Below are 576,716 nucleotides of genomic sequence, written 5' to 3'. Positions count from 1 at the left end.
TGATTAATTGCATTTGAAATCACGGTAGCATTAGTGGTCAATTTTTGACAGCTCCTCCCCTCTTAAATTATATTCTCCCATACCTAATAGAAGGCTAGCAATATCATAAACTTCCCCTAAAACCCTACGTCTTTAATGGACGGTCCCTAACAACAAATACTTCATGTCATCATTTTGCGTGTTTCTCTTTGGTAGAAAACGAAAGTTTTTATCCATGGCGTTTTTCTACAGATACTTTGCTGAAGACGCCTTTCCGATCGAACAAGCCGTTTCCGTGATATAATTTTTTTTATTTGCTTGTGTTCCATTTTTTCATAGGCCCTATTTGAAAGTTGGTCGAGACAAAATATGAACTTTCTCACTTTAAAATGAATAGTATACAAAAATATCAAGTAGATTAAAAAACATCGATTAAAATGGCTTCGTGCTGGTCCGTGGAAAGCTTCTCCTGCCAACAAATTCTTCAGAAGATGAGCATTTCAGGACGAAGTCGTCATTTCCTTGAATAAATTGATAAATGCCTGCTGAAGTTCCGCGACCTGTTTTCTGGAAAGCCAAATGCAGGGAAACCATTTAATGAATATATGTCACATTGTTTCACGCTTATCTTGCGATAAAATCCCGTAGAACCATTTTCTTAATATATGCTTGCACAAGTAATCCCTTCAGAGAATACCATCAATAATTTTGAGGGTTATTTCTGTTGGACTTTCTGATTAAGGTGCTAATATATTTCCATGCATAATTTTTGAACTGTCATAGTTCGGAAACCAGTGAACCGAATTGAGTGAAATTTTTACGTTTATCAACATTATATTCATACTTGACACGACGTTATAAAATGAAATATTTTCTCATGACGATAATGTTATACTGGTTTGACGTTTTCGCCCATATAGAAGAAATTTGGTCTAATTTACAAGATCACACAAAAAAAAACTAAATGTGTTCTTCCTTTAATCCAAACAGGCTCTAATACACTGAAGTTTTTTTTTACCGGTAATGGTACAGCGTAAAAAAACGCGTAAAAAAACCACGTTATTTCAAAAAACGTCGTAAAAAACCGCGTTATTTCAAAAAAACGTCGTAAAAAAAGTTAAGTCACGTTAGATGTGATCCTGACTATTTTGTGCGTGTTTTTGAAAAAAACTTGTTTTTTTACGAGGGGTTTTGAAATAACGCGGTTTATTTACGCGGTACCGCGTAAAAAAAACCGCTTAAAAAAACTTCAGTGTATATCATAAGAACAAGAGTAGAAAATCTAGTGTCAAGTAGAAAAAACGTGTCAATTAATCATAACTTATTTCAACGCTCAAAAAGTACCTATGTTTTAAAGATTGGTGAAGCATTAATGTATTGTTGATAAACGTTAAAAACCTCATTCAATTCGATTCACTGGTTTCGGAGATACGACAGTCCAAAAAGTAGTAGTCTTAAAAATAGTGACCGGGGCCTGTGGCGCAGTGGCTACACGTTCACTTCTTAAATGGATGGTCATGGGTTCGATCCCAGCCCCGGGGCCGGTACTTCGTCAGTTGCTCTTCCCCCCGAGAGCGGCTGGCAGTTAACCCTCTTCTGAGTTTATAGCTCAAATGGACCCCGATAATAGAATATCGGCGAAACGGCAACTCGTAATGGACCCCTAATCGGACTGGAAAAGGAACAAGAGCCATACATCAACATCCTCGTGCTTATCATTCTACCATGGACAGGGTAGAAAAGTGACAGTTCGATATAGTAGAATAAGAATAGATAAAGCAGCAAAGCAAAGCAAAGCAAAGATAACCGTACACATCGTAGTTGCTACTCCGTGATTGACCAGAACAATCGAAGTTGCACAGAGAGCCAATGAATGTGAAAGCTTGGGACTAGCTAACCATTCTCAATGTGCACAATTCGAGAGTTCAGCTATTTAAAGTCAATAACGGCGCTGGCCACGTCCTTACGGTCATCAGGAAAGGGAAGGAATGTTAGTTCGACAACCGTTGCTACTAGAAACCGTGGAATCCACAGCGTCCCCACAGTTGTCACGGGAAGGAATGGTGGTTAGTAGGGTAGGGTAAGGTGTGGATCTAGGAGCCACCTCTGTTAGGTGATATGATCAACTAGTTATATGAAAATACACGTCGCGGTCTTCATCACGATTATGATTTATTTGATCACGATGACCACTGATCCCGGATTTCGTGCTCGCGTTTCCATCGCCCTACCGTGGAAACCGACTGATCTACGATTATTGTAGCGCGATTCTGATCCCGGATTTTTCACTCGCACTTCCATTGCCCTATCGAGAAAACCGACTGACCAACGAATATTGTAGCGCGATTCTGATCCCGGATTTTTCACTCGCACTTCCATCGCCCTACCGTGGAAACCGACTCGATATAGTAGAATAAGAATAGAACATATTTAGTCGCTGTACAAAGTGTAAGTGCAGCTGCCAATTGGAATCGCTCACGCAGTGCCCTAGTGCGCAGAAGAGCTGTAAATTAGGTTAAGTGGATGAAGAATAAAAAATAGTGTTTTACGAGCACGGTCTTAGCTTTCATAAAAAATCTATTGATTTCTTCTAAGAATCAGTTGATTTTTTTATAAATCCAAACGAATGTCTTATGGATTTCTAGCATTTTTTTAATCTTCTTCGTACATAAGCTAAAGTTCACCCCGATGATGCAGTGCACGCTCAGCGTATCTATCAGGGTCATAATGACCCCAATGCACAACTAGGGTTAATATTGAAAAGCTATTCATGGATCATTTGACAAGTTTCCATTGATTATTCGTTCCTTTTTGTATAAATTATTGTGGAGCTAGCTAATACTTTAATCTTGATTTCCTTCACATCATCCAATATCATATCTGTGAACACCCCAAGAGCGCAGATTAGATACGTGCAACAGCAGAGCATTCAAATAGTCAGATTCAACCTCCTTCCACGTTATGAATCCTCAGCACAAACAAGTCGGCCCAGCTTTCCATCGCAGAAAGCATGTCCCGACTCCAGGCAGTAAGCAGCAGCTACTGAGTCCGATTTTGCGGAAAATCGATTTCCTTTTTCCCTTTTATGTGAGAGAGAACGCACACAAGCAAATAAAACCCGTACTTTGGAGAAGAACGAGAAACCAAGGAATAACGAACCGAGAACCGACTCATAAAATCGGCGCATTTATGTATGCGGCAGCCAACCGACGACGACGTCGTCGTCGTCGTCGTCGTCTGCCAGATTCCATTTTCCAATTTTCTTCAGACGTCGCTTCCGATGTTGACGTCGATGTTGACGTCATGTTTCAACACATGGCTCGCGGTGGTAGCGGCAGAGCGCAAACATCCTCGCTATCATTTCTAAGAGAATTGGAGTTTGCTGGTATTAGGTGCCCAAATTTTCCTTGTTTTCCGCCAAAGTATCTAAATACCAAGGTAAGAGATTCCCGCTAATATTCACGGATTAGTGAGAAAAGGAAAAAAGCAAAAAATAGTTATGAAGTTTGCGCTGCTTTGTATGGGCACATCACTATTTAGCAAACTTTCTTAAGAAATTAAGCACTCCCATCTTAGAAGCTATTATTTAATTGCATCTGACTGGATTAAATGTGACCTCCATGCAATAAAACAGAAAATATCGCCATTTGAAAATCGGTAACAATTTTTTTTTAATTGATTCTAAACATATTTTTTCAGCATTTAGAAACATCCAAACTAACAAAACTTCACAAACTTTGCGGAAATAATGACATTTTAGTGTAAAAACACCAACTTTTCATAACTAACGCAGATGTGTTGGTGAGTCTCATTTTTGACATTTACGGGAATCTCTTACCTTGGTACATATTTATATACTTTGGTTTTCCGCTACAATTTGTCTGTATGCTGATACGAGGTTTGAGATGGTATGGATTCACTGGTGAATGACTGCATCAGAGATGCCAGATAGCCACATTCTAGATCTCCGAAGGACATGAATTGAGATAATTAACCTAATTATTAAATAACTATATAATGTTTAGTCATGTACTAACACTAATTCATTATATATATTGACAGACATGGTTGCAATATAATTTTCTAGGTTCGACTCATAGCTCATCCTTTTCCTGCTACTTTGTATCTTTCTTTCTACTTTCTCCCTCATTTCTCCATATAATACATGAGTATTTAAATTTTCAGAGCCATCACTAGAACTATAAGTTTAAAAACTATTTATCTTCCTTCAAAGATTTTAGCAAAATACAAAGTGTTAGGTTCGAGTTCGTGAGTGCAAACTTTTTAAAGGGTGATAGAGGACCATAGTGCTGAAAAAAAAAAATGGTTCTATTGACCTTTCTATGATTTTAAATTTAAATTCTTTCTTAGGCAAACTTGTGGCCTTTGTTCCGATCTACAATTCGTTCCTTGACTCCAAACTTCTAGCTCTTATAGTTTTCTTGCAATTTTAATTTTAATGTGCGGCACAGTGCGCAAAAACGTGCTTACCACGACAATTGCAAACTTATGAGCTGAAATGTGATGTTTAAATCAAAATTGCTAGAAAACGATAAGAGATAGAAGTTTGATGTCAAACAACGAATTGTACGAACTTTGCCTAAGAAAGAATTTTAAATTATTACGCATTTTTCAAATATAATTGACAAAAACCAATTAAAACACACTATTTTTAAACTATTAGCTCTAGAAAACTTAGTTATTTAACTAAACCAATTGATTCAAAGATGCCATTTGATATAAAATTCAATAATCTTTCGAATAAGAGTTAAAAAAAAAACTACGATAACTATGACCATTTTCAAATTCAATAACTACGCAACGGTTGAGATTTGACCATATGCGTAGAACAAATTGTTCACCATTTATGGTCCTCTATCACCCTTTAAAAAGTTTGCACTCAGGAACCTTACACCCTGTATAAACAATTTACCATGTCTGTTAGAGCCAAGCATTCATCTCATGGGCTCCTTGTTTGAGAGTAGCTGATCTGGGGAGACTGAAACAGTATCTACGGGCGGTGAATCAAGCTCAAGCCTTCACAGTTTACCTGAACTCAAACTATCAGACATCATCTTTGACATTCTCACAAATTACATTACAAATGTTCCAAAATACTGCCCACGTCATCCACGAAGCAGACAAACTGATCGGTTTTCGTGAAAATCAAACCCTGGTTGTATAGTCCTGTTCGTTGCATTACATATTCCAAAGTTATGTTGAATAGCAGACATGAGGGTCTATATCCTTGTCTTATTCTCCAGTGGGTTTTAAATTAATTGGAAAGTTCGATTGCGATCTTTAAACATTTTTTCATACCGTCCATTAATCGACTATATCTGATTATATTTCTTTTAATTTACTTTAATTTTCATTGATTGGGAAAAAAGTTTTTTATATTCCTTTAAATTGCATCCATCAATGGTTGTTTTCGTGAATAGAGATAATCGTTTTATATCTAATATAATATTTTTTTCAACACTTGAGCTTACAATTTTTAGGAGGATCTGATAGTCTACAGAAATCATCAGAATTAAACAATCAGTAAACCTCCGACCGAGAAAGCGACACTTTAAGCTTCAGGGAATTCAAAGCAGAGGAGCAGGAAAACAGCCACCAGGCAAACGTGACCGAGCAAAAGACGTGCGTTCGATGATATCGATCTTTCGAACCATCCTCGCCGTGTGTCCCCCGGCAATAATCTGGTTCATTACCACTGTCACTGGAGGAATGATAGACTCGTACAAACATAGAAGCGAGAAGGCGGTGGTCGGAAGTGGCGCTGCAGAAGGATGCTGGCGGTTGTGAGCTACCGTTTCCTACGAATAATAGAAGCATTGATTGGAGCCAAGTGGTCCCAGGTGAATTTCGTCACGGTTGCCTGTCGGCAAGAAGGGCCTTTTGCTGTTTACCACCGTGCGTCGTTGTCGGCACAGGGGGTTGATAAGGATACGGAAGGCACTCGACTCTCACGGTTTACATGTAGGCAGAATGTAACGCACTGCTGCGCTGATGGATTCGCAGAACCGTGCTCCATGTTGGCCGTCATGATGAATGATTAATGCCCCTCTGCAGTGAATGGGATGTGTAATTTTTGGGTGAAAAATTGAATCCAGTTTCAGAGAATAAAACGTGATGATTGCGGCAGTGACTGATTTTTACAAAAAAAAATTAGGCAAACTAAAAAGGCGTAATGATTTTTATTCTTTTAAACATAACTTTGAAAAAAAAAATTAAAAAAAAACAATTTTTGGGAAATTTTAAACGATTAGTATTTTGACTGCCGCCTACAAAATGCTATCCCAAATCAGCATTCGAAAAAGATTCGAATTAGACCATTTGGGCACCTATTTTGGACACTTACCTCTATAGAGCAGTCATTTTCACATCGGTTGACTTGAATTTTTGTACATCTCATAATGTCCAAAATGGATGGTCATTAGAAAATTATGTCTTTCACAAGAATTGCTCTCACTTCATGTAGAATAACACAATCTTGTCCAAATTTAGACCAATAACACTGCTCGACAAAATTTTACAAAATCTAACTATTACGTTCAGATTGTCTGATGGTGCTCAACATTTAACATGTAAAGGAATAATATCAACAATACAATCTGTATTTTTGATCTGAATTAACAAGAGTAGTGCTTCTTCCACAAGTGTCGAATCACTTTGCGGTCTTCGGAAAAGTTTTTCGTCATATCTTATAGGGTTTGTGTGCCATTAGTAATCTCACGCTCCCAATTTCATCCTATTCGAAAACAAGCGATTACAGCACCGATTGATTCCGTTCTTTTTGTTTTCATGGGTGCTCACATCTAACAAAAAATACAAAAATAAGAAACAAAACCAACAGCGCTTCAATCCTTTGTTTATCGTAGGATGAAAATGGGAGCCACATGCTTAATAAGGGAACCAATACCCTACTATACTTCAACGGAGTGTGTGTTTGGAGGCAACGTCGAAATGCCGCTTTTTCATTTGGTTCGGCCGCGAGCGCGTCGTCGTCGTCGTCTATTTCACAGTGCTCGTCTTCGTACAGGGCAGTTCAGTGTGTTTTTGGAGGCAACGTTGAAATGCCGCTTTTTCATTTGGTTTGGCCGCGAGCGCGTCGTCGTCGTCTATTTCACAGTGCTCGTCTTCGTACAGGGCAGTTTAGTGTGTTTTTGGAGGTAACGTCGAAATGCCGCTTTGAGTTTTTGGTGGCAAAGTGTGCAGGCCGCGTTTTCATTCGGATCGTCCGTCGTCGTCGTCTATTTGACTGTCCACATCGTCGTACCCGTGTGTAGTCGTAGCGGTTCAGTGTGATTTCGGAGAAGAGGCCAATTAGTGGAAGATGCTGTAGCACATACGCACTGGACACTTCAAAGGATGTTAATTGGTGAGCTCTTTCCATTTTATCATAACAATAATAATAATTAATGCTAAAGGATTTATACAATTCTGCTCTGGTTTTTGTGTATTTATCTAACAAATATTGAAAAGTTCGTCACGTCATGTGTCGGCGCTAGTTCCAAATGCACATTTAGTTGATAATAAATAATTTCCTTTCATTTTTTGCATGAACACAACAATTTGAATGGTTCGTCATCTTCGGTGTCGACATTTGTTATATTTTAGTCCAAATGAAATGTTTTGACTCAAATAAAGGTTGCATGAATTTCTGGAAAAAGAGAGGGTCGGTAAAAGATAGACGGCGAACCATGCGGTAAGATCTTTCTGATTTATTTATCACGTGTTATTTTGTTAATACTTGTGGATTGATCGCGTTCAGCATTGTCTCGCACGGAAACGCAAACTACAGATGCGTCGGTGTTTAGCATTGTGTTCTCCTTAGTTGCGAATTAATAACTTATGTAGGGTGAGTTTTGAGGCACAAAAGATCACGTTCGTCGTCCAAGGTTTAGAAGGGTATTTCTTCGCGAGCGCATTATTAATCGCGAATCAAAACATTACACTCGTTTACCACGACAAAATCCTCAACACATCTCCATTTCCCCTGTCCAAACTCCTAGTGATTTCTCGTAGTAACGCAGAGAATTCCTCGGTTATTGGCCTAAGCGAGAATCACGTCATCACTTCCTTCCCTATCCTCAATTGACCTGCATTCGGACGCGGCCGGCGCTGGTATTGCTTATTGAAAAGTATTGGGATTCCAGCATTTACACAATGAAGAGAAAGCTAATCCCAAGCATCATCTGTTGGTTCTTTGTGTAAATGCAGTTGTCCTTGCAATAACAGAGGAGCAACCGCGGGCGGTCAATCATGCTCATGCTCATGCTCATATCTTTACTATACTTCAACGTCATTAGTTACATGGTTATAGACAAAACATGTCAACTTAGGCGCTGTCCATAAACAACGTAGACTCAATTTTGGCTAACTCAAAACCCCCCCCTTCCTTCTCGTAGACTTTTGTTCATATAAAATTTTCGAAATTTGTATGGACCGTAGACTTTGGACAGACTTCAATTGCAATGCGGAATACGGGGACGCAACCAATCGCTTCCATATTTTTGAACGTTTTGAACGCTAATATAGATTGGAAAAGCTTTGTTCCGGGTTGATGCGGTCAAATTTTAATTTTTCCCATGCAACGTTGACCCACTCTTCCCAAGTAACAATTTCAATGCTTGCTGCTCTTAGACATAATTTATGAAGGTTTTGGCATTGAATTGGTAAGCCCTTTTATGTTTAATGAAGTATTATACATTGCAAAACCGTTTTAATGACACAAACATCTTTAATACACTTTATAGATACCTAGAAGTCCTAGTAGAAGTCCATTCCATAAAACTTATTTATTTGTCTTTTAGCTTAACATACATTTCGTGCTAAGCGAACTGTTAAGTACATAATAAAACTTGATCCTAAAACTTCTTTCAAAGCCTCACGCAAGGCATATCGCATCGGTCTTAAAGCAAGTTATCATGAGGCATTCATAAACCTTTTCCGGAATTATTACTGGAAGCATTAAACCAAGCTCAGGAGTGTCAGGTTCCACAGATGCGATCTTCCTTCAGGAAATAGATTTAACTTTCGTCAAGATTACTATTCTTGCGTATAAATTGTGCACGCCATATTGACGTTTGAATTGAGATTTCAATGCATAATTTTGCAACGGGATAGAAATTGTAATTTCTGGCACAACAAAAATCGACAACTGGCATGGCGTTTCATATTATTCAGTAGTATTTTTTTTTGAATTATACCGGAAACTTTTTATGGCATGCTTTTCTCTGTCATAGAAACAAATTTTTTAACGTACTGATTTGCAAATCAGTGACGCGTGACTGACCGACATAGTTTTGTTTTCTCGCCATTTTTGCAATTTGCTCCAATTAGTTTGATGACTTTATTGTCAGATTAATTTTAATCATTGGTTTTAATCCCTCGATCTAGTAGTTTTTCGAACTTGTTGATTTTCTTGCAGCCTATACAAAAACAAATAGCATATAAAACGTTTAAAGGACTGGTTTTAACAACCTTCTGTAGAGTGGGCCCTTTCGGGTTTTATAGGGTTTTATCACGGCTTTATTAGAGCTGTTAGGATAACTAACTAGGCTTTAAAATGAGTTTTATCGACTTGATTGTAACAACAGCTTGTAGGCACAGAGAACAGACATCCAAGTCCAATCTAAATTTGTGTCCAATATGAATTTTGCGTGAGGAATATTTCATCGGCAACACAAGTGGCAATAGCGTGGCGCTGCAATCGGTTAATTTCCCATTATAATTTAATTCACCACTTGAAATGTTTCAATTCACCACTGACTGTGGCAATATGGTGTTTGGCGGCATTAGTTCCATCGTCGATGTCTTAAAAAGCCGATAGCGGTCGAAATTCGGAAGCGAAAGTGGAGGTGGGTCGGTCACACTCTACGCAGGGGCGAAAACGAAATCTGCAAGCAAGCGTTTAGATTAGAACCCAGCAGGACATCGCAGCAGAGACAGACCCAGAGGCTCATGGTGGCGCAGCCTCAAGACCGAAATCAAGCAAGTCGACAGAAACATGACCTGCCCACAGGTCAAGGCGATAGCAGCCTATCGCTCAATCTTTGAATTCGGCCCTCTGTACCACCGTGAGTGCTCAGGACTTTGCTCAGGACTGAAACCAAGATCTTAGACTAACCCCTTTCCTGGGCTCTAGCAAGCGTTTTAGTATACGGTAGAGCTCTGAACAGAGAAGCGATCCGCAACCGATCGCTGCAAGTAGGGCTCGAAAATGAAAAGTTTACGTATGGTACATAAGGGGTCTTGAAATTTAAAGATACGCTAACAGCGGCTCTATACGTCTACCCAGCAGAGAGCAAGACGAATGAGCGTTGGTACAGAGAAAATGGAAGAAAGTAAATGTGAGATGTATTGTGGACTGTTTGTTGTTTGGCCAGTTCCATTGTTATGATTTTATGATGATGATGAGAATGTTTGTTTTATTTTTAATAATATGTGTTATTGCACTAATCACAATGATCGAATTATTAACAAATACGGCATGAAGTTTTCTAGATAAATTTTGAACTTATTTACATAGAGCTAATTTGGCTGTCTAAAATCCTTGCGGGCTGTCATAACATAAAAAATATAGTGTATCACAGATAAATAGACATAATTATGTTTTCAATAGTAAACATATCAACATTTCACTAAAAAGATTCACTAATCTGTTTAAAGTGCTGCGTAAGCCATACTTTTCTGCTATTTGAAATGTTTCAAGAAATTGCAAATCAAATAATCAAATATTGACTTTGTGATCACGACGTTTAATTAGAATAATTTTTATTCAGCGGTTTACGCTGTTTAGTGAATCCCCCTACTATGATTTTTATAAATAAAGTGAAGTTCGGATTGTGCTCACATCTATTATGGTGACATTTATTTCGCTCAACAATAAATCAAGCCTAACTTTACCAAACGCCGTATGTAACATATGTAAACAAAAAATAGATTTTTACATGAGGCGCTGAATTTGGTTGAGGACTACTTGTATCACTCACCTTTGGTAATGATTTGTGAAAAAATACCTGGATTTTTCACGTTTCCGAAATGCTCAATATATGAATTGCTATGGAAACAGCGAACTTCCCCTTCGATTTTCTCCGCCCGTTGATTTTGTTGGTTGGTAAAGTTAGGCTTGAAATGTAATTGAAATCTATTTCATTTTCGTTTTTAGTTTAGTTTCCATTTCATAAAAGTATCACACGTGAAGTTATTCGTAACAAAAAAAATCGTTTCATTCATTTATTTCTTCATTTGGAGGAGGAATGCTTTTATCTATAAATTCTAGCATTACAATGCCTCATATGCGTTTGGCTTGAAAAACTTCAGAATCTTCTTCTACATTAAAATCAGAAAGTAATGCCAGTGATCTGAATTAGCAAAACTCGTTTGAGTTTCAAAACCTTCTGTGTTTTATTTAATTTTCAAATAATTACCCAAGTAACTATGCGGTTGAAGCTGTACGTATTACATAATTAAAGAGCATATATTGGCATGCATTGCCTTACATTAACCATTAAGGTTGAGTTAAAGTGGCAAGTGGCACCACTATTGCTGACTTTCGGTTAGACTGGTATCATCGTAATTCAACAATAGTGGCGCCACTTCCCGCTTTAATTCAACTTGAATGATTTGTATAGAATAATGCATGTCAATATATGTGCGTTATTTGTGTAATACGTACAGCTTCAACAGCGTGGTTACTTGGGTAGCCACACAGCAGCCATTATTATAGGCGTAAAACGCTTAATTCCTGTGAAGTTTTCAAATTAACTTCTAGAAATAGAAGTTTAGAATTCCTCCGGGAAGCTTATATTATAAATATTTATATGACAAACATATGAAAAGTTTTCGTTTCTCAAAAGTGTGGATATGAAACTGGAAGCATTTCCTAACTTTTTGGTTTTTTATTTTTTATTAAATAACGTTGCAATATTTTCAAAATCGGTTTTCGTACACATGTAGAGTATGCATCAAGGTATCTTCTGATTTTTTTTGTGGTAGAAAGTATTTTTCGTTTTTGCAGAGACCATTTTTAAACAAAATTTCACAAAAAAAATGGTTTCTGCAAAAATGAAAAAAAAAAAACATTCCACCACAAAAAAAAAAATCAGAAGATTCCTTGACCCATACTCTACGTGTGCGAAAACCGATTTTGAAAATATTGCTTCGTTATTTAACAAAAAATCAAAAACCTTGAACACGAGATAATGCTTCCAGTTTCTTAAAACCCCTCTTCACGCAAAAACGCCTTCGCTCAAAAATGTGTTCGGCCTGCACATTTTTAGTAAACATCCATGCCGCACATGACTGTGTTGGAGACACACATTTTTTTAAAATTGCTCGTACGCTTACATGCGCATGTATTTTGCAATAATTTCGACATGGCAACCTCACTGGGTTTATAAACCACCTTCAAATACCGAAAAATATTGATATTTTGCAAAAATGTGAGCGTATGAGCAATTTTAAAAAATGTGTGTTTCCAACACAGTCCCTGTGCGGCATGGGCGCTACTCAAAAATGAGAGCTTTTGTTTTAGAGAGTTCAACAGTGCATCAGAACTTCAGATGCACAAATATCAAGAAGCAAGCTTCAAATTAACAGTGCATTTTATTATTCTGTTCTTCCTTACTTGTAATATAAGGCATTGGTAGCATTACGGATACAATGCTACCAATGCCTTATACCAAATATTTGCTTAAGTTGATTTAAGTTACCTTACATTTTCATTGCATCCATAATGTATCAATCATGTAGCGATTTGAAATAATTTTACTAGGCGAGAGTTGGTTACTGTTCCATATTATAAAATTAGCTGAAAAACACAGACTGAGCACTTATAAATAAATAACTAAGGGGACGTCCATAAATTACGTCACGCAAAAATCGACCATTTTCAACCCCCCCTCCCCCCTATGTCACGCTTTTTGTATGGGACCGCTAAAATTTTTGTATGGGTTGTCACACTTTTCTTAACCCCCCTCCCCCCTCAAAGCGTGACGTAATTTATGGACGCTCCCTAACTTGCATTTGAACGTTGCCATGAAATCTTCAAACTTAAAACTTCATGTGTGTCGCTTGTGGTGCAGGATTCACAATAAAACACAAAATTCAGAAACAATACATCAACACAATTTTTTACACTGTTGTGTGGAGCATCAACAATGAAAGGATGGCAGTAGCGGTTGTTCTATTCTTGATTGTAATTCAGACATAGGCTCAAAATAGCATCAATTTTCATAAAGGAATACACAAATCTCCTCTCGGAATCGCAATCCCTTGATCTGGAATGTCCGGAATTTCCGTTGCGCTGTTGCTGCGCCGATGCCGATGCCACAGTCGTCGATGTCTGAGTGCCATATTTTTCCTCTGCTTTTGCTAGCGTTTTTTTTTGTCTAGCAGCAAGCAACAACAGGGAGGTCCGGCCGCATTCAACGAACCAACGACACACTCGAAAGCGAAACAACAAAACGTCAAAATAAAACAACCACCAGCAGCGCGAACGCGAATAATCTGGCGGAGGCACATATGATTTTTTTTTGTGTGTGCACTTGATTTTTTGCTTTCGTTTTCTGCTCTTCTTTTCTTTGGCAGTGCATCATTTTCTGATGTTTCTAAAACATGAGAGCGTCGCGGAATAATAAACCTCATGATTTTACGACCCGACCGTGTTTGCCAATTATTATTCGCGCAATGCTCTACCCAGGGTTGGATCGGTACTTTTGCCGAGAGATAAGCCGAGTTTGTTGTCATTGTTCAATTCGACCGTCTTCTCGGCAATGGCCCGCTAAGTAAAGATGGCGTTAACATAACCTCCAATCGATAAAGAGCGATACATAACAGTCGTTTCGCAGTCAAAAGTGTCACAATCAGCCGATCGCAAAAGTTGAATATTGTGACAAAATCTATTTTAAGCCCACCGGGCGCTATCGATTAACCGTAGCCGTAGACTGTGTGCAATGTCGCAACCAGGAAAGTAGGAAATGATAAGCGGCAGAGCAAAGTTTAAGGCAGCGAAACAGGGGAATCCTATTGGAGTGACATTTGTTTATCACCTTCGGTTCGGCAGAGACGGGATCTGACTGCAGCGCCGTCCTGCTGTGAACGAGGGTCTGCGACTACTTTTTGACAGAAAATCAATACAGGGTGGGCTTATGCAAAGGAATATGGCTCCAGCGAACAAGAGCAATCTTGTCGGCCCGTGTTGGGAACCCGGTGTTATCAGCCCAAGTGAGCACCGTTTCTTCTGGATGATCTACTCTGTCGCTGTTATCACAACAGAGCACAATCCTCAAAAGACAACGACGCCATTGCTTCCTGCTGGTATCCTTCAATAAAAGAATCCATTCTTTTGATCCTATTCTTACGTCAAGACACAGGAAAAACCAATTGTACTCACCCAATTCTTCGCTACAGCGCTTGAATTCAGCAAGTCCACATAGAAAATCTCACTTAAATCACACCGAAATCCTACACTTCCACAGTAAATCCCCTTTGTAAAAACACCCTTAACAACACTGTCACCTTCCAGATATACACCAAAAAATTTACACCATCCAAATATCCCCAACAGTCACCAAAAGAACACCGAAAAAAGCGGAGACCCCACCAATCACACTTTGGAAAGTGAAAACTTTTCTGCGGTTCTCCACCGTCACACGGAATCGTCACATAGAAAACATAAATTTTCCTCCTTTTTCCCCCATTCACGCACGGACGACAGCCAGACAGACGGACAACACGGTCGGAAAAACGATATACCACCGCCGATTCGCACAGAACAGCGAAGTGAAATACATCTAGTCCTGCAAATATTGTTTAATGGTTTATGCAGCGTGACAGATCTAATTGGAAGACGCGAAAAGTGTCACGCAAGTTGGTTGACGTTCATGTACGCGCCCCTGCGGTGACGGTCACGATTGACCGTCGCGAACGAGGGGCATGCAAGATGATGGCGATGATGATTGCTGTTTACCGAAGGGTGTGCCGTGTGGAAACGTGTTGTAACGCTTTGGCGGACGATGTTTGAATTGACGGTTTCGAAGTCTAGCTCTATAGAGTCTAAGGTGTGAGCACCCAGAGCAGAGGAGAATAGCAAATAAGTAATACAGGTACTCTTCGATATAACGTACAAACAAGTTTTCTCTTTGTACGTTATATCGAAGTGTACGTTATATCGAAGCAGAGAAAAATTTAATATTTTTTATGCTAGTATTGATGTATCTGACGTGAAATGAAAAAAATGATTTCTGTGAAAAACACAAAACCAATTATGAAAAACTTGAGTTTTCACGAAAAAGTCATTACGTTTTTTGTGCTTCGATATAACGTACATTTTGCTTCGATATAACGTACACTTAATTTGTCCCCAAATTGCGCTTATTCTGGGTAACAAGGCTAATGCTGCAACAAAACATTGATTTGAGTGATTTCGTAGTTTATCTATAGGTTATCCATGGCAAAAAAAAAATAAATGCTGTACGTTATATCGAGGGTACGCTATAGGTGAATTCAGATGACCCCCAATTGTAGAGGCGCTAAGTGAGATAAGGTGAAAATCGTTTGTTTACATCAAAATTTCATTTTTTTGTTTTCAAAATTAACTCATATTTTGCCTTGGTGGTTGCTATTTTCCATTGGTAATGGCTTCTATTATCATGATTCTCGATGCCCACGGCGACAGACACCGGATTGACCAGCTAACAAAAAATCTGGAAGATTGCCCGCCGGAGGCATAGCAAGAGCTCCTCAAATTAATCACATAAGTTGTTCGTAAGTACCTACCGGATCTAAGCGCATCTGAAAGAGAATTAGATTTTCTTTTCAAAAAGTTTCTCTACGATGCGGAATTCGATATGAAAAAGTGAAAAAAGTGCAGTTTCGGTTAGATAAACTTAGAGTAGATCAGATATGAGTGTCCGCAACAGTAAAGATAGATGAAGATTAAATGCTTGGTTGGTGGCAGTTCTTTGGCCGTTGGTTAATGGCGTTAGATCATACCCTTTGCTAGGATTCGCTGGCGTTATTAGTTTTAAGTTAGCCTGGTGGCAATTTGTTTCAAGTTAGCCTGGTGGCAATTTAACTCGTGGAGTTATCTGGTAAGCGTTTGGCTTACGTAATTAAGTTAGTCTGGTGACACCAAATAGAATGATCATCGCTGCCATCAACCGACCACTTGAAAGGATGGTAAATAGGAGTTTTTTAGAATTTTTCAAGAATCGCGATTTCGATTCTTGAAAAATTCTTCCGCTGTTGCTGGTGTTGTGTTACGTTTGTAATATAGTTAATACGTTGTAAAGTAGTTTTAAGAATTTTCCATGGATTGCATTCTCCAATTCATGGAAAATTCTTCGATTGTTGCATGGAGTGTGTTACGTTTGTAAATTGTTGTGAACATTTTGTCTGTTTATTTTGTATGTTTTACTAAGGTGGTTTGTACATTTGTCCCTGAAATTTAATGTGCATTTGTAGCGCTCCAAAAATTTCAGGAGCGATCCAGTACAAAACGCACAAGCCGTCCCCTAACACGGACATCAAATTGTAGACGGTCTTGTGTTGTTGTCCGAATCTGGATGCCTCCTTAGGATTAGAAATTCCTAGACCAAAACAAGCTATGAATGCCGCAACAGATGCTGCGAACTAAAGGCGAACTGCCAAACAAAATACAATTCTAGGATGACTGATGGACGAAGAACAAAAATGAAACCTCGTCATCCTGGGATTGGACTACGTTATCTATTTGGATAATTGGGCACAATTTATGTTATGTGTTGCATGCTTGTGTGTGTGCATTTGTAACGTTCCATTTTATTTTTCGTGTCTAGTTCCCAAACGTGGGGCCCGATACGGAAAACGAAATGTACATTTATAAGGTTCCAATATTTTCCGTTACACATGTCATTTAATTTATCAAAGTATGTATTGTATTACTTTTCTATAACATATTTTATTGAACAATCTTATTTTGTTATGATTGAAATAATTAAATATCATTTCAATAATATAATTCAATGTAGAACAAGTTGAGTTATTATTCTACTATTGAGTGTTCAAAATATGTGGAGAACAATAACAAAACAGCAGCAAATTTTCAAATTCACTGTTAGTAAGTTGTTACTGAATCTAACAAAATATGTTAATCAATTGGCCTTCCTGGATTTTTGTTTTGTTCCGATTTTCGTTACTTAACTGCTAATGACAGACAAGTTAAAAGCATAATATGTTATGTTAATAACACAAAAATTAACGATGCCATCATTGAGTTAGGGACCACCTATACTTATTATTAGCTTTATTAAGGAGCTTTTCAGCCCGAGGCACAGTCTATTCACATATGACGTAACATTTTTGTTACGAACCATGTATTAGGTATTTGATAACAGGTTACGAGGATGGAGAGGGTGTCAAAAATCGGATGAAGAATGCTACGTCATTTATTTTGCTTTTAATATTTTCTCTTGCTTGGGACACCCAAGAGTATTTCGGGTTCTATTTGTTGGGTAAGTTAGACAAAGTCATTAAAATTTATTGTGCAGAAACCCACATACAGGAATACGGGTGACGATGTGATACAGGTATTATTTTTAATAAAGTTTTGAATTTGTTAGTTTCAGGGACCATTAAGCAGAGTGCTTATTTCTGCGGAGGGACCTATTTTTGACACTTGCTGCTATAACTCAGTCAGTGAACTGATTGACTTCTAGTGAGTGTAATCAGTTTTGTACCTTTTAATTTCGCTCTGTTATGCTTTATTCTTATGATAGATACGCGTATTTCGACTACCACTTGTAGTCTTCCTTAGTGTCAGTTATCCACTTTGACTTTGACTTCGATTAACGTGATTTTTGAGACACGATCAGGTACGTACAGTAGGTATCTAATCATGTTAAAAAATTCGAGCCAATCGATTTGAATTTGACTGAGTTAAAGCAGCAAGTGCAAAATAGGTTCCTTTGCTCAAATGGGCTCAGACCAAACACACTGAGAAACTTTGTTTCTTACAATCATCGGATCATTATACTATCTTAGATAAAATTATTGTGCATGGTATCTATATAAAAATGCAGTGGCATACGTGGGACCGCGCATAACTTGTGAACGGAAGGACCGATTTTGGTCGTCTTAGTTTTGTTATGTTAGTTTTCACCCAAGGAAGGTTTATGAGGCAAAAAACATGGAACAATTGAGAGTTTTTGAAAATCGATCTTCCATACATTTTGACCGGGGACTTGGTCTTGACTAGAAACTTGAAACGTCAAAAAACGCAGTAGGCAAGACAAAGTTTGCCGGGTACAGCTAGTTCTCTATAAAAATAATGAAAATAGTTGCATTGAACACTTTCAGTGCCATCAAGCGGAGGAAAACAGAAACTGTTACATTTCTGCAATTTTTTTTCTTGTTTAACCTACTTCGAAATCATCGGCGTCCCTTTACACCTTATCAATCCCATTCAACTTTTCGTAGCTTATCAGAATTTAAAATAGCAGATCAATGTAGTTGAAATTAGAATATTTTGGGTAAGAACATTTTTTAAAGTTTGCGCCATCGTGTTGCTTAAGTTAGAATTTCTGTCTCTGTTCAATCTAGCTGTACCACGTAAGGGTATGCGGTATACCGAATGATTTCGCCAGTATATCTCGCAACGAAATTTTGCGAAATTCTACGAAATTCAACCACAAGTTTTGCGAAATAAAAGAGAATTCTGCAACATTGCTATTTGATTTCGAAACAAATAAATGGTACAAATCTTAATGTTACTCATTAAAAAAATATATTCAACTTAATCCCAAATTCACTTCATTTCTACGACAAACCATCCCAAAACAAGATCTTGCTATAAACCTATACTTAAATGTAACGTTAAACGAGGTTTACTGAACCCTAACGAATATTTTGGTTAATATCCTGATTGAAATAATTTATATTCTTGTGAAAATGGGAGATCCTGTAATGTCAAATTCAAATAGTTTAATGGGAACATTCAACATTAAAACTCTTCAAGTGGATATCTTTGGATTTTTTTACCAATCCCAGAAGAAATCAGCGAAGACCTATTTTATGCATGGGAATGTTTCAGACGGAATCCTTATCTAAAATTATTGAAATTCTTGGAAGAACTAGAACTTTTGAAACAGAAGTTTGGATGAAATGTGTTAAAAGAGAAATTGCAAGATGATACATGGATAAATTTCTTAATTTTTCACTGGTAGAAAAATTACGGGAATAATATGTGGAAATTTGTTTTATTTTTTATTGAAATTTCTAAATATATGCACGCGAGAAGATTTTTTGATTCTAAAAGAAGTACTATTGAATAAGGCCGATGCAAATATTATTTTTCTTTTATGTCCGAGACCACTCATCAGGTACGAGTGGGGGGGGGGGGGGACAAAAATAAATAAGGAACAAACGAAAAAAAACTATTGAAAAATTGGAATTTTTACCAACTATTGAAAAAAATATTTTTCAACTATTGAAAAATAGTTGCTTGTAAAAAAATTGTCTATTGAAAATGAAGTCATGAGACGTCATGTTTTTTTTCGCCCCTTCAATATTTTGAGATTTTTGAAGGGGGGGGGGGGGGTGACATAGAACAAATTAAATATTTGCATCGGCCTAATTTTAGAAAAAAAAATCAGGATACACATATTAAGGCACTTCTGAACCTCGATTGCAATCATTGTTGTATTCAGATTTTAAATATTTAATAAATATTTTGGATTTCCCCAGATATCGACAGGCGGGTGAATTTTGATGATTTCAGGCGGATAACATTAGAACAAAAATCAAGAAAAAATCATATGGAAACAATCAAATAATTTCCGACTAATCCCTAAACATACCCGGTGAGTTTTCAAAAATATTCCACGTTTATTTAAAAAATCGAAATGTCGAAGGTGAGCTGAACTAGAAAAATGCCAACTACGCTGTGTGCTTCCTTAACTTTAATTCTGAATTACTGTAACAATAACTTGCAAGGATCGACTGAAATTCTTAACTTTGAACTTTTAGTGGCTACGCAGTCTTTATTCTTGAAACGGGTTTATTATCTACCCAACGTTTCGGCACCATCCCTAAGTGCCGAAACGTTGGGTAGATAATAATCCCGTTTCAAGAATAAAGACTGCGTAGCCACTAAAAGTTCAAATGTAACAATAACATTTGTTGGCTGGATTATATCAAAGTATTTTACCATTAAATCCCTGGCCAGGGTTAGTCATATCCGGTATTTTTTTTTTGTCTCAAGAATATATCATTATGAAGAATCTCAAGTTCAGACTGTTTTGGAAGTTCTTGAGATAGTAGTGGCTATATTATGAGCAGAATATTTTGCATTTTTCAGCTTTGCAGACTTTTTGTGAGATTAGTGAAGAATATATTGTACGAAAATGTGTTACAATTTTGACGAGTTCTCCTATAAATTCTATGAAAAAAGTCAGTTATTTTTTCGAAACCTTTGGTGTCAATTTCTTTAAAAATACATAATAAAATATATCAACTCAGTTAGACGAATTGAAATGATGTCTGTACGTGTGTATGTATGTATGTCTGTGCGCAAAAAAAAAAACACTAACTACCCCGATTTTACGTATTTTAACACGAATCAAACAGGAATTTTACCGCATTTTTTGCTATTGGAGATGGTGTTCCAATAGTTCAAGGCGTTCCGAAGTTATGGCCATTTTAGTGATCCGGGCGAGTACAGGTGGAACTGGCCATATAACCACAATGTCGACCCAAAATTCAAGATGGCGGCCTACAATTAAAAGGCGTCTGCATCAAGGCCATGGTCTGTTAGGCCATGGTCCAAAAATGGTGACCAGAATATCCAAAATGTTAGCCCAAAATCCAAGCTGCCGGTCAACAACTTAATATGACAGCTGTTTTAATGAGTTTCCGGATCTAATAACATGGGTATATTTGGTATAAGGAAGGAGTATAGAGTTCAAGCATATCAACCAAAATATACAAGATGGTGGTTCAAAATCCAACAAGGATGTTTTATGGAGTTTTGGCTCTAGAACCGAGTCTAGCACTATGCAATATACAGCAATGTTCCAATTTGTTCACTGTCTTCGTGGGACAGTCCTTAATTTGAGAATAAATCTCCGAACTCTTGTTCAAGTTTGCAGCGCTAAAAGTATAGAAAACACGCGGAGATTTTGCACAATATTTGAACACCTTTAATAAAAGGGGGATGATAAAATCTAGAAATAACTACCGCACGTCGTTTCATGCGTACAAATTTTATATTCATGTGGTGATGTTGTAGAATATAAAAAATAGAAGCCAGTTTAGTAACATGATTGCTTGTTTCATGAAAAGATTTTTGTAAAACTGAAAATTGCGATGATCATTTTCATTTCACTTGAGGTTGGTTGAAATGGTTTTTCGAAGGCACTATCACCGCCAGGTTGATTACTTAGGGTTTTTATGTATGAAATGGTCAAGATTGGAGCGGAATTCTGAGGGGTGCCGTCTAGTGATTTTACGCTATCATAATATTTTCATGCCGCCAATCGACACAGCCTGATTGCTGGTGGATTCAAATTAAAATAGTTATAATTAGAACATTGCCAGAGCTACTCGCTTTGAAGAGCTGCTGCATGTTCGTTTATAATGTTTTTTTTTTCTGGCGTGGAAAATTATAGAAATTATAAAATGATGAGAAAAGGTGATATGGGCCTTAAGGATAGACAATTCACTCCTTCTTCAGCCAAGGCCATCCATTGGCCTAGAGGAGAATTTTCCGTGTCCTCGACTCGAGTGGGATTCCAACCGAGCTTATGGAGTAACTAAGCGATTGATGGCGCCATCTGATACGGCCATGAAACCAACAAGGCCCGTAGTCACAATACCATAGTTGCATAGTTGAAGTAAAGGACTTAATTATTCAGATATTCTAATAACATTTTTGGATATTATTTTCAGTATTTTGATCTCTTAAATCAATCTAATTAATATCGCGTTCTGATGATTAATACTTTTCCTAAGGATAAGAATTTCTCAACTCTTCACAACTCGGTATCCAAGGGACCATCGAGTTATAGAACACATGGGGAATCGTTGTTTTGCGTTGGAAATGTGGTATTCAACGATTTAACTTCTTGAATTAAAACTGTGTAGGATAGTGATCCCAAAGCCGTATCTGGCTGCACAAAATTTTTCACGGCTAAACTATTTGTTTTATCTATATGCTTTCAGGGTCCTGACATTTTTAGTTTAAACGGGAAACTTTACGTCCAATTAGAAATGGCTCTGACATCATTGCGTATGGCTTAAAAAGTGATATTTTTTTATTGACAATCAAAGTTCTGGTTTTTGTCTTTTCAAGCATTACAGTGCGAGAAATAAGTATAAAGACAGAGCCGTTTTCCACACAAAACAATCATGTTTAGGGATCAAAATCACTTTTTCTAGCGATTTGATTGTTATGGAATTTTGTCTGCAACCTTAAAATAACTAGAATTTTGGCTAGAAATATAAATCATCATCCATGAAAACGTTTATATCGACTTTTCAGATTCAAATAAATATAAAGACACATTTTATATGGAAATAAGTGTCTTTATATTTATTTGATTCTGAAAAGTCGATATAAACGTTTTCATGGATGATGATTTATATTTCTGGCCAGTTATTTTAAGGTTGCAGACAAAATTCTACAAAAATCGAATCGCTAGAAAAAGAGATTTTGATCCCTAAACATGATTATTTTGTATGGAAAACGGCTCTGTCTTTATACTTATTTCTCGCACTGTATTCAATTGCAAACTACTTCAAGACACAAGTTATGACTGAAGATCATAGGCACCATATGTGTTAAAAAATTGGACAAATTAAGTGGGAAATAAGCCACGTAGTTCTGATGGGGTTTGAACCCGCGTCTCCCCAAGTTCACTAGACAACTTTAGTCATTACGAATGTCTAACATACTTTTTCGATTGGTTATCCGATGAAAAACAACAATCGTTATTCACCTCATCTATAAGAAAAGTGACAAGTACAAGTGTGAGAGCTTCCGAGAGATCACAATTTTAAATGCCGTGTATAGGCGTTTGTAGATGCTATCCCAGATCATCTTGTCATCTTTCACCTAAAGTGAAGAAGTTTGTGCTCGACAACGGACCAGATCTGCACCGTGCGGTTTTTTTTTTCAATACAGTGAATGCCAGGTCCTAGCGCACCACCTGTGCATCGACTTCAAGGCAGTGTACGACAGTATCGTATGCGCAGAGCTATGGAATGTCATGGACGAGAACGGCTTCTCCGGGAAGCTCGCTAAACTGATCGAAGCGACGATGGACAAAGTAAAAATTACAGAAAGATAACGGGAGATCTGCCTTATATGTTCGAATTGCGGAAGGACTACGACAAGTTGATCGCTATTCATGCAAGCTGCTCAACATCGTCCTGGAAGGTGTAATGCAACGAGCCAGACATAACAACTGGGGCACGATTTTCACAACATTCGGCTAATTTGTCGGTTTTGCGGATGACATGAATATTATTGGTAGAATATTTGAAGCGGTGGCTGAACTGTACAGTGTAATCCCGCCTGAATCGTGAAGCAGCAAAGGTTGAGCTGATGGTGAACGCGTCAAATACGATGTACATGCTGGCAGGCAGAACCGCGAACGACAGGGCGAATATTGGTAGCATTGTTACGATAGACGGGGACATTCTCGATGTGGTGGAAGACGTTGTCTATCTCAGATTATAATTAGTGGCAGGCAACAACGTTAGTCGTGAAATTCTAAGACGCACCATCAGTGGAAGTCGGGTCTACCATGGTCTCCACAAAAATCTGCGATCAAAAAAGATTCACCCTCACGCCAAATGTACCATATACAAAACACTGATAATACCGGCCGTAGAGGCACGAATACCTGGAGAGTCAAGACCTGGACAGATGGAACCGATAACTTTTTGGCAGCACTCCTTAGAAATGGCACATTTCTAGAAAGCTTTTTGGATTCGTCTGCGATAGATTTTAGCTTGAAAATAGCTCTTCCCGTCTTGACAAAATTCAAAAACAGCTATTTAATCTTGTCCGACGTTTCGGTCTCATTTAGGACCTTCCTCAGGGATCTAAAATTAGTTATTTATTTCATAAACGGTTTTTACATTTTTGGGAAGAATGAAAATGTGAAGGATAGTTTTATAAAGTAATGTTTAATCTCAAACGCAGAAACTCCATCCGTCCGACAATCATTGTTCGATAAAACAACACTGGACGAAAAATCGGCAATAGTTGGTAAAAATTGTTATAATAATTATAATATAAAAAACCGTTTATGAAATAAATAACTAATTTTAGATCCCTGAGGAAGGTCCTAAATGAGACCGAAACGTCGGACAAGATTAAGAACATATATGAGCGAATCCAAAGATGGCCGTCACAATGGCTGCCTTGCAAATACCAAAAGCACGGATCCATTGGCGTATCTAGGATTTTTTCCTAGGGGGTGCCTAGAGGGTGCCAGTTTCAGTGGCTCTCAGGTGCTTTTTTTTTAAGGAAATACCGATCCGACCTCAATTTCTTAGTATAATAGGGGGATTCACTTAACAGCGTAAACTGATTAAACTGATTAAACGTCGCGATCACCAAGGTAATCTTCGATTATTTCATTCGCAAAACCATGAAACATTTCGAATAAGCAGAAAATCATGGCTTACGCAGCAATTTAATCTGTTTAGTGAGTACCCCTAATGATATACTGCGTCGCGGGAAAATAGAATTTGTATTTTCAGTTTGAATTTAAGTATTTAGCGCGACAACCCCTGTTTTGTGGATTGAAATCAATCAGGTCCATTAGAATACATTTTCGAAGCAATTATTAGACGTGTAAATCTCGGAAACTATAAAATATCCACAAATTTGCGTGTAACTTGTATTCATCGTGACATCCACTTTGTTTTATTGCATGATAACAACCCTTATAAAAATAGCTTTCAAGAACAATTTTAAGAAATATAAATACTTAAAATTTCAAAATCATTTTTGGTTTGGCCACAAAATTAATGGCTAAAAAGTGTTTTGTTTTAATTAGTTGAATATTACCACGTGGACAAGAAAATACTTTTACAGAAAAATTGTGAGTATGATTCTCAAAACTACAAAATTCGCACTCGATTATCCTGAGTTCCGTTCTGAAGCTTCACTAACATATTATCAATCCAGTTGAAACCCGGAATTTGGTGCGAGACTTCGTTTTTTCTCATCGTTCGCACCAAATTCCGATTTCGACTGGATTGGTAATTATCATATATTAATATATCTGGTGAATGGAATGCTGTATAAAGCTGAATTTTTAAATAGCATTTCATGCATTGTTTTGTTAATGTCAGCAATTCTATTGATATTTGCTTTTAAAAATTCTCCAATTATTCTTCAGGCAATTCCTTAGGGAATTCTTTAAGTGAAGCCATTCGACTATGCCTCTGGGAACTTCCACGCATTTTTTTTTCAATATCTTCGGCAAGTCATTCTGCTTTTTTTGGATTTTCGTCCATTTTTTGGATTTTTATTTTTTATGCTATTAGGTATTCCTTCGCCAATTCCTTCGAAAACTCTTTTGGAAAGTATTTCATAAATCGGTTCTATAATTTTATTGAAAAATCTTCAGACACTTTTTTCTAGATTTCTTCAGTTTTTATGTAAGGAATTCCTGCAGCAGATGATTCCGGAATACCTTCGGCAATTCCGATGTTACTTACATTGAACATTTATTCGGGAGTTTCATCAGCAATAACACTCGACAATTTTGGCAACTTCGATTATTACTTTTAGGAACTTCTTTGGTAATTCCTTTGGAAATTGATTCGGCAAATTTCTTAGTGATTTCGGGAATTTATTTGAATTTATTTGAAAAAAAACTTTGGCGGTTCTTTAAAAATTCTGTCACGGTGATTCTACGGAAATTACTTTTGGGGTTCTTTTTAAATTTTCTTCAGAAATTCCTTTATTGCTTTCGGAAAATTCTTTGAGAATTTCTTGGAATTAATTTCTTTGTCATTTTTTTAGATTGGATTTGGCCAATTTCCTTAAAAAGTCTTAAAATTTTTTATTCAGGAATTCCTCTGGTAATTTTTATATGAATTCTTTTGGCAACTACTTTGAAAGCTCTAATGTAAATTTGATGGATTTTATTCCGACAATTTCTTTGGGATTTTTTTAGTAAGTTTTTCGTGAATTTTATGGGATATTCTTTGACCAAGACCAGTTGAGAATTTTAGATTTTCCAATTCAGCAACTTTCGGAAGCAATAAATACAAATACAGTTAAATCATAAAGAATTTCAAAAATAATCACAATAAAATTGCCTAATAAATCCGTAAAATACTGAAAAATAAATTGCTGATATAATTTCAGAGGAATAGCCATTGAAATTAAGCAAAAAAAAAATCCAAACAAATTGCTGATGAAGTTCTAATGAAACTACCGCAGAAAATTAAAAAAAATAATAATAACCATGTCGAAGGAATCCTCAAATAAATGGTCATACTACGGTATAGCGAATACGGAGTCGTAGGTTCGAATACCACCAGAACGCATTTTTTTTCGCAAATTCATCCCTCAATTTGTCAATTAGCAACATTCTGTGCCTTCTAATTAATTATGATAGGATTATAATATTTCACTAGAGATTTCTCTAGTAATACCTTCTAGGATTTCTCTGGAAATGCCAACTATTCCCGAAATTCAATTAGGGATTCCTCAAGAGATTTCTACTGGAATTCCTTGGAGAAACCCAAGATTAGTTCCAGGAGTAATACCGTGATTAATTTCTATAGTAATCCACAAATAAAAACTCAAGAATAATTCCTGGATGAGTCTCTAGAAAAATCCCTTGAAGGATCAAAGGAATTTCTGGAAGTATCCTAGGAACACTGCCTAGAAGAATCCTAGATAGAAGGGCAGGAGAAACCCCTAGAGGGATTCCTGCGGGTATCACCGTGAGAATTTCTTGACGAGACCTACAAGAGGCATTCCTGAAATATTAGAAGCAGCAGGAATTTTTTTTTAATTTTTATTATTGTGTATTTTAACTTATGCTAATTCTACACATAAGCAGGAATCGCATATGGAATCCCAAGAGGAGATCCTGGATGAAAGTCAAGAAGATTTCCTGGAATAATTCAATAAGAAATATTTGGAGAAATTCCAGGAAAACCTTTAGGATTTCCAGAAGGAAACAATGAAGGTACTTCTGCAATGCTCCTAGAAAGATTGCCTTGAAGAATCCCAGCAAGTTTTGAAGGAATCCCTGGAGAAATTCTTAGAATAATTCCTAGAAAAATTACGGAAGATATTACAGTAAGAAATTCTGGAGGAGTCCTAGGGGGAATTGCTGGAAGAACCACAGTAGGAACTGCTTGAGAAATCCAGCTGAAATTCCTGGAGGAAGACCAAGTGGAGTTCCTGGAGAAATCCCATGAGAAATTTATGAGAGAATCCTTGGACAAATATCTTCCACAAAAATGCCTGGAGGATCACTGGAGAGCTTCTGAAGAAATCACAGGAAAAATCTCAGGAGGTATTGTTAAAAGGATTCTGGGGTGTATCATTGTAGAAATCTCAGCAGAAATCCTAGGAGGTATTGCTGGAGGAAACTATACAAGAATTTATAGAGAAACCCAATCAGGAATGCCTGGCGGAATCGAAAGAAAAAAAAATCCTTGGAATGCCAAGAGAAGTCCCTGCAAGAACCGGTAGAGGTAGAGTCTAGAAGAATCTTTAGAGAAGGTCCTGAAGGAATCGCGAGGAATTTCTGAAGAAATATCAGGAAGATTTCTCGGAAGAATTCCAGCTTTAATGCTAGGATAAATTCGTAAAGGAATGACAAGAAGAATATCTGGACGTATCATAGTAAGAATTTCTGAAGGAATTGCTGGAAGAACCTTAGGAGGAGTTGTTTGAGGTATTCTTGGAGGAAGGCCAAAGGGAGTTTCTGCAGGAATTCCATGAGGAATTTTTATAGGAATTCCTGAATGAGTCCTTGAAGAAATTCCTGGTAGAACAACCAAAGAAATTTCTGCAAGAATTCCAGGAAGATTACCTGGAAAGATTCCAACAAAAAAGCCAAGAGAAAGCTCTAGAAGAATCCGTAGCATTATTTCGGAACTACCATAGTTAGAATGTATTAAGGAAGAATAGCTGGAAGAACCGCAGGAATTGCTAGAAGAATCCTAGCTGGAATAACTGGAGAAGTGCTTCCCAAAATTGGGAAGCGGATCTTGGGAGTTTGGGAAGCGCGGATCTGGAGGAATTCCTGGAATTCAGGGAGGCACCATAGAAGTAATTTCTACAGGAATCCTTGAATCAGGAATGCCGGGGGTATCCTAAAAGAAGTTCCTCTACCAAGTGCCCGGAGGAATACCTACAGTTCTCCTTGAAAGAATCGGTAGAAGTATACTGGAGGAATCCCTGATAGAATCGCAGGAGGATTTATTTGAGGAATCTCAGGAAGATTTCCCGAAAGTATTTCAGCATGTAAATATGCCAGGTGAAATCCCTAGAAGTATTTCAGAAGGAGTTATAATGGTAATTGTGGTAACGACCTAATAAGATCAAGATTAATATCACACGCGCTGCGGAGGACTATGAACTGCACGCGTGCATGGTAACAAAGAGACTAAAGGAATGCGCAACAAAGTGGACAAGACGAGAACAATCGGGTGCGCGCGAAGTGTGTACGAATATTAATCGAGACTCTACCACAGTAATTATTTGAAGAATTCCAGTCGGAATTCTTGGAGGAAGGCCAAAAGAAGTTCTTGGAGAAATCCCCTGCGGAATTTCTGGAATAACCTCTGGAGGAAGTCCTGGTTAAATCCTTGAAGAAATCTCTGGAAGAATCACCGAAGGAATTTATAGAAAAATCCCAGGATGATTTTCTGGAAGAACTTCCCTAGTAGAATTCCTGAAGGTATCACAGTGAGAATTATTGGAGGAGTTCTAAGAAAACTTGCTGGAATCCTAGCCACATTTCCCGGAGGAAGGCCAATATAAGCTCGTGGAGGAATTTCATGAGAAATTTCTGGAAGAATCTCTGAATAAAATATCTGAAGGAATTCCTGGAAGAATCACCGGAAGAAACTTCTGAAAGAATCCCAGGAAGGTTGTCCTGAAAACCCCACCAGGAAAACCTGAAGAAATCCCAAGATAATTTTTTAGAAGAATCCCTAGAAGAATTCCAAGAAGTACCATAGTAAGAATTTCGAAAAAAATACTATGAGAAATTGCTGGATCAGTCTCCGCTGAAATTTCTAGTATGTACAACCCCATCTGAACTGCCTGGCGAAACCTGAGAGAAGTTTATGAAAGATATATCGGAAGGAATCCATAAAGGAAGCCTAGAAAAATCACTGTTTGAATAGATAAAGGTATAACTGGAGGAATCCATGGAGAAGTTGATTGTTCTTACCAATATCCAAAATGCCAAAACGTGCGGCAGGTGTATAAGTAATTCCGGGTGTGTTTAAGTTTTATTGAAATGTGCCTTCAATAAATATTGAAATTTATTGTGTGAAACTCTAAATTTTAGGTGACTCAAGGAAAAATTCTAAGGGGTGCCAAATTTGTTCTAGGGGGTGCCAGGCACCCCTGGAACCCCCCCTAGCTACGCCAATGCACGGATCTTGTCATCTAAACAACAAACAAAGTTGAAAAAGCAATGAGTTGCCATGCTCACTCGTGGTAAACATTGAGTAGCATTTTCGTTTTCAGGCAATTTGTGAATGACGAGATCGGTGCTCTCGAAAATGCGAGGCAAAAATGCAGCTGGACGCGCTCCCATTTCACTTTAAATAGCTGTAGGGGAACAGAGCCCAAAATGCCAAGATGGGGTAAAATGGTCCAACGCATAAAATCATTCCTGAATGGGACTTGATCATTGCTATAGGTGAATGGTGTCAAAATATGTTTGCATTAAACATTCTTCTAGAAGCTAGGCCGCCAAACCCACGGAAAATCTTTTGATTTTCCAATGGAAATTGGCAACTTCCGGTTTTTCGTGCTTACAATTAAGGTGTTCGGGTGATTTTATTACCAGCCAAGTGTTTCCAACTAGATTGAGGCACCCATGGAGGCGTATGGTTGTTGAAGTCTACGCTATCCACGTTAGGGGTCATTCAAATATGACGACCGTCGTTTAGCGGGGAAGGGGGTGACACTCCTTGTATTGAGTATACGAAAAAAACGTGACAGAGGGGTGAAAGTAAGTCGAAAATGCCAGAAAACTGATGGACGTAATTTTTGAATGTTTTCATGAAGTGGCATCTTACCCCATGGCAGATGGGCTTTTTGCACCACTTCCGTTTTACGAACAAGTTTTTGAAAACGCAAAAAATCGATGAAAATGCAATAATTTAGTGAATATTTTGTTGAAGCATCGAGGAAATATTGTCTAGTTGCTGTTACCACTTTAAAAGCCTAACAAATGAGGCTATATATCATTGAAAACGATGAAATTTTGAAAAAATGGCATATTGCCCCACTTTCCCCTATTTAAATTTTGTCAAGACTGGAAGAGGCATTTTCAAGCTATTTCTAGAAAGATACATTTAATCAGTGGTTTCGTCAGACATTCGTAGTGCTTAAAAAGAGAGAATGATTCTTTGTCAATATGGGGATGTTACGTCATACACATGTACATCTGTGACAGACGATCATTCCCCTGCATACGCCAGAACACAGACGGTCATTTATCGGTCTACGGTTTGTTTACTCTAGCCAGCCGCGCCGCTTTATTTCTTGCTCTGTGCAGACGCAATCGTATTACAACAGCGTGCAGTGCAGAATGTAAAGCTGTTTTCTTTCGATTTCCCTTTCGAACGGAAACATCGCATCGCACGCCAAGCAGCTGCTATGGGAGCAGATTCATTCACAGAACAACAGTCAGTGCAGTGCAATTTGTATGTACGCGCAAATTCATTGGCCGAGGTCAAGATCAAGTCAATTGACGTAGCGTTGTTCTGTAGAAAATACCCATTCGTTGTAATGAAACAACACGGTAGCATAAAGGGAGGGTAAATTTTCCGTTCCGCGTTGCACGATGCACTTAGAAATGGTTAGAATTCCAACGCAAGGCATATGACGATCGTTGTGATCGTAAGATCCGCGATCGTTCGATTGGTCAACCACCAATCCGATGATTTATTCATTAGAATCGTGGCACCTTTAAGTGGATGGTCAGATCAGCAATAAATACGGGCATTTGCACAAAACAAATGCAATCAATCTATTAATGTTAGGCTGCTATTAAACCATCACGAACAGAATCGTGAAATGAGATGATCTACGTCATTTAGCTGAGACACCATCGATCATCCGTTTCAAATGCCTGTATATCAGCAAGTCCCGTCCTATCCTTTGAAACCGTTCCTCCGTCTATCAACGTAGTGGACAAGATTATAACCCCAATAGTGTGTAATAATGGTTTCGCACTTGTCCTTTGATTGACATGTTTTTGCAACACTACTGATGAATCTCTACATGCATTACCAATACAGTACACTACAAACGGAGGGCATTTTTTTCGCCCACTCGGTCGACCGTCCGGAGATGAGAGCTACCCTGTCATTCCATGGGTCAACTGTTGCAGTGTTGTTAGCCCTGCGCGCCGCGGCACGAGACTTGTTTTGTAAGCTTCAACTGGTGCATCACACGGGTCGGCTGCACACGGCGGTGCTACACAGCAAATAATTTTGTAATATCCAGGCGCGTAATTTCTGGTGATGTATTCATTTTCGAGCGTAATTTCACTCGGTTACATCGTTTTCCAACAATTATCACACTCACCATGCACACCCTGGTAGGCTCCGGAAAGTATCAACAAACCCATTCCATCAGAAACTTAGAAGCAGTATCATATTAATCGGCATCCTTCTAACTCGGTGAAATAGTCGAGAGGTAAGGGATATGTCTCACAATCTACGGATCAGTGTACGAATCCATGCCAATATTTTACTTATATATGATTCATCTATAGATCCGGTTCTAGCGATTGCTAGACCCACTCTCAAGCTGCGGCGGCTAATTTGTTGCATGAAAATGATGTAATTGTTTACATCACTTTTACGACGCGACTGATGTGCAGCGAAAATGATGTGATATCACAAGATTTTTTTTGCTGTGTACAGCAGTGTTCTGCCTGTGTGTGGTTGCGGTTGCGGTTGGTGCTGATGCTGGTTTAGATTCACTTGGACGAAAAATTAGCACATTGCTCCTCTTTGCTGGAGAGGTGCTCGCTCACCGCAATGTACGGCTGCTACTATCGCCAGCTCGTGCAACAATGCTAGCTAGACAGAAAGCGATAAGAATACCGCTGAAGTTGGCAAAGTCCTCATTTCGGTATCGGTCTTCCTCGGGAAACTTGACAACTCTTATCAACATGAAATTAGATTAATTGTGATGAGCAATACCTTAGGGTGCAAGATTTCCTTGTGCAAACGGATTCTTCGCAGTTTGGATTATCAATCTGCTGTTAGTAATACAAACCGAGGATCTATGCAATCTCCGGCGTAAGGATCCAAAACTTTAAGTTTTACCGGAGGAATGGATGGAAGATATCGTGTGTCATATCTACAAAAAGGACGAAAAGTTGGATTGCGAGAACTATCGTGCGATCACACTACTGAGCGCTGCCTACAAGATACGCTCACAAATTCTATGTCGCCGTCTATCACCGATTGCAAGAGAGTTCGTGGGGCAATATAAGGCTGGATTCATGGGTGAACGCGCTACAATGGACCAGATGTTCGTCAACCGCCAGGTGTTGCAGAAATGCCGCGAATACAACGTGCCGACACATCACTTGTTCATCGATTTCAAATCGGCGTATGATACAATAGATCGAGAACAGCTATGGCAGATTATGCACGAATACGGATTCCCGGATAAACCAATTTCGATTGATCAAGGCGACGATGGATCGAGTAATCTGCGTAGTTCGAGTATTAGGAACACGCTCGAGTCCCTTCAAATCTCGTAGAGGGCTACGACTAGGTGATGGACTTTCGTGCCTGCTGTTTAACATTGTTCTAGGAGGTGTAATAAGGAAAGCGGGGATTTACACGAAAGGAACAATTTTCACGAAGTCCGTTCAGCTGCTTGGTTTCGCTGATGAAATTGATATTATAGCTCGCAAATTTGAGACGATGGCGGAAACGTACATCCGACTGAAGAATGAAGCCAAACGAGTCGGATTAGTCATTAATATGTCGAAGACAAAGTACATGATGGCTAAGGGCTCCAGGGAGGAATCACCGCACCCACCACCACGAATTTCTATCGACGGTGATAAAATCGAGGCGGTTGAAGAATTCCGAGGCTACGGTCGAGGCTACGGTGGCTGGGTCACGTCATCAGGATGTCGGATAGCAACCCGACAAATGGTTCTCGAGAGTCATCCGACCGGTACAAGAAGACGGGGTGCGCAGCGAGCTAGGCCATGGACCGAGTAGAATAGAGACGACTCCTACGTACAGCAGAGGACACTCAGGCCTTAGTCTGACCGGTAAGGAAAGCAAGACTGTATCAGTAGGTCGGCTCCAGAGGCACGTTCTCCTCTATTTGGGAAATTTGTGTCAGCAAAACTGTAGGGATCCATTTTGAATAATCATAGGTATTCCTTCAGCAAAATTTTTGAGAATTTCTTCAACGATTCCTGCTGCGGGAGGTACTGGATTCTTTAAGCAGAATTTAGACATGTATTAGTCACGATCAGCTACAAAACTACAAAGTTATATTTATTAAATTATAAGTTCGGATATACAATAATTATTTTACAAATTCGGTGACAAAATTAGGGAGAACGATTCGCTCATTTACTAAAGGCACCTTCTCGCAAGCTACTAAATGTCGTTACTGAACTTCTGCATAATAGTGCCACTGTTATGGCTTATAGAGGTGTTCATATTTTCAATGATGTTTCAATAATGATTGGTTCAAATTTAAGGCTACGCATCTTTGCGTAGCAATTCCTTTGGTAACATATCATTCAATTAATTTGGAAGCTAGATCGTTTTAAGGTCCTTCCAGCGATTCCTCTGAAAAGTCTCTTAGCAAGCTTTTGAAAATTCCTGAGATAATTTCTTTATGATTTTTTTTAATTTCTGTTGAATGTCTTTGGCAAATCCTTTGTAAACTTAGGTAATTTCTCTGAGAATTAATTTGGTAATTATCGAATTTCATCGGAAATTCATGTTTATGGATACTTTCTCAGGCAAATTTCTCGGAACCTTCCTGCTGGTGGAACTTCTTCAATTTTTTCTTTGACAATTCCTTCACAATTTTTTTTAAAATTCCTCAGGTTTTTTCCCTTGGAAGTCCTTCGGCCTTTGGAAATTTATTCTGAATCTCAAGCGTGCGCAGTTTTTTTTTTATTTTTTCCCACTCACTCTCGTTAACAAACACGAGAAAGAGAAAGATGAACGAGAGGGCACTGGCCCCCTCTTTTATCTCGCTCTTTCTTTATCAAAGAGACTGAGTGAGAAAAAAGAAAAAGCTGCGCACGCAAGTGTTCAGAATTGACCTTAGGAAACATTCAGATTTTTTTTTTTTTAAATTTCTTCGGTAGTACTTTTGAGAACATCTCAATCTTCTTCTTCTTCTTTATGACTCGACGTTCGCATTGGAACTTGGCCTGCCTCTCTTCAACTTAGTATTCTTTGAGCACTTCCACAGTTATTAATTGAAGGGCTTTATTTGCCTGCCATTGCATGAATTTGTACATTGTGTGGCGAGTGCAATGATACACTATGCCCAGGGAGTCGAGAAAATTTTCCCGACCGGATAGGGAATCGAACCCGTCGTCTCCGGATTGGCGATCCAAAGCCTTAACCACTAGGCTAACAGACAGTTTCTCGTAAATTTTACATCATTAATTTTGAAGGCTCTTTTAATAATTTCTGTTGAACCCTGATTGGAATTTACTTGGGAATTGACCACTTCTCAAAATTCCAAAAACTCTCTTTGCAAGTACTTTCGGAATGTCTTCGGCAAACCCTTTGTGAACTTCTTCGGCGATTTCTCTGAGAATAGATTTGATAAAAGTACTGTAGCAATTCTTTAGAAAATTCCCCTCTGTAATTCCTATGAGAATTGCTTAGACATTTGTTTCCTGAATTTTTCAACATGACTTTTGGGAGCTGTTTTAGGCAATTTGTTTGGATCACTTTTCAAAAATTTCTTTAGTATCGCGTATCGCCCATTCCTCAAAGTTTAATAATTTGATTTAATTTGGTTATTTTATTGCAAAATTTCATCGGAAATTCCTTTGAAGCTATCTCAGGAAAATCTTTTTTATAATTCTTCCTTAACCCTCTAATACCCATTTTTTTTATTTTGATCCAAATATCATTTCTCGTCATCTAAACACGATTTAAACATGTTTTGGAAGATGATTCTTTTTAATCCTCGATTTTGTGAATTTCGGTTTCTGATTTTTATAATTTTTATGTTCGAACATCCCCATACTTTTATATTTTTCCTGGAAACTTATTTGGGCGACGAATATTTGAGACGAAAGCATTTTGAGATTTTACGGTTATTGTTGAAATATTTTAATTTTTATTTTTTTTTCACTGAAAATTTTATTTTCCGTGTAATTTTAAGGAAAATAATTTTAGAGTGTATTCGACTCCCTTGAATTATTTTACTGTGATAGAACGATTTGCGAAAAATTAAAAATATGTTTATTGTAGCTATTCACTACAAAAAAATCAATTACATACATCTAAAAGGTGACTAAAACATCAATTTTTTAATGATTTTTTAAAAATGTAAATACGGTTTGAAAGACACCAAAAACAATTTTGAGATATACAGAACAGTCCTAAATATCAGCCAAAAATATTAAAAATATGATTGCCCACTAAACAAAAATTTCAAAAACGATCAAACTATACCTCGTCTAACGGCGGGGTTGGGTATTAGAGGGTTAACTGCTCTAGGAATTTCTTTGATTATTCCTTTGAAAATTCCTTCATCAATTTCTTTAGAAATTCCCTCCGGCAATTTCTTCGGAAATTTCATTGGGAATTCCTTTCGCATTCATTGAACTATATTGCAGAAATATATTTTTAAAAATCATATGGCCATATGTTTTCTTACTTTGCAATTGCTTTGTGCATTTTTTTCAGCCATTTATTTGAAGACAAAAATGTACTCAAGCAAGTACTTCATATTCCGCAATATATTATCAGCACAACAAAATATACGCACTAAATTGGAAAGTAAGGTATCTTTACGAAAATTTCATGAAACTTTGAAATAATGCTATAGGGTCAATCGCCAATTGTTGCAAACCCTAAAAACTCGAGTTAAGTACAAGACACTGAAGATGAGCTTACATTTGAGGTCAAAACACGTATCTGCCAAAGGATGCAAGTTCTTAGTGGAATTAAAAGGGACAGTACCTAACACGATTTTCTTTAAACTTACAGGTATTCTACTAACAAGCGCAGGTTCACCATCATCCTAAAAACTCGCCAAATGTTATTGCGAAGTGTACAATAATTGGCTAGTTTTTAAGGTGTGCAATAATCGGTGATTTACTCTATGTATGACTGAAAGAATAGGGGCTATTACATGTTTATACATTGAATATTGTCAAAATTGCTGCCATTTCTATGTTTTATTTTTCGTTTTGTATTTTAAGGGTTCAGTTATGCAGAACTAATGGGATAGCAAGCAGAAGGTCTCAAAGGCGTTTAAGGGGGTTTCAGGGGGCTCTGGGATGTTCCAGGGGCACTTCAATGGATCTCGGAGTACTCCAGGGAAGTTCGAGAGGATCTCAGGGGCGTTTAAGGGGGCTTCAGGGGGTACCACGGGATGTTAGAGGCATTCCAAAGAGTTCCAAGGGTGTTTAACCCTTTGAAGCCGGAATTTTTCCAAGCGTTATTATGGAATTTTTTTTTACGGTTTTCTGTTGTTTTGGTGCTCAATAACATAAAAAGGGTAGAATACAGACTGTATCAGATATGTTGGGATATCCTAGGTCATCCAAACAATTCTTGCGTTTTGATCCTAATGTCTACGGATGCAACGGTTACTTCTCTCAGTATATAAAGCTATAATTTGTTATCTATCATGTCCAGTAAGTCTTCTGAAAGTTCAGTAGACAATATCAGATCAGTCGGAATACCCTAGGTCATCCAAACTGTTATTGAGTTTAGATCCTGAAGTCTACGGGTGTAACGGTAACTTCTTTCAGTATACAAAGCTACGATTTGTAATCTATCATGTTCAGTGAGTCTTCTGAAAGTTCAATAGACAGTATCAGATCTGTTGGGATATCCTAGGTCATCTAAACTATTCTTGAGTATAGATCATAAAGTTTACGGGTGTAACGGTAACATCTTTCTGTATACAAAGCTACGATTTGTAATCTATCATGTCCAGTAAGTCTTCTGAAAGTTCAATGGACATCATAAGATCAGCCGGGGCCATCCAAACTATTATGATGTTTAATATTAAACATCAACAGCAATTGAAGTTACGGTTTTGTTAAGTTATGTTGCATAATCTATTCTGGAGCTCACAGAATACAATTAGAGGCTAAGATATAGCTAAATTACCAAAAAAATATTGTGTTACATTACTATCTGAAACGAAATCGCCTCATGACACAGTGGTTTTTTATCAACTAAGCTTCATAACAGTAAGGAAGCGCATAATATCCCAAAAATATATAACAACGCTTATTGTTCCTCCAACTACTTCGATAAGTACAGTTGATTATGTAACACTACTTAACGTAGTGGCAAAAGCTTCTATCACAAAGGTAGACTGAAACTATTGTCTCTGGAGTAGTGTTGATGATTGGAATATCTCAAAACTATCTTGAAATGGCTCATGATATGCCAGGGCGATTACAAATTACAGTTTAAAGTTTATTGTGAGAATAACTACTATTACTATCAAGAGCTGAACTTCAGGATAGTTTGGACGACTCTCAATGTCCCAAAGGTTCATAATACTATATAGTAGACTTCAGGTTGGTCCAGTTATCGCGATTGATTATGAAACGTTACTCAGTATGTCAGATATAGCTGATGTTACGAGTGTAGACTTGAAGTTTTGAGCTCCAAGGTAGTTTGACCTGGATCATAGTGTCTCTAAATGACATTTGAGATTTCAAGAGCTTCACGGATCTCGACAGATTATGCTATGCTTTTATTTATGGTAAAAACACAAAGTTTTTCTTGTAGATTTGTAGGACTTCATTATAGAACAGTTTGGACGAATCTGAATATCCCAAAGTTTTGTAATAAACAAGTAGACTCAGTAGCTCAGTATAGCAGATACAGCTGTTGTTACGAGTGTAGACCTCATGTCCTGAACTAAGGTAGTTTGGGTGACCTGGAATATTCCTGTAGTGTCTCTAAATGATATTTGAGATTTCAAGAGCTTAGCGGATCCCAGCAGATTATGCAATATTATTATTTATGGCGAAAACACATAAAGTTATTCTTGTAGATTTGAAGGACTTCATCATAAAACAGTTTGGACGATCGCGAATGTCCCAAAGGTTTGAAATTAGCTGGAAGACTTCAGATTACTCTAGTAATTGCGGTTGATTATGCAACGTTACTCAGTAACGTTGTTGTTACGAGTGTAGACCTGAAGTTCTGAGCTCCAAGGTAGTTTGGCTGACCTGGAACATCCCTATAGTGTCTATAAATGACATTGTAGATGTCATGAGCTTCACGGATTCCAGTAGGTTATGCAATGCTGCAATGCTATTATTTGTGGTGAAAATACATAAACTTATCCTTGTAGATTTGAAGCACTTCACTTTAGGACAGTTTGGAACACCTAGAACAGCCCAGAATATAAAACACCTTTTGATATTCTTGGCAAAGGTTAAATTAATACATATAAACGTAACTCACATCCAAATTCAGCTTTTAGATCAACTGGTATGTCAATTATTTCGTTTTTCCAAATTTCATGGTGTTCAGGATGTTCTAGGTTGTCAATGAAGCCCCAAATAAAAATATGCCAATTTTTCCCTAATAGAGGACTCAATTTGCAGCAACTTTGCTGAAGACAGTAGTCTGTTTTATCGAATGGGTGAATTTATACAGCCGTTTCTATGTTGGGGTCATATATGACCCCTTCAGCTCCAAAGGGTTAAGAGAGTCAGAAGTGCTTCAAAGGGACTCAGGGGTACCTCAGCGATCCAAAGGGAAGCTTCAAGGGATCAGAGGATTTCGCTGGAGTTCCAGGAGGTCACAGAAAGCCACTCCAGGGGGTTTCGGGGGGCCTCAGGGGTGATTCAATGGATTTCAGGAGCGTTTCAGGCGATTCCATGGGATCTCAGAGGTGCTTCAGAGGATCTCAAGAACCTTTCAGGAGAGAACAGAAGAGTTTCAAAGCGTTTCATCAGGTTTCATGGGGTTTAAGGGGGTTCAAGAGGGATCTCAGGGGCGCTTTAGGAGGTCTCAACGGTGTTTCATGGACCCCAGAAAGGGAGTTTTTCAAGGGATCCCAGAGGCGCTTCAGGGGGTCACAGGAGGTTTCATGGGGGTTCCAGCCGGTCTCAGAGGTGATGCTTTTGGCGATTTCAAGGGTATTTCAGGGGATATCAGAGGCGTTCCAGGCTCCAGGGGGTTTCCAGGGTATCAGAGGTGCTTCAGGGAGATCCAGTGGGCTCCAGTGAGTCTCGAGACGCTTCAGGGGCGTTTCAAGTGTAGAACTAGAATTAATAACACATAAATAGTAGCAAAATAAAAAGTTTCAAGGGGTCTCAGGCGAGTTCCGTTGAAACGCCCCTTAAATGCCTGGTACTAAAACTTCCACAATTCTACGGTCGATATAACCTTAAAGGGATTGTGCAGTCTCAGTTTTCCACCAAATGAGCTCAAATTTTGAGAAAAGGTGTAGAATCTGGTTACGAATCGAATAAGCGGTCGATTTTTGATTTTTACCAGTCGGAAGACTCTGCCGATGATGTACATGACATCGGCGAAGTAAACGAATTGGCCGTATTATCAATTTTTGTCCACCTTCAAGTGAGAACATTTTGGGGGATATCGAACTCGCTCGCGCCTGGGAGTGTTGCCATACCCAAAAACTACATCCGAACAAATGAATCACTCTCTACACTGAAAAAAAACTACCGATTCCACAGTAAAATTACTAACCGTACCTATGATTCTCAACCGACAACATTTTCCAGTTAATTCCACTAAAACACTGTCAACTTAACTAGCAGTGCAGTTAACATTACCAAAAATAATCTTGATTTAACAAATGAGCATTGTATTTTTAACCATACTGTGTTGTAAAATTCATGTCCTGGAAAAATTGACAAAGTTTTGTTGTTGAGACGTCTATGTTTTTAGTTGAATTTACTACAATGCATTGTAATTTCAAGCATATTTCAGCTACCTTAACAGATTTTGTTGTCGGTTGAGAATCATAGGTACGGTTAGTAATTTTACTATGGAATCGGTAGTTTCCACAACAAAATTTATTTCAGTGTAGGTTGAATGGAGATGTTTTCTTATTCTAGCATTCAAGTCAGCTGTTTTCAATTGTATTATTACAACCCGGTTCGAAGATATGGCGACCTTTGCTCCGTCGTCGTACATTATACTTAGCGTTTTCCACGTCGAAATGCCAGGAGTGATAAACGCTGCGTCACTAGCGCTAGACGATGCGCTCGCTCGAACGGAAGTGTAAATTGAGCACCCGCCTTGCGAAGCGTTCGCATCGTAGAGGGAAATTTCCAGCATTCACCGTTTATCGCTGTCTACCATTAAATGAGTAAGCAATAATTAATTGCAACTACTCGTTCTGAAAGAGCGTTGGTATGGAGGAGTGATTGAGTATTCCCGGCCTTAGGCTTAGAACTGCTAACCTCCTCCCGAGAAACACGGTTACCCAGACATTGTCCCAGATGATCAGGTGTCAACTCGTTAGACTGACTGCTAATTAAATTTGCGGACACTTATTGTCAATGGTCATTGTTTCTGTATGTCAAGGGGTCTTGATCGCCATAGAGCTGCGCGACCACATTACCAACTCGTTTTCGCGTAATTGTCAGCTGTTACAAAGCGATAAGCGCTCATTTTTATTCTACCCTATCAGATCCAGGGGTGGGTGCACGAATCAACAATTAAAGAACGACGATGTGATGTAACAGCAACGACTTACAGTGGAGGCGAACTCTTGAAAATCATTTCGAAACAAACGGAAGTATTGTTTGTCACGTCCACCGGGCAAAGTTCATATTACTCAACCGAAAAGACCAATGTCCCTTTTCGAGCGGTTCGTCGTCTTTGTCTGTTTGAATTTCCCCATGTTTTTGTTTTCACTGATCGGGAGGAGCCATCACGCGAATTGAGTCAACACAGATGAACTCTATTAGATTGCTGGTAGCCGATATGGTTGCCGAGTGAGTGCACGAACGTTGAGCATTGTGTGAAGCTCTCATGATGACTTTATTGGGTAGTAATGATCGGAAAAGGCATGATTACCACGTGATTGGGACGAAAGTTAAGTAGGTATGTTTCCTAGGTTGCGTGAGATGTGCACAGTCGGATTAGCTCTCACGGGTATGAAAGGACTGAATCCGGGTAAGCTCGGTAAATTTTCTACAAACAACAAGCGGTAGTGACAACAGACTGAACGGAGGAAATAAATACTATTTTAAATTACGGGTAATTTCAAAGGTGCAGTGATGATGTTTGAATGCAATACAATATTTGCACAGATGCAGGTTTAAAGTTCCGAGAATTGTTCAATTTTGTAAAAAATAAACGTTTACAAGTTTATTGAACTCAATGATGGAGTCAAGTATTGAGTTCGATGACATTTTCAAGAGCTCTCTGTGTAAGAACTCTTTTGAGTACACCAAAACTTCCATTTAGGTAGAATCCATTCCGGTAAAATCTATGTAGGTCCCTCCATAAAGGAAACGTTATCTGAATGGAATTTGATTATGTTCAGAGCAGTTAGAGTACTAAAGATTAGGCATTAGGGATAAAGTTGGTTTACGAAAAATAAAAACGAAGTTTTTCCGGAAAACCAATACCCGGAATGCCATTTACCGGAAAGTACCATTTACCGGAATGTACCATTTACCAGAATGTACTATTTACCGGAAAACCGTATGCCGAAATTTACTATTTACCGGATATACATGTATATTTACCCTCAAGTCACACACTTATCACAGAAGAGTCACGGTGTCGCAGCGTTTTGTTGCACAGAAGTCATTGCAACTCACTTCTAGCAAGTAAGTATTTATATGTTAGAAGTAAGTCACAATATCTTCTGCGCAACAAAACCTTGCGCTGCCGTGACTCTTCTGTGATGAGTGGGTTACTTGGGCCGTCTACCCCCGTTCGATTCAATGACACCTCATGCAAACTATCGGGATTCATTTTTAATTTGAACTTGTAGCAACTCTGTGCATTTGATCAATTTTTAGTTTGAACGATGTGCAGATAAGCGGGTTTCAAATTAAAAATTGCTCAGATTAGAATGTGGTCAAACCAACGGGGGTGGACGGTACTGAAATGTGCATGTCCAGAAAAAAAGTTTATGAAAACTTTGCATGGTAGGGGCTGTATACCACATGGTCTATTAGCGTGGTTCAAAAAATCGTTTTTGCTCCACACCGCTGCAACATTGCTGCACATGGCGCCAAAGATAGCACACAGAAATCATGGCTGCTATGTTTCAAGGGTAAAAGCAGTGCTGCCCTTCGGATAGTGTAATCATCATGATCAAAGATTTTCATTCTGGATAAAAATCGATAGCTAATTAATGAAGCATCCGATTTGAATGTGGTCTTCGGCAAAGTTGTAGCTGATAGAGTAGCCTGGAAGTACCAAGGGTCAACTAACACTCTAGGGCACTTGGCGAAATGTTACGGTCAATTGAATGAAAAACGACGTTTTCCCATAGTAATTCCCATACAAACTTTGAAGGGCTTGAGCACTCTCAATTTTCAACCGAATCAGCTCAATTTTTGGGAGAAGGCTGAGAATCTGGTTACAAATCGAATAAGCGGTGTGGAGCAAAAACGATTTTTTGAACCACCTTGGTCTATATTAAGTCATGTACATAGTTCCTACTTCTGAAAGCCAATCCAGACAGAAGGTTTAATTCTTAGACCAACCGAGGATCATTACATGAGGCATTTTTTATTTCCTGGGTTACTATGATTGGTAATGGTTGATTCAGATTATGCAATAATCTGAATAAAATAGAAGAACCCAATTATTATTAAGCTAAATTAATAGTCATCAGGCTAGATCAAAGACTGAAAACAGGCATCGAAAGATCAGCCTGTTGCTAGAAAAATGGCAAATATCTAAGAGTGAAATTTTATTAAACATTTCTGTAATAGGCTTAGTTCAAAGAACAATACATTAAAAAAAGAAACATATCAGACAAAGTTAATAGTTTCGCTAATCAAGTTTGCAACGATGCAACTTGATGCAATTGAAGAAGGGCAAAACTTCTACATAAAAAGCAGCAATTGCCAATAAACAACATGGTAACCAAACAGCTCTATAACAGTGTAAGTCAAAGGAACAGCCCATGTTTTAAAGAAGGAAAAACACTAGATGGAATTAATAGATTGATCGCCAACTAATTCTGTAACGTTACATCGTTAGAAAGAATAGCCTAAAAATTGAAGAAGGGAATATCTCCTATACAGTAACCAAACCGAATGCCTATAAACTTCATAAATGAACCAAGAAACACAATCTTTGACTAAATGGAAGAAAATGTCATATGGAAAAGCTACAGTTTGGTTTCCAGTCTAAAAAGTTCATTTAGCCCAACGATGCTTGCTCTACTTTGCTAAGTGAACTGAACCGAGAATCTAGTTCTAGTTCTATAATCTTGAAACAATATTTAGAATATAGTTTTAAGGCTTGACTATCTTGAACTTGATCATCAACTGATAAGATTAATCGAAATAAGAAACAGAATATCACCCAAAAATCTTCTGAGATCTTAGGTTTTCCTAGGCCTTTCCGGGAAATAAATCATTTCGGGAAATGGGACAGTTCGGAAAATGGTTTTCTGAGAAATGCATTATTCCGAAAATGTCGTTCTGGGAAAAAGTTTGAACCTTATGACCATAACAGTATACCTAGAAAGAACAACCCATGTTAAAAAAGGGCAAATATCTGCTGGAAATATTAGCAATCAGCACATTGTTTATAAACTCGTTGATGAACCACATGTATGTACACTACATGAGAGCTCCGTCGGTTAACCAATTTACTGCTAATCATAATTTGGCGAAACTAGTGTTCAGCTAAATTACCGGGTCATGGTTTGGATCAAAAGATAACCGGTGCAAAAGGCATGGGATCAAATGTCTGGATATCGCTGTGCAATCTGGAAACAAATTTCGGGAAAAAAAAAATCTTTTCCGATAAATGGTTTTCCGGTAAATGGTTCATTCCGGGTAATGTCGTAGAACCGGTGTGTTTATTTTCTGTGTGAGGACCTACAAGAACTCCATTGCATTGCGTATAGTTTATCGGATTTATCAACGTATTTGCTTGTCTCTAAGAGCTTTATGGCTAAGGTACATTCTCACACAGCGTCAGGTAGCTATGATCTATCAAGTGGTGAGTTCAAGGTTTTTTTTAAAAGTCTCCCTTGAGTAAAGATCATCGAATCCTCGAGAGCTACTAGTTTTTGTATCTATTAGGATTATGTCCCACTGTTATTGGCTATTCCCGGTCAAAATTGATTTTAGGGGAATCACTTTTATATCTTCCAACGTTTCGATTCTTGGTTTGGGCCTTCTTCAAGGAGGTTATAGGCGTTTCATCGCTGGGCTGTGAGCTTTCGGAATAAGTTTTGTGGTTTATCCGATTTTAGATGGTGGTGTGTAGATTTTGAGGATGAATTTTCTAATTTTTGATTTTGCTACTTTATCAACCACTAACATGGCGTCTAGACACTGTGTACATAGTACACACAAACCACACAACTTATTCCGACAACCTACAGTCCAGTAAAGGGCGATGAAACGCTAGCGGTACGCCTATAACCTCCCTGAAGAAGGCCCAAACCTAGGGTCGAAACTTTGGAAGATGTAAAGTAATTTCCTAAAATCAATTTTGGCAAGGAAAGGCTAATGACAGAGAGTCAATTCATCAAAACCCTGGTCGTATTCCAAATAGCTATTAGGATTATGAATAATTTTCATACTCACACAACATCTGGCATCCATGTTCTATCAAGTCTTAAGTTCTATGATTATAAAGGAGTATTCAAGAACTCCGTGGAGTTTAGGCCATCTGATCTACACGTGCAATCAGTGATCTACGGGAGCATCATGAATGAAATTCATGCTTACGCAGCCTCATGGTTCTATGTGCTGTCTAGTGGTGAGTTCATTGTCTGTTTGAGGATCTCCAGGAACTCCCTTGAGCAAAAGTCATCGAATCAACGAGAAAAACTAGTTGTATCTAAGAGCTTTATTAATGAGATTCATATTCACACTGCTTCAGGCATCTATGTTCAATCAAATCGCCCCTTTAATGCTAGAACTAGGTAACTGGTTTTGCGAAATTTCAAGAGTATTGTTTATATCTGAACAAACATCATAATAAACAAAAGTTTATCCATTGGAACTACGAAAGCACATAATGACAAAGTGTTTGTCTTATACCAGGATTAGTTTTTTCAGCCATTTTTATCCGCACTTCCAAAAACGAGTTACCTAGTTCTAGCATTAAGGGGGCGAAATGTTTAGTTCTATTATTGTTAAGGAGTATCTGATATCTTCCTGGAGTTTAAGCCATCTCCTCTACTAACGCTTTAAAATGCCTCTGGAACCCTGTGAAATTCTCCTGAGATCCTCTGCACCCCCCTAAAATCCCTCTGAAACCTTATGAAACGCCCTGAAGCGCATTGGAACCTTCGTGAAATTCACCTGCGAGCCTCTGAAGCCCCCTTGAAATCCCCCGGAATCCTTCTGAAACACCATGAAATGCTTCTGAAACCTCCATGAAACCTCGATGAAATTCACTTGAGAGCCTCTAAACTCCTAAATCTCCTTCCTCCCTAGAAGGTACGGAAAAGGTAGGTTATAGGATAGGCTAGACGCTAGAGGTTAGGGTGGATGGTAGGGGAGATTGTAAGGTAGAAGGTAGAGATGGAGGGTAGGGCAGAGGGTTAGGATGGGTGAGATGAGATTCAACGCGAGATTATTCCCAGGATTCCTGCCGGGATTCCTCCAGTTGTTCCTTTCGGAATTCTTGTAGGGATCTATTGTAGGATCCCTTTAGGGATTTCTGCAGGAATTGCTTTGGAAAATCCCGAACGAATTCTTTTATGTATTCTAGTTAGCATTCGTTCGGGGATTCCTGCTGAAATTCTTTCAAAGATTCCTTTTGGGATTTTGGGAAGAATCTGTACAGTTCGAATACCGAGGAATCGACCATAACGCGCGGATCCCCACGATGCGGGTCACTTGTGCTACTGTGGGCTGCTGACTCGTTCGCGCGGAACTGACTGTCAACTTACCTGACCACTGTGTAGAGTGGGGTGTAGAGCCGTGCGCGTGTGTAAAATGCGATGGACTCACGCAGCCTGACAGATGCAATAGACTTTTTAAAACCTTCCAGAAACCTGCTCGAAAAACCCATTTAAGAAAGTTTCCATTGCATGCACTCCTTATTTTATTTTTATCGAAATATTTACTCTCGCAACTACACTTGAACCCCAATTTACGTACAAAAAGGGGGGGGGGGGGGGGGTGTTGGGGGCGTAAACTGAGCGTAAATTTGGGGAGTATTATTTGGGATTTAGCGCGTAAATTCAGTTGGTCAAGATCGAAATTACAAAATTTTGAACCTGTACTAAGTTACTTTAGTTAGAGTCATTAGTTATCATCAATATTTTAGCATGGGGCCCGTGGCGTAGTTGGTCACACGTTCGTTTCATATGCGGATGGTCATGGGTTTGATTCCCAGCCCCGGCACTTGCAATTTTTCGTCAGTTGCTTTTCCTCCGAGAGCAACTGACACTGACCCTCTTCTGAGCCCCATGGCTCAAACGGACTCGGATACCTGGACATCGGCGAACTGCTACTCATAATGGACCCCCAATCAGACTGGAAAGGAACAACGGCCATCCATCATCATCCTTGTGCTCATCATTCTACTAGGTATAAAAGTAGAAAAAGTGAAAGCAGCAGAAAGGCAACCAGTTCGATAAAGTAGAATAGAATCTAGGCGCTGTACAAAATGTAAGTGCAGCTGTCAATTGAAATTGCTCACGTAGTGCCCCAGTGGACAAGAGAGCTGTAAATTAGGTTAAGTGATTAAGAATAAAAAAAATCTCATGTGTTAAAAATTTGTTAAAAAAAAAAAATATTTTAGCAGTTTTGAAAAGTTCAGTGATTCCCAAGGTACGGTCATGTGGCAAGCGAATTTCTCAAGAACCAAAAGTATGAGGGTGAAGCGAAAATATTCTCGCATTCTGTGTCTCAATGAGCACTTATTACATTTTCCTACAAAAAAAATAAAATTTCCATGAATAAATCTTAATTTTTTCAAAAAAAAAATTGGAATTGCGCAATGTGGGCCCTCAAAAACTATTCTTTCGTTTTATTTTTTTAAACTAGTGATACGTCATGGGGTATCCAGTTAGCCTAGTGGTTAAGGCTATGGATCGCCAGTCCGGAGACGGCGGGTTCGATTCCCGTTCCGGTCGGGAACATTTTCTCGACTCCCTGGGCATAGACTAGAGTATCATTGTACTTGCCTCACAATATACAATTTCATGCAATGGCAGGCAAAGAAAGCCCTTCAATTAATAACTGTGGAAGAGCTCAAAGAACACTAAGTTGAAGCGAGACAGGCCAAGTCCCAGTGGGGACGTAGAGCCATAAAGAAGAAGATGAAGTGATACGTCATGAAATATTACTGCCTTCAACTCCTCTTTCATCTGTGGCAAACTTTTTTAGAATCTCCAACATTTTTATATGGATCGTCATATTTCGCCAAACATACACGTTTCTAAAAAAATGATTTCGATTGTTAAATCGTAAAAAAAAGAGTGATTATTATACTGATTTGCGTCATTGATCTCAAGATATCCAAATTTCAACGTGTTTATCTAATTTGGGATTCAATCTCACTACCTATACGTGATTAAAAACGCAAATATTTGATATCAAACATAAATATTTTTCATCAGATGCGTCTGTTGAAGACCCTACTGAATACTCGTAGACTTTGAACCGCAGATGCCATCGATCATTTATTACAATATCTGAATCTCGTCTCCGTTTACGTACAAGTACATACATGAACAGTCATCTTTGTGCGAACTTGATTTCTTTTTCTTAGTTCTCCGCATATCTTATCGAAAAATTCCTCATTACGAAGCGATAGCATCGGCTGGAAATTTACAAACCGAAAAATAATTACGATTAAACAACAAAATAGAACAACGCAAACGACGATACGACCAACAGGGAGATTGTCACATCCCCTTGAACCAGGGATCATCTATTAACGCCGAAATCGGACAAGATTAGTTCCGCCCCATTAATCCCGCAAGGGTCAGTCCCTTGCTCGTGCCCGCAATCGCATTTAATCAGTGCAAACAAGTAGTAGGTACTCTGCTACTGGTTAAGAGTAAAAATTTACCAATTGACGTCAGCGCGGGTGGACTTTGACCCTTTTGAACTTTTGTTTGTTGTTTTGAGTCGACCGCTCGACTTCTTTCTGTACACACACTTTACACTTGTAAGTGGGTATGAGCCACATATAGGGGCACAAGTAGTTCTTCTTATCATCAACTTGACCAACCGCGACTAGCAGCAGCGAGGTGACGACGCGAAGAAGCAGTACGCGCTGCTGCGCTGCGCGGTTGTCACTTGAGTCGAGTTGCGTTTTTTGATGAGCCTGCAGCAGCGCTGATTGCAATTCTACCCGTTGGATCGATTCTGTCTGAAACGCTTCTTTGTCGTTCAGCAGTTATTATTTTTTTCTGCAACTTATGACTCAAATTGCACATAGAAAGCACTTCTGCGGTCATCGTTCCTTTTTGTTTTCGGTTAGACCCATATTCGGTATCACGTGTTGGACCGATGTTAGCAAACAAATATTAAAGGCTATTCAAAGTTCAACTCGTGGTGAACTTTGACGCGATGACTATATGTAAAATGGAGGAACGAAGAAAGTCTGGACGCGAACTGATAATTTGGCTATGCTTTTGCGTGGTTCGACAATTTACGCGCCATTGTTTGCAAACAAATTCTTTCTTGATTTCCCTGGATGCTGGATGCAGGGTGATGTTATTTTTTTTTATTTTTAACATTGATTGCAAACCATGAATGGTTGAATAATATGGGCAGGTCTGAGTGAATTCTGATAAGTCTGGGAGTGGTATGATTTTGAAAAAGGGAGAATGGGGTATGCACGACTAATCAAGAGAACTAACATTAAAAACCCTAACTAATCCACATAGCGGTGATGATGACTTCCTAATTCATTAATTTATTTAAAGTACAGAATCTTTACAAGATAAGACTGAGTCCACAACTCTACGCCACGTTATCGGTTCGCTGCTGCTTCTCGGTAATTTGAGAATTCCTTTCAACGGGGTGCGATAGGTTAACGTAATATTAGTTAGTTTACCTATTGTTATGTAATCCCATCTGTATTTGTTTGACAAATTGTAGTGATGTATTAGAAATTAACTAGATCAGATGAACTAAGAAACATACTCTATATATTTTTCCTAGCTTCTCAGTGAAACTAAGGAATAGTTTCCGCCCTACTGAACTAAAAAAAAAATGCAAATACGAATTTTTCGATATTTTTGCGCCCTCATGAATACAAGAAACAAAAATTCTTAATAATTATTTTTGTTTTCCCATACTTATTTAAAGAATCTGATTTGTGATATTGTAAACTTTTCCTGTGTTCGATTAACAATAGGAAACTATTGGATTTTTAGATTTTGTATGCCATATTGCCAGAAAACTTGCTATTGCGAATGTCCTGACTTTTTGTGCCTATAGACGAGTAGGTAAAGTAAATTGGAAGTTATTCTTTCGCTTTACCTTCTAATACCCAGATTTTTATTTTGATCTGAATATCTTTTTTCGTCATCTATAATCGATGTTAACCCTCGAGCGATCGCGCTGTTGTATTTTGTACAACACGTTGAAAAAATCTCGCTTTTTGTACTCAACATTAGCGTGGTGCTGACGCAGGTAGCCAACCGCGCGAGTTACGGAAGGTTAACATGTTTTGGAAGACGATTATTTTTAATTCTCGATTTTGTGAATTTTGGTTTTTGATTTTTCTAATTTTTATTTTTGAACATCCCCACACTTTTATATTTTTCGTGGAAGCCTATTTGGAATACGGATTTTTTGAGACGAAAACATTTTGAGACTTTATGATAATTGTTGAAATATATTAATGTATTTTAAATTTCTTTCATTGAAAATTTTATTTTCCGTGTAATTTTAAGGAAAATCATTTAAGAGTGTATTCGATTCCCTTAAACTATTTTACTATGATAGAATGATTTGGGAAAAAAATAAAATATGTTATTTGTAGCGATTCAATACAAATCAATCAATGACTTCTAAAAGGTGACTAAAGCATCAATTTTTCAATGATTAAAAAAAATGTAAATAGGGTATATGGATCATTCCTTGGCCTAATTTGCAAACTGCCTTGACAATTTTGACCATAACTCATAAATTAATAGCACTAGAAATAATATGTTGACCCTATTACGCACTCTAGGCAATGCATGTTTTACCAATTGGAAGTAAACTAACGTAAATATTCAAGAATTTACTTAACTAAGTTGAAATGATTCAATGTGATGGTATGCAACGTTGGTCTATGGTACAAAAATTGGCCTATTAGTGGATACAACGTTGGCCTATTGCTTTCCATGCACTAGAACCACTTATTATCTCATTTTTTCAATATTTCTGCTGAGGTATTAGCTCTGTTTGTTCACCAATCATACTTTCAAATTACATTTTCGGAGCCAAATTTTCATAAACCTACAAATAAATCACTTATACTAAAGTTCTTTCTTTTTTAGTAACGAAAACAATGCAACCCGATTATTGTGTTATATTTTTACAGTCACCGCTCACAAAATCTATTTTTCTGTTCGTTCTTTCTGGTCCTTACGCAAGCAATATTGTTGGCGTCACTTTATCGGTGTTTTTGACGTCACTTTACTGATGGGCCAAGATTTGGGTACATAGTGAAAAAAATGTCCTCAATATTCGGCCCACATGTAATTCGTAAAATAGTTATTATTCGTTAAAAACAAACATACAAATTCAAACTAGCATCTTTGACCGTTGCATCAAATGTTCAGTTATTGAAAAGGCAATTCGAAATATTCCAGAAACATGCCATTTATGATCATGTGTATAGACTACCCACTAAGACGAAGAATCATGGCGTCTACAAAAGCTAAACAAAGTGACATTTTAATACAATTTTAATACTCCAAAGTGCTAAAATTGAAACGAAATGTTGCAGATGTTTGGCGCAAAGCTTTTCCGATATCCAGTTCGGCATGTTTGTTTGAGTTTTTGGTTAACGTTAAGATAGGCCGAACGAGGGGACTATGCCAACGAAGCATCCCGATACCCTACGCTTCGAAAAACACCAAAAACTATTTTAAGATATACAGAACAGTCCTACGTACCAGCTAAAAATATAAAAAAAGATTATCCACGAAACAAAAATTACAAAAATTATCAAACTATACCCCGGCTAAAGGCGGGGTTGGGTATTAAATATGGTTAAATATGTATATGAAAATCGCCTATATGACTGCTTCCAAGCGCTCTACTGTGATATTGGCTATTTTTCATCCATTCTACCGAATACATATAAGGAAATTTCCTGTATTTTTGATATGCTTGCATATCCAGGAATTGGAGAAAAACTTCCTTTGTGAATATTCTAAGCTTTTGCTGCCACATTGTCCATATATTAAAATCACCTCTTCGATTTTTTCGATATTTTAGGAAATTTTGTTTGGGCTCCCACTCGTAATCGTGTTATATAAAAAAGCAGTTTTGTGGTTTTGAAAAGATGGAAGACCCTTTTATATTACTTGCGCCCTTATTAATATAAGAAAAGTTATCAGAGCAGAGCATTTTTCATTTTAATGTTGTGCTTTCTCAAATAATATATTCTTTATTCTTGGAAATGTCAATTCCACCCTGCTCAATCGAAAAAAATCATGATGATGATGCATGATTTTTTTAAATCTCTCTGTGCTTCGATAAACATAGAGGACTAATTCATGTGAATTTTTCAATATTCTTGGGCCTCCATACGAATTGGAAATATATCGTTCTAATTATAAGAAAATTTTGCACACTATTTCAAATGCCATTTTTTGCTCCCGTGAATAAACTGTAATGTTGGGACTTCCTTCATGGATCCCTCCAAATAAAATAAATAGTCCAGGGATTCTTTCAGAAACTCCTCCCGGGAATTCTCCAGAAATTTGTTTACGGATTACTCACAAATTTCCTTAGAAATCCCTGTATGTACTTCCTTCATGGATTTTTTTCGGAATGCTCCAGAAGTTCATTGAGAAACTCCTCCAGACATTTTCCGAAGGATTTATTTAGAAAATCATCTATAAGGTATGCACACAGCAAAATCTAGCCACCGCATTTTGGATAGAAATTTTACAATTTTCAACGAATCGTGGCAACCTATGGCGTAAATTAAAGTTTATTGTGTAAGGATTCTAAAAATATTTACTTCGGGAAATATTTTGACATTGTGTTTGAAATAGAGTCAAGGGAACAAGAAATCCTCGAAAAGTTTTTGCACAAACGTGCTGAAAATCTGAAAATGTACATTAAAACGACCGTCCCCACAGACTTTAGTTAGCTTTCAAGTATTCGGCTGTATACATCATTATAACGTGGAAAGGTTGCAGATTAACTTGAGACCAAGAAATAATCGAAGTTTGGCAAGAAATACATAGTTTGGTCAACAATATGAAATTCTGGTTGGAAAAACCGCACTTTCAAAAATACATGTATAACAAATCATCTTTGTCACTATGAGAAGTGTCGGAAAAATTGCTGGCACCCCTTATTCAAGAGCTTAAATATTGTGTATTGATTTGGATAAATTTTTGGGCATTGCTTATGGCGGAGAATCCTTGCGTTTATATGCAGAAAACTATGTAGAAATTGTACCGCATTTTTCCAAAAAACGTAAAATCTCATACATCTCAAAACTCACAAAAAAAAAGTCAAGAAAGGAGCTTTCATCAAAAACTAAGTTTGATTTTGACACAAAGGTGGTAAAATATTTCATGGCGAGCGATCGAAGGTACTGTGCAAAACTTTACGGAAGGACTCATGGATAAAGCTCGAGATGACGGATATAATAAGTCAAATCAACAATGTGTTGATGTTGATTTAAAGTAAATTAATGCTTTTTTACGATGAATTGCTTTTGGTTTGGGAATAAGTTAGAATGCATTATTACTGCTTGATTTTCTTTGGCTAGATTTTGCTGTGCGCATACCTTAGATATCTTCAGAAATTCCTCTATGGATTCCTGAAAACATCCTGAAGGTAATATCAGAGATTCATTCAGCTATTCTTTCGGGAAAAAATCAGGAATAAAAAAAAAATCGGTCCGAATTTACTTTGGAGATTTCTCTCCAGAGTTCATTCCAAAGGTGCTCCATAGATTCCGGAAAACAATCTTCCTGGGATTCAACCCTATAATCTAGCAATGCTTTTTTTCCAGAATTTCCTCCAACTTAGTCATCAGAATTTTTTCCATAGATTCCATGAGAAAAATTTCCAGGGCTTCGTTTTGATATTTTCTATTTTTCCATGGGTTCCTTTTGGAGTTCCAACATGGATAACTTTAGAAAATGTTCTTGGGATTCGTATACAAAATCCATCAGAAATTTCAGAATTTTATACAGACTTCATTCCAACAGAAGTTCTTTCAAAGATTCTTCCATAAATTAATAAATAAATTATTTTTTAGTGTTTTGTTTTTCAATCTTAAAAAGTTTTGAAGAAATCTGGAATCCTCCTGAACTCTGAAACTCTGAAGGGATATAATATAGGTATTTCTTCAAAAAGTTCACCAGATATTTGTTCAGGAATAATTATAATTTTTATAATTTTTGATCTATTGAAAATTCCCACAGGCAAGGATGGGATCATTTATTTGCAATCATTTACATTCACTTGCGAATACCTTTCAGAAACATCGTAGCAAAAACTAATGTATGGAGCACTTTTTCTTTTTTGTTTTACCTGAAACTTTGTAGAACAATGTACTAGCGTAGCATCAATAATAAAGTCAACAGAAGGCAGCAAACGCAACTCTCCACGGCGTGAATGTAATTTACATTCACCACGTGGAGAGTTGCCTTCACAGCTCGTTCACGAATTTGATATGCCTGTGCGACCCTAATGCTATTCGGCGAACTGTCAGATAAAACCACAAGGTTCAATTGATCCATACATTGCTTTTTGATAGAAAGCTTCGGAACTGAGATAGTATCAAGTGAATGTAACTCTTTGCAAATGAATGATCCCATCCCTGCCCACAGGAATGAGTTTAGGAAAATCTTCAGCGATTCATCTTTATGACTTTCATTGATTCAGGCAGGAATTCGTCCAGAGATTAATTCTAACATTCTTCGTTATATAAGCATGCTCAATAATTTCTGCAACGTTTCCACGACACTAAAATATACCTGCACGGATTCGTTAAGCAATTTATTCGGATTTTTAAGAATACCTACAGAAATTGGTTTAGATATTTCTTAAGTGTTTTTCGTAGGCATCTTTACAGAAGCTTGGCTAGGCGTTTTTTCGGGCATTCCCACAGAGATTGCTCCAGCAAAACTTTCAAAAAACCCCTAAGAATTTATTCAAAAGATATCCTCAAAAACCTCTTAATTAACTTATCCAAATTTTCCTCCAATGGATTTCAAAGAAGTTTCTCCAGGAAATTTATCAGAAATTCCTTCTGAGATTCCTTCAAGATTTTTTCCATAAATTTCTTTGAGATTCATTTAAGAATATTTACTGATATTTTCACAAGAACTCTTCTGGAGATTTCTCTTTTGTTTTTCTTTTAGGGATTCTTTCAAAAATTCTTGTTTGAATTCATTCTGAAATTTTTTAAGGGATTTTTTGAAAATCTCTTCAAATACTTCTTCCGAAATTTTCGAATTTCAGACAGGGGATTCTTAAAAAGTTCTTCCATGAAATTTTTCGGAATTCTCTAAAAATTCTCTAAAAAGTTCTTTAAACTTTTTAAACCTATGGAGATATTTCTCAAGACCTTTTTGAGAAATTCTACCAGGGTTCTGCAGAAATTCATAATAGGATGTGTTTTTAAAAATTCAACCATTTTTTAGAAATATTTCCTGGGATTTTTTTTTCAGCTATTAGTGTGGATTGTTTCAAATATTTGTCCTTGTTTTTTGAAGTTCTTCAACATATTGCACAATCAATTACTGAAAGACTGCCTAAAAGCATTTTCAAAGCAGTTTCTGAAGAAATCTGATTGAATCCAACTAAAAACTTAACATGATATCTTTGAAGATTCCTAAAATGTCAGAAGATCCAACGGACCTGGATCCCCTGAATGCAGGTCACTTTGGGTTGGCAAGAACATTATACCGGAAACAGACGTTAGTAACGTTTCAGAGAAACGGCTGTTGCGCTGGCAGCGAGTTCAAAACTAATCGCAGCACTACTGGAGACGATGGAGTAGAGATTACCTCAGCAATCTTCGGAATCGTTACCGCTGCTGGACGGATGTATCACTTGGTGAAGAACACGATCGTCTTGCGTCAGGATGAAAACTGTCTCCGCAAAAGTGGGTCATTGGGAGGCCTGCCAAAGTTCAGCAGGCAAGGATGGGCTTGTTAGAGAGGTATGAGTAAGTATAGCCGTTGGAGTAACACAGAGGACAGTTAGCAATCATCGCCTTCAACATGTTGAAATCGACGCATAACTCGCAACCGCTTCGTTGAGCGTAGTGAACCGTCCTGTGCCAGACGAGGAGGAATAAACTCAGTTTGGACCATTGGAGAAATAAGCCCAGAGAAAATTCCAGAAGGAACATCTGGAGATTTCCAAGATTAACTTCTCTTGAAAGAATACAGGAAGGAATTTCTGGGGATTTTTGAAAATAAACTTGGAAGCATTCCCGTAGAAAATTCTGAGAAACTTCTGGAGTCATTTCAAGAGGGTCTAAAACTCTACCTTCGAAAACAATATCCAATTTAAAGAGATTACCGTATGGAATGATACAAAAAAGAGAAATCCCAGAAATATTGTTGGACAAATCCCAGAAGAGATTTCTTGGGAGAACCCAAAAGTAGTTCTGGAGGAGTCCCATGAGATTGCATAGAAACAATCCATGCATTTTCCTAAATGAAAATGGTATCCTGGTGAAATCTCAGAAGATACTCACAGAGGAATATCACGTTCCGGGAAGAAGATCATTCCTGGAAGTTTGTCATTCTGGCCACAAACTCCTCCATTAATATCCTGAAAGTAGCTAAAGCTAGACGGATACCGTGAGCAGGGCATGCTACGAGAATTCCAGATAACAACCCGGCAAAGTTAATGTTAGCCACTTATAAGGTTGACGCCAGCGTAATCTGTGGAGTGTTGAATGCGACCGAGTTTGGCGAATTGCAGCCGTGAACTTGTGGACGAAGTAGGGTAGAGTGGGGGTATAATGCCATTTTTCAAACTTTCTTCGTTTTCAATAGCCTTGTTTGTTAGGCATTCAAAGTTGCAACAGCAATTTAACAATATTTGCTAAGTAAAAAGAAAATCGTGTTAAGTACTGACCTTTTGAATTCCACCAAGAATTTGCATCCTTTGACAGATACGTATTTCAACCTCAACTGTAAGGTACTCTTCAGTGTCTTGTACTTGACTCGACTTGAGTCGAGTCAAGTACAAGACACTGAAGACGACCTTACAGTCGAAATACGTATCTGTCAAAGGATGCAGAGCTGAAAATATTAGTCCTCTCAGTTGACTGCTTGACCACCTTTACTGAAGGTCAATCCATACCAAGATGACATTTACAAGCTAGGATTTACCTTTTTCCACAGATCACTTTGAGGTTTTTCTGCACACTTTAGGCTATATTTTATTATCATTGGTTACAAGATTCATGTAAAATTTGTAATGTAGTAATTTGAATTGCTAATACTAAATCCCATTCAAATTTCAACCACATTACAGAGCTCGTTCTTCAGTCGCATCTAAATTTTGCCTGAGACGCAAAAGGGGATTTAAAAAAAAATCTTCAGGGCTGATGCGCTTTAATTTGATTTTTTCCATACAGCGTTGGCTCATCCTACTGTATATTTACATCTCAGGAATCTTAATTGGTGTGATTTGATGAGATCGCTTTAGTTTTTTTTTTAGGTTTTACACATATCTATCGCTTGCATTGATTTTGTTCACCTTCGTAATTCCGCTGAAGCACCCAACGCTGCTTCTGCAATGCCACCGTGAGCCTATTTTCTTGCTAATAGTTCATTAGATTATAGAAATGTCACGATTTGATGTGTCCCATGCATGAGTTTGGTATACTTTATATTTGGCCTCTTTCGACGGGACACCTGGAAATGATTCTAGAACACTACCGGTAAATTTAAATGTGGTCTGAGCTTATGTAAAACTGGTCATCAGGTTACCCGGGACTAGTAACACTACCGGTAGTAACTTATAGGGTGTCCCAGAAAGTATGGGCACAACTTTGTATAGCGAGAACACAATCAGTTTCTTAACAAACAACATTTCTCATGTTTTTGTATTTTTATTCAAAGTATTTTCATTGATACCTGTGAAGAGTTAATGCATTAAAAAGGGTTTTTGTTATGCGGAATGTTTAAAATGAAAAAACGACTCTTTAAACTCCTGCACAAACTGATTTTTTACGTTTTTGCCAAATACTCAAATTCGAAATATTTATTCTTTATTTTTTTTGGCTTGATATATTTGAAACCATGTTTCCTCAGGTGCTTGATTCGATTTTTTTTTATAAAAATATGTTTTGCCTGTGCGTACGAGTACTTCAAAATTTTGAGAAAACTGAACAATTCGCCTTTTCTATTTCTGTATAAGACATGCCCACAGACATTCTAGTTTTAAAACATGTTTTAACGAGAATAAGAATAATTCATTCTACACTTAATCAAGCTGGAGCGTTTATTTCACTTATAGTGAAATTTAATTGTAGTTTTCTGCATGCTGTGATATATATTTAGAAGCTTGTATTCAACTATAAGAAAATCGGGTTTTCAAAAATATCGATTTTGGTGTTTGAGTTCAATTTTCGGGGTCAAAAGTGTAAGGTTTCTATTCAAACCAATGGTTGTACAATAGATACGCATGTAGAAAAGGCGATGTTATTGAAAAATATTCCAATTTGCGCAGAAGCTTTAACCTTCCGTAACTCGCGCGGTTGACTACCTGCGTCAGCACCACGCTAATGCTGAGTACAAAAGGCGGGATTTTTTCAACGTGTTGTACAAAATACAACAGCGCGATCGCTCGAGGGTTAAAAGGTCTTTTAGGAAATGTTCTACCGCATTCAAACGAAATGTAAAACGCTTTTTTTTATAGTTGCTACTTGATATTAATATATTAAGGCAGGATATGTGTGAAAATAAAGTTTGTTTATGCATCCATTTCGAAAAGGCACAGCTGCAAAGTTGTGCCCATACTTTCTGGGACACCATACATGTGGACTGTGCCTATTTTCTTATTAAAAGGTGTACACGGTGAAATTGGCACACAGAAAATATTGTATAACTTTTGATTGCCAAAATTCGCCAAAATAGCTAATTTTTTGACCATGAATAGTATATTATGTGTAGCTAATACCATAAATTTTTCATTAAAATTGGCGCAGATATTGTCGATATCATAAAATGAGATTTTAGAAAATTTGGGCACCCATTTCAAAAAATTGCTTAGGCTATAACTTTTTTGTTACCTCATCAAAACGTTTGAAAATTTCACTTGATATTCCTAACATAGTATCAATTAAGTGGTAAAAATTTGATCGAAATTGGTTCAGTACTTTTTCTAGCTCAAATCGCTTCAAGGTAAATTTTCGGCCCTTTTTGACCATTTTTAGTTCCGCGTGCACTATTTTGACTGTAGAACTGGTAACACTGTCCCGATATTTATAAAACTTTGACAGTGTATAATTGTTGTGTTAAACTGTTTACAGTGAAAATTTCAGCCATTTTTGTTGAGTACTTTCAAAGTAAGAGCAGTTTGAATTTCACTATATGTAACAAAAACCACATCTGCTTATTGTGACATAGTGCGACATATATGGTTATAACTTTTTAACGGTATGATCAAATTGAATGAAAATCTGACAAATTACTTCTACATACATACTTTACGTACATAAAAATTTTCATTGAAATCGGTTCAGTAGTTTTGGCACCAGAGTTGAAACGGCAAAAAAGTGATATTTTCCGAAATGTTTGTTTGCACAAGATTCTCAAGTGGCAATTCCCTTGTTTCTACGATATCTCCGCCAATACTCAACCGATTTTAATGAAAATTTGATGGTATTAGCTACACATAATATACTATTCATGGTCAAAAAATTAGATATTTTGGCGAACGCAATCAAAAGTTATACAATATTTTTTGTGTGCCAATTTCATCGTGGAGTTCAGGGGCTTCAGGGGTGTTTTCGGGGGTTTTGGAGGGTCTCAGGTGATAATTGTCATGCAAATGACTAGCTGGGCACGGAACACAAAAAAAAACCTGCACAATTCCGGCAGACTGAAAAATTGTTGAATGTCGGGTCAATGTCGGGTAATCTTTTATCGTATGTTGGGTCACTGTTGGACCAACATCAAACAACTGTTGGGTCTAGGTTGGGTTTGGTGGTCAAAATAAAAACAGGTGAATGATAGGTTAATGTCGGGTATGACTTCATCAATCTTAAGTACTCCAACTGTTCTGGACACAACCAAATTCTATTTAGGTAACGTTACCTAAATGGAGGGACCTAAATAGATTTTACCTAAATGGACCCAACCTAAATGGAGGTTTGAGTGTACCAAAAACCACATCTGCTTATTGTGGCATAGTGCGACATATATGGCTATAACTTTTTAACGGTATGATCAAATTGAATGAAGTTCTGACAAATTACTTCTACATACATACTTTAAGTACATAAAAATTTTCATTGAAATCGGTTCAGTATTTTTGGCACCAGAGTTGAAACGGCAAAAAAGTGATATTTTCCAAAATGTTTGTTTGCACAAGATTCTCAAGTGGCAATTCCCTTGTTTCTACGATATCTCCGCCAATACTCAACCGATTTTAATGAAAATTTGATGGTATTAGCTACACATAATATACTATTCATGGTCAAAAAATTAGCTATTAGCTATCATGCGATTGGATGTTTTGCAAGCATGGGTTTTGTTCACTCTTCTATTTGTTCACTTTCGGTGGGATATCCTTAATCGGTTCCGGAACATTTACTTGGTTCATTTCTACATTTGACCAATGACGGCGGGGCTCCCGGAACCAGTTGTGGAACACTACCAGTGGTCTCTAACGTAATTTGAGGCAATTTTTTTTTTGAAAACCGTTCATCAGGTTATCGAAAAAGCCGTGATTTGATGTGTATCATGCATGGGGTTCGGTTCCCTTTTACATTGCACTACATCCAGATGGATACCCGGGACCGGTTCCAGGACACTACTAGTTCTGGAGTTTTCCCAATTATGATCTGAGATATTTTTTCTCGTTCATCAGGATACCTGAAAAGTCATTTGATGCGTCGCGAATATTGGTTTGGTTCTTTCTTTACATTCGGCCAATTTCGGCGAGACACCTGGAACCGATTTCGGAACACTATCAGTAGTTTCTAATGTGGGCTTAGCCTATGTTCTTGCTAACCGTACAATTAGGTTATCGAAAAGGCCACGATTTGATTTGTCGCATATATGAGTTTGGTTCACTTTTATATTTGGCCACTTCCGGCGGGACACCTGGAACCGGTTCCAGAGTACTACCGGTTCAGATATGGTCTGAGAATATTTTACTGCTTATCATTCATCAGGTTATAGGAAAAGCGGCGATTTCATGTGTCGCATGGATGGGTTTGGTTCACTTTTATATTTGACCACTTCCGGCGGGACACCTGGAACCGGTTCAGATATAGTCTGCGACCTTTTTCCTGCTAACAGTTAATCAGATAATCGAAAATGTCATGGTTTGATGGTTCGCATGCATGGATTTGTTGCATTTTCATATCTGACTGCACCTAAATGACCATAACTCCAGAACGACTGGGCTGATCTGAACCATTTTCAATAGGAAGCAATAAGACAATATACCCCATCGAATGAACCATCGGTCATTGAAATCGGTTCATATTAACTATCTAAAAATGAGGTGACCTTTTTGTACACATACGCACACACATACATACACACAGAGATCATCTCAACTCGTCGAGCTGAGTCGATTGGTATATAAGACTTGACCCCTCCGGGGGCTCTATCCAATTATCGTTTTTGGAGTGATCATATGGCCTTTCGGTACACCTTGGTGTACCTGAAAGGTAAAAAATGAATATTCTCGGATCAAACTTTTATTTTTCCTTGCATTCATGCAATCGAATAATCAATATGATGCGGATTGAAACATCAAGACTAAAATAACTTGCTGTTCACAGTTATAATTCATTTTTTTTTCTTATCACCAAAAGAGTGCATTACACCCTTAGCAAACACCCACAACTTATGTTCAACAAACATACACTCCCGATCAAAAGTTTGGGGTCATCCCCTCAAAAACATGTCATTTTTTTAAGCCCATATCTCCGCCAATTTGCGTCCGATTTCAAAAGCCTAGGTTTCATTCAAAAGATAATAAGTCAAAGAAACTTAGAACATGATTTAAAAGAAACTTTTTCAAAAAAAAAATGGAATGTAAACTTAACTCAAAGTTGCCAAATTTTCTAGAAAATTAATATGAACTTACGGCAGTGTCGCTGGAATTGGGTCGACCAAATTTTAAGATGAGAGCGCTAATATAACCTATTTTCTATTAGCTTTCAACTGCTTTTTACCGAACTTGGCTAAAAAATCTAGGAAAAAAGTTATTAAGTAAATTAACTCTTCATGTCATCGACCAAAAATTTGGGGTCACTCCTCACACTCAGTTCAACTCGGCTATTTTTCATTCTTTTGCCGAGATCCGCACAGCCGAGCGCTCGGCAATCGTAATTTAACTGAGATATCAGCAAAATATTAAGTTTATTCACCCATGGGTACCGCTAGCATCAAACATTAAACGTCAAGCGTCTAGCCGAGATTCCAGCAAATGAACTTCAACCGAGATTTGCACAGCCGATCTCGGCATTCTGTTCTAAGTGTGCTCAATATGATGTATCAGCCAAAAGTTTGGGGTCACTAATAGAAATTAGGTTATACTTATTACCGCTCTCATCTTAAAATTTGGTCGACCCAACTTCCAGCGACACTGTTATAAGTTTATATTCATTTTTTAGAAAATTTGGCAATTTTGAGTTAAGTTTACATACAAAATTTTTTGAAAAAGTTTCTTTTAAATCATGTTCAAAGTTTCTTTGACTTATTATCTTTTGAATGAAACCTAGGCTTTTGAAATCGGACGCAAATTGGCGGAGATATGGGCTTAAAAAAAATGACATGTTTTTGAGGGGGTGACCCCAAACTTTTGATCGGGAGTGTATACAATCTATCCATCAGAAAATCCATTCTTGCCGGCACATGCACCCACATCATCATCCAGCTTGCCCGAATTTCCACTTTGTTTGCTATACGGAGGCTGGCTGCTATCAGTACAGTTTACACGTTTATTAATTATTGAATCGCCACCATCTCATGATTACTCAGTAAATAACACATTCAATCACATCGCAGCCCAGCCGCATCGCCTTCGGAGGAGAGGCATCGAGCATGCACCGGAGCCATCGCCGTCGTTCAATGAATTGCCTAGGCCCGTGAATGAACCCGCCTGCCTCCCGCAGCAATGAATCTAAATTCTGTGCTGTTACTTGTGTGTAAGGCACCAGAAGTCCGTTGAATCGAGCTGACTGGACCGAACCTGAAAGAGGTCTCCGCCGAGTCGACTCCGTCGTCCCACAAACTACAGGCTGCGACGGCGGTCAACACAGCCAGCCAGTCAGTTGTTCTTTGTCCCCGGTACGAGTTAGATCGCTTTATTATTTGCTCGCGCCAATATAATCGACTTACACCCCGAGCAAGTGCGCCCCTTTACCATTATTGCTGAGAGCGCGAGTAACTGTCTGAGTCGCGCTGCGTCGACGTCTTTATCGCCAAAGAAATCAATCGCGCCCGGTTCGTTCGTTGTCTTCTGATAGCGCGCAAATACTGGCTGTGCAAGGGAATTTCTGTACATGGAACAGACGGAGTGAATCGATCGAGATTGGGGGTTGTGAAGGGGGAGCAGAGATTGGTAGTATACTAATCTTCGTTCAGGACAGGCGACGACGTTCGTCTTCATTTGTTCACTGGACGGCGGTCAGAGTGGACGTTGTCGGAGTTTTTTCCGGGTTCGGGTTCTGGTTGTGCGGTGTTCGATGAAAACTGTCCTGTTGAGTTGAGTTCTTGTGGTGCTTGCCCTAGAATGAAGTAACGTGAATACGTGGTGATAAGTGATTCATAAACTGCTTTGAGGTATCCAGGCGAGGAACCTCGATAATACTCGAGTGAGAAAAAGTGCTGTGCGAGAAGAAAAAAAGTCATCAAAGGTACAAAGTTCAAGTGCGAGTGCGGCGAGTGTGTCATTAAAAGAGCGAGAGACAACCATGGATATTCTACAGCAGGAGGTGCGGGGAGGGATAGCGTTGTCAACGCTTAGCTCCAGCGACCAGCATGCTCCGGTGTACAACTCAACCACGGTTCCGTTGAATCGGAAAGATTCTCGCCACTTGGATAATGTGCTGTTGAACAATACCGGACACGGTAATAATCATAATAACAACAACAACGGCGGAGCCCACTACCAGTCGCACAACGATATCGAGGCGCACCATATTAGGCCGTTCCAGAATTTGCCCCCGTGCGAACCGGTGGACATTCAGTTCAAGGATGTTTCCTACTGTGTCAGTATGGGATTTAGAAAAGGTAGGTGATAGAAAGTTTTAACTGACTGCTGTAAATGCGGGTCTCTATTTTTCAAATTTTGTCCGTATTTCGATTACCTAAAATCGGTGTATGTAGTTTCTTTGTATAATCTGACAACATAAAATAGACATACAGAATATAATATTCTATTACTTGTAGAGCGTGTGGGATGAAGCTCTTGGCATTCATGCCCAAGACCTGGGATCGAATAACACTCCTTAAAAACTCATAATTACACACCAAAGGCTTAAGCAAAATTTTCCTAAATTTTGCCGAGCTGAACGGTCCAGCAAAATTGTTTGCTAAACTTCCAGCAAAGTTTGCTGAATTTCAGCAAAACGTTACTGGTGATCAGCAGTGTTTATTGAACAAATCTGCAAATTTTGCTGAATTTCAGCAATTTTTTTTGCTGAAACTTTTAGTTCGGCAAAATTCAGAAAAATTTTACTGAAACCCTCAATCGATTTTTGGTGTGTAGTTCCCCTTTAAGAAGCGAAGTAAAGCCGTTGTTTACAGTCATATGAACCAGCCTAAAAGGCTTAAAATCTCATTAATAGAAGAGGAAAATGCATCTTATGCCCGGTGATTCACAGCAAATTAAAACGAGCGTGAGAGTCATTTTACATAAGAATCGAATATGTATATACTGAACTGTGTAGGAAAGTTATGAGTTGTTTAAGTCAAAATACAACTAGGGAAAAACTAAATAAATGTAATGTTTTATTACAAGCGAATAAGGTTCAGGCTTCCCACTTAATTCCACCCGAGATTGCTTCAAAAATTTGCTAAGGAAGTTTTCCAGCAACTTTGCAAAATAATCCGCCACGAAATACTCTAAGAGTTCGTGCAAAGATTCCACCAGGAATTCCTTCAGAAAATCACACAAGAATTCTTCCAAAGCTTCTATCACAGATCATCTAGGAATTCCTCTAGAGATTTTTCTAAGAAATCTTCCTGGTATTGCTCCATATGTCCTTTCAGATTAGGGATGTAGTACCGGTAGTACCGGTACCGAAAATCCCGGTATTACCGACTAGTTTTTGGTACCGAAATACCGGTACTGACTGAGCCTTGGTACCGGTACTTTCAGTACTGGGATTCTCTCCCGAAGTATTGAAATCCGGTCATAAGTATAGCCAAGTAGGAATGAAAATAAACGAAAAAAAATAGAACGAAGTACTATGATAAACAAACGTTTCATATTTGAAACTATAATGCAAATCCAAGTTATTATATCAATAATTGGTTTATTTTATTGAACGTTGAATGTTGGAAATGGTTTTACTAGCTCTGAAAAAAAAAAAAACTTGTTAGATAAGGGTTTCTTGTTTTTCATCGTTTTTTTTTAAGAAATTATGGAAAAAATCAGTCCAATCTTCTTCTGGCTATACATAGCAGCTATCTATATGATTTTGCTATGTGTAAAGTTGCTCCTGTTCATTTTATACTGACTTAGGTACTGCCTGTGAAACTGCTCAGAAGCTAAATAATAGCTCTATAAAAAGTTTCATATAACTCATTCCTTTCTATATTTTTATTCTATCTTTTCTTTTTTTTTGTTAAATTTTGAATTTTATGGTTTGATTTTATGATATCTGAAAACCGGAATTCACAAATGTCTGGTAAATGGTAGATTTTATTGCACAAAATAGATTACTCTTCATTTTAGTGAAATTTTTCCAGTACCGGTACTACCGGTACTGTGAGCCTTCGTACCGAAATACCGGTACTCATTAAAAGTGGTCGGTACTGCGACCCCTATTTCAGATTTTTTAAAGGTATCTTTTGAAGCTTGGTTTTACGCCTGGTGTATTCTGCATGTGATATGAATTTCTCGGCTCTGGAAGTCTCAGCTGGTAACACAATGCTGTTCTGCTCCTACATTCGATGTTTCGGTAAAACATTATTTAACCTTCTTAAGGGCATAGGAGTTTGATTTTCTGTCAAGGGATGTGAAACTCTATAATTATTTGTGCTGTAATCCCCATGGCGTCTATCTTCGCTATGGTTGTGGTTCATGTGTGTCGAATAATTTGATCGACACTGTGATTTCATGGCAATATTTTTTGTAAGCTCGTTTTGGTTACTGTTGAAGCTAATTGCAGTAGGATGACTTTGTATTACCTGCAGGTTTGTTTCTTTGTAGCCAAAAACTTGGTCGTATAGTTGGTCGGCGTTAAGACAGACCGGACCATCTGTTTTTCAATGACTTTGGAAAAATGTCCTGCAAGCACATGGAATATCAAATCAAGCGCATTATTTTGTGAAATACTATAACTCTTCTATGTAATGATACATCTGCATATAAATAACATCGAAAAGTTCAGAGTTATCAAATTCCTTCGCTTATCTTTACCTGCTCTAAAAAATCACGTAATCCACTCTGACTGAACGCCGACCAGTTCAGGTTTGTTGGGGAATATTTGAGACCAACTTTGACTTCAAACAGTTTAGAAAATCCCCTTGACAAAAAAAAACAAAATTGCCAAAAATACGTACATTCCCCTATTTGTGTTTAATCGACACCCTCGATTTTAAACCGGTATTTAGGGCTGAGAAATCCTCCTAGAGTGCATTTAACAATTCCACCAGGAATCTCTCCAGGTTTTTCTCCCAAGTTTCATGCAGGATTTTTTTTCCCAAAACCTCTAGAAACTCATTCAAATTTGTTTTCAAAATTTCCACCACATTTCCTCCTTGGTTTTCTCCATGAGCTGCTCTTTCATAAGTAAACACGAGTTTCCCTTAACACATGTATCAGAAAACCTTTCAGCAACTCCAAAGCTTCTTCCAATAAATCGTTCAGGTTGTCCCTGCAGAATCCAGACATCTCGCCAAGAACTCCTGTAATGATTCCACCAAGTTTTCATCCAGAAGTATCTCAAAAGATTTCTCCTGAAACTTCTCAAAATTTTCTTAAAAAATTTCTCAAAAAAAAAACTCTAAAGATTCCTGTAGGAATTCCCAAAGTAATCATATAACAGAATACCACGATTCCTGAAATATCTGGATGAATTCCTGGAAAGCCTCTGAACGAAGTCTAAGAGCAATGCATGAAGGAATGTGGGAAATAAGGAATTCCTTGATGAATCTGTGGAATGCTTGCCGAAAAAAATGCAGAAGTATCTGCAAGAACTTCTTGAGAAAATTATGGGAAAAATTTTGAGAAAATCTTTGAATGAGCTCTTCGTGCAATCTCTAAAGGTTTTCTGGAGGAATGTCTGAAGAATTTATATATGATTTTTTAGTTGAATTTCTGGAGCAATCTCTGAAGGGATTCTTGCAAAAAGCAGCCATAAAATTCTTGGAATTCTAAGATAAAACCATAGAGGAATAACTGTAAGTACGAAGGAATTTCTGAAAGTAGTTTACTAGGAACTTCAAAAGATTGCTTTCGAAAAAAAAATCCTGAAAAATCAATAGAGCAAACTCTGAAGCAATCTTCCTGTCGATCTCTGCAGTGAATCCTGGAGCGAACCTCTGATTTTTTTTTTCTCCAACAATGTAGGACATAACTCAAAGAGGTAACTCAGGAAGAATTCAAGGTGGGGTATTTTCAGATGAGTTTATGGAGGAATACCTAAAAGAACTCTCCTGAAGCAATTGTTAGAGTAAACTCTGGAGGAACTCGTGGAACAATTCCTAGGGGTAATGCCATACAGTTCTTTGAAGAATTCCTAAATGAACTGAAGATGAGTGATGGATTGATAAGACGCTTTGCAGCGTTAAAAGTGTTGACAACGCTCATATAACACTAGTTTACAGCATGAACTCGATAAGATGATGATCATTTTAGTAGGCTCAGTGTACCAGTTATGGCTATAGTACCTCAAATTCGCCATAGTTGATTTTCAACCTTTGAAGATGCAAATCAAAAAGAAAAAAATCGTGAACAACAGATCACATTCACAAATGATGTTTTCAATCATTCAAACTTCACGAATTGCTCAAATTATGATAGAAATAAATCATTTATCTTAACTTTTTGGCTTCCTTGCACCCTATTTCGCCATAGTGTACCAGTTATGGCTAATCCCATAAGGAATGCATGTAAATAGTGCGATGTGGAACCCAAATTAACAAATGTGTCCATAACTGGTACAGGGTTCCTATCATTGGCACACGCCGTAATAAATAGAAAAAGTAATTTTGGCTCCGTTTCTTTATTTTTCCTGTAAAGTATGGAAACTAATCTATCATTTGACATATCGATGACATTCTTCGGTCTTCTTCTTCTTTTTGTAGAAATAAATTTCCTTAGGTAGTGCGATAACTGGTACAGGCACCCTATAAAATCAATGAACTTCAAAAAAAAAAAAAACGGAGGAAAAAAAGTTGGGCGATTTTTTTTCGACTTTCGATACAAAATTAACGTTTTGAAATCGTTCAATTTTCAAGCAAATTTGCTTCCTTCATATATTGCATTCTCTTTAGCTAATGCTAATATAAGCTGAAATTTTTACTGTAAACATCTTAATTTTAATTTGTTTTTTTTTTAATCTTATAAACGATAATCTTCATTATTATTTTTTTTTAATTTGGCTAAAGTTTAAGAAACTATACTCTCATATACCCACAAATACCTCGACTTCCATCAATCTGACACAAAAAATGGTCGGAAGGCTTCCTCGAGAAGTTTCCCAAGAACTTCTTTAAAAATTGTTCTCCCTCCAAAGATTCCTAGTGGAATTTCTGGAGTAAATTTCGAGGGCACATTATAGCAGAGTTCTCTCCCAAGTCGAATTCTTGTCACATAAGAGTTATGGCAGCGCAAGTTTTGGTATTGTATAGAAACCAATTTGACGCATTTCTAACGTTGTGTTAGCAAGGTTGCGACCATTCATTTGCAAAGATTTACATTCATTTGCTATTATCTCAGTTCAGAAGCATGCTATCGAAAAACAATGTATGGATGAATTTAACCTTGTAGTTTTATCTGAAAATTTGCCGAATAACATTGGGGTCGCAAACGTATACCAAAGTCGTGAGCGAGCTGTGAAGGCAACTCTCCACGCGGTGAATGTAAATTACATTCACGCTGTGGAGAGTTACCTTCACAGCTCGCTCACGACTTTGGTATGCGTGTGCGATCCCAATGTTATTCGGCAAACTTTCAGATAAAACTACAAGGTTAAATTCATCCATACATTGTTTTTCGATAGCATGCTTCTGAACTGAGATAATAGCAAATGAATGTAAATCTTTGCAAATGAATGGTTGCAACCTTGTGTGTTAGAATAACGTCACAATAATTCCTATACAACCATCGCTGACGCAGCTCTTATATGACATGCGTGTTGCTTAAGCTAATGATTTCCTGGAAGAATGCCTTAAATTGCGGGAGTATGTACACATATTCCTGAATTCTGGGGGAACCTCTGGATCAATCTCTGAATGCTCTTTTGGAAATCCCGCTGGATAATTGCTGGATGAATCTCTGGAGAAAAATTCCTGGAGGAATGTGATAAATCTCTGGGGGATTTTTTTTTATCTTTATTTAAGAGGTTTTCAGCTTGAGAGCTGGTTCGCCTCCTAATCTGGGGGAATTTTTGGAGCAATCATTGGGGGCATTCTTGCAACAAGCACAACGGAATTTCCTGAGAGTATCTCTGCCTAAATTCTAAAAGGAAACTCTGGAGCAATTACTGCCGATTCGCTTGGAGTAACTCATGGAGAAAAAAATACGAGACATCAATATTGCAATTTCTGCAGGAATCTATGGAGTAAATCCTAAAAGATTCTCCGGAAGAATTTTCAAACTAACGTCTGAAACAATTACTGGATGTGTATCTGAAAAAGACGTAGAGAAATCTATTTAAGAATTGCTTAAGGAGTCTTTGGAAAAAAATCTGAAAAGAATTTTTGAAAGAATCACAGCAGCAATATCTCAACATATTCTTGGAATAACTACTTGTTAGAATCTCAGAAGTAACATATAGAGGAAACACCGAAAAAATTTTAGATGAGATTTTCGGATGAATCTCTGGAAGAGTTCTTGGAGAGATATCTAGAGAGCTCCTGGAAAAGCCTTTCTGAAAGTATTCTTGAAGCAATTTTCAGAGAAAACTCTGGAGGAATTAATTGAGGAATTGCGAAAGGAAATGCGGAAAAATTCTCGTAAGAATCCCTGAAAGAGTTCTTTGGTGATTTTCTGAAAGCATCTCTAAAGAAACATCAGAAGAATGACTAGATGAATCTCTGGAGAACAATTCCCAGAGGAATTTCTGACCAATTCCTGTAGAAATCACTGGAAGAACTCCCTATGAAATGTCAAGAAATCCAATTTTAAATTTAGCGTACTTACTTTAGAGGCGTAAATCTGATGAACCCTGACTTTATGGCATTTTTTTATTATCGTACACATTGGGCTGAAGGGTCTCAGATTTTCATGAAACTTTTTTCACAGGCAGGGCTCATGGATATATGAACAAGAAAAAATTGAGGAAAATTCAGGGTCGCCTATTTTCTCGGAAAACTCAGGTTGAAATTTTTTGTTTTCCCCTGACACTACTTACTTTGAAAAATCATAACTCAAGAACGAAGCATCGTAGAGACAAAGTTTTTTTAGGAAATGAAAGCAAATTTTCTCAGAAATCAAAAAAAAAATATGAACTGAAAAAAGTCTCCCACAAAATTTTCCACAGTTGAGAAAATTCGTAAAGAAAAGCCGAAAAAACGAACTCGTGGAAAATTTTCGAAAAAATCTTTTTGAGAAGGTTATTTTATAAGTTTAATCGCTGAAAGTTTTGAAATGCACTTTTTTCGTTTTTGAGTTATGGCCAATTTTGTTGAACAATGTCCAAATGTGCCATAAAAGCTTTTCCTTGAACGAAGCATCGTAGAAACAAAGTTGTTTGATGAAAATGAAAGCAAATTTTCTCAGGAATCAAAAAAAAAAATATGAAATGGAAAAAGTTTTCCACAAAATTTTTCACCGTTGAGAAAATTCATAAAGAAAAGCCGGAAAAACTATGCCCGAACTCGTGGAAAATTTAAAAAAATATATTTTTGAGAAGGTAATTTCATAAGTTTTGATCGCCGAAATTTTTGGAATGCATTTTATTTTCGATCCTGAGTTATGGCAAATTTTGTGAAAAATGACCATGTAATATAGGCTTACATGGTTTTCTTTACAAGTTTTCTCGACTGTGGAAAATTTTGTGGGAAACTTTTTCCAGTTTTTTGGATTTCTGAGAAAATTTTCTTTCATTTTCTAAAATAAACTTTGTTTCTACGATGCTTCGTTTTTGAGTTATGATTTATCAAAGTAAGTAGTGTCAGGGGAAACAAAAAATTTCCACCTGAGTTTTTCGGAAAAATAGGCGACCCTGAATTTTCCTCAATTTTTTTTGTTCATTTATCCATGAGCCCTGCCTGTGGAAAAAGTTTCATGAAAATCTGAGACCCTTCGGCCCAAACCCGTACGGTAATAAAAAAAATCCCCTTTACTTAGTCGCAGATAATCCAAATAAGGTGCATTTCTTAGCGAATTTTCAAGATAAGCGCTGTTCGTGAGTGCGGATACATGTCGGCCATTGGGGTGGATGTATTTTTGTCTTGTCTGATGTTTACCTTTGAAAGATATCTATAAAAAAAATCTGGAGTGCTTACAAAAAAAAAAATCTAAAAAAAATCATGGAGGAGTTGCTAGAGAAATTATTGTGGAATTTTTGGAAATGTCTGGAGCTTGTATGTAGGATGACTTTTTGGAATTTCTGGTGGAGTCTTTGGAGAAAGTCCTGAAGTCTTGCTGGTGGAATCTTTAGAAGAATTGCTGGAAGAATCTTTGAGATAACTGGTAGAAAAAACTGTGACGGAATATCTGAATGAAAAATATATGGTGAAGTTTGTGGAGCAACTTTTTGATCATTTTTTTATGAATTTCAGGATAAGCTCTCGGAGAAACCCTTCAAATAATTCATGAAAGGATCAATGAAGGAGTTATTTCTAAAACAACTTTTAGGAAATTTGTAAAGGGAATCCAAGAAAAAAAAAACATGTACGAGTTACTATGGAAATAACGGCGCAATTTTTGGAATTCCGAATGAGTTTCTTAATGAATTTCTGAAGAAATTCCTGACAAAGTCTTTTTTTCAGGAATTTCTGGTGGAATCTTTAGAAAAAGTCCTGAATGACTTTGGCGATGAAATCTTTGGAGAATCTTTGAGAGAACTCGTAGAAGAAACTTATGAGGGAATGCTTGAATGAACCCCTAGACAATGTATGGTGGAGTTTGTGGAGCAATGTTTTGAGCATTGTTTTATGAATCCCTGAGAAATCTCTTAAAGAATTCGTAAGAGAACCTGGGTTCAATCCCAGGTCCGTCCCTTTCATTCTACTTTGTATCTTACTAAGGTACACCGGGGCAAGTTGAAATGGGTGGGGCAAGATGAAACGCGAAGTCTTGATATAGATTTCAAAAAAAAAAAAAATTAAATTTATCCTTCGCTATCAGTTTGTTTGAATCAAAAACTATATTTTATGGCGATCAATCTGTTTATCATCATTAGAAAACATCATATTAACCCGCTGTTTCATCTTGCCCCGGTGTACCTTATCTATTTTCTCTCTTTCTCTCTTCTCTACATGTACAACTCATGTAAATTCATATGTTCATAGCCATCGCTAGAACCATCTTCCATAGCACAGTGTATATAGCGCCTGCAAGTTATGCAACCAAAGCGAACTATGCCGCTTGACCTTCATATTCACCACACAATCTATCACCTTACGAACACTACAAATAATCCCCTATCCATGGATCGCATCACCGACCCAACGGTGACTCCCAGATCTCCCATCCTTTCCGCCTAACAAATACCCCAGTCCATGCGGGTTGTGGGGACGCAGAGGTGCCCTCGGTCTTTAGTAGCAACATCCAGTATACTCTAACATTCCTTTTCCTTCCCAGCTGACTATAAGGACTCAGTGCAATTGGTACCCGTTCAGATCAATCACGGAGGAGCAACCATTGACATGTATAGGCAGAATTGATCGATTGGTCGATTGATACCAAGATTTTTAAACACTTGTCTTGTCGATTAGGCTAAGGCCGGGGTGGCCTCTGCTGTACATAGTAGCCGTCTTCATTCCACTCGCAATCTAGCATCCTGATGACGTGACCCACCAACCGTAGCCTCCCGATTTTCGCGGTATGGACGATGGTTGGTTCTCTCAGCAGCTGATGCAGCTCGTGGTTCATTCGCCTTCTCCAAGTCCCGTCTTCCATCTGCACTCCGCCGTAGATGGTATGCAACAGCTTCCGTTCGAAAACTCCAAGGGCGCGTTGGTTCTCTGCACATAGGGTCAATGTTTCGTGCCCATAGAGGACGACCGGTCTAATCGGCGTTTTGTAGATGGTTAACTTCGTGTTACGGCGAACTTTATTCGATCGTAGAGTTCTGTGGAGTCCAAAGTAAGCACGATTTTCTGCCACAATGCGCCTCTGAATTTCTCTGCTGGTGTCGTTGTCGGCGGTCACCAGTGAGCCCAAGTACACGAATTCTTCAACCGCCTCGATTTCAGCACCGTCGATATAAATTCGGTGTGGCGGGCGCGCTGATTCCTCCCTGGAGCCCTTTGCCATCATGGAGTTTGTTTTCGACACATTAATAAGTAATCCGATTCGTCTGGCTTCACTCTTTAGTCGGATGTACGTTTCCGCCATCGTCTCAAATTTACGAACAATAATATCAATATCATCAGCGAAACCAAGCAGTTGAACGGACTTCGTGAAAATCGTTCCACTCGTGTCTATCTCCGCTCTCTTATTTAAACCCTCTAAAGCAATTTTTGAACACTATATCCTTCTATATCTCAACATGTGTAGCACTTACCATCTTCTTTCCTTGGGATCAAGAATAGGAAATGTTATGGAATTTCATGAAAAAAATATCATTAAATTTTCCAAATTCCACCTTTTTTAGTAGAAATTTTCGTTCGTTTACATCACCAATCAATAAAGGTGATTAGTTATAAAAATGAATGATGTCCTTGATAAAAATGTCATTCTCGAGACAGAGAAACTAGCAAATAACAAAATGACATTTTCATTACATTTACATTTGGGCAAGGGGACCCAATTTGGGCACTTATTGCTCTAACCCAGTCAAATTTCAACCGATTGACTTGATTTTTGGAACACGATCAGATACGTACAGTGCTTAGCCATGTTCAAAAGTTCAAGTCAATCGGTTTGAAATTGACTGAGTTATAGCAGCAAGTGCCCAAAATAGGTCCCCCTGCCCAAATGGTCCCAGAAAATCACTAAAAAATACCATCAGAACACCGCCAGAGTGGCCAAGCCATAGTGAAAAACTTGGCCCGATTTTTTTTTCTGCTCCTTCTTATGCACTGTACAATTACAAAGTTCAATGTTTTCGAATCGTTTCTTACATCATCTACCTGTGCTTTAATGTAAACGCGCTTCCACCGATATAGATGATGGACAGAGCGCGTGATCAGGTGATGACTGATAAAAGAAAGAATGTGCGGGCAATTATTCTAGAATAATCAACAGGCTCATCCCACGCTCCGGAAGCACCGCTGGATGCACTGATCCATTTTATGGTAGCAATAAAAATGAACGTTTCGAAATCACTGCATGCAGTGCATTCGTGATTTGACCGCCGAGAGAAGGTCAGATCCACTGTTGAAATACTGTCAAATCACTGGCTCAAAATTATAAACCAATCTGTTGATTTCACAGACATTGAGATGCATCGATTCCCTTTTCTATCAGTTGTTTTAGTGATGATTGATCTAGCCGTTGCGAAAAATATTCCTTAGGTCTGCCGGAATATGAAAGACAATTGAAGTGTTCTTCGTTAGTCTACGGGTATAGCAGTTTGAAATACCAGCCATGTACAAAAGACCAAACCGTCTCGGAGAGTCCATACCTTCTCAACCTAGTTTTAGGACCTCCTGACTACTTGCCATCTCGCTTCGATTTTGCTACGAATTGCGGCCTGCAATGTTCTGATGTATGTTCAATCAACAACACCCATTTCTGGTTCATAACAAGATTATTAGCATCACAGAACAAGTATAGGTACTCCACTCCACCCGACATGATCCGCTATTCCAACTGCACTCGCAGCATATCATGGTCAACGAGTTTCCTTTTGCGCTCGACACCGACTTCCTTCCGTGAGCTAGCTCGCTTGAATCGGCCATGTTCTACCGACAGACAGACATGGATCACACTGTTATGCAGCTGGCATATCGCCATAACTCACGCCTTCGCCTTTCGCCCGGCTGCTGGCCGATCAGAGTCAATCAACGCGAGTCAGTCCTGGTTCTCGTGATTGTGCCATTAAAGGCTAAAATCATTAAAGTTGAAACCTGTTTCAGCAGCGCCTTACTTTGAAGACGATCAATTGTCGATTGGGGTCGTAAATTCTGTGGAAAATGTTCAACTGAACGCATCATCACCGCTGCTGGCTGTGGCCGCCCCATTGGCAGGAGGATGTCGCAGTGCTCAATTGACGTAAAACGAGCATTATTGTATGAATCAATTATATAACGTGGGTGCGCAGGCTCCACGTGGGTCATTCAAGTGTTATTGCTTCGAGATTTATGCAGATTGCTGTGGAAATTTTCCCCACCAAACTCGTTTTGTAGCAAGAAATTGATGCGGCTGCAACAACTGTTCTTCGGTGATCGTTACTTTTCCGCGTTGTTGGTCCTGATTTCGACCTACTTCGGACTACTATTTTTAGCCTCTCCATCGATCACTCGTCGTTCAAACTTTCTTTGTGTACTTAACGTTTGCATTCCATGAGGAGTCGACGACCAGTAGAAGATGCTGGCTCAGGCACAAAGATTCCCATTATCAATGGTTAGGATCGATGATTATTATTTGTAAGCGTGAAGCTGTCCATCTCGGAGATCAGCCGGTCCTCTGCTCCATCCCAGTTGTGGGATGGTGATTTATGAAGGGTGGCATCACGTTCGGAAGCATGAGTACTGCGAGGTGAATGACTTTGGACGCGGTTGAAATCAGCAAAGTAAAGCACAAACAAGGCATAGTTTTTGTGCCATATCGACTGTACGGATTTGCCGTCTTTATTGTCGTCGTCGTCGCGACAACAAGAAGGGAACCCGATCGAGAGGGTTCTGTTTGCGTTTCGTCAAGTGCTGAGTCAGACAAAATTCGTTTTTTTTCTGCGTTGCCAGCACGGGCATTGTAGCAAATGGTGCTTTTGTTCGCTGAATCGATGCACTTGGTTCTGTGTTTCCTTGTCATAACGAGAAATCAGTTGAAATGTCATTTTCAAACCCTTCGAGAAATATCAACAACGAGTATGCAAATCAATGAGTTTTGCATAGTGCAGTGGTTTCCAACTTATTCCCCCTTCTCACGTTTATTACTTGCCAAATGCCACTTCCCATTTTATCTCGTTCTTACAGTCCAGCAGGATACTCCAATTTTCATTTTACTTAAAACTAACGGTTGAACTCTCCCAAGTAACATTTTTTAGTCAAACAGACTAGAAGACTTTATTAGAACAATCGTAAAACCAAAATGAATGAGATTTTAAGACGGTTGTCAAAACCACTACAAGACTAATTGGTCATCTCCCGTGTAGTTGCTGGCATAGAATAGCACTATGGACCACCTGTTCCGGGGGTAAAAGTCCACCAAACAGGTACACCAAAACCTCCATTTAGGTAACGAGTCGGGACTGCCTAAATAGAGTTTTTACTTAAATGGATTCATTGCCTAAATCGATTGAGTTTATTAGCAAAATGGATTTGAAGATTGCATATACGTTTAAGAATAGCGAGTGACATGGAGATTTAAAGGAGGGGCATGTAGGGTTTCAACGGGATTTCATGGGAGTTTGAGGAGGAGGGGGGGGGGGTTTCAGAGGCGTTGCATGGGGTGGGGGGGGGCTTCAGGGGTATTTTCGGGGAGTTTCTAAAGGTCTCAGTTGCGTTACATGGGATCCGATAGTGTTTTAAGGTGATTTCGAATGCATTTCAGACAGCTTCAGATAATTTTTGACGAGTTTTGGAGGCATTACTCAGGCGTTACGTTGGCATTTTGGGGGTTTCTGAGGGTCTCAGGTGCGTTACATGGGGTCCGATGGGGTTTTAAGAGGACTTCGAAGGCATTTCAGACAGCTTCAGGTGATTTTTAGCGATTTTCAGAGGCGTTACTCAGACGTTACGTAGGCGTTTTGGGGGGTTTTAGAGGGTATCAGGTGCTATCACCTGAATCTTAGAGATTCTTCAACAAACTTTGGACTACCACTTGTCAGCACAAAGTTGCATGAGGCTGTGTAAGCATGGCTTTTATTCAATCATTCAAGCACAGAAGTTGTGCATGTAGTTTCGATGACTTTGTGCTCAAGAAAGTTTTTAGGAAACCGCAAACAGTCCAAAACCAACCCCATCCCCCCTCATTGCTCCCCCCAGAGCACACCCTGAATTCCTCTTAACTCCACTTGCAACTTATTTCCTTTAAACCAACCTTATCGCTAATCTAAAACACTCCCACTGCTCTGAACACAATCAGATTCCATTTAGGTAATGTTACCCAAATGGAGAGACCTAAATAGATTTTACCTAAATGGATTCGACCTAAATGGGGGTCACCTTTTCGGGTTGCGCTACGGTAAAAGTCCTACCATACCGAACCCTAGTCACATCCAGTTTGTCAAACTGGGGTAATGTATTTTGGTAGTAAGGATTCATGGTACAAAGTCCTTGTTTTTTTGTTCGGAACATAATCACTGCGACCAATATTTGATCTATTGTGGTATACCCCGTGTCCTTTGTACATATAGTGCATGTCGTATTACTTTATAACCATTGTTCTGACAATGGTCCGTAAACCAGATTAACGAGGAAAGATGCATGCAGCGCCTTCAAATGATTTTAGGCAAATATGGACTTCTACAAAGTTGTTCATAATAATAAGGCCCTCTTTTCAATGTTCATAAAAATAAGGGTGGGATAAATTTTCACAGAAATTGGAAACCAAACTTTCTTATATGCAAGAACAGCTTTATACATTCTTTAGAAAAGTTGTAGATCTATCAATTTTGAGCAAGTTTGCTGAAGACAGTTTTTTTGTAGCTTTTAAATTGACCGATCTAGAGATATTTTTCTGAATTAGCTTAGGGTGATTCAAGAAAACCCGGTTTTCTGGCTTTAAGGTGAATATATAACGAAGCCACACCTCGAATTTTCAAGAGCACTAATCTGAGGAACCAAAAGACGGATTGCGCTGAAAAGTTGATCGAGTGGTGACCAATCGATCAACTTTTCAGCGCAAACCAACTCTTGGTTCTTCAGATTTGTGCTTTTAAAAATTCGAAGTGTGGCTTCGTTAAATATTCACCTTAACTTTTTCAGTTTTAATTTCTCATCAAAATAGCCAAAGAAACACGTGTAGATAATTTCAAGTTTATCGCTTTAACTTTTTTGTTTCAATTTTCTCATTAAAGTCGTCAAAGAACCACTTTTAGAGCTTCTAAAAACGCACAATTTCGAGCACTGAGAATGTTGCTACGTCATTCCGTTTAAAAAATATTGACTATTTTTTCTTGAGTTACAAAAATAAAACCTCTCCAATTTTTTTTATATGTTTCATAGCAATATTTCTTCTTTTCAATGCTGGAAGTTTTTTTGTATCTTTGCCCCAACCCGTAATATCGCCTTTCGAATAAACTATGTTTTTTAAGAGAAACGCTCATAACTTTTGGACCAAAAAGATAACAATCGTCTCAGCGACGAAACGACGCGTTTTTAAATGCTCTACAAGTGTTTCTTAGGCGACTTTGATAAGAAATTGAAACGGAAAAAGTTAGAAACCAGGAAACCGGTTTTTCTTAAATCACCCTAAGCAATTCAGATTAATATCTCTAGATCGGTTAATTTTAAAGCTACAAAAAACTGTTTTCAGTAAACTTGCTCAAAATTGATAGATCTACAACTTTTCCAAAAAAAATGTATAGCTATTCTTCCAAATAAGAAAGTTTGGTTTCCAATTTCTTAGAAAATATGAACCATCCTAATTCTCTTTGATTACTAAAACAAACTGCTCCACTTGGGACGAACAGGCATCTTCAGTGTATGAGTATTGATGTTCTTCTTTTTTTAAACTCCTGCTATATCAGGTTGAAGGTCAATGTGGAGATAGGAAGAGATGTGTTGATTGAAATCTCTTGTTGCCAACAGACTGCGGACTTCAATGCAACTGTATAAGTTCATGCGGATGTCAGATTGTAGTTGGTAAATGTTTATTTTTGGTATAGGGGTTCACGCATTGGTGCGACATAGCGGCACAGTTTGCTTGGTTACATAACTTGTTTATGTAACAGTTTTATATTTGTGCCCTGAACAAATTGACTACTTGTTTGAATTTATCTCAAATATTGTTGGTTCTACCATGTTTTTTCTGCATGTGTAATTTACGAAATTTCTCCAGAAACTTCACAAAAGTCGCGGAAATCTATTTAGTGACAATCCGCTTTAAGGTCATGCCAGAAATTTGCAAACGTTCTTTGGAGCCGGAGGGGTCAATATGACCCCGGTGATAAAACCGAGCATAAGACACGTGTTTGAGGCCAGCGAGGTTGCGGCAGCGAAGGCAAAACAATCCGGCTTCAAGGAGGTTAACAAATGTTGTAAAGTAGTCGTAAAATTTAACCGTGGCTATTTGAGTGAGTAATTGGTGAGCTCGTTTTATTCCGTTAGATACTTACTTGATACTTGATGGACTACAACTCGAGCGATGAGTAGTCTACGCCGATTGAAGTATCCGCCTTCACTGGTCTCCAGTCTGGCTTCCAATCGCCATGACCGTTTAGAGCCCTTAGGTCCTGATCAACTGCAAAAAAAAAAACAACTTGTGCGCGGCCTTCAGCGAAGCCGACGACTCCTTCCTGGTTCTATATGATTTTAACTTGTCGTTCCTCCAGCATACGAGCTACGTGCCCGGCCCACAGCAGTCTGCCGTGTTTTACCTCCAGTTTACCGTCGAGTATTGTTTGCAGCAGTTTACGTTTCGTTAGATACACAGATGAATTCCTTGTCCTAGAAATTTAAAAACCTAATATTTTAAAAGCCTAGAGAGGAAAATCCAAGTCCCAGCAGGACGAAGCTTGGTAACGTATGCTGAACCTTTGAGTATTCTCACTCTAGGACTCACCTGATCTTTGATGAAATGATTTTGTCCCAGCCAGACGATGAACCTCAGAATTTTACGCTGTTGTCGGACTGTTGATTATTATCCTTAAGAGCTTTTGTACCTTTTGAAGTTCAAAGAGACGGACGTATGCAAAGCTCTGTATTCGATGACAGGTAAATCGACTTGATCATAGAGAGTAATCTTGTTTTTTCAACGGCATGGTTGCATTAGTTGAATAAAGGGTAAATCAACCTTAGCAACTCACTGCATTTAGTAATGATTGCATCATTCTGCTATTTCAAGAACATCTTAAATACTGTCCAATCCTAGATTCTCGGCTTCATCAGGCCAATCCATCGCTGTTCCACCAAAGATGTTTTAACAGCCCCCAACCAAAACAAGTCCGGTAGATTTTGAGTAGGGAAAGAGGATGACCTGGGTGTGCGCAGCGTTGATGCTGACCTAGCAGTTGGTCATGTAGTCTGACAGGCTACTTTGGAGTCGTAAAGTTAACGCCCTAGTAAACCTATCGCTTTGGACTGACTACTGATGTGATGTCAGCGAATAACGATAAATGACCATTATTAGGGAGCGCAGGAATATCTGAGGTGAAAAGGTTGTTCGTGATTGGATCTAGTATACTATCCCATGAAACGCCGGGGCGGGGATGTTCTGTGGATCGGAGTTTGTTCCGTTGCGCGAAACTGTGAATGTCCTGCCCAAACACTTCGCAGATTGTATGCATCAGTAAGCTTCTACACCAGGTCATCGTGCCAGCCGTTGTCAAACGCTTTGTCAACATCGACCAATGCTATAGCCGAGCATTTGGAGAGTTAACTAGTTAACAGCAGCCTCATGCGGACAGACTGTGGGCATATTTGTTTCAAAAAGTCGTCATTTCTGAGGTTCATCAAATCTGACCATTATAACTTTGGCTATATGATTGCAATCCCCTTTTAAGCAGGCAGACAAGTGCGCTGGAACAGCCTGCGGGTTGTATTTCATAATCGAATCAAATCTTTAGTGAGGTGAATACACTCAGGCAAATAAACCTAAGATTATCATAAGGTCTAACTTATGAAATGGCCTTTAAACAATTCATAACGGCTAGAACGATTTTCATAAGGTCGGTCTATGACGCAGAATCGACTCACAGTTTGGCTTTTATACACATTTAGCAACACGGTATTCTCAAGCGTCGATAGCCGCGTAGGTTGGGCACGAGCTCAGTGATCTCGACGTTCATGGATCGATTCCAGTCTGCATCATTTTGTGATTTTTCTGCTCTTTTCATAAGCTTATCTTATGTAATTAGGTCATAATAAGCATGTTCAATTTTCATAAGGTATTCCTATGGCATCTATACTTTACAGTTTTGGCTAAATTTCATAAGGTATTTTGATGCATTTCGGTAGTTTGATCTCTTGGGTCAAACTACCTAATCTGTAGTTGAAAACCTCTGTTCTAGCATTGTGAAATTAGCACACTTGACGCAAACCTTGGCACACACTTATGTGGAATTACACATGACAAAAAGAACCAGTTTCTGGACCACCAGTAGAAGAACATCTCTCACTGTATAGCTTAAACAAAGAACCCGTCATCAATTCCCCCAAAAATCTTCTCTCACCAACCTTTGCACATACTTATCGATTCATCATCCGCACCGGTGTAAACTACTTGAGCAAACGACAAACTCGGAATTACTAATGAGTACGGAACACCCCCGACCTGGATGACCTTCACGCAAACGTCTCCCCTTCTGGCTTCGGTGGCCACAACTCAGTCTCGATCCCAAGCACGCCGCAACGCAACGACTCGACGACGTAAGCGTTCAAAACACAAATCCAGAACAAAGAAAGTGAACCTCGTCCGTCGCGTCCATCGTCGTCGTCGCCGGTCGCCGGTCGCCGTCGATCATGTCCATCATCAGTGTTGTTGGTTGGTTAGTTAGTGGAAGGTTGATAATCTGGCGTGTGAAACAGCTGATAAAGAGGCAAGTGCATGACGGCCGCGACGAGAACGACGACGACGACGATGCGGTGGCGCTGTTCAACCCATTTCAATCAATTGAACGCACATTACACTTTCGCGTCGTCGCGTACTTTATCGCGATATGATGTGCTGCTACTGTTGATCGTTTACGTCGGGGGAATAATGATGATGGAGTGCATTCAGCGACTGGGCGATGAAAGGAAACGATGAGGCGGTAATATGCACGAGATGTTATTACAAATTTGCAGTCGATTGCATTCTAATGATATGTGCTTGATGGCAATCGGTATATATACTTACAAGATATGTTACGGTTACTGGGGAAAGGTTACATTAGTGCATTTACAGGTACAGGTATATTGATTAAGACATAAATTAGATAAATATGCGCTGTTAATTCACGAAACTACAGAAACAATAGAATTCCACGGGAATCCTAGAAGGATTTCCAAGAGGAATCCTCACATAGACGTAGCTAGGATTTTTTCTGGAGGGGGCCCAGGTTGGGGCCTGACTTGATGACTTTTAAGCGGCATGGGTGCCCAATATGTGAATATGCAAATCGGATTTGTTCCTAGTTTCGTACTACAGGATTTTTTCCATAGCTCCATCTAAGGTTCCACCAGACATTTATTCGGGGATTTGTCATGGGATATCTTTAGCGGATCTTCCAGCGATTGTTACAGTGTTGATATCGAGATTTCCTTCAGAAATTCCTCCAGAGATCGTTTAAGGCATTTCTGCAGGTATTCCTACAAAGATTTCTTCGAAGATTTCTTCAAATATTGCCTCCAAAATTTCGTAAGAGATGGCTCCATTAATTCCATCGAAGAATTTCTGCAGAAATGTCTTCCAGATTTTTTTTTATCAGAAAATTGTCCAGGAATTGCTTAACCTTCCGTAACTTGCGCGGTTGACTACCTGCGTCAGCACCACGCTAATGCTGAGTACAGAAAGCGAGATTTTTTCAATGTGCTGTACAAAATACAACAGCGCGATCGCTCGAGGGTTAAATATTTTGTACAAAACGTCCTATAGGAGTCCTTCCAAGTATTCCTTCAATAATTCATCCAGAAATTATAGCAGATACGAATTCCTTTTTTTCTTTTATGCAGGGATCCCTACAGAAATTCTTCGAAGAATTTGCTAAGAACGCTCTCTTGAGATTCATGGGGTTTCTTCAGGAACGCTTCCAAGAATTTTCTCCAGTGATTCACCCGGGAATTCCTTCTGTGATTCGTTCAGGGACGATTTCGAGGATTATTTTATGAATACCTTAAAGAACTCTTCATGGGATTCCTTTAAGAGTTCCTCTTGGAATATTTTCAGAAACTGCTCCAAGAATTAATCCAAAATTTCCTCCAGGAATTGTTTAGAGATTCCCTAAGGAATTTATCTTGGGATTGCTTTCGTAATTGCTCTTGGGGTTTCTTCAGGAACTCCTTCAGGGATTCCTTCAGGAGCTCCTACAGGGATTCAAGAGTACTCGTACGTATTTTTATTTAGGGTTCCGTCAGAATTTTCCCTGGGATTTCTTCAGGAATTCCTCCTCAGGAATTGATCCATGGATTTCTTCAGAAATTCTTCCTGGGATTCCTCCAAGAATTCCTCAAGGGATTCCTCCTGAAATTCCCCAGAAATTCTTCCTGGATTCCTCTGGGAATTCTTGCAGGGATTCCTCTAAAAAAATCCAACAGGGATTCGTCCAGGAATTCCTCTAGAGATTCCTCCAGGTATTTTTCTAGAGATTTCTCAAGGAATTTATCTAGAGAATCCTCCATGCATTTCTGCAGGAATCCCTCTATGAAATCCTCTATGGATTTCTCTAGGAATTCCTTCAGGAATTCCTTTAGGAATACCTCCAAGCATTCCTCCAGGGGTTCATCCAGGGATTTCAATAGGGATCCCTTGAGGCATTCCTCTAAGATTTCATTGTGGGGCTCCTCCAGGAATACCTTTAAGAATTCAACCAGGAATTACCCCAGGAGTTCTTTCAAAAATTATTTCCGAAATAGATCCAGGGATTCCTTTAAAAAATCCCCCAGGAATTCTTCCCGGAGTTTCTCCAAGAATTATTCCAAGAATTCCTCCAGGGATTCCTGCATGAACTCCTTCCGAGGTTCCTCTAGGAATTCCTTCAAGGATTTCTTCAGGAGTTCTCCAGGAAATCCTTCGACGATTCTTTCAGAAATTCCCCCAGAAATTCCTCCCGGAATTCTTCCCAGTATTCCTCCAGGTATTCCTATAGAATTTCATCCAGGAACTCCTCCAGAGATTCCTCCAAGTATCATTTCACGGATTCCTCCAGAAATTCCACCAGAAGTTCTTCCAGAAATTAAGCAAGAATTCATTTGAGAATTCTTTCAGAGATTCCTCCAGGAATTTCTCTAGAATTCCTCCAGGAGTTCTTTTTTCCTCCTGGTATTCTTGTAGGAATTCCTCTAGGAATTTCTTCACAAATTTCTGCACGGATTCCTCCCAGAATTGCTCTGGAGATTTATCTAGAAATTAAATCAGGTATTTGTTCAGAAATCCCCCAGGAAATTCTTCCGGAATTGATCCGGGAATTCCTTCGGAAATTCTTCAGCAATTCCTCCAGGAATTTCTGCAGGAAATCCTTCAGAGATTCCTACAGAAATTCGTTCAGGAATTTCTATAGGAATTTTCCAAGGGGTTCCCACGGGAATATTTCCAGGATTTCCTCCATGAATTTTTTGTTCAGAGATTCCTCCAGGGATCCCTCCAGAGATTCCTCCAAGTATTATTTAACGGATTTCTCCAGAAGTTTTATCAGGAATTCCTCCTCAAATTTATCAAGAATTCCTTCAGGGATTCCCCTAAAGATTCTTCCAGAGATTCCTCCAGTAATTTCTCCTAAAATTCCTTCAAGAATTCCTACTGAAAATCCTCTAGGAATTGCAGAACTTCTTCCAAGAACTTCTCCAGAAATTTATCTGAGGATTCCTCCAGGAATTCCTCAAGAAGTTTCGTCAGAAATTTCTCCATGGATTCCTCCTAGCAATTTTCTAGGGATCCCGAAATCTTCCAAGCTTTCATCCAGGGTTTCAGAATTTCTCTAGGGTTCCTCCAGGTATACTTCCAGACATTCCTACAGGATTCCCTCCAGGCACACATGGAGGAATTCCTCTGCGAATTTCTCCAGGAATTCCTTCAGGAATTTCTCCAGCAGTTCTTTCACGGATTGCTCCAGCAATTCCTGTAGTGATTCCTTTAGAAATTGAGAAATCCGTCTATCATCTTTTGCAGATATTTCAAGGATTTCCTGAAGATTTTTTGAATTACTTGAAGGATTTCTAGAGGAATCCTTCCAGCGATTTATATTGGAATTCTTAAGATAAAACTTTAGAGGGATGCAGGAGTCAGGAAATTCTCCAAGAAGTCGTACAGAAATTCTTTTACAATTATATCCATGAAATTAAAGGAATTCATCCACAGATGTATTCAGGAATTTATCTATGAATTCTTTAAAGAATACCCCCTGCGGCTTCTGTGGTTCTTTCTGAGTTATTGTGACTAATTTTAAACATATAAGCGCTTACATGCTCCAGGAAATCGCCCAGAGAAACCTCGGGGCCCCATGCCCCCCCTCTAGCTACGCCAATGAATCCCCATAGAAATTGCAGAAGAAATCCCCGAAGGATTTCCAGGGAGAATCCCCGAAATCATTCCATCAGGAGTCCCCAAAAGAATGCCAGCAGGAATCTCTAAAAGAGTTACAGCAGGAATCCCAAATGGATACAAAGTGGAATCCCCGAAAGATTTCCAGGAGAAATCTTGGAGGATTCTCTGAAAAAAATCACGGAGGATTCTCTGAAATCCTGTAGGAATTCTTAAAGAAACTCTATGAGAGATACTTCAAGAACATTCTGGAGATATGCCTGGTTATAGTCCCAAAGAAATCCTTGAAGGAACTCCTAGAGGAATCCGTGAAGGAGTTCCTGAAAGATTTAGGAATCTGAAGAAATTCCAGATGTAACTTTTTGAGGCATACCTGAATCCTCCTGCAACAATCTCCGAAATCAAATAACTTCTGGAGTAATCCCTGAAGGAACTTCTAAATAAATCTTACAATTGGAAGGAACTCCTGGACTAATTCCTGAAGAGACTTCTTCAGGAATCCCTGAAGAAACTTCTGGGGAATCCCTGAGTTTTCCTGGTGGTATCCTTGATTCTTTCTGTAAGAATTTCTAAAGGAAATGATGGAGAGACCCCAGGAGAAATTCGTGGAGAGATCTCTAAAGGAAAATCTGGAGAAATCCCTGAAGGAATTCCAAGTGGAATCTCTGAAGAAACATCTGCACGAATCCCTGAAACTCCCGGAGGAATCTCTGATGGAACTCCTGCAGACATTTCTAATGGAACTTAAAAAGGAATCCCTAGAGGAACTCTTAGACTAATCTCCAAAGAACCTCCTGGAGACATTCCTGAATTCTCCTAAGAGAATCTCTGATGAAACCTCTGGAGTAAGTTAGTTCTCATGGAACATAGGAATTTCAAAAGGAATTTCTGAAGCAATCACTGTCGAAACTCCTGGAGGCATCCCTCTAAATCCTTCTAGAGCTTCTGGAACTTCTAGAGAAATCCCTAAAAGAACTGCTGGAAAAAAAAATAGGAAAACCTCCATGAGATATTTTGAAGGCATTCGAAGAGGAATCCCCGAAGGAATTTCAGGAGAAATTTCTGGAAGAATTCCTGGAGCAATCGTTGAAGAGATTCCTACAAAAATTTGGAAACTCTTGTGGTAATCTCAAAAGGAATTCCAGGAGAGATCCTTGAAAAAAAAAACCAAGAGGGATTCCAGAAGGAACTCCTACATATTAGAGCCCATGATGGAGCTCCTGGAGACATCTCTGAATTCTTCTGTAAAAATCTCTGAAGAAACTGCTGGAACGATACCTGGAGGAACTGCTAGAGATATCTCTGGAAGAACGGCAGAAGAAATCCCTGATTTGAATTTTAGAGGAACTCCTGAAAGAATCTCTGAGGCCATTCCTGGACAAATCCTTCAAGGAATTCCTGTAGAAATTTTTGAAGGAACTTCAGAAGAAATCCCTGAAAGAACTTCTAGAGTAATCTCTGAAGGACCTCCTATAGGAGCCCCTGAAAGAACTTCTGGAAGAATCCTTGAATCTCCCGGAGGAATCGCTGTTGACAGTTACTCCTAAAGGAATCCCTGGAGGAACTCTTAGACTAATCTCCAAAGAACCTCCTGTAGGAATTCCTAACGGAACTTCTAGTTCCATCGCTGATGGATCTCCAGGAGGAATTCCTGAATATCTGATCGGACCTCTGAAATAAGTTCTGAGGCAACATTGGAATATCTGAAGGATCTTCTAAAGGAATCCCTGATGAAACTCTTCAAGGTATCCTTGAATCCTTCTAGAGCTTCTGGAACTTCTAGAAAAATTCCTAAAAGAACTCCTGGGAAAAAAATAGAAAAATCTCCATGAGGCATTTTGAAGGCATTCGTAGAGGAATCCCCAAAGGGATTTCAGGAGAAATTCCTGAAAGAATTCCTGGAGCAATCGTTGAAGAGATTCCTGCAAAAATTACTCAAGAAATAAAAAGAAAATCGGGTTAAGTACTGTTACTTTGAATTCCACTAAAAATTTGCATCCTTTGACAGATACGTATTTCGACCTAAACTGTAAGGTAGTCTTCAGTGTCTTGTACTTGACGAGTCGAGTATCTGTCAAAGGATGCAAAATTTAGTGGAATTCAAAGGAACAGTACTTAACCCGATTTTCTTTTTATTTACAGATATTCCCCTAACAAGCCCAGGTTAATCATCATACTCAAGAAACTACTGTGGTAATCCCTAAAGGAATTCCAGAAGGAATCCTTGAAAAATAAAAACCTGAAGGGTGATTCAATGAGGAACTCCTACAAATAGGAGCCCATGATGGAACTCCTGGAGGCATCTCTGAATTCTTCTGGAAGAATCTCTGAAGGAACTCCTGGCGCGATACCTGAAGAAACTTCTAAAGATATCTCGGAAAGAATGCCAGAAGAAATCCCTGATTTGAATTTTAGAGGAATTCCTGAAAGAATCTCTGAGTCAAGTCCTGGGCTAATCTTTCAGGGAACTCCTGTAAAAATTATTGAAGGATCGTCAGAAGGAATCCCTGAAGGAACTTCTAGAGTAATTTCTGAAGGACCTCCTAAAGGAACCCCTGGAAGAACTTCTGGAAGAATCATTGAATCTCCCGGAGGAATCGCTGTTGACAGTTACTCCTAAAGGAACTTCAGAAGAACTCCCAGTAGAAACTCTTAGACTGATCTCCAAAGAACCTCCTGTAGGAATTCCTAACGGAACTACTAGTTCCATCGTTGATGGATCTCCAGGAGGAATTCCTGAATCTCTGATGGGACCTCTGAAGTAAGTTCTGAGGCAACATTGGAATATCTAAAGGAACTTCTAAAGGAATCCCTGTTGAAACTCCTTGAGGTATCCTTGAATCCATCTAGACCTTCTGAAACTTCTAGAAAAATCCCTAAAAGAACTCCTGGAAAAAAATAGAAAAATCTCCATGAAGCATTTTGAAGGCCGGAGATGAACCAGCCATCGGCTGAAAGTCTCGATAATAAAGATAAAAATAATAATAATAATTTTGAAGGCATTTCAAAAGGAATCCCTGAAGGAATTTCAGGAGCAATTTCTGGAAGAATTCCGGGAGCAATCCTTGAAGGGATACCTGGAAAAACTACTGAAGGAACTTCTGTGGTAATCCCTAAAGAAATTCCAGAAGGGATTCTTGAAAAAAAAATCAAGAGGGATTCCATGAGGAGCTCCTACATGTAAGAACACATGATGGAGCTCCTGGAAGTATCTGTTAATGTATCTGGAATAATCTCTGAAGGAACTTCTGCAGCGACACCTGAAGGAACTCCTAGATATATCTCTGAAAGAACGCCAAAAGAAATCCCTGATTTGAATTTAAGAGGAATTCCTGAATGAATCTCTGAGGCAACTCCTAGACTTCAAGGAACTCCTGTAGAAATTTTTGAAGGAGCGTCAGAAGGAATCCCTGAGCGAACTTCTAGAGTAATCTCTGAAGGACCTCCTATAGGAACCTCTGGAAGAACTTCTGGAAGAATCTTTGAATCTCCTGGAATCTCTGATGACAGTTACTCCTGAAGGATCTTCAGAAAGAATCCCTGGAGGAACTCTTAGACTAATCTTCAAACAATCTCCTGTAGGAATTCCTAAGGGAACTTCTAGTTCCATCGTTGATGGACCTCCAGGATAAATTCCTGAATCTCTGATGGGACCTCTGAAGTAAGTTCTGAGGCAACATTGGAATATCTAAAGGAACTTCTAAAGGAATTCCTGATGAAACTCCTTGAGGTATTCTTGAATCCTTCTAGAGCTTCTGGAACTTCTTGAAAAACCCCTAAAAGAACTCCTGGAAAAAAATTAGAAAAATCCCCATGAAGCATTTTGAAGGCATTTCAAGAGGAATCTCCGAAGGCATTTGAGGAGAAATTTCTGAAAAACTTCCGGAAGCAATCCTTGAAGGGATTCCTGGGAAAACTACTGAAGGAACTTCTTCGGTAATCCCTAAAGGAATTGCAGTAGGGATCCTTGAAAAAAAAACTAAAGGGTGATTCAATGAGGAACTCCTACATATAAGAGCCCATGATGGAACTCCTGGAGGCATTCTGAACTCTTCTGGAAGAATTTCTAAAGGAACTGTTGGAACGATACCTGAAGGAACTCCTAGATATATCTCTGAAAGAACGCCAAACGAAATCCCTGATTTGAATTTTAGAGGAACTCCTGAAAGAATCTCTGAGGCGACTCCTGGACTAATCCTTCAAGGAACTCCTGTAGAAATTTCTGAAGAAACAGCTATCCCAGAAAGAACCTCTAGAGTAATCTCTGAAGATCCTCTTATAGGAACCCCTGGAAGAACTCCTGGATAAACCCCTAATGAATCTCATGTAGCAGGGATGCGTCCATATATGTTCCTCAAAGAATCTCTGAAGAAACTCCTGGAGTAATCCCTGAAGGTATATTTGTCAAAACATCTGAGAGATTTTCTGAAGGGAATCCTTCTGAAACTCCTGGAGGAATTCCTGATCTTTTCTGGATCAATCCCGGGAGAAACTGCTGGAGACATCTTTAACCCTTATGTGGCCGGCAGGGTACCCGGGTACCCAGCATCCATTTAAAATACACGGTGTAGAAAAAAGCAAAAAGTTTGCCGGCCACATAACGGTTAAAGAAACTCGTGAAAAAAATTCCAAAAGAACTTTTGGAGATATCTCTGGTTGAAATTTTAGAAAAATCTTTGAAGATATTTTAGGAAAATCTTTTAACGAGCTCCTGCTGGAATCTTAAAAAAAAACTCTTGGATAATTCCCTGAAGAAACTCCTGTAAAAATCTCTGAAGAGTTTTCTGGTGGAACACCTGAAGGATATCCTGGAGGTATCACTGTATCATTCTGGAAGAATCTCTGAAGAAACTTTTGTGAATGGTGAATAATGAATAAAATCTAATAAAAATTATTAAAATGTTGAAAGAGTTGTGTCCTAAATCGAATACATTAAATTCTAAAGTAAAACCATTTTGATTCAAATGTGGCGCTCCCCAACGCTCCAGATGGCAAATCAATCATCGAACGAACCCCACTTGGGAAATTCCAATCAAAGTCCAACGCAATAGAGGCGGTTCCAATAAATCTCAATTTCTTCATCCCCGTAGCACATTCTTGTCCACCTACGACTACCAGTCAGCACGCGATAAAGAGCCACAAATCAACCTTTGGTTCCGCAACGCGTCATCCCTTGGTTCCCTAGTGAAGGCAACAATTGAGTGGATTGCCTTATCGCGCTCCTTTTTTTACCAAATACACCAAAATTACGATAAAAAGCCACTAATCAACGCTGATAAGCCCAAAGCTCCACATCAATTGTTTAAAAGTTTTTACGTATCAATCACGTCACCGAGAGTGGATTTCAATTTGGGTTTTGTTGATAAGGGCTGATTTTTTTTTTCGGGTGTACCAAACCAGATTCGTTGACTGTTTAATGATTCTTCAAGGTCTATTGGCCGCGCGCGGGGCGATGAATGGCAACTTTTCGTTATTTTCAGTGCGAAATTTGTTTACTATAAACATCTGCGGTGAAGCAACCAAAACATGTTTTTTACTATTTGTGACAAAACAAACCGGCGCGATGGCTTATCAATCGAATAATAAACCCCACTCATAGGGCAAGTGTTAATGCGCTGTACGTGGATCGTGGCCCTTATAGCCACATCGGCAAGGGGGACTTCAGCCTAACCAACGTAGGGGGGGGGGGGGGGTCCCGGGTTCGATTCCCGATCGGTCCAGGAACTTTTCGTAAAGGAAATGTCCTTTAACTGTGGAAGTACTCATAGAACACTAAGCAGAGAAGCAAACTTTGTCCCTGTGGGGACGTTACGCCCAGAAGAATAAAAAGAAATGGATCGTGACACTCTCGAATCGAGATAGTTTTGTTTTGTAATCATTCGTCACCTCGAGTAGCCTTAGCGCACAAAGTCCACTGTGAAAAAGGGCTCGTTCTAGAGAGCTAATCCCGGATGCACTTGGGGATCGATATTTACAGCTGCGGCTTATCACATTCTTGAACTTGTAAACTAATCCTACTCATTGCTCGCTTTTCCTTGTAGAAACGAACTTTGAATTGCATGCGTTAATAAAGTGAAAATAATAAATAAAATGCAATTTCAGTGCATTGCATGCGGATTTAAGATAAGATACCATGGGTGGTCAATAAGCAACACCTGCAACAACCAGCAAATATTAATTCATACATTTCTTGTTTCCATTCCCCTCACAGGTCAAAAGGAAATCCTGCACAAAGTGAACGGGAAATTCCCCGGATCACAGCTCATTGCCATCATGGGCCCATCGGGTGCCGGCAAGTCCACACTATTGGATGTCCTATCCGGTTACCGAAGGACCGGAGTCGAGGGAGCGGTGTACGTGAACGGGCGAATTAGGAATTTGAATAGCTTCCGGCGGATGACCTGCTACATTACGCAACAGGATCAGCTGCAGACGCTGCTGACGGTGCTGGAGAATATGCGCATTGCGGCGGACTTGAAACTCGGTCCAGAGTCGTCCAAGCACGAGAAGGAGTCTATTGTAAGTATTTCTTAGATGGGTATACATGGATGGGCCCATCGTACTCTCTGCGATCTACGCCATCATCTGCCTACCAAATTAGTAGCAAACAACAACTTTGTAAAGTTGTTTTTCGGTATTCTTGCTACATGCCCTGCCCACCGTGTCCTTCTGGATTTGGCCACGTTCTGATTGCAGGTTTTGTCGTATAGCGTAGCGTTCTGGTAGTTCATCCTTCGCAGCCACATCGTTCTCCTGAATACCGCTGAATATCATCGCTCAACAATTTCTGACTGCTCGCAGGCCCTTCTCGAGCATCTTATATTCGCGTCCTGTATATGATACATCCTACTCCTCGAAAGTATCTCCGTCTATCGTAACATTATTGCTACCAAGATTTGTTCTTTCCAGAGCTGTGCAGTATCAGTTTTGTCAGCTCTGACTACTGATATTGCACGATTGTCCCTATCACTATAGGCAGATTAATATCAAAATGATTATAACAGGCAACGACAGGACGGGCACTGATCTGCAACAGAAATGAGTTGTTTTATTCAAGAATACTCACTTTGATGTTAGTATCTTTACATCAGTGGAGCGCAATAAAATGTTTCCGGCCATTGGAATATCGGGTCATAAAACAACAGATTGTTTATGTGGTTGTAAACCGATGCGCTACTAAATATTGACAATGGGAGACGTATAAGTACTGGCTGTCTCCAAGCATGGGTTTCTGGATGTGCATTTTTATTGTGAGAAGATGAAAATAACGTGTATTGCTCCAATCACAGTGCTCTAACTTGTAGTGCTAATAAAAATACCGAAGCATTGATAATCGGCAATAATTCTAAGTCATTAATTTGTGTTGCAACATTGTTATAAACATTCAGAATTTGATGATGATGAACCTGGAAGTGTTAGTAGAATACCTGTATGTAAGTAAAAAGAAAATCGGGTTAAGTACTGGTGCTTTTAATTACACTAAGAATTTACATCCTTTGACAGATACGTATTTCGATCTCAACTGTAAGGTCGTTTTCAGAATTTGTTAATTTTGGGTTTGCTTCCTTTTCAGCATCAGCTATACTCCCGATAAGGAACTTATTACAAGTTTTATTTTTGTGTTAAATGTGCTATTTTAACTTGTAAATATTCCCCTAGTATTAATGCACATTTATAGGGCTCTGGCCGAATAGAGGCCCGTAATCCTATTTCGATTGCCAACATTCAGGCCATTTTGGGCCGTGATTGAGTACTAGAGATGTAAACCTTTCCCTGGCACAGACTTCAAGTTATAGAACTCTAGTGATGAAACCCGAATCGGGATGCCTCCTCAGGATTACAAATTCCTAGACAAAATTCAAGCTATGAAAGCAACTAATGCTGCGAACAAAAGGCAAACAGCCAGGAAAAATATGAATCGAATACAGGAATTTGACTGATTGACCAACAATAATTCTGAAACCCCGTCATCCTGGGTTCGGAAATTGTTATTCACTAGGGTAACAGGGGAAATATATGTTCTGTGTTATATTTGTCCATTTGGGATGTCCTTTTTTATTACGCATTTGTAGTGTAGTGTACTACAAGATGTTATATTTTAATATGCATTTGTAGTGCTTTATTATTTTATCGTCAATACGAAGTTTGAAGGAAGGTTTAACCCTTTGGAGCCCAACATATAAACGGTTGTATAAATTCACACATTTAATAAAAGAGAACACTGTTTTCCGAAAAGTTGATGCAAATAAAGGAAATGTTTGTGTTTAAGAGTCCATTGACAACCTAAAACATCCTGAACAGCATGACATTTGGAGAACCGAAGTTATCTATATACTAGTTGTTCTAAATTCTAAATTTCGGATATGGGTTACGTTAATATTTATTCGTTCAACCTTTGTAAGCAATAACAAGAGGTGTTTTATATTCTGAGGTGTTCTCGGTGTTCCAAACTATCATTCAATGAAGTTCTTCAAATCTGCAATATTTGTTTTATGTGTTTTCGTCATAAATACTAGCATATTATATATGTATATATAGGGATCCGTAAAGTTCTTTAAATTTTAAATGTGCTTTAGAGATACTTTAAGAATATTCCAGGTCAGCCAAACTGCTTCGGTGTTCATAACTTCAGGTCAACACTCGTAAACTGTTCCGCATAGGTACGCCGTTGAAATACTCAAACATGTTCAATTCACATAATTTTCCTGATTGGTTTACTGAATGGCTGATGTCGTATCTTTCTAATCGAAAAGCATTTGTAAAAGTGAATTCTGCGTGCTCGAATTCCTTTGAATAATAGCCACATCTGCAGTACTCATTGGCGTAACTAGGATTTTTTCCTGGAGGGGGCCCAGGGGGGGCCTGACTTGAGATGAATTTTAAGCGGGATGGGTGCCCGATATGTGAATATGCAAATCAGTATTGTAGTTTTAGGTAATCAAAATGACTGTTTCAGATTTGTTCATAGTTTTGTAAACTATATGAGTACGAACAATTCCTCCAAGATTTTTTTCCATAGCTTAATTCATTGATTACATCATGGCTTCTTCCAGAAATTCAATCAAGAATTCATCTAGGGATTCCACTAGACATTTTTTCGGGGATTTGTCCTGGGATATCTTTAGAGGTTCCTCCAGTAACACTAGTTTACAAAATAAAACGAAAGTCGTGAACTTATGTCAACGACCAAAGTTTTTGAAGTACAATTCGGCACTGATTTCGAAACCGTGCTTCAAAAAATTTTAAGTAGGGCGGTTTTTGAGTTTTAGCCTAATATCAAGTTTTACAACTTTTAAAAATATGAAATTTACTAAAATTCAAATATCTTGCGTTTTGTTCAACCAATAACAAACCTTTTTCCATAAATTAAAAGCAGAATACAATACCATTCGATCACCTGAGTGCAGGTTTTGCGTCAGATTGATGAAATTCAAGATATTGGCGAGTTTTAAGGACGATCACCTTAAATTTTAGCCAAATTTCCAAAAATATATGAAGAAATGTATTTTTTTCAATAAGAAAAAAACAATACATATAAAAATTCTTTCTCAACGTTCATATGACATATCATGTGTAGGCGAGTTACAGTAAAAAATTCAGCTCAATCGGAGCATTGATTACGGAGAATGAGATGTGTGAAGTGAGTGACGTTGCTTAAAAATAGAACAAAAATCGATTTCAAATCATCAACCTTCTATGGAAAGTCGAAAAAAAATCCGCTCTACTGTTATTTTTTTCCTTCGCGTTTTCGAACTCAGGGCATGATTCTACACCAAAAATGATCATCAGCTTACCGAGTTCAAAAATGCTGTAAACTAGTGTAATTGTTCCAGTGCTTTTTTCGAAGTTTCCTTCAGGAATTTCTCCAGAGATCCTTTAAGGTATTTCTGCAGGTATTCAGAGATTTCTACAGGGATATCTCCATATATGCCTTCCAAAATTCCACTATAGATTGCTCCAATAATTACATCTGGACTGATTCGAAGTATTTCTGCAGGAATGTATTCCAGAAATTCTTTTAGAAAATTTTACTTAAAGATTCTTAAAAAACACTCCAAAAATTGCTTGAAAAATTTGTACAAAAAACCTTTAGGGATCCTAGTTTTCTGTTTTTTTTTTATGTGTATTAACGAGATTTTTAGCCCTAGGCTAGTTCATCTCGGGACCCACGCTTTACTTCCCTTCCGAAGTAACAACTCACATTTTGCGAGTTTGTCGGGAGTGGGATTCGATCCCAGGTCCTCGGCGTGACAGTCAAGTGTTCTAACCATCCCACCAGGTCCGCTCCACTAGGGATCCTAGTATTCCTTCAACAATTACTGCAGACATTGATTTCTTAATTTTTTTATCCAGGAATATTCCTACAAAAATTCTTCCAGGTATTTGCTAAGAAAGCTCTCCTGAGATTCCATAAAGAGTTCCTAATGGGGCTTGCTTCCGGGATTCCTCATCGAGTTTCTTCAGAAATTACTTCAAGAGTTCCTCCAGGGATTCACCGGAAATTTCTTCCGTTATTCTTACAAAAACGAATTCCTAAATTATTTTAAACATTTCTAGAAGAACTCTTATTGGGATTCCTTCAGAAACTCCCGCAGGAATTAATCCAGGATTTCCTCAGGAATTTCAGCGGTTTCTTCAGTATTTCCCCTGAGAATTCTTCAGAAAATCCTCCTGGAATTCCCTCAGAAATTGAACTTTGTATTTCATCAGGAATGAATCTTGAGATTCCTCCAGGAACTCCTTCTGAAATTCCTCCCGGATTTTTTTTCCAGAATTATACCAGGTATTCCTCCTGGCATGCCTCTAAGATTTCATTCAGGCATTTCTCCAGAGACTTCTGCAAGAGTTCTACCAAGAATTTCTCCAGGTATTACCCCAGGTATTTCCTCAGGAATTAGTCCAGGAATTTATTCAAGTTTGGATCCAGGAATTCTTCCATGAATTCCTCCGAAAATTCTTCCAGGAATTTCTTCTCTAGGGTTTCCTCTGCACATTTCTCCAGGATTTATTTCATGGATCCCTCCAGGAATTCCACCGATGATTCCTGCAGTAATTCCTTCAGAAAATCCTCCTGGAACTCCACCAGAAATTCCATTCTGAATTCCTCTAAAAATTTCTCCAGGAATTCCTTCAGAAATTTCTCCATGGATTCCTTCCAGAATTCCTCTAGAGATTCTTCCAGGAATTCATTCAGGGATTCTCAAGATATTCATTTAGGGATTCCTCCTGCAGTTCTTCCATGAATAGTTCCACGGATTTTCCCCAAGATTTCCTATAGAGATTTGTCCAGGAATTCCTCCTGAGGTTCTCCCAGAAATTGTTTCAGGGATTCCCCCAGGTTTTTTTTGCAAGAATTCCCCCAGGGATTCTTCCAAGTAATTCTCTAGAAATTCCTCTAAGTATGCCTCCAGGAATTTCTCAAGAGGTTACTTAAGTACTACCCCAAGAATCCCTTCGGAAAGTCCTCCAGGAATTGATCCAGGAACTCCCATAGGAATTCCTTCAGAAATTACTACCGCAATTCCTTTAGGAATTCCTTCTGGAATTCCTCCAAAAATTCCTCTGGGACTTCCTCTAGAAATTTCTCTTGGAGTTTCTTCAGAAATTTCTCTTGGAATTTCTTCAGAAATTTCTTTTGGAATTTCTTCAGAAATTCCTCCATTAACTGCTTCCAGAATTTCTCTCGAGATTCCTCCAGGAATTCATTCAAGAATTCTTCCAGGGATAGTTCCAAGGAATTTCCACAAAAATTCCTTTACAGATTAATCCAGGAATTCTTCCTGGGATTCTGCAAGGAGTTTATCCAGAACTTCTTGCAGGAATTTGTCCAGAACTTTCCAGGCATTCCTCCTGAGGTTTCTCCAGAAAATGCTTCAGGGATTCTTCCAGGGATTTTTCAAAGAATTTTCCCAGGGATTCTTCCAAGAATTTCTCTAGAAATTTCTCTAAGGATTCCTCTAGGAATTTTTCAAGAGGTTTCTTTAGAAATTTCTCCTGGGAGTTTCTCCATGGACTCATCCCGGGATTTCTCCAGCAATTCATCTAGAGATTGCTTCGGGAGTTCTACTAAAAACTCTTAACTCCACTAGATTGCTCCCAGAATTCTTCTGAAAACTCCACCAGGAACTCATCTAGAAATATATCCAGAGATTATTCCAGGCATTAGTCCAGGAATTTCTCCAGGGATTTTTTAAGGATATTCCCCAGGGTGTCCTCCAGGGATTTCTTAAGGAATTTCTCGAGATTCCTCCAGGAATTGATACAGGCATGTCTCCAGGAATTTATCCAGGGGTTACTCCAGGCATTCCTCTAGAAGTTCCTCCAGAGGTTTCTATAGGGATTCCTCCAGGCATTAATCCAGGATTCCTTCAGAAATTACTACCACAATTTCTCCAAGAATTTATCTAGAAAATCCTCCAGGGATTCATTTAGAAATTACCCCAAGAATTCCTCCTGGAGTTTATCCAAGAAATATTTCAATAATTCTTCCTGGGATTCCTGAATGATTTCCTCCTGAGATATCTCTAGGAATTCCTTCAAATATTTTTTCAGGAATCCTCCAGGAAATCCTCAAGGGATTCTTTTAAAAATTTCCCCACAAATTCTTTCTGGAATTTATTCAAGAATTATTCCAGGTATTCCTCCTGGCATTCTTCCAGGATTTCATCCAGGCATTTCTCCAGGAGTTCTACCACGAATTTCACCAAAAATTACCCCAGGTATTTCTTCAGTAATACTTTCGGTCATTTATTCAGGAATGGATCCAGGAATTCTTCCAGGAATTTCTTCGGAAATTCGTACAGCATTCCTTCAGGAATTGTTCCAGGAATTCCTCCAGAAATCCTTCCAGGGTTTCCCCCAAGAATTAATCCAGGAATTTCTTCTCCGAGGTTTCCTCTACACATTCCTCCAGGAATTATTTCATGTATTCCTCCAGAAATTCCTCCGATGATTTATCCAGTAATTCTTCCAGAAATTTCTCGTGAAGTTACTCCTGTAAGTCCTCCAGAAATTCCTCTGGAAATATCTCCTGGAACTCCATTAGAAATTCCTCTCAGGATTCCTCTACGAATTTCTCTAGGAATTTCTTCAGGAATTTCTCTATGAATATATTCAGAAATTTCTCCATGGATTCCTTCCAGAATTCCTCTAGAGATTCTTCCAGGAATTCATTGAAGAATTCCTCAAATAATTGATTAAGGGATTCCTCCTGGAATTCATCCATGAATAGTTCCATGGAATTTCCCCAAGATTTCCTATAAAGATTTGTCCAGAAATTCCTCCTGAAATTCCACCTGGAACTTGTCCGGAAGTTCCTCCAGGAATCCCTCCTAAGGTTCCTCCAGAAATTTGTTTCAGGGATTTCTCCAGGGTTCTTTCCAAGAATATCTCCAGGGATTCTTTCAAGAATTTTTGTAGAAATTTCTCTAAGAAATTTTGCGGGAATTCCTTATGAGGTTTCTTCAGAAATACTCCAGGAATTCCTTCAGAAAGTCCTTCAGGAATTAAATAGGAATTCCTTCAACTCCAGGGATTCCTCTAGAAATCCGTCCTGGAGTTATTTCACGGGTTCTTCTAGAAATTCCACCAGGAATTCCTCCAAGAATATACCAGAAATTCCTTCAGGGATTCCTCTAAGGATTCTTCCGTGAGATTCCTCCAAGAATTCCTCCTGGAATTCCTCCAGAAATTCCTCTGGGAATTCTTCTAGAAATTTATCTTGGAATTTCATCAGAAATTTCTCCAATGCTCCAGGCATTACTCCAGGAACTTCTTAAGGGATGCCTCCTTCAGAAATTTATCCATTAACTTTGGAGCCAAGGGCTGAAAGTCTCTTAAAAAAAACAAATCAATCAATCAATCCATTAACTTTTCCAGGGAATCCGCCAGGAATTTGTCCAAAAAATTTTCTAGGATTTCCTCCAGAAATCCATCTTGGAATTGCTGAGAAAATTTGCTTATGATTTCACAAAAAAAATGTGCCTATGATGCTTCGTTCTATGATTTTCAAAGTAGGTGATGTCTGTAGAAAATGTTTGATTTTCACTGGAGTTTTCAGGAAAATTAGGCGACCCTGATTTTTTTCAATTTAGTTTTTCAAATATATATGATCCCTACCTAATTTCATTACCCTGCAGAAACTTCATACCAATTTGTACGATAATAAAAAAAATCCCCTAATGCTCCAGGCATTAGTCCAGGATCTTTGCCAGAGATTCCGCATGGAATTTTTCCAGAAGGTTCTCCCGGATATCCTCCAGAAATACATCTAGGAACTCCTCCTGGAACTCTAAGGATTTCTCCAGGAATGCATCCAGAAATTCCTCCAAGGGTTCATCTAAACAATTTTCTAGTAATTTCTACAGGGATTTCTGATGCAGATTCTTCAGATTTTTTTTCCTGAAATTCCTAGCATAATTGCTTTTCAGATTCCTCCAGGTATACTTTCACAAATTACTCCAGGGATTCCTGCAGGTATTTCTCCGAGAATTGTTGTAATGATTTCTTCCGAAATTTCTCCTGGGATTTTTTTTTAATTTATTCAGCGGTTAGTTGAAAAAATTACAGTATTCCGTTCATAATGTTTTTCAGGGATTCACCCCAGGGTTTTTTTAGGATTACTTGTAGATTTTTTGAATAATTTGAAGGATTTCTAGAGGAATTCCTCCAGCGATTTGTATTGAAATTCTTTTAGATAATTTTAGAGGGACATAGAAGCCAAGAAATTCTCCAAGAAGTCATCCAGGAATTCTTTCACAATTATCTCATCAATACCAAGTCCTCTACCAGTCCAATCATGAATACCTTCAAACTTACGATTACATCTTGCAGCACCAGTTTTTAAATATATTAAAACTTCCTCAATGACCATTTGAATTTGTGCGTTGTTTGATAGACGCAAAAATACCCCTGGCCCACGAAATAAACGAAATTAATAGTGACCGACTAGAAATCACCTCCAGCATGGTTTTAATGAATACACTCGCGTTTACGCTTCAGCTACGTACATCTATTCTCACTAGGAATTCACAAACTTTTGCTGGAATTCCATTGCAAATTCAACCAGAGTTTTTTCCCACATGATGCTTGATTTCCATTAAGAATCACTTAACCATATTTTGCAGTAATGCTGCTAGAAAATTCAAAGATTCTTAAAGATGCCCATCCAGGAATTCCTGGAAATTATCATTTAGATTTAATTTCTCAGCGATTTAAAAAAAAAAAGATGTACATTGCTTTTGCTGATGTGTATTGCTTTTTATATAATTCTGATTATATAATATTTCCAAACAAAATTTACTAATTACATAGACCATTTTGGACAATGATCTTGTAAAGAGTGACAAGCTGAGAATTGTCTCCAATAACTGCCAATTTAAACACATATTATGCCAAATAAATTTCTATTACTGTACGTGCAGTTCAAACCCGGAATTTTCGACTAGCGAAGTTGGATTTTTCTCCAAATCCGTGCGTCGAACCTAACTTCGGAAGTGGTGCGCTGTATAGCTGTTTGCTATACAGCGCACCACTTCCGAAGTTAGGTCCGACGCACGGATTTGGAGAAAAATCCAACTTCGCTAGTCGAAAACTCCGATTTTCAACTAAATTGAGAATATAGATCTATGTTTGTCACCATGACAGTTTTTTTCAGATTTTTTTCTAATTTCCATATATAAAGTCATGTAAAATTTCTGGGGGGGGGGGCTGGCGGATTCTGGGGGGGGGGGGGGCTGCCCCCCGTGGCCCCCCCTCTAGTTACGCCAATGGCAGTACTGAGTAACTGTATCAATCACGGTTACTTTACTGAATCGGCTATTATGACACCGAGGGTCTCCAGTTAGCCTAGTGGTTAAGGCTATGGATCGTCAATTCGGAGACGGCGGGATCGATTCCCGTTCCGGTCGGGAAAATTTTCTCGACTCCCTGGGCATAGTGTATCATTGTACTTGTCTCACAATATACAATTTCATGCACTGGCAGGCAAAGAAAGCCCTTCAATTAATAACTGTGGAAGTGCTCAAAGAACACTAAGTTGAAGCGAGGCAGGCCAAGTCCCAGTGGGGACGTAGAGCCATAAAGAAGAAGAAGAAGAAGACACCGAGAAAGGCGAGAAGAGCTATAACATCACTGCGGCGGTAACTCAGGGCTTCATATCCTGGGCCCACTACTATGGAACGCGGCGTATGATGGCGTATTGAGGCTCAAACATTCACCTATCGTAAAGCTGGACGGTTTTGCTGATTATTGCGGTGCCGGTGAAAGCCGATTCTTTAAGCAGAAAGGAAAACTAATAAATTTTCCTACGATCAGCTACAAAACTATAAAATAGTATTTATTATTTATTTGTTATTATTTTAATAATAACTCACAAATTCGCTGTCATAGTTCGATGTGATTTTGATGTTTTATTCAAAAGTTCAATGAATATCGCACGAATAGCTCAAAGTTATATGATATCAGCTTTTGTTCTTGTTGAACTATCTGAAAATTTCTACATAAGAACAAATTTAGCTCTTCTACACGAAATGGAACTCATACATCCATAGAAATGGCTCAATGTTACTGAAATGCCATGTGGTGCCTCTTTCTGAGCTGTGGAAACGAAGAACTCGTATTCCCAAGGTATTCACAACAGTGAGCCACAGTTGAGTGGTAAGCATCGGCGCCTGTGAATCCTAAGGTCGTAGGTTCGATGCTGGATGTTGGCAATTTTTTTTTTTTTTCAAGAAAAAGGACAACACATCTTATCTGCTATTGGTTTGATCTTGTAATATCTTTACGAGCTATTATTGAGCAATTCATTATACTAGATTTTGCTATTATTTCTGATCTTTTACTTCTTATATCAATCAAACCAATATCAGTTTTTGTTCTTCAGTATTTCAATCAAAATTTAGTGGACCAGGAGTGGCCATGCAGGTTTCCCCTCATATCCAGAATGCGCAGACTGCGACGAGACCGCGGAGCATATGGTCGGCGTTCAGTCAGAGTGGACTACGCAATTTTTCGGGCAGGTAAAGATAAGCTGAGGAATTCGTTAAACCTGAACTTTTCGACGCAGATGTGTCATTACATAAAAGAATAATAGTATTTCTGAAAATTATGCCAGACATTTGAAATCCCAAGTGCTTGCAGGACATTTTCTCGAAATCGTTGAAAAACAGATGGTCCGGTCTGACTTAACGCCCACCATATGGTCCACCATACCTAATTTCTAGAAAAACGACTTTAAAGTTTGCAACTCTATAAGTTTTGAGTTTTTCAACAAATGTTCTTGAATTTTTGCCATAAATCATAATAACTATTCATCAAATCATCGCTCTGGTTTGATCGCAAAAAACGTAAAATAAAGCTTGACACCGAAGAATTGCTAAGTAATTGATTGTATTCAGTCCACTCTGACTGAACGATTTTTGGAAAATCTACAACCAACTACAGTTTGCACTAATTTTTTTACATATTTGATGAAAAAATAATGCACAAGTAGGACAACAGTCAATAGGAGTGGTGTATAATGTGAGCAGGAAGTTTGAAATTTGATATTTCAGTCATTGCACTGATGATTGCCATTTTCAATTTTTATATTCAGTCAAAGTGGACCAAGTACAACAGTTCAATATCGCGGAGGGTAGTCAATTATTGAGCTATTTAAGAATTCTTAACTTGAACATCTTTTGAAAGTATTTTCATAGTTCGGTACGTTTTTGAAATATTGTAGTTACACAGTTCATAAAAATTTATTCAGAGGACTGGCGTTTTTCAAAAATTCGTTCAGGCAGAGTGAACCAAGTACGCGATTCCTGAATAACCGGTAAAATCTATTTCTTCATGAAACGGATAATGGAAAGGATTACGAAAAATAAGGTGATTTCAATTATTTTTCTCAGAGACACATGGTCCACTCAGTTTGTACGCGAAATGCCACAATCTGCTTCAACACGATGATTTGTAGAATACGATTTTGATCATAATAAAATGGGGTTTCACGTGTTTTCTTGATCAATAATCATCAGAAAATGCTTTACGGAGTCATACAAATTGGAACCGTATTATATTTTGATGATAAACTATTTTGATTATTGGATTTTAACCAATACATATTTTTTTAAATTCTCTGAACATCAAGCATTTGGTCCACTCTGACTGCACACTATTATCGATTTTCGCAGTTCAATCAAAAGAAAATTGTGCTATAACTCTCGTTAATTATAACATTAAGAAAATCAGGTGAATGTTCCAAGTAGCCATAGCAATTCTTAATCAAATGCCTTGAAAATCTAATGTTCGTCAATTTTGTTACTTGATCCCCTCTGACTTGACGCCGACCATATGCTCTTCGACTGCTTACGCTTCGTGGAGCAAAGGTCGAGTATGCAAGAGGTATGCGGTAGAGATATCACTCCGGACAACATTGTTGAAAGGATCGGTACGGGGGTGGACAAGTGGGATTCCATTACTTCCACGGTATCCCGAATCGTACTTGAACTACAGAGAAAATGGCGGGCCGACCAACAGCAAGTTGATCTCCCCCCCCCCCTCCAACTGGTAGTCTAAAGTACTAGCCAGGACCCAATGTTCCAGGGGAGAGAGGACAACTTAATGCAGTAGCTGGTGGAACGCTAACCAATAGAGAGTACTCATGTACGAATCCTCCTTCTCGAATTTAAATATCGGGCCTACCGTGAAGGTAAGGAAGAGAGAGAATTATTTGTCAGTTTTTAACTGCCAGCTTTCTCTATTATTGACCATTTTGCATGTGTATATCATGTGACAGACACGAAAATACTCTATATGCCCAAGGAAGTCAAGAAAATGTCTTTAACGAAAAGTTGCTGCACTGACCGGGAATCGAACCTGTTCCTTCCAGCAGGATATTCACGCCTTTATATTTGTGGCTGTATGCGCCCCGAACAATTTACAGTTTCTTTGCAGAGTAAACAACGTTGTGAATTTGAGTTTATTACAGTTCAGCTTTTCACATTGAACACTGTTGAAATGGACATTGTGCACTGTATGTTGTGAAGAATACAGGGTGACTAATTGATGAATGTCGAAACAGAATAATGGAACATTATCAATTTGACAAATGTTAAGCAGTGAAGAACTGATGATTAAGAATGGTACCTCCGGTCACTTCTAGATGTCCCGGGAACCTGATTCTCCGTGAAATGGTAACTTGGCCACGCCACGTTACGCATGTCCCGGGATGCTCTGGGTTACAGACGAGTTATCACAGAAGCTAAAGTGCCTCGTTAGCACCCACTGACAGAATATAGTTTCGCGGGAGACTCGCTGTGCTACCTCATTCACGTGCTACCTCATACGCGTGAAAAAATTCTGCTCCGTAAAGATTCCTCGCATCTTCCGGAAAAGGTTCCTTCCACGATTGTCCAGACAAATTTTCGGTGGAGGTTCTACGAGTTCCTTGTAGGGGGTGTCCTATTTCACGTAAAGACGTTTAGCATAAATGGACATTCCGCATACACTGCACCTTGATTTAGTTCGAATCCATTCAGGTTTAGGTAACAAAAATAATTTAATTGTATTAGGAGTCGATGCAGGGCTTTAGGAAAAGGGTTGAAGGGGTAGTTTAAGCTTTGTTAGATTGAGAGAGAGAGAGGGGATGCATGGAGACCTTATTGGATTTCTTAAATGTATCCATAAACTTCCATGAATATAGGACATTGCATCTGTTTAGGTTAAAATAGATTGAATTTTCCTTTAGAAGGACTTCACAGTAACCATTTGAACCGAGTAGACATTTTGTGACGGTCAACTAATCTAATTAGAAGTTTATGAAGCTATTCGGGTCATTTTTGTATCGCATCGGCTTTCCTGCCTAAATTATGTTATTCTAGAGCTATAAAAGGCCGCCAAGAAACCAATATTAGGCAGTGTCTGTTATGTTTCATGTAGTTTCGTCCAATAAATTAAGCGAAATTACGTACCTGTCTCAACAGTGGAATAAGTTTTTAAGTATCAGAATAAATAGTAATACTTCCTACTGACAATGTTGGTGTTTGTCGGTGCATCCGTGAAGTTCCAGAAGGTGCAGAGGGCGTCATCTACAATCGACCATTTAGTTCACGACATCTGTGCAACAGACGCTAGAATGAGCGTAATCAGCATCTTTAAACACAACACTAGTAATACTTCAAGTTCTAACCCTATGAAACCCTTCTTCTCCTTCCCCCTTCATAAGAACTCCTAAACTCTCCTGAATCTCCCTGAAGCCCACTGAAACGAGTTGAAACCCCTTTGAATCCTTTCTGAAGCAACTCTGGAAGTGCCCTGATGCATTCCTCTAAAGGCTTCTGATATCCACGAGAAATACATTTCAAATACATTTCATTAATCTTCAAAAACCACTTTAAATTTTCCGGGAACCAGACTGAATCCCCCGGGATTACCCGAAATACACTGAAACGTATTGACACCTTTCTGAAATCATCTCTCCTGAATCCCCCGAGAAACCCCTTCCAGTCTTCTGGAGCTCCCTGTGTAACCTCTTGAAACTCTACCCTAAAAACCCTTCTGTGACATCCCTTAAGCTCTCTCGACATTCATTGAAGACCCTAAAACCCCCGGGATCCCGTGTCTTGTATCTCACGGCATGGCAGAGATTCTGGAAATATCCCGGTTGATGTTCTTAGCGTCTTCCAGCGGAGGTTCTAGGGATCTTTTGGCACAGATTCTGGGAAAACTTCGGTAGAGATTCTGTGAAAATCTAGGCCAAGGTTTTGGGAAAATCTCGGCGAAGGTTGAACGAATAATGGAGGAGATTTCGAGAATCTTTCGGTAAAGATGCCAAGGAATATTTCGGTAGAGGCTCTGTGAAAATATTGGTAGAGATATTGAGAATCTCGGCTGCGCAACTTTCGGCGGTGGTTTCGATAATTTCTAGGTAAAGGTTTTGAGAAAGTTCCGGTAGAGATTGTGAGAATCTTTTTTTAACCCTAGTAGGATGTTGGTGTCATATATGACATATATATATACACCAACATGCACTACGCCATCGTGTTGCGTAAATCCCAATCCCAAGCAGCACACAAGTTACAAAGAAGTGTGAACAGCGCAGGTTTTTGTTGGACACGAGTCATTTTCAAGTTATTCTACCTTTGAGTTAAAATACATGAATGTAGTTCATGTACAATCAAAAACCTGCGCTGTCGATACTTCTTTGTGACTTGTGTGCTGCTTTGGAATATCTTAGGAAGATTGATAGGAATTTTGGGAATCTCTCGGTAAAGATTTTATGAATCTTCCGGCCGAGAATTTGGGCAGAGATTTTGAGAAAATCTCGGTGAAAATTGAACGAACCATGGGGGAGATTTCAAGAATTTAAAGATTCTGAGGATTCCCCGGAAGAGATTCTGTGAGTCTTCCGGTAGATGTACTGAATATATGGCGGCAGAGATTCTGCCAAAACAAGTTCATAAGGATCACCAAGCAAAAATTCTGCGAGTTTGCCGGCATGGGTACACAGCAAATAATTTTGTAATAACCAGGCGCTTATTTTGAGAAATGTATCCAATTTTGAACGTAATTTAACTCCGTTACATCGTTTCCAACATTTATCGCTCTCCTCACCATGTACACCCATGTTTTCACCGGAAAGTCTCAACAAACCCGTTCCAACAGATACCTAGAGAAGCAGTATCATATTATCATCTACTTCCTAACTCAGTGAAATAGCCGAGTGGTAAGGGACCTCACAATCAATGGATCAGTGTACGAATCCAAGCCAATATTTTACTTATATATGATTCAACTATCGATCCGGTTCTAGCGATTGCTAGACCCAATTTCAAGCAGCGGCGGCTGATTTTCTGTGTGGAAATGATGTAATTTGTACATAACTTTTACGATGGGACTGATGTGCAGCAAAAACGATGTGATATCACAAGATATTTTTGCTGTGTACAATGACACACATTGCCAACATACTGAAAAAACTTGAAATAAGAAGGCACGAAATGTTGCTAATTGACAAATTGAGAGATGAAAATTGTGAAAAAAAAAATCGCGTTCTGGTGGAATTCGAACCCATGACCCGTATTCGCTAGACCGGCGCTTTAACCAACTAAGCCATAGAACAGATAACAATTCTGCGGAATAGAAAGCCAAAACTGACTCCGAAACCACACTGTGAACACATATCTGGGAATATTCCGGTAAAGATTCGTCAGATTTTTGGGGTACATTTTAGCAAAGATTGAACGAGTCTTTTGGGGGAGATTTCGGGAACTATCTGGGGAAATTTGAGAAAATGTTATCAGCATCTAGGCACAGAGATGCGCAGAATCATCCCTGAGAGGTTCCCACCAGTGATACCCATAATCTTTTCCAAGAGATATCTAAAATGTTTTCTGAGAGATGCACAGAATTTTAGCTCTAAACACCCAGATCTCTGTCAAGAACTTTCTATAATCTCTGCTGAGAATTTTTAAATTTTCCCATAAAATCAGAAAAGCCCCGCGCTGCCCCTCCCCCCCCCCCCCATCATTAATTTGGCCAAGTTGGCGCGTCTGTGCGAAACTAATTGGGTGTTGTACAATAACATGTGATCCGTTTTCACAAATAGCGTACAGTAAAAAAGCAGCATAAGCTGAAATTCATATTAATAAAAACGAAGAAAAAAAAAAGAGTGAAACACAATAAATATTGGATTTTCTAATACGACACGTACATCTTTTGTCATTTCAGATCGAAGATATTCTAACAGTGCTAGGCTTATATGAACACCAGCACACCATCACTAGTAGATTATCGGGTGGTCAGAAGAAGCGCCTCTCGATAGCCCTCGAACTGATCAACAATCCGACGATCATGTTCTTGGACGAACCCACCACGTAAGTGTGCCATTCTCTCCATTGACTCATTGTCTGATCTCATCACAAGTTGACCATCTTTCTTTGCGCGTACAGTGGTCTTGATAGCTACTCCTGCAACCAAGTGGTGGATTTGTTGAAGCAGTTGGCCAAGCAAGGTCGCACCATCATTTGCACCATCCACCAACCTTCGGCCAAGTTGTTTTCGGAGTTCGACCAGGTGTACGTGCTGTCGAGTGGTGAATGTATGTACCAGGGGTGCACCACCAATCTGGTGCCGTTCCTTCAGTCCGTGGACATGCCCTGTCCGGTGTATCACAATCCCGCTGATTATGGTAAGTTATTTTTCTAATTGGGAAGGATCAACCGATCATACTTAAATTCATATTCGACAGTGATCGAATTGGCTTGCGGGGAACACGGTGCGGATAAGATTCAAACCATGGTGACCGAGATGGGCAACGGCGAGAGTACGGATTGGTTCGGTGACACACGGAAGGTGCTAAGGCTGGAACAGCTACGGAAAAAGTACCCCCTGAAAAAGGTGATCGAACAGCACGAGGATCTAACGGCAACCTCCCAGTGGCACCAGTTGGAAGTGCTGATCAAGAGGGGGATCATCAAAGCGAAACGGGATGCCACGTTGACACATCTGCGAATTGGGGTTAACATCATTATCGCTCTGATGCTTGGGTTCTTGTTTGTGGATGCCGGAAATGAAGGTTCACGAGTGCTGGACAACTACAATCTGCTGTTCTCGATCCTGATGCACCACATGATGGCAACGATGATGTTGACGGTATTAACGTGTAAGTAAATCACATTGATGTTCGAATCAGTACCGGCATAAATTTGACCAATCATTCTACTCAACAGTCCCCACCGAGATGGGAGTCATTCTGAAGGAGCATTTCAACCGGTGGTACTCGCTCAAAAGCTATTATCTGTCTGTGAATTTGATTGACCTACCTCTTTCGGTGAGTTGCATATTCTTTGAGATTATGAATCACATCTCAATAAAACTTGTTTTGATTTTTTTCTTCTTTGGTTTCGACAGTTTGGTTGCTGCCTGATGTTTACTTGTATCATCTACTTTATGAGTGGGCAACCGATGGAGTATTTCCGATTCGGAATGTTCTTTACGATCAGTTTCCTCATCGTGCTCATAGCGCAGAGCATCGGACTTGCAATTGGTGCCTGGTTTAATGTGGTGGTAAGTTTGGTTTGCTATTATCTTTGATAACTTATATGCAGTTCTAAATCTCATTTGTTCATCACATAATTAAAAGAACTTGTTACATAGAATTTCACTATTTTAGACTTTGGAGGCGGTGATATGGATCAAGGAAAAAATTGAAAAAAAATGTGTGAAGTATATAGGGTAAACAGGTATAATTTGCCCCCCTTAAGCAGAACTGGCGCCTTATTCCATCTATTGTTAACTGCAAATCGTTGTTCCTAAAGTCAGTGAAGTGTTGCATGCAAACTTTGCATTTGGAGGGGCGGCTACGGAAGCTTTGAAACGTTTTTCGAAATCCTAGTAGGGCCTTTTAACAAGTGTTTATCTGCATAAATGCTGCAATATAACACAAGCGTACAGAACTAGATTCGTTAACAATGAAGTCGGCTTACAAGAGGTAAAATATTACACCAAAAGCCTCGATTTCAGACTTTTTGATATTTTAATTGCTTTTCTGTACCAATCAACTATCGGACCAGCTTGATGACAATTTTTCTTCAATGTTCAAGATTTCTAATCGATCACGCATGCGAAAAACGCTTGAATCGCCAAATCCTAAATCAAAAATTGCTTGTATTCAAGCCTGTTTTAAAAGTATTAAGGTAACTTTTGTGCCTACTGAACGATATATTAGTGTCTCTGATGTAAAAGTTCCATACGAAACACTCATTTTGATACGTTATGACATAGTTCTAGAATCATAAACACAGTTGAGTTTTTCTCTGAAATTTCGCTTGGAATCCTACTTATTATATCTCATGGAATTCCTCCATTTTTTGAGATTCCTATTGGTAAATTCGTACCATTCTGTTTAATTATCTCTTGAAATTCGATCAGATGTTTTTGTTTGAATACTTAAAATAATTGCTGACCCCTAGGATTGCCCCAGTAATTCCTTCTGGGAGAGTTTCTCCTAGGAACCAACCTGGTGACCCTTTTTTAAATTCTTCCTGGAACTTCTACTTAGATTTCTTTAAAAAGCTCTCCAGAAGTTCAATTTTATTAATAAATTCTTTCGGGGTTTTGCTCAAGAGATCCTCTTGAAATTACTTTGGGAGCTCCTTCTAAGATTTACCTTTCTGAAATTTTTCCATTTCAGGATGCCCGCCGTTGTAAAAAGTACAACACCACCACAAAACCCCGCTCATCGTGTACAGCACAAGCGTGGTGCAGTTTGGGATCGAATGGGTGCACGCCCTGAATGGTTAAAAGTTCCTTCCGGAATCATGCCAAGATTTTTTTGTCTCAGAAATACTTCCAGAAATTCCCTCTGATATTCCTTCAACTCTAAGAACCTTCGGGATTTGTCCTGGTTCTTTTGTTCTGGGAATCCAGCAGGAAGTTCACTCTTGGATTCCTCCGCGAGCCTTTGTTGGATTTTCCTTCAGAATCGTCTTTAGACATTTTCCTGGAGTTCCTAATGAGTATCATCAGTACCAGAGCAGAAGGGCATACCTTACAAATACCGTGCAAAGAGCAACCTGTGCTCTAATACCTCAAATTAGTATTGCTATATTATTCTACGCAATGTTATGAGAACACCACAATAACAATTGGAGGTATTTGAGCAAAGTAAGGTATTGATGTGGTATTGTTTTTTTTTTTTTTTTTTATTTTTGTGTATTTTAACTAGTTGCTAATTCTACACTTATGTGGTATTGTTGATTTGGCTGGGAAAATAACTGAAGAACAAAATTTGTTATTATATCATGAAGCTATCAAAAAATGTTCAATTTAATAGCAAGAAATGTTATTACTTTGTTATTTCATACCTTTTGGATAACAAATACAGGGTGCGGCAGGAAAAAATGCGAAAAGTTCAAGGCACTATTACACGCTGAATATGGGATATATATGACTATTTTTTCATGACAGTGTATCAGTCAATGTCTATATTCTAGCACTGAAAAATAAAAATGAACACATTTGATGTTTAACATGTGATAATGTAGGCCTAATAAGCGGATATCAATAAACTGCGCGCCCAATGGTCATTAAACAAAATGACTATAACAGTAACAAAATTAGCTCAAATTCGATGAACAACCAGACCACACTGATCCAGAGCCATGTAGTTTCACATACCAGATGAAATAAGTACATATATTTAATGATATTGTAGAGAAAATCAAAAATTTTGTTTTATCAGATGCGAAATTTAGCGACCTGTGCGATTTTCTGCGGTTTGAAAATTCTGGTTGTCTTCATCTTCAGGCGCCGCCCTGTAAAGGTTAGTGACCAAAATGGGAAATTTTTTAATTAACTTTTCAGAAAACTAGCCTATTATAGATCATGGAACGTTGAAACATAGATAGGTTAATGTCAAATGGACGAAAATGAGGTTTGAAGTTGAAAAACACTTTCGCATTTTTTCCTGCCGCATACTGTAGAGCACTTGAAATTTATGGTATGCATTCATTATTGAAATAACAAGACTTGTTATTTTTCAGTTGTTATTTATACAAAATTATGGTATTCATTTTTGTTATTTTGCCTCTTATGTCCACCTAATGAAGGGCATATCGAGGTATAATGTTATTTAAGATTAATACCTATATATGTTATTTTGTTGCTATTCTTTTCTGCTCGGGTAGGTCGGATCCAGAGGCACGTTCTCCTACGTTTGGGTACTTTCCTACTGATTATCCTCCAAGAGCTCCTTCTGGGAATCCTGCTGGACCTTCTTTTGAAAATCCTTTAGGATTTCCTGCTGAAAATCTTCCAAGACTTTCTGATGGTAACCCTACAAGACTTCCCCTTGAAAATTCTGCAAGGGATTATTATGGGAATCCTAAAAAAAATCTTTCTAAAAATACTCTACATAGAAGATTTCCTGGAATTCATTCTGGAAATTTTACAGGAGGTCTTTCTGTCCTCCTCCAAATGTTCCATCTTAAAAAACTAATAAAATTACTTTAATAAGTGCTTTTTTTTTAATTTTCCAAAAGTTCTTTCTAAAAATCATCCAGTTCATTCTTTTGTAAATCTTCCTGGTGTTTGTTTTGAAAATCTTCCAGGAGTTCTAGTAGGAATCCCTGGATAGAGCCAAGAATCATCTCCAGAAATTCCAGAGTAAGCTCTCTTGGGAAATCATGAAGGAACTTATGGAGGAAATCCTATAAAAATTCCCTGAGTCAATACGTAAAGAAATGCAAAGGGGTTCATAAAAAACATTCCTGATGGAATTCTTGCAAGAAATTGCTGGAGGAATACTGAAGAGTAGTTGTTCTAACACAGAAATGCTACTAGGAAACGAAAAATAAAAACAAACGGCTCGATTATCAAAAGTGTTTTTTTTGTGCATGTCCCCTGATAATCCAGTCCGACCTATATTTTATTTTTTTCATGGTCGTTAAAAAAATATTTAAATTATTCAAACATTATTGGTGCAGTTCTATGAAAATTTTATTAAAAGGATTCCTCGGTAAAAGATTGTTCGAGTTTCTGGCAACATTCTTAAAATAATGTATATAAAATGGCTGATTGCCGGTGTGATTTTTGAGTACAGGAAGTTATGTGAGAGAGTTCCTGAAGAGTGTTGTGCTAATGTAATGCACGAGTTCTAAACAAGATGTAATCATATAATTGTAAACCCTCTAATACCCATTTTTTTATTATGATCGAAATACCATTATCTAAAATCGATTTTAACATGTTTTGGAATGTTTTGGAATGAGATTCATTTTGACTCGCAATTTTGTGAATTGTGGTTTTTTGATCTTTTTTATTTTTTTTTTGAGCATTTCCATACTTTTATTTTTTTCCTGGAAGCCTTTTTGGGATTCCATTTTTTTTAGAAGAAAACATTTAGAAATTTTATGTTTGTTGTTGATTTTTTTCCATGAACAATTTTATATGTCGTGTAACTTTAAGGAAACATATTTCAGAGTGTATTAAATTCCACAAAACTCTTTTACTAGGATAGAATGATTGAGGAAAAGTTTTAAAAATGTTAATTGTTGCGATTAAGGTCACTGCAAATAATACTTTTCTTTTATGTCCGAGACCTCCCATCGGGTACGAAAGTAAATAAGGAACAAAAAAATAAAATTAAAAAAAAACTATTGAAAAATTAAAATTTTATCCACTATTGAAAAAAATATTTCAATTATTGGAAAATTGTTGCTTGGAAACAATTTTTCCTTAAATATTTTGGGATTTTTGAAGGAGAGGGAGGGGTCGACAAACTATTAAATATTTGCATTTGCCAGAATCAATGACATCTAATAGGCAACCAAACCATCAATTTTTCAATGATTTAACAAATGTAAATACGCTTCAAAAGATACCCAACAACATTTTGAGATATGCGAAACAGTCCTAAATATCAGCAAAATATATAAAAGTTTTGATTGTTCAGGAAAGAAAATAAAATATAAATGCTAAAATTATACCCTGCGTTTATGCGGGGTTGAGTATTAGAGAGTTTATAAAGTGTTAGTGACAAAAAAAAGAAGTTCCTATTAAATAAATCACAATTTTAAGATATTTCTAAAGTGGTTTTTCCAATGGGGTGCCAAATTAGTTGAAAAACATATGATGAAAGAACTTAAAAAAAAAAGATAAAAATAAAAGTTACAGGAGAGTAACTCTTGCTGAGACCGGCCCACTATTTCAACAAGAGCAAGCTTAAAAGTGTTTCAGAACGCGATTTTCTGGAAATCCTCACCAAAAAAAGAAAGTGCATTTGGTTGCTCAAGTTGGAGGACTCCTGGTAATTAGAGCTACGACCATTTATGCGGACCCTCGGTTTATTTATACCGTTATATCTCGAAAGTTCCCCTATAACCACGTGTAAACGAAATGTTGGTGAAAAGAGGATAGCTTCTTTTTGTAGTTCTAACAAGTTGGGTCGGCCATATTTATTTTGGCCGCCATTTTTAATTGATATACTAAAACTCTTTTTTCAACATGTTGGCAACTACCGATTTTCAAAATTTTTGCGGAAATTGAAAACTAAGACATTTATACAAAATATATCATAAAATTACAACGCAAACCAGTTTTCGCTTTTGATTCTTTGCTCAGGCTGATTGCATTATTGGGGACCAAGCTAAGTTTAATCGTTATGTGTCCGACAAACTTTTTTGCTTTTTTCTACACCGTGCTTTTTAAATGGGCGCTGGGTACCGGAGTACGCTTTGACACAGCTTTGAAAAATAAGTTGTTCGAATCAACTTTAAAGAAGTTTAAATCATTTAAAAAATGTTTCCGAAAAGCGTTGACTGAGTTTTAATAAGGTATATCAAGAAGATTGTTTAACAAAACAGTTTTTGTTATCTAGAGATCTATAAAAAGAATGAAGCTGAGAAATATCTATAGAAAAAAAAAATAAAAAAAAAAAAAAAATTTGACTTTTATTGCCCACACCCTGTCCTTGAACGGGAGGTAGTTTCGTGTTTTGTATTTTTCTTTCCTGACAATCAAATCTTTATATATTTGGCTCAGGCCTGTGCACAGAAAAGGCGGCAAGGGAGGGGTTTTCCTAATTTTGGCATAGGGTAGAGGAGCGCCTAGTGCATGGAAAATCAGCAATGGTAGGGATTTAACTCCCAACACCCCTCCCTTGTGCACGGTCTTGATTTGGCTTATTATTGGGACTGTTTGTCAAAAGTTTCTGATATCTTTAAAAGTGTCTATAAACACTTTTTTAAAAACTTTCAAAAAGCTATATTTGGTCACCTGTTTTTCAGATATTAATGTTTCTTTTGTATCGCAATAAAGCAGCATCCATTTATTACGTAACGCAAAAATCGGCATTTTACGATCCCCCTCCCCACTCCGTAACGCTTTTTTGTATGAAACCCTGAAATTTTTTGTATGGACCGTAACGGTCAACGTTACTCCCCCCTCTCCCTAGAGCGGCACGTAATTTGTGGATGGAATTAGGCGCCAGAGCGTAGATATTTGAATTTTCCGTCCTCATTCTACTATTGTAAAAAAGTTAAGAGTTGAGAGCTAAGAAATTATTTTCCTTGATATGAAACGGAAAGCGAAATTTACCACGAGAGAGTTCTGAAACCAAAATATTTGAAAGATCTGAAAATAACTTTATGAAAAATGCTAGAGTGTGGAAATGTGCAAACATTAGAATAGAACAATCAAAAACCAAAATTTAAAAAATCATGCATAAAAAGGAATTATTTTATATTGTTTAGATAAAAATCATAAATTGTGAGTTTGAAGGTTTTACATGAACGCCTGATTGAATCTTTGGTGCAACTTATTAATCGGGTTACTGGGTAATCAAAATTTCGGTGAATTAAAAGTTTTTGTATTTTTAAATGTAATATTCCAAAGATTATTGTTTCGTTGTAGGAAATACCTAATGGAATATTCGGCAGAGATTTTGTTGGAATTTTAAGAAAAATTTTTGGATCAAAATTCTGTGATAGAAAAGTTTTTGTATTTTTAAATGTTATATTACACAGTTTATTGTTTTTTTTTTTTCATAATAAATAACTAATGTAATGTGGAGCGGACCTGGTGTAATGGTTAAAATACTTGGCTGTCACGCCAAGGACCTGGAATCGAATCACACTCCCGACAAACTCGCAAAATGTGAGTTCTTCCTTAGGAAGGGAAGTAAAGCGTGGGTCACGAAATTAACTAGCCTAGGGCTAAAAATCTCGTTAATACAGTTAAAAAACTAATGGAATATTCCGCACAGATTTTGTTGAAATTTTTATATCTGTAATAATCAAACATAATTATAAAATGGTCGTTTGCAGACTCCAGGAGACGGGTTTAGCGATATTTCTGATGGAGTAAATTTATTTTTCTAGTTAAATTCTAGAATTGGTTTTTAGAAGTTTTTTTTTAACCAGAAAGATTGTAACAAATATAAATAAAAAGACACTTCTTGAATGGAAAACAGTCCTAAATAAAGTCCTTTGAAAGATTTACGACAAAGTTCTCGTGAAAACTTTAGAAAAAAATAATCTTTTTGTAAATTGTTTATAAAACCGTTTTCCAAATTTGAATAATTTTAAATCCAGTGAGATTTTGAAAAAAAAAATGGATTGAGCGTTTTTAATAATTTTCTAGTGAAGCCCTGAGCAAAATAGGTGAGTGAGTTTCTGAAATTTGTGGTAGAATTTCCTAATGAAATGCTGGTAAATCAGGAAATTTGTAGTGTTCTAGTGAAATTGTCAAATGAAACTTTTCAATAAGTTTAACAGCACTGAAAAAGGATCTCGTTTTTTTTTTCAAAGATTTCAAGATTTTACTTAATACTTCGTCGTAAAATTATATTCCAAGCTCTAGGATTTCTTATACTAAAACCTTTAGATGTTAAAACAAATGAATCATATTTTAATTTTGAGAACTATTTCTGCAATCGTAGTCATCGCATTGACGTTTTTGGAAAAACTTGATTGCGAGATAATCACATATAAAGGTTCAAGTATACGCTCCCGCAAGAGAGTGAAGCGCCTAACGCGGATCTCTACGCAAATTTGAAACAGCATTTTTAAGAACCTATAGTGTAACATAAAATAATGAGAAAAAAAAATTATATTTTGCCTTTCTTCAACATTTATAACCCTTTAAGGACAAGGTATTTGATATTCAATTTTGTCGAGCACAAATTTAGAGAACCATCAAACGTATCTAGGTGAAAATGTAACTTAGGTAGCTTATGTTTTTAAAACAATTTTGAAAAAAAAAATATTGATGGAGTATTTGGGAGAATGAATGCAAAATTGTGGCTCTAGATGAACACAAAAAAGTGTTTCGTGTAAAAAAACTTTCGAAAAGTTTGAAGTATACATATGTTCACTTGGTAGAACCACTACACCCTGACATGCAAGACATACATATTATAATAAAACACTATGATTCGAGTTCGTTCAGTAAACTTAAAAATAAGAAGTCAAGTGGGAAGAAAATCCTTGTGGCAACAAATTGTTTTCATAAATTTTCTTTAACTGTGAACTGTTTGACAGGAATATGCTGTAATAAATCAATTATTTCAATCATTTAGTAAACAGAAACCGATAATCCCGTTATCAACCAAAGAAACTACATAGTAAAGCCCATGATCAGTCATCTCCACAATCAGCACCCACTAACATTTTTCCCATATCACCGAGCGGGGGATGCCACATGACAGCACCTTCAGACTACTAATTGACGTGTTATGATTTGTGCTTTCCCTTTCGCTTTCAGAACGGTACGTTCCTTGGCCCCGTTTTGTCTATCCCGATGATGATGTTCGCCGGCTTCGGTGTGACGCTGCGCGATCTGCCCAGCTACCTCAAGTGGGGCTCGCACATTTCCTATCTGCGGTACGGCTTGGAGGGCTACGTCAACGCCATCTACGGTGAGAACCGGGCGACGCTGGACTGCGAGCTGAAACCGTACTGCCACTATAGGTAATATCTGGATCACTGTAAAACACAACTTTATCCTAATTTACGATCATCCTATTCTTCCGCAGGTACCCGGCCAAGTTCCTCTCGGAGATCTCGATGGAGGGGGATCAGTTCTGGAAAGACGTCTACGCCCTGACCGGAACACTGGTTCTGGTTCGACTGCTGTGCTACTTTGCCCTCCGGTGGAAGGTGATTGCCGTGCGGTAGAGATGACACCAGGGAAGACTTTTACCCATAGATAATTGACGAATTTTAAAGAAGCATGATTAGAACGGAGTGAAAACAAAAATGCGGGAAGGGGGATTTGTGCCAAAAAACTATTACCAAAATTGCCAAAATTAGACAGGAGAAATGCACAAAGCGGTTCACTTGTATTGTGTAGTGTACATAGGTAACGATATCGATTCCAGATAGTGCTAGTGATATTTATTTGAATAAGGAGCTTTTTTTTACCAATGATTGTATATTTTCCCATGTTCATAATGCGATATTTTGATGTTGCGATATACATATTGAATTAAATTCCGTATACAATTTAGCTCGATCCGTTCATCATAATATGATGACTTCCCTGAAAGACATGATTTTTATATCCTACTAGTTGTTCCAGTGAACGTCGTGACATACAGCTCCATAGAGAAGTGCCTCGCAAATTCGTCCGCATAGGAGCCCCCCTTTCCAAAGGGGGTAGTGGTCTCGGACCATGCTAAAAATTTTCCCCGTCCTGAGACACCCACAATACAAATTTTCACGCCAATCGGTCCAGTAGTTTCCGAATCCATAAGGATCAGACTACACAGACAACCAGCAATCGTATAATATGTTGCATAAGATGATAAAGTAGAGGCCACATGCGTTCATACCTCCATTTAAGAGCATGTAAAATGTACGCATATCATCTCTACTTTAAAATCTTATTCAACATCTTATACCATCACTGGTTGACTGGGTAAGTCTCTAATCTAATATCTCCTGAAATTCATTCTTGAATTCTAGAAAGAAACCCATCGGGAAGTTGCTCTAATGTATTACCCAAATAATCTACAGAAAGCTTCACAAAAAAAAAATCTTTCAGAAATTACTGGAAATTCTTACGAAAATGCCGTCAGATTCAAAGAATTCCTCTAAATTTCCTTCAAAGATTTTCCCCCAACAATTCCCTACAGAATTCTTCCAAAAACTCATCAGAAATCTTTCAAGAAGTTTTTGCAGAAATAGTTTAAAGGATTCCTCTTTAAAATTTTCTGGAAATCTAGAGCTTCTTCGAAAATTTGTCAGGTAACTTCTTAGGAAACTTATCTAGAAATTCCTCAAGCCAATGTCTTCAAATATTCGCCAGGAATATCTCCTGCAAACTAATCAAATTATTTTTGGGAATATTTCCAGCAATTTCTTAAATAAGTTTTCCAGAAAATCCTGGAGGAATTCTTCCACAAAATGCTCAGGGATTTTATCTAGCAATTCCATGAAAAAACAAATCAATAATTTCTCCAGAAATAGGTAACTCCTATTTCAGGAATTTCTTGAATATTTTTTTTATGAATTTCTCAGGGAATTTATCCAAACATTGTTACTTGGAAATTTTCGAGGAATTTCTACAAAAAGTACATAAAGACATCCTTCAGAGATTCCTCAGGTTATTTATCCTGGAATGCTTAAGATAATTTCTTTCGATAATTGTCAGGCAACTTAAGAATATCTAAGGGAATGTTTTCAGAAGAACCCGTAAGCGTTTGATTGACATGTTAGAATCGATACTACTCTAATCTGTGCTGCAGTTTTCGAAAAATATAATTTGAGTATTCTTTCGACCATGCATGAAGCTCTAAGTAGAGTAGAAACGTCGGGCTGAATTCTATGTATTTTCGTCTGGAAACTCTTGTTGTTTTTTTCAAAGTAATTCATCAAAGAATTTTGTAGGAATTTCCTTCAGAAATTCCTAAGAAAAATCTAAAAAGAATACTGAAAGCAATTTTTTCAAAAAAAAAACCCGGATTGATCCACCTAGTGGTGATAGTGCCTTTCTCGTCGAATATGTACTCATGACGTTTCCGTTGACGTGAGCTGAAATGTTCCTGAATCATGAGAATACTTTACTTAGAATTTTATCAGAGCCATCATTGAATTGACTTTAAACTTATTGATGACACATATTCCGACGTTATATTCAACGTATAGGCAGAACTGAAAAATATCAGACCTCTCAGTTGACAGCTTGACCTTCTTCACTATCACTGGAGGCCGATCAACACCAAGGCGATACAACTTTTTCACAAACACAGATACCTTAACGATTTTCGATAACGTATTTTCTACGCACTTCTACACACGCTATATTTTATTATCATTGGCTACAAGATGCATGTAAAATTTGACAAAAACATGCAAGTAACTGAAATTTTTCATACTGAATCCCATTCAACTTTCAACCACATTATAGTGCGTGAGGGAGCAAACAGTCGCACAAAAATTTTACGCAGTCATTTTAGACGCGAACGAGAATTGAAAAAGTTTGTTCGGAGTTATTACGATTAAATTTTAATTTTCTCATACAACGTTGACCCATCCTTCTGCATTATTACACCTCAGGAATCTGAAATGGTGTGATTGGATGAGATCGTCTTAGTTTTGTCAAGATATCTATCGCTTGCTTTAATTTTTCTCACTTTTGAATTTCGACGAAGCACCCAACGCTAGTTTTGGAATACTACCGGTAGTTTCTTATGTGGTCTGAGACTATTTTCTTGCTTACCGTTCAACAGGTTATCGGAAAATCCGCGATTTGACGTGTCGCATGCATGGGTTTGGTTCGCTTTTATATTTGGCCACTTCCAGTGGAACACTCGGAACTGGTTTCGGAACACCATTGGTTGTCCCAAATATGGTCTGAAACTATTTTCTTGCTAACCGTTCATCAGGTTACATAAGGAGCCGCGATTTGATGTGTCGCATGCATGTGTTTGGTTCACTTAAATATTTGGCGGTGGAGCGGGCCTGGTTTGATGGTTAGAACACAAGACTATCATGCCAAGGGCCTGGAATCGAATCCCACTCCCGACATAATCACAAAACGTAACTACCTTCGGAAGGGAAGGGTCCTGAGATGAACTAGCTTCGAGTTAAAAATCTCGTTGATAAAGACACAAAATGTAATATTTGGCCACTTCCGGAGGGAACCCGGAACCGGTTCCGGAACACCACCGGTTGTCTCTAATATGGTCTAAAACTATTTTTTACTAACCATTCATCAGGTCGCCTAAGGAGCTGCGATTTGAAGTGTCGCATGCATGGGTTCGGTTCACTTTTATATTTGGCCACATCTGGCGGGACATACGGAACCGGTTCCGGAACACTACCGGTAGAATCTTTGGTTGTCTGAGACTATTTTCTTGCTTATCAATCATCAAGTTATTGAAAAATCCGTGACTTGATGTATCGCATGCCTGGGTTTGCTTCACTGTTATATTTGGCCACTTCCGGCGGGACCTCCGGAACCGGTTTTGGAACACCGGTAGTTTCTAATGTGATCTGAGACCATTTTCTTGCTAACCGTTCATCAGGTTATCGCAAAGGGCGCGATTTGACGTGTCGCTTGCATGGGTTTGTTTCATTTTTATATCTAGCCCCTTCCTGGGGTACCGATCCGGAACGCCTAAATGGCCATAATTCCGGAACGGCTGGACCGATCCGAACCATTTTCAATAGCAAACAATGGGACCGGATTCCGCGTCGAACGAACCGTCGGTCATTAAAATCGGTTGAGATTTACTGCCGAAAAGTGACGTGAGTTCGTTTGTACACATACACACACACATACACACACACATACACACACACAGACATCACCTCAATTCGTCGAGCTGAGTTGATTGGTATATGTGTGGAGTGAACATATAGCCTTTCCAGTACACTTAGTGTACGAGAAAGGCAAAAATCACGCAAAGTTTATCTACAAACTCTTCAGGAAACGGCAACATGGAAACATGTAAGAAACATGTAAACGTCTCTAAAATTGATAATGAAATTCCTCCAGAAATACCTCAAGAAATTTCTTGGAGAATTTCTCAAGCAGTTTCTCATAGCATCAGCTCCATATTAAATTTAATATACAATTCCTCACACTAATTCTTCAAGAATTTATTGGACACTTTTTTCAAAATTTTGTCGGAGATTTTTTTGTAGGAGCTCCACAGACAACTCTCTTTGAAAATCCCCCATTCATCAAATATCTCAAACAATTCTTTTACAGGAAGTTTTCCAGAACGTTTTCCTGGAATTTATCAAGAATTATATTTCAAGAATTCAAAGAGTTTCAGTAAATTCCCAAAGGAATTCCTTGAAAAAATATTTCTAGAATACCTCGGAGAAATGTCCCTGTAATTCCTCAGAGAATTTAACTTGTGTTTAGCATAAAACTTTTCAAGAACTTCGTCATACAATTCTTTAGGTATTTTTCAGAAAATTATCCCGGAAACTTGTAAGACAATTTCTAAACAATTTCTTCAAGTCATTTGCACTACATATTGTTTGCATTTTGCAGAGAAATTCATCAGTAAATTATTCAGAGATTATCTCTCCCTGAACAGTTTACTGAGATATGGATTCCTTGAGAAATGCTCAGGACAAATCTGTAAGAAATGCAAGAAATATTAATCTGAGAAATTCGCTGATAATCTTCCTGAGAAGTTTTTTGAGGAATCACCTAAGCTTTTCTCTGTAGCATTTCTGAAAGTAAAAACGCAGAAGGAATGTCCTGAGAAAGTTCATGCGCAACGTCCTGAAGATGTCCTTGGTGAATTACACAGCGTAACAAAAATTAACTTTTTGTCTGTCTCAAGAGCAAACTTATGTGTCTCCGAAGGATTTTGGGCCGCTGAATCCGAATCCGGGCTCAGATTTGCTCTAACACGTCACAATTTTGAGCTATACCTCAATTTATAGGACAAAATATGCGATTTCGGGCTTTTTTGACTGTAAGCCATTAAGCAAGGAAATATTTTTTTTAAGCAATCAAAAGGTAAATTGGTCAATTAACATCTAAATTAACGACTCATGCAAAATAATTCGTTTTACCAAATCGAATTTGATAGTTTTAAGCGATTTATGTGAGGTACGATATTTCCCATACAAGTCACCCTCCAAAAGTTGCATGCAAGTCTTCATACCAACATAAAATGCTTAAATCTATCAAATTTGATTAGGTTAAACGAAATATTTTGCATGAGTCGTTAATTTAGATGCTAATTGACCAATTAACCTTTTGATTGCTTAAAACAAATATTTTCTTGCTTAATGGCTTGCAGTCAAAAAAGCCCAAAATTGCATATTTTGCCCTATAAATTGAGGTATAGCTCAAAATTGTGACGTGTTAGAGCAAATCTGAGCCCGGATTCGGATTCAGCGGCCCAAAATCCTTCGGAGACACATAAGTTTGCTCTTGAGACAAAAAAATGTTGCGCTGTGTTATCGGTGGGTTTGCCTGTGAAATTACCAAGGATCTCTCTGTCGGATTCTTTAGAGAATTCTCTAATAAAATTTCGTGCAGGAATTTCCTGACAAATTCTCTGTGAAATTCCCGTACAAATTTCCAAAGGAATCGCCTAAGGAACTTTCTCATGAAAGTTTCTACGAAATTGCTCAGAGTATTTCTCACGAAATTGTTTAGGATAGGGTATTCTTTGAGGAATTTCTTGGGGATAATCTCGAAAAAAGGATAAAAAAACCTCAAAAAAAAATCAGCGAGTATCACTAAGCCATCTTAAGGTGAATATATAACGAAGCCACAACTCGAATTTTCAAGAGCACAAATCTGAAGAACCAAGTGTCGGTTTGCACTGAAAAGTTGATTGATTGGTCACCACCAACGATTAACCAATCGATCAACTTTTCAGCTCAAACCGACATTTGGTTCTTCAGATTTGTGCTCTCGAAAATTCGAGGTGTGGCTTCGTTATATGTTCACCTTAATGACATTTGGGGATTTTTTATTACCGTACGGGTTTGGGCGAAGGGTCTCAGATTTTCATGAAGTTTATTCCACAGACAGGGCTCATGGATATATGAACTAAAAAAAAAAATGAGAAAAATTCAGGGTCGCCTATTTTCCAGGAAAACTCAGGTGGATTTTTTTTTGTTTTCCCCTGACACTACACTGAAGTTTTTTTTACGACGGTAATGATACCGCATAAAAAAACCGCGTAAAAAAACTCACGTTATTTCAAAAAACGTGTACTTACTTTGAAAAATCATAACTCAAGAACGAAGCATCGTAGAACAAAGTTTTTTAATGAAAATGAATTCAAAAAAAATATGAAGTGGAAAAAATGGAAAAAAAAATTCCACCGTTGTGAAAATTCACAATAAAAAGCCGGAAAACCATGTCCGAACTCGTTAGAAATATTTTAAAAATAGGTAATTTCATATGCTTTGATCACTGAATTTTTTGGAGTGCACTTAATTTTCGTTCTTGAGTTGTGACAAATTTTGTGAAAAATGACCATATAATATAGGCTTTCAATGTCATTTTCACAAAATTGGTTATAACTTAGTTACAAAAAAAAAACTACATTCCAAAAATTTCAAAGATCAAAGCTTATAAAATTACCTTCTCAAAAATATTATTTTGAAAATTTTCCGCGAGTTCGGGAAACTATGCCCGAACTCGCGGAAAATTCCGGCTTTTCTTTATGAATTTTCTCAACAGTGGAAAATTTTGTGGGAAACTTTATCCACTTAATTTTTTTTGAATTTCTTTCTCGAATTGGCTTTCATTTTCATTAAAAAAAAAACTTTGTTTCTACGATGCTTCGTTCTTGAGTTATGATTTTTCAAAGAAAATGCTTTTATGGGACATTTGGTCATTTTTCAACAAAATTAGGCACGAAAAAAAGTGCATTCCAAAAATTTTAGCGATTAAAGCTTATAAAATAACCTTCTCAAAAATATTTTTTCGAAAATTTGCCACGAGTTCGGGCATGGGTTTTCTGACTTTTCTTCACGAATTTTCTCAACTGTGGAAAATTTTGAGGAAAACTTTTTCCAGTTCATATTTTTTTATTCCTGAGAAAGTTTGCTTTCATTTTCTAAAAAAAACTTTCTTAAATAATTGACACGGACACGTTTAATGCTTCCAGTGAGCTATTTGCTCTTTGAAGGAAGTATGACACCTGACAACGGACTAGCATGCAACGCACAGTGGCACAGCCGAAAACTTTTCCTGACGGCTGCAGCGGGAATCGAACCCGCGCTCCTTAGCACGATGCGACTAGAGGCTTGATGACCTTAGCCGCACGACCACGAAGCCACAAACTTTGTTTCTACGATGCATCGTTCTTGAGTTATGATTTTTCAAAGTAGGTAGTGTCAGAGGAAAACAAAAAAAATCCACCTGAGTTTTCCGGGAAAATAGGCGACCCTGATTTTTTCTCAATTTTTTTTTGTTCATATATCCATGAGCCCTGCCTGTGGAAAAAAAGTTTCATGAAAATCTCAGACCCTTGGGCCCAATTTGTACGATAATAAAAAATGCCCATTTTTCGGTCGTTTCGACATTCCTTGAACAGTTTGTCAGAAAATAAAAATAATATTTCCAGATATTCCTCAGGATAATGAGAAGAGAATTTTTTATGGAATTCCTCGGAGAATTCTCAGGAGAAATCCTAGGAGAATTCTTAAGCAAAATTTCTCAGGAAATTCATCAGGGGATCCCTTAAAGCATCTCTCAAGGAATATCATAAGAAATTGAGGGAATGAATTTCACAGTAGGTTCCCCGAGGCATTTCTTCTGGGTGTTTTTTTTAGTAAGCTCTCTTCAAAGTCCTTAAAATCCTTAAAATCCCAAAAATCTTAAAAATCCTAAAAATCCTAAAAATAAAAATTACCATAAAAATCCAAAAAAAATCTCAAAATTCTTAAAATCATAAAAATTCTTATAAAAATGCTAGTTTAATAAGCAAACATTTATATGACATTTCCATGATGTATGCCATCACTACTGGCTAAATATTAGAGATAAAATAAAGTAAAATCTAGATTGCCTCAGCCTATTCAATAAAACAATTTTTATCCAGGTTATGTTATGGACGAATTCAAAACCTAAAGGTGGGTCATTTATTTTCCTAATTTCTATTCTGAATCCAAATTAAGGCATTCTATTTAAACAAATAGTCAAAATAATCATCTATCGTAACTTTCGACAGAGATAAAGATAATCTGAAGATAATCAATTTCATGGTCAATTTCCAAAACTCTTGAATGGTAGTGTTTGAGCCCGTTGCGTCATCTACATGTGATTCAAACAACCCAGCCGCTACGAGCGTTACCTCCTTTGTTCAAACGCTTTGGAAGCTTCGACCCATACTAAACATTTTACCGAGAGCTTTCATATAGCTGTACGTGTTAGCAAATACAGACAAAGGTACGTATGAAATTATAGAAAATGTATTGCCAAACGGTTATCACGTAGTACTGGATACGCGAATGCATTCTTGCAGTGAGTCTTAATTGATAAGAAAATATTTGATGCGATGCCCAGTGAGAGAATTTTATCATAGGGTATTGGTTCCCTTCTTAAGCACGTGGCTCCCATTTTCATCCTACGAAAAACAAAAGATATAAGCGCTGTTTGTTTTGTTTCTTATTTTTGTATTTTTTGTTAGAAGTGAGCACCTATGAAAACAAAAAGAACGGAATCAATCGGTGCCGTAATCGCTTGTTTTCGAATAGGATGAATATGGGAGCGTGAGATTAATGATGGAACACATACCCTATAATTCGAATGTCTTCGTGGGAAGTTATCAAGCCGACTTTGTTGACGGCCGGTTGACAATGGGCAAGATTTTCTTCGTATTGCAAACCCCTCTCAGATGTGTGATCGATTTATCAAAACGGTTCATGAAAGTGGTCTTCTCCTCAATAATGCCTGAAAACTCAAGCTGTGAAATATCTCCGTTCGTAAAGGATTTAAATTTTCCACTGTTTTGATGATAGTGAACCTCATTAGGATTTGGTGCGGTTGTTATAATTTACATACCATAATCCGGGGTAACATTGATCAAAATTTTCGATCTTTCATTTATTTCTTTGTAAGATGTTAGGTTTTTCGCACTACGATGGCGTAGTGCACATTCAGCGTGCCTGTCTGGGCCATATTTACCCCAACTTCCTACTACGGTTAAGCCAACGGTACATATTTCATATTTCCATAACAAGTACTGGCCATCTGACTTATGTGTTAAGCCACTTGAAAAAGAATTGTTAAACTTTAAAACATGTTTAAGTAGGCTTTTTATAAAAATGTTTGTTTTGTTGATTTGGGGTAATATTGATCATCTCAGTGATAAATGTTCGTTTGTGGTGAAAATACCTTTACCACAGAGAACAGACGTCCAAGCTCATCAAGTGCAGTTGTGTAAAACATCGCAACGGTTGTTTTGAAATAACTGGGAATGTGGCCTTTACGCGGCGCTGCCTCATTTCGATTCGCGGTACAAAATTTGCCGTTGTTTTATCTTTTGGCGCTAGTGTCACCAGGTGTGCACTCTAGTAAAGTCTGTGGAACTTGGGTTGGGTTTCCTTGGAAAACAATTATTGTATTGTTGTCCAACTCATCTGTAATTCAAAACGATGAAACTATTGGTCAATGGGTTGCTCCAATTTGGATCTTAAGTTAGTGAAATTACAATACTCTTATTGTTATTTGAGCAAATACAACTCATTCCCTGAGAAGGAAAATTTAAAGGTGCGCTTGTGAAATAATTCATGAATTAGCGCCATCAAGGCGTCGAAACGTGTTTTTAGGTGGGAAAGTCACTGTCGATGTCGCTACTGTGCTCGTTTTTTTCTTTACACAACATTTCTAGGAAATTTTGTTCGAGCATGTTCGTCTGTTCTCTGTGCCTTTACTTACTGAATTTTGGGTCCTTGATTTCAAACACGTTTGTCCAAATTCTTACAAGTCATTTACTTTTTGAGTTCAGGGTTTAAATCCTCTAAACTACCCACGAATAAAGCCTAAAGGTAGGCAATGGCTTAAGGAGTTGAAAGCCCACAAACCAGCTGTTTATTTAGGAAGAACGAAGTTGGCAATATTGTATAATCAATTATGAAGGTTCAGCAGCATAGATCAATCGACGCTGTTGATTAGAATTATTTCTACCTATTACATTTGAAATTTTGTCACATACTGCTTCAGTAACAAATTAAAAATAACTCGTATCTGTCCTGCAAATACATACTAATCAATCAATATAAATGACAGAAGTGTCAATTAATCAACTTACAGCCTTCCACGGAAATGCAGTTGTCAATTACGGAAGCTGACAATTCTATCCACTTGGAAACTACAAATCATTCAATTTGATAAGTGATACTAAAAACCTTAACAAACAGCTCCAAATGATAGAGCAATCTCACACTAAATCACCCATCACGACGGCTGCTTCCTCACATATTGACTGTGAGATACCCTCCCATACTAATTGATAAAGCATGGTCATTATCTAGTGCCTTCATCATCAGCATCGTCACCGTCGTCATCTGCTGCTATCGCTTGGAAAACAAAAACAACCTGGCTGGCGGGCTAGCCAGCCAACCAGCCAGACAGTGATGCATTTCATGCACTCCGGTTGACGAGATTAGGGACAGCAGTTAACACCCCTTAACCGCGATGAGATCGGTGTTTCATAATTTAACCTGCGGTTCAACGCAGTGCTGCGGTTGCCTCCGTCGTCGTTGTTGTCATTACCGAGAACTAGAACTCCGTCGCAGGTGAACGGTAATCTTATAGCTGGTAAATTGTTGCAACAATTATCTTAGCTGAGTTGATATTACCGGCAAACCAAACCGGTGCAAGCTGGTACACCTACCTATAGAGATTAGCGGGCAATATTTGACCGACTTAGAGATCATTTGCTCTCGAATGTCATGGTCAGTCGTAAACGTTGTTTACCTTATCCAAACAAGTACAAAATTGCTGTTAATTTTATCGATAAAGTTGGTCACTGCTGGTAACATATTTGGTCGACGCAACCTATTCTAATATCGTTGGAGCTCTAGTATTTCAGTAAAGCTCTAGTAGAAATACTGTGATTCAAGCCGGATTCAGCTATCTCACATAAATTTAATTGCTCAACAGCACATTTAACAGTTAACAAGTTAGCCATCAATGTTAACTTCTTTTCCCGATCAGCCTAGATAGCTGTGTAGTGTCGGTAGCGGTTGTCTCAATTGGCTAAGAATAACACTACGGACCGCCTGATCCAGTGGTAAGAGTCCACTAAACAGGTGACCCCTAATTCATGGTGTTATGCGGCTTTATGCTTACCGTGCCAAGGAATGAATGGTTAGGGGGGGTCTAATAAAAACCTAACCACAAACGGAGCCTGTGGAGAATTAGGGCGTCCTCTACAGTATTACGCCCTTTTTGCACTAACCGGAGCAATAGTGCAGTGGACCTTGCGTTTCTCCGAGATAATCAGTTGCCCTTCTTAAGTCTCAAATTTGAGGCTAAATAAGGGCGGGATTATTCAAATGTTGTAAATTAGCTTACATTACTACCTATATGGGTTCGCTTAATGCGTTTTCGCCATTGGCGTTTTATCAATTGACACCGATTTGATTTGTCGTTGATGTTCCCTTTTGGTGCTGTGATTGTGAAGAGTGTAATCCAGTCTAGTTTGGGTAGTGGCTACGGCTAGGAAACCTCAGATCAATTTTCAGCGTAAAAAGCGTGCGTGGCCCAAGTGGCTCTACTTCAAAAAGTTCATTTTCGTAGGGTAACTTCTGTATAGGTTACCTTGCAGTGTCGTGCCTCGAGCATGCTATATCTTAGAATAACGTTAACAGTATGTTTCAACCTTTCCTCCTTCAAGCAAGCTCTTGTATTCAGCAATTTTTCGTTGATATTTGGCAGTATTGCTACGATGATTACATCATCTGAATTAGCTCAAACATTAATTTGAGATGCTTCAGTTTGATGAATTACTTAGGTAGTACAGTTCATGGATAACTTAACATAGAATTGCACCTAACCAATCTCTGCATGAGCAGAATTTGTCATGAGTTGACTGATTGAATGTGTCAGATGAGGAGTCTCCATTTGACCTTCTTTGCACTTTTGAGTGTTCCTTCGCAAAATTTGCGTATTCAGGCGTCCCTGCTTAACGAACTAGGAAACCTGTACTAATTGGTTGCGACCACATTTTGTGGATAACTCGCTTCCATTGCTACTCCAAGAGAGTTTCATTGTGGTTTTGTACCTACAACGCCCTCCATTGTGGTATACCACAACTATTGCTTTGAAAGAAGCTTGTCCTCTGCAGTCTGTGCGGACTGCAAGAGGTATTCCTGAATGGAACTCTGATCTGTTGAAGTTCAAAATATCTTCGGATAAACCATTCTTTTGTATAGTTACGAATCTCTAGCTTCCGCTTGAGAATTATAGCTGTATAATCGACTTAGTGGGCCCTAAAAAGCTCTGCTTAATTCAAATCTTCAGGAGGAAATGGGGGTTTGTCCTATTTTTCTGCAGAGGGATTTGAGTATTTGAACTCTTGTAGTTTTCTATGGGGTATTTTCATGGCGTGAATTTACTTTGTAGTTTTACCCCGAAAGGGTGCGTGCGGTGTATAAAAATGGAATGAGTTTCAGATTTATCTGGTTACCTCGTTCTTTCTGAAATGCTTGAAACGCATTGTCGATTATCACATCTGTGATGTTCGTCTGGCTGACATGCCTACTCATGTGAACTCACATGCCTCCCAATTTGGGATGTCCACAGTGACTCTTTTACACAAAGTTGTATATGTTTTCAAGAAAGTACTCGCTCAAACGTAGGTTTGGTGGTAATTTCTTGAATATTGAAGATACTTTCGATAACGTGCCTTTCAATGTCATATTGAAAGTCGCATGATGTCACAAGCTACCTCCAATGAGCTATAGGCTCTTTTTACGCTTATGCGTTTTACAGTGTCCTTTTCAGGGCACTTAATAAACCCATTGTGGTATGGGCTATGAGCTCTCATTGCGCTTATGCGTTCATTCCCTCTTCTAGGGTACCCCTTCCTATTTCATCACCTTTCCCTTTCCTAATCCCATTCCATCCCTTGGCCCCTTCCCCCTCAGGTAAATGATGAAATAGGCTTATATGTATGGCGATGGCACAAATGTCCCAAATGGAGGATAACGTGCCTCTGGAGCCGGCCTTCTGATACCTCTAGTAGAAATACTGTGATTCAAGCCGGATTCAGCTATCTCACATAAATTTAATTGCTCAACAGCACATTTAAGATAAGACATAATCAACAATAGTACGCCATAATACTCAGTTTGTGGCTTCCGCTCTCCATCCTCGGTCACGCCCAAGTCACGCTCCACCTGGTCCGTCCATCTATGCGATCCATGCCTACTTGTGCCAACCAGATCAGTCGCGAACACCAACTTTGCGGGGTTGTTGTCCGGCATTCTTGCAACATGCCCTGCCCACATTATCCTTCCGGTTTTGGCCACCTTTTTTTTTTTTTTCAAGTTTGTTTATTTGTAAGGCTCAGACGTGTGTTACACTTTACGGAGCCGATATCGAAGTTTTTTTTAAGTTATAAAAACATTTAAAAGACTAATATTAATTATGATATACGTCAACTAAATCTATTGGAATGTTGTAGGCGGCTGCTATTCTTCTCTTGTCTTCATCAACTACTTGCCGGCGTTCATTCACATCTTCAATCCACTCGTATGACGGAACTTTAACCCTTCTCCTAGCGGAAGGCAAGTCCGGAACCGCGGTGATGCTGCTGTCACTCTCGCTCGATTGTGGATTAACCTCGTTTTTCTTCTTCACTTGTTTTTCGGTATCCGAATCAGATGATCGTTGTCGCTTCGTTTCACATTTTTTCGCTTTCTTTTTTAATTTTCCTTTTGACAGTTTGCACTCGCCGGAGACAGGTTCATCCATCCCGGCATCCTTTTCATTTCCTTCCTCGACATCTGTTGCTGGATTTTGCTGTGTATCCTCTCCTCGACCATCCTGGAGCAACGGACATGATCTTTTCAGATGCATATCCGATTGGCATCTGTAGCACCTCAATTTCTTGCCATCGTAATATATCCTCCCTTTTCGATGACGAAAATAGAGCACATCGGGAATTTCCTTCTCGACCTCCATGTATAGCCCACGTATTCCAGTGAACATATCCAGCTGAAATTCAGCGGGGAAACGTTCACGAACCACACGTCGAATTTTCCCGTACTTGCACAGCACCGATGACAGATCCCGGTCCGAAATCTCCGGTGGAAGATCGAAAACCCGTACATATCGAGTGGTCTCTCCAGCCATCGACATACGCACAGTGACACTTTTACCATCAGAATAACAGAAAACAAGCAGCTCGGAATTCTGTTCCAAGGAGTACTTCATGGCTCCTTCGGTCTTGAAACGTATAAAAATCGACTTCTCGTCAGAAATTTTATATACGGTTTCCATCATCGCCTGGTCACCATTGATTTGCTTAACAAAGCGGGCCACGTCCGCCAGAGATGGTTGAGCGGCATCTCCGGGGAAGACAAAAGCCAACGTGTTTTTAACTTCCATCTCTCTCTCCACTTCGGCCGATGGGGAGAACAATTATCACTTCGACTGCAAACGCGCACCGAAAGCAAGCACGAGCGAATAAACACGTCTGTTCACATCGGGATGTGATCGTTCACTGTTTTGGCCACCTTCTGGATGCTGGGTTCGCCGTAGAGTGTAGCGAGCTTGTGGTCCATCATTCTGCGCCACACACCATTAATCTGCACGTCGCCGAAGATCATCCTTAGCACACGGCGCTCGAAAACTGCGAGTGCTTGCTGCAGGTGCTCCTCGAGCATGGTCGGGTCGGTTCCACCTGCCAGCATGTACTTTGTTATAGACGCATTCATCAACAATCCGACCTTTGCTGTTTCGCGTTTCAGGCGGGTGTACAGCTCTGCCACCGTTCCAAATGTTCTGGCGATAATGTCTATGTCGTCCGCAAAGCACACAAATTGACCAGATGTTGTAAAAGTGTTCCCCGGCTCGTCGCATCATACCTTCCACAGCGATGTTGAAGAGTAGGTAGAAGAGTCCATCACCTTGTCACAGTCCCCGGCGAGATTCAAATGAACTGGATGGTTCACCCGAAACCCTTACGCAGTTTTGCACACTGTCCATCGTTGCTTTAATCAGTCTAGTCAGTTCCCAGGAAAGCCGTTTTCGTCCATGATTCTCCATAGCTCTGCACGATCGATACTGTCGTATGCCACTTTGAAGTCGATGAACAGGTGATGCGTTGGGACCTGGTATTCACGGCATTTCTGGAGGATTTGCCGTACGGTGGAGATCTGACCCGTTGTCGACCGGCCGTCGATGAAGCCGGCTTGATAACTTCCCACTAACTCATTCGTTTGAGGTGACAGACGACGGAAGATGATCTGGGATAGCACTTTGCAGGCAGCATTCAAAATAGTGATCGCCCTGAAGTTCTCACATTCCAAATGGTCGCCTTTCTTGTGAATGGGACAGATTATCCCCTCCTCCGGTAGCTGTTCGGTGTCCCAGATCCCAGATGATAGTCAGCCGATGCAAACAGGTGGCCAACTTTTCTGGGCCCATCTTGATGAGTTCAGCTGCGATACCATCCTTACCAGCTGCTTTGTTGGTTTTGAGCTGGTGAATGGCATCCTTAACTTCCCTCAGCGTGGCAGTTGGTTCATTTCCGTCCTTCGCTGCACTGGCGTCGTCGTTTCTTCCGTTGCCGTGGGATCCCGTGCCTACGTTCTCCACGCCGTTCAGGTGCTGATCGAAGTGCTGCTTCCACCTTTCGATCACCTCACGTCCGTCCGTCAAGAGGCCTCCGTTCTTTTCCCTGCGGCACGAAGCCGTTGCGGGATGCGTTGAGCTTCTGATAGAATTTCCATGTTTCTTGGGAACGGCACAGCAGTTCCATTTCTTCACACTCCGCTTCTTCCAGGCGGCGCTTTTTCTCCCGAAAGAGACGGGTCTGCTGTTTCCGCTTCTGTTTATAACGTTCCACGTTCTGTCGAGTCCCTTGCTGCAGCATTACCGCCCTCGCTGCATTCTTCTCCTCCAAAACCGTTCTGCACTCTTCGTCGAACCATTCGTTCCGTCGATTCCGTTCCACGTACCCGATGGTGCTCTCTGCTGCGTCGTTGATGGCTGCTTTCACTGTACTCCAGCAGTCCTCTAGAGGGCCCTCATCGAGCTCTCCCTCGTCTGGCAACGCGGCTTCGAGATTCTGCGCGTATGCTGAGGCGACATCCGGTTGTTCCAGTCGCTCTAGGTTGTACCGTGGTGGTCGCCGGTACCGTAAAGTGTTGATGACGGAGAGTTTTGGGCTCAGTTTGACCATCACCAGATAGTGGTCGGAGTCGATGTTGGCGCCACGATAGGTCCTGACGTCGATAATGTCGGAGAAGTGCCGTCCGTCAATCAGAACGTGGTCGATTTGAGATTCCGTCTGCTGTGGTGATCCCCAGCTGTAACGATAAAGGAGGCTGTGTTGGAAAAAGGTGCTACGTATGGCCATATTTTTGGAGGCGGCGAAATCAATGAGTCGAAGGCCGTTTTCGTTCGTCTGCTGGTGGGCGCTGAACTTACCAATCGTCGGTCTGAATTCCTCCTCCTGGCTTACCTGAGCGTTCAAATCACCTATGATGATCTTAACGTCGTGGCTTGGGCAGCGATCGTACTCGCGTTCGAGCTGCGCGTAAAATGCGTCCTTGTCATCATCAGTACTTCCGGAGTGTGGGCTGTGCACGTTTATTATGCTGAAGTTGAAGAATCGGCCCTTGATCCTCAACCTGCACATTCTTTCGTCGATCGGCCACCAACCGATCACGCGCCTCTGCATATCACCCATCACTATGACCAGTACCAGTATAGGGGGCGCAATTTGGCAATCTTGAGTAACCGGCTCTGTTTTACCATGACAGCACTGCCCAATACACACTATCGGGAGAAAACCGGGTCTGACTTTATTGCACAGCAGTTTACGTCTATAATGCACATGAGAGAACATTCTATCATCGCTATTATCTATCTTCTATTTTCTATATTAATAAAATGTATTGGTGTTTGTATGTCACGAATAGGCTCGGGAATGGGCCAATGGATGAGTATAACTCTATCAGTATAACATTTGAAAAGGGCTCCGACGTATTCGTACGAAAAAAATACTGTGAAAATCAACCAGGAAACCAAAAAAAAAATGGGAAAATTTACAAATCTATTTTGTGGGTCATTTCGCTCCAAAACTGCATGTAAAAACATAGTTTGCAGGCAGTTCGACGTTTACCGGGACAGCTTGTGATCAATAATTTCACAACCTGGACTGGAGCAAAGTTGTTTGGTAGATCAAGAATGTTCGAATTTTCAATGGTGGCTCTAGTGAGGAAGTAAATTTGTATCATCTTATTAACCCGGCAAAGTTTGATTTTTGATCTTTGTTGTTGTGATACATAGTTTGACAACGCAACACTGCACCGAAAAAGGTTTTATTGCGATCGTGATGAATTTCTTCCCAACTCATGAAATTTCAATATTTTTGCAATTATTTAACTTTTTTGATTATTTTTGTAACTTTTTCTAAATATTAACACAGGCTGATCGAATCATCTGTTTATGGGTTCCGTTGCCTAAAAGGAAATCCAAACATTTTTTTTAGAAGAATATATCTCTGCATTCTTGTAACATAGAAGGATGGTATGTCCTATGCAAAGATGCTTGGTAGGGTTTATCCTAGTTGGGTGTTAAATCCCTTCTTGGAATTCCTCCAGGATATCCATGCATCTATCGCTTACTGCAGGAGGGGATTATTTCAGAAATTCCATCATTTCTTTATTTATTCGTCCTGGAAGTTGATCTTGGATTTCTTTAGACATTCCTGGAGGATTCAAGGATATCCTCGAGGATTCCTAGTAAGAACCGATGACAGATTTCCACAATAAATTCCAGGACAGCTTCCAGAAGGAACTTCTGAATAATTTTCAAAAATAACACTTATAGACTTTCCAGAATGACATTCAGATGAAAACCTCGAAAGTATCACTGAAAGCAGTCCTTGAAGATTTCCAGAAGGAAATTAATCGGCCATGCTCACTAGCATCGCCTAGCGGTGGAGCTTCCCGTCATTTGAATGTTCATGTCAAATCAAACAACATTGCTGAACGCACAATTTTCAGTTTAGATAAAAGATAAAAATATACATACTCATTAGTGTAGTTCATAATATTCAGAATGATTCGTGAAAGGCAACTTTAACAATATCAGTATGCAGAATTATGGTTGAATGTGTTATGTGCTAGTATTGTGCAAATGATGATTTTTTCTAATATTACACCTATAATTAGTGTCGTTATTAGTGGACCACTTTCGGTTCACATTCAAATAATTATGGTGAACGAATTTCAAAACCGGTTCACCATCGCATAATTGCTCGAACTCACAACTCACCCTGTTTGGCTTTGAACATGCCTCCAGCTCACAACTCATCCGCACTCACGTCCGTTTGCTCCGAATACATACCAACATCCACCGCTTAGCGTTGCAACTAAGTAGGGAATCGCGCCACTTGGGCGGTGGCTTCTATGTATATTCGTCTGTTTTTCACTATAACTCAGTCAAATTTGAACCAATTGACACAACTTTTGGAATGTGGTGAGATAGGTAAAGTATCTACCCGTGTACAACATTTCAAGTCAATTGGTTCAAAATTGACTGAGTTATAGCGGAAAACAGACGAATATAGAAGCCATCGCCCAAGTGGCGCGATACCCTTTTTCAATCGTTTGAGAGAACGTCAGATCCAAGAATGAACTAGAACGATTAACTAAAGAAAATATGCATGCAAATATCAACTGGTCGTGGTCGAGCGACCGCATGGCTGACTTCTCTTCGCTACCAAGACCGCACGAGCTGGCGCTGATTGGTGGATTCCCCGTTATGACCGCACTATCTCGCCGCGTGCGTTCTGTTCTAGGTCTAGCAGACGTTTCGCGCGGTTGCTCGCTCGCAAATGCAGAGCGGTTCCCTTTCGATCCGAGTTGGATCCGCTCGGATTCGTTTTCAGCAGCAACAAGCAACACTTGTTGCTGCTGGTAGGGTGGTAGATAGATACTGGTACTGAACTGATCATCATCATCATCGTAGTCGTTGTTGTCGCTGCTCGTTCGCTTGCTGGGCCGCTCAGTCAGTAGCATTCTTGTCGTGGTCGCTGGTGGACGCGATTACTTCTAATCGGTTTGTTCGGTGTTTGTGTTCTGTGCGATTCTGCCTCTATTTATTTTCGCGATTTCTATGAACTTATTTTTGCACTGTGATTTGTTTTTGCGATCGTTGATACGGAACGGTTCGTGTTTTAGGAGTGTGTACTCTTATTTACAAATCGTGTGGCTGGGTACATATTGCTGTCGATCGTGTTAGAAGTTTGTTAATTAGCTAATTTATGTCGATTTTAGTATTGGTTGGATGTGTGCTCGGAGTTCGATGGATGCTTTCAAAAATTGCTAGTGATTGACCGATATCCATTCAGCAGTTCAGTGGAAATCGCAGTAAATAAACAATTTCTAAGCATAGAACGGCTCGATACTCGACGTTTGTGCAAATAGCGGAACTGAAAATATACCACCGAGAACGATTCAGCGATAACAGCTGCAGACCAATATTTACTTTCGAAGCAATTTGCAATAAACCAAATGCCAACAATCGGAAACTGAACTGTGCCAACGCGATAACAATAGCGAATAATTCACAGCCAAACTCGAAATCGAAGTTAAGTGAATCAATTGAAATTGTTGACCCTAGCGAAGTGAACCCGTGCGAAAAAAAAGAAGCAAACTTCTGGAATAGAGTCGTCCATCGTCTGCAATTTTATTGTTCGCAAGTGTGACATCAACTACAGCATAATAGCATACAGTTGTGAAAAGTTATTCCTCCCGGAAGAAACGGTTGTTGGTTGGTGTGGTCGGGTATCGATTTTGTTTGTGTCTAAACTAGTACAAACAGTGAGTGTCACTACTGACTGGCGGCGGTTGTTGGCACATACTTGAAAGGTGCAAGCTATAGTGAAGTGCAATTGATGACGACAACAACGGTGAAGACACGTGTACCAACAACGTTCGACCACCAATAAGTAACTGTAGCTGTAGGGCAACTACCAGGAGAAAAGTGTAAGTAAATGCAAAACCATGCATGACGATTGTACTGTCCGTCCATTTCGTCATGTAGCGATTAGTTGGTGTTTTTCTGCCTTTCGTTGTACGATAGTACGATGGTTTTATGACTGGCGGAGTAGTAATCAAGCAGTACAAATTTCTAGGAATGAACGGTTAAATGCATCTATGCTGGGGTTTTTCAAGATTAGTATTACAACACCGATGCGGAAGAATTTTAATGCTCCACCCATTTCCAGAAACGAAAACACTGCACAATGCATTCTTGACTCCCTCTTTATTCCACAACAAGCTATTTTTAGCTGGTACATTCATCCTCCAACTGAACCCGTTATTTTAATCGTTCGGCCTCTTTCCACGCATACGCATGTGTTCAGCGTTTCCGAGAAACGAAAACCTGTAGTGCTCGAAGCAAAGGGCTCGCAAGGCCAAAATTGTTGTCATCGTGAGTTGCGTTTTTGTTTTGGGTCTTCGTTTTGGATTTTGAGTCTGAAGCATAAACGGCTGCTGTTTCTTGAAAAATCTTTGACGGAATTGAATTTTATTGATGACTTGAATTCACATCCTCTGCAGTCAGGATTTTTACGTTTTCATGGTACAAATACTATACTTCAGCTTGAAATAAGAAAGGTATAGCCATTTTAATGCTTATAGATTTTACTAAAACTTTATACTGCGTTCAGTGGTTAAATCAGAGTTCAAGATTTCCAAACTTCAGCGCCCTTTGGAAATTATTTCAATATACTTTTAGAATGTATTCCGTTCCAGAATAGAAAAAAAACGAAAAAGTAGTGGGTTTGGCATATTCTCGGTAACAGGCGGAATGGCACCTGGTGTATGCAATTGGAGAAGTTTGGGTTCATCCCCCAAAACCCCTCCCTTGTGTACGAACTTGCTTCCAATATACTTAGAATTTGATTCAGGAACACCGCCACGAATTCCTTTGTTCTTGCGGGATTTTTCAATTTTTTTTTCCGAAACTCAAATATAAAGATAATTTTCGCAGAATTTTGTAGAATGATTTCAGTAAGAATTCCTCTAAAGATTCCTCCAGGTTAAATGCATTCCTGTTCATATTTTTTTTGTGAATGTTTTTCCTGGGATTCTTGGAGAATTTTTTCAGGAGTTTTCCTTGAGCTCTCGAGAAATTTTTCAAAAGCTTAATTTTAAAACTAGTCCGTGGTTCCTTCAAAAACTCCTTTAGAATTTCCTCCTGTGCTTCTTCCACGAATTGCTAAGAAAATTCCTTCAAGGATTGTTACAGAAGTTTGTGCATGTACACCCTCATGTATTTCTTCAAACATTTCTGAAGGAGTTCTTCCAGGAATAAAATCAGAATTTCCTCTTGTAGTTTTTCTATGAGATTTCTTCTTGGATTTTTCCAGGATTCACAGAGATGCTAAGATAATTTCAGTACTTCTTTTTGTTGGTATTTATTAAAAAGTTTTTTCAGATATGACCATCTAGAAATTTATGTATTTACTATTTAGACATTTCTCTGGTAAACGCCACAGCGATTTTTCTGGAAGTTCATCCAGGGGCTTCTCCAGAATTTTCTCCAGGTATTTTTTTAAGGATTGCCTAGGATTTAGTCAGATTTTTCTTCAGAGAATCTGTCATAAGTTTCACTAAAGGTTCTCTCATCAGTTCCTGCAGATATTACTCCAAAATCTATTCCTTGGCATTTTTTGCGAAATTCTTCTACAATAAACTGAATTGGTTGAAAAACAACAGAGTAACTGCGGTGGGCATAAAGTAGATGGCACCGTGTAGAACGAATCCTGACTGTATAAATAGAGTAAATCTATTTTCAGAGTGATGCTCACGATTCCTCTGGATTTCTCAGGTTTTCTCAAACCAGATATTTTCCGCATTTTGAGGAACGTTTCTTAATAGAATCGAGCAGATTAGAATTCCATTACAATGTGTCTTACCTCTAGAATAATTCCTCCAAAGATATCTTCAGGGTTTGGAAGAAATTTGTAAAGAATTTCCAAAGAGGCTCCTTAGGCTCCCTCAGGCAGCTCCTAGAAACTTTATGAGATATTACTTTAATAATTGCACCAGCACTTTTGTAAGCAATTTCTGCAGCCATTTATTAAGATGTTCCTTCCAAAGTTGTTCTACGAATTACTTCAGGAATACTTCTGGAATACAAATTTCTAATCAATTTTTCTTTGCAGCATCTTCCAGAAGCTTCCCATGATTTCTTTTTTTTTTTTTTTGGAATTAGGGAGATTTCTTGAGGAGCTTCTTCGGGTATTCTTCCGGGAATTTCTTAAGAAAATTTTCAAAAACTCCTTCTAGGAATTTCCAAAGGTATCAGAAGGGGTTTTGTCGAGGGATGACTTTAAAAAATCCTGAGGAATTTCGTTGCAAATTTCTTCAGAGATTCTTTCAAGAATTCTTTTAGTATTTTTTGTGAAATGAATAGAAGTACTTCTGAAAAAATCCTTAGAGGAATATCTAAACGATTTCTGCAGGAATTTCTAAAGGAACCCCAGGAGATATTTTTGACGGAACTGCAAAAGAAATTTCTAAAAAAAAAAACTTGAAGGAATTTCTGCGAGAATCCCCCAATGTATTCTGTTTTCCCAAGAGTACATTGGGGGATTCTCGCAGAAAGCTCTGAAGGATTTCCGAAGGAATCTGTAGTTTTTTTTTAAGAAATGTTCAGAGAACTTCTAGCAAACTCTACGAAAGAACTTTTTAAAGAAATTCCTTCGGAGACATATTGTCTCTGAAATGATTTCTGAAGAAACATCCAGTATTCGGGAGAATCCCTGCAGAAGACTCAGGAAGTTTAAACCAAAAAGGTTTGTTGAAATAATAATTCAACTAATAAACAAATAAATAAATAAATAAATAAATAAATAAATAAATAGATAAAGAACAGTTGAACACTCTCCGGGAAACTCTTGGTGGAATTTCAAAAAAGTGTTTATTGAGGATTTCTAGGAAAGTTTTCTAGAGAACCCTAAGATTTTTATGCAGGAATTTCTTCATGAGTTCCTCCAGTACCTTTGTCTGCAATTCTTTCAGTTTTTTTAAAGATATTCCTTCATAAAGTTCCTTTACGGATTACTTCAGGAATCGTTTCAGAAGTTTCTCTTCAATTTTTCCTTTCAGTTACTTCCAGAGCTACTCCAGAAGTATCTCATGTTTTTTTATTTAAATATTCCATCGAAAATTCTTTCAAGAATTCTTCAGGTATTTTGCGTAAAATTTTTGAAATAACTTCAGAAAAACAAAGCCCTAGAGATATTTGTGACGAAATTGCAGGAGCAATAAAAAAAATATTTGTAGGAATTTCTGCGAGAATCTCTGCAACAATCTCTAAAATAATCTGCCAAGGAATTCTTGAATGAACCTCAGGAAGAATTTCTAAAGTAATCTTTGAAATAAAGTTTTAGAAGAATTTTGAAAACTCCATGGAAGAACTTTCAAAGAAACTCCTTACTGAAATTCCTGAAGAAAATTTTGATACTCTTTAATCTCTGAACAAATTTCTGAATCTCCAGTATATGGGAGAATCTTTAGATTCCCTACATAAGTCTCAGGAAGTACTGTTTAAAGAATCTATAGAAAAATATCTGAAGAAATCCCAGGACTTTTTTTAAATATCTCAGGAGGATTTTTCTCGAGCTTCCTGGAGAAATACTTGGAGAAACTCCTCGAAAAACTTTTTGTGGAATGGTGCATTATGGATTTTTTCGGAAAATTCCTGTAAATATCCTTTAATGAAATTCTTGGAGGATTTTATGAGTTGACGTATTTCTGAAGTAATTCCTGTGGATACACCTGGAAAATCGTCGAGTTGAGCTCTTGTAAAGATCCCTAGAAAAAAAAACTTGAGATATTCGGAGACAAATTGCATTCATTTGGAACAAAAATATCCATGTTAATACGATAAACTTATAAAATTAAGTCCATAATTGAATTTTTTGAAAGAAGCTCAATTACATATTAATTTCTTTTGGTTCCCTCTGAGGAGTCCGCCGTTTTTCCTACAAGAACATAAATAAAATTCACAAGTTCCAGCTGCAGGATCGGAGGAGGTTTCCTCCTGCAAAAAATGTTAGGTTTTCTTTAATAATTTCATGGTATCCCGTTATTTTCTGCAGCGTATGAGATCTTCATGATGCTCATGCATTGAAGCTGCAACGTGGGAGATGAGTTTCCTCTGCGAAATAATTCGTAAACTTAGTGGAAAACAAAGATATTCGTAGGATCGACTTGCCACATTTCTCGTTATCCACGTTACGCGAGTAAGCAGAAAATTATGCAATCTGAAGTATTCTCTTACAAAGACCAACTTAAAAATGTTTGAGTGGCCAGTTACCTGTAGGGATTTTTTGCCTTCATGGAGTTTAATGACGCATTATGAAAACAAGAAGATGCTTCTCTTTTTGTTTTTTTTTTTTGAAAGTCATGATGGAGAAGGCATTGAAGTTTTGGATATTTATCAGGTGAAGTTCTTGCTGGATTGTCTTGTCAACGCCTTTGAAAATTTGGATCATTTAGTCGAACGCCGTTTAGCCGAATGTCGTTTGAGCATAAAAAAATGAATGATAAACTCAAGTGAGCATTCCACTGTTTCCCACATCAGTATGACTTGAAAGAACAGCCTTCGAACCACGGAAAAATCTCTGATAAAAAAAATCATAGTTTCAATGTGAATTTTACCTGTTGACCTTGTATGTATAAATAAATAAATAAATGACTGATTTCTTAATGGTAAAACTAGAAAAAATAGCCTACGATTGAAAAAAAGAAATATTTCTGATAATCAGTGTTCGGCCGATCTACATTTGGCTAAACAAGATCCGGCAAAATGGCCGCACACTCTAGAAAATCTATATATATAAAAATGCAGTGGCATACGTGGGAACACGCACAACTTGCGAACGGAGGGTCCGATTTGGGTCGTCTTAGTTTTGTTCTGTTAGTTTTCACTCAAGGAAGGTTTATGAGGCAAAAAACATGGACAAATTGAAAGTTTTTGAAAATTGATTCTTCATACATTTTGAACGGGGACTTGGACTTGGCTTAAGACTTGAAACGTCAAAAAACGCAGTAGGCAAGACAAAGTTTGCCGGGGTCAGCTAGTATCTAATAAAAACACGAACATATTCAGCTATCTATCAGGGATGTACTAAATATTTTACATGGAAACGAAAATACATACTTATTTTTAGAAATTAGTTCACAGAATACCATCCGGTAGACTCCGAAGGCAACACTTTGGTACCGTTAACCGGGGTCAAATTAATCAGCGGGGTGACATAATCATTCGCGACACTAAATTTTAATCCCATATTAGCAACTTTTATACGTCGTAAAGATCATAAAACTCATACCTTATCTAGTTCATAGGTGTCTAAAGATGAGTGTGAACTTTTCAGCTTTTAGAAAAAAATAGTCTAATATAGAATTTTTTAATCTGTTTATTATATAGCTGAAACGGTTGCAATTAAACAATCGATTGCCACTAGGAGTATCTGTAGTCACATTTTTTGGAACCTTGATTGTAATGTGATGTAGCTATTCTGAACATGAATCAGTTCCAAAAATTTTAGATTTTTGTTTAAAAAGTCATTTAATGGGGTTGAAGTCGTTTATTTCTATGGAAATTGCCTACCTATAAGTGTTTAAGGGCCAATTCCAAAATTTTAATTTGTACTTTTACAAACGAATTCACAAGTTAAAAGTTTATTTTCGAACATACAAAGCTTTTTTTCAGTGCTTCATACGGTATACCGTGATTTCGGGTGAAATTGATCGACATGAGTGCAATTTTTATTTGTCAAAAATAAAGCTTTGAACATAAAACAGTTTGTGGAAAATGACCATCATCTGGTTCATGGTAGATTTCCTCTAAAAAATGATTCAACAGATTTGGTGTTCTCCGATTTAAGTAAGTCGTAAGCTGTCTAAGTAAAATTAAACTCAAAAGTTTCAAAAATACCTCCAAATTTTGAAAAAAAAATCTTTTGATTCTTTCAAAAACTTTGTACAAAATTCCTAAAAATGTTTTCAAAAACTGGAGACAGAAAAAAACAAAACAAATATAGCAGGAACTTTATTACTCTGTAATTCATGAAGGTTTGGAGTTCCTGTAGAATTTAGTTGACGATTTTTTTCAGGAATTTTGGTGTTTTTTTTTAAGCAAATGCACAACAAAAAATAAATGTTAATTAATTTTGGAGATACAATATGAAATTTCATAAATAGATGGACAAATATTTACAGCCTTACTCAAAAGAATCAAAACATATCACAACATCTTGCCAGTAGATAGTAATTCGAAGTTCTTATGACAAAAATCAAATCAAGAGAAATTTTTTGCACTACTTTTTTTTCATATTCTCTATTTTTTTTCGTGAAGTTGAATTTTGTGGAGGCTCATAAAATGTGGGGGACCGGGGCCCTCGCCCCCTGCACACCCCTTAAATCCGTCACTGTTTACAACTAATTAGTCACATATATCTGTATTATTTTTTTTTTAATTTTTAATAATGTGTATTTTAACTTAAATGCTAATTCTACACTCGTATTAAATTAAAAATTTTCCGAAACTGCATGTTTTGTGAATTTCAAAGACACTTTCAAACTTTTGTTACCGTAGCTGTATCGCACAAGGAATAAATATTTGAATGAATGTATATAGCTGCCAAGTATTCGCTAAACCCGATTTCGTCATCAAAAATTCTATAAATATTGACATTCATGCATAAAATTGTACTTTTTCTAAAGTAACTACTTGTTTAGTATGGAAATTGCATACTTTTAGGCGTTTACTTTAGAGCGATTCCAAGCAACAGCATCAAAATTAAGGAAAATTTTTAATTCATGATTTTCTATTGAACTGAAACTTTGCACAGTTTTTCAGTTCCATCTAAATCGCCATTTTTCGATATCAAATTTTTATTTAGAGCCACGACTAACTTTTCAAAAGGGTGTATGTGAAAATGGTTCAAAAATATTCAAAAATATGCACAGCAAAAACGGATTGTTCGATTGTTATGAATTTTTCAGCAAAGTTAGATAGCTAAATGGTGATTTCTAAGAAAATATACACTGTGAAAAAAAATCTATTTTATCATTGAAAAACATCATTTTTGTCACAAAAACTCAAATATCTCAAAACCCTATCTTTTTACCAACTTGAATTTTTTAGGGAAAACGGTCCATTGTATTAGCAATCTACCATAAAAATTTGGTGATGGTAAACTAATAAACAAAAAAGTTATAACATTTCAAAAATTTCACAATTTTTACATTTAGTAAAAAAAATTTTTCTGTGTAAATTATTTCGGCCGGGAATCGCGATTTGATGCTGATTTTATTGTTCAGCAAAGTTAGATAACTAAATGGCGATTCCTAAGAAAATATACACTGTGAAAAAAATCTTTTTTAACATTAAAAAATATCATTTTTGTCACAAAAACTCAAATATCTCAAAACCCTATCTTTTTACCAACGTAATTTTTTAGAGAAAACGGTCCATTGTATTAGCAATCTACCATGAAAATAAACAAAAAAGTTATGACAATTCAAACATTTCACAATTTTCACATTTAGTAATAATTTTTTTTAGTGTAAATTATTTCGGCCGGAAATTGAAGTTTGATGCTGATTTTATTGTTAATGGCCTTGCGTGAGTAAAACAAGTTGTTTTTATTATATATTATATATACATATAATATAATATACTATGTACCGTAATGTTCCGATTTTATCACGCCCTCCGCGCATTAGTCGTTTATTCATTAATTTGCTGTTACATTTGAGGACAAGTGTTTTCCCTCTTCTTCAAGATGAATGTTGAAAGCGTGTTTTGCAACGTTAAAAATATTGAAATGGGTATAGATGTTGAAGAATATTACAGGGCATTTTTGAAAAGGGGCGTAATTAAATTGTTTAAACAGATGTCGCTGATGGCAATTTCTCAGTTGTTGTCGTTTTCGAACTTCCTGCGCCCTGCTTTACCGATGATATACAGATGGCTCGTTTGTCAAATTCTAGACGGCAGGACGTGCAAATGCGTAATTTTGTACACAATGTGGACATTTGGGCATAACCAGTCTCTTTCAGTTTATCTATGGTGCTTTCGGTGAGATTTCGTAACTCTTTTGAACATTTTTTTTCATCAAACGGTCTACAAGAGAGCGTTGAGTTGAAGACCTTTGAGAAAGCGACTGTTCATCTTGTTCGTTAGATTATAATAAACAAAATCACTTATTAATTTTAACTTACTTGTTTGGTGTTGGTGGCTGAAGAAAAAAAATACTATACAATTTTTAATATTCATAGCGGTAGTATTTTTTTGTTTTTTTCGTGAGCATTGTCAGGTATGTATACAGACAAACAAACGTAACACTGGCGAAATTTTCATTGACCACGCCTTCAACGATCATTTTGAATCTTGGTTGTGGCTTTCATAACAAGAAGAGCGCCCATCGTTTTTTCTTTGCGTTTGACGTTTCACACTAGCGCCTTCTGATGACGATATTGCACAACGCAGTGTTTCGTGAAACATTTCCACCAGGTGGTGATAGTGTGAACTGGGCGATGAATTTTCACTAAAATTGTTCTAGGCGTTTCGTCTGTTTGTCTGTGGTATGTACCTCTTATGCATTTGTTGTTGTTGAAGTTACTCGCATTCTTCCGATCATAAAGTCTGTTCTCTACACACTTAATTTTGATTACCGCACGGTGTGTCTGGTATAAGAAATTTATTACAAAAAAATAGGCATCGCTAATTTTTACGTTACGTGAAAGTTGACGCTACTAGCTTTCATTCAAGCCCAACATCGAAATATTCCATCGGGGGAACTTTTTCATACAAAAATTGGGTATGTTTGTTAAGTAGAAATAGGGATTAATTTGGAACCGTTCATTTTGTATGGGGAAAAACAGTATTCTGAAAAAGTTGTTCGAGATCCCTCGGTGGATTTTTTTGAGGGACCGTGCAAATGAAAGCTGGAAGTCTCTATTTTTGAATAGCGAAAAATTTGGCGATGCCCAATTTTTTGTTATAAACCTTTCCCATACACACGCCGTGTACCGAGTTCGGTAATTTTTTGACGAGATTAAAACTGCTGAGCACCGAACTCGTTCAGCAAAAATGCATTGTTTACCTTTTCCATACGATTTTGACAGTTGTTTAACTGAGCCTCAGTAAAATCGATTACCGAAACTACCGAGATCGTACTGCTGTTATAATCTCGTCAAAAAAGTACCGAACAGGCAATTCAGAAATAAGTGTGTAAGAGGGATTTTTTTTGCGGATAAACTAGACGTATACGCGTATAAAAAAACTTTTATTATACAGCTTTTGTCTTAAAAATAAATTCAATTCCATTTTTCTTATAATCAACAGCTTTTCAACACTATCAAGGGATTTTTTCACCAGTCACGTACAATAAAAAGTATGACAATCTCAATATTTTTGATCACAACACTGGATCGCGTCTAAGTTTCAAATAGATACTATAGTAATTACGAATAATCAAACTAAAGTATCATGAAAACAACTTGTTTAATTCAGGCGGTAGCCTTTACAATAAAATCAGCATCAAAATATAATTCTCGAAATAATTTACACAGAAAAAAATTTTTTTTTGTTACTAAATGTAAAAATTGTGAAATGTTTGAAATGTCATAACTTTTTTGTTTATCAGTTTACCATCACCAAAATTTTATGGTAGATAGCTGATATAATGGGCCATTTCCCCTAAAAAATTGAAGTTGGTAAAAAGATAGGGTTTTGAGATATTTGAGTTTTTGTGACAAATATCATATTTTTTCAAAGTAGAAAAAGAAATTTTTTACAGTGTATATTTTCTAAGGAATCATCATTTAGTTATCTAACTTTGCTGAAAAATTTATAACAATCGAACAATCCGTTTTTGCTGTACAGCTTTTAGAATATTTTAGAACTATTTTCGCATACACCCTTTTGAAAAGTTAGTCGTGAGTGAATATGAAGGTTTAATATCAAAAAATGGCGATTTATATGAAATTGAAAAACTGTGCAAAGTTTCAGATATTTTTGAAATGGTCGCTCAGGATCGACTGACATGACTCCGTGGAATTCCTCTTTAGATTTATTATACTTAAAATTAAAATAAACAAAAGTTTACTAAAATTGTATAAGTTTTACAAAACTTTTTGCATTCTGGGGTGGTTGATTCAGATGAAACAAATTATTTTCGGCACTTTTTTTTATTCCTTGTTGGGTATATAAGTCACTATTTTCAGCACTTACGAAGACATTTCACTGACTGATCAATTTCACCCCGAAATTAAAATTTCTGATTTTTTACTTTATTGCAATAAAATGATTTGCAGTAAAAGTTTCAACCTCGTTGACTGATGAAACCCGTCGTCGTACTTGTTTTAAAACATTGAGTTTGACCATACCGTTAACTATCCAAAAATTAGAAGCCGAAAACTGTGAAAAGTGATCAATTTCACCCGGAATCACGGTACTTGGTTTAAAGCTGTGCCAGATGTTCGCCAAAGTATTTTCTAGAAATTCCCAAGCAGCAGGCGCCAACAAAAACTTCAAGGATCACGTGAAGTATCTCCTAAGGGACTACAGCATGAATCAACCATGGATTTCTACAGAATCATTAAATGATCTTCACGAAGTTTTCCACAAAGTTTTAAATAATTCCTGATTTGTTTTCTATCAATTTGATCGACTGCATTGCTGCTCTATTCAACAGAAAAAAAACAAGTAATCGAATCTTATAAAAGTTGGGCTTTGATTTTATGACACAACGTTTTAATGCCCCTTGAGTTTGGCAATTTGTGGACTTTGTACTTTTTTATCTCGATTAAAAATTCCACGTCTGCTCATTCAGTTTCACGTCAGCTGCTCACTAGAAACCTGTTCAGAATATGAAGAAATAATGTGAGTCAGCGTGTTCTGTACTGCTGTTCAAATTTTCTCTGCATGGAGAACCGCGAAAAATTCAGCGAGTCATCCCTCACGATTGCTACTTTGCGTAATCAAGGCTTTGTTTTAACTAATATTCCTTAGATTAGCAAATTGAAAAAAGCCACTCCACAAGATGACAACTCATCAAACAAAGAATTTCAAAAAAAATCTCAACATCCTGTTTACCGGAGTTCTCGACAAATTCCTTATACACCTCTCAAATCAAATGTGTCTCCTTCGATGGTTTTCCACACCTCAACAGAGCGTCTAATTGTATACCTACGTAGAACTCAGTCTTGCGTTCAACCGCTGCGTTGCCTGCTGTTGCTGTTGCTCTGCGCTCAGCCATCCCGATTTGAATTTTCAACAATCCATTTCATCGCCCGGTGAAATCATTCCCTCGCCTCGCCGCGTGCCGGCCGGCATCCAGTGATATGGAATTCAAAACAAACAGATATTTCACACCTTATTCGAGCGAGCAACCTATACTTTAAGATCAATCGAATCGGACTGACGTCTTTGCATTCGCCCGAGTATGAACGGACAGTGAATTTAAGACAGAACTTAATCCGCCCGCTTAATCAAACACGTGAGACACACTCTTCGGGCTGTCAAAAGCATCACTTGTACGACAATAAGCCGGCCACTTTGCGCCGGCGCGATTGGTTTACTCACCCGCTACCTGTCGTCGGTGGAGTGTGGATGTAGATATCCTTAGCATAAAGCAATAACCAACAAAAAGTCGTATGAGAAATAATGGATGTATTTGTTGAACCAAGCTGGATACTAGTTGGTGAGCTCGTTCCATATTATTCTTAAAAATACAGTACATCTCTACACTGAGTACTATAGTGGCAAAATGTTGACATAAAATCTACATACCCATTAATCAAAAAGTGTTTCATTTGTTTATTAATAAATATGAAATTAATTTCCTAAAAGTCTCGGGTCCATTTGTACTTCATAAAAAAACTGATGATAATTTCTAAGTCAAGTAAGAGATAAATTACTCGTTGTATACTTGGACAAGAAATTCTGGATTTTTAAGAATTCCCACCGACTCAACATCAGAATTCCGAATTCAGTAATCCCCATCTGCTCGGCCTATGTCACACCGCACCGGTATTTGATGAGTTTTACAGAGCAATCCACCCGCTGCTGCTGCTGTCACCCGGTGTGGATGAACGATTATCCGCGCACTCATCGTTCAGGAATATGCAAATCCAGGTGCAAATAAACAATGACTAATTCGCTTCGGGTCGGGTTGGACATAAAACAGCAGCACCCCGCCAGCAGTGACAATAAAGCGAGCTTGATGAAGTGGTTCAGTGTAAGGTTTGTGTGTTTGCGGGAGTAATAAATATAAATTCAATTATTACAGTAGTTTGCACGATCGCTCACCTGACTTGCTTCGGTCGAACAGTTTTAAGGGGGTTGGCCGTTATCAAACAAATGCCGACAGCCGATAAGATGTTCAAAAGAAGAGATAAATTAAGCTAGATTTGAGTTTTTGATAACAGCATCAACGGAAGCTTCTTCTCCATCAAAAGTAATTAAGATGAAATCTGTGTTCTTCTAAGAAACTTTTTTATACACTGTTCACGTTCTGTATCGTTCAGTTGCGCCACTAGGAAATTTACCAGCTTCTATCGCTTGGCAGCTGCCGGTACTGACCTAGCTAAGCCGAAATGAAACATGCGCAAAAAGAAGGGAGGTAAACATCTAAAAATTGGCACTATTGCGCGTCTGAATTTTGGAGGAAGCGCTGTGATTCATTAGAGCTGTAATTGGGAGAAGAGTATCCAAAAAGGAATGCTGTCTGTGAATCATACTATTTTGAAACGCAAGCTTTAATTATGTATTCTCTGTATTCCAGATGAAGAATGGATACATTTGCAACACAAACATTTGTGTTTTGAAAGAAATGATGACGAGTTGACGAAATTATCAATGACGAATTGTTGAACCTTAAAGCACTAAAATGGGACTTTCCAAAGGCTAACACATCTTATTTTTCTCAGCATTTGCAAGGATAACTTCGGAGAATTTCCCCGATTGTTATAGTATGTGCAGAAAATTCTCGAATGACGAACAACGAATAAAACTAATCATTGGGAGTTTGACTTTCATAGTTTCTGATGAAATTTCAATAGAAAGCTTGAAAAAAAAATAGAGTTGAGTTTTAGGCACATAGGGTCGTATCCAATATACATATGTTGAACCCCTTAAGCCGCATTGCCAAAAATTTTCTCAGAAATAATGAAAATAAGACCAGTATTTCTAGAATAATTGGGTTTTAAAAAGGGGAAAACTGATGCTTCAGAAAAAAAAAACAAAATTCATCTCATGACATGATAAGCGTGTGTAACACCTTCTGCATCTGATTCATTTTGACTTATACCAATAACGACAAAGTTAGACTGACCCTCACGATCTACCGGTTGAAAACTGATGACCTTCCTGGGGGTCGTTACCCACAGTTTGTGAAAACATGTTCTAATGTGGTAAGCGCACGGGTTCTTAGCACGGCCATGCTGAGGGTTGTAGGTTCGATTCCCGGTAACTTCCTTGATTTTCCAAGGCATGGAGTATCTTCGTTTTATCTCCTGTTGGGGACATAGTACCACTGCGCTTTAGTATTGTTTGGTTCCTTGCTGTGCATGCATCGCTCCAGATGGGGTGAGTAAATATTGCAGCATAATCAATCGCGTTCGCTATGGTCATACGCGAAAACGAAAACAATAGATGCGCGGTGCTTAGTTTTGTGTTGTTTCTTGTTGTGTATGAATATGGTTTGAATTATTGTTTTGTCCTTTGTCGCGCTCAGTCCATTGCTGTGTGGAATGAGCTTAAAGCTTCTGGTGCCTAATGGGGTGGAGACGCGCGACAGGATTTCTTTTATTAGACATGTTTTTATATAGAAAAGTGATCGGTTGTGCGCGAAAGTTAGTGTTTATGGACCCATTGTCAGATCACATCAGCAACCAGAGGTGTCTCCATGAGCTGACTATTTACCCTAACCAACAAACAAAAATTACTTCCCAAGACAATCGTGGAGACACTTGGATTCCCGGTCTCTATAACAACGGTTGTCTTACTAACATTCCCTTCCCTCCTCGATGACCGTAAGGACGTGGCCAGCGCCGTTGTTGACATTAAGTGTGAGTTCTCGAACTGTGCACATTGAGAATAGTATGCTAGTCCCAAGCCCTATTTATTGGTTCCTTGTGCATTTTCGATTATTCTGGTCAATCGCGGAGTAGCAACTACGAATTGTGCGGTCATCTGTGCTCCTGCTCATGCTCATGCTCATGTTGGGGACATAGTACCGCTGCGACCATTAATTTGATCTATCTTCGTTACCTTTACAGGGCGCGCGCTGTTGTAAAAAGTAGGCTCAGTGTACCAGTTATGGCTATAGTACCTCAAATTCGCCATAGTCGATTTTCAACATTTAATGATGCAAATCAACAAGAAAAAAAATGTGAACAACAGATCACGATCACAAAAGATGGTTGCAATCATTCAAACTTCACAATTTGCGCAAATTATGATAGAAATAAATCATTTTCCTTAACTTTTCGGCTTTCTTGCACCCTATTTCGCCATAGTGTACCAGTTATGGCTTATCCCATAAGAAATGCATGTAAATAGTGCGAAGTGGAACCCAAATTAACAATTATGTCCATAACTGGTACAGGGTTCCTGTCATTGGCACACGCCGTAATAAATACTAAAAGTAGTTTTGGCTCGGTTTCTATATTTTTCCTGCAAAGTATGAAAACAAATCTATCATTTGACATATCGATGACATTCGTCGGTCTTCTTCTTATTTTTGTAGAAATAGTTTTTCTTAGGTAGTGCGATAACTGGTACAGGCACCCTATAACACTTCCAAAAAACCTCGCTTGTCGTACACTGCGCGAGCGCGATGAATTTGGGGATCGAACAGGCGCGCGCCCTGAATGGTTAATAACAATAGAAGTGCTCATAGAATACTTAGCTGAGAAGCATACTTTACCGCAATCCTACAAATCCTACAATCCTTCAAATAATGTTTGAACCGAAAGTTCATAAAAATAATTACCTCTCACTTGTAGTTAATGGGCGCCAACGGGAGTGCGTTGTGGATTGGCATCTAAGTCTAAAGAGAGATGAGTTTGTGAAATAGGAGTGTTCAAGGTGTGGCTTCGGAGTCAGTTTGGCTTTCTATTCCGCAGAATCATTACTTGTTCTGTGGCTTAACTGGTTAAAGCGCCGGTCTAGCGAATAGTGAGTTGTGTGTTCGAATCTCACCAGAACGCGATTTTTTCACAAATTTCATCTCTCAATTTGTCAATTAGCAACATTTCGTGCTTTCTAATTACAAGATCGATGTTTTGGGTGGCTTTCTCAGTCTTTAAGTCGAGAACGAATTGTTTTCTACTCTCCCGACGTTTCGGCCGAAGGGTTGTAACCTTACCCAAGACCATAATAGCTTGTATCGCGAGAGCATCAAATTAGCTCACAGTCTGCCATACAAAATAGAGGGATAGATTATCTTACCATGTTCAAAATACATCACACTCACAACAGAACAACAGAACACAATCTTGGATTAGCCATACCCTGTCATGTCGATAATACATCTGTGCTTTTGGAGAAACAAGAAGTCACAAAGATCATTATTTGCACGAATAGAGGCGAGGGAGAGCACATATTCGATCTCTATATTGTAAAACCGTAGCAATCCTCAAGACACGTCACTGCCATAAATGGATAGCAGGAACCCTAGTTAACAGAGGTTCCCTCGCAAAGACTAATCTCATCATCTCTTAAACTCTCATCACTGTTATCGCCACCCATCAGCAGGTAGCAACCAGCGAACTATCTACGCCGATATATGTACTGTCCTGATATGTGCAGTGTTCATCCAGTTAATCGTTTAGCAAGTCAAAGCTCAGTGCGCGCGAGAAGAGTAGATTGCCTGACTGGTATCGGACACGGATAATACGATAGAAAGTTAGTTTCGTTAGTTTCGGTGAAGTTTGGTTGCATGAAGAGGATTGGGCATTTTTGTGCTCGTTTTGAGGTAGCAGCAGTGTTTTTAGTGGAGAGAAGATGGGTATCATTACATAGTTGTTCTATACTCTACAGCCAATTACCTCCTAATTCCAAGTGCATGCAGTGATGGAGTAGAGTGGTGATAGTTTTGAGATAGGTAAGCCTGAAACGAAGTGCAACTAGCTAGAACCTATCCAAAAGTGTGTCTTTGCACGGTAATTCATGTGCCCCTCATATGCCTCCTCTATTCAGGCCTTTCTTTCGCCCCATATCGATGGCAATGGTGGCTATCAGTCCAGTGTGGTGCATCTCCATGTCGGACCAGCAACCGTGGGTTCTGATACGGAGTTGTTGGAAATGGGACATTATGAGTGCACCGCTCTTTTAGCAGGGCAAATAAAACACTTGGGTATGCTATTTGCCACATGCTACAAAGCTAAAAGCATACTTTATTAGTAGATTCAAACATAAAAACATACAAAACAACTTACAACTACGGTGATTTCTCCACATATAAATCTTCACGATTCATACGTGCCCATTCTGTCTCATTTTCACTGACTCTGTTATGTGACTCGTTTGACAGAACGAGAATGACGGAGAACACAAAGTATAAAACAATACACATATACAAATAGTCAACTCCGACAATGCACAGAGGTTCACAACTACATTCTCACGTAACAGGAGTGGTCGGCAGGATTGCCGGCATTTTCAACTTCTGTCCGGACAGACCCCCAGTTCTGCAGCCGCCGTTGGATACTCTACAGACTGACACACACCCCCACATTAGGATTAAGTAGAAACCATAACCATAAGTTTATTACTTACCACTACTAATTTTTATATGTAAAATGTATGCTTTTATTTTGCCATGGAATGACTCGATTTCATACTTCAATGGTTCCCAAGTACCTGAACCGGGTAGATTTTTTTGATTGGTTCTTGAGTTTTGGAATCAATATGCTCCAACTTCTTTTCTACCGTTATTTTTGTCCCTGTCTCATGCAACCTTTCTTAGGGGAGGTGACAGGGTGTGGCCTTTCACAAGGGTCGCCAAAACATGTATTTAACACTTTACATATATTGAGAAAGCCACCCAAAACATCGATCAAACATCCAGTTGAATCCCTCATGAAACTCTAATTACAAGTTTTTCCAGTATGCCTGAAATACCCTGGGCGACACCACAAACCCTTAAAACCGTCTAAAACTCTCTGGAACCCTTCTAAAAACGCTTGAAACTCCGTTGAACGTCTCTGACACTTCTGAAGCTACCTGAGACCCCCTGAAACACCCCTGGAACGCCCTGAAACCACTGGAACGCTCGGAAATCCCCCTGAAACCCTTTGTAAATACCTGAAACGCTCCTAACATGCCCAAGATCACTTTTGTAATGCCTCTGAAACCCCTTGAAAACCCTTATGATACCTCTGAAATTCTCTGTAAACCCGATGGAACTCGATCCCAGAACACACTTGAATGACCTAGAAATCTATCCCCTTGTAACGCTCTTGAAATCATCTGGAATCGCTTAGCATACCCTAAAAACCCCTGGAGCACACCTGGAATGCAATGAAATCCCATTGAAACCATTTGGAAACTCCAGGAACACCCTCAAACCGCCTGAAACACCTTGTAACGCTCCTGAAATCTCCTGCAACACCCCTGCAGACCCATGTAACCGCTTTGATACCATGAACGCCACTGAAACCCCTTGAAATCTCGAGGATCATCTCTGGAACTCTTCTTAAAGCGCTTAAATCCTTCTGGAAAGTTCCTGACGCTTCCGAAGCTTTCTGAAATGTCTATGAAATGGTAAACGGTATTTCCAATCGTAGCAAATTGAAAATGTTCCATAGAAAATAAGAAAGGGCTCCATATTGAATGAACATATGTTCCATGAAAAACTGCAAACTTACCCAAAAATTAAAGAAAACGTTACATACTTCACAGAAAATAAACTGATAAATTCTCCATAATTAAATAAAAAACAAATGCTTCATAATAATGAACATTATACCCATATAAAATCGAATATATTGCGCCACAAAGAATAAATTGCATCATAAACAATTAAATTTGTACCAAAATGAGCAAATAAGGCACCATACATTTTGCCAAAATACAACACAAAATATATCGTTAACACCATAAAAAATCGGGAATGCTTCATAAAATAACAGAACACACATATACCGTCTACCCCCGTTGGTTTGATCGCATCTAATCTGATCACTTTTTAATTTGACCCCTCTGATCCCACTGATGATTATCATCAGTGTGTATTTTTGATGCCCGCAGGGTAACTAGAAGTTCAAATTAAAAAATGAACCCCGTTCGTTTTCATGAGGTGTCATTCAAACCAACGGGGGTAGACGGCAGTATTAAATATAGGGATTTTCTGCAGTATGAAACATTAATGTAATATATTACTGAATAACTGATTTGAAATAATGATAAATTTATAGAAAATTCCAAACTTTATATGATTGAATACATATGTTATATGTTGTGGTTTGAAATTGTTCATGGTACATTTTTCTATTTTGTATGGTGCAATATTAGTTGTTTACATCGCAATTCATATTTTTATGGAGTAATGAATCAATTTTGGAGCAATTTTATTTTTAAGGAACATTTTTATTTTTTTAGTATTTCAGTATTTCAACCATCATCTAGTTTTTTTAGTTTTACGTCCTAGAGAGACTTCGCATATTTAGCTAAAGTGTTCATTTTGACAAAATCTACAACTCTCTGTTAAACGTCATAACTCCACAGCCTACTTTTTAAAGTTAAATCTGTTTTTGAGTCTATTTTGGTGTTTTTTCGAGAAACTAAGTGAATTTCAAATATTTTCTGATGTAGATGTGTCTAATAATAACTTTTGGACAGAAGTTAGGGGTATATCAACATTAAAAATTGAAGAAAAAATAAAATAAAAAAAATGTAAAAAATGGCGTAGTTTTCAAATTATAATATCTCACAAGGCGCCAAAATTGCAGCCTAATTTTTTCAGCAAATACACATAAAGCCGTCCCTTTTTTTGAAGAAGTTGGAAATGTTGGAAGTTCAATATTGCAAAACGATAGTTTTAACCAAAAAACCATCATGCCAATATTTCATGTCCGTATCTCAAGACTAAGTGCACTGCAAATTTTGTTTGCTGATATTCAGCAAACTATTGCTGATTTTTTTATGCTGATTGCATTCAGCAATAGGAATTTACAGAGTATCAGCAATTATTTTTCAACTTACTGAACCATTCAGCAATTTTGACAGTTGACCAGCAACGTTGTGCTGAAATTCAGCATAAATGTTATTTGCTGATTTTTTTTTGTACTGGAAGTATTTCAAAAAATTTGAGGCTTAAAGTTTTCAAAAATTGTGTGGGGTCACATAAAACATGATTTTTTTCGACGAAAAAATGCCCTATTCACTGAAATTGGTGATTTCAGGACTCTAAAGGGCCAAGCATATGCTCAGAATTGCAATATCTCTTTTCGTTTTTGAGTTTGCGGACAAAATATGCCAGGTTTCCTAAGGGTCTAAAAAAATAGTCAAAATGTTCGGTTTTGGGGAGTTTTTCGTCAATTACTCAGAAACAAAAAGAGATATCGCAATCGGACAGATCGGTGAAGTACTAGATTTATAGTATTGAGCTGAATTTTAGTATGGTGAGAAGGTCAATTCTTCGTTTCTGCAATGAAATGGTGCAAAAAGCGTGGGTATTATGATTCCTTCCCTAATTTGATGCTGTTTAAGCAAAACTTTGGGCAACAGTGTTGTTGTTTTCTCCATTTCTTGCCACATAAACAACATAGTTATCAAAAGTTTTGCTCAAACAGCATAAAATTAGGCAAGGAATCATAATACCCACGCTTTTTGCACCATTTCATTGCAGAAACGGAGAATTGACCTTCTCATCATACTAAAATTCAGCTCATTACTACAAATCTAGTACTACACCGAACGTGTCCCATTCTTAGTACATTTTTTACCCTTTAGGTGCAAATTATTAACACTAGTTTACAAAATAAAACGGAAGTCGTGAACTTCTGTCAACGACCAAAATTTTTGGAGCATAATTTAGCGCTGATTTCCAAACCGTGCTTCAAAAAATATATCTTTTTCCATAAATTAAAAGCTGAATATAATACCATTCGATCATCTGAATGCAGGTTTTGCGTCAGATTGATGAAATTCATGATATTGGCGAGTTTTGGGGACGATCTCCTTAAATTTTAGCAAATTTTCCAAAAATATATGAAGATCTTTTTTTTTCCAATAAGAAAAAAACAATTTAAAAATTCTTTCTCAACGTGTAATTGACGTATCATATGTAGGCGAGTTACAGTAAAAAATCAGCTCAATCGGAGCATTGATTACAGAGAATGAGATGTGTGAAGTGAGCGACTTTGCTTAAAAATAGAACAAAAATCAATTTCAAATCATCAACCTTGTATGGAAAGTCGAAAAAATTGCCGCTCAACTGTATTTTTTTTCCTTCGCGTTTTTGAACTCAGGGCATGTTCTACACGAAAAACGATCATCAGCTTACCGAGTTAAAAAATGCTGTAAGCTAGTGTAATAGAGACGGTCGAAAATCAACCAACCTTTGGAAAATTTCCACAAGATAGGTCATAACTCAGGAACGAAGAAAAACCACATCTTGAAAATTTTACAAAATATAGCTTATCCAATTTCCTTTCTAAGTTCTATTAGTTTTAGGATTTTTTTTTCGAACTTAAAGTTTTCCGACTTTTCCAACTGATTTTCCTCAACAGTGGAAAATTTTGTGTAAAACAATTTTCACTGTATTTTTTTTTTCATTTGATGAGAAAATTTGCTGATGATTTCACAAAAAAAGGGTGTCGTCAAATGGTGCTTCGTTCTTGAGTTATGATTTTTTTTTCAAACTAGATGGTGTCTGTGGAAAATTTTAGTTTTCCACTGGAGTTTTCCGGTAAATTCGGCGACCCTGATTTTTTTCAATTTAGTTTTTGTTCATATATATGTGAACCCTACCTGTGAAAAAAAAAATTTCATTGAATTCTGAAAACCTTCGTTCCAATTTGTACGATAATAAAAAACAAAAATCCCCAACTGATTCCTTTCAGAAAATGGATTTACTTTCTTTGATTTCTAGAATCTAATTAAATCGAACTGTTGAGAACTCTCAATGTCTGGCCATTCGGAATAAGGCCAAAGTCCATCAGACCGAATAACATTAGGTCGCATGAACATAAAGCCGAATGTGCAGTAGGCGTAATGGTTATCAAGTAAAAGGTTGTACTTTCAATATGAATATCCCAGCATCAACATTTCAAAAGGGCGTAACTGCTTTTGCAAGCAATGCCTTCTCACAGAGCTGTGGATCGTATTTCATTCATCTCATGCAATTCCCATCTTGCTGGGCGAGGGCGAACAGGTGCACAGAGGATGGTGCATGATCGCAAAAAATAATGCCTCGGTTTATCTTAATAAATGGATCACGAACTGGGGATTCTATCTTGGGAAATGATGAGCTAACATTCATTTGCTGAATACACTGAAGTTTTTTTTTACGACGGTAATGGTCCCGCGTAAAAAAAACCGCGTAAAAAAAACCGCGTTATTTCAAGACCCGTCGTAAAAAAAAACCGCGTTATTTCAAGACCCGTCGTAAAAAAAAACCGCGTTATTTCAAAAAACGTCGTAAAAAAAGTCAAGTCACGTTAGATGTAGTGCTGACTATTTTACGCGTGTTTTTGAAAAAACGCGGATTTTTTTTACGACGGTTTTTGAAATAACGCGGTTTTTTTTTACGACGGGTCTTGAAATAACGCGGTTTTTTTTAGGACGGACCGCGTAAAAAAAACCGCGTAAAAAAAACCGCGTAAAAAAAAACCGCGTAAAAAAATACTTCAGTGTACACTATTCAGCACACATCACGATCGTTCTTCAAAGATCTATGAGCTTATTCATAAATTACGTATTGCTATGAGGGGAATCGAGAGGATCTTTGTTAGAGTGTTACACTTCATACAACATTTCAATTAAAAACTGTTATGTGGGGTAAGTAGAGAATCTAAAAGTGACATTTAGCATTTCATAATATTTGGCTAAACTTGTCGATTTACGAACTACGTAAACCATGTAGACTTTCGTCCATACAAAATTTTGAAAATTTATATGAACCGCGCACTTCTGAAAGACTCTTCTCCCCTTTAGAGCTTTTGTAGTTTATGAATAAGCCCTTATTACAATACACATTCTCGCCAATCGAACTAAATTCCTTGAGAAGTGTATCCCCATGAACAGCCATCAACCGAGCTTTGTTATTTCATTCCTGGTTGCAGTGAAACCTGCTCTTACAGCAGTTATACAGCCCTACGTTTATAAACAAAAACACTCCAGCGTAGCGCCGCGCCGACAACTTTTCTGCGCCGCTGATAATGAATTCCGCGTATACATGCTCAGCTCAGCTCACAGAACCAGTTCCGCCTCCTGTCAACTGAGTGGCCGGCCGGGCAGGCGGGCGTGCGCACGAGAACAGCTGATAGCGTGCGCGAACCGTTTTTCAAGTGCACGCTTTCGTGGTCGGGCGATTGCTCTGGATTTGAGTCAAGGTTTCGATCGGCGCCCCACCCGCCCTGCTATAATTGATCGTGATGCTTGTTTTCTTCACTTAACAATGAGTTTTAGTTCACATCGTTATCTGCCGATATTGGGCTATCTTCCATCGATTCTCGGGGCGTTAGCTGTGAATCCTTTAGCTGATTGTTATGCTAATCATGATGAGATGCTCGATGCCCTACTAATGAAGATGCGTACCTGCGCGTGCACCAGCATTGGCGTACCTAGAGAAGCAAGGCGCAGGGATGGGAAATGTCACAAAAATGTCATTTCGTTATTTGCTAATTTTACTGCATCTAGTAGAAAATGTAAATCAACGACATCATTGATTAGCATTATGGATTAGTGATGTTTACGAACAGAAATTTACACCGAAAGTGGTGTGATATTTTTCATGACCGAAGTGTCATGATATTTTTTTTTTCATTAAATTCCGTGACATTTTCCATCCCTGGCTAGGCGAGACGCTTCGTTGTCAAATTCGGTGATCCTTCTAAGATGAGAGTTTGATCCCAGCTCCAAGATAAACAAGAAACTTGATACATTGCTTGATATGATACTCTCTCTAGGGTACCCGTTATCCATTGTAAAACTTCGTTCTCCTAGCTCCACCAATGTTAACCAGGAATTCCAATTATTATCACTTTCATTGCAGGCGAAGCGGATTAGAACAGGCGGTTCCCACCGATCGCGTGTCGCGGTCAAAACATCACCGGAAAGTAAACAATGCTGCGATCGTTGTTGTGATTGGCCGTCTACCTATTCGGAAGACAATTACACTTAGAAGCCGCCATCCAGCCAGAGGGGCTAAATTCCGCGCCCAATTAGATTCGGCGGTGCTGCTAGTGCCAGTGGGCGAGTTGCGTGTCACACAGCAGCAGCAAATCTCTCTCTGGATGCGATGACCGTTCCCCAACCATCCTCATCGCTGCTGGCCCAATCGAACGCGATGGCATCGGGGTACAGTGCTAGTGCAACCGTGACACAGTCCGGAACGACTACGGCGACGACGTCGACGACAGTGGTTACGGGTGGTTCGACGACGACGGCATCCGCGTTCAGTTGTTGTCCAGCGAATGGTGAAAGCTCTTCGATTGGGGAAGATTCGATAGAGTTGAGTGTCAGCCAGGGGAACAATAACACCATGTATCACAATGGGTTCTTCGAGAAGGAGGATTATCACTTTCCCAAAAGGCCACCCGTTGACATAGAGTTCAGGGATATTCGGTACACCGTGAAGAAGATTAACTACAGCAAGGCGAAGTTGGGTGAGTACAGTTTATGAAACTCGATTATCTTTTATGAGTTCAAGTTGCCACTTGCACCATGACTTTTAAATGCATTTCTAAATCACGTGCGGGACGAACTAGCACAATTGTGTTGTTGTACGATAACACTAGTTTACAGTATTTTTGAACTCGGTAGGCTGATGATCTTTTCCAGTGTAGTTCGAAAACGCGAAGCAAAAGAATGTGAGGAGCATCACAGTGTTTTGTTATGCCGATTTCGTGCGTTTTTTAAGTCATTCACTATTGATTTTAGTGATATAGTTTCTTTGAAGGAGTTTCTACATATAACAAAGCCGCATCTTTAGACATGAAGAATTGGGTGATCAACCCAGCTATTAGTGAGATGAAAAATGCATGTTTTTTAAACAAGCAGATATACGTTCGATGCCCTCGACAAAGTTGTGCAAATGCGTCACAATGCTTTATCCCATACTTTAGATTGGTAGGCATGTTGGTTCACATGAAGAGGTACGTTGGCCAGATGAACATCACGGATGTGATGATCCACAATGCGTTCTAAGCATTTCATAAGAAAAGTGGTCAATCTGATAGGTCTGAAACTCTTTGCTTCTTCATACGACGCACGACCCAGTTTCGGAATGAACTTCACAGTAATATCCCGCCAAGATTCGGGAATATACCCTGTAGCAAAACTGCAAACAAGTATTTTTTTTCAAAACATGTTTGAAATAATCAAATCCCTTCTGAAGCAAAATAGGATAAATCCCATCTGCCCCAGGAGATTTCAAAGAAGCATAGCTATTAAGAGCTAATTGAAGGGCCCATATAGCCGAGGCGGTAAACGCACGGGTATTCAGCATGACCATGCTGAGGGTGACGGGTTCGATTCCCGGTCGGTCCAGGATCTTTTCATAAAGGAAATTTCCTTGACTTCCTTGGGCATAGAGTATCTTCGTGCCTGCCACACGATATACGCATGCAAAATGGTCATTGGCAGAGGAAGCTCTCAGTTAATAACTGTGGAAGTGCTCATAGAACACTAAGCTGAGAAGCAGGCTTTGTCCCAATGAGGACGTTACGCCAAGAAGAGAGAGAGAGAGAGCTATTAAGAGCCTACTCAATAGATTCTATAGTTACAATACTCCGAGCCGAAGCCAGAGAATCATAACTACAAGAAAAGACATCAGGTTCATCCGAAGATGTAATATCCTCACATCCAGGGAAGTGTGTACTGAATAAGCATTCCAGAACTTCCTCATCAGAGGAAGTCAGATCGCCATTTGGCAAACGAAGTTCGTTCACTTGGAAATCCTTAGATTTCGCAAGGATTTTGTTTAACCGACTGCCTCCCTCAAACTGGAAACATTTGTACAAAGGTTTCTCCAGCCGGATCGTTCAGCAGACCGGAGAGCTTTCCTGTAGGCCTTGCGAGTCGACCTGAAAGCCTCCGATCCAGCCGAACGGCGTCTGTTCCAACTCTTTCTACATTGTTTCCTGAGTTTCACCAGATCAGCGTTCCACCAAGGGGTTTCTCTTGTGATCTTCACAGTCTGTAGAGGGCATGCTTCTTCAAAAGCTTTCATGATGAAGGTCGTTGTAGTATCAACGGCATCATATAAATCACTTGGAGTGTCAATGGATGGTGAGTATTCATGAAATTTGGCCGCCACCAAATCAGTAAAAAAATCCCAGTTTGTTGACCGGGGATTCCTGAAACGCAATGTTTGCGAAGTAACATATAAATGTTCAAAAAAGATGTAGCGATAGCGATGGTCAGATAAAGATTCTTCATCTGACACATGGCAATTGGTCAGCTCGTGACTAATTCTACTAGAGCAAAGCGTTATGTCTAACACTTCCTCTCAAGCAGACACCATGGAGGTTGGGCGATTGCCTATGTTAAGTAATGCAAGTAATCCCTTCTCGAAGGTCGAGCAGGTGCTGGTGTTTATTCTCGTGAGCTAAAGCTGTATCAGTCTTACTCACTTGGTAGACACTGCACCGTTTTTCAGGCCGAAATCTTTGCTCTTATGTGCGGAGTGCAATCAGCACTTCAGCAGCACGTAATGGGCAAAGTAATATACTTCTGTTCAGATAGCCAGGCTGCTATTAAAGCACTTGCTTCGGCCAACTCCAGGTCGAAGATAGTTATCGCTTGTCGAACTCAAATCGAGGAGCTGAATTCAGCAAACGCTGTTCACCTTCTATGGGTACCTGGTCATTCTTCCATCGCTGGGAATGAATTGGCTGATGAGCTAGCTCGCTCTGGAGCATCACATACTTCATTGGCCCTGAGCCAGCTATTCCGATATCGAAGTGTTGGATTAAGCTTCAGATTCACACCTGGGCTGTCACTCAACACAGACAATATTGGAATAGTTTGGAGTCATGTAGTCAAACCAAATTGTATAGTGCTGAGCGATCTCTACGGGTGGCGAAGTATCTAATTAATCTGTCTAAGCAGAATTGCAGCATGCTGATCAAAGCATTGACTGGCCACTGCCGACTCAGCTATCACATGGCGAATATTCAGCAAGCTGATTCATTTGCCTGTGATAGCTGTGAATCCGATTATGGAACTTCGTATCATTTGATATGTAACTGTCCAGTTTTCGCGCAACTGCGTTTCCGAGTATTCGGTAAACACTTATTAAGTGAAACTGACTTCAGAAACCTGAATCTTCAGGATATTCTGTTGTTCTTAACCCGCTGTGGTAAAGAGCTATAGGCTCTCTTTCGCTTTATGCGTAATTACAGTGCCCTTTTCAGGGCGCTGTTTGAACCCATTGTGGTACGCTTGTGCGTTAGTACCCTCTTCCAGGGTATTTTTCCTATTTCCCTACCTGTCCCTATCCCCATCCAAATCCTTTTTCCTTCCTTTTCCCTCAGGTAGATGATGAAATAGGCTGTTATTTTGGCGATGGCACAAATGTCCCAAATGGAGGATAACGTGCCTCTGGAGCCGGCCTTCTGATACCTGATGTTAAGTAATGCAAGATCTGTACTAGGGTAATTTCCAATCTACTCAAGCATTCCATCAAACTAGAGCCTCTCAAGTTAATGTCTGAGCTGCCCTAGATGATATGGTGAGCATTAGCATCACTGACAACAATTAGCAGAAGGGCTTTTGAAGTACAGTATGCGATGACGTGTTTGAAAGCATCCGTAGGGGATAGTTCATCATGCCGTAAATAAACCGAACAATAGACGTATTTACTGTTGAGGTTTCCAACAGATACATCAATTGTTATAGCACATACATCTCTGGTGGTTAGTTCAGAGATGAGTGTAGCAACTATTGCGTTGTTGACAAGCACACAGGCTCGAGGCATGACACGCGAGTTTTCCATTTCATGTTTACTGAAAGTAGCAAAACAGGGTTCACAAGGTTCTTGGACCAAGGCCACTTGGTCTGTACCAGTTTGCATAAATCTGCAAAGATTAATTGTTGCTGTTCTTTTATGCTGAAGATTGATCTGAGCTATCCTAACTGTAGCCACTACCCTAACTAGGCAAGATTAAACTCATCGCAACAACAGCACAACAAAGAACAACAGCAACAAAACCAGATCGGTATCGATTGGAAATCGCCAAAGGCGAGGATACACAGAATACACTGTGTAAATCGCATAATGCGAAACCATTATTACGAAAAATAATGAAGCACTACAAATGCTTATTAAAATATAACATATTGTAGTGGAACACTACAAATGCGTGATAAAATAGAACATCACACTTGGACAAACACAACACAGAACAGATATTTTGCCCTGTTACCCTACTGGATAACAATTTCCGATGACAGGATGACGAGGTTTATTAATGTTGATGGTCCATCAGTCAATCCTGTAATCGTATTTCCTCTGGCAGGTTGCCTTTCGTTCGCAACATTAGTTGCTTTCATAGCTTGAGTTTTGTCTACGAATTTCTAATCCTAAGGGGCATACGGGTTTCATCACTAGAGTTCTATAACTTGAAGTCTGTGCCAGGGAATGGTTTACATCTCTAGTACTTAATCACGGCCCGAAATGGCCTGAATGTTGGCAATCGAGACATGATTGCGGGCCTCTATTCTGCCAGAGCCCTATAAATGTGCATTAATACTAGGGGAATATTTACAAGTTAAAATAGCACAATTAACACAAAAATAAAACTTGTAATACCATGCAGGTGAAATTCAAACTAATTAACAACATCTTCATAATCCCGCCCTTATTTAGCCTCAAGTGAGACTGAAGAAGGGCAGCCAATTGTCTCGGAGAAACACAAGGTCCACTGCACCATTGATCCGGTTTGCGCAGTAAGGGCAACATACTGTGGAGGGTGCCCTGGTACTCCACAGGCTCTGTTTGCGGGTAGGTTTTTATAAGACCCCCCTAGCCATTCATTCCTAGGCACGGTAAGCATGAAGCCGCATGACACCATGAATTAGGGGTCACCTGTTGGTGGCACTTACCACTGGAACAGGTGGTCCGTAGTGTTATTCTTAGCCAATTCAGACAATCGCTACCGACACTACATAGCTATCTAGGCTAATCGATAAAAGAAGTTAATGTTGATGATCAACTTCATACGGGCTCGAACAGCCAGCATATTATTGAAGCTGCAAAGACTGTAGCGGACGAACTCCTCGAGTTCGTCGATAACAGGCATAACGTGCACAATGACATTAAGGAGCTCGTGGCAAGAATCCAAGGTAGCCTTGGGTCAGCCATTAAAGACTGGAAACGACTGAGGAAGAGAGCGGAAGCTGCTCAAATCTAGTTGGCGACGACTAAGAATGCCCTGGCGGCAGCGGTACTGCAGCAGGTGAAAACCGGAGCAGCTCCTGGTAGAGGCACGAAGGCGAAGGGAAAGTCATTGAGGACGGAAACCACTCCAGCATTCAACCCAAAGAGAACCAGATCATCACCTGGAGACGAAGGGTTGACAGTACACTAAAACCAAATAATGTGGATGCCAGATCGGCGAACAAAGCGTTTACCGGCGGAAATGATGGGGCGCGAGGTCCGGAACAGGAAGAGCCAGAAGCAGGTTAAATAGCCCCAAAACGCCAAAACCTACCAGTAGGAGGTAGAAAGGTGAAGCGGGCATCGTGAAAACCAGCGAAGATACGTACGCCGAAGTCTTGCGGGCCATGAGAACGGATCTGCAATTCAAGGAATTTGGTGCTGACGTCTAGAAGATCAGACAAACCCAGGCAGAAGACATGATCTTCGAGTTGAAAGAAAAGAAAAGACTCGAAAAACAGAAGCTCAACGTACAAAGAGCTAACGGAGAGAGTAATGGGTAAAAAGGTTCAAGTCAAAGCCATGTGTACCGAAGCGACAATCCAATGCAAGAATTTGGACGAGATTATCACAGAGGAGGAAGTGAGGGGAGGGAGCAATGCGCTGACAGTGCGCTTGAGAAGTGGACCGTTAGGAACGCAGGCAGCGTCGATGGAGCTTCCAAGAGACGCTGCCAACAAAGCGATGACAACCGGCAAAATCAAAGTTGGTTGTTCAGTAAGCCCACTGAGATTCTATCAGCGACCGGAAGGGTACTACAGGTGTCCATCCACCTGGCTCGGAACTGCAAAAGAATCGACAGAAGTAAGCTGTACAGGTGGTTCTGTCAGGAAGATTCCAAGGCGCTGAATTGTGTCGACAATAGTCGCAACAGACACGCGACGGGAGGCCCTAGATGCCCGGCCTTTAAGCAGGTGAGAGATACTAAACCGCAGTAGAGGTAACTCAACTGAACCGCAACCACTGCGACACAGTACAGCAGTTGCTGTGACAATCCGTATCGGAGTCGAAGTGCGATGTGACTATCCTTTCTGAGCCGTATCGTATACCAGCTGGAGACGGCAACTGAATCGCGGATATGGCGAAGACAGCTGCCATCCAGGAAGCAGTGTACCAGGCAAACGAAGGCTTCATGATCGCCAAAATCAATGGAGTTTTTGTTTGTATAGTTGCTACGTACCCCCACGATGGACAGTAGAACAGTTCAACCAGATGCTAGATGAGCTAACCGAAGAGCTAGCCGGCCGGAGACCGATCGTAATTGCCGGTGACTTAAACGTCTGGGCAGTTGAGTGGGCAACTGCTTCACCAACACAAGAGGGCGTGCTCTGCTAGAAGCACTAGCAAAGCTCGACGTAGATTTGGCAAACGAAGGAAGCATCAGCACTTACCTAAGGGATGGCCGAGAATCGATTATCGATGTCACCTTCTGTTGTCTCGTGTTCACGGGAAGCATGAACTGGAGGGTTTGCGACGGATACACCCAGAGCGATCACCAAGAGGGCCGGTGTAATGTAGAAGTACGGTCACGGAGTACATGGACTGGAAGGCATGGACTTCGCGATCCAATGTGGAAAACGAAGCAGTTCAACAAGGAGCTGTTCATCGAAGCTCGCAGAAAAGAAGATCCAGAGTCGGATCCGTGGTCGGATCTGAGGCCCGAGGAGCTAACGGAAGCGCTGGTACGAGCATGCGACACAACCATGCCAAGGAAGATCGAATCGAGTCACAGACGTCGCCCTGCACACTGGCCTCAAAGCCAGGAGACGAATACAAAGAGCCAGAACCAACGGCGAGAGAGAACAACGAAGAGTAATACTGCGGGCCGCGAAGGAGGAGCGAAGGAGGAGATCAAGCGGAGCAAGAAAACAAGCTTCATGGAGTTGTGCCGTGATGCGAATGCAAACCCGTGGGGAGACGCATACAGAGTGGCCATGGCCAACATCAGCGGTCCAGCGATACCCGGTGAGACATGCCCAAAGAAGCTGCAAGTTATCGTCGAAGGGTTGTTCCCTCAACACGAGCCTACAATTTGGTCGCCGACACCATACGGCCATGCAGGCGAGGAGAGAGTTCGTATCACCAACGACGAGCTCATAGCAGCGGCCAAGAAAATGAAGGTGAAGAGAGCATCCAGCCCGGATGGTATTCCCAACATAACGCTGAGAACTGCTATCGGGGTCAACCCAGGCATGTTCTCAAAGGGAAGAGACAAGAATTAGTACTACTACCGAAATCAGGCAAGCCCCTTGGCGAACCAGGTTCGTTTCAGCCGATATGCTTGCTGGATATGCTCGGCAAGCTGCAGGAAAGAGTCATCCTAAATAGGCTGACAACTTTCACAGAAGGAGGCCAGGGTCTGTCGGGGATGCAATTCGGATTCCATAGAGGGAGGTCAACGATAGATGCCATCCAGACGGTCGTTGCCGCCGAGAAAGCCCTCGAGCCTAAGAGGAGGGGAATTCGCTTCTGCGGGGTAGTGACTCTGGATGTAAGGAATGCATTTAATAGCGCCAGTTGGGCTGCTATTGCCGATGCGCTCCTGCGTCTGGGGATACCGGAGTACTTGTACAAGATTCTCGGAAGCTACTTCCAGAATCGCGTACTAGTTTACGACACGGAGGTGGGTCGGAAGTGCTTTCACATAACCTCAGGAGTCCCGCAAGGTTCCATCCTGGGTCCGGTGTTATGGAATGTCATGTACGACGAGCTGTTGAGGTTAGAGTACCCAGCGGGAGTGGTGATTGTTGGATTTGCCGACGATATTACGCTCGAAGTCTACGGTGAAACGATCGAGGAGGTGAAGTTGACTACCGACCACTCGATCAAGGTTGTGGAGGCGTGGATGTGGTCCAGAAAACTGGAGCTGGCTCACCACAAGACAGAGGTGACGGTTGTTAACAACATGCAGTCAGCGCAGCAGACGGAGATCAGTGTAGGAGAGTGCACTATCCTGTCGAAGCGCTCTGTCAAGCACTTGGGCGTGATGATCGACGACAAGCTTACCTTCGGTAGCCACGTCGATTATGCCTGTAAAAGAGCCTCCACAGCTATTGCAGCACTGTCCCGGATGATGTCCAATAGCTCAGCGGTGTACGCCAGTAAGCGCAAGCTTCTGGCTAGTGTTGCTACGTCCATACTTAGGTATGGCGGCCCGGCGTGGGGTACCGCGCTAAGTACTGAATGCTACCGCCGGAAGCTGGAAAGTACTTACAGGCTTATGTGTCTGAGGGTTGCAAGCGCGTACCGTACCGTGTCACACGACGCTCTCTGTGTCATTACTGGTATGGTGCCCATCAGCATTCTTATCAGTGAGGACATGGAGTGCTTCGAAATGCGCGGCACAAGAGGCATACGCAAGACTGTCAGGATGGCCTCTATGGTCAAATGGCAGCGCGCGTGGGACAGTTCCACCAAAGGAAGGTGGACCCATAGGTTGATACCGAGGGTAGATAGTTGGATTAATAGGCGCCATGGGGAAGTTACATTCCACCTGACACAGGTCCTTACAGGTCATGGTTGCTTCCGACAGTATCTACACCGTTTCGGGCATGCGGATTCTCCCGAATGCCCAGTGTGCAATGGTTTAGAGGAAACGGCGGAACACGTTTTGTTCGTGTGCCCGCGTTTTCGCACAATGCGTGACCGCATACTTGCCACATGCGGGGAGGACACAACTCCGGACAACTTGGTCCAGAGAATGTGTAGGGATGAGATTAGCTGGAATGCCGTTTCAACGGCTATCACCCATATCGTCTGGGAGCTACAGAGGAGGTGGCGCGTGGACTCGGAGAATGGCTAGTCCAGATGCAGTACAAGAGGTGGTCCAGGGGTTCGAAGTCGGCTTCGTAGGTCGTACCGGTGCCCTGCGGTCGAGATCGACCCTTACAGCGATTAAGTGGCCGCGGAGAGGAAGTCCCGGTAGCGGTGCTGTCGTGGCGTCAGTCTACTGGGTTGGATCTGAGCCCGCGGTTGGAAAGGGGTCCCCGGCAAGGGTCGGGGTAGGTGAGACCCTGCTGTCTGCAACCTGAAGGGTAGTAATACCCTTCCTTTGCGGGCAGGTCAGATCGGGTTGCATGTGGGCATCAGTTCTTGATGTCCGCTCAGCAGTAGGGCGCGGGCGGGGTTGACCCTGCCCGCCTTCCGAGGACAAAGGGAGTGGCGAGGACCACTCGGGAAACTGGCTAAGCGCCAGCAGGCTACCGTGATGGACTCTCCAGAGCGAGTCATCGATGTTCGTTGCTGCTAGGCTACGGCAGCTAACCTTGAGGGTGCGATATGCACTAGCCCCTCTCTGAAGCAATACCTTCTTGGTGGTTCCGGAGAGACGTAGGGTTTGGCGACCATAGGAATGTGTTTTAGTGGGTCGAGGAGAGAGTAGTCCTGGCTTCTACCGGCACTGTAGAAGACGGCCTCAACCCCACACTACCCTAACCTTCCTGTTAGGGTGTCTGATGAGCAGATTTATCCCCCTATGGTTTAGAAGGAAAAAAGAAAAAAAAAAAAGACGGTCGTTGCTACGGCCGACAAAGCGAGGACGAAAAAACAGCGAGGTAACCACTTCTGTGCCGTCGTCACAATCGATGCGAAGAAAGCATTTAACAGCGCAAGCTGGGAAGCCATAGCTGCAGCGCAGCATGGAATAAAGGTCCCGGACTACCTCTGCAGAATTCTCGGCAGCTACTTTCAAAACCGAACTCTGTTCTACCACACTAGTGCAGGACAGAAGAAAGTAACGGTGCTGGCGTTTCACAGGGATCTATCCTAGGTCCGACGTTGTGGAACGCAATGTACAACGGTGTGCTGAAGCTGGACGATATCACGTTGGCGGTACTTGGAGGGAGAGTCCTTAGAAGCGGTGGAAGTACCTAGAACGGAGGCGGTAGATGCTGTTGAGAACTGGACGCAGAACCGACCTTGGCATCTACCCGGGAAGACGGTTGTGAAAGAATTTTCAGTGTCGGGGAGCTCTTCATCGGGTAGGGTTGATCCACCGTCGGGGATTATCCGAGTCGTGCGCGGAAAGCTGGAGTGCTAAATGGCACTGGTGGTGCCAGAGGAGAAGGTAATGTACTAACCCTAGAAAATTGCTTTTTCGTGCGGTAAAATTCCCACTTACTTGATACTTCATTCTTGATGGGCTCGTAGCGGTGAGTCTACGGCGAATGCAGTATCCGCCTCCACTGGCCACCTCGGTCCTGGGTCAATCGATTCCAGTCGCCCTGAACGTTCAGAGTCCTTAGGTCCTCCTGAACTGCAAAAAGCCAACGTGTGCGTGGCCTTCCACGAAGCCGACAACCTCTTCCTGGTTCTCTGCTGAATAAAATATTAACTTGTCGTTCCTCCGGCATACAAGCTACGTGTCCAGCCCACCGCAGCCTACCGTGTTGTATTCGCTTCACTATATCCATCTCTTTATATACCTGGTACAATTCGTAGTTCAGTGACGCCGCCAGATGCCGTTCTCCAGTTTACCGCCGAGTATTGTTCGCAGCACAACGCGAGTTTTGTTTTCATTTGCAGCCTGAGGGACTTCAGCTGGTTTCGGACCATGTCCGGACCGACGTGGACCACCAGCAATCATGTACTTAGTCTTTGTGGTGTTAATCGTAAGTCCAATCCTCACAGTCTCCCTCTTAAAAGGTACGAATACCTCTTCCACGGCCCGACGGTCGATTCCGATGATGTTGATATCATCCGCGAAGCCCAGGAGCATATGCGAATTCGTGACAATGGTTTCGCTCCTGTGCACACCAGCTCTCCTTATCGCTCCTTCCAGTGCTATGTTGTTAAAGTAAGTTCGAAAGAGCATCGCCCTGCTTCAGTCCGTCAAGGATTACGAACGATGTCGAAATTTCATCCGCAACCCGTACACTTGATTTCGATACGTCAAGCGTAGCACGAATCAGTCTAATGAGCTTCGTCGGAAATCCATGTTCGATCATAATCTGCCATTATTCGTTTCTCTTCACTGAATCGCACGCCGCCTTTAAATCAATAAACAGATGGTGGGTCTGCAAGTTGTACTCCCGAAATTTATCGAGAATCCGCCGCAGTGTGAACATCTGATCCGTCGTTGATCGACCCTCACGAAATCCTGCCTGATATTCGCCGACGAAGGACTGCTCAATCAGCCTAAGACTGTGGAACAGAACTCCGGGCAAAATTTTGTACGCTGAACTGAGGAGTGCTAGTCCTATGTAATTCGCGCACTCCAGTCGATGCCATTTCTTGAAAAGAGGGCAACCCACCAACTAGCAAGCAGTTCTTTCTCCTCTCATAACTTTCATATAGTACAGTGTAAGAGTTGATACAGCTGCTCACTACCGTGCTTGGGAAGCTCGGCCGGGAGTTCGTCCTTCCCAGCAGCCTTGTTGTTTTTTAGTCCCCTAATGGCTGTTTTGACCTCGTCTAGCGTTGGAGGTTCCACAGCTTATCCGTCGTCGTCGATTCGAATTCTGTCCGTAGCTCTTCCACTCCCACCTTTCAACAATACCTCGAAGTGCACTCTCCACCTGGCAGCCACCTGTCTTGTCTGTCAACAAGTTTCCATTAGGGTCGTTGCACATGACGGGAGAAAGCGCTGTTTTTCTCCGCACGCCATTGACAGTTTCATAAAATCTCCGCATATCATTCAGTTCCATACTCTCTTGCGCCTGAGCAATCACATTTTCCTCGTGCTTTTTTTTTCTTTTTGTGGTGGATTTGATTTTCTGCTGCTCTTGCTTCCCTATATCGCTCCCTGCTCTGCCGGGTCCCTACACCGTGCCAAATATAAACTGGAATGAGAATGAACAAGAAGAAAAAAAACAAACGAACAGGCCAACCTGTCGAGAAACTCCATATTATCCAATTGTCCATACACCACAAAATGGGGGCACTGAGAAAAAAAAACAGTTACAAAAGTTTCAAATCTTCAAAAAATCATGTTCAAATGATTTTTTAGTGTCTTTTATTATCAACAAATAAACTAGTGGATGTCATAATCATCCCAGAATCCAATGAATCACAGTTTGTTAGGATATTGTGGTTTTTGTTCTGATCGGGTTTACTTGTCATTGGAGCCAAACTAGCTGTAGCGATCAATATATCAATCCAGGTAATTTTCTGTGTTCTGAAAAGATGCATCGATAATAATCTCAGCCTGTATACTACATTTTTATTGCTAGTTCAATTATTGAGCATTGTTCACCAGCTGAGAAGCTATTGTGCTGATTGAGTATTACCACAGTTCAGTAGCAGCTGTTAGTTGGAACAATTAGAATAATGACCACTACTAATGGCATTGTAATTAAATGTATGAAAAGGGTTTCCACCCCCTCATCATTACAATTAGTTTTTTCTCCAGTTCAATACCATTCTAATGACTCTATATCACACCCCACTTGCACCTCAGGCATCATGGTCTACGTGATATCTTGCCTTATACACCTCAGTCACGTAACAATTCACTTTCCATGCTTGAAAGGACACTAATCCTTCATTCAATGAAATATAGGCGCACCGGAAGTGACCCCCAGATCAATCAAGCCGATTCCGGATATGCTGCCGCAAGGCAAACGGAACTTACTGGAATCGATCGCAGTTAATTGATAGGAGTAAACCTTTTTCAGCTCACATCGGTAAACATCAATACATACTGAGCTGGAAAGGGGACTTTCCACTGCTCCTATCTGTAGGTATATAAACAAACTAAAGATTGCGCAACTTTGTATCGGTCGGTGGTGAGTATCAAAATGGCCCTTCACTGTGCTATGATCCGACATGACATGCAAAAGTATTATCAGTAGCTCGAGTTGACCACATCATAGTTTCACCCATAGAATTAGTCATAACAGAAGCGTGTGTGGAGTTCGCGGGCGTAAACACGTAATTGTAGGGAGAAAATGCAAGTTTTCTCCCGAAGGCCGACCCTGGGGTTCGTGTGCTGTAATCGTCGAACCCACACGCATCGCTGAGCGTTGTGACGTCATATGAATCTGTTCAGACAAGCGTGACTATAGAATTTGTTTTCCTGAAGTTACGGTGCGATCAGTATCTTCGAAAAAACATATAATACAATAATTGGCTAAATTGCCCCTCGCTCGCAGTGAACGATCTGTGCCACCGAATGAAACAACAACAATAATTTCACTGATTTTTCAAGAACACAGCTGAATTCACCTGTAGATATGCTTGTCCAGAAGTGGAAACCTGCCGCCTCCGGTAGGCTGCCGGTAGCTTATTATTATCTTCGCAATGCTGACTGCCTTTGCCCGAGCCGCCCCTCGCCCCTCCCGGCTCAACCCTACCGCATGACATTCGAAGTTTCTATCAGTTTGAATTGATACAGCTACCCGTGAACAAGCGAAATCGAAGCTAAGTACCCGCTACTTAACTCCTCCATCAGCACACATACTTGGTAGAATGCTACTCTCTTGGCAAACAGACTAAGTAAGGAACGACGGACGAACGCGACGGTACCACCTCTACTTAGAACAGACGCGATAGAACAAACGAAACGAGTCAAATGAGGTCAACTGGTTTGCACCTTTGACTGCCTCTTCTTCGAGTGGAACAGCAGAGTCAGAAAGAAGCAATTGGCGATAGCAGTCGCTGGCTGGCTGGTGGCTGGTGGGGCAAACGTGCTTGCTCATCGCCGGGATGATGGGCTCAAGTGATGGGTAATCGGAAATCTGCACATCTTCAAGTCACGGAAAGTTACGCGAGGGCAAAGAACGATGAGAGGAATTTTCTAATTAAAAAATCGGGTTTGTCATTACTTTAACTTTAAGTTTTTTAACCCTAGGGTAGTTTATCTCGGGAGAACCACGCTTTACTTCCCTTACGAAGGTAAATTTCAGATTTTGTGAGTTTGTCGGGAGTGGGAGTTGGATGTTACTAAAATTGTCAATCCGAATTTTTGTTGCAATCTACAAAGATCCTCCAAGGATTCCGCCAGAAATTCATCCAGAAATGCCTCCAGAGAGCCTCTAGGGAATCCTCCAGGTATTCCTTCAGAATTTCCTCCAGGATGCCTGAGAGATTCTTCCGAGGAATCCTCTAGGTAACCCTCCGGGTGTTCCTCCAGGGATTGCTCCAGGGAATCCTCCAGGAATTCATCCAAAGATTTCTCCAGGAATTCCACCAGGGAACTTCAGGGAATCCTCTAGGGATTCTTTCCGGGAATTCTCCAGGAAATCCTTCAGAAATTACTCCATAAATTCATCCAGGAAGCCCTCCATGAATTTTTCCAGGTATTTCTTCAGGGATTCCTCCAGGAATTATTCCAAGGATTACTTCAAGAATGTCTTCAGAGACTCCTTCAGAAATTTATTCAGGAATCATTCCTGAATCTATTCTAAGGATGGCGCCAGAGATTTCTCCAGGGTTTTTTCTCGGAATTTCTCCAGAGATTCCTCCAGGAATATCTCTAAAAAATCCTTCAGCAATTTCTCCAGGGAATCCTCCATGAATTCTTCCAGGAATCCCGCCAGGGATTCCTCCGGGGGTGTCTTAAGAGATTCTTCCAGATATTCTTCTATGAATTCGTCCAGGAATTCTCCCATGCATTCCTCGAGGAATATATCCAGGGAATCCTCTAGAAATTCCTCCACGAATTTTTGACTGCATTTCTCCAAGATTTCCTCCAGGGATTCTTCCAACGAGTCCTCCAAGGATTCCTCCAGGAATTTCTTCATGGATTCCTCCAGAAAATCTTTATGGAATTTCTCCCGGAACTCCTCGAGGCTTTCCTCAGAAATTTCTCCAGGAGTTTCTTAACGAATTCCTCCAAGAACTTCTTCAGAAATTACTCGAAAAAATCCTACAGAAATTCCTCCAGGAATTACTCCAACAATTCCTCCAGAGATTCCTCCAGGAATTTATCCAAAGATTTCTTCAGGAATTCTGCCAGGGAATCTACCGGAAATTGCTCCAGGGAACTTCAGTGAATCCTGAACGGATTCTTTCCGGGAATTCTCCAGGAAATCCTTCCGAAATTACTCCATACATTCATCCAGGAATCCCTTCATGGATTTCTCCAGGATTTTTTTCAGGAATTCCTCCAGGAATTATTCCAAGAATTCATTCAGGAATGCCTCCAGAGATTCTAGCATTAGCATTAAGGCTCAAATGAGAATGGCAAATGCTCTAGAACTAAAAAAGCACTTTTTCCCAAAATGATCCATAAATCTAATAAAATAAGAATGTCCGATTGTTGATTTAGTCAATTATGACAATCGGACACGCTGGTTTTGTTCGCTTTTTTGTCATTCTGGATAAAAGTGCTTTTTTAGTTTTGGATAATATGCGATTCTCATTTGAGCCTTAAGCAAGTCGCACAAATTCGTAGGTGGTACAGTCCGAGACCGCTGTTATGAGGGTTGCCTCCTTCCCGTCCGTTACCAAAGCACAGAAATTTGGGGGCTAATTACTGACTCTTAGATGAGATTGACACAATTCTCCAACGGTCAAGAGCTGTCCTGGCCACGTCCTTGCGACAGCTGAGGGATGGGAAAGGAAGATTAGTTGGACACCTATGAAGGCGCAGAGACCTCTACGTCCTCTCAGGCCTAGGTGTCACGGGAATTGGAATGTTGTTAATGGAAGGGTAAACTCCAAAGGATACGTTTGGTCAACGTTCAAGCACCACATTTTGAAAACGATATGCAGGAACAGACTCACCAAATTATACGACTTCCAGTACTTTTAAGGCTTTCATTAGGATCTCCCGGTCATCCAGCAGCGTCGCCAAAAACCACTCAACAGATTCGTGCCACACATCATTAAATGTATAACACTTTAAAAGCACAACCGGCACAATCACACAGTCACCCACGAAGTAGATTTTTCCCGGCAGCGGAAGCCTTCAATATAAAAACCGTTTTCTCCCCCGACGAAGCAAAAATAAAGAACATCACTGAGCTTTTTCAGTTTCACACGCGAAAACTATGGTAAAATCTAAATTTACTTGTCAGTAACACAAAAATTATAGGTTTTTTTTATTTTGACAATTAAAACTTGAGCACGGAAAGTGTTCACGTCTACCTCCTACCACGACCTACTTCGATCCTCCCATTCAGGATTGCCTCCAGAGATTCCTTCAGAAAATCCTTCCGTAATCATTCCTGCAATTATTCCAGGGATGGCGCTAGAGACTTTTCCCGGATTTTTTTTCTCTGAATTTCTCCAGAAATTTGACCAGTAATTTCTCCAGTGAATTCTCCATAAATTCTTCCAGGAATTCCTCTAGAAATTCCTCCAGGTAATCCTTCAGGAATTCCTCCAGGAATTCCTCCAGGGATTCCTCCAGGGGTGTCTCCAGAGATTCTTCTAGAAATTCTTATATGGGTTCCTCCCGGAATTCTTTCATGATTTCCTCGAGGAATACATCCAGGGAATCCTCTAGAAATTACCCGAGGAATTGATCACTGCATTTCTCCAAGATTTCCTCTAGGGATTCCTCCACTGCCGTAATTCTGCAAAGTGACGTAAGCGACGTTGATAGTTTTGGCCCATTTTTTGGTCATTATGCATAAAATTCTGGCTCATCCTCTAAGTTTCTTTCCATAGACGATAGATTACCACTAGATCTTGCATTCTAATACAGCCGGCATACCTCAGTGTTATTTTAACACCAGATACTACATATAATATACCAAAAAATATCGGCATTTTGAGTGGCGCTTACGTCACTTTGCAGAATTACGGCAGTCCAACGATTCCTCCAAGGATTCCTCCAGGAATTTCTTCATGGATTACTCCAGAAAATCTTTATGGAATTTCTACCGGAGCTCCTCGAGGAATTCACTCAGAGAATCATTTAAGGCTTTCCTCAGAAATTTCTCCAAGAGTTTCTTTAGGAATTCCTCCAAGAACTTCTTCAGAAATTCCTCGAAAAAATCCTTCAGAAATTCCTCCAGGAATTACTCCAGCAATTCCTTCAGAGATTCCTCTAGGAATTTATCCAAAGATTTCTACAGGAATTCCGCCAGGGATTCATCTGAAAATTGCTGCAGAGAACTTAAGGGAATCCTGAACGGATTGTTTCCGGGAATTCTCCAGGAAATCCTTCCGAAATTACTCCATACATTCATCCAGGAATCCCTCCATGGATTTCTCCAGGAATTTCTCAGCAATTCCTCCAGGAATTATTCTAAGAATTCATTCAGGAATGCCTCCAGACATTCCTTCAGCAATTCCTTCTGAAATCATTCCTGAAATTATTCCAGGGATGGCGCCAGAGATTTCTCCAGAATTTTTTCTCGGAATTTCTCCAGAGATTCCTCCAGCAATTTCTTTAAAAATTCCTTAAGCAATTTCTCCAAGGAATCCTCCATGAATTCTTCCAGGAATTCCTCCAGGGATTCCTCCAGGGATGTCTTCAGAGATTCTTCCAGAAATTCTTCTATGAATTCGTCCAGGAATTCTCCATGCATTCCTCGAGGAATATAGCCAGGGAATCCTGGCTCTTCCCCATTTGGCATAATGCCATTTGGCATAATGTCATTTGGCATAAAAGCCATTTGGCATAACGGCCATTTGGCATAATGTCCATTTACAAATATTATTCACATTCTTACTAAGAAGGCTGTTCTTTGTGTTATGGCAAACGGCATTATGCCCAATGGCTTTTATACCAAATGGAATTATGCCAAACGGCGTTATGCCGAATTTTTCACGGCATTTCTCCAAGATTTCCTCCAGGGATTCCTCCAACGATTCCTCCAAGGATTCCTCCAGGAATTTCTTCATGGATTCCTTCAGAAAATCTTTATGGAATTTCTTCCGGAACTCCTCGAGGAATTCACTCAGGTAATCATTTAAGGCTTTCCTCAGAAATTTCTCCAGGAGTTTCTTTAGGAATTCCTCCAAGAGCTTCTTCAGAAATTTCTCGAAAAAATCCTTCAGAAATTCCTCCAGGAATTTCTCAAGGGAATCCTCTAGAAATATCTCCAGAAAAGCCTCAAAAATTTCTCCAGAAATAATTCCTCTCCACCAGAAATGGCTCCAGAAATTTCTTCAAGGATTTCTCCTTAAATACCTCCAGAGATTCATCCTCTAGGAATTTCTCCTGGAATGCGTTTATGGATTCCTCCAAAAATACTTCCAGTAATTCCTCCAGAAATTGCTCCAGAAATTCTTCACTCTGAAGATCCAGGAGTTCCTTCACGGATTCCTCCAGGAATTTCTCCAGAGATTCATCCTTGAATTCCTTCAGAGATTCCTTAAGGATTTCTTAAAGAATTCCTTCGAGAATGTTCCAAAGCTTCCTCCAGAAACTCTTCCAAGGATTCCTTCAGGGATGCCTCCAGGGATTCCTCAAGAAATTTTTTCACGGAAACCACCAGAAATTTTTCTAGGAATTTTCCAGAACTTCCTACAGAAATTCTTCCTAAGATTCTTTTAGATATGCCTCCAAGGATTCATCCAAAAATTCCTCCAAGAACTTCTTCAGAAATTCCTCAAGAAAAAAATCCTTCAGAAATTCCTCTAGAAATTACTCCAGAAATTTCTCAAAGGTTTCCTCCAGAAATATCTCCAGAAATTTCTTCAAGGATTTCTCCTTAAATACCTCCAAAGATTCAGGAATTTCTCCTGGAATGCGTTTACGGATTCCTCCAAAAATACTTCCAATAATTCCTCCAGGAATTGCTCCAGAAATTCCTCATTCTGGAGATCCAGGAGTTCCTCCACGGATTCCTCCAGGAATTTCTTCAGAGATTCATCCTTGAATTCCTTCAGAGATTCCTTAAGAATTTCTTAAGGAATTCCTCCAAGAATGTTCCAAAGCATCCTCCAGAAACTCTTCCAAGGATTCCTTCAGAGATGTCTCCAGGGATTCCTCAAGAAATTTCTTCACGGAAACCACCAGAAATTTCTCCAGGAATTTTCCAGAATTTCCTCCAGAAATTCGTCCTAAGATTGTTTTAGATATGCCCCCAGGGATTCCTCCATGCATTCTTCCTGAAAATCCTTTGGGAGTTCCCCCTAGAATACTTCCATGGATTCCTCCAGAAATTCCTCCAGAAATTCCTCCACGGATTTCTCCAGGAATCCTTCAAAGGATCCCTTCAGGAATACCACCAGGGATTCATCCAAAAATTTCTTCAGAAATTATTCCTTAAATCCTTCCAGAGATTGCGGCAGGAATTCATCCATGATTTTCAGCCCGTGCCTGGTTTATATCCTAACCAGGGGTTCCTACTGAAATTCCTCCAGGAAATTTATCCAGTTATTCCTCCGTGAATTCAATAATTTCTCCAGCAATTCTTTCAAAAGCTTTTTCTGGAAATTCTACACGAATTCCTCTAGAAATATCTCTAGGAAATCATCCAGGAATTATTCCAGAAGTTTTCCAGAGCTTCCTCCAGAAATGCTTCCTAGCATTCCTTTAGTATTGCCTCAGGGTTTCCTTCTGAAATCCTTCCAGGTGGTTAAATGATTCACAAAATGGTCCACGAAATGCTAGTTTTATGCACAAATTACAAAAATGATGCATAAAGTACAATTGCAGGGATTCATCCTTGAATTTCTTCAGAGATTTCCTAAAGAATTCCTCCAAGAATGTTCCAAAGCTTCCTCCAGAAATCCTTCCAAGGATTCCTTCAGGGATGCCTCCAGAGATTTTCTCCAGGAATTTTCCAGAACTTCCTCCAGAAATTCTTCCTGAGATTTTTTTTTGATATGCCTCCAGGGATTCCTCCATGGATTCCTCCAGAAATTTTTCCACGGATTTCTTCAAATTACAAAAAATGTTGCATACAATTTGATTGTGGCGCATAATATGTCTAGATCATACAATGAACATCAAGAAGTTTCATAGAACTTTAAAATGGTGGTACATTAAATAATCAAAGGAACGTCAAGATGGTGCATGTGTGGCAAGCAATTGCAATTTGATACATATATAGAGTAATAAGATGGTGCATGGAATTTGAAGATGGTTCTCAAGTTAGTTGGTGCATTAAATTTTAATTGCGTGCCGGCCTAAAGGTGCATGATGTCAGCATGGTTTATAGGAATCCTAGATAACACTGAGATCATTAGGATGGTACATGGAATACTGATATGGAGCATGGCATTCAAAGATGCTGCAGTATGATGCATTAAATTCGACATTGTTTATGGTTGATGGAATGCTATTTTGATGTATGAAACTTCAAAATAAATAATTATGGTACCAACACATGCCTAGATGATACAGTAAATGCCACGATTGCACTTGAAAAGCTTTGGTGGTGCATGAAATATGACGATGGTGCATGATTTCGCATAAAACTTGCATAAGACACATAATTGATTTAAAAATGGTGCTTAGATGATTCGGTGAATATCATGGTGGTGCATGAAATGCAAAGAAGCTGCGTATGGTCAGAATGGTGCATTAGTTTCACCATGATTCTGTTATACTCAACATGTTTCATGATTACGTGCACGAATTGCAAAAATAGTGCAGGAAACTCAATGTGGCACGAAAGTCAATATGTTCCAGGTACATGGAATACTATTTTCTTCTCGAAATGCCAAATTGGTGCATAGAAATGAATTGTAAACCTCATCATTATAGTGCATAAGATGTATAGATGATTAAGTGAATTCCAAAATGGTGCATGGAAAACTCTGAAGAAGGTGCCTAATGTGAGCGTGGCGCATCAGTCGTCACCGTTATCCAGTGATTATCAATATGTTGCATGATGAAGTGCACGAGTTGCAAAAATGGTGCATGAAATAAAATGTGGTGCAAAAATCAACATGGTCCATGTACATGGAACGTTATTTTGATGTACTAAATGCTAAAATGGTGCATTGATTACAATCAAAACGTATTTAATGTGATATTTACAAAAATAGTGCTTGGAGCTTTGTTGGTTCAAGAAATGATGGTGCATGGTATCAGTATGATACATTAGATATCTAATTGTATAAAGACAATGCAGGAGATCAGCCTAATGCGTGGATGGCTGGATGATTTTTTGGACATCTGACGTCACTAATTGGTTAAAAAATGGTGCATGAGATCAGCATGTTTGTGCATGGAATACAAAAAAATGTATGAGTATGGTGAGAGTATGGTGCATTGATTGCCTCCGTGATTCAGTGATTCTCAACATTGCATGGTTAGATGTTAGGTGCAAGGATTGCAAAAAATGGTGCACATAATTTTATGTGGTGCAGAAGTCAACATAGATCAGGTACCCACATGGAATACAATTTGGTGTATGATACGCCAAAATGGAGCATAAGAAGTTTTAATGTGAAATAAATGCTTAGAAGTTATATGAGATGAGATATTCAGATGGTGCATGGAATTTGAAGATGTTGCATGATGTCAGTATGCTGCATTTGATGGAAATAATACAATGAGTCTCAATATGGAGCATGGGATGCTATTAACTCTCGAGCAGTTGCATCTTTCGACGTCCGCACCATATTAAAAGACAATTCACATTTCCTTGCCACCCCTGTGCACGCTAATGGTGTAAAGATTTGTTGACTACCATATTCACCAAAACTAGGAATATAGAATGAAATAAGTTATTTAGAGTAATTAGAACAAATAAAATCAACCCTTCTAAACCTGAAAGCATGGCAACGAAAACAAATTGCTATATTTTTCTGAACAAAACAAAGCCAGACGGCGACGTCTTAACGCGTCATCACTTCGCGTCGAAACCGGTGCGGAATCCACCATCTAATTTTTTGGCGATAATTGATCAACACGCAAAAAAAAACTGCCCGCCGCCACAACAAATGTAGCGTGTCTGGAACCATATTTGGCGAGCCACAAACAGACAAAAAATCATTAAACCGGCTACAACGATCCGTCTGCAAGCAACTAACCGCAGGCGCAGGCACAGGGTTGTTTCGCAACTGGAAAGTTTCAGCAGTCTTTGAAGATTTGCGCGATCGGAAGCAAGTTGCCTATAGCTCATCAACGCTGAAATGTCCGAAGGTTGCTTTTGTGCGTTGGGTGCTATTTATTATGATTTTTTTATGACTGACATTAAATTAAATCCTGTGCTGGGCAAGTGTACTTTTTCGTTTTAGCTCGGTCGGTCGGACAGCTGTTTTTTTGTGTTGTCTCGGAAGACGAGTGCATGTACTAAGCATAAGTACGGTGTGCCATTGGGTCATTTGGCGGAATTCCGCACAGCCGCGTTCACGATCAAGGTGATAGTGTTTGGCGAAACAAAAATAGATTGATATAATTTTAAGTGCAGTGGATGGCTTCCTATTTCCTTCGTAGAAGAATATGTGCTAATAAGGTTTTATTGCTGAATAGCGTGGCATACAAATAGAGCGCGAAATATAACTCTATAGTTTCCAATTCATTCTAAAAACATCACACTGTTAGTGTTCTATTGTTACTTCTCATAATTATGATAAGTATTGAGCATCCCTCGTATTTGATTGATACGAGCGTTATCTTCACTCCAATATGTCTTTACGTCACGATTATCTTTTGCTATAAAAGTTAGTGCACTATTCCAGATTTCTGGAATTCTTGCTCTCTACTGTCATCGTCAAAACACGTTAAAAACCGTATCACCATAAATTAAAATCTTGATTTTTGATTGTGCCAGCTAACTCAATCCCACTCAAACGGCAAAAATTTACATTCTAGCGCCTGTGGAACCTGTTTCCAAAGCGAGAACTGTAAAGGTTTATCGATGACCGTTTTTGAATTAGTTATGTTATGTCGCTTAGATTTATACCAATAAAAACTAATCCCTATTACCATTAGGAACCAGAACAAACCTGTTAGGTTTTTTACCACCTGTCGTCGCAAAGGCGAACCCATTTTCAAAACAAGTCACTAAAATATTAGGTACGATGATGTCACACTAATTCTACTGGTTTTTGCTTTTCATGTGCAACATGCTTAGAACATCAAACATCACATTTGTTCATAGGCAGTTTATATATCTATCTATCGAGTGCTCGTCCCACCTGCTTCAATTCATAGAAGGTTACGAAGGACGTCGAAGTCTCATTACGCCAACCATACACTTTTTTTCGATCCATAAAGAGTTGAACGAACCAGCATAGCATAAGCAGTTTGGCTGGAACCATAGATGTGGATTGAGGATTCAACATCACAGAACAATATTAATCAATGTATAAATCAATCTTCCAAATTACGCCTAGAAATCGGCGACCTGCGAACTGTTTTGCACCTTCATAGAAAACTTCTACACACAATCTATCGTCCTAATGTTTATCAAATGGCATCCATGCACCGAAGTAATTCTTTGCCTTTCCCCAAACGCGCCGACATCCACATGAACTTGCACAGACTCAGTCAACAGAGTAATCTAGAGTGTCCATTTTCCGGCCAATTTTCTCAACCCGGAATTCGAGACAAACATACTCTGCTGATCCAGGAAAATCCCGGATTCCCGTGATTTTTCATAATTTCAATAAAAACCCATAACATTACACTTGTGCAGCTGAAATATTTGTAATATTGGTAGTTAATATATTGCAAGTACGAATGAGTGTAATCAGTTATTGTACCATTTAATTCCGCCCTCTTTTGCTTATCCTTTGACAATATCGACTACCACTTGTAATCTTCCTCAGTGTCAGTAACCCACTAGGAAGATTACATTAAGGAAGATTGAGTTCAGGGGTAAAAATTACGCATTAGTTTCAGTTTTTTTCACGTTTCCATGATCTCGGGACCAAAGGGACCTGGTTTAATGAATTAAATTAATTTTGAAAATAAAAGGCCAAATTTTTCCATACAAATTACTTTTCTAAATTTGATTATACTTTGAATCCTTGTAAAACTATACATACCAAAAACATAAGCAATACAAGACATAGTTTTATGAGGATTTGCAATATCAGGCAATTTCAGATCAGGTAGGTAGGTAGGTAGGAATCACTGAAGTAATTTCTCAAAGATTTCTTGCAGAAACCCTGGGACGAATTCCCGAAGCAATCTTTGTTGGATTTGTACATAATTTTTTAGAAGACTTTCTGAAAACGTCCTGGCAAAAAATTAATTGTAGAAATTTCCTTCCAAAATTCCCGAAAAAAATCCTCATATTCTGCGATAATGATGGAAGCGCAAGAGCAATTTCTAAAAAACATCCATACATGAATTTCTGCAGAAATCACTGGAGGAATTTCCTAAAGAAGATTTTCCGAAACAATCCCTGTAGGATTTTTTTTAAATGCCTGAACTGTCATTGGAAAATGTTTTAAAGAAATTATCTTCCGAAACTCCCGAAGAAATCATTGAAATTCTGCGGTTCTGCTAGAACTGCAAGAGTATTTTCTAAAAAAGTCCATGCTGAAATTTCTGCAGAATTCATTGAAGAAATTTCTCATAGATTTCTCGGAGAAACTCTGGGAAAAATTCCAAATAAATACCTGTAGGATTTATTAAGATTTTTTTAGAAGAATTTCAGAGAAATCGTTGTAGAATATTTTGATAAAATTCCCTATCAATTTTCCCGAAATAAAAACTCCTTAAATTCTGCGGCTGTGATGGAACCGCAAGAGAAACCACTGGAAAAAAAAATCTCAAAGATTTCTTGGAGAAACTCTGGGAAGAACTTCCGAAACAATCTCGGTAGGATTTATGAAAAATTTGATTCGAAGAATTTCTGAAATAGTCCTTCAAAATTTTTTTGAAGAAATTCTCTTTCAAAATTTCTGTATGATTTGTTTAGAATTTTTAGAAGAATTTTGGAAAAAGTCCTTGGAAAAAATGTTGAAGAAATTCCCTTCCGAAATTCCCGAAGAAATCCTGGAAATTCTGCGGTTCTGCTGGAACCGCAAGATCAATTCCAAAAAAAATGCATGCATACTCCATGCTGAAATCACTGGGGGAATTTGTCAAAGATTTCTCGGAGAAACTCAGGGAAACCTGCAGGATTTATGAAGATTTTTTAGAAGAATTTCTGAAGAAGTCCTTGAAAAATATTTTGAAAAAAATTCCCCATCATTTTTTTCGAAAAAAAACCCTAAAATTCTGCGTTTGGGATGGAGCCGCAAGAGCAAATTTTTAAAAACATAAAACATCTTTGTAGGATTTTTTTGCAGAAACCACTAGAAAAAAATCTCAAAGATTTCTTGGAGAAACTCTGGGAAAAACTACCGAAGCAATCCAGCTAGGATTTGTGAAAAATTTGTTTGAAAGAATTTTTGAAGAAACTCCTCAAATTTTGCAGTTCTGATGGATCCACAAGAGCAATTTAAGAAAATCAATGCAGGAATTTCTACAGAAATCACTGGAGGAATTTCTCAAAGATTTCTTCGAGAAATCCTGGGAAGAATTTCCGAAGCAATCCCTGTAGGATTTGTAAAGATCCTTGGAAGGACTTTTGAAAAACCCCCTGCCGAAATTCCCGAAAAAATCCCTTCAATTCTGAAGAAGTTTCTGAAGTTACAACTTCCTCTGAAAAGGAATTTCAGAAGCAATTCCAAGCAGAAATTTCTGAAAGAAACCTTGAGGAGTTCCGTGATCAGGAAGGTGGACTCTATCCTTAAGTAACAGCTTGAATCTCTCATTCTTTGAACGTATGAGTGCACTTCAGCGATACATCACAGTCCAAAGTCGGTAGCAAGATTTTTTTTGATAATGTAGAAATCTTCAGCAAAATCTATGTAGAAACCGTAGCAATAAGTTTGAAATTGTTCTGTGAAGGAATATTTGAAAAAAAAAAGCCCAGGGAAATTCTTAAAGGAATCTCAGCAAGAATTTCTTGAGAACTTCTTGGAGAAACTTCTCGGGAAATTCTTGGTGAAATTCCTAGAAAAGTTATTAAGGAATTTGTGGAAAAATTCCTGGAACAATTTTGTAATTAAACTCCGTGACAATTGTCTGAAAGATTTCTTGAAAATATCAGTGGATCTATTTAAAAAAAAAGTTGAATCTGCGATGATTTCTAGAAAAAAAAAGAAATCCTTGGAGAAATTTTTGAAGAATTATTTTATTTTCTTATACAATCTTTGAATGCATTTCTGAAGGAACTTGTGAACGATTTCCTAACAGAATTCTTGCACGGATTCCTAAAAAAAGCTTTAAGGAATTCCATGGAAATGCGGAATTCTTACAGGGATTCATAAAAAAAGTTTTAAGGAATTCCATAGAAATCCGTCGAAAACTTTCTGAAAGCTATTCCTGTAGTATTTTCTAAAGGAATTCATGGAGCAATATCCAAAGGAATGCAAGTTAGGTTTTATTAAAAAGTTCCTAATTTAATTTCTGGGGTAATCTTTAGAAAACATTGGGGTAAATTCTAAAAGAAATCTAAAAGGAATTAAAGGAAGAATTTCGGAAAAACTTTCCAGAAAAATCTCCAAACGCATTCGTGGCAGAATTTCTTAAAATTCCCTGGAAGATTTTCTGACGGAATCACTGGAAGAACTTCTGACGAAAAAACTGGATAATTTTTTATTGCATATGAGAAACTGTAGGAATCCATGAAGAAAGTTCCCAAATGAATCTTTGATAGAATATTTAGGGTTTCTGGAAGATTTTCTAAAGCAATTTCATTGGAAATCCGGGGAATACTGGAAATCCTGGAGAATTTTCTAAAGGAATTCATGGAGCAATATTGGAAGGAATCCAGCGAAAGTTTTAAAAGAAGTTTTATATTTTTTATTTTTTTTACCTGTATTAACGGCATCACATTTTGTGAGTTTGTCGGGAGTGGGATTTGATCCCAGATCCTCGGCATGATAGTCACATGCTTAAACCATCACACCAGGTCCGCTCCGCATTTAAAAGAAGTTACTGAATTGATTCCTGGTGTAATCTTTGTAGCTTGTAAAGCTTTGTAGCTCAGGAAAAAAAACAAAAATCTAAAATAATCAATGTAAGAATACCTGAAGGATTTCTCAGAGAAACTTTGGAAGGTGTATATGGCAAAATTTCTTGAAATTCCCTGAAAGATTTTATGGAGGAATCGCTGGAGGGATTTCTGAAAAAAAAAAATCTGGATGATTTTGGATGACTTTCGGAGGATTTGAGAAACTCAAGAAATCTCTGGAAAAAAATTCGAATGATCTTTGATAAATTTCGATTTGATTCTCGTAGAGGATTTCCAAGAGAAATTTGTGGGACAATCCTTCAATAAATTCCTGAAGAAATCCCGTGACAAATTTCTGAAACAATCCTCGAAATATTCGTTTTATTTGTAGGGGATTCTGAAGGATCCCTGGAGTAACTTCGATGACACCATATGAAGCTTTCCTTGAATGTTAAAAATGCTCGTGGATGGATGGAAGTTATTGTGTGTCCCATCTACAAAAAGGGCGACAAGTTGGAAGAGCGACAAGTTGGAAGGACGACAAGATGAGTGAACACGCTACAAAGGACTAGATGCTTGCCATCCGCCAGGTGTTGCAGAAATGCCGCGAATACAACGTGCCCACACATCACTTGTTCATCGATTTTTTATTGGAGTATGATACAATAGATCGAGACCAGCTATGGCAGATAATGCACGAATACGGATACCCGGATTCCCGGATGATACGATTAATCAAGGTGACGATGGATCGAGTGATGTGCGTAGTTCGAGTATCAGGGACACATTCGAGTTCCTTCGAATCTCGCAGAGGGTGACGGCAAGGTGATGGTTTTTCGTGCTTGCTGTTTAACATTGCTTGAAAAGCTGAAATAAGGAGAGCGGGGACAGACACGAGTGGAACGATTTTCACGAAGTCCGTTCAACTGCTTGGTTTCGCTGATGATATTGATATTATCGCTCGCAAATTTGAGACGATGGCGGAAACGTACATCCGACTAAAGAGTGAACCGAGGCGAATCGGATTAATCATTGATGTGTCGAAGACAAAGTACATGATGGCAAAGGGCTCCTGGGAAGAATCACCGCGTTCGCCACCCCGAATTTCTATAGACGGTGATGAAATCGAGGCGGTTGAAGAATTCGTGTACTTGGGCTCACTGGGGATCGGTAGATATATCTGCTCTAGTATTCGATTTAGGATAACTTCTTCAGTGGGGGCAGGATAACTCCTGCTCTGCGTGATGCGCCGTACCCTAGGCCGTCCATGCCAAGATGTTGATGGTTCGTCGGACCTCGAGACTTGAAGAAGTTGTTCGAAGTGCTCAAACCAACGTTTTAGCTGGTCAATTGGGTCGGTTGGTTGTCTTTCACTGACATCCTTGGAATCATTCTTGCCAAGGAGTCCACCCATGCTCGCTTGCCCCGTCTGCAGCAGAGTTTTACTTCCTTTTCTAGGGCCGAATACCGTTGACTGGACATATTTAGCTGCTTTGGTTCGTTCCCGTTCTATCACGGCCTTTGCTTCTCTGCGCTCCTCAATCTTCTACCAGGTTTCATCAGTGATCCACTCTTTGCGCTGAGTTCACCCAGGTTATTCTCGCTGGTTTCAATAAAGGCATTCTCGATGGCCATCCACTGCTCTTCTACGCTGCTACCTTCCGGGACATCCGCTTCTCGGTCTCTTATAACTAGATCTTCTAGTCGACGTATGTTGAATTAGAAGGTGATGGTCAGACGCGATATCAACGCTGTGTTTATTCCGGACATCAAGGAAGCTCCGTCTTCATTTTCAGCTGATGCAGATGTGTTCGATTTGGTTTTCAGTAAGTCCATAACAAGAGACCCACGTGACTTTATGCACTGGTCGATGAGGAAAGATTGAGCCCCCAATCACCAGCTCGCCTTTTTCACTCATTTATCCAAGATTTCTGCGTCTCCTGACCCGGTCATAGTCCATGTTGTCGAAGCCGATCTTCGCGTTGAAGTCGTCTATGCAGATCCTGATGTCGCTATTTGGAACTTTATCCACTACGGCATTCAATTCGATAGCATCGGTCAGTGCGTAGCTTTGGATTATTGCGAGGTTACGAACCCGTAGTCTGAATCTGTGCCGAATCTGTCAGCAATGATTCTTTCATTATTAGGCTCCCACTTGATAAGCACCGCCTGAGCTTGGGCGCTAAGTAGAAAACCAACTCCACAGTCTCGGGGAGCGTTATCGCCTCGAATACCGGAATATAACAATACCTGTCCCGACGGTAGCTTGTATTCTGCAAAATTAGCCCAACGGATTTCACTTTGTCCCAGGATTTCTAGCCTTTTATGCGCCGTGCCTCGTTGGCGAGTTGTGCCAACTTGACTTGTTGAACTTGCGTTTAAACATTCCATGCTCTAATTCTTGGTTTTGTTGGTTTCTTGAACGGAGACAGTATTTAGTTTGTTGGCCCAAGGTCCCCTTTCCATCGTGGTGGGGCTGCCGCATTAGGTATTATAGCTTTCGATTGAGGAGCATTTCATACTCAGCTGCTGGATGCCAGAACAGACGCTGGCTGTTTGAGCCGCACCTCTTTGGTGAACAGACGCTCGGGACGTACCTCCTCAATCTAGCTGAAGTCAGAAAGACAACAGTGCACAGTGTGCACAACCAACTAAGCACACAATTTTTAGCTGGCAGCCTTTGTCATTGCTTCACTTGTGGAAGAATGATGTAGGGACTTGTGAGGACCAGATCTATGTTGGACGCTCTTCTTATCGACTCACTAGCTTGCAGCCCTATCATTTTTCTTGCACCTTTTTTTGCAAGTTAGCAAGCACAGTCATACACTATTTCTAAGAAGTCGATGTAATTTCTTACCAAGCTACTTGGAGAGCTTAGCCATCTAGTTAGTACGTTTAAAATAATTCCCCATTGATGACAAAGTTTCAAAAGAACTGAGGATCTTGGAAATTCCGCGAATAATTCAAGACGCTCGCTCCAGGTATTACAGCTTAATTTTATCGTCTTTACCCAGCGCGCTACAGCGGTGGGTACTGGTTGTAAACTAGTTAATAAAAAGGCCACAGTTAATTATTGAAAGTACCCTAAAGAAGGGAATTCCTTCTAAAGAGGAAGTGACTAGCTTTAAGCAGCAGTAACTACATTCATAAACAGTATGAAAAATACATAGTATACGTACTCGCATCCAACATGACACGATCATCCTCCTCAACCCGAGAATCGAGATAAGTCACGCTCGTAACCGCGGAAAGCACGTGGCTGAGAGTGCGCACCGATTTCCGCGCTTGAACTTGATCGTCACCGCCGCGCTGCGCTGGCTGTTCCATTGACCATCGATCGATCGATAGATTCGTTCCGCTGAATGTGTGAACCATGCGGTGCAGTCGCCGCGCCGCCGGCGGGAATGAACGGGTCAGTACGTACAACCTCCATGAGTTATTACTTATGAACTATTTTCAATCAACACTAATGTGAAAGCTCAATTCACAATGCAACGCGGCTTAATCTGCGTCGAATTAATTACTGCGAGATGCTAATCGATTAACGATCTCTCGGTACACCGCGCCGACTGATCCGACACATTTAACGCAACTCCGCCCTCTCACCCTGAAACAATGATGTAGTAGAAGAAGCGAGGGATGGTGTGAGCCGGTCGGGTCAAGCTTTATTAGGATTTTAATCGACTCGTTTACATATTTATTGTCTGTTCGACAATAGGAAATAGAAATTCCCACTTGATTCTCGATTGGCGGAGATGCTTTCGATGCCGGGACGGGTGCGGCTGTGGTGGCGCGATGTCAATGATCTTTCGCGGTGAGCGCATCCATGGGTACATACTCGAGTATCAGTGATCAGGAATCAGGGTAGACTGGTGGGCTCCCCTTGAGATGACACCGCATCGGAGAAGCGCCGACTGACTGACTGCCGCATAAAAGTGATGCCGCCTGTCGGAAAAGCAAATGACAAATAGGCGGAATGAAAATGACCGCGCGGATAAACCACAGCGATTGCCGCGAGGTGGGTTAGGGTTACCAAGCTTCAATTTCATGTAAGGCAAGCATTTTAAGCATTTAAGACGCCATGCGATGTCATCGAAGTTACTCTTTGTCACAAAACTTCTTCAAATTCCTCCTGGAACTTCTATACGAGTTGTTTAACGATTCTATCAAAGAATCATTGGAGCGGACCTGGTGTGATTGTTAAAACACTTGACTATCACGCCGAGGACCTGGGATCGAATCCCACTCCCGACAAACTCGCAAAATGTGAGTTCTTCCTTCGATAGGGAAGTAAAGCATGGGTCCCGAGATGAACTAGCCTAGTGCTAAAAATCTCGTTAATACAGACAAAAAAAAGCATCATTCGGAAATTTTTTCCAGAGTTTTTTTTAGTTTCTCAAATTTTCAGAAATTTATCCAAAAATAATCCAGTACATTTTTATTAATTTCTACAGGGAATCCTTAAAAAAATCTGCCAAGGAATTTGAAGAAATTCTGCCATGAAAGCCATCTTCCATGCATCGCTTCAGAAATTCCTCTAGAATTTCATCATAAATTCCTGTAGAAAAGCTTTCTTGAGTTTCCTCAAAAAATCCTCCATAGATTTTTTCTGGAATCAAGAATTTTTCCAGGAAATCATTCACGAATTCCTTCCGAAATGCATCCAGAGATTCTATAAGGAGATCAAAGATTCCTCCAGAAATTTCATCAAGGATTACTTTAGAAAATCTTTCACATACTTCTTCAAAAATTCCCATAGAAATTCCTTCAGACACTTGACCAGGGATCCTTTTATAAATTTCCCCGGAGATTCCTTCAGAAATTCCTTATAAGATTTCTCCAATAATATGTCCGAATCTTCCATGGAATTCTTCTTGAATTAGTCCATGGATAATTCAAAAATTACTAATGGGATTCGGTAATAATATCTACCAAGGGTCCTAACAGAAATAACTCTGGTGATTTTTTTTTTCAAAAATTCTTTCAGCGATTGTATAAGAAATTTCTCCAGGGCTCTCTTCGGATATACCCTCTACAATGAAACTTTAGATTTATATTACTATAGAAATTTTTCTAGGGGATCGTTTAAGGTGAATATATGACGAAGCCACAGCTTGAATTTTCAAGAGCACAAATCTGAAGAACCGAATGTCGGTTTGAGCTGAAAAGTTGATCGATTGGTCACCACCAGCGGGAAACCAATCGATCAACTTTTCAGCTCAAACCGACATTCGGTTCTTCAGATTTGTGCTCTCGTAAATTCGAGGTGTGGCTTCGTTATATATTCACCTTAAAACATCATCTGTTATTTCTCCAAGGATGCCTTCAAAATTTTCTACATAGATTTCTTTAGAAAGCCTTCCATATGTTCTTTGATGCATCTTCCAGTGATTGGTTCTGAAAATTTTCCAGATGTTCCTTCAGAAATTCGTTCAGGTATTTCTTCAGGAATTCCACCTTTGAATTGTTCAGGAACTGCTGTACTGCCGTGAATCGCAAGTTAGTCCCATATGTAAAAAGTAGGCATTGAGAAAATGGCCTCTGAAGTTTTCATTCTATGTGAAACTCTAAAAAATCGCCATGAATTGAAAACTTCTGCGATCATCATGAAACTTTCACACATTGTTTCAAACGTGAAAACAAAACAGTGAAAAATATAAAACTGGCTAAAATATTGTCAGGTTTTGTACTGGAGGGTGCACAAGTTCGTAATGGGACTGACTTGCGATTACATTTCATTATGGGACAATCTGACTTGGTGTTGTTTTTCAATTTTACTGAACAAACTATATATTATTTTGCACGCAGCTGAAAGATCATCCGAAGAAAGCTCGAAAACGGCCATTAACTCATTTTTTTCCCAAAATGCAGATGGGACTGACTTGCGATTCACGGCAGTGTAGGTATTCCATTAAGAATTATTATTTTTAGTGATTCTGGCAGGAATTTCTTCAGAGATTCCTGCAGAAGTTTATACAGAGCTGCCTTCAGGATTTCCCCCAGATATTCCTGGATCTATTACCCCAGAAATTTATCCGGCATTTCCTCCAAGGATAATTGCTATGATTTCTCTGCGGATTGTTTGATAACTTTTTATGCAATTTTTATGCATTCCTTATGGGATTAGACATAACTGGTACACTATGGCAAAAAAGGGTGCAAGGAAGCTGAAATTTTAAGGAAAATGATTTATTTGTACCATAATTTGAGCAAAATTGGGAGTTTAAATGAGTGCAACCATCTTTTGTGAACGTGATCTGTTGTTCACAATTTTTTTCTTGTTGATTTACATCGATAAAGGGTGAAAATCAACTATGGCGAATAATTGGTACTGTAGCCATAATTGGAACACTATTCCTATACAGAATATTTTTGAGAAATTCGTCCACTGATTTCTCCAAGAATATTTTAAGAAAATCCTTCAATAATTTCCGCAGTTTTTGTTTTGAAATATTCCTTAATAACTTTTTTTAGGAATTCCACCAAGAATTATCCGAGAAGTTTCTCCTGGAAGTTCTTAAAAAAATATTCCTGGGATTCATTCTAGATTTTTTCTGTTACTTCTTTGGATAGCTTTCCAGAGATTCTTTTAAAACTTCCTACAATTTCTACATGGGTTCTGCTGAAGATTTATTCATTACCAAGACTGTAGAGTTTCACTGAAGTGAACTCATCCATTCTAGCAATGAGAGATTCAAGCTGTCCCTTCTGCCTTTCGGATCTCGGAACACTTCCCAAGCAACACACATGTTATATAAAAGTTACGACAGCGCAAGTTTTGGTTGTATAGAAGTTTATTTTACGTTATTTCAACGCAATGTTAGAATTACGTAAAATAAACTTCTATACAACCAAAACTTGCGCTGTCGTAACTCTATTATAACATGTGTGTTGCTTGGGTTGAAGGCTTCTTTCTGAAGTTCTTTAGTTCTATTTCCAGAGACTTCTTCAGAATTTTATGGATTTTATTTAAATCCTTTATAATAAACACACAAAAATGGGTTTCGGCAGGGGATTTCTTCAAAAGTTTTTCTAATGAGGTTTTTAGAAATGTTTCTAAAAATTTCCTTACATAGTACAATCGTACAGAGATCGCTTCGGAAATTCTTCCCAGGGTTTCAACAAGAATTCTTTGAGAAATTCCACCGGTTATTTCTGTAGATAATCTTGTACGGATGTTTTAAGAAATTGCTCTTACTATTCCATCAGAAATATGTCCTGGGATGTCTTTTCAAATTCCCATAGAATTTGTTCAAATTTTCCTCCAGGGTTTCTTCAGGAGTTCTTTCAGAAATTAAACAAAAATACTACAAATTGTTTCGAGCAATCTTTAAAGGAATTTCTATGAAATCCCTTAAAAAATTACTGGGGATACATTTGTAAACTCCTAGGATAAATTCTTAAAAATGTTTCTGAGGAATTCCTGGACAAACAAGCTATCTTGTAAACAAGATATTTCTGAAGCTAGCTTGTAAGCAATTCCTGGGTGAATACCTAGGAGAGTACCTGAAGAATCGCCTTAAAACCCTTTATTCTCAGTACTTGCAAAAACACTTGAGAAACCTCTGGGAGATTCCTCAATAAATTACTGAAGAATTCCTTGAGGGTTTTCTGTGGGAATGCTTGGAAACATTCCTGGAGATACTTCTGAAGAAATCATTGGGAAAATTTCTTATACAATTTCTGAAGGGATTTGTACACAAAAATCTATTCATTTCTACCCGGAGAAATATCTGAAGGAATTCCTTGAAGAACCACTGACGAAATTAAAAAAAGATGTAATCTTTGAAGAAATATATCGGGCATTTCCTTCAAAGGTAATTCCAATAATTTCTCCACAGATTGTTTAAGAAATTTACTAAAACATATTTTTAAGGAATTTCAACGAAGTTTCGAAATGTCTCATAGTTTTTCTAGGGGTTTTTGCAGATGCTTGTTTCTCTTCAGCTTATCAAGATTTTTCGTTATTCGTTCACTGGTTTCTTCAAGTGTCAAAAAGTCCTCCAAGAATTTTATTAAAGGCTTCAGAAATTTTGCTATAAATTCCTTAAAAACGTTTTGTAAGAATTCCACCAAGGATTTTCCGCGAAGTTTCTCCAGGAAGTTTTTAAGAGATTCCTTGTAGGATTCCTTTAAGAATTTCCCTGGGATTTCTTCGGATATTCCTCCAGAGATTCATTCTGAATTTCCTACGGTTTCAACGTGGATTCTGCTTCATTACCAAAAATCTCTTTACCCGACTGTGGAGTGTCGCTGATGTGCATTTATACATTTAATGAACAAGAGCTTCAAGCTGACACTTGATGAGAGAGTTCGCCTTTCTGATCACGAAACGGCTCAAGGTTTTCTTTCAGATATTCCTGCTGACATTCCTTCTGAAATTCTTTTGTTGATACAGATTTATCTCCAGAGACTTCTTCATATTTTTTAAGAATTTCTCCAGGAATTTTGGCAGAGAATTTCTTCAAAAGTTCATCAAAAAAATTTCAGAAATTCTTCAAAAAACAAACATCTTTACAAATCTTACAGAGATTGCTTCGGAAATTCTTCCCAGGGTTTCTCCTAAAATTTTTTGAGAAATTCTTCCAGTGATTTCTGCAGAAATTCCAGCATGTTTTTTTTTTAGAAATTCATCTTGCGGTTCCACCAAAAATGCCACATAGGATGCCTTTTGAGATCCCTGTTAAATTTGTTTAGGGAATTTTGAAGAGTTCTTCCTGAAATAAAATAAAAATACTGAAGAATTCCTCAAGCAATCCTTGAAGGAATTTGTAAGAAATCCCATAAAAAAATCCAAAAGATACATTTGGTTAGGGCCCATATAGCCGAGGCGGTAAACGCACGGGTATTCAGCATGACCATGCTGAGGGTGACGGGTTCGATTCCCGGTCGGTCCAGGATCTTTTCGTAAAGGAAATTTCCTTGACTTCCTTGGGCATAGAGTATCCTCGTGCCTGCCACACGATATACACATGCAAAATGGTCATTGGCAGAGGAAGCTCTCAGTTAATAACTGTGGAAGTGCTCATAGAACACTGCTGAGAAGCAGGCTTTGTCCCAGTGAGGACGTTACGCCAATAAGAAGAAGAAGAACATTTGGAAGAAATTCTTAAAATTGTTTATGAGGAATTCCTGAACAATCATACTTGAACCGATTTCTGAAGGAAACTTGTAAGCATTTCCCGGATAAATGCTTAGGATAACACCTAGGACAACACCTGAAGAATCATCTTAAGATACCCCGTTTTTAATAGAATTTACCCCGTTTTGAAAGAAACTCTGCCGAAAACCCCTGAAGGAATGCTTGGAAGAGCTCTGGAGATACCTCTGCAGAAATTATCAGAAACAAATCGTGTACAAATTTTGAAGCATTTGTACACAAATATTTATAAACTACCTGAAGAATTTTTTGAAGGAATTCCTGTAGAAACAATAAAAACATCCTGGAGAATTCTTTCAACTGAAAAGCTAAAAAAAGGTATTCATAGAAAAATTTCTCGAAAAATTTATGGGAAATACTAAGAAATTGATTTTGGAGTAATTTTTGCAGAAAAAAAAACGGAAAGAAACCCTAGAGGAACCAGTGAATAATTCTAAAGAAATGTCTGGAGGAAGGAGCTATTGGAGAAATCCTTGGAGGAACTTCTAAAAGAATATCTTGAGAATTTTGCAGATGAATGTCAGAGAAAGTTCCTAAATATGTAGAGTGATGCCGGAAGGAGCCTTTGGAGAAATTTATGCAATAGTTTCTGAAAAAAATCTGGATAAATCTTTAAATTTTTAAGGGAAACTCCTAAAGGAATTTTCGAATGAAAATGTTCTTGAAAATAAATTCTCCTGGAATAGCATCTTTTGAAGAAACGTCTAGAGGAATTTCCGGTGGAAACCCTGGAAATGTTAAAAAGATTTTTTTTGAGATATTCTCAAAAGAATTTTCTGAGGAAACAAAAAAAGTGGAAATAATTTCTTTAGAAATGTTCGAAAATAAAATAAATGGAACAAAACAAGCATGAACTTATGTAGCAATCCTTGAAGGAATTTCAATCTTTTGAGAAATTTCTCGAGAAACTCTTGAAAAAGTGCCACAGAAAAGTCCAGGGCGAATTCCCGAAAGAGTCTCTGGATGAATCCCTCGAGAAATTTTCAAAGAAATCGATGGACAGGGATGCATTTGAAAGGGATACTAAAAATAATCTTTAGAGGAATTCTAGCTTAAATCATTCTAAGACATCCTGCGAGAATCTTCTTTGTGTAAATATTCCAGAAAATTTTTGAAAGGCCTCAAAGAATCCACAAATGAATCTCTTGAGGTGTCCTGGAGGTTATCCTGGAATTGTTTTTTTAGAAATTTTAAGAATAATTCTTGCAAAAACAATAAAAGGAACTCCAGCAAGAATGTCGCTTTTGGAGATAGTTTTATATCCAGGGACTATTTCAGAATTTTAGGGATTTTTTCGGGAATTTCGACATGTGATTTCTTCAAAAGTTCTTCCAAGGAGTTTTTTTTTTAATTCTTCTAAAAATTTCTTTTCAAAATCCTACAAGGAATGGTTCAGCAATTCTTCCCAGAGTTTCTCCGAGAAATCTTTGAGAAATTCCTCCAGAGATTTCTGCAGAAATTCATGCATGTTTTTTTAAGAAATTGCTCTTACAGTTCCATCAGAAATATCTTTTCTGACGTCTTTTGAGATCACTGTCGAATTTGTTCAGATATTCCTCCAGGTATTTTTTCAGGAACTCTTCCACAAATTTCACAAAAAAATGCTGGATAACTCTTTAAGCAATCTCTGGTGGAACCTCTGGAAAAATTCCAGCAATAGTTTCTGGAAAAATCTCTGAATTTTTAAAGCACTGGAGGAATTTCTGAAACAGATTCCGAATCTTTGGGAAAAATGTCTCCTGGATTCGCCTCTTTTGGAGAAACGCTTGATGGAATTTCTGTAGCAAATTCTGTAGAAATTTCTAGAAGAATTTTCAGAGAAGTAAAAAAAATCTTTTAGAAATTTTGCCAACATTTCTGGAGGAATTCCTTAAGAAATATTTGAAATAATACATGAAAGAAAACAAGCATGAACTTATGTAGCAATCTGCTAATAGCAATGACTCAAGTAATCTGAATGAAAGCTTATAAAAGGATCTCCATGAAGAATGTCCCTTCCACGATAATTACTGCAAAAAATGAGAACATTTAGGCGCCATGGTAAAGTTATTTCATTGGGAACGTACCAGTATAGAGGCGATAAAATTTGAAAACCTTGAATAAACAACTCTCTGATTTTACCATGGCTAAAGGCTGTAATAAAAATGCTTATCCATTAAGAGGGAAATTAGTGATTTTAGTAAAACACATGGATGTTCGAAGCTTCCTGAATTTGACTATACTTAAATCACTTTTGGAATCAATACTGGAGGCAAATTTGTTGGAGAATTTCCTTATTGTAAGCGTGAAGTTTTAGAAGGCCCTACTGTACCTATGATTTATGGTGTACTTATTATAAGAAATACTGAAGCTGAAATGTCTTCCAGGAACGATGCATACTATATACTCAAGAGGTAGCATGGTAACCCTAAACCAGTTAGATTTTCACGTCATGCGAATCTATGTCAATTGCGACATGGGTGGAAATACGACTGCTATCCTCACGCTGCAGCAACGCCCCCTCTCTGCCTGCCACCCCTCCACGTGCTGGTGGTGAGTGCGAGTAATGTTGTCGTACTTGACGGGTTACATCAGTCAGACTCCCATTTGACGGTGGTGACTGGTACGGTGCATGCTGTGACGCTGCGTGTTAGGTTAGCTGGGCACCTGCCTTAGAGACATACATACAGATGGGTTACGTACAAAAGGCTGAATCACATAAGGCTGAATGATCAAAAGGCTGAAACACATAAGGCTGAATGATCAAAAGGCTGAAAGCATCAAAAGGCTGAAATATATCAAAAGGCTGAAAGATATCAACATGTTGAAAAGTTTTGAAAGTTGTAGAGAATCGAATGAAATGACATTTTGGACATTTATGGCTAATCTATTGGTCTTTGATAAACATTTGACTCGACTTGAAAATGATCATAGGAAACAAAAGAATCTTTGCTCGAAAGTACATTTGGTCAATGGGTCATTTGGTCAAAACCCATTTTACGGAAGAGGAAGTATATGACATTCAATTGATTTGACTATTCATCGAATGGACATCTGGTTACGTGAGCTAACTCTAACTGATGAAAAGAACATAATGTTATGGAATTCGGTATCATAATGTCTATGTTATTTTACTTTCTTCAGTATCATATCGGCCAATACCCCGCTAACACTAAACTATTTTAGCTCAAATTGACAAAGGATTTCGCCATCAATTTATTTCCACTCGTTTGAAGTATTATGTGTGTCAACTCGGAAACTAGGTTGAATGAGTCTTAGATGTAAACAATTGTTCGGGTAATTCGGGTAATAAGCGGTAGTTGAGGCAAAAACTATTGTACCTAACTGTTGCTCAAAAATGTTTGAACTTTGTTCAGTTCTAAATTTACAACGCGTGCGAGCTCTAAACTCAACACTAGCGAAATCCGCGAAACTGAAATGGCCATACCTCCCTACCTGTTTCCACAGATTTCAAACATTTTGAGCTCATTAGATTCAGAAATTCTTCTGCTATTGGAACCATATCTTAGCGTACCAGTCCGGTCAACATGGGTTTTGGAAAATCCGGATTTCCAATCATATGATTTAATACAATACAGTAACGGAGTTATTGGCATGAATTATCAAAAATCATAAAATTGCCTAAACCAATAGAGTCTGATCGTCGGTCCATCAGTTGACCATCCCTGATTAAGTTTCTCAAGGAACTCCGGGTGACTAAACAGGTTTATTAGCATCACATATCGACAGAAACTATTTCCCCCAATGTTGTGCGCATAAGAATTCAGAACCGATAGCAGCACTGCAGTGTGAACGCGTTCAATTTGCATTGAAGTTCATACCCGGCACACTGCGATCAAATATATTTGAACATGCAAATTGAACGCGTCATGAACTGGAAAGGACTGAACCCGTAGCATGCTGACTAACATGTTACCCTGGTATCTGTGATACTAAAATGGTCATATTTGCGCCATTTCACCCTTCAATTTTGGCAATCTTTTGGTCTAATTCAATCTCCTTTTATTGAAGAGTGAACCAGCCCGACCATCGCATCCTGTGTTTCGAAAAATCTAAATTCCTGGAGCTGTATTTCAATATCCGAGACCACAATGTCGTACCAAAGGATCTATGATGCATTTCCCTGTGACATAACATAATAACGTCCAAACATGTAGATGCGGCACAAGGTTCTAGTCCTAGGAAAGAAGACACATAGGATTTAATGATGAAGATAAGCGCATGTGAACTCAGAGTCGAATGGGAACCGAGCGGGCGCTCTTAAGCAGCAAAAGCTCTGACAGGCAAGTTCAATGCTTTGTCGACCAAAAAATTTAAAGTGTACAGTTCATTTTTGGCTCACGTTCTGTTCGAATACAATACTGCTTGAAAGAATAGCCTATTTTATAAGAAGGAGAAACATCTGGTAAAAAGTAAGCAGCTTCAACACCTGAACTTAAATTATGGTTCTTCCAACATTTTATAAGAAGGAAAACCTTTGATAAAAAAAGATGCAGCTATAACATTCAAACACAGTAAGAACAGCCTATGTTCAAAAGAAGGGGAAATCTTCGATGAATCGTTGTTAAGGAATAAGCGCACGCAGAAGCTCGCTGCATTTTACACATTGGTAAGAATGCCAACACTGAATATATGCAAATACCTCAAAAGAACAGCCTATTTTTAAAAGAAGGAAACATCACTCACGGGTGAGTTATTAGTATGCAGATATTATCATCAAACCTTTCCGCTTGGTCGTTATACTGTACTATTTGCGGCCACAATACTTACTCTTCCATTAGAGATTTTTCCCGCTTTTTTAGAAAGGCTGTTCTTTCGAGGTAAATGCATAGATCATAATTTAACCATTCTACTAGGCTGCCTAGTAAACCTCCTTTGCATCAAAATCATTATAACCCATTCGTCTTAGTGGCATTTGAGGCCTGATATCCTTCGGCATAATGACACAGCACCAACGGGAACGACATTTCGGCAAATGCCACTCCGGGGAATAGCATTCCGGAAAATATAATACCTTGTGTAATACCATTTTTTAAATCATTAAACCCTCAGCTCAGATTCTATAGAGTTCATTATTATGGGTTACGTACAAAAGGCTGAATCACGAAAGGCTGAAATAACAAAAGGCTGAATTACGAAAGGCTGAATCACAAAAGGCTGAAAATTTCAAAAGGCTGAAATAACATAAGGCTGAAATAATGATTCGACTAGTTTTCAAACGGCGAGCCTAAAGGCAGTCATGCGGGCCTAAAGGCAGCACTAACATCACAGACAAACAGACATAACACTCTAATTAATCATAGCGTACACTGATATAATGATCTTTATGGAAATTTTCTAGTTGGCCGACCACTCCGCCCTGACACTTGCATTGGTTTTGCTTGAGTTTGACATTTGACGCACACTACCGCTAATTGGTTGATGGTTCATTGGACGAACATGCTTCCGTTCTTGTACCGACTTTTCGAACCCTCTAAGCAGAATACCCTCTATGAATGAGTGTAATCAGTTTCGTACCTTTTAATTCCGCCCTATGTTGCTTATCCTTTGACAGATACGCGTATTTCGACTACCACTTGTAATCTTCCTCAGTGTCAGTTATCCACTCAGTCAGTGGATAACTGACACTGAGGAAGATTACAAGTGGTAGTCGAAATACGCATATCTGTCAAAGGATAAGCAACATAGGGCGGAATTAAAAGCTACGAAACTGATTACACTTATTCATATGCTTCCGTTACTATGTTCGAAATCGGAAAGCGTTAGGACTGTTTTTCCGCGCTAAAGTATGCATTATTGATCGCCTACACAACTATGACAGTATTTCTCCAAAGAATAGCATATATTTAAAAGAAGGAAAAATCTCTGATCACATTGTTGGCAGCTGTAATGGCAACCAATCTCCATAACAGCATGACTCGAAAGAATAGCTCATGCTCAAAGAAGGAAAAACCTCCGATTGAAATACCATCAGTCATTTTTTGTGTTAGTTGGTATGCATCATTAGCCTCTTCACTAAGCATATTCTATGACTAGGACTCATATATGTAGTCGATCTGGTTAGCGAACGGGTAGTCATGCTGAGGGTGACAGGTTCGATTTTCCCTCGGGCCAGAAACTTTTTGTAATGAAAAATTCCTTTAACAACCGCTGGCATAAAGAATCTTTCTGCCTGTCGCACGATATACAAATGCAAAGTGGTCATTGGCAGAGAAGGCTCTCAATTAAAACCTGTTGAAATGCGTATAGAAGCTGAAAGCAAGCTTTGTCTCAGTTGGGACGTTACGCCAGAAAAAAAAGAAGAAGAAGAAGTACTATAACTCATTTCCTGCATTTTTGCAATTTCAGCCTTTTGTTCATTCAGCCTTTTGAAATTCAGCCTTATGTTATTTTCAGCCTTTCGTGTTCAGCCTTTTGTGCATTCAGCCTTTTGAAATTCAGCCTTATGTTAGCATCCCATTATTATGCATATTTCAAGTTTTGGAATTTGCCATGTTTTCAGCCTTTCGTTATTTCAGCCTTTTGTAATTTCAGCCTTTTGTTACATATCCATAGTTTCAGCCTTTTGTATTCAGCCTTATGTGCATTCAGCCTTTTGAAATTCAGCCTTATGTTACCATCCCATACAGATACACGGTCACCCGACCCGTCGCCGTCGTTGATTGGAAACAAGTACCCTTCGGGGAGGTTTCCAAGCGGTTGGAATTGAACGATCAATTGACGCACGACGACGCACGGGGAAATCAAAGCGACAAACGGCGGCGCCGGGTTTTGCATCTGGTGCTCGATCGATGAGTGCAAATCGTTGAAGTTTAGCGTCTTCCTCTCCACTTTACACTACGTACTGTGTTCAATTGCCCCGGCGCGGCGGCACCTTCAGCACTTCTGGAAGCTTCTGCTCACCACCTATATGCGAACCGTGCCGCGCCGCGCGATGCCTGCAGTTCGATTAATTGACCGGCAATTTTTGCGTTTTTTTTCGCATGGATTTGATCTTAAACTTGACATTGACGGGTTGATTTTTGTTTTGTTCCGTATTTTGCAGAGAGCAAAGAGATTCTTCACGGCCTGAATGGATCGTTCAATTCCGGAGAGCTGACGGCAATCATGGGGCCCTCGGGGGCCGGGAAGAGCACACTTCTCAACATCCTGGCCGGCTATGTGTAAGTATCCTTCTGGCACTTATTCACTCTTATCATTGAATATATTCAGAACGAAGTAGATTCACAGTGGCGTACTTCCAAGGAATGCTTCCAGGATTTTTCAAAGCATTTCTCAAGTGATTCTTCTTGGAATTTCTTTTCCAACGCAGTGAATCCCAGTTCTGCTCAAAGAGCAGAAAATTACACAAGAAATCATAATTCTTACGCCATTTGAGAAATTGTCAAGTCACCATACAAAAATCCAACTAACTAAGGTACGCTGGGCAAGTAGAAATGGGTGGGACAAGATGAAATGCGAAGTTCAAAAAATGAATTCAATACAGTTTGGAATACCGTAAACTGGGGTGTAGTTGATCAGTGGGGTGAACCTGATCACTCAATTACCCGCGGATATCGACTTTCAAGGAAGTTATCATTCCATTTTAATGTTACGTCATTGGATTGCGAATGGTTAAAATACAATAGTAGCTTCCTTGAAAGTCAATATCCGCGGGTAATTGAGTGATCAGGTTCACCCCACTGATCAACTACACCCCAGTTTACGGTACCAAAAGATAGTTTGACTCAAAGATAATGTGTTGTTACATTCAAATTGTTAATCATGATAAGATAACATCGTGTTTTATCTAATCCCACACATTTCAACTTGTCTGGACTCTCGCCTCTGTCGGGAAAAACTTTTCGTCGAACGAAAAATTCTCCATTGGGCCACTGGGTGTTATACAGGGGGTGGCCATACATTTTCGTTCATCAGTTTCCCAGATATGACAGTTCAAAAATTAGTTGTCTAAAAAATAGTGTTTTACGAGAACGGTTCTAGCTTCGCAAAAGATTAACCAATAAAACTCAAATTTGTACCAATGATGCACGTATAATAGGACAAGCAGGCAAAATTTGAGAATGTTTGATGCACTCTATGAAAAGTTACATCATGTTGAACTTTTTTTTGTGAGAGAAAAAAAGTTGCCTATCCCAAACATTTTGGCCACCCCCTGTATGTGCTGTCCGTTGTCGAATGCTAGTAATATTCAGTCTGTAGAGGCCGTAAGGTCTAAGACGGTGAAATTGTCCTTTAAACCTAGTACTTTAACTCGTATGTCCTTTTCCTATAAGAGTTAAACAATTTTCGAAAATTGCGTCAGAAATTTCTTCATGCACTCCCGATAAAAAGTTTGGGGTCACCCCCTAAAAACATGCCATTTTTTTAGGCCCATATCTTCGCCAATTTGCGTTCGATTTCAATACCCTAGGTCTCATTCAAAAGATAATAAGTCAAAGAAACTTTAAACATGATTTAAAAGAAACTTTTTCAAAAAATTTTGTATGTAAACTTAGCCTAAAGTTGCCAAATTTTCTAAAAAATGAATATAAACTTACGGCAGTGTCGCTGGAAGTTGGGTTGACCAAATTTTAAGCTGAGAGCGGTAATATAACCCATTTTCTATTAGCTTTCAACTGCTTTTTACAGAACTTAGCTGAAAAATCTAGATAAAAAGTTATTAAGTAAATTGATCCTTGATGTCACCGGCCAAAAGTTTGGGGTCACTATCGTAAAACATGGAAAAGTGATTTGTTGATATCTTTGTCATCTTTCATTCAATTTTAATTCTTCTTGGCTTATTTGAAACGAAATGAATGATACTTTCTGCATAGACATTGAACCACACATATTTGTTGAAATTTACATACTAATACTTAACGTAAAGTTGCCTCATTTTTTGAAGTGTGGTGAAATGTGTTAACTTTGCATAACATTTTTATATACAAAAATCGTTAAATACGTTAAGTTGAAGACATCAAACGTAAATTTAGTTAATTATCTTTGAAATGAGCCAAAAAGAATTAAAATTGAACTACAGATGACGAAGATATCATCAAATCACTTTTCCATGTTTTACGAAAGTGACCCCAAACTTTTGGCCGATACATCATATTGAGGGGTGACCCCAAACTTTTGGTCGATGACATCAAGGATTAATTTACTTAATTACTTTTTTTCTAGATTTTTTAGCTAAGTTCTGTAAAAATCAGTTGAAAGCTAATAGAAAATGGGCCATATTACCGCTCTCATCTTAAAAATTTGGTCGACCCAACTTCCAGCGATACTGCCGTAAGTTTATATTCATTTTTTAGAAAATTTGGCAACTTTGGGTTAAGTTTACATACAAAATTTTTTGAAAAAGTTTCTTTTAAATCATGCTCAAAGTTTCTTTGACTTATTATCTTTTGAATGAAACCTAGGGTTTTGAAATCGGACGCAAATTGGCGGAGATATGGGCCTAAAAAAATGACATGTTTTTGAGGGGGTGACCCCAAACTTTTGAACGGGAGTGTATGTCCATCCTTTTATATCTTCGAGGGATCGGAAGTCAATTTTCCTCCATGATGCCATTCCTGAAGGTCCGTTATTGTCATCGCTAAACGGTGTCGGAGTCAGTCATCATCTTGTTGATTGGCGATGGCATGCTTCTTACGTCGAGATGACGTCTCGCTACCTATTTCGGGCTGCGTGTGACACAAGTGCAGTATCGAACAACTGATAATTAAAGAGCTCAACAACAAAATATAAAAAATAAATAAAATGCACCTTTAGGTTGACATTTATCAGCATATAATTGAACATCGGTTAGAAAAGAGATGTCCTTCCTCGATTAGTTTTGCTCTTCTAAAACTCTTACAGCAAGTAAATTCGACTGTTGAAGTGCAAAATTATAAGAAATTATTTTGAAATTGCCCTCTAGTCACCTAAAGGTAGGAAATTTTCTTTGAAATAAAAGAATTCTATCACAATAAATGACTATTCAACAGAAAAATGTTATGTTTTAAACTTATTCATATTCCGCATAGCTACATAACTTTACAATGAAGGCTCCACAAAAAATGGCAAAACAGACAATTCATCGGAAGTGCTAGCGGCAATCAATTATTTCAACTTACTGAAGAACACATTTACAATTTCTAAAAATATAAGGCAAAACTATTTTTTAGAAGTTCATGCTTATCTCTAGACATCAATTTACTGGATGAGGTAAGAAGTTTAAGATCATTACGACGTTAAGAAGTTCTTAGGATGGAATTACAATGTGGTACCCGAATTATCAATTTCATCCCGGTTTACGGTACTTAACTAGGTATGACCTTTTCCTAAAATATATTTTTTTTCTCAATAACTCCTATAAAAATTGCGCCAGTAATTTCTGCATAAACTCCATCAAAAATTTCGATTCGTATTCTTCGGGGTAATCCTCCAAAGGGTTCTTTAATGGATCCCTCGCAGGACTCGTTTATAAACTCCTCCAATTCTATTTTGAGAAATCCTTCGGGAACTCCCAAAGATTTTTTTCAACATAGATTCTTTCATAAAAATTTCCATGGATTTCTGCCAGAATTTCCCCAAGAATTCCCTAATGTATTTCTCCAAGGATTCTCCAAGAATTTCTCCAATTATTCTTTGAGCCATTCTTGAGAAGTTATTTTTAGATTTTTTCTTAGGCTTCCTCCAAAGAATTTGTCTTAGGATTCCTCAAAGAAATTTAATAGAATTTTTTCGCAAGATCATTTTAGGATTCCTCCAGAGGTTTCTTTTGATCATTTTAGGATTCCATCAGATCATTTTGGGATTCCATCAGAGGTTTCTCCAAGAAATTCTTAAAAAAATCCTCTATCAAACCTTGCAGGAACTCCTCCAAAGATTGTCTCAAGAATTCCTCTAACTCTTTCAGGCCGGAGGGGCAATATATGACCTGGATCAAAAACAGCATAACAAACTTATTGGAGTCCAGTGAGCTGGTGAAAGCAGTTGCAAAACCATTTTGCCCCAAAAGGTTGAGTTATCCTTTTGGTGGATTTGCTACTATTACTCCAGGAATATTTCCAAAGATGTCTCTAAGTATTACTTAAGCAATTTATTCGATGATTGTTTATGAATCCGTTTAAATATTTCCACAAGTATTCCATTAGGTATTCCCTGGTTTCCTTCAGCAGTTCCTCCAATGATTACTTCAGGATCTTCCCTCAGAGAACCTTTAAGAACTCCTCAAAGGATTTCTTCTCATGTATTCTTTCAGGAATTTATCCAAAGATTTTTTCCGGTATTCTTCCTGTTTGCTTCAGCAATTTCTCCAAGGGTTTCCATAGAAATCCCTCCAGGCATTTCTGCTGAAATTCCTCCAAGGATTCAGGAAATTATAAAGGGTTCAACAATGTTTTCTTGTGTTGCTTCAAAAAATCTGGTAATAATTTCTTCTGAAAATTAGAAACTCCTCCACGTATTTACTGAAGAATTTCTTAAATGGTTCTTGCAAAAATGCCCCCAATTATTCGTTCAGTAATTATTTTCGGAATTCCTTCAAAAATTCCATCAAATATTGTTTCGAAAATTCCCCTGTTTATTCCGTGTTTTTCTTTTGGAAACTTGTCAAAATGCATTGATGTAGTTTGGGGTTGAGGAACAGTGAGTACCGTAAACCGTGGTCGAATTGATCTGCGGTTTTTTAGAGTAGAATTAGCTTTTAAACACACATCACGTTAAAGCACACGTGATTAAAAAAAAGACCTTCGGGTCGAAATTGATCAGACGTTTTTGCTGTAGATTGAGCATACTTTCAATAGTTTCATTTCATGTATCGTGCAGTTAGAATCAGATACTAAACGATGTTTGTGAAGAAACTATTTAAAGTATGCCTTATTTAATGGAAAACTATCTGATCAATTTGGACCCGGAGATCAATTTGACCCCAGTTCACGGTACTAGGGCTTGGAAACTCATGCAGAAAAACGAACAAATGTTACTCTTACTGAAGCATATTTATCAACTACCTGAGGGTTGCCTCTGTTCCTACCTGTAATCATATACTTCGTCTTGGTCGAATTTATTATCAAGTCTATCCTCGTTGTTTATTATTCAGCAATATCGAATTTTGCCAGGGATTCTTTCTGAGATTTCTCTGAAAATTCCTTTAACAATTGTTCAAGAGATTTCTTTGGAACATCCATATAATTATTTATGAATATCTCAGAAGTTCCCTAAAGATTTATCCACAAACTAAGAACAATGAAATACTAAAAACTCTTTTATAAATTCTTCCATTAGAAAATCAACCAGGAGTTTCTTGCCGAAAATATACCCTGAATTCCTTCAAAAAGTTCTCCAGGGATTGTTTTATAGAATCATCCATGCTTCCATGCATCCATCCATTGCTACAGAAACTCTTCTAGAGTTCCATGAGCTTCCTAAGAAATCTCTGAATGTTTTTTTGTTGTCAAAAATCTCTCCTGAGATTCTTTCGAAAAACTCTTCCAAGGATTTCTCCAAGAAAATCAAAAGTTTTGAATACCTTCAGAAATTTTGCATTGGATTTCTTTTGAACACCTTCCAAAGGGCAGCCTATTTATTGCACCCATAAACAAATAGAAACGCTCCATAAAAAATCAAAAAGCGCTCCATAAAGAATGAACATATGTTCCCTGAAAATGTACAATGCTACCCATAAATAATTAAAAACGTTTCATATATAATAAAAAATGTACCGGTAAAACATAAAATTTTCACATTAAAAGTGAAATTATGCACCATTAAATAATACTGAAATGCTCCATAATAAAATACAAATGCTCCATAGAAAAATGCATATGTTTCATAAAAAAATAAAATTGTACCCATAGAAAATTGAATATTGCTCCATAGAAAAATAAAATTGCACCACAAAAAATTGAAATTGCACCATAGAAAATAGATAAATGCTCCATAAGTATTAACAAACTGCACCATAGAAAATATGAATTGCTCCATAAAAATAAGAATCCTCCGTAGATAGCATATTTTCATAATTTAATTCGACAGGGCTTAATTGCTTTACATTGCACTGCTTTAGTGATTGCAAATGTTTAAAGTTGTGGAGAATTTTCATTTTTTTATGGAGCAAATTGTATTTTATGTGGTGCAGTTTTGATAATACTTATGGAGCATTTGAGCATGAGCATGAGCATGAGCATGATTGACCGCCCGCGGTTGCTCCTCTGTTATTGCAAGGACAACTGCATTTACACAAAGAACCAACAGATGATGCTTGGGATTAGCTTTCTCTTCATTGTGTAAATGCTGTAATCCCAATACTTTTCAATAAGCAATACCAGCGCCGGCCGCGTCCGAATGCAGGTCAACTGAGGATAGGAGAGGAAGTGATGACGTGAATCTCGCTTAGGCCAATAACCGAGGAATTCTCTGCGTTACTACGAGAAATCACTAGGAGTTTGGATAGGGGAAAGGGAGATGTGTTGAGGATTTCGTCTTGGTAAACGAATGTAATGTTTTGATTCGCGAATATTCATGCGCTCGCGAAGAAATACCATTCTAAACCTTGGACAGTGGACGCGATCTATTGTGCTTCAAAACTCACCCCACATAAGTTATGCGTTTGCAACTAAGGAGAACACAATGCTAAACATCTTAAACACCCACGCGTGAGACAATGCCGAACGCGATCGATTCACAAATAAGAACAAAATGACACGAGATAAATAAATCAGAAAGATCTTTCCTCATGGTTCCCCGTCTATCTTTTACCGATTCTCTCTTTTTCCACAACGAATACACCAAAGCTAACGGCACTAAAAAATCCGTGATTTTCTTAATTGCTCCCGTTTGAGGTTCATTTTTTTTCTATGTTAGCTGCTTCTTAACCAACTCTCAACCGCCACTCTTAACGGAATTTAAACTTTCACTTTTTCACTCTGAAACACACTGGCCAGCATCCTGTATGCACCGGATTATACTTCTTGAAAGACAATCTAACACAAATTCTATCAGAAATATAATCAACTACATTATAGATTTTTGAAATTGACAGAAGAAAATTTGCAGCACGAAAAATTTTCACATCCGCTTTCAACACGGCTTACTTTGATCCTCTTGATAATACTTATGGAGCATTTGTCTATTTTCTATGGTGAAATTTCATTTTTTTATGGGGCATTTGCATTTTTCTATGGAGCATTTGTATTTTATAATGGAGCATTTTAGCATAATTTATTGGTGCAAAATTTCACTGAGAAAATTTTATGTTTTACCGGTACATTTTTTATAATGTATGGAACGTTTTCAATTATTTATGGGTAACGGGCATATGCAATTTGTTATGGTTGCAATAACCTTTTGCCCTTCCAAAGTTTCCTTAAAAAACTCTTTCAGAGGTTCTTAAGATAATCTTCATGGGATTAATGAAAAATCACCAAAGTTTCCTTTAGATATTCTTGCATGGATTCCTTTAGGCATTTCTGCAGAGATTCCTTTGAATTACTTCCAACATTGCATTATGCATATCTTCAAAAATTTCATCAGAAAATTATTAATAACATTTTTCAAGTATTTTAAAAAAAAATCTTCCAGAGAATCTTCAAGAAATTGCTTCAAAAATTCGCCAGGTTTTTTAAAGGAAATCCCCCTGATATTCTATTGAAGAAATTCTTCTAAAGTTTCTTAACAAAATTTCTTTCTTTCTTTCTTTCTTTCTTTCTCTAATTTACAGCTCTTTTGTCCACTAGGGCACTGCGTGAGCGATTCCAATTGGTGGCTGCACTAACACTTTGTACAGTGCCTAAATGTATTCTATTCTAATTGTACAATATCGAAATGGTTGCCGATGTGCTGCTGTCACTTTCTACCCTGTCCATGGGTAGAATGATGAGCACGAGGATGTTGATGTGTGGCTCTTGTTCCTTCTCCAGTCCGATTGGGGGTCCATTATGAGTTGCCGTTAGCCGATATCCAAGTTTCCGGGTCCGTTGAAGCATATGCTCAGAAGAGGATCAGGTGTCAGTCGCTCTCTGGGGGAAGAGCAACTGACGAAAAATTGCAAGTGCCGGGCTGGGATCGAACTCATGACCATCCACTTATGAACTGAACGTGTAGCCACTACGCTACGGGCCCCGGCACCAAGAATTTCTCAAGAAGTTTTTGCTGGGATTCCTCCTAGAATTCCTATTGGAAAATTCATCCTTCAAGATTTTCCTGGGATTCATTCAAAAACACGTTTTCAAAAGGAATAAGACTGTAGAGTTCGTCAACAATTCCTTAAGGGATTCTTTAAGTAATTCCTACATCTACTCATTTCAAAATTTCGTCAGTGGCTTTCTAGAAATATCTCCACGAACTCAAAGTATTTCCACGGACTTTTGGTATTTCAGGAGTTTTCGCAATAGATTCCTTAAAAACTTCTTTCATGGGTGTTTTTTTTTTTTTTTCATAAAAATCCCCTTTAAAAAAAACCCTGCGAGAGAGTTCTTTTAGGGGTCGCTTTAGAAATTCCTGCAAAGGTTCTTTTTAAATTGCTAAAGACGGAATCAGAAATATCTCCTCAGACTCCTTCAAATATACCTGAAGAGATTTTTTTCAGAAGCACTTTTAGACTTAAATATTTTAATCATTTTCTGAAGTTATCTCTAGAGGAATTCCTGGTACCGTCGTGCGGGGTGTCATTGGGCCAAAGCGGGGTGACATTGGGCCATTATTCCGTACGTTTAGAATACTACGGCAATGCATATTGTGTTATAAACTACTAGAATACATAATTCTAAGATACTTTGCATCCACCGTCGGATTCTCTGACTTATATTGAATGCGTGGGATCGATGGACCAATGTCACCCTCTAGGCCCAATGTCACCCCTAACGACGGTATCATTCGTGGTATCAATTCATACCTGAAGGAATTTCTTAAAACATATTAAAAAAAATTCTGAAAAAAATTCGTGAGAAACTTTTCGAGGATTTCAGGAAATAGTTCCAACGAAAAGTACCTGGAAGAATTTCTGTAGAAATTTCTGGAGAAATTTTGTAAGGAATTTCGGGAGTAGTTTCTTTGAAGGGGTTTCCAATGAACGCCCCTGACGAGCGAGTACGTACCAGTATAGGGGGCGCTGAAATTTGGAAACCATAAGTAACCAGCTTCGATTTTACCATGACAGCACTTATTGCAAGCAGCAGAATGTCTTTAGAAGTCCCTCCCTTCAGGAATTCCTGCGGTAGTTCCTCCGAGATTTTTTTTCTTGAATTTTCGCCAAGAACTTTAACTTTGAGAATTGCACTGGAACACAGAGTAAAAGTTTCCGCTGGAACTCTTGGTGGTGTTCTCGTATGTTCGGAGAAAAATGATGTCCCGGATCCTCTTCGAGGATTTTCTGCATAGATTTGTTGGAAAAATTTTTGAAAAAAAAATCTAATTATATACCTCTAGAAATTTCTAACAGAATTTCTAAAGACATTTTCGTAGGTCCATGTAGAAACACCTGGAATAAATCCCAGAGAGGTTTCCAATGAAACAACTGAAGGAATCACTGGATGAAACCATGGATATATGCTTGACAATCTTACGGACGCATTGCCGGCAAACACCCCAGACATTCCTAGTGCAAATCCTACTGAAACCCTTGGTTGGATTTCCAGAGGTATTCACATTTAAATTCCTGGAAGAATACCTTCGGCAACTTTTGGAGAAATTATTGGTAGAATTCCTAGAAAAGTTCCCGGTTGAACTTTTAGAGAAATGCCAGAAAGAATTTCCGTAAAAAACTGCTGGAAAAACTTACAACTAAACTCTTAAAGTTTCTTGGCGAGGTACAGAAAAAAGACTCGTCGAAACTCGTAGAGATATTCCATACAGAACTCCTGGTAAAGTTTCCTGAGGCACTGAATGGAACGACCCAGGCTCGTAAAACCTCTGCATATTGTTCCGATCCATATCTTACTTGGGGTTTCATGTTAGTACCAGTATGGTAGTCAAACCGACCGTTATTGTGATCTGCCCCCTAACCTAAATAACATGATCTTAGTAATTCAAAAGAAAAATCTTGTAGCCTGTCATAGTTTGTCTCCCACTAAAGTCGATCCAAGGAAATTATTGATTAGCGATAGAACACAAAAAATATCCGTTGAACAGCATGTATCAGCCCTAATGGCACTCAAGCCTTACACGTTAGCTTATTCTAAGCTAATATGGAGACTGTGTTTCCATTTTGTGCCTTTAAAGCTGGTAGATCCTCTCTGACCTCCAATATTTTCTCTCTCTTTCCATAGGTCCTCCGGCGTCAGCGGGCTGGTCCAAGTGAACGGCAAAAATCGATCCCACAACTCACAAAGCTTCCGGAAGCTATCCTGCTACATCCAGCAGCACGACGCTCTCCGTCCCTGGCTAACGGTCAACGAAGCCATGAGCTGTGCCACCCACCTAAAACTGGGCTTCAGCATAAGTCCCGAAGAGAAGAAGAAGCTCATCGAGAAAATCCTTTTCATGCTAGGGTTGGAACAAAAAGGTAACACTCCAACCCACGGCCTGTCCGGTGGCCAGAAGAAACGCCTTGCGATCGCCCTGGAAATGATCAGCAACCCACCGATTCTGTTCCTGGACGAACCGACCACCGGGCTGGACAGTTCCTCCTGTACGCAGTGTGTTTCCCTGCTCAAACGGTTAGCGCAGGACGGCAGGACGATAATCTGCACGGTTCACACGCCAAGCGCGCTGCTGTTCGAAATGTTCGACAAGCTGTACACCGTTACCCAAGGGCACTGCTTCTACCAGGGCCCGGTCAAAGAACTGCTGCCCTTCTTGTCCAATCTGGGCTATAATTGTCCAAGTTACCACAATCCGGCCGACTTCAGTAGGTGTCCGGTGTAGTTAAGGGCTTGGAGGCCGAACGGAGATATTTGAAATGTTTCTTCCTTTTTTCCGTTGCAGTGATGGAGATCGCGGTCGGCGAGTACGGAGCCGATGTGAGCAAGGTGATAAAGGCTGCGTTGAAAAAGTACTACGAAATGAGCAGCGAGTGCATTAAGCTGGACCCGGTGTTTGACGATGGTAAGTACTGCGGCTCGAGATGTAATCAAGCCATTCCGATGTGGGTTCACGGTTTCCGATTAATACCTCGGTGGTGCATTTAATTTAGTCGATGGAATTTGGATTATGATGTTTATGGCATATGTGGCAACGTGCAATCAAATACAACTAGTTCAATGACCACCGCTGCTGATGGGTGGTTAATGCGATTCAACTGCAAATTAGTCATTGAAGATATCAATTAGAGACCATAAGATGTAACCAACCGGGGAGTCACGATCTAGGTACCTATATGTCTCTAAATGCCATGATCGATCGTGCACTGCAAAGTACCATTCTAACTCAATGAGCATTACGTTCAACGGTTGATTGAAGCAACAGCGGTGAAGGGTTCTTCAAACGGCAAGAACCGTAACGCCGCTGCCGCTGCTGCAGCCATCAGCTGCATTTATGCGCAAGGCATTGCGTCCGGCGTGCATCCGTGGCAATTAATTTACAAACAAGTCCTTCAGTTGATACATTGAACCTTGCGCGACAAAGTGTATGTACCTTTCCTGCCTGCGAACGAATCAGACGTCAATCCACACCGCACCGCACTGCGATCGCCCATCAGTTCATGGACGAGCCCTTGCAAATGGTGATGGGATGGGCGAAGCGGAGTTGTTCTATCAGAAGGACTGAAACAAATTCTTTTGTGATCCATCGAGCGAACAGATTGAGTGAGAGGACTTGAACAATTGCCGGGTTGTGTGGCGTTTTGTTTTGTTTTCGGAATCATGAATTGCTAAGCGATGAGTTTGCGACACAGGAAATGAATCACGAGCTGTCTGATGCCCACGCGTCACAATTTGTTATGAATATTTTATTGCGATGAATGTAGATGTGAGAAAGCTGCAGAATGAGTTTGCATTATTTAAAAGGAACAATAATGAGAATAAAAATTAATCTGGATGCTGACACGTATTGTTAGATTTTTATAGGGTTAACGCGATCACAGTGTATTTCAACTTTGAGCTTTAATTGTTCCGGGATCGGTCGCATCGTGTACATAGTACATGCGAAACAAACAAGTCACGCTTATAGTACAGCGTTAGCGTAGTGTCGCTGGAGTTATTGTAAGACACGCGTGTTACCGAGTTACACGACGTACTCCAAATACCTTGTCCTTAAATTCCACTGTATTTATTTCTTTGTCTCTCAAATACTTGAGGACAGTGCTGAAAATTTCATTTCGTCATATCTAAATTCAACCACCTACAGCTCATTTTAGAAGCTGAACCTAAGAATATGGTATATGAAATACTTGTGCGGCTAGACCAGTTCTGCAAGAAAGTCACGTGAAAACCGCCATTTTTCGAATATTTAAGGTAAATTTCACTACATTTGAAAAATGCTAAATGATATTCACCGTGAAGATAAAATAGCATTTTTTTTATTTTTGACAAGACTGGAAAGCCATCTCTTCGAATATTAACCATACAGTCGAAATAAGTTTAAAAGTATTCTATTCTAATTGTACTGTATCGAACTGGTTGCTGTTGCGCTGCTGTCACTTTCTAACCTGTCCATGGATAGAATGATGAGCACGACGATGTTGATGTGTTGCCGTTAACCGATATCCAAGTTTCCGGGTCCGTTAGAGCATATGCTCAGAAGAGGGTCAGGTGTCAGCCGCTCTCGGGGGGAAGAGCAACTGACGAAAAATTGCAAGTGCCAGGCTGGGATCGAACCCATGACCATCCACTTATGAAGTGAACGTGTAGCCACTACACTACGGGCCCGGCTTTTAAAATACTCTTAAAGACATTTTAGTAAGCCAACTTTGACTAGCAATCAATCGAAATTTCAGATTTTACAGTATTCTTCCCCATATATTCGGAAAGTTCCAGAATCCGTTGAATCGATAATCGAGTGTGACCCTTACCCAGAAACTCTTAAGAAAACCCACTGAAGCCCCCGTTAATGTCCCTCAAACTCCTTGGAGTCTACTGAAAATCCTCGAAATCTCTAAGGAAAACATCATGAGGCCCCTGTAGATTTCCCTTAAATCTCCTGGGACCATTAAAATGCCTTATAACGCCTTGGAACTTATAACAAAAAAATAACCCTCAGGACCCCGTAGACTTGCTCTGCTAAATCCACTAAAACCCATCGGAAAACTCCTCTCAAGTCCCTGTAAATCTTCCTCAAATTTCACTGAAGCCCACTAAAACATTTTTGAAATCCTCTGAAATGAAACGTCTTGTAACCCCGAAGTATTTCTAAAACTCTCCTGAAAGTCCCTGCAACCTCCTTTGAACTCCCCGAAATTTCTTAAACCGCTAGGAATTCGTACTCCTGAATTCCTTCTAATGCTGCCCTGCAACAATAGAAACACTTCTAGGAATTGATGAAAAATGAATGGACCGAATGGAATGATTGGAAAATTGTTTATGCATTTTGATATAAAATGTGGGAATGGAAATACCCGTTTTATGAATACTGAAAAATTAAATTCATCAATAGCTTGTAGCAAAAAGAACTAGTCATTGATGGTTTTGAAATTCTAGTATTTTTTACTCCGTCCATACTTTTAGGGAAGGTCTTTAAAAAACAGCCTAAAATTCCCCAGAATTATTCTTGGAAAATTCTACCGAAATATTTCATGGTGCAAGCATTTTCACCAGAGCTGTCAGTGTAAAATCAAAGCTCAAGGTTTCCAAAATTCAGCGTCCCCTATTAGGGGCTGTCCATAAACTACGTAGACTCTGAGGGGGGGACGGGAGGGTCTGGCCAAAGTCTACGGTCCTTACAAATTTCGAAAATTTTGTATGGACGAAAGTCTACGAGGGGGGAGGGGGGAGGTCTGAAATTGCCAAAATTGAGTCTACGTAGTTTATGGACAGCACATTATGATATACCAGTACGTCTTCGCTTCTCAAGGGCATCCGTTGGAAATCTCTTCAGGGATTTCTTCGGAAAGTACTCCAAAAAAATCTTCAGAAGTTTTTTCACATTTTTTCCAGAAATTTTTCCTATGAATCATTTCCAGAACTCCTTCAGAAGTTTCTCACGAAAATCTTTTAAGAATTGCCTAAAAGATATATCAGGGAATTCCTTCAGGTATTCCCTTAGGGATTATCCTACGAATTCCTCCAGAGATACAATAAAAGATTGCTTCAGAAATGTTAGTCTAGTTGCCCTTCCAGATTTTTTTTTCAAAAAATTTCTTCTAGGTATTTCCATAGGTATCGTCGGAGTTTTTCCAGGGATTTCTTCAAAAAAATGCGAAGGGCTTCTTTTCTGAATAATTATTCATTTTTTGTGCGATTTCTTGAAGAATCTTTGAAGGAATCTATGAAGACAATTCTGATGGAATCGCAGAATCCATTTTAAAAGTAAGGAATTTCTCTAGAAATTCTTGGAGAAATTTCTACAGGAAAGGTATCAGAGGGAAATTTTATGAAAAAATACATGGAAGAACGTTTGAAGATATACCTTGCTGAAACTCCTAAGAAATCCTTAGACTACTGAAAGAGTTTCTGGAGATCCTCGAACGAATTTCAAAAGAAATCCATTGAAGAAGGGTAAGTGGAGCAGACCTGGTGTGATGGTTAAACCTCGTGACTATCACGCCGAGGACCTGGGATTGAATCCCACTCCCGACAAACTCACAAAATGTGAGTTCTTCCTTCGGAAAGGAAGTAAAGCGTGGGTCCCGAGAGGAACTAGTCCAGGGCTAAAAATCTCGTTAATACAGATTAAACAAAATTGAAGAAGGGCTAAAACATTCTCTGGAGGAATATTTGAAGAAAATTTCAGTCAAATTCCTATAAAAATCCCTGAAGGTATTTTTGAAGGAATCCCAGGAAAATCCCTGAAAGAATCTCAGGAGGAATTTGTGACGCAATTCCAGAACGAACACCAGGGGAAACTTCTTGGGAAACGCTTGGTGAAACTCCAAGAAAATGTATCCTTCAATACAGTACCAGGAGGATTTTCTTTTTAAAAAATCCTGGTGGAATCCAGGAAAAATGTCTTGAGAAAACTCCATTGCTGTAGAAATTTCTTGGACATATTTTTGGAGCAATTTATTAATCCGTGGAAAAAATCCAATAGAAATCCTTGGAGGATATGCAGAAAAAATATGGGGAAATATTCGAAGGAATACTACTGGAACTCCTTAATGAATTTCAGTAGGAATCTCTGGAGTGATTCCTGCTTGAAACACTGATTGTAATAATTCAAGAATCCCTGGAGGAGATTCTTTTGGATTATCTGCGTGAATCTCTGATTTAATTGTACGAAACATTCCTTCGGATATTTCTATTGGAATCTCTGTATAAATTACTGAGGAAATCTCTAGAGGAGTTCGTGACAAAATATCTGTACGAATTCCTGAAAAAAAAAACTACTGGAATAATAAAAAAAAACACAAAAAAAAAAATCACTGGCCAAAAAAGTTTCGTAAACAATCTTTGAAACAACATCTGAATGCGGTGATGAACCAGCCAGTAATACAGGAATATAAAATTTCCGAATCCCTGGAGAAAATTATGAAAAAAAAACCCTGGTGAAAATTGAGATTCCTCCAGATGGATTTTCTAAAGGACATTTTAGAAGAATTTCTAAGGTAATCCCGGGAGAAATTCCAAAGGAAATCCAATGGAAATTTCTCAAACGGATCTCTCGTGGAATTTCTGAGAAATTCTTACGGGCATGTTAGAATAACTGCAGAAATTTCTTAAAGATTCCCTAGAATAATTCTTGAATGATTTCATGAAGGAATTCCCTAGAATTCCCATTTCTAAAGATATATACAATGCACTTTTGGAAGAAATCCATAGAAGATTCTCTGACGGAATCACTCGAGAAATTTTTAAAGGATTCCCTGGAAAAAAATTCTAAAGTAAACTTCGCGAAATTTCGTTATGAACCTAGATAATCTTAAGGAATAACCTTTAAGGATAAACGTCTTGAAATTCCGCTTGAACAGTGCATCAGAACTTCAAGCGCACAACAAATTTCAAGGAGCAAGCTTCAAACAACAGTGCATTTTATTATTCTGTTCTTGGTCACTTGTAATAAGCTTAAAATTAAATGATCAGGTGCCTTGATTTTGTGCGCTCAAAATCGAGAGTAGGTGCCAAAGTCGGCCATATAAGTGGCTATTTTGGGATTCTCACAAATCTGTTCTTAAAAAAAATCCTGAGAACACTTACAAAGAAAACTTTTTCAAGATGATCTGGGCTTGTTCACAAATGTCATAACGCTGGAAGGGGTGGGTGGGTGTCCTTCATGGTGTTACAGCTCGAACAAAATAAAATTTTCCCCATATAAACAGTGTTACGAAGGGGTGGGTGGGTGTTGAAAACGACCAATTTTAGCGTTATGACATTTGTGAATGAACCCTCTAAACAAAAGAAAGACACGGACACGTTCAATGCTTCCAGTGAGCTTTTCGCTCTTTGAAGGAAGCATGACACTAGACAACGGACTAGCATGCAACGCCCAGTGGCACAGCCGAAAACTTTTCCTGACAGCTGCGGCGGGAATCGAACCCGCGCTCCTCAGCACGATGCGACTAAGAGCTTGGTGACCCTAGCCACACGACCACGGAGCCACACTTTCAAAGCTTTTGAAAAATATCTGAAAGAAATTAGAATTTTTGATTTTCTAAAAGAACCCACTGAAGGAATTTTATGAAAAAAAATCAGGAGAAATTTTTGAAGAAATTCTTGGAGCTCTGATTGGAATTTCTGTAACAATGCATGGCTGATTTTTTAAAAGAATACCTGGAGAAATTTCTGAAGGGATCCGCATAAAATTGTTTCTCAATGAAACCCTTGGAGGTTTTTTTAAAGGTATCAATGAAAAGATTTATAAAACTATTCTCAGTTTTTTAGTCCTTATTTTCTAGATGAATCTTGAGGGAACTTCAGAGAAATTTATGAATTATTCTATGGAATAATATTCAAAGGAATTCTCAGAAAAATCTCAGAAGGAATCCCTGGTAATATTTCTCAAAAATTCCATGATAGTTTTTTCTCAAAGATTCACTGGACAAATTTCAGAAAAAATCAGTGGAGATTTCTTGTGTAGATTTTTTTTTGTCTGTATTAACGAGATTTTTAACCCTAGGCTAGTTCATCTGGGGACCCACGTTTTACTTCCCTTCCGAAGGAAAAAACCCACATTTTGTGAGTATGTCGGGAGTGGGATTCGATCCCAGGTCCTCGGCGTGATAGTCAAGTATTCTAACCACCACACCAGGTCCGCATAAGTTAAAAAAAGCTGGAAAATTTTCTCGAGATATCAATTAAGGTTTTTCTGAAGAAATCCGTGAATGGTTCTCTTAATGAATTTTTCATGAAATTTCTGGAGGAATCTCTCGTAAAATTTCTGATGGAATTCCCTAAGGATTTCTTATTACATTTTTTAAAGAATATCTAAAGGAATGGCAACAGAACATTTCTGAACATTTTTATGATATATTTTTTGGGAGACTACGTAAAGATATTCCTGGGGCCTCAAAGTAGGCGTTTTTTTCATATTCAGGAAGAGCGATTTCCAATATCATAGGGGATAGTGGTAGTTTCGGCTTCGCAGTCTTGTATTATTGAAAAAAAAACCGTTTAATTTTGTCCAACGTTTTGACGCCGCTTTCGGGGTCCTCGTCAGGGAAAAAAATACTGGAAGAAGACGCCAAACCCAGTGTCGAAACGTCGGACAAAATTAAATAGTTTGTTCCTATAAGAAAAGACTGCAAACCCGAAACTATCTCGGATACATTCAAACCTCCATTTAGGTCGAATTCATTTAGGTAAAGTCCATTTAGGTCCCTCCATTTAGGTAACGTTACCTAAATGGAATCTGCTTGTGTTCAGAGCAGTAGGAGTGTTTTAGATTAGGGATAAGGTTGGTTTAAGGGAATTAAGTGGAGTTCAGGGTAGTTCCCCTAATGACTTCGTAATCCCCTTAAAACCCCCTCGGATCTCATGTAACGCACCTGAGATCCTCAGAAACCCCCAAAAATACCTGCGTTACGCCTCTGAAACTCGCCAAAAATCCTCTGAAGTTTTCTGAAATGCCCTCGAAAACCCCTTAAAACCCTATCGGATCCCATGTATTGCAACTGAGACCCTTCGAAACTCCCCGAAAATATCCCTGAAGCCCCCCCCCCCCCCCCGGCGTAACGCTTCTGGCAACCCCACCCCTCCCGTCCTGAAACTCACAAAAAAATCCTCTGAAACCTCGCATGGCCTCCTTCAAATCTCCAAGTCACTCGCCCTTCTTATACTTCTTTGCAATCTTCAAATCCATTTGGGTAATGAACTGAATCCATCTAGGTAAAAACGTAAAATGGAGGTTTGGCCGATCGCAGTCGATCCAGCATAACATAAAGGATAGTTTTCAACGTATGGAGGTACAAAAAATGTAATATTACCATAAATTATTACTCAATATTTGTGAGGACATATACAGATTTTCTTGTTACTGGAAAATAAATTCATTAGGGGGATTCACTTAACAGCGTAAACTGATCACCAAGGCAATCTTTAATTATTTCATTCGAAAATCATGAAACATTTCAAATAAGCAGAAAATCATGGCTTACGCAGCAATTTAGTCTGTTTAGGGGCTGTCCATAAACCACGTGGTCATGAGGGGGGGGGGGGGGGGGGTTCGGCCTATGAGCATTTTGTATGGACGAATAAAAAAATTTGTATGGACAAATGACCACGCGGGGGGGGGGGGGGGGTTTGAGAAGTCCCAAAAAAATGACCACGTGGTTTATGGACAGCCCCTTAGTGAGTACCCCTATTCTTACATTATGGGGAACCAAAACATTTTGAAAATTGGCACAGGTAATTTTTCTCAAAGTTTTGAAGGCCCTCATAACTTCGAAAATAATCTAATGAGCATCCACGAGGCCCCTCCGCTCTCAATATTAATAACGGAGACACGTTTTGTTTTTTTTTTTTGAATATAAAGGCGGCTTTCTTACGTCTTAAGTAGGAAGTATAGTGAGTGATCAATAATAAAATAGAGAATTTTCGTACAAAGCAAATGAAAACACATAAAATGTTCTGTATTCTGATAAGAGTGCATGCAATTTAATGTTTAAGGAATATTAGCCTTCTCAACTGCCCTAAGACCGATGTCGATGATATCTATACCGATCGCAAAACCAAGGAGCATGTGCGACTGTGTGACGATTGTGTCAATCCTCTGCACGCTAGTCCTACTAATCACTCCTTCGAGTGCAATGTTAAACAGTAGTGTCCCCTCTAGAGGAATGCTGGAGTACAGTTAAATCAGAAATCAACGACACAATCGAGAGCACTATAAAAAGAACGAATGGTTTGACGATGAGTGCAGAGAGATTTCGGTGAAGAAGAACGCAGTGCGGGCGGCAATACTGCAGCAACGAACGCGACAGAACGTGGAACGATACAAACATAATTGGATAAAGTAGACCCATCTCTTTTGGGAGGAAAACCGCTGTCTGGAAGAAGTGGATTGCAAGAAACTGGAACTGCTGTGCCGTTCTCTAGAAACACGGAAGTTCTACCAGCAGCTCGCAACGGTTTTTCGCTACGATTCAAAATCTGCTGGGATTATGATGAGAGCCTCTTAGAGGATGGATGAACGTGAGGTGATTGAAAGGTGACAGTAGCACTCGGATGAGCACCTGAATGGCGTGGAGTATGTAGGCATCATCCACCATTTAGAACGTTTGTGCCATCCTAATCTATGAAACATGAAAATACTCTTCAATACATAATACATAATGCATAATACATAATAAGTCTCAATATTCCATTAGTCTTTGCCCTGTTCATTTTCCTGTTTTGATGCTGCTAAATATTGGAAACGTATGTCCAACATCGGGTATGATACTCGTTAGAGACTAACCTGAAGTGGATAAAAACAACCAAATTTGAAATCTTATGCATACTATTCAACAAACAGTAAACGCGAAATGAATTGGAATCATATGCACATTCTTGAAAAGTGGATTTAAACCGGTTCCATGAGTTCAACCGCCGCGCCGCTACATTTCGAGCAGCAGTCAGAGAGCCGTCTTCTTATAAGTCACCACAAACTAAATCGTGAATGTAATTTGTTTCGCGATTCTCCCATCAAACGGGTTTCTCGTCACAATCGGCCACCACCGATGCGATGGCAGGATTCAAACACTGCATTACCTCCCTGCCAACGCCGTCCACCTGGTTTTTTTATGTCAAGGCTCTAAAAGTGCATATTGTATCGTTGTTTATGCACCGTTTGTTCCGTATGCCCGCGACGATCGTCTACCTGTTCCCACTGAAAAGCTCTTGATAATGTTTTAAGCATTCTGTGAAAGCCTCAACGCATGTTTTCTCACCTGACGTCTCAGCCGACATGCCGGCCGACAACAGTTGCAAACAAGTGCTGAACTTGAACTTGACTTACAGACGTCGCAGGCGCAGAGGCGTGTACCCACCCTTGCAGGAAGATGACCCTGCGCAAACTCCATTGTTGGTTGGTTGGACCGTTCGTTCGCTGTGTTGTTGGAGCGCGTGAAAAATGGCGATAAGCCACGCGTATCAACGCGTGGACAAGCATGACCGATCTATAGAGAGCTCGGCGCGAACAAAGGTCGCTAATGAAATCAGTTACGACGATGACCGACACGACGGCTGACTGTGGTGATCGTCTATGAGAGCGGAACATCAACAAAAGAGAAACTAGTGGCGGCGCTAAGCGTGAACTGATCGCAGAGCCCACTTGGCCTAGGTCGTACACTAAAATATTTTAGTATTCACCGGCTGTGATCAGTATTTATTGACTTTTTGGGAGACGGCGATGTTCATGTTTACGTTTTCGTGTCGTTTGCTTATGCGTGGTTTGGAGGAAGGGTCTAATCAGTCAGTGGCGAGTTGAACGACTTCTTTATATGTTGGTGTTTTCTGAATTGGGATTGTTCACGATATGTTTTAGCTGACTGAATCTTGTTTTTAGAAGGCAAGGTCGTTTTCGTGAAGGGTTATGTATAGAATACATAATAAATGGTGTGAACTTTAGATGTGGTATAATTGGAGGGTGGGCCTTGGAGAAACCTTGGAGAAGTATTCAGTGTTACTTTTAAAGAAAAGTCGTGCAATTTCTGGAAAATATAGTGAAGAAATCCTTGTCAAACTAACTGGAGATAGAGTGGAAAAAATGGTAAATTCATTTATTTATTGAAGTATTGCTTACGGACGACGTAAAACAAATCATCAAGCAGTCAAAGCTTCATGTTTCATCGTGTGTTTCAAGCAGGGACGCCAGATGTGAAGACATGTTTTACCGTCATGTGAATACCGTCTACCCTCTTTGGTTTGACCGCATCTAATCTGAACACTTTTTAATTTGACCCCCGCTAATCTGCACATCGTTCAAACTAGAAATGGTTCAAACGTCATTCTGCTCATGGAACGGGGTGAAACGAAACGCAGAACCAAAACAAAACAGCAAAAAGTGTTACCATCAGTGTGTTTATCGATGCCCACAGGGCTACTAGAAGTTCAAATTAAGAACCTCGTTGGTTTGCATGAGATGTTGTTCAAACCAACGGGGGTAGACGGTACATGTGATCTTTTGTGAAGACATTTGTTTTTTTAATTATTGTGTATTTTAACTTATTACCAACACTACATTCAAATACATTTATTTTTTTGAAAGCATATCTTAGACATTTCAAATTATGTAAAAAACAAAAAAAATTGAAAGCTAAAAAAATAATGATTTTGTTTGTCAAATAAATTGCTCGATTCGTGGAACAAGTTTAGACAAATCTCAATAAACACTTAAATTTCTGATATAAGGGGATTGTTTTATTCTTGCGAAGGAATGAATCAAATATGACGGCCCCATGTAGGAATACACATTCAGACTGTTAAGGTTTCCAGTGGATACGAGCTGGCGTTTAGATTTGATTTTGATATAAAATATAAAATTTCTAGAAGTTCTCCCAAGAACTGGGAGTGTCCTCATACATTCTTCGTGCATTGGCTGGTGTTTACCCCACAGATGAAGCGCACGATCAGTGTGAAAGTTTTTGTCAAAATGACCCCACTACTCTACTAGCGTTAATATTCCTGTATTTTATATTGATTCCTCCCTAAATTTTTAGAGAAAACTTGCAAAAGTTTTCTCAATGGCTTGCTCAAGGAAATCCCAGAAGATGTGTCCGGCAAAGCATTCAAACATTTGTTCTGAGTTCTCAGAGGATTTAAAAAAAAATCAAATATTTTTTTTGAGGATTTACGCAGAAGTTACTTTGAAAACATCAGCAGAAAATCCGAGATAATAAGCATAAGAGAGATGAATTAGTGAAAAAAAAAATCGCGTTCTGGTGGGAATCGAACTGACGACTCCGTTTTCGCTAGACTGCTGCTTCAACAAACTAAGCCACAGAACAGCAAATGATAATTTGGCGAAATAGAAAGCTAAACTGAATCTGAGCTCACACAGGCTTCAGAAATCACTTAGATAATTTTTGGAAAAGTTCCTCCGAGGACTTAAGTTTCAAAATTTCTCCGAAGATTTCTTTAAAAAATCCTGAAAATTTTTCTTCAGAAATACTTGCAAAGGTTCCTGCAAGGATTTCTACAAGATTGCTTCCAGGAAAACTTTCAATCATTCATCTTGAAATTTCACATGTGTTCCTCTGAAAATTTCTGTGAAGATTCTTTGGAAATTTTGTGAGAATTTCTTCAGAAATTCACCCACAAAAAATCTTCATAAATTTCTTCGAAGAATCCTAAAGCTCTCCAGAAATTTTCTCATATTTTTTTCGAAAACTGGCTCCTTCAGAAAGATACCTTCGAGGACTCTTCCTAAAATTTGTCAATCACTATTCCAAGGAACACTCTAAAAGTCTCTTCGAGGAATTCCCCTGAATTTTTCTCCAGATATTATTCTGAGGAGTTCTCCTTAAATTTCCAAAAGAATTCTCAAATTTCTCAGACTTCTCTGGTCATTCTTACGATTATTGCTCTAGACACCTCCAAAGATTTTTCCACATTTTAATTCTAAAAATACTTCTGGTATTTCTTTGAAGACCTTTTAGGAATTTTCTCTAAGGTTTGCTGAAGTATTATTCTAAGAGTTTGTCAGATCCATCTCTAGTAATTTTGCAGAGAATTCATAAAAAATATCTCTGAAAAGTACACTGAAGATTTTTTTAGCAAGTTTATCTTGGGTTTTTTTTTTCAAGATAACGTTCCCAACGCTATCAATACGAATTCTTCCAGGAATTTCCTGGAAATAAAAATATGATCGATATTTATTTTGAAAGTCACCTCTTAAAAGCATTTTAGACGAAAATTTCTAAGTGGATTAAATCTAAGGATCCAAAATCCTAAAAGCATTCTTTGGAACATCTATTATGGGCATGTCAAGGAAAAATAGAAAAAGGACCCCAGCGAGGATTCCTGCCAAAAAAAATAGCTAAACTCTGAGGAAAACTGAACATATTTATGCAGTTTTCAAAAAAAAAAAATCTGAAATCTTTTTTAAATAATTTCCGGATAGAATGCGATTAAATGTTGAATACAATTTTAGGATTCTCAAAAAAATTTACTTTGTCCTAACTAAATCTACTGAAAAACAAATTCTACTAGAAGAATTAAAATTCTACTGAAATAGATTAACTGACAGTTTATTTTTTGATCTTTTGACAACATTTAAGAGGATTTTGCGAGAAAAAAATGCCAAAAAAACAATCAGAATTCAGCCTTTTGGAACTACCTTGTTTCCATCCACGCATAACTCATTATTGTGACCTTTTTTGTACTACCATTTCAGCACACTTAAGCGACATTATTGATGGAACAACGAACTATTGTCTAAATTTGAGAGAAAAAAAAAACTTTGAATAAACGTGGAAAGAAAAAAAAAAAATAAATTCATGAAAACTTTTTTGGATATTTGAAAAATTCTTATATATTTCATTGGGGATTACTCTACAAATTCCTTAAATAATGCTTTAAAATTTCCTCCATGTTTTTTTTTTTTAGAAATCATTCCATGTATTTGAGCAGAAATTCCTCCTGTATTTTTTTTTTTCAAAAAAATCCACAGACTGCTTTAAAAAATCCTCTGAACATCTATTCAGAAAGCCTTAGGAAACGCTGTAAATGATGGGGCATTTTTTTTTAATCTCTTCCACGGAAATTTTCCTTGCGATGTCACCAAGTTAGTTCCACTTACATTTTTTCACGAGTTTGATTAAAAATCCAAGGATTAATTCGGAAGTTCATTTTTCTGTGATTGCTATAGGAAATCTACCATCAATTCCTCCGAAAATTGCACAAGGAAAAATTTATGAAAATTTAGCACGGATTTCTCAATGAGTTTCTTCAGATATTTCTCCGTGGGTTTCTTTAGAAAATCTTTCTCCCATAAATTTTGCCGTATGTGTTGTTTTCCAAAAATTCTTAGGCATTTGTACAATATTCCAATAATTCGTGCCAAAAATTTCTTCAGTGTTTGATTTGAAAATTCCACCAGGGATTTCTTCTGAAATTATGAATTTCCATCAGAAGCGGAATTTCTGGACGATTTCTTCAAAGATTTTTTCTTATTATTATACTTAGATTCATTTGGAAGTTTTCTTCAGGAATTCCTTCAAAACTTACTTTAACCTTCTTCGTGCATTAGCTTGCGCGCACCTCGCTGACCTAGTGTACGTTTAGGAGTCATAATGACCCTAATGCACGAAGAGGGTTAAAAGATTTTTTTTCTTCAAAAATTCACCAGGGACATTTTCAGAAAATAACCCATGGCTTGCTTTATTTTTCCTAAGACCTTCCAGAGATTTCCTCTGTATTTTTCTGTAGATAATTTCAAAACCCTTCTTTGAGATGTATTTGGCTAAAAGAGGATTCCTTAAAAAATTGTGAAAGGATTCTTTAATTTTCAGAGATTCTTTTGGAATTCCGTCATAAATTCCTTTTAAGATTTCTCCAATAAATCTTTCAGGGAATTCTTGAAAATTTCAGCCAGGATTCTTCACAAAAAATCCTTGAGATGCTAAAATATTCTACAGAAATTTGTTTAAGAACTCCTTACGAAAGCCTTCCATGGATTGCTTCCGAAATTTTTACGTGGATCCCTTTAAACAATCTTCAAGGATTCCTCCCGCAAAATCTTTCACGAATTCATTAAAAAAAGTTTTCTTTTAGTAAATTTTGCATATATTGCTTCAGAAATTCGTCCATTAATTTCTTGAGATATGTCTTAGGTTATTTTAAAAATTCCTCTAGAGGTTACTTCAGAAAATGTTCAAAGGTTTCATCTAAAAAATCTTCCAAAAATAACCCATGTATTCTTTCTGATGGATTCTGATATTGCTCTAAAACATTTCATCCGCGGTTTCCCCAGAAAACGCATATGGAGTTTCTTTTGGAACTCTTCAGGTGTTCTCTCTTGGATTCATCCAGGAATTTCTTGAAGAACTTCTTCATGAAACCTCTGCAATTCCATTGAAGTTGCTTATGGGCTTTTCCATTTTTTTACAAGGATTCACCCAGAAATTCCACCTTAACTTTCATTTGAAATAACTTTATGAATATCTCGAAAATTTTTCTGGGATTCCTACAGCAATTGTTGGGAAAATTCCTAGAGAAATTCCAAAGACATTTTCTGAATCAATTCCGGCGGACGTTTTGTATTGTTAGAAATGCTAGAGAAATTTCTGGAGCAATCTCTAGGAAATTTCTAAGGAAATTTCTGAAAAAATCATGCATAATGATGGAATTCCTGAGGAAATTTCAAGATAAAATACCGGAGAAATTTCTGAAAAAATTGATGGGAGTTAAAAAAAAAGAAAAACATGCGGATATTTCCCATTGTAAATCCTTGTAAATTTCCGAAGGAATTTCTCTTGGATTGGTGAAGGAATTTCTGGGAAAATAGCTAGAGAAATTCCTGGAAAATATCGTGAAAAATTACAAAGATAATTCTGAAAGAATTTGTTTTTGAATTTTCTTATGAAAACCTTGAGGGAGTTCCTGGGAAATCTTTGCGAAGACATACCATGAAAAAATCCTGGAGAAATTCTTGAGGAAATCCCTGAGGAAATTCCTGGAGGAATTCCTGCAAGATTTTCTGGATTCGGAGTAATGGCTTTCAGTCTGTTGTACTTAAAAACGGATTCTTATGCTTTCATCCGACGTTTCGGATACATTTATTGTGCTTTCTTCTTGGGAATCTAGTGGACAACAAATTATGTGCTATGTAATATGTTTTGTGTGTGCTATGTAACTGTGTACTTACTAATAATGTCTCGTTTTATCGTTACAAAATTTTCATTTTAAATTTCTAATGAAAAACCTGGTGTTATTACTGAAGGTTTCTCGGGGAATTTTTGTAAAAATTTCTGAGAAAGTTCTTTAAGATATTCCTGGGAAATTTTCTGGAGGAATTTCTGAAATAGTTCGTAGATGAATTCTGAAAAAATGGGGAAAAATTCTGGAAGTATTTTAGAAGGTATTTCTGGGAAAACTCATGAAGAAATTTTTGGAGACTGTTCTGTAGAAATTTCTTAAATAATTGATGGACAAAATATGAATTTTTTTGGAGGAAATTTAGAACGGAGGTGGAGTAATTTTTGCATCAATTTTTAGGGATTACTGAGGAATTTTTCGGAAGAGTTTTTTCACCTGGAGAGATTTATGAAGAAAGTTCTTTGAAAATTTCTAATGCAATCCTGGGGAAATTAATGGCACAATTTTTTGTGGAAACTCGTGGAGGAATTCCTGAAATTATTCCTGGGAGAGCTCCTTCTGAAATTCCTGATGGAAATCCTGGAGAAATTTCTTCAGTAATTACTAAAGAAATTTCTGATGAAGTTTCTGGAAATATTCCTATAGAAATTTCTTGGAAACTTCTTTGTGGTGTTTCTGAGAAACTTCCTGGAAGAGCTCCTGGGGAAATACCGAAATCATTTATTTTGAAATCCACAGTAGAAATCATGAGAAAATTCCCGAGGGAATCTCTGCGGAATACTTGAAGGTAATTCTGAAGAAATTCCTGAGGATATGTTCGACAGAGTTGGTGTAGAAATTCTTGGGAGAGCTCCATGGTAAATTTCTGAAAGAATTCCAAGGGAAATTTTATGAGAAACTTCTGAATAATTTCTGTAGATAATTTATGGGAAAATCCCTAATGGAAATCATTTTGGAATTTCTGGGTAAATTATTGAAATAGTTTATGAATATATTTCCGAAAGAATTCCTGGTTAAGTTCCAGATGGCATTTCCTATTTTAAATCCTTGGTAAATTTCTGGCGGAATCTTTGATGAAAACTTGAAGGAATTTCTGGGAAAATCCCGACAGAATTCATGGGATAACTTTTGGAGAAGCTACTGGATTAATTTTCTAAAAGAAACCCTTGGACCACCTCAAACACCTTGTTGGATCATACTGTTGGAAGGAGATACTCTTAAATCCGCGGATTTCACGTAAGTGTCTCTACTTACGGGTCCGCCACACCCCCTTTTGGCCCATCATACCGCAGTATGTTCAAGGTGGTAATGAAATGTAAGCTTTACTGTCAAGTGGAACTGCATGCATGCATACATACATACATTAAAGAAATCGTTGGGAAACTCCCGGAAATTTATTGGAAATACCTGAAAGAATAACTGGGGGAATTTTTGAAAAACTTACTGAAAGAAATCCTGGGAAATTCAGAAATAATTCCTTTGGAAATGACTATTTTTTTTAAGAAATTACAGAGGAAGTTTCTGAAGAAGTATCTGTGGAAATTTCTGTGAATTTTTTTAAATGATTGTTTCGGGAAATTCTTGAATGAATTTCTGCAGATATTTTCTAATGGATGAAAAATTGTGATTAAATATTCAACATAATTCCTGTGGAAATTCTTGGTGAAGCTGCTGGGTAAATTTCTGAAAGAGTTTCTGAGGAAATTGCTTGACGAATCACAGGTAAATTTGTGAAATGACCGAACAAATTTTTGGAAATAACTCTTCAGATCTTCGTTGGAGTGAATTTCCAGAATTTTTTAAATAAAAAATCACAAGAGACTTCATGATAAATTCTTGAACAATTGCCGAAAGGAATGCTTCGAAAATTTCCTTGAAAATCTTTGAACAATTTCCCCCAATAGCCTTCGTGAAAGTTTTTAGGAAATTTTGAAAAAAAAATGATGTTGGATTAATTGGGAAAATCCTTGAATAAATTCCCGAATATTTTCGCGGATGATTTATCTGGAATCATTGACATTTTGTGGTCGGAGAATTTGTGAAGGAATCAATCCTCATGGAAAAGAATCCTCAAAGAGAAACCCTTGGGGGAAACCCCGAAGGATCACTTAAAAAAAATCACTGTTCTAGAGGAATCTCTGCGCGAGTTACTAGAGGAATCCACGAGGGAGTTCCTAGAGGTGTTACTGAAAAAGTTTCTAGAGGAATCCCTGAGGGAATTCTTAAAGGAGTCTTTGAGGAAATTCCTAGAGCAATCTCTGAGGATCTATTTAGAGGAATTCCTTAAGGAATTTATGAAGGAATCCCTGAGAGAGTTTCTAGAGAGAGTTTCTATCTCAGAAGGAGTAGGTAGCGTAGGTAGGTAGGTAGGATACTAAAGGAATCCCCGGAAAAAAATTTGATGAAATTCTGGAATAATTCCCGGACGAATTTTCCCTGATTCCCTGGATTAATTCCCAGGAGATTTTTTGGACGAACTCCCTGAATGACTTTTGGAAGAATTCCCGGAAGAACTTCTGGAGAACTTGCTGGGTAAATTCGTGGAGGTAGTTTGTGAGGAACTTTGGAAAAAAAAAAATTCCCGGAGGATTTTATGGATGAATGCTTTATGAAATTTATGAAGGGATTACCGGAGAAATATCTAAACAAATTGACAAATATGTTTCTGGACGAATTTCCAGAGGAATTTATGAAGGAATTTCAAATTGTTCAATATTTTTCCGTGGGAGTTTCTGGATGAGTTGCTGGATGATTTTTTTAAGGAATTCTCGGAGAAATTTATGCATCAATTCCCGGAGGAATTCCTGAAGGATTCTAAGAAGAATTTCTTTTGGAGTTCCCGGAGGAATTTCTTGAAGAATTCCCGTATGATTTTCCGGAGAACTTCTGGAGGTATTGCTTGAAGAATTTCTGGAGGAGTTCCCGAAGGAAATTCTGGAGGAACTTCTGATTTCCGGAATAAATTCTCAAGAAATTCCTGGGGGCAGTTCCTGAAAAATTCCCGGAGGAGTTTCTGGATTAATTCTCTGATGAATTCGGAAGGAATTTCCGTAAGAATTTCTTGAGTAGTTTCCAGAAGAATTGCTGGACAAATTCTCGAACTTTTACTTTTTCTTCGGTTAATCAGAATTTCTTTCAGGAGTGCATTTGGAATTAGCTTCACCAATTTATTTAAGATTCTACTCAGCGCTTCTTTCTTAAATTTCTCCGGGATTTATTTCGGAAAAATTATCACACTTGAAATTTCTTCAGAAATATCAGCATGGATTTAAAAAAAAACTCTATGGATTCCTTCAAAAAGAGCTCCAACAGTTCTGCTAAGAGTGGCTCCAGTGGTTCCTTGAGAATTTCCTCCAGAAATTCTTTAATATATTCTATCAATGATTTTTTAGAAGTTCTTCAGAAGTTCAGTGTAAAAATGGATGGCTTTTAGTATTAGAAGACTCATTGCCATGGGGTCGTACCTGCATAGGGGCGCTGCAATTTGGGAATTTATTGAGAAACCAGTTCTAATTTTGGTGGAAATTGTGGTCTGAAAATTGTTAAATCGTAATGTTATCCAAATCTGCAGAGTCTTCGAAGATTGTTATCCGACTGCTTCACCTGTTGTTGTATTGATTGATTGCAATCCAGATCCGTAGACATAATCTGCTTTAAAATATCGCGTGTCCAACAAGTCTAATGCCTTCCCTTCTCTCTATCTCGTTCGCAGTGAAATCAGCCGTAACCAGGTACGACTTTGCCGATGCCGATCCAAAGAACGCCGATACCAGCAAAGTGCAGGAAATGCTGCAGCTGAAGGACCGAGGAGGCGTAGGCGATGCAGGCGATCTGGACCCCCAAGGGAACGAGCTGTGCCCGGAGATTGTCGATAACACCAAGCCGGCCTCGTTGATGATGCAGTTCCTGCTGTTGCTCTATCGGAATCTGCTGATGCTGCGGCGGAATTATGTAAGTTCTGTTCTCTAGGTTTGAAAGCGCTCCTACACAGTCGTAGCCCAATGATAACCACCTGTGGTAGTGTATGGTAATTTGTTCATAGCACGTGAATATAACTAGAAAGAAACCTTGTTGCAGCGACGGCGGCGCCGGCTAATCAAGACGGCATCTCGCGCGCGTAAACTGATCTGATTGCAACATTTTCAGCTCGAGTCGCCGAAGCGAAAATCAATTTAGCGGATGCGCTTCGTTTCCCGATTTTGAGCGTGATTACTATGACGGCAATTATTCATGTGCTAAGTTGTCATAATGATCACGCGATCACAATGATTAAAGTATTCGACGACAATGCAAACAATGGAATGACCTGGCGGTGAAGTCTTTTGTTTAATGAGCTAATTGAAGCGTTGAGATACATTCTCAGCTGAGTAACTCAGCTTATTAGTCGTTTGACACTATACGGTACGGAGTCGTGAGAATGGGGAAAATAATTACTGTGATTTACCCGATCAATCCTGATTGTAGCTTCTGATTTATTTATGAGGATTCCTCGGGGTACTTTTAGAGTACGTGTTATATTCCAGCATTATCCAGTATCGTGGGCAGGCATACGCTCCATTTGGTGTATTACATCAGTTGAAAAGCTCCTTCGAATGATTTATAACGAGGCAGACGGGTTAAACGAATATCGCAGATCAATCCGGTTATCGCATGGGCAACCTCATTATTCATCCATCATCGATTTGAAATGTTGTTTGAGTTGTCTGAGTTCTACAGTAGAACTTCTCTACCTGTATAAAACGCCCATTATTGTTATTGTATCAGAATGTAGTGCACGTGCTGTTCAAATGTAAACACATTCCGAGATTGGCAACTCCCTAATGGTAATCACTGCCATTAGTTTGAAAGTATTTGCGCTTAGAACGAGTTCTGGATCGGGTCGATGCACAAGGTGGGCGCCACATCGTATTAATTCAGTAGAAGTGTAGGCACCCCACAGTCCGCGGCTGGTTTGACACGGTAAACAACTAAATTTTGTTTTTCGATTTGCAATTGAGAAGACGTGACTTGTTTGATAATATTGTATTTATTTGGTACTTCTTGGAGTTGTTCTAGCAATCCTTTTTTAATGTTTACGGTTTGTAAGCTCTCTTCTTCGCCTACCTCAACCTGGAACTGTGTCACGTACCAAAGTCTACCAGATTATTCTTGACTTTGCATATTCAATTTAAAAGATGATTCATTCGACTGGGTCATTTGATAAGACCCTTTCTAAACCTGTGGTTCAATCTCATTGTCGTTCTTGCACTATTTATATCTTTTTCCAAATACTCTTACTTTTAGTAGCTTTATGAACAGTTCAGGTATAATTTAAACACTAGCTACCAAGCCATATGAATCCGTTAAGTTGTTTATTACTTTTATGATACACTCCGACCTTATTTTACGTCCGTTTATTTTACGCCGGATTGATTAACGTCCACTTTTTTATGTCCAAAATTAAGATTTACGTCCATTTCAATCATTGCTCTAAACCTTCAATAGTTTTCTAAATATACACATGAAATGTTCAGAAAAGTTCGAAAGGACAACAAAAGCGAACCAGTGATAGTTCCTGATATCATTATTTCTTAAGTAAATTAATAAATAAATAAATAAATAAACTCTTCAGCAAAATGTAAGTAGACGTCAAACACTGTTTCCTGCTGCATAGAATAGAACGATTTTTTTTTAAACTGGCAACACTGCTGAGCTGTAAACCAAAATCTGAATATATAATTCACTACAATTGAGATGGTGTTCATTAGAGTGGGTCAACGTTGTATGGAGAAAATTGAAATCTGATCGCATTAACCCGGAACGAAGCTTTTTCAATATGTATTATCGTCCAAAACAACTGTGAAAAATTTGGAAGCGATTGGTTGCGTCCTCGTATTCCGCATGGCGATTGAAACTTGTATGAAAGTTGGTATGGGAAAACGTACTTTTTTGTACTTTACTCATAAGTTGATTTTGTTTCTGTCTAAAACCATGTAACCAACGACGTTAAAGTATAGCCAAGGATATGTCGAAAAATTTTGCCGAAGAACGCAAAGTGATCCGACGCTTGTGAAAAAAGTTATTCGCTTGGTAACTTAGGCCGAAAATTTAGATTTTTTTCTATTCATGTTATTCCTTCACATGGTAAGTGTTAAGCACCACCGGGCAATCTGTACGTTATAACTTTTTTCACTAGCGTCGAATCACTTTGCGGTCTTCAGCAAAGTTTTTCGGCATATCCTTAACTATATTTTAACGTCATTGGTTACATGGTATTAGACAAAAAATTTCAACTTATAAGTAAAATGCAAAAAAGTACGTTTTCCAATACTAACTTCCATACAAAATTCAATCGCAATACGGGGACGCAACCAATCACTCCAAAATTTTGCACAGCTGTTTTGCGCTAAAAGGAACCGAAAAAGTTTTTTTTTCCGAAAAATCGACTTTGTTGACCCTGTCTAGTGTTCATGTTTCTTTTAGTTTGAAATAACGTAACACAATATCAGCAAGTCAACTAGATTTACCTTGAGTACTTGTCTTAGTTAAATTTAGTACTTCAAGATAATCTCTGCAATTGGCAACACTGCATAATGTTAAACATCGATCAACGCGATTTTGAGATAATATATTGAATTCGATTGTTCAGTTAAGATTATGTAGAAGTCAAGTGGCATCTTTGGCGTAATTTTAAAATACCGAAATTTTTGACGTCATTTAATAACACATATTGTTTGCACTAGCCTGCAACACTGGTCATGTAGATTCAAACATAGCTCAATATCACAGATCCGATGTAAGATAGGCCATTCGAATGTTCGACAATGTTATGGTACACCTCAAGTGCAGTACATTGTTTCACGTTGGGACAAAAAATAATAATATTATTGCTGGCAACACTGATCATACAGATTCAAATATAGCTCAATATCTCTGACATCTGTAGAAAGTTCAATAAAGAAAGAGCGAATAGCGACATCAGCATAACAAGTCTACAAGACGCTCTGGACAACTCTGAAGAAAAAACGACAAAACTGTTGAATTTCCTGCGCGAAACAGGATTATTCAAGCAACTTTAAGCTAAACGAAAACAATCTTGGAAAATAAGAATTGTAGTACGGTGGATGAGGAGATAATTTTCAAACGCATGAATAGAAACAATGATTGTATAATGAAATTATCTATGTATATAAAAATGCAGTGGCATACGTGGGACCGCGCATAGCTTGCGAACGGAAGGCCCGATTTTGGTCGTTTTAGTTTGTTTCTGTTAGTTTTCACCCAAGGAAGGTTTATTTTTTTTTTTTTTTTGCTAGGTTTCTAGCTGCACTCTGAATAGAGTTGAAACCTCTACACTAGACCCGAAGATAGAAAAGAGTACGTAATCTTTCAGAAGCAGTTTGCCAGCCGTACGCGGAAAATGATATCCATTAAGACACTGTTGCCTACTGACTCAGAAAGTTACGGTAGAAGGTTGGAAAGTTTTCAATTGATCAGTCAGTCAGGATTTGCCTATGTAGTGTTATGGTCACATGGTTTGTGTTTGTCGTCTTGTTCGATTTTGTGGTATGGTTCAATATGTTTTCTTCTCGTTAAGTCAGTTGTCGTATGTTTGTTTTTTTTTCATCGAATCAATCAATCCCTGTATGTTAAAATATAGTCGATCCTGTGTCAAATTGTTTTCTTGATTTCGCTAATCGTTTTCTACTTCTCTGTGTTCATCTCTTGTGTCCTTAAATTGTCATCGGTCCAAAACCCACAGAAACATGCAACTGAACTTCTGATATTTTTCTGTTGGAGTCAAAATGCCATCTAAGAGATAAACAAAAATACGTCAAGTTGGTCAGTTGATTGCAATAAAATTTTAAAATTGTTACCGAACGGTAACTTGGTTTTGTTTATGGTGGGGGTGTAGGGATATATATAATTGTCTAGCTAGCTTAACGGTCACTTCAAATGAGTGGGTGACAATCGTGTCGACCTAATGCCGCATGTGCAGGTGTAAGCAGTAGTGAATTTAGACAGCCGCCTGAAGGGGGTGGCGATGTGGGCGGAAATGCTGAGAGAGAGATATATTAGGAGAGAAGATCGTTTGACGTTGCTGGCCGATGGATAATCGTGGAGAAAAATCGGGGAGTCACCGAGAGATCGCGCGGGAAGACAGATGTGTGTTACCACGAAACGGAGACCGGTTCGGGGACTCGAGACAGTGCTTGTGACAAGTTTTGACGGTGCATGTGTGCAAGTGACTGGGTTGCGCGCCGAAACCGGGAATGTGTCAAAACCTTGGTCGACCAAAAAGGACCGAGCCAGGACAGTAACACGTGGGACGGGATCGACCCCCCCCCCCCCCCTCCCCGGAGCTTCGTCGATTGTTAAAGAGGACTTCACTGGAAGCAGGCTAATCTCCAGTCCACTATTTCTATCCTGCCCGGACGAAACCCAGTGAGCACGGTATCAGGTGCACCTCACACTACAACTACCGTCGTCCGAAGCCTGTGGACAATTCGCCCCGGTACTTACTCCGGGTTCTCTGCTTACCGTTTGTGAAGTTCCGCCCAATCTCGCGGTGAAACGCGTGGCGCTCGACTGCCACCGGTGACCTTCGACGTTCGGTCGGCCTTATTGCGCTCTCAGCAACACTCCAAGTATCACCGAATCTGTGAATCCTCCAAACAGCGCTGCCATCGGCATTCCGCCGCTGGTCACACCGACCCCCCCCCCCCCCCTGAAATGCAGAGTAAGGGGGCGATACCATTTGGATTCCTCTTCGCTTCCAGTTACCGCATCACGATCGTCCAGGCGTCCCGTATTTCGACAGGACGAACGCCGACAACAATACCACCACGAACACCACCATTTGTACAAACCGATCAATAGATACAACGTTTAAAAGGTAATTTCTTACTCTTTCCTTTAGGACCACCCCACCGAAAGCTCCCCCATCCAAAACGCCCTGGGACCCGGGAGGCAGAAGATGGCCATGAGTACCCACCCCGGAAGCGGCCGCTGGCTCAGACCAGCCGCTTGGGGCTTTGGCCGGTCCCCGTCTGGGACCGAGCAGGGACTCCCGGGGTCAAAAGTTGTTTCACTGGCGCCCAACGTAAAAGTAACCATGTGCGGTTCCTAGGAGGAATAAATATCTATGGATACTTTTTCTAAATTAGCGTTGGGGGAGTTTTCGAAATTAAAGTTTCTCAAATCCACTCTGGTCACTCTAGGTGCAAAAACAAAAGAAGTTTGCTGACAGTTTGACGTCATTTAATAGGTTCAATTTCATCGAAATTCAATGCGAGTAAGATTTTATTACTGTGTCACTTCAGCGGGTCAAATTCGTTCTGATTTGGAAGCAAAATCTTGCGATCCACGGATGTTTGATGACCTTAACAAAAGGAACTGATCAGATTGGTTACCGTTTTAATAAAACATCAATTATTCCGCACTACGTCTACACCCTCAAGCGAAAGCCTACCAAATTATAATCACATACAATCGATTTTTTGTGTTGACTTCGATATCGCGTATGAATTGTTTCTCATCCAAGGGAATCAACCCTGCCTAGTTCGCGACGACGAATGTAGTATTTCGTCACACTCACCGCGGATAATTACAACTACCCGGGTATCGAAAAGTTCCAATTAAGTCATGACGAACTTCGTAGCCATGGTCAGGGAACAGGCCTCCAAATTCAGTACAAGCACAGAGGGTACGAAGCAATATCATTTGCCAGGGCAACCACAAGGATTGTCCTGCTCCACCGCTAAACCTCCATTTAGAAGTTTTGACAAATGCACTCTCACTAATGGAAAGCGATTTTTAGTCAATTTTCAATCGTTTTCTCAACGGTCAGCCCTACAGAAGCGCCCTACCATGGACAATTCACCTAATCCGACGTTTGGTTTGTCCCGGGTGGCAATTCCATCATGTTAACCGTTCTATAACGTCAGTGAAATCCTAAAGTCGCTGGATTTTCAAAGAGCGCATATTTTCAACCTTAGCTCAACCAATATGTGATAACGGTTAGGTGGCTATACCTCACTTTTTTCATTGATTATCTCTGAATAATCGGAGAGGAACAATATAACCAATAACCACAACCAAATATAAGAAGGCCAAGGTCAACGATCTATAGAATCGAGCCCGCAAGTGACGTATAATATCTTTCTTTCAAGCTTGGTTAAACAAAGCTTTAAAATTTGAAAGAGACGTTCGATATTGTGTAACACGTTGCACTTAATCACTATCCACTACATTTCACAAAAAAAATCTTTTATCATACCTCGACCGAAGAATAACCCGAGTTAGTTAGTTTAAAACAATCTATTTCTTATTGAACGTATGTACCTCGCCAGGTGATTGCCAATCAAGGGTCATTACCCTTTGAAATGGCTTACAATCACGGTTGAAGCATGGTTGTACTGAGAATAGATGCTCCATCCAACGAGTTGTTCCGAACACTCGTGCTCACTAATTTTGTCCTCGGGTAGACTGCTTACTAAATTGTCACCGTTCCAGGTCGCTGAGAGTAGAGTCTGAAAATGTAGAATAATCAATTGTAAATGTTCGTTCAACGACCATCCAATCCATAGATCATTTTTGAAATTGCTGAACCTACCTTCTGTCCTTGACCTCTTTGCCTAAGGCCATCGCTTTCCGCGGAGCGAGCCCTGTAGGCGGTATAGGTAATTAGGAATTCTCGTAGTAGCAAGCTTCTATACGTACGATACCCGTCTTTAGGAGGAGACGTCCTCAAATAGCGGGATTCGCGAAACCTACGCGCGCGCGGGTTGTGTTCCATAGTGAACAACAGCCGAACGAATACTGTCCGGACAAGTAATGATCAATCCCAAGTTGGAGCGATCGGAAAAGTTCTCTCGAGAGTGGAACTGTTATATTGTTATACAAACTTCCAACGCATACAAAAATTCCCGAACCACAGTAATGTACTGTAAATTCCGTTGAATCGTCTAGCTATTGTTTTTCGTATATGGATGTGTGTGAAGAAGTAGTGTCGTGGTAACGATCGTCGAAACGATCCGTATACTATAGTCCAGTGTTGAACGGTTCTTCGTCGGTATCGGTACTGTCCCGCGTGGCAGTCGGTGGCGTGTAATAGATTTGGACCACGGCTTGTACACGGGGCAGTAGATGTAGTATAGACACTTAGACCGCGATACTGTTTATATCCGTCCAAAAGCTCTCAGGACGTTGCGGAAAGGAAAGTTCGAGTTAACCCAAGTGAAGTTTTGACATGTTTAGCTGGGAAAACAATGTCTTTCAAAAAGTTCTTCTAGGTTAAAACAGTGTACACTTTAGTGATAAGGCATGTGTTTTTTTTTGTTTTGGCATCTAGTGTTTTTTGTTTGCTTTGATTTTGTTTCTTTGATTACATTCAATTAGCAGTAATTTTGTACATAAAACAAAAAAGAAATTGTGAATTCCTTTTTTCCCCTGACCAGAGGGGGATGTTACCGAACGGTAACTTGGTTTTGTTTATGGTGGGGGTGTAGGGATATATATAATTGTCTAGCTAGCTTAACGGTCACTTCAAATGAGTGGGTGACAATCGTGTCGACCTAATGCCGCATGTGCAGGTGTAAGCAGTAGTGAATTTAGACAGCCGCCTGAAGGGGGTGGCGATGTGGGCGGAAATGCTGAGAGAGAGATATATTAGGAGAGAAGATCGTTTGACGTTGCTGGCCGATGGATGATCGTGGAGAAAAATCGGGGAGTCACCGAGAGATCGCGCGGGAAGACAGATGTGTGTTACCACGAAACGGAGACCGGTTCGGGGACTCGAGACAGTGCTTGTGACAAGTTTTGACGGTGCATGTGTGCAAGTGACTGGGTTGCGCGCCGAAACCGGGAATGTGTCAAAACCTTGGTCGACCAAAAAGGACCGAGCCAGGACAGTAACACGTGGGACGGGATCGACCCCCCCCCCCCTCCCCGGAGCTTCGTCGATTGTTAAAGAGGACTTCACTGGAAGCAGGCTAATCTCCAGTCCACTATTTCTATCCTGCCCGGACGAAACCCAGTGAGCACGGTATCAGGTGCACCTCACACTACAACTACCGTCGTCCGAAGCCTGTGGACAATTCGCCCCGGTACTTACTCCGGGTTCTCTGCTTACCGTTTGTGAAGTTCCGCCCAATCTCGCGGTGAAACGCGTGGCGCTCGACTGCCACCGGTGACCTTCGACGTTCGGTCGGCCTTATTGCGCTCTCAGCAACACTCCAAGTATCACCGAATCTGTGAATCCTCCAAACAGCGCTGCCATCGGCATTCCGCCGCTGGTCACACCGACCCCCCCCCCCCCCCTGAAATGCAGAGTAAGGGGGCGATACCATTTGGATTCCTCTTCGCTTCCAGTTACCGCATCACGATCGTCCAGGCGTCCCGTATTTCGACAGGACGAACGCCGACAACAATACCACCACGAACACCACCATTTGTACAAACCGATCAATAGATACAACGTTTAAAAGGTAATTTCTTACTCTTTCCTTTAGGACCACCCCACCGAAAGCTCCCCCATCCAAAACGCCCTGGGACCCGGGAGGCAGAAGATGGCCATGAGTACCCACCCCGGAAGCGGCCGCTGGCTCAGACCAGCCGCTTGGGGCTTTGGCCGGTCCCCGTCTGGGACCGAGCAGGGACTCCCGGGGTCAAAAGTTGTTTCAAAATAATAAAGATTGCTTGTCAACTATTATGTATTCGTCCCCCTACAAATACTATGAAAAATGTTCAAATTCGTTCAATTGTCACCTAGATAAACCATGTCATTTTCTCAAGCGTAGCCTAGAAATGTCAACCTAGTCATACACAAGTAACGTTGTTCAGTTAATAAAAAGCAGTCAGTTTTTGTCCAAAATGTCACGTCGAACGCATTGACGTCAACAATGCGTTTAAGTGTTCGCACGTTAGCTTCGAATCTATCAGCACAATTAAGTGCTGCAAATCTCCTTCCCACTATTAATTCTTCGGTCGATTTTAATTGCTTTATTTAAAGAAAATGTGACCAACTAACATTCTAAAAATTCGAAAAAGCGACTATGACATTAATGAATTACTAATCAAAATAAACCGAGAAACGTGGGAAATAGAGCCCAAACAACATTTTGAAGACGGCTGGCTGTAAAAGGTTCCAAAACCTGTCACAAATCCTATAATACTTTTATTAGGATTTGTAACGATCATCAAAACCTTCTTAAATCCAACCGACTTGGAACTATTGCTTGGAAATAGACTCTAATGAGCCCTGGCGGATCCTCCATGTTTATCGAGCATGTCTGATGCATATGATCAGCCATACTCTATCTGCAGCAGCCGGTTCGTGATGAACCGTTGGAGGCGCATTAAAGTGTTGAAAAGGTGATATGTTTCACTAAAGAACACTACATTACAATAATCAAAATGAAACTCCTTCACTTTAATACCGTCAACCCCTGCGAACTTGGCCAGGGAGTTTTCACCCAAGGAAGGTTTATGAGCCAAAAAACATAGAAAAATTGAGAGTTTTTGAAAATCGATATTCCATACATTTTGACCGGGGACTTGGTCTTGGCTAGAGACTTGAAACGTCAAAAAACGCAGTAGGCAAGACAAAGTTTGCCGGGTACAGCTAGTAGTATAGGGCACTGCACTGTTTTGATTTTGTATGGGATTTTGACGTTTCGTGGCCTTGTTGTTTACAAAATTTCTGTAAGAGCGAAAGAGAAGGAGATAATTTCATGCACTGCCCTATATAAGATGCGACACGAATGCACCCTGGTGTCAAGTGTCGAAAATAAACAAACAAACAAACAAACAAAACATCTCTGACATGTTGTGAGATAGGCAATTTGAATGTTCTACAATGTTATAGTGCACCTCAAGTGCAGTACATTATTTCACGTTGGGACAAAAAATAATTTTATTATTGCTGGCAACACTGATCATACAGATTCACATATAGCTAAATATCTCTGAAATGTTGTGAGATAGGCAATGGGGCACGTTCGGTGTAGTACTAGATTTGTAGTAATGAGCTGAATTTTTGTATGGGGAGGAGGTCAATTCTCCGTTTCTGCAATTAAATGGTGCAAAAAGCGTGGGTATTATGATTCATTGTCTAATTTGGTGCTGTTTGAGCAAAACTTTGGATAACTATGTTGTTTATGTTGCACGAAATGGAGAAAACAACAACACTGTTGCCCAAAGTTTTGCTCAAACAGCATCAAATTATGTAAGGAATCATAATACCCACGCTTTTTGCACCATTTCATCGCAGAAACGGCGATTTGACCTTCTCACCATACTAAAATTCAGCTCATTGCTACAAATGTAGTACTTCACCGATGTGCCCTATTCGAATGTCCGAAGGAACTTTTGGATAATTCTCTAATATAATCCTAGAGGCATCCCTGAATCTTCCTGAAAAACTCTTCGAAAGAACTCCAGAAGCGATCTCTGGAAGAACTTTTAGAAGAATCCCTCAAGGAACTTCTGGAGTAATCTCTGGAGGAACTGCTGGAAGAAACTTAGAAGAAACTCCTGGATGAACCACTGAATGCACTTCTGTAGGAATCCCTGAAGAAACTTCTGGGGAATTCCTGAATTCTCGTGGATTCTCATGTAAGAATCTCTTAAGGGAATCCAAAAGAGATCATTGAAGGATCCTTTTTTATCTTTATTAACGGTATTTTTAGCCCTAGGCTACTTCATCTCGGGACCCACGCTTTACTTCCCTTCCGAAGGAAGAACTCGCATTTTGCGAGTTTGTCGGGAGTGGGATTCGATCTCAGGTCCTCGGCGTGATAGTCAAGTGTTCTAACCATCACACCAGGTCCGCTCCATTGAGCATCTTTTCGATAGTTCTCTGGGAAACTTCTGAGGGAATCCCTAAACGAACTATATGCGAACTATATATGCGCGAACCCCTGAAACTCCAGGAAGAATCTCTGAAGGAACTCCTGAACTAATCCCTGTAGAAACTCCTGTAAAAATTCCTGAAGAAGTTGCATGAGAAAGCCTTGGAGGAACTTCTAGACTAATCTCTAAATGACCTTCGGTAGGAAATCCTGAAGGAACTTCTGGAGAAATTCTGATAGATCTCCAGGACGCCTCCCCGCATCCTCCTGAAAGAATTTATGGAGAAACTTCTGGAGGAATACCTGAGGGAACTACAGATGGAATAGCTGAGGAATTTCTAAAGGAATTCCTGCTGAAACACCTGAAGGCATCCTTGAATCCTCCTGGAACTACTCTGGAGATCCCTGAAGGCACTCCTGGAGAGAACCTTGAATAAACTTCTGGAGCAATCTCTGAAAGAACTACTGTACTCCAGGGATCGTCCGACTAACTCCTGGATTTATCCCCGGAGAAACTTCTGAGAGAATCTCTGAAAAATCCCCGTGAGACATCCCGAAGGAATTCCAAAGGAATTTCAGGAGGGCAACGATCCCTCTATTACTTGAAGTCTTATTTGCTTTCAAGTGGTTTTGAGAACCACCGTTAAACCAAGATGATTTTATTTTGGCTTTATGCTGGCGTTTATGATCTCTTGAAATCCACTCAACCTGAAAATGTTACTTGGATAAAGAAATTCCATGACGAATCCCAGAAGGAACTGATGTAGGATTCTTGATAGAGCTCCGGGAGAGATCATTGAAGGAACTCCTGGAGAAATCTCTGGAGGAACGCTAGCAGAAATCCCTGTTTGGAATTCTAGAGGAATTCCTAAAGGAATTCCTGGAGAAATATCTGAAGGAACTCCTTTAGGAATTCCTGAGGGAACTCCAGTACAAATTCATGTAGGAACTTCGATAGGAATCCCTGGATGAATAACTGATGAAACTCCTAGAGCAGGGGTTCTCAAACTGTCGGGGTATAATTTGAGCATTTTTGTATTTTTTTTCTGTACTGGGATTTTTTTTTATCTGTATTTACGAGATTTTTAGCTAGTTCATCTCGGGACCCACGCTTTACTTCCCTTCCGAAGGAAGAACTCATATTTTATGAGTATGTCGGGAGTGGGATTCGATCACACCAGGTCCGCTCCACTACTACTGGGAAATTTAACCCTTGATAATTTGGCTGTTATTTGGGACTGTTCTGTATGTCTCACATGGTTTTTGGTAGCTTTCAAACCGTTTTAAAATTGTTTTTGAAAATCATTGAAAAATTGACGATTTGGTCACCATTTAGATGTCATTGCTTCTTTTAAATTGAATCGCAAAAATAACCATATTTAAAAAATTTCCGCAATCATTATATTGTAGTTAACCCTTATGTGGCCGACAGGATACCCGGGTACCCAGGGCCCATTTAAAAGCACGGTATAGAAAAGCAAAAAGTTTGTCGGACACATAACGGTTAAAGTGTTTATGGAAGTAGAATGCACACTAAAATTATTTTTCTAAAAGTTCTACGAAAAACAATTTTTTCCAGGAAAAAATTCTGAATGAAAATATTTTTTCAAAATTTCAAAATGTTTTCGTCTTAAAAATTCGGAGAGTTATCCCTCTATGGTTGACTTTTCGGTCCGGATAAATTATAAGCGGGGTGTTACTATTTCATCCGACGTTTCGACCCTTGGTTTGGTTCTTCTTCAGGGAGGTTATAAGGATACCGGGATACTACTATAACCTCCCTGAAGAAGATCCAAACCAAGGGTTGAAACGTCGGATGAAACAGTATCACCCCGCTTATAATTTATCCGGACCGAAAAGCCAACCATAGAGGGATTACTCTGTCAATCCGTCGGTCGTTTCCACAATCAGCTAGAAAATTCGGTATGCCAAATAGAATTCCCAGAAAAATATAGAAGTGTAGGGATCAAAAATAAAAATTAGTAAAATCATACACCAAAATTCACAAATTCGAGAATTGTATCACCTTCCAAAACATGTTTAAAACAATTTTATATGACGAAAAATTATATTTTGATCAAAATAAAAAAAAAATGGATATAAGAGGGGAGGGTTGATAAATTATGCATTGTTTTTAAATAGGGTGACAAAGGGTATTATCGGCAGCTTTGTTTTTTTCGTCATGAGGGGTTTTTGTCGGTCAAATTGCCTGAAACTTGGTCATATCATTCAGCTTGATTGGGAAAGACTTGAGGCCGGTTTTGAGTTTTTTAGGTTTAAAAAAAACATTACCAAGGGAACAAAACGGCCGAAAATACTTAAGTAACTCTAGATCAAATATGTTTTCAATAATGAGTTTTTTTTAGTTGTTTATTTGTTATATACATTTTATACCTCCATCTTCCTACAAATAAAGCTGAATTCCATATTTCGTTCCATATTCGTGCTGTTGGCGCGCCACGACATTTTTGAAAATTTTAAAAGGCGCCGTGGTAGCAAAAAGTTTGGGAACCTCTGGCATAAACGATCGAATCGTTGACTACCAGCACAATCCAAACTGTTAGCAAGACTGCCATTTTTTTTAAGTTTAAGTTTCCAGAGGTTGCAGGAGGCTTCTAAGACGTACCAAGAGGCTTCAAGGGGTTCCAGGAGCGTTTCTGGGGTGTTGCGAATGATCAGGGATTGTTTTAGTGGTCTCAAGGGTGTTCTAAGGCTTTTCCATTGACTTAGGGAGTTTAAGAGGCCTTTCAGGTGTGTTCCAGGAGATCTTAGGAGCCTTCATCAGCATACCATGGGATTTTAGGGGGTTTAAGGGGCATTCCATGGGTATTCCAGGAGGTCACCGGGAACTTCATGGGCGTTCCATGGAGTTTCAGGGGAGTTTTAAGAGCGTTCCAAGGATTTTCAAAGGGCATAAGGGTCTTTCAGGGGATCCCATGGATTCAAGGAGGTTTCAGAAGGTTCAATTGGAGTTTCAGGGGTGTACCATGGGGTTTCAGGGGATTTTAGAGGTTTTAGGGTCATTTCAGGGGCGTTTCTTAGGGTCTTAAGGGATTTCAGGGATGTTTTATGGGGCTTCAGATGTGTTCAAAGACGTTCCTGCGATGTTCAACAGGGTTTCAGAGGCGCACCATGAAGTTTCAAGGGGTTTCAGAGGTGTTTCGAGGGGTTTCAAAAGCGTGCCGCCTTTGCTGTTTAAGGAGTCTCTGGTGGTTTCATGGGCTCTCCATGTAGTTTCAGAGTGTTTCAGAGGCGGTCCAGATGTGTTCCAAGGGATTTTAGGAGCGTTCTAGAGAGTTCAAAGGATTTCATGGACGTTAGAGTGCTATTTCAGACGGTTTCATGGGGCGTTCCAGGGAGTTTCACGGGGTTTCAGGAACATTCTATGGTGTTTCAGAAGTGTTTGAGGGGGTATTATGAGATGCTGTCCCTGTTTTAACCTAAAAGCCTTCAAAGGCTTGAAAACCCTCTGAAAATCTCCTGCAAATCCCTTGAAAGCTCTTTAAATCTTCCTGAATCTCTCGGAGCCCTTATGAAATCCCTTGAAAAGCTTTAAAACTTCTCTGGAACATCATTGAATTTCTTATTAGAAGCCCAAAAGAACCCCCGCGAACCGCACCGAAACTTTAATAAAATTCACACGAATTCTGCTAGAATCCCATGATTCTGCTAGATAATGTTTTAAAAATTTTAACAGGGAGCACATCCAACTAGATCTTTCTTTATTGCGCCAAAGTTCCACTTCATATTTCCACTGAGACTCCAATTGGAAGATTATGCGTCATCAAGCCTTAAGACGTTATGACCTACAGGTACCCCCATTACCGGATCCATTCCGAAAACCTTCATTTCTAAAATCATGACCTTCTGCCCGCTCAGACACCGCTTCAATATACTAGTTTATCTCGTGCCCAGCATCCCCTGTTACGTAGTCAGCATCAAGCTGGCCTGCACGAGACTATATCGCCAACAGCCATAAAGAACACCTAACAACAACATGTTACTCTTCGCATCACCCGTCGTCCAGCAAGTTCAGCCTTTCAATCCGCCGAACTGTTCAATCTTCCCGGCTCACATTGACTCTAATTCTAATAATTATCCCATCAACTGCCACACTGCCACCACGCGGTAACCGGTTTTGCGCGGAGAAACGTTTCGCACTCTGCTCTCAGGCTCAGACAGTTCTCCATCCATATTCAGTAGGATAGATGAAAAATATGTTGAAATCTGATTGGCAGGTAACTTTATTTCTTTTTCCGGAACCGGTTCCCCGCCGGCAGTCAGTGGGGGGGTTCTTTGCGTGTGATGTTTGCATTGGTTGAAACAATTAATCTTTTTTGTTTGATAGTTTATTGAAATTAGTGTATTTTTTGTTACGTTTCAGTACCTGCTGGGGATTCGACTGATCGCACATGCCTCCGTCGCCACTCTATTTGGATACATCTACCAAGGCGTCGGACCAAATGCCAATCAAGTCCTTGCCAACTACGTCTACCTGTACGGCTCCATGCTGATGTTGGTCTACACCGGGAAAATGGCTGTTGTTCTATCATGTAAGCTTTGATGTGTTTAGTATTTTGTCATAGATATTCTAATGATATGATCTGAATTTCAGTCCAACTTGAAATGGAATCACTAACCCGGGAGCATTTCAACCGATGGTACAAACTAGGACCCTACTTTCTTTCCATATTGATCATCGAAGTTCCAGTACAGGTTGGTATTTACATCAGGAAGTTAGCCAAACATGTTCAACAACCTGTTGAACAACATGTCAACGTCAACTCGGACCGGGGGCTCGTCTGTTTACCCCAAAACATACGATGACTGTCAAACTCAAATATTTACCCATGAACTTCAACTCAAGAACTTCAAGAGACTCACGCTTTCTCGCTTCAAATAAGGCAAAGGCAAATAGAAAACAACCTCTCTTGAACACCTCCGCCGAAATCGTAGATACCAATCGACCGGCGGCGACATCCCCGAAACTTGTTTGCCCGCCTTCCATTACTCACTCAGCAATTATTCCACAGTCATTCATTCATCTATACCTACCTAACTGCTCTTGTTCCGTCCGCAGATCGCCTGCTCGCTGATCTACGTGGTGATAAGCTACCATCTGACCGGCAACTACTACACCTTCGACCGGTTCGTGCTGTTTGCGCTGTTTTGCGTTGCGGGATCCATTTCGGCGCAGGCCTGGGGCTTCTTCATCGGGGCGTCGCTCTCGATTAAGGTGAGTTTGTTGTTATGGATGGCTTGGCTGGTTGTGAGATGCCGGTTCTGGTGAGAGAGAAGAATGTTATCGCTTGAGTGAGATGCGAGCGTGAAAACAACTGGAGTGAGTATATGTAGAGTGAGAACCGGTAACTAGGTGAGAAAGAATGTTGAATGCAACTGTGAGATGAGCATTTTATGGCGTTGTGATCTTTATAGTGGATCTCGCATGAAAGATTTTCAACACTGAATGATAAACGGTTATTAATTCCTTTTCAAATGAGTAATATTAAAGTTTCTTATAAAAGATGGCTTGACATACAGCCTCTCAAATCAAAGGAATCATCTAGGGATTTCAGACATTCATTCAGAGATTCTTCTTTTATTTTCAGAAAATCAAGAATGTAGAATTCGTTTAGAAATTTCTCCAGGGATTTTTTCAACTCATCATACAAATATTACTTAAGAAATACTTCTGGATGTCTTAAGTACGTCCTTAAAATTTTTAAATAATTTCTACAGCAAACCTTCTAAAATGGCTACAGCGATTCATTGAAGTCCATAAAAGACGTCATGCAAAAATTGTACTTTTTAAACTTAATTCCACCAAAATAACTCCAGAAATTTCCTTATAATGAAAAAAAGCACACGAATTCTTTCAGGAATTCTTTCTTTAATTCTGTAGGGGATTCATCAACAAGTTTCTTCAAGGCTTCCTTCGAATCTCCAAGAATCTTTTCAGATTTTCTTTTTCAAGAATTCTTAGATATACCTGTACGACTTCCTTCAGTATTTCTTTCCCTCCAGTGGTTTCTTAAAAACATCTTCCTGGGATTACTTCAGTAATACGTACAGATTTTTTACGAATGGCTGACTTCTGGAATTTCTCCAGGGATTCCATTGAAAATACTCGCAACAATGTCTCTAGGAATTCCTTCACAAGTACTTTCATGATTTTTCAGTGATTTCAGCAGGTATTCATCCAAAGATTCATGCAGAAATTCATACAGAGATTCATTCAGAAGTTCCTACAGGAATAAATACATGGATTTCTTTCAAGAATACCTTTGAACATTTTTGCTCGGATTCGTTAAGAAATTTAGATATTTTTTAAGAAATAATGTATGGAAACTTCTATAAAAATCTCTTTTGAAATTTCTCATGAGATTTTTCTATGAATCTTTGTAGAAGTTTAGTGTTTCTCCCGATACTCCCTAACGCTAAAGAATTCCTCCATGAATTGATTCAGAATATCGTCCTTATGTTTTGATGAGAGCACGATTTTTTTAGAATATCTATCTATATAAAAATGCAGCGGTATACGTGGGACCGCGCATAAATTGCAAACGGATGGTCAGATTTAGGTCGTCTAAGTTTTGTTCTGTTAGTTTTCACCCAATGAAGGTTTATGAGGCAAAAAACATGAAAAAATTGAGAGTTTTTGAAAATCGGGTTTTCATACATTTTGAACGAGGACGTGAACTTGGCTTGGGACTTAAAACCTCAAAAAACGCAGTAGTCAAGACAAAGTTTGCCGGGGACAGCTAGTTTAATAATAAATTATTAGAATTCAATCATTACAAAAATCCTCTAAGCAATACTTCATAAATTCCTCAATGGATTTTTTCTGGAAGTTTTTTTAAGAAATGTCTTCAGAAATGTCTCCTGAGGCTCCTCCAATGGTTCTGCATGAACATCAGCAAGATATTTCTCCAAACAATATATTTGATTTTTTTACAGAAACGCGGTTCTTTTAGAAATTCTTTCAAGGGTTTCTCCATGAGTCTCTTAAAAATTTCGTCAGGAATAACTAATCAACTCTCTAGAAGGTTTCTTTTTGGAATATCTGTTGCGGTTCCTTCAGAAATATCTCCTGAGATTCCTCAACGGATTTTATAGTTTTATAGTAGTTTATGAAGTTACATAACAAGTACTGGAGAAATTCTTCAAGGGTTCCCTGAAGCAATTACTAAAGTCATCTCTGGAGATTCCAAGAAGACATGTTGGTATATCCTGAAAGAATCCTTGGAAAAAAAAAATAATTTTACAGAAAATGGTGCAAAAATTACAGTCAAAAGTACTGGATGCAGTTAAAAAAAAAAACAATCTCAATCAATTTCTGAAGAAATTTCTGGAGGATTTTCGGAAGCAATTCTTGGAAGAACTCCCGGAGATACTTTTGGAGGAATTCTCGGAAGAAATTTGTGAACGAAAATGACTGGTAGATTTCTGAAGTAACCCATAGAGCCTAGAGGAATTTTTGGAAGAAAATTTAGCAGCAGAAGTCTAAAACAAATCTTAAAGAATTCTTGGAGGAATACCAAATGAAATTTCTAAAGAAACTGAATGTTTCTAAGGAATCTCCGAAGAAAGGCCTGGAAAACCGGAGAATATTCTACAGTAATAACAAGAAGAATCTTAAGATATTCGTGGAGAAACATCAACAAATAAAATTCTCAATTGATTTCCGATAACTTCTGGAAAAGTATATGATGCAACCCCAGGAGGAGAATCTTTTGGGAAACCCTTGGAAGAAACATCTGGAAGAATCTCCTGAGAATTTTCTAAATGAATTTCTAAAGAAAGATGAAAGGTGAGTTTGCAGAGAAATTCCAGAAGCAATTTTTCAAGGAACTTTTTTTTTTTTAAATTTAGAAAGCCTTCCTGCAAAACAAAATCTGAATTACTGAAGAAATCGGTGCATAAATTTTGGGATGAATACCCACAGAAACCTCTGGAAAATAAGCTGTAAGAATTTCTTAAGGAATGACTGAAATGAATGACTGAATTTCTGAACGAATCTTTGATGAAATATCGCTAGAGAAACTACTCTTCAATCTGTTTAGGAATTTCTACAGGAATTGTTTTTTAAGGATAAGCTAGGAACATATCTGAACAAACACCTGGAATAATAGGGTATGTGACTATTTGGGCAGAGAGGCGCTATAACGGTGAGATACGCACACTATCTAGCCATGTTCAAAACATCAAGTCAATTGATTAGAAATTGACTGAGTTATAACCAAAAGTGCTCAAAATCGTTGCATACGTTTACTTCCGACATCTTCACCACACCAAATATACGCATACAGCATGGCTTCAAAGCCTAATACTCCTTAAAAATGCCATCATCCTGCATTTTGGGCCACAATTTTGGATTTCAGGTCACCATCTGGGATATTCTGGTGATTTTTTTTTGGCTCCGGACATCTTTCATATTTCAAATATAGCCATATTGCTTGTATATTTTATAGCCCAAGCCTGAAACTCCTTGAAACGCCGCCATATTTGATTTAAGGCCGCCATCTTGGATTTGGAGCCGCCATTTAGGATGTTTTAGTCACCATTTTTTAAGACCAAGCCCACCCGTGGGCTTAATACTACACACGCAACAGCACGTCGTTAACGATTTTTAATTTCGTTATCAACCCATTTTCGCACCGGCCGTTCGTTTCCATGTGAGTAAAATAATGATCGGTCGCCTTTGCGCACCGGTGGTCTCTATTCTCTCCGTACCATCGGTTTTTTGCACTTCTGTAAATCATCGCAATATTTTGTGTATTTCTATGGGGTTATTGCAAATCTTATTCAGTATAATAATTTGTGCTCATATTATGAAAGATGGGGTTTTGGATAAGTCTGAAAACTGTTAGTAAAAATTGAATCCAAATAAATAATTCCCTTGGAGATTTGTACCAGTTTTGGTGCGTTTAAAGATATCATTTTCTCAATAATTTATGATTGTATTTAATCCCGGAATTCAAGCAATCTTTTTTTAAATAATATGTTTATTGCTTACTGTATGACTTGTAGGTTGAATTTTTATCTAAAATAATATCCATCTCTTCAATATTCATGTTGCCTTTCTCGCAAGAAATTTATCTGAATTTGAGATTATGAGTATCTTTTTTAATAATTAGGTTTATTGAATAATTACATCCCTTGCATTTCCAACACATTTATATCGTAGTTGTCTCCTCAACGTTGTATGGAGAAACTTTAAATTTGATCGCATCATCCCGGAACAAAGCTTTTTCAATCTGTATTGGCGACCAAAACGACTGTGCAAAATTTGGAAGCGATTGATTGCGTCCCCGTATTCCGCATTGCGATTGAAATTTGTATGGAAGTTAGTATGGGAAAACGTACTTTTTTGCATTTTACTCATAAGTTGAGTTCTTTTGTCTGATATCATGTAACTTATGACGTTAATGTATAGTCTAGGATATGCCGAAAAACTTTGCCGAAGACCGCAAAGTGATCCGACGCTTGCAAAAAAAGTTATTCGCTTGGTAAATTGGGCCAAAAATTAAGATTTTATTATTGTTGATATTCCTTTCCATGTTAAATGTTAAGCACCACCGAGCAATCTGCACGTTATAACTTTTTCACAAGTTTTTCGTCATATCCTAGGCTATACTTCAACGTAATTAGTTAGATCGTTTTAGACGAAAAAAATCAATTTAGGAGAAAAATGCAAAAAAGCACGTTTTCCCATTCTAAATTCCATACAAATTTCAATCGCAATGCGGAATACGGGGACGCAAACAATCGATCCCAAATTTTGCACAGTTGTTTTGGACGCCAAAAGGAATCGAAAAAGCTTTGTTCCAAAAAATCGACTTTGTTGACCCAGTCTAATAAATAATACACAAGACTGCAAGTCGGGTGGAAGCTGGAGGTCTTTCCTAATCGAAACCGTTCATACATCCGTCGGGGACCGAGCTTCTGGTTTCCAGACAGCTCAAGCAGAGTATGTGTCGGGAATTCAACACTGGGCTCTGATGCAAGCCCCATAAAAACCAACACATCTGCTAGCAACTCTGTACAATCGACCTGGTACCGTTTCCAAAGTGCCTTGGCCCAATAACCCAGAGTGCCAACCGGCACATCAGGATCGAAGCCAGTAACATCCTGATTATGGCATTCTGGTTAACTGAAAGAAAAAGCGGACAAGTTACGGAATATGGATTGGATGGCGACGATGGGCTGGTATTCGTGCCATTCTACTCCTTGAGTATAGAAGGGTGACACCTACTTGGAACGGCGAGAGGGCTAATGGTACGTTTGACTCCGTCTCGGAAAAACCTTGGCAGGCCTCCGAATACGTTTATTGGGCACGAACTCCATCCATGAAAGGAACGTGAGCAACCCTCGCTTGTCCTCCCTGTTTTATACACAACCAAGAGATCACTCCTCCCACAGAGTATGCGTACACACTCAGGTATCAGGTATCAGAAGGCCGGCTCCAGAGGCACGTTATCCTCCATTTGGGACATTTGTGCCATCGCCATACATATCGACACCAACATTTCAAAAGGGCGTAACTGCTTTTGGAATCATCACCTTCTTTTAAAGCTGTGGATCATGTGTTATGATTTCCATGTTTTTCACAACAAGTACCAGATGGGAAAAACTCTCCTCTTTCCGACAACCACGGTGGTTTGAGTGTAAGGGAGGCAGTACGACCTACAGCTTTGAAAGAAGGTATTACTTCCAAATGCAGTTACGCCCTTTTGAAATGTTGGTGCCGATATAAGCCTATTTCATCATTTACCTGAGGGAGAATGGGACAAGGGATGGAATGGGATTAGGAAAGGGAAAGGTGATGAAATAGGAAGGGGTACCCTAGAAAAGGGAATGAACGCATAAGCGCAACGAGAGCTCATAGCCCATACCATAACGGGTTTAATCAGTGCCCTGAAAAGGACACTGTAAAACGCATAAGCGTAAAGAGGGCCTATAGCTCAGTGGAGGTAACTTGTGACGTCATGCGACTTTCAATATGACATTGAAAGGCACGGCATCGAAAGCATCCTCAATATTCAAGAAATAACCCAAGCAAAACCTACGTTTGAGCGAGTACTTTCTTGAAATCATATACAATTTTGTGTAAAACAGTCACTGTCTCTCTCTCTCTTCTTGGCGTAACGTCCTCACTGGGACAAAGCCTGCTTCTCAGCTTAGTGTTCTATGAGCACTTCCACAGTTATTAACTGAGAGCTTCCTCTGCCAATGACCATTTTGCATGCGTATATCGTGTGGCAGGCACGAAGATACTCTATGCCCAAGGAAGTCAAGGAAATTTCCTTTACGAAAAGATCCTGGACCAACCGGGAATCGAACCCGTCACCCTCAGCATGGTCATGCTGAATACCCGTGCGTTTACCGCCTCGGCTATATGGGCCAGTCACTGTGGACACCCCAAATTGGGAGGCATGTGAGTTCACATGAATAGGCATGCCAGCCAGACGAACATCACAGATGTGATAATCGAGAATGCGTCTCAAGCATTTCAGAAAGAACGAGGTAACCAGATAAATCTGAAGCTCATTCCATCTTTATACAACGCACGCACCCTTTCGGGATAAAACTGTGGAGTAATTTCACGCCATGAAAATATCCCATAGAAAACTACAAGAGTTCAACACATGTTTGAAATACTCAAATCCCTCTGGAGAAAAATAGGACAAAACATTTCCTCCTGGAGATTTAAACTAAGCAGAGCTTTTTAGGGCCCACTAAGTCTATTATATAGCTATAATTCTCAAGCGGAAGCTAGAGATTTGTAACTATACAAAAGAATGGTTTATCCGAAGATATTTTGAACTTGAACAGATCAGAGTTCCATTCAGGAATACCTCTTGCGGTCCGCAGAGGACAAGCTTCTTTCAAAGCAATAGCTATGGTATAAGTACCACAATGGAGGGCGTTGTAGGTACAAAACCACAATGAAACTCTCTTGGAGTAGCAATGGAAGCGAGTTATCCACAAAATGTGGTCACAAACAATTTGTACAGGTTCCCTAGTTCGTTAAGCAGGGACGCCTGAAATTTTGCGAAGGAACACTCAAAAGTGCAAAGAAGGTCAAATGGAGACTCCTCATCTGATACACTCAGTTGAGCTCGGCTAATTTCCATTCTTTTGCCGAGAGTTGCACAACCGAGCGCTCGGCTCGCAAATTAACTGGGATATTAGCAAAAAGTCAAGTTTATTCATAACAACACCCATGGGAGCCGCTATAATCAAACTTTAAACGTCAAGCGTTTAGTCGAAATTTCAGCAAATGAACTTTAACAAACTTAGATTTGCACAGCCGATTTCGGCATTCTGTTTTAAGTGTGTAGTTTAAAGACAGGCCCATACAGCGTATGATCGAGAGTTCCAAAACTACCAAAGGTAGAGGTAGCCGGAAAGCTGGTAGATGAGCTGCACGAATACGTCGACAAAAGGAGCAACGTGCATAAGGACATCAAAGCGTTGGCGATTAAGATCCAGGGGGCTCTTGGATCGGCAGTTAAATATTAGAAGAATAGGGCCTAGAGAGCCGAAGAAGCTGAGAAGTAGCTCTCAGTTGCCAAGACTGACAGTGAGGCAAGTCAAACTTCGGAAACGAGAAGGCAAGTCACCAATACAACTGCGGAGGAAAACAGCGTGGTGGGAGGTGTCCCCCAGAGGATGCAAACTATAGTTCACGCCGAAGAGGCCTAGAAAATTGCCAGGATATTTTGGACCCGGCGGCTTCAAGAACGTGCCCGTTACTGGTGTACGTCATCCAGAGAATGTCGTAGCAGACGGCCATACCCCATGGCAGGTCGTCGGCAAATGAAAAGGGTAATCATAAGACAATAGCTCATCTAGAGGGGACATAAAGGTGAAGCTCTCACGACACGTACGTGGGAAATTTGCGCACCATGCGAACCAATCCGGACCTTAGGAAGCTGAAGGCAGACGTACAAAAAATTTGATGCACCCCCAATGGGGAAATGGTACTCGAGTAAAAAAGGGACCCAAAAGACAGCAGCTAGTCCTACAAAGAGCTTACCGAGAAAGCTATGGGCGACAAGGTCAAAGTCAGGGTCCTATGTTCGGAAGCAAACCCTCCTATGCAAAGACTTGGACGAGGTCACAACTGGGGAGGAATTTGGGTTAGCCGTGAAGGAGCAGTGCGAGCTAAGAGAAGCCCGGATGACCGTCCGCATAAGAAACGGATCTTCTGGCACGAAGGCGGCATCGATTAAACTACCGATCGATGCCGGAAACAAGAGTTTGCAAGATCAAAATACGCTGTTCTGTGTGCCCGCTGAGTATTTCTCAGCAACCGTGTGTTTCAAATGCCTTGAGTACGGCCACCTGGCACGAAATTGCTAAAGGCCCTCAAGATGGGCGATAGAGCAGTTCCCACTTGGCAGATGTTGGACAAGGTGACAGAGAAGTTAACTGATCGAAAACCAGTCGGCATAGCCGACGACTCCAACGCTTGGGCGGTCAAGAGGAGTAGCCGACTAACAAACACAAGAGGTTGCAGCCTACTTGAAGCTCATTCAAAGCTGAATGTGGACATAGTCGAGGAGAGCAAGGCCAGCACCTATCGTAGGGTATGTCAGAGGTGTAGTTTTCTGCAGCCCCGGTATGATAAGAGCTATAAACTGAAAAGTAAGTGATAAATATACCCACAGTGACCATCGAGCGATCCCGTATCACATAGGAGGCTGGACGCAGGCCGATCCAAGTGGAACTCAATTTTGAGCAGAGATGGAAAACCGCAAACTTCAATAACGAAGCATTCGAGGAAACTCTGAGGCAGGAAGAAGTCTCACTGAAACTCAGCGCAGATCAGCTGATAGCAAAGCCATACCGAGTGTGTGATGCAACCATGCCAAGGCTGGCAAATCCAAGACTCTGTCGACGCCTTGTCTACTGGTGAAATGCGACGATTGCTGAACTGCGTACACAGTGTTTCCGAGCTAGAAGGAGGATGCAAAGGACCCGGCACTTGTAATTTTTCGTCAGTTGTTCTTCCTCCTGAGAGTGGCAGACACGTGACCCTCTTCGGAGCATATAGTTCTAACGGACCTGAAATTTGGATATCGGCGAACCGCAACTCATAATGGACCCTCGATCGTACTGGCAAAGCCAGAGCAACATGTCGACACTCTCGTGCTCATCCTTCTACCATGGACAGAGTAGAAAGTGAAAGCAGCACATACGCAACCAGTTCGATACAGTAGAATTAGAATAGAAAACATTTAGGCGCTGTAGAAAGTGTAATTGCAGCTGTCAATTGTAATTGCTCACGTAGTGCCCAAGTGAACAATAGAGCTGTAAATTAGGTTAAGCGGTTAAAAATATGAAAAAAGATCATCGAGACACTGTTCCCGGTTCCCAGGACCGGATGGAAATTCAAATGTCGCTCAAAAACAGCCATTCACAAAAATCCTAATACGTTTACTACCACAATACAACATTGGGGTTAAAGGAGGGTTGTTTTTCCGACATCTGGAAACGGTAGAAGTAAGTGCTGTTACTAAAGTCAGGTAAACAACCCGGCGACCTATCGGCGTATAGGCCGATGCGCCTATTGAATACGGTTGGCAAATTGTTGGAAATAGTGGTCCTAACCAGGCTCACGAAGTACACGGAGCGTGAGAGTGGTCTATCAGAGATGCAGTTCGGATTCCGAAAAGGCAAGCTCAGGACGGTTGTGAATGCTATGGAAACGACACAGAAGCAACAGTGAAGTGGTAACCAATACTGCGCGATGGTCACTTTGGTAACGCAATGGACCTAAAACTGCGTTGAGGGCTGTTCGGGCTCTGAAGAAGTTGATCATCAATATTAATTTCTATTCCCGATCAGCCTAGATAGCCGTGTAGTGGCGGTAGCAGTTCCCTCAACTGGCTAAGAATATCACTACGGATTGCCTAATCCGGTGGTAAAAGTCCACCAAACAAGCGACCCCTAATTCATGGTGTTAAGCGTACCGTGCCTAGGAATGAATGGTTAGGGGGGTCTTATAAAAACTTAACCGTGAACGGAGCCTGTGGAGTACCAGGGCACCCTCCACAGTATGTTGCCCTTACTGTGTTAAACGGAGCAATGACGCAGTGGACCTTATTTGTCTCCGGGATAATCGGCCACTTTTCTTACGTCTCAATTCCGAGGCTTAATAAAAGTGGGTAAATGATTTTTTTTTTTTATGACAGGAATTAAGTTCGTACAGGTAAACCTTCATCACGCAAAAGGTGCTTCTGCTGTGTTGAGTCGAAGGTTTAAAAAAGAAGGACTGGAAGTGGCGCTTATTCAAGAGCCATGGTCCAATAAACGAAAGATTCTTGGAGTTCTGACACAAAATAGTAAAATATTTTATGATGAGCAACAAGATTCACCCAGAACCGCTGTCTTAGTACGCAAAACGTTAAAATGCTATCCTATTACAGAGTTTATCAGAAAGGACATTGTTGCGATCATGGTAGAGGTACCAACCACTAGGGGTAAAACTGAGATCGCTGTGGCTTCAGCTTACTTTCCTGGCGATGTTCCTGAGGCACCTCCTCCTGAGATCGCATCATTTGTCCAATTCTGTAAAGAAAACAACAAATCGTTTATCATTGGCTGTGACGCCAATGCACATCACACGGTTTGGGGTAGTACGGATATTAACAGTCGAGGTGAGTCACTATTAGAGTATCTGTCTTCGAACAATATAGACATTTGCAATAATGGTGATAAACCTACTTTCTCAAATGTAATCAGACAAGAGGTCTTGGATCTAACACTGTGCAATGCTGCAATCTTTGACAAGATCACAAACTGGTACGTGTCAGATGAGATTTCTCTGTCTGATCATAAACACATAATCTTCAATTGGAGTGGTGGAGATTATTCTAGAACCGCATTTAGAAATCCCAGGAGGACAAACTGGGATCAATATGTAGAATTGTTGAATACGCATTCATTTACAATGGGAGAAACTATTGATTCAACCCAAAAGTTAGAATCATTTTCTCAAAGGGTAAATGAAAGTATCATTAATTCCTTTAACAGAAGTTGTCCCACCATACAATCGTCTTCTACTAGAGACGTGCCATGGTGCAGAGCGTTCATGATTAACAAATATTTTAATCATGATTAATCATTGGTGATTAAAATTCAAATTTCGGTGATTATTGATTATGATTAATGATTAATTTGATGTTTGGGATGATTAATGATTATGATTAATGATTAAAATTGATTTTATCTGTGATTATTGATTATGATTAATGATTAAAAATGGCTCATTGATTAAAAATCATGATTAATCATGATTAATCAATCACAAAAAACAGGAAATGATTAAAATATAATTATTGTTTAAAATATTTTTGAAGTTCCAAAAGTAAAAGGTAACTCTGTCTGGGAGATTATTGAAAAAATAATCAAGAAGAAGAGCATTTGAACCAATTCAAATTGGATCATATATTTTATATGGTGAAAAATTTTTGGTGATGAATGATTAATGAGTGATTAATTTTTTTTCTTATGATTATGATTACTGATTAATGTTTAATTGCGAAATCAGTGTGATTAAGATTAATGATTAATGATTAAATGAGAAATTTTGGTGATTATGATTACTGATTTTTGATTAATCTTAATCATTAATCATTAATCATGATTAAATTTATGATTAATCATTAACGCTCTGCCATGGTGGAACTTAAAACTGGATCGCCTTCGAAAATTTTCTCGTAAAATGTTCAATAGAGCGAAACAAACGGGAGATTGGACTCAGTACAGGAAAGCCCTGACTGATTACAACAACGAAATACGAAAATCGAAAAGAAAATCTTGGACATGTGAAAACATAAACAGCACTCCTGTAGTTGCAAGACTTCAGAAAACGCTTGCAAAAGATCATTCAAATGAATTGGGAAACCTGAAGCGCGACGATGGAGCTTTTACCAAAACTCCTCGTGAAACTTTGGATTTAATGATGGAAACCCATTTTCCAGGTTCGGTTCTAAGTGTGGATTCCAATGATACTATATCTGAGGAAGGTGAAGGATGTCCTAGTATAAACTCATCGGAGTCAACTAGTACAATAAACACCGCCTCAGATCTAGCTGATGAAATCTTCACGAAGGCCAGAGTGAAAAATGCAATTAGATCATTTCAGCCTTTTAAATCTGCAGGAGTTGATGGAATATTTCCAGCACTGATTCAAAATGGAGAAGCGGTGTTGGTTCCACCACTAATTGAGATGTTCAAGGCTAGTTTAAGATTGAATTACGTTCCATCAAAATGGAGACTTGTAAAAGTTATCTTTATACCAAAAAAGGGGAAGCGAGACAAGACGCATCCCAAAGCATACAGGCCAATTAGTCTTTCTTCAGTTTTGTTGAAGACTATGGAAAAGGTTTTGAAGGATTTTATCAATTCTTCTTACATAAAAGACCATCCCCTATCTGACTTCCAGTTTCCTTATCAATCTGGTAAGTCAACGGTTACGGCACTTCATTCGCTAGTAACAAAGGTGGAAAAAAACGATTTCAGCAAAAGAAATAGTTCTATGCGCCTTTTTAGACATAGAAGGGGCATTTGATAATGCCTCCTATTCATCTATGAAGCGTGCCATGGAGAACAAAAACTTCGACCAATGTATCATACATTGGATTTATACTGTGCTTGCAAAAAGAGAAATCACCTCTGAGCTGGGAAGTTCTTCTATAACAGTAAGGGCAACGAAAGGTTGCCCTCAAGGAGGAGTCCTCTCACCACTATTGTGGTCCTTGGTTGTAGACGATCTTCTAAGAAGCTTGAAGGAAAAAGGTTTCGAAGTTGTGGGCTTTGCAGACGATATAGTCATAATAGTGAGAGGAAAGTATGACGAAACTGTTTCGGAGAGAATGCAAAGGGCTCTAAACTATACACATTCATGGTGTATTAAGGAGGGTCTTAGCATCAACCCGTCAAAAGTCGTAATTGTCCCTTTCACTAGGAGAAGGAAGATCAACCTAAAAGCTTTTCGGCTTGGAGGGATACAAATTCATCCTAGTGATCGAGTCAAATACTTAGGTTTGATACTGGATGCTAAACTGAACTGGAATGCTCAAATTGAGTCCGTGATCGGTAAGGCAACAAGTGCGTTCTGGTTATGCTCCAAAACTATTGGTAGGAAGTGGGGCTTGAAACCAAAAATGATAATGTGGATTTATACTGCCATAATCCGCCCAAAAGTGACGTATGCTTCGTTTGTCTGGTGGCCAAAAACAAAAGAGGCTACCACGCAATCAAAGCTTGCGAAAATTCAACGTCTTGCGTCCATTGCATCGCTGTTACAGGAGCGATGCGAAGCCCACCATCAAAAGCTTTAGATGCGATTCTCAATCTGCTACCTTTGCACGAGTACGTGCAATTAGAAGCAGAGAAGGAATTGCTAAGATTTGAACGAGTTGAAAAGTTTATGCCAGGTGATCTTGTAGGTCACAATACTTCCAAAATAGGCCAGTAATGAAAATGATTAAAGACTGGATGAAACCTGTGGAGAACCATGATGTTCCTTACAAGTTGCACGAAACAACTCGTGCAGATTGGGAAGTCGGAGGTCCCACTGTTCGTCAAGGGTCAATCAAATTCTATACAGATGGCTCAAAAGTTGGAATAAAAACGGGAGCAGGAATCTACGGCCCTGGAATACAAATTTCAGTGGCGATGGGACACTATCCTACGGTGTTTCAAGCAGAGATTCTTGCTATTTTGAAATGCGCAAATATCTGCCTTGAGAGAAAATACAGATATGCAAATATTTGTATTTTCACAGATAGTCAAGCTGCACTAAAAGCATTGTGCGCTTACAAATGTACTTCAAAGCTTGTCTGGGAATGCATTCTTTCACTGCGCAGGCTGTGCCAAGGGAATTCAGTAAACTTATACTGGGTTCCAGGTCACTGTGGCATTGAAGGGAATGAAATGGCAGACGAGCTTGCTAAAAGTGGTTCCAATTTACAGTTTGCTGGCCCAGAACCATTCTGTGGTATATCAAACTGTACAATTAAAATGGATCTGAAACGCTGGGCTGAGCAGAGGGTGATATCCAATTGGATGGACGTCAAAAATTGCAATCAGTCAAAACGATTTATAACACCAAATGCTTATAAAACCAAAAAGCTCTTAGAGCTCAACAAGAGAGCTCTATGTACATACACTGGCCTAGTAACTGGACACTGCCCGAGCAGGTATCACTTGAAAAATATTGGCCATATTCAGAGTGATATCTGTCGTTTCTGTAATACGGAACGTGAAACCTCGGAACATCTGCTTTGCAGTTGTGGTGCTTTATACACGCGCAGGAAAAGATTTCTAAATAGTGGTTGCTTGCAACCCAGTGAGATCTGGTCTGCAAAACCTGGGAAGGTCTTGGAGTTTATCAATTCCATTGCACCTGACTGGGAGACGACGCGTCGCGGCAGTAGCTGATTACTTGACACATGGTAATTAGCTGGCTAGATGCGAATATCAAAACGGGACATGCCACAAAAGTTCAGCCTATTGGACGCAGTGGCTTAATTTCCCCAACAGGGGAGGAAAAAAAAAAAAACTGCGTTCAGCAGCGTCAGCAAGGCAGAGATCGCCAACTCGTTACGGAGGTTGACGGTGCCTGAGTATCTGCACCAGATCCTTAAAAGCTGTTTTCAGAATCGCATACTGATTGCGGCTATTACAGCAGGCGTTCCATAGGGATCTATTTTGGCTCGGCTATTTGGAATGCCTTTTACGACGAAGTATTAAAGCTAAACCTTCCCAGATGAGTGCAGCTCGTCGGCGACGTGGCACTTCCAGTGATCGGTGAGTCACTAGAAGAAGTCGAAGTACTGACCACGAGGCTATAGAAGACATCGATTGCTACAGGGACCGAGACACAAGAGGAATTCTCAAGAGAGAGCGAACCAACACACTACTCAAGTAGCAGCAGCATCTGGACAATGCTGTGAATAGCTTCCACATAACGCAATTCCAGTCTGTGTATGTGAGTGCGAGGTGGTACTTGCGCAGATTCGGCCATACTAGCACCGACGAACCGACATGACAGCTAGAACAAATAAATTCAAATTTGTTGTCCGCGACGCCATGATGAAAAATAGCCGAACACTATCGCCACCTCTATAACGGCTCGCGATGATTTGATAGCTCGACACCAAACCCCCGTGTGTTCATATAGGAAACGGTTCGCGTCTGTGCTGAATTGATAGAAGCGATCGCTCGCTTCGCCAGTCGACCGTTAAATTAGGGGGGGATAGTTTTGGATCGCCACTGTCACGTCGCACAGTGGGAAAAATCGACCCAAAAAACGGATCTTTTAACGCCGCTGGTTTCGGTACATGAAGTAGACTATTTCTGACGTAAAAAAATTCGAGAAATCGATTGGTGCTAAATTCATTCACCGCACGGCACGGGAAGTGGTCCATTTTGCCCCATTTTGCCCTTTTTTCATACATGAAGAGAATCAAAATGTACTTTTAAACAACAAGCATGACTGTAGATCGTTGAAATTAGCTGCAGGTGTAATTAGAGGTTCATAGCAATCATTAAAATACATGGAAGATCCTTTAAATTGCTTATTTTGCCCCATATGCCCTAACAACTGCCGAAAATTTACACTTTTACCTAATTATGAATGGATTTTTAATGTTACTGATTTGAAGTTGATATTTTTAGCATTAACAAAATGCACTGAATCTATTATTACCAGAATCATCTTCGGGAGTTGTCCAATTTGCCCCATTTTGCCCTATTTTCATAGAAAACGGAGATTTAAAATGCACTTATAAGAAACAAATACTGCTAAGGAACGTTGAAATTAGTTTTTGGTCCAATTGGAAGCTAACAGCTATCACGCGCATATATGAAAGATATTTTCCCTATTTTACCCTACATGCCCCACATGATCACATTTTTTGTATTGTTTTGTAACATCACCCTACATCATGGATCATGAGTGTCGGGGCTTTCGAGAAACACTGGAGCATGTACTGTTCAGTTGTGCAAGGTTGGCACAACCACCAGGCGAAATGGCTGCAATTGTTGGGGCTGACGTCAACGTAGACAATATCGTCAATCGATGAAAAATGGAACTCGGTGAACGGGGCTGTAGTTTTAGATCATGTTAACATTACAGCGAAGTTGGTGAGAGAAACAACGATCGGTTTCGGGAGGTATTTATTCGCCGGGGAACTCTCGGGTGGAGTAGGCCAGACCCACAGCCGGAGGGATAGTCGAGTATAAAGCGTTGTGGTACCGGTTTGGGTCGTTGGAGTGCCACAGAATCGGAAACTAGAGTCCATCAGAATTGCTGGAGTGACTTCGATATCCCACCGGAAGGTCTGTAATATCAGAAGAAAACGCCTGCCACTTAGTTAAATATGGTGTTTCAACAGGAGCCAAAGGGCTCAAAGTGTAGTAACTTGGTCGCTGAACGGCGAATGTGTAGGTAGGTTACAAACAGGGCCATAGGGCTCAGCATAACACAGGGTGGTCGCTGATAGGCGCTAAAGAATGAAAGAAACTAACGACAGGAATCGAAGGGTGTGGTATGATGGGAGCTAAAAAGCTCGGGTAAATATAGAATAACAATGGAAGCGGTGCACATTGCATATAACACTTCCCCTCTGAAGTAATACTACATGATACACATAGACATTGCCTCAATTCGTCGAACTGAGCTGATTGCTGTATGTGGCTTGACCCTTCGAGCCTTCGAATTTTTCATAGAATGTCTGTATACAAAAACGGCCACTTACTTTTAAGGCACTTCCCATTAGCCGATTTTTCGGACTATAGCTAGAATCGAACCGGAATTTCACTGCATTGTTTGCTATTAAAAATGGTCCAGATTGGTCTATGCGTCCGGAGTTATGGCCATTCCAGTGATCCGAACCAGCACCGGTAGAACTGGCTGTATATAAAACTGAACCAAGCCTTATCATGCGACACATCGAACTGCGCCGATTTTTTTAACCTTTAGCATGGTCGACGAATTTTGTGGGGAAATTAACCCTAATGACTAGAAACTCCACGATGTCGGTAAAAAATTCAAGATGGCGGCTAAAATTCAGAATGCCGGCTGTAAATTAGAGCTTTAGGCTCTCAAACAGATATGCGGATGATGACTGGAGTCCAAAAATGGCGGCCAGCAGAATATCCAATATTGGTTTAAATCCAAGATGGCGACTTAAAATTCAAGATGGCGGCTGTTTAACGAAGTTTTTGGCTCTGAAACCATGCAACATTGGTATATTTTGTATGAAGATGTCCGGAGTCCAAAAATGGCGACCAGAATATCCAACATGGCGGTTCAAAATCTAAGATGTCGTCCCAAAATTCATGATGGCGTCTGTTGGAGTTTAAGGTTAATAAATCATTCAATATGAATATATTTGGTATAGATGGCGGCTGTTTATTCCTCCTAAGATGGGTTAGGCTAGGCGCACCACGACAGCGTAGTGTACGTTCAGCGAGCTTGACTGGGTCATATTGACGCCACCATTCTATTCGGGTTAATGGAGTTTGAGTCTCTAAAACCATGCAGTATGGGTATACTTGGTAATGAGAAAGAAGTCTAGAGTTCAAAAATGGCGACCAGAATGTCCAAGATGGTGGATAAATAATAAATGGTTAGAAAATTCTAGATAGCGGTTTTTTAAGGAGTTCAAGGCTCAAATATCAAAAGCCAAAAAAAACGATATGGTTTGTGATGCCATGAAATGGATTTTTTTAAACGTATGAAAGTACAATATTCAATAACATGTCACTTGAGTTTTGTTAAAATGGGTTTTCGAAGGAACGAGAAAGGTGCCACCACCGCTAGGCGGATTTATTGTTTTTTTCCTAAAAATCCATAATCATAAACAGTCATTAATGTGGATTGTTCATTTCGCTTTGACTTAAGAAGTTCAATGACACCTTTTTTCATTTATCCCATTCCAGCTGGCCGTCTTCATCGGTCCCATCCTGGCCGTGCTGTTCTCCGTGTTTGGCTTCTGCACTCGGTACGTGGACATCACGCCGCTGTTCCAGTGGATGTGGCACATAAGTTATTACCGGGCCAGCTTCCACGGCATCCTGAACTCGGTCTACGGAATGGACCGCGATGACCTATTCTGTCCGGAAACGCAAATCTACTGTCACTTCAAGAACCCGGTCCTGTTCCAGAAGGACATGGACATTGAGCACGTGGATATGGAGAAGAACTTCGTTCTGATTGTGTCGATTGTGATAACGATGTACATCGGAACGCTGTTCGTGCTGTGGTACAAGCTAAATAAGCGATAGTGTTAGGCTATGTTCTATAGGTTAAGCTCAGCTACCGTTCGGGTAGTATGTATGAATGTAAATAGGTAGTACGAAAAGCTCGTCTGGCACGATGATGATAACGGACCGTAAGGGGTCACTTACCAATCTAGCATGTTATCAAACCGCGATAGACCTTTCGGTGATTCCCTTTCTCAGCTGTCTAAGGATCTTGCCATTTTGGTCGCCCGGGCGACCGTTGAACCCATTCCCAGTTAGGCCAGCAAGAGTCTCTTCTTTTCATTTTTTCATCCACCTTCACTAAATTCGGAACAAGAAAACGCACCAGCGAGCCAATTCAAATTGGAACAAAGTGTTAAGCAATCGTCTGTGATTACGTGATAGCCCCTTTTTTATCCTTACGTTTATGAAAAAGTAACCGTGTATTACACCTTATGATTAGCTACTTATACCAAACCAAAATCTCAAGTGAAAGAACAAAAAAAAAAAAGATCGCACCTAGGTTCAAAACCGTAATCTCTTTTTTACACCGTACTCTGGAGTCAAGCGTTATTTATTTGACCAAACAATCGAATATTGGTATTGTATGTAGGTACGTCGCGTCTTGCAATGGAAAATAAAAACTTTGCGATAAGAAAACTGACCGCTCGGAATACGTAATCGTACGTCGAAACCATGTACGCTAATGGAAAGAAAGCCTTGTGGAATGGAAGACCCCTGAACTTGACGGCGGAAGATTTGGGGCGCACGGTTATCAAATTTTCGTGGAGTCATTAGCAGAGCCGGCGATGGGCAAAACTGTATTAATCGAAACGTGCACACGATTTTGCTACCAGCTGGTTTGGGTTATCGTTATCAATTTTAAGCGTTGGTTGCGAATGGTTTATGGGTTTGGGTACTGTCTTGCACATTGGAGAGATTTTAGTGAGTGACGCTGATCTATATAGTCTGCTGTGTATGTGTGTATGTGAAAAATGAATGATGAATATGAATGATAATTGTGGTCCTACTCAATTTGTTCATGTTTCAAAATCTGAACTATCATAAGCGTAAATATCAAATTTAATTATGTTGGGAGAAGAAGCCTCGAAGATATAAATTCAACCGAAGGACAGAAAAGGTCCAACCCCCATCCAGGTGAATCGATCTGTTCTCATCATTTCTGGAGACACCAACACCCTGTCAAGTGGCAATGAACGTCTAAGCTGTGGCCCAGTTTTACAGCCTTTTGCACCTGATGGTGAGCAAAAATATGTACATGCCTATCAACTGCCCGCCCGAAGATGATAATAGCGCGTGATTGAGTGATTGGGCGATTAGGATTATCGCGTCCGCAGGAGCAATGCTTTTTATAAGCGATTTACGGCTATTCGTCAGGGGATTGTCAAGAAGTGGAGTACGGGATGTAACCCGTTGAAGAAGAATGCACTTGTCACAATGGAATGACGAATTAGAGGGTGATTGGCCTTGACAGGCCAACAGGTGGTAGTAACGGAATCCAGGCGGAAGCATGAACTTGGGATTCTACTCGGCGTTATCTATTCGAAGACTGTGTTCAAAGGTGAAATAGACTAGCGTGTTTGGTGGACGTCATGGTGGCAACGCACGTGGAATAAGATTAGTCAAACCCAGGTTTATCGTATGCCATATGCCATATGCCAAACTGATACGTTCAAGATAAAAAAAATAAGTAACATAAACATGTCTGTATAGGTGATCGGCCACGTGGTCAAAGTACAACCGAACTTGAGGAATAAGAATAATAGTAAACACACTGGGTAAAATGGACGCCTTTTTGCGGTGTCTCCGTCTCCAAAGAAGCAAATGGGCGTGGCCCCGTGGTCTTGGGGATCATACGTTCGCTTTGTATGCGGATGGTCATGGGTTCAATTCCCCCCCCCCCTTTACGTCAAGCCGACACGTCGATTGACAACTGACCCTCTTCTGAGCAAATACTCTAACGAAACCCGGAATACGGATGATTGACCTGTGCCGATACCAAATGGACTCCGATGGACTGATATGGAACAACAGCAACAACACCACGTGCTCGATGAAGTAGAATAGAAGTAGCAGCGTAGCTATCAGTGCCAATAGTAAAATTAGAAAAGATTTCTCAAACTCTGTTTACTACAGTAGTTATAATGACCTCCGCTCACGAAGTGCCCTAAAGGACAAAAGAGCTGTTAAAACGCGCAACCGTATGAAAAACACAGCACTCCCAAAAACCTTGCTTGCCGTATGCAGTCGTATGCAGCTTAACGTTTTAATTGGGTGAACGTTCTGCCATCGCTCCAAATGTTCTAGCAATAATACCCATGTTATGCACAAAACAGACAAATTGGCCGGATTTCGTGAAAATCGTACCTCGGCTGTTGAGCTCGGCTCGTCGCATAACACCTTCCAAGGCGATATTAAACAGCATGCATCAGAGCCGAACACTTTGCCCCCTAGACGTTTTAATCAGTCCCCTAGACGTTTTAATCAGTCTAATGAGCTTCCTGAAGAAGCCGTTCTCGTCTTTTCCATAGCTGTCGTGCGGTCGTATGCCGCTTTGAAGTCCAGTGATGTGTTGGGACGTGGTATACGCGGCATTTTTTGAAGAATTTATAATACTCTGAAGATCTGGTCCGTTGTCGACCGCCCGTCGATGAAGCCGGCTTGATAACATTCCATGGATTTATTCGTTTCAGGTGATAGACGACGGAAGATGATCTGAGATAGAATGTGAATTGTGAAGGCAACCGGTGCAGACAGGTGGCAAACTTTTCTGGGCCCTTCTTGATAAGTTCATCTGCGATACCATCCTTTCCAGCTGCTTTGTTGGTTTTGAGCTCCCTGAGGTATCCTTAACTTCCCTCAGCGTGTGAGTTGGCTCATTTCCATTCTCTGCTGCATTGCTGTAGTCGTTCTCTCTATTGTCATGGTCTTCCGTGCCAACGACCACCTTTCGATCACCTCACGTCCGTCCGTCAAGAGGCTCCCGTCCTTGTCCCTGCAAATTTCGGCTCGCGGCACGAAGCCGTTGCGGGATGCGTTGAGCTTCTGGTAGAACTTCCACATTACATGGGAACTGGGTATGGACGAAAGTCTACGGGAGGAGAGGGGGTCTGAGATTGCCAAAATTGAGTCTACGTATTTTATGGACAGTACCTAAGGCATAGTGCAAAGGTAATACAAAATGTTGGCCACTATCCCTAGCTAAGATCAATTGCGGTTCTCGACGAACAAGCGCTCTAGAGCTCTTGCCATGCATCCTAGAGGATTAGGGTCTTAAGCAAAGTTGTCTAGGTTGATTGATGCTACACTTTTATGTATTTGGTTTTGTCCTTGTTCTGCTGATACTGATCTAGATAAGTTTTATCTTTTATCTAGATCTGGTGAAACTGTTCTTCAATACGACACTTTAGTTTTCGGTAAATTAATTTGGATATTACATTCTTACGACTCCGGTTTTAACTATATTTATTGAAACTGATCTAGATAAGATAAATCTTTCCTTTCCTTTCAGCACGACGCTCTAGTATTCTCAATATAGGGTATTTGTGCCTATCTTAGTCTCATTAAGGATGTGCAACATGAAAAATCACTCACAGCGCATTGTATACGCTTCAAACTTAATGATACAAACCTTTAACACACGTGCTCACTTCCACTGTTGATCTTACGATGCACTAGAGTGGGATTTACCTTCAATATTTGATTTAATTGCGATCACAAATCGCGAGCCACTCGCACCTATCTTCAGCACACCGTAAAATTTTCATCTCATCGCGGTCCACCGGGTGGCCCCTTATTCATCTCAACAGTATTTACAGCAAATCCACAACCACTCTCACATTTTCTCATCGTAGAGCATTCTGCACTCACCCACTAACGCACTCCCTTTCCCTAGCAGGTGACAGTTTCATTGTAATTGTTTTCCTCTCTCGCAAAGGAGAAGTCACAACAATGTGCGGCGCGACGAATCGTCTATACTCGCTCCCCACGTTTTGCACTCGCATACATTCACAGCTGATTGGCAAATCAGTGCTGCCGAACTGGATGATAGTTCGTAAAGCTTGAGCGGTAGCAGCATATTTAGATGAAAACCAAACCAAATATTTTGAAAGAAATGGCGTTGGAAAATGAAATTATTGATCGATTTGCGTAGAAGTTCGATTACCAAGATGTTAAACCAAGAAACGACCATATTCTGATTGAAAAAACATCGAATTTGTAGTGACCAAATCTCATTCAATTAACTACTTGTTTCTTGATGTCTGGCACCGCTGTGATGCTTGCTTTGGTGCTTCGGCAGAGATGTGCGCCGCGGTTAAAACATCATTTTTGGTCGTCGGCGGCGGCGGCGTTAAAAATGAGAATTCAATATTTCGCTCTTTTACATCTCATATAGCGAAACATTTTAACAAACTATACTTTGCATATGAGAATGTAAATACCACCAGGGTGCCAGGCCGCCATTTTTCAGAATCCAACATCAGTATGTAAACATTTGTGTATCCACAATGGATTCCATTGTGGATACACGAAAGATGTTGGCTCCTGTCAGATGCATTAGGTTGGATTAGGGTTGCCACATACGTGGTAAATACACTAAAACCTCAATTTATGCATGTTATTTTAATGCACTTTTTAATTTATGCACCTTTTTTATGACCTGCATAAATTAAGGGAAAGCTACTCAGAACCAATATTGTGCATAAGAATATTTAACCCTTCAGCGCGCGCGCTGTTGTAAAAAGTACAACACTACCAAAAAACCTCGCTTTTCGTATACAGCGCTAGCGCGGTGCAGTTTCAGTTGTTTGACGGCGCGCGTCCTGGAAGGTTAATAATGACGGTAACTATATTGCAACGGCGGCTAAAGGGTGTTTATAAGGGTGAGCAAATGGAAGTCACAGGGGAGTTTCATGGGGTTCCCAGGGGTTTCCGCGAGGTACCAGGAGATCTCCGGGGGGTTTTCGGGGGTCTGAGGGGGTTTTCGAAAGCATTGCAGAGAGTTTCAGAGGATTTTCGACGGGGTTTGGAGGCGTTACTGGTACGTTTTCGGGGGTTTCCGAGGATCTCACGTGCGTTAAACGGGTGCAAGTGGGGGTTCAGATGCGTTACATTGGGTCCGAGGGGATTTTAGAGGGATTTTGGAGGCATTTCAGGAAGTTTCAGAGCATTTTTGGCGGGATTCAGAGGCGTTACGGAAGCGTTTTTTTTTATGCACAAATTTACCTCATTTTATGCCTTTTTTAATTTATGCACCCCCAGCCATGTGCATAAATTGAGGATTTAGTGTAGTAACTTGTAATTGCGCACTCGTATATAGTGCGGCAGACAATTAAACGTTCCATAATAAATAAAAAAAAATCCATAATAATTCTTAAGTTATGGCATGAATTGAATTATTAGAACCTGAATTCTTCAGATTTCATTACATCGGAGAAAATTGGGTTGATTTTGAAATTCCTCACATTTTGTATGTATGTAATAAAAATTGACGAAAAATTTGAAACCTGATTTACTCGAAAAGTGGGTTTTTGTCACTTACACCCCTTTGCTTCTAATCCCCTCAAATATAAACGAACGTTGTTATGACGTCACGCGGGGAAAAGCTCGGGGAAAAGCATGCATGCTGTCATTGCATGCTTTATACACCTTGTGTGAAGAATATGATATTTGCTAGGATTTTTATATGATCATATATAAGTGACTAAAAAGTAACTAAAATCTCAACAGGATCATTGAACGAAATATTTTGTTTATTCGGCAATGAATGACATGCATTCATTTTGGGAGCGTTTAAACTTAAATCGATTATTTTCTGAAGAATATTGGGGAAATTCTAAGTTCGGTGGCGTGATGAGTTTTAAGCTGGCGGCGTGCTAGAAAATCAAAACATCCGGCGGCGTGAAGTAATAAATCTCGACGGCGCACATCTCTAGTCCTTGAGACAAAATGAGATGAATATAGGTACTAGGCCGAAGAAGGGGGCTTTTACCCTAGGTTCTAGAGGGTTGGAGTCTTCGACAAAATACTAGATTGTTCGAATGAGTGTAATCAGTTATGTACCTTTTAATTTCGCCTTATTCTTTGACAGATACGAGTATTTCGACTACCACTTGTAATCTTCCTCAGTGTCAGTTATCCACTACAAGTGGTAGTCGAAATACGCGTATTTGTCTAAAGATAAGCAATTAGGGCGGAATTAAAAGGTACAAAACTGATTACATTCATTCAAAGAGGGATCGAATAGGCGGTAGAAGATACTTTAGATTGGTTTATACTTCACTCTAACGTCTCCGGTATTTTTACCTAACTGATTTTTTGTCTAACTGATCTAGATAGTTGTATTATTTAATATGACTATGCAGTGTTGTAGTGAAGGGTCTCCAAAGAAGTGTCTTGGATTTATTGATATCACAAATATAAACCAACGATATAAATCTAGATTGGCTGTACTGTTCTAGACATTTTTTTTTTGCATGTCTCTCCATTCTAGACATCCGCTTGAACTTGCATCCTAGAGGGTTGAAGTCTTCGGCAGAGTGCTTTAGGTTTATGGTTGTTACATTTTGCATTTTCGTGTTTTTGGATAAATCTGCTTGTTGGGAGGGAGTATTTGCTAAAGTGCTTATGATTAGTAAGTACTTCGTTCTTACGTTTTCGGTTCTAATCTTAATCTGTCTTAAGTGATCAGCTTGTTGAAAGTTTTCTAGTTAGTTATTAGTTATTTTTCGTTATTCTTCTAGATATTTGTTTTGAAATTTCTCCTAGGGTTCCTGGGATTCATGCAGAAATTCATTTACGTATTCTATAAAAAAATATCCAGGAATAAATAGGGAATATTCTTTGGAAATTCCTTTGGATGATCCTTCAAAAAATTCTTAAAGGTTCATTCATTCATAGATTTCTTCAAAAACCCAGGAATGGCTTCGTCATATATTCGCCTTATCCTTTTGGAGCCGGAGAGGCCATATATGACCCTAACATAGAAACGTTGTTGCAAATTGAGTTCTCTATTAGGGAAAAATGGGGATATTTGTATTTGGGACTTCATCGATAACCTAGAACATCCTGAACACCATGAAATTTGGAAAAACGAAATAATTGACATAGGGGCCGTTCATAAACCACGTAGACTTTTTGGAGGGAGGGGAAGGGTCTAGCCAAAGTCTACACTCCATACAAATTTCAAATTTTTTGTATGGACAAAAGTCTACGAGGGGGGAGGGGGATCTGAGATGGGCAAATTTTGGTCTACGTGGTTTATGAACAGCCCCATACCAGTTGTCCCAAAAGCTGAACTTGGATGTGGGTTACGTTTATATGTAAATGGCCTTCGTCAAGAATATCAAAAGGCGTGTTATATTCTTGGATGTTCTAGGTGTTCCAAACTGTCCTATAGTGAAGTCCTTAAGATCTACAAGAATAGTTTTATGTATTTTCGCCACAAATAATAGCATTGCATAACGTACTGGGATCCGTGAAGCTTTTGACATTTACAATGTCATTTATAGACACTACAGGGATAATCCAGGTCAGCCAAACCACCTTGAAATTCTGAACTTCAGGTTTACACTCGTAACAGTATCCATATCTGTTATACTGAGTGACGTTGCATAATCAACCGCAGTTACTGGAGCAATCCGAAGTCTACCAGCTTATTATAAACCTTTGGGATATTCACGGTCGTCCAAACTGTTCTACAATGAAGTCCTTCAAATCTACTAGACTAACTTTGTGTTTTCACCATAAATAAAGGTATTGCATAATCTGCTGGAATCCGCGATGCTCTTGAAATCTCAAATGTCACTTAGAGACACTACAGGGATATCCCAGGTCAGCCAAACTACCTTAGAGTTCAGGACTTCAGGTCTAGACTCGTAACAATGGCAATATTTTCTATACTGAGTAACGTTATACACACTCAGTTGAGCTCGGCTAATTTTCATTCTTTTGCCGAGATTCGCACAGCCGAGCGTTCAGCAATCGCAGTTTAACTGAGATATCAGCAAAAAATCAGGTTTATTCATAGCAGCACCCATGGGTACCCTAGCATCAAACATTAAACGTCAAGCATTTAGCCAAGAACTCAGCAAATGAACTTTAACCGAGATTCGCACAGCCGATCTTGGAATTCCCAACTAACATTTTTGCTGTATAATAGCTTATGCGAGTTTTGTTCCAAGAACGTTTGCTCCATAAGCTATTATGCAGCTACCTTTGTTAGTAGGGTTCTGTTTTAAGTGTGTATATTTATCCGTAGATACTGGAGCAATTTTAAGTCTCCTTTTTTTTATTATTGAAGTCCTTCAAATCCACAAGAAAAACTTTTTATTTTTTCACCATAAATAATAGTATCTGCTAAGATCCGTGAAGCTCTTGAAATCTCAAGTGTCATTTAGAGACGCTATGGGTATGTTCCAGGTCAGCCAAACTATCTATGAGTTCAGAAATTCAGGTCTACACTCGTAACATCAGCTATATCTGATATACTGAGAAACGTTTCATAATCAATCGCGGTGACTGGATCAACCAGAAGTCTATATATTATTATGAACCTTTGGGACATTGAGGGTCGTCTAAACTACCCTGAAGTTTGGCTCTTGATGGTAACAGTAGTTAGTCTCACAACGAATTTAGACTGTAATCTGTAATCCGCTTGGCATAGCATGAGTCATTTCAAGATAGTTTCGAGATATTCCAGATCAATAACACTACTTCGGAGACCATAGCTTCAGGTCTGCACTTGTGATAATAGCTCTTGCCACTTTGCCACGTTAAGTAGTGTTACATGATCCACTGTACTTACCAAATCAGTAAGAGGAACTATATATTTTTGGGATATTATGGATTCCTTACTGTTATGAATATTAGTTTATAAAAACAACCACTGTTACTTTCAGACAGTGGCGTAGCCAGAAATTGTCTCTGGGAGGGGTTTTCAACGGTCAATGATACTTTTTTGATTTGACACTAACATTTTGTAAACAGTAAGGAGTAATTGTATTCGTAGTTTGAAAATAGCGGCGCAGCCGAAAATTTTTTTTCGTCGCAAAGCGCTTTATACTGAAAATTTGTTCCACAAATTTTGGCTCTGGGGGGGGGTTTTAACCCTGAAACCCCCCTCGTGGCTACGCCAGTGCAGAAGACTTGCTGGACATAATAGATTACAAATCGTAGTTTTTAATGAAAGAAGTTACCGTTATACCCATAGACTTCAGGATCTAAACTCAAGAACAGTTTGGATGACCTAGGATATCCCGACTGATCTGATACTGTCTATTGAACTTTCAGAAGACTTACTGGAAATGATAGATTACAAATCGTAGCTTTGTATAATGAAAGAAGTTACCGTTGCACCCGTAGACGTTAGAATCTAAACTCAAGAATAGTTTGGATGCCTAGGATATCCAGAAAAAAAAAAATTTCGCATAATATTCTTCCGTTTTTATACTATTGACCACAAAAACTACAGAAAAACGTAGAAAAGCTCCAGAATAGTGCTTGGAAATAATCCGGCTTCAAAGGGTTAAGGGATTCCTTTCCTTCTTTCAGAAATTACTCCATCAAAAATTCCTAATGGAATCTTTAAGAGAATTCTTTAGGCATTTCTTCAGACCAGAGATACCATATAGATTTATCTGTATTATGCAGATTTTTTAACATCGGTAAAGATTTCGTTTTATATGAAACACAGATTTTTGAGCTAGACGGACTGTTTTATTTTTATATGGGATACAGGTTTTTGAAAATATATACAGGGTATCGCGCCACTTGGGCAGTGGCTTTTATATTCGTCTGTTTTCCACTATAACTCAGTTAATTTTGAACCAATTGACTTGTAATGCTGTACACGGGTAGATACTATACCTATCTCACCACATTCCAAAAGTTGTGTCAATTGGTTCAAATTTGATTGAGTTATAGTGGAAAACAGACGAATATAGAAGCCACCGCCCAAGTGGCGCGATTCCCCAGATAACAATGTATGTATTGCACTTATCTGGCTATACCAGTTGGCCTGTATATCTGAAATAGGGTAAGTGTACCAATTATGGCTATAGTACCATTCATTCGCCATAGTTGATTTTCACCCTTTAACGATATATATCAACAATAAAAAAAATGTGAACAACAGATCACGTTCACAAAAGATGGTTGCATTCATTTAAAGTCCACATTTTGCTCAAATTATGGTAGAAATAAATCATGTTCCTTAAAATTTTGGCTTCCTTGCACCCTTTTTCGCTATTGTGTACCAATTATGGCTAATCCCATAAGAAATGCATGCAAATAGTGCGAAAAGTAACCGAAGTTAAAATATGTAGCCATAACTGGGACAGGGTTCCTATCATTGGCACACGCTGTAATAAATACAAAAATAGTTTTGGCTCCATTTTTATATTTTTCCTGTAAAGTATGGGAACTAAACTATCTTTTATCATATTGGTGACATTCGTTGATCTTCTCGTTATTTTTGTACAAATAGTTTTCCTTAGGTCAAAACATGAAGTATTTTACTGCCGCAATTCTGCAAAATGACGTTAGCGACATTGATAGTTTTGGCCCATTTTTTGGTTAGTATGCATAAAACTCTTGCTTATCCTCTAAGTTTATTTCCATAGATGATAGATTACGACTAGATCTTGCATTCTAATACAGCAAGAATATCGCAGTGTTATTTTTACCCCAGTTATTATATATAATATACCAAACAATATCGAAATTTTGAATGGTGCTTACGTCACTTTGCAGAATTACGGCAGTTTAGGCGAAGTACGTTTACAATGACACATATTGCCCATTTTACTGAGATTTTACCAGATTTGCTGGTATTTCTGAAACATACTGGAAAAACTTGTAATTAGAAGGCACGAAATATTGCTAATTGACAAATTTCATCTCACAATTCGTTAATTAGCAACATTTCGTGCCTTCTAATTACAAGTTTCTTCTAAAGTTCGTTTAATTGACAATTTACGAGACACATTTGTGAAAAACTTACTTACCGTCGTTGGGGGTGAGAATGGGTCAAAAAAGGACACTCAAAGATTGTTTGTTAAATAACAAATGCAATTGAAGTCAGAATAACTTTTTATTTGGTATGTATACTCTCCTATGTGGTAACGATAGTTTAGCAAGAAAGTATCACATTATATGATTTTTTTTAATAAACTACAAATGATTGAAAATTGACCCAATCTCACCCCTTAGAGGGGGTGAGAATGGGTCAAAGTATCCGAAATCGCCTATCTAAGAATATAAGTTAATTTTATTGATCATATCTAGTAAACCTAGTTAAAATACCATGTAACCATACGAAAAAAAACTTATGTAATTTTAAAAGATGATTAATCCACCCAAAATGGCTAATACAACCGGAAAAATGGTTGAAATTTGATAAAATAACGTTTGTATGCTGTATCGATATTTTTAGCCACCATAATCATCCTCATTTAAAGTTTCAACCACCATGAGAGGAGAGGGATTACAAGGAGGGAGAGGGGCATTGAAAGATTGATTAAAATACAGATATTTTTAGTATACTGCATAAGAAATGTTTAACCAAACCCTCCGTTATAAACTCTCATGTACATGATTATTGGCCTTTATATTGCCAAAGCAAATCACTCCATCTCAAGATAGAGGGTCGTTCAAATATTATTTTACTCAACATTCCACATTATTAGATCCTCCCCCGCAATAACATTTAAACGGATTTTTTAATCAATTTTGTATGAGTCCTAGCACAACGGTAGACTTATTCTTCTTTCTTTAGTAATTTCATCTATTTTATGAATGGTCCTTATACTGCCCCCATTCGCACAACAGTCCCATGTGAATAGGACTGTTATGCGAATAGAAGCAGTATATGTCACTCTTAATTCATAAACTTCAATTTTAATACTCAATAAGCAATCTCGTATGCCGCAATTCGACGATCGTTCGCTTTCCGACATTGTGCTATGTTACCGGTTTTATAGCCCCGGCATTTCCTGGATTCCGCTACCGTCTGGTAGTTTCACGATACATATTTCCGTAAAATTTTAAAAATGAGTGGAGAAGAAGAACGCTATTAAGTCTGTCTTGTGAGCTTACGATATTGCAGTACACTAAAGATTAGCTGATAATTAGAGGAACTGTCCAAACGGATAAGTTTATTGTTATAAATGATTTTAGGCTCTAAATGTATGAACACACTCGCTTGACACTTCTTCGATATATTTTCGAAATCAAAGCGTGCTTTTATGAAGATACGGTAAACATGGCACAACTCTAACGTCAAATGGGGACTGGATAGCAAGTTAAATTTTGAGTTAAAGTTATGTGCATTCGATAACTTGCTTGACCCAATCTCACCCCCATTCTTAATATTTAGACATAAGGTTGAAAATATTGATTTTTTGAATAAAAAAAGCAATGACAGCCCGCTTTTTTCGTTGCATCAACCAGGTTATACCTACAGCTAACCACTTATAAGAAAATTTATGGTTAGGTGCTTGTGTGAAACATTACGAAGGAGAAATTTTTTCAGAGTGATTCACTACCCAGTCAACCAGTGATCGTATAAGATGTTGCATAAGATGTTAAAGTGGAGGCGATATACGTACACTTTACATGCGCCTAAATGGAGGCATGCACGCATATGGCCTCCACTTTATCATCTTATGCATCATCTTATACGACTACTGGTTGTCTGGGTAGTAGTTTCATCGTATAAGTTTAGCCACAAGTTTAACAAAAAACGATTATTGCCAAACATCTTTTTCTGCATCATGACGTGTAAACACATCTCCTCTTTGAAATAATATAAAGTTTTCAATATAAATTAGCGATAGTAGATGAGCTATTTCAATTTTTATGTTTCTCCGTTTTGACCCAATCTCACCCCCAGACCCATTGTCACCCCCATCGACGGTACCTCTCCGGTCAGACTAAGGCCTGAGTGACCTCTGCTGTACATAGAAGTCATCTCCATTCTGCTCGATGCATAGCTGTGTGTCTCCAGTTCCGCACTCTCGAGAACCATTTTAGTCGAGTTGCTATCTGGCATCCTGATGACGTGACCCGCCCACCGTTGCCTCCCGATTTTCGCGGTATGGACAATGGTTGGTTCTCTCAGTAGATGATTCAGGTCGTGGTTCATTTGCCTTCTTCAATTCCCGTGTTCCATCTGCACTGCACTGTAGATGGTACGTAGTAGTTTCCGTTCGAATACTCCAAGGGCGGGTTTCTTCTCTGTACGTAGAGTCCAATCTTCGTGCCCTCCTCTATGGGCTCTACCGGTCTAATCAGCGTTTTGTAGATAGTCAACTTCGTGTGAAGGTGAACTTTGTTCGATCGCAGAGTTCAGCGAAGTCCAAAGTCAGCTCGATTTCCTGCCATAATGCGCCTCTGAATTTCTCTGCTAGTGTCGTTGTCTAACACTTACTTACTAGCAGTACCATGAAGGTTAGGCGGTTGCCTGTGTTAAGTAATCCAAGATCTGTACTACTTAAGTATTCCATAAAACTGGAGCCTCTCAAACTAATGTCTGAGCTCTCCCAGATAATAAAGGGTGATACGGTCAAAATTTGGTCACACAATTTATTTCATAACTTGAGACTGCGTACACCAATACAGCTGATTTTTGGACCAGTAATGGTGCATTATATGTAGCTTATACCATAAAATTTTCATCAAAATCGGTTTAGTATTTGCGGAGATATTGTGAATCCTGAAAACTGCAATTTTAAAATTTTGTACAAAGAGGATTAAAAAATAAGAACACATTTTTACTCTTTTATTTATAGAGCCAGAAATACTGAACCAATTTCAATGAAAATTTTTCTGTGTGTAAAGTATACATATCAAAATGTTGTGTAAAAATTTCATTGAATTTGATCCAGCCGTTACAAAGTTATATTTGTTTAGGTGGTCAAATTTTATCAAATTTTGTCAAGTCAAGTCAAATTTTGGTCACACAAATTTTTCCATAACTTTAGATTGCGTACACCAAAACAGCTGATTTTTGGATCAGTAATGGTACATTATATGTAGCTTGTACCATAAAATTTTCATCAAAATCGGTCGAGTATTTGCGGAGATATTGTTGAACCCTCAGATCTGCAATTTTAAAATTTTGTGCAAAGAGGATTCACACATTTTTACTGTTTTATTTATAGAGCCAGAGATACTTAACCGATTTCAATGAAAATTTTTCTGTATGTGATGTATGCATATCAAAATGTTGTGTAAAAATTTCATTCAATTTGATCCAGCCGTTACAAAGTTATATTTGCTGAAGTGGCACCCGGTCAGTTTTTTTCATATTCAAACTGCTACAACTTTGAAAGTATTCATACAAAATGGCTCAAAATTTTACTAAGAACGTATTTTCATAATAGTACTATACAGTAAAATTTTGATAAAAATCGGAGCAGTATTGGTAGTTCTATGATCAAAATTGTGCTTTACTGACCTTAAATTTCCGAAAATTTACTATGGAGCGCCTTTGTACAAAATTTTAAAAAGGTAGGTCGATGGTTTTATCTATATATCAACCAATACTCAATCGATTTTGATGAAAATTTTATGGTATAAGCTACATATAATGTAGCATTACTGGTCAAAAAATCAGCTGTTTTGGAGTACGCAGTCTAAAGTAATGAAAAAAAATGTGTGACCAAATTTTGACCGTATCACCCTTTATAGTGAGCATTGCAGAAACGGAGAATTGAGCTTCTCACCATACATAAATTCAGCTCATTACTTCAATTCTAGTACATCACCGATTGTGTCCTTTTAGCGGAAGGCCTTTTGAAGTGCTGTATGCGATGACTTGTTTGAAAGCATCCATAGGGGATGATTCATCATGTGGTAAATAAACCGAACAATAAATGCATTTTCTGTTCCTGTTGAGGTTTCCAACAGATACATCGATTCTTGACATTTAAGACATAGTAACAATTGCCTTGTTGACAAGCACACATGCTCGAGGCATGACACGCGAGTTTGCCATTTCATTCAAATACTGTGGAGTGTGCCCTGGTACCCCACAGGCTCCGATTGCGATTAGTCTTTTATAAGACCCCCTAACCATTAATTCCTAGGCACGGTAAGCATAAAGCCACATAACACCTTGAATTAGGGGTCACCTGATTAGTGGACTCCTACCATTGAAGCAGGCGGTCCGTAGTGCTATTATTAGCCAGTTGAACTAACCGATACCGACACTACACAGCTAATCTAGGCAGATCGAGAAAAGGAGTTAATATTGGTGATCAACTTCATGCGAGCCCGAAAAGCCGTGTGGCTACCGGGCAGTTCGTTTACTAGGAACTGCTGTGCAGCAATGTAATGATGTTACCCGGCGGAAGTTGTATGCAAACAGTTGATTTGCACATTTACATTTAGGTTTTTTTTCTTTGGGGTCCACTATAGGCGCAGGGTGTGGACCCTGCCACCAACTCATACAAAGATGTTTTAAACAGCAATGACTTTTTCATAAACACCACCCTGCCAAGTTTGATTCCTGCACAGTGAAAACATGTTCATGCACGATCAAATAAGTTATCATTATTTCAATATCTTTTCTCACTTGACAACCTAACCATAACCCTGCTCAACCTTCCAAGAAACGAGAAGTTCGTACACGATTCTTAAAAATGTTTGCCAGCAGCGAGCGCTGAAGCGTCGTATAATTCCAGTTTCCCGAATCAGGTGACTTTAATGATGTCTAATGATGGGTTAAGCGCAAAAAACGGGTGAAAATTTCGAGGCCGTAACATAATATGATAGAGACACCGATCCTACTGTTCAGTATGGTGCTCTCATTTTCATCTCATATAGAACATTTGAATAACACATTCTTGGTTGTGTTTCTTATTTTTGTGTATTGTTTGTTAGAGGTGAGTACGAAAGATAAACATAAAGAACGGAATCAATCGGTACCGTAATCGCTTTGCCTTCAAATAGGATGCATCAGGGAGCATACTTAAGGACAAACGTCTTGACATCCCGCTTCAACAGTGCATCGAAACTTCAAACGCACAAATCTCAAGAAGCAAGCTTCATATAACAGTGCATTTTATTATTCTATTCTTGCTCACTTGCAATAAGCTTAAAATAAGAAGATCAGATGCGTTGGTTTTGTTTACGTTGAGATTTGTGCCCTCGAAATCGTGAGTAGGTGCCAAAGTCGGCCATTGTGGCGGCCATGTTGAGATTCCAACAAGTCTGTCCTTAAGAGAATCAATGGCACTGTGTCCCTACATAAACCCTTGATGCATATATACACGACGCGGCATAAAAGAACCACAAAAACAATGTTAAACATATCACCATCTTCATCCTTCCCAACAGTAGTCATCGCTTGAAGTCGACCAGATTGCGTGTTTTGTCGCTTTGTGCTTTTGTGGTCAATCACATATTAGGTAAGTAAGCAAAAAGAATACAGAACCATTGAGTAACAGCGCTAACCATGCTGTTTCCTTTGTTTGTTTTAACTTGTGACAATTAAACGATCGAATCGCCATTCCGAGACGACAAGACAACAACAGTGACTTGTTTCGCTGAATACGGGATAAGCCGCGCAATCGAACACTGCGGAAACAATGTTGTCCATCCTTTGTCCTGCGACCCATGACGGATCGCCTAAGCTCAGAGTAGCACACACCAATCGGGTACTTTTCCGTCAACGTCCAGCTCGAGTGGGTTTTATGAAGGGTCGATAACATATGATCCACCCACCATGACCGCACTCACCGCCACTGCACTAGCACTCTAATCCTCATCATAATATGAGAAAGCCACCGTAAGTTGATATTTCGAAGTTCGAATTCGAACTCGTCCTATAAATGATTCATGACGGCTTCTTTATGTAGGTGGAGGCATGGCAGCATGATTGGCGCTACACGCGCCACTGGCTGCCTGCATGCATTTTCATTAGCATCAAGGGGGATCGAGTTGCGTGCGTAGGGTACTCAGCTCAGATATGATAGACTGTTTGCGCTCTCAAACCCCAGCTGTTCGGTTCATGTATGCTGTGAGATTGAGGAAGAGATCAATGCGAGAGTTTTCTGGCTTATTGTGATCAATCCACCTACCTGGTAAGTTTTTTCGCTGCCTAAGCCACGACCAGGTTGCGCTTTCTTCCAGCACAGTCTTCCTAATTCAAGCAATAATGCTTTTCACACATACATATATTAACAGGCATTACTCTCTATATATCTATGGTGTATTAAAGTTAGAAGTGGCACCACTTTTGCTGAATTATGATTCCCAAGTAACATTTTGATGACCAATTAGCCTCTACAAGGCTAATTTGAGAACTGTCATAAAACTTTATAAATTTTATTTTGGATCTACCGTCAACCATTCACCGTGGATCTAAGAGGATTCGAAGGAAATAAGGGCTGTCATTTGACACAAGTCTTATAAACATTGTTGGTGTCGCATTCAATTGCCTTCATAATAGGTTAAAATTAAAGCAATATCCACAGAAGTAGAAAAATTTTCACAAAATTCGGTGATATAGTACAATTAGTAAAGGGTAGTAGGGTCACCTAATTCCGTGGTAGGTCACCATTCACCGTGTATGAGAAATTTTATTCTACTTTGTTTAAAAATGATCAAAACAACCCTGCCAGGGGAATTTTCTTCGTTTAAATTCATTTTAAGTAATAACTTGCATGATTTTATTAGAAAAACGAATGTTCAAATTTTTGATTTTTTTTAGATATATGGGACAATATGGGGCACGGTGAATGGAGACCATTGATTTTTAGGATACCCATTTACCGTGCTTTTTTTGTTTCAATTAAAACGTACGAGTAATCGTACTTTCTTGTTAAACTTACTTCGGTAATGCAAAATACATACCTGATATGTGAATTTAATTGCTTCTTGGTGGAATAAAAACGTTACTACATTTAGTTTATCGCTTAAATCACCTTAGCGCAGTTTTCGTTTTTTTCACTATGAATGCAGTGAACAAGCAGAAACCGGCTTCATGTAAGCACACTTTAGTGTCAAAATGATACTTTTAAATGTTTCTAATAAGCGTTTTGACATGGTAACAATACATTAGTGTTGTATTGGTGAAATTGAAGGGAAATTGTCATATCATTCAATCATAATATGGAAATAATGAAAAAATATTCGAAGGCACACGGTGAATGGAGCCCCCACGGTGAATGGCGCCTTGACGGTATGATAGCTCTGAGAACCTCATTTTTTCATTTATTTAGTTCAACATCAAATTCATGATAACACTAAATCAACAATTTGCCTACATAATACACGATTTGCAGCTGCAGCTCTCCAACGCTCGCCAGCCCCAGCAGGAGAAAATAGCTGAAGAATACCAAACTCAGGTATGGAAAACCGAATACCTACAACCTGAATGAGGTATCAAGAAGCCCTGCATAAGAGGTAAAATACCTAAAATAATAACTGGTGTATATTCTGTGCATAACACGTGAATAATGAACTCAGGTATGGCAATACTTAAATAATAATCCCCTATTTTTACAAGTAGTGATTTTTCCATAATTGAAAGCAGTTCTCAACACCACACCAATAACTCTTTGAGGTATTTTATCAATACCTACAAAATACTAAAATAAGTTATTTTCAATACCTGGATAACCGACCAATACCTTGTTTTGGTATGATACCTGACTTTGGCATGCTGCAGTTATGTGTCAGTTATTAATTCCTGCTCGGGAGGTCACGCTTCACCTGGTCCGCCCATCGTGCTCTCTGCGCCCCACGCCTTCTTGTACCAACCGGATGGTAAGCAATCACCAACTTTGCAGGGTTGTTGTCCGGCATTCTTGCAACATGCCCTGCCCACCGTATCCTTCCGGCTTTGGCCACTTTCCGTAAAGTGCAACGAGCTCGTGGTTCATCCTTCTCCGCCACACACCGTTCTCCTGTACGCCGCCGAAGATCGTTTTTAGCACCCGTCGCTCGAAAACTCCGAGTGCTTGTAGGTCCTCCTCGAGCATCGTCCATGTCTCGTGTCCGTAGAGAACTACCGGTCTTATTAACGTCTTGTACATGGTACATTTGGTGCGGGAGTGAATCTTTTTTGACCGCAGTTTCTTCTGGAGCCCGTAGTAGGCCCGACTTCCGCTGATGATGCGCCTTCGTATTTCACGGCTCACGATATTGTCAGCCGTTAGCAAGGAACCGAGGTAGACGAATTCTTCTACCACCTCGAAAATATCGCCGTCTATCGTTACATTGCTGCCAAGGCTTGTCCTGTCTCGCTCAGTCCCACCTACCAGCATGTACTTTGTCTTAGCCGCATTCACCACCAGTCCGACCTGTGCTGCTTCACATTTCAGACGGGTGTACAGTTCTGCCATCGTTCCAAATGTTCTAGCAATAATATCCATGTCATCCGCAAAACAGACAAATTGGCCGGATTCCGTGAAGATCGTACCCCGGCTGTTGAGCCCGGCTCGTCACATAACACCTTCCAGGGCGATAGTAGGCAGGAAAGTCCATCGCCTTGTCATAGTCCCCGTCGAGATTGGAATGAACTGGATAGTTCACCCGAAATCCTTACGCTGTTCTGCACACCGTCCATCGTTGCTCTTATCATTCTGGTAAGCTTACCGGGAAAGCTGTTCTCGCCCATGGTTTTCCATTGCCCAGTGCGGTCGATACTGTCGTATGCCGCCTTAAAGTCGATGAACAAGTGGTGCGTTGGTGTCTATGTCTGGTGAATTAGGCTTCGGAACTCCGTCATTTCTGCCTATCAGCAGTTCTCTGTAATTAAGGTATCCCGAGTAGGTGGAAAAATCTGATGAATAGCATATTCTGCTATGATAGATTGAATTACTGAAGAGCAAAAACTGATATTGGATTGATTGATATAAGAGGTTAAAGAACAGAAATAATAGCAAAATCTAATATGGTGAACTACTCAATAATAGCTCGTTAAGATATTACAAGATCAAAATAATAGCAGACAAGATTTGTCACTTTTTCCTGGAAAAAAAAATTAAAAAAATGTCAGCATGCAGCATCGAACCTACGACCTTAGGATTCACAGGCCGCGATGCTTACCACTCAACTGTGGCTCGCTGTTGTAAATAACATAAAAATAAGAGCATGCGGTTCTTCGTTTTCACAGCTCAGAAAGGGGCACATGGCATTTCACTAACATTGAGCCATATCTATGGGTGTATGTGTTCCATTTCGTGCAGAAGAGCTAAACTTGTTCTTATGTAGAAATTTTCAGCTATTTCGACAAAAACAAAAACTGACATCATATCACTTTGAGCTATTCGTGCGATATTCATTAGATTTTTGAATAACTTATCAATATCACATCGAGCTATGACAGCAAAAAGTGTTCGATTTGAGATATGATTTAGATATTCTCGTCTACCCGGGATGACCTAAATCAAATATTCTTAGGAATAGTTTTAAAAGACTTCGAGATCGACAAAAGATACACTATGAGCTTATGTACCCTACAGAAGCGTCATGCATGCAAATATCTGTAATAACAGTTTATCTATAGCTTGATTTGAAGGTCTTGATTGGTGTAATATTGATTCCTATTACCAACAGAAATTCATTTGCAAATTACTCTTGTGTCTGGTCATCTGTAGTACCCGGAAATCAAGGCATGGCTACAATCAGAGACCTGCGGATTAATACATGATTCAGTATGAGATTACATATGTAGCTCGCATTAGTCCGAGTAAGCAACAACATGTATTTACAGTTCGTCTTCTAATTATTGAACTCAAGGCTTGATTTCCAGACTACTCTAGAAGGAACTCGAGAAAAGTCCCACAACAATATTATAGCAAATCGAAAACATAATTTGTAATCAGTAACAATTAGATATCAAATTTTGATATCAGATTATTTCAATTTAATTTGTTTTTATATTTTATTTCCATATAATGAGGGAAATTTATGCATAAATAAAGTTTTAACTTTAATGAGGGAATCTAGTTTGCGAGAACAGGTCTTGCTCCTGGGCATTTGAGGTGGGGCTAAGAGGGTTTCCAGAAAGTTCCAATAGAGCCCAACAAAAAAGGGTTTCCAAGGGGCTTCAGGGGCATTTTAAGGAGTTGTATCAGGGGATGTGAAGAGCCTTTCAAGAGCGTTATGTCAAGATTTTTTGGCGTTTTCAGGGGGATACGGGGAATTAAGGGGCATTTCAATTGTATTAAGGGGGTTTCAGGGGCATTTTAAGGGGCCTTAAGGATAATTCAAGGGATCTTAGAAGGCTTTAAATGGCGTTGCAAGGGGTTTGAGGGGCGTCTCAAGATATTTCAGAGTCATTTAAGAGAGTTTCCAGGTGTTCAAGAACATTGTAAAAGCGTTCCTAGGAAGTTTCAGGGAGTTTCAGGGAGTTTCAGGTGCGTTTCAGGGGTTTTATGGACCCTATTAAAAGCGTCCGAAGGGTTTCATAGGCATTTCTAATTGGTTATGATGATTCCCAGGGCGTTTCAATGGGATAATAGAGGATTCAGGAGCGTTTCCAGGCATTTCAGGTCCGAGATATATCAGGGTGTTTCAAGACTCCTTTAAATCAAAGGGTATTTCAGGGGCGTTTCAAAACACATGTGATGTCTCCAGGCCCGAATTAGGGATAGTAGCGCCGGGCCCGAGCGAATGCGGAGGGCTCTTGGTGAAGGGCATAAAAAATGTTTTGTTTACTAACAGTATTTGAACAATATGAAACATAAAGTTGATGTGTAATAACCAAAAAAAGGTCTTTGTGGGAGCCCCTAAAATGTGGGGGCCTGGGGCCCGGCCCCCTGGCCCTCCCGTACATCCGGCCCTGGATGGTTCTAAAAATCTTCTAGAAACCTCCTGAAATGTCTCTATTATCCCCCTGAAACCCCTGAAAACACCAAGTCTCCCTTAAACCGGATTCTGTTAAGGTTTGCTGACTTACGGGGATTACGGGGAATTCAGGGGTGTTTCAATAGTATTAACCCTCCAATACCCAATTTTTTGTTTTTGATCTAAATATCATTTTTCGTCATCTGAAATCGATTTAAACATGTTTTGGAAGATGATTCTTTTTAAATCTCGATTTCGTGAATTTCAGTTTTAGATTTTTCTAATTTTTATTTTTGAACATCCTCACACTTTTATATTTTTCCTGGAAGTCAATTTGGGGAACGGATTTTTTGAGATGAAAACATTTTGAGGTTTTATGATTATTGTTGAAATATTATTATTTTTTTTTCACAGAAAAAAATATTTTCCGTGTAATTTTATGGAAAATAATTTTAGAGTGTATTCGATTCCATTAAACTGTTAAACAAGGATAGAATGATTTGGGAAAAATTTAAAATATGTTAATTGTAGCGATTCAATACAAAATAAACAATGACTTCTAAAAGGTGACTAAAACACCAATTTTTCAATGATTTTTAAAAAATGTAAATGCGCTTAAAAACACACCAAAAACCATTTTGAGATATACAGAACAGTCCTTAATATCAACCAAAAATATAAAAAATTTGATTTTCCACGAAACAAAAATTACAAAAATGCTCAAACTATACCCCGTCTTAAGACAGGATTTGGTATTAGAGGGTTAAGGAAGTTGCAGGTACGTTTTAAGGGACTTTAAAGGCAATTCAGAGGGTCTCAGAAGCCTTTGAAGAGCATTTAAAGGGGTTTGAGGGGTGTTTCAAGGCATTTCAAATACATTTCAGGAAATTTCAGGGGGTTTCCGGAACATTTTCCCAGAGGTTTTAGGGGCGTTTCAAGGAGTTTTCAGGTGCGTTTCAGAGGATATCTGGAGACTATTAAAGGCGTCCAAAGGGGTTGATGATTTCAAGAGCTTTTCGAGGCATTTCAGGACACGGTCGTGTAAGGGGGTTTCAAAAATACCCAAAATCAAAGGGCAATTCAGGGACGTTACCAAATATACTGTGATGGGGTCACGGAAAATCCTCTGAAATTTCATGAAATGTCTCCTAAACTCCCCTAAAACCCACATGGACCCTATGTAACACACTTGCGACACTTTGTAACGCCTCTGAATCTCGCCCTCGGGAACCCCCGAAAAAGTACCTGTAACGCCTCTCAAACCCATCGAAAATCCTCTGAAACTCTCTGCAATGCTTTCGAAAACCCCCTCAGACCCCCGAAAACTCCCACTGAAATCTCCTGGTACCCTGCTGAAACCCCTTGACACCCCTTGAAACGCCCCTGCAACCTCCCTTTATAATTATCATTATTAAATTTTCTTTTGCACAATATTGGAAGAATGGTAAAAACGTATTATACTTGGATTTTTTTTCTTTAATTAAACTACATTTGTTTATCTTGTCGTATCATTCTCTCCCCCTTCTCAAATGATTTAAATCGGCAAAAAAAAAAACTAGTGTATCAGAAGGGTAATATTGAAGCAAAAACCAATATTTATTAAATTTAAATATGAATAGTTTAACCCTCGAGCAGTTGCGTCTTCAACCACCTTCAGCGACACCACGCTCACGCTGTGTACCACATAAGCGTGCATTTTTCACGGTGCGTGTACTCAGTACACGACGCGACCGCTCCCGGGTTAATGGGGCTCTTATTGACATCATAGAAGATATAGGACTAGGATTTGATTCTACGGTATAACTAAAGTAACCTTCTCTCGGTTGCACCGAGTTGCTCTCAGTCCAGACTAAGACACTCACTGGCTTTGTTCAGAGTTTCTGGTCATTTTGAGTGCAATCAACCCACGTATGTGGCAACCCTAATCCAACCTAATGCATCTGACAGGAGCCAACATCTATCGTGTATCCACAATGGAATCCTTTGTGGATACACAAATGTTTACATACAACATGTTGGATTCTAAAAGATGGCGTCCTCGCACCCTGGTGAATCAACCACCTTCCGCAAAACCATCGTAACTCACTGACACTGGCGTACACAAGCAAACCGCAATGTACCCAATATACTCTGCTGCTGCGATTAGCTCTCACATGTTTCCACAAACCGACTAACCACACAACGTATCAACCGGGCTAGTCGACGGCGGCTGGCGGCAGTCTCCATGCGCGACGGCGATAATGCGCCCCATCGCTCGAGCTCATTCAGTATTCATCGTGAGTCGACAGTGCGCGGATCGTCGCGGAAGTTGCGCGCGCGCTTCGATTCCCAACCCGTTTCCGTGGTCTGCTCACTCAGCTGCGCTGCATTTTCTGCACTGTATGAATGCAGTCTGCGTCCGAATAGAATATTGTAATAGAAGAGTTTGACCTAGGCGGTGGCTGGTTGGTTGTGCAGTGAAATCGCGAGATACTTCAGCTCGTTGGGTGTAATTAATCACACAAGTGCAAGTGCGACTTTCTTTTGTTCATCTGGTCGCGATCAGTAGGGAAGTTCTGTTTGAAGAGTTCGGTTGGCGACAGCTCGAGTGTTCTTATCGGTACGAAACGACGCGAAGAAATATGGATGGTGTTGGAGTTCTGGCAAGGTCGCTTTCGGGCAGCTGCTGACCTAATTCGAAGCATTTTCTCCCCGCTTGGTTCGTTGGAGTTGAATGGTTGTAGCTGGGAAAAGTGGCGACGACAGGCCAGTTCTGCGACAGGCTCTCCGATTTCAATGTCGTTGAGCCCACGCTTGGATGGTAGAGAGGGGCTTAAGACAACATCGCCGCTCAGATCAGGTTCCAAGTCCACGGCAACCAAACCGCGACAGCAACGGGGAAGATTACCGCAGGGAACAGCCGAGAATCGAAACGATAAGATATTGTGAGTTATTTCAGTTTGTGAAAATAATTGCATCCAAGTGTGGCCGCACCAGAGGTAGCGTGAATCAGATTAACAAGTCAAGGAGAGCCCGTACAGTGCAGTGCACCGCGTGTCGGTTGTTGTAAGGCAAGTTACGGTAGATTAAGGTGGACAGAAGCCTGGTGGTTGTATTTTTAGAACCGCGGATTCCGTCGAGTGAACTAGTGTGGTGAAAAATTTCCGTCTCAATTTGCGACAGTCCGCAAGAATCCGTGCAATCTCGAGCAAAAGAACGCGAATGTTTGTTGTGAAAGAGGCTGAAGAACAAGCGAAGAAGTGAAAGTTCAATATCCCCCGAGTTCGAGATGGCGGAGTCGTACGAGATGTGCGAGACGAGCAGCAGCAGCACGAGCAACACTGTGGACGATAGCCCTAGTGGGAGCAGCCGGAGGATTGCTCCGCTGGCCGTCGAGGAGGAAGTGACACAATTCAAGGAAGCGGAATTGATGATCCAGGTGATGGACCAGGACGAAGCAGCTACTGGGTTGGTGGCAAAACGTCCAATTACCTTGGGTTTGCCCCCGTTGAAGATGCCCCTTACTCATCCGGGATTCGATCGTAGTCCCAGTATGGGAGGGGGATCCACTGCGTCTTCCTTGGCCGCTGCGCGGCTGTTCAAACCGGTTACCATCAGCTTCAAGGATCTTTCCTACTCGGTGCGGAATGGTATCTTTCGAAAAGGTTAGTATGGTTTGCGTGAGTAGATACTTTTCAAAGGTCGTCAAAGGTGTTAAACACTTTGATGTGGAATGATTGTTGACAAGCAAGTTTTAATGGTCATTCTGAAAAAAAAAAAATCTTTGTGAGCCTTATTTTGTCTTCACTTATGTGACAAATATTATCCATAATATTTAGATATAAACTTCTTCTTTTTTCACACTCACCTGTTGCATTACATCCCTACTGGGACAGAGCTTACTACTCCACCTTTACATTCTCTTGCATTTATATATCGTGTGGTAAACGTATAACCATAACACCCAACATCTCATATATCATACCTTCAGAAATTCCACCATAGATTCCAGTGATGAATTTCTTTGGTATTCTTCAAAAAATATTCCTGATATTCCTTCACAAGTTCATGCTCAGACCTTGTCTGAGGAATTTTCACAGATATTGCTCCAGGGTTTCTTGTTGGGATACTTTCAGGAATGTCTACTGGCATTCTTCCGCAAATTCTACCTCCGGGGAATTACAAGGAGTTGCTTCTTTGTTTATCGTGAAATATTACTAAAAGTTCGGTAGAAAATGGTTTACAGCGATAATAGATATTTCTTAAAATCTATGCGAGATGCCCAACTTCGGAAGTTGGGTTCTACAAAGCGCATCCAGATACGAATTGAACGCATAACTTTCGAAGTTAGGTAGGGTATCGCACCACTTGGGCGGTGGCTTCTATATTCGTCTGTTTTCCACTATAACTCAGTTCAAATTTGACTGAGTTATAGTGGAAAACGGGGCTGGATCACAAAATCCGAGGCCATACTGTCCCGGTCTTTAAGTCGCGTTTTTTTTTTGCGAAATAACGTCCAAAACCTTGGATGCGTCATAATATCCTATGTGCCTTCTTTCCTTGGACTTCGTGCCGTATCTGTATGTTCGGACTTTATGCCTCGAAAAAAATGTGCCATAAAGTCCTGGGACATTATGGCCTCGGACGTTATGATACTGCGTCGTGGAAAACAGACGAATATATAAGTGGCGCAATTCTCTATCTCGCATAGATTAAAAAAAAAAACAATTTTCGGTGCATTTTCTCACTTTTTACCGCGCTGACAATACTATGCGGGATCCCTATAAGGATTTTTCTTGGGGTTCTTGTAAGGATTTCTTCAGAAATTTCTCTAGATTATCATAAGACCTTCCTTCCTGCTCCATTATGGAGGAGTTTTTGCTGAGACATCTCCTTGCTTGGATTTCTTCAGAAATACTTACAGATATTCCTTTTGAGGATTTCTACAGAAATTTCTCCATATATGGCTTCTACATATTTTTTTAGAAATCCTCTATAATTGACAGTAAATTTTCTGGGGATTACTCCAGTAACTTATCCAAATGCAGATCTAAGAGCTCCTTTCGAAATTTAATTAAAAATCCCCATAGCGATTCTTTAAGGGATTGTGATGGCTATTGTTAGAAACGAGCTTTTCCAATATTGACACCACCGCTCACAGTATCACTTGTGCATCGTAGACACACAATAGAGGTTACCACTTTGAAAATCATCGTGGATAGGCAGAGATAACGGAGCCATTTTGAGCAAACCTTTATTCGTTAACAGCTAAAGCTCAAGGTGAAACTGTATGCATTTATTTACATTTTGGTTTTTGATTTTTATTAGATAATGAAGCAAAAACCATTTTAAAATAAAATTCCTTAACCCTTTGAAGCCGGAGGGGTCATATATGACCCCAACATAGAAACGGCTGTATAAATTCACCCATTCGATAAAACAGAATACTGTCTACGGCAAAGTTGTTGCAAATTGAGTCCTTTATTAGGGAAAAATGGGGATATTTGTATTTCGGACTTTATTGATAACCTAGAACATCTTGAACACCATGAAATTTAGGAGAACGAAATAATTGACATACCAGTTGTTCTAAAAGCTAAACATGGATGTGGGTTTCGTTTATATGTATCCATTTAGCCTTCGTCAAGAAGATCAAAAGGTATTTTATATTCTGGGATGTTCTAGGTGTTCCAAACTGTCCTATAGTGAAGTCCATCGAATCAACAAGAATAATTTTATGTATTTTCGCCACAAATAATAGCATAGTATAGGATCCGTGAGGCTCTTGACATCTATAATGTCATTTATTGGCACAATAGGGATATTCCAGATCAGCCAAACTACCTTGGATTTCAGGGCTTCAGGTCTACACTCGTAACAGTATCCATATCTCTTATACTGAGTAACGCTGCATAATCAACCGCAGTTACTGGAGCAATCTGAAGTCTCTTTTTTTTATTATTATAAACCCTTGGGACATTCAGGGTCGTCCAAACTGTTCTCTAATGAAGCCCTTCAAATCTACAAGAATAATTTTATGTATTTTACTTTGGAGTTCAGGACTTCAGGTCTACACTCGTAACAACAGCCATATCTGTTATACTGAATATCGTTGCATATTTATCCATGGTTACTGGACCAATCTTAAGTCTACTTTTTCATTACCTTTATAAACCTATAAACCTTTTGTATAAACCTTTGCGTCATTCACGGTCGTCCAAACCATAAATAATAGCATAGTATAATCTGCTGAGATCCGCGAAGCTCATGAAATCTCAAATATCATTCAGAGACACTATGGGAACGTTCCAGGTCAGCCAAACTATCTATGAGTTCAGAACTACACTCAGTTCAGGTCTACACTCGTAACATAAGCTATATCTGACATACTGAGTAACGTTTCATAATCAATCGCGGCGACTGGACCAACCTGAAGTCTACTGTATATTATAATGAACCTTTAGGACATTGAGGATCGTCCAAACTATCCTGAAGTTTAGCTCTTGATAGTAACAGTAGTTAGTCTCACAATAAACTTTAGACTGTAATCTGTAATCCCCCTGGCGTATCATGAGTCATTTCAAGATAGTTTTGTGATACACCAGTTTTGGGGCTTCGTGGCCGTACGGCTAGTGTCATCAAGCATTTAGCCGCAATGTGCTGAGGAGCGCGGGTTCGATTCCCGCCGCAGCTGTTTTTGGCTGTGCCACAGGGCGTTGCATGCTAGTCCGTTGTTTAGTGTCGTGCTTCCTTCAAAGAGCGAAAAGCTCACTGGAAGCATTGAACGTGTCCGTTTTTTGTTTTTTTTTAACAACACTATTCCGGAGGCCATAGGGGCCATCCATTAAGTACGTCACGATCTTAGGGGGGAGGGAGGGTTTGTGAAAGTGTGACAAGCAGTGTTTTAAGTATAGGAAAAACCCGTTCGAAGGGGGGAGTGGGGGGGGGGGGTCGAAAATTCCTGACGTACTTAATGGATGCTCCCATAGCTACAGGTGCAACAAACTGCCCATTGTAAAAAGGCAGTTTGTTACAAGTTGGCATATTTGATTAAAAGCAGCAGTTGAATGTTTTTGAGTGTCCAAATTTACTTTGGTCAATCAATTAGCATTGAATCGATTTGGCCTAGATCCACTCGCCACTGCGAGCATAACAAGCCACAATAGCCCTGACATTGAATACTTTTCAAGTTCAAGGGGAGAAAACTTTGCATACACCATATGCGACAATATTTATAAACACTCTTCCTCTAGAACGATCACCGATAGTTTGGCGTTTAGCTGAGAGTTGTTTATGTTTGGAGAAATATCGATCGGACGCGCGATCAAAACGCAATGCGTGTTGCAAGCGACAGTCCGTCTTGGGTTTTCTTTTTGTTCTTCCATTTAGAACAGATTACCTCTTACGGAACGTGGCCTATGTATCGATGGATAAAGACAGGAATCCATCTACTGATTCATTTAAGGCATAGGTTTAGCCACTCGTTCAAGGCGAGAACCTGGGGTAAGGAACAATCGGTCCGACTGTGATTATGAGTATTCGTGCTACAGAGGTTCTCGAACGAATTTGAGTACGAGACATTTTCTTCATATATTTGAGTACGAATCAGTCAATTGGGAAACATCATTTACATCACGGATTAGATCTTATCCCCACCACTTTGTATTAAAGTTTGGGTCCAAACTTATTTTATTTGTAGTGGAATTTTATTTATGGATAGGGGTTGCAAATATGGACTAGAATACCCCACCATATTTCACGGATAAATATTCCGAAGTTGAACGAATATGAACCCGATCTCTCCCTTCCATTCATCACGGATAAATATTCCGAAGTTTAACGAATACAGATCCGATCTCTCCCTTCCATTCATCACGGATAAATATTCCGAAGTTTAACGAATACAGATCCGATCTCTCCCTTCCATTTGTCACGGATAAATATTCCGAAGTTAAACCGATTTCTCCCCACCACTATTTGAGGATATTTTGTAGGACTCGTATCCCGATCAAGACCGATCGTGGATCCGATCTCTCTCTTTCATTCGTCACGGATAAAAATTCCGAAGTTGACCCGATCTCTCCCCACCATTTTTTTTAGGGACCCGAATTATCCCGATGCTGAACGAAAACTTTTTTTCGTCATGGATAATTATCTCGGACGTGGTCGGATTGAAAAATAGAAAAGGCCCCTTTAGGGTCGGACTTCATGAGGATGGTTTGCCTTCAAATTATAAAATGATGGGTTCGATTTTTATGGGAACACAAGGGATATGGAATGATGTTTAGTTTTTAAGGACGAGAAAAACTATCGGTTTGAAAATATACTTTTGGTGTGTAGAAACGGGTTGGGTTCCAATAGAATCGAAGTTTCATTAGATTTGAATATTTGTTTTTAACTCGCCATGAAAAATCAAAGTTTATCCCGAGCTCAAGATTTTTTCTAGGCGCAGGGGCGGAAACGCATGCAAGTTCGGGGGGAAAATTTTGGAATGCGATTGGTCAAATGAACCGTTTGAGTTCATGTAATCAACCAAAAGGGGAAATATGATGAATATGATTGGTCAAATGATTCTCTTTGATTCAAAAAGACATCATATGGGGAAACAGCACAAATGAAAGAAGGATATATGCACATCTCTTTCCAGCTCAGGAACTCCAGGATTCTTTTCTGATTCCAGAGTGGGGATGATTGAAAAGTGTAGTGCATATGTATTGTAATGAGAGTTGATGTGTAGGTTGAAATCTTAGGATATAAAAACCGCTGCCGGACCCTTGATCGAGGAAGTGCTTAGAATTTTTTTAAGAGTTGTTATTAAGAAGTTGAGTTATTTAGGGAGTTCTTAGTAAGTGATATTGAAGTGTATAGTGAAGACTAGGAAGTTCGTTTTTATTTTGTGAAAAAAAAAAGAAGAAAAACAGGAAGAGTAATCATTAAGCTCCTGAAAATCTGCACATGGAAAACGCAGCTAAGTATAAGAACTAATAAATAACCTATTTTAAGGATTCATTTAGCTTTTCCACAAAATATCACATCCGAAAAGTACATTTTTTAATTTTTTTTACAATCGCTCGAGATTGGGGCGGTTACACAGGTCTACACTTGTGATAATAGCTTTTGCCCCTACGTTAACGGGTTACATAATCCACTGTACTTACCAAAGCAGTTAGAGGAACAATACGCGTTGTTATATATTTTTGGGATATTATGGGCTCCTTACTGTTAAGAAACTTAGTTGATAAAAACAACCACTGTAACTTTCAGAAGACTTGCTGGACATGATAGATTACGAATCGTAGCTTTCAATGAAAGAAGTTACCGTTACACCCGTAGACTTCAGGATCTATACTCAAGAACAGTTTGGATGACCTATGATATCCCAACTGGTACTGGTACTGTCTATTAAAATATCAGACGACTTACTGGACATGATAGATTACAAATCGTACCTTTGTATAATGAAAAAAGTTACCGTAACACCCGTAGGTTTTAGGATCTAAACTCAAGAACAGTTTGGATGACCTAAGATAGCCCGACTGATCTGATATTGTCTATTTACTTTTAAGAAGACTTACTGGACATGATAGATTACAAATCATAGCTTTGTATAATGAAAGCAGTTACAGTTACACCTGTAGACTTTAGGATCAAAAATCAAGAACAGTTTGGATGACCTAGGATATTCAGAAAAAATATTCCGCATAATATTCTACCGTTTTTATACTATTGAATACCAAAACTACAGAAAAACGTAGAAAAAACTCCAGAATAACGCTTGGAAAACATCCGGCTTCAAAAAGTTAAAAAATGGGTTTGGACTAATAAAAAGCAGGAAAAAAAGTCAGCAGGTACCTTGATCCTTCCTCTAAATGTGTATGAATACCGATTATTAAAAAAGTGCTTCATTGTTTAATAAAAAAAATAATCAAAAATAATTCTCTTGTTACCGAAACCATGAAAAAAAAGGAAAACAGAATATAGTAATTGGGAAGGGATTTCCAATATAACTGCTTAAGGAATTACCAAACGATTTTCGAAGAACATTCCAGAAAATTTCCCAAAGGTATATTACTGATGAACTGCTCAAATAAATTTTCAAATCCAAATTCAAATTATCGAAGAAATTTTGAATGTTGTTTCCAAAAAAGGTCTAAAAAAGTTTCCGATATTTTTTTCCAAAAAAAAAAATAACATCGAAAAATCCTCAAAGATGCTTGTCTGAGCACAGCAATTATCAATGGAATTGTCAATTAAATTGAAAAAAAATCGGAATATGTTCCGAAGGAATTGCTGAAGACATTAAAAAAAAATGCTGCAGAATTTCCCACAAGAATTTACACAGAAATTGCCGAAGGAATCCATAGAAGTATTTCGTGAATTCCATCTCCATTCCCGACTAATTCTTAAAAGTATTGATAAAGAAATTCCCGAAGAAATTCCAGAAAATTCCCCAACTAATTGTCGAAGAAGCTCTCGTAATAACTTGCGAAGAGCTTGCCGGAAAAATGTTTAAAACAATTGCCAAGCAACTTCCAAATGATCTGTTGAAGTAGTTTCTAAAGAAATTACCGATGAAATTTTCAAACGATATGCCGAAAGATTGTTTGAGAAAAATTTCAGAACGAGATCCAATGGAATTTCCAAAAACATTTCAAAGCCGTCACAGAGGGATTCTTTAAAGGAGTTGCCAGAGGAATTCAGAAGGTACCAGGAAGTCTCAGGGGAATTAAAGGGGGTCTCAATTGAGTCTCAAAGAGTCTGAAGGGGTTCCATGGGCTCCAAGAAGTCTCTGAGGCGTTTTAGGGGGTCTCAGAGACGCTCAAGGGAGTTTCGTAACCATTTCAGGGGATCCGAAGGGGTTTCAGGGGGTCTCAGGGGTGTTTCAAGGGCTTCCTGGAGGTTTCAGTCGGCGAGCCGAACAGTAATTTTTACCAGTATCGTCGTAATGATTTCATCGTCATGGGCATTGTTACAGACTACTACACTACACTCATGCTACATTTGATCCATGAATGTAGTTTGCCTTGAATGCAGCTTATGGTACCATGGTTGTAAAACCAATCAGGATGATGGGAGTATGAACTGACTGCTTCAAATGCAAACCTGGAGTTCCGTTGGCTCTAAAAACTCATGCGGGCCACTCGATAATCGGAAGAATGAGAATATGGGACATTGATTTCCGGAGCATGTTTCATGGATGTTTTCGGGGATCTGAAGGGGTTTTTGAAGGCAATGCAGAATCTCTCTTTGGACTTTCGACGGGTTTTGCAGGCGTGACAGGTGCGATCTGGGATGTTTTGGAGGGTCTCAATTACACATGTCACATGGAATCCGTGGACCCCAAGTAACATTTTATTGACCAATTAGTTTTGTGGAGCATTTGAAAACCGTCATAAAACCTAATACCTTTTATTTTGGTATTATGTCGGTTCTAACAACCTCTCCTAGTCTATTTGACTAAAAATAGTTAGTTGGGAGGTTTTAGGGAGATTTCGAAGGCATTTAAGCATTCGCAAAAAACACTTGAAACACCTTCAAACGCCCCAGAAACCTCCGTAATCTAGTAATCAGAATCAATTTGAATTGCCCCTGAAATCCTTTGGTACGCCTTTAAGAGCATGAATGAGCAAATCCAAGGATGGCCGTTACAATGACTCTGCAAATACCGAAATCATGGATCTCGTTATCCAAAAAACTTACACAGCTGAAACTGCTGCTCATTGCTGGCTCATTCATGGTTAACATTGAGTAGCACTTTCAGCTTCGTGTATTTTGTGGATGAGGCGAGTCAAAAAAGCACCTGGACGCGCTCCAATTTCAATTCAAAAAGCTCCAGAAGCTCCCTGAAACGCCTCTGAAACACTATCAAACGCTCTTGAAACCTCCACGAACGACCCTTATACATTCCGTAGATCCCTTGAAGCTCCCGGAAATGCTTTGAAACGGTTTTTAACCTTTTGGGGTACTAGACGGGCTTGGTGGTCTAGTGGCCACCGCTTCTGATTCGTATGCAGAAGGTCATGGGTTCAATCTCTGGCCCATCCCTTTTCATCCTATTTTGTATCTTTCTATCCACTTCATCTCTCTCTCCCTTCTCTACATATACAACTCATGTATATTCATATGTTCATAGCCATCGCTAGAACCAGAAACGAATTGGAAAAAAAGTCGTTTCCCTCCCTTCCAATTTCCACTCACAGCACAGTGTATATAACGCCTACAAGTCATGCAACCAAAACGTGCTGTGCCGCTTGACCTTATTCACCTCATTCACCACACAATCTATCACCTTACGAACACTAATAACCCCCTATCCATGGATCGCATCACCGACCCAACGGTGACTCCCAGATCTCCCATCCTTTCCGTCTAACAAATACCTCAGTCCGTGCTGGTTGTGGGGATGCAGAGGTGATCTCGGTCTTTAGTAGCAACAACCAACACACTCTAACATTCCTTTCCCTTCCCAACTGACTATAGGGACGTGGCCGGCGCCGGTATTGATCCAAAATGTATGAGCTGCTAGAATTGCAGTTTGAGAATAAGTGGAGTGTCCCAGCCCTTATTCATTTGGATCTCAGTGCAATTGGTACCAGCGCAGATCAATAACGGAGTAGCAACCATTGACATGATTTGATTTTGGGGCAGGATTATTTGATTAATGCCACGTTTGTTATGCTCGGTTTCATGACCGTGGTTATATATGAACCCTCCGGCCACAAAGGTTAAAAACTTTAGAGAACTCTCACCTCCTGAAAGTCGCTCATAAAGCCCATTGAAACGTCCCCAAACCCCCTATAATATTATTGAAACGAGACCAGACTGAACGCCCTTAAACCGCTCTTGCGATCCCCTGAAACTCTTCCCCTTGGAAGCCCCTTTTTGGGCTCTTTGGAAACTTTCTGGAAACTCCTTTGGTTCCATCTCAAATACCCAGGAGCATAACCTGTTCTCGTGAACTTGATTCCCTCATTGAAGCCCTGACATATTGTTTGCACAAATTTCTTTCTTTTTATTTCTTTTCTTATATTTATGCACCCACGTCAATGGCATAAAAAGAGGTTCCTGTATATATTACCCTTTACTGTTTTTTTCCAGTGTTGCTGCTATGTCTGAAACTTACTGGAAAAACTTGTATATAATTAGAAAGCACAGAATGATTGATAGATACATTTGTGGAAAAAATGTGTTCTTATGGAATTGGAACCCACAACTCCGTAACCTACTAAGCCACACAGATCAAGTAACAATTATGCGGATTCTTGTAGATAGTGGTCATAAACCTGAGTGTGTTGTGGATTGGCATCTAAGCCGAAAGAGAGATGGATCTGTGAAAAAGGAAGTGTTATTATTATTATTTCTTTATTATAGAGATTTTCAGCCCTAGGCTGGTTCATCTCTTAAAGGAAGTGTTCATGGTGTGGGCTCGGAGTAAGTCTGGCGAATACGGAGTCGTGGGTTCGACTCACAGAACGCGTTTTTTTTTTACATATTGATCTTTTTTGGTTAACATCATGATCGATACAAATTTGAAAAAAAAAAAAAAACAGTTTAATCCACCTAGTGGTGAAAGTGCCTTTCTCATGGCATATGTACTCATGATCTTTTCATCGACGTAAGCCAAAGTGATCCTGAACTGAATCCTGAGAATACTCAATTTAAAAAAGCAAGAATTTGTCTTTGATCATCAAATTGGGAAACTTATTCAAGGCGCATATTCTTGACCAATTCCGAGTTATGTTCAACGCATAGACAGAGCTGAAAAATATCAGACCTTTCAGTTGACTGCTTGACCATCTTCACTATCACTGGAGGCCGATCAAGCTAGGATATAACTTTTTTCGCAATTACAAATCACTTCGTGGTCTTCGACAAAGTTTGTTCTGCACAGCAAGTGAAATTTCCTATACTAAATCCCATTCAAATTTCAAATATATTACAGAGCGTGATGGTGTAACCAGCCGCATCAAAATTTTGCGTAGTAATTTTTGATGCAAAAAGGGATTGATAAAACTTTGTTTGGAGTTGTTACAATTTAATTTTAATTTTCCCATACAAAATTGAACCATCCTGTATAGTTACACCTCAGAAATATGTAAAGTTGTGATTTGATGAGATCGTTTTAGTTTTGGCAAGACTTTGTTCTCTTATATTGTATTGATTTTTTTCACTTTCATAATTCCAGCAAAGCGCCCAACGATGGTTCTACAACACTAGCGGTAGTCTTCAATGTGGTCTGAGTCCATTTTCTTGCTAACTGTTCATCAGGTTATTAAAAAAGCTGTGGTTTGATGTGTCTCATGGGTTCATTTTTGCATTTGGCACTTCCGGCGGGATACCCGGAACTGCATCCGGAACACTGTCGGTTGTCCCAAATATGATCTGAGACTATTTTCTTGTTGTTATGATATTGGAAAAGCAGCTATTTGATGTGCCGCATGCATGGGTTTGATTCACTTTATATTTGACCACTTTCGGCAGGACACCCGAAACAAATTCTGTAATACTGCCGTTTGTTTCAAATGTGCCCTATTTCCTTGCTAACCATTCATCAGGTTATCGAAAAAGCCGTGATTTGATGTACCGCATGGGTTTGGTTCACTTTAACATTTGGCCAATTCCAGCGGGACTCCCGGAACTGGCTCCGAAACGCTTCCAGTTGTCCCAAATGTGGTCAGAGACATCAGGCAGCTCCGTGAACGTCTCGCAGTTATGCCGTCTACAACGACGTATGGTGGAAAGTGTCCTTTGTCCAGTTGCATCCGTGCATTCAACGATGTTAGCAGTTATTTTGATTTTAATGTGTCTAAGAGTATTTTTAAGCGTAGAATTAAGTATTTAATGTAACAGTCTGTGGGATAGGTTCATTCATCCAAGACGAAGAGGAATAAATAAATAAATAAATAAATAAATATATTTTCCTGCTTACTGTTCATCAGCTTATTGAAAAAGCCTTGATTTGAGGTGTCGCATGCATGAGTTTGGTTCACTTTAATGTTTGGACACTTCCGGTGGGAAACCCGGAACCGGTTCCGGAGCACTACCGATTTAGATATGGTCTAAGACTATTTTCTTGCATTCCGTTCAATAGGTTTCCAAAAATGCCGCGGTTCGATGTGTCGCATGCATGGGTTTGCTGCATTTTGATATCTGGCCCCTTCCTGGGGCACTGATCCGGAACACCTGAATGGCAATAACTCCGGAACAGCTGGATCGATCCGAACCATTTTCAAAAGGAAACAATGGGACCAGATTCCGCGTCGACAGAATCGCCGGTCATTAAAATCGGTTGAGGTTTACTGCAAAAAAGTGATGTGAGTTTATTTTGTACACATACATACATACACACGCCCAAGCAAGCCCGTACGTAGGGGGGGGGGGATTGGTTGCCCCCCCCCCCTTTACCATAGTTTCATATACTAGGCGCCCCTCCACCCTCTACCGAAAAGGCCAAAAACCCCTCCCTTTATGCCTTTTCTGTGCACGGCCCTGACTTGGAGTATTAGTTGAAGTTCATCCCATTGATTATCAATCATCTGCGGTAACGTATGAAGAACAAGTAATCGTCTGAATGAGGCAACCCAAACTGACAAAGTATGTCTGGTTCAGCATAGTATGCTCGCACATATATAATATGACCGTTTCTTATAATCTTCTGGCATCTCAAGCAGACATCGTATCGTTCTGCAGGTTGCGGCACGTTCGTGTCATAACCACTTCAACTAAGCGAAAGGCATTTACTCTAGTTGAAATGCAAATTCCCGTCACAACTAGCCAAAAGAAACGTTGGTCAGCCAGCGCAGAGCAGCAGAGGAGCATACTGCATCCCATCGAATTAATTTGAATCAATTTCAATGAATATCATTCGGTACTTGTCCTAGTCCTAGGACTACGGGATCACCACCGTGAGCGAGCGTCACACCTGTCTGTCTGAAACAAAAACAGCTGATGATTGATCCGTTGAAAAGCTGCTGTCCATCAACGATCGCCAGTTTTACGTCACTCACCGCAATTTTCATCCATCGATCTGATCCCATCGATCGCTGTGGCGGCGAGCGGCGCGGCGCCACCGATGTTATGCATTTACTTTGGTCGACGCGGGGCCACCACCCATTCACAATGCAATGGGGGTCTTCCCCAATTTGCTTTTTCTTGCGTTCGTCTGGTGGAGGAATGTTTCTTTCCATACGCTGCTGCGCTGCTGTGTGGCCAGCACAGCAGTCATCGTTGTGGGTAACTAACCTTACCCAATCGAGTTTCGTGTTTACAACCAACGAAATTGGAGGTGAATGACGCGTGCATTTAGCAGGCAGCACCTGCCTGGTGCTGAACGTTGTTGGCGGATTATTTTGAGCAGAACATTAGTTCGGAATTTGTTTGACAGAGATGATTTTGCGAGGAATCAATTCCGACACTCGGTATACATCGTCTTCTAGAACGCTTGACAGTGTGTCTGTCTACCGGTATCCAAGTCATTCGCGCTGATAAGCAATGTTCGAGTAAAACGAGATGGTTATCTAATCAGACTAAGTCGGCTCATGTGCGCCGACTACGATGTGTGTTATTTCCACTTGCTAAAAATTAGTTAAGGCGCGCAAGTTGGGGTTCGATCTTCTATAGACTGCTGATCCACAATTCAGTGCTGCGGTATTGAGGTTTCATTCCGTCAAAAGCCGCTACACCAACGCTCGGTTAACTTGGCTCACAATCAGTGGTGCCAGAAATGAATTTTCAGTTATGCACTTTATACTCCATGCATCCACTCAACAGATATCAGGTATCATTAGGTCGGCCACAGATGCACGTTCTCCTCCAGTTGGGAAATTTGTGCCATAGCCATGAATACGAGCCAATTCATCATCCACCCGAGGAAACAGAAAAGGAATGGACGGGAATAATGGTAAGGGAATAGGATCGTCATCCTAGAAGAGGACACTAACGCATAATGGGTACCACCAGGGCCGGATTTAAGGGGGGGCCAGGGGGGCCATGGCCCCGGGCCCCCACATTTCAGGGGCCCCCACAAAATGTTACTTCAAATGGTAGTGCTAGAAACATCTTGATTTAATTTTTATCACAAGTACTTCTGCTCTCAAGATGTATGTGAAATATTGTGCTTCAAATTAGAAAGAAGCAGAATTGATCACTCTTGTGAATTGCACAACTTATTTTAACGAAAATACATGAGAATATATTCACCTGAATTCAGGATGAAATCTTATACGGTATGGATAGAGAGTCGAAAAGTTTTTGCTGAAAATTCGTGTATATTTCTGTCGAAAATTATTGGTGTTATTTTTAAAAATTTCCTACATAGTTCTTCGAAGATTTGCATGTGTTTCTATCAGAATAAAGTAAAGCTTTAAGAATTGTAGATCTACACTCGAGTTTGATTTCGCTTACCAAACTTATAAATTATTCAAATCGAACCCCAGAATTGTTGAAATATTTTTTTTGAAGGAACAAGCAAGAAACATGGGTCGGATTTAGGCGGAGATCTGATCCGATTTTCTTCAATACGATTAAATCCATGACGAATTTTTCTTCCTGGCTTGATTGTCTAATTTAAGAAGAACTCTAACCAAATCCATAGGTTCCTTATGAAAATTGCAGTGGATTTTTGTGGAGAAATGATTGAAAGATCCTGAAATATGTAAAGTTTGCCAAACAATTTTGTTTAAATTGACTAAAAATTCGTCCGCCAAAGATTATTATAAAATTTTACTTATAATTCTATTCATAGTAAAACAGAAATTTCACCAGGAACTTATAATGGATTTCCGATGAAATTTTCTTCAGCAGCTTTTAGTAGAATTCCCGCTAAAAATACCACAATGGATTTTTTGCCTCTTGAAGTTTCACAAGGAGTTCTTAACAATTACTCTACGCGTTCACGTCAGCAACTCTATAGATTTCATCAATGATTCCACAAGAAATTCTATTTGAATGTTTTGCAATAACAGTCCCAAAGTTAGCGCTATAAATTTATCTTAAATTTATCGAAAATGTCACCTATAAAATCTATTTTTAAATTTCTTAACGAACTTTCTAATGAATTTTGACCTGATCAATGGAATCTAATACTATCAACACTCTCGGAAAAAGCGTTATTTACTTGATATTTTTTTTACAATCGTCTTCAGACTAGATTTTCATACCTGGATTTCCGTTGTGCTTAGTTCAAATATCGTGGATGCTTTTTTTCTAGTTACGCTTATTAAGCTAGATTAAGGCGGATACAAATTTAATTTTGACTTTTTGTCACCTCCCTTCCTCCCCTCCTTCGAAAATATTTGGCAGTATGTTGCATTCAGAGGGGGCAGTTAGAAAAATATTTATCAAAATATCGGGTCCTGCCAAAATTTGTTTAGCAAACCCGATGAGTTTCAAATATTGTTCAAATTAAATACTTAATTATTTTTATCCCCCCCTCCCTCGACCAGCCAAACAGAGATGGGACAAAAAGTGAAATAAATATTTGTATCGTCCTGATTTCTTCAATAACAACCCTAATTTTTGGAAGATGTTTCCATATTTTCTGGATTTTTCTATAATGAAAAAAATATATCCTCTAAAAAGAGGGCCCCCACAACACTGTGGCCCCGGGCCCCCACATTTGTAAATCCGGCCCTGGGTACCACAATGGGCTCAAACAGCGCCCTGAAAAGGGATCTGTAAACCGTGAAAGCTTCTTACCACAGCAGTAGCAGCATGTTGTAATTCTGCTTAGACAGATCAGTTAGATACTTCGCCACCCCTGGAGATGGCTCAGTACAATACAATTTTGTTTGACGACATGGCTCCAAACTATTCCAGTATTGCTAGTGTTGAGTGGCAGCCTAGATATCAATTCAGAAACAAATTTTGAAAACGACGTATAATCAATGCTACACCATTGATTATACGTCGTTTTCAAAATTTGTTACTGAATTTGAAGCTTCACCCAACACTTCGATACCGCTTCTCGATTTGAGTTTGACAAGCGATTACTATCTTCGACCTGGAGTTGACCGACGCCAGTGCTTTAATAGCAGCCTGGCTATCTGAACAGAAGTGTCGATTGCACTCCACACATAAGAGCAAAGATTTCGGTCTGAAAAACGGTGCAGTGTCTACCAAGTGAGTAAGACTGATACAGCCTTAGCTCACGAGAATAAACACCAGCACCTGCTCGACCTTCGAGAAGGGAGCCATCAATGTAACATACGATGCCGTCTGAAATAATTCTTTCCAGAAATCCTGATGTCCACTCTTCCCGGGAAGGGAATTTCGTGGAAAATGTCCTATATGGAAAATTACAAGCAATTGTAAAATCACTGCAGTTCACAGGAGTTTCCTCTAGTAAACCAGGTACCCATAGGCAGTAAATGCAAGAAAGTGCTTCTTGTTTGAGATGAATGTATAGTGGGGGAACGTCAAAGAGAACTTTCTTTTAGAATTTTCCGTTAAAAGTGAAAACAATTCATTGAGTCATGTACCAACAAAACATTAACAGGACAAATACAGTTAGACAAAACACAAGACCAGAACGACCAAGTTAATTTCCCCTGAAGAAGACACTAATCCCGTGTCGAATCGTTGGGCAGTCAATAAACATCGTTTCACTGTCAAAAGACTGCGTAGCCGTTTTTAAGAGGGAGTTGAAAAGAACGCTCCAGACATCGTCATTAGGCACATCCTTTGGAGATGGCCTAATTTTTAATGGATCGTTCTCACTTCGCCCTTTTGCTACTACACAAGACATCCTTAGACCAATATTGGCCATCCATTTGATATACTTAGGTTTAGACCCCAAGTTGTACCAAAGGTTTGCCGGCATCGCCCGAAGGTCATACAAGCTTTCTTGATTCTGAACTCAATGTGAGGTGTCCAGGAAAGCTTGGAATCAAGAATAACTCCAACGTACTTTACCTGTTCAGTCACATCGATTTCAGAATACAGGAGACGCAAAGGTCAAACGCCATTACGATTTCGCCTTTCCGTAAAAAGAACAATAGGGGAACTGCGGGCATAACGCCCCCCGGGGGCAAAACGCCTTCACGCGATTTCATCATATTGTGGAGGTTTTCGTTAGATGCAAGCAAACTAGAACTCAAACTGAACAGGTTAAACCCAAGAACGGTTGCTATTGTCGAAAGAAAAGCGTGAAAAACGACGATTTTCCACATTTGGAAGATTCCCTAATTTGCAGCGCACAGAAATTAAGACATTGCGCGCTGATTATATGGAATCAAACCATAGAACTACCACGTGTCTCCAACTCCTTTAATTGCTGCTGGGAAGAGTTCGATGGAGCCCCTTGGTATATCACAACAAGTCAAAGCGGGAAATGCCAGCGGGCGTTTTGCCTCACCCAAAAAGGCGTTTTGCCTCCTGCAGTTTTCCGGCACCTAAAAAGTAACACTTTTTTGAATTGTTTATTTGAATGGGAAATTTTGTGGGCACGCGGACCAAAAGTTGAAGTCTCTTAGGTAATGGAGTAAACTGCTCTCCGAGGCAGAATACGACCTTAAAATAAGCATCATTTGAGGTTTATGACCACATATGCTTAGCCGCTATTATTGAGTTGCCTCAATAGCGTATCTGCTACGAGATTCCACCAAAGTGGTGATAAGACTCCTCCTTGGGGGCATCCACAAACACTCAATTTCCTAATCGCCGCTTGACGCAATGTCAAGAAGAGATGTCGGTTTTTGAGCATTTCGTGAATCCAATTGGAAATCATTGGAGATATATCATGACCCCGTGTGGCTTCCAAAATGACATCGAAAGGCACGTTGTCAAAGGCACCCTCGATATCTAAGGAAACACCCAAGCAGGATTGCTTTTGAGCAAATGCTTTCTCGATATCGTAAACAACCTTGTGTAAAAGAGTCACTGTGGACTTACCAGATTGGTAAGCATGTTGGTTCACATGAAGAGGCACGTTGGCCAGATGAACATCACGGATATGATGATCCACAATGCCTTCTAAGCATTTCAGAAGAAAAGAGGTCAAACTGATAGGTCTGAAACTCTTTGCTTCTTCATACGACGCACGACCCAGTTTCGGAATGAACTTCACAGTAATATTTGGGAATATATCCTGTAGCAAAACTGCAAACAAGTATTTTTTTCAAAACAAGTTTGAAATATTAAAATCCCTTCTGAAGCAAAATAGGATAAATCCCATCTGCTTCAGGAGATTTGAAAGGATCAAAGCTATTAAGTGCCCACTCAATCGATTCTATAGTTACAATACTCCGAGCAGAGGCCAGGGAATCATAACTACAAGAAAAGACATCAGGTTCATCCGAAGATGTAATATCCACACATCCAGGGAAGTGTGTGCTGAATAAGATTCCAGAACTTCCTCATCAGAGGAAGTCAGATCGCTATTTGACAAACGAAGCTCGTTCACTAGGAAATCCTTAGATTTCGCAAGGATTTTGTTCAACCGACTGACTTCTCTCAAACTGGAAACATGTGTACAAAGGTTTTTCCAGCCGGATCGTTCAGCAGACCGGAGAGCTTCCCTGTAGGCCTTGCGAGCCCACCTGAAAGTCTCCGAACCAGCCGAACGTCGCCTGTTCCAACTCTTTCAACATTATTTACTGAACAGGGAGCACATACCGCAGGGGGCAAGCTTCTTTAAAAGCGTTCATGATGAAGGCCGTTGTAGTATCAACGGCATCATCTAACTCACTTGGAGTGTCAATGGATGTTGAGTATCCATGAAATTTGGCCGTAACCAAATCAGTGAAGAGATTCTAGTTGGTTGACCAGGTATTCCTGAAACGCAAGGTTTTCTAAGTAACATTTAAGTGTTCAAAAAAGATGTAGCGATGGTCGGATAAAGATTCTTCATCTGACACATGCCGTTTTGTCAACTTGGTACTAATTCTGCTTGAGCAATGTGTTATGTCTAACACTTCTTCTTTAGCAGACATGATGGGCTGTTGCCTATGTTAAGTATCTGTACTACTTAAGTACTTTAAAAAACTGGAGTCTCTCAGTCTCTGGTTCATTATGTGGTACACAAACCGAGCAATGGACGTATTTCCTGTTGAGTTTTCCAACAGGAACATCAATTATGATAGGACATACATCTGTGATGGTTAGTTCCGAGCGGAGTGTAGCAATGATTGCGTTGTTGACAAGCACACAGGCTCGAGGCATGACACGCGAGTTTGCCATTTCATTCTTACTGAAAGTAGCAAACACCGGGATCAAAAGGTTTCCTGGATAAAAATCCCCCTTACAAAAGTAAGATTCTTGGACTAACTCCACTTGGGCTGTACCATTTTGATCAACTTCATACGAGCCCGACAAACCGTGAAATCCAATTGGTAATCATTGGATGTATACCATGTCACCGTGGGGCTTCCGGTGTTGCATCGTAAGGTATGTTGTCAAAGACACCAATGATTTCTAAGAAAAGAAAGAGTTACGGAGTGTATTCAGAACATAAAGCTTTTTGTATTCCCATCAAAACAAAAAGCATCTGACAACCCTGCTCACACAACTAACAGTGATGATAGTGAACCGTATGACGTACACCGCCGGCAGCGTTATCAAATTTCAAACCAAAACATCAAATGTTTGCACTGACTCGGCCCATAAATACACTTGCGCGTCCCTTTGTGGTGCACCTACACCCTGTACAGTAAGACGCGGACGCGCAGCTGATTGGACTGGAATCGAGTTCAAGAGCTTCGATTGGACTGAGAAAAGTTAGTGTGGCCAGCTAGCCGGTGCGATAAGGGTACCGTTACGATGACCATGGTCGATTGTTGAGTTAGGGCGTAGGACTGTGTAGGGTGTATTGGTTCGAGTAAGTTGAAGTAATAGCCGCAAAAATGTGCTGATTTACGTGGTTTTGCGCTTTGATTTGTTTATGCTGTCGTAGTTGTATGTAAATAGAAATATATTTACTGTTATGGTAATAATACATTTTGTAGGTTAATGTTTTTACTGCACGTACCGATGACGGGATGTTGTTATTGACTTGCTTTGGAGTTGCATGCAGTTGAGTGCATTCAAACCGTTAAAAGCGTTTATTCAGTGCAAAGCTGCAAAGTAAGGTTAGTGTTCATACAAATCGTTCGCAACCTAGTTGAGCATCGATTTTGGTTCAATCGCAACCTCACTGCACAATACCATTTAGAGCAATTTGAATGATGATTTTTTTCTTGATGTGATCTTTCGAGGCTAATAAAAGTTACTTCTTCTTCTTCTTTATGGCTCTACGTCCCCACTGGGTCTTGGCCTGCATCGCTTCAACTTAGTGTTTTTTGAGCACTTCTACAGTTATTAATTGAAGGGCATTCTTTGCCTGTCATTGCATGCATTTGTATATTGTGAGGCAAGGACAATGATACACTATGCCCAGGGAGTCGAGATAATTTTCCCGACCGGAACGGGAATCGAGCCCGCCGTCTCCGGATTGGCGATCCATAGCCTTAACCACTAGGCTAACTGGAGACCCTAATAAAGAGGTAGGAGTACATGATTTTGCAATCACTCGCCCATGGTAGATCGTATAATAGGGTGTTCAAAAGAAACCCTTACGTGTTTTTGTAATATGTATACGATTTCGTAAAAATATTTCAATTCCGGTACAGAATCAGTTAGATATAACCCCAGGTCATTGTCAATTAAGTTTATTAGCTATTATTAATGAATCAATTTTAACACATTCTAGAAAACTTCAGAATCCGCAATATTCACCGCATCGATCGTAAGCTCATCTGCATAGAGCTCATCCAATATTCGTTTCATTCCTCCTTTATTCGTAATTCCATTGAGTCGTGCCCTTCCGCAATTCAGCACGCGCCGGTCACATGCGCTCCATCAACGTCGTCGTCGATTGGTTGTATGCATTGACTAAACTCTAGTCAATGTATTGACAGACCCCATCCGTTGGAGCGAATCGCGCGTGCAGGTTCGATTACGGCACAACTGAAGAGCAAATTCTGACGCCCCTGTACAGCTGTGGTTAAAATATTTCTCACAAGACTTGAGGTATAATTCTATATCTAGGAAATATTTTTCACATTGTAAGAATGAAAGATAATGTAGAAAAGTTTACTGAAAACAAATTTTGCAACAGCATCGTCATAGTTTGAGAAGAATTCTTTAAACATATTTCCTATTATTTTCCAATAAGCATTTATTTTTTCAAACAAAACTATTTTAAAAATTTATTTAATAACTGCAAGATATTTTTTGGCGTACTCTCTGAAATTATGTATCGATTTTGGCTGAACCATTTCATTGCCAACTAAAATCTAACATTATTCCAATGGTAAATTTTCTAAGAAAAACCCGAAAAGTTGCAAAGCAATTTTCCTACACTGTACGTAGATTACCAGCTTACCAACGCAAACCGGTGTAGATTTTAATCGTTGCTCCATGCGAAAGATGAAAATCCATCCATCATTTAAAAAAAGGGTATCAATTTTCCTCACCACCAGCCAAGCCAGCATTGAAAGTGACTTAGTTGGTCAAGGGCACTAAATGGGTCACGCGTTTGATTATTTGCACTATACCTACTGCAGCAGCAGTAGTGTCGCTGGGGAACCGGTTCGCACGCAGATCGTAAATTGAAACCGAGAACCACCCATTTCCAAGCGGGCTGGAGAGTACCTAGGTATTCGTCTAGCTGCTAGCCTCCTCCTCGATCGGTCGTCGGTCGGTCGGTGCCATTTGCATATTTAATCAGTGTATACTTGCTAGACATAAAAAAGATCTAGCAGCCCACGAGAGTAATCATCTTTATTCATTACCACACTCTCGGTATCTACTGTCGTCGTCGCTAGGAGCGGCACCGACTCTACATGTAACTAGTGGTGTGGTGGAAGAAGGTGTTTGCGTTCAATATTTGCACGTTGTGCCAATCTAAGGATGAGTATGCTATAGGCCGACATCGACTAGGGCACAGTGGGTTATCGTAAAGAAAACGAAGCCAATTTGCTTCTTTTAAGTTCAGCAGTAGCGCTCAAATGTATAGTTAGAGTCTAAAGTTTTAAATTTGTTCTGTTCAATATATTCAGAATCTAACGATAAGATCTCCTACCACGCTCATTCTTTGTAAATCTCAATAGTAGCCCAATGGACGTTACCGTCACTCCGATGCAGAAATCATGATACTCACTAATAGATGACCGTCATCAAGTTTGGCCCGATTAAGGGTCAATTGCAATATTAGAGCGCAACACAGCGTAACAAAAATTCACTTTTGGTCTGTCTCAAGAGCAAACTTATGTGTCTCTGACAGATTTTGGGCCGCTGAATCCGAATCCGGGCTCAGATTTGCTCCAGCACGTCACAATTTTGGAGCTATACCTCAATTTATAGGGCAAAATATGCGATTTTGGGCTTTTTTGACTGCAAGTCATCAAGCATAAAAAATATTTTTTAATGCAATCAAAAGGTAAATTGGTCAATTAATATCTAAATTAACGACTCATGCAAAATATTTCGATTACCAAATCGAATTTGATATTTTTAAGCGATTTAAGTTAGGTACGATATTTCCCATACAAGTCACCCTCCAAAAGTCGCATACAAGTTTACATACTAACATAAAATGCTTAAATCTATCAAATTTGATTTGGTAAAACGAAATATTTTGCATGAGTCGTTAATTTATATGTTAATTGACCAATTTACCTTGCAGTCAAAAACGCCCAAAATCGCATATTTTGCCCTACATATAGAGGTATAGCTCAAGATTGTGACGTGCTGGAGCAAATCTGAGCCCGGATTCGGATTCAGCGGCCTTACATCTATCAGAGTCACATAAGTTTGCTCTTGAGACAAAAAAATGTTGCGCTGTTATATGATTGTGAGACGTAGAATAAAAAGTCAAGCAATCAGAGCTTCGTATTTCATCGTATGTTTCAAGAAGAATGTATTGAGAATGTGTTTCTGTTATGATGCGATCATTCAACCCTCACTTCATAGTGCGTGCCAACTTGGAATTACACAACACTAGCTGTAGGAGGATTGAGAAGGGATTGATGTTAGTGGGTTCAGGTAGTAGAAAGGCAGATTTATAAGGAAATCACCAGTCTCCAGTTTAGCAGGATGCATCGATGTCATCTAAATGAAAAAACTAATGACCTCTCGCTGTATTATGAATAAGGTTCGTACTCACATAATAGGCTGATACATCTATATTATATTCAGCAATTAATTCACTGTCTGAAAGTATCAGAGTAGTTCATGTCATCGAATCAACAAACGTAATCAGCCTGGAACGTCCTGAAGCTTTGCTAAAACCATCTGAAACGTATCGAACCGCATCTGAAAGCCCTGTAACATGTCACTCGTGGCCGTGCGGCTAGAGGCGTCAGTCATCTAGGCGTTTCGTAAACCGCGGAGTGTGGGTTCGATTCCCGTTCCAGTCGGGGAAAACTTTTCGTCAAACAGAAAATTCTCCACTGGGCCACTGGGTGTTATGTGTATTGTCCGTTGTCATATGTTAGTGCTTGTTCAGTCTGTACAACCTCTGGTTGAAGACGGTGTAGTGTCTCATGTCTCTACAGCTCACATGAGAGCCTGCGAAACTTTCGTAACGCCCTGAACCACCTTTGTACGCCTCTGAAACCCCCTGATGCTAAATCTACCAAACATTTCAACTTTTCAATCTCATTTGCGATATTAGAACTTTTGCTCATTTGTATTCCCAAGCAACACACATGTTATAATAGAGTTACGACAGCGCAAGTTTTGGTTGTATAGAAGTTTATTTTACGTAATTCTAACATTGTGTTGAAATAACGTAAAATAAACTTCAATACAACCAAAACTTGCGCTGTTGTAACTTTTATATAACATGTGTGTTACTTGGGTTTAGATGTATTACACCCTTACAAATCTCAGCAAAACAAACGAGTAAAAAAAAATCTCATTTATGATATTGGAATGTATACTTTCGCATCCTGAATATATTTCAATCACCTATATGGCCATTTCAAATCTGCTTTGTGATTTTTCATATGTTTGCGCACTCATGCTTTTAAGAAAAATAGCACTTGTGAATAAGCCAAGCTTTAGCATCAATGCGGTATTTTTCTTCCACTATTCTGGGTATAAGATAAACTTGTTTTCTACGATATGTAGAAAATTTAAGTTACCTTTGTGAGTATTCCACATTTTTGTGCCCTCATCCGTGCAACAAAAACTTCTCTGATGTTGGGATATCTTCCAGGAATTCCTTCAAAATTTCGCCCAAATAAATTAAATATCAGGGGATTTTTTTTAAATTCGTCCCGTGATTTCTAGGATTTTTTTCAAGGATAACCCCAGAAATCCCTCCTGAAACTCCTCCACGGATTTTTTTTTAATCTATCAACGATTTTTTTTTGAAAATTTTCTTCAAAGATTTATTTAGTTTCTTACAGGGACTGATTCAGATATTTCACTAGTTATTCCTCCGAAATATCGCAAGCGATTATTCAGAACAATCTTGCATGGATTGCTTTGAAAATTCCTCCAGGATTTTCTTCAGCAATCCTTAAGTGATATCATCGAAGATTCTTTGAGTGATTGATTCAGAAAAGTATCGAAGGATTCATTCAAAAACCATGCATGGATGGATAACTTCAGAAGTCCATTTCTTTAGAAATTTCTTCGACGATTCTTTCAGAAAATATTCTAAACATTTTTAAGAAATTTTGCCAGAAATGCCTTTGAAGATTTCTCTGGGAAATTGGAATTTTTCAATAGAATTTTCTAAAAATTTCAGTTTCCTTTAGATTTTTTTCTATAGTTTTCTAGAGATTACCCCAGATATATTTTATGAATTATGAAAACCTTCTATGGATTATTTACTTTAGAAATCCTCCAGGAGTTCCTTTCGGGAAGTCTTCCACGGATTACTTTTGAAAGTTATAATTCAATTCAATTCGTTTTATTAGAGAGACTTGTAACTTTGGACTGGTTCATCTCTTTTTGAAAGTTAAAAAAAATCATCTATGCATTGCTTTCACATTCCCTCTAGAATTTCCTTCGGAATTTTAATCAGAGAATCCTCCAGAAATTTCTCTAAAAAATCCTCTGGAAAAGCTTCCATGGGTTTATGAGGAATTTATCCAAAGGTTTTTTCTGGAATCCGTACGAAGATTTCCTCAGAAATGCTTTACGGAAATCAAAGGTTCCTCCAGAAATTTCTCCAAGGACTTCTTCAGAAAATCATCCACAGACTGCTTCAGAAATTCTTACAAAGATTCCTTTAGAAATCCTTCCAGGGATTGTTTTGTAAATTTTCCAGGAGATTCTTTCAAACATTCCTGATGAAATTCCTCCATACATTTGTCCAAAAATTCAAAGGAAATGTTTTATTGATCTTTCCAAAAATAACCCTTAGAATCCCACACACCAACTGATGATCACCTTCCAGCCAAAATCCACCAAGCCCGACAACCCAACCAACCGGCAACAAAAACGTAGCGGTATCTCTAAAGTAATATATTTCTCCGGAAATTTCTCCAAGAATTCTTTTAAGTGGATTTCTGTGGATTTCTACTGAAACTCTACCAGGTATAACTGTTGAAATTCTTCTAGGGACTCGTTTGAAAATTTTGTCATCGGAAATTCTTACCCTTAGAAATTCTTACAAATAGTCTTTCATTGATTTCTTCAGAAAATTTTCCAGAGATTCCTTCAGAAATTTGTTTGATATTTCTCCAAGAAGTTCACTTGTTATTTGTTCAGGAATTGCTCTAGGAAGTAGAAAATTCTCGTATGAATGTGTCCTGAAATTTCTTCAGGGATTCATACAGATAATCTTGATGCTAATCCTTAAATTATTCTTCAAGGACTCAATTCATAAATATTTCTTAGGAAGTTCCGTTAGAAATATCTTAAGAGCATATTCTAGGGATCTTTGCAGACACTTATAAATTTCTCCAGAATTACTTTCAGAAAATCCTCAAAGAATTTTATTAATAGTTTTTTTCCTGAAATTTTGCCTACAAACTTGTCAATACTTTTTTCTAGGAACCCCACCAAGGGTTTCCCGAGAAGTTTCTTCATGAATTCCTTCTGTAATTCCTTTATTTTTTTTCAGATATTCCTCCAGATTCATTCAAAAGTACCTCTTAAGATTTCTACAGGGATTCTACTGAAGATGTCTTCTGAAAATCCTTCAGGGGTTCATTCAGGGTTCTTCCAGGGATTTTTTCTGAAACTCCTTTAAGGAGACAGTTTTATCTCCAGAGACTTTTTCATAATTTTAGAAATTTCTGCTGGAGTTTCAGCAAGGATTTTCTTCAAAAATCAGATATTCTTCTAAAATTTCTTGACGAATCTCGCTAGGATTTTTCAGAAATTCTTCCCAGCGTTTCTCCAAGAATTCTTGGAGAAATTCCTTCAGTGATTCCTGCAGAAATTCCTACAAGGATTTTTTTTTTCAATTGCTTCTGCGTTTCCATCAAAAATATCTCCTGTGATGTCTTTATATTTGTGCAGATATTCCTTCAGAGATTTCTTAGAAGTTCTGTCAGAAATTGCACGAACAAGTAATTCTTACATTTTTTGTTTGAGGAATTTCTGGAAAAAAATCCGTGATGGAATTTCTTAGGTAAGCTCTCAAGAACGTGTGCGCAAATCGCAGACAAAGATACTAATGGATTTTCTGAGAGAGTCCCTTGAAGAACTCGTGGAGATTTGGCTGAAGGAATTGTCAGAAAAGTCTTATACAATTTCTGAGAGATTTGTATATAAAAATCCCTAAACTAGTACCTGAATAAATTTCTGCAGAAAATCCTGCAAAAACCAAAAATAAAGGAGGAATTCTTTTAAGAACCACTGACGAAATAGAAATAAAAAAGAAATTTTGAATTCTTGAAATAATATCTGGAAGAACTGAAGAATCCCCTGCAAGTATTAATAGACAAGTTCCTTGAAAAATACTTGGGAATATATTCTGGAATAATTTATGGAGGAATTGTTAAAAGAAACTATTGAAAAGAAATCTGAAAGAATTCTTGAAGGAAGGTCTGAAAGAAAACCCGAAGAAACTAGTGGAGAAATCCCTGGAGGAACTTCCAGAAAAAAATCTAGAGGATTTTTTTAATAATTCGCCAAGAAAATCCCTGAATAAATTCCTGAAGGAACCTCTGGAGAAATTAAAGCAATAGTTTCTGAAAAACTTGCTGGAACAATTTATAAATTTCTTAAGGAAACCCCCACAGTAATTTCTGAATTAAACTTCGATTTTTTGTGAGGCAGTTTTGATTTGAATTGCATCCTTGAAGAAACGTTTGGAAGAACTCCTGGAGAAATCCAAGAGGAATTTCTTAAAAATGTCTGTAAGAATTTTTGGAGAAATCATAAAGAAAAAACTCCTGGAAAAATTCTGACAGTATTTCTGAAGGTATTCCTTCAGAAACATGAGTGTGTGTAGTGACGGCTCGGCAACTGGAGGCCGGATTCGCGCGCGCGTTGCCTTCGGTGCTCCGATTTTTTTTTTTCGTTTCGCATTTTTGGTTCGATTGATGGCAGGCGATTATCCGGTGAGTTTGTTCCTTGTTATTCTCTTTCTATGGATTCTACATCAATTATTATATTAATACATTTTTATACCATATATTTATAATATCCTCTTTTCAAATATTTTTTCATTGACTTTGTATAGTTCGTCACCATGAGTGTCGACTTGGATTTTTGTTCCATTTTGTCACTGTTCGAGATGGCATTTTACAAACTATCTCTTCTTTTTATTGCATTTCATTTCTTTTGTGCAATCTCTTAACGACATACTATTTTTCTTAGGTATCTGTCCATGTATATTTGTTGCAAGTATTTTTATGAATAAATATTGAGCGATCACCTTACGTGGGTGGTCAATTGTTTGCTTTCCGCGTGAAGCGAGCAATAGCGCATCAGATTGCATGTTTTGACACGTCTTTTGTTGTAAATCTTGAGTGTCCACCTGACGCGGGTGGCTGATTGTTTACTTTCCGCGCGGAGTGAGCAATAGCGCTTAAGTTTGTATGTGTTGTCGCGTCTTTAATAGTAAATATTAAACGATCACCTGACGTGGGTGGTCGATTGTTTGCTTTCCGCGTGATGCGAACAATAGCACTTTGTTGCTTCATTTGTAGTCAATATTGAGCAATCACCTGACGAGGGTGGTTGGTTGTTTGCTTTCCGCGTGAAGCGAACAACATCACTGCAGTTTGCATGGCATACTGCAACTCCAAAAGGTCATATTACTTATCGAAGTGAATCCTGACCCAACGATACCTGCCCTACTAACAATCACTCCTTCCTGCAGCTTTTGGTGGAGACGTGCGGTAAACGCCAACTTTCACATAACAAAGGTTGCTATTAACATTCCTTCACTCTTCCAACTTGACTGCAAGGACGTGGCCGGCGCCGTTATTGTACTGTTAAAGAGAGCCTCTGAAGCGTGCACAGTGAGAATGTTGACCACTCCCAGTCAATTATTCAGTTGATTCATTGTGCAACTGTCATTGGTTCGAGTCAATCACGGAGTAGCAACCATAGATATGTGCAGTCAGTCTAAGCTAAGCTAAGCTAAGCTAAGCTAAGCTAGGTATTCCTTCAGAAACATTAAAAAAAATCACGAAGGAATGCATTCATGAACTTATATGGGAATCAATGATGGCATTTCCTATAAAATCCCTCAAGAAACAACAGAAAGAGTTTTGGAAGGAATTTCTGAAGGAAACCGGTGGACCAGTTTCAAGATGAAATATTTCCTAAAGCTAGACTTAACAAAGACTGGCGTGAGTGAGAAACGGACAAATTGGAGTGGAATTTGCGAAAAAGTAACTTGTCCATCAATGCATTTTGATGGTTTTTTGAGAAATGCTTGCTTATACCAGAGGATCGAAGAGTCGAATCTCAATTTCAGTAAAATCTGCAAAAAACAACTGAAGGGGTTAGATTCAAAGGGGTGTAAGTGACAAAAACCTATTATTTTGTTCAATCATCGTAAAATTAATCTTAAAAAAGTTCCTGAAAGCTTGAAATCTGAAGAATTTTGTATACGCTCAGCTCAAAATCGACAAAATGGTCACTCACACCCCTTTGATTCTGGGCCCCTCAACTGCATTTCTTAAGTTTAGAATTAGCTTGAAGTTAAAATACACGAAAATAAAAAAAAAAACTGCATTTCAGAACGCGCCCAGCCGCAAAAATTTCACAGGTGTGGGAGAAAAATGTTAAAAGAAAGGGAAAGATATGAAGCAGCAGAAATGAGCAGAATTTTTTTTTGTTTTTATTTTTGACAATTTGGTTGATAGGGGAGATAAGCCAAAACCTGCATTTAATTAGCATTTATGGCTCATATACGGCAGATTAACAACTTGCAGTAAAGGTGCATACAATGCTAAATAAATGTGATTTTAACTGCACATTACTTGGGTAATGGGTATGCTTACAAATTATGAAAATATTTGCTGAATACAATAGTTCAAAACAACCATTGGCATTATTTTGAAGAATTTGACATAGTTTTTAACTTTTAACTTTTGCTAAATTTGTCGTTTTTTTTTCAAATTTTGCGTTATGTCTTATTTTAACAATAGTTATCATAATTGTAGTTCGCTGTAAAGTTTTATAAGACTCATTTATTTTGCCCCGGGACCACTCCGTTCCTGAAGGGAACAGAAACAAGCTCCCACCTGCTGGTCTTAGCCGCGGCAGGCGATTGGAGTGGGCAGTCAAGACCTCTTTTGGTCCCGGGTCTCAGGGCGTTAGGCGTGGGGAATCTTCGGAGTGCGGGAGTCCTGATTGTTAAGGAAAATACGGTGTACAAAGGGGTTTATTGCGGGGAACTTACATGCGGGTTGCTCAATGGATTGCCGGAGTGGCCGCCGAACAGGTGGCGGGCCAAAGAAGGTTGCGGCACTGGTGGCGAACGACGGATAATCTTGGTGACCGCCGGGCACGAGGCGGGCTGGAGACGACGGCGGGGCTTGATTCGGGCGACGGACCGTCGGGGTGGCCTTCGGGCACGTGGCGGGCCGGGGAATACGACGATGGGGCTTGATTCTGGCGATGGACCGTTGTGGAGACCGCCGGGCACGTGGCGGGCCGGAGAATATTACGCAGCTTGATTCTACAGGTGGATTGCCGCCGGGCACGTGGCGAGCTGGAGAAGACCACGGCACTTGATTCCGATGGCAAATAGTCACTGTGGTCGCTCGGCACGTGGAAGGGGGGGGGGCGAACACGGCGGCGTTACTGGCTTCAGGTGACGTGACGAATAACCGCCTTGCTGACGGTGACCGACTTGGTCGCAACTTTCAATGGACCCCAGCAGCGGGTCGGAGGTGATCCTGCCAGGTGGCTCAGTGGCGATCGGAAACGATCCCTCGGGAAGAACAGGTAGCGTGTCGGTGGTTATCAGGCTCCACTTTGCAACAGCGGTGGCCGGTCGGTAGGTGGTCGGCAAACGGGCTTCCGTTGTGGTTACCGGTGTCCGCTATGGGCGATTCGGCTGGGGGTGTTGGCTATTCCCAGAAATATTGGCCCAGGAGTCTGGACCTTTAGCACTACCAGAAAAACACGATCTCAAACTTGGGCACGCCTTAGCACGCAAAAATCGTAGCAGAACTCCTTCGTGTCAACGTATATCTTCGGAGCCCCAGAACATACCCCCTCTCGAGTCACTCGGGCTTCTCGACACCCACTCCCGAACGGTCACCCAGGAAAAGCTTGCGTTTCCCCATTTCCTTCTGAGATGGGAGCTCCAATTCGCCTCCACACTCGCTGTGGCTGCTCACCTGTCAGTAGAGCGTTATGGCTTTTTTTCCACGCCCTCCCGCATGATTTGAAACCACCGTTGGCAAATCTAATTTTACAAAGGTGTTCCCTACTAGTCTCGCACTCAAAGCAGACAAAATGTTACCTGACGGTAACATATCCCCCCTCTGGTCAATCAAAGTAAGTAGGTTACAAATAACTATAAAGAATTGAGGGTAATTTACTCTAATATGAGAATGTACAAGGATCAAAAACCATTATTCTCTAGAAATCAGGTAGCAAATGAAACAAATAAACTGAGAAAAACTTACAAACAAAATCGAACAAAACATGCATTGTTTGGGACACCACATCACGAGCATCGAATTACTATAGCGGTCAAAATTTCCCATCGTTATTCAAATCAAAACAATTAACAGTGAACAAATCGGGGCTCGTCTGGACGAGTCTTCACAATATAAACAATACGCGACACAATCGATTCCACATCTACAACACACGCGTCGACCGAGCTCGAGTTGTACGTTTGTACGCATACGCATCGCGCCGACCGATGTTGCATGCGCGATCGTCGAAGGAGCACTAAATCGATGGCTCTATCACCACTGTCGCTAGTGGTCAAATTAATCGTCGGTCCATTTGTCTCGTTCGGAGATCCTCAACAAAAATCCGATAGCAAGACCATAGGTAATTATAAGTCCGGTCTTCGTCTATGGATGGAGTGGGTCCACATGATAGGTTGACTCATACAACGAAGATTCAAATTGAATCGGTTTTTCGTGCAGTTTCACGAATGAATTGGATTTGGAGATCGGCTCTGACGACTCTATCCGTCAGTATAGCGGTGAATCTCGCTTGATGAAGCGTGAGGTACGCGCGCGCGAATTAAATTTGAAAAGTTTTGCGGACGTCTACGCAAAACGTATAGTGAAGTGATTCAGGTGAAAATTGAAGGTTTCTCAGTGATGCCTGTTCAGTGAAACCGTCCGTCCGGCTGTTACTCCGCGGAAAGTTAAAAGCCGGCCCGGTTACCTTATTCAGGCCAGAAGTGAGACTAACTTCGGTGGTTAAAAAGGTCATTTAGAGGTCTAAGTTCATTGAACTCAGCAAAGTGGTTCAGAGACCGGGAACGCTCTTATTCGTCCCGAGTCCGAAAGAAAGTGTTAAGCTGGTTTCAACAGACAGGCGGGCCAGATGCCCACGTTCCGTCCCTGCTGATCAGCAAGTTCGTAGGATGACGACCCATGTTTGGCTAAAACCGTGCAAGGTATGTACTGTGCCCCTAATTTGGCGTTATAGAATTCCTGTGCGTTTGAAAGTTTGGTATTTTTCCTATAAACTGTTTCGCCCACTGAAAAGGGTTTAGCGGGCTGACGAATTCGTAAATTGTAGATTCGCGAAGCTTCCGAGTACGCTTTCTCGAGATTTTTGCGGACCAAGTCGAATAATTTAGGAGATTCGTCGCGAATACGCGCGAGGCGCACATCTACCGATGTTTCCTTTAAGTTTTGGAAATCTTTGTGCTCCATACCGTTGAGGACTATCTCCTCTCCCCTCGCGACGCGAAACGGTGTAAATCCGGTCGAAGAGTGCACTGTAGAGTTTATAACAACTTCTACCTCCGACAATCGCGTATCCCATTCGCGTTGGTTGTTTCGCGCGTATGACCGAAGGGACGTATTTATCGCCCGGTTGACTCGTTCTACCGGGTTGGCCTGAGAGTGGTACCGGGACGATAGCCAGTGTTTGATACCGAACCGATTGAGAAGCGACTGAAATTCCTTCGAGGTGAAAGACGTAGCATTATCTGTTAAAATAATGGCGGGGACGGGATTGCGATGGAACCAATGCCGTGTCAATTCCATGCAAAGGGTTTTCGAACTTATTTTCGCAAAAGGATGCAACTGGACCCACTTCGAAAATAGATCCAAGGCAACCAGCACGTACTGGTTGCCCGTTTTTGACCGCGGTAACGGACCGATATAATCAATCGCAATTATCTCCCACGGACGCGACGGCACGCGCATGTCCCCCATCGGAGGGGTCGTAGACGCGTTTGGCGGCTTAATTTCTTTGCAGACCGGACATTTCCGAATGTAAGCCCGAATTTGGCTAACCATCTTTGGCCAGTAGTAGTTCTGGCGCACCTTTTCGAGTGTTTTTTCCATACCGATGTGCATGGAGTCATCGTGACATACCTTGAGTATCGCGGCTCGAGCTTCCGGGCTCGGGATGATCTTCCAATCATATCGGTGATCGGCGAGTTCATTATTAAATAAATACTTTTTTAGTTGATCCCCATCTACCCGAAAGTCGGGATAATCATCAGGTCGATTGAGAACCGAAAGTTTTAGGTCATCATACCATTTCGATGACGTTGTTTTGGCAGAAATGGCCATGACACTTCGCGACAGTGCGTCGGGCACGACATGTTCTTTGCCCCGACGGTGAACAATGGTCATGTCATATATTTGTAGTGACAGACTCCAGCGACTGAGTCGTGAGGAAGTCTTCCACTTCGTCCGCATTATGAATGTCAAAGCGGACGAGTCAGTGATTAGTTGGAAGTGACTGCCTTCGATATAACCACGAAAGTGCTCAATCGACAGCAAAGCAGCCAGGCCCTCCTTCTCGGTGGCATGGTATGCTCGTTCCTGAGTCGTGAGCTTCTTCGAAAAATACTCGATTACCCTTTCCTGGCCTTCCTCCTTTTGCGTAAGTACTCCGGCGACGGCGTAATCGCTCGCGTCGGTGTGTATGCTGAATTCTAATTCAAAGTTTGGGCTGGAAAGCACAGGAGCGGTAATCAATTTCTCCTTAATGGCCTGGAAAGCTTCCTCCGCCTCCAAAGTCCATCTAATTGTCTTCGAAGTTGTCTTCAGAAGCTCAGAGAGGGCAGCGGTTGTCTTGCTATAGTCGGGGATAAACCTCCGGTAATAGTTAGACATCCCGAGGAAACGGCGAAGTTTAGTGATCGTCGAAGGACGTTCATATTCTACAATTGGTCTTATCTTCTCAGGGTTGATTCTCAATCCCTGAGAAGATAGTATGTAACCCAAAAAGGGAATTTCGCGCAGGCAGAAGTGAGATTTTTCGAGCTTAATCGAAAGATTCGCCTCCCTTAAACGCCTCGCAATCTCCTTGAGAAGCCGTAAGTGCTCCTCGAATGTCTCCGTGACTATGACGATGTCGTCTAAGTACACGAAGACATTCGGTTCCAGTACACCGTTGCCTAACACTCGGTTCATCAATCGTGACAGTGTGGCCGGACTATTGACCAAACCGAATGGAAGGCGGGTGTACTGGAACATCCCCTTCCCCTGCACACTGAACGCGCAATATTTCCGTGATCCTGGGGCCAACGGAATCTGTAAGAATGCCTCCGTGAGGTCGATAGTCGACAGATAATTTGCGCGAGGTAATCGGCCCAGGATCCGTCCAGGGTGCGGTAGGGGATAGGCATCACGTACGGTCCTCTCATTAAGTTTGCGAGCGTCGAGACATAATCGAATTGCCCCAGAGGTTTTTCGGATTGGCACTATGTTCAGTGACCAATCGGAATTAGATTCTTCGATTATTCCAGTTTGAAGTAATCGGTCGATTTCGGCAAATAAGCCGGCTTGTACCTTTGGAGCTATTGGGTACGGATATAGACGAATTGGTTTGTTGGACTTGCACTCTTCCTTTAGAACAATTTTGTGTTCACACAGAGGTGTAGCATCCAATGTATTGGGAGCTGCTGTTTTGAACAGCTGTTGAACCTCCTCTAACTGTCGTTTTTGGGATTCTGTTAAATCCGGATCAGATGTTTCCCGGTTCTTTACCTCCACCGATCCACCCGGGGAAATCGTCGAAATCGCGGGGAATATCCGAAAAACCTTCCAAAAATCCATCCCACAAACACAATCTTTGGTCAAATGGGGCGCCACTAGTGTGGACAAGACCCTGGTTTTGCCATTGAAAGTAAAAGGAATAAGAACCTCACCGAGGACTTCCAAACGAGAACCGTCCGCAGTTCGAAGTTCAATCGGTTGACTGAGATTATTAAGACGAACGTTCTTCAGCCTTTGAAAGATTTTTGAATTGATGAATGTGAGGTTGCTACCACAATCCAAAAGAGCATTCACTAGAATATCGAATATGAGAAGTTGGGCGTGTGGTCGATCATCGGCCAGACTATTTAATGTTATTTTATGAATTTCCGGCAGGTCATTTCCCTCATCTTCATCGTCTGACCTCTGTTCATAGAGTTGATAGAGGTCCGGCAACCAAGGCTCAGAATTGTCCACCGGAGGCGCTTGCGGAAGTCCCTGCGGCTTTAGAGCTTCCCCAAACCGTTTTTTAAACAGAAGGGGCAATTGTTGGTGGTAAACCCTAACAACGCACAACGGTTGCAGAATACTCTCCGAGGAATTGGGCAATCAGGAAGATTGTGGTAATCTCGGCAATTAAAACACTGTCCATCCTCGGGTGGCGAATAGTTGGAAACGAGCTTCAACAAAGCGCTGGGCTTACTCGTGCCAGCTTTTGGCTCTGTCGAATGCCCTTCGGTCTTCCCGCTATTTCCGGATTGGTTTTGCTTCGAACTTGGAAACGGTTTCGAATCAGTTTTTGTGTTGTTGGGATTGTTGATTCTTGGAGTTTTGGGATGTTGTGGAGGAGCGTTCTGGCGATTTTGGTTGACGAATGTACGGGTGCCAGAATTAGTTCGACCACTGGATTCAATCATACAATTCTCCTTCTTAGCGGGCCCAAAAACCTTGGTGAACACTGAGAAGTCGGTAGCATCCAGGTCCTTGCCTATGGTCATCAACTCCCTAAGCGTAGTCACATTTTTACCCACCAACGCTTTGCGGCCGTCATACCGTAAGTTGGTTTTCAGAACCTCCAATTTCTCATAGTCCGACATTGGATGACTCATTGCTTGAAAAAGCTTATTCATCTGCAGATAATACTGCTGAAAAGACTCTCCTTTTTGTTGACGAGTTTGATAAATTTTTGTGCGAAGAACTGAATCGAGATCTGGATGCCGGAACTCGGTTTTCAGTTCGTGCACCAATTGTGGCCAGCTTTGCAGCAATCGCTGATTTCTACACGCAGTGTACCAGCTTAAAGCTGGACCATCGAAAAGATGCACTGCCGAATCAAATAAATCGATATCGGTGGCGTGTTCGGAAATAGCCAATTGCTCGATATGGGCCAAAAACTCGTTTAGCTCCAGCCCATGATCACTACCGGAATATTTCTTCACCTTCCATTGAGAAACGGGGGTGATTTTCCGTTGTGGGACCACTGGTGGTACACATGGTACCGCCGGGTTGGAGGGCTGATGGTGTGACCTGTTCACCGGATTCGGTGATTGATCAGAATTACGCACAACAAACGGACTGAATGTGAGTTCGTCAATTCGACGGAGAAAGGACTCATTCGCAGCGCCTCTCTGGGAGGCACCTTGTGGAACGTTTCCACTATTGGTCCGGCAGGATTCTCTCCCCTCCGCCGATCGGCTGCTTGGCAGGGTTGCTGTGACTTGGTGGGATGGAGCAGCATTTTCTAGAAAAGGGTTTGTGCTATTCAAAGGAGTTATCGACGGCCTTGGAGGAATTGGAGGAGGGGTGCGTTGCTTACGAATTTCCTCTTTCAATCCATTCACCTGCGATGATAGTGCTTGGATTAGACTGCCAATGTCGGTCATAGCCCTGCTGAAGTCCGCTTTAGAAACGTACCTCGACGAATCCGTGTTCTTGGGAATGGCCCCAGTGGAACTTCCCCTCGCGGATACAGGAGCCTCTTCTCTTCCTGCCGCTTCGTCCAATAAACCGTCTGCTTCGGAAGCCGAATCTCCTCCGACGGTGAAAAACTGTTCCTCCGACCAAAAATGCTCAGAGAATAAACCAAGCACTTTCGAAAACTCTGCGTTGCTCTGGGTTTTTAAATCACCCACTGCATGATTTTTAATTACAGCCAGTCGATGACCCAGGTGTAGCAACCGAGATCTACAGATCTCCACTTGGGATCGTGGGCCATCGGACAGTATTCGACAAATTTCTGACAGTAATCTTTTACAGATGCCAAGATCTACTTCTGGATCTTGATCGTAGTGAATGATGAACTCATGTCCATCACTCTCTTCTCTCAAGATTTGTCGCAGCCTACGACGGCGCTTACCGCGAGATTCGTCGTCCCCAATCACGACATTCCGCAGAAAAAGCTCATAATCAAGCTCTCCGGGTTCAAGGTGGTCCACCCGCATACTACGGTAGAGTGTCACAAAATCCGGACCCGAAACTGACAATCGTGGCATTTTTGAAAAAAAAAAAGTGTCTAATTTATGTGGAATCGATTATGTTTTTGCCAACAAAACTGTCGAACTTTGTTGCTCTACAATTCACAGTCTCACCCGGATCTGTTTCGTGTAATCGGTAAAGATTCTTAATTGATTGGAAATGACTAAATTGGTTGATCACTCGTGTTCCGGAGTACAAACCAATCGGTTTTGCCACGTGGCTCAAAGTCACCACCGCGATCCTACACAATTTGCCACTGATTTCTAAAGAATAATGCGACCAGAGTGAGATGATTTTAGAGAAATTGAAAATTACTCGAAAACTCCCCCAACGCACAAAAGGAGAATATATCCTAGGATATTTTCTCCCTCCTGAGATCCTCTTCAAGGATATTTACGTTGGGCGCCAGTATAAGACTCATTTATTTTGCCCCGGGACCACTCCGTTCCTGAAGGGAACAGAAACAAGCTCCCACCTGCTGGTCTTAGCCGCGGCAGGCGATTGGAGTGGGCAGTCAAGACCTCTTTTGGTCCCGGGTCTCAGGGCGTTAGGCGTGGGGAATCTTCGGAGTGCGGGAGTCCTGATTGTTAAGGAAAATACGGTGTACAAAGGGGTTTATTGCGGGGAACTTACATGCGGGTTGCTCAATGGATTGCCGGAGTGGCCGCCGAACAGGTGGCGGGCCAAAGAAGGTTGCGGCACTGGTGGCGAACGACGGATAATCTTGGTGGCCGCCGGGCACGAGGCGGGCTGGAGACGACGGCGGGGCTTGATTCGGGCGACGGACCGTCGGGGTGGCCTTCGGGCACGTGGCGGGCCGGGGAATACGACGATGGGGCTTGATTCTGGCGATGGACCGTTGTGGAGACCGCCGGGCACGTGGCGGGCCGGAGAATATTACGCAGCTTGATTCTACAGGTGGATTGCCGCCGGGCACGTGGCGAGCTGGAGAAGACCACGGCACTTGATTCCGATGGCAAATAGTCACTGTGGTCGCTCGGCACGTGGAAGGGGGGGGGCGAACACGGCGGCGTTACTGGCTTCAGGTGACGTGACGAATAACCGCCTTGCTGACGGTGACCGACTTGGTCGCAACTTTCAATGGACCCCAGCAGCGGGTCGGAGGTGATCCTGCCAGGTGGCTCAGTGGCGATCGGAAACGATCCCTCGGGAAGAACAGGTAGCGTGTCGGTGGTTATCAGGCTCCACTTTGCAACAGCGGTGGCCGGTCGGTAGGTGGTCGGCAAACGGGCTTCCGTTGTGGTTACCGGTGTCCGCTATGGGCGATTCGGCTGGGGGTGTTGGCTATTCCCAGAAATATTGGCCCAGGAGTCTGGACCTTTAGCACTACCAGAAAAACACGATCTCAAACTTGGGCACGCCTTAGCACGCAAAAATCGTAGCAGAACTCCTTCGTGTCAACGTATATCTTCGGAGCCCCAGAACATACCCCCTCTCGAGTCACTCGGGCTTCTCGACACCCACTCCCGAACGGTCACCCAGGAAAAGCTTGCGTTTCCCCATTTCCTTCTGAGATGGGAGCTCCAATTCGCCTCCACACTCGCTGTGGCTGCTCACCTGTCAGTAGAGCGTTATGGCTTTTTTTCCACGCCCTCCCGCATGATTTGAAACCACCGTTGGCAAATCTAATTTTACAAAGGTGTTCCCTACTAGTCTCGCACTCAAAGCAGACAAAATGTTACCTGACGGTAACAGTTTTCAGCTTAGCCGCTCATAAGAGAACAAGTTAACATCATGCCATAGTTGGCCATTTTGTATAGAAATCGGCTTTCACTGCTATTTTTATGAAAATAACTGTATCTACCCCACTGTGCAACGAACGTCTCCTGCATATAGAGACGTTTGAGATAAAACCGGTTTCCCGACAGTTGGAAGTCATTTATTTTCAGCTGTTCAAGTGTGTGCAAATTTGATCCGATCCACGATTGGCACCTTGTGGCTTAGAAACAAAGCGCATCATCAGCGCCGTTCCTCGATCAAAGCTGCGCCATTGGACGGCTTCTTAGTAATATGAGGTAGGTAGTAGCGTAGAACCAACCACCATCAACGACAGAAGATGCCCCTCGAAGCCGGCTCGCCATGAGAGGGAAAAAAAAACTTCCGCTGTTTGCAAATTCAGCGCATGACGGAGCCGGTTGACCAACACCCAAAATACACTGCACACGAGAGATGGAAGACAAAGACGCTAGTTCAGTGTTTTTCAATGTCGATATCTGGTGGTTTGTACTTGGTTCAGAACACGCAACGATCATCGCATGTTTGCGAACTGCTGCCACAGCAGACAATCTCGAGCACTGCAGCAAATCATGCGATCACGAAACTTGCGGAAATTAGCGCCTTAGGTCCACTTTAGCATGTGCTGTAAAAATTAGGATTGTTTTCGTTGGATGGAGTGCTAATTAACGCCTAAACAGTTTGACCGAAAGACCAATTAGCCAATCTATTTTGTGTCAGTTGTTTCGTGACTTGTAAGGAAAATCTGCACCTTGAATCGGAAACCCTAAAATAGGTCATATCGAAACTAAATTTAGTCTTAACTCATTCCACGCGCCAAGCTGCCGATATCGAGCCACAGCTAGAAAACATAAATTCGACAGAACACACTGACTGCTGAAACCCAAGGCCAAACGACCCGTTTTAGAAAATCTTCCTCTTTTTTGCACGCACAGTTTTTGTTTTTTGCACATCAGGCCATTTCTTTTTTGACTTAGTTCTCGAGTAACATTTGGAAGTGACCGCTCGGTGATTATTGATTTTCTGTGTTACTTCTCTTCTTCGTTTAACAAATTTCATTGGCAAAAACTCAACGTGCATTTTCAGAGTGAAACTTAAACGTTAATAAAAAAAATAAAATAAAGTTTTGCATAGCAGTAGGGGCAAACAAAAAAAAAAACACACGTCCTTTTCAAACGATACTCAATCATCTTTTTCAGATCGTTTGCAAACTGACAATTTTCTAGCCAAAACTGAAAGGAAGAAAAAAAACACAAAATTTGCAAACCCGGTTCGAGATGATCAGTTTACAAGATGTTTATACACAACCCATAACGTTTCCCGGTTTTTACTGACAAAATATTTCAAACTCAGTCATATGTGCAAGCTATATTCGACTCGACGACTCGACTAGCTTCGGTATAAACTTTGGCAATTCGACAGCTACTAATCGCGCGCCAGTTCGTTAACCTCACACACCACAGCAAGCGACGGCAGTCGGCAACGACAACGACTACGATGACGATCCAACGCATGCTTCGATGACAACAACGGAGACGATCGTCATTTACTGTGTGGTGCACGCGGTTCGCAGCGTGAAGCGGCTTGCAGAGAACGACCGCCGAATGGCAAGAAGGAGAATTTGGTACAATATGTTTCCGAGGGGTTTTTATATTTTTTTTTCACTGAAGCGCAAAATGTTAGCAAGAAAAAATGTTTCCAGGCATCTTCAAGCTATGCCGAAAATTCATGGAGACGCATTTTTTTTTTTTTTGTTTGTATTTATGTGTATTTTAACTTATGCTAATTCTACACTCTGGAGACGCATTGTACTCAGTGATATCTTAACATGGAACATTGTTTTTTTTTCTACAATAATGATTAAAAAAAAACACAACAATAATAATTAAAGATGCGTTTTCTTCCATCGCCTCCTAACGGTTTGACATGGAACCGGCCTTGGGACCGGCAGTGAAGTGGAGAAGAAACCCCAGAAGAGATTAGACGAAAAAAACCGAATCTCGCGGTGTTAATGGAGGTGGCGTGATGCCGATGTACCTACTGTCGCCAAATATACACACCTAACTATGGTGCGATGTGCGAGTGGAAATAAGATGATTAGAAGTAAATTTGCGGAAGAAAATGTGAAGCTGTCTCCAGATAAGTGGTGGAAAGACACTGTTTTTTACATGAGCATATGCATGATCATAGATGGCCGTACAATTTGTAGTTGCTACTCCGTGATTGACCAGAATAATCAAAATTTCACAAGGAATCAACCATCCACGGAGCTTGAGAGGAGCTTAACATTCTCAATAATCACGTTTGAGAATAAGGCAATCCATGAGACAGATGCGATCAGCTGATTTTTTTTGTTTACCATGTATTTTTGACATCCGATGATCGGGGTGACAGTTGAACACAAAGGAATTTGTTAAGCACCAACGACACTTGACGAAACTTTGTTAAGTTGTACTCACACTGTGTTTACACTTTTGGCTGTCACCCCCATCGTGAAAAGTCGTCATGGATTGCCTTATTCCAAACTTTATTCAGTCTATAAAGGCGCCGGCCACGTCCTTACAGTAGCCGAGGAAAAGAAGGAATGTTACTATTAAATGCGTTGCGTCTAGAGACCGAGATCACCTCTACTTCCTCACGGTTGTCACGGGAAGAAGTTTTTGTTGGAGAATAGGGGGAAAAGTCACATGCTTTGGGCTCACTTTGGTAGGTGATGTGATTCATGAAAACTTTAAAAAAAAAAAATTATTGGATTTAACGTAAGCCTGGCAGTTATAAACTTTTTTTCAGGTCAAGGAAGCTATTAGGCTAAAATAAAAAAAAACCTGAATTAATCCACCTATGGTGAACAGAACCCTTCTTACACTTATTAAAATTATAGTTGTATTATTCGTATGTATGATTGTGATTTTTGGTCATTCTAGAAAATATTGTAGATTTGGCATCAGGTTGATTGCTTTCCATAATAGAATCATCGACCATGGGCTCAACTACCAGAAATGCCAGCCAGAATCTAGCATATCAGTAGTTCCGTGTCAAAAATTGAGCTCAATCCGTCAAAGCAAACCATAGTTACAGCATCTCAAACTTGGTCATTTTGTATGAAAATCGGCGTTTGTCCGATCAATTATGCACCACAGTGTATATAAATGAATTTTTGTCTGTCTGTCAGTCTGACCGTTATTCATTTGGAAACTACTGAACCAATCGGTCAAATCAAATCAAATGGAATTTTGTATGTGGGTAGTTTTGGGGCCGGGGAAGGTTCTTAGCTTGGTGTGAGACCTCTCCGGTCTCTGGAACGGGGGCTCCCATATAGATGACATATAGAAAACACAGTAGGCAGGCAGTACGACGTTAGCCGGGACAACTAGTATAATAATAAAAAAAAGGAATTCATTGAGATTACTCCCAAATACTCTTCAAAAGAAATCTCGGTAACTAAATGTCCAATCAAAATAAAATTCAATACAATTGGGATTTTAAATTAAGAAAAATTAAGTGATTTTTTGATTTTATACAAAAGAGCACCTTTTTCTGAGCCACTACGGTTTTTTTCAGATTTTTTGAACTTTATTTCGGTACCTAAAACCAATTCAAAGAGATTTTTTGAAATCACATTTTGACAGCTGGGCAACTGTTTGACAGCTCCGTCCAGTGCAAACTGCGACGAGGGGTGATTCGACAAATCGCTCCCACACAAACTTAAAATTGATTTTTAAATAGGTTCCCGGGCACCAAAATTTATGAAAATTTGGATTTCGACTCAGTTTGACATGCAGATTCAGAATATTGAATAATCTCAACATCGTTAAAGAAGCCAATTGTACGAGGATGTAGTAGCTATCACTTGATGCTAAGAGAACCCGAATCGGTTGACAGACGGCTGAGAAATTTATTATGATACATTTTATCAAAAATCTCTCAATAGCGTAAATTTTATTACTCCTAAATACTCCTCGAAAGATAACTCGGAAACAAAATGTCCAAACGGAATGAAATTCGTTCTTCTAGGATGCGGTAGCTTTCGTTTGGGGCCTTAAGAACCCGAATCGGTTGATAGACGGCTGAGAAATTTATGGTGATACACTTTGTCAAAAATATCTAAAATAATTAAGTTGTACTACTCCCTAGCACTCTTTGAAAGATATTGTTGGGGGATGCGGTTCGTGGGTTGAGTTTACCTTCTTTGTTGTATCCAGGGTCCTACGCTGTGTTCCTCAAATTGAAGCAATACCTTTTCTTCCCAACTCCACTCCAATTAACGCCTTCCACAAATAACTCCTTTCCAAATCTTCCTTTCCTTCCCAAAAAAACTCCTTGTCCACTTTCACTAATTTCCTGATCCCTTTACACCAGTCCTTTCCGTTAATCAATAATTAGCACTCGTTTTACAAAACCAAACCACTTTATTACGCAATTAATAACGACCTTTTATTTTACTAATAAAACTTCGCGCGCGTGTACCTTGCCGTCTTTATTCGTTGGCTATCCGTTGGCTACTAACTATATCTGTTCAGTACCTGTACAAATCGAACATTCTCGTCTCTCTTCGTGTTTTGTACATGTGTTATGTGTCGTTTTGTTACAATAGTGTTAAGAGTTCATCGTGTTTTGTGTGTTTGCGGTGTTCTGTATAACAGTTTACTAACCCTTTGCATGCTAGGTTTAACCAATTCAACTTTCAATTTAACTAACAACTAACAGATATCTCGGTAACCGAACGTCCAATCAAAATAAAATTCAATAGCGTTCTACTAGGATGTAGTAGTTTTCGTTTGGGGCCTTAAAAACCCAAATCGGTTGATAGACGGCTGAGAAATTTATGATGATACACTTTGTCAAAAATATTATTCGTGGATTTGCTAACTGAACACGACGAATCAGAACCGTCGTTTTTGGAATCGCCGTTCGAATTGTCGTTGCAATCGTCGTTCGATTGTAGAGCGAGACTGCAACCAAACTGACACATCGCTTTGACATATTTAACGTAGGAGCAACACGTGCGTGAGATTCTATCTCTCGGTTGGTGTGGTTTGTTTTGATTCAATCTGACATTTCTTTTATGCTGCTCGTGCTGCCAATGCTGCCAGCTGATGGTGGAGGATGGAGGAGCATAGTCGGAGGGGTGCTCCAATGTGTTTTCGGAAGAGTTTGTCGAGAAAAAAAGTTTTCGTTATAAAAATTATGGAAAATGCTAGTTTAAAAGTTCAGCATTAAACTTTTCAATGCGTGTTTCATATATTATCTTACAGAGAATCAGTCTAGAGGTCTTTTAACGTAATAAGAGCATTAACTTAAAAGTCTATAATTTCACAAGAACGCATTGAAACGCCCCTTGAAATTTAACGGCGATTCCCAACCAGCTCAAGCAAATTCCCTTGGAATTCATCTTCGAAGTAAAATCACAATATCTAAAATGATTAAGTTGTACTACTTCCTAGCACTCTTTGAAAGATATCTCGGTAACCGAACGTCCAATCAAAATGAAATTCAATAGCGTTCTACTAGGATGTAGAAGCTTTAATTTGCTTCTAAGAGAACTCAAATCGGTCAACAGACGGCTGAGAACCGTGAGTGACATTTTTTTGTAACATACATACACACACACACACACATACACACACACACACACACACACACACACACACACACACACACACACACACACACACACACACACACACACACACACACACACACACACACACACACACACACACACACACACACACACACACACACACACACACACACACACACACACACACACACACACACACACACACACACACACACACACACACACACACACACACACACACACACACACACACACACACACACACACACACACACACACACACACACACACACACACACACACACACACACACACACACACACACACACACACACACACACACACACACACACACACACACACACACACACACACACACACAAACACACACACACACACACACACGCACATACAGACATTTGCTCAGACATACATAGACATACATAGACATACAGACTTAGAGTGTCTGTCGATGAGGCCAAGCAGGAGCACGCGGTGGCGTTGCTGGCTGCTACAGCTGCGGAACCAGCAAAGGAGAATGTGTCGAAGTTTACACAAACAGAGGCCTTCTCCTTCGCAGGTAGTCCGAGGAGTGTGGAAGCGAATGCTCGTGACAAACGCGACAAGCATTCGCAGAAGCGGGCGAGGCAGCCGTCAGGTGAGGAGCTGTCTGGCGGCGCCCGCAAGGCCAGGCGTATAATAACCCCGAAAGCCGGTGGTAACGCTGGAAAGTCGGACCCCAGCCAGGGTTCCCGGAAAGCTGGGAAGGGTGGGCCTGAAAAGGCTGGCCCGTCCCGGAATGAAGGGAATAAGGGGTTGCGACCAATGGTGGGCCCTCAGCAGCCACAGAGTAGGGCGGTCCAAGGAGAAGACCCTCCTTGGACAAAGGTAGAGCGGAAGAAGAAGAAGAAGGTGATTCCGCAGGTAGAAGCGCAGGTCGCCAAGCCAAGGCGTAGGAAGGCAGGTGCCAGGCGCGAAAAAGGTGACGCTATCGTCATCAAGACCGAACAGTCGAAATACTCGGACGTCTTGAAGGCGATGAGGTGCGACGCCAAGCTCGAGGGTCTTGGAGCCGATGTACGCAGTATCAGACGTACTCGTACGGGCGAAATGATCCTGGAGCTTAAGCGCCAGAAGGATCACAAGGGCGCCGCCTACAAGAGGCTGGCAGAAGAGGTCCTTGGTGATGGAGTGGAGGTGAGGGCTCTTACGCATGAGGCGACTCTGAAGGTCAAAGACCTAGACGAGATCACCGAAGCGGAAGAGCTCGTCACGGCACTGCGGCAACAGTGCGATGTTCAGGTGGCCGCCACAGCCGTCAGGCTGCGGAAGGGGCCAGCAGGGACACAGATAGCTCTGGTTCAGCTACCTGTGGCGGATGTTAAAAAATCCGTTAAAGTAGGGAGTATTAAGGTGGGCTGGTGTGTTTGTCACCTGACATTCCACGAGCCACCTGAGGTTTGCTTCAGGTGTCTGGAACCAGGACACAAGTCGTGGGACTGCAAAGGCCCCGACAGGCGCAAACTGTGTAGGCGATGCGGCGCTGAAGGTCATAAGGCCCAAAGCTGCACGAGTCCGCCCATCTGCATGATCTGTACCGGGAAAACCTCGAAAAACAGACATGCGATGGGTGGTCCAGGGTGCCCGGCCTTTAAGAAAGCCGCAGTGAGCAACAAATCACAGTGCAGGTAACGCAGCTGAACCTGAACCACTGTGATGCGGCTCAGCAACTGCTTTGTCAGGCGGTTTCTGAGTGGGAGACGGATATCGCCATCATTTCGGATCCATACCGAGTACCCGCCGGCAACGGCAACTGGGCCTCGGATGGGACCAGGAAAATGGCGGCGATATGGACGACGGGTAAATACCCCGTGCAGGAGTTGGTGTCTACTACCTATGAGGGCTTCGTGGTCGCCAAAGTAAACGGGGTCTTCTTCTGTAGCTGTTATGCGCCTCCGCGGTGGCCGATCGAGCGGTTCACGCAAATGCTGGACCGCTTAACGACCGTGCTAACAGGGCGAAGGCCGGTGGTAATAGCGGGTGACTTTAATGCCTGGGCTGTGGAATGGGGAAGCCGTTTCACGAACCAGCGGGGTCAGATCCTGCTAGAAACACTGGCCATCTTAGATGTCGACTTGGCTAACGTCGGTACCAAGAGTACCTATAGTCGAAACGGAGCGGAGTCAATTATTGACGTGACCTTTTGTAGTCCTGGCCTAACAAGTAGTTCGAACTGGAGAGTAGATGATGGCTACACTCACAGCGACCACCTGGCGGTTCGCTACAGTATCGACTACAACAACAGCAGACAGCGGATAGAAGAAGAGGCGGCTAGGCCAAGGCCAAGCCCTCGTAGGTGGAAGACATCATACTTCGACGAAGAGGTATTTAGGGAAGCGCTCCGCCGTGAGCGAAACTTACTCGGTTTAGACGGCGACGAGCTGGTAGCGGTGCTCTCACGTGCGTGTGATGCGACCATGCCTAGGAGAGTCCACCCTAGAAATGGGAGGCCACCGGCTTACTGGTGGACCGACGCGATTGCGGACCTGCGCCGCGCCTGCCTACGGGCTAGGCGGCGGATGCAGCGAGCACGATCAGAGGAAGAGCGAAACGAACGGCTGCAAAAGCCGCGCTCAAGACCGAGATAAGAGCAAGCAAGAAGGCATGCTTTGAGGGTCTCTGTCAGAGCGCCAATACGACCCCGTGGGGTGATGCCTACAGGATCGTTATGGCCAAGACGAGAGGTGTGATGGCTCCTACAGAGCAATCTCCAGAGATGTTGGAGGGGATCATTGGAGGACTTTTTCCGCGTCATGATCCTAGTCCTTGGCCTCCTTTCGTAGGACAGCCGGGGACTGGGGCTGGCGATGAGGAAAGGGTCACCGATGTGGAACTTGCGGGGATAGCTAAGTCCCTTAGCGTAGGTAAGGCCCCAGGTCCGGACGGAGTTCCGAACCTGGCCTTAAAAGTAGCTATTGCAGAAGCTCCCGAGATGTTCAGGTCTGCTATGCAGAAATGCCTGGACGAGGGAGTTTTCCCAGAAGCTTGGAAGAGGCAGAGCCTGGTACTATTGCCAAAGGCGGGGAAACCACCCGGAGACCCGTCGGCATATAGACCAATATGCTTGATTGACACGGCGGGGAAGGTGCTCGAAAAGATCATCCTCAATAGAATGTTGAAGTTCACTGAGGGCGTAAATGGTCTCTCGAGCAACCAGTATGGCTTCCGGAAGGGGAGGTCCACCGTAGACGCTATCTTGTCGGTTACAAAAACCGCCGAGAAAGCACTCGAGCCTAAGAGGAGGGGAATTCGCTTTTGCGGGGTAGTGACTCTGGATGTAAGGAATGCATTTAATAGCGCCAGTTGGGCTGCTATTGCTGATGCGCTCTTGCGTCTGGGGATACCGGAGTACTTGTACAAGATTCTCGGAAGCTACTTCCAGAATCGCGTACTAAAGACCGCCCCAGAAAGTATGGACGCAAAGAGAAAATGCTGGCATTTCATAATTATTGATGACTAGTTCTTTTTGAAGCCTGCATCTTGTTCATCAACCTATTCTCTCAGCATTTATGCAGCGGTTCTTACGATTCCAACAGTTTGTTTCAAAATAGATGAACTTTCAGTGGAACATCGTCAAAAAAATGTGCACAAATGACGTACAGAGGTTAAAATGCCACTTAGGAAGAGAGAAAAATATGGAGGGAGTAAGTGTGAAAACCATATAAGCAGCAAACGGGATGCTCTGTGGGAAGAACACGTTTGAGCATAAGCAAAAAATTGGGTAAAAAATAAAGGTCCTTCTAACCCTCTTTTGGATAGACGTAAGATAAAGGTATTTGAGCGCAAGAAAAAACCGTTTAACTTACACAGAGAGGGTTATGACCAAAAAATGTTACCATTTCGAATGCCAATGTAATCGTGGCAAAAAATGTTTGAATTTTCAATCCTATAGTAAGCAGAAACAGCAGAAACGAAGCCTGATACAAGAGCCATCGACCAGACCTAGACATCTGAAGACTAGGTGCGTCCATACTTTCTGGGGCAGTCTTTAGTATACGACACGGAGGTGGGTCGGAAGTGCTTTCACATAACCTCAGGAGTCCCGCAAGGTTCCATCCTGGGTCCGGTGTTATGGAATGTCATGTACGACGAGGTGTTGAGGTTAGAGTACCCAGTGGGAGTGGTGATTGTCGGATTTTCCGACGATATTACGCTCGAAGTCTACGGTGAAACGATCGAGGAGGTGAAGTTGACTACCGACCACTCGATCAAGGTTGTGGAGGCGTGGATGCGGTCCAGAAAACTGGAGCTGGCTCACCACAAGACAGAGGTGACGGTTGTGAACAACATGCAGTCGGCGCAGCAGACGGAGATCAGTGTAGGAGAGTGCACTATCCTGTCGAAGCGCTCTGTCAAGCACTTGGGCGTGATGATCGACGATAAGCTTACCTTCGGTAGCCACGTCGATTATGCCTGCAAAAGAGCCTCCACAGCTATTGCGGCACTGTCCCGGATGATGTCCAATAGCTCAGCGGTGTACGCCAGTAAGCGCAAGCTTCTGGCTAGTGTTGCTACGTCCATACTTAGGTATGGCGGCCCGGCGTGGGGTACCGCGCTAAGTACTGAATGCTACCGACGGAAGCTGGAAAGTACTTACAGGCTTATGTGTCTGAGGGTTGCAAGCGCGTACCGTACCGTGTCACACGACGCTCTCTGTGTCATTACTGGTATGGTGCCCATCAGCATTCTTATCAGTGAGGATATGGAGTGCTTCGAAATGCGCGGCACAAGAGGCATACGCAAGACTGTCAGGATGGCCTCTATGGTCAAATGGCAGCGCGCGTGGGACAGTTCCACCAAAGGAAGGTGGACCCATAGGTTGATACCGAGGGTAGATAGTTGGATTAATAGGCGCCATGGGGAAGTTTCATTCCACCTGACACAGGTCCTTACAGGCCATGGTTGCTTCCGACAGTATCTACACCGTTTCGGGCATGCGGATTCTCCCGAATGCCCAGTGTGCAATGGTTTAGAGGAAACGGCGGAACACGTTTTGTTCGTGTGCCCGCGTTTTCGCACAATGCGTGACCGCATGCTTGCCACATGCGGGGAGGACACAACTCCGGACAACTTGGTCCAGAGAATGTGTAGGGATGAGATTAGCTGGAATGCCGTTTCAACGGCTATCACCCATATCGTCTGGGAGCTACAAAGGAGGTGGCGCGTGGACTCGGAGAATGGCTAGTCCAGATGCAGTACAAGAGGTGGTCCAGGGGTTCGAAGTCGGCTTCGTAGGTCATACCGGTGCCCTGCGGTCGAGATCGACCCTTACAGCGATTAAGTGGCCGCGGAGAGGAAGTCCCGGTAGCGGTGCTGTCGTGGCGTCGGTCTACTGGGTTGGATCTGAGCCCGCGGTTGGAAAGGGGTCCCCGGCAAGGGTCGGGGTAGGTGAGACCCTGCTGTCTGCAACCTACGGATGCAGCTGATAAGGCCTGAAGGGTAGTGATACCCTTGCCTTCAGCAGGTCAGATCGGGTTGCATGTGGGCATCAGTTCTTGATGTCCGCTCAGCAGTAGGGCGCGGGCGGGGTTGACCCTGCCCGCCTTCCGTGGACAAAGGGAGTGGCGAGGACCACTCGGGAAACTGGCTAAGCGCCAGCATGCTATCGTGATGGACTCTCCAGTGCGAGTCATCGATGTTCGTTGCTGCTAGGCTACGGCAGCTAACCTTGAGGGTGCGATATGCACTAGCCCCTCTCTGAAGCAATACCTTCTTGGTGGTTCCGGAGAGACGTAGGGTTTGGCGACCATAGGAATGTGTTTTAGTGGGTCGAGGAGAGAGTAGTCCTGGCTTCTACCGGCATTGTAGAAGACGGCCTCATCCCCACACTACCCTAACCTTCCTGTTAGGGTGTCTGATGAGCAGATTTATCCCCCTATGGTTTAGAAGGAAAAAAAAAAAAAAAAGACATTTGCTCAATTCGTCGAGCTGAGTTGATTGGTATATGTGACTCGGCCCTGCGGGCCTCGGATCGAAAGTCGGTTTTCCAAGCGGTATTTATACCCTTCTTATTCTAAGAAGGGTAAAACATGTCATCACCGAAGATGACGAATCATTCAAATCCGTAAATGGAAAAAAAATAACTAAAATATCAACAAAAAAGTAATTCGGCAAATCGACGAATCTCTCAATATTTGAAATACATTGAATACATGAAAAATATTGTTCAATTTTATATTAAAGCAGGGCACACTTTTTTTAGATTTCTTCAACAATTTATTTGAAGGATGCATTTTTCACAGAGATTCTGTGATTCTTTCAGAGATTCCTTTAGAGTTTTTAACATATTTTCTTAAGCATTTCAGAATTTTTACATATGATGCTCCAGGAATTTCTTGCAAGAACCTCGCAGCAGCTCCTGTAGAATTTCTACATTATTATTTTGGCATTTTTCGAAGAGTTTTTAAGTAGTTAATCTATGATTATCTAGTTATAGTCCTTTCAAAAACAAACAATCCCTTAAACAATATTTTTCCTATATTTTTTTTCCGATATTCAAGAAATTTTCCGGTAATTTTTTTGTGCGGTTTCTGAAAACCTCCCAGAAGATATTGCTGACAACATCGCAGAAGCTATTTTTAAATACATATAATCCTTGCAGGAATTTCTGCAAGAACCCTTGAAGAATTTCTCAAGAAATGCTTAGAGGAATACTGGGAGAGTTTCTAAAGTAATCACTGTAGGATTTTTAGAGACAAATTTAGAATAGTTTCTTGTTGCATCATTTCTGTGGGAGTCCCACCAAGCATCTCTTTATGAGTTTAACCGGTAAGTCCTGTAAGTTTCCGCAAGGAATGCCTCTGTGAGTTTCCTAGCGAAACTTTTGGAGAAATTCTTAGTCGATCTGCTATGGGAAATCCTAAAATCCTAGAAAACTCATGAAAAGTCTTCCGGTGGAACTATTTAATTGATTTACGGACGACCGTCTGTTGAAATTTTTTGAAAAACTACTGAACGAAACTTCGGAGGATTAACTAGAGTAATATCTGCTAGAGAGACCCTTCAAATTGTTCGCGGTGGAACTCCTAAGGGGTGCTGTGGAAGTCCTAGAGCAATTCTCGGTGAAACTCCTACAATAATTTGCGTAAAGCTCATCAACGAACTCCCGGTGGAGCTCCTAGAGAATTAGGAATTCTCGATGAGAATCTAGAGAAATTCTCGATGATCCTTCAATAAGAATTCCCGGTGAAACTCCTTGCTGCAGGAAATCCTAGAGGGTTGCCCGATGGAGCTCCAGTTATTCCTGCTGTAGAGCCTAAAACATTGCTGGTGGAACTCCCTACATAATTCTTGGTGGAAGCCCTTAAGGTATTCCCGAAGGATCTCCTCGGGAAAATCTCGAAGCATCTGTCCGACGGAGCTACTACAGGTGATCACAAAGGGACTCATAGAAGACTTCCTGGTGAAGCTCTTGGAGGAAGTCCCAGTGCAACTCCTGGGAAATGCAACACCTTGTGCAATTTCTAGAGGAATTCCAGGTGAACCTTTAAGAAAAGTACCAGATCGAACTCCTAGAAACCTTTTCAGTAGATCTCGTACATAAATCCCTAGGGCTGCTGTGGGAATTTGCTAGAGGAGCTTATCGTTAGAGAAATTTCGGTTGGAATTTTTAGAGGAATTCTCGGAAGAACTTCTAGAATAATTCTCATTTACACTTCAATAGCAATTCTCAGATGAACTTCTGCAGCCATTCCCACTAAATCACATACAGAAATTTATGGTGGAACTCCTGTTGGAATACGCGATGGAACTCTTACAGGGATTCTTGGTATCTCCTATGGGAACTCCCAATAGAATTCCTAGAGGTGAATCTTCTAGAAGACTTTGCGCCGTATTTTTTGGGAGAAATTCTAGAGTAATATTTGGTGAAACTTATGAAGTGATTCCCGATAGAAGTCCTGCAAGAATTGGCGATTGAACTTTTGCAATAATTACTAGTGAAACTTCTAAAGGAATTGTTTGTGGAAATCTTACAATATTTTCCGGCCAAACTCCAAAGGTAGAACTGTCAGAAAAATTCTCTTTGGAACTCCCAAAGGAATTCCTGGAAGAAGTGATAGAAGAATTCCCAGTTGAACTTCGAGAAGAATTTCCGGAGGAATGTAAGCAGGAATTCTAGACGAAACTTCCCGAGAATTTCTCGATGGAAATCATAGAGAAATTTCCGATGCAACTACCATGGGTATTTTCAGTGGACATCTTAGATAAATTCCAGTTAGAACCGAGATAATCTCCTGTAGCAGAACTCCTAAAGGAGTTTTCGGTGAATCTTCTACAACAATTCACTGTGGAACTCCTAGAGGATTTCTCAGAAGAACACATAGAGTAATTATTTGAGGAATTCTTGAGGAAGTTTTCTTTGGAACTCCTAGAGGAATTTTTGGTGGAATTGCTAGAGGGCGATCCGACCGACCATGGATCCGTTGGAACTCTGGAGGAATTTCAAAGATGATTTTCCAGGAGAACTCCTACAAGAATCCTCGTTGGAACTCCAGCCAGACTTCGCAGTGTAACTTCTCTGAATAATTGATGGAACTCCTAGGGTTTGGAATTCTTGGAGGAAACCCAGGTGGAGATTTTAGAGAGATTCCTGATGTAACGCATAGGGAAATCCTAGTGGAACTCCCTACAATAGTTATACATGGAAATCTTACAGGAATTCTCAGTGGATCTTCGGGAGGATTTCACGGTGGATCTTACTACTACAATACCCCAAGTAACACACTTGTAGCAGAAAAGATACGGCAGCGCAGGTTTTTGTTGCGCAAAAGCCACTGTGACTTACTTCTAGCAAGTTTGTATTTATTTGTTGGAATTGAGTCACAGTGACTTTTGCGCAACAAAACCTTCGCCATCGTTACTCTTCTGTGACAAGTGTGTTACTTGGGACCCGGGTATTAGCAGAGAAGATCCTACAGGTATTCACAGAATGATAGGAGGAGTTCCCAAAGAAATTCTCTGTTGATCTCATTGATGAATATCTGGTAGAAGTGCTGAAACTCGCTCAGAAATTCCCGATGAAGCTGCTGTCGGAATTCCCAGTGGAACACCTAGAGGAATAATCGATGGAGCTCCAGGCGATGACATCCAAACATAAATTTCCAGTGGAACTTAAAGAGGAATTGCTGGTGGTGCTGCTAGAAGAATTCCCAGTGGAACTCACACAGAAATTGAAACTTCTGCCAGATCTTCCGGTGGATTTCCTGCCGGAATTCTCTGTGTTGTTAATGGATACATTTTCCTTGAAATTATTAGAGAATTTCTGGTGGTATGGCTTTTTCCAGTGCAAGAATTCCCAGTGGACATAATCGGCGGAACTCATGCAGGAATTTTCTGTTGGTTTGAAGATTTAGAAAATAGTTTTTAATTAGGGTCCAATTGACCTAAAACCTCCATTTAAGTCGATGCATGGCTGATCGAAAATAATTTTTACCGCGCAAGCAATGACTTAACTATACAGTTTTATATTTTTTGACAAATCCCCTTTGTTACGCGAAGTGTTAAAAAATATAGAAGTCTTTAGTTATGTCATTGCTTGTTTGGTAAAAAATATTTTCGATAAGCCATGCAGCGACTTAAATGGAGGTTTCAGTGTAGATCGATTTCTCTTCGTCTTCTCTCTCTTTCGCTAATAACTTGATCAACACACAGTGTTCGAAATCGATGATTTTGCGATCAAAATAAAATAACTTTTTTTAGGTTGGTTCTAGAGGTTTGGCGTATTCTACAAAGTTTTCCTGGCGTAAATTTGATAAAATGTTATTAATGATTAATCCCCTTAAAAGTGAGATAATTTTTTTTTAATTTTTTTTAAAGGTTTGCGTATTTGGCAAAGTTGTAGCCCATAATAAGAGAAAAAAAAATCGTAGAACATGTCAAAGCTCTACCTCTTATGGTTTTCGAGATATGGAGCGTTTTGTGCGTGGTACCTCTAAAACTAGTTTTATTCAATGTAGCTTCAACAGATAGATTCATACAGTTCAAAATACACATTTGTTCCGAAGATGTAAAGTCATTATATCTTAAAACAAAAAAGTTATTGGCAAATTTATCATATTTTAAGGTGTTCTTTCACCTTAAGTAACTATTTCCGGCGCAAAATGGTGCAGATGGCTTAGTCGGTAGTTGAAAGATTATACTTTTTACTATCATTTGGGGGTGGAAATCCTCGTGAGCAATAGTGGAAAAGGAGGTTTAAATACAAGGCAAAGTTATTATTTTGCCTGTAATACAAGAAAAATAAATAAAAATAATAATTACCAAATATTCCCGGTGGAGCTCTTGGATGGATTCCCGAGAAAGTCCTAAAAATGCCTAAATTATGTAAAAGAGGTCTATAGCGTTCTTAAGGTCTACAAACATATTCAATGGAATGTTGTTACATTACGGATATGGTGCAACTTCCTACGACTATTGTTGCAATATTGTTGTGCAAAGAACAAGTAAAGATGTTAAAATCTTAAAGCGTAATTAGTGAATTATCGTTACATTACTGGCACGGTTTTTAATCCTACAGGTCTTTGGATCATGGTTCGCTAAGGAAAATTTCCAATGAAGTATGAGGTATCAGAAACATTCTTTAGACATTTGAAAAGAGACTAGAGACCAGTTTCCAATGAAGTTCTAGGTCATTCAAGAACTTCCGCTAGTAAATGCCTTAAGATCTATAACCACATCACTGATGCGGTGTTACGTCCTGCAGGCCCATGATGTATAGTTCTGTAGAAAAGAAATTTTCTATGATGTTCTAGGTCACCCATGAACTTCCGCGAGTAAAGGCCTTAAAATCTATAAGTATAAGCAAAGGGTTATTGATACATTGCGGTGTAACATCCTGTAGTGAACAAGTTTTCAATGATTTTCAAGGCCATCTAAGAATTTCCGCGTAGGCTTAAGTACTAAAAACGTATCCAACGGATAGTTGTTATATTACTAATGCGATGTAACACCTTACAGGACAGATTGTTACATTAGTGACACGGTATAACTTCCTACAAGTCCATGGAAAAATCTTGTGAGGAATAGTGATTTCCAAAGATGTTCTAGGCCATCCAAGTACTCTCGCAAATATAGGCCTTGAATCTCTAAGGGTATTCAATGGGTTGTTATTACATTTACTGATGCGATGCACCATCCTTTAGGTCCAAGGAAGATAATTCACACACATCGTATAGACACTGTTTTCAGAACACTTCCTCGATGTTATTCCCACGAAAATAAACAACCGACAGAGTTTACTGAACGTTGCACTGTAGATAGTTGCTTGCAGACCACATCGCCACAACTCGATGTATCAACAACACACATGCCTCGGACCAACCGGACCAACCGCTTTTAAATCATGTCGTCCAGTGGTGCTGCACTTTATTTGCACATTTTCGTTGTTCGTTTTTTCATTTTAACCACTCTGCCGGGACGGGGAAGGTTGTAATGTTCATCGAGCGTTTACTCGAGACTGTGGCGTGGTCTTGGCGCGTTAATCCCAACAAGTTCTCTTTTATTGCAAGTAAATTAAACTTTTTTTTTTATGGGATGACCTTAAAGTGTCATATACCAAATAGCGATATGGCTTGTCGCTTTTCTGAAGGGGATGCACCAAACTGCAACCAGACGGCAGCTGAGTGCATCCTAATAAGACGGGGTGTCTACCTCGAACCGTCTCCCATTGATGGGGATATGGTGGGTGATCGACACTCTCGAGACTGGAACTCCGTACAACAACAGACTTGGTATTGGTTGTTGCCAAATGGGAAGAATATGCATCCGTTGCTTCCACGTCCGAGTCGGTACGGTGATAAGACGACGACTACGGTTGAAGGCCATAAGTAGCGCAGGTGTCTTCGCGCCATAAGCAAAACATCCGTTATCAAGGTCTTTTGTCCAGGTTACCGTGCGGTCTAATTAGGTCGACGACGTTTGCTGGCGAACAGATGTCCAGTTTTTTTTTGCATGCAATTTCTGGTTCACAGTGGTTATCAGTTCGAGTGATAGAATGATTATCGGAGCTTTGCAACAGTAGGGACCATAAATCAGAACTTCGCGGTTTCTGCTTGTCATTTTGGTAATCATTGGTTTCTTTCTGAATTGCAGGTCGGGACATTCTGCAAAACATCAATGGAGAGTTTCGAGCGGGTGAGCTGACGGCCATCATGGGACCTTCCGGAGCTGGAAAGAGTACACTGTTGGACATTCTCGCCGGCTACACGTAAGTATCTAGCTTAGTGGTTGCACTATCAGAAACGTGCTGTTGACACAGTCTCACTGTGATGTTGTGTGACAATATGTAAGAGTAAGTGGTTATTGACCATGATATTCAATGATCCACTTTTAAAACACTGTCTGGAGTGTATGCCTGGACAACTATGGCGATGATGACGATGATTCATCATTGCTTTACGTTTAAACGAATCCACCATATTTATAAGTTACAGCGGCACTAGATATGATTAGTAAAGGTTAGCGACAATGAAGGATCACAAACACAGTTGATGATAGTGGAAGGAAAGCCACGGGACTGGTTACGATCAATACGAAAACTTGTAAACTGACATATTCAGCAACTATTTGTTGAAATTGATTCAACGTCAGTTACTTACATTTTCATTATGATCTTTGTTTTCCAATTTATAAATTGTATTCCTAAACAAGCAGTGCACATAGCTGCAGAATATGGTAGCGCTGAGTAAGCTCAACAAGTATAAAAACACAAAGTATTGCTCAACAGTAAACCATTTATCGCATTCCCACCGTAAACGTTTATTGAGTTCCAAGGGCGTAGCCAGCTTTTCGGTCAGAGGGGGGCAAAAACCCTGAGCAAATGTGTTCCTACTATCTTTTATTGGTAAACGCAAAACGATGAAATTGGTTTCAATAACATTATATCCTAAAAGCATTATTCAACCCTTCAGCAGCCATGCTGTTGTATTTTGTACAATACGTTGAAAAAGCGGTAGCTGTGACCAATTTCTGGAAGATCAAGAATTTTTATTTACTCGTGCATTATTTTGCAATGATTTTTTTTGTTAAACATTACTAAAAAATATAGATTAAATCTAGAAAATTACGAACGCTTTTGAGGACTCACCCAGGATTTCCTGATTTCTGTATGCGTCCTTTTTAAATCATCTGCCAATACTATTCGCTGGAGGAATTCCTCCTGAAATTCTCGATGAATTTCGAAACAAAAATCATTAGGTAATCCTGGAGAAGTTCTTGGGAAAATACATCCCTGAAAAGATGATTGAAGGATTTCTGAATTTCCGACGGAACTCCTAAATCAATTTTTGGAGAGAACCTGAGAGGAATTTCTGAAGAATTCCTGGGTCAATCCCTGGAAGAATCCCCGAAGAAATCCCTGGAAGACTTTCTAGCTAAATCCCTGAAGAAACACCTGGATGAATCCCTGGAGAAATTCCTACAGTAATGCCTGAATAAAGCCCAATGGAACCCCTGGAGGAATTCCCGGAGGAGTCTCTGAAAGAATTTCTGAAAGTATACCTGGAGGAATGCCTGGATAAATTATGGGAGGAATATCTAGAGAAATTTCTAAAGATATTTCATAAGGAAATCCTAGATAAATTTCTGGAGGATTCCTAGGAGAAAATTCCTAGAGGAATTCTGGGAGGAATCCCTAGAAAAAATCAGATGAAAGGAATTCCTAGAGAAAATCTTAGAGGAATTTCTGGAGGAATTCTTGAAGAAACCCATGAATAAAATCCTGGGAAAATCTCTAGAGAGAATCCTGAAGGAATGCTTGGAGAAACTTCTGAACAAATTCCTGGCGTAATACCTGGAGAAATTCTTAGATGAATTCTTGGAGCAATCCCTGGAAGAGCTTCTGGAGGGATTCTTGGTGAAATCTCCAAAGGAATTCTGGGAGGAATTGCTGGAGAATTTTCTGAAAAAAACCCTCAAAAAATTCCAGAAGGATTTTCTGGAAAAACCCTTTAAGGAACTTCTAGAGGATTTCCCGATGGATTTTCTGGAAATATCCTCGGAGAAATTCGTGGATAAATCCCTGGAAATCTCTGGAGGAATTCCTGGAGAAATATCTGGAGGAATCCCTGTAAAATCCCTTAAAATATTCCTGGAGAATTTCCTGGAAGAATATCTGAAGAAATCCCTGGAGGATTTCCTATAGAAATACTTGGAGGAATTGCTGACATAATTTCTGAAGGATGTCCAGGAGCAATTCCTGGAAGAATTCCTGAAGAAATTTCTGGAGGAATGCCTGGACGAATTCCTAGAGGATTTCCTGTGGGAATTGCTGCAGGAATCTCTAGAGGAATTCTTGAAAGAATTACTGGATGAGTTTCTAGAGGAATCACCAGAGGAATTCTTGGGTATTTCTATTTCTGTTATTTTTGCCATCACTGGAAAATCCCTTAAATCCTGGAGGAATTTCTAACGGAATTTCTGGAGGAATTCCTGGATAAGTAATCGAAGGAATTCCTGAAGGAATCCTTGAAGAAATTTGTGGAGAAATCCCTGAATAAATCTCTGGAGGAACTCCTGGAGGAATACCTGGAGGAATCCCTGAAAAAATCATGGAGAATTTCCTGGAAGAATTCCTGAAGAAATCCCTAGAGGATTTCCTGCAAGAATCCTTGGAGAAATTTCTGGAGGATTTCCTGAAGGAATTTTCGAGGGATTTCCTGGAGGCATCCCTGGAAAAATTCTTGAAAATTTCATGGAGAAATTTCTGGAGGAATTCCTGAAGTAATTCCTGATGAAATTTCTGGAGAAATGCCTGTAGGAATCCTTAGGTCTAGAGGAATTGCTGACATAATTTCTGAAGGATGTCCAGGACCAATTCGTAGAGGAATTCGTGAAGAAATTCCTAGGGTAATTCCTGAAAGAATTCCTGAAGGACTTCCTAGATAAATTCCTGGATAAAATCCTGGATGAATTTCTAGAAGCATTCCTGTGGGAAATGCTGGAGTAATGCATGATGAGGAATTTTTGAAACAATTACTGGATAAATTTCTAGACAAAACTCCAGAGGAATTCTGGGAGATTCATATTTCTATTTGTATTATTTTTCTATTTCTGAAAAAAATCACTTGAGAAAATCCTGGAGGAATTTCTAGTGGAATTTCTAGAGGTTTCTCGATCAATCCTCGCAAAAAAATCCTGAATGAATCCCTGGGAGAACCCTTGAAGAAATCCCTGGAGGAATCCCTAGAGAAACTCCTAGAGGAATCCCTGAAAAATTCCTGAAGGTATTCCTTCAGGAACTTCCTGGAAGAATTTCTGAAAAAATCACTAGAGGATTTGCTGGAAAAATCCTTAGAGGAACTTTTGGAGGTTTTCTTTGAGAAATATTCGAAAGATTTCCTGGAGTAATCCGTGGAGAAATCCCTGAAGCAATTCATGAAGAATTCTCAGGAGAAATTCCTGGAGAAATTCTTGGAGGAATACCTGAAAAAATCCTGAGGATATTCCTAGAAGAATTTCTGAAAAAATCCCCGGATGATTTTCTGGAAAAATTCCTGGAAAAATTGTTGATATGATAACTGAAGGTTGTCCAGGAGCATTTCCTGGATCAATTCCTAGAGAAATTACAGGAGGAATTCATGAAGAATTTCTTGGGGTAGTTTCTAGAGAATTTCCTGGAGGAGCTCCTGGATAAAATTCTGGAGGTATGCCTGGAGGAATTTCTTGAGATTTTCCTTTGGGAATTGCTGAGGCAATCCTTGAAGGAGTTCCTGGAGGAATCTCCGGAGGACTTCTTGTAAAAATTACTGGATGAATTTCTGGGGGAATTTCTAGAGGAACTATGGGAGAAATTTCTGAAAAAAAATCCCTCAGAAATTCCTGGAAGAGTTTCTAGAGTAATTTCTGGAGAAATCCTCAAAGGAACTTCTGAAGGAATCCTTGGAGAAATTTGTGGAGAAATCCCTGGAAAAATTCCTGATGAAGTTCGTGGATGAATTTTAGCGGAATTTCTGGAGGCAAATCTGGAAGAATTCTTAGAGGAATTCCTGGAAAAATTCCAAAAGGTATTCCTCGAGAAAATCCTGGAAGAATTTCTGAAGGAATTCTTGAAGGATTTCCTGGAGAAATTCCTGGATGAACTGCTGACATAATTTATGAAGGAATTCCTTGATTTATTCATGGAGTAGTCTCTGAAGAAATTTCTGGAGTAATTTTTGGAGTAGTTTCTAGAAAAGACCCTGGATTAAATCCTGGAGGAATTCCAGGAAGAATTCCTGAAACAATCCCAGGAGAAACTCCTGGAAGAACTCCTGGGAAATTCCTGGAGGAATTTATGGTGGAGTTTCTAAAGCAATTTCTGGTATAATTCCTGGAGGAATCGCTGAAAACATTCCTGGAGAAATCTCTGTAAGAACCCAAGGAAGTATCCTTGGGAGAATGCCTAGGAGAATTCTTGGAAGATTCCCTGAAGTAATTACTGGAGAAATATTTGGAGGAAATCCTGTAAGAGTCTCTGGAAAAAAATCCTTGGTGGAATCCCTTGAAGAATTCCTGGATAAATTTCTGTAAGAATTTCTGGTGGCTTTCTAGGAAGAATCCCGGAAGCAGTTACTGGAGGAATCACTGGAGGAATGGCTGGAGGAAGTCCTGAAGTCCTGAATGCATTGAGGAAACCCTTGAAGATTTCTTGGAATCTCTGAAAAAAAATTTTGTATGAATTCTTGGAGGGATCTCTGGAGGAATCCTAGAGGAATGCCTGTAGGAATTCCTGAAGGAATCTCCAGAGGAACTCCTGGAGAAATCTCTAGGGGAATTCCTGGCAGAATTTCTGAAATAATCTCTAGATGAATTCCTGGAGAAAGTTTTAGGAAAATTCCTGAAGAAATTCTTGGATGAATCTCTTAAGGAATACGTAGAGGAATACCAGGAATAATTCCTGAAGAAATCGCAGATGAAATTCTCGGAGAAATTCTGAAGCAATCTTAAGAAGAGTTCTTGAAGAAACTTTTAAGAAGGAATCCCCGAAGCAATTTTAAGTGGAATTCCTAAGGGATTCCTTAAACAGCCCATGTAGGAAGTACTGGATTATTTACTGGAGAAGTTCCTGAAAGAATTCCAAGAGGAACTCCTGAAGGAATTTCTAAAAGTGTTCCTTAGGAAACCCAGGAAAGCTTTCTCAACAAATTCCTGGAAAAAATTCTGTAAAAAAATATGTCTGCAACATTTTTTGGACGAATTACTGCTGGAATCTTTGCATGGACTCCCAAAATAACGTTTTGTACAGTGTTCTAAGGAACTTCTAGATTAATTTTTAGCTAATCTCTAGTAAAATTTCCTGTATAAGGGTTTCTGGAAGATATTCCTGCTGAAATACTTCGAATCGTTCCAGATTGAATTGGAGCAATCTCCAGTGGAATTCTTGAATGACTATATGAAGAAATCCCTGAAAAAATCTCTGAAGTAACAGAAAACCTAAAAGAAATTTTGTTGACATTTCTTTGGAAATCCCTCGAGAAATTCCTGGAGGAATCCTGGAAAAAAGCACTAGAGGAACCTCTAAATATATCACAGGAGAAATTCCCGGAGGAATGTCTGGTGAAACTTATAGACGAATTCTTGAAAAATTCTCTGAAGCAATCCATGATGAAATCAGTGAAGGAAGGATTCAGGAGGAATTCGTCGATGTGTCTTTGCAGAAGTATCTGTTAAAATATCTGAAGGAATCGTGGGAGGTATTCTTGAAGCATTTCTTGGAACAAGCCCTGAAACAATCACTGCCGGAACCCAGCAAGATGCCCATGGAAGAATTCACCAAGGAGAAACTCCTGGAGAAGTCCCTTGAGAAATTTCTGAAAGAATCCCTGAAGAAGTTCCTGAATAAATGCCTAAAGGAATTTTTGAAGGTGTCCTTGAAAGAATTCGTAAAGAAGTCCCAAAATTCGTGTAGCAGTAGCACATAACTGCACTCTATAGCAACATATTAAAATTATTTGGTAAAATCATATGATACCTAAGATTGAAAGAAATACTTGGCGAAATTTCCTGTGGTTCTCAAGTGAAAAGGTTCGATAATTGTGGATAAAAACTTTAATTTTTAGAATAGTTATTTTTTCCTGGAACTCTGAATAATTGATAATCTTTAAATTCGCTCGAGTTAGAAAAAAAATCTGTCTGCCCCCCCAACTAACATTTTTGCTGTATAAAAGTTTAAGCGAGCTTTCTTATGAGAGCGTTTGCTCCATAAGCTGTTATGCAGCTACTTTTGTTAGTAGGGCCCCTCTGGCTACGCCCTTGTTGAGTTCTATGCTAGGTTCCATGTAAAACAAACAGTCCATAGTTCGCTCCAGATGATTACAAACTGAGGCTTCATTTGCATTCATTGAACTTTTCTCGTCAGCTGGCCGACGACTACTTACAACCGCTCGTGCTGGGAACAAAGAGGCTGATCAACCAGCCTTTGCCACTGAACTTTGACGAGAACGCCGAGTGCAAGCAGATCTGGAACTGACAATAAATAACATTACCACCCCACACCCACATTCACCCCTGAACTCACCCTCACTTTCCTCCGATTACTAATTATGAACGAACCGTCTCTGCCGACTAGGAGTCGGACTGCGCTCAACAGAAATGCACTGCATCAATAACCATTGTTCAACGGGCTCACATTTCAAATCACTTTTATTATAAACGTAAACACAACACCAAGCCAAGTGAGGAATCAACTGCACTCGGTGTGGCCGGGGCGGATCGAATCATGAGTCAGGGACATCAAGGCCCTTCACGTGTCGTCCAGTCACGGCGCGGGCGATGGGGTAACAAAGAAATCACCCCCTAGTTAGTAAGTGCTAAGATACACACAGGAAGACGCTGCTGGCTGGAAACCTTTAGTAAGGGTAATCAATTGTGAATTGATTTGCTCAGGGGCGAACAATAGCTGTTGCTGCAGCAGTTGACTGTGCAGGGGGTGAGAGGAATAATTAACAACTTACTAAAAGCAGGAAGATGTTTTCACATCAACCACCTTCTTGTCGACCAACAGGGTGGTCAGGTTTAAGTGTTTGTTTCGGAAACCACGGCTAGTGAAGGTTTCAATTACTAGATGCTTCTTGAATACTTCCAGACATGAAATAAATGGATCTTCATAAGGCTATCAAGATAATGGATGTGCTTGTCAAGCTACCGACAGCTTCTGATGGTTATTCCTCCAGAAATTCTTCCGAGAATTCTTCAAAAAAAAAATCTCCATAATTTTCTCTGGGAATACCTACAGAAAACCCTCAAGGAATTTCTCCAGAAATTCTTCTATGAATACAAATTTCTCTGGTTATTCCTCCTGAAATTCTCCCGGGAATTTATTCAGAAGTTTTGTTCATAGGTTTCGACTGGATGGTTGTTGATTTTGATGGATAATTTCGGCTTGCAGTCTAACAATTTGCGTTGATGAATTACTAATCATCGCCGACGTTTCGGTCCGGCTATCGTGTATCGAGTCCTGAAGATGGTCCAATAGCCAAACCGAAACGTCGGCGATGATCAGTAATGCATCAACGCAAATTGTTAGACTGCAAGCCGAAATTTTCCATCAAAATTTATTCAGAAGTTTTTCCGGGAATTTCTCAAGTACTTACTCGGGGAATTTCTCCGAAAAATTCTCTGGGATTATCTCCAGAAAACATCTAGGAATTCCTTGTGAAATTTCTTTGGTTACTCATTATGATGCCTTCGGGAATTTCTCTCGGAAATTCTTCCGGGAACACTTCCAGAAAGTCCTTTGTATTTTTTTTTCTAGAAATTCCGTGTGGAATATATTCCGGGATTTTCTCCAGAAACTCTTCCGAGAAGTCTTTAAAAAATTCCGTCGTAAATTCTTCCAGAAGTTTCTACGAAAATTTCTCCAAAAATGGGAGGAATTCCCAAAAATGTCTCCGGGAAATTTCTCCAGGTTTTTTTTCCAGAAGTTCTTCGGGGAATTCCCTAGAAATTTTATGCAGATTTTTATTTCGAAATCTCATCACAAATAGGGTGACAAAGGGTATTATCGGCAGGTTTGTTCTCTTCGTCATGGGGGTTTTTGTGGGCCCAATAATTTGAAATTTGGGCATATATCTCAGCTTGATTGGGAAGGATTTGGGGCCAACTCTGAGTTCAACAGGTTTCAAAAAACCCCCCATGACGAAGAGAACAAAAATGCCGAAAATACACAATTTCCACTAACTCCGAAAAATCTCCAAGAAAATATTCTGGAAATTCTCCAGATATGCCATCGTGAATTCTTCTAAAATTTTCTTCGATAATTCCTTCATATATCCCTCCAGGAATTCTCCCGGATATTTGTCCAGAAATTCCTCAGGAAATTCTTAGAGAAATTCATCTGGAAATGCTACAAGAAATCCCTCCAGAAATTCCTCCAGGAATACCTCCAGATTTTTTTCTGGGATTTTTTATAAAAACTCCAAAACTCCAAAAATTACTCAAGGAATTCCTCCAGAAGTTTCTCCGGTAATCCGTCAGGAAATTCATCTAAAATTCTAAAATTCCTTCCGGAAAATCCATCTATCTAAAAATTTGTCCGGTAATACCTCCAGAATGTCCTCTGGCAATCCCTCTATAAATTACTTTTAGAATTCACTTAGGAATTCTTTTGGAAATTTCTCCATAAATACCTCAAAAAATTTATCCAGGACTTTATCCAAAATTTCTTCCGAAACTTCTTGAAGAAATCCCTTCGGAAATTCTTCCAGGAATTCATGCAGAATTCCTCCAGAAATTTCTTAAAATATTTCTCCGGGGATTTGTTTCTCCAGATTTTCCAAGAAATCATCCATATATTCCTCCGGAAATTTCCTGAGCAGTGTCCAGAGAAATTTTCACAGAGAAATCTCAATAAATTCCCCAGGGACGATTCAAAACATTTACACACAGAATCCTCAAGAGATTTTCATATAGAATCCTCAAGGAATTCGCACAGAGATTACTCAAATCTTCCATCCATTCCCCAAGAAATATTCCATCGTGAATTGCCCCAGAAATTACTTTGGGAATTTCTCCATAAATCCCTCCAGGAAATCCCTCGGAAATTTCTCCAGAAATTCCTCAGGAAATTCTCACAGAAATTCCTCTGGAAATTCATTAAGAAATCTTCCAGCATTTCCTCCGGGAATACCTCCAGCAATTTCTCCGGGAATTAATCTAAAAATTCCAGCGGAATTTTATCAAGATTTTTCGCCAGGAGTTCCTCAAGAAACTCCTCCTCGAGGTCCCCAGAAACTTCTCCGAGTATTCCTCTGAAAATTCCTCCGAGGGGAATCCTTTCAGGAAATTTTTAGGAAATTCATCAAGGCATTATTCCGAGAATTCCTCCAGAAGCTTCTCCAGAAATTCATATGGGAATCCCACCAGAAATTCCTAGGTGAATTTCTCGAAAAATTTTACCGTTTACTCTTCTAAAAGCTACTCACGGAATTCCTCCAGAAGTTCCTCCGCAAGTTTGGGAATCCCTCAAGAAATTCCTTTGGAAATTCTTCCAAAGTTTTTCCGTGAATTCCTCCAGAAATTCCTCTTGGAACTTTGCCGAAGTTTCTCTTGAAATTTTGCAGAAATTCTACCGGAGATCTTTCCCTAATTTTTTTTCGGGAATTTCTCCAGGAACCTGCAAGGGAATTCTTCCAGAAATCAGTCCGGAAATTCTTCAAAAAAATCCTTCAGAAAGTCCTCTGGCAATTCTTCAAGAAATTTATCAGGGAACCAATCCAGAAATTTCTCCGGCACTACCTATTGGAAGTCCTATGGGAATTTCTATGGAAATTTCTCTTGGATTTCACTCAGAAATTCCTTTGGGAATATTTTCATGAATTTTCACGTGAATACCTCAAGAAATAAAAATAAAAAAATACATTTTTTAAATAAAAATAAAAAAAAAACAAAAGAAATTTATCCTTGAATTTATCCAAAATTTCTTCAGGAACTTCTTTAATCTTTCAGGACGGGCGCCATCAAGCAACCGCAACTGCAACGCGCTCGCGCTGTATACGACGAGCGAGGTTTTTTAGTGGTGTTGTACTTTCTACAACAGCGCGCGTCCTGAAGGGTTAACAAATCCTTTCAGATATTCTTCCGGGAATTCATACAGAAATTTTTCCAGAAATTTCTTTAAATATTTTTCCAGGGATTTGTTTCTCCAGACATTCTTTCGAGAATTCATCCATATATTTCTCTGAGAATTTCCCGAGAAGTGCCCAGAGAAATTCCCTTAGAGAAACCTCAAGAAATCTCAGAGATTGTTCAAAAACAATTAGGGTAATTCGCCAATTGTTGAACGGTTAGTACTGGCATATTTGTTTTCCTTTGTTTTTCCGTGCATAATTCCACTTTAGGTGAAAAATATCCAGTGATCGTCTAGATCTACTTATTCCTTATACTGCCCATTGGATTTGTATTCCATTAAATTCCATTTTCTAAGAGAAAATAGGACATTTGTATGGGAAGTCTGTAACCCAAATGTTGAACGCTTCCTTAAGCTTGCTCATCCTAATGTTGGACGGTTCTCGCTAATTGTTGAACGGTTGAAGCTTAGTTCGTAATTGATGACGTATATAACCCGACATAAACCTATCATTCACCTGTTTTTATTTTGGACACCAAACCCAACATAGACTCAACAGTTATCCGATGTGGGTCCAACAGTGGTCCAACATTTGATAAAATTTGATCCGACATTGACCCGACCTCCAATATTTTTTCACTCTGGCGGAATTTTTTCCGGGTTTTTCGTGTTTTGCGCCCAGTTAGTCATTTGATTGACAATTCATTCAAATGAGGGAGCGTTCATAAAATACGTCACGCAATAATTGTCCATTTAAACCCCCCCCCTCCTCCTATGTCACACTTTTTGTATGGGACTTCTAATTTTTTTGTAAGGGTCGTCACACTTTGCTGAACTCTTCTCAAATCCACCCCCCCCCCCCAACCTCAAAGCGTGACGTAATTTATGGACGTTCCCAAGGAATTGCGTCCCATTTGAAGAGAGCTCTAGTGGACTGAAAATCGTGTTAAACAGAACCAAATGCAAAAAATGGCTGAAAAGATTTGACTAGAAGCGAAAATGACAGAAGAAAAGAACGCATTCGAAAGCCCCTGAAATACCCCTGGAAACCCATGGGACCCAGTCAACTCCGTAGAATACCCCTGGAACGACCTTGAAATACTTTGAAAACCCGTGGATCGCTCCAGAAAAAGGTGGAGTGAAAAAAAAATCTGGCAGTCATGCTAACATCGTAGGTTATGCTAGTGTTCAACAATTGGATCTTAGCTGCATAATGATAGTGTGATAGGAAAAATATTTTTTTCAAATGAAATTACAATGAAAATGTGATTTTAAACAATGTTAAACTGTTAAGGACATCCTTCCAGTTATTGTAACTATGGTGTGACTTTGATATTTGTGGTCGATTTGCCAGCAAAGCTTATTTTGTAACAGCAATTTCTTAAAATTAATATTAAGAATTGTGCAGTTTTCGTGTCATCAGCGGTACAAAATTTTCAATCAATATTTTTGGCGTAAAATATGTATAATTTTGTAACTTTATTGGAGCAATATCATGACACACATGTATACGCATCTAGATCATACGTTTACGTTGATGGAAAACTACTTAAATTAAATTTATAATAACATTTTCAAAAACTGTTCAACATTTGGATAGTGTTCAACAATTGGCGAATTACCCTACGCACAGAATCATCAAGAATTTACATCAGAAATCCCTAAAGAAATTTTCGTACAGAACCCTCAAGGGATTCGCACAGATATTGATCAAGAAATTTACTCAGGGACTCCTCAAGGAGTTTCTCCAGAGAACATTCAAGGAATTACCTTAGGGGTTACTAATGAAGTTCCAGCTGGGATCCTCAAGAAACTTCCTCGGAGATTCCTTAAGCAATTTCGGCACGGATTACTTAAGGATTTTTTTTTTGTTTTTATTTATGTGTATTTTAACATAACGCTAATTCTACACTTACTTAAGGAATTACCTCCGGGATACCTCAAGAAATAACCTTTAGAAGCTTGGTGACATTATCCGCACGATTACGAGGCTTCACTAATCCTAAAAAAAATCCTTCAGGAATAGCTGCTGGAGGAATCCATGAAGGAATTTTTGAAGGAATCCTCATACAAACTCTTGAAGGAAGCCTCAACGGAATTTTTGGAGAAATCCTCGATGAATTTGCTTGAAATCCTCTAATTTATTCCAGGAGAAATCATCGAAGGATTTCCTGGAGGCATCCTCAATGAAACTCATGGTAGTGTTAGCAAAAAAAAACCCTGAAGGCTTTTCTAGAGGAATCGTCTCATATGGGAATCATATGAGGAATCGTCTCATAAATTCCTGGAGGAATCCGCAAAGAAATTCCTAGAGAAATCCGCAAAGGAGTACCTGGAGGAACCCCCTAAGGAATCCCTTAAAGAATCCTCGAAGGAAACCCTTGAGGAATCCCCGAAGGAATTACTGGGGAAAACCCTGAAGGAATACCTGGAGTGATCGCCGATGGAATTTCTGGAGGAATTCCTGAATAAATTCCTGGAGAAATCCTCGAAATAAGTCCACGGCACTACTGCGAAGAATGCTCGAAGAATCTCGCACATAAAAAACTGAAAAAACCTGAGGGAATCTTCTAAAAAAATCCTTGAAGCATCTGCGAAGCAATTCCTGGAGACATCACTGAAGCAATTTCCGAAGAAATTTTTAAATTAGTTGCTAGAGGAATCTGCGCAGGAATTCCGAAGAATCCACAAAAAAAAATCATGGAGTAATCCACGACGAAATTCCTGGAGGAATCTTCGATGAAATTCCCGATGATGTTCTTGGAGAAATCAACGAGAAAATTTCTGTAGTTTCAGAGGGAATTCCTGGAAGATTCCCCGGAGAAATACCTACGGGAATCTTTTAAGGTATTTCTGTAAACATCTCCGGAAAAAGACACGAGGGAAATTTCTGGAAATCCAGAAGGCATCCGCGAAAAGTATTCTTGGTTGAATTTTTCCTGTGTTACTTGCTTTACGTAAAATTCTTCGCAAAAACTGCCACATAAAAAACCTTTCCTTTGGCGAGCAATCATGTTATGAAATCAACAGTCAACTACCAGCAAGAAAAAAGGAAGCCACCGTTCCTTCCAAAAAATTTCGCTGGAGTAGGATGTTTGCTATTCACGGCGGGCACTGGAGCAAGCGAATATGTATCTGCAACATTTCTCCACCACATGACGCGGCCGTTTTTATCTGCAAAAGCACTTTCAAAGCCAGAGAGGATTTCAGGTCGTTTCGTCCAGATCGAAAAAAAAAATCCAGGAGAAACTTTTCAACGAATTCCGGGAGGAGTCCTTGAAAGGATCCCTGATAGAATAATGGAAAAAATCGGTGAGAAATGTTGCAGGAATTCAAACAGAATCGATAAAGAAATCACGAGAAAAAATTATGAACGAATCCCTGGAAAGATCCAGGAAGAATCTTAGGAATCCTTTAATAAATTTTGGGAAGAATACATGAAATAATGCCAGAAAAAATCCCGGGAGAAACCAATGAAGGTATCTTGGAAGGAACTCTGCAAGAAATCCTTCAAGGAATCCCGGAAAGAATCCTCGGAAGAAATCCTGACGAATCTGTAAAGGAATCATGTGAGAAAATTACGTAGAAAACCCGTAAGTATCAATGAAAGAATCCCGGGAAACTACTTAATCTAATCAATCCCGGGAGAAACCCAGGAAAATGCTGAAGGAGTCCCTTATGTTGTTTCGGGAATAATCTATGGAAAAATCAGGCAAGAATCACGGAAGGAATCCCGGGAGGAATCAATGAACGAATCTCTGATGAAATGCAGGAAAATATCCCAGAAAAAATCTCAGGATCAGTTCTCAGCGATATTCTAGAAAAAAAATCTGCTGAAATTCTTGACAAAATCCTGGAGGAATCCTTTGGAACGACTGGAGGAATCCCGGAAACATCCCGAAGAGAATCCTGGAGTTGATCGTTGCAGGAATCTCACGACAAGGTTTAGGGGCTTTGTGGTCTAGCGGCTAGCGCTTCTGATTCGTATTCAGAAGATCCTGGGTTCAATCCCTGACCCGCCACTTTCCTCCTACTTTGTATCTTTCTATATACTTTCTCCTAATCTATACATATACAACTCATGTCTATTCATATGTTCATAGCCATCGTCAGAACAGAAATTGGTTGAAAAAGCCGTTTTCCTACCTTCCAACTTTCAAGGCACAGTGTCAAGCTATCATATAACGTCTACGAGCTATGCAATCAAGCGAACTGTGCCGCATTATCTTCAGAGTAAGAAACACACTATTCTGCCTTACGTCTGGCATCCACGCACCAATGTGTGAGCCCTTTGCCAACTGTAACCCACCAACACTCCGACATCCACATGAATTTGTGCAGATGCAGAGGTATATTCGGTCTGCTGTGGATACAAACGATTGCAATCATCACTTCCTTCCCCTTCCCCACATTGACCTGCAACCTGACGTGGCAGGCGCCATTGTCGCCTAAAAATAGAAGATCACTAACAGTCGTACCCTGAAGATGTCTATTAAGGACAAGGTATTTGGAGTACATAGCTCAGATTTTCGAGAGCACCGTTTTTTAGAATGCATCACGCTGATTGTTCAGTGGCTGTCATCAGCGTGATGCATTTTGATCCAGGTCCGTTCAACGGTTCTAAAAAACGGTGCTATAGAAAATTTAAGCTATGTACTCCAAATACCTTGTCCTAAATTCCCTGCAGATATCTCATTGGAGTATCATCCACGGGTGGTCAATCAAGCTCAAGCTGAAGCTCAAGAAGGAATCTCACGAGAAGGTTTAGGAACAAAACGTCGAAAGACAAAATATCGAATGCCAAAACGTCGAGAGGACAAAACATTGAAAACGAGTAATGTATGCAAATAGGGAGTTCTTTATTCTTTTAAATGAAACCTATTTATCCATGATCTTGTACCGACTTTTCGAACCCTCTAAACAAAATAACCTCTTCGAATGAGTGCAATCAGTTTTTCACCTTTTAATTTCGCCATATTTTGCTAATCCTTTGACAGATACGCGTATTTCGACTACCACTTATAATCTTCCTCAGTGGCAGTTGTCCAATGGATAACTGACACTGAAGAATATTACAAGTGGTAGTCGAAATACGCGTATCTGTCAAAGGGTTAGGAAAATATGGCGAAATTAAAAGGTGAAAAAATGATTACACCCAGACGCGCCAACTTGGTCAAATTATTGGGGGGGACAAAACCATGCTTGCCCCCCCCTAAGTTGGCGCTTATGATTACACCTATTCTTCCACTTGTAACTGCCGACTAACTCAAAAGGGAGCCTTCCTGAGACTCCTGACCTCAGGGTCGCCATGCTTCTTGACCAGTTGCTTCATCAATTACGAAGTATGGATATTCTAAACAACTTCGAAGTGTGCTGAAATACTGAATAATTTACAAGACATTCATTTCAAAAGTAAATACTGTTCTATAAATAGAATGCTGAGCGGATATGGGTTAAAATTGATAGTTTTGAAGGAATATTGATTTTCAGGCTCGCAATAAATTAAATGTGAAAATTTATGATTTCACGGATTAGGATTTGAGAGAATCAAAACTAGAAGATCAGTAGGTACCTGTTTCAACTAGTGAAGGCAGTAACCTCCGACCACTCTGTAACTCCACAGTGAGAGCAAAGTCGACGATCGCATCGCAACCGCAAACAATTCGGTACATCTGCACCGAAGCTCTTTCTCCCAGGTTGTTCGTCGACTGGCGCTTTCCAGAGGTTTACACAACGTGCAACGTATGCGTACACATAGCAGCCGAAATCGAGCTCGTGCCTAGCTGTAAAGCAGCCGCCAGCCGTAATTGCCCCCCGCCGCCACGAGTCGGTCGTAATCAGCTGTTTCGGTACATTTGAGTGCCCGCGTGCGTCGTCCGGTCGGGTGCACTGCGCTTTATATCGGATGGGTGGTAACTCACCAACACATACACCGTGGCGCGCGGTCCAAACTTGCCCAAACAAACGAATGGGGTGGTGCTCTCCACTGACTGCCACCGCACCGGTCCCCCTTTGCCGATCGATCATTCCGCGGTTGTAAACTGTAAACATAAACAAAGAAGCGTCTTGCCCTACAACTCAACCACCACCCAGGCTGCTGCTGGGTGGGTGAGTGGGTGAGTCACTGACTGACGAAGTAAGGTGGGTGGTTGTTTGGAGTTAAGACGGAAGGGTTTGCGCGGGAACATCACAGCTGGAACCAGTTTATGCTCTGCGCCAACGTGAATGTTGTGAATTGATGCGGAGTAGCTTGGAGTGTTCCACTTCCAGTGCAGCTCGCCAATGGTCAACCAGTGCACTGGTTGGTAGCGCTTAGAGCCAGCCATCCTCAGGCACAACATCAAGAGGGAAGTGAGAATATTCGACTTTGATTGGCGCGAGTGCGACGCATAGCAATTTGTTGTGGGTTGGGGACTTAATTTGATGTATGTTTGGATGATTTGATTAGGTTTGTTTTCGTTGCGCGGAGGAGTAACGCATGATAAGAGCAATAGGGTTTGAATTGCACATTATAAACTCTGGTATATCTGAGTTGAGTAAACTAGAGGGGATGCGCACACGCTAAAATCGCTCAGGAACCACGTGTGTTCGCTGCACTCTACGGAGAACCTAGCATCCGGAAGGCCGAAAAAGCTGAAAGGATACAATGGGAAGGACCTGTTGTGAGCAGGGATGCCAGATGATATTTTGAAAAGTCTGTATCACTCTTTTTAAAAATCTGTATCCCATACACAGTTTGGGGGAAAAATCTGTATCCCATACAAAAATAAAATTAGGTTTCTAGCTAAAAAATCTGTATTTCATACAGTGATAGACATTCGTTTAGCCGAGGCCAAAAAAAGTGTCAGGAAACTCATACAAAAGATTTTATGATAAAACTTTTTTATCGTAGTGATAGTATATCTAGTACTGTTTTATAAAAATGTGATACATTAAACTTACATATACACTGAAACAAAACCGAGGACAGAAACCCTTCAAATGTAATTTTTTGCCTAGACATTCGTTTAGCCGAGGTAAAAATTGGTTTTAAATAGATTTTTGCAATTTCGTGAGTATATTTCGAGGATATACTCCAAGGCATTTAGTTTATGACGTGTTAGCAAGATAATTGACCTTAAAAGTTTATTTATTTGTGAAATTCAGAAAAATATTATAAAAAATGTCCCGATAAGGAGAAGCGACGATAAACAAATTTATTTAAGAAAAATTATTTCTGTAAACACTCAAACGTAAGCTAGATTAGCAGTTTTGAAAATATGGCACAGAATTATTGTTAGAAATGTTCAAATTATTGCATAAAATGTCATGAAAAAATTAAGCATATTGGTTTTTGGTTGGTTAAACTTTAAAATGGGATTGATAAAAACTAAAATAAATAGTTCTGCATTGAAATAAAGACGTGCCCTAATGCCTGTGGAGTATACCTGTTTGATACTAGCATTACTAAATGAGTTAGAAGACTGTTAAGTGAAAGAACTGCAAATAGTGTCAGAATTTTTGTACCCTGTTTAATCAAAAGCAGATGCTCATACAAAAATGCAAGATATGGTCAAAATAGGCGCCAACTTAGGGGGGGGGGGCAAGCATGGTTTTGCCCCCCCCCCCAATATTTGACGATTTTTCGATTATCCCATACAAAAAATCAGAAAAACCAGGCTTTGCCCCCCCATTAATTTGACCAAGTTGGCGCGTCTGGGTCAAACAATTGGCTTATTTTATTCCATCTGGAGAAATATATTATAAATGAGTCTTAGTTGTGAACCACTTTCATTTTTAACATGATTTATTTGAAAAGAATGGCTAAATTATGAAACAAGTAGTTCATGCTAGAAATTTGAATACTTTCGGTGCCATTTCTCGAAATATGAGCCGTCCAATGTATGTTATTGCAGCCAGAATACAGTCTAGAAGATATTGGGAGCTATTACTAGACGTAATAATATTAAACGCTGTGATTTATGCAAGTGAAACCATCATATTTCATCAAAACAATACTTAAATACGTGATTTTTTCATGGTTTGCGTTATTGTTTTCTATTAAAAATATTGTTTTTCGTAAATTTTCAACCTGCTTCGGTAATGAAACTTTCATTAGGTTCTTTTAAAACACTTCCGATTGAAATAACTACATTAAATCTCAATTTGGAAACATTTACAATATTATGACATATTTATATGAGATGCATGCAAAATTAATATGGCAACACTTCCAAAAACGATCTAATTCATGATTTACAAGTCAATCTATAATGCAGATCATCATACAAAATGATTTTGTTCGATATTTTTCGAAATTTAATGGTTTTTTATTATGGAATTCTAAAAATTGTACAATTCGGCTAAACGAATATCTAGGCAAAAAATGACATTTGAAGAGTTTTTACCCTCGTTTTTGTTTCAGTGTATATGTAAGTGTGATGTATCACATTTTTATAAAACAGTACTAGATATACTATCACTACGATAAAAAAGTTTTATCATAAATCTTTTGTATGAGTTTCCTGACACTTTTATAAAAAATTTTTAGCCTCGGCTAAACGAATGTCTATCACTGTATAAAACGAAATCTGTACGGATGCTCGAAAATCTGTATAATACAGATTAATCTGTAGATATGGCATCCCTGGTTGTGAGATTGCTGGACAACAACCCTGCAAAGCTGGTGTTCGCAAGAGATCCGGATGGTACAAGTAGACCTGGAGGGCAGCGTGCAAGATGGACGGACCAGGTGTAGAACGATCTGGCAAATTTGGGAAGCGGCCGAGGATGGAGGACTACAGCCATGAACCGAGTGTTGTTATTAGTATCAATGGGATAGGACCGACTGTGATGTTAATTTGGGGAACATTTCTTGGTGTTCAGTCTCATATCCTCAGTCAAAACAGATTAATTTCTACTGTCCGACGTTTCGGCAACTGTATTTTGCCTTCATCAATGGGAGAACAGTTTCCGAAACGTCGGACAGTAGAAATTTATCAGTTTTGACTGAGGATATAATACTCAACGCCAAGAAATATTCCCAAGTTATTATAAGTAATATTTATTAAAGACACTTAACCATTCTTGTGGCATTCGTGTGCGAATCGTGTGTTGTGGTGACCAATTGTTGACTCAGTTTTGTTGTTATAACGATGCTCATTTATTTCATTTATTTAGTATTACATCAAATTCAGGATAAAACTGAATCAACAATATTTCTCCATAATACAGTTCGTGGCTGCCGTGGCTCAATCCTCGGTTACGCCCAATGTTTGCCAAGTCGCGCTCCATCTGGCCCGCCCATCGTGTCAAGTCGCGAACAACAACTTTGCAGGGTTGTTGTCCGGCATCCTTGCAACATGCTCTGCCCACCGTATCCCTCCGGCTTTTGCCACCTTTTGAATGCTGGGTTCGCCGTAGAGTACAGCAAGCTCGTGGATCATCCGCCACACACCATATTCCATATTCCTGCACACAGCTGAAGATCGTTCTTAACGCGTCGCTCAAAAACTTCGAGTGCTTGCAGGTCCTCTTCAAGAATGGTCCATGTCTCGTGCCCTTAGAGGGCTACCGGTCTAATTAGCGTTTTGTACATGGTGCAATTGGTGCGTGGGTGAATCTGTTTAGACCGCAGCTTCTTCTGGAGCCCGTAGTAGACATGACTTCCACTAATGATGCGCCTTCGTATTTCATGGCTAGCATTGTTGTCAGCCGTTAGTAAGGATCCGAGGTCGACAAATTCTTCCACCACCTCAAAAGTTTCCCCGTTTATCGTCACATTACTACCTAGACGGACCTGGTCGTCATCGCATGTACTTTGTTTTGGACGCATTCACCAACAGTTCAACCTTTGCTGCTTCACTTTTCAGGCGGGTGTACAGTTTTGCCACCGCTCCAAATGTTCTGGCAATAATGTCCATGTCGTCCACAAAACACACAAATTGACCGGTTTTTGTGAAAATCGTACCCCGGCTGTTGAGCCCGGCTCGTCACATTACACCTACCAGAGCGAATTTGAAGAGTAGGCATGATAGTCCGTCACCTTGTCGCAGTCCTCGGCGAGATTCGAATGAACTGGACAGTTCACCCGAAACTCTTACGCAGTTTTGCACACCGTCAGCTTCACAAGAAAGCCGTTTTTGTCCATGATTTTCCATAGCTCTGAGCAGTCGATACAGCCGTTTTCCGCTTTGAAATCGATGACAGGTAATGCGTTGGGATTTGGTATTTACGGCATTTCTGGAGGATTTGGCGTACGGTGAAGATCTGGTCCGTTGTCGACCGGCCGTCGATGAAGCCGGCTTGATAATTTCCCACGAACTCATTAGTTTTAGGTGACAGATGATGATCTCCCAGTCGGTCGGCTCCAGAGGCACGTTCTCCTCCATTTGGGAAATTTGTGCCATTAAGATGATCTCCTAGCACAAAGTTTTGCTCATACAGCATTGAATTAGGCAAGAAATCATAATACCCACGCTTTTTAAACCATTCCATTGCTGAAACGAAGAACTGACCTTCTCACCATACAAAAATTCAGCTCATTACTTCAATTCCAGTACTTACCGATTGTGTTATATTCATAATTCACATCTCTTCAGAAGTTTCTTCAGAGATTCTTCCAGAAGGATTTAGTGATGCCTCCAGCAGATCCATCAGAGATTTTTGTAGAAAATTCTTTAGGGATTCCTACAGAAGTTTCATCAGGGATTTATGCAGGAGTTTCTTCGAAGAATCCTACACTTCCTTCAAAGATTCCTCATGAATATCAATCAATGCTCTTTCCAAAAGTTCTTCAGGAGTTCCTTTAGAGATGTTCCTTCAGAAATTCATTCAGGAGGATTCAGGGATGCCTCTGCGAGTTTCATCATGGTTTTGTTTTTCAATTCTCTGAGGAGGATTCAGAGATACCTCCTAGAAATCCTTTAGTGATTCATCCAGAAGATCCTTCAGGGATTTCCATAGGAGGTCCTTCAGAAATTAGTCTAGGAATTCCTTCGGGGATTCCATCTGATTTTAGTTCAGGAATTTTTACTTAAGTTCCTTATTCCAAGAAATCCTTCCTAGAATTCAAATCAGTGATTACTATTGGCGTTCCATTGGAGATCACTCAAGAAGATCCTTCAAGGATTACTGCAGGATTTATATTAAGTGTTCCTACAGGAGTTCCTTCTAATATACCTTCTGGAATTTCTTCAAGGATCCCTACCCGAGCAGGAATGAATAACTAACTCATAACTGGAGCATACCAAAATCAAGTATTATACCAAGAGAAGGTATTGGTCGGTTATCCAGATATTGAAAATAACTTATTTGGGTATTTAGTAGTCATTGATCAAATACCTCAACGAGTTATTGGTTTGGTGTTGAGGACTGCTTGAGGTATTCTCAAGGGTATTCTTCAATTATGGAAAAATCGCTATTTGTATGGAAGAATCGATTACACAAGTTTACAAAATAAAATGAAAGTTGTGAACTTCTGTCAACGATCAAAATTTTTGAAGCACAATTTAGTGCTGATTTCGAAACCGACCTTCAAAAATTTTTAAGAAGAACAGTTTTTGAGTTTTAGCTCAATATCGAGTTTTGCAACTTTTCTTCCCGTAACGTGGGTAGATCACCTTAGAACGGTGCGTTACGGTGTAAGATCTACCACATTGCATCAAATTTTAATCTTGCTATTTTTTTGCCTAAAGTGGTAGCATACCAGATTAAAATTTGATGTATTTTTGTAATGGTCATGTTTTAATTTATGTTTTGTTTTTAACTGCTAATAAACCTTTTTGTTTCAGGAGGATTCAGGTAATTTTATTGTATAATAATACCATGTTTTAAAGAATAGTAACTGTAACGAGCGTATCACTTATGCCTTATTCAGTATATATTACTTAATCCTTTATTTTCTTTTCAGTGAAGAATCTTACCACCATTCCTGGCGCACTAATCAATATTTTTTAGCAAGTCATCGTATACATCACCATATTAATACATGCGAACATGTTCAAATATATATATCGTTATCTGGAAGCGTTTGGTACGGGAGGTCCACGCTTCCATCTTCCCCCTCGATTTCAAGGTGTAGAATGTTTTCAAATATTGACTATGTTGAAATCTTTCTATCCCTTGAAATCTTCTCTGCGGTACATGCTGCGCAGTTGGCCTGGCCGTTAGACAAGAAAAATGATAGACTTGAAAAGTCTTCATTTTCCAGGATGCATTCAAGTAATGGCTGCGTTAGTGTGAGATTAGATTAGATTAGATATCGAGTTTTGCAACTTTTCAAAATATGTAATTTACTAAAATCCAAATATATTGCGTTTTGTTCAATCAACTTTCAATCTTTTTCCATAAATTAAAAGCTGAATACAATACCATTCGATCATCTGAATACAGGTATTGCGTCAGATTGATGAAATTCAAGATATTGGCGAATTTTAGGGACGATCTTCTTAAATTTAAGCAAAATTCTCAAAAATTTTTGAAGAAATGTATTTTTATCAATAAGAAAAAACACACTTAAAAATTCTTTCTCGACGTTTATTTGACATATTATATGTAGGCGAGTTACAGTAAAAATTTCAGCTCAATCGGAGCATTGATTACGGAGAATGAGATGTTTGAAGTGAGCGACTTTGCTTAAAAATATAACAAAAATAGATTTCAAATCATCAACCTTGTATGGAAAGTCGAAAAAAATTCCGCTCTACTGTAATTTTTTTCTTACGCGTTTTCAAACTCAGGGCATGATTCTACACCAAAAATGATCATCAGCTTACCGAGTTCAAAAATGCTGTAAACTAGTGTTATTATTTAGGTATTCCCATACCTAATGTCGTTATTCACGCGTTATGTTGAGAATACACACCAGTTTTTGTTTTAGATATTTTACCTCTTATGCAGGGCTACCTAATACCTCATTCAGGTTGTAAGTATTCGATGAGTGTGTTTTTGGAGGCAAAGTCATTCAGATCGGCCGCGTGCGCATCGTCGTCGTTGCCGATTTGACTGTGCTCATCTTCGTACCCGTGTGTAGTTGTAGCGGTTCAGTGTGATTTCAGAGAAGAGACCAGTTAGTGGAAGACGCTGTAGCACATACGCACTGGACACTTCGAAGGATGTTTATTGGTGAGCTCGTTCCATTTTATCATAATTTTTTTTATCTGTATTTAACGAGATTTTTAGCCCTAGGCTAGTTCATCTCGGGACCCACGCTGTACTTCCCTTCCGAAGGAAGAACTCACATTTTGTGAGTTTGTCGGGAGTGGGGTTCGATCCCAGGTCCTCGGCGTGATAGTCTAGTGTTCTAACTATCACACCAGGTCCACTCCATTTTATCATAATAATTAATGCTATAGGATGTATACAATTCTGCTCTGGTTTTTGTGTATTTATCTAACAAATATTGAAAAGTTTGTCACGTCATGTGTCGGCGCTAGTTCCCAATGCACATTGAGTTGATCATAAATATTTTTCTTTCATTTTTTGCATGTGATGATATGATGATGATATTGTTCTACCATCTATTGTAGCAAGGCAGCTGCCTATAGCACTGGAATAATCTGAAAAGCGATTTGATCAAGATTGTACTGTTGTTAGTGGTCAGTCATTCTCCTGTATGAAGGGCCAAAAAGGGTTGTGCGGACCCGCAAGCAGAGACACTTGCGCGAAACCCGCGTCAGGGGAAAAGAATCTCCTTCCAGAAGAAAGTTCTCACGGACAACTGCAAAATCAAGCCCTCGATTGACAGAATACTCCCAATAGATGGGGTCGAAGAGCCCGCCCTCAATCCACGAAATGTTAACAACAAGGAGGAGGCAGTTCCAAGCTCCTGTCCAAATCGTTTCAATCGGGTGCCCTGATGGTCCCTCCCTTTCCCAATATATGATGAGATATGTATATGTAACGTACAGGGGATGGCCAAAATGTTTGGGATAGGCAACTTTTTTTTCTCTCACAAAAAAGTTCAACAAGCTATAACTTTTCATAGAGTGCATCAAAAAATCTCAAATTTTTACTGCTTGTCAACCTATTATGTGTGCATCATTGGTACAAATTTGGGCTCGATTGATTAGTATTTCGCAAAGTTAGAACCGTTCGGGTAAAACACTATTTTTCAGACAACTCATTTTTGAGGTGTCATATCTCGGAAACCAGTGAACCGAATTGAATTAAATTTTGAACGTACACTAACAATATGTAAATGCTTTACAAACTTTTAAAACATAGGTACTTTTTAAACTTTGAAAAAAGTTATCATGGATTGACACTGTTTGGATTTTTCTCGAAAAAATGTATTTTTTTTACATCAATATCAATAAATTTTAGTTTTGATATCCAAAGATTTTCCACTTCTGTTCTCAAGTTATCTCTAGTAAGATATAATAGAGTCTATTTGGATTAAAGGAAGAACACATTTAGTAATTTTTGTGTGGTATTGTAAATTTGACTTATTTTCCTCTATATGGGCAAAAATTTCAATCCGGTATAACTTAATTCGCCGTGAGAAAATAATACATTTTATATCGTCGTATTAAGTATCAATATATTGTTGATAAACGTTAAAAAAATCGTTTAATTGGGTTCACTGGTTTCCGAGATCTGACAGTTCAAAAATTAGTTGTCGAAATAATAGTGTCTTACTCGAATGGTTCTAACTTCGCGAAAAATAAATCAATCGAGCCCAAATTTGTACCAATGATGCACATATAAAAGGTTGACAAACAGTTAAAATTTTCAGATTTTTTGATGCACTCTATGAAAAGTTACAGCATGTTGAATTTTTTTGTGGGATAAAAAAAGTTGCCTATCCCAAACATTTTGGCAATCCCCTGTATGTCAGTGTGTGTTGTGTATGTTTTGTTATACATTTGTTTGAAAAACAATCATAATCATGATTAATAAGCATTTATAAACAAAACATTTACCTGATTACTTCTGAAATAAAATGTGGATTAGTAACAAAACATTAAAAAAAACATATCAAATCTCGATCCTGGAATGTCTGCTCACCACTGATCGGCCACTTTAGGCATGAAAACATTAACAAGATCGAAATTTGATGTGGTGGTAGATCTTACGCCGCAACGCACCATTCTAAGGTGATCTACCCACGTTACGGGGCACTGTATTCTTCCATCTGTTTTAACTCAAAAATAGAAACTTACAAGTTTTTCATAACAATGGTACACAAGTAGACTTGGAATTTGATTCTAAATACTCGAAGGAACTATGTTTACCCTCTCCGTTAAGATGCGTTTTGCCCTTTACTTACGTGTAGGTGACATTGAGCGTATTGAACACCGTCGACAGGTCCGTATCGATCTCAACCTGAGACGAGGAGTAACGGCCGGTCAGTTGCAGCGGTTGCCGTTTTTGTGCATATTTGATCAGTTCCATCCCAGTCGAGCCACTCCTCAACGGCACAACTGCATTAGAACTGCTGCCTATCAAGTTGGCAGCACTATGCATCGACAGCTCCGGATTCCGCTTCGAGATGATGTTCGAAATGACGGTATCAACGATGGCCGGCTTGACATCTTCGACCACCACTTGCATGCCCAAATCGTCGTCATCTTCGTCCTCCTGGCCTTCGGTTTCGAAATGGGAAACCATAAACTGTCCGGAGTGGATTCATTTTTTGCATGTACATAAAAATTTGAATGGTTCGTCATCTTCGGTGTCGACATTTGTAATATTTTAGTCAAAATGCATAAATGTTTTGATTCAAATAAAGATTGCATGAATCACATCACTTACCAAAGTGAATCCAAATCATGTGACTCTCCCTCTCCCCACTAACAAAAACTCCTTCCCGTGACAGTCGTGGAGAAGATGAGGTGATCTCGGTCTCTAGTAGCAACGTACGTCACACTAACATTCCTTCCCTTCCTTGATGACCGTAAGGACGTGGCCGGCGCCGTTATTGACTAATAAAGTTTGGAATTCTCGAACTGCGCACTTCCAAGCTCCGTTTGTTAATTCTTTGTGCAATTTCGATTGTTCTGGTCAATCACGGAGTAGCAACTACGAATTGTACGGTCATCTATGCTCATGCTCATGCTCATTCAGGTTGTAAGTATTCGGTTTTCTATGCATGTATTAGGTATTCTTCAGCTCTTTTCTCCTGCTCGGGTACTTCGCAATGCCTCATGGAATATTTTCAGAGAATCTTTCAGGACTTCTTTTAGGTATTTCTCTAGAAATTCCTTCAGATATTCATACAGAAGGATTTTCTTCTGGAATTCTTCCAGAAGGATTAATCCAGGAGTTCCCTCGAGGATTCTTGCAGTATAGAAGTTCATTTTGAGATTGCTCCAAAAGTTCCTTCAGTGATCTCTCCAAGAATTCTTTAAGGGATCTCCCTAGTAGTTTCAGAAGGATTCAGGGATGCCTCCAGATGTTTCATCAGGGATATCTTTAGAAGTTCCCTCAGCTATCCCAACAGAAGATCGCTCAGGTATTCCAGAAGTCCAAAATTGCGATATCTCTACTGGTTTCTGAGATATTTGAAAAAAAAATGTCGTTTTTCAGTATTTTTTGGGTTTGGTACCAAAATATGACATTTTTCTCAAATATCTCGGAAACCAGTGGAGATATCGCAATTTTGAGCACCAAATTTGGCCCAATTGGGTTCTAGAATCACCGATTTAGTCTAGAAAAAATAAGTTTGAAAATTAAATTTGAAATGATTTTTGAAAGTTTGTTCTAGCAAAAAAATCACTTGAACCCCTTGCGCCACCCCTAAATATCAACCGAAATCGCTCATTTTTGTACAGCTGACTTATTTCGAGTAGTAGATCACTTTCCACTTGAGAAATCATATATCGGAGAGATTTTTTGAAATTAGCCCCACCCTATTACCCTAGTCACACTTATTATAAAAGTTTTCTGAAGTTTTAATGGGTCAGCACAATTTTCTGCATCTCCCCGCCCCTCTCAAATGTGACGTAATTTAAGGACATTCCCTTAGTATGCTGTATTCAGTAAGATCCTTATAGTGTTTTAGGTTGATAAGATCGGGGCACTAAATTAAAAGGTTATGGGTTCGTGAAACAAAACATAAACAGTAAGGGGCCATCCATTAAGTACGTCACGGAAAAATCCGTATAAAAATTCCAATTTTGGCGTAACGTACTAAATGAATGTTTCTTAAAGAAGGCATGGTTGAGAAAAAGGGTGTGATTTGTATAAATTGGAGAAAAAAACTTTTGAAGTGAATGGGGCTGTTGTATGATGAATTCAGCCGTAATTTTCAGAGTGTTCTCATCTATAAATAGCCTCTTCCGTGTGTCCATGATACACACGATACTGTGAGCAGTGATGCCAACCCAAAAAACATTTTGATCAAACTCCTGAAGGAATATAGGTAGAATAGGCATGTCTAATTTTAAAAAATGTTCTGTGATTGTCAAGTCCACCCCCATATTTTGATTGGCATCCAAAAAGAAATAACTGCTTTTGCTGATTATTTGCTTCTTTGGCATCAATGATGTAGGAGTTGAGCGAAAATTATTAAAATTCGTGGAAGCCTAGTGTGTCCTAAAATCTTGCTTTTCGGGGCCAATCATGCTTTAGACCTCTTAATTTCAATGGATTTGGCTGAAGTTTTGACCAGTTACTTTTTTTGGATGCCAATCTAAATATGGGGGTGGACTTGAGAATCAGAGAACATTTTTGAAAAAGTGGACAAGCCTAATTTCCTGGAGAAATCTCTAAAAGAGTTCTGAGGAACATCCGGGAGAATTTCCATGTAAAAAAATTTGTAGAAAATAGTGAAGAAAAATATTTGGAGGAATTCCTGAAAGAATCAAAGGAGAAAATTCTTCATGAATACCTAAAGAAATCCTCAAGGATTTTTGGTGGAATATCAACAGAATATTCCAGAGGAAACTTTAAGAAATATCAGACGAAATCCCCATAAGAATCCCATACGTAATTCCCAAAAAAAAACCTGTAGATCCACCTGTGGGTATTTAAAGTACAACTACAAAAATCCGTGGAAGAATTCCGGTGTAAAATCCTGATGGAATCCCAACAAGAATTGCCCGGATAATTTTTCGTAAAATCTCCTCGGAAAATATCTGGCGGAATTCCCTCAGAGATTGCTTGAGGAATCTCAGCAGAAATTCCCAAAGGAGTCTCAAGAGGAATTCTTGGAGGAATACCAAGCAAAAGGAAATAAATCTCTGAAATAATTCCCTTTGAAGGAAAATTTGGAGAAATTCCAGGAACACTATCTGAAGAAATGCCAGCAATCATTCTTGGAAAATTTCCGGGATGATTCACGGCATGTTTTGAAAACAGATGCAACATATAGCGTTTTCTAGCTGAGAAGAGATTTAAAATTGTTTGACTCTTTTCTTTCATATATTACGCGAGATTTTTTTGTTACGTAATTTGTATATGACGCCAAAAATTATCAACTGTACTAAATTTGAGATACACTGTAAATTACTGGAAATGTGAAATGTTAATGCTGAGTGTAAATAATTTAATTTTCTCGTAAAAAGAGGCTAACATAATCGGGTCAAAAAGCCGACAAAATCGGAGGAAAACGGAATCGGGGGCATTTAAAATTGTGTCAGCACTATGTTATAATACTTAATTATGTCAAATTTTATCATTGAAATAAAAAAAAAATATCGCAATAAAAATACTCCGGATAATCGAGTCTAAAATTCCGGATAATCGAATTCCGGATAATCGAGTCTCCGGATAATCGAGTCTCCGGATAATCGAGTCCGACCTGTATCGAGTTTTTCACGGTATAACTTTTGATGAAACTTTTTTCGTACAAGGTGAAAAATAAAAAAAAATCATCGTTTGAAGCCTAAATGGCAAATCATTGTATTTCCAGCTGAGTTGTTTCTGCAAGGTCATTATTTACACCCATTTATTTGATATCTGAATCCCAGAGTAAACAACCGTAACCCATGTGATATCTTCCATTCGTTATCAGATGGATTCGCCCTAAAAACCTGTTCAGGTATTTACCCGCGCTATCGTGACATCTAAACAGCTCACCTTCAATTTACCTAATCACTACGGTCGGATATTATACCTCTTTTATGCATAATTGTTTCATTATCTACGATTGCTCTAACAACACCTCCAATTTTCCACATCATTTCAGCGAAAGCGAATTCACCGGTGAGATTCTAATCAACAAGCAGCACCGTGATTTGAAGCGCTTCCGGCGCCAATCGGCCTACATCATGCAGGCCCACGACCTGCAGCCGCATCTCACCGTCCTGGAGGCCATGCACTTCTCGGCCAATCTCAAAATCGGCACCGAGCTCAGTCCGGCCAGTAAGAAGATTCGGGTAAGACGGGGGTCCCTCTCCGTTGTTGAGAATTTGATTGCCTAATTCTTTCGAATTTCAGATGCACGAAATCCTCTGTGCCATAGGTCTGCAAGAGCACAAGAAAACTCGCACGGCCAAACTGTCCGGCGGACAGAAGAAGCGTCTAGCCATCGCACTGGAGATCGTCAACAACCCGCCGGTGATGTTTTTCGACGAACCGACCAGTGGACTGGATAACTCCACGTCGAAGAAGTGCGTCGAGCTGTTGAAGCAGCTGGCCCGTGAGGGTCGAACTATCATCTGCACGATCCACCAACCGTCAGCACTGCTGTTAAACATGTTCGACCATCTGTTCACGGTTGCCGAAGGCCAGTGCATTTTCACCGGGACGAGCAACAACATTGTGCCATTTTTGAAGGAGTTGGATATCATCTGTCCGGAGTACTACAGTCCGTCCGATTTCTGTGAGTTTTTCTGTTGTTATCATTTTCACTTCCTATAATCAACCCCAATCGTTCAATTTCAGTACTGGAAATCGCGACTCACGACTACGGGCGCCAAAATGACCAGCTTGTTGCCAAAACGGAGAACGGCAAAAGCACAGCGTACCGAAGGCATGAACTCTTCACCCCTTTTCTGTTGCCGATCCTTGAATCCCCAGTGTCCATCGATGTTCCATCGCTGCCCTCGAAAGAGGCATCCAACTCCCCCCTAGCCAAACCAAAGAAACTGGCCAAGAAGTTGTCACTCAATCCGGAGAAGTGGTGCGGTCGAGACGAGATCTACACCACTAGTTTCTGTCGACAGTTTTCGCTGCTGTTGCTGCGGACGTTTTTGATTCTGAGTCGAGATCGATCGCTGATGACGATGCGGTTCATCATTCACTGTACGATCGCTCCGCTGATCGGGGTGCTGTACTTCGGTATCGGCAATCAGGCGCAGCACATTTTCAACAGCTTCAACTATGTGTTCTTTTCGATCATGTTTTTGATGTTCACCGCGTTCAGTTCGATGACGATGGCATGTGAGTTCCAGTAGGATCAACATTCGTTTCCAAATACTTACAGGATTTCATTTTTAGTCCCGCTGGAGCTTCCGATCATCACCCGGGAGCACTTCAACCGGTGGTATTCGCTGCGGGCGTACTATATTGCCATGACGGTGGCGGACATCCCGATTCAGGTGCTTTGTACGGTGACCTACATCGCCATCACATACTACATGACCGGTCAACCTCCGGAGGCCTACCGGATGGGACTTTTCACGCTGATCTGTCTGATGGTGGCATGGGTGGCCCAAGGACTGGGGCTACTGGTGGCGTCGCTGTTCGATGTTAAGGTAGGTGTAGAATAAAAGTTCAAGGTCTCCTGACGGGGCAATGCAGAAAATGAATCGTCGAAGGCGATTTGACGCTGGTGTATTTAAATCGCCTCGTTTAGCGCCCTCCTTGGCTAGAGAGTCCGCTTTTTCGTTACTCTGAATGTGAAAGAACCCAAGCAATGGTGATAGTGTATGAGCGTTTGGACAAGACACTCATGGCTTGTCGTATTCCATTCATCGGTTTTAATGACCGTACAACGTCCAGAGAGCAGATCGTCAGTAAAAATGACGTAGTGCTCAAGTGAAAGAGTGCTGATGTACTCTAAGCAGGCCTGGTAGCGAGTCACTTTTTAGTGATTTGGTCACTATTTTCGAGTTGGTCACTAAAAAGTCACTATTTGCATGAAAAAGTCACTAAAGTCACTATTTTCGTTAATCTGACTCCATTGAAAAACATTTATTGTCAAAATTGATGGACAAATCTTCCTCAGAAACCCTAAGGGGCCATTAGACTGTTTGTCATAATGACAAATATTTGCCATTGTAGTCTGACATTCATCCGAGGTTGCCATGATTTACGTTGTGTTGGTCATTTGTTGGGCTTGTTTGGCCAAATATTTGTCAAGTAAGTAATTAGTATTTGCTAAGACTTCGTGTTAGCTGGCTATGTGCTTGGGTATGTATTATCGTACTCCGATTCGCTAAACTCAATCCAAACATCTAATTCTTAACAGTTTGAAATAACGCGTAGGTATGGGGTGATATAATTAAACTGAAATTTTAAATGAAAATACTTAAGGAATATTGCAATGTTATTATAGAAAAAGCACAAACAAACAGACGTCGCACTCTACCCACTCCCCATCGTTTCTTTTTTAACGGACTATTCAAATATTCTGTAGTTCGCAAATCTCTCCCTCATGGCGCTGGTATCATTTTTGCTCCTGTTTGACGTTTTCTCACTACCGCCATCTACTCAGTGAATTTGCGAAACACAGCATAATTAGCATTGGGTGATTATGCTCTTGTGACGATGATTTTAATCGCACTTTGTTCCAAGCAATACGTCTGTTTGTCTGTGAGAGAAGTATAGACGCGAGAAAATTAGATTTTGGAAATCTTGTACAAACAAAGAATTAGGAAAAAGTATATTTCTTAGAGACAGAAATACTAAACAGATTGCAATGTAACAATTTTGTAAGATTACATATGTATGTAGGAATATTGTTTGAAAGTTTCATTTGATTTGGTCAAACCTTCAGAAAGTTGTGGTCGTATATTTGTCTCGGGAATCTAAAATTTTTGAACAGGTACTCTTCGATATAACGTACAAATTACTTACAAGGAGAACTTGTACGTTATATCGAAGCAGAGAAAAAATAATATTTTATATGCTAGTGTTTATTAATTCGATGTGAAATTAACCCCAAATAATGATTTTCGTGAAGTTCATGAGTTTTCACATAAAAAAAATTATTTCTTTTTTTGTGCTTCGATATAACGTATACCAATTGTTTCCAATTTGCGCAAATTTTGGGTAGGAAGACTAATGCTGCAACAAAACATTGATTAGAGTGATTTCATAGTTAATCTGGGGTTTATTATTTGAAAAAATTGAAAATTTTCAATGCTGTACGTTATATCGAAGCAAAGTTTACGTTATATCAAATTCGCTATATCGAGGGTACGTTATATCGAAGATTACCTGTATTTGTTCTTCGAAGAAAATTAAATTTTCGTGCTGGTGGGCAATGGAAGAAAATTTATTGTAAGAGCGTGTGCGTTAGAAGTAATTTAAAATTATCAACGGATTCATATTTTTTTCTCATTGAAAAAGAATGTGCTGCAACTAAAGAAGAACTTTCGTTGTGAAAAATGTTGTGGAAAAATGTAAGCAAAGCAAGAAACATTATTGAAGTTAAAGGGTTCCCAATGTCTGCAAACCTGCTAATACAGTATGCGGCAGGAAAAAATGCGAAAGTGTTTTTCAACTTCAAACCTTATTTTCGTCCATTTGACATTAACCAATCTATGTTTCAACGTTCCATGATCTATAATAGGCTAGTTTTCTGAAAAGTTAATTAAAAAATTTCCCATTTTGGTCACTAACCTTTACAGGGCGGCGCCTGAAGATGAAGACAAACAGAATTTTAAAACCGCAGAAAATCGCACAGGTGGCTAAATTTCGCATCTGATAAAACAAAATTTTTGATTTTCTCTACAATATCATCAAATATATGTACTTATTTCATCTGCTATGTGAAACTACATGGCTCTGGATCAGTGTGGTCTGGTTGTTCATCGAATTTGAGCTAATTTTGTTACTGTTATAGTCATTTTGTTTAATGACCATTGGGCGCGCAGTTTATTGATATCCGTTTATTAGGCCTACATTATCACATGTTAAACATCAAATGTGTTCATTTTTATTTTTCAGTGCTAGAATATAGACATTGACTGATACACTGTCATGAAAAAATAGTCATATATATCCCATATTTAGCGTGTAATAGTGCCTTGAACTTTTCGCATTTTTTCCTGCCGCACCCTGTATATTAAAAAAATCTTGCATGATTATATTGATAAGGTGGTATTTTTATTGTCACCAACAGTTATCAAAACTTTTGAAAATAGGAAAATATAATTGATGCTTCCTAAATTGAATACTTTACAAAACAAAAAAGGATTAAACATTAAAGTATTCATGGGCACACACTGTGGACGTTGAAATGTATGCATTGGTTTTCTTGGGAAATCGTTAATTGATCGAAAGTTTAACACTTAAACTCGATATTCCGTTGTTTTTAGGTCACTATTCAGTCACTATTTGGTCACTTGTTTACTAATTTTGGTCACTAAAGTCACTATTATTTTGCCACCTGATCGCTACCAGCTCTGGACTCTAAGGCTAACGCATTATATAGCCGCTAGCTCAGAATCTTATAAGGAACCCCGGGGCAAGTGAGAATCGGGGGCAAGTGAGACCTATAGCTAGTATTATTTTTAATATTTATTTTTAAGACTAACATTCTTCATGGAAAACATAGGTATTACACCTACGGATACTTTGAATACAAAAAAAGTTATTGTTTCAACCATAAAGAGACCATATACGTTATTGTTGTTCATATGTAATTTTCAATTCACTAGGTGAGATTGACGTGCTCTACTACATTCGTCGTTTAAAAATAGATTTGTCATTCTACAAATGATGATTAACCTGGGCTTGTTAGGGGAATATCTGTAAATAAAAAGAAAATCGGGTTAAGTACGGTTCCTTTGAATTCCACTAAGAATTTGCATCCGTATCTGTCAAAGGATGCAAATTCTTAGTGGAATTCAAAGGAACCGTACTTAACCCGATTTTCTTTTTATTCTACAAATACTTTTTCGGTTTCAGGATAGTATTTGGAGTTCTTGCAAATGATTTCAAGCGAAAAAGCTGTATTTTATTTTTATTTATTACCTTTAGTTTACTGCTCTCACTTGCCCCAGTGCAATTCGCTATCTGGGGTAAGTGGGACCTATGAGAATAAACAAACACAATTTTATGCGTTCATCTCGCCTTGTCTTGCAAAAGATGAAATTAACACGAAAGGCAATAAAAATTGTCGCGTTATGTAATCTACGATTGTGCGATATTTGCCAGAAAACCGTTCGCCAGAAAACCATTCGCCAGAATGACAAACGCCAGAAAACCATTTGCCCGAAAGTACCATTTGCCAGAATGTACCAATCCCCAGAATTTAATATTAAATATCAAACTCTGGGGATTGGTACATTCTGGCAAATGGTACTTTCGGGCAAATAGAAATTTTCTTCATTTTCTATGAATTAATTGAAACTAAATATGTAATTGTGAGAATTTGGTGGATTTATTTCAGTCCATTAACATAAAAAATGTCGTCAGTTTGAATCTTTTACAATAATTCAATATGTTCACTGCTAGGATAATCTCTTGGTTTGTTTTGATAAAGGACAACAATTGGAAATGCTTTACTATTACTTTAGAGCTTTTAGTAGAACTTGTTACTTCAGACTCTAGTTTAATTTAAAAACATTTCACTAATACTATACTTTTGCAAAAGAAAATAAAAAATGAATAACTCTTTTAAAGAAAAACTAGAAAGGACGAGCAAATTCCTTTTAATTCTACTACTGTGCTTATCTTCGGACAGATAGGCCTATTTCGTCTGTGACTTACAGACTTCTTCAGTGTCAAGTGCTCGACTGAAGAAAACCTCGCATTCGTTGTGGTATTTATACTAGGAGTGTATGTGTAGGTACGTGTGTGGGTAAAAGTGTAGGTATAAAAATGTAGGTACAAAATTGTAGGTACATATTTGTAAAAAAGGGGGTGTATCTGCCTGTTAGAAAACAGGGTGTCAATAAGATACCTAAAGCTAGGAAAAATTCCTACCGATTTGGTAGGTAGTCAATTGGTGTTTGTTGTGTTATTTTTTCCTGCCGATTTGGTAGGTAGTCAATTTGTGTTTTGTGTATTGTGTAATGTTTTGTGTGTGTTAGGTAAAAATTTAAACAGCCACGTGTACCCATTGCCCTGATCCTTGTTAAGTAGTTTTTTATTGTTTTGTTTGTAAATTTCTAAACTTTCTGCAACATCAAGTTTCCATGGGTTTGTAATGTGTCGTAAGAGTTTAATATTTGAAGTATTCATAAAATGTCCTTCATTGAAAATATGTTCAGCAACTTTAGATTTAAAATGATGAATGAGTCCCTTGTCTGTGTCTTTGTGTGCTTTTGATACTTCCGTTATGTGTTCTTTGAATCGTGTGTTGAGTGTGCGTTTTGTTTGTCCTATGTATATTTTGTCACAGTGATTACATGTTACTTTGTAAACACCAGATTTTGTTAAGTTGTCCAACGGGTCTTTCGTAGATCCTAAGAGAGTTTGAAGTTGGTTAGCTTTGCTTGTGAAAACTAATTCAAAACCAAACTTTCTGAGAATTGGTCGGAGTTTTTTGGTGTCATTGTTGTAGTTCACAGTTATCCGTTTAAGTGTAGGTTCTGTCCGTGTCAGTGTAGTCAAAGAACGTCTGTATTGTTGTTGTGTCTTTTTGTTGATGATCTGTTGTATTGTTTGTTTTGTGTAACCGTTCAACTGTGCTGTTTCGAAAATGTAATTAAGTTCTTTCGTTTTTCCTGTTTCACTAAGTGGAAGTGTCTGCATTCGGTGTATCATGTGATTGAAGGATGCAATTTTGTGTTGATGTGAGTGATTTGATGAATTTGGAATAGTGCGTTGAGTGTGTGTCAACAGATCATCAACAAAAAGACACAACAACAATACAGACGTTCTTTGACTACACTGACACGGACAGAACCTACACTTAAACGGATAACTGTGAACTACAACAATGACACCAAAAAACTCCGACCAATTCTCAGAAAGTTTGGTTTTGAATTAGTTTTCACAAGCAAAGCTAACCAACTTCAAACTCTCTTAGGATCTACGAAAGACCCGTTGGACAACTTAACAAAATCTGGTGTTTACAAAGTAACATGTAATCACTGTGACAAAATATACATAGGACAAACAAAACGCACACTCAACACACGATTCAAAGAACACATAACGGAAGTATCAAAAGCACACAAAGACACAGACAAGGGACTCATTTATCATTTTAAATCTAAAGTTGCTGAACATATTTTCAATGAAGGACATTTTATGAATACTTCAAATATTAAACTCTTACGACACATTACAAACCCATGGAAACTTGATGTTGCAGAAAGTTTAGAAATTTACAAACAAAACAATAAAAAACTACTTAACAAGGATCAGGGCAATGGGTACACGTGGCTGTTTAAATTTTTACCTAACACACACAAAACATTACACAATACACAAAACACAAATTGACTACCTACCAAATCGGCAGGAAAAAATAACACAACAAACACCAATTGACTACCTACCAAATCGGTAGGAATTTTTCCTAGCTTTAGGTATCTTATTGACACCCTGTTTTCTAACAGGCAGATACACCCCCTTTTTTACAAATATGTACCTACAATTTTGTACCTACATTTTTATACCTACACTTTTACCCACACACGTACCTACACATACACTCCTAGTATAAATACCACAACGAATGCGAGGTTTTCTTCAGTCGAGCACTTGACACTGAAGAAGTCTGTAAGTCACAGACGAAATAGGCCTATCTGTCCGAAGATAAGCACAGTAGTAGAATTAAAAGGAATTTGCTCGTCCTTTCTAGTTTTTCTTTAAAAGAGTTATTCATTTTTTATTTTCTTTTGCAAAAGTATAGTATTAGTGAAATGTTTTTAAATTAAACTAGAGTCTGAAGTAACAAGTTCTACTAAAAGCTCTAAAGTAATAGTAAAGTGAAGATGGCAACCAAGCCAAAGTCAGAGCCGAATAAGTTCATCGAGTTGAAGAAGACCATCGCAGGATTACACAAGGATATCGCGTTTCTCAAGAAGTGTATAGAGTACAGGCTTACTCCCGTAAGTCACAAGGTAAAAGTTAAAACAGCCACAAACCCCAACATAGTAAAGACACTTGAACAAACACTCATCAAAGAAGCATCAAAAAACTACACAGCAAGATCAACATGAAAACTTTGGAATGTTATTCTCTCCATTTAAAGTTAGCGAAAGATTATCCTGAATCTTTCCCTAATTTTCTAACAAAAGTAAAAGTTGCAGAATTTTGTGAATCAGAAAGAAAAAGGAAATTACTAGATAAAAAACTTAAAGCATTAAAGATGCAAAATCCGAAGTTTACATGTTCTTCTACACAACCACAAAACACAACACAAGAACTAACTGAGTTAGTGGTCAATCGCTCTTCCGAGCAGTTTACGGAAGAACAGTTGACCCTTCTCAACAAAGGTCTTAACTACGCAGTACACTCTAAACCAGATTCAACACAAACCATAATCGACATTGAAACAGCTATCAACACGAACAATTTACAGACACCACAGATTCAAGAAATCAGAACACAAACAGCTAACACTATTCAAAACACACAACAAAACAAATTGAACAAAGAACACCTGAAAGAACAACGAATAATCAAAGAACTTAACCAGAATCCAGTTTTCTATCTGAAAGCTGACAAAGGAAACAAAACAGTAATCATGAACAAAGAGGACTATGATGAAATAATGAATAACAAGATTCAAAATGGACCTTACCGAAAACAACGTACTGATCCTCTTCCAGGATTAGTAAGACGTGTTGACAAAACTCTCAAAGAGTCTACACCAGTTTTAGGAAGCGTCATTAAAAGCCTGAAAGAATCTAACCCTTCATTGCCAAGAATAAAAGGACTTCCCAAAGTTCATAAACCTGGAAATGAAATGCGTGAGATTGTTTCAGCCATTGGTTCACCTACACACAAAATTGCCAAATATTTAGTACAAGAATTCCAAAACATGCCTAAAAAATTTCACAGTAGATCTGTCAAGAATTCCGAACAATTCACAGAACTAGTACAGAATTTATCCGTTAACGACGATGAAATTTTAGTTTCATTCGACGTTAAATCACTATTTCCAAGCATTCCAGTTAAAGAGGCCATTAACCTACTAGAAGATTGGCTTCTGAACCAATATGAAGATTCAAATTCAGATTGGATTAAGAAAGTTCGTACATACATCAAATTAACCAAACTTTGTATGGAAGAAAATTATTTTTCGTTCAGAAATGAAACCTACAAACAACTTAATGGTGCCCCCATGGGCAATCCACTTTCTCCATTTTTAAGTGAAATTTTTATGGCAAATTTGGAAAAACGCTTAGAAAACAACAAACAGCTTCCTGAAGTCTGGTGGAGATACGTTGACGACGTGTTTAGCATTGTTAAGAAACATCTTTTACCTGAAATCTTGAACAATATCAATAATGCACACAAAAACATCGAATTCACTTGTGAAATTGAACAGAACAACCAACTACCATTTTTGGACATACTCATCGTAAAACAAGAATCAACACTTTCCTTCGAAATTTACAGAAAACCGACACACACTCAACGCACTATTCCAAATTCATCAAATCACTCACATCAACACAAAATTGCATCCTTCAATCACATGATACACCGAATGCAGACACTTCCACTTAGTGAAACAGGAAAAACGAAAGAACTTAATTACATTTTCGAAACAGCACAGTTGAACGGTTACACAAAACAAACAATACAACAGATCATCAACAAAAAGACACAACAACAATACAGACGTTCTTTGACTACACTGACACGGACAGAACCTACACTTAAACGGATAACTGTGAACTACAACAATGACACCAAAAAACTCCGACCAATTCTCAGAAAGTTTGGTTTTGAATTAGTTTTCACAAGCAAAGCTAACCAACTTCAAACTCTCTTAGGATCTACGAAAGACCCGTTGGACAACTTAACAAAATCTGGTGTTTACAAAGTAACATGTAATCACTGTGACAAAATATACATAGGACAAACAAAACGCACACTCAACACACGATTCAAAGAACACATAACGGAAGTATCAAAAGCACACAAAGACACAGACAAGGGACTCATTCATCATTTTAAATCTAAAGTTGCTGAACATATTTTCAATGAAGGACATTTTATGAATACTTCAAATATTAAACTCTTACGACACATTACAAACCCATGGAAACTTGATGTTGCAGAAAGTTTAGAAATTTACAAACAAAACAATAAAAAACTACTTAACAAGGATCAGGGCAATGGGTACACGTGGCTGTTTAAATTTTTACCTAACACACACAAAACATTACACAATACACAAAACACAAATTGACTACCTACCAAATCGGCAGGAAAAAATAACACAACAAACACCAATTGACTACCTACCAAATCGGTAGGAATTTTTCCTAGCTTTAGGTATCTTATTGACACCCTGTTTTCTAACAGGCAGATACACCCCCTTTTTTACAAATATGTACCTACAATTTTGTACCTACATTTTTATACCTACACTTTTACCCACACACGTACCTACACATACACTCCTAGTATAAATACCACAACGAATGCGAGGTTTTCTTCAGTCGAGCACTTGACACTGAAGAAGTCTGTAAGTCACAGACGAAATAGGCCTATCTGTCCGAAGATAAGCACAGTAGTAGAATTAAAAGGAATTTGCTCGTCCTTTCTAGTTTTTCTTTAAAAGAGTTATTCATTTTTTATTTTCTTTTGCAAAAGTATAGTATTAGTGAAATGTTTTTAAATTAAACTAGAGTCTGAAGAATTGGAAATGATTCACCGGTAGTTATTCAACAAAGACAAAATCGATGCAGAGAAATCGATCATTGCAGATACGCCTGTATGATACTAAGCGCAAGACTAGGCTATAAGTCCATAGGTCCACAAGCATTTGGTATGGTGAAAATACTGCTGACCGAAGTCCATTACGCCGAATGGTCAATGTGTTGAATGATGATCACGAATCGCAATTCAGTGGTTATGGAGCAGGAATCAGAACGGTTTCTTAAATTTGTTCGGTTTTCTAATAATTAGGTGTTACTTCTACAATATTAATATTGCCTTATTGTTTTACCACAATCAACAATAAAAGTCAAAAGCTAGTCTTACTAAATAAGAAGAACAGCCTGTGTTTCAAAGAAGGCAAAGTTCACTAGTTCAAATAGTGAATTTTTCCTTCTTCTAAACACAGGCTGTTCTTTCTAGTTTCATTGTAAGACTATTTTTTTTTGGCATAAATTTATTGTTTCTATATTTAAAAGAAAGAAAGATTCATGGGTAAAATACGGTAGCTCCAACTTTAACAATTATTTTGACAGCATAAAAGGAGAAGACGAAAAAAATATGGCCATTCGGCAAAAGAACTTTTTGGCCTAATGAACTTCGACCAAATGACATTCGACCCAACAGCCTTCAGCCGAATGCTCTAACACCATTGATATTAAGATTCTATAACAGTAGCCGGAGCGCCATTAGACATAATATCATAAGCCCAAATATGTTAAGCTTCCCTGATAAGGGAATATATTGGTTAAAAATGACGCAAATAAACTAAGAAGTTCATCTAGAAAGAACAGCAGATGATCAAAAGAAGGCAAACATTCTGCTGGAATTATTAGCATTAATTTCCTCAAGAACAAGCTTTTTATAGCATTTGATCAAGTGATATTTGGCCTGCCCTAATGATGGTACATTCAAGCTTGTGATATTGGGGGTACTGCATTTCGGGCAGCGACAGTCAGGCTAATGGTGTAGGTAAAACCGTCACTTAAGTTTTTATTTCTGTGTATTTTACTCATTGCTTCCAAAAGGTTTTTGTTTATGGTATTCGATTGACTTAGGTGTGTGATCAACAATTCCGGGTAATTTTGCTGTTTGGAACAAAAGTTATCATTTAAAGTGATCATGTTATTTTTATTCAAATTAAAAATTACTTTCAATTGAAAGAAGGGAATCTTTGAAAAATATAAGTAAAGCTAAAAATTCCATATCAGTAAAAGCTGGAAAGAACATCCTATGTGTTGAAGAAAGGAAAATCTTTGATGAGTATTGATCAAATTCCGTCAAAATAATATTTAATCGATTGGATCCACATCATGAACATCTTGTCCACAAGACAAATTTGTGGCAATGTTCTAATTGAAATAATAAGCTGTTGTACGGAATAATATAATTAAATAACATAAAAGATTTAATGTTATGTGAAGTTTAAAAAGTGTGAGTTTACGTCATTTTTTTTATTTCAAAGTGATTTGCCTTTCTTCAAACTATAGGCTTTTCTTTAAAAGTTACTCTAAAATCATTTCTTGTTTGCGCTTACATCAGTTCCAATAATTTATTTAACTTTCGCATATAAATCTGAACAAAAATAAAATTTTACATTTTTACAATAGTTATCGTGGGCTAATCGATCCCAAACAAATAAAAAAAAACACGATTTATTTTTAAAAAGGATGTTTTAAACTATCAGATTGGGAACACTTTTGGATTGAGAACTTTGGAAAATTTCTGGGAAATGGTACTTTCTGGGAAATGGTACATTCTGGCAAATGGTTTTCTGGGAAATGGTTCTTTCTGGCAAACGGTTTTCTGGGAAATGGTATTTTCCGGCAAATGCTTTTCTGGCCAATGGCATTCTGGCGAATGGTTTTCTGGCAAATATCGCACAATCGTAATCTACTATTAAATTATACTTTATTACCTCTATTTAGATGATAAAATTCTTGTTAAAAATGGTAAAACCTTGGGGAAAAAAATATCAAAAGCATGTATTTTTTTATGTTTTTCTCTAAATATCTTCCATTATCGTTTCACTTACCGCTGCATAATGAATTCTTTGAAGCATTCAGGAATCGTCAAAAAAAATTAAAATAGAGAATTGACCTTTTCAAAATTCATGATTCAATAAAAACATTATTTAATGATCGTAAGGTTATGTAAGGGAGAAGATATTACTGAAAATTTCGAAACCCCAGATTTACTTTTAGCGAGATTGATCAACTATGTATATAATATGAAGACCAAGTTTCGAAATCTTTTGTCTCTTCACTAAACGGCACTTTTTGTATAAAAAAATCAATTTATTTTGCATGAGCTGCTAGAGTTGATTCAAATCTTTTCCAGCGATTTTTATATGTTACGTAATTTATGTACGATACCATAAACCTCTTCTTATTTTAATCTCTAAACATAATCATTCATATAAGAGATTTATGATTTATGTTACCTTATTTGTTGCAACTTATATTAAGCCCTTTGAATAAAAACTATGAATAGGTCCCACTTGCCCCGTGAAACGCTGTAAATGAAGATCTGCTACACTTTTCATTATATGCATAATATATGGAATGTAAAAATTTTGAAACAGTTGAAAATGCTTTGACATCCATGTGCACAACAGAACATGTGCTCGATGAACAAATTGAGATTTGAAATTATGAAAAGAAACCCACGTACTCCGGTGAGACTCGAACTCACGACTCCCAATTCGCTAGACGGGCGCTTCTATTCCTTCAAGCTACGGAGTCACTCGACTATCTCCGTCGCCAGCAGGTCGCCATAGTCGAGTGACTCCGTAGCTTGAAGGAATAGAAGCGCCCGTCTAGCGAATTGGGAGTCGTGAGTTCGAGTCTCACCGGAGTACGTGGATTTCTTTTCATAATTTCAAATCTCAATTTGTTCATCGAGCACATGTTCTGTTGTGCACATGGATGTCAAAGCATTTTCAACAGTGTAATTTCCCACATGGCTTGGTCAGCCAAAGCAAAATCAAGAAATTGACATTTTGAAACAGTTTTAATGCATGTTAATAAGTACAAATATATCAACAACGTCTTTTGGGTTCATTGAAATTATTTAAAAAATTGTGTTCTGAAATTTTTGGCATGACAAAACCAAATTAGCAATTTTTTAGGTCCCACTTGCCCCGGGGTACCTTACAGAACATGCAAATCGATGTAGATTCCGAAATATCCGTTTCGAACCATCTGTGAAAAACTGTCTTTCTAATATGCACGAGCTTACTTGCAAATAAAATGTGGAATGCACATGGAACGATAAAATTGTGGAATTCCATCGATTTTATCCTCCACGGACAGATCAGCTTCCTCACAGGAGCTATCAAAATCTGATCCTACATTATTGCAAGAGGTAGATGACAAGTTACCTGTGAATGTTAAGTGCCTGTAGTGGATCTGGTCTGGATGTATTCAGTGAATACATGCCCTGCGTCACGTCTGCCGCTTGTACCATCACACTGACTAGTTCTCATCAGAAGACAACAAAGGATGACAGACCAAAGCTCAAAAAGAAGGCGTACATAAACGCCCGTATGACCATGGAACGAAGGAAACCTGAATGTGCATCGCAAAATGGATGATGTAAAGGGAGGAAAATCTGAGGAAGGACACTAGTTCACGTAAATCACTAAGTAAATCACTAAGTCCTCAGGCAACCCAGCGTTCAAAATTCAAGGAAATCAGCCTGGACGCCAACTGGAACGTGGTTGAAGAGTTCAGACTATGTCAATGGTGTTGTCCTCCAAACTTGCGATGGCCTTGTAGAGGGGAAATATGTGGAGTTAACGACTGCTAGAAGCTGCATCACTGTTTGCTTCACTACGACTCAATTATGGACCCAAATCATACAGAGCGAGGTGCCAACGCCACAGAAACCCACTGATTCAGTTCTCTTCCGAGTCCTTCCTATAACGCTCTATGGGAAATGCGGACAGGTTGGTATGTTTGCCTTTCTTGACAACGGGTCATCCGTTACTGTAATTGAAAATTCCATTGCTGATACTCTGGGATTGGATGGCCGTACAGAATTTGTGTGCATTCAATAGACAAGCGGGATCAACAAAAATATATCAAAAGCACAAATGATTCAAATGGAGAGTTCGCCACTCAGAAGCAACAAACGATTTAACGTGGGTCAAGAGTATACCGATGGACTAGGATTACCAGAGCAGCCATTGGACAACGCGCAGAAATATTTCAATATTTGAAGAGCTTCCAGTCAGCTTCTCCAGGAATACTAATTGGAATCGACAATATGCATCTTCTCTCAACGCTAAAGCTACAGGAGAGTCGAATGCGGGAGCCAATCGCGACAAATACTCCCATCGGCTGGGTAGTGTATGGTGGCTTCGGAGAGGAACACCCGTTACAACATCGCCAAATGTATATCTGCACGCGGACAATGTCAGATGACCTTCAAGAGTACGTTCGCCAGTTCTTCTCATTGAAAAATCTTGATTTAGCGGCGGCTCCGATCCAACAATCACAGAGCTATGGAAAATTATGGACGAGAACAGCTTTCCCGGGAAGCTGACTAGACTGATAAGAGCAACGATGGACGGTGTGCAGAACAGCGTAAGGATTTCGGGTGAACTATCCAGTTCATTTGAATCTCGACGGGGACTACGACAAGGCGATGGACTTTCCTGTCTCTCTCTCTCTTCTTGGCGTAACGTCCTCATTGGGACAAAGCCTGCTTCTCAGCTTAGTGTTCTATGAGCACTTCCACAGTTATTAACTGAGAGCTTCCTCTGCCTATGACCATTTTGCATGCGTATATCGTGTGGCAGGCACGAAGATACTCTATGCCCAAGGAAGCCAAGGAAATTTCCTTTACGAAAAGATCCTGGACCGACCGGGAATCGAACCCGTCACCCTCAGCATGGTCATGCTGAATACCCGTGCGTTTACCGCCTCGGCTATATGGGCCCTGCACTTTCCTGTCTACTATTCAACATCGCCCTGGAAGGTGTTATGCGACGAGCCGGGCTCAACAGCCGGGGTACGATCTTCACGAAATCCAGCCAATTTGTCTGTTTTGCGGATGACATTATTGCTAGAACATTTGGAACGGTGGCAGAACAGTACACCCGCCTGAAACGTGAAGCAGCAAAGGTCGGACTGGTGGTGAATGCGGCTAAGACAAAGTACATGCTGGTAGGTGGGACTGAGCGAGATAGGACAAGCCTTGGCAGCAATGTTACGATAGACGGGGATACTTTCGAGGTGGTAGAAGAATTCGTCTACCTCGGTTCCTTGCTAACGGCTGACAATAACGTGAGCTGTGAAATACGAAGGCGCATCATCAGTGAAAGTCGTGCCTACTATGGGCTCCAGAAGAAACTGCGGTCAAAAAAGATTCACCCCCGCACCAAATGTACCATGTACAAGACGTTGATAAGACCGGTGGTTCTCTACGGACACGAGACATGGACGATGCTTGAGGAGGTCCTGCAAGCACTCGGAGTTTTCGAGCGACGGGTGCTAAGGACGATCTTCGGCGGCGTGCAGGAGAACGGTGTGTGGCGGAGAAGGATGAACCACGATCTCGCTGCACTTTACGGCGAACCCAGCATCCAGAAAGTGGCCAAAGCCGGAAGGATACGATGGGCAGGGCATGTTGTAAGAATGCCGGACAACAACCCTGCAAAGTTGGTGTTTGCTAACCATCCGGTTGGTACAAGAAGGCGTGGAGCGCAGAGAGCACGATGGGCGGACCAGGTGGAACGTGATCTGGCGAGTGTTGGGCGTGACCGACGTTGGAGAGCTGCAGCTGCAAATCGAGTATTATGGCGGCAAATTGTTGATTCAGTATTATCATGAATTTGATGTTAACTAAATAAATGATGAATCCGATCCAACGAGAACTCGAAAAGCAGCGAGCCAGGATAATATTTAAAAATACTATTATACGGAAATTTGAAACGGGTTTGTTGTGGAGAAGCGACTACGTTGAGTTACCTGACAGCTTGCCCATAGCGAAAAGACGCCCAAATTGTTTATAAAAACGACTACAAAGGAATCCTGAGTTGTATGAAGCCGTTCGTAAGCAAATAAGTGAACTCCCATGAATTTTCAAAAAAAGGATTTTGGGACCTTTGAATTGCGGCGAACATACCCTTGAGTATCGTGACGAATCCTGTTGAACCTGAGGCGAACCTTCATCTGGGATGCATCTGCCTAGAAGTAGATAGTATATCACTGATCGTTCATCTGTTGAAAGGGCCGGATTTACTAACGCCGATACTAGTAGATTTATTTCAATTACGAAAGCGTGAGGGGGCGGAGATGTTTTTAATAAATTCTCATCGGTCCTGCTGATCGTAGTGCTCTTCTGTTTTCGTGGCTGCATTCAGCTGATTAGTCAATCAAAAGTATAATGACTAACTTGACTAACTTTGGAGCGTCATGTTCCCCAACCCAATCGCAATTTGTAGAAAAACAAAATGCATTGGAATATCAGAACGATTTTCCACGGGTATCAGAGGCCATAACAAAAAAAATACGCATTACATAGCAACCGCCTATTCCTTAGCATCGTAATGAGCCTCTACGCTCCACTAGGAGTGGTCTCTGCATTTATCATACAAGGAAAAGTTCTAATACAACAAACGTGGCGAGAAAGTATTGCGTGGAATGATGAAATTCCTCCCAGAATATTCTGGCGATGGAAGTAATGGCTGAATACCTTACAGGACGTGAACAAGGTCAAAGTTAGTCGTCGTTATTTCCCGGGGTATGTTAGGGCCATGTACGAATCCCTCTAGTTTCATATTTTTGTCTTTGTCGACGCAAGTGAAGAATCCTGCCATTGACTATTTTTACATCGTAAAAGAGAAGTTAGATGTTTCCTAGTGCGTCCAAAACAAAAGTTGCTCCACTAAAGGCACTATCGATACCTTGCCTATAATTGAAGGCAGCTCTGATAGGAGCCCGGCTGAGGAAAGCTATAGTAGAGCATTATTTAAAGAAGGTTAAACGCACCTTGATCTCTTTGGAGTGACTTAACAACTGTGGTTGCGTGGATAAAATCTGATGCACGGCACTACCGGCAGATTGTGGCATTCAGGATCAACGAAATTCTGAGTTCATCGTCGGTGTCAGAATGGAGATGGATCGGTACGAGACAAAATGTAGCCGTTGAAGCATCAAAATGGGGTAAAGGTTCTTCGACTAAGCCTAGGAGCCGCTGGCGTAGGGTACCTACATTTCTGTACGAGCGAGATGGTGACTGGATGGAGGCACATGTGGACGCTCCAAGTGAAGAGTTCCCGAGAAGAGGAAAAAAGTTCAACTATAGCAAATTTTGAGATCAAAAAGTGATATTTGTTTGTGTGAGATAAGAGGTTAAAGTACTGAAAAGAATATCCTAAATTTACTCCTGCAACACCGTGATCATAGCACATTTAGCTCTCAGTAAGACCTAACCAAGAGCAGTGAGCTATTTGATTGATCTATAAATATCATATTTTTGTATTGGTCAGAAGGTTGAAGAACAAATTTTTTATATTATTCCAGTAGTGGCATCGTTACCTCGAGTAAGGTTAACACCTGAGAGAGAGGAGACAGCTCAGTGACAGCCACAATGTTTACATGTCTTCTTCTTACTTCTTTTTACAACTTTGTGCGCCGCACAATGGTTTGAAAATATATTATTGGTCAAAAATAAACTGCATATTGAGTTCGTTGCGACAGAGCATGGAAAATAAATAGATTCGTTGTGCTGGTCGTGGAAAACTGATCATTCATATTTTATCTTTTTTAAATACAACAAACGGAGCAACATTTTAAATTTATCTTTTGGATATTTGGCCACTCCAAACCATCAATGTGCGATTTTCAGCTCGGTTCGCGGTGACAGTTTGTGACAGGTCCTCCTTGACATTAAGTAGCACGCAACCCCAGCCAGCTGTCTCCTCTCTCTCAGGTTAACACCATGTATCCATGTTTTTTTACGTGTATTGGAATTGATAATTACGGTATTTTTTTTTCTATAATAAATCAACAAAATCCTTGAGAAAGATCCAATACAGATCGAAACGTCGGACTGAAAAGCCAAAACATCCTAAAAACATACCAAGAACAGTCGGAATCAATTAGCGAGGACCCTACTTGGTAAAACTTTGACGGTGCGCTGTGAAACGATGGGGAGTTGTGCTTACTTGCTTGACTATAAGAGCAGTACACATCGAGAGTACGAAAAGTTTAACTGCTGATTCTTGTAAGGAAGCGATAAGTAGGTTTATTGCCAGACGTAGAGCACCCCAGGAGATTTCTAGACTAACATGTGAAAAGGGCGTTACAGCCATTATGAATTTCTGTTTCTCTCGTTCCCCCTAGGCGTTGTTCCGTCCTTTTCACATGTTGCTCTAGATTTATTCTATAAATGAACACTTCTTCTTCTTCTTTATGGCTCGACGTCCCCACTGGGACTTGGCCTGCCTCGTTTCAACTTAGTGTTCTTTGAGCACTTCCACAGTTATTAATTGAAGGGCTTTCTTTGCCTGCCATTGCATGAATTTGTATATTGTGAGGCAAGTGCAATGATACACTATGCCCAGGGAGTCGAGAAAATTTGCCCGACTGGAACGGGAATCGAACCCGTCGTCTCCGGATTAGCGATCCATAGCCTTAACCACTAGGCTAACCGGAGACCCCAGTGAAAATGAACACATTTTGTCGAAATTAGCCGAGAGTTACACAACGAAGTCCGTGAAAAAGGGGCTGCTGAAAACGAATAATTTAGCTCTAGCAGCAGTTCAAGTACATGACAAACGCGACAATGAATCATTGGAGGCACTTTTTGCTGAGACAAAAATGATGGTCATCACACATCTGCTTAAAATTAGTCTGTCTTTGTAGAATGAAGAGTTATCAACCAAAATCATTTTTCGCTACTCAGTTCAAGTGGCGTGCAACAGTCATTCAAGAATCCTACATGTGACGGGAAATCCATACGGAGTAGCTGAGACAATATACAGAAATCTTTGAACAAAATTTGGTAAAGATGGATCATTGGGCATCTTCCGATGATTACAAGGAAAACAAAATAGTTCAATGATGTTCGTCAGATCAGTAAGGATGAGTTGGTGGTTATTGTCGATGAACGAATCAGAAATCGATGGATTAGAGGGTTGTACGCACGTATCCGGGAAAAGACGGAACTACACCAAGTGGGATCCTTAAAACAGGGATCTGTAGAACAGGAGTATGGTGGCTCCAGAGAGGAGGGCGCACTTTTGTAACCAAGGACGACATGCGGGGGAGGATGTTACCAGTCAGTATAGAATAATGCCACAATAAACGAATGTCAGGAAAGGCGACACAATTAGGTTAATGTCATATTTTATACAGCATTTACACAGTATTATGAAAGTAACAGAGATCACGAATTTTTGCTTAAATATTGAATTCATTTGGAAAGCTGTTTTAGCCGTAAGATATTTTGAATTATGATTGTATCTGCGACTAAACATCGCCATTATAGGTAATTATTTGATTGGAAAACTAATGATTTGTTCGTTGATATTCACGATCGGGCACTTAAGTAGCAATAAATTGGAAAGTACGTAACCTAACAAATAGTTGTAGCTAGAGCTGCCCATAGTTGCGAAAAATGAATTTTCTTTAAAGCCATCGAACTAAGTATTGAAAAAAAATATGCAACAGGGCAAAAGAATGTCTAAGTTGATGAAAAAAATAATCAACGTTATCTATGGAATCCCCTTGACCAATACGTTTTTCACCGACCGATAATCGGTAATCGTGAAATTCTGTAAAATATACCGATAGGTAAAATATAACCGTTTATCTATTAAACCCTATCGAAATTTATTATAAATACTAGCTATCTTTACTGATTTTTGGTAATAATATTACCAAAGTCAGGATCTCGTCTAAGTGGGCTCTCAGGATTCCTACCTGAATTCCTCCCGGTATTCTTTTTTTTTTATCTGTATTAACGAGATTTTTGGCCCTAGGCTAGTTCATCTCGGGACCCACGCTTTACTTCCCGTCCGAAGGAAGAACTCACATTTTGCGAGTTTATCGGGAGTGGGATTCGATCCCAAGTTGAGAATCGCGCGCGTTTCGCTTTCGGTAAGTCGATTTTTTTTTCCGCCTTCGGATTTGTACATGTGTGACAGCGAGAGGGCCGGCGTTCTTCAGTGTGTGGTGGCTCAGCAGCTCGAGAGCCAGAATCGCGCGCGTTTCGCTTTCGGTGCTTCGATTTTTTTATCCGCCTTCGGATTTTTTTAGCGCAGGTGATAACTTGCATTTAGTTATTTAATTTGTGTATGTTTACTTTTGAAACAGTTTTCATAGAATTTGTATAGTTCGTCACTCGTAGGTTTTTTGTTGTTTTTGATAAGTAAACATATAGCATTCCGCGTGAAGCAAACAATAGCGCGGCAACCGGCATAACACGAAGGTCATATTACTTATCAAAGTGAATCCAGACCCAACGATACCTTTCCTACTAACAAACACTCCTTCCTGCAACCTTTGGTGGAGTCGCAGCGGTAAACGCGGTCCTTCACTTAACAAAGGTTGTTACTAATATTTCTTCCCTCTTCCAACCTGACTGCAAGGACGTGGCCGGCGCCGTTATTGTACCGTTAAAGAGAGTATCTGAAGCGTGCACAGTGAGAATGTTGACCACTCCCAGTCAATTATTCAGTTGATTCATTGTGCAACTGTCATTGGTTCGGGTCAATCACGGAATAGCAACCATAGATGTGTGCAGTCAGTCTAAGCTAAGCTAAGCTAAGTGGGATTCGATCCCCAGTCCTCGGCGTGATAGTCAAGTATTCTAACCATCACACCAGATCCGCTCCCTCCCGGTATACTTTCAGACATTTTGCCGGATATTTTTCCTGAATATTCCTCTAGGGACTCTCCTAAAGATATCTCCTGGTATTTTTACATAGACTTTTCTCGTTTTTTCTGGTATTCCTCTCAAGAGTTCTCTCGGAATTGCTTCCGGTATTCCGGTAGTGTTGGACAAAAATAAATAAGTAATAAACAAATAAAAAGGGAAAAAAAGCTATTGAAAACTGTTGCTAAAACATGTTTTCTATTGAAAATAGTGTCATAGGCTGCCATGTTTATTTTTCGCCCCTTGTGGTTGGTGGTGTAAAGGGTGATACGGTCAAAATTTGGTCACACAATTTTTTTCATAACTTTAGACTGCGTACACCAAAACAGCTGATTTTTGGACCAGTAATGCTACATTATATGTAGCTTATACCATAAAATTTTCATCAAAATCGATTGAATATTGGTTGATATATAGATAAAACCATCGACCTACCCTTTTAAAATTTTGTACAAAGGCGCTCCATAGTAAATTTTCGGAAATTTAAGATTAGTAAAGCACAATTTTGATTATAGAACTACCAATACTGCTCCGATTTTTATCAAAATTTTACAGTATAGTACTATTATGAAAATATGTTCTTAGTAAAATTTTGAGCCATTTTGTATGAATACTTTCAAAGTTGTAGCAGTTTGAATATGAAAAAAACTGACCGGGTGCCACTTAAGCAAATATAACTTTGTAACGGATGGATCAAATTGAATGAAATTTTCACAGAACATTTTGATATGCATACTTCACATACAGAAAAATTTTCATTGAAATCGGTTAAGTATCTCTGGCTCTATAAATAAAACAGTAAAAATGTGTGAATCCTCCTTGCACAAAATTTTAAAATTGCAGATCTCAAGGTTCAACAATATATCCGCAAATACTAGACCGATTTTGATGAAAATTTTATGGCACAAGCTACATATAATGTACTATTACTGATCCAAAAATCAGCTGTTTTGGTGTACGCAATCTAAAGTTATGAAAAAAATTGTGTGACCAAAATTTGACTTGACTTGACAAAATTTCACAAAATTTGACCACCTAAACAAATATAACTTTGTAACGGCTGGATCAAATTGAATGAAATTTTTACACAACATTTTGATATGTATACTTTACATGCAGAAATTTTTTTTATTGAAATTGGTTCAGTATTTCTGGCTCTATAAATAAAAGGGTAGAAATGTGTTCTTATTTTTTAATCCTCTTTGTACAAAATTTTAAAATTGCAGTTTTCAGGATTCACAATATCTCCGCAAATACTAAACCGATTTTGATGAACATTTTATGGTATAAGCTACATATAATGTACCATTACGGGTCCAAAAATCAGCTGTTTTGGTGTACGCAGTCTCAAGTTATGAAACAAATTGTGTGACCAAATTTTGACCGTATCACCCTTTAACATAAAATAAATGAATTATTTGTATCGGCCTAAGAATTTGACTAATTGCTTAAATTAGGCTTGAATTTATTGAAGTTTGATAAAAATGTGTAGAAAAGTAGGTAGATAAATTCTATTGTAATTTAAACTAGCAAAATAACGTTTAATCTTTAAAATATGTTAATTTCTGTGTAGTTGTGTTAAAAAGCTAGCTTATCGCACACTAATCAACTTTTCCTGACATTTTCCTTCCCCAGAACGGCGCCATCTTCGGACCCTTCTTCATCTGTCCGTTCCTGATATTCTCCGGTTTCTTCATCCACCTGAACGACGCCCACCCGATCATGCACTGGTTGTTCCACATCTCGTTTCTGAAGTACGCCCTCCAGGGCGCCACGGTGGCCATCTTCGGCTTCGACCGGCCCAAGCTGGACTGCGAGGAAACGTACTGCCACTTTGTGTTGCCAAAGAAGTTTCTCAAGGAGATCGACATGCTGCGGGCGGACTTTGTCGAGGCTGTGATTGCACTGGCGGTGATCTTTTTCGTCTTTAGGATAGCGGCTTTCTACGTGATGCGGTACCGGTTGAAGAACAAGAGCTGAGTTTGAGGGGGTGGAAAACTGATGCGCGAGTTGTGATTTCCTTCCGGGCCAGAGTTTTGTACCGCTGTTAGCTAGGATGTAGTCATTTTACCGTTAAGTAAGTGCAACAAAGAAGTCGAGCTGACATTCCTTTTTCCCAAGTCTAGAGCTGTGGTGAGGTATATTGCCTATGCAAGCAGAGTCACATTAGGTAAGGTTCGATACATCAATAAAGTCATTAATAAAGTTGTTCGTGAAATTGTGATGAAGTGACGATTTTATGGTTCAAGCTTGAAATGGTCTTGCATTTAGCTAGCGTTGTTAATAATAAGTGGGGTGTATTCCTTATGCTTTATGTTTTATTGAATGATTCGAATGTATAATAAATAAGCTGCGAAGTATAACAAAACACCAACAGATTTATTGAAAGATCTTCAACCGTCTTCTTAAACATATGTACAATATCACCTGAAAGAGAGCAATAAATCCCAACATCACGTAAACATTAATCTCAAATCCAGTTTCCGCAGTGTCCATAAACTTTAAAAACTTGGTAGGTCTATTATAGTAACACATGATCTGTGAGCAAGGGAAGTCCGTTCGATTGTACCCATAAATAGCTTGCAACGACCCTTGCATAGTATACCGGAAAAACGACGTATACGACACTGGTTGCAAGAACTCCAACATCTCGTACGATTTGATGAAATATCCCGAAAACAGCATAGCCGGAATGCTCAAACTAGGCACAAAGAACGTCGCCATCTGGATGTCAAATGCTGCACCCGACAGCAGTCCAACGGTTTGAGCGAAGATCCCCAACAGCAGACACATGGCCCAAAACATTCCGAATCGCATCGGTTCCATGGGTTGGCCGGTCAGGAAGTATCCGATGACGACGAACAGCGTTGGACAGATCAGTTGCAATGGAATGTCGGCGAAGAATTTGGCCAGGTAGTAGGCTTCCAGCGAGTACCAATTGTTGAGATGTTCTCGAACGAAGATCTTCGCCTCCGAAGGGACTGAAAGAGATTTAAACGGTTAACAATGATCCACATATTCAATTATAATTAACTTACATGTTACTGTACACGGCATAGAGTTTCCGAAGAAGATGAAGATGTGGAAGAAAAACAAACCCGCAGAATTGGTCATGACGGTGGATGCGTCCTTCCCGGTGTTATAGAACACCACTCCCAGCAGGAATCCGACTACGATGTGAGCAATGACTCGGAGTTGAGCAAAGAACTACAAATCGGAAAAATTAGTACCCACTTTGGTTTTGCATGGATCTCTCAAAACTTACAAAATCTCTAGATGTCGATCGAAGTGACCGTCGCAGCAGTACGGAGAACTGTTTCCACTGGGGAACCGGATAGCGTGGTCGTCGCGATTTACTGGTCAGACAGGTGTTCCGGTATGGCGTTAGGATACTGTTCCGATAGTTTCCGTCATCGCCGATGGACTTTCGTCCTTGGGAGTCGCCGTTGTTGAACCGCAACGTTAGAAGCTCGATTCCCGGGCAGCTGGACATGGATGCTATTTCCAGTGCTGTGGAATAAAAAAGAAAGGTTCTAAGTTATCTGGGGGAGTGGTCATAGAATATCAAGTAAGTACAGTCACACTTAGGACGTAATGTCTGAAAAATAAGAAAAATAGAAGGAGAGGGGGGGGGGGTAACCGTTAGGGGTAGACAACGATAATCGAATTGAAATCTGGTTCCGGGTAAAACATAACTTTCAATTCACAAGTGCCCCGACTATCTAAATCCTGCGTTTCTTCTAGCTCTAGTAAACTAGTCTCCGTCGGTGAATCGTTTCGACAATACTGTCGACTCTCACGCCCCGCATATCGCTGAGCATATCTGAAAACTTGGGCGTTCGAAAATTACGTGCTCCCGTGTTTCTTCCACATTCAAGCTCTCCGGTGTTGATGTTTCAGGGAACAGCCACGCCCGAGAAGAAACTGCATCAAATGAAAGTTCAGCTTTCCATGTATCCTATTCACCAACATCTGAGATCAGCCGGTTGATCTACCATCTGTTTGATACTTTGTCCCACTCTTGTTGTCACTAAGCCAACGAGTCCGTTCTGGCAACTCTAGGACTCGATAGCATTCGACATTTTTCTCTAGGGTTATACAAATGGGCATCATCCCAGCGATAACGCATACAGTCTCCGACGAGATTGTCCTGCAAGGCGTACGCGATCCACATAGCCATGAGGTGGAACACACTGTTCAGCTTTCCATAGTGTCGCTTTGTTTTAAGTGTCGCAGCCAAGGCCGGCACCTTCTACAAGTTGTTTGGCACAAGCCTTCAGTAGGTCGGCATCAGAGGCACGTTCTCGTCCATTTGGGAAATTTGTGCCACAATCACAATTTGGCCATAGTCTGGCCACAATTTGGCACAAACCTTACTACTGTATTAACCGCCTTCGCCGCCTTTTATCAGGCATAGTCGACTTTCATGTTCAAGTTAATATGATCATCGACCATCACAAGTAACAGTAAAATAGACTAGAAGATGTTCTTGGCACCATAATAAAACTAAAATAAAAGGTATTCAGTTTAATGATGATTCTCAAAACCTCTACTAGACAAATTGGTCATCAAATTGTTACATGGGATCCACCCGCGCTTTGAAGCACGTTACGTAAACTTGCGAAGCCCAGATGATGACGCCTTCCCGAAACTTTGATATTAACACACCGTTGTACATCGCGTTTCAGAACATTAAACCAAGTATGGAAATCTACGGAAACCTGCTGTCCTTCTAACCAGCCATTGCTCTGCATTGGTCTTGTTCACAAGGACTCTATACCACACAGATAGTTGTGGACAACAGTTCGCCTTCATTTTCTTGATACTTCGTTTTTCTGAACTAGACCTCTGGCTGTAAGGCAAATAACATGAAGGATACTAAGCGTAGTATTCCAGATATACGGGTAGCATTTTTCGTTCCTTGGCTCCGTCTGCCATGCAATTTTCGTATCATATCGCGTTGCTGTAATGCTTTCCTCAACTCCCCTGCGTCAAGATTTGCTGCATCTTTGTTTCGCCGAAGTGCCTCGATTAAAGTCTACTTGTCGAAGTTCTCCAGCTTCCACTTCCGCTCATGATTACTTGTTCTTAGTATTACCATGGAAGCTCTGTCTTTGCCTGCCATTGCAAGAGTTTGTGCATTGTGTGGCAAGTACAATGATACGCATTTCCCAGGGAGTCGAGAAATTTTTCCCGACCGGAACAGGAATCGAACCCGCCGTCTCCGGATTGATGATCCATAAGCTTAACCACTAGGCTAACAGGAGACCCAGATATTCCTCTAAAAATTCTGCCAATTTTCCTAAAAACGTTGAAGAATTTTTTTCAGAAATTCCTCCAAGAACTCACAAGAATACTTCCAGGATGTTCTTCAAGAATTTCTTGAAGAAATTTCTGGAGAAAATCCTGGAGGAAATCCCGGAGAGATTCCTAGAGAGATGCTTGGTGGAATTCTTGAAAGAAGGAATTCGTGGAAGGGATTTCTGGAAGGGATTGTTGGAGGAATTCGTGGTGGATGTCTTGGAGGAATTCTCGAAAGGTTTCCTTAAGGAATTCTTGTAAGAATTCTTGGGGCATTCCTGTATTCTTTTCCTAAGGAAATACTGTAGGATTTCCTGAAAGAATACCTGATGGTATTTATTGAAAAATTTCTGGAGGTATTTCAAAAAGGATTTATAAAGGAATCCTTGGCCAAACTCCTGGAGGGAATCTAGTAGGAATTTTTGACAAATAATTCCTGAAGATATTATAAGAAGAATCCCAGGATGAATTTCTGGAGGACTTCCTGTAGGAAGGATTTCCTGGTAGAATTCTGAGAAAAAATTATTAAGGAATTCCTGTTCCTGGAGTAATTTCGGGAGGATTTTTTGGCGTAATTCCTTAAGATTTTTTTGGGGGAATATCTGAGGAAATCCCCGAAGAAATTATCGGACGAATTCTTAGAGTAATCCCAGGAGTATTTTCTTGAGAAATTTCTAAAGGTTTTCATGGAGGAATTTCTGGAGTAATTCATGAAAAAATTTCTTAAGAAATCCCTGGGGGAATTCCTGGAAGAATTCTTTGGGAAATTCCTGAAGAAGTTCCTGGAGGATTTCCTGAAGTAATTTCTTGAAAAATTTCTTGACAAATTCCTGGAGGAATTTCTTGAGAAATGCCTGATAGTAATCTCGGATGAATTCCTGCAGTAATTTGGGGAAGAATTTCTGGAGGATTTTATGCAGGTTTTTGAGGAAATTCTTTGAAGAATTTCTGGAGAAATTTCTAGAGCAATTCTTGGAGAAATTGCTGGAAAAATTCTTGCAGGAATCCTTCGAGAATTCTTGGCAGAAGTATTGAAGGAATTCCTCGAGAAATTCTTGGAGGAATATCTAGAGGGATTCTTTAAGGAATTCTTGGCTTTTAGAGCAATATCTAGAGAAATTCTTGGAGAAATTCCTGGTGGTTCTAGAAGGAATTCTTAGAGAAAATTCTGGAGCAATTGTGGTAGAAGTCTTGGAGCAGCTCATGGAATTTTCGACGAATTTCCTAAAAAATGTTGGAGGAATTCTTGTAGGAATTCTTGAAGGATGCTTCGAGAAATTCTTGCGAAAGTCTTGGAAGAAATTCCGAAGTATTTTTTGGAGGATATACACCGATAAAAAAAAGAGATACAAGAGTAGAGCTTGAAGGGGTTGAAGATTTTAATTCCAGAATATTTTGGATGACCTAGATCACCAAGTGAATGCTCTTAATTTATCAGAATTGCACTCTGGGGTTCTCAGAGTAGCGTAGATTATATTCCGCGAGGATTCGCTAAAATAAAATTATCCCAAGATTTACAGATATTATGACCCATACTTCAAAATACATTGGCTCCATGTGTATGCCAATAGACACCCAAATAGCGAAACATAAAGGTCCTCGTAATATGATGAGGTGCAACAGACACAAGGGTAAAAAACCCAGATTAATCCACCTAGTGGTGATAGTGCCTTTCTCGTCGAATATGTACTCATGATCTATCCGTCGATGCAATCAATCTTGCCTTAGAGCCAGTGATCAGCCTAAAATTTCTGTGCTTTGGTAATGAACGAGAAGGAGGAAATGCTTATAACAGCGATCTGGGACTGTACCACTTACGAATTTCTGAATCATGAGAATACTTTATTTAGAATATCAAGAATTTTATCGAAGTTATCATCGAATTGGGGCACTTATTCCGACGTTATGTTTAACGTATGGGCAGAGCAGAAAGTATCAGCCCTTTCACTTGACTGCATGACCACCTTCACTGGAGACTGTTTCATACCAAGATGACAATTACTTGCCAGGATTAAACTTTTTTCACGGAGATCACTTTGACAAAGTTTTATCTGCACACTTTATGCTATATTTTATTATCATTGGTTACAAGATTCATGTAAAATTTGTTATGAAGTAATTTGAATTGCCAATGCTATATCACATTCAAATATCAACCACATTACAGAGCTCGCCCTCCAGTCACATCAAAATTTTTCGCAGTAGTTTTAGACGCAAATAAAGATTTAAAAGAATGTTCGGGGCTGATGCGCCTCAATTTTAATTTTTCCATACAACATTGACCCCCCTAATAGAAAAATATGATACAACGTGCTTAACAACCCTTTCGGGCTATCATCTTCATCATTCAGGGAATGATACAATAATTCACCCGATCAGCCGTGTATAATACATTTTTATTAGGGCCATCCTTCTGTAAATTTACGTCTCAGGAATCTAAAATGGTGTGATTTGATGAGATCACTTTAGTTTTTTTTATAGGTTTTTGGTTCTCTTACACATATCCATCGCTTGCATTGATTGAGTTCATTTTCGTAATTCCGCTGAAGAACCCAACGTTGCTTCTGCAACACCACCTGTGGCCTCTTATGTAGTCTGAGTCTATTTTGTATTGCTTACGAGACCCCCGGAAATGATTCCGGAACACTACCGGTATATTTAAATGTGGTCTGAGTTTATGAAAACTGTTAATCAGGTTACCTGGAACTAAAAATACTACCGGTAGTAATTTCGGTGGACTGTGCCTATTTTCTTATAATACATGCATCAGGTTACTGACAAAAAAGCGATTTGATGTACCGCAATCATGGGTTTGATGCACTTTTATACATGTCCACCTCTAGTGGGACACCCTTAACTGGTTTCAGAAAATTTACATGGTTCATTTTTAGGGAATGGTCATATCCCGGCGGGACACCTGAAACCGATTGTGGAACACTACCGGTAGTCTCTAACATAATCTGAGCTGATTTTCTTGAAAACCGTTCATCAGCTTATCGAAAAAACCGCGATTTGATGAAGCGCATGCATGGAGTTCAATTCCCTTCTACATTTGACCATATCAGAAGGGACACCGGGAACCGATTCCGAGACACTACTCGTTTTCCCAAGCATGATCTGAGATATTTTTTCTTGGTAATCGTTCATCCGGATACCTCAAAAGCCATTTGATGTGTCGCGAATTTTTTTTTTTGGTTCTCTTTTACATTCGGCCACTTTCAGTGAGACACCTCGAACCGATTCCGGAACACTATGAGCAGTTTCTAATGTGGGCTTAGCTTATTTTCTTGCTGATCGTACAAGTTATCGAAATGGCCACGATTTGATGTGTCGCATGTATGAATTAGGCCACTTCCGGCGGACACCAGGAATCGTTTCCGGGATGCTACCGATTCTGATATGATCTGAGACTATTTTCCTGCTTACCGTTCCTCAGGTTATAGAAAAACCGGCGATTTGATGTGTTACATGCATGGGTTTGGTTCATTTTTATATTTGACCACTTCCGGCGGGACACCCGGAACCGGTTCCGGAATACTACCGGATCAGATATATAAATAGCGGTGATTTGATGTGTCGCATGAATGGGATTGGTTCACTTTTATATTTGGCCAATTTCGACGGGATACCCGGAACCGGTTCCGCAACACTAACGGTTCAGATATAGCCTGCGACTATTTTCCTATTTACCGTTCATTAGGTTATAGTAAAAGCTGCGATTAGATGTGTTGCATGCATGGGTTTGGTTAACTTTTATATTTGGCAACTTCCGTTGGGATACCCGGAACCGGTTCCGGAACACTACCGGATCAGATATGGTCTGAGACTATTTTCCTGTTTACCATTCATAAGGTTACAAAAAAACGGTGATTTGATGTGTCGCGTGCATGGGTTTGTTTCACTTTTATATTTGGCCACTTCCGGCGGGACACCCGGAACCGGTTCCGGTATGCTACCGGTTTAGATATGGTCTGAGACTACTTTCCTGTCTACCGGTTATCAGGTTATAGAAAAAGCTGCGATTTGATGTGTCGCATGCATGGGTTTGGTTCACTTTTATATTTGGCCACTTCCGGCGGGACACCCGGAACCGGTTCCGGAACACTACTGGTTCAGGTATAGTCTGCGACTATTTTCCTGCTTACTGTCCATCAGATAATCGAAAATGCCGTGGTTTGATGGGTCGCATGCATGGGTTTGTTGCAATTGCATATCTGGCCCCTTTCTGAGGTACCGGTCCGGAACACCTAAATGGCCGTAACTCCGGAACGGCTGGACCGATTCAAACCATTTTCAATAGGAAACAATGGGACAATATTCCGCGTCGATTGAAACCAATAGCGTTGAAATCGGATGATATTTACTATTCAAAAGTGAGATGACATTTTTGTACACATACACACATACACACGCACACACACACATACATACATACATACATACACACACATACACACACACAGACATTATCTCAACTCGTCGAGCTGAGTCGAATAGTATATATGACTTGGCCCTCCGGGGGTTCTATCAAGATTTCATTTTTTGAGTGAACAGATAGCCTTTCGGTACACTTTGGTGTACGAGAAAGGCAAAAAATATGCCGATAGAGTGAACAGAAACAAGAGTAGAGCCTGTAGACCTTGGAGATCCTAATTCCAGAATAGTTTGGAATGCCTGGAATATCCCATGAATGTACCAAAAGCATTATAGTTGTGTACTGAGGCTCCATCAGCAGAATAGACTACATTCAACGAATATTTTTTTAACAATTAAAGCATGATACAAAATGTAGATATCGTAACCTAAACTTCAAAGTGTATTGGAGGCCATTTGTATTTCACGGAATGTCCAACTACCACAATAACGAGTTGCTCGTAGCTCTCAATACTACGACTAACGGACATCAACATGACTAAATTTCTTGAACAGAGGTCACGGGGGTGCTACGGTGATCTGATTTTGTTGCCGCTTATCATGCGCAACCAAAGCTCACTAATACCAACATTCACTCAATACAGCAGCGGGAGAAAATAAGGAAAAACGCACTTTGGCGAACAAAATTTGCGAAAAGAGGTGTTGTGGGTCTTTTCACATATGTACAATCCCCACTCTCTGTAGGAACTTTACCTAAACATCGACACTCTGAAACTGAAAATTATCAAATTATGCCGCTTTTTCATGACCAACACTTTTATAAGTTCTAATGTGATGTAAGCGTTTTGATCCGATATCCCTCATAAAAAGAAACATTCAAATTTCACGACTGTGTTGGTGAATATTTTGCCTGGAGCATAAACTTATGCTCCACGTAAGGAGGCACAATCCAACCTGTCAAACTCCATAGTGAAAAAATAGGTTGTCGTCCCCTTGACAGAGGTAGATGTTGTAGATTTTAAGAAAATGAATTCCAGAGTAGTTTGTATGACCCAGACCGCTCAATTCATGTACCATGAATTTTCTAGGAGTGTTTTGAGGCTTTTTGAGTACAGTAGACAATGTTCTGTGATCTTTCATCCTGTATAAAATTTGGTTCAGAATGTTGGATTTGTGACACAAACTTCGGAGTACTTTGGAGGCCTTAGAAAAGCTCTGGGATTAAAACTTCTACAGACTATGATAGGTAGTAATAGATTGTACAGTCAAGGATCAGTGAAAACTAGTGATCATTTGCAAAAAGATAAAATTTGAGCAAATACATGTAGAATTTATAAAAATTACAAAGAAAAAAATGCCACGTATTTTTAGCTACTAGCAAAAGAGGGGATGGTGCAAAGGGGTTAGATACCATGTATTTTTTAGCCAAACTATTCCCCTTGACTATAAAAATAATCCAGTGTAAAATGTTTTAAAACACAGAAGATATTGCATTTAGGCTATTTACGGGTTAATCAGCCGTATATTGGGCCAAAAGCTGCATTTAATTAAATTAGCAGATAAGCCTTAATTGACCTGCTGTAAATGTGAATGTAAATTTATTTGAACTACTGTGGGCAGTAGCTCAACCAGTAACCAATTTCATGTAAAAAAATTCAAAAACTACATATGTCTGCTTATTATATTAACTATTTTTCGTTGGACAGTGGAATCATAACTCAAATGTTCGAAAATTTCAGAAATTTGGATAGGAAATTTTAAAATATAAGCAGGGGGTCCACTAAACCCTACTTAAAGTTTGAAAAAAAAGTCGCTGCATGAGGTTAAAACATTCGATTGAAATTAAAAGGTAGAATCGATATACGTTTTGAACATGAATAGAAGGAAAAATTACTGAAAAGATTTGTTGGTTAGTATTCAAATGAATGATATGAAGTTTTGCAACACTGGTTTAAACCGGTTCGTTGTTAAGGTTCCAACTCACAGGTGTCGCATAAGTGTCGAAGTACAGGCAGTAAAGCATGTTCACTTAACCTTCTGTAACTCGCATGGTTGCCCACCACCGTCAGCACCACGCTAACGCTGAACACGAAAAGCGAGATTATTTTAACGTGTTGTACAAAATACAACAGCACGATCGCTCGAGGGTTAATATTTAAAGGTCACAAAGCATTCTTAGGAAACTTTGGGATATTCCAGGTAATCCTAAGTGTTCTGGAACTCAGTTTTTAAAGTCTATGGCTATGACAGTAGTTTCTCAAGCTAAAAATAGTAACTAAGGTAAATGTACCAATAGTGGTGCTATTAGTAGCTCCTTGTAGTAAAACAATTGAATAAAATTGATAAAACCACAAAATAAGAAATCTGAAAACGTTAATCGGTAGTTTTTCACTTAAATTTTCTAGGAAAAATGTAAAAACCATTGTTTATTTCATATTTTGCTGATAAATCACTTGCACCAACTATAGGTACACGGTTCCTATTATGGAGATAAAATTCAACATTGGTTCCTATAGTGGCGCATCCCATTGAATTCTTATGGGACCCACCACTATAGGAACACTACCACCACTATAGGTGCAAGGGAGCAAAAACAATAAGGAAAATAATTGTTTAAAATAGGTTTTTCGGCAAATCCTGAACAAAAGACTGAATTAATGTTACTAATTAGGCATGGTGCATCTATTGAAAATGTCATTTGCAAGCTTTTTGGTCGAAATAGTGTTAAATTGCCACTACCACCACTATTGGTACTACCTCCACTATGGGAGCTTTTACCCTATACATAATTAGACAGGGTTTAAATCAATAACTATTCCGAAAAGTTCCGAAATAGTTTTAAAACATTCCACATCAGCTAATTGAACAGCCAGAAATGGACATAATTCACATAATAGATACAATAATAGATATAATAATAATCTCTAGACATAATAGATTAAAAATCGTAGATTTGTACAATGAAAAAAGTTCATGTAATCTCAAGAACGGTTTGGATGTCCTTAGACATCTCAACAGATCTGATGCTGTCTATTGAACTTTGAGATGTCCAGTAAGTCATGAAAGATTACAAGTCGTAGCTTTGTATTATGAATGAAGTTACCGACTTTAGGATCTAAACTCCAGAACAGTTTAGATGACCTAGGATATCCTGACTGATCTAAAACTGTCTATTGAAATTTCAAAAGACTTACTGGGCATAATAGATTACAAATTGATGATGCATTATACAATGCAAGAAGCTACCGCTACAGCCGTAGACTTTAGGATCTATACTTCAGAATAGTTTGGATGACTTAGGGTATTCCGACTGATCTGAAACTGTTTATTAAACTTTGCTTGGAAAAATTCCGGCTTAAAATTAAAGATCCGCGTAAATGAAACCCGCGTTTATTCGCAAATCCGCCTAAAATAAACCTCGTAAATGAAAACCGCGTAAAAAAAACCTGACTGTACTTCGTGGGACAGAAGTAGCAGCACATAATACTTTCAAACAATCTATCATTTAATCGTAGGTCGTAATTTATTCAAAGACTAATAACTACTCTTTACTGAATTATAACAACAAGCAGCTGCAGATAATAGAATCGCAAATCTTCATTGAAAATATCATATTTGCGTTCCGCATACTGAGTAGCAAATGACTGAGAGCGATTCGATAATACCATCTTTGTATCCGAATCATTAATCAATCCCTTGGATTGGGCAAAATGTACTTAATACCACATGTGAGAAAATTCCGGAGATCACCATCATTGTATTCAGCACTGTAACATCATTAGACACTAAGATCAACTCTCTCGTGACACCACGCACCGCACATGAAATCAATTATCGATCACGCAAAATCTTACCGAAATCAGCCCGATTGTAGTACTTGGGGCAGTGGAATCCGGCTTCGGCCAAGCTGTGCACCAGTTCGCCAATCGGTCCACTATAGATGCACTTTCCGTTCGACAGCAGGAATACATCGTCGAACAGTTGAAACAAACTGGAAGCCGGTTGATGAATCACACTAACGATCGTCCGGCCTTCCTGCGCCAGCGTCTTGACGTATGTCACTAATTGCATCGCCGAGACACTATCCAGTCCACTGGTCGGCTCGTCTAGGAGAATAATTGGCGGATTGGTAATCAGCTCCATACCGATCGAGAGCCGTTTCTTCTCCCCTCCGGACAGGTTCTTGACTAGGGTGGACTTGCTGTGTTGCAGTCCCAGAACGTCCAGGATGTCGTTCACTTTCTTCATCCGAACCATTTGCGAACTGGAGACAGGCATTTTCAGCTCGGCGGCGTAGTCCATAATCTCGCGGACTGTTAGGTGGTCCATCAGGTCGTAATCCTGGGAGATGTAGACGCACTTGGTTCGGAACGATTCGTCGCTCATCGTTTCACCGTTGATCGTTACGGTTCCGATGACCCCGTTTTTCCTAAGGTTAGATGATGGGAAATTGAGTCAGTTTTTAAAAATCCTACCAAGAAGAACTAGAACTCACTTGAATCCGGACAGAATGTTCAGCAGAGAGGACTTCCCCGCACCAGAAGGTCCGAGCACGGCCACAAGTCTCCCGGGCGTGAACCTGCCGGAAACATTCTCCAAAATGGTTCGCCGCTTGTCCCCTTTCAGCACACCCTTGATGCTGATATTCCTGAACTCGAGGACCATGTGGTCCAGCAGCTTCCGCTGTTCTCCAACATCCTCCAGCTCAACGACGCTCGACATTGCATCCACTATTTGAAACTCAATCCACACTTAGCTATCACCACTCGATCGTCGTATGAATGCACTTGCAACCGCATCGAACTCACTTACGCGACTAGTGAAGCCGCTTTTCCAAACGCGACTCACAAGGCCTTCACAGCCAGCCAGCAGCGTTTATAGATGCAACAACTTGGATCGCGATTTTCCCTTTTCTAGCAACCTAACGAGTTGGCGATCGCTTATCGACAGTCGGCGTTCCGATGCCTAGACGTTTTACAACACACTTCACCCACAAAGGAGAACACTTTTCCATCGAACATATTCGATGCGGCCCCTCGTAATGAAAACTCCAGCTCAGTTCAATTTCCATTCAGCTTTATGAGATCATCTAAGCCGCTCTCCGTATTCTAATCGCCTCGAGCTCACGCTCTAGACAACTACACTGGTGAGGTGGTGTTGTGGCGACGAACGATCACCGTGACGTCACGAAAATGCATCATTGATTGCATCGTTAATCGACGACGATGGCGACGATGCCGCTCACCGCGGGGTGGTTACTTACAGCAGGTATGTATCTATAATAACTAATTGCCGCACGATCGTTTATTGCTGCCGCGGAAAGGTGTGCTGATGTGTGTCTGAGGCAGTTTTCCACCACATGCCGACTAGGTAGTTGTTGTAATGATCGGTTGGAGCGTGAATTCTAGATGCGATTTGATTCGATTCGAAAGGGAAGGGGTTACGTGACATTGAAACAGATAAGGCAGCGATGTTCAGAACAAACGTGTAATGGACATCATGGGGCCCATGTGGCCGAAGCGGCGAATGCGCGGGAATTCAGCAAGACCAAGCTGATGGTGATAGGTTCGATTCCCTGTCGGTCGAGGATCTTTTTGTATTGGAGTTATTGTTGACTTCCTTGGACCTTGGACATGGAGTATCATAGTGTGTTATCATGTGCCACAGTAGCTTAGAACACATTTTGGATTAACTGTAAATAGTGCATAATTAAAGCTATCTCGTAATTTTACTTTTTTTTTGACACTAGAAAAATTTACCAAGTTTTTTTTTCAAGTGTAAAACGAGTAGCTAACCAAAATGTATTAATATTAGGAGCACACATAAAAAAAAGTGAAAATTACACGCCATTTCAACTTTATTTTAGTTATATAAACTTCCAGCTATGACGGTTTACATAAAAAAAACATGTATATTTGAAAAATATGTCATGCAATTACTCTGAATCATGCTTAATTACGTGACATGTAATGGAAATTAACATGATATTTTATCATGTTTATATAACATTTTACCCAGGATAATGCTGCAAAACATTTTTTCATTTCATTGGCTGATTGTGTTAATACTTTATTGGTGTTTCTTTTGGGTATTTCTGCAGGAACTTCCTGCTGTAGATTCTTTCAGAATGTTTATCAAGGATTTCCATTAAGGTGGCCTACACTTATATGGAAAACAAAAAATTGCGAAAAATGCCAAGTCTTACTTCCTAAATCTCCCAGAAGCTACGTTCAAAATTTGAGCAAAATCGGTTGAGCTTAAGGGGCGCTCAAAACGCTTCAAGTTTGTATGGGATAAACTTTATTGTTGTTTTTCCAACACATGTAAAGGAATAATATGAATAATGAAATCTCAATACTTTGCCTCACTTTGCCTAGGGTATAACTTTTTTCACAGCCGTCGGATCACTTCGCGGTCTTGGACAAAGTTGTTTGGCATATAGTCACCTACAATAATACCAAAGGGTTTATTTATTGAACGCTTACAGCGCCACCTAGCGGCAAAATTCGAAAACTTAAAATTTCTGCATACATTTGGCCAAGTTTTCCCATACAAACTTGAAGCGTTTTGAGCGCCCCCTTAGGCTCAACCGATTTTGCTCAAATTTTGAACGTAGCTTCTGGTAGTCCAAAACAACTGATTTAGGAGGTAAGACTTGGCATTTATACCAAAAAAGGGTTAAAAGGTAATAATTTTAATCCTCCTTTGGCATTGGGATCATTTTTTACCCCAACCGTACACTACGTTAATGAGCTGTTCTAAGCGTTATGCAAAAAGAAGGTTAAGCGTATTTACATTTATTTAAAATCATAGAAATATTAATGCTTTAGTCACCATTCAGAACTCATAGTTTGTTTTATATTGGATCGCTACAATTAAAATATTTTATTTTTTTTTTCCAAAACATTCAATTAAAGTTCAATAGTTTAGAGGAGTCAATATCATTCTAAAATTATTTTCATTAAAACTACACGGAAAATAAATAGGCCTAAATAGGCTTCTAGGAAAAAATGAAAGTTTGAGGATGTTCAAAAATAAAAATTTAAAATCAAAATTCACAAAATTGCGAAATAAAACGAATCATCTTCTATAACATGTTTAAATCAATTTTAGATGACGAAAAAAGATAATTAGATTAAAATAAAAAAAAATTGGTATAAGAGGATTGATATTGGGCTTCTGAACTAAGTTATTGACAAATGAGTGAAACGATTGCCAGGTGATTGAAAACATTCTTACAGGGGTATTCTAGGGGGTTCCAGGAGCGTTTCAGTGCATTGCAGTGGGTTGCAGCGAGTTTCAGAAGCATTCCAGGGCTTTATATGAAAAAAAAAACACAATTCGCTCTCACTTGTAGTTAGTGGGGACAATCGCGAATGTGTGGTGGATTGTCATCAAAGCTGAAAGAGAGATGAATTTGTAAAAAAAGGAGTGGTCATGGTATGGTTTCGGAGTCAGTTTGGCTTTCTATTCCGCAAAATCGCTTCATGTTCTGTGGTTTAGTTGGTTTAAGCGCCAGTCTATCAAATACGGAGTCGTGGGTTCGAATCCTAAGAGAACGTGACTTTTTCACATATTTCATCTCTCAATTTGTTAATTGGTAACATTTCGTGCTTTCTAATTTCAAGTTTTTCCAGTTCTTTTCAAGGGAGTTTCAGTGGCGTTTCATGGGGTTTCAGGGACGTTCCTGGGTGTTATAGCTAGTTTTATTGGGTTTGTAGAGCGTTTCAAGGATTTTAGGGGCGTTCCAGATAGTTTCAGAGGTGTTCAAGAAGGTATCTCGTCGGTCCCATGGGGCAGGGATGCCAGATGATTTTTTGAAAAATCTGAATCACTCTTTTCAAAAATCTGTATCCTATACAAAATTTGAGAGTAAAATCTGTATCCCATACAAAAATAAAATGGCCCCTCTAGCATAAAGATCTGCATTTCATATAAAACTCAATCTGCATGGAAGCTGGTAACAGATAAATATGTATATATAGCATCCCTGCCATTGGGTTTTCCAAGAGGCTTCAGGGATTTTTATAGAATTTCAGGGGTTTCAAGGGCGTCCCAGTGGATATATTCCTAATACCACCTGAAACTTTAAAACATCTTGAAATCCCCCTGAAAACCCGTTAAACTTCATTGAAACCCCTATAAATTTTTCATGAATCTCCCGGCACACAGGTACATTTCGGAAACACCCTTAAAATCATGATCACCCTTAGAAGCCTTAAGGAACCCTCGGGTCTTTTGAGATTCCCTCCGAAACCCTTCTGAAACTTCTATGAAGATTGAAAATGAAAATCTGATAAATTTGTAGCAGTTAATTTCAATTTCCTACTACTGAAGCGAACCATTCAACAGTTAGAGTGAATCGGTAGTAAACATTGGAATGAACTAGCTTAAGGATGCCTTCAACATTTGGGTTCCAGACATCCAGTAAAAATATTTTATTTTCTCGTAGTAAATGAGTGTTACGTTTATGGATATTTGTAGCTTGATGTGGGTTCAATTAATTATTAGAACAATCAAACAGTCAAATCATATAAGATGCTCCGCAAACGAAAATTAGAAAACCCCTGCAAGATCCCGATAGCCACCACCAGCCAGCAAGCCATCATCGTTGCTGCACTCAAGCCACCGCGAAGCACACACACTACAGACGAACATCAATGATTGAAAATCATGCCAGCTAATGATGATCGGCAGTACAGAGCGAGACGAAGCGAAGAGAAGGCTTGCACACGGCGAAACGAGTGGTCTGACCCTAGCTCGTTCGGGTTCTACTGGTATGCGTAATACAGAAAGCACGACGACGCCAACCAACGATCACACACGCAGGCAGACAACAAGAGAAGAGAAGACGTCGGCACGCAAGCCACATTTCACCATCGCAGGCTCAGGCCTCAGTCCTCGCAGATCGTTCGCACACGTCGGTAATCGAAACACCGGTGGTCGGTAGGCCCGTCGTTTGTCCACGGAGAGGAAACCGTTAGTTCCAACTGGGAAAGTCGCTGGGGCGGAAAACACCCCAACATCGATCATCGTCGTTCTGAAGGGGCATCTTGCGCGAAGTTGTCGCAAAATTCCCAAGATACCGTAAGTTGGCTAGATTCAAGATGGCCATCAGCACGCTAATGACTCTCCTTGCAGAACAAAAGTCACCTGATGAATGGAACACCGATTGAATAGCGACAAAACCACGTTTGGCTTGATTCTTCCAAGCGAGCGAAGAGGATTAATCGACGGTGAGTGATATTTTGCTACAGAAGGAATAGTGAAATCACGTTTAAATTACCAATTACACAGGCGCTAGACCCGGTCGTTTCGTTCGACCACTTTCTACCACGTGGCGGCCCGACGACGATTAGTACCTGGGGAGCTTGGACGCACGACGACGAACGGTCTGGGAAGGCGATCACGCATTCGAGTCGGATATTTGCTCTTTTGTATGGTGAGTTGAATCTCGGGAAAGACCCAAACCGAAAGTAAGAAACTTCGACTTTTCAATGTAGGCACGCTCAATCGTACCCACGGAGGCATCCGGACCATAACCTCAACAATAGCGAGTGCAGGTGCATTGTCGCGGAAAACAGAGGCACAAACCACAAAACCCCTACATAGGGTGAGTTAAACCAAGGTGTTCGAGAACGAACAGGCGATAACCAGTCGTTCGACAGGGTTTTGTTTACTTACAGCTCTCATCCAGATCACGCGGGTACACCGCAGCGAAGGAAGAAGTGGCGTTTCATCTTGCCAGCGGCGAGAAGAGCTGCGACCAGAGCGATCGCACCACGGCGGGGCGAGCCACCGCGGTATCGAAGACAAACGCTAGTTTTGATCCAGTGCGACGTCGAAGCTGCGTCGAGAGAAGGATTTGGTTTGGCCAGGCGGCGAGACGTGCGGCTGCCCTAGAGTGAACACCGTTATCGTGCCAACGGGTGGAGCACTGAGAGTTTCGAGGGCAGAGCACACCGGCTGAGGCAACCACCGAAGACGAGAGGGTCAGCATCCGGCCTGCGGGGTCCACTGATGCGGCCGCAACTGGAGGACAGCTGTCGTCGATAGATTCGAATGGCAACGGGCGCTGTGCTGGTGGCAGGCACCTCGAGCTGAACGTTCGTGAGTAGAACCCGTCAAATTAGACTTAAGTATATGCGTGCATGATATAATTGCAACAAAACAGGAGTTAGGGCCAATTTAGAAGGGGTATGACCAATGTAAGGGACAATATGGGTCGAGAATATATGTATTGAAATGATTTGACGATTGTTCATGTGATTTGTTGGTGTACAAGCCTTGAAGTGTGGGTCTTGCTCCACTCCTTTACTTGAGCTATTAGAAAGACTTTAACATGAGATTTAATGGAAATCAAATTCAATTAGAAGTACAAGTGTGTTTCCGATTTTGTGTTCCACAAAAGTTCAGCTTATGGGCTTAATTGTCCCCCAACAGCGGGGAAGGAGAAAAATGTTCTGTTCATGTCCGTTATTCAACACGATGCTTCCAAGAATTACACACTTTCTGGGATAATTAATCTTCCATCAATCAATCAAAAGGAGGGTTAAGAAAATAGTTAGGGGTTTTAACCAAGGCCTACTCTTGAAATTTCTCCAAGAGTTGCTTTTGAGATTCACCAATATAATCCTTTCGAAATTCCAATAGATGTTTCTCCAATACTTTAGAATCTTTTTAAATTGCAAAAATTCTCAAACTACACCTCGTTTTAAGGCGGGGTTGGGTATGAAAGGGTTAAAATATGCTGTTCTTGTTACAATGTGGCGTCCTTGGTAAGCATTTCAGGAAAAACATTATTCTACAAGTTTGCTGATCATCATATTTAAATGTTTTGAGGTCATGGACTTTCAGTCTTGGGGGGAAAAACTCAAAAACGGATTGTTAAGTTTTCATCCGTCGTTTCGGTCACTATATTGTGCCTTTTTCAAGGAATTAACTATGCTCCGTTGTGGTTAATTCCTTGAGAAATGCACAATATAGTGCCCGAAACGTCGGATGAAAACTTAACAATCGGTTTTTGACTATTTCTTCCCAAGACTGAAAGCCATAACCTCAAAACATAATAACAACAGTCGATTCCTCAAGAAACATCATATTTAAATATTAAGCATCTGATCTGAGTTATTGACAAATGAGTGAAACGATTGCCAGGTGATCGAAATCATCCGTAATCCCCTGGAAATACTCCTGAAACTCTCTGGAACGCCCCTAAACTACCTTGAAAGCTATTGAGACGCTTCAGAAATCCCATGAAATCCAGTGAAACACCATAGAACGTTCCTGAAACACCATAGAACGTTCCTGAAACCCCTTGGAATACCTCTAGAACGCCTCTGGGACCACTGAATCCTCATGTAATGACCCTGAAACGCTCCAGAACCCCAATTGAAATGCTCCTGAAAACTTTAGAATGTCCCTAGAACGCCCCTGTGATGCTCTAAACCACCTAGTAACAGCCCATAAACTTCCTGAAACACCCCTGAAACCCTTTGAAATCCTTTGAACGGTCCTGGAACCTCTTGAAATCCGCTAGAACAATTTGGAACATCCCTGAAACTTAATGGAATGCCCTGAAATAATCCTCTCTGTGATTACCTGGAACACCCCTGGAACGCCCCTGGGACTCCCTGAAATTTCCTGGAACATACCTGAGACTACCTGAAACACCCTTGAAACCCTTGGAATGCTCCTGAAATCCTCTGAAACCCAATGAAAACACCCTGATACCCGCTATAGAAGGTAAGAAGGTATTTCCTGCCCAGCAACTCCTATCCCTTCCCTACCTCCGCGTGGCACCAACAGGGCAGCAAGCAACCTTAGGGTAAATCAGGTAAACAAACCAAGTGGGACCTTTGGTCTTAGCCTGACAAGAAATGGGGGGTTTACTGCTGCAAACCTGAGCGTCTGTTCTCTAGGAGGAGCGTCTCACAACTGCGTTCGATCCTCATAGTAGTGGTGGCTGATCAACTTCCGAGTGCCAGGGAAGCACTCCAAGCTCAACTATGCACTATGGTCCTCCGGAAAGTAGGGGATTGGTGTCAGGCTCTACGAGCCAGCCGTGAAAAAAAAACATTGTAACGCAAAATCAGCAACAGAATAATACGAACCGAGACCAACGTCAACGACCTCAGTGAACAAAAAGGACATGCAATGGGAATCTCGGTACGTGGAGCTGCCGATCTCTCACCTTCATTAGGAGAATCCGCATACTCTTCGATGTACTGAAGGACCGTGGGTTTGGCATCGTGGAGCTGCAGCAGGTGTGTTGGACAGAATCCATGGTGCGAACGTTTGTAGGTTATAATAGCATCTACCAAAGCTGCAGCGAGCTTATGTAGCTTTTGTAGTGATTGGCGTCATGCAGATGCGCGTGATCGATCGTTGGGCGATCGACGAAAGAATGTGCTGGTTGAGGAGCAAGGGCCGATCCTTCAACTTCAGCATAATAAACGTGCTCAGCCCACACTCCGGAAGCACTGATGATGACAAGGACGATTTCTATGCGCAGCACGAACGCCAGGACGTCAAGATCATCGTAGGAGACCTAAACGCTCAGGTAGGCCAGGAGAAGGAATTCAGACCAAAGATTGTAAAGCTCAGCGCCCATCAGCTGACGAACGAAAGCAGCCTACGACTCATCGATTTCGCCGCCTTCGAAAATATGGTCATACGTAGATCCTTTTTTACCTACACATACTCCCTTATCGTTACACCTGGAGATCACCACAGCGCAAATCGACCACGATCTTATTAACGAACAGTACTCCTTCGACATTATCGACATAAGGATCTAACGTGGCGCCAACATCGATTCCGAGCACTACCTGGTGGTGATAGTTAAACTGCGCCCAAAACATTCCATCATAAACAATGTATGGTACCGGCGACAACAACCTAGAGTGTCTTTTTTTTTTTTTTTCCTTCTAAACCATAGGGGGATAATCTGCTCAACAGACACCCTAACAGAAGGTTAGGGTAGTGTAGGTCTGACAGGCTGTCTTCTACAACAAAAGTAAAATCCAGGACTACTCTCTCCTCGTACCCACTAAACCATTCCTATGGTCGCCAAACCCTACGTCTCTCCGGAACCACCAAGAAGGTATTGCTTCAGAGAGGGGCTAGTGCACATCGCACCCACAAGGTTAGCTGCGTAGCCTGCAGCAACGAACATCGATGACTCGCTTTGGAGAGTCCATCACGGTAGCATGCTGGCGCTTAGCCAGTTTCCCGAGTGGTCCTCGCCACTCCCTTTGTCCTCGGAAGGCGGGCAGGGTCAACCCCGCCCGCGCCCTACTGCTGAGCGGACATCAAGAACTGATGCCCACGTGCAACCCGATCTGACCTGCCCGCAAGGAAGGGTATCACTACCCTTCAGGCCCTATCAGATGCACCCGTAGGTTGCAGACAGCAGGATCTCACCTACCCCGACCCTTGCCGGGGACCCCTTTCCAACCGCGGGCTCGGATCCAACCCAGTAGACCGACGCCACGACAGCACCGCTACCGGGACTTCCTCTCCGCGGCCACTTAATCGTTGTAAGGGTCGATCTCGACCGCAGGGCACCGGTATGACCTACGAAGCCGACTCCGAACCCCTGGACCACCTCTTGTACTGCATCTGGACTAGCCATTCTCCGAGTCCACGCGCCACCTCCTCTGTAGCTCCCAGACGATGTGGGTAATAGCCGTTGAAACGGCGTTCCAGCCAAACTCATCCCTACACATCCTCTGGACCAAGTTGTCCGGAGTTGTGTCTTCCCCGCATGTGGCAAGCATGCGGTCACGCATTGTGCGAAAACGCGGGCACACGAACAAAACGTGTTCCGCCGTTTCCTCTAAACCATTGCACACTGGGCATTCGGGAGAATCCGCATGCCCGAAACGGTGTAGATACTGTCGGAAGCAACCATGACCTGTAAGGACCTGTGTCAGGTGGAATGTGACTTCCCCATGGCGCCTATTAATCCAACTATCTACCCTCGGTATCAACCTATAGGTCCACCTTCCTTTGGTGGAGCTGTCCCACGCGCGCTGCCATTTGACCATAGAGGCCATCCTGACAGTCCTGCGTATGCCTCTTGTGCCGCGCATTTCGAAGCACTCCATGTCCTCACTGATAAGAATGCTGATAGGCACCATACCAGTAATGACGCAGAGAGCGTCGTGTGACACGGTACGGTACGCGCTCGCAACCCTCAGGCACATAAGCCTGTAAGTACTTTCCAGCTTCCGTCGGTAGCATTTAGTACTTAGCGCGGTGCCCCACGCCGGGCCGCCATACCTAAGTATGGATGTAGCAACACTAGCCAGAAGCTTGCGCTTACTGGCGTACACCGCAGAGCTATTGGACATCATCCGGGACAGTGCCGCAATAGCTGTGGAGGCTCTTTTACAGGCATAATCGACGTGGCTACCGAAAGTAAGCTTATCGTCGATTATCACGCCCAAGTGTTTGACGGAGCGCTTTGACAGGATAGTACAGTCTCCTACACTGATCTCCGTCTGCTGCTCCGACTTCAGGTTGTTAACAACCGTCACCTCTGTCTTGTGGTGAGCCAGCTCCAGTTTCCTGGACCGCATCCACGCCTCCACAACCTTGATCGAGTGGTTGGTAGTCAACTTTACCTCCTCGATCGTTTCACCGTAGACTTCGAGCGTAATGTCGTCGGCAAATCCGACAATCGCCACTCCCACTGGATACTCTAACCTCAACACCTCGTCGTACATGACATTCCATAACACCGGACCCAGGATGGAACCTTGCGGGACTCCTGAGGTTATGTGAAAGCACTTCCGACCCACCTCCGTGTCGTAGACTAGTACACGATTCTGAAAGTAACTTCCGAGAATCTTGTACAGGTACTCCGGTATCCCCAGACGCAAGAGCGCATCGGCAATAGCAGACCAGCTGGCGCTATTAAACGCATTCCTTACATCCAGAGTCACTACCGCGCAAAAGCGAATTCCCCTCCTCTTAGGCTCGAGTGCTTTCTCGGCGGTTTTTGTAACCGACAAGATAGCGTCTACGGTGGACCTCCCCTTCCGGAAGCCGTACTGGTTACTCGAAAGACCATTTTCGCCCTCGGTGAACCGCAACATTCTATTGAGGATGATCTTTTCGAGCACCTTCCCCGCCGTGTCAATCAAGCATACTGGTCTATATGCCGACGGGTCTCCGGGTGGTTTCCCCGCCTTTGGCAATAGTACCAGGCTCTGCCTCTTCCAAGCTTCTGGGAAAACTCCCTCGTCCAGGCATTTCTGCATAGCAGACCTGAACATCTCGGGAGCCTCTGCAATAGCTACTTTTAAGGCCAGGTTCGGAACTCCGTCCGGACCTGGGGCCTTACCTACGCTAAGGGACTTAGCTATCCCCGCAAGTTCCACATCGGTGACCCTCTCCTCATCGCCAGCCCCAGTCCCCGGCTGTCCTACGAAAGGAGGCCAAGGACTAGGATCATGACGCGGAAAAAGTCCTCCAATGATCCCCTCCAACATCTCTGGAGATTGCTCTGTAGGAGCCATCACACCTCTCGTCTTGGCCATAACGATCCTGTAGGCGTCACCCCACGGGTTCGTATTGGCACTCTGACAGAGACCCTCAAAGCAGGCCTTTTTGCTTGCTCTTATCTCGGTCTTAAGCGCGGCTTTTGCAGCGGCGAACACCACCCGCCGTTCGTTTCGCTCTTCCTCTGATCGTGCTCGCTGCATCCGCCGCCTAGCCCTTAGGCAGGCGCGGCGCAGGTCCGCAATCGCGTCGGTCCACCAGTAAGCCGGTGGCCTCCCATTTCTAGGGTGGACTCGCCTAGGCATGGTCGCATCACACGCACGTGAGAGCACCGCTACCAGCTCGTCGCCGTCTAAACCGATTAAGTTTCGCTCACGGCGGAGCGCCTCCCTAAATACCCCTTCGTCGAAGTATGATGTCTTCCACCTGCGAGGGCTTGGCCTTGACCTAGCCGCCTCTTCTTCTATCCGCTGTCTGCTGTTATTGTAGTCGATACTGTAGCGAACCGCCAGGTGGTCGCTGTGAGTGTAGCCATCATCTACTCTCCAGTTCGAACTACTTGTTAGGCCAGGACTGCAAAAGGTCACGTCAATAATTGACTCCGCTCCATTCCGACTAAAGGTACTCTTGGTACCGACATTAGCCAAGTCGACATCTAAGATGGCCAGTGTTTCTAGCAGGATCTGACCCCGCTGGTTCGTGAAACGGCTTCCCCATTCCACGGCCCAGGCATTAAAGTCGCCCGCTATTACCACCGGCCTCCGCCCTGTTAGCACGGTCGTTAAGCGGTCCAGCATTTGCGTGAACTGCTCGATCGGCCACCGCGGAGGCGCATAACAGCTACAGAAGAAGACCCCGTTTACTTTGGCGACCACGAAGCCCTCATAGGTAGTAGACACCAACTCCTGAACGGGGTATTTACCCGTCGTCCATATCGCCGCCATTTTTCTGGTCCCATCCGCGACCCAGTTGCCGTTGCAGGCGGGTACTCGGTATGGGTCCGATATGATGGCGATATCCGTCTCCCACTCAGAAACTGCCTGACAAAGCAGTTGCTGAGCCGCATCACAGTGGTTCAGGTTCAGCTGCGTTACCTGCACTGTGATTTGTTGTTCACTGCGGCTTTCTTGAAGGCCGGGCACCTTGGACCACCCATCGGATGTCTGTTGTTCGAGGATTTCCCGGTACAGATCATGCAGATGGGCGGACTCGTGCAGCTTTGGGCCTTATGACCTTCAGCGCCGCATCGCCTGCACAGTTTGCGCCTGTCGGGGCCTTTGCAGTCCCACGACTTGTGTCCTGGTTCCAGACACCTGAAGCAAACCTCTGGTGGCTCGTGGAATGTCAGGTGACATACACACCAACCCACCTTTATGCTCCCTACTTTAACGGACTTTTTGACGTCCGCCACAGGTAGCTGAACCAAAGCTACCTGTGTCCCTGCTGGCCCTTTCCGTAGCTTAACGGCTGCGGCGGCCACCTGCACATCGCACTGTTGCCGCAGTGCCGTGACGAGCTCTTCCACTTCGGTGATCTCATCGATGTCCTTGACCTTCAGAGTCGCCTCATGTGTCAAAGCCCTCACCTGCACACCCTCACCAAGGACCTCTTCTGCCAGCCTCTTATAGGCGGCGCCCTTGTGCTCTTTCTGGCGCTTCAGCTCCAGGATCATCTCGCCCGTACGAGTACGTCTAATACTGCGTACGTCGGCTCCAAGACCCTCAAGCTTGGCGTCGCTTCGCATCATCTTCAAGACGTCCGAGTACTTGGACTGTTCCGTCTTGATGACGATAGCGTCGCCTTTCTCGCGCTTGGCACCTGCCCTCCTACGCCTTGGCTTGGCGTCCTGCGCTACTACCTGCGGATTCGCCTTCTTCTTCTTCCGCTCTACCTTCGTCCAAGGGGGGTCCTCCCCTTGGATCGCCCTACTCTGTGGCTGTTGAGGGCCCACTAGCGGTCGCAACCCCTTGTTCCCATCGTTCCGGGACGGGCCAGCCTTTTCAGGCCCACCCTTCCCAGCTTTCCGGGAACCCTGGCTGGGGTCCGACCTTCCGGCATTATTACCGACTTTCGGGGTAATGATTCGCCTGGCCTTGCGGGCACCGCCAGACAGCTCCTCGCCTGACGGTTGCCTCGCCCGCTTCTGCGATTGCTTGCCCCGTTTGTCGCGAGCAGTCGCTTCCGCCTTATTTGGACTTCCTGCGAAGGAGAAGGCCTCCGTTTGGGTAAACTTCGGCACTTTCTCATTTGCAGGCTCCGCTGCTGCAGCAGTCAGCAACGCGAGTGCCGCGTGCTCCTGCTTGGCATCGTCGATCGACGCCCTAAGTCGAAGCAAGGCCGTTTTCAGGTCCTTGCTTATGTTCGACTTAGTGGACGCAAAGTCGATGATTTTGCCAAGCTGCTGCTCAGCCACCTCTATTGCGGACCGTCCTTTGGATCCTCGGTTGACGGCCCTCAACATCCACGCTCCGTCCATAACCTCCACCGGCTGGCTTGCCGGGAAGTGGACTGGAGCACCCACGCTTGAGCTGCGTACGCAACTCCCAGCGCCTATCTCCTCACTTCTCCTTGTCGGAGATCTCATCAACCCGCTTCTTGCGAAGGGGTTGATCCCACCACTACTTCCACCTGAATTTTGATTGCTTGATTTGTTTGATTTCATGATTAATCCCACGAGTCGCACGGGAAAGAATGTCCACCACGCCAGAGCCCTGCATTAACGCGGTAAGGGACAGCTTACTGTGGGGGGTGCCCAGGTACCCCACAGGCTCCGTTAAAGATCGAGCATCTTTTTCACCCCCTCGATCACTCATTCCTCAGCACGGGTCGCTTGCCACCTTGAATTGGGGTTAGTAGTCCTATTCTTAGCCGGCGACTACGCGGCTGACTCGCAAGCGGGGGGTGCGTCAGGCCCCAGGACTTTCGTCCCTGCTGCCCCTAGAGTGTCTGAAGCAACCGGTTGTTGCATCAGCATACGCGCAGAATATCGAGGCAGCGTTGTCAGACGAGGCTGAGATCGATGTGACCCCTCTAGAGGACTGCTGGAGAACAGTAAAAGTAGCCATAAACGACGCAGCCGAGGGCACCATCGGGTACGTGGAAAGGAGTCGGCGAAACGAATGGTTCGACGACGAGTGCAAAGCGATTTTGTAGGAGAAGAACGCTGCACGCACGGTAATGCTGCAGCATGGAACCCGGCAGGACGGGGAACGTTACATACCTTACATACAGAAGCGGAAACAGCAGATCCGCATCTTTCGGGAGAAAAAGTGCTGTCTGGAAGAAGCGGAGTTCGAAGAAATGGAACTACTGTGCCGTTCCCATGAATCACGGAAGTTCTACCAAAAGCTCAACGTATCCCGAAATGGCTTCGTGCCGCGAATCGGTGGTGGAAAGGTGGAAGCAACACTTCGATGGGCACCCGAATGGCCCGGACAACGTAGTCACGAGAGACCACGACAACGGAAGAAACGATTACGCCAATGTATCAGGGGACGAAAATGAGCCACCTAAGAATGCCATTCACCTGCTCAAAACCAACCAAGCAGCTGGTAAGGATGGTATCGTAGCTGAGCTCATCAAGATGGGCCCAGAAAAGTTGATCACCTATATGCACCGGTTGATAGTTAGGATCTGGGAAACCGAACAGCTACCGATGGAGTTATGGTCGACGTCATCGCCCTTTGACTCCAAAGTGTTATTAGTTGAAGCCGCTGAGAAACTATTCATTTCGTTACAAATGATTTTTCACTTGATTCGAACACTCTCTAAAAGTCTACATTTACTTTCCTTCGTATTATTCTCGTGACTAGCTGTTGACCTTCACTCATTCTATTAACAAAATGCAATCAATCTGCCTAACATCTGCAACGCATAACAAATGGAATTTCCATTTTTCCCAGGAAAATTATTCAACGATTGTATCCAGTCATTGAATTCTCACAAATGATCGATTCTAACCTTCTTCTCACCGTTCTCATCTGCTAGGCCTTAGGGTAGGTACTACTGCCCTCGGCGACATCGCCGTGACATCACAGAAACTTCCCAGCTTCATTCATCATCAACGGACGAAGCGTTCGTTCGCATGATGGACGATCCTCTAGGTACAAGTGCAACTGCACCTGCACTCGGGTCGGTGCCAAAATGCACAACAAAGTTGCCCAGTTACACTCACCACACAGTCTGTACTCGGGGGCGCGCGCGAGTGTATTTACTGACCGTATGTATGCACGTGGAGCAATATCTAAGTACACAGGTACTCAATCATAGCGCGCCGACCAGCCGACCAGCAGCACCAGCATTACCACCGACGATCGTGCATCGGTTGTCAGTCGGTACTAGCACGTGCAACAGGTGGAACGCTTCTACTAAGCGATCGTCATTTTGCTCCTAAACGCGATGGAACGGTTTTGATCACGATGGTAATTAAGTTAGTCGTCGGAAACACTGGAATTTTCGAATGTGGATATCATTTTGACAGACTGTGGACGGTGAAGTGCTCGATCTGAGTGAGGTGTGCTATTATCCAGTCAATTAATTTGGAATGAAATCTGGGGAATCGAGCTAAATTCACGTGTGTTATGCAAGTCGAGTAGGTACATAGACCATGGAGTAATCAACGTTGATCGTTTATATCGGTGCCCTAAAGAATAGCAATTATCAATGAACTGTTGAACTGTATGCCACTGAAGCTGCTGAATAGAAGTGATCGAACGAACGGAATGCCCGCCGAGGAGGAGTTCGAACTGACGGCGGCGACGGCGACAAAGCCGCTGCTCAATTTTGTGCCATCGACATTGAAGTTCCGCAATGTTTACTACACGGTTGACGGTTGGTGTGATTCCAGTGACTGACGATTGATCAGCGTTTAATTGCATAGCACATTTTTTTATTGCAGGAAAGGAAATTCTCAGCGATGTATCGGGGAAGTTCAAACATGGACGGTTGGTGGCTTTGATGGGGCCGTCCGGAGCGGGGAAGTCATCATTGTTGAATGTGCTGGCTGGAATGAATCTATTTGGATTGAGTGGATCGATTATAATTGGAGATGAGCCGGTGGAGGAGAACGATCCCCGCAGTGTCTACGTAGAACAGGACTGCCCTTTGCTGAGCTACCTGACAGTCCGGGGAACTATGACCTACGCCGTGGATATGAAGATGCCCCGAAGTACATCCACTAAGGAGAAGAGGAACAAGGTAAGCTTTATTCAAAAATGCTTCCTGATTCTTTTATGCCAGTAAGCTCTACAGCGTGTTAGAAGCCAATCACGAATTATCCTCGACTTATTTGAATACCAAACGATATTATTCTTGATGTTAGGCTGTAATTTAACTTAAGTGTGCCGATTTTGGTGCATTAAAATAGATATCGTATTTACAAGAACGTCAGAGCACAATAATCAAAACATATATCATATTCTCGCCGCAGAAAATTTAGAATATCGGTATGGAGACCACCATCTGTGGCCCGCAGGAGGGGCTATTGCTTCTTATTAATTATTCTTCTTCTTGGCATAACGTCCCCACAAAAAAAATAAAAATTCAACCAAGAAGCTGATTTTTTTTCGGTGATGGCTCCAGGATTTCTATAAATTTCCCTCGTGTCTTCTTTCGGAGAAATCTCCAGAAATACCTTCGAAGATTCCCGCAGGAATTCGTACGGGGATTCTTCCAGGAACTCCCGTAGAAACTCCAGAAATTTTCTCGTGGTTTTCTTCAAGAACACCTTCGCGAATTTCATCGTAGATTACTCCAAGTTTTTTTTTTGGATTCTTCTGGATTCCTTTGCAATTGTTCCGGGAATATTTTTGGGGATTGCTTCAGCGATGCCCCCAGGAATTCTTTCGTGGATGCTTCATGGGATTTTTTGAAAAAATGGCCTTAGGTTTTTGTTTAATTTTTTATCTGTAGTTATACTTTCTAGGAGATCTCCAGGAAAAGTTTCCAAAATTTCATTATTTTTTTCAAAGATGTTTCAAGGAAACTCTTTGATTATTCCTTCAGGAATTTCGTCAATCAATCTTTTAAGAATTTCTCTACGACTTCCTTGTAGTATTCTTCTAGTAATTCTTTCAGGGATACTTTCAAGAATACTTTTAAGAGGTCCGTCGAGAATTCCTTCAAAAATGTTTCCCTGAGTGAATTCTGTAAATTTCCTTTAAAATTCTCTGGGGAAATTTCGTAAGAAATCCCAAATAAAATTCCTTAAGTACTGGGGAAATTTCTTGACACTTGGTCTCTGAAAGAAATCTTTGAGGATGCTTTGAGGAGGTAATTTCTTAAAAAAAATCCTGAGGAAATTTAATAAGTAATCCATGCGGCAATTTCTTAAGGATTCTTTGAAGAGAATTTCTTGGGGATCCCTGCCAAAATTTCATCAGCAATCCCTGGGGATCAATGACACATATTGCCCAATTTACTGGCATTTTACCAGATTGGCTGGTATGTCTGAAACATACTGAAAAAACTTGCAATGTTGCTAATTGACAAATTGAGAGATGAAATCTGTGAAAAAAAATCGCGTTCTGGTGGGATTCGAACCCACGACTGCCTATTCGCTAGGCCGGCGCTTTAACCAACTAAGCCACAAAACAAGTAATGATTCTGCGGAATAGAAAGCCAATCTGACTCCGAAGCCGCACCGTGAACACTCCTATTTCACAAACTCATCTCTCTTTCGGCTTAGATGCCAATCCACAACACACTCCTGTTTGTGCCCAATAACTACAAGTAAGAGCGAATCATTTTTATGAAGCCGAGACTCGCACTCCGTATACCTAGTCACCAGGCAGTTTGTTTTGCTGGTGTCTAATTAGTATGCGTCGAGAGCTCGGTACGGTCAGACGCTCAGACGACTGATTCCTTGAAGATTATCTGCGGAATCTCTTGAGGATCTTGAGTTATTTTTGTGAGAATTCCTTGAGGATTCTCTAGGGAAATGTCTTGAGTGATCCCTGTGGGAATTTTTTGAAGTTTCTACGTGGGAATGCCTTGGGTCATACCTGAGGGAAATTATTGAAGATTTCCTGAGGAAATTTCGCTGGAGATTTTTTTTGAAGAATATCTGGATTCTCGGGAATTTCCAGAGTAATATCTGGATGAATTCTAGGAAGAATTTCTGGAGGAATTTCCTGCGGATTTTCCGGACGGATTCCAGCAGAAACTTCTTGAGATATCCTGGAGGAACTTTCAAAGCAATTTCTGCGAAAATTATCGGAAGAATTTCTTGAAAAATTTCCAGATAAGTTTTTGGATAAATTCCTGGAGGACGTTTTTGAAGAATTTGCAGAAGAATTTGTTGAGGAATTTACATAGGAATTTTTAAGTGAATTCCAATCGGAATTTCTAGAGGAATTCCAGATGAATTTCTGAAGATATGATTGGAGATGTTTTTGTCAGAGAAATTTCAAGAAGAATTTCCCGATCAATTTCTGGAGGAATTCCCGGAAAAAAATCTAAAGCAGTCCCTAAAGAAATTTTTGGACGAATTTTCGAAAAATGTCCTGTATAATTTCCGAAATAATTCGCGATGGAATTTCTGAGCAATTCCCATAGGAAGTGTTGGAGGAACTCCCAAAGCAATTGGATGCATTCCTGGAGGAGTTTCTGGAGGAATTTCCGGAGAAATTTCAGGAGGAGTTTCTAGAGGAATTCTCAAAAGAATTGCTGGAGGAATTTGCCAAAAAATATTTGCCTGGAGGAATTCCCAAAAGAACTCCTGGTATTTCTTGGATGATTTCCCTGAGGAATTTCTAAACGAGTACCCGGAGTAGTTTCTGGAGGACCTTGCGGTGGATTTTCTAGAGAAATTCTCTGAAGAATTTCGGGAGAAATTTGCCAAAGAATTCCTGAAGGAATTTCCAGAGGAAGTTCTGGAGGAATTCTCAAAAGAATTCCTGGAGTAATTCTTGGATGATTTCCCTGAAGAATTTCTAGAGGAATGCCCGGAGCATGACATTGAACAAGTGCAGTATATGGTCTACCGCAAGCAAACGATTGGATCATGAATTTGTCATGCCAGGAGCCATGTTAGACTGTAGCATGACAGGTAGAAGGGTGATGTTACAACGCATTACGGATCAAAAATTACCAACAGAATTCTTCTTATTAGTTTTACAAGAATTCTTCTTAAAGTTTCAAGAAAATTCGTCAGAATAACCTTCAGGGGGCGATTGAGACATGAATAAATGAACTAGAAAAAAACCTCCAGGAGCACCACCAGAAGTTCCTCTAACTTTCTGGAAAGTTTACAGAAAGAAGATTCTCGCAGGATTTCTAGGAATAATTTTAGTAAGAATTCCTCCAAAGATTCCTCTTAATATCCCTTCAAAATGCACTCCATTCCACGATTTTTTTGAAAAATATTCCAGGAATTCCGCCATAGATTCTTTCCGGAATTCCCCCAGGATTTTTTTTGGCACTTGTTTAGGAATTTCTTAAGAAATATCTCAAAAGATTAATATTGAAACTGGTCCTTGGATTTCGTCAGATTTTTTGCGACATTCCTCCCGGGATCCCTTGAGAGATTCTTTAGGATTGCTACAGATGTTTATGCTCATATTCCTTCAAACATTTCTGAAAGAATGCCTCCAGAAATTTTGTAAGTTTTTTTTCCTGGAGATTATCCTTAGAATTACTCAGAAAATTCTTCTGAAAATTTCTCAAAATATTCTTCTAGGAGTTTCTTAAGGAATTCCTTCAAACATTCTTTCAGAAGATGCAATTCCAGGAGATTTTGTTTTACAAAGATTCATAGATTCATTTAGAAATTTGCAAAGGGATTTTCTTTTTAAATTCAGAGTTTATTACATTTTTTTCTGAAATAATTGCTTGAATATCTCTAGAGGTTTCTTCAGGCATTACTCTTTTTTACTTTAAAGTGTATTTATTTATTCTCTTTCTCGTTGTATTAATCATTCCATTACATTTCAAGTAATACCGCTAAATGCTAGTCAGACTGTATTTGCCTTCTCTTAGTTATCTTTAACTTATTAGCTTGTTTGCATTATTTACTCCATTAAATCAGACATTTTATCTGGAATTTATTTGGTATTTACTTTGAACAAATTTCAAGAGATTTTTCTGGAAATTCCTCCAGAGATTTTTCCAATATTTCCTGCAGGTTCTCGGATTTTTGTCGAATTTTTTTTGTCGAAGATTTTGTCAACAATTTCTTTAGAATTTGCTCCAGAATAAGCATTTTCCAAGGAATATTTCAAGAAATGTTACTCCAGTTCTAACAGGTATCATTTTAATGATTCCTCCAAAAAAATTTTTTTTTTCATTCTTCCTATATAGATTCTTTTAGGAATTCCTCCAGGTTTTATGTTTCTGTAGATAATTAACCCAGGTGTACAAATTCCTTCAGAGGTATCTTATTAGGATCTCTCAGAATTTTCTTCAGCATTTTTCCTTGTAATAACTTGCAGAGTTCCTTCATAGTTCTCTCACGAATTATTTCTGAGAATTATCTTAGCCTTTTTCTTCAGATTTTCTGTTAGGTGATATCGTTTGCATTTATCCAGGATAACTTCCGAAATTGCAATTTATATCCAGGGACTTCTAAAGAAAATTCAGGAATTTCTTCCATGAGTTGTCAAAGGTGTCTCCAGGAGTTTATTTTTTTTTTTTTTAGACAATCCTATAGGTATTTCTAAGGAATTCCTTCTTGGATTTTTCAAAGTGTTCTTTAGTAGTTATTGTGCAATTTATAGAAAAACTTCTGAGAAATCTCTGCAGGAATATCTGAACAAATTCTGCGGGGATCTCTAATTTCTAGAACAAAAATCCTTAAAGTAATTTCTAATGAAATCACAGAAAGGATTTCCTAAAAAAAATCTTTTAAGAACCTTGGGAAGAGTTTTCGAAGCAATGTAGTATTTGTAAAGAAAGTTTTAGAAGTATCTATGGAAAACTCAATGGAAGAACTTTTTAATGACTGCTTACGACTGTGATTGACGAATGTTTCGCTAATTTTTATTTGAAACAAAGGTGAAAACATCGAAGCATATGACAGTAGAAATAAAAGCCGTTTAAGCTGCTTTATAAATACTGAAAGAGCCGGAAAATTTATCAAAATATCCATAGGAGAACTATTGAAGAAATTCCCTCAAATTCTGAAAAGTATCTGGAGATAAAAATAACTCCTCAAAGGAATTTCAGAAGGCATTCCTGAAGCAATTTCTGAAGAAATCTTCTCCGGAAACTCTTGGTGAAATTCCAAAAAAACAATATTTTTAGGAAAATTCTTTAAAAAATCCTTTAACAAATTTTGGAGGATTTTTGAAATTATTATTAAATGAACTCATAGATAAAATTCTGGTAAAATCTGGAATATCTTTAGAAACGAATAGATGAGCAAAGCATCTCCAAAAATCTCTAGAAAAAAGAAATGTTTCTCATGGTTTTTCCGTAGAAATTCCTAGGGAATAGTTTTCAGTAAATTTCTAAAGAAAACCATGCCGAAATTTGAGTTATCTTTAGAGGAAATTCCAGATACATTTCTGAGGAAGCAATCTCTGTATGAACATACTGGAATCTCTGGTGGAATTTCTGCATGAATTTCTACATCCCGGAAGCAATTTCTGGATACATTCATGTTGGAATCTTAATGGAATCCCTAGAGTTATGGCTGAACAAATCTCTGGTGGACAATCTGAAGAAATAACTGGAAGAACTTTTGAAGGAATATCTGGATTTTTGTTTTAAGACACCACTGCCACAGTGGCCGATTTCGTCAATTTAGCGCGCTTAATTAATAACTTTTTTGATATTAAGTTTAGCGTCATGGTGTCTTCGAGAAAGTTTTTCACTATGATAAGGAGCTTCTTTTGAACTTCTGTGAAAAATGATCAATCCCCCTAAAAGTGAGATAGAAAATTTATTTTTTGAATTATTCAAGATACGAGGTTGGTGTCTTTACAAAAGTTGTAGTAAATGTGGTTTGGAGCAACTTTGTCGAAGACACCAAGTTTGTGACTCCGTTACTTTTTAAGATACGTTACGTTTTCTATAATCAGCCCCTTGAAAAAGTTTTTTGCTCAATAACTTTCTAAGAATTGATTCTACATTTTTCTCATGTTCTACAAAGTTCTAGATAATGGTGAAACACACAACTTTGCTGAACATGACATTCCGCTAATTCCAAAATTAAAATAGTTATAACGGTTTTTATAGTTTTTTGGGCCATAATTCAAGCATTTATAACTTAGCTACAGGCAATTATATGCAAATTTCCTTTTATGCATGTAAAAGTACATGTAATTGTCTCTCTTAGAAAGCCAAAATCATCAAACTGTAAGAGACTGTAAGATGGTTTTTGTATAGAAACTTACATCCGTTTATGTTACTCTTATATGGGATTTATGTAAATTTTCAACATATTTATTTGACAGTTCATGTCATTTTGCATTTTTATTATTATTGTAAGTCTGTGTTAATATAAAGAAAGGTTTGTGGTGTATTTTGGATCATACGTGAAGTACGTTACATAAAAATTTACCATCTACTTCTATTCTCTTACTAACTCACAATGCTCCACGTAGTTCACGAAAAGAACGCATAAAGTGTTAAAAAGACACGGACACGTTCAATGCTTCCAGTGAGCTTTTCGCTCTTTGAAGGAAACACGACACTAGACAACGGACTAGCATGCAACGCCCAGTGGCACAGCCGAAAACTTTTCCTGACTGCTGCGGCGGGAATCGAACCCGCGCTCCTCAGCACGATACGACTAAGAGCTTGGTGACCCTAGTCGCATGACCACGGAGCCACTTCTTTCGTCTGATAACGATTTAACAGCAACTTTCTTTGAAGTGCAATAAAATTTATAATTTACTATAAGGTACATCGGGGCAAGTTGAAACGGGTGGGGCAAGATGAAACAGCGGGTTAACATAATTTTTGTAATGATGATAAACAGTTTGATCGCCATAACACATAGTTTTTGATTCAAACAATCTTTTAGCGAAGGAAAAATTTCCAAATTGTATCGAAATCTATTTTTAAACTTCGTGTTCCATCTTGCCCCGGTGTACCTTAAGCAATGTAGACATGTGCAGACATGTGCTAGTGGGAGCGTTCACAGAATATGTCACGCGCATGTTTGGAGTTTTATAAGAAATGGCGCTTCATTCGCTCTTTTCGTGATCTACGTGGAGTACTATGAGTTAGTAAGAAAATAGAAGTAGATGGTAAGTTTTTATGTAACGTACTTCACGAATGACCCAGAATACACCACAAACCTTTCTTTTTGTTTAATGCAAAGTGACATGAACTGTCAAATAAATATGTTGAAAATATAAATAAATCCCATATAAGAGTAACATAAATGGATGTAAGTTTCTATACAGTTTGATGATTTTGGCTTTCTAAGAGAGACAATTACTTGTACTATTACATGCATAAAAGGAAATTTGCATATAATTGCCTATAGCTAAGTCATAAAAGCTTGAAATATGGCCCAAAAAACTATAAAAACCGTTATAACTATTTTAATTTTGGAATTAGCGGAATGTCATGTTCAGCAAAGTTGTGTGTTTCACCATTATCTAGAACTTTGTAGAACATGAGAAAAATGTAGAATCAATTCTTAGAAAGTTATTGAGCAAAAACCTTTTTCAAGGGGCTGATTAAAGAAAACGTAACGTATCTTAAAAAGTAACGGAGTTACAAACTTGGTGTCTTCGACAAAGTTGATCCAAACCACATTTTCTACAACTTTTGTAAAGACACCAACCTCGTATCTTGAATAATTCAAAAAATAAATTTTCTATCTCACTTTTAGGGGGATTGATCATTTTTCACAGAAGTTCAAAAGAAGCTCCTTATCATAGTGAAAAACTTTCTCGAAGACACCATGACGCTAAACTTAATAACAAAAAAGTTATTAATTAAGCGCGCTAAAATGACGAAATCAGCCACTGTGCACTGCAAGAATTTAAACTAAAACCTGAAAGAATTTCTAAAGAAATCCCTATGGAAAATTTGGATGTGAAAAACGAGTTCCCTAAAAAATTTCTTTGGTAATTTCTGGTAGAGTTTCAGAAGGATCCCAATGAAATCAATCAAAACAAATTCTTGAAGAAATTCAGGAAATTCTTTAGAAATTTCGTAAAAAAAATACATGGAAGAATTTCAAATCGCCAGCTTGGTTGATTTTAAGGCCAAATACCTGGAATACTTTCTGAATCCATGGATTTTGGGAGAGAGCCACAGAAAATTTTAGGAATTTTTGTACGAATATCCAGTGAAATTTAAAAAAAAAATCCCTGCAAGAATTTCCGAAGGAATTTTAATAAAATAAATTTGAAGGAGTCTGTGGAGATTTTTTTTACTGAAATCCTTAGAGAAACATCTGGAGCGACATTTGATTTTCTTAAATAATCGTTGAAGGCATTGCTGAAGAAATCTGTGGATGATTTCCTTAAAGAAATCTGGAAGATTTTTGTAAAATACCCATAACAACTTTCCTAGGGGAATTTTTGACGAAAGGATCATTTAACGAAAATTCCGAAGCAAATTCCAGAAAAAACTTTAAGCGAGATTCTCTTACGAACTATCAAAAGAAATTCTTTGAATATCTTTCTAAAGGAATTCTTGGAGGATCGTTTTAAAGAATCCATGAAAAAGTTCCTTAATTATTTCTGCAGTAGTCTCTAGAAATCTTTGGAGATAATTCCAAAGAAAACAAAAAAATCCTAAAGAAATCAATGGTTTTCTCATAGGAATCTTCTTAAACCATATCTGGAAGATTTTTTGAAAGAATCGCTGGAAGAACTCCCGAAGAAATACCTGAATGTTTATTGGATGAATTTTCAAAAACATTCATGAAAAACTAAAGAAATTCCTGGAGAAAATTTCTGATTGAAATCAGAAATCAGAAATGCATCAGATGTTCCTCCTGAAATAACTCCAGAAATATTTTTAGCATTTACGAGGTTTTTAACTAGCTCGTTCATTTGAGAACCCTTTTCTTCCCTTCCAAAGGAAGAACTCAAGAAAATCTTAAAGGAATGAGGGTTCTCTAGCTCTTGCTGGTATTAATTCAGAGTTTCTCCCAAAAATCCTAACCTATCAGAAATTTCTTCAGTTATGTTTTCAAGAACTTCTACAGTTTTTTTCTAAAATTTCTGCAATTTTATTATGGAATTTAAGAATTTCAAGAAGACTTTCTAGAAAAATCTGTGGAAACACTTTTGATGATTTTTCTTAATAAAGTGTCTGAAAGAATCCTTAAATTCTAAAGGAATCCCTGAAAAATTGCATAAAGAAATCATTTACGGTTATAGAAGTATCCCGAAAGGATTTTTTTCATATATCTCCAGATCGATGCTGCAGAGGAATTCTGGAAAAAATGCATGAAACCCCTTTATGGAATTCCCAAAAAATATTTATTGAGAAATTGTCGTAACAATTTATAGAGTAAAACTTATAAAAATGCAGGAATCCATGAACGTATTGGCGTTGTGATCGTGTAACGATCATTGGACTTTGCAAAAACTTTCAGAAGAATTCCTGTAAAGTCACTAGCAAATATTTCTGTAAAAATTTCTGAAATAATTCCATTTAGAATTCATAAAGAAATTCTTGGAGACATTTCTACAAGAGTTTCCAGTGGAATTCCTGAAGATATCCCTGAAGAAATATCTAATACAATATGTAAAGAACTACTCATATGAACTTTTGAAGGAATTCCTGAAGGGTGTGTTAAGGTTGAAGGATTCGTCATTGACAAAATCGTCATCATTGAAAATTCAAAAGCAGTTTTCTCGCTGAAAACTTAAATGTTTGCATTGATAATATATTCACTGTACTCCATTCACCACCCGCAACACAGTGAATACATTTTCACTGCAGAAATATCAGATTTGAACAAGAAAACTGCTTTCGAATTTTCGATGATGACGGTTATGTCAATGACGAATCCTTCAACCTTAAAGAAGAAGAGAATTTCCGAATCAATTTTTGGAAAAATTTCTCAAAAAATCCTTGACAAAACTTTAAAGGAATATAGTACATATGATAGGTGAGGAAGGAAGGAATGACGATTTCGAATACTACAAAGGAGAAAAACTTTAAAAAAACATGGCATATTCACGAAGGTATTTTTTCTCAAATTTGTGAAAATAAGACATTAAATGACATTGTTTGACATAACAGTACGTGGTAGCATACATTTTTGAAGAATTTTGAAATAATTTTTGGATGAATTGAAAACTATTTCTTCTTCTTCTTTATGGCTCTACGTTCCCACTGGAACTTGGCCTGCCTCGCTTCAACTTAGTGTTCTTTGAACACTTCCTCAGTTATTAATTGAAGTTCATTCTTTGCCGGCCATTGCATGAATTTTTATATTGTGAGGCAAGTACAATGATACATTATGCCCAGGGAGTCGAGAATTTTTTCCCGATCGGAACGGGAATCGAACCCACCGTCTCCGATTTGGCGATCCATGGCCTTAACCACTAGGCTAACTGGAGACCTGAGACCGAACTGAAAACTTTTTAAAGATTACCAAAAACGCAACAAACTCGAATGGATTATGTTTTATAATAACTGATTCTGATAGTTTTAAGAAACAAATAAATTCTCTTTATAAAGTCTCTTCAAGATCGTTGGTTAGTTCTAGTGCTCAACTAGCTTCACTTGTTTCAGATCAAAGAAATCCTTCAGCTATTAGGACTAGAGAATAGCTCATCAACACTGGTGAAGAACTTATCCGGAGGAGAGCAGAAGAGGTTATCCGTCGCAGTGGAGCTGATCACCAACCCAGCCGTTATGCTTTTGGACGAACCCACCAGCGGTCTGGATAGCGTTGCTTCGACGCAGATCATATCCCATTTGAAAACCCTAGCAATGGGAGGACGAACCATCGTGTGTACCATCCATCAACCCGCGTCCAGTTTGTTCCAGTTATTTGACGACGTCTACCTGTTGGTGAAAGGTCGCTGCCTTTACTTCGGGTCAATTGACGCCATGGTCCCAGCGCTGGAATCGGCAGGCTTCCATTGCCCAGAGTATTACAACCCGGCAGATTTTGCCATTGAAGTTCTCACATCGGATGCCGAAGAATCTAAAGAAGCGATGATCGCTCGAACGCAGTCGGAAATGCGCGATCTTTTCGAAGGAGGTCCGTCAAGTCCTACTATAACCAGACCAGATGTGGTTGTTAGACGCTACCAGGTTCCGTTCTGGTACCAGTTTTTAGTGTTGCTCAAGAGATCAGCGATCTCCACTGCAAAGGATGAGGTTTGTTAGTTTGAAAATCAGTGTTGAGAGGTGTAATGAAATCTTGAATTGTTTTTTTTTTTCACAGTTTTTCCTGAAAGTGCGAGTCGGACTGTACATAGCGCTAGGATTAGTTTTTGGAATAGTTCACTACGACATAGGAAACGACGGCAGCAAAGTAATCGCAAACGCCAGTTGTTACTTCCAGATCTTTGCAATTGTTTACTTCTGCAATGCCATGGCTGTGATAAATTGTAATTAATCAATCAATCCTTCATTTGAACTTGACTCATCTTAACACATTCCATTCCCTGCAGATACCGAAGAAGCAAACGTCACCATCAAGGAAATTGCCAACAATTGGTACTCCCGCGAGGCGTATTTTCTGTCCAAACTTCTCAACGATCTCCCCCTGCAGATAGTGTGTCCTCTGCTGATGCTGCCCTCGCTCTACTACCTTTCCGATCAACCCCTGGAACTGCATCGGTTCGCCATGGTATGGCTGATGGTGTTCTTCGGAGGAGTCATCGGCCAGTACATTGGAGTGTTTGCCGGCATCTGTTTCAGCATGAAGACACAAAACTTCGTGGTCGCGAATGCCTGCATCGTTCCGATCATATTTTCCGGGTTCTTTGTCAACTCGAAGGATTTGGTTCCCTATTTGAAACCGATGAGCGATGTATCGTTCTTCCAGTATCTGTTCCACGGGGCGATGCAGGCCGTGTATGGGTATGGTCGGGAGAATCTCAGGTGTCCGCAGATTTATTGCCACTACAAGAAGCCAGCCAGTATTTTGGAGCAGTTTGATATTGATCCTTATGGATTTGGTAGGAACGCTGCCATTCTGGGAGGTATTATAAGTGTTTTGCTGTTAACAGTTTATGTAGCTTTTGTTGTTAGGCTAAGGCGATTTAAATAAATAATTAGTGATCTTCTACATGTGCAAAAGCTATTGGCATTATTCTGTATTGTCCGATAAGCCTATCATACAATCTCGGTCATGCAGTGGACGTTCGTTTCTATCCACAATTTTCACATTATTAGTAATTCGTTAACCAAGAATTGAGCGACAGAATTACAAAGGACTCGTCCATAAACTAACAGTACACCTTCTTTTTCTTGTCGTAACGTCCCTACTGGTACAAAGCATGTTCCTCAGCTCAGTGTTCTATGAGCACTTCTACAGTTTTTGCCATTGATCGTTGTGCTTGTGTATAATCGTGTGGCAGGCATGAAGATACTCTATGCCCAAGGAAATAAAGGAAATTGTCTTTACGAAATGTTCCTGAACCGACTGGGAATCGAACCCGTTTACCCCAGAATGATCATGCTATCCGGAGAGCTATCTCTACAACATATCTCTTGCATACTCGACCTTTGCTACACGAAACGTGAGCTTTTGAAGAGCATGTGCTCCGCAGTCTCTGTCATGGTTAAATTTGAGCTAATTACTCAAGAGTTCCAATTTAGGCTCCCCTATACTGATAGGTCACCATGACTATGACTTTAATAATGTGCATATTATTCTGCATATTACTTTGGTTACTCTTCCTAATCTTGATGATCGTTCTATTGTTAAATGATAGAAAGCAAAAAGCTAAATGAAACTCACTTTTCTCCAGTCATACTGTTAGGAATTCATTCAAGGGTTTTTGAAAAATCTATTGAATTTTTTCCGTATTTATCAAATGATTTCTGCAAGAATTATTCCAACAATTTTTATAGATAGAATTTATTCCTGTCGTTGTATTTCTTTGAAAATTTCTTCAGGAATTCTTCCAGGGTTTCTTATAAAATCTAGAGTACAGGTACTCTTCGATATAACGTACAAAAAAATTTTCTCTTTGTACGTTATATCGAAGTGTACGTTTTATCGAAGCAGACCATTTTTTTATATTTTTATGCTAGTATTGATGTACTCGACGTGAAATCAACCCCAAATAATGATTTCGGTGAAATTCACAAAAACAATAATGAAAAACATGAGTTTTCTCGAAAAACTCATTTCGTTTTTTTGTGCTTCGATATAACGTACATTTTGCTTCGATATAACGTACACAAAATTTTTCCCCAAATTGTGCTAATTTTGGGTAACAAGGCTAATGCTGCAACACAGCATTGATTTGAGTGATATCGTAGGTTATCTGGTGGTTATTACTGGAAAAAATGAAATTTTTCAATGGTGTACGTTATATCGAAGCAAAATGTACGTTATATTGAATTCGCTATATCGAGGGTACGCTATATCGAGGGTACATTATATCGAAGAATACCTGTATTAGTACTTTCAGTAGTTCCTACAGGAATTTCCCCAGAGATACCTGCAAACTTTCATATTTGGATTCCTTCAGGAGCTTCTTTGGGTAATCCTCCATGTATTTTTTTGGGTAATCCTCCATGTATACGTCTACTCCATTAGTTGTTTTAAGAGAGTACCCCAGAATTGTTGACAATTCCACAATTATTTTCGAATGAATGTAATCAGTTTTGTACCTTTTAATTCCGCCACTATTGCTTATCCTTGAACAGATACGCGTATTTCGACTACCACTTGTAATTTTCCATTGGATAACTGACACTGAGGAAGATTACAAGTGCTAGTCGAAATACCCGTGTCTGCCAAAGGATAAGCAATTAAGGCGGAATTTAAAGGTACGAAACTGATTACACTCGTTCGAAAATAATTGTGAAATTGTCAACAATTCTGGGGTACTATCTAAAAAAATCTATTGGAGTAGACGTATTTCTAAAGGGAAATTAAAAAAAACTTCTCTAAAGATTCTATAATAAGTGAAAAATGTAGAAATTTCAAGAAAAATTTTTTTACATAAACTTTTAAAAAGTTTTTAAATAATCCGTAAAGGAAATCCTGGATAAATTTCATGGGAAAATACATGGAGGACTACCCGAAGAAACTCCTGAAGGAATCTAAATATGAAAGTTTGCAGGTATCTCTGGAGGAATTCCTGCAGGAACTACTGAAAGTACTAATACTCTAGATACTCCATGCCCAATTAAGTTAAGAAACAAAAGTTCCTGAACCGACCGGAAACTGAGCTCGTCATCTTCAACATGGTCTTGGTGAATGCCCGCGTGCTTACTGCCGCGGCTATATGGGCTCTTTTGTGTCTTTTAGTCTAATTGCCAAAAAGTTTATTATAGTTAAGACACACTAGCGTCCCCTTATGAATACATTCAGAATCAACTAGCTCACCTCGTTATCGAAATTCCGGATTTACCTGGACTTTCCCGGATCTCGAAGTTCCATTTTTAAAAAATTTGGAAAATCAAGACAATTTATCAAAGTTTTTTTTTCGAAATTTGTAAAGCTTCAATAGGAATTTGTAAGGTTCTACGTGCACGACCCAGACCTTTTTCAGAAAAACATTTGTCCTGATCAACTTTGCTGAAGACGAAATACTGAATCTCATGTTATATATATATATTTATTTTTTATAAGATTCATTAGCACCATCTGGCGGAAAAATCCCCCGTTCTATCGTTCAGTTTTTTTGTTTACCGTGTTTTTTTGTGAATCTAATGTAGATTTAGTACTAGGCAGGGATTGGCAGCATGCACAAAAAAGCTTGTGCTTCACACAATATCAAGTGCTGGTCTCCCGTTTTTGCCGAGAGAGAGGAACGAATGCATGACAGTTTTCTTAACTGTGTGAGAGACAAATTTCAGCACTAGCTCTACGGAGAGAGGGCTTGGCACTGTGCTTGTAACAGTGCATTTTTATTGCACTTTCAATATACATAAAAACACTTAAGAAAATAATTAGAGAGTTTGTGTTTCCGGTAAAGTTGTTAAGCTTATCATGGACCAAGTCATGGAGTCAAGTACTGTGTCAAGCACAGAGACAAACACAGAGAGAGTGTATACGACAGAGTGCGAGAGACAGGAGACCGACCGCGCACGGAAAGAAAGTGTGCAACATTCAACCGATTGCACGTATCCGCCTCCCTCTAGTCTGCTGTGCTGTCTCGTAGCAGCGTGTGCAGCGTGCAGAGTTTTGAGTCACACCCTATCCCTGGTACTAGATTAACCCTTAAAAGCCCTAGACGAATTATTTTTTTTTCAAACGGCTACTACCGTATGCGTGAAAATATTTGCACAATCATTAAATAACGTTCCAGTTTTACTTGTGAATACAATATATTGGTTTAATTTGCAGGCATTTAAGCTATAACTCATATCATAGTAGGCAGTGAATAAAAAATGTTGATTTACTTAGTTTAACACTTGCATAATGATTAAATAAGTGGCAACCTAGCTCGTGATTTGTCCACGCGAACATGTTGAAAATTGTCCGTGGTAGTGTCACAGTCAAGATAAAAATGAGTTTTTTTTATTTTGACATTGCCTAATGGTGTGAACACTAACACACAAAAAAAAAATTAATATGTATATTGATTCTGGAATTTGGTACTGGATCGATAGTTCGTTGGAGAACGAAAAAACGGATGTTGCGTTCGGGAATTCATGACTTTCTTATAAGGCGCTACTCGTATCTGGTTTATTAGTTGGAATATCTAAAGGTATCTAGGAGGTTGTTAATTAAACACGTAGACTAAAATTTGGTCATCTCAGACCCACCCGTCTCCTTCACCTAGTAGCCTTTTTCCATACAAAAATTATGAATTTTGTGTGATGCGTAAACTTTGGGCGGACCCCCCCTTTCCCTGAAAAGTCTACGTGGTTTATGAACGCCCCCAAGATAGAATTTCAGATGATGTTCCAAGAGAAATTCCTAAAGGAATCCTTGAGACATCTCTGGAGAAATCACAAAGGGAATTTCTACTGGAACTTTTGAAATAATTCATAGTCATCATCATGGTAGAAATGCTGAAATCAAAAGTAGATCTCAAAAGATCTTTCGGTAGAATTTGATGAATTATTTTTAGAAACTTTTGAGGATTTCATGGCATAAATTTCTCCAGAAACATTTTTAAAGGTTCATTTTCACTTGTGAAATTTCATATTGAAAAAAACATTGTGGTTTTTTGGAAGATGTATTTGAAAAAGAAAAAATATCCGGAGTCAAAAAGTTCGAATGATTTTTTTGGGATAACTTCATGAAAATTTGCAGAAATTCATTGATTATTTTTTGGGAAAATTCAAAAGGAGTAATGCTTGTGCAATTTCATGATGAAATCGCTAATAAATTACGCTAAATTAAGTCTCAAACTTCTTTCGGCAGATGACAATTTCCAAAAAAAATAAGAGAAATTTATGAATTTATTTCTGCAGAAACTGTTTCTTCGGGAGATATATCTGAAATAGAAATAATTTCTGAAAAATCATCTAACAAAACGGCCCCTTTAATGCTAAGGTAACTCGTTTTTTTGAAGTGCGGATAAAAATGGCTGGTAAAGCTAATCCTGGTATAAAACAAACACTTTGTTGGTCTTATTAGATGAATCATTATGTGATTTTGTAGTTCTAACTAGTAATGAATAAACTTTTGTTTATAATGGTGTAAGTTCAGAATCGATTCAGGACGATTGACAGTTCGGCATTACTCATTCACCAATCCGAATGATACTTCGGGTTTCAGACACGGTTTTCGCTCGGTTCGATTTTCGTTTTGTACTGCGGTTCGTACACAAGTTTTGTACTTGAGTACTCTTCTGTACGGAATACGCTAGCAAACACGGGTACCCCAATGTTTGGTGTTTGATGTTCAACACAAGTACGAGAAAACGTACAGAAGTTGAACATATGTTAAGTTCGTGGAAAAACTTGTTCAGATATAAACAAAACTCTCGAAATTTCTCAAAACCAGTTACCTAGTTCTAGCATTAAGGGGGTGAAATATTCTGAATACTAAACAAAATATATGTAGAAGAGTTAGAATTCAAAAGAAATCAATGATAAGAGTTGCTGGGGACATCCTCGAAATTTTTATAAAAATGCCCTTAATCTAAAGATTTCGGAATCTTCTACTATTTCTTCAAGTATTCAAGTATTCTGAAAACAAAATCCTGCAAGATTTCTTCTAAGAAATCCTTCCATAACTTTTGCATTTCTGATAACGGATCCCCAATTGGAAATCAGCCAGATATTGTACTAAGGAGTGTATCGGAAAGTAGTTGAAAATATTCAGGATGCTCTATCTCGAAGCTGGGTTGGTCTTTTCATTTCGGTTCTTCTATGAAATCTTCACAAAATAGTTAAGTTTATAAGAGCTTGAAAAAAATTGGAAAATGTTTAGTATTATTGAAAATATTGTTAAATGAATACACCTCACAAAATAAAAATCTGCACAAAATGCAATTTTGTTAAGATTTTTCAACATTTCAAAAATTTGTTGCGAATAAAATTTGTTCGATAAAAAATCTGGAAAATATTTATGCTTGTTAACAGTTATGTACACATAACATATCATTCAACACCAACTTTCAAAATTCATATTTTTGATAGAAAAATCTCCTATATCTAGAAAATGGTCCACTCCAAAAAACGTCTATTTTTTGTTCAAACTTTGAAGATCTGCTTTTAAAATCTTGAAAGGTTATAAAATTCCATTTTTTGTTCTAACTTATTCGTCCATAAATTAAAAAAACATACCCTATTTAAAAAAATGCGAATTTTTCATTTTATGTATTTTTTATTTGCGTAAACATGATTTGGAGGAGCATAGAAAAAAGGGGTTCCTCACAAATGGTCTTTTTCCATTTTTAAGAATTGCACTCAAAAGCAGTGGAGATTTTTCTTGAAAAAAATAATTTGCCTATATCATGAGGATTCTGGAGCTTATTATATTTGCACAAAAAAGTTAACAATTTTTAAACATTATCGAACTTTTTTCGCAATTTCAATTTTTTAGAAGGTGTGCAAAAATTTAAAAACATGCGTTCAGTAATCTAGGTTAAAAACCCAGTTAAAAGAACATTTTTAGAAAATCATAAAAGCCATTTCTTTTTTCAAGGATTTATACAGTATCTCCAAAAAAAAATTACTTAAAAGTTGTATTAAACTATTTTTGAGGCTATTGTAAACATTTTCAACTACTTTACGATACACTCCTTAGGACTCGTCAGAAGGTTATATATGTTACTGCGGCCGTTCCATAGAAAAACGATATAGTGCATCTCCGATTGTCGTGAAACTTGGTGGGCTTGTAGTTCTTCGGAAATAATTTGACCCGTATTTTTTTTTATTTCGTCATTAGGGTGACCAATTTTCATATAGAGTGGTCCAAAAAATTAAGGTTTTTCAAAACTAAAAATTTCCAAAAAATCGTAACTTTTGAACCAGTTGACCGATTTTAAACTTTCTTTTTATTTGTTTGAAAGCTATTGAATTTTAATTTTCAGGAAAAATACGTTAAAGTAGCTAAAATGTAAAGAGTACTAAAAAATATGCAAATATATTAGTTTTTTCACGTTTTCATGGTCTTGGGACCAAAGAGGTACCCTGGTTTTATATTTTTATCAGAACATTCAGGAAATTTGGCGTAACATATCAAAAAATCAGAGATGTATGTTTTTTAGTTTTTGAGATATGATTTTTTGAAAATAAATGGTCAAATTTCTCCATACAAGACACTTTTTTAAATTTGATTATATTTTGATTCCTTATAATATTATGGATACCAAAACCACCAGGAATCACTTTAAAAAGCAATACTATGCATAGTTTTATGAGAATTTGCAATTTCATGCAATTTTAGAGTAGCTAGTACTAAAATATATGGCTCTATATTCAAAAAATCATATCTCAAAAACAAAACAACATATATTTCTGATTTTTTGATATGTTACGCCAAATTTACTGAATTTTCTGACAAAAATATAAAACCACTCTTTTATCCCGAGACCATGAAAACGTAAAAAAACTAATATATTTGCATATTTTATAGTACTCTTTACATTTTAGCCCCTTCAACGTATTTTTCCTGAAAACTACAATTCAATAACTTTCAAACAAAAAAAAAAGAAGTTTAAAATCGGTCAAATGATTCAAAAGTTACGATTTTTTGAAAAACGTCGTGATCGTTAACGTTGAACTTTTCGTCATTGAAATCATCGTCGTCATCAAACATTTGAGAGCAGTTTTTTCGTTCAAAACAAAAGTTTTTGATGATGATTAACCTGGACTTGTTAGTCGAGTCAAGTACAAGACACTGAAGACGACCTTACAGTTGAGGTCGAAATACGTACAGTGTATCAAACAATTGTCCGTACAGCAATTTTTTGGTCAAAATAATTTTTCATTCAAAAGTTTATAACTTTTTTATACGTCAATCAAAAATGCTGATACATTTACCAATCGTAAACCATATATTGAAGCTCCATTGGTAAAATTTTAAGCGAGATCGAATAAGTTTCCTGAAATTTATAGAACTTTTAGTAAAACTTATACCTTAGGTATACAGTTTATACCTAAGGCTTTCATATGCAGCTTCGTTTGAGGTTTTAGATTCACTACAAAAAATATGAAAAATCTATATATGTTCAGAGTATTATTTGGAAATTTATCATATTTTGATCAGTAAAAGTGCCAAGTGTTTTCTACTTTTTTAAACTCTCTTAATGTAATATTTTTATACAGGACCTACACATATGAAGAGTAGGTCCTATGCATTTTTCGTTCAGTATATGCACTTTTATTGGTGGAAAACGTTTGGCATATGTGCAAAATATGGTAATTTTTTGAATATCGTCAACTGCATAAGCACATTTTTCATATTTTTTGTATTGAATATAAAACCTCAAACGTAGCTGCATATGCAAACCTTAGGTTTAAGCTGTAATACAAAAAAAATTGAAAAAGTTTCATCGAGTACATATTGAGATATAATGTTTTAAAAATGTGTTCAAAAATATTATAAGTTTTACTAAAAGTTCTATAACTTTCAGAAAACTTATTCGATCTCGCTCAAATTTTCACCAATGGAGCATCAATATATGATTCATGATTGGTCAAAATTTCAGCGTTTTTGATTAGCGTATAAAAAAGTTATAAATATTTGAATGAATATTTTTTTTGACAATAAATTTGCTGTACGGACAATTGTTTGATACACTGTATCTGTCAAAGGATGCAAAAGTTTTTGCTATGAAAACAAATTCACTGTACTCCACATGAGGAATATAATGCAGTTAATATATTTTCATGATCCTTGTTTTGATTTGCAGCGAGAAATCTGCTTTTTATTTTCCGAAAAATGATGACGGATGCTTGAGCCTTAAGACAGGAATGAGTTTAAGAGTTTCACAAAAAAAACTCAAAAGAGGATTTCGCACTTTTAAGAAATTGAGCGTTTTCCACAACTAGGCGATAAGTGATAAGCGACTCATTTCAATCAGTAATGTATAAAATCACTACCAAACATGATTTAACTGTGGGTCAAATTCTAAACTATTTAATATCTTATTCCAAAGCATTACACGGCAAAGAGCTTGTTATTTTTTAGAACTATCGTGTAAAAGAACATGGATCAGGCGTCTCGATTATTTTCAGTGCATTGAGGGCTCAAATAACCATCATTCAGTTATCAGCAATTTCTTACTCTAAATCACCAAACTTTCACTGAAAATTATTTCACTGTTATTCAGATGGTGAGTAGTATACAGTGATACATTTTTATACACATTAGTTTAAATTTCAGCGAGAAAACTGCTTTTGAATTTTTGCTAAACGATGATGGTTTGTTTCCTCTCAAATGGGAGAGACGCTATGGCACTGCCGCAGTCTTTAAAAAAAAACTTTATTATTCAAGGCATGTGATGATGATGATGATGATTGAGTACCCACCATCAGCGCAAGAATTACCTATGGCTGCAGAGTGCAGAGTCATACCGGAAGGGAATGATCTACCTGATGGTTTGTTGTAGCAGGGTAAGCTAAATTCACTGGAAACCGGAAGACAACACGATGGTTGTTATCTCGTGACAAAGTCTGGCTACCCCTCGAACATTTGCCCAGAAACCAGTTCATTTTGCTTCTCTAGGCTACCCCTCCCAAAATCCCAAGTTTCATGTAATTTAAATATAATTTATTATATAGTTGACCAATTACCTTATTTTACCTGAAATAAAAAATATTGTTATTATGATATATTGAATTTTAATTGACCTTCATTACAATTACAGGTTTATTTACCTGAACAGGGCTGAAACAAATCATTATTATATTGAAGTTAAAATTTTACAAATAACACTGAAACAAATGGTGTATTAGTAATGAAAAAAACAAAATATAAAAATCAAACAAAACACAAAAAAGTAAACCAAATGTTGGTTGATCTTATAATATTCCTGCATTTAAATTAACCAAGCAGGAGAATTACGAAATCAAAATTTGTTATGGTAGATCTTACACCGTAACGCACCATTATAAGGTGATCTACCCACGTTACTGGGAAACTTTATTATTCAAGGCATGTGTCCATAAACTGCGTAAACTCTGAAGGGGACGGGGAATCTGGCCAAAGTCTATACTCCATACATATTACGAGGGCCGAGGGGGAAGGGGGGCTTTGAGATGTCCAAAAACGAGTCTACATAGCTTAACAGCCTAACGAATCTGGGCAAATAAAGAGGAGAAACGCTAGAATGGATCACTCATTTTGCTGTCATCCACATAGTCCCAATCGAGCAGAAGACCTGTCAAATCGACAAGGCTTCGTTAGTTTGTTTAGTGAGAAGCACTGTTGGCAGAAACTGATAAGTCTGGAGAATTAATGAACGTAATTAGTGCACGATCCTTTTGTATGCACTTTTCACAAGCTTGGTCCACCACATTTCCATTGCCAAAATGAATTGTATTTTCTACTCTCGCACTTCGGTTTGTTGGCTGAGTAAGTGTAATTTTTAGTCTTATAAACATTACGTAACATTGAATTTAATAACTTATGAATTCATCCCTTCCCCTTGTACAACTTTTTACTTTAAAAATATATGAAATTGTGTATTAACTACGATACTGCAAAAAACTCCATCATGCTTACAATAGGGCAACGTTATCTATGATCGAGTCTTTCAAGCTTTCCATTCAACACATTGCCGCTGAAGCTTACCTGCATAGCTGACAGCTGCATCTCGCTCAATGAACGCATCTAGTCTCTAAGCCATAAACTTTCTCTCCGCTTCTATCTTCTCCTAGCTCAAAGCGGACACGAAAGAAGAGGACATCCTCTTCGGTACTGGGGTTTACGGTGCAGCATCTGAAAATGAGAATAAATTGAACAATTTTTAGTTGATTTCATACCAATCGCTAGGAAACAACTATGATTGGAAGATACATGTTAGGATTTCGTTTAACTTTTTCAATGTACGTGTTCCAATGTTTGACAGTTTCGCTTATAAAATAAAATAAAAATCCGGTCGAAGAGAAATTTCTTTGAGAGTTTGTTGCACTAAACGCACTCCACTTTAGGCATGCTAGACGAAAACGGTACAATCTTCCGCAGCGGGGAAAACTTAAACTTATAGAGCCAACTCTCTCAGTTTCGGTTTGACCTGCGCCGACGGTTGTGATAGTGTAGGCTGTAGCTTATTCTTCTAAGATTCCTTCGTTTTGTTTGGCAACATTCCTACGGGGTGTAAGTGACTTTTCTATCATCTTCTGATGATAAACCGTACACATTTCTACCGAATCCCTATCAGTGCCAGTAGTCCCTTAACTGGTGTGACTGGTGACTCACAGTGACCGTAAATTGATTGAATTAATTTACTCTCATTCACTCTCTTGTTCGTAGTTCTACGACGACGTTCGTCCAGCTGCGCCACCGTCTGGCGCAATAAGTCCGGTACACTTAGGCCATTCGGACGCGAAACGCGACGCGAAATTGGAAAACAAGCTTCCAAGGTGTGGCGATCTGTGCGAGCTCTATGAGGTTCGAGTGTACGCTTATCAATCGATTGAACCACCTGCAAGGAGTATCGAGTGTGTAATCTACTTTTCAATTGGCACTTTATCGCCAGAGTTCAAATTTAAATTGAGTGTGTTGCATCGATGCAGAGAGGTGATTGCGTCTCAGTCGTCCATACTAAGTGGCAGTTCTAGGCGACTTGCTCGCGGTAATAGAATGGTGTTGAACGTTGATTAGTGCGGTTGGGTGTGTTACTGTTTTCAAATTGATATCCTTCCAAAACGTAAGTGTATTTCGCGCAGCGAACAAGTGCGAAGTTCGAACTGTGTGTATAGCAAATATGTAGATACTGCCTGCCTGGAGTTTGTGAGAAAATGGGTAAAAGCAGAAATGAAGAAAACGACGACAGTGACAGTCTTTGTGCCATATTTGTCAGCTGAAGGAACTGACCGTCTGACGGTTACATCAGTGTCTGTTATCACTTTTTGCTTCAGTAAACAATGCAGCTAAGTCGAACAGATAAGCCAGAATGATATCAATAAGTTTGCAGTTCGTGATTGAAGTGTATCGGCTGGAGCGGCTATATGGGATACAAACAACAATATGACCTTGAATGGAATTGTTAATATAGATCATGTAAAAAATGTGTTACATGGGATAGACTATTAACATGCAAATAACGTTGTGCTATGGGAAATCTAATATTAAAATGAAACAGTTCGCGTTTCAGCACTCAATTTTACCGGTGAAGGAGAGAAATAGTGCTGAGAACGAATTCCAACTTCATGTGTACTTTTTCATACATGCACCATTAGTTATCAATTGTCTATAGTGTTATAATAAGAAAATAATAAATCAACTCGAAATACAGCAACAGGCAGTACTTCATGTTTGATTGTCAACTGATAAGAGATGCTTCAATAGGCAAAGAAATTTAAAAAAAACATATCGCACAAGAACATTACCTAATTGGATTGAATTGAGCTTATATTTGAACTCCGTTATCGGGTGACTCAAACAAAAACAGGTGTTTGGAAGCCAAGATTGTGATTTATTGTATCATAAACATCAGGATACCGTAGACAAATTTTAGGTTTAATTTTGATTATGAAGAGCAAAAAAACGGATATAAAAACTTCGTATTTGAGATTTTTATTCTACTTATTCTTTGCGTGTCATAACACGGAGAAAAATATAAAGTCATGTCAAACCAAACAAGCATATTTGTGCACTGACTTTTATATAATCCTATTTTGCAATTGTATCACGCATAATACATGAGGGATTAGGTCGAACAATAATGGAAGCTTGAATCAACCAGAATTGAAGCATTGTTGGGAGTAGGGAATATGGCTCATTCAATCATATTATGCTTACATCAATAATATTTATGGTTGATGGTTTGACAGCTCACTTATTCTCATGGTGGATTCAAGCATGTTTATGCTTAAACTGACCCTTCACTTGAGGGTTGATCTAACTATATCGGATGGTTAGTTTAGGCTGTACTGAGCATCATTCAAATGATTATTTTTTTTATTTTTGAAATCATTAAAAGCCTTATATTCAGAATAAACACGAGGATAAAATTATCATTGGTATAGTACCTATAACGGAAATATGATCTTTATTGATTAGCTTTATTGTTTGAAAGACGTTGTGGAGCATTCCTTCCGCTCAATTTGCAGTCATGAAGTATCATTCTCGATAGCTAAAACGAAAATTCATTGAAATACGCTCATAGAAGTATAACTTTAGTTTTATACATACCCACCGTTTTCAGAAGAACTCGATAGAATTGAAATCGTTTTTTACTGTTTACTGTAAGTGCTTTGTGACTGAGTAGACAACAGCCAAGAGTGTTCAACGTTCAAGTAATAACATATATACTTGGTTTAATCATTGGACGCTTGATCTTTAGTGAGGTTGATTCAAACGAAATATATGCCTGATGCAAACATCAAATCATTGTGAAACAACCCACAGTGGGAAACAATAGGTATAAAACGCGAATAAATTCAATATCTCTGCTCGGAGTGGATAGATTCGCATGAATTTTTGACACAAACTGCAAAAATCTCTACAGTTTCAGATAAAAAGGGTGTCATTCGCCGCACGATGCTGGAAATCAGTGTATTAAGCTCGTTTTACCCCGCGCTCTCTTTTCCACACCTTTTTGAGAAAATCCTCATCTATTCCCGACTAGCGTGCAAAATAAATGACTTATTTAACTCGTATTTGTGTAGAAACTTCCATTGTATCGGAAATTTGACATAAGATTGCTCCTTCTTTTGTCGATTGCATTCCACTTCGGGCGGAGATGCATGCGAAAATTTAAAGAAATAGGGGATATCGGAGTTATTTGAAGATATTTCAATTTTTAAAACCGTGCGGTGAGCCAAACCAGCTCCATTCGATACTACGGAAGTTTTAACACAAACACGAATCAAATAAATCATTTATTTTGCACTTCAGGATTTTTTCCAAAAAGGTGAAAAAGAGAGAGAATGAGGTAAAACGGGTCCGATACACTGCTTTCCAGCATCGTGCGGTGAATGAACCCCTCCTTATCCGAAACTGTACAGTTTTTGGCAGTTTGTGTCAAAATTTCATTCAAATCCATCCACTCCGAGCAGAGATATTGAATTTATTCGCGTTTTATACCTATTTTTTCCCATTGTGCAACCATTTAAAGTTATTATACCAAGTATATCTTTGAAGCTTGGTAAAACTATGGGAAAGGTAATATCAACCAGACAACATTCTGTCCATGAACTGGAATAAATCTTGCATCTAAGCTTTTACTGTGTTTTATGAGCACTTTCACAGATATTGACTGAATGCTTCTTCTGCATATGAGAATTTTGCATTCTTATACAATGCTGTCATGGTAAAATCAGAACTTGTTTCTCAAGGTTTCCATATTTCGCGGAAGAAACATTCTTGCTGGTATTCCTTTTGTAAATTTTACAAGAATTCTTCTTAAAATGTGTAAAAAGTTTGTCCAGGATTTTTTCTTCTTGGTCTTCTTCTTCTTCTTCTTCTTTTTCTTCTTTATGGCTCCACGTTCACACAGGAACTTGGCCTGCCTCTCTTCAACTTAATGTTCTTAGAGCACTTCCACAGTTATTAGGGTAAATGCACTAGACTTCGCCACTGCTCTAGTCTTCGCCCCTCCATAGAAATTCCATTTTTTATGTATTAAGTGGCGAAGATTAGTGCAGAATTTTAGGGGGGCGAAGTCTAGTGTGTTTACCCTAATTGAAGGGCTTTCTTTGCCGGCCTTGCATGAATTTGTACATTGTGTGGCAAGTACAATGATACGCTATGCCTAGGGGGTCGAGAAAATTTTCCCGACCGGAACGGGAATCGAACCCGCCGTCTCCGGATTGGCGATCCATAGCCTTAACCAGTAGGCTAACTGGAGACCCCAACTGGAGGGCATTTATTTGAAAATTCCGCTAGAAAATTCTGAAAAGATGCTTCTGGACGTTCCTCCGAGGTCACCTTTCAGCTAGCATTGTTTCTTTTGTATTGAATCGCAACAATTAACATAATTTAAAAATTTTCTCAATCATTCTTCAATGTAAAAAAATCAGTATTCCAAATAGACTTCTAGGAAAAATATTAAAGTGTATATGTTCAAACGTAAAAATTAGAAAAATCAAATTTCAAAATTAACAAATTCAAAATAATAAATTTGGGTATTAGAGGGTTAAGAGATTCCTTCAAAATTTCCTGTAAGGTTAAGTTTCAAAGCATTTTTGTTTCGGAAAATTAAGAGGGTATCTTAAGGTGTTTCTACAGGTACTTTCCTAGGCATTCGTCAGCAATTGCTTCAGGAATTTTTATCCAGAAATTTCTCCAAAAAACTTTCAAAAATTTCATCTAACAGTTTCCAGTATTTCCAGAAGTGTTATAAGGGACTTCATAGAAATTCCTTCAGTATTTTTTTGGTGAAAGTACTGAAATATCAGAAATATCTAAAAAAAATCTGCAGGAATCTCTTAAAACATCCCAGGGAAGGGCAATTTCTAAAAAAAAAAAATAAGTCCTTGCTGAAATTTCTCGAATTTCTTCAGAAATAACTGAAGGAATTTCTCAAAAAGCTCTTGGAGAATCCCTGGGAAGAATTTCCTACGTAACTTCTGTTGGATTTGTGAAGAAATTTTTAGAAAAATTTCTGAAAAAACTAGAAATTACTATTGCTGAAATTCCTGAAGAAATTCTTAAAATTCTAAAGAAGTCACTGGAGATAAAATATCTCCTCGAAGGAATTTCAGAAGAAATCCAAGAAGGAACCCCTGAGGAATTCCGAGATCAGCACACACTCCCCAAAATCGCTGTAGAATTCTTGAGAAGCACTTTTGAATACCAACAAAAAAATAATCAATTTATAGGAAAATTCCTGAAGAAACCCTTTAATAAAAATCTTGGAGGATTTTCAAGAAAGTATTCTTGAACAAATGGAAAAATGTCTAAAAACCTAAATAACTGATGAAACGCGTGGATAGGCGTCTGAAAAAGAAACTCTGGAAAAAAAAATTCCATGCCAACGAGCACAATGTTGTCGTTGCCAGCAATTGGGGCCAAAATGTTTGAACGAATGGGACCCACACTGTTCAACCGATGTCAGCAGACATTGTTTTTGTGCTGCACCGTTTCATTGCTGTTGAGAGAAAAAACACTACTCGTCATATCCACGGTGTACAACATTCAGGAGGTGATATGTACATTCCGGAAATCTGGTAGTTTTATGATTACGTTATTCAAATCGCTCAAAGACGTGAACAAAATGATCTAGTACTCCTCACCAATTTTATCACGTGGAAGGACGATAAGAACGACGTTACATGTTTACGTCCAAAATTGATGTTTACATAGGCTATTAGCCTGCCTTGTGATATTGTTTACCGTGGTCATATCCAAGGTTTGAACGTTTTAATCCAAAATATGCTAGCTACCGCAACATGGCAGTTCCTACCTACCTATGAATGTTATTCGTAAACTTTTTTCAATTACATGGATTCCTCATTAATTATAATTTGAGCCCATCATTATCATTTACGCACACATACGCATACTCATTGACTCACTTATTTAATCTGACATTCTTTCACTCACTTCACTCAGTTTCTAATAAACTAGTTTATTAGCTCACTCACTCGATCACCTGCTCACTCAATTAACAACTCAGTCACTATTCAATATTTCAACTCACTACATCACTCGCCAAATCACTAAAAGCCTCACTCATGAACTCACTACATCAGTCACTTACACTCTCACTCACTCGCTAACTTATGCATTTACCACATTTACACTAGCCCATTAAATCACGCATTTGCTTGTTGACTCATCAACTCATTAAATTATTGACTCACTCAATTACTCATTTTTTATCCACACATTCACTCACTAACGGACTCACTCGTTCAATAATACACTAACTCATTCATACACTCACTCGGTCATTTACTCACTTCCCAAGTAACACACATGCTCACAAAACAGTCGCGGCAGCGCAGGTAATGGTTGCGCAGTAAGTTACAGTGACTTCTGTCACTAACTCACTCATTTACTCACTAACAGGTTCACTTACTCATTTGCTCTATTTTACTCACTCACCCATACTAATTAATTTACTTCTTCACTTACTAGCCCACCTCCTTGATTTACCAACTTTCTTACTCACTAACTTTCGAACTCACCATTTTATAAACTCACTCACTCACTTACTCTCTTATTTAAGAGTTCGATCATTTTCTTTCACTAAGTCACTCACTCACCCACTAAATCATTGACTCACTTGTGGAGTGGACCTGGTGTGATGGTTGAATCCAGTGACTATCACGCCGAGGGCCTGGGATCGAATCCCACTCCCGACAAACTCACAAAATGTGAGTTCTTCTATCGGATGAGAAGTAAAACGTTGGTCCCGAGATGAACTCTTCAGGGCCAAAAATCTCGTAAATACAGATAAAAAAAACTCACTCATCTACCAACTTACTCACTCACTAATTAACTCTCACATTTATTAACTCACCCTTTCACTCAATCACTTTTAGACTTCCTTACTTATTTTCCAACTCACTAATATACTTACTCCCACGGAACAGACTCCACTTTTTCATTAGCCCACCAAGTCACTTACCCACAGTTCCATTCACTAATTCACTAGTCCATACAAACTTACTAATTCACTACGCAGACAACCAATTTGCACGTATAATGAAGTTAATATTCATGTTATACGTACTTTTATGCGGTAAAGTTACATCGCATAAGATGCAGTAAAAGTGCCTTATGCGTACAAAAGTGGAGGCGCCTAGGTAGGCGCTATACGTGCATTGACGGGAAAATAATGACGCTATATGACTTGAAGCGATATCTTATGCGATGTAGGGTATGCACTATTGCGACGTAATATAACACCTTATGCGACTTCAAATATTCGAAATACAAAATCTTGTCACCTAAATATCGAATTAATAACCTTTGGATTATCGAGCCGCACTTCACACTTAGCAATAAACACTACTTATGAAGCACAATGATTAAATGCTTGTTGGAATGCACTTGGTTTCCGTGCGCTGTAAATGTTCGGCAGGCTCTTTGGAAAGCAAAATGATGTAGCATGATTTCCCGCACAGTTACCACTACTCCTCTCTTGCTAGCACCAAAGGGTCTGGCCAAAGTCTACGTTCCATACAAATTTCGAAGATTTGGTATGAACAAAAGTCTACGAGGGGGGAGGGGGGGGGGGGGTCTGAGATGGCCGGAAAAAAGTCTACGTAGTTTATGGACAGCGCCTAATGGAGTTATCAGATGGAACTCATGAAGGAATTTCCAGAAGGAACTCTTGGAGCAATCCTCAGACAAACACTCCGGGAGGAGTTCCCAGTTGAAACTCCTGGAGGGTTTCCTGGTAGAAACTCTTTAAAAAATCCTCAGAAGAAACTCCTTGAATAATTCTCCAGAGGTATACTCAAGATCATGTTTTTTTTAGAAGTAACTCTTGAAAGAATATCCAGAGGAACTCCTGGACGAATCCCCAGAAGGAACTCCTGGAGGAATTTTTCCAGAGAGAACTCCTGGAGGAGTTCCCAGATGATGCTCCTGGAGGATGCTCCAGAACAAACTCCATCAGGAATCTCCAGAAGGATCTTTTGGAGGCATCCCCAGAAGGATATGCTGAAGAAATTCCCAAAGGGAACTCTCAGAATATCCAGAGATAACTCCTGGAGGAATCCCCAGAAGGAACTTTTGAAGGAATTCCCAGGAGGAATTTTGGAAGGGGGAGGAACCCAAGTAACAGTGAATACTGAGTGAATACTGGACAGTGAGAGTATTAGCTGAACAGTGGTTGATTAATGGTGTCAGTGGCTGAACACAATGACGACTGAATATTTGTCTGAAGTATCGTTTGCTCAACCTCTTTAATCAGCAATACATAGATGGATGAATATCAAGTTGAATAAAATATTCTTCATCTGTGTAACCAGCTTGAAAGCATACACCAACATGCAGATATGATCATCTGTTGTTCAACATTTATTCAAATATTTTTTGACAGCTGACCCAAGCATGTTTTTGTGAAGTTAACATCACTTATTCAGCCTCAATACAGTCTTAGTTCAACTTATGTTCTTGACTATTCAGACACAACAAGTAATGCTCTTGTTGTCGAGCATACGTATACAAATATGTGTGGTATACGTGCTAAGGCGAGTGAATATAAATCAGGAGGTCCGAGTTCAATTCTCAGTTTCCCACAGATTAATTTATACACTCTTAAACATCTCTGGATATCCCTGATAAAAATATACAATAAAATCGCCATAAACTTCCATTGAATAATGATAAAGTTGATTGTTCAACAACAAATCATATTGTGTACGTATTTTCCTGCTGAAAATTATGTATTGGCACTACAATATGTGCACAATAAAGTGAATGGCACTAGAGATTTCAGTAATAAAAACACCATCAATTGAATGGTAGTTGACTTGAATTTGCTCCAGAAAATTTGGATTTTTTTATGGTAAAGATACATAACAACCCCCATTTTCTATTGTAAAAGTGACATTTACAATACATGCTATGGTGGAAAACCATAGGGTCTGTTGTTACTCTATCGTTTTCAACAATTGAAATCATGGTAACTACCATTCATTTCAGCGTGTTGTAACAATACATTCTGTTGTATCTCTATGATCTTTTTTATCAGGGATAGAAGCAGCTAATGATAAAAATAGACTCTCGAAAATGTTTTTATTTTTACACAAATAATAAATTTATTTGACAACTGATTAAGTGCATATTAAGCCTTAAAACAGCCTTCTGAAGAACCTCAAATCAGCAAAAGGTTGAATAAAATCACCAAAATTAAATGTTTAGGAGCTGAATAAAGGATTGTACCTCTTGTGCTCAGCTTTTGTTCAAATGAAGGCTGATTTGAAATAGTTGGAGAATAGTTGTTTGTACAGCATCAAATTGTTACCGGGGAATCCCCCGAAAGAAATGCCGATAGAGTTCCTAGAAGGAACTGTAGAGATATGTAATTTCTCCTGCAGAAATCTCCACGAGAAACCCCTGCAGGAATGAAAAAATGGAACTTTTGAAGGAACCCACGAAAAAAAGCACTTGAAGAATTTCTAGAGGGCACTGCTGGAAAAAATCCCAGCGGAAATTTTGGAAGTTTCTCCAGATGGAATTCCTGGAAAAGAAGCTCATGGAAAATTCGAATAGGGGTGGTGGGGGTAAAGTGGACAGGTGGGGTAAAATGGACAAGGTACAGTTTCATGGCTTTTATTGTTTTTCAAAATGTTTCAACGATTGGAGCTTACGCCTAAGCATGAATCATTATACTTTTGCTGATCTTGAACATTAAAATCAAATAAACCTCTTCAAGATGACAAAAACTCTAAAAATCACGTGAAAAATCGGAAATGATGTAAAAAATGCATATAATTGCTAAGGTTTTCTCGTAAGTTATTTTCAAATTATTACAAGTTTTAAACCCTAAACCAATAAAGTCCACGTAGAAGAATATATTTGACCGAAAAAAAAATTAAGTTTCGTAAAAAAAAAGTTTTGGAAATAATTTTAACAAAATCAGACCGTGGGGGTAAAATGGACAATCGGTTCAAATTTCACCAAAATTTAATATTTTTTGTTGCAAACTTCAGAATCATCAGCCGTCATACCTATCGTGAGATAGTTAAAGTAAAAAGTTTAAAAAAAATATTTTATATCAACAAAATATAATTTTCATCCAAAACAGTGCTTGTTTTTTACACTATTTTTACAATAATTATTTAAGTGTGTTTTAAAGTTTGTATTAAAAGTTTGAAAACAACAAAATAAAGGTATCGTATGAAATTTGATAGTTTGCATTTAAAAACATAGAAACAATATGTTGTTATATAACTTTTAACGACTTGTTCATTTTACCCCATCGATTGTCCATTTTACCCCAACCCATTTTTTTCACGCTATTTTGATGCACGATTTGGTGAAGAAAATAATCACAGAAAACAATATTTTTTAAATGCACCCCCTTACAAGATTTCTAGAGTATATCATTACCTTCCATGTTACTCGGAAAAGCAGATGGATTTTGCCGCATTTCCGCGGGAAACGACCAAAATGCATAGGTTGTCCACTTTACCCCCACCACCCCTACCGATTAATTCATATGATGGTTTTATCGAGTTGAATTATACACAATAAAGTCGCAAATTTACTAAAGGTAATCGACAAATCACTAAAACGTATCTGGTAGTAGTTTTTAAAGTTGTTTAAGGAACATACTTTTAATTATTTCTGGGAGACCTTCAATAAGCAATTTTCATCAATCCTATTGTACTTTGTATTACAAACAACCTATCAATAACTTTTCTCTGCATCTTCCAGAACAGTAAGAATATCAGCGGTTCACCCTTGACCTCCGTCCACTATACACAAACATCAATTACCGCATCAGTTCCACGAGGCAGACGCCTTCCGTAGTCTAATCGCACGCTTCTTTGCTTCAAGTTGTAGTGCAGGATGCTGCACGCAAGCGTTTTCAACAAGAGCATTTTGCCTTAGCGGCTGGATCCAATCTGAAGCAACCCCAGTGCTTACAATGGAACGCAACACGTCGATTGAAATCGATGTTCCCAAGGAGGACTTTAAGCCGAGTACCAATCTGACCTTCCGGAAAATTTCCTACGTCGTCAAGGGAAATGATGGAAAGGACAAACGGCTGCTACAGGATATAAGCGGATGTTTCCAGTCTGGTCGTTTGACTGGAATCCTTGGACCTTCTGGGGCAGGAAAGTCCACGCTGTTGAATATCCTTAGCGGATTCAAGTAAGTTGCCATTAACGCGAGAGCAGTCGCATCTTGTACTGAGTACATGCACCATGAAAAAAGCACGCTTGTGATACACAGCGTGAGTGTGGTGTCTTCGACCACTTTAAGACGCGACTGCTCGAGGGTTAAGATAACTACTGACTTAGACTCCTCATGAACTTCCAAAACTTTCAGAATCAACAACATCTCCGGGGAAATTCTCGTCAACGGAGTCGTCATCAACAACCAAAGGTACCGAAGGGAGGTAACGTACACTTCCCAGGACGTCAGCATGCTCGGAAACCTCACGGTTCGGGAAAGCCTAGACTTTGCGGCAGAACTGAAACTCCCCAAATCAGTCTCCGCCGTGGTTAAAGCCAAAACCGTCAGCGATATCATCAGACTGCTAGGTCTTCAAAAGTGTGTCAACAACTCCGTTCGTTCCATATCCGGCGGCGAGAGGAAGCGGCTTTCGATAGGGTTGGAGTTGATTTCTAATCCGAAGATTATGTTCTTCGATGAGCCCACGAGTGGGTTGGACATCATCGCTGCCATGCAGGTCATTTCGCACCTGAAGGATCTGGCGCTGAGCGGGCGATGCGTGGTTTGCGTGATTCATCAGCCCAGTTCCAGTATTTTGCAGATGTTCGACGATTTGATGGTTTTGTCTGAGGGAAGTTGCATATTCAAGGGACCACTGGACGAACTGGTGTCCACGTTTAAGGCGAGTGGGTTCGAGTGTCCAAATTACTATAACCGAGCGGATTTCGCGTTGGAAGTCGCGAGCTTGAAGCACGAAGGAAATTTGGCGGAGTTGATCGAAAAGTGTAAGGAAGAGTACGTAGTGTTGGGGAAGAATGTGAACGAGAGTGTTAGTACCAGTGAGAAAGATTCTATGCTAGTGGGGAGTGATTGTGGGAGTTCGGATAGTTCGGAGAATGCGTATCGGCAGTATCCGGTTTCACAGTGGGATCAGTTTATGATACTCACCAAAAGGACTACGCTGTGTACGTTTAGAGATATGCAATTGATGAAGATGCGGATATTGGCGCATCTGATGGTGGGACTGCTGATCGGAGTGGTGTTCTGGAAGGTGGGGAACGACGGTTCCAAAGTGCTGAGCAATGCGTCCTGTTTGTTCTTCTTCCTGATATTTCTGTTCTTTGCCAATTCGATGCCACTAGTCATGACCTGTAAGTTTTGAAAAGTTTATACAATTTCAACATAAAATAGTGAACTTTCTTCAATTTTAGTTCCGCTGGAGACCGCAGTTTTTATAAGAGAACGAATGAACAATTGGTATTCATTGACTGCATATTTCTTTTCAAAGTTAATTGCTGATTTTCCATTTCTGGTAAGTATGTTCAAAACCTAAAAGTTTTATAAGAGTTTTTACATTTTGAAATATTAAATTTGTTACTCCAATCTTGCTGGCATCAGTGGATGAAGGACACATGAGTTTCATAGTGTTCCAGGCAGACGCGCCAACTTCAGGGAGATTTAGATGCGTGTCAAGCGTTTTTAATATCTTTATAAACAAGATTTGTAACCCGGTAAAATAAAAATAGTTTTATAGTCGTTTCAGGGAATTTTTATGACTTTTAGGAGCATTTCAGAAGTTTCCATAGGTTATCGGTTTCAAGGCTTAAAATCGATTTGAGAAGTTTTACACGTTTCATAAGGGTTTATGAGTGTTTCAAGTAGCTTAGTAACGATTCAGGGGATTTTAGGGATAATCAAAGGCGTTTGAGGCAGTTTTAGGAGCGTTTAGAGAGGTTTCGGGGGCTTTCAAAGGGCTTTTGGGTTTTTAAGGGATTTTGGGGGAGCTTCAGAAATTTTCAGGGTGGTTTCAGGAGGCGTTTTAGGACACTTTTAAGTATTTATTAACGAGATTTTCAACCAAGAGCTAGTTCATCTCGGGAGACACACTTTACTGCCCTCCCCGTCTTCTGAAGGAAGAACTCACATTTGAGAGTTTGTCAGGAGTGGGCTTCGATCCAAGATCTTCGGAGTGATAGTCACGTGCTTTAACGATCACACCAATATCACTCCACATTTTCAGATAGTTTTGCGATCTTTTTGAGTATGTAGTTTCAGATTTTCAGAAACCCTGAGATTTTCAGAGCATTTTAAGAAGTGACGTTTCAGGGGTTATGTTTTGGAATCGCTTCAGTGGATTTCAGAGATTATCAAGGGGATTCTAGGAGTTTTTTGAGGAGTTTAAACTAATAAGAAGATTTCAGAAGCATTTTGAGGGTTTCTTTCGGAGTTTTACTGTTATGGTTTGGCCTTGAAGTCTTAAGGGGAATGGAAAACGCTAGTTTTTGATTATTCTCGACCTTTCTATCCGTTTGAGATATTTTTCATGGGTTCTTAAAGTTTGAATACAAAATTACCTTAAATTATAATACATTTAGCATTCAACATACTGGTCATGATGACCGTTTTGTTCCTCTTTTTTGCCCTGACAACTAACAGATCGGAGTTCTCTTTTAGGAAAAAAGTGAGATAAATTGTAGAACTAGATTATAAGAGAGTCTTATTTAGATCAAGACACGTACTTAACCTGATAGACGAAACACGCACTAAAGCTCGAAAAAGAAATAGCATACGAATTGTAATGCTGGAAAGACGTGAAGATAGAACCCGAATTTCGGACTGCTAGAGAAAGAACAGTTTCTCTGCATTACGATGGATCCAAAATAAGTGAGCAAAATGTCTCTTTTAAATGTTTAATGTTAAATGTGTGGAGCGGACCTGGTGTGATGGTTAGAACACTTGACTATCACGCCGAGGACCAGGGATCGAATCCCACTCCCGACAAACTTGCAAACTGTGAGTTATTCCTTCGGAAGGGAAGTAAAGCGTGGGTCCCGAGATGAACTAGCCTAGGGCTAAAAATCTCGTTAATACAGATAAAAAAAAATTTTAATGTATTATAATTGAATGTAACATTGTTTTAAAACTTTCAGAACCCTTGAAAAAGGTCCCAAACGGATCGAAACGTCGAGAATACTCAAAAACAAGCGTTTTCCATTTTGAGGGGATTCAGAGACGTTAAAGAGGTTTTAGTGTCGTTTTCGAAAGGGTTATAAGGAGTTTCGGGAGGGGTTTTCAGGGAGGATGTAGGAGTGTTTTGGGCATTACAAGAACGTTTCATACAATTTTAAAGCATTTTAAGAGGGTTTGAGAAGAATTTTAGGGCTTTAGAGTGTAAGCTTTAGTGTATATTTTACAGGGGTGCTTTAAGAAAGTTGCAGGAGCTTGTTTTATGGGGTTTCAGGACAACATAAGGGATTTGCCGGCATTCCAGGGGATTATCAGAGGTTTCAGGATCGTTTCAGGGGATACCAATGGTTTCAGGAGCGTGTTTCATAAGAGCTTCAGGGTGGTTATGGTGCTTCCTGGCTCCTAAACGCAAAACTCTCTAGAACGACTATAAAACCCTTTTGAATTCCGTGGAACACTTAAACACCACTGAAACCTCTCAAAATGATTCTGAAACCCCATGAAACCTCTTGAACCATTTACAAACCCCGTAACATCATTGGAAATTTCCCTAGAACCATTCCAGAGACCTTTTGAAACGTCCTTGAAACTTCCTGAATCTTCATGCAACGTTCCAAAGACTTCTCGACACTCTCTGAGCCGCTCTGAAACATCTTGGGCCCCATGAAAGTCCCGTGAAATTTCCATAGAACCTCCTCGAATCTCCTGAGATCACCCTGAAATCAAAGTGGCTACAATCTGTAAGCCCTTGGTCTCCGAATAGAATCGTGATGAATCCAGGGACTCTCTGGAATATTTTACTGTCAAGATGCACTATTTCCCGTTATCCAAAAGCCCATTTCTGAAGTGCGTATTTTTTGTTGAAAATAAGCCACTGTGCAATCGTTTGTAAGTCATTGATCAACTAAAAACTTTTCCCAACGACACCAACTCTCATAATCAGGATCGTGAGGTGTGTCAGATGAAATTTTACCTTAAGGCACCTTACCTTAACAAGATTCTTCTGAAGTTTTCGCAGAAATTACTATTGAAATTTCCCAAGGAGTTATTCAGAAAAACTCACCGAGAGTTTCTCCGGAATTTCTCCAGTAGTTCAGTTTGGACGATGCATTGAATGCTCCATGAATTATTTTCTGAGTATCCTTCAGGAATTCGTTTACGGATTCCTTCGAAAATTTCTTCTGTGATACAGTGGGGCAAAAGTTCGAGTGGGGCAAGAGTTTCTTTTTAAGTTTTTTAGCTTAAATCAGATTATATCTTTCGGGTGTCAAGGTTGTTCTAATCCTTTTTGAAAAAGAGCCTTTCACTCCAAAAATTATGAAAATTGATCAATATTTCGAAAAGTTATGACAAAATGTTGGATTTTGATCAACAAATTGTATCATGTGATGGTCCTTCCAACGCATGGAATGGAATTGTAATGAAATCGAATTCGATATTTTATGTTGGGGCGTAACTAGGTATATTTTGAAGATGCTTTAGCGAATATAACTTTTTACAAAAAAGATTTGGAAATCATATTTTACACATAGTGGGGCAAAAATTCGAATTGTGGGGCAAGAGTTCGAGTCATGTGGCAACTCTAGGCAAAACCCTAAAAATCTGCAAAATGTACATATTATCTCTAAAAATGATAGAATAAGTGAGTAAATTCGATCAAAGTTGAAAAAAAATGTTGTTTTATCTGAATTTGGCGGAAAACTACTAATTTTTGGTGAAGTAAATTTAACTCTGATTTGGGTAGAATCCAGATCGAGCTTTAAAGTGTATTCCAGTTCCAACATCAAATATCAATTGGTGTTAGGTATTCCAATTACCAAAGTGACGAAGTAGCGTGCTACGGTTAGCGAAATACCACACATACTAGATTCGAACTTTTGCCCCAGTGGTGGGGCAAGAGTTCGAATTAGACACACACATACAAAAAGTGTTGTAACTCAAAATTGAAAAGACATTTGGCGTTACTTTGTTCAGCAAAATTTTAGCTAATGGATGGTAGAATCACCACACGGTATTCATTTAATTTTATTTGCTTCGACTTTTTCAAAAAAGTTGAATTTTCAACTAGGGTCGAACTTTTGCCCCACCTTACTCTATATGTCATGTAAACACACAGAGTCATGCTGAATTACATGACATATAATGGAAGTTTACATGATATTTTATGACTTTTACATGATATGTCATGTAAACTTCTGCGATATCCCACGCTCCAATCATGTGCATCATATGTCACAGAATTTTACACTCTTTTTTCGATCTGTGCAGTTGGGGCTCAATTGAATGAGATGCACCGGTCATCATTCTTCGGAGAGCCCTGATTGATATTGGGGTTGGTATCACTTGAATGATTAGAGGACAGGCAATTGATATCCCGATGATAAATGAAAAAAATGAGTGGTTGCCTCAAATTTCAAATTTTGGCTCATATTGGAACTTTTCAGCATTGCGCTCTTGAACTCCCCTGGAACCCCCTGAGACTGCAGTTCTCCTGGTGCTCCCTGAAACGCCTCTGAGACTCTAGTACTCCGCTGGAACACCCTGGGATCCCTTGAAGCGCCCCTGCAACCTCCCTTTGCTCTCTTCTATAAACGCCCTTAACCACTGTTACCATATAGTTACTGTCATTCAAATGTTCAATATTTGTTCTGAATAGGTCTCCCTCTTTTTATGCAGGGTATATGTGCATAAATAAGAAATGCAGAAAAATAACCTGCATGAAAACAGATTTCAGTTTACACTGGAACCTCTTTTTATGCACATGGCTGGGACTGCATAAATTAAAAATGTGCATAAATTAAAAAAGGCATAAAAAGATGGAAATGTATGCATATATTTAGTTTGGGCTTTAATTAGAGAATCTAGTTTGCGAGAACAGGTCTTACTCCTGGACAGTTGAGGTGGGGCTAAGGGGGTTTCCAAAAAGTTCCCAGAGAGCCCAAAAAGGGGGTTCCAAGGGGCTTCAGGGGCGTTTTAAGGGGTTGTTTCGGGGGATTTGAGGAGCCTTTTAAGGTGTTCTGTCAAGATTTTTTTGGTGTTTTCATGGAATTACGGGGAATTCTGGGGTATGTCCATAGTATTAAGTGGATTTCAGGGGCGTTCCAAGGGCTTTAGGGGCAAGGGATCTCTGGAGCCTTTAAATGGCGTTGCAAGCGGTTTGAGGGGCGTTTTAAGGTATTTCCGAACCTGCTCTGAAGCTCCCTGAAATACCTCAAAAATCCTGCTTGAAGCCCCGGAGATCCCATGTAACGCACCTAAGAGGCTTCGAAACTCCTGAGAACTCCTCCGTAACGCTTCCGTTACGCCTTTGAAAATGCTCTGAAACGTCTTGAAATGTCTCCAAAATGTCCCTTAAACCCCCTTGGACCCCCGTGCACCTGTGATGCTCCGAACCCCCCAAAAACTCCGTAACGCTCCCGTAACGCCTCTGATACCCACCGAAGAGGCTCTAAAAGGTCCTGAAATGCCTCCAAAACCCCCTTAGGTAATTCTTCACGGATGTTTTCCGGCATTCGATCAATGATTCCTCCTCTCGGGATTTCTTTAAAGATTTCTACCGGGATACCTTCCAGATTTTTTTTTCACAAGTCATTTCAGATAACGCATTACAGATTACTCCAGGATTATTCTTGGGTTTCATCTCAGGATACCTTCAGGGTTGTCTTCCGGGCTTACTTAAGGGAGTCCTTCAGGAATTTCTTCCTTAACTCGTTCATTAGATCCTCTCGGTATGTCTTCGTTGATTTCTCCTTTTTAGCTTTCTCTCAAAATTCAAGAGAAGATCACTCGTCAATAATTTAACGAGCCATGTATTGAGCAAAGCCTTGCATGAAAAACAACACGTATGAGTTAGATCAAATAAGAGTGGGAGTAACAACGAAATTGAAAGAAATTGTTCAGATAGATAGAATCAGTTAGCATTTATATCAACAGAAAATCCTGTTTCTTTCATTCGTTCAGAGTTGTACTGTATCTATACAGATTAGATTGTAATGAAAATGATGAAGTTGTGCTGAAAAAGAAATTGAAAAAAATATAAGATGTTCAGGATATAGGTATATGGAAGAATTTTTCTGGATCTAATCCATAGACATCTGATTTTTAAGTGAAATCGTATATTTAAGTGAAATCATATATCTTTATTACCGAGACTTTTCAGCCCGAGGCTGGTTCGTCTCCAAGAGAAATCATATTTTGTTTTTTTTTTGGAACTTGATGAAAATATCAAAGTTATTTGAAGATTTTAATTGTGAGACACCTTGGGCGTTAACGGGCTAAGGAAGTTTCAGAACGTTGACGAAGCTGTTTAGGGGTTTTCAAGGGCGTGTTTCTGGTGTTTCGGGTAACTTAAAGAGAATAAGCATCATTTCAAGGGATTATAAGGTATTTCGGGGTTGTTAAAAGGATTTTCAGGAACATTCAAATGATTTTTAGGGGTTTTCAAGCGGGTTTCAGTGGAATTTAAAGCTCAATTGAGAATGGCAAATGTTCCAGAACTAAAAAAAGCAATTTTTCCCAAAATGATCCACAAATCGAAGAAAATAAAAATGTCCGATTCTTATTTACCTTGTCAATTATGACAATCGGACACGCTGATGTTATTCGGTTTTTCTGTAGAAAGGTGTTTTTTCCAGTTTTGGATAGAATGCGATTCTAATTTTAGTCTTAAGTATGTTTCATAATGTTTCAGGAATGTGGCTCTGAAGCCCATTTGAACTATCTGCAACCCCTGTAACCTCACTGAAATTTCCCTGGAACTTCTCCAGAGAAATTCCCAAACGTTCTCGAAACTCCCTAAATGCTCATGAAACGTTCGCTGAGGTGCTCTAAAACATTTCTAAAGCTCCATGAAAGCCCACTGAAATCTCCATGAAACCCCATGGAACCTCCTAGGATCGCCATTAATCCAAAGTGGCTACTATCTGTAAACCCATAGGCCTCTGCGCAATGAGGATCTTAATGTACATCAGCATAATAATGTGCATGCTCACAAGCATAGCCTTATGGCAAAATATTGCTTTGAACGGTCCATCCTTTTACCATCCCATCTGAAGCCCATGATGAAGTTTTTTTTTTCTTCGGGAATACTCTGCTGAAAATTCGTTTCAAGTTACAATTAAAAGTTTCTTTTTGTTAGAATTAATCTGGAATTTGTTTACGGATCTCTTTCAAAGCTTCTTCTGGTTTACGTTCAGGGAATCTCTCTTTTTTCTCCAGGAGTTCTTTTTTCTGGAAATCGTCCAGAATTTCCTTTCGAAAATCCTCCAGGAGTTCCTCATGTATTCTTTTATTAATCACCTGTAAAATGCAATTTACTTGGAATAAAAATCATGTATTTTCATGTTTCTTCCGTATTAAAAAATCCAAATTTCAAATGTCTACTTCCAGATACTGGGACCAACATTGTTCCTCGTCAGCGCGTACTACATGACATCGCAACCGATGGAGCCTGAACGGCTGGTAATGCTGTGGGGCATCTGCATCCTTCTGTCCTGGATAGCACAGCTCACGGGACTTCTAGCCGGGAGCACTTTGTCGTTGGAGGTTGATTCAAAAACCTAGATATAATAGTCACTTCTATTGTTTCAATTCTCATTAAATTTCAGCTCAGCGTCTTCTGCGTGCCGTGCTCGGTCATTCCGATGCTCATCTTCTGCGGGTTCTTCGTCCGCTTTCGGGAGATGTTCGGCTTCCTGATGCCGTTTACTTACGTGGGCTACTTTCGGTACGCCTTCGAGGGCTCCATGCAGGCCATCTACGGGTTCGGACGGGAAAACATTCCGTGCGAGAAGTTTTGCTACTTTAGCAAGGTGAGCAAATTTCTGGAGAGCTTCGACATGGAGGAAAACAGGTTCACGGTGGATGTGTGTGGACTGCTGGCGTGGATTGTGGTCCTGCATGTGGCGCTGTTTGCCAGTTTGGCACTCAGGCTGAAGCGGAATCGGTAGGTGGAAATGGGATTACTAGGGTTAGTTTGAATTTTTATAACGATTTTTTTATTCATTTTGTGTATTTTTTTAAAAATATATTTGTTTTAATGCAATAATTGATGACGTCCATAGAGAAAATGAGGGAAAATGTAATTGGTGTTGATTTTAACCTTTGAAAACAAACTGTCAATAGCTTTTATATAAGTTGTATGATACAACTACTAAAGTCCCATATAGCCGAAGCAGTAAACGCGCAAATTTTCAGCATGACTATGCTGAGGGTGACGGGCTCGATTCTCGGTCAACCGAGAAACTTTTCGCAATAGAAATTGGCTTCTTTGAGCATAGAGTATCTTCATGGCTGCCAACAGATATGCAAATGCAAAATGGGTATTGACATAGAAATCTTTGTGAATAGCTGGGGAAGTAAATACTTATGTTACTCCAAAGTTCCCGCAGTAGATACCCAACTTGTTCATTTGAAAATCGAGTGTGGAGCTTTACTCCCCACTACGAAACGTCGGCAACAATTAGAAGCCATTCGATGCAAGTTTGTTTGACTTTTTTTGTTTATAGACGTTTTAATCATTTTAGTCATTCGCGTCTGAAAGTTTGTTCGACTATTCGCCGAATCACACTCTAATTGAACAGAGACACCTTCAGCATTGGTTTGCTCCAGCGCAGCTAAGAATGAAACCCAAAATGCATTATTATTTCTAAATTCATCGGCTGCATCGATCCAAAAACGCTAAGAACTCGTCATAATAATCAAATGAAGAGTGCCAATCTCCGGGTACTGATAATACCTTGTTGCATCAGACAGCAAGATAATGCACACCGAGCAAAGATACTATCAAAGATGTATTTATTTGAACTGATATCTTGGAACCGTGTCGTACAAGTACATAGACATCTCTTTGATTCACAACGTTGCAGAAATGCATCCAGTGAGGTAATGTTACTGAACAAGTGAGTGTCCTATTAGTCTATTCAAGTGAAATTTTTGACCATCTAGTAAATTAGTAGGTTTTTGTTATCAGTTTATACGTTATGATAACCGGTGCAAAGATAAAATGTTGAGTGTTGAACAGTAGGTCAGTTATAGTACTGACGATAAGCCAAAAGTCAGATCAAAAATATAGAAAATGTCCCTTCTAGTGGCAGTAAACACCGTGAAGGTACATCGAAAAATGACCCCGAATATTTATACATGATTTCTTTTTTTTTATTTATTCCTAAGATTTCAATCGAGATGAAATATTGCTAGGAATTATGTCCTACTTTCATCGATATTTCTGGAAGAAATGTCCTGCTGAAATCTTAACCTTTTACAGTGAAGCTCTCGAGTTTTGTTGACTCATTAGAGAATTTTGATTTTGAAGGCATTTATAGAAGAGCAAATAGAGGAATATTAGGCGAACATCCAAGAGGAGAATTGCTGCAGTTTTCGTAAACAACTTTGATGAGTTTTCTGGTAGGATCTTTTTTATCGAGGAACTTTAAACAAAAAAAATAAAAAAAGAACGGCTTTTTTCAAACTTTTTTAGATAGAAGCCTATTTTTCTACTACCTTAAGAACCTCCTTAGGAGGTGTAAGTTCTGAAAGAAGCTCTTAATAAATTTAAAGAAAAATGCCTTAACGAATCTCTGGGTCTGGAGCGATGTCTAGTGAAAAAAATAGATGAACATTTCTGAATATTCCTAGAAAAATGCTTTAATTAATTTCTGAAAAAGAACACGTAGCTGGGGAATTATTTTTGAAGAAATTTCCGAATGAGTTCCATGGAGAACGTCTGAGAAAATCCATGGGATGTTTTTAGAGGAATACTTTGAAAAAAAAAACTTAAGGAATTTCAAAAGTAAACTCTGGAGGAATTTGTGGGATAGGCGTTCTTAGCGGAAACTCTAGAGGAAGATCTGTAGGCAATCCCTAGAAATAATTTTGAAGGATGATCTGGAAGATTTTATGAAATAATTCCTGGACAATTATCTTCAGGAATCTCAGGAAGAGCTTTTTCTGAAATTTCTGTAAAATCTGTGGAAGATGTACTTAAAGAATACCTTAAGGAATAGAAAAAAAATAAGAAATTCTAAAGGCGTCCATTGAGGATTTTTTTGAAGATTCTCTAGAAGATATTTTTAGGAATCGATTAAGAAATATCTGCAGAATTGCGTGAAATATTTTCTAATAAAATCACTACTAGTTTTACTGAATCCCTATAGGTGTTGTACAGGTCGGACTCGATTATCCGGGGGTTCAATTAACCGGGGGCCCGATTATCCGGGGCTCGATTGTCCAGGAAAAACGGCTCGATTATCCGGGGAAAAGTTTGTTTTAGCTTTGTTTACTAATTTTTAGATTACAATATGTCAACAAATGTGATAAACATCAAATACAACACCTGAATGTAGGGTTTAGCCTATTTAAAAATTGTTTTTATTTTTTCACATTTTTCAGCAAAAATTTCATTTTTAAAAAACCTGGTTGTAATAACACTAGACGTTGAGTTAAGGCACTACAACGTTATGTATGTTAGCTTCTATGTTTAACGAACAGTTTTTGATTGAAGAACATCAAAGATAAAAGAAAAGAAGCATGGCTCGATTATCTGGGTGATTCGATTATCCGGGGTGAAATAATTTTGGAGTCACCCAGATAATCGAGTCCGACCTGTATAACATTTTTTGAATAAATTTCTGCGATAAAGATAGATGCTTGATCTGAGAAAATGTATAGATAGTTTACTCAAGGAATCTTTAGAGAAGTCTCCATTTGACCCAAACCACAGAGAACAGACGTCACACTCTACTCGCACTCCATCGATCACCTTTTAACGGCATATTCAATTATTTGGTAAGTAGTTGGCAAGTTGGCCACTCTTGCCGCTCATATCGTTTTTATTCCTGTTTGACGTTTGCCCACTATCGCCTTCTAGTGGGTAATCGGCCAAGCATAGCATTATTAGTACTGGGCGGTTACGTTGATGTTGATAGGCGCAACACAGACAAACAGACGTCTCACTCTACTCACTTCCCATCGTTTCCCTTTTTAACGGATTATTTAAATATTCCGTAGTTTGCAAATCGCTCGCTCATGGCACTCGCATCGTTTTTGCTCCTGTTTGACGTTTGCTCACTCACCATCTACTCAGTGGGGGGGGAGGGGGGGGGAGAGGGTGTGTGTGTGCGTTATGATGATTGTTATCGCATTTTGTTCCAAGTGATACGTCTGTTTGTCTGTGGGCGCAACGTTGTTTTTAACTGAAATTTGTTCCGAAAGTTACGTCTGTTTCACTGTGCCCAAACCGTACACTACGTTAGCAAGCTTTTCGCAACATGATGCATTAGATAATTTAGTTTTCTGAAGAATTTCCCGAATTTTTTTTGACGAAGCCATTAAAAAACCCGAAGCATTCCCTGTTCATAATTTCAGAACAAATTCCTGAAATATTTTGTGAAAAATCTGTGGAGGAATTTCTAGATGGATCCCTGGAAGATTTTCTGTAAGAATGCCTGGAAGGAATTCTCTTTGGAATAAATCCTTGGATTAATTTCTGAAATATCCCGGGAGGATTTTCTAAAGCATTCCATGGATGAATTACTAATCGTTTTTTTTTCTTATTTTGAAATTTTAGGAAGAACCCCTAAATAATAATTTCTAAAGAAAGCCCTGAAAAAAATCTCGACTCATGTGGGGAGGATTTTTTAAAGCAATCAAGATTTTTTTTTAAATATTTTCTATAATTTTCTGGAACAATCCCTGGAAGAATGTCTTAAAAAATAACAGTAAAAATTTCCAAGTAAGGCCTAGGAATGTTGTTGAAATATTTCCTGGGATGTTTTGAAGTCTTGAATGAATTTTCAAGGATTTTATTTGTAAACCCCCCGAAAAATTTCTAAAATATCTCTGAAGTAATCCTTGAACAGATATGTAAATTAATATCTAGATGAGTTTCCAGTAATCCTTGGGCAAAATTTTGAAAAAGTCCCTAATGGTAGGTTCTTGATGGTATCTATGAAAAAAATTCTACTCCATTCAAAAAGACTGTTTGCACGTTTGAATGCGCAAAAAAAAGGAAAAATAAACTTCCATCCATTTCCAAATGCCTGGGTTGTAAAATTGTGCGTAAAATTTCAAGATTAGTCAAATAAAAATAACCTTTACTCAATTCAATATGGATTACATCTGAGCTCATCAATGAGTGAGAATCTTTACAAAATTACGTAGGTATACCCAAGTAACAATGAATGCTGGACAGTGAAAGTATTAGCTGAACAATAGCTGGTTAATGGTGTCAATGGCTGAATACAATGACAGTTGAATATTGGTCTGAAGTATGTCTTGTTCAACCTCTTTAACCTCTTTGACTGAATATCAAGTTGAATAGAATATTATTCATCTGGTTAACCAGCTTTAAGGACAAGGTATTTGGAGTACATAGCTTAAAATTTCTAGAGCACCGTTTTTTAGAACCGTTGAACGGATTTGGATGAAAATGCATCACGCTAATTGTTCAGTGGTTGTCAACAGCGTGATGCATTTTAATCCAAATCCGTTCAACGGTTCTAAAAAACGGTGCTCTAGAAATTTTGAGCAATGTACTCCAAATACCTTGTCCTTAAAACATCTTCTTCTTCTTCTTTATGGCTCTACGTCCCCACTGGGACTTGGCCAGCCTCGCTTCAACTTAGTGTTCTTTGGGCCCTTCCACAGTTATTAATTGAAGGGCTTTCTTTGCCTGCCATTGCATGAATTTGTATCTTGTGATGCAAGTACAATGATACACTATGCCCAGGGAGTCGAGAAAATTTTCCCGACTGGAACGGGAATCGAACCCGGCGTCTCCGGATTGGCGATCCATAGCCCTAACCACTAGGCTAACTGGAGACCCTGGAGACATACACCAACGTATTAATCATCTGTTGTTCAAATATTTTTAACAGCTGACCCAAGCATGGTTTTCGTGAAGTCCACGTAGCTTATCCAGCCTCAAAAATACTTAGTTTTTCTCATGTTCTTGACTATTCAGACACAACAAGTAATGCTCTTGTTTTCGAGGATATGCAGACAATTATGTGTGGTGTAGGTCCTAAGATGAGTGACTATAAATCAGAAGGTCTTCCCAGTTTTCCCACAAATAAATTTATACATTCCTGAACATCTATTCTGGAAATAGACGCAGCTGATGGTAGAATAGGCTCACGAAATAGTTTTTATTTTAATTTACACAATTAATAAATTTAATTGATTATTGATTAAGCGCATATTAAGCCTTAAATCAGCATTCCAATGTACCTCAAATCAGCTAAAGGTTGAAAAAAAAATCACCAAAATTGGATATTTAGGAGCTGAATAAATGATTGTACCTATTGTGCTCAGCTTTTGTTCAAATGAAGTTGTTATCTAGGCAATACAGGAAAAAAATATTTTCGGTCTGTGAGAAGTTTACAGTGTATCAAACAATTGTCCGTACAGCAATTTTTTGGTCAAAATAATTTTTCATTCAAATGATCATAACTTTTTTATGCATCAATCAAATACGCTGAAATTTTGATCAATCATGAACCATATATTAAAGCTCCATTGGTAAAATTTTTAGCGAGATCGAATAAGTTTTCTGAAAGTTATAGAACTTTTAGTAAAACTTGTAAGATTTTTGAACAAATTTTTAAAACATGATATCTCAATATGTACTTGATGAAACTTTTTCAATATTTTTTGAGCTATAGCTTACACCTAAGGCATCCATATGCAGATTCGTTTGAGGTTTTATATTCACTTCAAAAAGTATGAAAAATCTGTATATGTTCAGAGTGTTATTTGAGACTTTATCATATTTTGATCAATAAAAGTGCCAAGTGTTTTCAACGTTTTGAAACTCTCTTAATGTAATATTTTTATACAGGACCTACTAAACTACATATGAAGAGTAGGTCCTATGTATTTTTCGATCAGTCAATGCACTTTTATTGATGGAAAACATTTGGCAGATTATATGTACAAAATATGGTAAATTTTTAAAAATCGTCAACTACATAAGCACATTTTTTATATTTTTTGTGGTGAATATAAAACCTCAAAAGTAGCTGGATATGAAAGCCTTAGGTATCAGCTGTAACACAAAAAAAATTGAAAAATTTTCATCGAGTACATACTGAGATATAATGTTTTAAAAATGTGTTAAAAAATCTTATAAGTTTTTCGAAAAGTTCTATAACATTCAGAAAACTTATTCTATCTCGCTCAAAATTTTACCAATGGAGCTTTAATATAAGGTTCATGAATGGTCAAAATTTCAGCGTTTTTGATTGACGTATTAAAAAGTTATGAACATTTGAACGAAAAATTATTTTGACCAAAAAATTGCTGTACGGACAATTGTTTGCTACACTGTATATCCTAGAACTACACAATTTAAGGTTGTTTATGATACAGTCCATTAACGATTCCTTAGTGATTTCTAAAAAAATCCTTTGGACAGTTTTTTTTGTAAATTTATCCAGTAGGGGATTTAAAGTTTGTTCGTCAATTTTTTTGCTAATTTTTCGAAATTTTATTTAGAAATTCCAATTCTTTCCGAACCCTTCGTCAATTTATCTGGCTTTTTAAATTACCTTCGAATGTTGCTTCGGCGATTTGTTTGAAAATTCCTTTGGCAAAGAAATGGTAACTTCATCGGTAGTTTAATTGGAATGTGTTAAGCAGTTTCTTTGGAATTTTCTCATCCACTTTTTTAGGAATTCAGAAATTTCCAATTGGAATTGCTGATAGATTTTTTTTCAGAAGGAATGTCTTTTGCAGGAATTCCTTTTGCAATGCCTTGGAGAACTTCCTAGGCAATTTTAGTAAGATTCCTTCTGATGTTTTTGTTTTTTTTTTTAAGATTTAAATTTATCTTTCCGAAAACTGCTTAAGCAATTCCTTCAGGATTTTTTCAGCAATTTATTTGGAAAGTTCCATTGAACTTTTTTTTTTCAAGAAATTGTTTGTGAATTTTTTTAACCCTCGAGCGATCGCGCTGTTGTATTTAGAACAACAATAATTATAATTCGAACAATATTTAAATTTATTCCATCATTTCTCTCTAAACACCTTCGGTTATTACTCTCAATTTGTTTCGAAAATTTCATGGACAGTTTATACGGCAATTTAACTAGAAATTCTATCTGCCATCTTTCTGGAAATTTCATAGACAGTTATGTTAGGATCCCTTCCACAATTATATCGCAATATTCTTGTAGAACTCTTTGTGAATGTCCTCGGCAATTTCTTAGGAATTTTTTCATCAAATTTCTTTGAAAGTCAGATATTTTAAATAGTGATTTTAAAAAAATGATCGAAGGAAAAGAAAAGAATTTTTAAATTTATTTCAAAAGGAATGTTATACGAACTGTCACAGAATTCCAAAATTTTTCAAAAACTTGCCTGGGCAATTCACAATGAAATTTCCGACTTAGTTTCCATAAAAATTTTCGAAAAAATATCTTTGAGATTTAACAATGGGAATCCTAGAAAAAATCGGAAAAGCTTTTGAATGGAGTAGTCATAGAAATTTCAATTTAATATCCACTAGAATTATCAAACAAGTTTTTTAAGGACCTCTCAAAGAATATGCCCCGAAGAACTTTTGGAAGGGATTCACACTTGAGGAATTTAAATTAAGTTTTTGAACGGTTTTTCAAAGACAATGCTAGATAAATTGATAAAGAAGTTGCTGCAGGACTCCCCAAAGGAATTACTGAATTGAATTCAAGAACATACGAAGAAATTGTCTAAAGAATTCGTAGGAATTGCAGAAGGCAATGTAGGTCTTAATCAGTTTGCGTACGAAAAAACATTCGCAGATACAGGGGATACTCAAAATAACTGGGACAGGTAAAATTTTCACTTTTCAAAAAATGTTCAACTCGCTGTAACTTTTCGAAAAAGGCATCAAATATTCTCAAATTTCTACTGTAAGTTCATCAACTAATTGTGTATCAGTGGTCAAAATTTGGAAAAGATCGAGCTATTCTTCACGAAGTAATAAAGGTTCTAGAAAAAGGTATAATTATCCGATAGCCAACTTTGAGCTGTTATATCTCCGGAGTCAATGAACCGAATGCAATGAAATTTTGATAATTTATGACTTATATAATGAGCTATTGAAAACTTTTGACTAAACTTAAAATTCTTTACACGGAAGAAAATTATTACGATTGGATTATTTTTCTAATATAATACCAATTATCCAAAACTTCATCATCGTTTCAAAATTCGAGATAGTAATTATAGTTCATTTAAATTCCCTCTAATTGACTTGAATATATTTAAGTTTCAAAGGAAAGTAACTAAATAGCCGGCGGTTAATTGAAAAAGTAATGGGATGCAAATGAAAAATAGATAAATTTACTACAAAAACATAGAATAAATGAAATCGCCATAACTTTTTTTCTTATTAATAATTTTAAATTAAGTAAATTGTTTTTCAAAGTTCATAATATAAGTCATAAATGATCAAAATTTCATTGCATTCGGTTCATTGAATCCGGAGATATAATAGCTCAAAGTTTGCTATCGAATAATTCCCAAAATTAAACCACTGATACACAGCTAGTTGATGAACATACAGTAAAAATTTGAGAATATTTGATGCCCTTTTCGAAAAGTTACAGCGAGTTGAACATTTTTTGAAAAGTGAAAATTTTACCTGTCCCAGTTATTTTGAGTATCCCCTGTACATACACTCAGTAGCAAAAAAAAAGCCGAGCTGATTTTTTCTCTTAAAATGCGTCATGTTCAATCTGCTGCAACTTTGACAATTATCAATATTTTTGGCTGAAAATTTTACCACTTCATCATCAATATATTGATAATGTATGGCCAAATTTTAAATTGATAGAAGTTATATATTTTGAGTTATAAAAACTTATATGAGAAAATCCATTTTTGGACATACCTTTTTCAAAAATCCGTATTTTAGTGAAAAATTTAAGTAGCTTCATAAAAAATTCACTGCAGTGTCAGTAAATATAGGAAATGTTGTGGTCAAAATTTGAAATGTTTTCATCCAGCGGTTTGGGCCATAGAAATCGTCAAAGTTGAAGTACCACTGTGGGTGCCAACAGTTTTCACTCCATATTGACCACGCTGATGGACCGGTGCAGAAAAAAAGCCGAGGTCAATTCGTTCCATTAATGTTTTGATCTAAGTTTTAATAAACAATCTATATTATATGACATATTTTTATACATTTTCGTGTGGTCTGCTAGTTGTTTATGACATTCTACACGTAACACATAGTGCGTTACGCGTTACACGTAATGCGTTACAAACATACGTATATTAGTGAATATACAAGTAGTTTGAATAATTTACAAATTTTGGCTACTGTTAAAACCTTATCATAAGCAAACAAGTGATGTTACATGCCTTTCAATATCATACTTTGTGATTCTCAATTATACCACACAACTTGTTAACTTATAATAATTTTTTTACAGTTGCAAAAATTGGTAAATTATACAAACTACTTGTATATTCACTATGCACCCGTTCCTTCCAATGTCTCAATTGTGAAATCCACCTAACGTGAATGTCGGCCTTCAGTCCTGTTTCTATTTCCTCTAATTTTCTGACTAGAAGCGGCCACTCATTGACGAAAAAAATATCTTCTATCATTTCCCTTGGAGTTTGTTGTTCGTTTTTAAACGCATTTCTTAGTCGTTCCCGTTTGTGTTCCTCTGATTCTGGTCTAAGCAGATTTCTTATTCGCAATTCATAATCCAGTTCTTCTTCGCTTAAATCAAAAGCATTGATAATGCTAGTATTGATAGATTTTGCCATTTCTGATTCTGTATCCTTATTATGTTTCTTTTCAGGAAAATCGGTACCCGTTGCTGTATATAGAAAAATATGCTATGAAATTGAAAATGTTGTAAAAAAAATAATAATAAAAAAAAAAATAAACGAATTCAAAAATATTTCGATGTTTTTAACCTACTATAAGAAAAAAAAAAAATGATAATAAACCTCAACCAAATATACCCGAATTTTCAAAACTATTTCCTACTATTTCACTACCAAAATAACCTTATTCTAAGTGCTCGAATCAATTTTCCCTTAATTATAATCCTAAAAACAAAGTAACGAAATCAAAATTCAAAAAGGAGTTAGTTCTAATCGATCAAATTTAAAATTTCTTATTTCAGTGGGTTGAAGCTTTAAGAAAGTTGGGCGCCAATGTAAGGAGGATCCTGGAAGGGCCTCAAAATTCTGGCTTTTGCGCCAGACGACCGTTGTCGTCTGCCAGAATTCCAGATCGGTTTGCCCTGCTAGCTCGTGTCCCCAACCCTTCACGAAAATCCACCTTCAAATAACATCCCTAACAACTTTCCCAAATTTCCTTCCCAAGCAGGTATTCGTCTCCCAAAATGACCAAATTCAAAAAAAGTTTAGATTTTATTCTTAAAGTTTATTCCAAAAGAAAATGATAATTTTAGCAGTGTTTAGAAACCTGTTAAAAGTAACAATATTTATTGATTAAAATTTGATAAAAAGAACTATTTATATTTTCGCTTAAAAAGCTATTTTCATGGAATTTTGTAATTCTTGGCCAAAATCTCCTTCATACACCCTTCATCATGGCAGTCTGACTGCAAACTAACTTTCTAGTAAAGATCTTCCCTAAGTGTGACGTCACTCTGTTTATCTGTGTTATATGTACTTTTTGTGAGTAATTTGCATGCTAATATTGTTTGTTCACGTACATTCTTCTTTCTTCTTCTGGTGGTGGTAGTGCATGTTTGTGTTGGTACGGTAAAACAGTGGTGGGTACTTACAGTTTCAGCTATTGGTTCGTGGTTACCTTCAACACCAGCACAGGGTCGCCGGTCGGATGCCGACGTCAGGCGTTGCTCAACAATGGTAGACGACAGAGACGACGACGGAGAGCCGGCTGCGCCGGCGGCGACGCAATCCTGCAGGTGTTCGCTAAAACTTCTGGCACGATCGGCGACGTTTGGGCGTCGTGCTGTGCGCCGGAGAGAGGACGACGGCGAATCGAGGTTACGATTCGTGCGGGGCGCCCTCCACGTGCTCCGATGTGATACTCGTCTTCTGCGACCGACGCTTCGGTGGGGTGGGAGTGGGGTGTGATCAGGACTGCTCGAGAACCATGGAATTTTCCTCCCGGGGCGTGAGTCTGGGCGATACGCACTGGCAGTGGGAAACTTTCCCCCTACAGATCACTCGCTGAATTCTGCAACCACATGTGGGACGGGTGGTGCCAACGAGGCCGAATCCTTCATTCGATGACCACGCACTCTGAACAGGCTCTTAGTGGCGCGCAGCCACGAGGCGAAGAACCTATCCAGGGGATCGCCCGCAGTCTGATCGGTAGCACACGTACACTGATTGGCTTCGGTGTCGCGATTCTCGGACCTCCACTAAACCACCACTATAGGAGTCTAGCACTACGGCGATGTAGCCCTATAGCCCCAAACTGGGCACGCGGTCACTGTCGGTGACTGGAATAAAAACCAATTTGCACCCAATAGCACCACAAACACATTTTCCCAGAATTTACCTCACGTGATTTTCTTCGGTTTCTTTATAATCTTTTTCCGTTTTGCTTGACTCACATTCACTTTCCTAGCTTTAACAAAAACCTCATTAAATTACGATACACATTTTCTATGATGATTTCTTACTTTTTCTACTAGCTTCACACCGCGCAACTCACGGCTTTTAATTTACTTTTAGGACCAAATCCACTGTGAAAATAGCTTTAAAATAGGAATTAATTTCATTTCACTTGTATTTACTTTACTTTTATATTACTTTTTACTACTTTTAATTAGGGTTCAAATTCACTGGTAATCTTTCACTTTAAAATTTCTTCCAACTTTACTGTTCGGCAGTCTGTATGGGAAAGATCGAGCTATTGCTCCGTCAGACCCTAGACCCCTATACTTTCCTAATTTTCTTTTAATTTCCGGTTTCTATTATCTTGAAAATATTTCTCTTTCCAAAATTTTCCTTTGCTTACCAGATCGATTTACTAGCTCCTCCTTTTCACACATATCACATTCTCCTCATTTAACTAATAACACCCCAGATTCGAGCACTTACTTAACGGTTGCCTACTTTGTAGGCGCACATTCCAAATAAACTAGGGATGTCTATGAAACCTCTCACGAGTCGGTTTCATATTATACAAACTACTTGTATATTCACTTACATATGTATGTTTGTAACGCATTAGTAACGCATTACGTGTAACGCGTAACGCGCTACGTGTTACGTGTAGAATGTCAAAAACAACTAGCAGACCACACGAAAATTTATAAAAATATGCCATATAATATAGATTGTTAATTAAAACTTAGATCTAAACATTAATGGAACGAATTGACCTCGGCTTTTTTTCTGCACCGGTGTTTCAGCGTGGTCAATATGGAGTGAAAACTATAGGCACCCACAGTGGTACTTCAACTTTGACGATTTCTGTGGCCCAAACCGCTGGATGAAAACATTTCAAATTTTGACCACAACATTTCCTATATTTACTGACACTGCAGTGAAATTTTTATGAAGCTACTTAAATTTTTCACTAAAATACGGATTTTTGAAAAAGGTATGTCCAAAAATGGATTTTTTCATATAAGTTTTTATAACTCAAAATATATAACTTCTATCAATTTGAAATTTTGTCCATACATTATCAATATATTGATGATGAAGTGGTAAAATTTTCAGCCAAAAATATTGATAATTGTCAAAGTTGCAGCAGATTGAACATGACGCATTTTAAGAGAAAAAAATCAGCTCGGCTTTTTTTTGCTACTGAGTGTACATACTTTGAATCGCAACAAGACAAAAACTGTTTCAGAAATTATAAATACACTAACGATTGACTGTCATTGCCATTTGAGTGCAATATCCAAAAAAGTTTCTTCTAGCTCTTGTAGTAAACATTCTAACGAAGCAAATAATACCAACTTTGTTTATGTTTCTTTCAATATTTAAAAAATGGGTAAACTAGATGATAAAAATTTGAAGTTGCACAAAGCGGTCAAAAATATAGCAAAGTAGAAGAGAAACAAATCGCACAAGTAAAATATTGAATTTACAAACATTATAAAAGTTACTGCTTCGATAAGAAAAGATATTTATGGATTGGTAAAGTAACTTTCACTGGAATATTTGAGAAAAAACCATCATTGCGGGCCTTCTCAAAACAAAAATTTTTAATTCAAATTTCTCAACAACACCAGTAGCAGCTAACGTTGTGTAAACGAATGTCTTATTTACTGTTTACTGCATTTGTTTTCATGGTATGGCAAGCATGCCATCTGAAGGATCGAAAGAACTGAAAAAAAAAATAATTCGAATTAAATGTGTTCAGAGAAGCTAAAAAACTGTGTGGTAGTTCTTATTTTTCGTAGAATACCTTAAAAAATAAGAAACTTGATCTCAGGAAAAATGTCGTGGAAATGCCTTTATCAATTTTTCAAAGGTTTTGATGAATGCTTTCCTTAGACAACTTGTTGAGGAAGCGAATGTGATAAAAAGTTAGACAATTTTTGGTATTTATTGATAAATAATGTTGAAATCATTGAAAACCACCTTTTTACAAATGTAAATTTGGAGAATGAAGTTAGTTGTTAAAGAACTCGACTGTTCTTCGAAATATCATGACAGTTAAAAGGAAATGTCAAAATGTCGAACAGAATATGCTGTACATATTATGAAAAAAATTGGTAATGATCATCAGAACAGCTTATTTTATTTAATAACAAAGTGTATTTATAATTTCTGAAACAGTCTATATTGTATGACCATCCGGTCATGCTTCTGCATGTGTAACGGTTCCCTCAGAACCCAATCATGTTCGATAGACCATAGTATAAAGCCGCGATACATCATTCATGTCTTCGCGCTGTAAAGAGATTCAAAATTTCAGACTAAAATGAACGAAAATACTCACCTTGTTGTGATACTGAGAGCAAATGCACTGAGTTGCCCCAGTCTCCAACGTGAATCCAATAAATCACTGCACCGGTTGTGCACTGTCACCCGAGCTGGCAGCCCTATCCACTTTGCGAACTACTATTCAAACAACCACCACGAACAGAACTGAGTGCCATTGCAAATTTTAGTTTTCTTCGAGCCGCGATCTGGCGCGGTCGTTCGCCGTCGGTGGTGCTCTCTTCTACCTATAATTGCATCGTGGAAGCAACGCGAAGAAGCGACTCGTATAAAATCCGGTAAAGATGAGTTTGCATTTTAGATATAGAATTGTCCAGATCGGGAATATGGAAACGTGATATTGCTGCTCGGTACGGGACGGTGCTTTGTGCGAATGCATTGGGATGGAACAAAATCAATTTAAAGTGATTTAAGGGCGGACGGGACGGTCGAGGAAATATTCGCCATTGCTCTGTGGCTACTAAGATGGTAATCTCAGATTCTACTTCATATTTTGCAACAAAAACCTATCATTGTGTATGCTCACTTGCAGTGCATATGCTGATTGGTTTTCAACATCTTCAGTGCGATAGAACTCGAGATTACCATCTTCAAAATCGCGAGGCAAATTGTTAGAAAGAGAGGCAAGATAGGAAAAATAACACGGCGTCCCGTTTCACCTTAAATGGTGTGCAGTATAGTGCCAAATGCAATGGCAAATGACACTAGTACTTTTCAAGTGAAAGTGGTTGATTCAATGGTCAACGGACGCATGCGCCAGCAATATGAACTCATCCTTCATGTGTTGGGGCTTTATACTTATGCAATAGAAGAAACACCGTGTGCAATGGAATGAATGATAGTTTTTCTGCAAACAGAGCACAGTGTAATTCCTAAGCTGTGCAGTTGTGTTTGCGGAATTCAGTCGGTACTGCATATGAGTGAAATGGTATTGCCGGTGCGAAGACGCCGCCGCCACTGCCATACCGCCACCGTTACACAAAGGAGTTGAATGTAAATAATTGATCGATTATTAGATGTGAACTGGGCGGATGTCGCTATCACGCTGAAATCGTCCCCCATCATCTTCTACGTGACGATACTCTCTGTGAAATAAAACCTGGGAACGCCAGCAACAGGCCTTAAGTGGTACTTACAAGATAGAGTTCAAAGGCGAAATTACACGTTATGGACGTTCCCACGCCCGGGATCTACTTCGCAAACTCGTTTCAGATTGAATACAGTTTTATATGGTGTAGATGCCTCAGAAGTTAGTTCTGTGATAAAGGCCAGCACAGAGGCACTGTTTTGATTGATATTGTTGATGAATAATACCGTACATGAATTTTGTGATACATTGTGTGAAGTGAACTTACCTACGGCAGAAGCAATAAGGTTTGTTGAATGAGTTAATTTCACCAGAAGTTAACACGTTGAAAAGTGACGGCTCAATAGATTATAGTATTTACATGACCGAATGTTTAATGGACTGAGCGTTGGATGAGTATAATTTAGAATTGCTGATGATTCGTGCACAGTGCTTTTAATTAGTATGTTCCAGACATAGAACAACTCAAGGCTACACAATGATATAAAGTGAAAAATATTTATCATTTGGTTTCAAGCGTGCGAATGAACCTGAAAGTTATCAGAATGCATATTTTTGTGAAAGTTTTAGAAATATAAATGGACTGTCCTGGCATCCTGGGAGCCCCACCAATGCCTAAGGTCAAAAATGAAGATTAAAGAAACTGGCCTGGCAACAAAATAATATCTATAACTGAAAACTCGGTACCTGCAACATCCAGGACCTTAAATGAGCCTGGACGAGTTGGCTAGTGAATTTCGGAAAATTAGTGAGTGCCGGGCAGCTCGATCCCGTCGCCAACACATCATTCAAATATAATGTTTCTAACACAGCAGTAATAATAACGCTGAACATGGAGTCAGATTCAAGAATTTGGTTGAAGAATTCGTGTACTTGGGCTCACTGGTGACCGCAAGCAAGCAGATGAGCATTTCGTTGAATTCAGTGATGTGAACTGGGGCGACGATGTTAAAGACGCGACGTTCCATCACTTTATACGTTTTCATGAAATCAGGCGGACCGATTTCGTGGAGCTGTAGACGACAGTCTACAGTAGCCATGTCCACAACGGAAGCCCAATATTTACGTAGCCATATCGGCAGCAGCACACCAAGCGATCTGGTGACGAGGACTACGACAGGAGCTGTCTGGAGTATCCAAGAAGATTTCTATTTTTAGTTTTATTGAGTTACTTGAACAGCAATCTCAAGAAAATGATTTCAAATCAGAATAACAAAAAATGTGTCAGCGACGGGATTCAAGCCTAGAACGTTGCATAAAAGAATTGGTGTCAAGGAAAGACGTTTGAACGAAGAATAGAAAACGACATTCTCACAGCTAAAAATAGATTTTCGCTCTCCTCTAGTACGGCAGATTTTGGAAGCCAGAATTGCGCGGCTAAAATATAAACGACTCATAAGAAAGTGATCATTCTTAATAAATAATTACGAAAGTCCCAGTGAAGAAACAGGGGTGCAAGCAGTAATAAATAACAAAAGTTCCATAAACAAATTAAAAAATGCATAAATAAATCAAAAGTTTCCATAAATAATTAATTTTTGAGCAATTAAAAACGTCAAAAATGCAATGAATAATTCAACTGTTGCAATAAAAAAAGCCAATTTTCCCACCAAAAAACTTCGAATTTTCCATAAATAAATTCAATTTTTCCATAATAAATTAGAAAATTCACAATAAAAAAATATCGAAAAAGCAATAAATAATTCAAAAAGTGCAATAAACATAAAAATAAATTATCAATAAAAGTCAAAAAACGAGCAATAAACGTAAATGCATTTTGAGGCAAAAAATATGTAGACCATGCGGCGAAGCCGCATAGAGGATTGAGGAACTGAGGCGGCAGAAGGCCGCCGAAGTTTCCGATATCCGATGCACCGCAACAGCATCGTTTCGGTTCTAGGCAAACCACAGATCCAAGAATTTGCCCGGTATAATGCAAACATAGATGTTATCCCTTTTTTAGGTCCGACGAGCGATAGCGAGTTCGGACAGCAAGCAATTGCTCGATAAATTGCAATCATAGTTACGCAAGCTTTTCAGTCGTTTCAGTCATATAAGTGCGATTCAGCATTTCACTGTCTCATACTTTCCTGCATATGTTTTTCATGGGAAATTTCTTCATTTTTTATTGCATTTTTTGAATTTTTTATTGCTTTTTCGATATTTTTTTATTGTGAATTTTCTAATTTATTATGGAAAAATTGAATTTATTTATGGAAAATTCGAAGTTTTTTGGTGGGAAAATTGGCTTTTTTTATTGCAACAGTTGAATTATTCATTGCATTTTTGACGTTTTTAATTGCTCAAAAATCAATTATTTATGGAAACTTTTGATTTATTTATGCATTTTTTAACTTGTTTATGGAACTTTTGTTGTTTATTACTGCTTGCACCCCTGTTTCTTCACTGGGACTTTTCGAATTATTTATGGGAAATTGTGTATTTATTATGGAACGTTTAATTGTCTGCCGAATTGCGCTGAAAATCGACGTTATAGAGAATTAGATTTTCGTGAGAATGAATGAAAATTCCGAACGCTACGATGTCTACACAAAGTTCCTCATCCATTTCTAAAGTACGGTCCTGTACTCTGGATTGTCTGGCGGACTGTATGCAGCTTTCTCTACCATTTCTAGGTCCAGTTGGTCCATGTCCGTCAGTTATAGTCATTTGAATGTCTCGGTGAAGTTCAGACCAAGACTTTAATCAAGATTTTCACCATCTCTTGCTTTTCGATTCTAGCTTGTACCATGAGTACTGCAGAATCCATGTGAAGCGCGTGCCCAAGGTAAGGTAAGGTCTATAGGTTAAACCCTTCCCATTATCGAGATGCCTTATATTAAGCGCCACCGCTTTTTTCTCGATACTACACAAATACCTTCGCTTGCCGCTTCCCGGGCAGAAAAGAATTACAAAACAATTGCAAGTTTTACCATTCAAAAAGAATTACTGAATGGTAAAATTTGTCATTGGTTTGTTTGAAATAAGTGACAAAAGGGCAAAAATAATAACTGACATTGTTCGATAAAATAACTAAAAAATAAAAGAATAAAATAACTAAAGAATGTCAAATTTTGACATTACAATGGCAAACCAAGAACAAAAAAAATTAGATTGAGAATTGCAAAATATACCATTATTGACTTATTGAAAATAGAACAATATCAAAATTAGTTATTCCCTTGTCATCCAAAAGAAGGATATATTAAGTTGTTTATTCCAATAACAAAATGAATACTTATGTTTTTTGGATGGAAAGTAATTGCAAACAAATATCAAAATTTACCATTAGAATAACCAAAATTCAAATTTAGTCATTATGTTGTTCTTGATAAGTGCCAAAACTGCGAGTTCATCAAACTCGCAAAAGGTCAACAATATCTCACCAATTGCAAAATTTGTTATGATAGCAAAATACGACATTCAGTAATTATTCTTCCAAATTTTAAAATGACAAGCGAATGGCATATTTTGATATGATATCATATTATGCTATTCACATGTTGTTTTAAGCTCTTCATGAAGAACTCATGAATGACAAAATAAGTTATGACAATAAAATTTGTTATTCTTTTGTTTTTGGTTTGCCATTCACCTCTACCCGGGTTCTTCAGTGCACGGGTCTGATTTGGGAGTTTTAACCCTTCCGTTACCAACACACCTTTCTCTTCATGGATTTATCCAAGACTTACTCCTGAAATAGCATCCAAGAGTTCTTCCAGAAATTGCTCATTAGGACCTCTCAAGTAATTCTAACTAGGGTACTTCCAGGAATACTTCGTGGGATTCCTCTTGGGATTTTTCATGGTATACTTGCAGCAATACTTTCGGGAAATCTTTCTGAGATTCATCTAGAAATGTCTCCTGCTATTCCATCAGGGACTCCTCCATAGATTCCTCCAGAATAGCTGGAGAAGAACTGTAGAGTGTAGGTATTCCTCCAGCTATTTATTGAAGGCACTAATCTTAAGGTTCCTTCGGCATTCCTGCCGGGGTTTCTGTTGAGGTTCCTCCAGTAATTCCTACTAGGATTTCTCTAGAAATACTTTCTATGATACCTAGTATTTTACGAAATCCTTCAGAAATTCCTTGGGATCGTTCAAGACAATCGTCTTGGGTGATTTCTCCAGGAACATCTTCAGAGATTAAATCCAGAAACTTCAGCTAGGAAACCTCAAGCAATTGCAACTGTGATTCTTCCATTCCTAATAGGACTCCTCCATATACTATTTATACTAAATTACATTCATGAGTTTAATCTAGGGATTTCTCTATTATTCTCATGTGATTCCTATTATATACTTCCAGAAGTTCCTTCGATGATTCCTCCAGGAATTCCTTCACATATTGTATCCAGGTATTCTTCCAGTAATTTCTCGTGGGATTCCTACAGGAGCTCCTCGTAGCCTTCCTCCAGAAATTTCAACTAGGATTACTCAAGAAGTTTTTCCTGCGGTTCTTTTTGTTGGCGGAGAGTGGTGTCAGCCCCTTGGTCAATGATGAATTTAATGATGACAGGTGTTGATGATTGTTTATTTGTTTGTATGTGTTTGTAACAGAAGTATTTAACGAATCATAATTGTTGATGTATGACTTTGACTAAAGACTGCCCCAGAAAGTATGGACGCACCTAGTCTTCAGTTGACTGGGCCTGATCGATGGTTCTTGTTTCGGATTTCTTTTTGGCTGTTTCTGCTTACTATAGGATCGAAAATTCAAACGTTCTTTGCCACGATGTACATCGGAATTCGAAATGGTAACTTTTTTGGTCATGTTCTGCTCTGTGTAACTTAGAAGGTTTTTTCTTGTGCTCAAATCATTTGTTTTTCCAAACGGTGGTTAGCAGGACCTTTATTTTTTACCCAATTTTTGCCTATGCTTAAACGTGTTATCCCCACCGTGTTTTCTGATTGCTACCTGCACGGTTTTCTCACTTACTCCCACCATATTTTGCTCATTTCCTTAGTGATCTTTCAAGCCCTGTTCATCGTTTGTGCACATTTTTTCGATGATGTTGCGCTGAAAGCTCATGTATTTTGAAACAAACTGTAGGAAAAGCAAAAACTGCTTTACAAATGTTGAGAAAATAGGTTGACCAACAGGATGTAGCTTTTAAAAAGAACTTGTCATCAATAATTTTGAAATGCAAGTATTTTCTTTATGCGTCCATACTTTCTGGACCGGTCTTTATTGTCCGGTTGGTCGTTGTGGTCGGTAGCTCTGGGCCACTGTGCTGAGATTCCCAACACTTCCATCAATTCTAGCTAGGAATTCTCCAGAAAATCTAACTGCGGGGAAGAATTCCTGAATTCTGCTAGGGATTCTTCTAGAGCTTTCTCCTGGCTTTTTTGCTGGGACTTTCCGGGCGATCGTCCTGGCATTGTTGCAAAAAATCCTTCGGCTGTTCTTCCAGAGATTTTATCTAAAGGTTCCTGAAGAAATTCCTCACGGAGTTCCTGAAAACACACATCTTGACCATTTTCCAAAGATTCCTCCTTCCAGCAACTCTTTCTCCAGAAATTTTAACTATGGTACCTCCAGGAATTCTTTATCCCGGCATTCTTGCTGAAGTTTTACCGGAAAATCTTCCTCCGATTCCGTCAGAAATTCCTCCCACAATTATTTCAGGGTTTTCTCTTTGAGTTCCTCCAGAGTACTTCTTCCAGTTTTTGCTGGGCTTTTCCAGATATTGCGCCAGGTATTTTTCAAGGGTTTCTGATCGGTTTTATCTAGAGATTCCTGTACAGAACTTTCTACAATGAATGCTTCTCAGAGTCCCTCAAAATTTTGTTCCTAAGATTATTTCATAAACTCTCTCCTGTGATTCCTCCAGGAGTTTTCATCCAAGACATTTTATCCAAGGATTTCATTTCTCATAGAATTCCACGAGGACCTCATCTTAGCCTTCCTCCATGAATTCCAGCTGGACTTCTCAAGCAATCCCTGCTGTGATTCTTCCAGAAATTAACCTTCTTCGTACATTAGCTGACGCTCATACCGCTGTCGGAGTGCACGTTTAGGGGTCATAGTGGCCCTGATGCACAAAGAGGGTTAATCCTAGGACTAATCGAGAAATTTTTACTGTAATACCTCTTGGAATTCTTATAGGGATTCTTCTAAGGATTTCTCCTGGGATTCCTTCAAAAACTCATGCAGGGATTATTCAAGGCAATCTTTCGGCAAAGGATTTCTGGTGTATTTTTTCAGGGATTTTTTGAAACTCCTCATGGAACTCCTCGTGGCCTTCCTCCGGGAATTGAAGCTAAAGAAATCCAAAATAAAATTTCTATAGGAATTCTTAAAACGATTCCTGAAGATAGCATAGTTAGAATTCCTAGAGAAATCATAGGAGATTACTACAAAAATCTCTAGAAAACCCCGACTCCTGTTCCTGTTGGTTGAAAAATATTGAAAAACAAAAAAGTAATAGCAAAAAGAGTGTTTTTTAACACTCTCCTTAGAGGGGGAGGGTGGCTGTTGGTAACGGAAAGGTTGATTTAAGATATAAATCTACTTCGCCATAAGCGTTAATTTCCGTCATATTAGACGGAAAATAATTTTTTCAAGTTACCTTTGCCAATACCTCATCATATGGAAGCAAAAACATGTAGACCATCAATAACCAACCCCAAAAGCATTGAAATCGAAAAATTACCCAAAATTTCACGTTTTGCGTACGACGAAGGCAACCGCACCAAAGTAGCAGCTAGCCGAATTGTTCTTCATCACCGTCCAATTTTCATATCGACAGATTAACTTGTTGAACCAACCTTCAATTCACATCCCCCAAAAAGCTCTGTGGCATTTCAAAGTTGGATTTCACTGCTGCGTAATGCAGCAAAAGCTGTTCAATTAATCAAATCAATCGCTTTTGTCCATCGGAATCGGAAAATGATTGTTTACAGTTGTTTTCGCCTAGGGAAGATGCAAGTAAATATGTGCGTTGATTTTCTGCTTCGTACATATTTCACAACCACAGTGAAATATTTCTTCGTTGCATCACGTATCAGGTATCAGAAGGCCGGCTCCAGAGGCACGTTATCCTCCATTTGGGACATTTGTGCCATCGCCATACATATAAGCCTATTTCATCATTCACCTGAGGGAATGGGACAAGGGATGGAATAGGATTAGGAAAGGGAAAGGTGATGAAATAGGAAGGGGTGCCCCAGAAGAGGGGATGAACGCATAAGCGCAATGAGAGCTCGTAGCCCATACCACAACGGGTTTAACCAGTGCCCTGAAAAGGACATTGTAAAACGCATAAGCGTAAAGAGAGCCTAGAGCTCGTTGGAGGTAGCTTGTGACGTCATGCCACTATCAATATGACATTGAAAGGCACGTCATCGAAAGCATCCTCAATATTCAAGAAATCACCCACGCAAAAACTACGTTTGAGCAAGTACTTTCTTGAAAACGTATACAACTTTGTGTAAAAGAGTCACTGTAGACATCCCAAATTTGGAAGCATGTGAGTTCACATGAAAAGGCATGTCAGCCAGACGAACATCACAGATGTGATAATCGACAATGCGTTTCAAGCTTTTCAGAAAGAACGAGGTAACCAGATGAATCTGGAACTCATTCCTTCTTTATACAACGCACGCACCCTTTCGGGATAAAACTATTTTTTTTTTTTTTTTTTTTTTTGCGTTTATTATAGAGGCTTTAAATTTTTAATTCATTCGCCTCTTGAAATAGTGAAAAACAATTATATAAGTTCAAATAGTTTCGCCCTTCTTAAAAATGCTAACAGTTTGCCTTCCGAAATTTTATCGTTTTTCAAAACATTTTTAATTGATTTATCTAATCCTACTTTATCTCTTATTGTTTTCAATTGCGAGCACTCAACCAAAATATGTTCAATGCTAATTTCTTTTTGACAAAAGCTACAAATTGGGATTGGTTTCTTGTTGAGAACATGTTCTTTTGTAAGCCTACTGTGCCCTGTGCGACATCTAGTGAGACACTTTTGCTCCATTCGATTGAGCCTATCGGACCATCTGATGGTATTTGTTTTAATTCTCCTAAGCTGATTCTCTTCGCTTTGTCTATTCCAATCATTATCAAATTTCAGATGAACTAGCTTTTTAAGCCATTTCATTATATCTTCTTTCGGCGTCCCTTCTTTTAGAAGTCGTTTTGTTCGTCCTCTTTTAGCAGCAACGTCGGCGGCTTCGTTTCCAGGTATGCTGACGTGACCTGGAACCCAGATGAATGTTATTTTCTTGCTTCCCAGATTTTTGTCGATTTCCTGAATAAAAGGATGCTTCAACGTTCCCTTCTGTACAGCTTCTAAACAACTAGCAGAATCGCTAACAATTATAGTAGGTTTGTTTCTGGGTGCTATTAGAACCGCTTTCGCCAATGCGGCCGCCTCGGCCGTAAAGATGCTGCATTCAGGAGGAAGTTGTCTTTCAAATGAAATATTTTCACCAACTACGGCGAATCCAGTTTGGTTTCCACCAACTGATCCGTCAACATAGATATGGGTGTGGTTTGCATACTTGGTACGAACTAATCCAGTAAAAAGTTGTTTGGCTATGACAGGCGCATCTCCAACTTTGTATTTCCGCTTAACAGACCAGTCGATGGATGGTTTTCTCTCGAGCCACATTCTGTCGTGGTTTCTATAGAGTTTACAAATCTGAGGAATACTAACTCCTGTTAGTAATCGAATCCCGTCGGTTGCTTCCTGTAGAACAGAGACCCGTGACTTGTGGCTCTTCTCGATAATTCCGGCAGCTCTTGAACTTAATGTCAATGCTACTTTATGGCCGAATGTTAGACATCCGGCTTCGACCAAAACAGAGTCTGTAGGCGTCGTGGGGTATACTCCAGATGCTATCCGAACAATTTTGTTATAGATGCTTTCTAATTTGTTCGTGTTTGCCAAGCCAACTATTTCGATCCCATAAAGCATCTTGGAGACACATATAGCTTCTCCTATTCGTAACAGAACACTTCTGGAAGCTTTACGAGAAATTGCCTTAAGGAAGTTTATTCTGTTCTGAAGACTTTCTTTTAATTCCCTTATATGCCGACAGAAGCTACGTCGCTGGTCTATCGTGACTCCAAGAATTTTCGCATACCGTACTGTCTGAATTATTCCGCCTTGTATCGTGGGTTCCACGTTCCACGCTCGTATATGACGATGCTTGCGTTGACATACATGAAGAATTGATGATTTTTTGCTGGAGAGATGAAATCCTCTTGTTGTTGCCCATGCTTCAACTGCTTTGATCCCTTTAATGAGCCATTGTCTGGTCGGTTTGGCTGACTTTCCAGTGGCAACCACTACAATGTCATCAGCATAAAGCATAATTTTAATGTTTTTTGGTACGCACGAGAAGATAGAATTCATTGCTAAGATAAACAGGGTCGGGGATAGAACCGACCCTTGCGGGACTCCCTTTTGTTGAAATTTTGAGTCGGATCGCTGTCCACCAACACGAACTTCGAAGGTGCGATCGCCAAGGAATTCTTTTATACAGCTAACCATTCGTTGCCCGGGGTCGGTTTTGCACAGCTGGTTGAGAATATATGGCCTACTTGCTTGATCGAATGCTTTCGTCAGGTCCAGAATACCGAGGTCACAATGTAGACCATTCACCTTTGCGTGTTCCAAAATTTCCCGCAGGTCGGAAAAGTAGACGGATGTCCCTTTCCCTGCACGAAACGCATATTGATTCGGATGGAGAATCTTGTTCTTCTCCAAATGACTTACTAACCGATGATTAATCATTCGCTCGTAAATTTTGCCCAGACAGCTCAAGAGTGTGATTGGCCGGAAACCTTCAGTTGAGTTGTGCTTTTCTCCAGCCTTTGGAATGGGCACAACCACTCCCGTTCTCCAGGATCTAGGAAAAGTTCCTGAACTCCATAGTTGATTGTAGAATTCGAGCAGTTTGATTTTACAGTTGACTGGTAAACGCTTCACCATTGGATACCCAATGTCATCTACACCGACAGAATGTCCTCTAGATTTATCGATCGCATTGAAGAGTTCTTGCAGTGTAAATTCCTTGTCCAGCTCTGGATTCGGAGTAATACCCTTTTCAGTGAACTCCCATTGAAAATTAGAGAGATTATCTGTTTCAGTTGATGCTTGTTCGAAGGTTTCTGCAAATGCGTTGGCAATTTCGCGAGTTTCCGTTGTAAATTTCCCGTTAACACAAAGTCCGTTCAATATCTTATTTCGTTTGCCAATGAGTTTGTTGAAATTATGCCAAATTTCGGATGAGCTAGTAGTAGGTGTGAAAGATTCACAGAACAGGTCCCAGGATTTGGTTTTGGCATCTTCGATGATTTTTCTGGATTCTGATCTTGCTTTTTGGAATTGCTTTAGAGCTTCTAATTTCTTTGGATCGTCGTCGCCGAGCTTGCGCAGAGCTCGTAGTTTTTTCCTTCGCATCTTGACTGCTTTGCTTACCGAGCTCGTCCACCATATTTGCGAAACTTTGCCTACATTACCCGATGTTTTTGGTATAGCGTCTAACGAAGCCTCCAGTATGGAGTCGGTAATTAGTTCGACCGTCGGGTTTGCCATAGTTGAGAATTTTATATCAATCAATCTCTCGTATGCAGCCCAATCAGCGTTTTTATAAAGCCATCTTTTCGGAATAGAACGATTATCAATAAGGTCGCTGGTAGAAACGATTATCGGTGCATGATCGCTTCCCATGAAGTCTTCGTGAACGTCCCAAAATAGCTTGGGGACGAGACAGTTGGAGGCGATAGTAAGATCGATAGACGAAAATGTGCCGTGAACATCGCTTAGATGCGTTGGAGCTCCAGTGTTCATTACGAATAGATTGTTGTCCACCGCCCACTCCAAAAGTAGCCGCCCTCTCCTGGTAGACTTAGGAGCTCCCCAAGCCTCATGAGCAGCGTTGAAGTCACCGCTGAAGAGGAAAGGTGGTTCTATGTCTTCGAGAAGTTGATTCAAGTCTTCGATTAGCTGATTGTCGTCGGAGTGACATGGGACGTAGATGGATACAACAGACACCTTCACTGGCCAAGAAATTTTGGAAATGCACACTAGGAGATTCGAGTTGACGTTGAAAAAACTATGAGGGATCTCTTTTAGTATTCCTAATCCAGTTATTCCGCTGCCATTTTGTTTGTTCCGGTTAACAATACGCCAGTCGTACTTGTTCTTCAGTAGGTGATCGGTCCTTTTGGTAAACATCTCTTGAAGACTGATAACTGCTGGTGGGTTTTGATGAACTAATTGCGATAGCTCATTATGCCGTTTCCAAACGCCCCTGGCGTTCCATTGTAGCAGTAAAAGTTGTCTCTGGGCTGGGTGACTAGGTTCCGATGTAGTACTGGAAGACTCTGAAAGCATTGGAGAGCAGGAACTATCCCGGATACGAAATGTATTGATACTTGCCTCTAAAACGGGGCAGACCACACCAGCTGCCGCCGAGGGCTCGTCAGATAGATCTGGAACATCCTGGGTCAGGGCTGGTGTGGTAAGCCTTGCTCTACGAGCAATATTCACTCCAGCATGTGTTTCGGGAATATAGTTTCGATAGCTGCATGAAGAATTTGGCACGAATCCTCGTAGTCGATCATAAACAGCGGAATCGCTGATAGCATCTCTTGGTAGACTTCCCAGTTGAGTGACTGTGGATGATTCATGGCCAATAGGTTGCGATATGGCGCTCTGATTCGTCGAAAGTTCCAACAATGCACTTGTAATAGAAATTTTGCGCCGACATTTCCCTTTTCCGTTCGTAACTTGATTTTGGGGTTTAGTGGATGTCACAGTTGATGGTCGGTGATGTCCTCCGGTGTCGTGGTGCTTTTGCGATTCGGTGTCGGAAAGCTGTGAAATAAGTGGCGAGCAGGAACTATGGTGGATGCGAAATTCATTGATACTTGCCTCAATAATGGGGCAAACCACACCGGCTGCCGCCGAAGGCTCATCAGATAAATCTGGAACATCCTCGGTCAGGGCCGGTGTGGGAAGCCTTGCTCTACGAGCCATGTTGGTACCAGCGTATGGTGTAGAAGTGGAGTTCAGATGGCTGCACGAAGGAATTGGAACAAACCCTCGTAGTCGATCATAAACTGCTGCATCGGTAACGGCGACCAAAGGAAGATATTCTGAAGGTGTTTCAAGGTCGTTGCTTTTCCATTTGGGCATTTTTGAGTGGTTGCTAGTGATGGTATTTAATACGGCCGTTGTGGAAGGTTGACGGTCTACGGGTTGGGGTAGAACGTCCCGGATCGTCTTCCGTTCCAACAACGCTTTCTTATTAGAAAGTGAGGGGGGTACTTCACATTCCCCTCCCTCAAACCGTTTTCGAATCGATGGTTTTCGAGAAGCAGTAGTCGTCATGGTTGTAGGTTGAGTTCTGCGGTTGTTGTAGTGTTTTGTGGACTGTTGGTTCATTATTTGTTTAGAGTGCGAGGGGGTCGATGTCAGTTGTTTCCATGATGTTGTCAACTGCACATGCACGATCAACTACTACTGCTTCGACAGAAGCGGTGTCTTCATCCGAAATTTCAAATTCTTGTAGTTCAACAACTGTTTGTTTAGCAGGTATGGCCTTGGGAGAATCTGGTGTTGGGTTTGATCGTTTAACAGGACTTCTTTGCGGTGGGCTTGATTTGGTGTGATTATTCTTTAGATCCGAACATTTTCCGATGGTGCCTTGCACGGTTTTCTTTTCTGTTTCCTGGTTGTTTCCAATTGCGGAATTACTTTTTAGCGAATGGGTTTTAGAACGGCTTGGATCGTTGCTTAGATTGACATTTGTGCTGACCTCGGGGACTGTCTGATTGTTGATCAGCCTGGATTTGATGAAGGACTTCATTTTCTCCATTTGTTGTTGTAGCGCCAGAATTTCTGCATCTTTTTTCGCGAGGATAGTTTTGATTTCTTCATTTACTTGAGACACTACAAGCCGATCTTGAGCAGTTACTCCAGCGTACGTCCTCCCAACCTGTTCCTCAACCCTTCTTCTGGCTTCTGGATATGGAAGGTTGAAGTCAACTTTCGTTTTAATTACCAAGTTCTCCTTTTGATAAACTTTGCATTGGCGATTGGTGGGTCGATGATTACCTGAGCAGTTTCTGCAATGCGGAGGGTTCTGGCAGTCCTCATGCTGTGCTTCTTCAGAACAGTTTTGACACCGAGCAGGACCTGAGCAACGCTTTTTAGTGTGCCCATATGCTAGGCAGACGTAACATAGCATAGGGTTAGGGTAATAGGCCTTGGTGGGAACTTTCAAAGCCCCTACTTTGATTTTCTCTGGAAAGGTGGTAGAGCACAAGGTCAGGATCAACGTAGCAGTTTTAACTTTCTCTTTGTTGACAGTGCGAAAAATCCTGTGGACTTCAATAACTTTTTGGCTTTTTAGGCCTTCCACAATGTCCTTTTCATCTAGTTTCAAGAGATCTTTGCACACTATGACGCATCTACAACGATTGAAAGTTGGGTGCGGGATTACTGTTACCTCAGTTCCATCTACGAGCCGGTTCATCTTCAACAATCGTTTGACTTGGCCAGCATTCCTGACATGTAGAACGTATTTATCCCCATCCGAGTAGGCTTTTTCAATCTCTCCTCCAGCTGTGTCCTCGATGGATTTCCCGATTATGAACGGATTGTCAGAAATTATTCCGTCTCCGACTTTCGCCATCGACAGAATGGTTAGTGCACCGAATTGATCAGTCGGATCCAGAAACTCAGGTACGGTTCTTCCTGGGGGTCGTGTTCCCCCATTGTGATAAAAAGTGGCCATTGGCCACTTTTAGCCTTCAACGACCTATATCGAAGCCACTGATCAGTTTCTCCCAAATACCTGCTTCAGTGATAGTTGTCACCAACTACCTACCCCAACAGTAAATCACAAGTTGAACTATTTAAGATTTGAAATCGATTCCAAATTTTCGGCCGTCACTGTTAACCAAAGCACCAGCCAGTAGGCAACCGGCGCAGCACAAGCACGTTTCAATAAAATCAAATTTCTTCTACGATGATTAGGTCGATTTACACGCACTTCGTTTTAACTGCGCCCTATTCTTCTTCACCCAGTTTGTGTATCAAATTGTCCACTCAGACCAATTGAAAATTTCAAGGTCACACCAAAAAGGTGCAAATCGTCTTTCTTTTGATGCACAACTTTTCGGGAAAAATATATAAGAGATTATAAACACTATAAGATACACTGTGTATCGTGCAAATAGTCTGCAGAAGCACTATTTCAGAAATTAAATTTCGTAACTAAACTAGCGGTTATGAACGCGTCCGAACGATTTGAACGTCGCATTAACACTGATAAAACTATAAAGTAATTTCACGCCATGAAAATACCCAATAGCAAACTACAAGATTCCAAAACATGGTTGAAATACTCAAATCCTTTTGGAGAAAAATAGGACAAACCCCCATTTGCACCTGGAGATTTGAAGTAAGCAGAGCTTTTTAGGGCCCACTAAGTCGATTATATAGGTATGATTCTCAAGCGGAAACTAGAGATTCGTAACTATACAAAAGAATGGTTTATCCGAGGATATTTTGAACTTGAACAGATCAGAGTTCCATTCAGGAATACCTCTTACGGTCCGCACAGACAGCAGAGGACAAGCTTCTTTCAAAGCAATAGTTATGGTATACCACAATGAGGGCGTTGTAGGTACAAAACCACAATGAAACTCTCTTGGAGTAGCTATGGAAGCGAGTTATCCATAAAATGTGGTCGCAACCAATTAGTACAGGTTCCCTAGTTTGTTGAGCAGGATCGCCTGAATACGCAAATTTTGCGAAGGAACACTCAAAAGTGTAAAGAAGGTCAAATGGAGACTCCTCATCTGACACATGCCAATCAGTCAACTCATGATTTGGGTTAGGTGCAATTCTATGTTTAGTTATCCATGAACTGTACTACCTAAGTAATCCATCCAACTGAAGCATCTCAAATTAATGTTTGAGCTACTTTAGATGATGTAATCATCGTAGCAATACTGCCAAATACCAGCAAAAAGATGCTGAACACCAGAGCTTGCATGAAGGCATCCATAAGGAAATGTTGAAACATACTGTTAACTGATTGTGGAAACGACCGACGGATTGGCAGAGTTATCCCTCTATGGTTGGCTTTTCGGTCCGGATAAATTATAAGCGGGGTGATACTATTTCATGGATGAAATAGTATCACCCCGCTTATAATTTATCCGGACCGAAAAGCCAACCATAGAGGGCATACTGTTAACGTTATTCTAAGATATAGCATGCTCGAGGCACGACACTTCATTTATCATGAAACAAGCAAACTGGGTTCACAAGGTAACCTATACAGAAGTTACCCAACGAAAATGAACTTTTCGAAGTAGAGCCACTTGGGCTACGCACGCTTCTTACGCTGAAAATTGATTTGAGGTTTCCTAGCCATAGCCACTACCCAAACTAGACAGGATTACACTCTTCACAATCACAGCACAAAAAGGAAACATCAACGACAAACCAAATCGGTGTCAATTGAAAAACGCCAATGGCGAAAACGCATTAAGCGAAACCATAAAGGTAGTAATGTAAGCTAATTTACAACATTTGAATAATCCTGCCCTTATTTAGTCTCAAATTTGAGACTTAAGAAGGGCAACTGATTATCTCGGAGAAACACAAGGTCCACTGCACTATTGCTCCGGTTAGTGCAGTAAGGGCGTAATACTGTGGAGGACGCCCTAATTCTCCACAGGCTCCGTTTGTGGTTAGGTTTTTATTAGACCCCCTAACCATTAATTCCTTGGCACGGTAAGCATAAAGCCGCATAACACCATGAATTAGGGGTCACCTGTTTAGTGGACTCTTACCACTGGATCAGGCGGTCCGTAGCCAATTGAGACAACCGCTACCGACACTACACAGCTATCTAGGCTGATCGGGAAAAGAAGTTAACATTGATGGTTAACTTCCAACGAGCCCGAACAGCCCGAGAGTACATATTTCACAACCACAGTGAAATATTTCTTCGTTGCATAGTGATGCCGTTCTATGATTTGCAGGGAAGAAAATAAAAATGAAATATTTGGTCCGTTATTCTAAAGCAACATCTATCTCAATTAAAAACTTTCTGCCCACATTGAACACATGATTTGGTTTGGATTGCGAAGAATGTGACCTACGCTCAAATTGTTATATTTGACCATTCTATGTACTTAGTCTATAATGTCACGTAGAAGGTGTGCCGGGAATTGAATTGAGGTTGCGCCTGAGATAGACATTGACATGGAATATTTTTTTTTTCACAATATGTGGTTACATGATATGGAAGCAAATTTATAAATTAGTAAGTGAAACCAAAGTTCATTACCACTTTAGGCGAGGTGCAAGAATAAACTCGGATATTAATGGTCGGTGCTTAGCTAGACGGTAATAAGATAATTATTCAATAACTATGAACCTCTTCCCGTTCAACAGAGTCCAACCATCCCGTCACGATGGGCACTGACGACGGCCCCGCCGAAGTGACCATCCCGCTGATGGACGTCTCCTCCTCCACGGTGCTGGCATTCCAAAACCTCAACTACTCCGTTCAACAGGGATCCAAGTGCATTCTCCAGGATGTTTCCGGTGCGTTCCATTCCGGCCGGTTGGCGGCCATCATCGGACCTTCGGGTGCCGGCAAATCATCGCTGATGAACGTGCTCAGCGGGTTCAAGTGAGTATGAGCGATTGTGAAACCTAGTATCTAGTTTCTTTGTGACTCCGTAATTTGTTCTGTTTTAGTGTGAAAGGTGTCCGAGGTACTATTCTGGTCAATAACGAAAGTGTCGATCGCCAACGATATCGGCAGATGGTAGCGTACAATCCACAGGATGTGACGCTGTTACCAACGATCACCGTTACGGAGACTTTGCTCTACGCAGCAGATCTTCGGATGCCATCCAGCGTATCGAAGTTCCAGAAGATCAAGATTGTCAACGACATCATTGCGTTACTCGGGCTGGAGAAATGTGCCAAAACCCAAGCTCGCCTGCTGTCCGGAGGTGAGAAGAAGCGACTGTCCATCGGGCAGGAACTGGTGTCCAACCCGAGGATAATGTTCTTCGACGAACCGACCAGTGGATTGGATAGTGAATCATCCTACCAGATCGTATCGTATTTGAAGGATTTGGCCCGACAGGGTCGGTGTGTTGTTAGTGTGGTTCATCAGCCGAGTTCGGATTTGTTGGAGCTGTTCGATGATATCTACGTGGTGGCCGATGGCCAGTGCATGTACAAGGGACCGCTGGATATGCTGCCGGCGACGTATGCTGATGTGGGGCTGATATGTCCGCAGTATTACAATCGAGCGGATTTTGGTAAATATGAAATAACGATTTACTTTTTAAAGCACATAAACAAAGCGATGAGTATTCATCAACCTTTCATAATGGCATTTGCGATGATACAAATCCTTCTTAAGTTACGGGTACGATTGATGTTTTCATTCATCTGCCGGGAACGTGATTCGACAACTTTTTACCGGTAAAGCGATTCCATAAGTTGAACTTACGATTGATCCCACGATTCGAACATTTAAAATGTCGTCCAAAGCGCGAGAGTTGTCACCAAAACTTATGAAAATAGGAAAGATCTCGTACCGTGACCCCACTCTTGGCACTTGTGGCACTGAGTAGAATTCTTGGAATTTCCCTGAGTGTTTGGAAATTCTGCTATGACAATTGGACGTGAATCTTCTGCTTTGCATTGTAGAAATATTTCAAACAATATTTAAAGTTTTGTTGAAGTAAACTAAATTAAATTCTTTAAAAATATCCTTAAACCTTTGAAGCCGGAGGGGTCATATATGACCCCAACATAGAAACGGCTGTACAAATTCACGCATTCAATCAAACAGAATACTGTCTTCGGCAAAGTTGTTGCAAATTGAATCTTATTAACCTTCCTTTTGCATCACGTTGACAGCAGCTCGCTAACGTATTGAACGGTTTGGGTCAAAAATGACCCTAATGCCAGAGGAGGGTTAAGGAAAAATGAGAATATTTGTATTTGAGACTTCACTGACAACCTAGAACATCCTGAACACCATAAAGTTTGGAGAAACAAACTAATTAACATACCAGTTGTTCTAAAAGCTGAATTTGGATATGGGTTACGTTCATATGTATTCATTGATCCTTTGTTAAGAATTTCGGTATGTGTTTTATATGCTGGGATGTACTAGGTGCTCCAAACTGTCCTGTAGTAAAGTCCTTCAAATCTACAATAATAATTTTATGTGTTTTTGCCATAAATAATCGCATTACATAATCTACTGGGATCCGTAAAGTTCTTGGAATCTCAAATTACCAATCTGAAGTCTACTTGGTATAAGTATAAACCTTTGGGACATTCAGGGTTGTCCAAACTGTCCTATAGTGAAGTCCTTCAAGTCTACAAGAATAACTTTATATACCATAATTAAAAGTATTTCATAATCTGCTGGGATCTGTCAAGCTCTTGAAATTTCAAATGTCATTTAGAGACACTATAGTTATATTCTAGGTCAGCCAAACTACCTTGGAGTTCAGAACTTCAAATCTACATTCGTAACAGCAACCATATCTGCTATACTGAGTAGCGTTGCATATTTTACCATGAGAAACGGACCAATCTGAAGTCTACTTGATATTATTATTAACCTTTTAGACATTCAGGGTTGTCCAAACTGGCCTATAATGAAATCCTTCAAGTCTACAAGAATAATTTAATGTGTTTTTACCATAAATAATAGCATTGCATAACCTACTGGGTTCCGTGAAGCTCTTGAAATCTCAAATGTCATTTAGAGACACTATAGGGATATTCCAGGTCAGCTAAACTATCTTAGAGTTCAAAACTTCAGATCTGCACTCGTAACAGTAGCCATATAGTAATAATAAATAAATAAACAAATAAATAAATAAATATCTGATATACTGAGTAACGCTGCATAATCAATCGCGGTTACTGCACCAACTTGAAGTCTCCTATATATTATTATGAACCTTTGGAACATTACGGGTCGTCCAAACTGTCCTGAAGTTTAACTCTTAACAGTTATTAAAAGTTTTATTTTTTGTTACATGTCCCATTTTAATCTGTAAGCATCTCCTCAATTTCAATGCACATTTATAGCGCTCTGGTGTCTTAAAGCCTAATGAAATTTCAACAGTTTCGCTCATGTGGCCTACTTTCAGCTTATTTCATGCGAAAATGAACTGTAATATATGGGAATCGTTCCTTAACAGGGACATCAGAATGTAGACGTCTCGTATTAAAATGAGATTCAGTATGCCCCCTTAGGATTAGAAATTCCTACACAAAACTCAAGCTATGAAAGCAACTAATTTTGCGAACAAAAGGCAACATGCCAGATAAAATACGATTACAGGATTAGACTGATGGACCATCAACGTTGATGAAACCTCGTCATTCTGTCATCGGAAATTGTTATCCAATGAGGTAACGGGGCAAAATCGGTGTTTTGTGTTGTGTTAGTCCATTTGTGATGTCCTATTTTATTATTACGCATTTGTAGTGCTCCACTATAAATGTCATATTTCTAATATGTATTTGTAGTGCTCCAAATATTTTCGTAATACAGTAACAGTAGTTATTCGCACAGCAAACTGTATCATCACACATCCAACTGTAATCTGTGATCTGGGGGCAAGAAAGATTTAACGAGAGTTAATCTGTTTTCGAAGTGTTGCTCACCATTACTCTGGATCTCTTTGGATTACTCTTATTTTGCCAAAGTATTGCCTGATGCCAGAGGAAAATCGAGCAGTATTGCCCAGTTTCCCGCGTTTCTGAATGGATTGGAACAGAAAAAGTTATTCAATATTGCTCAGAGTTGCTCCGGGTTTCACAGTGTTTTGCCCCTACCCAGGTAACAATTTGATGCTAAACAAACGTTCTTTTCAACTATTTCAAAGCAACTTTTATTTGAACAAATGCTGAGCACAAGAGTTACAATCCTTTATTCAGCTCCTAAACATCTTATTATGGATTTTTTATCCAACATTAAGCTGATTTGTAGTTCATTGAAAGGCTGATTTAAGGCTTAATATGGCGCTTAATCGGTAATCAATAAATTTATTTTTTTTTTAATTAAAAAAAACACTTTCGTAAGCATTGTTTACCATTTTCGACATTCTATTTCCAGAAGAGATGTTTAGGAATGTATAAATTAATCTATGGGAAAACTGAAAATTGAACTCGTACCTCCTGATTTATAGTCACTTACCCTAGCACCTACACCACACACAATTATATACATATCCTCGAAAATGAGAGCATTATTTGTTGTATCAGAAATATTATGAACATAAGTTGAACTAAGCCTATATCAAGGCTGAAGAAGCTATGTGCACTCACTGAAAACATTGTTTGGGTCAGCTGTCAAAAATTATTTGATTAAAGGTTGAACAACAGATGATTAATTATGCATGCTGGTGTCCGTTTTAAAGCTGATCACACAGATGAATAATATTCTATTCATCTTGGTATTCAGCCAACCATGTAGAGCAGATTAAAGAGGTTGAACAAGCCTTATTCCAGACCAATATTCAGCTATCGTTGTGTTCAGCCACTGACACCATTAACCAGCCAATATTCAACTAATACTCTCACTGTTCAGCATTAATTGTTACTTGGGTAGTCTGTGATCCCCCTGGCATTTCATGCGTCATTCCAAGATAGTTTAGAAATATTCCAGATCAACCAAACTACTTCGGAAACCATAGCTTCAGTTCTTCACTTGTGATGATAGCTTTTGCCAGTAGTGTTACATCAACTTTATTTACCAAAGTAGTTCGAGGAACAATAAGTGTTGTTATATATTTTTGGGATATTATAGGCCATCCTTATGTTATGGAGCTTCGTTTTATAAAAACAGCTTCTGTAATATGAGGTGATTTCGTTTTAGATAGTAACAATACACAACCAAATAGGATCCATGAATCTCTTAACTCTGAAGGGTCGCTCCATGAAATATTTGTGATAATTTAAGTCATTCAATTTTGCATGGAGTACTCAACTATATCTTCACTTGCAATGCTAGCCTGCTACACTAAATAATGATACATAATGAACTATATTTACTAATATGTTTAAATATTGGTAGATATTATTTCGTACGTTTGAAACATTTGTGCTATACAAACACAAAGTTACGTTACCTAGTCTAACCCACCCAGATCCGTGAACTTCTGTAAAACTCAGCCATTCCAAAATTCCTTTGAGATATTTCAGGTTTGCTATACTTCCTTACAACCAAGAACTTCCAGGTAAGGTGAAGGTATGACGAAGTCACATCTCGAGCATAAACCTGAAGGCAAATGTGGGACGCGACCGAGGATAAGGACTACAGCCATGAACCAAGTGGTGTGGAGAAGAATTGTTGATTCAGTTTTAATATAATTGTAATCAACGCTAAATAAATGAAATAGATAGTTTCATTAGGGTTGGTAATGTTGTGCAACTCAAAACAGCAAAAACAGATATTATTACGGCTGTAGACTCCACACTGCCCTGCAGTGTACGATTATGAATTTTCCGAAGCTATATAGCACATATATCATAGTATCTGATGGCAGCCTATTTATTGCACCCATAAACAAATAGAAACGCTCCATAGAAAATCAAAAAGCGCTCCATAAAGAATGAACATATGTTCCATGAAAATGTGCAATGTTACCCATAAATAATTGAAAACGTTCCATACATTATAAAAAATGTACCGGTAAAACATCAAATTTTCTCATTAAAAGTGAAATTTTGCACCAATAAATAATACTGAAATGCTCCATAATAAAATACAAATGCTCCATGGAAAAATGCAAATGCTCCATAAAAAATTAAAAGTGTACCCATAGAAAATTGAATATTGCTCCATAGAAAAATTAAATAGCACCATAAAAAATTGAAATTGCACCATAGAAAAAAGACAAATGCTCCATAAGTATTATCGAACTGCACCATAGAAAATATGAATTGCTCCATGAAAAATTGAAAATCCTCCATAGATAGAATATTCTCATAATTTAATTCGACAGGGCTGAATTTCTTTACATTGCACTGCTTTAGTGGTGCTAATGTTTAAAGTTATGGAGAATTTTCATTTTTTTTTATGGAGCAAATTGTATTTTATGTGGTGCAGTTTGATAATACTTATGGAGCATTTGTCTTTTTTCTATGGTGCAATTTCAATTTTTTATGGTGCAATTTAATTTTTCTATGGAGCAAGATTCAATTTTCTATGGGTACACTTTTAATTTTTTATGGAGCATTTGTATTTTTCCATGGAGCATTTGTATTTTATTATGGAGCATTTCAGTATTATTTATTGGTGCAAAATTTCACTTTTAATGAGAAAATTTGATGTTTTACCGGTACATTTTTTATAATGTATGGAACGTTTTCAATTATTTATGGGTAACATTGCACATTTTCATGGAACATATGTTCATTCTTTATGGAGCGCTTTTTGATTTTCTATGGAGCATTTGCAATTTGTTATGGTTGCAATAACCTTTTGCCGTATATGATTGTATTCTGCGAGCTCCAGTAAGTATAATAGATTATACAACATAACTCTATATAGCCAAAACAAAACTTCAATTACTGTAGATGCTAAATTTTGAAGATTATAATAATTTGAATGACCCGTATTGATCTAGTGTTGTACATTAAGCATTCAGAAGATTTACTGGTATAATAGATTACGGTTTGGATAATCAAGGATATCCCGACTGAACTGATACTGTCTTTTGAACTTTCAGAAGACTAACTGGACCTGATAGAACACAAATCAAAGCTTTGAAGAATGAGACTGTTACAGAAGTTACTGTTACACCCGTAGACTTAAGGATCGAAACTCAAGAACAGTTTGAATCGGCCTAAGTTATCCCGACTGACCTGGTACTGCCAATTTAACTTGCAAAAGACTTGCTTAACATGATAGAATACAAATCGTAGCTTTGTATAACGAGGTAAGTTACTGTTACACCCGTAGACTTTAGGATCTGAACTCAAGAACAGTTTTAATGACCTAGGATATACCGATAGATCTTATACTGTCTTTTGAATTTTCAGAAGACTGACTGGATATGATAAAATAAAAATCGCAGCACCAAAACCACAGAAATACGTAGAAAAAACTCTATAATAACGCTTGGAAAAAGTCTGGCTCAAAGTTTTAAATGAGCTAAGGAAGGTGATCAATACATACACCAATTACCACTGTTTTCATAATTAGAGATTCTAGCATCTATTTTATTGCTCATTCTACCACATACATTTCAATTTTGTTCACGTGTTTCAGTCATAAAGATGGCATCGAAAAACTGCCCCGAACCAGACAAGATACAAAAGCTGAAGTTCCAAATGAAAACGGCACCTGTTCAAAACGGTGAGTAAATTCGCAATGTCACGTAATAGCTCATTCCAGCTTAATCACTGTTTGTCATCACTATTTCATCGCGCAGGTCTCAACGATCGCAGCAACGGAACGCCCAAGCCGAACATGCTAGACGAGTGTGAAAGCCGCTCACAGTACCCAACGTCCCAGTGGAACCAGTTCGCCATACTAACTCGCCGAACCTTCCTCGGAACCGTACGTAACTTCACCCTCACCGTGCTACGGTTCATAGGGCACATCCTATTCGGGCTGATCGTCGGTACCGTGTACTACAACATTGGAGATGACGGCGCCAAAGTCATCACAAATATTTCCTTCATCATGCTGGCGCTACTGTTCATCGTATTCGCCAACTCGATGCCCGTTGTTCTCACATGTGAGGATTGCATAGCTGTGTCTCTCCACAAACCCAGCTGACATGATTTTTTTTTCTAACTTTCAGACCCCCTAGAGATGTCCGTATTTGTTCGGGAGTACAAATCCAATTGCTACTCGGTTGGAACGTACTTCCTCTCGAAGATTGTAGCCGACTTTCCGATGATGATTGGAGGGGTTACGTGCTTTCACATCATCGCTTACTACATGACCGGGCAGATCAACGAACCGGACCGGATGCTGATGTTTTGGGGCATGGCAGTGATGATGGGTTGGTACGCCCAGGTTTACGGATTTCTCGGGGGTAGTCTGTTTCCGATTGAAGTGAGCCCCTTTATTGTGCCGATTACGTTGCTCCCGGCCGTGCTGTTCAGTGGGTTCTTCATCCAGTATGACGAGCTGCATGATGTCTTCAAACCACTGACATACGTTTCGGTGTTTCGGTTTGCCTTCGAGGGAACATCGATGTCGGCTTACGGTTTCGGCAGGAAGGATTTGGACTGCAGCGAGATGTTCTGCTACTACCGGAAGGCGAAAAAGGTGCTGGAAATGCTCGACATGGAAAATAGTTGTATTTGGGTAGACGTTGCAGGGCTAACGTTTATCATTGTAGCGTTGCACATTTTGCTGTACGTGAGCTTACGGTTCAAAGTACGGTAAGCTGATGCGCTTCAACACTAAGATTTTAGACAAGTTATAGAACTTAGGGAAAAAGAAGTATGCAATGATTTCATTGATGGATAGAAGGTATGTATTTGAATAGTCAAAACATTTCACCGTGACTATCCACCGAATGCCTTTAATATTACTGTGATTACTTAACACCACTACTGATGTTATACGTACAACGTGAAATAAATGGAAAGCTATTTTCAAAAGTTGTTTTAATTGATCCAAGGCTTCAAACGTTATTTTGATTACTTGATGTCTACAACGTCACTCTACTTCGGCACCTAGGGTATAGAAGAACTCCATATTCGTGGGTTTGGGCAATGTTTCAACAGTTTAGGGCTCTAAAGTTTACTACAACAAACGACAGCGCGTTCTTGGTCGTCCTCAATATCACCGACTTCTAGCTGATTCTCTACTGGATATTATTTTCACAATTATTTTTGCTGACATTTGAAATGCGTGAAAAGCCCACTGAAGTTTGCCGTATTTTATTCGTTCAACAAAATTCGCACCATTGTACGTACACTTGATACAAAACCTAGTTCGCTGAACTGAACGCTAAAAACTGCAAAGGCTTTTCAACGGTCCTTCAACGGTCACGCCTCGTGACCCAAAATTGTAACGTGTAAATTAATCGTTTTATGTACCGTTTTTGGGGGTGACAATGGGTCAGAGGGGCGAGATTAGGTCAAAACATTATCTTAAATATCTCATTGCGAATATCGAATAAAAAATGTTATGGTGTCATCCTCGTAGCTGTCACTAGTTCCTGTCAAAAATTAGGTTTCTAGAGCAATTAAGGACTGTTCATTTTATAAAGAGGACAACTTTGCAAGGCTATAAAAAGAAAACGCGTAGTTCAAATTTGAGCAGCCTTGGTTAGTTGTTCAGTACATTATATTAGCAGATAATAACCATAAATAAATTGGGTTAAAATTATTGAACTTCATAGAAATGTGGCAAAGTGTTTGGAGAGATAAATTTTTAAATTCCCAAAAACTAAAGATAAAAACAAAATTTCTGTAAAATATCGGTGTATCGTTTTTAATTGCATAAAAGTGTTTGCCGTGCTGCAGCAGTTTGAGTGATACATATTCTGGCAAAATATAAACCTAATCGGAATAATGGTTGTTGAGATATTAAAGTTACAAGTTTGACTCGATTTTCAGAATAAAATTTATTTGTTAAATAAAAATGTATAAAAATTTTAAATTTTGAATGTTGTCAATGGATCTAGTCGAAAGTACTAATAATGCAGTTTTAAATGCAGAAAACCGCTTCTTGATAGCATTGTTGGCTTGGTTACTGTGCTTCATGGCAGTTACCGGAGATAAAACCGCTTCGTTCTTTGAAGGTTCTTCTTATTAACGGTGTACTCTATTGCACATACAACTTAACAATGATGTCGAAAATAAAAATTAACATGTAGTTATTTTCAAATAAGGTATATAATCACATACGGTCAGACCTTGCTGAAAATAAATAATAATAAGCTTTTCTAGAATCAAAAACTTGCATTTATGGAGCAAAAAGTATGCAATTTTTCATTATGGCCATCATTAGGTATTAAATTTATGATGAAGAATGTACTTTAAAGCATATTTTTTTTTCGGTATCATTTAGAATGCGATTCTCTTCTATACTGGACAAATTTTGAACTGATTCCGTAGTGTTATTGCATCACTGGACTTAAATAAGTATTTTTTATCAATTTCATTGATATCAAGGCAGCTCACTATATCAAGCTGTATAATGCTTGGTGCATTATTACTGACCAACTATTACACTCTACCTTTAGAAGAATAGTATTAGATCCCAACACATTGAAAAGTTCATGAAAATTTTAAAGTTATGTATGTCGAAAGTTGTGTAGAATTTTGAGAAATGGGGTTTTATTGAGTTTTAACGAAAACCGCTTCAGTTCCATAACTAAGAAGAATTTGTATAGTGTTATATTTTTCCTACACTGTAGAATAGCTATGGAAATTTATGCAAAAAACCGATAATGATTTTATTGAAAAATAAAAAAGATATCACACAAATAAGGTGTCCTCCTTATAAAATGAACAGTCCTTAGTTAATTTTTCATAAATCTTCAAAAAAAAGCTTGAAAATATGCCTTTTTAAAACGCCGCTTACAAGGCTCGATGAAGCTTCACACTTTTAGGTGGATTGATACTTTTTAGAATTTCAAACTCATAGTCATCATGAAGGGGTTAGAAAGGGTCAATTTTCATGCAGTCGTAGTTAGAAAATTTGACGAACTCCATTTTTTCATCATTTGTGCATGTATTACCAAAAATCACATTACAGTGATCAAAGGACTTTTTCATACAAAGAAGCAAAAGTTAAGAGGAAGAATATGCATTTTCACCCATTCTCACCCCCAACGATGGTAGCGTGGAGTTCGTTTGCATTTGTATCTTACGGGATCTTACCCGGTTAGGCAGTTCGTAAAAGACCCTATTCGAAGCTGTAAAACAGGGGTTTTCAGACATTTCGGCTCGCGGTGCACTTTTTGGAAATGAACCGCTCCGCGGTGCACATGTTCATTATTCTTAACCTTCCGTAACTCGCGCGGTTGACTACCTGTGTCAGCACCACGCTAATGCTGAGTACAAAAAGCGAGATTTTTTCAACGTATTGTACCTACAACTACTGAATTATTTCTAGCAGTAGCATCTCGTAACCTCACTTTCTTAACGACTCTAAAACTGGAATTTGTGAAAAAATCAGGATCTGAATCAAAATGAAAATGGACGAAAACGAGAATTCTTTTAATTTTCTACATATGACGAGCTAATTTGATGACAACATTCAAGAGTTTACTTTCGTTGGACAGCTAACAGGTTAGGGAATCGCCACTAGAATTTTTTGGCAGAGGTTTTTCCAAGACTTTTACTAGATTTCTGGAAAAATTCTAGCAAGACACTTCGCAGCTTTATTTTCAGAGCTTTCGCATATATTGACAATATTTTTGATAAATTCCTTCCAGACACTCTTGTCAATTTCGGTTGTGTGTTCACCTGATTTTGAGACAAGTGATAGATTCTTTCTTGGGTATTAATCAAAGCCACAGATAGTAAGATTTCTTTTGAGATTTTTTAACGCATTTATTAAAGATACATTGCAGATGCCTTGTAAGGTACTTGTGAACATCCATTACGAGTTCTTGGAAAAATATGATATTTATTAAAAGAGTTTTGGCAGACTTGTTTCATGGTTCTTCACGAATATCTGAGACGGTTTTAACTGGATTCAAGATAAACTCGCTGGCTGGAATAATGGAAATTTTACTCTCAATCCCTTGGAGCACCTTACAATAGTTCAGTTGCTCTAATGAATTTGAATTATTTGTCATGAAATAGATAATGAATTTAACCCTAAAATATCATGGCCTCAGTTTCGTCACCTCGCTGAGTGTGTTTCATCAAAGACGAGCTCTTAAAGGCGCCTGGGGTCCAATGGATCCCAGGTATCCCTTTTAGGGTTAAAGATAAACTTAAATATGCAGGACTTTTCTGAAGTCCTGCGGTACACTTTTCATGACTTCGCGGTGCACCAAATGCACCGCGGTGCATGATCTGAAAACCGCTGCTGTAAAACATCTTTTCAATTCGTGGGAAATGTCTTTATCTCCATATCAAATTCAAGGAACACAAGTTCTTCTATAACTTTAAACTCATCCTTATCAATCATTATCTCTGCAATGACATCGCAAGCATGCCTCTGTCTCTACTCTAAATAAATTTCGAATTTCAACCTTTTTCCATAATTTTGGCCGGATTTATGCGTTTTGAAGGGTCCATTCACAAAATTTGGAAAATGTAAGTATAAAAGAGGGTAACCTAGAAAATTCCCTAATACATCCAGTGAGTTTTATGGTTTCGCCAAATTGTTCAGGATTTTTCTACCTAAATCTCTCCGAATTCGTTTTAGACTTCCTTTGGATATAGCTGCTTCTTCAAAAGAATTCCAGCATAAATTGCTTAGTTATTCGTTAGTAATACCGATGTTGTATATGAATGGCTTCGGAGATTGCCATGGAATCTCTTCTAAAATTCCAGGAATTTTCGGGAAATTTCTTCGGGAATCCCTTTTTTAACCGTATCTTTGTAACGTCAAAAGTATTTCATGGATTTTTTACTGTTTGTTTACGCAGCATATTTGAAGTAATAAAAACATTTAATTTAGCCAAAAGACAACGAAAGCAACACCATAACACAAACGAGTATCTAGCATTATAACATTTATAACATTGTGGCAGTAAATAAAAAGAAAATCGCGTTAAGTACTGCTCCTTTGAATTCCACTAAGAATTTACATCCTTTGACAGATACGTATTTCGACCTCAACTGTAAGGTCGTCTTCAGTGTTTTGTACTTGACTCGACTCAAGATATTCCCCTAACAAGTCCAGGTTAATCATCATCATTGTGGCAGTGATCCCCTTGCATTTCATATCTGAAGTACCTTCAAGATTTTCTTTGTGAGTTCTTCGACAATTTCTTAACGAATATCTACGGCCATTCAGAAAACCGTTTTGCAATACATATTAAAAAAAATCTTTCAGAAATTCCTTTACAGTTTTCAATAGCAGCTTCAGGATTTTTTAAAGAAATTTCTCTGACAATCCTTTCAGGCATTCATCCAACAATATCTACAGCAATTCACTCGGAGATTATTTTTAGAATACCTCCTTTTTTGAGAACTTTTCAGGCAATTCCATCCCAACTTGAATGAAATGAACTAGAGAAAGTTAAAATTATTCCGACTATTTTTTTCAGGAATATCGTAATGAACTATAAGTGAAGAAAACAAATGTTATATTGCAAAAACAAAACTCTTTCTTTTTTTTAAATAAGGTTTTTAACCCTTGGTTGGTTCACCTCAAGTGTATAATAATGGTAATTCTCTGGGCAACTTGTTAAGGATTGTTTCCAAATTTTTTCCCTGGTTTTCAATTTTATCAAAAAATCAAAAAAAATTTATATAAACTTTTCCAGCCAATGCTTGAGTATTTCTACCATCCTTATGATTTTCTCTGACATTTTTTGGGCAAATTTTTCAGGTTCAGTTTCTTTAGCAATACTACGATAATATTTTTATAATTTCTACGATAGTTCTGTCAGAAATCCCTCAGACAGTTTTTTATATTCATCCGGTATTTCTCCTCCGAAAATCTTTTTAAGAATTAAGCCAGCAAATTGATGAGAATCCGTCTGGAAATCCTCTGAAGAATGCCACCTAAACTTCATAGGGATTCATTCGATATCAATCATTTTTTTTCGGCAACTCCTTTAGGAAATCATTGAACATTTTTTTCGTTGCTCCGTTCGGCAATTGTTTCAGAAATTTCTTCAAGTGTGTTATCGGCATGTTGTCAGCATTTTTGTTAGGAATTTTGACAGGCAATTTCTTTGGAAATTTTTCCTTATCTCTCTCGATTAACGGCTACGCAGTCTTGGGATTTAAAAAATGAGTTGTTTTATTCACCCGACGTTTCGACACGGGGATAGTGTCTTCCTCAGGGGGAAAATAATTACTATCGTTTTTTGTCAATTGTTTTGTCTAACTGTAACTGTCCCTTTTTGTGTCGTTTTTGGCCATTGCCAAAAAAAACCGTTAAACTGAAAGTGATTCCGAAGTCATGTACCAAAAACGACACAAAAAGGGACAGTTACAGTTAGACAAAACAATTGACAAAAAACGATAGTAATTATTTTCCCCCTGAGGAAGACACTAACAATTGTATCAAAAATTAATTTTTCATTTATAAGGCTGACACAAATTTCGATTTTCTCTAATGTCACCCCCCCCTCGGAAATTTTTTGTCGAAATTCGACATTTTGAGGGGGGACACAAATAAATTATTTAAGAAATTTAAAAAATTTCAAACGAAATTAGTGTCGTCGGAAAAATTTCTTAACAAATCCGAGGAGTTTGACGATTTTGCCTGATTGTTTGGGTAATTTTCCATCAAATGCATTTACTATTTACCCCCCCCCCCCTCGACGAGCCAACGAGGAATGTGACAAAAGAAGAAAATAAGATTTGTTCCGGCCTAAATATACCTGAGAACTGCTTACGAGAATTCTTCCAAGTTTACTTTCTAGAATCCCTCTAGAAGTTCTTTCTGATATTCCTCCTAAAGTTTCAGGATTTGTTCAAATTTTTTTCTTGGATTTTAAGAGTAGTTCCTTCTGGGATTCTTTAAAGAGTTTTTTTCTGGTATTGTTTTTTTTTTCTTCAGGAAATTCTTCTCGGACTTATCCTTATATTTCTACACGAGTTTTATTTTAAGGATTGCGACAGGAGTTCTGTTTCATGCGCAACAGGAGCTCTTTCTAGAACTTTGATTTGAAATGCTTCCAAAAGATTTTGCTGGATTCTACATTTATTGGTCTTTGGAATTTATCCCGTGTTTCTTTTCACTTTTCCTCCCAGAGTTCTTTCTGGACATCCAGGAGTACACTCTAGGAATCCTCCAGGAGTTTCTTAAGCAAATCCTTCGAAAATACCTTCTAGAGCCCCTCCCAGTGATCTTTACAGAAAACTTCCGGGAGTAATTTGTGGGTTTCTTGCTGAAATCTTGCAGAAGTTCCATCTAAGAGTTCTTCATGAATTACTTCAAGAAATCCAGCAAGAGTTTCTTGTTGAAAACCTTCAGGACCTTTTAAAAGTTACTTCTGGGAATCCTGCAGGAGCTCCTGGAGAAATCCGTAGATCGAATTCCTGGATCCCACACTAAACTCCTGTTCAGAGAAGGAGAAACTGCTTTCTAACACACTAAACTTCTCAATTCCCTAAAGGGATTTCTGAAGTATTTCCTGGGAGAAATTCTCAGAAGAAATCCATTAAAGAAGCTGGAGGAATCCATAAAAGGCATACAAGGTGGATTCTCTAGCAGGATTTACTGAAGGAAACAAAGATTGCAGTGATTTCGATAAATCGAAAGAGAAAATCTCGGATACAAACTCCGTAAAAATCTCCACAAGGCAGTTCTTGGAGAAATAGCCAGATGGGCATTGTGCCCATATGCTACCCTTCTTAGGGGCCATCCATAAAGCACGTAACGCTTAGAGAAGAAAGTTTTTTTTAGTGTGACAATCAATGCATTAAGTAAAGGAGGGGTTTCCTATTTGTGATGTGGTTACAGTTAAATTTATGTACGTATTGTCGAACGAATTTCTTATGAACTTTTTAGGGAAATCCTTAACGAAATGTCCAGAAGATGTAAAGAAATTATACCAGAAATTCATAAATAAATTACCAAAGAAATTTATTGAGTAGGGTAGTGTAACCATTTCAGCAGGACTCCTATTTTGGGCACATTTCTGCTATAACTCAGCCAATTTTTAACCAATTGAAGCAACGCGGTAAAATACGTATGGTATCTAGCCGTGTACAAAACTTCAAGTCAATTAGTTTGGAATTCACTGAATTAGGTACTGTTTTCAAATCCCAGACCAAAACTTGACCATTTCAGACCCCCTTACCCCTCGTCGACTTTTGTACATATTTTTTTTTTAATTATACGGAGCGTTTACTTTGGCCGTCATAGTTTTGCCACAGACAAACAGACGTCTCACTCTACTCACTTCCCATCGTTACCCTTTTTAACGGTTTGTTCAAATATTTTGTACTTCGCAAATCTCTCGGTCACGGCGCTCGCATCGTTTTCGCTTCTGTTTGACGTTTGATCACTACCACCACCTATTGAGTGGTTTGCGTAACACAGCGTGGTTAGCATTGGGCGATTATGATTTTGTGACGATGATTATTATCGCAATTTGTTCCAAGTGATACGTCTATTTGTCTGTGGTTTTACAGTCTTTGTCCGTGCTGTGTACGATCGGTTGGTACGTAAAAGGCTAAGAATCACTCAATGAGATCTATTTCAGGTAATCCAAGAACCAATAGTTGTAGTAGAGAGAAACAGACGTAACCACGTATATGACATCCCTATTCCCACCCAATAGGGTTGTTTGCAGCCAACATCAATTGGGTTCCCCCATTGACAATGCATTTGAGTTCCCTAAACAGTGGTACAAGATGTGGGAATCGAAAACGTGACGTCATCGCACCCTGGTGGACGTAACACTAAGAACAAATTTAATTAAAAAACATGGTTGGCCGAGCCATCACTAGGTGGCGGTAGTGAGCACACGTCAAACAGGAGTAAACGATACCAGCGCCGTAAGTGGTCAATTGACCAACTACCGAAAATTTGAATCTACAGTTAAAAAGGTGATCGATAGGAAGCGGTCGGAGTGTGACGTCTGTTTCTCTGTGGTTGTAGGTAATAGTTCTTATTAAAATTTGCCACATGTGTATATTACACTAATTTACAGCATTTTTGAGCTCGATAAGCTGATGATTATTTTTGATGTCGAATCATGCTCTGAATTCGAAACGCAGGAAAAAAATTACAGTAGAGCGTATTTTTTTTCGACTTTACATATAAGGTTGATGATTTGAAATCGATTTTTGTTCTGTTTTTAAGTAAAGTCGCTCACTTCACACATCTCATTCTCCGTAATCAATGATCCGATCGAGCTGAACTTTTTTTATCTCGCCTACTATGATATGTATGTCAAATAAACAATGAGAAAGAATTTTTGAATTGTTTTTATTTTTCCTTTTGAAAAAAATATACAGTGACCCCACAATTTATGAATCGGCAAAAATGACCACAGTTTATGGATCACTCCATTTGATCAACATGGTGATTCATAAATAGTGTACAAAAATTAAGGTGATTCATCGGTGTGGGGTCACTGTACATTTCTTCATATATTCTTGGAAATTTTGCTAAAATTTTAGGAGATTGTCCTCAAAACTCGCCAATATCTTGTATTTCATCAATCGGACGCGAAACCTGCATTCAGATATGTAATCGAATGGTATTGTATTCAACTTTTAATTTATGGAAAAAGATTTAAAATTGGTTGAACAAAACGCAAGATATTTGAATTTTAGTTAAGTTGTAAAACTCGATATTGAGCTAAAACTCAAAAACATAAAAATTTTCGAAGCACGGTTTCGAAATCAGCGCTAAATTGTGCTTCAAAAGTTTTGTTTTTTTTACAGAAGTTCACCACTTTTGTTCTATTTTGTAAACTAGTGTTATTATAATGACGCTTTTCCCATCAAGAACAAATTCCATTATATGTACACACATTGTAATTTCGTTTTGTAATGCAAGCCGCATTTTCAAGAAGAGTCGCTTCAATGCATTCCTATTTGGATATTCAGTGCATCATGAACCCATATGCCGCGTACTGCAACTCACTATCGCCAATTCATTCATTAGTCCAAACCCCGCGGTGCGGTGACGATGAATGAATCCGTAAAACACGCGCGAGAGCTCCCCGAAAACAACAACGGAGCGTATGAATGAAGTTTGATTAGGATATCAAACAAGAGGAGAGAATGAGCATGCCTACTAAATGAACTGAGATTGTTGAAGCCGGCTGGGAAGCCGGTCTTGTGAACTTGATGATGCCAGCAACCAGCGCCAGCAGCGTGCTGTGTGGAGTTCAGTCTACTCTCGCGTTTTGGCAGAACCGGTTGTTCGGTTGGAGCAGCTCCAAGTGGTTTGGCACATTCTACATTCTATCTTTGCTAATGTGGAGCTGGGCGCAGTGCGGAGGCCGATTCAAATTGTCATTTGGTTTCAATTTACGAGTGTTTTGAGCAGTATTGGAGGTAGTTGCGGTCGGGATTCGATTCTGGATTAGTTTGGACAACGTTCCTTGTTGAGAAAACCGTGTAAGTTGAGTGCATGTGCAAGCGAAAGGGGACGGTATTTTGGATGGCCTGGCAGCAGGAGAAAATATGTGAATGAGTCAATAAAACAGGTTGAACACGGTTGGGTAGAACATTAAGTTGGATGGCTACATGGGAGGGGACCGGGACTCCGAAATGGTGATTGAAAGCCAAACCGGAAAAGATTACTAATTCTCTCCCTGCTGACGACGGCAATATTAGTTTCAAACCTTTGAGGAGTGCGTCGAAGAGTGTCGTGCAGTGAATATAAATAAACCCAGCATACCTATATGTTTGGATACTGGTTCTGGCAGGTTGTATTTGGTGTGTTTTCCATTCGAATTTCATCTGCGACGTGAGGTCTACGATCATCGATTCAATTGTTCGACCTCTTCGCTACGAAGCTAATTCCAGCTGGTGAGTGAATGAAGTAAATAATGATCGAGATTTGCACAGGTGACGTCATGAACTGATCTCCTGAATGGCGAGAAGAAGATAACAAACAAACAAACAAACATAACGATATAGGCCGGTACTCGGCCACAGTGATGTTCGTAGTAAACAGATCAAGATAATATAGCCGGTACGTGTGGCAAAATATAAATGTTACATAAATATGCAGACTTCTACAGGAAGATATTAAACGATCAACGATCAACGATCAATTCTGACTATACATGTCAATGGTTGCTCCTCCGTGATTGATCTGAACTGGTACCAGTTGCACTGAGATCCAACTGAATAAGGGGCTGGGACATTCCACTTATTCTCAAAGTGCAATTTTAGCAGCTCATGCTTATTTGATCAATAACGGCGCCGGCCAAGTCCTTATAGTCAGCTGGGAAGGGAAAGGAATGTTAGAGTGTACTGGTTGTTGCTACTAGAGACCGAGAGCACTCTGCGTCCCCACAATCAAGCACGGACTGGGGTATTTGTTAGACGGAAAGGATGGGAGATCTGGGAGTCACCGTTGGGTCGGTGATGCGATCCATGGATTGGGGTTATTTATAGTGTTTGTGATAGATTGTGTGGTGAATAAGGTCAAGCGGCACAGCACGCTTTGGTTGCATAACTTATAGGCGTTATATATACACTGTGCTGTGAGTGGAAGTTGGAAGGGAGGGAAACGATTTTTTTCAATTCGTTTCTGGTTCTAGCGATGGCTATGAACATATGAATATATATGAGTTGTATATGTAGAGAAGAGAGAGCAAGAGAAAGTGGATAGAAAGATACAAAGCAGGATGAAAAGGAAGCGCCAGGGATTGAACCCATGACCTTCTGCATACGAATCAGAAGCGGTAGCCACTAGACCACCAAGCCCGTCAAAACGATCAATTCTGACTATACATGTCAATGGTTGCTCCTCCGTGATTGATCTGAACTGGTACCAGTTGCACTGTGATCCAACTGAATAAGGGGCTGGGACATTCCACTTATTCTCAAAGTACAATTTTAGCAGCTCATGCATATTTGATCAATAACGGCGCCGGCCAAGTCCTTATAGTCAGCTGGGAAGGGAAAGGAATGTTAGAGTGTACTGGTTGTTGCTACTAGAGACCGAGAGCACTCTGCGTCCCCACAACCCGCACGGACTGGGGTATTTGTTAGACGGAAAGGATGGGAGATCTGGGAGTCACCGTTGGGTCGGTGATGCGATCCATGGATAGGGTTATTTATAGTATTCGTGATAGATTGTGTGGTGAATAAGGTAAATAAGGTCAAGCGGCACAGCACGCTTTGGTTGCATAACTTATAGGCGTTATATATACACTGTGCTGTGAGTGGAAGTTGGAAGGGAGGGAAACGACTTTTTCCAATTCGTTTCTGGTTCTAGCGATGGCTATGAACATATGAATATATATGAGTTGTATATGTAGAGAAGAGAGAGTGAGAGAAAGTAGATAGAAAGATACAAAGTAGGATGAAAAGGACGGGCCAGGGATTGAACCCATGACCTTCTGCATACGAATCAGAAGCGGTAGCCACTAGACCACCAAGCCCGTCGACTTCTACAGGAAGATATTAAACATTCAAAAACTCACTGAAGAACAAGATCTCAGATTACAGGCATGGAACTGTCATGCACAAAAGAGAATCATAATGCCAAAGCAAATGCATTATTGAGCATGATGAACTTCCTTAAAGACAGACGTTAACCCCTTCCCGCCCACGACTTCTTTCAAACTTTTGAATGCTAAAAAATGCAATGAACAAAAAGTGCTCGAACAAAAGTTGTTAGGGATCACTTAAATTTATCGAAATCGTAAAAAAGTTTTTAATTGTTTATCAATAGTTATTGATTGTTTCTCAATAGTTTCACTATTTAACCAATGATTAGAGTGTACAAGTATTCTAATATGCTTATAACCTCTTCCCAAACGCTTTTATAACATATTGAAGTGAACTGGTTTAAGTCGGATTCGCCAAAAGTGATGGTGCTCTACAGACACCATGTGCGTTAGAGGGTTAAGGTCTACAGACATAAAAAGTTTTCTTTCAACGTCAATTAACATCCAAGCAGACCCCAGAACTCCCTGAAGTATTGTCCTTCAAATCTACAGGCATATAAAGTTATAATTTTCATTCAAGACCCTGTAAAAATCTCTGGAGTATGAGCCTACAAATTCACAGGGATAAACTCTAGACCAACATGTGAAAAAGTTGGAACAACAATTGCACGCCTCAGCTTCCTCCGTCCCTGTTGAGCATATTTCCATTTATTGATAAAATCCCGGTATTAGATAGATGGGGAGTCTGGCCTTACGACGTACAAGTTATCATTCAATGTTCAATGAAAATGCATTCAAGACAAATCTAAAATTATTCTCAACAGTCCTAGTTCATTCAAAAACTCACATGTGGCTTCAAAATCTACGTAATTTCTTCCATCCTTCAAAATTAAAGCCTTGCCGCTAGTCAATGGATTTTCTATGTGATTTTCATCAAGCTGCTGCCAGTAGGGGCCTGCCTCACTAACAAGCCTCCAACCACCATACTGACGGGAAAAAGTCTGTGTACCGTTTGGTTCGCAGCTGAATGCCTAATTGACCTCTATTAATCGTTGATCAAAATCGTTTTGCAGGCGCGGTCGCTCCGTTCGGCGCGGAAAAGAAAACAAAATGAGCCTCGACGAGACGGTGGAAGTGGTTATACCACTGGTGAAAACCATCACCAGCCTATCGTTTCGGAATCTCAACTACACCGTCAATCAGAAGAGCACCAAGAAACAGCTGCTAAAGAACATCTCCGGCACGTTTCGTTCCGGACGATTGACGGCAATTATGGGCCCATCCGGGGCAGGGAAGTCTTCACTGATGAACGCACTGAGTGGATTTAAGTAAGCTCAATACCCTCCCGAAGGGAGAAAATTAATAACCTTCTGTCTCACATTCTAGAACCCAGGGCATTACCGGGCGCATCCTGATCAACAACGAAGTCATCGATCGGCAAAAGTACCGACAACTGGTAGCCTACAACACCCAGCACGTGCCTCTCCTTCAGAATATCACCGTTCAGGAAACGCTCCACTACGCGGCGGACCTCAAGCTCTCGTCCAATGTCACTCGAATACACAAAACCAAAATCGTAAACGACATCATCTCCCTGTTAGGACTGGAGAAATGTGCTCACAATCAGGCGCGAGTGCTTTCCGGAGGGGAACGAAAGCGCCTATCCATCGGACTGGAGCTGGTATCCAATCCAAAGTTGCTGTTCTTCGACGAACCGACCAGTGGGCTGGACAGTGAATCTTCGTATCAGGTTGTTTCCTACCTGAAAGATCTGGCCAAACAGGGTCGGTGTGTGGTCAGTGTGATCCACCAGCCCAGTTCGGAGCTGCTGGAGTTGTTTGACGATATTTACGTAGTGGCCGATGGACGGTGTATGTACCAGGGTGCGTTGGAGGACATGATTGGGACGCTGGCCGGAGCTGGATTCGAGTGTCCGCAGTATTACAATCGGGCTGACTTTGGTGAGTAAAGAATAGGATTTTTTTTGCAAAGAAATTAGAAAATCTGCAACAGACACCCGGGAAGTGTGGAGGTGGCGGGTCTTTGGCCGACTCTCCAAAATATTAGGGGCTGTTGATAAACGACGGGACAAAATGTTGGTCATCTCAGACCCCTCTTCCCCATAGTAAATTTTCTTCCATACGAATATTTTAAAATTTGTACGGAAAGTAGACTTGGGCAGACCCCACACTCGCTCCTAAATTCTACGTGGATTATGAATGGCCCCTTATTCTATCTTTTCCTTTTCTTCGTAGCACGCCCCTCAGGTCCTTCTTCCCCCAGCTCTTAGCTAAGTACTGGATCCGTGGAGTCCTTAGATAATGATTCAAGCTCTTGGAGTAGAGGGTTATCTAACTCAGCTTGGTGTTGGTTGACTGACCGTTTCTGCATAGTTCAAGCATGATTAGGAAAACCTTGGAAGATTCGGGATCCCCCACTTATCCACCCCGTGCACATCCTTTCAACGATGTTGTACTACATATTTCTTGCATACTCCATATTCCTTGCATTGCTTTTTGACAGTTTTCCCATGGGAAATCTGTCAAACTAATGTCACGCACACGCAAACGTCTAATGGATACGTTTAAAATTTAGGGGATGTGGAGATTAAATATTTAAACATCCCTAAAACTTTCTCAAGCATAATTCAATGGATCTTTATGCATGACTTGTGACTTCTTGCTGCTATGGTTTATACTCATACAGATGCATACACCTATGTTTCTTCTAATGCTACAAAAGTTCAGCTTATTGGACGCAGTGGCTTAATTTCCTCAACAGGGGAGGGAAAAAAATGTTCTGTCTAACTATGGGTTCAATGTATTTGTCTTAGAGTATCCGAGAACTCCCTGAATATAGGCCATCGGATCTTTTTTGGAGTTTTATGGGTGCAATTGCATACGAAGCACTATACATCAGCTATGTGCAGTCAAGTGGAGACCTCAATGTCTGTTTGACAATATCCAAGAGCTTCCCTGAGTATGGTGAACGAATCTATAAATGTGACGAGTGGTCTCTGTGAAGTTGCCAATCAAGCCATTCAAAACTTCTGAGAACCTCCCTGTAACCCCCTGAACCGCTACGAAATACCTTGAAATGCTTCGGAACCCCTTCTGAAGTTCACCTGAAAGCCTTCAAAACACTGCCAACTAAATGTTTAAGTGATGTTTCTTGCAAAGCGTTTGCTCCATAAGCAGTTATACAGCTACTTTTGTTAGTTGGGCATAAAATCCCCACTAATCACTCTGAATTACCCTGAGAAGCCTTGGAACGCTTTCAAAAGCCTTTGAAACGCCTCTGAAAAAATTGTAATGTTTTAAGCTGCTTTAAAGCTTTTTATAACCCCCAGGAACCCCAATGAAGCATCTTAAAATGCGTCTGAAGTCCCCTTCTGAAGTTCACATGAAATCCTGAAACTGCCTTAAATCCCCAGGAACATCTCTGAAACCCACAAAACGCATTGGATCACCCTAAATTGCTTTGAAAAGCATATGAAACCTCCTGGGTCCCCTTTTGAAGCTCTTCTCAAAAACCTTGAACCTCCTTAAAGCCCCCAAAACCCCTCTAAAATCATCTGAAACGCCATGAAACCATCCTGAAATTCATACTGAAGCACATCTTATACACATTGAAACACAACTGAATCTTCCTAAAACCCCATATGAAGCTCAATACCTTGAAGCTGAAGTCCGTAAAGCCCTTTTAATTCTCCCTGAAACTCCTGAAGTGTCTGAAACACCTTGAAAGCCCTATTTATCTCGGCCATTTTGGCCTCTGACCTGATAGTGTTTACCACCAATCGTCCCTTTCGGAAGCTAAGCGGGTTGTTCGGGAATCCCAAGTAATCTGACCTATTATAGAACAGATCGTCATCTTCGACAGATTGATCCGCTCCAAAAGCTTCCCGGTGGTGTCCAGCAGACAGATTTTTCTATACGCCGGTCTGGTGGGTCTCCGTGTTTTGGCAGTTGAAATAAGTTTTGTCATTCCCACTTATTTGAGACGTCATCTCTGTCCAGGCACATCTGCCTCAATGAATGCCAGGCCCGGATTAAGGATTGTAGGGGGCCGAACGGCAGTGGAGACCCTTCAGAGGTATAAATGTGATGAGCAATAAAGTTATTTATTTGTTTTTGAACAATATTGAGCAATAGCTGGTGATGGCTATGGCTGGAATACTGTCTAGACCAGGTGCCTTGTTCAACTTAAAGGACTTTTCTTTTGTAATAAGTTCCTCTTTTGTCATCTGGCTTTGGCTGGCTTGGTCGTAGCGGGATCGTGCTTCGTGACGCGGGTACAGCGATTTGACGATCATTTGCAGCATTCCAGGGGAGCGTTCCGGGGATGCCGACGAACCTCTCGTCTTGTCCATGAATAGTCTGTAGACGTCTCAAGGGTCTCCAAAATGGCATATCCATGATGAACTCTGCTCCGTTTCTACTGTGCCAAAGTTTGTCGCCTACGTTTCACGATAACCATGTTCATCCTGGTCATAGATTCGAGCAGAGCCCAGCTTCTTGGGCTGATCAACTGGCTGCTCCATTCTATCGCTCAACCGTTGAAAACTTCATCGTTAAATACGGGACGCATACCCGCCAAAGTGCTGGGTAGCGAATGCAGCATGGACGAGAAGTGGTCGATCGGTCACCTGAGTGGGCATAGAAACTGCAGTAGCATATCGCGTTGATCTTTCTTGGCTATTGCGAAGTCCCCGTTTGTCGTGAAAACGATATTTTGAAGTGGAGGCGAGGCAGTTGTAAAGAACGCCGTTAGATTAACCTTATTTTCTACCCAGTACTGTGTGTAGGCGGATATGCATATGCAGTGATCGATTGTTAGGTCTCACATGTGTGCCTGTGCATTTTTGACGATGTGTCCTTTCTCTCTGATTTACAGAGTTTGCTTTAATCGGAGCCTCCACATTCTCACGACCAGGGATGAGAAATGTACTGGAAAAAACCCAAATTAATCCACCTAGAGGTGATAGTGCCTTTCTCGTCGTATATGTTCTCACGATCTTTCCGTCGACGTAAGTCAAAGTGTTCCTGAATCCTGATATTTTTTAAGAAAAGCAAGCATTTTATCAAAGCCATCATTGAATTGACTTAAAACTTATTGATGGCACGTACTCCGACGTTGTGTTCAGTGTAAAAGCAGAGCTGAATAATATCAGATTTCTCAGTTGACTGCTTGAGTACCTTCACTAATATTGGGAGCTGATCAATATAAAGACGATACTAACAAGCTAAGATATAACTTTTCACACATTCACAGATCACTTTGCGGTCTTCGATAAAGTTTTTTCTGCACATTCCAGGTTATATTATATTGACCGTTAAAAACAAGAACGTAGTGAGTATAGTGAGACGTCTGTTTGTATGTGGGTTTAATATGTCAAGATTTTGTTCTCTTACACATATTTATCGCTCGCATTGATTTTATTTACTTTCGTAGTTCCGGCGAAGCATAAAACGCTGGTTGTGCAACCCTACCAGTTGTCTCTAATGTGGTATGAGCCTATTTTCTAGTTAACCGTTCCTCAGGTTATTAAAAAAGCCGTGATGTGATGTGTCGCATGGTACATTTGGTTACTTTCCGGAACAGGTTCCGGAGCACCACCGGGTCTCCCAAATATAGTCTGAGGCAATATCATTGCTAACGTACATCAGGTTACCTAAAAAAACCACGATTTGATTTATCTTATGCATGGGTACAAATCACTTTTACATTTGACCACTTCCAGTGGGACACCCAGAACTAGTTTCGGGACACTACCGGTTGTCTAAAATATGGTCTGAGGCTATGTTTATACGAATCGATCATCGTGTTACCAAAAAAGGGTCTCCAGTTGGCCTAGTGGTTAAGGCTATGAATCGCCATTCCGGAAACGGCGGGTTTGATTCCCGTTCCGGTCGGGAACATTTTCTCGACTTCCTGAGCATAGTGTATCATTGAACTTGCCTCACATTATACAAATTCATGCAATGGCGGGCAAAGAAAACCCTTCAATTATTAACTGTGGAAGTGCTCTAAAGAACACTAAGTAGAAGAAAGGCAGGCCAAGTTCCAATGCGAACGTCGAGCTATAAAGAAGAAGAAGTTATCAAAAAAGCTGCTATTTGATGTACTGTCAAACCCGCGTATTCATCACTCTTTAACCCTAAAAGGGATACCTTCATGGCCTCAGTTTCGTCACCTCGCTGAGTGTGTTCCATCGAAGACGAGCTCTGAGAGGCGCCTGGGGTCCAATGGACCCCAGGTAACCCTTTTAGGGTTAATAAGACACTTTTTAACTTGTACCCCGCTCCTTCGAAATTTGTTGAATTAAAAAAATGATCAAATGTCACAGTGTAATACACTGTAAATACGAATGATACGATATTGTGATGTTACTTACACCCGCAGCGGCTCCTCGTGCAGCTGCTACTTCCGAAAGTTCTAATTTGGTGCATTACGACACCTGATCCGTTTGGTGATCAACCGCAGTGAACCTCGGAAGCCAACAATCGAAAAATGTACAAGCTATCAATTCGTACACCACAATATCTGTAAGATTTTTGTTCTAAAACAAATCATTCCATCTAAACAAAACTAAAATAGAGTTAGTTTATCGAAATGAAAGTTTACACAGGTAATTTGACAGCAATCATTGTCGAATTAGCGTGGTTTTATGGTACGACACGCATGGATTTGATTCAATTTCACATTTACAACTTTCGGTTCACATTTTACCACTTACCCTGATGTCCCTGATGTGGTCTTATACTAGTTTCATGCAAATTATTAATCAGTTCTCCTAAAAAGTCGCAAATTGATGTAATGCATGTATGGGTTTGGTTCATTCGTGCCTTTCGCCAGTTCCGGCGAGGCACTCGAATCTGGTTCCGGAACACTACTGATCTGAGACTATTTTCTTGCTGACCGTTCTTCGCGTTATCGAAGAAGCCGTTATTTAGTGTGCTGCGTGTATGCGTTTGGTTTTTTTTTCTACATTTGACCACTTCCGTCGGGGCACCTGGAACCGGTTTCGGCACACTATTGATTTTCCAAAGCATGGTCTATGATTCATCAGCTTACCTAAAAAGTCATTAAATGTGTCGAATTTTATGGGTTTGGTTCTCCTTTACATTTGACCACTTCGGATGGGGCAACCGTAATCGGTTGCGGAACAGTACCGGTTGTCCCCAATATGGCCGGAAACTTTTTTTTTGTCAAATCAAGATGCCTTAAAATCCGCGATTTGATGTGTCGCTTGCATGGGTTTGGTTCCCTTTTATATTTGGCCATTTCTTGCGGGACACCCGGAACCGGTTCTGGATCACAACCGATTCAGATATGTTCTGAAAATATTTTCCTGCTTACTTTTCATCAGGATATCAAAAAAGCCACGATTTGATATGTCCCTTGCATGGGTTTAATTAACTTTTATACTTTGGCATCTCCGGCGGAACATCTGGAACCGGTTCCGATATGGTCTGAGAATGCTTTCCTGCTTACTGTTCATCAGGTTATCGAAAAAGCTGTGGTTTGATATGTCACATGCATGGTTTTATTTCAATTTTATATTTGGCCACTTCCGACGGGACACCCGGAACCGGTTCCGGGACACAACCGGTTCAGATATGGTCTAAGAATATTATCCTGCTTACTGTTCATCAGGATATCAAAAAAGCCACTATTTGATATGTCGCATGCATGGGTTTTGTTAACTTTAATACTTGGCCACTTCCGGCGGGACATTTGCAACCGGTTCCGGAACACTACCGATTCCGATATGATCTGAGAATGTTTTCCTGCTTACTGTTCACCACGTTATCGAAAAAGCCGCGGTTTGATATGTCGCATGCATGGGATTAGTTCACTTTTATGTTTGGTCACTTCCGGCAGGACACCCGGAACCGGTTCCGGGACACTACCGGTTCAGATATGGCCTGAGACTATTTTTCTGCTTAGCATTCATCAAGTTATCGAAAATGCCGTAGTTTGATGTGCCGCATGGATGGGTTTGTAGCGTTTTCATACGCCCCTTCCTGGGGTACCGGTCCGGAACACCTAAATGGCCATAACTCCGGAACGGCTGGACCGATCTGAACCATTTTCAATAGGAAACAATGGGACCAGATTCCGCGTCGAATGAACCGTCGGTCAATAAAATCGGTTGAGGTTTACTGCCAAAAAGTGATGTGAGTTTTTTTGTACACACACATACACACACACACACATACACACACACACACATACACACACACAGACATTACCTCAATTCGTCGAGCTCAGTCGATTGGTATATAAGACTTGACCCCTCCGGAGGCTCTATCAAATTTTCGTTTTTGGAGTGAACATATAGCCTTTCGGTACACCTTGGTGTACGAGAAAGGCAAAAACGGTTACCGGCTGTACATTTGACATTTTTCCACACGAACATCACAGGCCCAGCCAAGCTTAAACTGTTCGAAAAATAAATGTCATAACATTTTTTTTCCTGCAGCCTTCTTCCTCGAAACGGTTTCCAAGCGCGAGAGCGCCAGTACTCGAGCATAACGACGACAGAAATTTCTGTCTCTCCCTTTTTCGCATTTTCCTGCGTTTCAAACCGCTTCTAGACAAACTTCTTTACATGCATCACAAAGCTAGGAGTGTGCTCTAGCTATTTGTGCAAATCGATTTAAATTATTTATTAAAACAAGTGAGTTATTAGCAGTTGAAAATATTTGACATTTTTCGCAATCAGCCGCCTCAGCATGACTGCTCATAAATATTTTCGTGGGGAAGCGAAAACCATCAAGCGTCTGCTTGACTGCCGTCGGCGCGGCGTCTGATGGTATTGGTGCTGTCGTTGTTTTATTTTTATTTTACTGCCAGTATCGATGAACGGTAAACAGAAAAAAAGTCTCATTCTCATGCCTGCTCACGACTTGTGGCCTTGCTCGAAGCACCGGGGCACATCTCTGGCGGCTTGAAGATGCTGAGCTGGCACACCGATCAGCCAACTATGATCTTCCGGACTCTGATAACCTTGTTAATATCCCCTACTGGAAGCTTATCCGTGGAGATCTGGTTGCTTGCTGGGATTTCTTGTAGGCTGATACATCAAGCTCGCATTGCTAGTTGAGAGCAGCTGGAAGCTCCTCAGCGTCTTATCCAGGTGACTACAGTCGAAAGCCGTCTTTCTTAGCTACCATGGTCTTGAAGATCAAAGCTTCGCCGTAATCCGCAGAATCTTGTTACTGTATGTCCGTTTCTAACGCGTTATGCAATTAACTTAGATATCGGGATACTTGCGCTAGCTGTCACCCTCTACTTGGACAGCCTGCCCTCGTCTTTAGAGTGCCTCTTGTACCTCCACTGTGCTTCGCCGACAGAGCGTTTGTTTCGTCTGCATGGTTGATGCTCATGCTATAGAACGATTTACTCTTTTGCCTACAGCTCCGGCGAGCTGCATGGAATCGTGCGCCATGGTGGAACATCCATCATCCAGCTGAACGTTTAGGTGAACCTTTCCTCCTTGCACACGTCTATCGCACTAAGGTGTTCGACTTAAAGGTCGTCCTTCTTCTAGCCAAAGTTGCCGACTTGCGTTGTATAATGCACCCGATCAGCTCGTCGAGTTGCTCTATGACTACCATCATTTTAGTAGCCCACGTCTGTTGCGGTTTAGCGGATATATAAGGTATTCACCACTCATAGCTTCCTCCGTCTATGCTGCTCCACCACGTGAGCTTGTCGACTCGCTGAGGACCCATCTCTTGTAAATGGGTTCACCTTCACGGCATCTTCTTCGTTCACTTAACTCTTTTTACGGCTGTTACATTTCATGACCGTATGGGTCCTCTCAAAGCCACTATCTTTACCTGCTAATAGCGTACGTAGTCGTCAGTGATCGAAATGGTTTCTTTGCAAGCAGGAAGACCTCCCATGGGTTGACACAGCCGCTTATGGGAACTGAGCTTAGACGCGAATTAGCGCTTATAGATAGTGTCATACCCCTTGCCTGCCCTCCCTTTTTGATAAATAACAAATTCGAACAAAGAAAATCAGTTTCTGGAGGATTCTCAGACGAAATATGTGAAGGAATTGAAGATGGTTCTCTCTGAGGAATATCATTTTTTTTTGGAGAAACACCAGAAAACAAACATTCTCGAAAAAAAAAACCAACAACAAGATCAGATTCAACTCCTGGAAGAAAACCAAATGAAATACGGAGTATAGCAGAAACCCACTGAGGGATCCCAGTAAATATTCTCTCCTCGTTTCGACCTAGGTTGCCATCATCAGAGATTTGTCTAGGCTCGCCAGTCTTCGCCGGATGGTTTATTTTTTTTTTATTTTACTGAAGTTTTACATTGATACTTTCCAAGGAATCAATAAAGTATTCTCAAACTTCTCAAAAAATGTTAATGATACTCGGTGTACATATATCTAACTTATTATTTCACTTTCAGCCATCAAAGTGGCTTCCACTGTCAATACGGATCCGGAAAAGATCAACTCGCTTATGAAACAGATGGAATCCATCAGCAATGATCAGATGAATGGTAAGTGAAACGAAGCGTCGCTCTCGTGCATTAAAATCTCCTTTATGAGCCTGAAAGTATACTCCCTATCTTACTTACCATACTGCGAATCATAATGAACTGATTTTCGATTGCAGGCTTCCACGGCGAACTGAACGAAACCGGCAGCGAAAAGCTACTGAACGAATCTAGTCGAAGGGGTTCGAGTCCCCAGTATCCGATATCACAGTTTCGCCAGTTTCTGATTCTGACTCGACGAACGGCGCTTGGGACGATCCGAAATCTTACGCTGACGCGGTTACGATTTCTTGGGCACATAATGTTCGGACTGATTGTCGGATCGGTGTTCTACGATGTAGGGGATAATGGAGCGAAGGTGCTGGCCAATATTAGCTGTTTGATAATGCTGCTGATGTTTATAGTGTTTTCCAATTCCATGACGGTGGTGCTCACATGTAAGTAGGGCATTGGTTTCCTTATTAAGCATGTGGCTCTTATTTTCATCCTACGAAAAATAAAGGATTAAAGCGTTGTTTGTTTGTATTTTTTGTTAGAAGTGAGCACGCATGAAAACAAAAAGAATCAATCGGTGCCTTAATCGCTTGTTTTCGAATAAGATGAATATGGGAGCGTGAGATTATTGATGGCACACATACCCTTGTTGTCTTACTTCATGCAGCGTTCCCAGTAGTTAAAACACATTTTCTCTCAATTCCAGTTCCCCTGGAGATGGCGGTTTTTGTGCGGGAACACAAAAACAACTGCTACTCGGTGGTCGCGTACTTCCTGTCGAAAATTGTCGCTGACTTTCCGCTGATGCTGGCCGGGGTGACCTGTTGCCAGCTGATTGTCTACTACCTGACCGGGCAGATGAACGAAACCGAACGGATAGTGATGTTCTGGGGCATTTGTGCCCTGATGGGATGGACGGCGCAGATGTATGGGATGGTGGCAGGGTGCATCTGTCCGGTGGAGGTGAGCCCCTTCGTGGTTCCGAGTTCGATTGTTCCGATGGTGCTGTTCTCTGGGTTCTTCATTCGGTACGGGGAACTGTTGGATGTGTACAAGCCGTTGACGTATGTGTCGCACTTTCGGTACGGATTTGAAGGGTTGGCGTTGGCCACGTATGGATTCAATCGGACGGAGATCGGATGTGAGGAGATGTTCTGCTATTATAGGAAAAGTCGGAAAGTGTTGGAACTGCTGGAGATTCAAAACTCGAACTACTGGTTTGATGTGGCTGGGCTTTGTGTGTGGATAGCAGTATTGCACGTGTTACTGTACGTTAGTTTAAGATTAAGACTTAGGTGGACTCGATAGGAAAACGTGTAGATTATTACGGTGCTTATCATTCTAGTTACAAATTGGAGATAGTCACACAAAAATCTGACTCGAATATATGAATCTGTTACTAACGTTACCTCAAAGTTTATGTAGGTTAGCTTACGTTTTAAGTTAGCACAAACTGCCACGTACTTCAGCTGTACTAACAACTTAAGTGTAGGCCATATGAAAAGAATATAAAGATCTGCTGACCAACTTATTGTATTTTCCAGTGTTTCCCTTTAAAATTTCACATTTGTTTTTTCCATAAGTTTTTGAAAAAAAAACTCTTTTGAAAAAAAAATAAATTGATTGCTCAGAAATTCCTCCTAGAGTTTCTATAGAAATTCCTCCGTGGATTTTTTCATAAATTCGTCTAAAAATTTCTCCGAAATTGTTATCGAAGACTACAGGGGGTGGCCACAATGTTTGGGATAGGCAACTTTTTTACTGTCTCAAAAATATTTAATTTTTGATGCCTTCTATGAAAAGTTACAGCATACTTTTCATAGAAGGCATCAAAAATTCTCAAATTTTGGCTATTTTTCAACCCAAGCCCGTGCACAAGGGGGGGGTTTTGGGTGTTAAACCCTCCCCATTAGCGACACTCCATACACTAGGCGCCCCTCCGCCTTTTGCCGAAATTGGGAAAAACCCCTCCCTTGGCGCCACTTCTGTGCACGGGCCTGTTTCAACCTATTTTATGTGCATCACTGGTACAAATATTGATAGACGTTCAAAATTTCATTCAATTCGGTTCACTGGTTTCTAAGACATGACAGTTCAAAAAAAAGCTGTCTGAAAAATAGTGCTTTACGAAAACGGTTCTAGCTTCGCAAAAGATTAACCAATCGGGTTCAAATTTGTACCAATGGTGCACATACATATAATTCCTTGACAAACAGTCAAAATTTGAGAATTTTTGATGCACTCTTAGAAAAGTTACAGCATGTTGAACTTTTTTGTTAGAGAAAAAAAATGTCTGTCACAAACATTTTAGCCACCCCCTGTATCTTTACAAAATCTTCCATGGATTGCTTCAGAAATTCCTTAAGAAAATCATTAAGGACTGTCTTAAAAACTTCTTCCAGACATTCTTTCTTAAAATTCTTTCTGAGATTTATTAGAAAATTTGCCACAGCAATTTCATTAAAAATTCTTTAAAGGTTCTTTCAGGAGTTTTTCAAGGTATTCTTTTTATGAAAATCTCTCTAATAGATTGCTACGGAAATCCTTCCAGAAATGCAATAGAAAACTTTCCACAGATTTCCTCGGCAATTCTTTCGTCATCAACTCTTTAAAAATTCGTATTATAATTTTCATAAATTCCCAATTTTATTTAGGAAGCTTTGCCAATAATTCCTTCACGAAAACCCACGATTAATTCATACGGACATATTCAACGTGATCTATAAGGGGTTCCATCAAAAATGTCTCCAAGCAATGGTTGCTGCAGAAAATCTTCAAGAATTTTTCCCTCAATTTTTTTTTAAAGTCCTTGGGATGCTTCCGAAACAGTTGCACGAATTACCTCATATAATTTACTTGAACTGGGTTCCTCCAGAAAATGTGAAACGGTTTCATCAAAAATTCATTCGGGATTAAAAAAAATCTGGCATGAATTGCTCCACAATTAATACGTGCATTTCTTCAGAAAATTACCAGATTGCTTCAGATGTTTCTGCAAGGATTTCTTTAGAAAAATTGCCATGTACTTTTTTAAAATTGTTCTTGTAAAACCTCTGAGAATTTCTTTGGAAAATTTCCACGGACTCCTTCACAAGCGGTTCCTCCATTCTCCAGAGTATCCTTCATAAATTGCCAGTGTGAGATAGCATGAATTTTCCAAGTGTTAAATTAATACATTTTCTACAAAAATTCTTTCAGAAATTCGATCTTAGATTATTCAAAATGTATTACAGAAATTCCACAAAATTTTCCGCAAAGAATCCTCAAGGAGTTTTTTAAGCGAATTTTTAAATAATTCGTTCAGAAATTGCTGCAAACATGGATTCCTTTGGATTTTTTTCAGGGATTTTTGCAGCAATTCTTCCAGTAATTTATTTACAAAGCTGTGCTGTGATCACTCAAAGAATTCTTCCAGGAACTCATCATGGAATTCTTCATAGGATTCATCCAGGGCTTTCTTCAGGAATCCATTTCTCCGGGGATTCTTCTAGGGGTTCCTTCAGTGGTTCCTCCTGGAATTCCTCCAGGGATTCCTTCAGTGATTTCTTCCTAAGAATTCTTCTTAGGATTCCTCCAAGCACTTCACCAGCCATTCCTCCAGGGATTCCTCAGTATTTTTATTTTTTTTTAAGGACTGCTCCAAGAATTTCCCTAGGGATTCCTACAGGGATTGCTCCAGAAATTGCTCCAGGCATTCCTCCAGAGATTCCTCCAGGAATTCATTCAGAGAATCGTCCAGAAATGTTTCCTCGAAGTCCTCCAGGAATCCCTCCAGAGATTTCTCCTGGATTTCTTCCAATGATTCCTCCAAGCACTCCTCCAGGCATTCCTCCAGGGAATCCTCTAAGAAATCCTCCAGGAATTCCTCTATGATTTTTTCAAGAATTCCTCCAGGAATTCCCCCAGGAACACCTCCAGGGATTGCTCTAGGAATTCCTCCAGAAATTCCTCCAGGGATACTTCCAAGGATTTCTCAAGAATTCTCAATTTCTCTTCAGATTTCTGCAGAACCTCCTCCAAAGATTCCTGCAGGAATTCCTCCAGCAATTCCTCTAGGAATTCTTCCAGGGATTTCTTCACGAATTCATCCTGGGATTCCTCCAGGAATTCATTCAGAAATTCCTCCAGGAATTCCTTTAGGGATTCCTCGAGGAGATCCTTCAGGGATTCCTGCAGCAATTCCTGCAGGAATTTCTCCATAAATTCCCGCAGGGATTCCTCCAGGAATTCCTTCAGGGCTTCCTTCACGGATTCCTTTAGGGATTCCTTTAGGAATTCCCTTAAGGATTCTGTAGTAAACGGGTCAACTAACGGTGAAAACTCCACTCGACTCCAACGAAAACAAAATACTGTTGCAGCAGAATGTAAATAAAATCAACCGAGACGAGATCAGATTTGACAGTAAGTAAATAAGAGAAAACACCATGAAATAAAATAAATGAGTATACTCGAGTTTTTACCCAGTCGGTAAAGCAGGTTCGAACCCTTGTTCGAACCACGGTTCGAAATGTGTTCGAATACACGGAAAGCAAAGTAGAGGAAATGAAAATGAAACGCATTGATGAAAAACGCAAGGATTGGGAATGATAGAAGGAGGAACGCAGATCTGTCGCGGAAGTGCATCGGGGAGAGAGCGACCCGAAATGAAAGCGAGAGCGGAAGTAAGGCGCTCTAGTCATTCAGTGTTCGAAGTTTGACAAGAACGGACGCGTTTTTCGAGTGTTACGTTTGAGCGAAAACGGGAGCATTTCAACTCGGTTGAGTTTGATTTCGGCGATTAACAGGGAATACGTAAAGCATGTTAAATTACGATTGGGAATACGACAGATTCCTCTAGGGATTCCTTCAGTGATTGCTCCAGGGATTCCTCCTTCCTTCAAGGATTATCCCAGGAATTCATTTATGGATTTTTTTCACGTATTCCTCTTGGGGTTTCTTCAAGGAAGTCCTTCAGAGATTTGTCCTAAAATGTCTCCAGGGATTCTTCCAGGAACTTCTCCAGGGACTCGGAATTCCTTCAGGGATTCCTCTTGGAACTCCGTCAGGGATTCTTCCTGGAATTCCTCCAGGGATTCCTCCAGGGATTAATCCAGGAACTCCTTCAGGGATTCCCCCAGGAATTCATTCAGGGATTCCTTCACGGATTCCTCTGGGGGTTCCTTCAGGGATTTCTCCAGGAATTTCTCTAGGGACTCCTCCAGGAATTCCTTCAGGGATTTCTTCAGAGATTGTTCTAGTGATTTAGTCAGAGATTGTTCATGGGATTCTCCCAAGGATTCCTCCAGGAATTGCTGCAGGAACTCCTTCAGGGATTCCCCCAGGATTTCATTCAGGGATTCCTTCACGGATTACTCTAGGGGTTCCTTCAGGGATTCCTCTAGGGATTTCTTCAGAGATTTCTTCCTAGTGTTTTAGTCAGGGATTCCTCCAGCAATTTCTTCAGAGTTTCTTCCAAGAATTCCTTCAGGAGTTAGTTCTTGCAGGAATTTCTCCAGAAATTTCTGCAGGAATTCCTCCAGGCAATCTTGGAATTCCTCGAAGCATTCTTTCAGGAATTTCTCCAGAGATTCTTCCAGGCAAGGATTCTTCAAGAGAGTCCTTTAAGGATTCTTCCAGGATTCCACAGGATTTCCATAAGCATTTTTTTAATTGCATATGGATAAATGCATTCCGTCCCAAATAGACTCGTCTCATCAACCCATCCAAATTCAGCTTCCAATCTTTTTGCAAGCGACGCCCAATCTACCCTCAATAACACGCGCTCGTTTTTTTGGAAAAGTACCCGCACGTGGGGCCACATGGTTTTCGACCGACCAGCATGACCCCAAAAGTTTACATTCATCAGCTGTTTTCGTTTATCTCTGCTAGACGAATTTCCAATAATGTTCGTCTCGCTTCTAAAGCCACCCCATTCGATAGGCTTTAACTAGCCTATGTTGCAACCGTTGTGCGCCATTCTTCAGCTGGGGGATCCAATCTAGCACCTCAAACGCCAATAAGCCTCCTTTTTTACCGCGCTTAACTTGACCTCTAGACGCAGCTGCCGCAATTCAGTAAGTATACCATCAGCAGGGGGGCCAGATCGCTTCAGCCCAAGAAGTTTACCCACTCCTTCCGAAGTTGATCATTAGGAGTGTTTTTCTGCTACTCGAAACGATGATCTCTCATCTTCAATTCCAGTATTGTCCGGCTGGAGAAACGTAAGAAGCCGTCAGTGCAGTGTTAAGCCGTTGCTGAAAGTTCATAAACTGCGCCGCAAAGCTCTGCGATCGTGATTTTGCAATCAAATGTGATCGGCCGATCAGGTGCTTGATGATTTACGTTTCAAGCATCTGGTCGGTTACTGTCCTGAACGTGTTAATGTAATGTGATTATCAATCGGATTCTCGCCCTTTCCGACCGATTAATTAGTCGAGTAGTCGTGATGATTTCAATCACTTCCCTTTTCTGGAAGATGAGTCTGCTGTTTCGCTGTTCGCTTGATCCGGGAACGTGGTCTGGAAACGTGATCGGTGCAGATCCCCAAAGGATGTGTCCGGAAACGAACGGTAACTACCAAATCACGTTACTCCAGTCTTTTCACAAGCAACTATTCGCTGCGCAGCTAGCTATCAGTATTTCATATCGCGTACAATTTGGGCGTAGTTTTCTCTTTTGATTACAATTTGGTCAGGAATATCATATCTGCTGTATTTCCTGCTTTAGATACAATTCCCTTTTGTGTTTTATCACACTACTCTGAAAAATCTTCTCTATCTTTATCGATTTTTTTTCTGTAACAATTCAAAGAGAAAATTTACGATGAGAAAACTATAATAACAAGTAATCCCATACGATTCTAACCACAGCATTTGCTTCATCATTTGTTAGTCATTTGCAATGTTCTGGAACCAGATCCAGGAAAAAAAACTTGTGCACACTTGCGCAAATTGGATTATTGTACCTTGCGATCGCTTATCACGAGGTGACAAATTGTTTATCCAATTGTCATCTATTATAAAGGGCAGGGAAATATGCAGCACTTTTGCATGAGTAATCAGCATAGTCGTAGCTGCGAATTTTTGCTGGGCAGTTGTAATGAGTGTTAAGCTGCGGAGATGTTTTTGAGTACATGTAAAGGTCATGGATATACAAACATCAGGTGTTCAATCCCTTTGCGAAATAATTTTTTAACAACAATCTTTCTGGAGAATTTAAATTGGAACCTATCCAGAAATTGGTTTAAAAGTTTTATTTTCTTTTGGTCTAAAAGTTTTATTTTCTTTTTCCTGCAAAAAAATGTTAGGCAATACAAAACAAAAAAAAAATACCGAATTCATAAACAAAAAGTCATGAAATCGTGACCACGAGGCATGATATCATGACGTTAACGACCATTATTATGCATACTTCTAGCTCTTTTCATAAAAAGAGATGATAGCTGAAAATGTTATTTCAAACCTATTCTTGATTTTATTTATCAAACATCATAACGCTGATCCCAGTCAACACACGATCGCATATGATGTTGGATACGATGCAAAAGTGGAGGCGATATACGCACACTTTACATGCGGTTAAATGGAAGCAGGTACGCATATGGCCTCCACTTTAGCATCCTATTCAACATCATATAAGACTTTGTGTAAGCTGGGGACTCATGGAACCATAACGCACATGAGCATGAGCATGAGCATTGGTGACCGTACACTTCTTAGTTCCTACTCCGTGATTGACCAGAGCTGGCAGAATTGCACAGAGAACAAACAAATGAGGCTTGAAACTAGCACCACATCCTCAATGTACACGTTCCAATAGTTCTAACTTTATTGGGGCAAGCTTCACAACCGTTGCTTCTAGAGGTTGTTGCCCTCCACAGTTGTCATGGGAAGGACTTTTTTGTTAGTAGAGAGGGATGGATAGTTGCATAGAACAGGATTCACTTTGGTAAGCGATGCGATCTGTGCACCCGTGAACATAAACAAAACACATATAGAAGCAATTATGTCATCTCAAAATTTAGAAGAATAGTGAGACCCTGAAGATTCAGAATTGAAATTTGAAGGATGTCTTATGTAACGAGAGAGATCTTGCGTAACCTCACAATCAAGAGGACTGATGAACCATTATACAAAGTTACTTGCTTTTATTATCGTGAACTAGATATATTGAATCGAAACTTTCTGCTGACATTGATAACGACGGCTCGTTCAAACTTAATAAAGAATACTGAAACATAATTGAGGAACACAAAACTGTGGCCAACACCCTAAAAGTTATGGACTGTACAAAAATAGAGATAAATATGATGAAAAACGCAAAAGAATACAAATATATGAGAAAACAGAGTTAGATTATGCCAATTATTAGTACAATCCTCATCGCTCATATACTGATTCGATCAAACAGAAACAGAAACTCACAGTGACGAAACGAATAAATTAAGTGAATTATTATTAAATATACATGAGATATACAAAAACAGATATTCTAGCAATCATCAACAGGAAAAGTATAGAACAATTCTTGAAAATATAGTATGAATCCAAACATGAAAGTTTAACCCCAGACAACAAATTTGCACGTATAATGAAGTTTATGTTCTAGTTATACGTACTTTTATGCGGTAAAGTTACATCGCATAAGATGCAGTAAAAGTGCCTTATGCATACAAAACTGGAGGCGCTATACGTGCATTGATGGAAAAATAATGACGCTATATGACTTGAAGCGTTATCTTATGCGATGTACGTTATGCATTATTGCGACTTTATATAGCATCTTATGCGACTTAAAAATATTCGAAATAAAAAAATCTTGTCACCTAAGTATCGAACTAATATCCTTTGGATTATCGAGCCGCACTTCACACTTAACACCAAACACTACTTATGAAACACACTGGTTAATTGTCATGACATTCAACTCACCTCCGTGCGCTGTACGTGTTCGGCAGGCTATTTGGAGATCAAAATAATGTAGCATGATTTCTTGCACAGTTACCACTACTCCTTCCATGCTAGAACCACCCATTGTTTATTATAAGGTCAACAGAACAAAAATGATGACTTTGTAACTTGTTTTGTAACCACAATGATGACTTTTCACTTTCTTTTAGCTTTTTGGCACTTCAACAGCACCTGTTTCATTGTTATCACATATCACATCGCAATATGCCAATGTTAACGATTCTAGCTTATGCGAGTTTGTATGTACATTTGAACGAGTTTATTTTCACTTTTATGCGATTTAGTTTGTACACCAATGCGAGTTAAACTGACATAATTAGAAAGGCACCAAGCGAAGTCGTATAATCATCGCAGTAAGCAATTTTGCGAATTCAATTGACACTTCGAGTTCACTCGAACGCTTTTGCGAATAAGCAAAATTCGTCGCAACAAAACATCGGAATATCATCTACTACGATGTAGTCATACATTTCAAAAGTTTATTTGCACTCTTATATGATTTTACCAGATGTATCGCAGTAAGTTCAAAAAATAACATCACATGCGATGAAAATAGTCCCTCAGCCGTACATATATGCGATAGTAACTTAAAATAGTACTTTATACGATGTAGGTACTGCGTGCATCCTTATGCGATTCCTGGATGTCCGGGACAATAATATGGAACGAGCTCACCCACTACGATCTATCTTTTTGTCTACCGGTGAACATGCAACTATACCAGTCATTTTGATGACCATTCGATGCCACGTAAACATCTACACAAACACAAACAGGTATTCGTCGTATACAGCGCTAGCGCGGTGCAGTTTCGGTTGCTTGATGGCGCGCGTCCTGAAAGGTTAAATCACACTAAAGCAGTGGGACATGGACATGTAAACGGACAAAATAATCTTGTACCGACTTTTCGAACCCTCTAAGCAGAATACCCTCTTTGAATGAGTGTAATCAGTTTCGTAACTTTTAATTCCGCCCTATGTTGCTTATCCTTTGACAGATACGCGTATTTCGACTACCACTTGTAATCTTCCTCAGTGTCAGTTATCCACAGTGGATAACTATCCGGGTTCATTTGAGCCATGGGCTCAGAAGGGTCAGTGTCAGCTGCTCTCGGGGGAAAGAGCAACTGACGAAAGTGTTGGGGCTGGGATCGAACCCATGTTCATCTGCTTATGAAGCAAATGTGTGACTAATTGCGCCACGGCCCCGGCCTAATCCACATTTTTGTATGGACAAAAGTGTAGGTACGAGGGGGGGGGGGTCTGAGATTGCCAAATGTTGGTCTACGTGGTTTATGAACAGCCCCTTTGGTTCATACAAAAAAAATATGGCAGGCACGAAGATACCTTTGCAAAAGAAGTCAAGGAAATTTCCATTGCTTTAAGTTTCTAGACAGACCGGGAATCGAACTCGTCACCCTCAGCATGACCACGCTGAATACCCACGAATTTACAGCTCTGACTACATGGGCCCTAAGAGTAATTTGTTTGGGTTAATTTATTCAGATATGCCTGTGGTAAACCACTTCATAAATTAAGTTTTCTATAAAAACCAGTAGAAGCTTCAATGTACAATCGCACGTGTAACTTTTTCTATACATCGCCATTGAAGGATAGTTAAATGATTGGAAAACCGTCCAAGGATTTCTGTTTTTGTACCACGAAGCCTCCGCCTACCGGTTCCTGAACGCTACAACAAAGACCCACTCTGTTGCACATGAGAAAAATGGCTAATTATTGCCCGTTGTGAAGATTTATAGATTCCGACGCAAATAAATGATTAGGCTCATTTTCAGCGTAGGTGCGTTATAAATGTTTGTTTACAATGCAAAACAATCACCAAATGTGTACCTAACAACACAACGTAAAATAATCACCAGGACGCGGTCTGGTTTTATATCTGTGGGCCCACGCAAGAAAAATCCACGCAACTAATTTTCGCGCAGGAGTCTAAACAGGTGGAATCTCCGCAATAATGGACTGCACTCTTGAACACCCCACACATGCATCTTTTTCCACACTTACCCACGCCCATTTGAGCATGCAAATTTTACTCGTCTAGTACACCGACAAGGTGAAGCGTATACTCTGTTTTTTTTTTCGTGGGTTTATTGCACAATAAAGAACCCACATCTGAGTTATGGTTACCACCGACCGATCGACCGACCGACCGACCAGTTCCGACCAGCTCACCCATGTCCCAATCTCGTTTTGAGCGGTGGGTAATAATCCCGCACAGCTGATCATCGCCCCAGTATGTACCATGAACCGATCAACCGACTGACTGAGTGGCCCACTGCACTGAAGTTGTTGAAGAGCATGCAGCATGCGCGATCCGGTGTGGTCCGATCAGTTTCGCATGATTTTGTTTGCTTTTTTTTTTTTGCGATTTGTGATTTGCTAAATTTTCCTTCCCGTTCCCGGTGTATGACTGTTGTGTATGGTAAGGGGCTGTCCATAAACCACGTGGTCATTTTTTTGAGACTTTTCAACCCCCCCCCCCCCCCCCCGCGTGGTCATTAGTCCATACAAAATTTTTTATTTGTCCATACAAAATGGTCATTGGCCGAACAACCCCCCCCCCCCTCCCTCATGACCACGTGGTTTATGGACAGCCCCTAATTGAGTTTTGCGTTTGCGAATTAACTGAATACCCAGCAGGTTTGCCGTTTATGCTAAACCACCGGTTGAGTTCATCCCCAATCGAGCGGTTTTGGCACAGCAATTAGCAATCCATCTTTGGATTCGATAAGGCAAAAGGTTTATGTGAAAATCGTGTTGAATAAATTAGAAAAAAAAAATTGTTCAGATGTGATTCAGAAATCTGTCTATTCAGTTCCAGTTCCATTCCAGTTCCTTTCCATTTCTTTTCCAGCTCCTTTCCAGCTCTTTTCCAGCTCCCTTCCAGCTCCTTTTCAGTTCCTTTTCAGCTCCTTTTCAGCTCCTTTTCAGCTCCTTTTCAGCTCCTTTTCAGCTCCTTTTCAGCTTCTTTTCAGCTCCTTTTCAGCTCCTTTTCAGCTCCTTTCTAGTCTAGTCTAGTCTAGTCTAGTCTAGTCTAGTCTAGTCTATATAATATATTAAAATAAATAGCCTAGTCTAGTCTAGTCTAGTCTAGTCTAGTCTAGTCTAGTCTAGTCTAGTCTAGTCTAGTCTAGTCTAGTCTAGTCTAGTCTAGTCTAGTCTAGTCTAGTCTAGTCTAGTCTAGTCTAGTCTAGTCTAGTCTAGTCTAGTCTAGTCTAGTCTAGTCTAGTCTAGTCTAGTCTAGTCTAGTCTAGTCTAGTCTAGTCTAGTCTAGTCTAGTCTAGTCTAGTCTAGTCTAGTCTAGTCTAGTCTAGTCTAGTCTAGTCTAGTCTAGTCTAGTCTAGTCTAGTCTAGTCTAGTCTAGTCTAGTCTAGTCTAGTCTAGTCTAGTCTAGTCTAGTCTAGTCTAGTCTAGTCTAGTCTAGTCTAGTCTAGTCTAGTCTAGTCTAGTCTAGTCTAGTCTAGTCTAGTCTAGTCTAGTCTAGTCTAGTCTAGTCTAGTCTAGTCTAGTGTAGTCTAGTCTAGTCTAGTCTAGTCTAGTCTAGTCTAGTCTAGTCTAGTCTAGTCTAGTCTAGTCTAGTCTAGTCTAGTCTAGTCTAGTCTAGTCTAGTCTAGTCTAGTCTAGTCTAGTCTATATAATATATTAAAATAAATAGCCTAGTCTAGTCTAGTCTAGTCTAGTCTAGTCTAGTCTAGTCTAGTCTAGTCTAGTCTAGTCTAGTCTAGTCTAGTCTAGTCTAGTCTAGTCTAGTCTAGTCTAGTCTAGTCTAGTCTAGTCTAGTCTAGTCTAGTCTAGTCTAGTCTAGTCTAGTCTAGTCTAGTCTAGTCTAGTCTAGTCTAGTCTAGTCTAGTCTAGTCTAGTCTAGTCTAGTCTAGTCTAGTCTAGTCTAGTCTAGTCTAGTCTAGTCTAGTCTAGTCTAGTCTAGTCTAGTCTAGTCTAGTCTAGTCTAGTCTAGTCTAGTCTAGTCTAATCTAGTCTAGTCTAGTCTAGTCTAGTCTAGTCTAGTCTAGTCTAGTCTAGTCTAGTCTAGTCTAGTCTAGTCTAGTCTAGTCTAGTCTAGTCTAGTCTAGTCTAGTCTAGTCAAGTCTAGTCTAGTCTAGTCTAGTCTAGTCTAGTCTAGTCTAGTCTAGTCTAGTCTAGTCTAGTCTAGTCTAGTCTAGTCTAGTCTAGTCTAGTCTAGTCTAGTCTAGTCTAGTCTAGTCTAGTCTAGTCTAGTCTAGTCTAGTCTAGTCTAGTCTAGTCTAGTCTAGTCTAGTCTAGTCTAGTCTAGTCTAGTCTAGTCTAGTCTAGTCTAGTCTAGTCTAGTCTATATAATATATTAAAATAAATAGCCTAGTCTAGTCTAGTCTAGTCTAGTCTAGTCTAGTCTAGTCTAGTCTAGTCTAGTCTAGTCTAGTCTAGTCTAGTCTAGTCTAGTCTAGTCTAGTCTAGTCTAGTCTAGTCTAGTCTAGTCTAGTCTAGTCTAGTCTAGTCTAGTCTAGTCTAGTCTAGTCTAGTCTAGTCTAGTCTAGTCTAGTCTAGTCTAGTCTAGTCTAGTCTAGTCTAGTCTAGTCTAGTCTAGTCTAGTCTAGTCTAGTCTAGTCTAGTCTAGTCTAGTCTAGTCTAGTCTAGTCTAGTCTAGTCTAGTCTAGTCTAGTCTAGTCTAGTCTAGTCTAGTCTAGTCTAGTCTAGTCTAGTCTAGTCTAGTCTAGTCTAGTCTAGTCTAGTCTAGTCTAGTCTAGTCTAGTCTAGTCTAGTCTAGTCTAGTCTAGTCTAGTCTAGTCTAGTCTAGTCTAGTCTAGTCTAGTCTAGTCTAGTCTAGTCTAGTCTAGTCTAGTCTAGTCTAGTCTAGTCTAGTCTAGTCTAGTCTAGTCTAGTCTAGTCTAGTCTAGTCTAGTCTAGTCTAGTCTAGTCTAGTCTAGTCTAGTCTAGTCTAGTCTAGTCTAGTCTAGTCTAGTCTAGTCTAGTCTAGTCTAGTCTAGTCTAGTCTAGTCTAGTCTAGTCTAGTCTAGTCTAGTCTAGTCTAGTCTAGTCTAGTCTAGTCTAGTCTAGTCTAGTCTAGTCTAGTCTAGTCTAGTCTAGTCTAGTCTAGTCTAGTCTAGTCTAGTCTAGTCTAGTCTAGTCTAGTCCATTTCAAAGGAATTTCAAAGAGATTTGGAGCGCCTGGGCTGCTTCTGAAAATCCCGTGAGACTGAAACTTGCAGGTTCCCTGGAATCCTGAACGCTCTGAAACCCAGAAAGCCATCAGATAATCCTTGAAACACTAGGGTGGGGCTAATTTCAAAAAATCTCTCCGATATATGATTTCCCAAGTGGAAAGTGATCCACTAGTCGAAATAAGTCTGCTGTACAAAAATGAGCGATTTCGGTTGATATTTAGGGGTGGCGCAAAGGGTTCAAGTGAAATTTTTGCTAGAACAAACTTTCAAAAAACATTTTTAATTTAATTTTCAAACTTATTTTTTCAAGACTAAATCGGTGATTCTAGAACCCAATTGGGCCAAATTTGTGCTCAAAATTGCGATATCTCTACTGGTTTCTGAGATATTTGAAAAAAATCTCGTTTTTTAGTATTTTTTTGGGTTAAGTACCAAAATATGACTTTTTTTCAAATATCTCGGAAACCAGTGGAGATATCGCAATTTTGAGCACAAATTTTTTCCAATTAGGTTCTAGAATCACCGATTTAGTCTAGAAAAAATAAGTTTGAACATTAAATTTGAAATATTTTTTGAAAGTTTGTTCTAGCAAAAATTTCACTTGAACCCTTTGCGCCACCCCTAAATATCAACCGAAATCGCTCATTTTTGTACAGCAGACTTATTTCGACTAGTAGATCACTTTCCACTTGGGAAATCATATATCGGAGAGATTTTTTGAAATTAGCCCCACCCTATTGAAACACCTCTTAAACCCACCTGAGATCCCCTGAACAACTTCCTAATACCCACTGAGCCTGCCTGCGACTCCCTGGAACGTCCTGAGCACCCACTGAAATTCTCCGAAACGTCTCTGAAATATCGTAACTCTCTTGAAACCCTCTGAAACTTTCTGCAGTCCATTTGAATACCCTTCTGGAATCCCTCGAAGTTCTTTGAAAATTAAAAAATTCTCTGAAATCCCAAAAATCATCAAACACCAGAAAACCTTGAAAATACCCCTCGATACTGCTTAAACACCCCTGAAACCTCACTGAAGACCCATATGAAACGCTCTAACACTTCTCAGTCGCCTCCAAAACCCTTGATACCTGATGAAACCTCTTAAAGAACCCTCAGACTCGCTGAAATGGTGAACCCGATGAAATGTTCTTGAAACGCCCTAAAATCGCCCTTAAATACCTTAAAAATCGTACGGTTAGCAGCACCAGTCGTAAACCTCGGAGTGTGGGTCAGTGAAAACTTTTCGTCAAACGAAAAATTCTCCACTGGACCACTGGATGTTTTGTATGTTATCCGTTGTCTCATGTTAATGATCGTGTCTTTTAATATCTTTAGAAACTCCATTGAATCTTCTTTAAACCCCCTGAAACTTGTTGAAAATCCTTGAAACCCCTGAAACCCTCTGTGTTCCTTGCAACGACTCCGAAACCACTTGTAACGATCGTGGAACCTCGTGGTCGTGCAGTTAGCGTCATCAAGCGTATAAACTGGGGTGAGGGTTCGATTCCTGCTCCGAGTGATAAAACTTTTCGTAAGAAATATTTCTTCCTCGTATCCACTGGTACTCGTAATGTGTGTTGTGTCCGTTGTCTGTGTTAAGTTTCATTCAGTTTGTACAGCCTCTTCCATAGAATCGTTAATAAGTTTTTTTCGAGTGAATTTTTGAAAAAAAATTCAGATATCGCTTCACATATTCAGATTCCTTCAGGAAGTCCACTAGTTCAGAAAATTTTTCAAGTTTTAAATGATTTCTCCTAGTACTTTTCTAAAAATTCCTTAATATTTTTGGGGGTTCATCTGGGCATTTTTTCAAGCAAGTTCTTGGGAAATCTCTTCTAAGATTCCTTCAAGACATTGCCTCAATGATCCTCTAGGAATTCCTTAGAGAACCACAGAATAAATTGAAAAATCAATGAAATTATTGAAAATAGTGAATGGTTGAAAAAAAAACAAAATAATACCTGGAAGAACTGGAGAAACCTCTGCAGGTATTTATAGAAAAAAAAAACTCTGAAAAAATGCTACGGATGTTGAAATGATTACTGCAGGAGTTTATAAGCGGAATTTTTGGAGAATCATTGTAGAAACTTCCAGAAAAATTTTTTGTGTATTTTTAGAGTAGCATACAAGTAAAAACTGTGAAGCAATTCAATCAATAATTTCAGAATAAGTTTCTGGAAAAAATCTGATCGTCTAAAGGAAAATCCTAGAGGAATTTCTGAAAGAATCTCTGAATCCTAGAAAAAAAATCAACTGGAGTTGCATCTTTTGAAGACGCGTTTGGAGAAATTCCTAGAGAATTTCCTAGAAGAATTTCTTGAGAATTTGACAAAAGATTTTTTTTTGAGTATTTTCTAGAAAAATATTCGAAGAAATCCAAAAATTAAACATTCTGGAGCAAATTCTGTTATTTGTTTTTAGGAATTTCTTCATAAATTGAGAAAATACATAAAAGAATACAAGCATGGACTTATATAACACTCCATGAAAGAATTTCCTATGGAACCCTTAAGGAATCCCAGGAAGAGTTTTGGAAGGAATGAATTTTGGAAAGAAAAAAAACTACCTAGATTAAGTTGCCTATTATTTTTACCTAAGATGTATAAAACGTGTAGAATGCGATGGATCTCTTCAGTCGAGTCAAGTACAAGACACTGAAGACGACCTTACAGTTGAGGTCGAAATACGTATCTGTCAAAGGATGCAAATTCTTAGTGGAATTCAAAGGAACAGTACTTAACGCGATTTTCTTTTTATTTACAGATATTCCCCTAACAAGCCCAGGTTAATCATCATCACTAATAGATCAGTTTCTAGATGATTTTTTTAATCAAATTTCTCGAGAAACTCATTAAAAAGGCGTAGGTGAACTCCTGAATAAAACTTTAGAGAAATTTCCAAAGAAATCCAGAGACGGAGATGCATCCTAAGTAGGTATTCTTCCATTGGAGGAATTTTTAGAGAAGTTCTTACAACATTCATTCTAAGAAACTCTGCGAAAATCTTCTTTCTGTAAATATTCCTGAAATTTTTTGATAAATCCTTAAAGAATTTCCAAATGGATTTCAGGTGGTGTCCCTGGAGGTAATCTTGAATAATTTTCCCATAAATTACCATAGAATTCTTGCTAAACTCATAAAAAGAATTCCAGCAAGATTCTCCCTTCCTGAATAATGGCAGAAAAAATACAGTAGAAAAACCGAACGTTGTATTGTAACAGTACTATTTAAAACCATATTTTTACAATAGAAACCACTGAAAAAATAAAAGTACAAAAACAATAAAATGTAATGTAGAACACCATACAGTAAATTGTAAATAAGATTTTTACAATATACTATACGGGTTGTTAAGTATCGTAACAATATAAAAAAAATATTTTTCTCCATATATTTTTTTTTGCAAAACCATACATTATATTGTAAATGAATTGTTATAAATACTGATACGTGGGTTTTAATAAACCGTACATTGTATGGTACACGTATGGTTTCAAACAACAAAATGTACCGTAAATATATTGTTTTAATTGTAGTTTCACCACTGGTTATACATTTAATTAAATGGTTTTGGAATGGTTCTCTTTTGTTATGTTGTATTGGTTTACATTACATTACCATGTAAAATATAACATAACATTATATATAACATCTTGTCATTTTCCTCCTGTTAATGGCATCTTAGGCTTACTAGCATTATGAGAATGCGCTTTGGGAATTCTCCAGAGCGTTTTGTATAACCCTTCATATATTGGATCGCCCACGTCTAAGTCTGAGTCGAGGTCTGAGTAGTTTCTGATTGCATTAACAGTTGAAGCTTAGGCTCCCATGCCCCACCAGCCAGATAACCGGGTTTCGCAAACTAAGCATTATCTGTGGCAACACTTTGAGCGGCATGATGGAACTATGCCGAGCGCGCTAAGCATTATTAGACCACTAATGTAGTTGCATGAAGTGGGTGACGAGGTACATAAGTATCATTACAGCGTGCTTAACCGTTATTGCAATATTGAGGCTCCAGTTTGACTAAAGTTTGAAATACACGTATGTATTTAACAACTCATTAGAAAACTGTCAAGTTCGATTCAAGTATAAGTTAGGTTAAGAAGCGAACCCACAGACGAACCTATATTAGAATTTCTTTCAGTATTAAGTCCAGTCCATATGTTAAAGATGGCTCTACGTCAAAGATAAAGTTCGTCAATCGTATTCCTCTCATCGCACTCTACATACCTAGCCCGCCATATCTCTTGGATCTGCGATTCTTAAGACATCTGGTTTACTACTTATTTAAACATTTTATTGACTTTAAATTGATGTTTCAACTTATTCACTTTTTTCTTTCCTTTCCTTTGCATTATAAAAGTCACAAAGATCAACAAAACAAAGCACGGAAAAATCTAAAACTGAATAAATAATTAAAAATGCACGGAATAATAATGTTTCGGAAAAGTGAATGGTTCAAACGTAAGAAAAACAATATAATATAGTGTTACATAAAAATCGAATGTAAATGTATAGTAGCTACAATGTGCGAAGCTTTTAGTGAACCATTTCATTACAATATACATTATTGTAGCTGGTACACTGTATGGTGCAGGAATGGTTTTCACCAAACACCCTATGGTTAGTTTTTATCCGGGTACCCTTAAAGAATAATAATCTCAGAATAATGACTTCACCATTTCCTTGGGGCGCGTACCAATATAGAGGAAACTGAAATTTTAAACTTTGAGGAGTCCAACAGAAAAATAAGCAATAAAACCTGAATAAATTGCAAAAAAAAATTAATCATCAAAGGAATATATGAAATAATGTCTGGAAGAATCTTTAGAAAAAAAATATCTGGAAGTATTCCTGAAAGAAGGTCTGAATACCTGGAGGAATGCCTGAAGGAACTATTGCAGAATTTCTTCGAGCAACTTCCAGAAGATTTTTTTTTTTAATTTTCTAGACGAATTTCCAAATAATTGCCAAGAAAATCTCTGAAAATAAATGTAGTAATAGCTGTAAAAAAGTCAATCAAGAAAAAAAGTTTCTGGAAAAAATCTCAATGTCTAAAAGAAAAGCCTTGAAGAATTTCTGAAAGAATGTCCAAATCTTCGTAAATCAGTTTCAACATCAATCTTTAAAAAAAAATCTCGAAAAACTCCTGAAAAAATCCCTAGCGAAATTCCTGGAAGTATTCTAGAATAAATTACTGGAGAAATTTACAAAGTAATCCAAAGTAGGAATTTTGAGAAAAAAAAATCTCAAGTAATTTCTGAAGGGATTTGTACACAAAAATCCAGTAGAAACCAAAAAAAAAATTCTGTAGAAATCAATGGACTTTCTCGTTACTTTTTCCACTAAATAATTTTGAAAAAATAATAATTCAAGGAATCTTTGAAACAATTCCTGTTATAACTTGAGGGCCCCCTGCAGGTATTCATAGAAAATAATCTTGAAATATGCCAAGGAATAGATTTTGGAATGATTAAGGTACACCGGGGCAAGTTGAAACGGGTGAGCAAGATGAAACACGAAGTTTTGAAATAGATTCCAATACAATTTGAAAATTGTTCCTTCGCTAAAAGATTGTTTGAATAAAAAACTATGTGTTATGGCGATCAAACTGTTTATTATCATTAGAAAACATCGTGTTATCTCGCTGTTTAATCTTGCCCCACCCGTTTCAACTTTCCCCGGTGTACCTTACTGCAGGAATTGTTGAGAGAATCATTGGAATAAAAATTCCGAAAAAAATCCTGAAGGAAGGTCTAATTTAATATATACCTGGAAGAATACCAGAAGGAACTATTGCAAACATTCTTAGAGAAACTTCCAGAAGAATTTTTCGAGAATTTCCTAGAGGAATTTCCAAATGAATGCCGCAGAAAATCTCTGAATATATGAAGCAGTAGCTAAAAGAACCTGTGGAGAAACCAAGTCAAACATTTTTGAAAAAGTTTCTGAAAAAATCAGAATGTCTAAAGAAAACCCCAAGTTGAAGTTTTAAAAGAATCTCCGAAAATTTCAGATTTTTTATCCTGAAATTGCATTTTTTGTGGATAAGATGCAATGGAGAAATGTCTAGAAAAATGTTCAAAGAATAACAATCCTGGAATAAATTTTGACAATATTTATTGAGGAATTTCTTCAGAAATATTTAAAGAAACACATAAAGGAATACAAACATGACCTTATGCAACAATTTTTGAAAGAATTTTTTATGGAATTCCTTAAGGAATCTCAAGTTAAATTTCTGAAGGAATTTCTGAGGAAACTAGTGGATCAGTTTCAAGATGAATCTTTTAAGAACTTTTTTGAAAAACCCCTGAAGAAGTTCCTTAGATAATTCTTTAAGGAATTCCTGAATGAATCTTCAAAGAAATTTCAAAGAAATCCAGGAACAGAGATGCGTCCTGATGGGATACTTAGAGGAACCTTTAGAGGAACACCTGCTAAATCCTGCGAAATTCTTATTTCTGTGAACATTTCAGAACTTTTTTAAAAACCCCGAAATAATTTCCAAAGGAATTTCAGGTTGTGTCCCTGGAGGTAATTCTGGAAATTTTTCTTGAAATTTTAAGAAGAATTATTGCTAAATTAGTAAAAAGAATTTCAGCAAGAATGCCCCTTCCGTAATAATTACTGAAAAGTATCGTTGAATAATAATGCAAGGAGGGATTTTCCTGGAATAATTCTTAATTAGGCGCAATAGAGACGTACTTTCCTTGGGAGTGTACCAGTATAGAGAGAGTTGAAATTTGGAACCAGCTGATCGCAGACTGATCGCAGGGCTTAAAACAACATGCACTTGCAAAACAAGAGGTTTTAGTGAATCAAAGATTGAGTATTTATCAAAATCTACAAGAGTAAACAGGGTTTCTGAAGATCAACGTTCATGCTTACAAAGCCAGCTATGTTCTATGAAGTGGTAAAGCCATCGACTGTGGGCGCAATTGTCTGTCCATCTCAAACGTTTAAAAACCAATTCTAACATCGCTTTAGCCTGATTCTGTCGAAACTAAATAGAAAGGTCATGACCGCTGAGCACTGCTGCCTGCAATCAATGTGATGTACCCTTAAGGGGGCACGATCTCAGGGTCTCATCGTCACACCTAATTTCCCTCTGGTAATGTGACGGCCGGTCGGTCGATTGAATAGATGAACTGATGATGATGATGACGACGCCGCGTCATTCAATGGCTTGATACAGTAGCTATTTCCTGCTGCGCCACGTGGTTCTACGAGGTGTTTTTCAATTTTGCACGCCCATTCAAAGGAAACTCATTTGAGTGTAGGTAGGTAACCGCCACCATCCATCCAATCAGCAAACGAATGATATCTACAACGTGATCGTAAGGCTCCATAACTTGGCCCCGCTGGGTTTGATTATTTGACCGGTGCATGACTAAGCGAGGTAACCTTAATCTCCTGTGGCTGAGGTAGCCTATCTATGCATTCATTTGCTCTGCAAACAGACTCCGACTCGGATCGTCTTTGTGTAGAATGTCACACTTGCATCCACGATTATGGATACAGCCGGTTATCAACGAGACGCATTCTCGATCAATTGGATTGGAAATTTCCACCAAGGAAAGCATGCACTTTATTATGACCTATCGTATCCACGTTCCAATCCAAACGAGTTCAGTTTACCGAAAGCGGAAGTGCTAACCGTACGAATCCAGAGAAAATCGCATCCCATTAGCAGGGACGTGCTAATTGTGCTGCATTGCTCAGCGACGTCATTATGTAAGTCACGGTGCTTCATTTACCGTTATTATCAAAAAAAAAATATACCATCAAAACCTGAAACGCCATTCTCTTTCTTAATCATTCCTACACCTCTGGACAATTTTTTTTTAAAATCGTTAGACGAAATTTTGAGTTACGCCCTTTTAAAGGGCCTAACCCCTAAAAAATCAGGGTTTCTATAGAAAAACATCATATTTCATAACGGAAGCATGCTTCTGCCAACAAAATTTGAAAGGCCATTCTCTTTCTTTATCATTCCTACACCTCTGGATACATTTTTAAAATAATCGTTAGACTAAATTTTGAGTTATGCCCTTTTAAAGGGCCTAACCCTTAAAAAACAGGGTTTCTATAGAAAAACATCATATTTCATAACGGAAGCATGCCTTGAAGTCCCAAATAATAAAAAAGTATCATTAATAATGCTACAATTTGATACTATGCACTAATATTGACGGCATTTTGTTTAAAAATTAGCCATAACGCCAGTATAAGGGAAGTATTCTTTAACCTGTAGGATACGGACGTTGTTGGCTTCATTTACTATTATAGCCAGAACAATATACAATGAAAAACATAAACGACAGTTCATTTACTTTTTCACTTATATAGTTATTGCACACCCATAAACTGAATTTCAAAAATAATGTTGGTCAAATTCTTCAATTACGCCCATTTGAAGGTTAAAAGTACTTATAGTAGAATTATTATAAAACTTAGTTTCATTTAATCATGTTTATTCTTCGGTAACGTAATTTAGCAGTTACATATAGAACTATCATTACAATTGATCATCTCAATCCTTATTTTTGTATGTTTATTAATTGAAAACGGCATTCACCAATAAAACTAACGAATGACAAAGGCACATGTCATCGCTTGTTTTGTCTATAAAAAAGCAATACAAAAATCTTACGTCCCACGCTATGAATGGCAATTGATACAAAAATGATTGCTTCCTACATGTTTGAAAATACTTCCCTTATATTAGCGTAATGGCCGATTTTTATACAAACATCAATACAAATAGCCAATACTAGCGCATAGTATCAAATTGTAGCATTATTTATGATACATTTTATTATTGGGGACTTCAAGGCATGCTTTTATTATGAAATATGATGATTTTCTATAGAAACCCTGATTTTTAGAGGGTTAGGCCCTTTAAAAGGGCGTAACTCAGAATTTCATCTAACGATTATTTTAAAAATTTGTTCAGAAGTGTAGGAATGATAAAGAAAGAGAATGGCGTTTCAGGTTTTGATGGCAGAAGCATACTTCTGTTATGAAATATGACGTTTTTCTATAGAAACCTCGATTTTTTAGGGGTTAGGCCCTTTAAAAGGGCGTAACTTAAAATTTTGTCTAACGATTTTTTTAAAAAATTGTCCAGAGGTGTAGGAATGATAAAGAAAGAGAATGGCGTTTCAGGTTTTGATGGTATATTTTTTTTGATAATAACGGTAAATGAAGCACCGTGGTAAGTAGGTAGGTAAATCGGTCGATTTGTCATCCTTTGACTTTTAAATCACCGTGCCAGTCAGTGAGGCTGTCAACTTAAATCTCATCAAAATTGATTGGTCGTGGGAGGAACAATCGACGATGGGCAGTTGACCGCTGAGTTCTTTGTATAGTGTTAGAACCTAATAGGCCTGACGGATGCAGCAAGACGTGCTTTTTTGTGATTTGCGGTGATGCAGCCGAAAAACGAGTCGTAATTTATAGGATGATTCAGAAGATGATGCATGGAAATCTTTATTACCTTTTTGCTTCGCGGGGATCCTCTTCACCTTTAGACCACCATTTAGACAATGATTTTTACGGATGTTTGATGCCAATTTCCAATCTGTCGATCTCATCAATTTCAACCAAAGTCCACGTTATGTTGTTTTAATTGTTTAATATTTGTTGGCAGAATCAGGTGATTGTTGATTTATGGACAAACATAAGTCTGAATAATTTTCATTATAAACGGGACCATTTTTATGGGAACAGTTGAAATCCATACTTAGCAGTTGGGTCAAATAACGTATAATCTAACACCTGACAGTAAAATTCATCATTAAGAATATTGAAAGCAGCAATAATGAATCCACTAGAAACGGACCTGTATTGATGCCACATTACGTCCACGCCTAGGATGTATGTTTGTATCCCAGTTTCGAAAAAAAAACTACAAAATTTCTTAGAAAGGTAAGTAAAACTTTAGGTTCCGAGATGAACGCGATAAGAATCTCGTTAATAAAAATTAAAAGAAAAAAAAACAACAACAACGAAGACTGTTTACTGCTCGTAGTTTGGAATATTAAGGTGTTATTAAATTTACTCTCAGATGTATACTATCAAAACACTTGAAGTGAACACCTAAGATGGTCAAAATATGGAAAAGTTTTACTTATTACACCTCAAACACCATGATGCTTCTTCGTATTTAGAAGCCCCATAAATCAATCAGGTAGGTATTTAGGGGCTGTCCATAAACCACGTGGTCATGAGGGGGGGGGGGGGGGGGGGGTTCGGCCAATGACCATTTTGTATGGACGAAAAAAAAATGTGTATGGAGTAATGACCACGCGGGGGGGAGGGGCGCGTTGAAAAGTCCCAAAAAAATGACCACGTGGTTTATGGACAGCCCCTTACTTGTGTAACTCGCAGCAAAATACTATCTCCATAACTACGTTAGTCACATTTGCTGTGCTCCACAAGTCTGTGAACTCCATCAGCGTCGTACTCTACCCTTCGTGTATCCGTATTTGAATGCCGTCGCAATAAGTGTTCCCCTACAATCAACAACCCCGCTTGATTGTTTTTATTAGTATGTATCGTATCTGCTTAGCTGCTGCTGCTGCTGACACTGACTGAGTGAGAGATCGCTTATGCAGCAGTGCTCTGTCTGTTGGGGAGTCGTCTTCATCGCACACCAGGCCACACCAGGCCGAGCCGGCGTGGTTCGTCATTAACCAGCAGCGTTGGTACGTACTGTATATCTGTTTGTATGAACATTTACAGCAGAGGTAAACGCTGAGAGCGGCAGCAGTGTGACTGTTTTCTGTTGTTGTCGTTCGTATACAGTAGTGTTCGAAAGGTTCCAAACAAAGCGAGATTTAATCAGATCATCATTGTTGGTGAGTCCTCGCATTATTTGTATTAACGGCGAAGACAACATTTTATTAAACATATTCTTCTTCTTCTTCGTGGCTCTACGTCCCCACTGGGACTTGGCCTGCCTCGCTTCAACTTAGTGTTCTTTGAGCAATTCCATAGTTATTAATTGAAGGGCCTTCTTTGTCTGCCATTGCATGAATTTGTATATTGTGAGGCAAGTACAATGATACACTATGCCCAGGGAGTCGAGAGAATTTTCCCGAACGGAACGGGAATCGAACCCTCCGTCTCCGGATTGGCGATCCATAGCCTTAACCACTACGCTAACTGGAGACCCTCAAATGTAATGCACAAATCTTATAAATTCACTAATCAATCAAACATTCTGCGGACTGAAAATATCAATAAGAATTTACGTCTCGCATTAGTTTGGAAAAATCCCAATGCTTAAGATGACGGGGTTACCCCTTCCTCCCCTACTTGCCAGATTTGATGTTTCATATCGGCAATCAGTTTGTCAAGGGAGTTCTAGGGGGTTTCAGAAGTGTTTCAAGAAGCTTTATTGCGTTTCAAGCCATTTCATGGGGTTACAAGTGGTTACAGGAAGTTTCAAGAAGCTTACATGGAAATTTCAGGGATGCTTCAGAGGGACCTCAAGGCATTGCACGGCGTTTCAAGACATTTCAGGATGTATTAGACGGGGTTTCAGTGGCTTGGAAGTTTTCGAGGGTGTTTCAAGGGGTTTTCAGAAGAGTTTCAACGCGTTTCTGTGGGTTTCAGGAAGATTCGGAAGTGTTTTCAGGAAGCTTCCAAAGAGGTTTCAAGTATATTCAAGAGAGGTTTCAAGGCGTTTCAATACGGGGGCTTAAGAGAGTTTATGGAAGCATTTAACAAAGTTATAGTTATAGTTAGTTTCAGGCGTTTAAGTGATTTCAGGTGGCTTTCAAGAAGATTTTCAGGAGTTTCGAGTGGCTTCAGGGGTTCCAGAGGGTTTCAGGAGTGTTTGAAAGTGGTTTGCGGAGGTTTCGCATCCTTGTTGAAGACTATTGAAAAGGTTTTAACCGTTATGTGTCCGACAATTTTTTTGCTTTTTTCTAAACCATGCTTTTCAAATGGGCGCTGAATACCCAGGTACCCTGTCGGCCACATAGGGGTTAAAGGATTTTGTAAATTCTTCTTACGGAGCATCCCCATTTGACTTCCAGTTTGTTTATCAATCTGGTAAATCAACAATTACGGCACTTTATTCGCTAGTAAAAAAGGTGGAAAACGTTTTCAGCAACAGAAACAATTCTATGTGTTGCCGCTGGGAACACTGCACTGGATGCACAGTAGGAGGTAGGTCATTCGTAAACTGATCAGTGATTGACAATTTGAAGAAGATGGCAGTAGAAAGAGAAACGAGCCAAAAAAGCTGCTCTAGTTTGATTTTGCTACTTTGCTTATAAAATGTGTTATTCTACTTAAATCTATTTGTATATCTAACTTAAATCTAACTGAAGAACAGTTAGTAAGTGAACTTAAACTACTGGAAGTATTCAATAAGTAAACTTAGCTGAATTATTTACAGTGCCTACAGGGGATCACTACAATCTAAACCATGCTATCTTAGAATTTAAACTATTGTGGTACGGGAAGGTAGATCAGATTCAAACACCGAAAGTGTAAAACTCTTGCATTTATGTGTGTGTAATAATAAAACATTATTTGCAGTTTAAAGCTGCACGAAACAGCAAATCCAAGTGCGTTTGATCTGCAGCTAACAACCCGGTGAGCAATCCCTCGATTTCCCCGTCAACACTATGCTCCTTTTCAGACATAGAAGGAGCTTTTGATAATGCCTCCTATTCATCAATACAGCGTGCCATGGAGAGTAAAATCTTTGACCAATGTATCATACATTGGATTTAAATTGAGCTTAAATACTTAATAGAGAAATCACCTTTGAGCTGGAAAGTTCTTCTATAACAAAGGGCAACGAAGGGTTGCCCTCAAGGAGGCGTCCTCTCACCACTAATGTGGTCCTTAGTTGTAGACGATCTTCTAAGAAGCTTGAAGGAAAGAGGTTTCGAAGTTGTGGGCTTTTCAGACGATATAGTCATTATAGTGAGAGAAAAGTATGATGAAACTGTATCGGAAAGAATGCAAAGGGCCCTAAACTATACACATTCATGGTGTATGAAGGAGGGCTCTAGCATCAACCCGTCAAAAGTCGTAATTGTCCCTTTCACTAGGAGAAGGAAGATCAACCTAAAAGCTTTTCGGCTTGGAGGGATACAATTTCATCCTAGTGATCGAGTCAAATACGTAGGTTTGATTCTGGATGCCAAACAGAACTGGAATGCTCAAATTGAGTCCGTGATCGGTAAGGCAAAAAGTGCGTTCTGGTTATGCTCCAAAATTATTGGCAGGAAGTGGGGCTTGAAACCAAAAATGATAATGCGGATTTATACTGCCATAACCCGCCCAAAAGTGACATATGCTTCGTTTGTCTGGTGGCCAAAAACAAAAGAGGCTTCCACGCAAACAAAGCTTGCGTAAATTCAATGTCTTGCGTTCATTGCTGTTACAGGAGCGATGCGCAGCACTCCATCAAAAGATTCTCAATCTGCTACCTTTGCACGAGTACGTGCAAATGGAAGCAGAAAAGGAATACCTGAGATTTAAACGAGTTGAAAAGTTTATACCAGGTGATCTTGTTGGTCACCGGAGCATTTCACAATATAAAATAGGCCAGTAATGAGAATGATTGAAGACTGGATGAAACCTATGGAGAATCATGATGTTCCCAAAAAGTTGCACGAAAAAACTTGTAATTAAAAGGCACGAAATGTTATTTTTTTATTATTATTTATTTATTTTAACTTTAAATTTAGAAATATGAAAAAAAAAACCTTTCAGTGATTTCGTTTAATCTTTGATTTAAATCTTCCTCAAAGAGGCAGGCAAGAAATGTTGCTAATTGACAAATTGAGAGATGAAATTGTGAAAAAAATATCGAGTCCTGATGGGATTCTAACCCATGACTCCGTATTCGCTAGACCGGCGCGTTAACCAACTAAGCCACAGAACAGAGGTAATGATTCTGTGAAATAGAATGCCAAACTGACTTCGAAGCCACACCGTAAACACTCCTTTTTTACAAACCCATCTCTCTTTTGTTTGTGCCCACTAACTACAAGTGCATACCTAGTCATCAAGCAGTTTGTATTGCTGATGTCTAATTATTTAATATGCGTCGAGAGCTCGGCACGGTCGCACGCTTTTACGGATTTCAGGGGACTTTCAAGAGAAATAAAAAGGTTTCAGAAAGTGTTTCAATGCGTTTCAGAACGTTGCATGGGAAAATTGGGCCTTAATTATTTTGAACCTTATTCGTAATACAGCAAGACATTACTAGTTCTAGATGACCTTCACTCACGGGAGCTCTTAGATGGTAAAGATCCCCAGCCACCCCATGCTCCTCCAGCCCACCATCATGTACTCGCCTTAAGCGTCCTTTAACTGTCCCTCTCCTGAGCCATTCTTGAGAGCCCACTTAAACCATACATTCCCAAGTAAAACGTTTTAATCAAACAGTCTAGAAGAGGTTCTTAGCACCATCATGGAACTAAAATAAAAGGTATAAGGTTTGTTGACGGTTCTTAAAGCCTCTAAAAGACTAATTGGTCATCGAAATGTTACTTGGGCTTAGGTAAGTTCTTCATTTTCATTTTTTTTTCTTCTTCTTATTCTTCTTGGCGTAGCGTCCCAACTGTGACAAACCCTGCATCTCAGCATTGCAGCTCCAGTTGTTTTTGAGCACGTCCATAGTTTTTAACTGGGATGTTGCTCAGCCAATGACCATATCGCATGTGTATTAGACCATTTCATAAAAAAATCTGGAATTCAGCCAGTCATTTCCATTTCTTAAATCTTATGCTGAAACAAATTTCTGGTCAAATTGTCGGCTAAATTGGTGAGGATTTCGAGGTGCCTCAAGACAGTAATGTTGTTTTTGGTCATTTTTCACCTTTAAAAAGTGCCCATGGAGGCAAGAAGTCATTAAAAGTATCAAACTATTTTCTTAAAAATATTGCCATACATCATTTTCCTATCCAATCTATGAAAAGAATCTAAAAAATCAATAAAAAAATGCTATTCTGTGTTTTCCGATGTCGCGACTGTTGACAGACTCAAAAATCAAACATTATAGCTTGGCTTTTTCTTGATGACTGTAATGATTGAAGCATTAGAATTAAGATATGGGGGTGACTGGCTAAATTCCATAATTTTTGTTTTTTTATGAGAATGTCTAATGAATATGTTTTGAAAGGAAGTAACAAAATATCCGGCAATGATTTGGAAAAGTAATGAAAAGAAGATTAAAAATACACCAATTCATCAAAAAAGTAATAAAATAAATGAAATCGCAACAGTTTTTTTTTTTCAAATACATAATTTAAAGTTGAGCCAAACTTTTTTCGAAGTTCATTATGTAAGTCATAAAAGGTCAAAATTTCATTGCATTCGGTTCATTGAATCCGGAGATATAACAGTTCAAAGTTGGCTATCGCATAATCATGTCTGTTTTAGAATTTTTCTAACTTCATGTAGTATAGTCCGGTTTTTTCCAAATTTGAACCACAACTAGTTGATCAACTAACAGTAAAAATTTAAGATTGTTTGATGTACTTTTCAAAAAATTACAGCTAGTTGACAATTTTTTGAAAAGTGAAAATTTTGCTTGTCCCGATCACTTGTAGATATATCAATTGTGACAGCACACATCTCCAGTTCAGAGACGAGTGCAAAAAAGAATTGCCTTGTTGGCAAGTACGCATGTTCGAGGCATGATACGCGACCATTTAATTTTTACTGTAAAAACCCTAATTAATCCACCTAGCGGTGATGGTGCCTTTCTCGTGCTTCAAAATATCCTTTCAACAAAACTCGAGCGACATGTTGATGACATTGACATAAATACAAAATGAAAACTGCTTGCTAAATCTACTCAATATGGATACATTTTATATTAGCATAACATCCAATATTCAGAAATTATAAGAAAACGATCCAAAACTCAAACCAAACAAGTGTCATGAAGCCGCAAAATTTTGAAACGTCATTTTGGATTTTCCGGTCATCATTTTATGACTCCGGATATCTACCCCAACTAAACTAACTTGAACATTGAGACACCATTTTGGATGTTCTGGTAAGGTACCCCGGGGCAAGTGAGAATTCGGGGCAAGTGAGACCTACAGCTATAATTTTTTTATTTTTTTGTTTCAAGACAAACATTCTTCATAGAAAACATAGGTTTCACACCAACGGATACTTTGAATTCAAAAATTGCTATTGTTCTCATCATTAAGAGACCATATATGTTATTGTTGATCATATGTAATTTTCAATTCACTGAGTGAGATTAACGTACTCTACTACATTCGTCGTTTAAAAATAAAATAGCAAAAAAAGTAAAACTTTTTCGGTTTCAGGATAATCTTTGAAGTGCTTGCAAATAATTTTAAGCGAAAAAGCTGTAATTTATTTTCATTTATTACCTTTAATTAACTGCTATCACTTGCCCCAGCGCATTTCAGCATCTGGGGCAAGTGAGACCTATGAGAGTAAACAAACACAACTTCATAGTTTGATCTCGCTTTCTTCAGCCTAAGTCGAAATTTACACAAAAGTGAAGTAAAAATCTGCGTCTTAAGTAATCAATCGTTGAATTACACTTAATTACTTCTATTCTGATGATGAAGCTATTGTTTAAAATAGTAAAGTCTTGGGTAGAACCGAAATAATATATTCTTCATAGTTTTTTCAAATTCTATTATTTATTTCATTTTTTGCTGCATAATGAGTTTTTATGAATATTAAGGAACCGGTCATGGAGTATGAAAAAATTGGAAAACGACTTATTCAAAGTTCACGATTTAAAAATCTTTATTTAATGACCGTAAAATTATGTCTAGTCTAGTCTAGTCTAGTCTACACATACACAGCCATTCATTGAAAGAATCCTGGAAAATGATAGAATCGACTACTTCTACCATTTTTCTTGTCATTATCAATACTTGCAAGGCATCGGAGATGTATTACAAGTATTGAAGCGGCCAGGCCTACTGTGCAGCGTTATTGAAAACAATTGAACAGAACTATGGAACGGCGACATCTCGTCAGCCGCTCCGTATCGTATGTGTAATAAATGTGAAGCAAAAACGTTGGGAGTGACGTTGCTAAGAAAGTTAATGTCACTCCGTTGGGGCTCCTCTTCTTCCTGGGATGGGACAAAGGTATTTATGTTAATGACCGTAAAATTATGTTAGGGTAAACATAACATCTGTAAATCTTGAAAAATCTTTTGCAGAGTTTCATCAACTACGTAATATGAAAAGCAAGTTAGGAAATCTTTCGGCATTTAACCTTAGGGCGCTTTTTGTATAAATAAAATCAATTTGTTTTGCACGAGCTGCTAGAGTTCAATCATTTTCCTCAGTGTGTTACGTAATTTATGTACGATACCACAAAACTCTTCCAAAATAAATCGCTAAACATAGTTATTCGCATAATATATCTATAATTTTTGCTACATTACATATATGCAGCAACTTTTTTAAGTCATTTAGCATAGCATAGCATAGCATAGCATAGCCGACCGTACACATCCTGGGGTGGCTGTCGATAGAGTCGTTTAATGCGCCAGAAAAGTTGCCTGGGACTTGACAAACTTTTCATTTAACTATCTCTCGACACCTGGCCAGGTCCTTACGATCAGCGGGGATGAGAAGGAAATGTTGATTAGATATCTACTCAGAATATGTCCAAGAACTTGGGCCACTTCATAGATATCTGGAGTTGGATGTGGATGGGGTTTATTGGGATGCTTTCCTTGGCGAAAAAGCGAATGACAAATTGTTATTAATTTAGTTTAATCATTTACCTGATTAACGCTGAAAAAGTAAACATTAGTACATATGTAGTAGATATAATTATTTAATTAAAGGTTGATTACGGTACGATTGAATAATTCAATTCAACTGAATACTTTTGCAAAATAGTTGATCATTGTGGGAAATCGCTCCGCAGCTTCCGGGTGAGAGCTCCACAGCATGTCACACGATCGTCAGCCACGTACGTTTGGTCCGGCGTCCAGTCAAAGAAAAAGCGCCATGCGACCAGAACTGAATTCCGTACTGATAGCACCTACGATCACTTAATACCACGGTGGCTCACATTAGCCGCCCCAAAACTGAGACCGACCGCGATTCGACAATCGATATGGACACACGCGAAACAACGACGATTGCCGCAATGCAACCGTTGTGGACCGAGTAACCTTTTCCACTCGTTGCAATCACCATACCTATAAAGATATTTGGGCGAAACACTCGGCTTCACCACGTCTAACACACTCCGAAACATTCTACTTCCATTTAATCTATAATCCGGGTGGCGTAGGGCCAGCCGGATCATCAGCCAAATCGTGAATATTGGCTCACACATTTCATGCAGCAACTTTTTTAAGCCATTTGTACAAAAATTCCGAATAGGTCCCACTTGCCCCGTGATACGGTGTAAATGAAGATCTGCTCCACTTTTCATCATATGCATAATATACAGAATTTAAAAATTTCGAAACAGTTTCAATGCCCGTTAATAAGAAGAAATATACCAACAATGTCTTTCAGAACCATTGGAATTATAAAACTATTTATGTTTAGAATTTTTTGGCTTGACAAAACCAAACTAGCATTTTTTTAGGTCCCACTTGCCCCGGGGTACCTTATTCATTTTTGGACTCTGCACCTAAAATTACATAAAATAGTCGCCGTATTGAATTTTGGCATGTCGTTTATGATTTTCTGTTTACCAGTTTTGGACGAAGACCGGCATTCTTCCCCATTCAAACTATAGTCATATTGCAGACCTTGTGAAACAGCGCACAGCTTGGGTTTTCTGATTACAAATTTTGAATTCTGGACATATTTTCATACAAAATATGCCAATAATGCAAGAATTAAAAATCCTATAAAATAGGCACTAACTTGAATACTGGGCCATTATCTTGGAGTTTGGACCGCTATCTTGGATACTCTGGTGGACTCCGAACATATTTCCCATACCAAATACACTTATTTTACATTGTTTTAGAGCTCAAAATTCCTTAAAACAGCCACCATCTTCTGTTGACGCGATCAAATTCTTATTTTTCCATTCAACGTTGACCCATCCTGCTATAAATTTACACCTTAGGAATCTGAAATGGTACGATTTGATGAGATCGCTTTAGTTTTGTCTATATTTTGTTCTCATATATGAGAACTTAGGGGCTGTCCATAAACCACGTGGTCATTTTTTGGGGACTTTTCAAAACCCCCACCCCCCCCCCCCCCGGCCTGGTCATTAGTCCATACAAAATTGTTTATTTGTCCATACAAAATGGTCATTGGCCGAACCCCCCCCAGTGACCACGTGGTTTATGGACAGCCCCTTAGACCTGTTCGTCACTGTTGTTCATACCTAATGTTTATCAGGTCATTAAACAAAGACACGATTTAATTTTTCACATGAACTTTGGTTCTGCTACACAACAGCTAGTCTCTAATGTGTTCTAAGGCTATTTTCTTGCTAACAGTTCATTAGATTATAAAAAAATCTGCGATCTGATGTGTCATATGTATGGGTTTGGTTCATTTTTATATTTGGTAATTTCCGGTGGGATAGCCGGATCTGATTCCATGAGTCACGGACCATGACACTACCGGTTGTCCCAATTATGGTCTGAGAATATTTTATTGCTATTTATTCACCTTTACCTAATCACCGCGATTTGATATATCGCATGAATGGGTTTGCTTCACTTTTACTTCTAACCACTTTTGAAGCCACAGCTGAACCCACAACACTACCGGGAATCTAATGTGGTCTGACCCTATTTTGCCATCAGGTTGTCGATAAGTCGTGATCAGTCTTGTTAGAGATCACAGTCATTTGAACCTTTTCATCGATATCCGGCCTCCTTTGTCTCCGACATTCGCAACACAAGCAATCAAACTACTGTTCGAAACAAAAATGTCAAACGAATGCACTTCACCACGATAGCGGCTTCGGGAGACGGTTCGGCTTTTGTTATTCCTGTCTTCCATAATAAGAGCAACACATGTTCCCCATCTGTGTGTCGTATTCAATGCAACATGCAATAATAAACTAATATTAACATTCATGATCGGAATTGGCTGAAAATCTATGCGTAAACCTAGAATTCGACACATGTCATCGTGTCAGATGACATTGATTTGACCCTTTCTTATGTTTATTGATCTTCGTTCTACTGCTCGTGTTGTGTGTAGGTAAGAGGTAACGATAGCGCACGAATGTAACAAAGCCGACTGACACCCGACTGCGGCAACGAAATGACGGTAGTAAAAAGTGTCGAATGTTTACAAGACTGGTCGTGATTTGATGCACCGCATCCATGGGTTTGGTTAAATTTTACATTTTACTACCCGGATCGGATTCCGGGTAACTACCGGCTGAACCAAATATGGTCTAACATTATTGTCTTGTTAACTGCTCATCGGTTAACCAAAAACGCTGCAAATTGAAGGTGTCACATGCAGGGTTTGACAATTTCGACAGGACTCTCGGAACCAATTCCGGAACACTACCAGTTGTCTTTAGTGTGACGTAAGGCTATTTTCTAGCTAACTGTTCATCAGGTTATCGCAAAAGCCACGATTTGATGTGTCACATGCCTGGATTTGGATTACTTTTACATTTGGCCTTTTCCAGCCACTCAAAACCGATTCCAAAACACTTGCTGGCCGTTCATTAGGTAATCTAAAAAGCCGCTATTTGATGTACGGGTTTGTTTCTCTTTCAGATTTAACCACTTCGGCGGGAACCCCGGAACGGGTTCCGAAACACTATTGGTTCAGATATGGTCTGAGATGGTTTTCCTGCTCATTGTCCATCAGGTCATCGAAAATGCCGTGGTTTGATGTATCGCATGTATGGGTTTGGTACAATTGTATATTTGGCCACTTCCAGCGGGACGCCCAGAACCGGTTCCGTAACACTACCGGTTCAGATATGGTCTTAGACTATTTTTCTGCTTACCGCTCATCAGGTTATCGAAAATGCCGTGGTTTGATGTGTCGCATGCATAGGTTTGATGCATTTTCATATCTGGTCCCTCCCTGGGGTACCGTTCCGGAACACCTAAATGGCCATATCTCCGGAACGGCTGAACCGACCCGAACCATTTTCAATAGGAAACAATAGGACCAGATTCCGCGTCGAATGAACCGTCGGTCATTGAAATCGGACGAGGTTTACTGCCAAAAAGTGATGTGAGTTTTTTTTGTACACATACACACACACATACACACACACATACACACACACATACACACACACATACATACACACAGACATCACCTCAATTCGTCGAGCTGAGTCGATTGGTATATGTGACTCAACCCTCCGGGCCTTCTATCAAAAAGTCATTTTTGCAGTGAACATATAGCCTTTCCAGTACACTTAGTGTACGAGAAAGGCAAAAAACTACCTGCAGAGAGCAAATTTGCCTCCGCCTGTATGCACTGACTGTTGCGATCGGACTGATTTTTTTTTCCTGCATTTAAATTAACAAAGCTAAAAAATTACAAGATCAAAATTTGTTATGGTAGATCTCACGCCGTAACGCACCATTATAAAGTGATCTACCCACGTTACGGGACGACTTGATCCTCCGAACCTTCTATCGATAATTCGTTTTTTGAGTGAACATATAGACTTTCAGACACTTTGGTATACCAGAAAGGTGGAAAAGGTTTCGAAGAGGATTCAAGAGGCCTTCCAGAAGATTTCAAGCAGTTTGTAAAGAGGTTTTCAATGACTTCGGGGGGCTTCAGGAGCATTCGAGGAAGCTGCAAGGGGTTTTCACAAGGGTTCCAAGGTGTTTCTGGAGGTTTCCGAAGGTTCCTGGAATGTTTCCAGGAAGTTTCAGAGATGTTCCTGAGATAATACAAGACGTTTTCAAGGGTTTTTTTCAGGGACTTTCAAAAACTTTTAAACTTTGTTTAAACCTTTGTTTCAGGACTTTAAACTTTTGCCTTCATTCACGAGGCTTACCCTTACACAGTTCAATAAGGTTCCCAGCCACCCTATGCTTCTTCAACTTATCAACATAAACTCTTCTTGAACATCATTTAACTCATCCGCCGCTCCTTTCTCGTAAACTCACCAAAACCAAACATCATGTAAGTTCTTCAACTTCTTCTTCTCCTTGACGTCACGTTCCCAGTGGGGCAAAGCCTGTTTCTTAGCTTAGTGTTCAACTAGCTGAGAACTTCGCATACCAATGCTGAAAAGCCGAGCAAAGATTGTAGTTTGGGTAAGTACACATGCTCGAGGCATGGCACGTGCGTTAATCATTTCATTTTTTACTGAAAATAGCAATAAAAATAGATAAAAAGTCTCCTTACGAAGCAAGGTTTTTGGACGGAAGCTAGGATGAATGCCTCTTGGACTGTTCTATTCTGCATAGGTTTGCAAAAATTGATATAGTTGCTGTTCTTATATGCCGAAGATTAAATGACCTACAAAGTATGATAATAACTAATAACTAATAACTCGTCAATTGCAAGTTTTTCAATGATAGCATATTTTGTAATTGATGTGTCATTTTGATTTATTCATAAAGAACTAAAAAATTGCAAATTTAGATATGTCGACAAAATATGTTATTCTTTAGTTATTGGTTTGTTATTCACCTCTACTCTTTTGTTTAGGAATATTAATTGATTGAGCAGTAGACTTATTTTTTTTCGATTCTATTGATTTAGCTAAAACAGCTTGTTCATAGCTTATCATTTGAGTTTGGATTGCTATCTTATTAACTGAAAAAACCTATCCGTTGAATAACGACCGAGTGCCACTGTAGTTATCTCTCCGAACCTGCCTGCCTACATGTATCTAAAACAGTGGCTGACTCACACCGTTTGGCGGAGCACCACATCAGCAGCAGCCTCAGTGACGACGACAGCGAGCGACTCGACCGGCAGATACGCGGCCAATATATATAGAGGGGAGCATCGATCGGGCCCGGTTTAGTAGAGAGAACGAGATTCGTGAGAGTGGAGCATTTTTCGAGGAAGACAAACTGGTTGTGTGACGAAAGGAAGGAAGGACGGAAACGAACAACGAGTGGACGACAATCAAAACACATTTCTCCAGCTGCTTGGTTGAAAGATTAAAAATCCTTGCGCAATCGAAGGATTCCGGGAATCTGGGAGTGAAACTTTCAAACGGGAAGTGAAAGCCAACCTGTCACAAGTGGAAGAATCAATAAACCCCAAGCCGAACGGAAGTAAAACAAGGTGACAAGTTCGGGGAGTGTGTGAACCTTCGCTTCGGAGATAAAACATTTCGGTGAGGAGAGTGTGTTGTAGGGAATCAACCATCGATTCGGTGGAACTTTCCAGCTTGAGTTGAGTTGTTCCAGAAAGTGTCAAAAAGATGAAAACTTTTGCGACGTGCTTCCTGCTGATTGGGGCTTTGCTGGCCGTGGCTCGCGCATATCCAGGTAGGTGCTAAGTGGAAAATAATGGGTTCTCCGCGGAGCTGCTGTTGATGAGGTGGGTGGTGCGCGTGGGGGTGATTATTTTATTGTGTTCGCCGCGGCATCAATCCGTGCGCTGGCAAAACAATAACATCTGTTGATTCGGGTGCCGCAATGTAATTGAATCGACGTCGTATGCCTAGTCTTTGCTGGATGCGCTGATCCAATGGATTAAGCACAGACAAACAGACGTAACAATACGAACATTTTTCGATTCAAATCATAGTCCCGGAAACCTGTTCGCCCAATACTAAAAGGACTGAGTTTGGCCGACCATGAACTAGATGGCGGTAATGGGCAAACGTCAAACTCAAACAAAAACGATGCGAGCGCCACGGGTGGGCAGTTGGCCAACTATCAAAACTTTAAATAGACCGTTAATTCAGTGTACGATGGGAAATGTTAGAGTGTTACGTCTGTTTGTCTGTGGATTAAGTGTACGTTTCGACATCCGACGAGCTATGCGGCAGCTGCGAAGCGTGAGTGGGTACGCTCGAGATTGTTCGCTGTCGGTTCACCGGTTGACCTGATGATTGAGTTTCGGCGCAGTTAAGAGAAAAAAGTGCAACCGCGCTGAAATTGAATTAGTCGTTGCATAGACAAATAATAGCGCGCGCAGCAGTTGGAAGACCCGCTAGCTGAATGCAGTGTGCATCCTTGTTGGAGGATTTTGAAATTCCTGGGCACATCGATTATTTGTTCAAATGGCGGTTGCATTGCTTAAAACAAATTAAAGCGATTTTGAATTTGATCTTGGGTTGCTGCGAATCGAATTTGTGTTTCGTTATTTGTAGACAGTAGATTACAATGTTTCATCTCGCTTTAAAATGAAATAGAATACAGGATATGGATTTTTGTGAACTTGAACACATTAAATTTGATCTAACATTCAAATTAGTCAACTTGAGATTACCTCATTTCGGTAATTTCTCAATCGATCTTAACCGAACTAGTTAAAAATCATCTAGAAAAATCGCTGCAAGGGTTTTTTTCCAGAAATTCTGTCATGGTTCCTTTTTGGAACTTCTTTAGGGACCTCTTTAGGTGCTTTCCAGGATATTTCACAGGATTCCTTCCGTATTTTTCACGCCATTTTTTTTTTCATATTCTTTATCGATTTTTTCCGGAGATTCTTTCGGATTTGTACTGGCATTTTTCCAAGATTAGAAGAATTCTTTCCGGTATTCTTCCTCGAGAATCTTTCAGTATTTCTGAATTCTTCCGATTTCTCCTGGAGTTTTTTCACGAGGATTCTACTGAATTTCTTCCAGAGATTCATTTCTAGCATGGCTCTCAAAGTTCCTCGAGGAATTCTTGATTTCTTCCTATGTTTTACCCAAACAAATTCTCGTGGGATTTCGTCCAAGATTTATCCCGAGGACTCCATAAAAGATTCCTCCACAATATATCGCACGTGCTGTTACAGAGTTACTCCATGATTCCTTCCGGGTATTTCTCAGGGTTATTTTTTAAAGAAGATATATCCCCCGTTTTCTTCCAGAGTTGCTGCAGATTGCCAATAGAGCTCCTGTTAAGAATCCTATGCAGCTTTTCACGAGTTTCTGCTGGAGTTCCTCCCGGGATTTCTTCCGAAGTTTCACCAGTAATTACCAGTCTTCAAGAAATTTCCGTGAGCATTTTTCGGGAGTTTTTCCCTGGATTTCTACAGGAATTCCAACCAAAATATTTTTAAAGGTAATCGCGGTTTTTTTTTAGTTTCACCACAGATGTCTTTTGGGACTTTCCTCAGAGGATTCCTTCAGGTGGGCCTAGTATATCTGTCAGAGTTCTATTATTTTTATTACATTTTTGCTAGAGATTCTCTCAAAATCGAAAATGGTTCCAGCAATATTATAGATGCTTTGTTTTTGGGATTACATACTTTGAATGTTGCTCCCGGAGTTCTTGTATGGATTTTCCCAGGAGTTTTTTCTTCGAAACGTTTCTTTGTTAGAATTTTCCGGAGAAATATCGGGGAAAAATCCAGGTGAAATCTTGTGAGAAACTCCGCAAAGATCTATTGGAGAAATCTCGAGAGGAATTTTGGAAAAAAAAACCTGAGAAAAAGTTTTGCGGGTAATCCCGGGAGGAAATATTAAGGAAATTCAAGGAGAACTTTGAAAACGTCTAAGAGAAATTCTGGGAAGGATTACGGGCAAGTTCCCACGAGGAAATCAAAGAGAAATAACGGAAAACTCTCTGTAGAAAATCCTTGGAAGAACTTATGCAAAAACCACGCATAAATAACGAGACAAACTATTGAACAGCTATTCCGTAAAACCACTAGGAGAAAATCCTGGAGAAACTATGTATGAGTTTTATTTCTTTGTTTATTTATTTATCGTTTTCAACACTGGGTTGTACAGACTATGACCTAAGGGGCTGTCCATAAACCACGTGGTAATGAAGGGGGGGGGGGGGTTTCGGCCAATGACCATTTTGTATGGACAAGTAAAAATTTTTGTATGGACTAATGACCACGCGGGGGGGGGGGGGGGGGGGTTGAAAAGTCCCAAAAAAATGACCACGTGGTTTATGGACAGCCCCTAACTTATATATCTTACTAGCTGTCCCGGCAATTTTAATTATTTTCCTAAACAAATCTCTGAAAGAATTTTTTGTTTTGGAAATAGTTTCCTAAAAACTGTTGGTATGCTTACATAACTTCCTATTTTCCATAGGGTTTTCATCGAAATCTCTGCATTTACAAACCACCTACACATAAAATAGACATCCAAGTTCAGTTTCAGTGAAATTCCTGAATGTTTTTTTATTTCTCGATGCTTAGAGTGTTTGGATGTTATTTCTTTTATAAGAAAGCATTTTCTTGCAATTGCTCAAAAAAACGTGGAAAATCTAGAAATATGTACAATTGCTTTATTTTCGAAGGTCTTGACTAAAACAAATAGGAAGAATTTAGGCATTTGGTGGAATTACTTCGGTGGAATCTTGTGCATTTTCCTTAACATTTTTGCTTAATTTGTGTGGATATTTCTCGTATAATTTTAGAAAAGTTTATGAATTTAAAAAAAAAATTGAGATTGTTTTTGAATTATAAACTTCCAAGATTCTCCGTTGGGAAAACCTTGTAGACCAAAAGAATTTTATTTTGTCTCATGACTGCTTCTGTAGGAGATTCTTTTGGGACTCCAGTTGAAGTTCTTTTTGGATTTATTGTGTTTCTGAATCGTCTTAAACAATCTTCAGTATTCCCAACTAGGTATTCCCCTATAGTTCCT

General features: G+C 39.5%; 11 protein-coding genes and 2 long non-coding RNA genes across 21 annotated transcripts in view; 10 read left to right on the top strand and 3 right to left on the bottom strand.

Moving 5' to 3' along the window:
* Nucleotides 1–14,831, bottom strand: part of LOC109429565 (stress-activated protein kinase JNK) — a 273,562-nt gene extending 258,731 nt beyond the window's left edge. The window contains exon 1 of one of the 3 annotated variants that reach the window (XM_062849253.1): nucleotides 14,384–14,831. The gene's annotated coding sequence lies outside the window, so the exon portion shown is untranslated. The remainder of the gene's footprint in view (nucleotides 1–14,383) is intronic. The other 2 variants (XM_062849248.1, XM_062849250.1) reach the window with 2 other exon arrangements.
* Nucleotides 14,832–63,232: 48,401 nt separating this feature from the next.
* LOC109429564 (ATP-binding cassette sub-family G member 4) lies at nucleotides 63,233–118,976 on the top strand. Its single transcript, XM_019705545.3, has 9 exons — nucleotides 63,233–64,213; nucleotides 92,200–92,507; nucleotides 108,699–108,844; nucleotides 108,920–109,158; nucleotides 109,219–109,632; nucleotides 109,700–109,800; nucleotides 109,881–110,036; nucleotides 118,233–118,438; nucleotides 118,504–118,976. Exons 1-9 carry the CDS (start codon nucleotides 63,895–63,897, stop codon nucleotides 118,643–118,645), a joined length of 2,031 nt encoding a protein of 676 aa, XP_019561090.2. The 5' UTR covers nucleotides 63,233–63,894; the 3' UTR covers nucleotides 118,646–118,976.
* Nucleotides 118,977–137,541: 18,565 nt separating this feature from the next.
* LOC109429977 (ATP-binding cassette sub-family G member 1) lies at nucleotides 137,542–270,203 on the top strand. The gene is made up of 10 exons (XM_062849239.1): nucleotides 137,542–138,640; nucleotides 161,911–162,523; nucleotides 205,256–205,373; nucleotides 215,445–216,025; nucleotides 216,103–216,222; nucleotides 235,153–235,391; nucleotides 250,656–250,824; nucleotides 250,887–250,987; nucleotides 251,352–251,507; nucleotides 269,237–270,203. The coding sequence occupies exons 2-10, from the start codon at nucleotides 162,157–162,159 to the stop codon at nucleotides 269,579–269,581; spliced, it is 2,196 nt and encodes a 731-aa protein (XP_062705223.1). The 5' UTR covers nucleotides 137,542–138,640; nucleotides 161,911–162,156; the 3' UTR covers nucleotides 269,582–270,203.
* A 19,222-nt stretch (nucleotides 270,204–289,425) lies between these two features.
* Nucleotides 289,426–429,688, bottom strand: LOC134287428 (uncharacterized). The gene is made up of 2 exons (XM_062849237.1): nucleotides 427,989–429,688; nucleotides 289,426–289,953 (listed from the first exon to the last, which is right to left on the bottom strand). Exons 1-2 carry the CDS (start codon nucleotides 429,415–429,417, stop codon nucleotides 289,940–289,942), a joined length of 1,443 nt encoding a protein of 480 aa, XP_062705221.1. The 5' UTR covers nucleotides 429,418–429,688; the 3' UTR covers nucleotides 289,426–289,939.
* LOC109429978 (ATP-binding cassette subfamily G member 4) lies at nucleotides 293,590–403,938 on the top strand. The gene is made up of 7 exons (XM_019705986.3): nucleotides 293,590–295,005; nucleotides 350,843–350,957; nucleotides 379,906–380,095; nucleotides 380,157–380,541; nucleotides 380,604–381,101; nucleotides 381,159–381,415; nucleotides 403,206–403,938. The coding sequence occupies exons 1-7, from the start codon at nucleotides 294,630–294,632 to the stop codon at nucleotides 403,548–403,550; spliced, it is 2,166 nt and encodes a 721-aa protein (XP_019561531.2). The 5' UTR covers nucleotides 293,590–294,629; the 3' UTR covers nucleotides 403,551–403,938.
* On the bottom strand, nucleotides 403,929–416,370 carry LOC109429562 (ATP-binding cassette sub-family G member 4). Its single transcript, XM_019705544.3, has 5 exons — nucleotides 415,741–416,370; nucleotides 415,100–415,674; nucleotides 404,836–405,080; nucleotides 404,609–404,777; nucleotides 403,929–404,551 (listed from the first exon to the last, which is right to left on the bottom strand). Exons 1-5 carry the CDS (start codon nucleotides 415,965–415,967, stop codon nucleotides 403,950–403,952), a joined length of 1,818 nt encoding a protein of 605 aa, XP_019561089.2. The 5' UTR covers nucleotides 415,968–416,370; the 3' UTR covers nucleotides 403,929–403,949.
* On the top strand, nucleotides 419,703–421,494 carry LOC109422252 (uncharacterized). Its single transcript, XR_003893689.2, has 5 exons — nucleotides 419,703–420,332; nucleotides 420,387–420,481; nucleotides 420,543–420,687; nucleotides 420,749–420,858; nucleotides 420,914–421,494. It is a non-coding gene; the product is annotated as an uncharacterized LOC109422252 (long non-coding RNA).
* Nucleotides 429,689–430,894: 1,206 nt separating the features above from the next.
* On the top strand, nucleotides 430,895–443,917 carry LOC109429976 (ATP-binding cassette sub-family G member 1). Its single transcript, XM_019705984.3, has 5 exons — nucleotides 430,895–431,585; nucleotides 431,653–431,951; nucleotides 442,410–443,003; nucleotides 443,071–443,236; nucleotides 443,300–443,917. The coding sequence occupies exons 1-5, from the start codon at nucleotides 431,435–431,437 to the stop codon at nucleotides 443,899–443,901; spliced, it is 1,812 nt and encodes a 603-aa protein (XP_019561529.3). The 5' UTR covers nucleotides 430,895–431,434; the 3' UTR covers nucleotides 443,902–443,917.
* Nucleotides 443,918–454,460: 10,543 nt separating this feature from the next.
* On the top strand, nucleotides 454,461–474,171 carry LOC109429974 (ATP-binding cassette sub-family G member 1). Of its 5 annotated transcripts, none has more exons than XM_019705977.3 (6): nucleotides 454,461–455,089; nucleotides 464,725–465,165; nucleotides 465,343–466,340; nucleotides 466,401–466,501; nucleotides 473,545–473,700; nucleotides 473,763–474,171. In XM_019705977.3, exons 2-6 carry the CDS (start codon nucleotides 464,939–464,941, stop codon nucleotides 474,102–474,104), a joined length of 1,824 nt encoding a protein of 607 aa, XP_019561522.3. In that variant the 5' UTR covers nucleotides 454,461–455,089; nucleotides 464,725–464,938; the 3' UTR covers nucleotides 474,105–474,171. The 5 variants fall into 5 exon arrangements, with proteins under 5 accessions (XP_019561522.3, XP_019561526.3, XP_062705220.1 ...); XM_019705981.3 differs by having other exon boundaries at nucleotides 454,678–454,936; XM_062849236.1 differs by having other exon boundaries at nucleotides 454,678–455,014; nucleotides 464,730–465,165.
* A 905-nt stretch (nucleotides 474,172–475,076) lies between these two features.
* Nucleotides 475,077–484,118, top strand: LOC134287429 (uncharacterized). Its single transcript, XR_009997298.1, has 2 exons — nucleotides 475,077–475,264; nucleotides 483,948–484,118. It is a non-coding gene; the product is annotated as an uncharacterized LOC134287429 (long non-coding RNA).
* A 4,096-nt stretch (nucleotides 484,119–488,214) lies between these two features.
* LOC109429973 (ATP-binding cassette sub-family G member 1-like) lies at nucleotides 488,215–513,803 on the top strand. 3 transcript variants are annotated; one of them, XM_029864051.2, is made up of 6 exons: nucleotides 488,215–488,336; nucleotides 505,581–505,821; nucleotides 505,890–506,464; nucleotides 512,455–512,541; nucleotides 512,618–512,926; nucleotides 512,993–513,803. In XM_029864051.2, the coding sequence occupies exons 2-6, from the start codon at nucleotides 505,601–505,603 to the stop codon at nucleotides 513,583–513,585; spliced, it is 1,785 nt and encodes a 594-aa protein (XP_029719911.2). In that variant the 5' UTR covers nucleotides 488,215–488,336; nucleotides 505,581–505,600; the 3' UTR covers nucleotides 513,586–513,803. The 3 variants fall into 3 exon arrangements, with proteins under 3 accessions (XP_029719911.2, XP_029719912.2, XP_062705219.1); XM_029864052.2 differs by lacking the exon at nucleotides 488,215–488,336 and adding an exon at nucleotides 488,488–489,432; XM_062849235.1 differs by lacking the exon at nucleotides 488,215–488,336 and adding an exon at nucleotides 505,364–505,513.
* A 9,159-nt stretch (nucleotides 513,804–522,962) lies between these two features.
* Nucleotides 522,963–537,434, top strand: LOC109429556 (ATP-binding cassette sub-family G member 4-like). Its single transcript, XM_029864050.2, has 6 exons — nucleotides 522,963–523,370; nucleotides 526,453–526,707; nucleotides 526,766–527,340; nucleotides 535,822–535,914; nucleotides 536,031–536,348; nucleotides 536,612–537,434. Exons 2-6 carry the CDS (start codon nucleotides 526,490–526,492, stop codon nucleotides 537,211–537,213), a joined length of 1,806 nt encoding a protein of 601 aa, XP_029719910.2. The 5' UTR covers nucleotides 522,963–523,370; nucleotides 526,453–526,489; the 3' UTR covers nucleotides 537,214–537,434.
* A 35,510-nt stretch (nucleotides 537,435–572,944) lies between these two features.
* LOC109429555 (uncharacterized) overlaps nucleotides 572,945–576,716 on the top strand; it is a 76,019-nt gene continuing 72,247 nt past the window's right edge. Inside the window, exon 1 of the mRNA XM_019705532.3 lies at nucleotides 572,945–573,441. Coding sequence (XP_019561077.3) covers nucleotides 573,375–573,441 — 67 coding nt within the window. The 5' untranslated portion in view covers nucleotides 572,945–573,374. The remainder of the gene's footprint in view (nucleotides 573,442–576,716) is intronic.

Source organism: Aedes albopictus, chromosome 2, assembly GCF_035046485.1.
Source record: "Aedes albopictus strain Foshan chromosome 2, AalbF5, whole genome shotgun sequence".
NCBI classification, from domain to species: Eukaryota; Metazoa; Arthropoda; class Insecta; order Diptera; family Culicidae; genus Aedes; species Aedes albopictus.
Note: the sequence above shows the minus strand (reverse complement) of the source record. Positions and strands in the feature narration are given on the sequence as shown.

Bases quoted from the DNA above. Each gene is read 5' to 3' on its own strand.
- LOC109429976 (XM_019705984.3), top strand. From the start codon at position 431,435: ATGCCACTGAAGCTGCTGAATAGAAGTGATCGAACGAACGGAATGCCC. The intron at 431,586-431,652 runs GTTGGTGTGATT...TTTTTATTGCAG, and splicing joins TGTTTACTACACGGTTGACG to GAAAGGAAATTCTCAGCGAT. The intron at 443,004-443,070 runs GTTTGTTAGTTT...TTTTTTTCACAG, and splicing joins TCTCCACTGCAAAGGATGAG to TTTTTCCTGAAAGTGCGAGT.
- LOC109429556 (XM_029864050.2), top strand. From the start codon at position 526,490: ATGAGCCTCGACGAGACGGTGGAAGTGGTTATACCACTGGTGAAAACC. The intron at 526,708-526,765 runs GTAAGCTCAATA...CTCACATTCTAG, and splicing joins AACGCACTGAGTGGATTTAA to AACCCAGGGCATTACCGGGC. The intron at 527,341-535,821 runs GTGAGTAAAGAA...TTTCACTTTCAG, and splicing joins TTACAATCGGGCTGACTTTG to CCATCAAAGTGGCTTCCACT.
- LOC109429974 (XM_019705977.3), top strand. From the start codon at position 464,939: ATGGAACGCAACACGTCGATTGAAATCGATGTTCCCAAGGAGGACTTT. The intron at 465,166-465,342 runs GTAAGTTGCCAT...CAAAACTTTCAG, and splicing joins AATATCCTTAGCGGATTCAA to AATCAACAACATCTCCGGGG. The intron at 466,502-473,544 runs GTAAGTATGTTC...GTCTACTTCCAG, and splicing joins TTGCTGATTTTCCATTTCTG to ATACTGGGACCAACATTGTT.
- LOC109429973 (XM_062849235.1), top strand. From the start codon at position 505,423: ATGATATGGAAGCAAATTTATAAATTAGTAAGTGAAACCAAAGTTCAT. The intron at 505,514-505,580 runs GTCGGTGCTTAG...CCCGTTCAACAG, and splicing joins AATAAACTCGGATATTAATG to AGTCCAACCATCCCGTCACG. The intron at 512,927-512,992 runs GTGAGGATTGCA...TCTAACTTTCAG, and splicing joins GATGCCCGTTGTTCTCACAT to ACCCCCTAGAGATGTCCGTA.
- LOC109429562 (XM_019705544.3), bottom strand. From the start codon at position 415,967: ATGTCGAGCGTCGTTGAGCTGGAGGATGTTGGAGAACAGCGGAAGCTG. The intron at 405,081-415,099 runs GTAAGATTTTGC...TTTATTCCACAG, and splicing joins CTACAATCGGGCTGATTTCG to CACTGGAAATAGCATCCATG. The intron at 404,778-404,835 runs GTAAGTTTTGAG...TCCGATTTGTAG, and splicing joins GATCGACATCTAGAGATTTT to TTCTTTGCTCAACTCCGAGT.
- LOC109429564 (XM_019705545.3), top strand. From the start codon at position 63,895: ATGGATATTCTACAGCAGGAGGTGCGGGGAGGGATAGCGTTGTCAACG. The intron at 108,845-108,919 runs GTAAGTGTGCCA...TTGCGCGTACAG, and splicing joins TTCTTGGACGAACCCACCAC to TGGTCTTGATAGCTACTCCT. The intron at 118,439-118,503 runs GTAATATCTGGA...ATTCTTCCGCAG, and splicing joins AAACCGTACTGCCACTATAG to GTACCCGGCCAAGTTCCTCT.
- LOC134287428 (XM_062849237.1), bottom strand. From the start codon at position 429,417: ATGAAATCAAACAAATCAAGCAATCAAAATTCAGGTGGAAGTAGTGGT.
- LOC109429978 (XM_019705986.3), top strand. From the start codon at position 294,630: ATGGCGGAGTCGTACGAGATGTGCGAGACGAGCAGCAGCAGCACGAGC. The intron at 350,958-379,905 runs GTAAGTATCTAG...ACATCATTTCAG, and splicing joins GACATTCTCGCCGGCTACAC to CGAAAGCGAATTCACCGGTG. The intron at 380,542-380,603 runs GTGAGTTTTTCT...GTTCAATTTCAG, and splicing joins CTACAGTCCGTCCGATTTCT to TACTGGAAATCGCGACTCAC.
- LOC109429977 (XM_062849239.1), top strand. From the start codon at position 162,157: ATGACCGTTCCCCAACCATCCTCATCGCTGCTGGCCCAATCGAACGCG. The intron at 235,392-250,655 runs GTAAGTTCTGTT...GTTACGTTTCAG, and splicing joins TGATGCTGCGGCGGAATTAT to TACCTGCTGGGGATTCGACT. The intron at 251,508-269,236 runs GTGAGTTTGTTG...ATCCCATTCCAG, and splicing joins GGGCGTCGCTCTCGATTAAG to CTGGCCGTCTTCATCGGTCC.